Source organism: Schistocerca serialis, chromosome 7, assembly GCF_023864345.2.
Source record: "Schistocerca serialis cubense isolate TAMUIC-IGC-003099 chromosome 7, iqSchSeri2.2, whole genome shotgun sequence".
Taxonomy (NCBI): Eukaryota; Metazoa; Arthropoda; class Insecta; order Orthoptera; family Acrididae; genus Schistocerca; species Schistocerca serialis.
Window position 1 is genome coordinate 529,465,613 of NC_064644.1, and position 576,716 is coordinate 530,042,328.

The 576,716-nt window shown below is 41.2% G+C and overlaps 2 protein-coding genes and 1 pseudogene across 2 annotated transcripts; 1 reads left to right on the plus strand and 2 right to left on the minus strand.

The window, feature by feature from the left end:
* Positions 1-51,180: 51,180 nt before the first annotated feature.
* Positions 51,181-266,777, plus strand: LOC126413209 (modular serine protease-like). Its single transcript, XM_050083106.1, has 10 exons — positions 51,181-51,232; positions 100,769-100,820; positions 100,902-101,018; positions 151,216-151,595; positions 176,091-176,297; positions 198,973-199,134; positions 199,600-199,721; positions 235,754-235,921; positions 252,347-252,503; positions 266,566-266,777. Exons 1-10 carry the CDS (start codon positions 51,181-51,183, stop codon positions 266,775-266,777), a joined length of 1,629 nt encoding a protein of 542 aa, XP_049939063.1.
* LOC126413487 (5S ribosomal RNA) lies at positions 124,043-124,160 on the minus strand (annotated as a pseudogene).
* Positions 266,778-288,332: 21,555 nt separating the features above from the next.
* Positions 288,333-453,418, minus strand: LOC126413210 (mannan-binding lectin serine protease 2-like). The gene is made up of 6 exons (XM_050083107.1): positions 453,371-453,418; positions 452,777-452,898; positions 356,215-356,382; positions 344,166-344,322; positions 326,342-326,479; positions 288,333-288,511 (listed from the first exon to the last, which is right to left on the minus strand). The coding sequence occupies exons 3-6, from the start codon at positions 356,278-356,280 to the stop codon at positions 288,333-288,335; spliced, it is 540 nt and encodes a 179-aa protein (XP_049939064.1). The 5' UTR covers positions 356,281-356,382; positions 452,777-452,898; positions 453,371-453,418.
* Between the last annotated feature and the right edge of the window lie 123,298 nt (positions 453,419-576,716).

The following is a 576,716-nucleotide window of genomic DNA, read 5'->3' on the forward strand; positions in this document are numbered from 1 at the left end:
TAGCGCATGAAACCATCGACAAAAGGTGGTGGGAAGTGCTGCCTCGTCCCCCTTAGTCCTGATTGAGCACCTCGTAATTTCCATTTGTTTGGTGCACTGAAAAAGGCATTATGTGGGAAGAGGTTCCAGGACAATAAGGACGTGAAAAAGTTTATGGTAAATGGGTTCAAACATCAAAATAAAGAGTTCTTTGCAGCTGGAATAAAAAAGTTTGTAGCCTTTTGGAAGAAGTGCATAAATCTTCAAGGGTATTATGTTGAAAAGTAAAAAAAGTATTGTTTTGTAAAAATAAACACTTTTTCCTCCAGACAAATTTGTCTCTTTAATTATTGAATGACCCTTGTAATATGGCAGGATGTGTGATATAATAAAATAAAAGTGATATTATTCAATGGAAAAGTTGGAATTTGAGGCTTCGTTTACTGTTTTATCAATCACAATTGGCGTAAGAATCATGGATTGACCATTGTCATAAGATATTGCATTATGGAATGTGAATAGTCTTTACTTGCAGTTTCGCGTGGCTTGAGGTAGTCACAGCTAGCGTGCTATTGATTAAGAAATTGAATTATCGTTTTTCTAATTACTTCATGATCGTAAATACGATCATACCCAATTGTGAAGTTATTGTTATGACAAAACAATTTCCTAAGGGACCAGAAAGTTCTTAAGGACGCAAAAACAACTGTAACATCACACAAAACAGGAATTCAGTATTAAAGCTGAAGCAAGAAGACGATAAAAAATTCTATTTAATGTAACACGCGCATTGGACTGCTGAACTTGGTGTCTGTAATCTTATTAAAATGCACAATTAAAATTAAAATAATACTGAGGAGATGATAGGGATGAGCACTGCTAAATGATTCAGTATTTCCAGAACAAATATTTATTATAACTAAAACATTTATCGTACCTTATGCTTAGTACAACAATGACGGTAGATTTTTATGTCTGTTTCATTTCCATTGAGCGCTCTTTTATACAGCCATTGTCCTCTTGAGTGGCCCGTGCGTCATCACGATAAGTTATAACAGTTCTTCTTTTTACACTTCACTCAAACTTAGACGGAACACATTATTATACATTTAGCAAAAATTAGATCAGACCACCACAAATCTGCGTCAATCTTACTTAAGAAAAACAGTACAAGCACAGTCTAACATAACAGTCGCGACACTCACTGGCACTGCTGTAAAAGTTGTTACCGTTTGACAGATAGAGTGACACTAGCGCTCCAAGCGGCGAGTAAGCTGAACGTCAGACGCGTCGTAAACATAATGTTTGTTTTGCGTCCATTTCCTACATAATTTACGAAACTGACAAGAGCCTACAAGTACATAATTTATTTCAAGAAAATAGAGCTGGTTAATAATATTCCTCTTAACCTGATACAGTCTTCGGAGATGAATTAAATGGTGAGAGTAATGTAGCTGATAATCCAAAGAAGAGGATCGGCTGCATGCACAATGTGTAAGTCAACTGGAAGAGATGTACGAGTCGTGCAGCCCAACACTGCACTGTCTCTTGTCGTCCAAGAAAGCGTTAAAATGTGGCGACCATGACAGGACCCGAAGAAAGTGGGAATTTTACAATAGAATTTGAGATAAGAAGATACGGAGTTGCCATAGCAACTGAGAGTAACAAGACAAGGAAACTGTTACACAGAATTGAATTCTTCCTATAAGAAAAAAGGGTGGAAAAGTTAACAAGCACCAAACAAAGGAAGACTCAGAGAATAGTCCGACTAAGATGATTTGGTGTGGGGAAGTATGCAAATCTCACACATACGTCAAACAGAAGATGAAGGAAAATTTAAGTCAGAATTAAAAAAGTTTATGATAAATAAATGTTTTTATAGTGTAGAGGAATATGTTGAATCCTTAAATCACTAACTGATAGTTGTATTGTCAATATCATGTTGTTCTCATTGTCAGTTCTATGTCTCATTTATACTCTTTTAACTGTAAATTATGTGTAATATGTGTTTTCCAAAATGTACTAAACATATATAAATCCCTCAAATACGGTACATGTCAAACCCCCCCCCCCCCCAAGAAGGTTACGGTACTTTTTCTTTTCTGTGGTCCCTGAAACAATTTTTGGGTGAAACTAATGAAATTGTTTGTTGGTACTTGGTTGAACGAATGTACAAACAAATGAAATGCTCATTTTTTTGTTCTATAATATTTTATTTTGTGTTACTGTAGGCATTTTAGAGCGTTTCCTTCCACTTCTGACACTCTCGTTGTTTTCCTCGCGTGTTAGTGACTCTTGAATTCAGAACGTGGTCGATAACGCTATGCAGTGTCTTAATTTTTACGAAGAGTTTATTACTTTAGGTTATAATTGGCAGCAAAGCCAGTAAGGCGGAGTGAACTAATCTACCTAAATATGAAACCAGTCTTATACATGTTAGTGTAATATGGAACGTACGAGGCATGTTTTTTAAGTAAGTACCGTTTTGAAATTTAAAAAAAAAGACGTGCTAAGATATCTCAATAATTTTATTTTTACATGAAAGCCTGTACCTTAATCTAAGCACTGATGCCATTACAGTCTGATTCTTCCTTGTTTACGTAGTGTACTGAGTGTTCAATATGCTTCCGATAATCGTGAGTCCTGCCGACTGTGAAGTACGAGCTGTTATAATATTTCTTAGTGCTAAAGGCCTAAAAGCGATCCATATTCATCGTGAGATCTGTGCAGTTTACGGAGAAAACATTATGAGTGATGGAATGGTAAGAAAGTGGGTGAGAGCATTTAAAGATGGCATGATGAACAACGGAGTGGGCGTCCTTCGGGCGTTATGAAAGTTTGGTGCAGGAAGTGGACAATAAGGTGCAAGAAAACAGACGCTTTACGATTTCCTCCTTGCGGGATGACTTTCCTAATGTTTCTCATAGTATTTTGTATGGCATTGTGACGAGCACTTGAATTACCGAAAATTGTGTGCACATTGGGTACCGAGCATGTTGACGGATCTGCACAAAACCAAACGTTTAGACAGTGCATTGACTTTCCTTGAGCGGTACCACAATGACGGTAATGATTTCTTAAGCCAAATTGTTACGGGTGATGAAACATGGGTGGCCTACATCACACCAGAATCAAAGCAACACTCCATAGAAGTTGAGTAAGAGCATCATTTTGCTGCAAGACAATGCCCGTCCGCATGTGGTGAATCAGACCAAAGATCTAATCACACCTTTTCGATGGGAAACTCTAGATCATCCTCTGTACAGCCCCAATCTTGCGGCCAGTGACTACCATCTGTTCCTGCACTTGAAGAAACACCTGGGCAGTCAGCATCTTCAAGACGATGACAAAGTCAAAACGATAGTGATGCAGTGGTTAACAAGTCAGGCAGCAGACTTCTATGAGGAGGGTATTCAAAAACTGGTACAACGTATTGACAGGTGCCTCAATATTGACGGAAATTATGTAGAAAAATAGATTAAGGTACAGGCTTTCGTGTAAAAATAAAATTATTGAGATATCTTAGCACGTCTTTTTTTAATTTCAAAACGGTACTTACTTAAAAAAACACGCCACATACTTATTTTACTGTTTTAACATTAGTAAATAGTATAGCCAATTAGTTGGAAAATGAGATTTCACTTTTGGCTGACGTTGCCTCTATATACGGTTGGGTTTAACAATGATAGTATCGGTGACATACTGGAGATGAAAAGCAAGCATGGAAAAAGTACGACATAATGTTTCTCTGTTGTTAATTGCTACTGTGCTACAGCACATTGTAAATATCATGAGAAAATTATGGCATTTATCTTTGAATGAAAGCCATAAATCGCAGTACAGTTACGTCATTTCTCCTCGATTGGGGGAATCGCACTAAAATTATGTCAATTCTTTTCCAACGCGTGTTGGTATGTAAATAAAACGGAGAACAACTCGTTTTGGATATTCATTCTGATATTAATTTCGTAGGCCAATAACATCAAAAACTGGTTTGTTTCAGACAGTGTAATATGAGAAAGTAGCAAGTCATGTATCAATGACACAACGAATGAAATTTACAAAACGTATATAGCTGTACGGAGCGGGTGCATTGAATTGATCCTACAGGGCGGCAAAATTCATCAAGACAACTGAGCTTATGTCCGAACCTTTTTATGATAGATTAGAAATCAGAAAGTTAGAAATCATGATTACATTAAAGACAAAATTTAATGAAGTCAGTTTACCACAAGAATCAAATGCGTACTGGCACAAAATTACGTCCTCCTTCCTTAAAAGGAGATAAAGATGCCTACATTATTTTGAGAATTAACTGTGCTGCTATTGCTTAAAAGTCCTTCGTTCGTACAGTTACTTACTCAGTATAAATGACGTTTTCCAAGTTGTTGTTGTTGGTTTGATGCAGCTCTCCATGCTACTCTATCCTGTGCAAGCTTCATCTCCCAGTACTTACTGCAACCTACATCCTTCTGAATCTGCTTAGTGTATTCATCTCTTGGTCTCCCTCTACGATTTTTACCCTCCACGCTGCCCTCCAATGCTAAATGTGTGTTCCCTTGATGCCTCAGAACATGTCCTACCAACTGGTCCCTTCTTCTTGGCAAGTTGTGCCACAAACTCCTCTTCTCCCCAGTTCTATTCAATACCTCCTCATTAGTTATGTGATCTACCCATCTAATCTTGGACATTCTTCTGTAGCGCCACATTTCGAAAGCTTCTATTCTCTTCTTGTCCAAACTATTTATCGTCCATGTTTCACTTCCATACATGGCTACACTCCGTACAAATACTTTCAGAAACGGCTTTCTGACACTTAAATCTATACTCGATGTTCACAAATTTCTCTTCTTCAGAAACGCTTTCCGTGCCATTGCCAGTCTACATTTTATATCCTCTCTACTTCGACCATCATCAGTTATTTTGCTCCCCAAATAGCAAAACTCCTTTACTACTTTAAGTGTCTCATTTACTAATCTAATTCCCTCAGCATCACCCGACTTAATTTGACTACATTCCATTATCCTCGTTTTGCTTTTGTTGATGTTCATCTTATATCCTCCTTTCAAGACACTGTCCAAGTGGCGTTACTAATAAAAATATTAGCGTAACTGATCGCTGCACAAATGTTATAAACTTCAGCGAAAATTTAATTTTTAATGTCAAAGGTGAATTGTAGCCACTTTTAGGGCTATCTCTTTTGTACAGTCCTGTTTATCTCCACGTGGTTCACTGTTAACTTCTCCATTACAGTTCTCATCTGAAAGTACTTTGTATGAATTTTCGTGCACTAGATATAAATTGTTCATATGGATCATCACTTTCTGAAAGTAGTTTTTCTTTGAAATTTCAATCCACTTATCTGCAGGGTCCGCGATTTCTTGCATGGGTCTCGGCAGTTTCCATGCACCGGTTGATGCTTCCATGCTTTAAGTTGATATATTTGCATTTGTTGCACACTGATCATGAATTGCATACTCGATAAGCATTCCCTTGGTTTCACACTTTCGACCTTACATTTTGGGCAGGATTTCTTTTTACCACTGAAATTACCGTTAATACCGTCCCAAAGCTCAAACCAAGTATATATTGAAAACAAGGAAGGAACATTGTATTTAATGTTATATTTGTGTAATTTATGAAGTTGTTTTATTTATTTATTTATCATTTGGCATAAATATTTGGACATATAATCAACCGAAGTGTTTCAAAGACAGGAAAATCCACAAGCAATCTGGCTGCCGTGACCTCTAGCTCTATGTTTGTATCTCGAAGTGATTGTTCTGTATTACCATCAAGGGAATATGTGTAGCTTACGGAATGTTACAGGTGTGAGCAGTTGTTGAAATTGTTAAGTTCATTTCCTTGTCCCATAATAGTTTTGCTCGAAGTCTAGTGATCTGCACATTGTGACACTTCACACGCTTTTGTAAGACTCAAATAACTGCACTTAGTCTAACCACTTCATCGTCAAAGCAGATCTGTGTTGACGATTCACAAGAATCTGGCACTGATACATGGAGAGTTGAACTGGCTGCTTCTGTGTCATACGACTGTTTTACAACTTAAGATGGATTATCGAATCTTCGTAGCAGTTTCCTTTTCAACGTCAGTTGAGGTGGCTTATGTGGGATGTCAAACAGTGTGGGTACTGCATTCCACATGAGTTCATTATTGTCTGCATTCATGAACTGCTTTTGTTCGAAATGTAGCGAACAAAACCTAATATTATTATACAGGTAAACTGCGTCTTTTTTCATAAGGTCTTCTCATCTGCTATTAACAAGCCATTTTCTGCCCCTAAAACGAAACATTAATCATTAATACACATGTAGTTTGCAAGGGATCAACCATGGCTTATATATGTGCACTTGGTATTTTTTGCCATATGAGTATCACATGTTTCTACAGTTTCATTTCCTAATTCTGGAGGCACCATCAGAGGCTACAAAGTCTCAGACAAGAATTTCAAAATTAATTGTGCTCAACAAACGAAACTCTTCATAAGTATCCATATTAAGAATGTGTCATGACATCATCAGGAGATCCCTGTCACAAAGTCATGCTGACATGAGCTATGGAGCTTGCAGCGAGCACTGTTTGCTTCATTTAGCAAAAGGCTAACAAACTGTCATGTTTCAGTTCCTCTTCTTTTTTGGTAAGGTTTTATTTATTTATTTATATTTTTAAGGAGATTTTCAATGAAAGGCCTCTTTTCTCCACAGACTGTTTTTAGAAGAATCGAAATAATACAAGTTATGAGCTTTAGTCTAAATCAATCAATCAGTACCCCTCTATAAGCTCCGTAACACACATGTTTGAAACCACTATCTGAGTCTTTGCAGCCTCTGATGATGTCTCCTGCATTCTATTCTATTCATGGAAGTAACATTAGAAGCATGACTGCTTCTACATCTCTGTGCATGCCTGACATCATCTGCACAATTTCTGTGGGGTTGTTACATAGACAACCAAACACCAATATTTTCTGCACTGAGAGATGGGTCTTGCACAGTTTTCCAATCACATACTAGAGAGAAGTATGACATCTTGTTTGGAGTTCTGCCTATTACGATTTTTTCATCGTTTCTGTTACACTCTCTCACCGATCAAAACTAAATCAAATGATGATATGCCAGTATAAGGAAGACCCTGTCAGGGTTGTTAAGCCACCTGGTGCAAGTCTCTCTATTTGATGCCATTTTAGCAATTTGGGTTAAATGAAGATAAAATGGAGACACCCTGTCACCAAGCAAAGAAAATTTTTGGTCTAGGTAGGAACTGACCCTGGGGCCCCTCCAGCGAGAGGCAGCGTTACTAACCAAAAGACTATGAGCTGCAGACTCAACAGGCACCCAATCCTTTGTCAGTTCATACACCATTCTCTTACTTGTAATACACCAAGGTAACTGTGCCTGACTAACTGTAGAATGAAAGTATTTTTTACAAATATCTTTAGCTTCAATGAAGAAGGCTCAGTCATAGTTTTTGTTGGTACGTTGGAGCAGCTATGCACTGCAGGGTAACTTGACATCCCTTCTGCTAAGTTTTGTACACCATATACACTTTATATTTGTACTTTAAGTAAAGTTCTTATCAACATCAACTGTGCTGCAAACATATGGGAAATGTGTTGACAAAATGTTATTGAAAAAATTTCCATGGTTTACTTTTTTAAAATCTTCACCAAAGGCAGTAGATGTGAAATTGGGTTGTATTGCTACATATGCATCTTTAACAATGGTCATTAGTTGGGCTTGTTGGCTGGTGGTAAAGCGCATGTAGGGAAACTGAAAGGTTACAGGATCAAATCCTGGTCTGGACTTGTAATTTTTGAGCCTAACTTTGCCCTAGTCTTCACTTCTCAGTGATGTTAAGATATGACAATATGTAAGTAATGAGAGCTCTGGCTTTCATCCTGTTGTAACTGGTTTCGTATCTGCAGATGAGATAAGGATTTCCAGTGTCAGGTTACATACTGAGGCAACTGGGTGAGGTTACTCACCAATGTCTTTCCCCCAGTGAAGCACCTGAGGCCATTGTGTGAGGTAAATTCAAAGTCATGACATTACTTGATAACAGTCACATGGTTGCCAAGAACATGTGTTGGTAAACAAATCTGGTGGGAAACCCCTATCTTTCTCAGCCAATGGGAGCACATTAAAATGGTGGGGACTCACTCCCTCACATTTTATTACTAGTTCAATTGCATAGAACGCTTCATTAGAGGTCTGAGCTTCATATTCAGAGGTTCATATCATCAATAATTTTTTTCCCTATCCACATTTCCATATTACTATTATAAACATGAAAGTAGCTCCATATGTTACATTTTCATGACTAAATTGCTGAACTGCTTTCAAATAAATTTTGTGTGGAGACAGCTTGAACCATAAGGAAGAACATAGTCTACTTTATAAATTATGTAGTACAAGATATTTATCAAAAGAATGTTACATGAATTAAGGAAAAAATATATTATTTGAAATTGATATTTAATCTAGGACTTTTGAAATTTATCATATTTGTGAAAATGATTTATAATTGTTATACATAACAATTCAACATAATGCATACATTCATGTAACAGAGCATTAAGTAGAAGGGCAGGGGTGAGGAGGTAGGGGTAATACCACAGTTCTAAGCATAATTTTATTGTAACTAACCATGCAGTAAAATCCATCGATACACTTGAAACCAAACTTTTAAAAAATAATGGATTTAAAACAATATGTCAAAAAACTTTACAATGAAACATTTAATTTAATGTGGTACCTTGGCCAAGAAAAACTTTCCAACCAGAAGTGAATATAACACATGCGCTCATCCTTTCAAAATTACTGCAGTTCCTCATTTGTCTATCTTTGCTCAATGCAAACAGTTACAAAACAGAACACAACTGTCAGAATTTGTCTCTGGAAGGGACATGAAAATAGCCATCTGAATACAATACATATGAGTAGTATGACAAGTTTTCAGACTTCCCAGCCCCACAGAGTTCACTTAGTTAAATATACGCCACAGCTGAGCCACATAGAACATGCCTGGTATTCAGATCCGTGGATGATGACTGTTCCAATCACCACAGCTCACTATAAGTCAAAAATATTAATGATCGGTACCGTCCACGGTGTCACCGATACTGAGCAAAGGCATCTTATGTCTGGAACACATTGTGTAACAGGTTGATGCAGTCTGGGCTCCACTCTTCCATCTCACTCCCTCCTTGCAACCATTCCCCCATAGCTGGCTCCAGCCATCCCCCATGGCAGTCAGCAGAGGACGACGCCAGAGAGGTGCTGGTCACACCACACTGTAGTACCAGCACAGGACGGTTGTGCACAGCATTCAAAGGTGTTGGACAAGTGGCGATGATACCATCGGCACAAATCCTCAACATGTGTAATCCAAATTCCCATGCTAGTATTATAAAATGCCAAACTAACTATTTCTGTTACATTTTCATGACTAAACTGCTGAACTGGTTTGCATAAAATTTGGTATGGAGATAACTTGGACCCTGAGGAAGAACATGGGCTACAATAGGAAATAGAAAGGACCCCAAAGACGGTGAAGTATAGAATAGAACATCATGTTATACACCAGTGAACATAAACAATGTCAAAAATTACTGAATTTGTTGCATAATGTACACATTGTGTAATGTATATCTATGTCAGTAGCATGATGCATAGTTGCACACTCCCACCCGTACACCTTTCTTGCTCACCTCCATTCATCATAACAAAACTGTTGATATGCAAGTGCAATTGTGTGGAACAACTAGTAGTTTGTATAGCTAAAGAAAGAGGTTGCTATGCTTTGAACTACCTATTTCAACTACTCCCAATTCAAGGTCCCTCCTCCCCTTGCTCACCCCCATGCAAGAGTCACACATGCAGATCATCATAAATTGGAGACCTTTTAGGATTTTTGGCAGTGTAGTGAATAAAAGAGCAAACATTCTCGCACAAAAAATATTTATTAATTTTTAGATCTGCATTTACTCACAGAAAATAACTCCTTTTTACTATTGTTTGGTGTAATTCTAATAATATCCAGCTTAATTTGTAACTTATAATTTTAATCTACATTTGAATCAGCTACTTCTTTCTACAGCCAGCAATATCTCCTCATTTTTTTCCTATGAAGTATCTGTTTTATGGCTCTGTTCCTTCCTGTGCATCTTCTAAGTGAGAGCAGTGAGTGATTTTAATTTTGCCCTCTTGTTTCCTGCATAACGCTGGTGTTAAAACGTTTGACATCTTCTAGTGTGTATGCTGGCAACTCCTCTGCTGCACATTCTTGTAGAATTCCCTTATTGAATTTAACTTGAAACTTTTGCAAATGAGTGTCCATTAATTGTAGGTATTGTCACTTTTCAATTCCACTAATGGCTGTTCCATTGATAGGTACACAGTGTTCACTTTACCACATTTAGATAGATTGTAAACACTCTTTTTAAGCTGAGCCCAACAGTAATGGAGCTATATAAACAGATTCCCATGCTAGTATTATATTATGCGTACAGTGCCAGTGCAGAAAGATTTCTCACCATGTCTCTGTGCCTGTTGGCAAATTTCCAGACACAACAGCACAGTTTGCCCATATTCATATTGATGTAGTAGGTCTGCTGCCCCCTTCAGAAGGACAACATTACTTACTGACAATAACAGACCGATTCACGCACTTGCCAGAAGCCATTCCAGCACATTAAATTTCTGAGACGCTGGCCCCTCAATTTGTGTCACACTCTATCGCCCGTTTTGGTTGTCCACTTCATACAACCATGGACAGAGGACGGCAGTTTGAATCTGACCTATTTGCCCAATCAAGTAAATTTTGTGGTGCATTGCATCACACAACAAGTTACCATCCTGCCAGTAATGGTATGATTGAACACTGGCACCGATCTCTTAAAGCTGCCGTAATGTGCCATGAATCACAATGGACCTCCGCATTACAACTGCTTTTTCTCGGCCTACGCAACATGTATAAACTGTATATAGAAGCCTCGCCGGCAGAACTGGTGTATGGAGAAGTCCTACGGCTTCGTGGTGAGTTCGGGAACCCACACACAAGTTCGTTGGATGATGTTAATGCACTGGTATTGGTCGTCCACCACAGGGAAAGACTGGTGGAGATCTGACCGTGACAAGCATCGCGCCACGGTACATCGCAAACATTTGTACCCCGAGAGTTACGATCCTGTACACACCTAATGTTGCGAGTAGAGGGCGTCAAACCATCACTCACACCACCAAATACTGGTCCACATCGTGTCACCATTAGAGGTGACAAAACATTTGATATCATCATCAACAGCAAGATGAATACTATTTCCATTGATAGAGTGAAATCATCGTCCATCCTACTAGACTCTTCACATTCACATCTGCAAAGTAATCAGGCGAAAGTCCTCCCGCTACCCAGCAGCCTCCACCGGCACCATCACCGGCTCCAATTGAACGGCAAATGTGTTCCGGACGACGGGTGCACTTTCCGGCATGCTTCAGGGACATCACTGCCGGCATCATCTGTCGTGGCATGCACAAACACGGCAATACAACGGGCGGCTACTGCTGCAGAATAAGCCGCACCTGCAATGTAGTTCTGGCGCTTTCCGCCAGCCGGCAATAGAGGCCTTTCCCGCCAAACATGATAGCAGCTGCAGAATACGCACGCGCGCAACCCCTTTTTCCGACGCGGATGGTAATACGATGACATCACCGTCCGCCAATCAGGTATTGCCGACGGCCGCCAATCCACACGCCAGTATCCACAGAGGAAGACCAGAGCCACAGGGTTAAACAGCCGGCAAGAAAGGAAATGGGCATCTTTCGATCCGCCGCCAGGAGGCAACGTCGTCGCAGGCGGATCGACCAGGTGCCCGTCTTCAATACGCCAGTCTTCGACCCGGAAGCGGCGCCCGTCTAACTCCTTGGCATCCGTTGGAGAGTATCGAGAGAGCACTACCAAGGAACGTAAAATCAGTTCAGTTGTAAAAGTCAAATATATTAAGGTTGTATATTCGTGTTTTGATACTAAATTTTTGGGCAGGAGAAAAGCTTTTTTTATTTTCCAAAGAAGGTTATCTGTTGTAAAATTAAGCGGTGTCCCAGCTACACCTAATAAAGCAAATTTTATTATCACGTGGGTGTTGATCAGTGTATATAACATCATCCAAAGGCGACACTCCACTTTCCCGAAGGGGCTGGTTTAGCAATGTCGGGTGTCAACTGAAACAGATGTCAGTTAATCGGGTGATTGGCTGCCGTATGTGAACAGGGTTCACGCGCTGACTGCCAGGAGCGCTGGGAGACGCTTTCTCTTTGCTGCTACAGGTGCACTCCATGAATTTAAAATTTGCTAGGACTTTTTAGGCTCCATGAATTTGATAATTTGCTTTGACTTTTTTTAGTATTCTTGTTACTGTTACTGTTTCTTCACTTGGTTACCAAAATACTGGTAATATCTGTGGCACTGAAAATGTTTTGTAATGTTTTTCTCACTGTTGTGACATGTTTGTTTTGTTCAGTGAAGAACTTTCATATTATTTTGATGTATGATTGTCTTAGGAAGATGTCTGAGGAATTGGTTTCTATCATAACTGATCATGAGGCTACTTAAAGATTTTTTTTAATTTCTCTTAGTTTAAGCACGTTCAACATTGTCCTCAAGCGAAAAATGGACTGTAATTGATTATTACCAGTCGACTGAAAATAAAATTGTTAGTCCGAGGTTTTGAGCAAAATGTCTGGATAAATAAAATGCTGTGTCCGTCATTTCTATTTTTGGACCTGGAAAACCTAACCATGGGCCATAAATGATAGGGGTGAACGGCAGCAGAGATGTATACTGACGAATAGACAGCTTAGCGAATGTTGCTGTGTACTGGCTCAGCACCAGGCGCCGGGTTCATGTACTGATGCTGACAGGTGCTCATCGGCGACAGAGGCTGGAATTTGCACGCCAATACTGCAACTGGACGTCCACCTAGTGGCGACAGGTGGCCTTCCCAGAAGAATCGTGTTTTACACTCCATCAAACACCAGGCCACTCACGCGTACAGTGTGAAACGCCTGAAAGCAAGCACACTGCGACAATCGTCGGAAGGGTCCATGCCGGAAGAGGAAACGTTATGGTCTGAAGAATGTTTTTGTTTTTGGCATTTCCTAGGTGATCTTCTCGTTCTAGAAGGCACAATGGATCAACACAAGCGTGCAGCAATCCATCGGAAGCATGTCCATCTCTACATGCAGTATGTATATCCTCTGCCCGATGGCCTTGACATGCCGGACAATGCAGCGTGTCACACAGCTCGCAGTGTTCATGCATGGTTCGACGAGCACCAGGATGACTACTCTCTTAGTGCTCAAACTCCTTGTATCTAAACGAAATCGAGAATCTGTGGGGCAATCTCGATCAGACTGTTTGCGCCATGGATCCTCAACGTAGGAACCTGCGCATCTGGCTGTGGCGCTGGGGTTTGCGTAGTTCCATCTCCCCGTTGGCACCTTCCATGAACTCATTGACTCTCTCCGAGTATGAGGTGCATTCAAGTTCTAAGGCCTCCGATTTTTTTTCTAATTAACTACTCACCCAAAATCGATGAAACTGGCGTTACTTCTCGACACATTTTTCACAACGCTGACGCCATGATTCCATGGCAGCGGCGAAGGCTTCTTTAGGAGTCTGTTTTGACCACTGGAAAATCGCTGAGGCAATAGCAGCACGGCTGGTGAATGTGTGGCCACGGAGAGTGTCTTTCATCGCTGGAAAAAGCCAAAAGTCACTAGGAGCCAGGTCAGGTGAGTAGGGAGCGTGAGGAATCACTTCAAAGTTGTTATCACGAAGAAACTGTTGCGAAACGTTAGCTTGATGTGCGGGTGTGTTGTCTTCGTGAAACAGCACACGCGCAGCCCTTCCCAGACGTTTTTGTTGCAGTGCAGGAAGGAATTTGTTCTTTAAAACATTTTCATAGGATGCACCTATTACCGCAGTGCCCTTTGGATCGCAATGGGTAAGGATTACGCCCTCGCTGTCCCAGAACATGGACGCCATAATTTTTTCAGCACTGGTGGTTACCCAAAATTTTTTTGGTGGCGGTGCTTCCATTGAGCTGACTGGCGCTTTGTTTCTGGATTGAAAAATGGCATCTACGTCTCATCCATTGTCACAACCGACGAAAAGAAAGTCCCATTCATGCTGTTGTTACACGTCAACATTGCTTGGCAACATGCCACACGGGCAGCTGTGTGGTCGTCCGTCAGCATTCGTGGCACCCACCTGGATGACACTTTTCGCATTTTCAGGTCGTCATGCAGGATTGTGTGCACATAACCCACAGAAATGCCAACTCTGGAGGCGATCTGTTCAACAGTCATTCGGCAATTCCCCAAAACAATTCTCTCCACTTTCTCAATCATGCCGTCAGACTGGCTTGTGCGAGCCCGAGGTTGTTTCGGTTTGTTGTCACACGATGTTCTGCCTTCATTAAACTGTCACACCCATGAACGCACTTTCGACACATCCATAACTCCATCACCACATGTCTCCTTCAACTGTCGATGAATTTCAATTGGTTTCACACCATGCAAATTCAGAAAACGAATGATTGCACGCTGTTCAAGTAAGGAAAACGTCGCCATTTTAAGTATTTAAAACAGTTCTCATTCTCGCTGCTTGTGGTAAAATTCCATCTGCCATACGGTGCTGCCATCTCTGGGACGTATTGACAATGAACACGGCCTCGTTTTAAAACAATGCGCATGTTTCTATCTCTTTCCAGTCCGGAGAAAAAAAAATCGGAGGCCTTAGAACTCGAATGCATCTCGTATGTCTCGAAGCGGTCTGTGCTGCAGACTGTGGTTATTCAGGTTTTTTACTGCTGGTCGCATTAAAGTGACTCGACAGTGTAGTATGATCACTGCACATTGCGAAATAGAACACCGTCTGCAGGAGTTTTGGGCACACGATGCAGTAAGAAAAGGATAAAAGCTGAGCAGAGGCGAGTGTGGTATCGTTCTAGCAAAGATGCAGGCCGCAAAAGGGAAAACTCATTGGTGTAAACGATTTTGACAAGGGCAGTTTCTTATGGCGTGCAGAATATCGGAAACGATGAATATGATCAGCTGTTTGTGTGCCAGTGTCTTGATCATCTACATAAAGTAGGCGAAGTACAGTGATAATTCATTAAAGAGTGAGGAGATTTGAGGCTTGGTAGGTCTTTAAAGCTAAATAGGCTGCGATTTGTAGACTGTTTGACCACCGAGTACAATGCTGGAGCAGAGACAAGTGTTTTGGAGCACACCCCACAGCAGATTGGACTCCTCAACAGATGACCCTTGCATGTTCAACTATTAACCCAACGCCATCGTCAGTTACGATTGCAGCAGGCAAGGGATCAATGAGATTGGATAGTGGATCAATGTAAACGCATCGCCTGGTGGAATGAATCACGTTTGTTATTTCATCAAGTCTATAATTGTGTCCGGATACGTCGTCATCCAGGCAAAAGGCTGCTGAAACCGTTCAGAAACAAACTGGTTGGAGTAATATTGAGTTATGTGGGACATTCACCTGGACTTCTATGGGATCTGTGGTGTAATCAAGGGCACCGTGACAGATGTAGACTACGTGATCATTATTATGGATCATCCGCATCCCTTCGTGCTTGATGCTTTCCCCGACAGCGGTGTCAGCTTGCAGCGTGATAACTGCTAGTGTCATAAGGCAAGAAGTGTGCTACAGACGTGTGAGGAGTACGATAATGAACGCTCGTCGATGTCTTGGCCACTATATTCGCCCGATCTGAACCCGACGGAACACTTCTGGGACATTATCGGGAGCCAGCTCCTTGCCCACACAGCACCAGCCTATAATTTACGCGAACTACTTGACCTGACATCTGGCGCCACATACTTCCAGATATCTGCCAACGTTATGTCGTATCCATGACACGCAAAATAGTTGCTGTGTTGTGCTCCGCCGCGCGGGATTAGCCGAGCGGTCTAGGGCGCTGCAGTCATGGACAGTGCGGCTGATCCCGGCGGAGGTTCGAGTCCTCCCTCGGGCACGGGTGTGTGTATTTGTCCTTAGCGTAAGTTAGGTTAAGTAATGTGTAAGGTTAGGGACTGATGACCTTAGCAGTTAAGTCCCATAAGATTTCACACCCATTTGAACATCTTTTTGTTGTGTTCCAAAGGTGAATCAACACCTTATGCAGGAAGTGTTCGTAATGTTTAGGCTTATCAGTGTAGATTGATTTATATCGATCTCGTTTCCGTCTGTAACAGATCGAGACATTTTCTTCGTGCTGGGTGTCGCAGAAGTAGTCGTGCAACGTTCAGGGCAATTCTCCTGAGATCATGTTTCTTTTAGTAAACAACACATTGTGTTGCTGACCACAAATCAGGAAAATAATTGTACAATCGATTACCAGACATATAAAATCTTTCTCGGATTTACGCTTTAAAAAATAAAATCTGTGGCATCCAATCGGCTGCGTAACTAGAATGAGATTTTCACTCTGCAGCGGAGTGTGCGCTGATACGAAACTTCCTGGCAGATCAAAACTGTGTGCCGGACCGAGACTCGAACTCAGGACCTTTGCCTTTCACGGGCAAGCGCTCTACCGACTGAGCTACCCAAGCACGACTCACGCCCCGTCCTCACAGCTTTACTTCTGCCAGTACTTCGTCTCCTACCTTCCAAACTTCGCAGAAGCTCTCCTGTGAACCTTGCAGGAACATCTGCTAGGAAGTTTCATATCAGCGCACACTCCTCTGTAGAGTGAAAATCTCATTCTCGAAACATCCCCCAGCCTGTGGCTAAACCATGTCTCCACAATATCCTTTTTTTCAGGAGTGCTAGTTCTGCAAGGTTCGCAGGAGAGCTTCTGCAAAGTTTGGAAGGTAGGAGACGAGGTACTGGCAGAAGTAAAGCTGTGAGGACGGGGCGTGAGTCGTGCATGGGTAGCTCAGTCAGTAGAGTGCTTGCCCGCGAAAGGCAAAGATCCCGAGTTTGAATCTCGGTCCGGCGCACAGTTTTGATCTGCCAGAAAGTTTCATATCAGCGCACACTCCGCTACAGAGCGAAAATCTCATTCTCGAAACATCCCCCAGGCTGTGGCTAAACCATGTCTCCACAATATCCTTTCTTTCAGGAGTGCTAGTTCTGCAAGGTTCGCAGGAGAGCTTCTGCAAAGTTTGGAAGGTAGGAGACGAGGTACTGGCAGAAGTAAAGCTGTGAGGACGGGGCGTCAGTCGTGCTTGGGTAGCTCAGTCGGTAGAGCGCTTGCCCGCGAAAGGCAAAGGTCCCGAGTTCGAGTCTCGGTCCGGCACACAGTTTTGATCTGCCAGGAAGTTTCATATGCTGCGTAACTGCTTTTACTCAACCTAATAGTACCTCATACATGGAAATGTGGTTCACATACGTTTGCCTTTTAGTCTATAATGGGTTGGTTTACGTACTACCAGCGATGCACTTAGACTGAGGGCGATTTCTGAATATTATTTTGATTTGAGGCAGGTAATGTTCACATATGTGAATACTTTCTGTATTCACATTTTAGTAGTTTTTGACACTGGCATGTAAAATGTGAGGAAACATCACGAACTGAAGATATTGGAAGCATCTGGCGCTTTCGGTTGCGAGCAGAACAACGACGAAAGCGGAAAAACCGTCGTGAGATTTCACGACAAATGGCTCTGATTAAGTCTACTCACACGACCAGTCAGTATCGATTAGGTGTTCTGGCTCTCTACCAGCTGTCTAACTGATACTGCAGTGATACGCCTGTCAAGGACAGGGCAGTATGAGTGTGCTGACTGTAGAGGAGAGGAGGGGGCAAGGGGGCGTTGCCCCCCCCCCTCCTCCCCACCTGTCGCATTCCAAAACAAGCTTCACTATGGCGTTACACTGACTGGCTCTGATCGTCCGCATTGTTTATAGGCATAGCGTGAACCAAATCTTTTGCTGCATCCCCCGGAGAACAGCTCCAGTGACGTAAGGCAGCTGCACGAAGTTGTCGTACCATAGAACCATCACGATTTACCCAACGGACATTGTAAGTATCATCCAAATGTTGTCGCATGCGTATATTTTAGTAAATGACTATAACCGGTTCCAGATTGCCTATCAAACGGCTTCTATGGGCAATAATAATTTGATTTCAGTACTTCATATTATTGATGGGAACGAAAAATTTAAAATTGTATCATAGTCTACTAATCAAGAGGTTAAACTGTAGCACAATAAGTCACTTACTAAAGTTCGAAACTGTATGTAAGCCTCGTGGCAGCATAGCTCATGACTCACAAACTACCCAGACAATATGCTCTTCAATTATTTCAGAATGAGGGACTTATAACAGACTTTACACATACACTGAAGAGCCAAAGAATCTCGTACACCTGCCTGATATCATGTAGCGCCCTCGCGAGCACGCAGATGTGCCGCAACACGACGTGGCGTGGATTCTACTAATGTCTGAAGTAGTACTGGAGGGAAGTGACACGATAAATCCTGCAGGGCTGTCCATAATCCGTAAGAGTGCGATGGGTGGAGATCTCTTCTGAACAGCACGTTGCGAGGTATCCCACATATGCTCAATAATATTAATGTCTGGGGAGTTTGGTAGCCAGCGAAAGTGTTTGAACTCAGAAGAGTGTTCCTGGAGCCACTCTGTAGCAATTCTGGACGTCTGGGGTGTCGCATTGTCCTGCTGGAATTGCCCAAGTCCGTCGGAATGCACAATGGACATGAAGCGATGCAGGTAATCAGTCAAGGTGCTTACGTACGTGTCACCGGTCAGAGTCGTATCTACACTTATCAGGGGTCCCATATCAGTCCAACTGCACTCGCACCACAACATTACAGAGCAGCCACCAGCTTGCACAATCCACTGCTGACATGCAGGATTCATGAGGTTGTCTCCATACCCATGTCCATTCGATCAATACAATTTGAAACGAGGCTCGTCCGACCAGGCAACGTATTTCCAGTCATCAACAGTCCAATGTCGGTGTTGACGGGCCCAGGCAAGGCGTGAAGCTTTGTGTCGTGCAGTCATCAAGTGTACAATGGTGGGCCTTTGACTCCGAGAGCCCATATCGATGATGTTTTGTTGAATGGTTCGCACGCTGACACTTGTTGATGGCCCAACATTGAAATCTGCAGCAATTTGCAGAAGGGTTGCACTTCTGTCACGTTGAACGTTTCTGTTCAGTCGTCGTTGGTCCCGTTCTTGCAGTATCTTTTTTCGGCCGCAACGATGTCGGAGATTTGATGTTTTACTGGATTCCTGATATTCATGGTACACCCGTGACATGGTCGTACGGGAAAATCCCCATTCCCGCTTATCAGCCCTCGCAGATTCGTTGATGAGCACGATTTTTCAGAAAATCTTTTCCTTTGGGTATCCGAGAAAGAAAGAAAAGTGACAAGGACACGCATCAAAATAGTCCAGAAGTCACGTCGAACCACACGCAACACTATCAGAAAATCAGTTTGAAATTACTCGCGCGATAAACATTTCACGCAGTAATTGCAAAAACAACGTGATGTTTATGTGGCCTGACTCCATTCTGCAGGACCACTCCTTTTGTAATTGAAATCTTGAGCAAGAATCGGTGAACGAAAATTTTACACAAACGTTTAGATAGTTAGAAGAAACTATTGCTACTTGAAACATTGGTGGACGCCAAAATGTTTGGAGAGCAAAGCGAGTTTATATGAAGACCGTATGAATTCATGAGTATCCAAAACTTCTCATTCTGTTGATGAACGTCGCTGTCCAGGTAAAAATGTGCTTATTAGAGAATATGATTTTCGCCGCAGACTGGCGGTTGCTATGCGTCATGATTGTCTAATGGGAAAACGTACCGTAAAATGAGGTGAATCCGATCAAAACCGGCAGTTTTTTTTTATTTTCGTCCATTTACTGTTGTGATATCGGAATAAAAATTTAGTATCTTAATTTCACAACCTTGCTAATGATATATTCATGTATTACGTTTTTTTAGTTTATAATTGTAGTTATTATTTTAAGTTAATTGTTGATCGATTTCACCTCCTCAGTTGGGGTGAATCTCTTCGAGATTGTATTTTGTATGCAGGAACGGAATCAGACTTCCAGTGGAGTGAATTCGATCAATATTTTGATTTTTAAAAAATATATTGCTGTATTTGCAAAAAAATTTTAATATTTGTAGACTAAACAAATTTTTACAAGCGCATTAAGCTTGAGATTTTTGCTATAAAAACACTCGAATTCACGGAATTTGACAATCATATATAAATTTTTCGCTATTGTATGTCATAATCAGTGTGAAAAGTACTTACTCAATGTCATAATCATCTATCCATTCTAAAATAAATTTACATCGCCTTCTGTGTTCTGGAACAACTTTTTTAATAACTTGGGATCTTTCTACTTCAGTTGCATTGTCAATTTCTGGGAAGACAAAGTCAGCATTACCATCAAGAACTTTCTTTCTCAGAAATGTCATTTCATAGGTGCCATTAGATATGCTTTCAATTTTACCAATAAAAACCTAGACCTTTCTGTCGTAGGAAATTTTGCTATGGTGAAATCATTTTCTTTAAATTCATGCCAATCGTTATCCTTTTCCTCGTCCACTTCTTGATTTTCATTTGACTCGTGCTGTTCTAGATCACTGTTAGATGTTCCGGATACGACTCCCTGCTTGCAGCCCCGTCACTATCATTTTCATTGAAGTCGCTGATAACAGTTCCTTTTCCTGGAGTTAATGCTAAACGCTTTGCTTGGCGCGGCTTTATTTTTTATTTATTTATTTGTTTCATTAGAGCGAACCTGTTTCAATCGCATTTCGAAGGCTGCTGCCCAAGAAACTTCTGATGAGCTGGCGCCATGTGCATTGTTATCGGTTGGCTCTGGAATCTATGAAATAACTTTATCGGGACAGGAAGAAAAAATTCTGCTTTTCTAAACCCATATATTACATTTGATTTGGACGTGATAGCTATATTTCCAAAGTTTTTTTTTTTTAACAGCCGAGGAAATTCAGATTTTGGCGCCACTCCTCTATTCTTCATTTTCCAATCATCTAGCACATTTCTCCGAGCAAGTTCTAAAGGTCTAAAAAAGGTAACATCAAGTAGCTGACCCAAATGAGTAGAATTAGGTGGTAGAAACACAAATTTAATGACCTGTTCCTGGCACCGTATAATTACGTCATATGACAAATGACTCGAGAGTTTGTCGCCTATAATCACTTTGGGTCCCTCTAGCTGCCGGGCATAAGGCAAGACAGTTTCAACAAACCATGATTCAAACATTGTTAGGTCAAACCAGCCACTTTGATTCCTATTATAACCTGCGCCAGTTATGCCCCCTTCAGTCCGAGTATAGTAGGGGTGTTTTGCCCTATAAACTGTGTATGGTGGGAGGACTGAGTCGTTGGCAGCTGCTGCTATCAGCACAAGGATACTACACTTAGAACTATCCACTATCCTTTTAGGATGGCTTCACTATTATTTTCACTTGTCCAGTATCGTCACAAAAGTTTTGTCTCGTCATAGCTTACAATGTTGGAGGGAGAGCCACCACTCAAGGTCACTTCAAAGCTTTTAAAATACTCAGTCACTGTTTCTCGTGTAATTGCTGCCTTTGTCTTCTTCACATTTTCACTTACTCTAACCGTTAGTCCTTTATTTCTTTTCAGAAAAGATTTTACCCACTCGTTCCCATGCCGATTGTCACGGAATCTTTTTTCAATCCTCCACGCTCGATCGAGAGATGCCTGTACAATGTCCCTAACGTCGTCATTCCTCACAGGAAACCCCCATTTCGTATAACACAATAGTTGTTCAACCAGGCTTTTTTACTCACTATTCGTTAACACTTGTTAGCCTTCTGTTCTGTATTTGTTCCTTTCCTTGAGTTTGTCATGGAACTGCGTATTGCTCTGAAGCTTTCCGGATGCTTAATTTTCTTGATTTGGCAGCTTTCACCGCATTTAGAAGAAATTCTGGTTTGCAGTTAGATTTCCGTGTTGGTCCCAGGACCTATTTGTATACTTGCATGATCGGATTCACCCTATAAAAAGGCAATTTTGCAGTTAGGCCTGCATAGTGACTAAGAAGTATTAGCAACGTATAAAAAACGAAACTATGTCACTTAAGACATTCACATGCAAGCAATAATGTTACAGCTTAACAGTCACACTTCGGAAGTAACAGGCGCCAGCAGAAGTTTTCGCGTTGTTGTATTCAGTAGACGAGTGTAACACAAGAATCACACACCTACTGACAATGCGATTTGCCAGTTGCGCACACTCCAAGACGCCATTGTTGTTGATAGATTAGTCAAGAATTCACGACAATGGTCAGCCGCAGTGTAATTGTTACAATGTTAAGCTCAGTTATCCAAACGTGGAAAAACCGGTAAATGATCGGATTGACACCATCTGGTCGTATTTTACGGTACTAGATCAGTACGTATGCCTCGAGGATAATTCGTTAGCACAGTATGTACCGAAACATTAATAAAATCCCTCGCTTCCTTCACAGGATAATCTGCAGTACATCCAGAAAGAGTAGGACTCTTATATCGATCCGTCGTGGTGGCATGACATCCCATTTTACAGACAGTAATTAGGTCAGACACTGATCGCATTGTTGTACAGTAGAATAATAAGCTGAGTGCGGGCGACTGAGACGTCGTCAAGTGGAGCACGTCTACCAGCTACACAACGGTGTCGTAACCGAATGTCAGCATGGGTGACTCGAAGTACAAACAAGCTGGGAGCTCGTTTCATCAGAATATTCCAGAGGGTAGCCATGAACAATTGATTTAGCACATTGAGAACAGTGCAGAGAAGACATAACACTCAAGTGTAACGAGCTAAACGTAGTAACATTACCTAGAGATGTGATAAGAATGCCTTCCAGGTTGCTAACTTCGCATGAACGCCCTAAAACCTGGAAGATAAACACTAGAGCAGACGAGAGCGCTGACAGAAAATAAAAGCGCACTCGGTCACCAGTGTGGAAGGGCGTAGTGGGGGGGGGGGGGGGGGGGGGAGGGAGGGGGAGGGAATCACATCATCGACTGCTGTAAGCCTCCGCCCTCCTCAAGCTCATTCTCGAAGTGATGTCATCCCCCCTGCATCACTGATAACGATGGAAGACCAGCACTATTACGTTGCAGGATGCTCTTTTGAATTTAACAACCGTCTACAAACTCCCGCCAACTTGGGGTCCACTGCTGCAAGTCTGCAGCCGTCCGGCCATGGAGGGAAGTGGTGATCTACAAGCCACCCTCCTGCCAGTCACAATGGTAACTGACTGTAGATGGGGAATAGGCTAGTCTTCCCTGATCTGCCCATCAGCATGCTGTTCAACTTGTGCGCTGGGTGCCTGTGTCTGCACTACTGGGGCAGTTCTGTCATCGCCTTACCAACTGTAAGCTGGAACCATCACTCTTGCCATCCTTTGTGTTGCTGTTGAATCTTCTGCCTTCACACCATCTCGACAAGCTACTACAGGAGTATGCAGTGTTTTGGAAATCTCCAAATACGGAATAAGTTTGAAATCTCTTGTCGGTAGCACTCAACACTTCGTGTGAGGAAAGAGTTAGTGATGTTTTAGAAGAACGATATTTTCTGAATCCATGACGACTGTGCGTCAACACTCCGTTCTCTTCGAGGTAGTTCATAATGTTCAAGCACAATATACATTCCAAAATTCTGCTGCATATCGACTTAATGTGTGGGCCTGTAATTTAGTGGATTACTCCTACTACCTTTCTTGAATATTCTGTGCAACTTTCCACTCTTTGGGTATGGATCTTTCGTCGAGCGAACGGTTGTTTATGATAGTTAAGTATGGAGCTATTGTATCACCATATTCTGACAGGAGCCTAACTGGTATACAATCTGGACCGGAAGATTTGATTCCGTTGTTGTTGTTGTTTTGGTCTTCAGTCCTGAGACTGGTTTGATGGAGCTCTCCGTGCTACTCTATCCTGTGCAAGTTTCTTCATCTCCCAGTACTTACTGCAACCTACATCCTTCTGAATCTGCTTAGTGTATTCATCTCTCGGTCTCCCTCTACGATTTTTACCCTCCACGCTGCCCTCCAATGCTAAATTTGTGACTCCTTGATGCCTCAGAACATGTCCTACCAACTGGTCCCTTCTTCTCGTCAAGTTGTGCCACAAACTCCTCTTCTCCCCAATTCTATTCAATACCTCCCCATTAGTTATGTGACCTAATCTTCAGCATTCTTCTGTAGCACCACATTTCGAAACCTTCTATTCTCTTCTTGTCCAAACTAGTTATCGTCCATGTTTCACTTCCATACATGGCTACGGTCCATACAAATACTTTCAGAAATTACTTCTGACACTTAAATCAATACTCAATGTTAACAAATTTCTCTTCTTCAGAAACGCTTTCCTTTCCATTGCCAGTCTACATTTGATATCCTCTCTACTTCGACCATCATCAGTTATTTTGCTCCCCAAATAGCAAAACTCCTTTACTACTTTAAGCATCTCATTTCCTAATCTAATTCCCTCAGCATCACCCGACTTAATTCGACTACATTCCATTATCCTTGTTTTGCTTTTGTTGATGTTCATCTTATACCCTCCTTTCATGACACTGTCCATTCCGTTCAACCGCTCTTCCGAGTCCTTTGCTGTCTCTGACAGAATTACAATGTCATCGGCGAACCTCAAAGTTTTTATTTCTTCTCCGTGGATTTTAATACCTACTCCGAACTTTTCTTTTGTTTCCTTCACTGCTTGCTCAATATACAGATTGAATAACATCGGGGATAGGCTACAACCCTGTCTCACTCCCTTCCCAACCACTGCTTCCCTTTCATGCCCCTTGATTCTTATAACTGCCATATGGTTTCTGTACAAATTGTAAATAGCCTTTCGCTCCCTGTATTTTACCCCTGCCACCTTTAGAATTTGAAAGAGAGTATTCCACTCAACACTGTCAAAAGCTTTCTCTAAGTCTACAAATGCTAGAAACGTAGGTTTGCCTTTCCTTAATCTTTCTTCTAAGATATGTGGTAAGGTCAGTATCGTCTCATGTGTTCCAATATTTCTACGGAATCCAAACTGATCTTCCCCGAGGTCGGCTCCTATCAGTTTTTCTATTCGTCTGTAAAGAATTCGCGTTAGTATTTTGCAGCTGTGGCTTGTTGTAGATATTTTCACATCTGTCAACACCTGCTTTCTTTGGGATTGGAATTATTACATTCTCCTTGAAGTCTGAGGGTATTTCGCCTGTCTCATACATCTTGCTCACCAGATGGTAGAGTTTTGTCAGGACTGGCTCTCCCAAGGCCGTCAGTAGTTCTAATGGAATGTTGTCTACTCCCGAGGCCTTGTTTCGACTCAGGTCTTTCAGTGCTCTGTCAAACTCTGCACGCAGTATCGTATCGCCCATCCTCTTCCATTTCCATAATATTGTCCTCAAGTACATCGCCCTTGTATAGACCACCTATATACTCCTTCCACCTTTCTGCTTTCCCTTCTTTGCTTAGAACTGGGTTTCCATCTGAGCTCTTGATATTCATACAAGTGTTCTCTTTTCTCCAAAGGTCTCTTTCATTTTTCTGTAGGCAATATCTGTCTGGTGTTGAAGTCCGCGTTAAATTTCGAGCTCCTGTTAAAGATCGCCAATCTTGGATATTTTGCGTTTGTTTTAATTTGGCATGCTTTTTTTCGTTATTTCTACAGCAATGTTCTACCCCGTTTTCTGTACCAAGGGGAATTATTAGCTCCGTCGTTTGTCAATATATTTGGGATAAAGTTCTCAGTTACTATCGATACTGCTTCCGTGAACTTAAGCCACATTTGGTTTACACTTACATTGTTAATTTGGAAGAGTGGAGGTTGTTTCTCAGGAAGGCGTCAAGTGGTTTTATCCGCTTGTTTGAATAAGTATATTTTCGTTTATTTTTGGAGGATTTGCGGGTTACAACATTCAGTCTGGATTTAAACTTGTATTTTCTCCGACATATCGAGGGTAAATTGAAGTCACCACCAACTGTAATTGTGTGAGTCGAGTATGCGTTTGAAATTATTAAACTCAAGATTTCTTTGAAGCTTTCAACAATTGCACCATATGTGTTGGGAGGTATGTAAAAAATCCAATTATTATTTGATTCTGGTTGCCAAGAAGGACCTCTGCACTTACTAACTCATAGCAACTATCTACTTCAATTTTGGTACAACTGTGTTTAGCCTGTCCTATCTGAACGCCGTTAGGTTCTTCGAAAAATTCGGCTAGTCTTATCTCCGGCTTTAGCCAGGTTTCAGTGCCTATAACAATTTGAGCATCAGTGCTTTCTACTAGCGCGTGGAGCTCTATTAGCGCCTCCCAACATAGCTACGACAATTTACAACTGTTATACTGGTGATTCCTGGACCTACATTCTTCCTGTGTTTGACCTGCACCTTTTGAGACTGAAACCCTTTTGTGTTCCCCTGAGACCATTTAACCTATAAAAACTGCCCAGGCCACACCACACAGTCCCGTGTACGTATGTAGCCGCCTCCTGCATGTAGTGGACTCCTGACCTGTTCAGCAGAACCCGAAACCCCACCACCCTATGGCGCAAGTTGAGGAGTCTGCAGCCTACACGGTCAAATAACCGTCTGAGCATCTGGTTCAGACCCTTGACTTGGCTCTGTACCAGAGGTCTGCGATCGGTCCTGTCCACTATGCTGCAAATGGTGAGTTCTGCTTTCATCACGCAAGCAAGAATGGCACCCTTTAACACTTCTGCTACTGCTCGAAACCAAAGACAAGGCGACATATATCATCGGTAGCGATGTGAGCTGCCAACTGCAGTTAGCTGCGCCCTGTGCTTTTCATGGTATCCACAAGGACCTAATCCACATCTGGAATAACACCAGCCAGTATGCACACAGAGTGCACATTGGCTTTCTTCCCCTCCTTGGCGGCCATATCCCCAAGGGGCACCGTAATGTGCCTATTATTGGAGCTATCAACTACCAATAATTCCCATCTCTGTGATTGCCTGGATCTTGCAGGCTGAAAGGTTTCCTCTGAAACAGGCCAAGTGACTGCATCTGGCTCGCTGCAACTACAGACAGCACCTGGAACCGGTTTGTGAGACTAACTGGGGAGGCCGTATGTGCAGCACGCTGGGAAGTTGTTCACCATCTGCCACGCCCGAAGGCGACTTCCACTCGACCACGGATGAGGGATCAACCACAGTGCGAGCAGCAACTGGACTGGTCACTGGTGTGGACCAATCAGCGGACAGATGTGCTGAACATCCATTGGATCCCCACGGCTGGCCCTTATCAGTAATGCCCATCCACTGCAACTTCAAACCATCAAAGCCTGGAGCTGTGAACGAAGTGTCACCAACTTGGCTTCCATCCACACACAGCAATCACAGTCCATATCCATACTAAGGACCGTGGAAAACTACACTACACAGACAAACAAGGACAATTGACACACACTACAGAACTCTGCTGTAGACATAGAGGAACCGCAAGAACTGTGACCAATAAATTAGATTAATACACAGAGATTCAAAAACCGAACTACCAAAGTACTCATGTGAGACTAAATACACTCCTGGAAATTGAAATAAGAACACCGTGAATTCATTGTCCCAGGAAGGGGAAACTTTATTGACACATTCCTGGGGTCAGATACATCACATGATCACACTGACAGAACCACAGGCACATAGACACAGGCAACAGAGCATGCACAATGTCGGCACTAGTACAGTGTATATCCACCTTTCGCAGCAATGCAGGCTGCTATTCTCCCATGGAGACGATCGTAGAGATGCTGGATATAGTCCTGTGGAACGGCTTGCCATGCCATTTCCACCTGGCGCCTCAGTTGGACCAGCGTTCGTGCTGGACGTGCAGACCGCGTGAGACGACGCTTCATCCAGTCCCAAACATGCTCAATGGGGGACAGATCCCGAGATCTTGCTGGCCAGGGTAGTTGACTTACACCTTCTAGAGCACGTTGGGTGGCACGGGATACATGCGGACGTGCATTGTCCTGTTGGAACAGCAAGTTCCCTTGCCGGTCTAGGAATGGTAGAACGATGGGTTCGATGACGGTTTGGATGTACCGTGCACTATTCAGTGTCCCCTCGACGATCACCAGTGGTGTACGGCCAGTGTAGGAGATCGCTCCCCACACCATGATGCCGGGTGTTGGCCCTGTGTGCCTCGGTCGTATGCAGTCCTGATTGTGGCGTTCACCTGCACGGCGCCAAACACGCATACGACCATCATTGGCACCAAGGCAGAAGCGACTCTCATCGCTGAAGACGACACGTCTCCATTCGTCCCTCTATTTACGCCTGTCGCGACACCACTGGAGGCGGGCTGCACGATGTTGGGGCGTGAGCGGAAGGCGGCCTAACGGTGTGCGGGACCGTAGCCCAGTTTCATGGAGACGGTTGCGAATGGTCCTCGCCGATACCCCAGGAGCAACAGTGTCCCTAATTTGCTGGGAAGTGGCGGTGCGGTCCCCTACGGCACTGCGTAGGATCCTACGGTCTTGGCGTGCATCCGTGCGTCGCTGCGGTCCGGTCCCAGGTCGACGGGCACGTGCACCTTCCGCCGACCACTGGCGACAACATCGATGTACTGTGGAGATCTCACGCCCCACGTGTTGAGCAATTCGGCGGTACGTCCACCCGGCCTCCCGCATGCCCACTATACGCCCTCGCTCAAAGTCCGTCAACTGCACATACGGTTCACGTCCACGCTGTCGCGGCATGCTACCAGTGTTAAAGACTGCGATGGAGCTCCGTATGCCACGGCAAACTGGCTGACACTGACGGCGGCGGTGCACAAATGCTGCGCAGCTAGCGCCATTCGACGGCCAACACCGCGGTTCCTGGAGTGTCCGCTGTGCCGTGCGTGTGATCATTGCTTGTATAGCCCTCTCGCAGTGTCCGGAGCAAGTATGGTGGGTCTGACAGACCGGTGTCAATGTGTTCTTTTTTCCATTTCCAGGAGTGTAATTCACTCTTGATTAGAAACATGTAATATGTCACAAAAACGGTTTACTTTCCGACACAAACGAAAACGCGAGAACTGTGTCTATTAAATATTAAATTAAGGTGCAGAAACTCGAGAAACTAAATTACCGAAGCACACAGACAAAACTATACCATTCGCTCATGGTTTGGAACTCGTGAGATGTCACAAAATCAGTTACTTCCCTGTTGCTGCCTGCGTTCCAGCTAGCTGCTGTTGCTTGACTTGCAACATACTGAGAGCATTGCATAGGTGCTATTAACTTTTCTACTGTTCAATTCTCGATTAGCACGTGGGAAAAACGAACACCTAAATCTTCCCATGCCACCTCTGATTTCTCTTACCTTACCTGGAGGTCATTTCTCCTTACACAGGTGACAGTCAATTAAATCTCTGGGCATTCAGAGCAGAAAATTGGTGATTACAGTTTCGCGAAAAGATCTCGCTACAATGGAAATAGCCTCTGATTCGATGTCTGAATCGAGTGTCACTGCAAAGGCTTGTGGTAGTGGTATTGTTCAAGAAGTCCTTAAGCTGTTTAGATGGATCGACAGTCTCCGAGTTTGTGGGAAGATGTGTGATAAGTGTGCATTTCACTGTTGCCAGGTTGTACTTATCACACATTATTGGTGTTCTGTTTGTATCTTGATTCAAAGGTGAAGTGTTGGCGGAAGAGCCAACACCGTGTTGCTAGAGGAGGCCGAAATGCACGCTTTTAAGCTCACGCAGATTGGCGTGAGGTCTGGAACAAGGTAAAGTAATTATCCTATAAAGAAAAGAACGTAGTTCTTGGAATACTTAACTTTAATCCACAATTGGAGAACATCGCTCTTGTTTAGACATTATTACAATCTCAATATAAACTGGTAATGGCGCCTTGCTAGGTCGTAGCAAATGACGTAGCTGAAGGCTATGCTAACTATCGTCTCGGCAAATGAGAGCGTATTTGTCAGTGTAGCATCGCTAGCAAAGTCGGCTGTACAACTGGGGCGAGTGCTAGGACGTCTCTCTAGACCTGCCGTGTGGCGGCGCTCGTTCTGCAATCACTGACAATGGTGACACGCGGGTCCGACGTATACTAATGGACCGCGGCCGATTTAAAGGCTACCACCCAGCAAGTGCGGTGACACCACAAAAGGTAACGGCATTCCAGTGGAGAGCGAACTGCTGTAGTCGACAACATTTTGATGGCAAGGATAACTGTCGATTATTGTTGGTTGTCACAGCAGGTAAGTAGCATAGGGGAGCCAGTTCTGCCGCAGATAACCATCTTATCTCAAGGACATGATCACACTTCGCCCCGCCCCCCTGCTCACGCATATCGGGAAACTGCATGAGATAGCTCAGGGTCAAAATGTAACCTGATACATGTCACTTGCTGCCCATGCCTCTGGGGTGCTTGTTTGTGTTACATCCAAGGTCAGTATGTAACGTGATAAGTGGCCCATAGGTCTTAGGCAATTGTGTGACATAAAAAATGGTGGAAAAATAAAGACTCCACATCCACTATGCCAGCTCTAACACAGAACATGATTTATAACGAGCTCACGCCCCCCTCCCCCTCCCACAGATGTGGGCCTTAAGGAACACATTAAAATGAAGGGAAACCCATTACTTTTCCTACAATGATCTACACCGATAGGAACACATTAAAATGGTTGGAAACCCCTCCCCATCTCCTCCCTAGACCACTTGCAGGAGCCTTATCATTTGTGTTTTGTTCATCATTGTGAAATGATCATGTTTGTTTGGAATCAGGGTATGGTATTTTTTTATAAATTATAACAAGTATACTAAAATATATATTTCTGGTTTGTTAACATACTACATTGCCAGGTATTTATTTTGCCAGTGTTCTATAAGAACCGAAACCTTATATGTTCTCCTGCTGCAGACTTGGTGTGAGATGATTCTGGACAGGATGTGTACAGTAAGAGCAGCTGCTTCAGGTTTCTACAACACGATTTTGTCAACATCTCTGTGGGAACACTCTTTATGGCCCTAAAGACAACTATTATTTTCGTCTATAGCCGTTTGCATTTCACAGTTGAAAGCTGTCAGAAGTGCTGCTAGGCACTAGAGATTTCCTTGAGTTAACTCGACTGTAGAAATGGAAAGAATAAATGTATTAAAACTTCACACGTGATGTGACATTTTTCAAGTACAGTATCTCAACGTTCATGACGTCATATCTCTTGAACTACGTGCCATACAATGATACATTTGTGTAAGTACATTCAGCAGCAGACGTGGATACTGTCTGTAAAATGTGTTTCGAACAGAGTTAATAGCAACAAAGTAATAAATTTAAACGTCATACACTGTGTGACAGTTTTTTACGCTTCTCAGTGTTTATGATGTATTTTCTGAACTACGATAAGTAGGTGCTTCTCACCCTTCAGTGATTTTTGCCATATGGTAAGAGATATATACACCAAGTATAGATGAAGTCAGTCCAGTGGTTTAGGAGGATATGTGTACCATACGTACACACGTTCATATGCTGTAATCCTGCTACTAATGCATGTGAGTGTGAGTGCGCCGAGTATAGTGTTGCCGCACATGTGTACTTACGTCGACCGCCAACTGTTCCAGTGCGGGCCGGCCTGTCTGAAGCCTGCACCACACGGCAAGGTCTCTGCCGCACCGTCTGCTGGCGACTCGCACCTATACACGGGCGGAGCAGCGCTGACTCGCACCCACTACGTTCTTTTAGTTTGTACCACTCACGTCAGTTGTTCCGTGTATCGTTTATGTGGAGCCTTCTCTATGATTCAGTATTTCACAATCTAATGTGATTGATTTTATTGTAATGCCCCTAAAGTGCGAAATAGGTTCAAAAAACGAGGCCTCAAAAATGTTCAAATGTGTGTGAAATCTTATGGGACTTAACTGCTAAGGTCATCAGTCCCTAAACTTACACACTGCTTAACCTAAATTATCCTAAGGACAAACACACACACCCATGCTCGAGGGAGGACTCGAATCTCTGCCGGGACCAGCCGCACAGCCCCCCTGCAGCGCCTAAGACCGCTCGGCTAATCCCGTGCGGCAAACGAGGCTTCAAAGAGGTTTGTTGCTCAAATTAATAAAAAAGGTGTCTAGTGGCTTTCTGTAGTCTTCAGCGATATGAAGCAATTTAATGCGCCGTATCTGTGACCACATGTGATAGAATTACTGAAGTGTCCACTCGCTACATTCTTAGATCCCTCAAACTTTCTAGTACAATTATCATTAATTATACAGTCCGCCCCCGGTAGCTGAGTGATCAGCACGACAGAATGTCAATCCTAAGAGCCCGGGTTCAACTCCCGGCGGGGTCGGAGATTTTCTCCGCTCAGGGACTGGGTGTTGTGTTGTCCTAATCATCATCATTTCATCCCCATCGACGCGCATGTCGCCGAAGTGGCGTCAAATCGAAAGACTTGCACCCGACGAACGGTCTACCCGACGGGAGGCCGTAATCACACGACATTTACATTTACTAATTATACAGCTAAATTAATTCTGTACAGTCCGCAGCTCGTGATCTTGCGGTAGCGTTCTCGCTTCCCGCGCACGGGGTCCCGGTTTCGATTCGCGGCGGGGTAAGGGATTTTCTCTGCCTCGAGATGACTGGCTGTTGTGTGTCTTTCATCATCATTTCATCCTCATTCACTCGCATTTCGCCGCAGTGGCGTTAAAGAACTTGTCGAGCGGCGGCCGAACCGCCCCGCGAGGGGTTTCCCGGCCACCAATGCCGTACGCTCGTTATTATTATTAATTCTGTACATTTTTAAAATCGTTTCTGCAGTGTTACTAACTACATATGACGTTTTTACCATATCATTTAACCTTAGAAACACAAGTATTTCAAAAAATCCTATGCCATGGTGTAACTTGATGCACCCATATTTTACAATTTTTGTAATAGTTAATACTAACCTGGTTCAATAATCATAAAAGGTTGTATACATGGAAGAAGCCTGGAGATACTGACAGATTTCAGATAGATTACATAATGGTAAGACAGAGATTTAGGAACCAGGTTTTAAATTGCAAGACATTTCCAGGGGCAGATGTGGACTCTGATCACAAATATTGGTTATGAACTGTAGATTAAAACTGAAGAAACTGCAAAAAGGTGGGAATTTATGGAGATGGGACCTGGATAAACTGAAACAACCAGAGGTTGTACAGAGTTTCAGGGAGAGCATAAGGGAACAATTGACAGGAATGGGGGAAAGAAATACAGTAGAAGAAGAATGGGTAGCTTTGAGAGATGAAGTAGTGAAGGCAGCAGAGGAGCTAGTAGGTAAAAAGACGAGGGCTAATAGAAATTCTTGGGTAACAGAAGAAATACTGAATTGAACTGATGAAAGGAGAAAATATAAAAATGCAGTAAATGAAGCAGGCAAAAAGGAATACATACGTCTCAAAAACGAGATCGACAGGAAGTGCAAAATGGCTAAGCAGGGATGGCTAGAGGACAAGTGTAAGGATGTAGAGGCTTATCTCACTAGTGGTAAGATAGATACTGCCTACAGGAAAATTAAAGAGACCTTTGGAGAAAAGACAATCGCTTGTATGAATATCAAGAGCTCAGATGGAAACCCAGTTCTAAGCAAAGAAGGGAAAGCAGAAAGGTGAAGGGAGTATATAGAGGGCCTATACAAGGGCAATGTATTTGGGGACAATATTATGGAAATGGAAGAGGATGTAGATGGAAACGAAATGGGAGATGCGATACTGCGTGAAGAGTTTGACAGAGCACTGAAAGACTTGAGTCAAAACAAGGCCCCTGGAGTAGACAACATTCGATTAGAACTACTTACGGCCTTGGGAGAGCCAGTCCTGACAAAACTCTACCATCTGGTGAGCAAGATGTATGAGACAGGCGAAATACCCTCAGACTTCAAGAAAAATATAATAATTCCGATCCCAAAGAAAGCAGGTGCTGACAGATGTGAAAATTACCGAACAATCAGTTTAATAAGTCACGGATGCAAAATACTAACGCGTATTCTCTACAGACGAATGGAAAAACTGGTAGAAGCTGACCTCGGGGAAGATCAGTTTGGATTCCGTAGAAATATTGGAACGCGTGAGGCAATACTGACCCTACGACTTATCTTAGAAGCTAGATAAAGGAAAGGCAAACCTACGTTTCTAGCATTTGTTGACTTAGAGAAAGCTTTTGACAATGTTGACTGGAATATTCTCTTTCAAATTCTGAAGGTGGCAGGGGTAAAATACAGGGAGCGAAAGGCTATTTACAATTTGTACAGAAACCATATGGCAGTTATAAGAATCGAGGGGCATGGAAGGGAAGCAGTGGTTGGGAAGGGAGTGAGACAGGGTTGTAGCCTATCCCCGATGTTATCAATCTGTATATTGAGCAAGCAGTGAAGGAAACAAAAGAAAAGTTCGGAGTAGGTATTAAAATCCATGGAGAAGAAATAAAAACTTTGAGGTTCGCCGATGACATTGTAATTCTGTCAGAGACAGCAAAGGACTCGGAAGAGCAGTTGAACGGAATGGACAGTGTCATGAAAGGAGGGTATAAGATGAACATCAACAAAAGCAAAACAAGGATAATGGAATGTAGTCGAATTAAGTCGGGTGATGCTGAGGGAATTAGATTAGGAAATGAGATGCTTAAAGTAGTAAAGGAGTTTTGCTATTTGGGGAGCAAAATAACTGATGATGGTCGAAGTAGAGAGGATATCAAATGTAGACTGGCAATGGTAAGGAAAGCGTTTCTGAAGAAGAGAAATTTGTTAACATCGAGTATTGATTTAAGTGTCAGGAAGTCGTTTCTGAAAGTATTTGTATGGAGCGTAGCCATGTATGGAAGTGAAACATGGACGATAAATAGTTTGGACAAGAAGAGAATAGAAGCTTTCGAAATGTGTTGCTACAGAAGAATGCTGAAGATTAGATGGGTAGATCACATAACTAATGAGGAGGTATTGAATAGAATTGGGGCGAAGAGGAGTTTGTGGCACAACTTGACAAGAAGAAAGGACTGGTTGCTAGGGCATGTTCTGAGGCATCAAGGGATCACACATTTAGCATTGGAGGGCAGCGTGGAGGGTAAAAATCGTAGAGGGAGACCAAGAGATGAAGACGCTAAACAGATTCAGAAGGATGTAGGTTGCAGTACGTAGTGGGAAATGAAGAAGCTTGCACAGGATAGAGTAGCATGTAGAGCTCCATCAAACCAGTCTTAGGACTGAAGACCACAACAACAACAATACTGACCTATACTTTGAAATCTAACCCTTTTGGCGGCTACACTGTTAGCGTCCCAATGAGACATTTTGTTGAAATCGTGCTGAGACTGGCAGTTGCGAGTGCTATCTGCCTACCGCAGTTACTACTTCAACATCGAAACGCTAAACGAGTGAGTGCAATGCTCATTATACATTAATTTAAATAAATTAATCCAAATCGCCGAAGTGTAGGCAGCTATACTGCAACGGAAATACCGTCACAGTGTGACAACAAATTGGACATGCAAGTAGCTAACCACATTTACTATTCAAAGGATTGCCTAGTAGGATTAGCCTTACGACAGTTGGGTCTATAATTGCAAAACAATAATGCACTGAATAACATCGGATTGTTGTCAACGAAGTTCTACATGAGCCAAAGAAAGTGACTAGTAAGAAGCTATTATCATGTGAACTTAAGTTCTCTGAACATTAACGGCAAACAGTGGCCCACTAGAAGCTTAATTGTATCTGAACGTTGAAGGATACGTCGACTCTATCGGAAGACTGCTTGTCAAGCGCAGCAAACTTTTGTAATCTGCGGAGCTCGCAAATGCAAAGTAGCTAAGTGCAAGACTCGCGAAATAAGAAAAGTAATGAAGTAACTCAATTTGCGCTGCGAATCCTGCAGAATCTGAGCAGCTCAGATAACCGACAGCATTAATTGAAAAATACGAAACTTACAATTCGGGAACACGCGCCGCAACGAGCAGGTCATCACCAAATGCAAAATGGCTGAGATGGCGGCCGAGAATAACTGACGCCGACGCCAGGACAGGTCCAGACGTCCTCACTACGGCAGGTCCCAAAACGGAATCCTCATCTCCTCCTAACTCTCGAAAAATTCAGTCTGGAGGGGACGATCTCTAAGCATTGCCACAGTGACGAGCGAGAATTTCGCTTTCTTCTCCAGAATACAGAGGGACCGTGCACAAATTTCCCATTCTCGGTGCACTGAACGCATTTTGGTTTGCAGAAGGTTGGTACTAACTCCTAGTCAGGTTCCACTGATCGGTCGAGTTCTTTGTACGAAAGCATTATGTCTGAAAAGATTCGCAGGATTGGATTAGACTTTGGAGGGAAAGTAACGAGTTTTCCCACATCAGGCCAGTGTGCTTTCCTCAAACCTAGCCAAAACTGAGAAAGTAAAAAGATGAACGTCGCACAGCGACATGTGACTGCAAAGTCACAAATTTTGTTATCTGTTTGAATACTCAGTTGGAATCATCCCTAAGTTCGAAGGTCTTTCAAGTAACCCCAAAAACGGTAGCTTTTCTTTATATGAGGTTCAATACGCACAGTCCATGGTATGTATGCACGACCTCACATGCTCGCGGATGTATGGTGCATCCCATCATCATCACTTTTGAAATGACGGCACACGAGGGAATTTTGGCCGAATGGGCTGAACCTACGGTACTTCACATAAAAAGTTTTTTTTAGTTTCTTTTAGCACTGTAGAACTTTCTGCAGTCTCCAGAATGTGCTATAGATCATATGCTGCAGCCTATGTATTCTACTTTTGTGATTCGAGATGGCCATATTCTTGTCCGAGGAGTGCCTGATTCACATCCTGCTCTGGTTCTGTGACCGGCAGTGTGTCTTACGTACACTCGACAGCAAAAAAAGTGGGTCACGCCTGAATTCCAACGTGTAGGCTGCACCTGAATGTATGCAACCAACATAGCATATCTGTGTTGCACATCGTCGCAACCCTCCACAGTACGGTCACTGTAAGATACACAATGGGTACCGCTAGAGACTACTAGAGAACACCGGTCTTTATGAGAGTCCGTCCAGATGTAAAGTAACACCACGATAGTACTGAAGAGATCAGACAGTCCTTAACGTTTGTAAACTAAACTTAATTACAATAAGTGATATTTCAAATGTTATGGGGCAACTAGTTTTGTCACATAAATTGTTCAGTAATCCTTAGGCTCAATTAAATATTTGAGACAGTTTATGGATTTATAAAGTTGTATGGCAATTGGAAACAAGTTCTTTGCTGTCTAAAAGGTTTACCCAACACATGCTGAACGTCATTCAACGTTCAACGGGGAGCGTTTTCGCACCAACTTTATGTAATACTAAGCAGTTAAAAGAAAACGTGATTAACTGCGGCAAGCACTCTATGGAAATCCCAACATTAACAGCGAATCGCAAGGAACACCATTGTTCACAATACTCATCACAAATACTTGTACACAAAGTTGTACTTTAAATGACATGACCAATGTCTTCCTTCTGGATCTGGATGCAAACCCAGAACGTAAAGCCATTGTTAACCAAGCAAATCTTTGTGCCTTATCGAGACTCGATCACTAGGCAGAAAGAGACGTCAAATATTGACGTTTGCACCAGTATCAGTTATCAATTGTGAACTTGAACGTAAATGACGATAATGTTTGTACGAAAGCAGGAACCCTAACATGACAATTACCTCCTTGATAATTAACCTCGAAAGACGTTGTATACTGTTGCATTGTTAAGGAACAAAGGATGCACATGTTTAAAATTGAAATGCCATCATGTAATGCTGGGAACAAGGATGCGAACCCAGCACCTAATGGGATTATTGAATAAGTACGTAAAATCGGAATGTGTATACCACAGTTTGTCACCAGTAGTGGGGTTGGAACCTTAAATGACGACTGAAGTTGTATTGCCTGACCGGGATTCGAACCCGGCGCCTACCGCCGTCGTTGTCTAACCAGGAATAGACGAGAAATGTCCAATGTTGGTCCACGATCAGCGAGATCTGCACACGTTTAACCAGAAATAAGGTGACGAAAAAGTCTATGCTGACTGAGAGTCGAACGCCGCACACATGGTTATGGAGACACGTTAATAATCAACTTCATATTCAGTAGTAGCTAGGAGTACCATGTTTAGTTGCGAACGTTAAGGCCTTCCTAATAACTAGTAACGTGTTGCCTAATATCATGATGTTAATTTACAAGTGGATTGAATGACGTAAAGAGCAGCGTTCTCTAGTAGTTGTGTATCATTGAGATGTAAATGAAGTGCCTCAGCAGAAAGTAATTTCCGTCGTGCAGCACGTATTGTTTCAGAGACACTGAGTACATGTTATAAGTGCACAAAACGTGTATTATATACTAAGTATATACTATTATTTGGAGAAGCTGCCGCCAAACCTGTTTACTTTTACATTCCGCTTAGTTGTCGTGGTTGAATACACGTTTTCTTACGGCTACGTGGCCTTGCGGCCCGGGTCTGTACTAGCCGCGGCTCGCGAGCTACGGGACAGGTAGGCTGGCCGAGGCGAGACGGAAGTGATCGAGCTGGCGGTGGCGTTGGTGGGCCAACAGTCCGGGACGAGCCAGCACGGCTGCGCCGCATGCCTCTGCCTCTGCCGCTCCGTTTGACGTAAATATGTTTACCTTTTCTCCTGGAATCAGTATAAGAGCGGGAAGCAGAAATACACATCAGGCTGTCTGCCATAATGGCTCGTTGGGAGAGGTCTATTCGAGGTAGAGTCAAAAAATGGTTCATATGGCTCTGAGCACTATGGGACCCAACATCTGAGGCCATCAGTCCCCTAGAACTTAGAACTACTTAAACCTAACTAACCTCAGGACATCACACACATCCATGCCCGAGGCAGGATTTGAACCTGCGACCGTACCAAATACCACTGCAACGAGATGTTGGAGGATCTGCCTTGAAAGAGGCACCAACAACAGGGCTCCTGGCTCAGGCAGGAAGAGAGTGATCTCACAGCAGGAAGATGGGGACCTAGTGTCTAGGAGCAAAGAAAATCCCTTTCTGAACGCGTGGCGTGACGTCACGTGTTTTGAAAACGTCAGTGCAATTGGCCGCTGTCCGTCGCCGTCGATCGCCGTTGCCATCACCCAGTAGTGGGCGGGTGGTACACATCTTCTTTAACACCGGCATCCATATGCCGTTTAATTTCACACCCTCCTCCTTACGGTTGAAATTATTAGGGTGTTTAGCTATTTCGATTGCCTCCCTGTAGAGCCTTTAGTAATATCCGCTTGTGGCCGCTAGTACTTTCGTCTCCTCGAAACGAATATTGTGGTTCCCTGGCTGGAAAGCATGCTCCGCAACAGCTGATCGTTCCGTTTCTCCTCTTCTGCAATTTCCCTTATGCTCTTGCAAACGTTAAGAAACAGTTCTTTTAGTGGTACCCACATAAACATCACCACAGCTGCATGGGATCCTATACACTCCAGCTTTTTCCAGTGGTTTGCGAGCGTCCTTGGCAGGCTTAAGGTATTCCTGTATCTTCCTCGTGGGCTTGTAAATTATGGTATGGATGTGGCCGACTATCGGAGTAAAATTACTGATCTGCTGGATCCGCAAGCATATAGGAAGCTGAATAAGGACCCCACTAACAGCGTTCTCAGAACTATATCGCGGTTAGTAAAAAAGTCCTCCATTGAAGAGAGTGTACAGAAAGGTCTCTGCAATTCGGTTGCGCTACCACCGAGGCTTTATGCATTGCCCAAAATTCATAAAGAAAATGTGCCGTTAAGACCGATACTAAGTGCCATTGGTTCGCCAACCTACTCGTTAGCCAAGTTTTTGACTACGCTGCTAAAACCACATGTGGGCCGTTCGGACTCTTATATAAAGAATTCGACACATTTCATCAGCAGATTGAATGGCATAGTGGTCCAGCCGGAGGACATATTGGTCAGCTTCGATGTGGTATCGCTGTTTACCATGGTTCCACTTAATGATGTATTGGAACAGCTGGATCGAATTTTTCCTGCCGATATTTCAGAACTGTTTAAGTGTTATTTGACGACCACGTACTTCAAGTGGAATGAACAGTTTTATGAGCAAACGGATGGCGTGGCTATGGGAAGCCCCCTAAGTCCCGTAATTGCAAACTTCTTTATGGAGAAATTCGAAGAACAGGCTTTAGGTACTGCCAGCAAAAAACCAAATGTTTGGTTCCGATACGTGGATGACACGTTTGTGCTGTGGAGACATGGTAGGGAGGAACTAAGCCGGTTCCACGACCATCTGAACAGTATAAACTCGAGAATTCAGTTTACAATGGAGGAGGAGGTAGACGGAAAGTTACATTTCCTCGATGTGCTTGTTTTTAGAAACGAAAATGGTAGTTTGGGCCACTCAGTATACCGCAAACCCACGCACACGGACCGTTATTTGCACCGGGATTCGAACCACCACCCACAACAGAAGCGGGGTGTTATCAAGACGTTAGCGGACAGAGCTAGAAATATTTGTGAACCTGAGTTGCTCGACGCTGAGATGGAACATCTCCACAATGCACTATTGAAGAACGGATATTCGTCCGCCGAAATAAAACGTGCGTTGAGGCACCCACGCAGAAATCATACTGACGTACAGGCTACTGCAAAATCTAAGGTTTTCCTGCCGTTTGTTAAAAATGTAACAGGCAAGAATAGGGAGGATCTTGATGAAGCGGAATACTACCGTAATTTACAAGCCCACGAGGAAGATACAGGAATACCTTAAGCCTGCCAAGGACGCTCGCAAACCACTGGAAAAAGCTGGAGTGTATAGGATCCCATGCAGCTGTGGTGATGTTTATGTGGGTACCACTAAAAGAACTGTTTCTAAACGTTTGGAAGAGCATAAGGGAAATTGCAGAAGAGGAGAAACGGAACGATCAGCTGTTGCGGAGCATGCTTTCCAGCCAGGGAACCACAATATTCGTTTCGAGGAGACGCAAGTACTAGCGGCCACAAGCGGATATTACGAAAGGCTCTACAGGGAGGCAATCGAAATAGCTGAACACCCTAATAAATTTCAACCGTAAGGAGGAAGGTGTGAAATTAAACGGCATATGGATGCCGGTGTTAAACAAGATGTGTACCACCCGCCCACTACTGGGTGATGGCAACGGCGATCGACGGCGACGGACAGCGGCCAATTGCACTGACGTTTTCAAAACACGTGACGTCACGCCGCGGCGTGGGAGCGCGCGGACACGGAATTTAGCGGCAGTCAGTAGCGAGCCAGTGGGTGTGTTGGACCTTCCATTGAGCTACGGACCCCCTCGAAGATGTCTCCCGCAGTCGGAGACGAAACGTTGGGAATCGACACAGAATTCGTCAACCGACCACGGCATAACAGCCCGGATAATTATAATGGACATGATATTTCCGGCCGTGAAAGTACGTTTTAGTAACTCCATATATTGTCTCAAGTATTTAATTTTGACTAAGGATTACTGTACGATATATGTAAAATAATCCGTTTTCTCAGAACTTTTGGAATGTCACTAATTAAGTTTAGTTTATGAGTGTTATGGGGTGTCTCATCGCTAAGAACATGTTTTCTAATATGTTTTGTATGACGATATTAGTTGACGCTTAGACTGACTGCCAGAAAGACCTTTGGTCTCTAGTAGTCTCTTGCGGTACCCATTGTGTGTAGTCAAACGACTGTATCCCACGGGGTTTTGGTGTTTAAAGGACCTGCAACACAGCTACGTTATGTTGGTTGTATTCGGCAGTGACCCACTTTTTTTTGCTGTCAAGTGTACATCATTTCCCTCATGTTATCAGTCGCAAATAATGAGGTGAAAATGCTTCCACTGAGTGTCACTACAATCTTGCAATAATAGTGAATCTGTTGCCTCTCGTCAGCGTCAGGAAAAATTCATGGTCAGTATAAGGAAACAATCGTTTTAAACGCCCTGCCGTCCTGCTTCTGATCGGTAGATGTCGGAAGAGTCTAAATTCGTGCAGTTGCCGTTTACATGTTGTCTGTGAACCTGACTGCGAGAAAGAAAGCAAATCATCGAATTTTTACAATATTGTAATTCTAGTTTTTGAACTTTTTTTTCAATATCACTTCATATGTAGGCTATGTAATACCGAGTGTTTTTGAATACAAAAAACAGTTTAATTTCTCCGTGATTATTTTTGAATTATTAAATATAATGAACTCGCCTCCGTGGACGAGGACGCGCACAGAGTGAAAATATCCATGTGACACTGAGCGGCAATATCCACTGCCGTGGCGTAGTATTACTGTTACACCCGACCTGGTTTCCAATCGTAGACTAACAGGAATGTGACGACACCAGCGTTGCCTCTTTGACAAGACCGTTCTAAAAAATGGAAATTGTGACAAGACATCACTCGGTACAGAACAGCTACTTCTCCAGAAACGTGTGGCTCGAGAGAATTTTATGCCAAGTGTGGCTCTTCACTCGCTTGAGAAATATTTCCTCACGGTTGAAATGTGGTTTCACTTTCGTTGGTCGCGGCGTTATTCTGGGTAATTATTTCGTTTGCGTTAACAGCTTCACTGATGGTTTGCTCTACATCAGATATACTGTTAATGCTGGTCATTTTTAAAAGATACGACAAGCAAACTAGTAACTCAGATTTTCCGGAATCTGAAAGGAGAAGAGCGGATGCAATAAGATAATTGCTAAGCAGTGAGCTCTCAGCAATGTAGAACGTTGTAGCAATGAACCGTTCCGCCAAGACACAAAATGTTTGCTGATTATAACTGCATAGGAAAAATCATCTAGGGCTCTTAGACTGAGTTATAACTACTTTTACTTGAATAATGTTACGAAAGAAGCGAGATAATAAAAAAGAAATTGTGTTAGCTCATTTGGTGTGTAGGTCTATTTTCACGTATTTCATCTTTCTCTCAGTATCCACCTTTGACCCATATCTCTTTTACTATGTCTGTTTTGTTATACACTCCTGGAAATGGAAAAAAGAACACATTGACACCGCTGTGTCAGACCCACCATACTTGCTCCGGACACTGCGAGAGGGCTGTACAAGCAATGATCACACGCACGGCACAGCGGACACTCCAGGAACCGCGGTGTTGGCCGTCGAATGGCGCTAGCTGCGCAGCATTTGTGGGCCGCCGCCGTCAGTGTCAGCCAGTTTGCCGTGGCATACGGAGCTCCATCGCAGTCTTTAACACTGGTAGCATGCCGCGACAGCGTGGACGTGAACCGTATGTGCAGTTGATGGACTTTGAGCGAGGGCGTATATTGGGCATGCGGGAGGCCGGGTGGACGTACCGCCGAATTGCTCAACACGTGGGGCGTGAGGTCTCCACAGTACATCGATGTTGTCGCCAGTGGTCGGCGGAAGGTGCACGTGCCCGTCGACCTGGGACCGGACCGCAGCGACGCACGGATGCACGCCAAGACCGTAGGATCCTACGCAGTGCCGTAGGGGACCGCACCGCCACTTCCCAGCAAATTAGGGACACTGTTGCTCCTGGGGTATCGGCGAGGACCATTCGCAACCGTCTCCATGAAGCTGGGCTACGGTCCCGAACACCGTTAGGCCGTCTTCCGCTCACGCCCCAACATCGTGCAGCCCGCCTCCAGTGGTGTCGCGACAGGCGTGAATGGAGGGACGAATGGAGACGTGTCGTCTTCAGCGATGAGAGTCGCTTCTGCCTTGGTGCCAATGATGGTCGTATGCGTGTTTGGCGCCGTGCAGGTGAGCGCCACAATCAGGACTGCATACGACCGAGGCACACAGGGCCAACACCCGGCATCATGGTGTGGGGAGCGATCTCCTACACTGGCCGTACACCACTGGTGATCGTCGAGGGGACACTGAATAGTGCACGGTACATCCAAACCGTCATCGAACCCATCGTTCTACCATTCCTAGACCGGCAAGGGAACTTGCTGTTCCAACAGGACAATGCACGTCCGCATGTATCCCGTGCCACCCAACGTGCTCTAGAAGGTGTAAGTCAACTACCCTGGCCAGCAAGATCTCGGGATCTGTCCCCCATTGAGCATGTTTGGGACTGGATGAAGCGTCGTCTCACGCGGTCTGCACGTCCAGCACGAACGCTGGTCCAACTGAGGCGCCAGGTGGAAATGGCATGGCAAGCCGTTCCACAGGACTACATCCAGCATCTCTACGATCGTCTCCATGGGAGAATAGTAGCCTGCATTGCTGCGAAAGGTGGATATACACTGTACTAGTGCCGACAATGTGCATGCTCTGTTGCCTGTGTCTATGTGCCTGTGGTTCTGTCAGTGTGATCATGTGATGTATCTGACCCCAGGAATGTGTCAATAAAGTTTCCCCTTCCTGGGACAATGAATTCACGGTGTTCTTATTTCAATTTCCAGGAGTGTATTTCGAGTAGATTTCCCCACCATGTTATAGTTCTGGGTGGAGATTTTAATTTACCAGATATAGACTGAGAGACTCAAACGTTCATAACGGGTGGCAGGGACAAAGAATCCAGTGAAATTTTTTTAAGTGCTTTATCTGAAAACTACCTTGAGCAGTTAAACAGAGAACCGACTAGTGACGAAACATATTAGATCTTCTGGTGACAAACAGACCCAAACTATTTGAAATAGTTAACGCAGAACAGGGAATCAGCGATCATAAAGCGGTTACTGCATCGATGATTTCAGCCGTAAATAGAAATATTAAAAAAGGTAGGAAGATTTTTCTGTTTAGCAAAAGTGAGAAAAAGCAGATTTCAGAGCACTTGACGGCTCAACACAAAAGTTTTGTCTCCAGTACAGATAGTATTGAGGATCATTGGACGAAGTTTAAAACCACCGTACAATATGCATTAGATGAGTATGTGCCAAGCAAGATCGAAAGAGATGGAAAAGAGCCACCGTGGTACAACAACCGAGTTAGGAATCTGCTGCAGAAACAAAAGGGAACTTCACAGCAAACATAAACATAGCCAAAGCCTTGCAGACAAACAAAAATTATGCGAAGTGAAATGTAGTGTCAGGAGGGCTATGCGGGAGGCGTTCAATTAACTCGAAAGTTAAGTTCTATGTACTGACTTGGCAGAAAATCCTAAGAAATTTTGGCCTTATGTCAAAGCGGTAGGTGGATCACAACAAAATGTCCAGACACTCTGTGACCAAAATGGTACTGAAACAGAGGATGACAGACTAAAGGCAGAAATACTAAATGTCTTGTTCCAAAGCTGTTTCACAGAGGAAGACTGCACTGTAGTTCCTTCTCTAGATTGTCGAACAGATGACACAATGGTAGATATCGAAATAGACGACAGAGGGAGACAATTAAAATCGCTCAAAAGAGGAAAGGCCGCTGGACCTGATGGGATACCAGTTCGATTTTACACAGAGTACGCGAAGGAACTTGCCCCCCTTCTTGCAGCGGTGTACCATAGGTCTCTAGAAGAGCGTAGCGTTCCAAACGATTGGAAAAGGGCACAGGTCATCCCCGTTTTCAAAAAGGGACGTCGAACAGATGTGCAGAACTATAGACCTATATCTCTAACGTTGATCAGTTGTAGAATTTTGAAACACGTATTATGTTCGAGTATAATGACTTTTCTGGAGACTAGAAATCTACTCTGCAGGAATTAGCATGGGTTTCGAAAAAGACGATCGTGTGAAACACAGCTCGCGTTATTCGTCCACGAGACTCAGAGGGCCATAGACACGGGTTCCCAGGTAGATGCCGTGTTTCTTGACTTCCGCAAGGCGTTCGATACAGTTCCCCACAGTCGTTTAATGAACAAAGTAAGAGCATATGGACTATCAGACCAATTGTTTGATTGGATTGAAGAGTTCCTAGATAACAGAACGCAGCATGTCATTCTCAATGGAGAGAAGTCTTCCGAAGTAAGAGTGATTTCAGTTATGCCGCAGGGGAGTGTCGTAGGACCGTTGCTATTCACAATATACATAAATAACCTTGTGGATGACATCGGAAGTTCACTGAGGCTTTTTGCGGATGATGCTGTGGTATATCGAGAGGTTGTAACAATGGAAAATTGTATTGAAATGCAGGAGAATCTGCAGCGAATTGACGCATGGTGCAGGGAATGGCAACTGAATCTCAATGTAGACAAGTGTAATGTGCTGCGAATACATAGAAAGAAAGATCCCTTATCATTTAGCTACAATATAGCAGGTCAGCAACTGGATGCAGTTAATTCCATAAATTATCTTGGAGTACGCATTAGGAGTGATCTAAAATGGAATGATCATATAAAGTTGATCGTCGGTAAAGCAGATGCCAGACTGAGATTCATTGGAAGAATCCTAAGGAATTGCAATCCGAAAACAAAGGAAGTAGGTTACAGTACGATTGTTCGCCCACTGCTTGAATACTGCTCAGCAGTGTCGAATCCGTACCAGATAGGGTTGATAGAAGAGATAGAGAAGATCCAACAGAGAGCAGCGCGCTTCGTTACAGGATCATTTAGTAATCGCGAAAGCGTTACGGAGATGATAGATAAACTCCAGTGGAAGACTCTGCAGGAGAGGCGCTCAGTAGCTCGGTACGGGCTTTTGTTGAAGTTTCGAGAACATAACTTCACCGAGCAGTATATTGCTCCCTCCTACGTATATCTCGCAAAGAGACCATGAGGATAAAATCAGAGAGATTAGAGCCCACACAGAAGCATGCCGACAATCCTTCTTTTCACGAACAATACGAGACTGGAATAGAAGGGAAAACCAATAGAGGTACTCAAGGTACCCTCCGCCACACACCGTCAGGTGGCTTGAGGAGTATGGATGTAGATGTAGATGTAGAAGAATGGAAAAACTGGTAGAAGCCGATCGCGGGGAAGATCAGTTTGTTTTCCGGAGAAACGAAGGGACACGCGAAGCAGTACTGACCCTACGACTTCTCGTGGAAGATAGGTTAGGAAAGGCAAACCTACGGTTATAAAATTTACAGACATAGAGAAAGCTTTTGACATTGTTGACTGGAATAGTCTCTTTTCAAATTCTGAATGTGGCAGGGGTGAAATACAGGGAGCGAAAGACTATGTATAATTTGTACAGAAGCCAGATGGCAGTTATAAGAGTCGAGGGGCATAAAAGGGAAGCACTGGTTGAGAAGGGAGTGAGACAGGATTGCAGCCTATTCCCGATGTTACTCAATTTGTATATTGGGCAAGCAGTAAAGGAAACAAAATAAAAATTTGGACTAAAAATTAAGGTCCAGGGAGAGGAAATAAAAACTTTGAGGTATGTCGATGACATTGTAATTCTTTCAGAGACAGAAAAGGACTTGGAAGAGCAGTTGCTGGAATGGTAGGGTCTTGAATAGAGGATATGAGATGAACATCAACAAAAGCAAATCAGGACAATGGAATGTAGTCGAAGAAAGTCAGGTGATACTGAGTGAATTAGATTAGGAAATGACACGCTTAAAGTAATAAATGAGTTTTTATATTTGGAAAGCAAAATAACTCATGAGGGTCGAAGTAGGGAGGATATAAAATGTAGACTGACAATGGCAAGAAAAGCGTTTCTGAAGAAAGTAAATTTAACATCGAGTATCGGTATAGATTTAAGTGTCTGGAAGTCCTTTCTGGAAGTATTTGTATGGAGTGTAGCTTAGTATGGAAGTGAAACAGGGACGATAAACAGTTTAGACAAGAAGAGAATAGAAGCTTTTGAGATGTGATGCTGCAGAAGAATGCTGAAGATCAGATGGGTAGATCACATAACCAATGAGGAGGTACTGAATAGAATTGAGGAGAAGAGAACTTTGTGGTACAACCTGACTAGAAGAAGGGATCGGTTGTTAAGGCACGTTCTGAGGCATCAAGGGTTCACCAAATCAACATTGGAGGGAAGCGTGGAGGGTAAAAATCGTAGAGGGAGACCAAGAAATGAATACGCTAAGGAGATTCAGAAGGACGTAAGTTGTTGTAGTTATTCAGAGATGAAGAGGCTTGCACAAGATAGAGTAGCATGGAGAGCTGCATCAAACCAGTATTTGAATAGAAGAACACAACAACAACAACTTATAGTGATCTTGTCCTGTGAATTAGACTTGGCTCCGAGCAATTTATTATCCAAAGTTGAAATAAATGCAATAAAACAGACGCGCTCTTTTATCACCATTTGTATATTCTGGAAATTATTTTTAAGCGTGATAAAGACACGTCTTACTTCAACGACATTGAGAGAGAGGAGTGGTACTTACCACAGAGAAATGATTGACTTCATCTGTTGTCACAGAACATGTCTCCTTTTCTTTGAGAAGTGACATGCACATTAATTTAGATGACAAGACAAAGATATTCGTTGACATTCGTTGTACAACCAAGAATTTTAAATGATTACTTGCTTAATGTGAAAGTTACATTACACTGGTTACAGAAAGAGGATATCCCCTTTGCGATGTGATGTAACTAGAAAAGGTGCCAAACGATGATGCTGTTGAAAGGTGGGACAACAAAACAAATCAGGTTATCGGTATCTCTCACCCTAGAACGAAGTATTTGACGCAATTCTTGAATAAGGAAGCGGAGCTTATGAACTGCAGCTACATGAAGCTGGAGATGGATATTGAAGGGAAGAAGAGGAAGAAAAATTCTTGAAACTGGACGACAGGATCGAGAGAACTGTAAAAAATTATGAAGAGACTAGCAACTTCAGGTCCTGTTTGAAGACCATTGCTAATAACTGTAATACCCCCTCAACCGTATGGGTACGTCAGTTCAGAGGGCGCAGGAAGGCAACGGTAGAACCTGTACAACAGGACCAGGTATAGTGAAGCACTGTGGTTGCAAACCAATTTTCGAATTGATAACAGCTTTACTTGCTCACCAGTAAATAAAGTGTACTGCAGTTGTAGCATAAACATGATGAAGACTATGTAAAAAGAACGTGACTCCTTCGTCGCTGATGCTGTAATTTCCTAGAGCGAGTGAAGAGTTTTAAAAATAAATGTAATACAGTTAACAAAAATTGTGTTTCCTATGTTCTACTTACCTTAAATATATCCTTGAAGTGGTCTATCCTTAAACCATTTTTAAAGGTTTACTTTTCATACTATTCGAAGGCCATAATAACTGTTTAATATATGGTTGTGTACAGCTTGTTGGTTTCCATTTAACTTGAATTATACTAACACCTGTTCTTCATGGGCTGTTTGATAAAACTGCTCTTTTATCTACCGTGTGAGATAGATCGAGGAAAAGTTTATCACCTCGAAATGGCTAACAAAAATGACATGGTGCAGCTTAACGTGAAAAAGCAGATTGTTTAAGTAATAGCCCATGTTTTCCGATCTGTAAACAAGCAGAAAGCATTGTTTGGCTGTAGAATATGCCTGTAATAGCAGTATTTGCACCCACGTATTTCTTCGTACTGCATATTTAAAACAAAACAAAGACCTAGTTTCTCAGACTGAATTTTTCGAGCAGTATAGTAATACGAATTTCTAAGGTAGCATCAGTCTATGAGATGATAATACGTTAACACTTCGGAAAGAGATTCATAAATTGTTCTCTGGGGCATGGCGTTCACTTTAAATATTAACACGGTTTTAGCTACATCTTCATGGATACTCTGCAAATCACATTTAAGTGCCTGGCAGAGGGTTCATCGAACCACCTTCACAATTCTCTATTATTCCAGTCTCGTATAGCGCGCGGAAAGAACGAAAACCTATATCTTTCCGTACGAGCTCTGATTTCCCTTATTTTATCGTGGTGATCGTTCCTTCCTATTTAAGTCGGTGTCAACAAAACATTTTCGCTTCGGAGGAGAAAGTTGGTGATTGGAATTTCGTGATAAGATTCCGTACCAACGAAAAACGCCTTTCTTTTAATGATTTCCAGCCAAAATCCTGTATCATTTCTGTGACACTCTCTCCCATATTTCGCGATAATACAAAACGTGCTGCCTTTCTTTGAAGGTTTTCGATGTACTCCGTCAGTTCTATCTGGTAAGGATCCCACACCGCGCAGCAGTATTCTAAAACAGCACGGATAATCGTAGAGTAGGCAGTCTCCTTAGTAGGTCTGTTACATTTTCTAAATGTCCTGCCAATAAAACGCAGCCTTTGGTTAGCCTTCCCCACAACATTTTCTATGTGTTCTTTCCAATTTCTGCTGTTCGTAATTGTAATACCTAGGTATTTAGTTGAATTTACGGCTTTCAGATTAGACTGATTTATCGTGTAACTGAAGTTTGTGGATGACCTCACACTTTTCGTTATTTAGGGTCAACTGCCACTTTTCGCACTGTTCAGAAATTTTTTCTAAATCGTTTTTCAGTTTGTTCTGATCTTCTGATGATTTTATTAGTCGATAAACGACAACGTCATCTGAAAACAACCGAAGACGGCTTCTCACATTGTCTCCCAAATCGTTTATATAGATGAGGAACAGCAAAGGGCCTATAACACAACTATGGGAAATGCCTGAAATCACTTCTGTTTTTCTCGATGTCTTTCCTTCACTTACGTCGAAGTGTGACCTCTCTGACAGGAAATCGTAAATCCAGTCACATAACTGAGCCGATATTCCATAAGCACGCAATTTCACTACGAGCCGCTTGTGTGGTACAGTGTCAAAAGCCTTTCGGAAATCCAGGAATACGGAATCGAACTGAAATCCCTTGTCAATAGCACTCAGCACTTCATATGACTAAAGAGCTAGTCGTGTTTTCACAAGAACGATGTTTTCTCAACCCATGTTGATTGTGTGTCAATAGACCGTTTGCTTCGAGGTAATTCATAACGTTCGAACACAATACATGCTCTTGTTGAATTAAATCACAGCTGTGGTCCATATTTCATCTGCCGGTAAAGTGCTTCCACTTCGAGCAGTACATCGTATTTACACTTTATCTGGTAGTCTGTAAAATGCACGCCAGTCAAAGGAAATCATCGCAAACGATTAATGAATGTATATTAAGACCTTTATTCCTGTTTGTTAATACAGGTTGTTGCAGAGACAATGAATGATCTGCTTCAAATTGAGCGCAAACTTCCGTCAAACCTTGGTGTCTGCAAATCCCCATGTCCGAATTTCGCCAGCATTCCTTGCCCTGCAACGGTATTTGCGTCTTTCAAGCGATCGCTACAGGCTGCTGGCTTTCCGTCGCTGGGCAGGCTGTCCGTTATCCGGCAGTGTATAATGGACCTCCGACGAGGGCAGTTATGTGCTCTATCTCTGCTGCTCACTGCCTGTAAGTAATACTCCTTGTAAACATTCAGTCTTCCTCTGCGTATGATAGTTTTGAATAACATTGTTCTTAATGGAAGTTGTATACGTTTACTTACCGAATTGTTTCACTAGACCTACAAGAATGACATCTCAGCAACATTTCAAGCAATCCGTACTATTTGTTGAGATCACGTATCCAGTTTGTGCTAGTAGAGTTGTGCCCCACACGAGTAGGCCTGCCAATTACAGAGCTCTCTCCCGTTTATAGACTGCTTGTTACTGCATTTGCCGCTATCTACACGCATGGAACCTTTTTGTAAATATACTTCTGTTGAAATGGAAACACTCTCTATTGTAGAAAATGAGCTGTGTTTTACCAGTAATAGTGGGGGACGACTGACGTCTTAATGTTTCTCAACGAAAATATAGTATCGTAACCGTGATATGCTTCTAGGACGCGAAACAAATCTGTTCTGTGACAAATGCTGCTACGGGGAACATCGCAAGATTCTTTTGTTTCAAAGCCCGAACTTCTGTTTAAGATACACTTAAACAAACGTGTACAAAACTTTCGTTGAAAGGTAAAAGCCCTAATCTTGAGGCAGTGCAGTACATCGGTAGCATTCAGATATTACAAGTACTCGACCACGTCACACGTTCCAAGCCTATGGAACTTCAAAGTTTCAAGGTAAACTACTCAGCTCTCTCTCTCTCTCTCTCTCTCTCTCTCTCTATATATATATATATATATATATATATATATATATATATATATATATATATATATATATATAATATATTCATTTGTTAGTACGAGCGGTTAAGGACTCGGTACGTTTCAACATTGTTCATTATTCCAGTAGTGAACGTATGAACGGTCAAACTGCCGTATTCCAGTCAACCGTCAAACAAATGGAAAAATACATATATATCCCGCAAATAAGAACATACGCGTCCAGAAAACTGTTTTTAATCAAAATTTCATAAGTAGCGGAATAATCAGCTACCAATATATGGAGCAAAAAGGTTTTGACGGTATTTGATAACAAAGACTCACATCAAAAATCAAGTTAACTTACTGTTTTGTAGATATTGTATTTCAGTGTGTATATACGTATTCCTTCTCGCATATATTTCTATGTATTAAAACGTTTGAAAGACAATTTCCTATTATGTTTTGCACTTCCATGTAGTGTGCAGAATTTACGATACGACTTTGTCAAGAAAACCATACCGTATTAGATTTAGTTTTTGCCATTAATAAATTGAACGAGTTACTGTTTTAATCTCTTAATTCCGATAGAATAATCTGACAAAAAATGGCTCTGAGCACTATGGGACTTAACTTCTTTTCTTTTTATAAAACTTTTATTAAAAAAACAATGTTACACATTCCAAATACATACTAAGTTATACATACATGAAGTTATTTAAACAAAACGGTTTGATCATTTCAATTGCGCTGACGTTAAGGAAAGACAACAGAAGATTGTGTTACTGACTAAATCACCAGAAAGAATTAAATTAAACGTAAATACTTGAGAATGGCGGAAAGGAGATATGTAATAAAGTTGACTAGCCTTCCAACTACACTTTCTGGACATTAATTGAATCTAAGTATCTGAAGTGATCAGATCTATATAATCAGTCTTTCGCTGCAAAAACAGGCAATGTGCCAGCCATTGAATATTACATTTATCAGATAGAATCTTATGGTTTTAACCAATCGATAAGGACATTTCTATAAAAACTGTCTATTTCCAAATTTCTAGTATAAGCCAATAATGCACCTTTAATGTTTCGTGTTTGGCAATATTAGACACACAATCTCAATGTCACGTAAGTTCTGTACATTAGCTTATAAATTTCAAAAAACTAGTCTCTGAAGTAGAAAAAGCACACATCATAAATATATTGTAAAATCTTAAATAGTATCCTTAAGGTAACTACAATACATCACTGTCAACACAGTCTTCTTTTTTTATATTAACCAATGCCCATTCTTTCAAATACAATTTTTAGCTTATTACCGAACTTTTTCTTGTGATTCGAATAGATTCTAATTTTGTGGGACCCACACAGCATGCGTACCTTGAACTCTATGATGTTATCGGATCCTGCTTTGTTAAGGACGTAGTTAACAAAATTTCCCAGTAACCAGTACACTGCGTTATTTTTTGCTTCTTGGAAATAGCGTGCTTCAGGCCTGTGTATCAATGACAGCGATATATACTCAGGGGATGTTCTTGTAATCAAAGCTATTTGCTCCCGGATCCACTTCCAACTATTCATGTGACCACTGCAAGTATATCTACGAATTACTGTGTCAACTAGATGGCATTGTTGACATAAATTTGTTTCACAGAGTCCGATTGCGTACAGTCTTTCATTGGTGCTAACTATGTTGTTAACTGTCTTGTACCATGACGTTTTTATATTAGACGTGAGCACATTAGAACTAATGTTTTTCCAAATCTCAGTCCACTTAATGTTTGGAAACTGTCGTTCTATTTTGTTTCTTCCTTCGCTTTTATCTCGTTCCCGCATTATGGCTCTCGATGTTAAGTGTCGGGACTGCCTGAGTTCGACACTGACATAACTAAACTCAACATAGAAAATCCTCACGTGCTGTAAGCGACTGTAGACATTCTGCACGTCAGTCGGGGGAAGCAGGGTTGGAGGTTTAATGATCTAGAAAAGTTGGCTGGTTATGCTTTCTCGCGAGTCTCTTATTAAATTAACTTGCCTTTTGATAAAAAGAGCAGAGGCTTTATCCGTTATATCAGTTAATCCTAGTCCACCATTTTTAGGATCTAAAGTGGCTACTTTAGCAGGTACTCTGAACACTTCACCTCTCCACAAAAATTTTGTGATTTTGGACATTATTTTCCTCGCTATCATTCTCGGTATTGGAAACAGCTGGGCAGTATAATAAGCCTTAGCAAGGATGCATGAGTTGATATACTGTGTTCTTTGAACTTGGTTCATATATCGAGTTAAATTCTCTACAATGGCTCCTTGCACTTTATCTGCTGCTACTTTCCAATTTAAAGCAGTCATTTTCATAGGGCATGCTGTCAGGGTGATCCCAAGTGTTTTATGTTGTCGGACTAATTTTGCCCACTCGACGTTGATATTATCAAAACCTCTGAGATTTAACATCTTACTTTTTTTTCCGTTTGCATTGTCTCCAGATGCTCTACAGTACGAATCAATCACTGTTGCTAGCGTGGTTACCTCGTCATTATTCCTTATAATGACCCCTATATCGTCAGCATAGGCTCTTATAACTGTTTTATTTCCTGATAATGTTAAGCCTTTTAATCTGGCATGGACATGTCGGAGGAAAGGTTCCAGCGAAATTACGAAGAGCGACATGGACAGAGGACTTCCTTGAGGAACACCTCGTTGTATTTGCATCGGCCTGGATTGTTGACAATTCACCGCTATTTTAGCATTTATTCCAGTTGCTATGTTCTTAATCAACTGTATAACCCTGTCGTTGAAACCTATTTTCTTCAATGTCTGTAGAAGATATTCATGGTGTACTACTTCGAACCCCTTACAAAAATCTAAAAACAATAAAGCACACTTTATGTTTGTTACAGAAGTTATTGCAATGATATCCCTGAATTCCGCTAGATTTTGAAAAATGGTTCTGCCTTGCGCACAATTCTGATGTTGACTAATAATTTTATCTGTAAGGCATGAAATTCTCTTGTTTATTATTCTAGCTATTAATTTATAATCAGAATTCAGCAGTGAAATTGGACGAAAATTATTTAAATCTTTGTTTTCATTATTTTTTGGCACCAGAACAATTTTACTCTCCTTAAACTCAGTCGGAATCATTTTACTCTGAATAACCTCATTTACAATATCCGTGATTTTCGCACCTACTATTGGCCAGTAACGGATGTAAAACTCTCCTGGCAGACCATCCGGTCCTGGGGATTTTTTTGGTGGCGAGGCGCACAGAGTCTCATACACGTCTTCTTCACTGACAACCTCGAGAAAATTTTCGTTGTCATCTTCTGTCAGCTGTGGGGCTAGGATGTCAAGGAATTCTACCAAAGAAGCATCACTACTTTGATGTACAGAATATAGCTCGCGATAAATCTCGTCCATGATATCCTGCTGGGTTCTGAGAATCGTACCGTATTTTGTTCGAATTTCTTCAGTAAAAGTCCTTCTCCCGTTTTTCGTATGCTTCACTAAATGATATAGGGAAGTAGTTTCATCTGCTGACACCGAATTTGCCTTCTATTGAATTTCAACCCTTCCATTTGACTTCTCTTGATATTAAGTAACTTGGCTTTGACTTTTTTGATGTCTGCTATCCGAAGTGAGGAACCTGCTGAGACTTGATCATATAGATCTCTCAAAACGGAATAGTAATACTCTGTAGTGCATTTCATTTCCCTTGCGCTCTGGGCACTGTATTGAATAAGAACTTTCCTCAACTTTGGCTTTGCCATTTTAACCCACCAGTCAATAGCAGTGGCATATCTACTACGGGCTCGCAGGCATATTGCCCATGTTTCTTTAATCAGATCTTCTAAATCATGATTTACTAACAAGGAAGTGTTCAAATTCCACTGATTCTTGAATCGGCGAACCGGCTGTCTTGTTAAATTTATGCAAGCTAAGACACTTGAATGGTCTGAAAAGTACTTAGGAATAGTTTCTACTTTTGTCACGGAAGTTACAAGATTTTTAGAAATATATAGTCTATCAATCCTGCTACGTGATGTTGCCGTGACATAAGTGAACTCAACAGTGGAGGGGTATTTGATTTCCCATATATCCTTTAATTCTAAACCAGTAGCTAATTGTTTTAGTTCACTTAAGAAATTAAAATTAGGTAACTGATCTTTTCGATTTAAAACACAATTAAAATCACCTCCAAGTAATAACTGTCTTGGCGATTTCCTTAACAAGTATATCAAGTCTCCTTTAAAGAAACGTGCCCTGTCAGCTCCATGAGAACTTCCTGAAGGGGCGTACAAGTTGATGATAGTCACATCATAGACATTTAGTCCTATTCCCCTTCCGGATTCCAGTCATTCCACCTCGCTTACTGTAATCCCTTCCCTTACCAAAATAGCTGTTCCTACACTTGTTTCGGGAGACACATTTATGTAACTGACAAAACCGGGAATCACCAAATCCGAAATTAGAACTTCTTGTAACAGGGCAATATCAGTCGTGGATTCGTACAAAAATTCCTTAAGAGCCGATAATTTCAAACCGGTCGTGATTTTATTTATGTTTATAGTGGTGACAGAATAAGATTGCGTCATTGTGCTGTCACTATGTAGTTGTTTTGTTGAACTAATTTAGTTTACTGTGGTTCAGGGTTCAGTTAAGCTGTAACAGTTTTCTCGGAAGGCTGAACATGGAATAACACTTCAATCAGTTTATTAGTTACCGTCCCGTTTTTTTCTACTTCTGATGTTTCTCTTGTACCGCAAGCAAACTGATTTCCTGGTAAACTTTCTGGTTTTTCCTCCAGTGATTCATGTACGACCGTTTCGGACTGAACATTGTTTGGGCTTGGGTCGCCCCTACCGGATTTTCCCTTCCCTTGATTACGAACTACATTCTCATTTGGTTGCGTCGGTATTTTACTTCGCGGCTTATCTGGAGCAGCAGCAGACGCTTTAGCAGTTACGGTTGCCGGCGCCTGCCCTGAGGTGTTGACCGTGATTTCAGTCTGGCCACCACTTCCTCGTTCTTTATTAATTTCACTCACTTTCTGATCGAGGGAAACAAATGGAGACTGCAGTTTTGCAACCTCTCCCTGAATTTGTTTATTAACAGATATATTCTGATCTTTGCAATCGGCTACTGCACCTGTTGTTTCTTGCAAATTAATGCTGCTTACACCCCCTTCATTTTCTGGTACCGTATGTGTATTATCTTTCTGTTCATTTGTTTCCATTCGCATTTTGCCTTCAGATTCCTCTGCCTTCTCATCGCACGGTTTATGCTTGCGAAGTGAGGGAGTGGGACAAGACAGCTCGTCCTCTGAACAACTATCAGTTATCTCCAGAGGTCGTTTTTTCTGTTGCGTTTCAGTTTCACGAGTAGTGGCAACAGGGTTTCCTTTTGTTGTAACGGGGGAAATTGACTGTTCTCGTGAAGGGAGACATCAGCTTGGCCCGCTGCGTTAACATCCTCAACCAGTTGTTCTGGGCTATTCTTTGGTAACAGATCATTTAAGGTAAGCTTCTGACGCTGTATCAAATTACTTTTAAGAACAGTTCGCCGCGGACATTCCTGTCTGAAGTGGCCGGTTTCGTTACATATATGACATGTAGCTTCCTGACCTGTATAAACAATTTGTGCCTTATACCCACAAACAGTTATGTGAGACGGAATATTCGTCTTAACGTCCATCTCTACACAGCGGACCCCGTTAAAACACTGCAGTTTAAAGCGAGGCGACCATCTTTCATTTGCAATTGATTTAACGTCTCCGTAGTTTGAAAGAGCTTCCTTAATCTTATCATTTTCAATTTCAATGGGAAGATTCAAGACACGAACGGTTTTGTAATGAATGTCCGCTCTATAGATGGAAACCTTACTTTTATAACCATTTCTATGCACAAAATCTACTTCACAGCCCCACTTTCGTAACACTTTATCAACAGTCGAAGCACTGATTAACTTGAGAAAAACACAGTATTTTTCCTGATCCAGTTGCCAGGTATGAACGGTTTCAGAATTTAGACCAATTACCTGTGTAATCCAGTTATCTATTTCCAGGGATGTCGGCTGAACAGGACGGGATTCCTTGTCAAAAGCAAATAGCAGAGTATTCTTCCTGAGGTTTGTAGCCATGGTTAATTCAGCGAAGCAATTTCGGTTAAACAACCGAAATTCCAGGTAACAGCAGCAAGACCAGAAAGAGCGATCAGATCACAAGGAACAGGAACGAACACGGACGGCACTTGGCGAAGCACAAGTACAGCGATGTAAACACTGAAGTACAGCGCAACAGTCAACAGCGGCCACTCGCGAGCGCCGTTGAAACGGAACTGAGCCTAGAACTTAGAACTACTTAATCCTAACTAACCTAAGGACATCACACACGTCCATGCCCGAGGCAGGATTCGAACCTGCGACCGTAGCGGTCGCGCTGTTCCAGACTGTAGCGCCTAGAACCGATCGGCCACGACGGCTGGCAATAATCTGACACTTTGTACGCCTCACTTGCACTGTTCAGTTGCGTACAGTTAGACATGAAGTGGACTTTTCATGAGACTCAACCTGAACGTTCTCTTTATGTCGAATTGCAGTTGCCATGTGTTCTTCCATGCGTCCAATGAATCGAACTATGTAACTCTTACTACAAGCTTCCTCATAGATCACTGCACTCCCTTCGCAAGCTGGTTAGAGATCTTAAAAGATCTGTTTTTCTTTAGTAGGCGTCCAGTAGCATTTAATCGAAAGCTAATTGAAATATTACATATATTTAATTCACCAGTTAACCTATATCTATGGATATGATAACATGTATTAATGTATGCAGAGTGGGAGTTAGCTTTCAAATGAATGGTGTTTTGAAATTGTGTACTACTTGCCTTGGAGAGGGCTTTATTTGTCGCCTACCACCCGCCCTCCACTCCAAGTGGGTCATTTGGTTTGAACTCTGTTTTTAACTGTAGATGTTTTGGTACTAAAGCGAATGATAGATATGTCTAGGCAAAGTACGTAGTAAATAAGTACATAGTAAATGGCACGTGCATATCTATCATAATTTGTTCTGTTGGTAACGGAAACGAACACACCGTCACCCAACATTACCCATCACAGCAAAGGCTTAGATGTGAATAATTTTTTCTTCATGGTGTGTGTGTGTGTAGGTGGGGGGGGGGGGGGGGGAAGGGCGGATGTTGAGTTCTGTTGAAGTACAAGATCTTCATTCAGATCCCGAGATATGAGCATCTTAACTTTCATAAACTGTTTCAGCATTTAGAAATGGAACGCGCTTTGCATCTACAGAAAATTCTAATACAAGTGATTAGAAATAAAAGCACTGTAGTAAAAAAATTGAGATGGGCCTATGTGTAGATGTTGATGTACATCACTCCATAAATCGCGAGTTTTTAGTGTTTATAAATTGCATGTTATTTGACTCTCCAAATCAAATTATTTCCTTCTCAGCATTGTTTGATCTTGATACAAAGTACCGGTACTTTATGAAACACAGCACACATGTGAATAAATGTGCAAATCATTAGTCATTCTGAAGATTACTGTTTCTGAAAAGTATTCGTCCTAGAAGCGTTTTAGGGTTAAATATAAGAAGCGTGAAAAGTTTGACAGAGCACTGAAAGATCTAAGTCGAAACAAGGCCCCGGGAGTAGACAACACTCCATTAGATCTACTGAAGGCCTGGGAGATCCAGGCCTAACAAAACTCTACCATCTGGTGAGAAAGATGTATGAGACAGGCGAAATTCCCTCAGACTTCAAGAAGAATATAGTAATTCAAATCCCAAAGAAAGCAGGTGTTGACAGATGTGAAAATTACCGAACTATCAGTGTAATAAGTCACAGCTGCAAAATACTAACGCGAATTCTTTACAGACGAATGGAAAAACTGGTAGAAGCCCACGTCGGGGAAGATCAGTTTGGATTCCGTAGAAATGTTGGAAGACGTGAAGCAATACTGAACCTACGACTTATCTTATAAAATAGATTAAGGAAAGGCAAACCTACGTTTCTAGCATTTGCAGACTTAGAGAAAGCTTTTGACAACGTTGACTGGAATAGTCTCTTTCAAATTCTGAAGGTGGCTTGGGTACAATACAGGGAGCGAAAGGCTATTTACAATTTGTACAGAAACCAGATCGCAGTTATAAGAGTCGAGGGGCATGAAAGGGAAGCAGCGGTTGGGAAGGGAGTGAGACAGGGTTGTAGCCTGTCACCGATGTTAGTCAATCTGTATATTGAGCAAGCAGTAAAGGAAACAAAAGAAAAATTCGGAGTGGGTATTAAAGTCCATGGAGAAGAAATAAAAACTTTGAGGTTCTCCGATGACATTGTAATTCTGTCAGAGACAGCAAAGGACTTGGAAGAGCAGTTGAACGGAATGGACAGTGTCTTGAAAGGAGGATATAAGATGAACATCAACAAAAGCAAAACGAGGATAATGGAATGTAGTCGAATTAAGTCGGGTGATGCTGAGGGAATGAGATTAGGAAATGAGACGCTTAAAGTAGTAAAGGAGTTTTGCTATTTGGGAAGTAAAATAAATGATGAAGGTTAAAGTAGAGCGGATATAAAATGTAGACAGGCAATGGCAAGGAAAGCGTTTCTGAAGAAGAAAAATTTGCTAACATCGAGTATAGATTTAAATGTCAGGAAGTCGTTTCTGAAAGTATTTGTATGGAGTGTAGCCATGTATGGGAGTGAAACATGGACGATAAATAGTTTGGACAAGAAGAGAATAGAAGCTTTCGAAATGTGGTGCCACAGAAGAATGCTGAAGATTAGATGGGTAGATCACATAACTAATGAGGAGGTATTGAATAGAATTGGGGAGAAGAGGAGTTTGTGGCACAACTTGACTAGAAGAAGGGACCGGTTGGCAGCACATGTTCTGAGACATCAAGGGATCACAAATTTAGCATTAGAGGGCAGCGTTGAGGGTAAAAATCGTAGAGGGAGACCAAGAGATGAATACACTAAGCAAATTCAGAAAGATGCAGGTTGCAGTAAGAACTGGGAGATGAAGAAGCTTGCACAGGGTAGAGTAGCATGTAGAGCTGCATCAAACCAGTCTCAGGACTGAAGACAACAACAACAACGGGGAGAAGAGAAGTTTGTGGTACAACTTGACTAGAAGAAGGGATCGATTGGTAGGACATGTTCTGAGGCATCAAGGGATCTCCAATTTGGTACTGGAGGGCAGCGTGGAGGGTAAAAATCGTAGAGGGAGACCAAGAGATGAATACACTAAGCAGATTTCAGAAGGATGTAGGCTGCAGTAGGTACTGGGAGATGTAGAAGCCTGCACAGGATAGAGTAGCATGGAGAGCTGCATCAAGCCAGTCTCAGGACTGAAGACCACAACAACAACAATAACATAATAAGAATTGCATGTAATGTTGGGAACATCCATACCAAGTGTCTTTTTCTGCAGATGAATGTATAAATTGGGGTCTCTTCCGAAACCCTAGTATATATTTCATCCACATTTGACACACAAACAACAGACTTAATGAGCATCAGCACTCTGAGGTTCATAAACTTCTAGCTGCAGTATGAGCGAAAGATAAGACAAAAACAATTTTTGTAACCCCTGCCAGATTTGCTGTCCTATATGACTGGCGAATTGTATGGTAATGGTATCAGCTTGCGTTATCAACCTCTTTTGTAGTGCAGGAGTAAGAAACGCTTCGGAAGCTCTCAATGTGTAGGCGCCCTACACAATAGGCGTGTTGTGTTGCGGCAGTTCTATTGATTTGCTTTGCAGCGGCTACATCTGCAGATGGGAATAGCTGGGAGAATTCGAGAGGGGTAGAGTGTGCGATGAACAGAAAGGGGGCAGGGGAGAATGGATAGGGCGAGATGGCGCAGGAGTGGATGGATATAGATAGATATAGAGAGCCCAGAAGGGAATAGACAGCGAGAGGGGGCAGAAGGGGAGGGGCAGAGAGTGTGTGAAGTAGGAGGATGTGGATATAGTGGACGGCTGAGGAGTGATGTGATGGACAAAGTGAAAGAGAGAGAGAGAGAGAGAGAGAGAGAGACGGTGGAGATGGTAGAAAGAGGTAGGACAGGAAGGTGCAGGAGCCAGGTAGAAAATGTAGTGCAATAGTGGGCAGGTGCAAAAGGAAGAGGGGGAAGGAGATGAATAGAAATTGGGAGGGGAAAATGAGGACAGAGGGAGGGGAGGCAGATATGGTTGAAGAGAGGGGACAGAGGAGATGGACAAATAGAAGGATCAGGAGGAGATAAAGAGACAGAGAGAGGGGGGAGGAGGAGACATTCAAGTAGTTGGGAGGATGATGTGGAGGAGACACAGAGGGGGAGGGAGGGGAGGAAACGGAAAGGGGAGGTGGTATGTACAATATATGCACATGCAGACGAAGCCTCAGTGCAAAGACTAGTATGTCCTCCTAAATCACTTTATCATTGCAACCAAACATGATGCATATACAACTTGCTACATGGCAGCCAGGACTGTGGGGGTTAAAACCTCCTAGTTCCCTTACGATTGGAAATATGGGCAAATAAGCATTTTCACCCCTAATATGCAGGCTGATCTCCACAACATGCATTTTTGTGATTAGTATCGGTATGTCTAGCAGGGGCCATAGAAGTGGATGGGCATGGCTGAGCAGAGAGATATTTTTTTTTTTTTTTGGTCATCAGTCTACTGACTGGTTTGATGCGGCCCACCACGAATTCCTTTCCTGTGATAACCTCTTCATCTCAGAGTAGCACTTGCAACCTTCGTCCGCAATTATTTGCTTGACGTATTCCAATCTCTGTCTTCCTCTACAGTTTTTGCCCTCTACCGCTCCCTCTAGTACTATGGAAGTCATTCCCTCATGTCTTAGCAGATGTCCTATCATCCTGTCCCTTCTCCTTATCAGTGTTTTCCACATATTCCTTTTCTCTCCGATTCTGCGTATAACCTCCTCATTCCTTACCTTATCAGTCCACCCAATTTTCAACATTCGTCTATAGCACCACATCTCAAATGCTTCGATTCTCTTCTGTACCGGTTTTCCCACAATCCATGTTTCACTTCTATACAATGCTGTACTCCAGACGTACATCCTCAGAAATTTCTTCCTCAAATTAAGGCCTGTATTTGATATTAGTAGACTTCTCTTGGCCAGAAATGCCTTTTTTGCCATAGCGAGTCTGCTTTTGATGTCCTCCTTGCTCCGTCCGTCATTGGTTATTTTACTGCTAGGTAGCAGAATTCCTTAACTTCATTGACTTCGTGACCATCAATCCTGATGTTAAGTTTCTCGCTGTTCTCATTTCTACTACTTCTCATTACCTTCGTCTTTCTCCGATTTACTCTCAAACCATACTGTGTACTCATTAGACTGTTCATTCCGTTCAGCAGATCATTTAATTCTTCTTCACTTTCACTCAGGATAGCAATGTCATCAGCAAATCGTATCATTGATATCCTTTCACCTTGTATTTTAATTCCACTCCTGAACCTTTCTTTTATTTCCATCATTGCTTCCTCGATGTACAGATTGAAGAGTTAAGAGTGAAAGGCTACAGCCTTGTCTTACACCCTTCTTAATACGAGCACTTCGTTCTTGATCGTCCACTCTTATTATTCCCCCTTGGTTGTTGTACATATTGTATATGACCCGTCTCTCCCTATAGCTTACCCCTACTTTTTTCAGAATCTCGAACAGCTTGCACCATTTTATATTGTCGAACGCTTTTTCCAGGTCGACAAATCCTATGAAAGTGTCTTGATTTTTCTTTAGGCTTGCTTCCATTGTTAGCCGTAACGTCAGAATTGCCTCTCTCGTCCCTTTACTTTTCCTAAAGCCAAACTGATCGTCACCTAGCGCATTCTCAATTTTCTTTTCCATTCTTCTGTATATTATTCTTGTAAGCAGCTTCGATGCATGAGCTGTTAAGCTGATTGTGCGATAATTCTCGCACTTGTCAGCTCTTGCCGTCTTCGGAATTGTGTGGATGATGCTTTTCCGAAAGTCAGACGGTATGTCGCCAGACTCATATATTCTACACACCAACGTGAATAGTCGTTTTGTTGCCACTTCCCCCAATGATTTTAGAAATTCTGATGGAATGTTATCTATCCCTTCTGCCGTATTTGACCGTAAGTCCTCCAAAGCTCTTTTAAATTCCGATTCTAATACTGGATCCCCTATCTCTTCTAAATCGACTCCTGTTTCTTCTTCTATCACAGCAGACAAATCTTCACCCTCATAGAGGCTTTCAATGTATTCTTTCCACCTATCTGCTCTCTCCTCTGCATTTAACAGTGGAATTTCCGTTGCACTCTTAATGTTACCACCGTTGCTTTTAATGTCACCAAAGGTTATATTGACTTTCCTGTATGCTGAGTCTGTTCTTCCGACAATCATATCTTTTTCGCTGTCTTCACATTTTTCCTGCAGCCATTTCGTCTTAGCCTCCCTGCACTTCCTATTTATTTCATTCCTCAGCGACTTGTATTTCTGTATTCCTGATTTTCCCAGGACATGTTTGTACTTCCTCCTTTCATCTATCAACTGAAGTATTTCTTCTGTTACCCATGGTTTCTTCGCAGCTACCTTCTTTGTACCTATGTTTTCCTTCCCAACTTCTGTGATGGCCCTTTTTAGAGATGTCCACTCCTCTTCAACTGTACTGCCTACTACGCTATTCCTTATTGCTGTACCTATAGCGTTAGAGAACTTCAAACGTATCTCGTCATTCCTTAGTACTTCCGTATCCCACTTCTTTGCGTATTGATTCTTCCTGACTAATGTCTTGAACTTCAGCCTACTCTTCATCACTACTATATTGTGATCTGAGTCTATATCTGCTCCTGGGTACGCCTTACAATCCAGCATCTGATTTCGGAATCTCTGTCTGACCATGATGTAATCTAATTGAAATCTTCCCGTATCTCCCGGCCTTTTCCAAGAATACCTCCTCCTCTTGTGATTCTTGAACAGGGTATTCGCTATTACTAGCTGAAACTTGTTACAGAACTCAATTAGTCTTTCTCCTCTTTCATTCCTTGTCCCAAGCCCATATTCTCCTGTAACCTTTTCTTCTACTCCTTCCCCTACAACTGCATTCCAGTCGCCCATGACTATTAGATTTTCGTCCCCCTTTACATACTGCATTACCCTTTCAATATCCTCATACACTTTCTCTATCTGTTCATCTTCAGCTTGCGACGTCGGCATGTATACCTGAACTATCGTTGTCGGTGTTGGTCTGCTGTCGATTCTGATTAGAACAACCCGGTCACTGAACTGTTCACAGTAACACACCCTCTGCCCTACCTTCCTATTCATAACGAATCCTACACCTGTTATACCATTTTCTGCTGCTGTTGATATTACCCGATACTCATCTGACCAGAAATCCTTGTCTGATGGATTGTGAGATGGAGAGGGAGGAATGAGGGAGAGAGAGAGGGAGAGGAGGGAACAGGAGGAGGCATCTTGTGTAGGCAGTATTGACATTCGTTGCAGGGTCTACATTTTCGTATGGGCACAGCTGAGCAAAGTGAGAGGGGAAGTGATTGATTTTTAGCGAGGGTGAGGATGAGGTGGACAGAGAGATGGGGGGAGGAGGAGGAGATAGACAGGACAGAGGTGGAGGAGATGATGAACAGAGGGGGGAGGAGGGGATGTACAGAAAGAGGTGGGTAGGAAATGGACACAGAAAGGGGGGAGGAGTGGAGATGCAGGAGGAAGGTGCAGCGGGATAGTGGGCAGGTGGAAAAGGAGGATGGGAGAGGAAGAGATACGAGGACTGTTCAAAAAGTAAGGGGACTTCTCAAATTCCACAGGCAACGTACATTCGATTATCAATCTTTTTTTCGTTATGTTGGTACACATGCCCCGATCAGATGTTCACAGTCTATAGCATACTTCGTTTATTTTTGACAGATAGAAAGGTTAGACGTGTTTCCGTGTGCTCGGTGATTTTCGATTACTGTAAAAAACAGAGCAAAGAATTTGCATCAAATTTTGTGTGAAAAATGAAATCAAGTGCTCCAAAACACTTGAAATGTCGACAGTGGCATAGGGAGAGTCTGCTCTAAGTAAAGAAGCGTTTACAAGTGGTACAAGCTTTTCCAAGATGACCCAAAAGATGCCAATGACGGATCTCGCTCTGGAGCCCCAGCACATCAACAACAGATGATAACGTCGAAGCCGTGAAGAAAATTATTTTGGAAAATCGTCGAATTACAGTAAGAGAAGTTGCTGAGGGTGTTGGCATATCCGTCGGCTCGAGTCATGCGATTTTTTAGGATGTTTTGGGCATGAGACGTGTGTTAGCAATGTGTGTTCCAAAACTTCTCAATTTTGATCAGAAGAACCGTCGCATGAGCATCGCTCAGGAGCTCTTAAATGTTGTCAATGATGAACCTGACCTGCTCAAAGGGGTCATAACCGGTGACGAAACATGGGTTTACGGTTATGACGTCGAAACCAAAGCCCAATCGTCCCAATGGAAGCATCCCAGAGAGCCAAGACCGAAAAAAGTACGCCAAGCTCGATCAAATGTCAAAGTTTTGGTCACTGTTTTTTTTTCAATTACCGTGGCGTTGTGTATCGTGAATTTTTGCCTCAAGGTTGTACGGTCAATAAGGAGTATTACCTTTACATTATGCGCCATTTGCGAGACACAATACGCAAAAAATTTCTGTAATTGTGTAAAAACAATTCATGGCTTTTGCATCACGACAATGCATCTGTTCGCTCATCGTTGCTTGTGAGAGATTTTTTGGCCAAAACAACACGACAGTCATGCCTCAGCCACCATATTCACCGGACTTGGCTTCCTGCGACTTTTTCCTATTCCCGAAACTGAAGTGGTCTATGAAAGGACGAAGATTTTCGATGATTTAGGTAGTAAAAACTGCATCGCTGGAAGAACTCAAGGCTGTACCAAAAAGTGCTTATGAGAAGTGCTTCGAGGATTGGAAGAAGCGTTGGCACAAGCGTATCGTATCTGAGGGGGATTACTTTGAAGGAGACAACGTGAATATGGATGAATAAATAGATATTTTTTCATAAAAATATAAAGGCACCTTACTTTTTGAACACACCTAGTATGTAGCATGTCAAGCTTTTCCTGAATCAGTGCCCCCAGTATAGCTTGGTGTTCATTAGTAGACTTTGGAGTTTTCGTGACACCATGTTACTTGCCAATCTCCATGAGGTGACAGTAAGTAACACTGTTCTAGCCCTTACACCGTGAACTGCTTGAACTTCTGCCGTGGCGTTTGCTTAATTTCATTTCATTTAGCTACAAATACAGAGTAACAATGAACTATAAGTATATGAAATACACACATCAAAAAAAGTTTTGCATCATCTCGGTTCCGAGAGTTCCGGAACCTGTACAGAAATTTGGAATAGAGACCAAAATAAACATCATTTCCGCCCTTTTTATTGCTCATGAAAACCACACATTGCATGTTGTACCACAATACAGCGAGACCTTCAGAGGTGGTGGTCCAGATTGCTGTACACATCGGTACCTTTAATACCCAGTAGCACGTCCTCTTTCATTGATGTATGTCTGTATTTGTCGTGGCATACTATCCACAAGTTCATCAAGGCACTGTTGGTCAGATTGTCCCACTCCTCAACGGCGATTCGGCATTGATCCCTCAGAGTGGCTGGTGGGTCACGTCGTCCATAAAAAAGCCCTTTTCAGTCTCTCACGCATGTTCGATAGGGTTCATGTCTGGAGAACATGCTGGGCACTCGAGTCTAGCGATGTCGTTATCCTGAAGGAAGTCATTCACAAGATGTGCACGTTGAGGGCGCGAATTGTCGTCCATGAAGACGAATGCCTCACCAGTATGCTGCCGATATGGTTGCACGATCGGTCGGAGGATGGCATTCACGTATCGTACAGCCGTTATGGCGCCTTCCATGACCAGCAGCGTCGTACGTCGTCCCCACATAATGCCACCCCAAAACAGCAGGGAACCTCCACCTTGCTACGCTCGCTGGACAGTGTGCCAAAGGCGTTCATCCTGACCGGGTTGCCTCCAAACACGTCTCTGACGATTGTCTGGTTGAAGGCATATGCTACACTCATCGGTGAAGAGAACGTGATGCCAATCCTGAGCGGTCCATTCGGCATGTTGTTGGGCCCATCTGTACCGCGCTGCATGGTGTCATAGTTGCACAGATTGACGTCACCATGGACGTCGGGAGTGAAGTTGTGCATCGTGCAGCCTATTGTGCACAGTTTGAGTCGTAACACGACGTCTTGTGGCTGCACGAAAAGCATTACTCAACATGGTGGCGTTGCTGTCAGGGTTCCTCCGAGCCACAATCCGTAGGTAACGGTTATCCACTGCGGTAGTAGCCCTTGGGCGGCCTGAACGAGGCATGTCATCGATAGTTCCTGTCTCTCTGTATCTCCTCCATGTCCGAACAACATCGCTTTGGTTCACTCCGAGATTCTTGTTGAGAGCACAAAGTAACAATGCGGACGCGATCGAACCTCGGTATTGACTGTCTAGGCATGGTTGGACCACAGATAACACGAGCTATGTAGGTCCTTCCCGGTGGAATGATGAGGTGATCGGCTGTCGAACCCCCTCCGTCTAATAGACGCTGCTCATGCATGGTTGTTTACAACTTGGTGCGGTTTAGTGAAATCTCTGAACAGTCAAAGGGACTGTGCCTGTGAACATACACAGTCAACGTCTATCTTCAGAAGTTCTGGGAACCGGGTCCGCATCTCGTGGTCGTGCGGTAGCGTTCTCGCTTCCCACGCCCGGGTTCCCGGGTTCGATTCCCGGCGGGGTCAGGGATTTTCTCTGCCTCGTGATGGCTTGGTGTTGTGTGATGTCCTTAGGTTAGTTAGGTTTAAGTAGTTCTAAGTTCTAGGGGACTGATGACCTAAGCTGTTAAGTCCCATAGTGCTCAGAGCCATCATCATCTGGGAACCGGGGTGATGAAAAACTGTTTTTGATGTGTGTAAAATCGTCATAACTTCTGAACGTTTTACATTAGGTCGTTCAAACTGCATAGTTGGCCATGGGCATCATGGGAATTAGTATGGCTTGGCGATGAAGCCCACTTTCATTTGCATCAGTTCGTCAATAATAAAAATTGGCGCATTTGGGGGACTGACAATCGGCATTTCGCGATCGAGAAATCTGTTCACCATCAACAGGTGACTGTGTGGTGTGCAGTTCCAGTCACGGAATAGTCGGTGTGATATTGTTTGATGGCACGGTGACAACAGAGCAATACATGTAAGTTTAGGAAGATGGTTTCATCCCCATCATTCTAAGTGACACTGATTTCAACAAGATGTGGTTCACGCAAGACGAAGCTCAACCCCATCGAAGCAGGAGAGCGTTCGATGTCTACGAGGAGCACTTTTGGGACATCATTCTGGTTCTGGGATACCCAGAGGCCATTCGCATGGGCCTCGGTTGGCCGCCATATTTTCTGGATCTGAACACTTGCAACTCATTTTTGTGGGTCTATATTAAAGACAAGGTGTACAGCAATAACCCCAGAACCATTGCTGAGCAGAAGACAGCCATTCAGGAGGTCATCGACAGCATCGACGTTCCGACACTTAAGCAGGTCATGCAGAATTTCGCTATTCGTCTGCGCCACATGATCGCCAACAATGGCAGGAATATTGTACGTGTCATAACCTAAATCCGAATATCTATAGTGACGTTTGCATGTTTAATAAAGTGTGTGCACGCCGTAGTTTGTAACTAATTTAAGTTTTTTATATGTAGTACAATAATTGTCACCCTGTAAGTAGCACATGTGAAAATGAACATGTAACGCGCTTTCACGATACCTTGTTACCTTCTTGCGTCATTCTCATCACAGCAAGTGGTCAGATTGTAGTGCGAGCTGTAAATGTTGTCGCCATTATGGGAAGCTGCGACCCATAACATTCCTCATACGGCGATGGACGATAGTGCTTAGCTGTTTGTGCCCCACGCTCTCTGGTGAGATGACACAGGAAAAGTTGAACAAGGTATACCACTAATGGCTTATGGTAAAAAAAATAAGGACCGCAGTAGCGGAGTTACGTTCTTTCGCCGTATTCGAGTTTTCAGTTTCCTTCCAGATGAACATAAACAGAAAATACTATCAAGGCTGCATGCTTTAAAGCGTAATTTCCAGGTTCACATATCAAGAAAAGTAACGACAGTCCTTTGTAACTATTACCGAAATGAAATATGAATCGAAAGCAAAATTATATTCAGGAATACCAAGATATAGGATGGCTTTGTGGCCTCTCATCTTCCACTACACAGCATGCCCTGAGGGTATGGTAATTCCATCCCCCTAATTGAGGAATGAAACGTTTTCCGTTCGCTTGCGAACATTTATTCTATAACGCGCAATACATATAAAATCACATTTTCAACCATGAATTGTTTTTACCCTAACGAGGCTGTCTTCTGGAACATAACACTTATTTTTTAACACATTTTAAAGGCCACTAGAAACAGGCTATTTATGGCTTATTTAAGTGGCAGCCCCCTAACCTTATTATTGAATAGATGATGCCGAAATTACGATTACTGTCATGTAATGTTAACAAGATTAAATTAACACAGTACGGTCATGGACGGTACCGATATGTTCCAAAGGGCCAGGCGCGAATATACGGTGTTTCCATGGCGTCATATCTCGTGTTCTATTGATCACAGAGATAAGGGTCAAGTGCTTTGGTCAGCCTGTTGTCTAACGACCATTTGTATACCTTTTGGGAGAACGGGCAGACTGTAACTGTCATATTTTAGAGGTCTAAATTTTAACATCAGGCAACATATAAAGGCACCATTTGTTCATACACGGTTTCTGAGAAAACTTCCAAAAAACTATGTTTTTTTGTGCGCGAAAATTAACAATTGTGAGGATGGCCAGATCTGTAATTCCGGTTCATAGCAGATCGTCAAAATATTTACCATATGTTCTTAAGATGATGTTTTCGGGGAACCTTGAGACTTGTTTCGATATCATTACCTGTCAGCGAGATTCAGAGGTTCAAAGTTACCGTACTTATGCGAGTAAAATATGAGAAAATGTAGTTTTAACTGACGTGGTGGACACGTGGCAAGAGTTCTAGGGTCACCGCAAGTGTTTTGAGGACTCGAAACTCTATTTTTAGTCAGCATGTTATCACCAATAAAAGTTTGACGCGCTGTCTCCGTATAAAAGCGTCTTAACATGCCAGAAAGGAAATTAAAGTGAATGTCAAAAATTGTGTGAAACAGAAAAGACTGCAAAACCATTAAAATATTTCTAATAACATTTTTACTCTTTTAAAATACAAATCAAAAGTCGGGAGTTTTCGATGAATTGCAATCGATGACTACAATAACCAGGAAAAAATTATTTTCTGCTAACCCTATGCATTACGCTGCGCAATTAAAGGATTACTTTTTTCAAATCTCGTAATTGTCTCCCAGTACGACACAGACTTCAAGATTTGGCTAATAAGGTGCGTACAACATTCCTATGTGAGGGTGGAAAAGAGTGGAGCCCTGTATAAAATTACTCAGCTATCTTCACTTATTGTTATTTGTATTTTGCCTATACTCTGAGCCTTTTATACTGAGATGTTTCCCACACCAGTCTGTGCTGTGGCTCTATATGTATGAGTGATTGTCTGAGTGTGTGTTCTGTTGTAGTGAATACATACACAGTTGGTGGGACAGAGGGCGATGGGTGAAACTGCTTTCACACTATACGCTTCCTATGGCGGCCTGCTCTAGATGTTGCAGATGCTGTGTTGAAGCTGAAAGTATTAATCAAAGTTGCCGAGAAATATTCGTCGGGGCTCTGTTGCATAGCAGTCAGATTTGCCTTCAATTCTTAGAAACATTGGGGAAAAAAAATTCGTGAAATCACTTCTTTTCCGAAGAAAGCATCAAATTATTTAATTAGAACTGAAAGCTCCCGTCGGAACTATTCTCGAGTTGATATTCATTAATAGATCACATTAGAGTATACGTCGTTTGTGGAAATAACACGTACCTGTTTAAATTGAACGAAGTTTTATTGACCTTAGTGTCAATGAAATTCTTCTCGCACATCTATGAGCGATTCTCTATCGTATATACAGATGTATATACGAATTACCTTCAGAATTTCGCTATGGTGTCGATTTGTACTATACAATAAAGAACAGACTCCTCTCTCTCATAAAATTTAACAAAAACAAAAGCTTACTATCTAAGAATAATTATCTAAGCGCACTACGTCACAGAGTATTAAGGAATATCTAAGAATAATTATCTAAGCGCACTACGTCACAGAGTATTAAGGAATATCTTTGTCTACCTCTCTCGTACTATCACATTAATGCATAGCAATCTTATCATAAGATACTTCATATATGCCCCTCTTGTGGACGAACGTTTTTGGGGAAAACTCACTATTCTGATGATTGTTCATGACGCTGTATACTATTAATGTCCACTATACCTGTAGTAACATTTTTTTGTATTAGTCCAGTTACCATCAATATTAAATTGAACTTAAATTATACATTTGGATGCGTATACATAATGTGGTACAATATTGTGCTAAAAAGTCTGTGTTGCTTGATAATTGTTGAAATGCAGCTTATTTGCATAGCTCATTTAACTTGCATTAGTTAGTTCGTCGAGGATGCCATGAGATGTGTTCAGAATCTTTTTTCATTATCACTCAAAGCTTCTGTCACACGTCGTGGGACGTCTCAGACTTGTAATCTAGCCATTCGGCCAAGCCCCACAAATGAAAACCAAGGAAAACCTTGGGGTAGATTTAGAATCCTCGTATTTTTCATTTGCAAAACAAAAATTTCATCGAGTAAGACTGAATAACAAAATATTTACAGAATAATTTTCTTTGAAATGATTTTAAACACTTTTCACACAAGAAACATAACACTGTTAATCTCCTGTGCCTTGAGGTGAACCGTCGACGCGTTGGGTTACGCCCATCTACGATTCCCCATTTATTTGTCATTTCCGGGTAGCTGATTTGAATTCTATTCCCATTTCACTATATCCTTGTGGACATTATTTGTTCCGACATATGGTGTACATGATAATAAGAGTCAGTATAAGTTCCGTGAAAAAGATGTTTGATCGATGCTGAGCTGAAACAGAATCTAATCTTAAGTCCTTTCTAATTCTCTGTCCTGAATTCGAAATATTCGGAAGTTGTAAGATGTTCTTAGTTCGTATCAATAACGATAGGATGGATGCACTATACACTAATCCAACTGGTGATGCCATCTCAACTTATGTTCGTCATCTTTCAGATGTACCTTAACACTTGTCGATGTGCTTGTAACTGCTCAGCATTCGCCTAGTTGCTAACTTCGCGAGTAACAATTGACCTGACAAAATTTACATACAGAGGTATGTTACAACACTGATACAATTACAAAGCAAATGTCCATTACAAAATATTGAAATAAAGCATAGGCGGGTGTAGTAGCCGAGAACAGGTACCCCTTCCGAACAGTATGACTTCAGCTCAGCGAGTTAAAAAAGATACAAACATACACTTACATTGTCAAAATTGACATAAGCAAAAAAAATATCGTACCATAGACCAGATTCATTTGAATCATTAACACATGGTCATTATGCATTGTGAGAACTGATTGAAGTTATTATTAATAATTAATCTAAAAATTAAAAGAAATCAGTCATACTATAGCTAAATTCTCTGCATTCTGGAAAGAAAATTCATCTCTCATCGAAAAACAAATAAATAATGTCTGCATACGTCTGGAACATGATGCCTGAAAAGAAAAACTTACTACTAAATTGCAAAAAGAAAGAAAATATTCTTAATATGGTTCATAGTTTCAATGTAAAACTGTCTAATCAATATTAATTGAGATGAATCGTATCTTCAGTCTTCAGAATCTTCAGTCATCGCGAAATTCTTTCAATAAATGATGAGGGTACATTCCTTTCACCTTATCTTTCTTCACATCCTTCAAAACATAAGTCCCTGGATGAGGTATTTTTCTAATCACAAATGGTCCTTGATACAATAATTGCCATTTTTTGCTCCTCCTCTGTATAAGTGAAGCATTAGGATGAGCTTTTACGAAAACTTGGTCTTTCACTTGATATGTTTTTATTCTTCCTAGTCTATTGTCAAAACAGATTTTTCTTTTCTTTGCCTTCACCATTATAATGAGTAAGCCGTGGTGTACTTTATTTTTTAGTGACATTCTGTCAATTGATGTTTTAGGAATTGGTCGAATCCAGTCATTTTGCTCCTGTTTTCCAAACATCAGCTCGTACGGGGTGTATTCTGTCGTAGTGTGTGCCATGTTGTTTACAATTTCCTGAAAATCGTCAAGGTAACAGATCCATTTCGTTTACTGGTTGTAGCAATATGTTCTCATGTACCGGTTTAATTCTCGAAAGATACGTTCCATAAGATTTGCCGAAGGGTGGTACACTGATGTTAGAATCTGTTTTATCCCACAGTTACTTTGTGTTTGCCTCCAGCGAAATCCAGTGAACGTTGACCCATTGTCAGACAGAATAGCCTCTGGTTTGCCTACACTGACTATATAATTTTTGACCAGTTTCTTGGCTATGGATGAACCAGTAGCTGATTTTAACGGATACAGTTTGACATATTTAGTGAATAGATCGAGAAAAACCACAATATACTTGCATCCTCCTCTTGATGACGGTAGAGGACCACAGAAGTCGACCGAAACGATCGACAGTGGTTAAGTAGGGATAATAGGATGTAGGATATCCAACACACAAAAATTTCCTGGTTTGACTAACTGACAAATTTTACATTTTCTTAACTGTCGGTGTACTTTCCTGCGGATATTTGCGATGTAGCAATAAGCTTGAATCTTTTGAGCACATTTTATTACTCCAAAATGTCACCAAGTGATGTGCGTGTACAAAATTAAGTCACCCTCATTCTTCTCGGGAACACACTCTCCAATTATCTGAATCAATGTGCCCTCTGAAAAATAATAAGTCTTCCTCAACTTTGTACAGTCGCTTCAGCTGTTCGTTTCCAGGTTTTCCTAAAGCTTCTTTTATTGAAAGCCAACGAAGATCTTCATTTTGTAGTTTTCCCATGTGTTCACACATTCTTAAAAAAATGTTTTCTGTATTTTTTATTAGTCATTAACAGAATTTTGAACTTGGACGGATTGTCCGTTATGTTAATTGTTGACACATCACCGTCTGTCATCGGCGATGAAATTATGTATTTACTTTTAAATTGAAACTCTTGGAGTGAGAGCATTCATCTTGCTAATCTTGGATGTAATAACTTACACGTTTGCAAAAAACTTAAGGCTATGTGGTCACAGTATACTGTTGTCTTTGCTCCGTATAAGTACACTACTGGCCATTAAAATTGCTATACCACGAAGATGACGTGCTACAGACGCAGAATTTAGCCGACAGGAAGAAGATGCTGTGATATGCAAATGATTAGCTTTTCAGAGCATTCACACAAGGTTGGCGCTGGTGGCGACACCTACAACGTGCTGACATGAGGAGAGTTTCAAACCGATTTCTCATACACAAACAGCAGTTGACGGCGTTGCCTGGTGAAACGTTGTTGTGACGTCTCGTGTAAGGAGGAGAAATGCGTACCATCACGTTTCCGACTTTGATAAAGGTCGGATTGTAGCCTATCGCGATTGCGGTTTATCGTATCGCGATATTGCTGCTCGCGTTGGTCGAGATCCAATGACTGTTAGCAGAATATGGAATCGATGGGTTCAGGAGGGTAATACGGAACGCCGTGCTAGATCCCAACGGCCTCGTATCACTAGCAGTCGAGATGACAGGCATCTTATCCGCATGGCTGTAACGGATCGTGCAGCCACGTCTCGATCCCTGAGTCAACAGATGGGAACGTTTGCAAGACAACAACCATCTGCACGAACAGTTCGACGACGTTTGTAAGACAACAACCATCTGCACGAACAGTTCGAGGACGTTTGCAGCAGCATGGACTATCAGCTCGGGGACCATGGCTGCGGTTACCCTTGACGCTGCATCACAGACAGGAGCGCCTGCGATGGTGTACTCAACGACAAACCTGGGTGCACGAATGACAAAACGTCATTTTTTCGGATCATTCCAGGTTCTGTTTACAGCATCATGATGGTCGCATCCGTATTTGGCGACATCGCGGTGAACGCACATTGGAAGCGTGTATTCGTCATCGCCATACTGGCGTATCACCCGGCGTGATGGTATTGGGTGTCATTGGTTACACGTCTCGGTCACCTCTTGTTCGCATTGACGGCACTTTGAACAGTGGACGTTACATTTCAGATGTGTTACGACCCATGACTCTACCCTTCATTCGATCTCTGCAAAACCCTACATTTCGGCCTGATAATGTACGACCTGATGTTAGAGGTCCTGTACGGGCCTTTCTGGATATAGAAAATGTTCGACTGCTGCCCTGGCCAGCACATTCTCCAGATCTCTCCCCATCTGAAAACGTCTGGTCAATGGTGGCCGAGCAGCTGGCTCATCACAATACGCCAGTCACTACTCTTGATGAACTGTGGTATCGTGTTGAAGCTGCATGGGCAGCTGTACCTGTACACGCCATCCAAGCTCTGTTTGACTCAATGCTGAGGCGTATCAAGGCCGTTATTACGGCCAGAGGTGGTTGTTCTGGGTACTGATTTCTCAGGATCTTTGTACCCAAAGTGTGTGAAAATGTAATCACATGTCAGTTCTAGTATAATATATTTGTCCAATGAATGCCCGTTTGTCATCTGCATTTCTTCTTGGTGTAGCAATTTTAATGGCCAGTTGTGTAATAGTGAAATTTTTTAAATGACCAGACTACGGACGGCCAATGCTTCCTCTTCGGTAGTTGTATACGCTCGTTCACAAGCAGAGTCGGCTAGCGAAAGTTATGGGACAGAAAGTTATTTTTCCATCTATTATTTTTACCTGGAAGAGACAGGAACCAATTCCAATTTCCGAAGCGTCCGCCATTAAACCGAATTCTTGGCTCATATCTGGATGATATAATATTTGTGAATTAACAAAGGCATGTTTTATTGCTTCAAATGCATGCTGGCATTGTTGCGTCCACACCCACGGAGTATTTTTTCGCAACAAGTTGTACAACGGTTCTGCATTAATAGAGTGGTCATAAATGAAGCACCTGAAAAAAGAAGCAACGCCGAGGAGTCCATTTAATTGCTTTTTAGTTGTTAGAACTGCGAAGTTTTTGAATGCTTTTAATTTTTCGGAGTCCGGTAATATTCCTTTTTCATTTATAAGATGACCTAGAAATTTAATTTTATCCCGAGCAAAATGGGACTTCTGCAGATTTGCGGTTATGCCTGCTTCCTTGAAACGTTGCAACACTCTCCTCATTAAATCGACGTGTTCCTTCCATGTGGTCGTAGCAATGAGCATGTCGTCCACAAAGTTAAACTGCTTCCAAGTGCAGGTCCCAATGCGTAATCTAGAGCATTTATGAAAACTCCCGAGGTGACGTTCAGCCCGAAAGGTAGAACCTTAAATTGGTAACCTTACCTTCGTGTACAAGCGTCACCTGCCATAATGAACTCCTGAGATCAATATTCGATAAGTATTTTAATCCTTCGAACTTTTGAATTAATCATCTATATTTTCCGGATGAGTTCGCACGGGCACAATAATCTTATTTATTTGGCATGCGTCTAGCACGAGACGAATCTTTCCTTCCTTATTCGGGACAACATGAATAGGACTACAGTATGGACTCGTTGAAGGCTCGATCAGCTCCCATTCAAGCATCTGTTGCGATTTCTTCATCAACTGCCTTTCGTAGTTGTGGATAAAAAGTACGGCAGAAAACTTGGCGTGGAATCACATCCAAATAACACGTGTATCCCTTGATTACACCTGGCTTTTCTTTAAAGACTTCATGATATTCCTGTATAAGATCGTATAATTGCTGTCTTTGATGATGTTGCAAATATTCAGGTTCTTGTACTTTTTCGTACACCATATCTTCAGTTTTTGAGACTGATTGCAAATAATTAATTTGGTATTCCTGTGCAGGTTCCCTGAGAAGATTCACCTGATTTCTCTGATCCATTATTGTAGAAATGGCACGACCCAGAGAAAAATCGATATGCCAATTCCTCTCTATAAATTCATCAATTCCCAAGATACAGTCCTCAACCAATTTTTCTATTACAAGGAATATGCAATTTATAGCTATTATCTCCTATATTTAACTGTATATTTTACAATTATTTCAAGAAATGGAGACTCAAACCAAACCCTAACAAAACTGAAGTATCTACATTCCATCTTAATAACAAAATGGCAAATGAAATTATTAACATAAAACTCGGAAACACCAACCTCAAACATAATAAGTTTCCAAAGTACTCAGGTATAACATTGGATCGCACTCTTTCTTACCGAAAACATCTGGAGAACACCACTGCAAAAATTGGAACACGGAATAACATCATCCAAAAACTTAGCGGTACTACTTGGGGATCTAACGCAAAAACATTACGCACCTCATCTATCGCCTTAGTGTTCTCTGTGGCTGAGTACTGCGCTCCAGTCTGGATTAATAGCTGTCACACCAAACTTATTGACAGGCAATTAAATAACACAATGAGGTTGATTTCTGGAACTGTTAATTAACGCTCACGTACTGGTGCTATGTAATATCCTGCCCCCGGACCTGCGTAGAAAAGCGGCCCTACTGCACGAATTCAGGAAGATTGAGACAAAACCAGAACTACCAATTAAAGAAGAATTCTCACAACTGCGACACACTCGATTGAAATCAAGAAAGCCACCCATACGCACAGCTGAGCAGCTTCAAAATAAAAACTATGACCACATGAAACAATGGAGACTAGATTGGAACCAAAAGACAAATGACCAACTACAGACCTGGTTTGAGAGCTATAACTGCAACATCTCTGGAAAGGAACTAACGCGGAAAACATGGTCCGCATTAAATCGAATACGTACTGGACATGGCAGGTGTGCTGATTCACTACACAAATGGGGAAGAGCGATGTCACCAGAATGCGACTGCGGTGCCCCTAGACAGACAATCCAACACATCCATGGTGAATACTCCTTGCGAGTATATGCAGGGAGCTGGTCCGACTTCCTGGAGGCATCCCCATCGGCGCTAGAATGGATCTCAAACCTCGATATAACCTTTTAACTGACCAATATAAACATAAATTATATTTATGATTGTTATAAGATTTTAATGTCTAACACTTGATGTATTAATGTTGCATGTATAGCCATACGCTAAATAGATAAATAAATAACTGTAGTTTAACTTTAACCTGAGAGGACTTATGACCAGTTGGGCCCACAATACTACAACATTGAACAGGGAAAATCGGTGGATTTACTTTCTGAAGTATTTCTTGACATAACTTCTCAAAAACGACATTCACTGTTGCTCCCGTGTCGAAAGTAACCCGCACGGTAATGCCTTCAATTTCCGCTCGAAATTTCGCAACGGGTTCAGTGGTGTGCTCCTTTTGACAAGGCATCATATCTTGCTGAAGTTCTTCTATTAATAATCTGTCATCACTGTACCTGAAAAAATTGATGCTTGAATTTTCGCCCCTCCAAACTTCCCCGACTGCGCCGCCGGGGCTTCTGACAGTCGAGTCTAGTTTAAAGATTATGCATTATTGTTAGACGTTTGCTCCGTTACGTCAGTTACGGTATTACTTGTGGTTGGTTTCGCCATTCATTTGCAGTGACGTTTGGTTCCCAACCTGAAGGTTGTGGTTGGTTGTGATACTCTTGGGTTTGTTGCTGATATCGGCGTTTTGGCTGGTAGTTCCCTTCTTGATAATATCGTTTCCTCTTCTCATTATTTTCCTTCCATTTTCGTTTATATGTTTGTTCACGTTGTTGGTTTTGATTGCGTTGGTTTGGATTTTCATTACAAGATTTCACGTTTTTCTGGAAGTAGTTCACTTGTGGGTTTGGTGAATTGTGTGCAAAAGGTTTGGTTCCATACGTTGTTACTATTATATTTGTTGGATTGGTGACTTGGTTGGGTATAGCGCACACATGATTCTTCGAATAGGATGTCTATTGAATCCAATGTAGCTAAAAAAATCTTCCACATGTTGTTCAGGCACATGTAGAAGTTTTCCTTTACTTCTAGTGGAAGTTTGGCCTTTAATATTCGAATAACATCTTGTGTGGGGATTGGTTCATTCCAGTATTTGCTTTTATTTATGTATTTCTCGAAATACTTCCTTAAAGTTCCGTTGTTGAAAGATAATGGTTGTGGGTCAAAAACTTCCTGGCGTAGTCTTTCTTGTACTCCCTTATTCCAGTATTTGTGCAAGAAAGCGTTTTGAAATTGCTGACGTTCTTGACACCATTCGGATGCTTCTCACGCCCATATCGATCCATCCCCATGTATGAATCCTGCAACGTACATAATTTTTTGTTTCTCAGTCCATATTCGTGACAATATCCCTCTAAATTGCTAGATAAAGACTATGGGATTGATCGACTTTCTTTCGGGGTTAAATATCTAAAATTGACGATATTTAAGTATTTTTTCTTCATTCATAGTCACAGGTGTATTCCTGTGACTATTTCATGGTGGATGATAGTCCTGAAAATTTGGTTCCTGTTGATTACGTGAATACGCACCAATACATGGATATTGTTGCTTGGATTCAGTTTCACTGATTTCGACAGGAATAATGCCTGCTTTTGATAAACTGCAGGTAACAGGTGCCCCTCTAGTGTTAACTAAACCTTGCTGGCATGCTTTGAGTTCAATTTCAATCTTTGCCTTCCAAGCAAGAAATTCTTCTCCTAAATTTTGTTTAATCTCTTGAATTTCTGATTTAAGTTGTCCTCGTGCAGTTTCGTTGTTAATTTGTGCGTTAGCAACCGTTTCTGCCAAGGTTTGATCCACATAATTTCGCACCGTCTCGGTTTGCACTTTCGCCCACTTCTCTATGTCTTTAGAAAAAGCGATCTTATGTTCGTTGAAACGTTTCTCTATTTGTTTCTCACCTTCGAGACTAAGAGTGTCTATCCTCCGAGTACGATCAAAGATTGCTCGCTCGTTTTCGTGTTGTCACGTCCTGTGCAATAGTGTTCTGTACATGGATAACTTCTTGCAGTTGATTATTTAGTTTATCTTGACGATATATGATATTTTCGTATTTGATCGTTAATTCTTTGTATTGCTGTTCTTGTGTGACGACGAGTTGTGCTTGACTGGGCATCAAGTGACTGTTTTGCTTCCAAATTTTGGAATTTTTCAGTAATAATATCATTTATTGCTTTTAGTTTTTCGGGTTGCTCCTGAGCGAAAGTGGACTGTGCTGTAGCAAAATTAGTTTGCATAGTTTTTATATGATTTGCAAAAGTGGATTATGGTGTTGCAAATTTAATTTACGCAGTTTTCAGTGCTTAGACCTTATTCGCTATTACGTTAATCCCCTGTGATATGACGGTCAAATTCGACATCAGCTGGGATAACAAATCAGTATTCTCAGCAATTGAGGTTTGCACTGGGTTTATTGAAGATTGTACCAACACAATTTTCGGCACAGTTATTTCGGTTTCGTGCGTAGTTGCGGGCAATTCTCTCCTAGCAAGTGTTTCTGTATCAGAAGTCATATTCATGTTATTATTTGGTAGTTGTGTATGTCTTTGGATTTCACCCGTTATATGAATATCCGAAATTGCAACCGACGTGAGCGCAGAAATTACTGCAGGTTGCTCAGCCGTAACCGACACTTCGCTAACTGTGCCTGATTGAAATTATGTGGCACTATTTGAGAATTTGCTTATCGGCTTTAAACTTAGACCTAGTTATCACCATGTAAATACGCAACAGATACTTTCTCTACTAAGTCTTCTCACAAGAGTCTAAATTAATCTCTACACACGCTAAAGTGTTAGTGTCGTAATGCTGTCGATGTTCACTTTACAATGTAACACCAACACATTACATAGAAAACACATAAAATACTGTCTTAATTTATCTACTAAAATAGTGAAATTCTAATCAAAGTTATGGAGAAACTACTCATTGACGCTTAAAAGTCAATAAGTAAAAGGTCATTACAATTCATAAATGCTCGAGAACGCTAGTAATTCAAATGTTTGGCCATTTTGAAGTTTCTGTCTGGCTGCTAGGACGGCGTACACGTTCTTTTCACAAGATACTCCCGAACGTTCAGTTAGCATGAAACGCACAAAGAACCATAATGTAGTTACACTTTCTAGCTATACATACATGTAAAAAACTGAAACATTAATTACTTAATTAATAAGATAACCAATTTCCCTAAAAATATGAACTATATCTGTTACGAAGTATGTTACAGTTACCAGTAATCACAAATATGTTTGACTGTAAGTGTCGTGTCTGTCATCAGTTAAAGTGGTATTGCAGGTTCTAGTTCATTTTTAATGCTGTTGTATCAGGATCGAATCCTGTCTAACGATAGACAATTATAAAATCACTCAGCTATCTTCACGTACTGTTATTTGTATTTTGCCTATACTCAGCCTTTTATACTGAGATGTTTCCCACACCACCTTGTGTTGTGGCTCTATATGTATGAGTGATTGTGTGTGTGGTCTGTTGTTGCGAATACATACACCGTTAGCGGGACACAAGGGCGGTGGGTGAAATTGCCTTCACATTATACGCTTCCGTTGTTATGGCGGTCTGCTCCAGCTGCTGCAGATGCTGTATTGAAGCTGAAAGTGTTAATCAAAGGTAAAAAAAAAAGATCCGTGAAATCACTTCTTTTCCGAAGAAAGCATCAAATTATTTAATTAGAACTGAACGCTCTCGTCGGAATTGATCTCGAGCTGGTATTCATTAATAAATCACATCTGAGTATACGTTGTTTGTGGAAATAACACGTACCTTTTTGAACTGAACGAAGTTTTATTGACCTTAGTGTGAATGAAACTCTTCTCGCACATGAATTAGCGATTCTCTATCGTATATGCAGAAGTATATACAAATTTCCTTCAATATCTCGCAATGGCGTCGATTTGTACTACACAAATGAAATGAAATGATCGTATGGCATTGTTGGCCGGGAGGCCTCATGTGGGGAAGTTCGGCCGCCGTATTGCAAGTCCTTTTTAGTTGACGCCACTTCGGCGACTTGCGTCAATGAAGATGAAATGATGGTGAAAGACACACAACACCCAGTCATCACGAGGCAGAGAAAATCCCTGACCCCGCCGGGAATCGAACCCGGGACCCCGTGCGCGGGAAGCGAGAACGCTACCGCAAGACCACGAGCTGCGGACTGTACTACACAATAAAGTACAGACTCCGCTCTCGTGAAATTAAATCTTAACGAGAGAAAAAGGTTACTGTCTAAAATTAATTATCTAAGTGTACTACGCCATAGAGTAATAAAGAATATCCTTGTCTCTCTCTCTCTCGTACTGTCACATTAATGCATAGCAATCTAATTAGATGATTCATCATATCTAAGACATCATTCTTAGGCTCGTCGACGCTTCGAATTGCAAGGTGTAGACACACGTGAAAAAAAAAAAAATGCCAGAGCTCAGACGTTTGTGTGATGTATAAGGTGGGTTAATAATGTCACAAATGTCACATGAATTAGCGATTCTCTAGGGGGGGGGGGGGAGGGTCCCAATGGGGGGGGGGGGGGGGGGAGTGTCCCCAATGAACATCATCTGACCGCTTTGGAGTGTGGCACAATCGCAGTTTTTGCTGTGATGTTAGTGTTGGAACCGTTCAAAATGATTTGACGAAATTTGAACGTGATGTGTTGCAGGAAAGGGCGCTTATGAATTTTTGAGCCCCCCTGTTTCGGGTCCCCCTGCGGCGTTGCAGCCGCCTGCGCCTACTTCACAGCTTGTCGCTGTGATTTTAAGACTGGACGGAACGGCTCTGATCTCCATCTCAGACACGTCAGCAGAAGGGCTGAAAGGTGGTATGAGGAGAAGTGACGAACTTCCTACCGTGGGACGCGTCCACGCTGGCGAGGTTTTTGGTGAAATTTGGTGCCAGTTGACATCACCGACCCACCTTCCAGCTTGCGTGAACGCCTGAGCTCTGGCCTTTTTTTTCCCGAATGTGTGGACACGTGCTGTTTGAAGCGTAGTCGGGCCGCAGGGCGCCACCCCTTTGCACCATTACAGGTGAAGGTCGTAGGCATCTTTTTAGTTAAATTTCAAACTTCTGCGGCGGAATGGGTGGCAGTTATGGGGTTTTGAAACATGATCTCTTAATTGTGCTGGCCAGGGTGTTATGTGTACTTACACTGACAGAAAGAGAAATCACGATACCAAAAGAAATTAATGTGTAGCCGCGCGGGATTAGCCGAGCAGTCTAGGGCGCTGCAGTCATTGACGGCGTGGCTGGTCCCGGCGGAGGTTCGAGTCCTCCCTCGGGCGTGGGTGTGTGTGTTTGTCCTTAGGATAATTTAGGTTAAGTAGTGTGTAAGCTTAGGGACTGATGACCTTAGCAGTTAAGTCCCATAAGATTTCACACACAATTAATGTGGAGTAATGAAATTTTGAGAATTCATTTGACCTGGTAAAGTGTTTAAGTGATTAAAACTGCAAGATCCCAGGTTATTGTAAGCACGAGATAAACCGTAGCAAATGTTAATTGCTGGTACATTAATAACCAGCGAAACAGCCAGAATGTTGAATGCAAGCTTGCAACCGTACATCTGTTCTTGGTCGGTCAGTACAGGGATGGTTGTGGGAGACGGTTGACTTGTGGTCCTATGATGACTCATATGTCCTCGATTGGAGACAGATCTGTTGAGCAGGACAATATGTCGACACTCTGTAGAGCATATTGAGTTACAACAGCTGTATGTGGGCGAGCGTTATCCTGTTGCAAAACGCGCCCTGAAATGCGGATGCAGCACAAGAAGTCGAAGTACCAGACTCAGGCACAGCATTGCAGTCAGGGTGCGTGGGATAACGACGAACATGCTCCAGCTGCCATTCGACGTAACTCCAGGTGTTGGTCCAGTGTGTCTAGACACACACAGGTTGGTTGCAGGACATCAACTGGCCTCCTTCTAACCGACACACGGCCATTACTGGCACTGAGGCGGAACCAGCTCTCATCACAACACACAACAGATCTCCATCCTGCCCTCCAATGAGCTCTCACTTGACACCGCTGAAGTGGCAAGTGGCGGTGGCTCGGGTTCACTGGAATGTGCTCCACAGGCATCGGCCTCAGAGCTGTCCTCGAAGTAACTGGTTTGTAACAGTTCGTTGTCACTGTGATGCCAACTGCTGCTCAAATTGCTGCTGCAGGTCCAGTACGATGGTCCAGAGCCATATTCCGAGCGCGGTGGTCTTCTCTCTCGTTAGTGCCACCTGACCCTCCAGAGCCCAGTCTTCTGGTGACAACCGCTGGCAGCAACATGTGCAGTGCCAACATTCCAGCCAGGTCTTTCTGCAATATCGCAGAAGGAAGATCCAGCTTCTCATAGACCTATTATATGACCTCGTTCAAGCTGAGTGACTTGTCGATAACGACGTAGTTTTCACCTTATCTCGACTAACATCAACTCGCCACGTCCAGTATCAGAGGTAACTAACGTCTACGACCGTTACAACGTGTATTTGAAGCTAATCTGATTTGCACTCTCATAGTGGTGATACTAGTGTCATTCTTATGCGACGGACGCGAAATTTCGATCGACATCTGTTAGATGCAGAAACACGTCTACCAACTTTGTTCCTGTTGCACAACTCCTACTAGGTGTTGCGGCTGTTTTTCCGTCACTGTATTTGCTCTTTGTTTGTCACAATATATGAATGTGTCGAACCGTATAAATTATCTGTCAAAACTCTGCTGACATATAGAATTCGTTTTATGTTAGTAGAACAACCTGACGTAACAGAGAAAAGAAAGGAAATAGCCCCTGCCAGAGCACTAAAAAGGCAAATTATTTCCTCTTTAAACGACTCTGATAGAAAAGTGGGGAGACAGGTGCCTCAATCCTCATTTGCCTTCATCACCAAAAATTTTGGTGCGTGAACATATTCACACTTTTCGTGCTGTAAGACAGCAGCAGGGAGACAGTGGCGGTGGAAGAGAGAGAATATAGTGCCAGTGGGAGAAAAAGAGAGAGGACATAGTGATGATGGGAGAGAGAAAGTGACAGTAAAAGAGATAGATGGAGATACGAGGTGTGGCTAGAAAAAAACCGGACTAGTACTGGTGAAACAATAAAACGAATGCAATAAGGCTGAAAGTCGCGTGGCCTGTCACGTGACTCTCGCTCCGCCTACTGCTCGAGTTTCATCTGCCTCCTGCACTCAGTCTGCCCGTGGCGTCTGTTTTATGTAGTTGACGTTTTGTCTGTGCGTCGGAAAATGTTGAGTGTACAGAAAGAACAGCGTGTTAACATCAAATTTTGTTTCAAACTAGGAAAATCTGCAAGTGAAAAGTTTGTAATGTTACAACAAGTGTACGGCGATGATTGTTTATCGCGAACACAAGTGTTTGAGTGGTTTAAACGATGGCCGCGAAGACACCAGTGATGACACTCGCACTAGCAGACCATTGTCAGCAAAAACTGATGCAAACATTGAAAAAATCGGTAAACTTGTTCGACAAGATCGCCGTTTAACAATCAGAGCAGTGTCTCAGTTAACAGGAGTTGACAAGGAAAGTGTTAGGCAGATTCTTCATGAAAGTTTCAACATGAACAAAGTGTGTTCAAAAATGGTTCCAAAGTGTCTCACAATTGAACAGAAGGAACGCCGAAGAATGATTTGTTCTGACATCCTGGAAAACATTGAAAGTGATCCCACCTTCTTACAAAATGTTATTACTTGCGATGAATCGTGGTTTTTTACTTACGATCCCGAAACTAAACGCCAATCGATGCATTGGAAAACTCCTGGTTCTCCACGACAAAAAAAAGCACGAATGTCAAAATCGAAATTCAAGGCAATGATGATTGTTTTTTTGACATCAAAGGGATTGTGCACATTGATTGGGTACCAGAGGGACAAACAGTGAATCAGCATTACTACATTAGCGTCCTGGCTACCCTACGTGAGCGAGTACGGAGAAAACGGAACGATTTGTGGAGAAAAAAGTCATGGATCCTTCACCAAGACAATGCCCCAGCTCACAGTGCGTTGTCAGTGAAGATGTTTTTGGCAAAACACAACATTCCCATCTCAGATCATCCACCCTACTCGCCTGATTTGGCCCCCTGTGACTTTTTTCTTTTCCCTAAAGTCAAGTCAGCTTTGAAAGGAACTAGATTTGAGACTGTTGAAGCAGTAAAAGAAAAAGCGACGGAAGTAATGTATGGACTTACCGAAAATGATCTGCAGCATTGCTATGAACAGTGGAAAATTCGTATGGAGCGGTGTAGAGACCGAGGAGGAGAGTACATTGAAGGAGATAACATGAAATTGTAAATAATTGTAAATAAATGTTTTTTCCAGCATCAGTCCGGTTTTTTTCTAGCCGCACCTCGTATAGCAATGGGAGCCAACGAGAAAGGAGATACGAAGGTTGAATGAAAAGTAATGCCCTCACCTTCGATGATTGGTTTTGGATGGGAATATTCTAATAAATCAAAAGCAGAAATAAACCTTAGAATGTGATCTTTAATTACCAATATTCACTTTTCCACGTCATCACCACGCAATTGGATACAATTCAGCCAACGATTAACACGTTTTCTGAAGCCGTCACAGAAGAAGTCGACGCTCTGTTTCCACAACCACAGTCTCACAGTTCTCTCACCGTCTTCGTCAGAAGCATAATGATGTCCCCGCAGATCGTCTGTCATTATTGGGAGCAGATGGAAGTCAGACGGCTCTGAATCTGGACTGTATGGAGGATGCTGAACAGTGGTGAGATTCAGTCTCTCAAGTTCTGCTGTGCTGGCACGTGAAGGGTGTGGTTTGGCATTGTCATGCTGCAGGAAAACATTTCCCTTTTCCTTTCGGACCCTTGTTAGCCATCATTTCAGAGTTGGCAGCGTTGCGACGTAACACTCTGAATTTATTGTTGTTCCACGATGAAGGAAATCAATATGGATAACACCATCTGCTTTCCAGAACACTGTGGTCGTGATTTTTCCAGCTGAGGGCTGTGTCTTGAATTTCTTTTTCTGGGGCGAGTCTTTGTGTCGATATTCCATAGATTGACGTTTCGTCTCCGGGTCGTAACGGTGTACCCACGTTTCGTCTCCTGTCACAACTGAATGGAGAAAGGCGTCACGTTGATTCTCGTAACACGAGAGTAGTTCCTGGTATACTTCAAGTCTGTGCGCTTTCATTTCAGGAGTCAGCATCCCGGGTACCCATTATTCACAGATCTTTCGATAACCAAGCAAAGCAATAATGTGGCCCACACGCTCTTGTGAAATGCCGATTGTGCTTGCAGTTTCTCTCTGAGCGATACGACGATCGTCCTGAATCAAGCTGTCAACATTTTGCTTGTGAAAGTCGGTGGTTGCTGTCACAGGACGTCCAACTCTTTGTTTGTCACGCAGGTCAGATGTTCCCACCTCAACATCTTTGAACGTACTCCCCCACGACACACAGTACTGACATCAACACAATCACCATAAACTGCTTTCGTTCTCTGATGAATCACCTTTGGGCTGACACGATCTGCTGTCAAGAATTCAATGACTGCACGTTGCTTAAATCGCATTCATCGACCGTCTGCGCAAGGTTCCATACTTTGCACTGTAACAACACTACTGTTCAATGCTAAGGCTTCCCTCCCCCTGGAGCTGTAGAGAAGAGGCTACAAAACAAGCCAGTACATGGCACATACCAATGCTGCCAACTGTTGAAGAGTTACGAAGGTGGAGCCATTACTTTTTAGTCAACCCTCGTATTAACGGTCAGTGAGTGTATGGTCAGTGATAGTGAAGGAAAGAAAGAAATGGATAGAGATAGATGCAGTGGGGGCAAATGAGAGAGGAGACAGACGAAGTAAAAAATACAAATGAGTGGAGACCATACATAGACATCGGGGGTCTGGACCCTGCCAGACTGGCGAACTTTAACATGTAGGTAGAAGGGATTCCGCATTTCGGGCCGAAGTTTTAAACCTGAAGGTACAGGGGATAAATATAAGTCGGATCCTCCATAATTTTTGAGCTCCCAGGATATGGTGAAAATAGTGGCAATGTGAAAGAAAGACAAAAGGTGATAGTGTAAGGGAGAGAGGAGTCGGGGGCAGTGGAGTATACTGTATATCAGTGGGAGGAAAAAGAGACAGTGGCAGTGAGAGGAAGATGCTGAGTTGTTGTTGTTGTTGTGGTCTTCAGTCCTGAGACTGGTTTGATGCAGCTCTCCATGCTACTCTATCCTGTGCAATCTTTTTCATCTCCCAGTACCTACTGCAACCTGCATCCTTCTGAATCTGCTTAGTGTATTCATCTCTTGGTCTCCCTCTACGATTTTTACCCTCCACGCTGCCCTCCAATACTAAATTGGTGATCCCTTGATGCCTCAGAACATGTCCTACCAACCGATCCCTTCTTCTGGTCAAGTTGCGCCACAAACTTCTCTTCTCCCCAATCCTATTCAATACTTCCTCATTAGTTATTTGATCTACCCATCTAATCTTCAGCATTCTTCTGTAGCACCACATTTCGAAAGCTTGTATTCTCTTCTTGTCCAAACTATTTATCGTCCATGTTTCACTTCCATACATGGCTACACTCCATACAAATACTTTCAGAAATGACTTCCTGACACTTAAATCTATACCCGATGTTAACAAATTTCTCTTCTTCAGAAACGATTTCCTTGCCATTGCCAGCCTACATTTTATATCCTCTCTACTTCGACCATCATCAGTTATTTTGCTCCCCAAATAGCAAAACTCCTTTACTACTTTAAGTGCCTCATTTCCTAATCTAATTCCCTCAGCATCACCCGACTTAATTAGACTACATTCCATTATCCTTGTTTTGCTTTTGTTGATGTTCATCTTATATCCTCCTTTCAAGACACTGTCCATTCCATTCAACTGCTCTTCCAAGTCCTTTGCTGTCTCTGACAGAATTACAATGTCATCGGCGAACCTCAAAGTTTTTATTTCTTCTCCATGAATTTTAATACCTACTCCGAATTTTTCTTTTGTTTCCTTTACTGCTTGCTCAATATACAGATTGAACAACATCGGGGAGAGGCGACAACCCTGTCTTACTCCCTTCCCAACCACTGCTTCCCTTTCATGTCCCTCGACTCTTATAACTGCCATCTGGTTTCTGTACAAATTGTAAATAGCCTTTCGCTCCCTGTATTTTACCCCTGCCACCTTCAGAATTTGAAAGAGAGTATTCCAGTCAACATTGTCAAAAGCTTTCTCTAAGTCTACAAATGCTAGAAACGTAGGTTTGCCTTTCCTTAATCTTTCTTCTAAGATAAGTCGTAAGGTCAGTATTGCCTCACGTGTTCCAGTGTTTCTACGGAATCCAAACTGATCTTCCCCGAGGTTGGCTTCTACTAGTTTTTCCATTCGTCTGTAAAGAATTCGTGTTAGTATTTTGCAGCTGTGACTTATTAAGCTGATAGTTCGGTAATTTTCACATCTGTCAACACCTGCTTTCTTTGGGATTGGAATTATTATATTCTTCTTGAAGTCTGAGGGTATTTCGCCTGATGCTGAGTATGAAGGCTTAATTTCCAAGAGAGACTGGAAAAGGATTTAGAATGTTCTATGTTAAAAGAGCGAATATTGTCGCTTGTCAAAATGTTTGTTGAGGAAGGGGGAATGAGAATTGAGGCAGATGATTCCCCACTTTTCTGTTACAAGTTATTAAAGAGGAACGTATTTGCCTTTTCTATGCTCCGACGGGAGCATTTTTCCACTGGCGTAATAACATTTCTCTTTTTCAAAATATAAATAAGGAAAAATATCGGGAAATATCACTTCAGTTCAACTGGACAATCAACACAATGTCAATCACACTAAGTACTGCGACATTCTTTGAATCATCAGCGTAACAAAACGTTTTAAAATTTCCACAGATTTTTTTCATCGTTTAACCTTCATTTAAAGAGCCACATGCTCGGTGATTGGTTAATGACCTTAGGACACAGCCACTGAGTGTTATTACACTATTGGAAATGGATCCAACTTACGGGTTAGTTGTAATGTTGCTACATCACTACAAATGAAACTCTGAGACATTCTAAAGTTTAAAGTTTCAAAAGCCTCCAAAGTTTTGGTAATCACCATATTGTTTAAGCCACCTTTCTTTTACTTCAAGTTTTACTGATCTCAGACGCCGTAATTTCACTCTGCAAACATCGATGCAAATAGGTATAAGCTGTGGGTACTAAGTTAAGTTTAGACCTCGGTGGTGTGCGAGGTGTGAAGAAAGCAGGAAGGAGAATTTTCTCATCACATTGTGCTTCATAACGATGCCACTTTAGGCATGCGTGTGTGGAGATAATTATCAGCTATGATGTAAATTACACACGAAAGTACAAGATTATGTGGAGGAATATCATAGAGGTTTGCATGTTCAAAAACACACGCTATGCTACTTATTTTTCAGTTCATACACACACAACACGATTTCACCACGCTGCTATAGTGCTATATCTGTTAGATCACTGAATCTGGCAGCAGTTGAAAACATAAGACAATTGTCACAAAGTGTGCCGACACGTACCATTAACGATTAGGGAGGTAATCCTCAACTTAGTGTGGACAACTCATAGACATTCTTCCGCTTCTCACTTCTGCGAAACTTTGATATCTAAAAGTTACTATAAGTGTTAAACAGGCAAAATTTAACCTCATATTCATTACAACTCCACTGAAGACCCAAATAAACTGGTACACCTGCCTAATATCGTGCAGAGCTCCCGCGAGCATGCAGAAGTGCAGCAACAAGACGTGGCATGGATTTGACTAAAGTCGGATGTATTGCCAGAGGAAAATGACACCATGAATCCTGCCGGGCTGTCCATAAATCCGCAAGAGTACGAGGGGGTGGAGGTCTCTTGTGAACAGCACGTTGCAAGGCGTCCGAGATATGCTCAATAATGTTCACGTCTGGGGAGTTTGGTGGCCAGCGCGAGTGTCTAAACTCAGAAGAGTGTTCCTGGAGCCACTCTGTAGCAATTCTGGACGTGTGGGGTGCCGCATTGCCCTGCTGGAATTGCCCAAGCCCGTCGGAATGTACAATGGACATGAAAGGATGTAGGTGATCAGACAGTATGCTACGTATGTGTCACCTGTCAGAGGCGTATCAAGATGTATCAGAGCTCCCATATGACTCCAACTGCACACATCCCACACAATTACAGAGCCTCCACCAGCTTGAACAGTCCCCTGCTGACATGAAGGATCCATGGATTCATGAGGTTGTCTCATACCTGTACACGTCCATCCACTCAATACAATTCGAAACGAGACTTGCCCGACCAGGCAACATGTTTCGAGTCATCAAAAGTCCAATGTCGATATTGACGGGCCCAGGCGAGGTGCAAAGCTTTGTGTCCTGCAGTCATCAAGGGTACAAGAGTGAATCCGAAAGCCCATATCGATGACCTTTTGTTGAATGGTTCGCACACTCCCACTTGTTGATGACCCAGCACTGAAATCAGCAGCAATTTGTGGAAGGGTTTAACTTTTGTCACGTTGAACGATTCTCTTCAGTCGTCATTGGTCTCATTCTCGCAGGATCTTTTTCGAGCCTCAGCGATGTCAGGGATTTGATGTTTTATTGGATTCCTGATATTCACAGTACACTTGTGAAATCGTCATATGGGAAAATCCCCACTTCTTCGCTACCTCGGAGATGCTATGCGCCATCGCTTCTGCGCCGACTATAACACCACATTCCGACTGACTTAAATCTTGATAACCTGTGGTTGTAGCATTAGTAACCGATGTAACAACTGCGCCAGACACTTATTTTCTTATATAGGCATGCCTGTTTATATATCTCTGTATTTGAATACGCATGCCTATACAAGTTTCTTTGGCGCTTCAGTGTAATAACTGACATATTTCAACATGATACCTTTACACATCCGTCCTCCCTCCCAAAAGTGGTAGCACACTGGACTCGCATTCGGAAGGACGACGGTTCAATCTCGCGTCCAGCCATCCTGATTTAGGTTTTCCGTGATTTCCCTAAATCGCTCCGGCCAACTTCCTTCCCTAATCCGATGAGACCGATGACCTTGCTGTTTGGTCTCTTCCCCCAAACCAAACAACCCAACACCCCCCCCCCCCCCCGGTCCCAAAATAAAGGTGCTTCATTGATCTGGAGGGGGGGATTTGAATCCCCTGCAGCCTCTCCGCCCCCCCCCCCCCTCCCGCGCCTCCTCCCATATCTACAGCCTGCATCACAGGAGTGACTACTTAGTCACTGAACAAGGCCTGTCACGTAAGCAACCACTGAAGACATTGTGCATAATCTGTCAATGGATGAACACTGAAATCACAGCATTTATCACAGCACAAATGAGCACTGGTAACACTGCCAACCATCACACGTGAAACCACTGAAATCACAACACCGTGACAGTGCACACAACATACCAGCAAATGCTGACGTGCATCTGCGTCTGAATTTCTAGTTGGTATTGAGGCAGCTGTTACTGCAGCCGTGGATGGCAGCATAGCAATTTCAGACGACACAGCAAATGGGCTTACTTTCACCCACGCACGCCCCCACACAGAAGTATCATTAGGCCAAAGCTTGGCAACGATGCAGTGCCTCGGGGTGTGCAGGACACAGAGAGACAGACAGCAATGCGAGCTAACAGCTAAGACTGCACAGACGTCTATGCCATTCTTAGATCTTGCAAGCCGCAGTCCACATGGTTCCAGCACTTGCGCACTCCATCCCCCCCCCCCCCCCTCCCCATTATGTATGCAAACCGGAAATCTGCTACTCGTCCGCAGTGTTTCTCGTGCCTGGAAATTAAACAATATCCGCAAGACAGGAGACAGTTCGCATGCTCAGCTGGTCACTCGTCCATTGTCCTTCTGTGACCATGAGATTGCTATGCGTGCTCAATCAGAGGAGTGTGTTCCCTCTGGGATCAGTGGTCGATCCATCCACTGCGTTCATGCAATCGCCCTCGTGGACATTTCGAGTGTGTATATTTCGAGTTTTTAGGTGTGCTGTTAATAAGTGAGTTGCTGTGGTATCACAAGTATTCAGTTACCGTCACATGTGCCCACAGCTTGGATTTAGTGCGTGGGCATGGCAGTAAGCCAGCTCACTGTACAACACATTTGAAAGTGGCAAAAACCACTCACTGCACGCTTCAGTGGTGACCCAGACGTAAGCATTGGTAGGCAAAAACACGTGGTTGTGGACGTAGTTGACGTGAGTGACCAGGAGTGGACTCGCTTTCGAACGTTTCTGTGCTCGCCCATAGTTTTGCACAGACAACATTTGGGTCTTGAACGTTTATTCCTTTTGTGTGCGTTTTCATTGTGTGTGTCTCAGTGTTTTTAGTGTGTCCCCTTTTGCTTGAGAACTTAGTGCAGTAGAACAATGGAGCTGGAAAGCGAGCTGCAGGCAGAGCTCACACGCACAGCATCTGCCCACCCAGAGCCAGTGCACGAAGATTCACACGCGCACAACAGTGCAGCAACCAGTGTTGGTTATGTTGCCCCCTTTTGGCCTCGTGACGTGTTCGTGTGGTTCGGCCAAGTGGGAAAGGTTTTCCTGACAAGGGAACCTCCCCATCGCACCCCCCTCAGATTTAGTTATAAGCTGGCACAGTGGATAGGCTTTGAAATACTGAACACAGATCAATCGAGAAAACAGGAAGAAGTTGTATGGAACTATGAAAAAATAAGCAAAATATACAAACTGAGTAGTCCGTGTGCAAGATAGGCAACATCAAGGATGATGTGAGTTCAGGAGCGCCGTGGTCCCGTGGTTAGCGTGAGCAGCTGTTGAACGAGAGGTCCTTGATCAAGTCTTCCCTCGAGTGAAAAGTTTAATTTTTTATTTTCAGTTTATGTGACAAGCTCTTATGTTTTCATCACTTTTTTGGGAGTGATTATCACATCCACAAGAAAACCTAAATCGGGCAAGGTAGAAGAATCTTTTTACCCATTCGCCAAGTGTACAAGTTAGGTGGGTCGACAACATATTTCTGTCATGTGACGCGCATGCCATCACCAGTGTCGTATAGAATATATCAGACGTGTTTTCCTGTGGAGGAATCGGTTGAGCTGTAACCTTGCGATCAAATGTTTTCGGTTCCCATTGGAGAGGCACGTCCTTTCGTCTACTAATCGCACGGTTTTGCGGTGCGGTCGCAAAACACAGCCACTAAAGTCATTACAGTGAACACAGACGTCAATGAACGAACGGACAGATCACAACTTTGCGAAAATAAAGAAGGTAAATTTTTCACTTGAGGGAAGACTTGAACCACTGACCTCGCGGTCCGCAGCTGCTCACGCTAACCACAGGACCACTGCCCTCCTGAGTTCACATTCTCCTTGATGTTGCCTATCTTGCACATGGACTACTCAGTTTGTATATTTTGCTTATTTTTTCATAGTTCCACACAACTTCTTCCTGTTTTCTCGATTGATTTGTGTTCAGTTTTTCAAGGCCTATCCACTGTGCCAACTTCTAACTAAATCTGAGGGGTGTGCGATGGGGAGGTTCCCTTGTGAGTAATAATATAACATGTGACCTCGCGAAATTTGGACATTTCTCGAGCCAGCTGGACCAGAGTTCCTCGGCCGCAGTACGGGACATAATAACTATCCCAACGCTACAGCCCTCCTACGAGCAGCTTAAGGCGGACTTGATATGCCATCTTTAGTCATCTGAGCAGCAGCGAGTAAGGCAACTACAGCAACTACTGCGCCGAGAAGAATGTGGTGACCGGAGGCCTTCGCAGTTCACACATCACCTGCAGAGCCTCACGCCGTCAGACTCGGTTCCAGATCTGTTGTCATGTGCTATCTGGGTGCGCAGCCTCCCCGCTCGAGTGCAAGCCGTCATAGTCGTGCTGACCAGGTGGACAGGGTGCACAGTGTGCCGGCAATGGCACCGAGCATCGCATCTCCAGCTGCCTTCGAGGCCTCACCCTGGCAGCCACCTTCACTCTATGGTAACGTATGCCTCCCACATCTCTGGCAACAGACACTGATCTGCAGCATCTTCTGCAGAACTTGGTCGCTAAGGTGGCAGCACTCAGCACATAGGTCAACTGGCTAGCACGCTCATGGCAGGAGTGCAGCAGGCATCGCAGCAGCAGGTTTGGCTCACACAGCCGGCAATGCAGCACCGGCAGCAACTGCTCCCACCGTACCCTGCTGAAGTCGTAGCAGGCTCCAAGTGGCATCCGCTGGTATCACACTCATTTTGGAAATCAAACCACCAGGTCGCGCTCCTCGCTCGCACCAAAATGCCAGCTGTAATCAGACCTAGATGCACTCGGTTGCAGTACTTTATTGGCGTCTGTTTGTGGCAGAAAGGGGTGGGGGTGTGAGGTACCTCATAGACGCTGGGTCAGATTTATCAATTTTTCCTAGAACCATACTAAGAGATCGCAGGGAGGCCGAAACACTCTGTCTCATGATGACAAACAGTGCCGCCATAAAAACGTATGGCACCCAACACCGGAATGTGGATCTAGGACTATGCTACACACTCGTGTGGAGGTTCACTATGCACGATGTCAGTGAACTGATCCTGGGTGCAGATTTCCTCAGATACTACACAAACGCCCAGTTGATGGACTCTACAATGAGTCTGACGATAGCAGGGCAGTGATGGCACGCCCCGGAGCATTCACAGACGTTCTAAACAAATTTCTGGAGCTAATTCGCGTGTCTGGGACACCGTGGGACGGCAAGCATTCAACATATTAGTACCTCCCCCAGCCCTTCCATCTCATGTGCTGTCCACATCACCTTCCATCCGACAGGCACATGGTAGCAAAGACCGAGTCTTAGGCAATGTTTCGACAAGGCATCGTCTGACCATCAAGCAGCTCATGGTCTTCTGCTTAAAAGGGACCATTTGTAGTGCCCATGTGCGGACTACTGCACACTAAATTCAAGGACAGTGCCAGACATATATCCAGCGCCACACCTCTGGGTGTTAGCGAATTCTGGGAGGTGTGACTGTATTTAGCAAAATTGATTGTGCGAAGGCATATGCGCAGATGTCCGTAGCACCTGAGAACGTAGAAAAAACTGGAATTATCACCCACTTCAAGTTCTTTGAGAGCATGTTCATGACATACAGCCTTAGGAAAGCTGCTCAGACTTGGTAGCATTTCCTGGATGGCATCTTGCGAGGTTTGCAATGCTGATTTGCATACCATGATGGCATCTTTGTATTCTAGAAGACATCCAATCTCCAGTGCAGCCACCTAAAAATATTTTCCAACCTGCTGAAATGTGTATTTGGAGTCAGTGAGACTGAATTTTCCAGACACTTAATCACCTGTACTGGATCCACACCTCTACCAGACGGAGCACAGGCAGTTATGAACTTGCCATGTCCACAAACTCACAAAGGCCTGTCATCATCTCAGGATGGTCAACTTCTACTGACGCTGTCTGTGTAACGCTGCCATGCTGCTTGAACCTGTGACTGCAGTGCAATGTGACCTCACTGCTAAAAGAAGGGCTCCCATTACCTGGACTGACGAAGCGGAGTACAGCTTTACTGGGTCAAAACAGTGCCTCACCAAAGTGGCACTGCTCGCCCTTTCAATACACAATGCAGAGCTGGCTGTCATTGTGGATGCCAGCCAGACTGCCATTAGCACAGCGCTCCAACAATGCGTTGATGGCAGCTGGCAGCCACTCAGCCTCTTCTTGTGGGGAAGTTATTGACGTCACAACACTCTTGGAGCATGTACAAATATGGCAACTGTCTGTGTATCTGGCTGTGAAACACTTCAGTTCTTTGGTAGATGCCTGCCCCTTCAATATCTTCACTGACCATAAACTAAAAACACACAGTTTCTGGATCAACACCACCAACTGTTCACTGTACCAGCTACACCAGTTGGAGTATGTGTCCTTGTTTACAATGGGCATCTGCCATGTCTACGGGATGGACAACATTGTTGCCAACTGCTTGTCCCATGACTGTGCTGTCATGTCCACCCAGGTGAACGAAGACATCACACATAAACAGGAGTGTGACCCAAATGGACAGCTTCTAACACCGACACCTCCAGCTGCCTACATTTAGAACTAGTGGCCATTCCTGGATTCTCCCAGAAAGTTTGGTATCATGTTAGAACAGGCACACATTGCGCATTCCTCCTGGAGAAATTTCAGCACAGTGCTTTCAGCTTTGTCCAGTTATCACATCCCATTGCACACACTATAGTGTTGCCCTCGGCAGTCCATTTCATGTGGCCCGGACTCTGGAAGAATTGCCATCAGTGGTCACATGCCTGCACGGCATGCCAGCTTGCCAAAATCAGTAGACACACCCAATGCACACTGCAGAACCTTTCCCAACATGACACGCTGCATCACACTTGTCCACGCAGACATTGTAGGTGCATTTCCTCTGTCCCAAGGCAACTACTACCTCCTCACAATAGTGGACTGCTTTACCTGCTGGCCAGAGGAAGTGCCCATAGAGGACATCACTGCTGAGATGGTCGCTACTGCTTTTGTTGACATCTTGGTGGTGCACATCGACTGCCCCAGCACATAAATACAGACTGCACCCACAAGTTTGACTGTATGCTGTTCAAACACATCACCCGACTGTGTGGCACGTGGCTGCACTGCATGTAAGCTACCACGTGCCATCTAATGGTCAAGAGGCTTCATCAGATGCTGAAGGCATCTCTGATGTGCCACAACACCACCTGAACAGATGGTCTCCTTCTTGTACTCTGTTCACTGTAAATAACCCTGAAGGAAGATATTGGCATCTCACCTGCAAACCTCATCTACAGCCAGTCACTCTCCATCCCCAGAGAATTTATGGAGGAAGTTCAGTTTCACTACTATATGATGCCTCAACCCTGCCACTAGCAGAATGCCTGCACACTCACATGGTTGGCCTCCAACTCCACTACTGATGCGACATGGTGCTGGAACAGCTTTCATCCACACAGACCTAAAGTGCTGCACGTATGTCATGCTGCATCTAGATAAGGTACAGCCACCACGTTGGCTCCCGCCACCAGTCTGCTCGTGCTGATGTCACTACAAGCACGCAAGGCACAAACATACGCTAGCTGCAGATGGAACATTTTTGCGTCTCACGCCTATCGAGGTCCGCTAGCCAAGGGGAAACCTGTGTAGCAGCAGTTATCACAGCCATGGATGACAGCACAGCAATTTCAGGCAACACTGCCAGTGTGCCCCCCACACAGAAGTACCATTAGGCCAAAGCTCAGCAATGATGTGATGCCCATGAGCACGCAGGACACAAAGAGAGACAGCAATGCAAGCTACCAACTGAGACTGCACAGATGTCTACGCCATTCTTCAATCTCACGAGCCGCAGTCCACATGAATTGAACACAACACTTGCTGCCCCTGCCCACAGTCATGTATGCAAACCGGACAGCCACTACTCATTTGCTGCATTTCTTGCGCCCGTGAATTAAATGGTACCCACAAGACAGGAGACAACTCACATGCTTGGCTGATCACATGTCCATTGTCTGCAAGACTGCACTGCATGATTGATCACGGAGTGTGTGCCCTGCAGGATTAGTGGTCGAGCCGCTCACCGTGGTTGCACAATCATCCTCGCAGACGATTAGAGTGTGTATTTTATAAGTTTTTTTTGGTGTGTATATGTTACTGTTAATAAATGAGTTGTCTCATTATCACATGTATTCAGTTACTTGGACTTTGTGTGTGGATGCAGCATTAAGCCGGTGCACAGTATGACTGTTTCAAAAGCGGCAAAAACCATTCATTGCACGCTTTAGGGTGTTGAGTGGCAGCTTGCTGTAAATATAGAAAAATATAAGTTAATGCAGGTGATTAGGAAAAACAGTACTGTAATGTTCAAATACAGTATTAACAGTGTGCTGCTTGCCAGTTTATTCAGTTAAATTATCTAGGCAAAATACTGCAAAGCGAAATGAATGCGGCCATGTAAGGACAGCATCAGGGAAAGCAAATGGTAGACTTTATGTTTATTGGGAGACTTCTAGGAAAAAGTAACTCATCTATAACAGAGAATGAAAATAAGACACTAGTGCTTCTCATTCTTGAGTACTGCTGTAGTGTTTAGGATTCCCAACAGACAAGATTGAAGGAAGACACTAAAGCAATTAAAATGAGAAGTGTGCTGTTGGATATTGTGCTTGTGGGTTTGATGAACATGCAAGTATTGCAGTGATACTACGTGGACTTGGGTGGGAATCTGTAGAAGGAACTGATGTTATTTCTGCAAAACACTGTTGATAAAATTTAGAGAACCAGCATTTGCGACTGATAGCAAAAGGATTCTGCTGCCGCCAATGTATATTATGCGTAAAGGCCACCAAGCCAACAGAAGTTTGGGTTCTTATGGAGGCATCTAGTCTTTCATCTTTTGCTCACTCCATTTGTGATTGAAACAGGAAAGGAAATGACTGTTGATGATACAAGGTACTCTTTGCCATGCTCTCTATGGTGGCATGTGAAATATGTTTGTAGATGTAGATTTACCTTTGTTACCTATGAAATGTCCTACAAATTTTTTCACCAACTGACAAAAACTCAAATATGCAGATTGCACTTGTGTGTTTGTACAATCTATGTTTATTTACTATCTAGCAAATTCATAAGTTTTTGAATACCAATATTCCTAAAAAAAGCTTTTTTTCATTTCTTCAATAGTTTCATCTATAGCAGAAAATTCTGTGTCCAGAGTAAAAAGACAGGACTGTGGGTAAGTGATTCTCATTTTCTGGTGTCTGCAATTACAGATAAGTCAGCATAAGGATTTTCACTAACCAAAACAAAATTACAGAACACAAAACTTCCAGTGCCAGAATGGAGAATGCATAGAACACTTCAAAATTTGTGATGGAACTGCTGACTGTTCAGATAAATCTGATGAAAATAAAGTTACTTGCAGATGGAGGCGGTGAGTATTTTCCAACTTGTTTTAGTTTCTCACTCTTTATGGATGTTACCATTCACCTGAAAAGCCAACCGAGCTTTACTTTGGACTAGTCAGGTAGTACACCTATGCTACACATTGAGATAGGACCACAGATGATCCTTAATAAAGTTTTACCTAAATTACTAAATTTCAAAATAAAACAGGCTCCGCAACCTTGTCAAGGGGAAACTATACAAACTGGTGACATACCTATAGGCACCTACATGGTACTGTCACAAGCCAGTCTGTTTGTGTGCCACCTAGAGGAATCCTTCCTACATGCTCAAAATTGTAAAGCCATAATGTAGGTGATACTTTCATAATCTAGACTTGAGGAAATCTATCCTCATTCCTTCAAGCTGTAACATTCTTGATCATATGTGTTTTGTATAGTCCTCTTCAGCTCAGCTAGACACCTCCTTTGACACTGATCTCAACTTCTCCATTGGCTCCATGAAAGCCTCCATAAATATAACACCTGCCAACAGTACCTCCACATAAGTAAATGTCGTGCTTTCCTCATCAGTTAGTCACAGCCATACAGTACAACCACAGTGGATAGCACACTTGCAGAATGGAGCAATCCATTATACATTATGTTGATGCTCTAGCTGGCAAGTGTTACTCTCTAAACCTGGTCAATTGTCAGCTCTCTTGCACTGTAGACCCTCAGAATGCTAGTAGATTACGCAAGATTATATGAAACTAGGTAAACTTTCTGCACCCTAGATCCCTAGTGTGGAGATCCTGTAGGATGTAGAACATAGCATAAAATTTTTTACATAATATGAATTTAAAAAAAAGGAGATATACTAATGTTCCTCCCACAGATTCTTGATATTATTAATAATAATGTATACTTCAGTTGGTTCTACTAAGAAGCTTGTTGGTAGAACTGGAGGATTTTGTCACCAATAAATCATTTGGGTTCCTCAATAAACCTAAATTTGTTAGTAATAAAAACTTTTATTGTTGCTGGTAACTTATGGAAAATGTGTGTTCCTTAATACTCCAACCAGCAAAGTGGCACACACGGCTTCTCCTTTATTACCCAGTACCACCCTGTAAAGGAACAGCTTAATCTCATCTTCTTGTAGACCTTAACTACCTTTAATCTTGACCCAAAATGAAAAATTTTCCTACCTAAATCCTTCTCATTGTCCCAAAACTGGTATTCAACAATCCTCAATCTACAAAGTATCAGGTAATGACATATTTTGTAAATACTCAGTGCAAAACATGCCCCATGCTCCTTTCCAGCACATGCTGTATCATTTCCAGTCCCATGCAGTCACATGGATAGTCATGCTTTAAAAACATTAGCCAAAAGGCATTTTTTTTTACAAATGCTACCACAAAAATAAAACAAAATTCAGTATTTGGAAAGATTAAACATGTTGCTTCACACAGTTTGTTACTTAATCCATCATTATTCTTCAGCTGAGTAAATGTCCGCCTCCTTAGCTGGGTGAGCAGCATCTCTGGCAGCAGGCTTAGGTTCGATTCCTAGCTGGGTTGTAGATTTTCTTCACTCAAGGACTGGTTGTTGTGTTGTCCTTATCACCATTTCATCATTATTGACATGTAAATCACCCAATGTGGCGCCAACTGAAAGGACTTGCAACTGGCAGCTGAACGCCCCCAAGTGTGGATTCCCGGCTATCAGTGTCCTACGATCATTTCATTTCACCCGAACACATGATGTAACAAAGACACTGGAGAAGTATGAAAACTGCTATGTTTGGTGATGAGACAAGTATACTAACACTGTGTCTGTAAACAACCAGGAGAATAGTGGATTAGGCCTTCAACTGGTGGACAGCCAACAGCCTAACTCTTAGTCTTGCAAAACAGTGATATTATATAATTCCAGATAAACAAAACCAACTTATAGGAGGCAAAAGTTGTGATCAGTGAGAACACACTAAGTGAAAGTTCATGTGTGAAATTCTTAGATATCTACATGTATAACAAGCTGAGGTGACGTCAGAAAGTGGATGAATTATATAAAAATCTCAATTCTGCCTGCTTTTCAGCTAGGAATCACTCTATTTATTAACTTGCATACAGGATTGATAGCATACTTTCACTAAATACTGCCCTATTTCATTATCTTCTGGGATAACACAGTTGGAAAAGTCCCTGGAAATATACACTAAGAATACTGTGTAAAGTTGGGATTCTTATATTCAAATAGCAACACATTTACTTGCTAGTTGTATATGATAAGAGTGAATCTGTAATGAACTATGAAACTCACCTCAATTCCTTTCCTCTCTAGTATTTAGAATGGAGTTCTATATTCTATTACGAAGATGTTTAACAGGTTGCCAACAAAAATCAGATAGGATATTGTGAACCATCAGACATTCAGTAACAAAGTTAGAGTACCTTATTGGACACTCCTCTTTCAATTTATCAGAATATTTTGACACAGAGATGTAAATTCCAGATAAAGCAAGTGTTCATATTATACAACTTTGCTCAACTGCATCCCCAAAGGCTCTATTTTGTGATGGGATTTACAGAAATGGTAGGTGAAGGAAGGAATGAATCATACATCAGCTCTATTGCAACCTGTAGGTAAGCTTTTATGCGGGCATGACCACCAAAGTCGGCCACCCTGGTTCAGATACTGCCACACTGAGACCAACATGCTTGTCTTCAGTAACTTTTTCTTTACATGAACCCTGTGAATCCTTTGCCCCGTCCCTCACCAAACCCAACTTTTCAGTGTTTTGTAGACTGGAACTGTCCCTGTTTCTTTACTTGAACCCTTTGGATTCTTTGTTCTGTTCCTTGCCAACACTGGCTTCTCAGTGTTATGTGTACTGGAACTGGCCCTGTAACATACTCCCCCACAACTTCATTTGGTCCCATTCAGCAGTCTGAGTCCACACCTACAGTGATCTCTCCAAGATCTCCTCCTTTCTCTTTTCTATTCTACTTTTTCCACTCTGCCCATCTCCCCCTTGTCTCCCCCCCCCCCCCCCTCTTCCCAACCTGTGCTTATTACTTGATTGTATACTTGCTATTTCTGTGTCCTTCCTCAAAGTTTCCTTCCAGTTAACTTTAGAAAAAAATATATATGTGGGCCTCTTTTCTCTCTGAATCTCATCATTCAACAATACCACTTCAGTGTAGTTATATCTCTCTTGTCTTGAACTTTCAATATTCATGTCCTTCTAATCTCATCATTTTTGATCATATCCTTTGTTGTGTTATCTTTACTACATCTAAAAAATTTCATCTCTGCTTTATGGATTTTGTACTCTTCCTCATTTTGTAGTAGTCAATGTACCAGCCACATATGCTAAAATGGGTTCTTAATAAGGCTACTGTAACTCTTTTTCACATTTCTTTTGAATGTCTGTTCCATTGTGTACCCTTCACACTCTGATAGAATTTGTTAGCTTTTTGTATTCCATTTTGCCATTATTTGTGACTACACTTCCCAAATATTTGAAACTTTTGACAATTCTTAAATTTTTCAGTTCAGTTTTATCTTCCTCCTTCATTCTTTCCTTCTGCTATCACTACTGTTTTGCTCTTCTATATGCTTACTCTCACCCTCCAAATTTGTCTGCCTATTGGTTCCATACATCTACTTCTCTTTTTGCTTCAATTTCATCTTCACCCCGTACGATGGGGCTTTTATTTCATCTATTTCTACTAAGTTCTGACATACAACAAAAGTCTTATTATTATTCTCGTTATTATTTTAGTTGTTGTGAAGAAGGAAATCGTCAGAAAGCTTAGCTAGAAATTCAAAATCTTATTAACAGTATCACAGATACAACATAAGTCTTATTATTATTCTCATTATTATTTTAGTTGTTGTGAAGATGGACATTGTCAGGAAGCTTAGCTAGAAATTCAAAATATTATATACAGTAATATAAGAACAAAGTAATTGGGTAAAAGTCATTTATTTCTCTGTGATTAATATTCTTTTCATTAGAGAACATTGCTTCTTCTCATATTCCCTGACTGTTGAGCAGAATCACGAATGTATTGACCCCGCAGCATAATACGTACTGTGGGCCAGAGTACAGAGGTTGCAGAGCTGCAGAAACAGAGTCGTCCTGTAACATGACAAAGTCGCATGATTTCAAGTCCTTATGAACACCTGTGGCGTGGTGTGAGTGCAAGGTACAGGCAGGTGAAGGTGGGCCACATGAGCATGCACTTGTTTGACAAGGGCCAGCAGCTTGGTAGCGTCCATTGGAGAAGTGTCCTCGACGAGTTCGGCAGGCAGGATGAGCAGTTCGCCATACAGGATCTCCGCCAATGAAGCATTGAGGTCTTCCTAGTGCGCAGAGCAGATTCCTAGCAATACCCACAGCAGAGCCTCAGACCAAAGCCCACCATGGCACATGAGTGCATCTTTTAGCATTCTGTGCAATCACTCCACTAGTCCATTGGCCTGCGGATGATGTGGTAGATGGCCTCGGCCGGAGGGCGAGCAAAGCATTCGATAAGCAAAGTTTTTTCCATCACGTACTTGAGTGAAGTGGGCGGTGAGAGTAGCAGATCACTGTGTCAGTCAGGATAGCTGTGGAGGTGGTTCACCAGGCAGACGAAATGTGCGTCATCTTCAGAGATCCCATGGATATCCAGTAGATGATCCACCAGGGCAAACCAAGTCTTAGGGTTGCCCTTTTGCAATGCAGGCAGCTTAGGAAATCTGCTGTGTACCACATGGTGATGAAGCACAGGCAGGCAAAAATCTGTATCAGAAGTTGAGGGAGCCCCTGACACCAGGAGTGCAGTAGCGGTGGGCAATGCATCACTTGAGGTCTGCGGAAGGGTGGAAGGGGGGGGGGGGGGCACAAGCAGAACACAAAGAGGAGAGGGCCAGTGCAACTGATGGCACAATGTGTCCCAACTGCAGGCCTGGAGGCAGGTGCGGTGTGAGTGTAACGGCTGGTGCCGTTGCAACAATGGGCGGAAGGAAGGTGGTTGTGGTACAGCCAAGGGGGACCTGGTCCTGAAACTGACACGGAAGAAACGGCTGGTGCCGTTACGAGAGCAGGCAGAAAGTGATCTCAATGTGTCCATGGAGTGATGGTTGCAGCAACCGGCATGGCTGAGGTGACCTGTGTCGCTGAGACGCCATGTGGGGGAGGTGCAATGACGTCAGGCAAGTAAGAATGTGTGGCCTCACGCGTATGAGCGTTTGGAGTACAGTTCTCTAACTGCATCTGCACATCAAACCAACTGGAAGGCGACTGCCTAACTGGATGGTGAAACACAACGTTCTTCACATGATTATTGTTCACAATGTCAGTGAGCTGCATGCAATGTCCAGGCGGCAAGCCCTGCTGCATAGCAGCATTTGCCGGTGTTTATGTTGGGCCGGCAATGGTTAAGTGGTCTCTGGCATGGCAGGGGCCAGTAAACTGTTCACTTTCAACCAACTGTACATTAGGAACACTATTAAAAACGCAAGCACAATTGATAGGCTGCGACGCACTTGCACAAAACGACACTGGTAGATCCAGTGTTCTGAAGACACTGTGGGCCGGCACACAGAGTCCGTTACTGATGAAAATAAGCACAAAATAATTCCCAAATGCACAACGTTGAAGTTTGGGTGACCACTATGGGTTTTACATGACATTGAACCATAACAAGGCACTTTTAGGATTGAAACGACATTTATTTTGTCACTTAATAGAGCGAATTCAGAAAGATGGCTGTCAAACATAGCACTAGAACACAAAGACAAGAAGACAAAACCAAAGACCATAGTCAAAGAACTGTTGCTTTGCATCAGAGATGCCACAAATTAAACGATAAGGAAATAAACTGTCAATATATTACTTTGTTGCCATGGACAGATGTTACATGACAGTAGTGTCCCACTCAAAGCATTGAACAGCACAGTTGCATCAGATCCCACAGTTTATTTCATTACTCATTATCTTGTAGACAACTGCCTCATTGTGGAATTCTGCTGCTAGTTCATAATGTGGGCCATTTTCTTGCATGGATTGTAAATTTTTTTTGACATGCCTCGCTGTTTATTTTACATTACCACTGCTCACATGATTGTATGACAACACAATTTATCACTGTGTTAGCTGAAATGATAACGAAGAAATAAGTATGGGCTTGCCATTGTGAAATGACAATGGAATGCTGCAAAACAGTTTTATTTGTGTTTGGTGCACTTTATACATAGACGCACCCACTCAAGGGTTAAAAAGGAATAGATAAAATTGAAACCCAAAACTGTGAACTTAAAGAAAATATATTGTGCATGCTTCTAAGTGTTTAAGGAAGGAAGATATAACTGCCTAGAAGGTAAAACATGATGCATTATCTTCTGGTTAACATAATCAGTCACAGTGTTTGTGAGGATGAGTCATTGTCTTCATATACCATGAATCCATAAACATTATAATTATTTGTAGATGTACTTATATAGTTGGACAGTAATGCAAAGTTTGTGAACTGTACAGTAAACATCTTCATCAATAAAACGAAGATACATTTGTTGTTACATGGCATCAAACAGCGTATATACGAGGGTGGTTTGAAAAGTTCTCAGAACGGAATAGAAAAAGAGTACTTACCTCAGTGAAACTTTTTTTTATTTTTCAATGCAGTGTCCTTGTAGATGAAGCACTTGGTCCAGTGATGTTCCAGTGCCTTAAACCCATCTCAAAAATGAGTTTCCTCCAGGCATGCAAAATAGTTGTCAACTCCGATTATCAGTTCTTCGTTTGAAGTGAATCTTCACCCACCAAGAAAAATTTTCAGCTTTGGGAAGAGATAGAAGTCTGATAGAGCCATATCAGGTGAATAAGGCAGGTATGGCAACAATTCATACCTTACTTCATGTAATTTTGCGATGTTCTGATATGTCCATTCTCGTGCGTTTTTGATCCAGCGCAAGAGTCATCGCACCCATCTTGCAGATGATTTTTTCATATCTAATTCTTCAGTTAAAATGTGATATACCCTTTCATGAGTAATTTCATGCACTTTCAATTGATGATCCTCCATGAACATTTCGTGCATTTTTGCAATGATATCTGGAGTAGTGACAAATCTTGGCCGACCACTGTGCGGATCACCATCTAAGTTGTCCTGACCAAATTTAAATTAATTTGTCCACTTGACAACAGTTGAATATGAAGGAGCAGAGTCCCCCAATGTATTCTGCAAATCAACGTGAATGACCTTTGCTTACATACCTTTCTTTACGAAGTACTTAATCATTGCTCGAATCTTGATTTTCTTTTCCATCTTTGCAAATAACTATGCGGGAACAACAACATAGCCACGTCACCACCACAGCTCTCTTCCAAACGTGGCATGTGTTTACAGGCAACAGTCCAATTAATATCACATGAACAACTCGTTGCACTAGCACTGATCTCTTGTGGTGATTCTGAGAACTTTTCAAACCACCCTCATACTAATATGTATACCACAGCCCAATTATGTGTTTTAAGTTCTTAATAATGAATGTGTTGACTGTAAAATACACAAACTTAGTACTATATTTGTCTGTGCCAGTTATATAGGTACATTCACAAAAGGTTACAGTATTTAATGTTTTATGGTACATAATGACAATGTCTCGCATGAAAAAGCTAGTGACACAGATTAACATTGAACTGAAAAAAATTGTTCTGTCAATAATAGTTGCTAAATGAATAGCCATATATCAGCTTCTTGGTGATTGTATCTTCCTTTTTCGAATTTGTATAGAAAGTGTGTTATGTATCAGATTTTTTGTGCTCTTTGAAACAGTACCGTAACAAACTAATTCATTTGTTGATATACTGACTGAACTGTTACTTGTCCTATAATCCATAAACTGAGAGCTACACTGAAGCTCAGATTAATGGGGAAATGGCCAATAAAGGTGTAATGATAACACATAGTCACAGAAGCTGACTCTCACTCAGCCATGTACTCCACAGTAATGACAGCAGGCTGCCTGAAATATCCTGACAAATATTTGAGATCTCATCAGAACACAAATGGGTGAAGACCAAAAGCTAAGAAGGGCTAAGAAGTCAGCTGCCAGCCTCTGTTGCTGAAGCACCAGGAGACTAGTCAGTCACATATTTAGCTTTTTCTGTTAGTTTTTATAGTTTAATTCTCAAGTTAGTAGTGGTAATCTGATGGATATGGTGTGTGCATGATGTGTGCAGATGCAGGAGCACCGAGCCACAGTTTATAAACAGCTGAAGATACTTATGGCCTTGGTCAGCCAACTGCAGGCTGCTACCGTAGTGTGCAGCAGCAATGGAGAAACTGGTGTATTGAATGGGACACATCCTCAGTTCCCGTAGGTGGGTGGCAGAAGTGGTGAAGACTCCTGGCCTCAGATGTAGGCTGGAAGCAGAGCTCACAATCTGCAGAATCTTACCTGGGGTCAGTCAGGATTCTTTGGTTTGGAGCTGTGTGGAGGGTCTCAACTATAGTCTCTGTTGATTCTGTTAGTCATGGCTGCAGATTTCGTGAACTGTGTTATGGCGTGGAGAGTTGTAGGACACTTCTTTATAGGTCAGGGATGTGCTACACCAAGGAAGCAGCTATTCGGGGAATGGTGTACTTGTGGAGTGCACATGGGGGTTTCTTAGTCTAGTCAGTAGTTTGAGGTCCTCTGATGAACACTTTCAAGACTATAAACAGAAAGATCACATACAAAGTAGACACACTTTGATTGGCAAAGTCTTAATACTAAGTTGTTGAAGTATTAGTAACAAAGTTCTTCAGTTTACTGATCCCCCTTAAAGTTGTTGCTCTCAGATTATTTTCAGGACCAAAAGCTGGCTAAAAACTGAAGTAGAAATCTCTAAAGTATTTAGCTAGCCATGGAATCTATATTGAGGAGACATATTAGTTGTCATAGAAAGGTGAGTGTTCATTGCTGTCAATACAAATATTGTGCCTATCGAGGTTGAAATTGAGTCTGACTGTGAAGTTATCTGAACATGAGTAGCAGGCATAGGCGGACTTCAGTTAGTTGATGCTTTTACCTGCCACGTTCTGCCGTAACAGTTGTAGAATCATTCGAGGAAAGTCTAGCACAAGGATACCCAGATCACACAGTATTAGCTGAGGGCAACTTTAATCTGCCAGGTATAGGTTGGAACATGTATTAACTCACTGCAGGCAGTATGGACTTACAGCTTTTTGAAGTATTTTTTAAGATTTTGTTTTTGAAAACTGTATTGACAGTGCCCTGGGTGGTACTGAGTCAACTGAATCACGTTCTCCACCAGGGTTTCAACTACCTCTTGTCATGCCCTGAAATGAGGAATGTTCTACACACTATACTTCCCACCCCTCCCAAAGTGGTACTCTGCTGCCCAATGAACATACCCAATATTCTTGTCCAACCCTACACAACTCCTGCTCCCAACACCTAGCCTTATGGCTCGTATGCCTGTAACAGACTAGTTACATATATCTTCCTATCGCCACCTACTCCAGTGCAGCCAGTCATGTTATCTACAAGCTAAGTTGCAACCACTGTGCTTCATTCCACGTACGCATGATAACCAGCAAGCTGTCTGTCCACATGAATGGCCACTTACAAACTGTGGTCAAGAAACAGCTGAACCACCCAGTTGCTGAGCATGATGCCCAACACAATGTTCTTCACAGCTGGTGCCATCTGGATCTTTCTTACCAACACCAGCTTTTCTGAATTGTGCAGGTGGGAACTCTCCCTGCAATACAGCTCTCCTAGTCTTGACCTTCATTACTTATTGTCCATGACCCATCTATCCCCCTTCCCTGTACACCCCCCCCCCCTCCCTCCCCATGCACTGTCTAATGTCCCAACTGCACCTATCTGTCCTACCCACTCTCCACTTCATCCCTGTATGTTTCCACAAGCACTTTAATGTCACCCCACCACTACCCTGCTCTCTCTCTACCTCCCTACCCCAGCTCCTCCTTACCCCTTTGTTAAACAAAAAGTGTACAAGTGTTCACAGGCAGGAGTTAATAGAAATTTGTGCATCCATAAGAAAATTAAGGTGCGAAGCAACTTTCACCATCATACCTTAGCAAAAGATCTAGTCAAGAACCCAAGAAAATTCTGGTCATAAATAAAGTCACTAAGCAGGTCAAAAGCTTCTGTACATTCACTCATTGATTAGTCTGTCATGGCAGGAGAAGACAGCAAAAGAAAAGCAGAAAAGCAAAGATTTTGAATTTCATGTTTAAGAAATCATTCATGCAGGAGAATTGTACAAACATACCATCATTTCCAGAATGAGATTTTCACACTGCAGTGGAGTGTGCGCCAATATGAAACTTCCTGGCAGATTAAAACTGCTATAACCTTTAATCACCAATAATTGCGTGGATATTCAAACACACTCACTGAGAAACAATAGCTGGTTACATGATAACAACTCAGTATCTCTTATTCGACTGCCGTGCCGTGCCGTGACGTGCGGCCGGCGCCGTTCGTAGCTCAGCCGAGTTGCGGAGCGCCTCTATCACCGTTTGTGCATACTGTCGTGGCAGCACTGTAAATGTCATGGCACTGTCACAACACTTTTCCCCCCTTGAAAAAAAACACTCACTTCCTTGGAGACATGGACAGTGTGGAGACATCCATGGCCTCTTGTGAGGCCACGAGAAGATCCTGCGGAGAGACATGCGAGTATGGTTGAAAATGTCCAGGATGGAAGCTTGTGCGTGGAACGTGCCTCCTGGACGAGATGATGGGTGAAAACTCCAGAGCAGCATCCATAGGTGTCGTGAACCTGCGGGTGTGCTCCAGCGAGATGGGTCCCGGAGAAGGCGGCATCGCGACTGGGGCCGGTTCCGGCGTACTCGGAAGCGGTAGCGACGTCAGCTGCAGCAACACGTATGGTAGATCGGCAGCAGTGACAGGACTGGCGTCTCGGGCTGGTCGAGGCGAATGAAGGGGCAGTGGCACCGGCGTGGCCACCACTCGTGGGCACATCTGGTCGTAATGGCGAACAACCATGCCGTCGTCCGTACGTATTTCACAAAGCCGGCGGCCGCGAAGAGCCTTGACCAACCCTGGAATCCATTTAGGGCGAGATACATACCCTCGTGCCCACACGTTGGTGCGCACCGAGTATTTTCCCGTACTAGGGGACACAGCACAAGGCCTGACAGGGTGAAGCAGGTGCAGTAGAGTGTGCGGTTGGCGGCGGTGCAAGAGTTCAGCAGGGCTGCGATCACCCAGAGGCGTGAAGCGATAAGAACTCAGAAATTGCAGCAGAGCGTCATCTGTGGAAAAATCACTAAGGAATTTTTTCATCTGGCTTTTGAAAGTGCGGACAATGCACTCGACCTCCCCATTTGATTGCGGATGGAAGGGCAGTGCTGTAACATGATGAATCCCTTGTCCAGTACAAAAATCACGGAAGGCCTACGAAGAGAACTGAGGGCCATTGTCCGTGACGATCGTGGATGGAAGACCTTCTAGCGCAAAGATTTTGGACAAAGCCAGCGTCGTTGCCGCAGTGGTGGGTGACGGACATCGAACAACAAACGGAAACTTCAAGAAGGCGTCAATCAACAGTAGCCAATAAGTACCGAGGAAGGGGCCGGCAAAGTCAGTGTGCACCCGTTCCCATGGCTGTGTTGGATCAGGCCATGGAGAGGGCATTGTACGAGGTGCAGCCAGTTGTTGAGCACACTGACCACACACAGCGACCATGTGGGCGATGTCCGAATCAATGCCAGGCCAATAAACGTGCCTGCGGGCCAGGGACTTAGTCCGAGAAATACCCCAATGGCCTTCATGCAACAGTTTGAGAACATCTTTGTGAAGAGAGGCTGGCACCACGACCCGTGGAGATGCGCCATCCGTGGCCAGAAGAACAACACCATCATGAACAGACAGACAAAGGTGCAAGGTATGGTAGTTGCGAAGGGGATCCGATGCCCAGCCCTTGGTCCTGTCCGGCTAACCCCGTTGAACAAAACCGATCACCTGACGCAGGATTGGATCCCACGCAGTAGCCGACGTGACCTGTGAACCTGTAAGTGGAAAACCCTTGACTGCATGACGTTCTTCCTCATCAATGTGGAAACAGAGTAGTTCATCACGATCGAAAACCGGGTCTGGGCCCATCGGCAATCGCGACAATGCGTCAGCGTTGGTGTGCCGGGCCGTGGGGCGATAGTGAATCTCATAGTGAAAACAAGACAAGTATAAGGCCCAACGTTGCAGGCGGTGAGCTGCCTTATCAGGAAGCGACGCCGATGGGCTGAACAGAGAGACCAGCGGCTTGTGGTTGGTGATGAGGTGAAACTTAGAACCACACAAAAGAACGCTGAACTTTTTTAGAGCATAAATGATAGCGAGCGCCTCCTTTTCGATTTGAGAGTAATGCTGTTGCGCATCGTTGAGGGTCTTGAAAGCATAGGCGATGGGTCGTTCCGACCCATCCTCATACCGATGGGCAAGAACCGGGCCTCAGTGGAGGCCCTCGTGACAACAATGTCATCCAGGCCATACTGTGATGCGTCAGTCGCCAGAACCAAGTGCTGACCCGGATGGAATGTGGCAAGACAAATGAGCCTTCAGGCGGACAAAAGCCTGCTCACACTCGTCAGACCAACAGAAAGGGACGTTTTTGCATAACAGCTGATGCAGAGGATGAGCTACTGCCGCTGCGGATGGACTGAATTTGTGATAATAAGCAATCTTGCCTAGAAATGTCTGAAGTTCTTTGACCGTAGACGGCTGGGGTAGAGCGTTAATGGCCGCAACGTGCTGACGTAGAGGACGTATACCCTCACAGGACAAGTGGAAACCAAGATACACAATGGAGGGTTGGAAGAACTGTGACTTGTCCAGATTGCACCTCAACCCAGCTGAATGCAAAACCCAAAACAGGGAATGCAAATTGCGAAGGTGCTCCTCAGTGGAAGCCCTCGTGACAACAATGTCATCCAGATAGTTTATGCAGCCGGGAACGGAAGCCGCGAGATGTTCCAAAAACCGCTGAAAAATGGCCGGCGCGCTAGCGACGCCTATGGTAACTGCTGCTACTGATACAACCCACAAGGAGTGTTGATGACGAGAAATTCCTTGGAAGAAGCATCCAACGGCAACTGATGGTACGCCTCCGATAAGTCAAGTTTGGAAAAGAACTGTCCCCCAGCGAGCTTGGTAAATAACTCCTCAGGACGGGGAAGAGGATAAGTGTCAATGAGGCTCTGAGCGTTGACGGTGGCTTTAAAATCACCGCACAATCGCAGACTCCCGTTTGGTTTAGAAACCACCACGATGCCCATTCACTGGAGGTAACAGGAAGGAGAATCCCTGAAGCTGTTAACCTGTCTATCTCAGCCTTGACAGGTGCACGCAATGCCACCAGAATAGGGCGTGCCCGGAAAATCTTAGGGCGAGCTGTAGGTTTAAGAGTAATGTGGGCTTCAAAATCCTTGGCACGACCCAGACCAGCAGAGAACACGGACGAAAATTGAGAACACAATCCATCGAGCTGTTGATACGGAATGTCCTCAGATATGAGGTGCACATCATCATCAATGGAGAACCCGAACAACTGGAAAGCATCATAACTGAACAGGTTTTCAGTACCCACATGATCCACCACATAAAACGTGAGGGGCCTAACAACAGACTTGTAGGCAGTGGAAGCATCAAACTGGCCAATGATAGGAATTTTCTGTTTATTATAAGTTCTCAGATTTCGCGTAACTGGAGACAAGGGAGGGGAGCCCAACTCCAAATACGTGCGAGAATTAATGAGAGTTACTGCAGAGCCAGTGTCCACTTACATGCGAGTGTCTTTATCCAGAACACGAACAGTAACAAACAACTTATTTGTTTGAGAAAGCACACAGTTAACATCCATGTCCGATGCCTCGTCCTCGTCAACAGGAACATTAGGGGACTGACACACAGAAGCAATGTGGCCTTTTTTCCTACAAGAATTACACATGGCCCAACATTTTGGACACGCGGCCCTGTCATGCTGTACAAAACAACGTGGACAAGAAGGAAGTGCAGAACGAACCTGGTTCTGTGGTTGCTGTTTTCGCTGCGAGCGTGGCGGCCCAATGCGACGTTGTTTACGTGAGTGAACCACTGCCACATCTTCGTTCTCCTGTGAAACAGGCAAATTGTCCGTGTCGAAAGTTGACTGTACAGCACCTACATCACACCGCGCGTCTATTTGCGCGCCAGCAGTGTGGGACACTTCAAAGGATTGAGTGATGCTTAGAACTTCCGATGACGGGTTTGGCAGTTGTAGGGCACGTTGCCGAACTTCTTTATCAGGAGCAAGCCGTAGAATAGCATCCCTAACCATTGAATCACCATAAGACTCATGATGAGTGTCCGTGACAAACTGACATTTCCTACTCAGACCATGTAGTTCCGCCGCCCAAGCCCGGTAAGATTGATGGGGCTGTTTATGACACCGTTAGGACGCCATGCGGGCGGCAACGATGTGGGTGTTTTTTCGGTAATAGTTAGACAATAAGTCACACATTTCTTGGAAGGACAGAGAGGCAGGTTCCCACAGAGGGCTAACTGAGATAGCAGCTGATAGATCCGTGGGAAAATCCAATACAGAAATAACGACTTACACATAGGAGCGTCGACAACGCCGAAAGCCAAGAAGTGTTGCCGCATACGCTTCTCATAATCCTCCCAGTCTTCAGCGGCCTCGTCGTAAGGAGGGAAAGGAGGCAGAGAAGAGGAAGACAGATGATGAGTAAGCGGTGTCGACAATGCCTGAATAGCAGCCGTCAACTGTGTTTGTTGTGCCTGAATAGCAGCCGTCAGCTGTGTTTGTTGTTCAATGAGCGCTTGCATAAGCTGTTCCATGTCTACCCCGTCACGAACACACAAATCCACAACGCAGTGAAAATATCCGACCTCGTTGCCAAAAAGTGTTATAACATTTAATCACCAATAATTGTGTGGATATTCAAACACACTCACTTAGAAACAATAGCTGGTTACATGATAACAACTCAGTATCTCTTATTCGACTGCCGTGCCGTGACGTGCGACCGGTGCCATTCGTAGATAGCTGGTGCTCCCGCGCTCAGCAGAGTTGCGGAGCGCCTCTATTGCCGTTTGCGCGTACTGTCGTGGCGGCACTGTAAATGTCGTGGCACTGTCACAACAAAAACTGTGTGCTGGACCGAGACCTGAACTCGGAACCTTTGCCTTTCACGGGCAAGTGCTCTACCATCTTAGCTACCAAAGGCAATGGTCCTGAGTTTGGGTCTCAGTCTAGCACATAGTTTTAATCTGCCAGGAAGTTTCATATGATCAGTTGACTGTTATACAGAATACCGCATGGAGGACATAGAAGTAGGTATCTGTGGCATAGAGAAGCAACTGAAAGGGTTGAAAACAAATAAGTCACCAGGTCCGGATGGGAACTCTAGTTAAGTTTTACAGAGAGTACTCTGCGGCATTGGTCCCTAACCTAGCTTGCATTTATTGTGAATCTCTCACCCAGAGCCAAGAGTATTGGTGGCTCCTGTCTATAAGGAAGGTAAAAGAATGGACCCACATAATTACAGATCAATATCCTTAAGTTCAGTTTGCTGCAGAATTCTTGAATACATTCTGAGTTCAAATATAATGAGAAAGATAGAAAAGCTTCAGTCCACAAATCACGACAGATTTAGGAAGTGTCACTTGTAAGAAACGCAAATTGCCATTTTTTTCACATATCTTAAAAACAATGGGTGGAGGGCAACAGGCAGATACCGTATTCTTCGAGTTCCAGAAAGCATTTGACACATTGCCCCACTACAGATTGTTGACAAAGGCCGAGCATATGATTTAGGTTCCCAGATATGTGAGTGACTTGAAGACTTTTTAAGTAATAGTATCCAGTATGTTGTTCTCAACAGTGACTGTTGATCAGAGACAAGGGTATTATCAGGAGTGCCCCAGGGAAATGTGATAGGGCTGCGCTTATTCTCTATATACATAAGTGATCTGGCAGATAGGGTTAGCAGCAATGTAAAGCTGTTTGCTGATGATGCTGTGGTGTTGAGTGACTGTACAAGTACACAAGATGACTTACAAAGAATTTCTAGCTGGTGAGATGAATGGCAGCTTGCTATAAATGTAGAGAAGGCTTAATTTCAGCCAGGTTGAGTCAAAAATGACATTCTGGCTCCTCCTAGGAATGTTTTTTTACTTACTGGAACAAGATGGCACCACTGATTTATAATAGTACATATGTATTAAATTGCAATGTAACAATAATTTGTTACCATGCTTGAACTGATGAACATGACAATAGGTGACTTATCACAATGCAGTGGGCAGTGGAATGTGGTGAAATACTTTGATCTCGATGGGCCAGGAATATCTTCATTGTTCATAATTAAATGCTTTATTAATTAATACTGCACACATGTTCACTGGGTGGCTACAGTGCAACTGTTTGAATTTTGTGGCTGGCAGTAGTTATGTTATAGTCAGGAAGACTAACTGACTTGTTCTGATATGTATCAAGCAGAACTAGGGGGAAAAAGTGACACTGCTGCAGTGACAGACTGTAACACCTGTTGTTTATATTAAATCTTATGGTTTTATTGTTTTGATTATAAGAAATTAAGTTTTAAAAAACCTGATTTTTCAGAACAGTGTTTTGTAAAAAACAAAAAAAGGATCTCTCATTGTAAGTTTTATCACAAGTTTCCAAAAACAAAACTTGTGGCTTTGGAGGATGGAGTGGGGAGGGGGGGCGGCATATTATATAGTTAAAGAGTTGCCAGAAATTAACCACTTAAATAACTTGATCGGTTTTCATATTTATCACTTTTCATTACAACACAATGACCAGCTTGTTGATAAGATTTCAAATAAAATGTAAACTACAGTTAGATATGCCCAATTAATAAAGAGGCATTCTGGCAGTGGTGATGTTTTTACAGCGCACTTTCATAAGGAAATTCTTACTGCTGAATACCACAAAGTTGGTTTTGATTACATAATCATTAAACACAAATTTTTTGATAACTGATGGCAATACACATATGTTCATGTTACTGTGTGCTAGTCATTGAGATTTACATTTAGAACTTTACATATTAATGAATTTTTACACTGAGATGTGCACTGGATAACAGCTGAGCTTGTCAGGCTACCGACTTATTGTCTAACAGCAGTGTATATAGACATTCAAAAGAATTATTAGTGAAATAAGTAATTACATTTTACTTTATAATAATACAAGGGACAAATTTAGGAATGGTGTGATCCTCTTGAATCAGTTAATAATTTTGTTTAGTTGTGGGGCGGGTTAGATAGCTAAAAAGGTAATAAGACAACAGAAAATCCAGGGTGGAATAATGACAATATTACGAAAAGGATAGATTGCTACTCACCATATAGAGGAAATGTTGAGTCACAGACAGATACAACAAATATGCTACTAAATATGCTTGATTTCTGCCAAAAGGCCAAAAGTACACAACACACACCCGATCACACAAACGTGACTTGCACACATATGACCATTGTCTCTGGCCACTGAGACCAGACTACGAGCAGCTGCACATGATAGGAAAAGCAATATCAATGGTGGGGATAAGGGGGAGGCTGGGTGGGGAAAGGGAGGGATACCAGAGCAGAGTAGGGGTGGGAGACGGTAAAGTGCTGCTTGTAGGAGCATGCAGGGATGTGGTGAGGTCATGGTAGGTCAGTAGGTGCAGTTGGGATGTCAGATAAGGTGGGGTGGTGACCAGGGTGGTTATGGAAACGTAGGATGTATTGAAGGGAGACATCCCACCTGTGCAATTCCAAAAAAGTGGTGTTGGTAAGAAGGATCCAGCTGGCACGGGACGTGAAACAGTCATTGAAGTGAAGGCAAGTTGTTTTGGGCAGCATCCTCAGCAACAGGGTGGTACAGCTGTTTGGTGACCACAGTCACAGTTTGTCATTGGCCATTCATGTGAGCAGATGGTATATTAGTATTGTGCCCCTGTAGAATGCAGCACAGTCACTGCAGCTTGGCTTGTAGATCTCATGATTGCTTTCACAGATAGCCCTGCCTTTGATGGGATAGGTGATGCTTGTGACAGGATTGAAGTGGGCGGTGGTGACAGGAGGATGTATTGTTCAGGTCTTGCATGTATGTGTATTACAGGCAGATGAGCCATGAGACAAAGGATTTGGAGCAGGGGTGGAGTAAGGATGGATGAGGATACTGCACAGGTTTGGTGGGCAGCAGGATACCACTGTGGAAGGGATGAGGAGGATAGTGGGTAAGTTATTGTTCATTTTGGGACATGGAAAAAGGTAGTCAAAGCATTAGCGGATGATGTGATTCAGTTTCTCCAGTCCTGGTTGGTATTAAGTAATGAGGGGAATGCCCCTTTGTGGTTGGACAATGGGGATCTGGGATGTGGCAGGTTGCACAAGGTTATTATGGTCTGTGAAGACCTCAGTGAGATCCTTCTTATATTTGGAGAGGGACTGCTCATCACTAAAGATTTTATGGCCATATCTAGGTCATATGGAAGTGATTTCCTGATATGGAATGAGTGGCAGCTGTCGAAGTGGAGGTATTGCTGATGGTTGGTAGGTTTGATATGGATGGAGTACTGATGTAGTCACTTTTGAAGTGGAGGTCAGCATCGAAGAAGGTATTTTGTTGGGTTGGGGAGGACCAGGTGAAGTGAATGGGGGAGGTGTTGAGGCCATCCGTATCATTGAGACATCACACACACTCATGCAAATTCAGCTCACACACACATGGCCAGTCTTTGGCAGCTGAGGCTAGACTCCAGTCCGGCTCCAGCTTCTAGAGACTATGGTCATGTGTGTGTGTGTGTGTGTGTATGTGTGTGTGTGTGTGTGTGTGTGTGTGTGTGTGTGTGTGTGTGTGTGTGTTTTGTCAAAGGCATTGTTGGTCAAAAATTAACTTCCTGGCAGTTTTTTTTGTTGTGCCTTTCTGTGACAGCATCTCTGCTATCTAGTGAGTAACAACTATCCTACACATAGAATTCTATTTACAACAAATAAAGTATCACGAAATGTCATAAGTAGTATTTTTATCAACAGATAAATGGAAAGAACCACCACAGTACACTGGTAAATCAGGATATGAATACATTCCACACACTTAAATGAATACTGTACTCTACATTTCATGACTTGGAATCCATACCTCTGTTATTATTATCTTCACCATTTTCTTCACCATATTACATTTTCAATGTGATGCAAATATTGCCATCTTACTTTAAATGTTCAATAATATAAATTTGTGCACTTGACAAAAAAAGAAACAGCACATAGTACTCTTTGAATGTAATATCAGTGAGTCACAGTTGGTATCAGTAAGCCAGTATAAATACCTGGACTAACACTTAATAGGGTCACGAAATAAATGATCAACTAAGCTGTCATGAATTTATTAGTAGAATACGATGCAAATACAATCAGTCTATGAAGAAAACTGTTTACAAATCACTTGTATGATCCATCTGGGGATATTGCTCAAGTGTGTAGCATTCATATCAAATCGGATTAAGAGGCTATATTAAATGTATACAGCGTAAACATTAGTAAAACTGACAAACTGCAAGGACAGATTTCTGACTGCAAATGGAAGAAAAATGGTCCGGAACTGCATCATTGCCACTGTAGATGGTGACCTCTTACCATGTGCTGTGTGTTACTTGTGTGTTTCAGACTGTATGATTGACACAGCATACTGTAAGTAACAGAATGGTCTGGTATTCATCTCGGGGACAAGTGAAGATGGTGTTTATGTCAGAAGCACATGGAAACAGTCAAGATACGGCACGGCTATACTTTAACAAGTACCCTCACAGTCAGTAACTGCATTACACAACATTTCAAGTCCTTTTTGGGAATTTATGGGATCATGGGTTTTTTCAGGCAGACAAATGTGCAAGGAGGCAGCAGACTATGTGTGCACCAGATTTAGAGGACTAGGTTCTATAGGATGTTGAGATGAACCGTGTACAACCTCCAGGCAGTGGCTTGCCAACATGGTGTACACCAAAGTACAATTATGTGTATCCTACATAACAACCAGATACATTGCATCCCATGGAGGCCACTTTGAATACTTGTTATGATATGGAAGTGATGTGGCTCTGTACTGTGTTTTTTGACAATTTGTTGTCATTGCATGCACACCATCCATTTCTGGACACATGTTCATAGGACTTTTTTTCCCTCCATTTCCAGTCATGAATCCATACCTGCAGCTTGTCAATTTTATTGACGTTCACCTTGTGTAAAGGAGGGCAGTATAGATTGTCACAGGTTTGTTTGACCTACAGGACAGTGTCAAAGAAATGTTGAAAGAACTGGCAGACTGTTGAAAATAGACAAAACCTATCCTGAGAAACTCCCTTAACAAAGTTTCGAGAACCAGCTTAAAATAATGGCTCTATAAATATACTACATATTGGTCCCATAGGGATCATGAGGACAAGATTGGATTAATTACAAAAGCATAGAAGTGTTAAAAGAATCATTCACTGCAAAGTCCATACGGGAATGGGACAGGAAAAAGCCTGATAACTGTTAGTGCAGTGTATCCTCTGCCATGCACCTCAGTGATTTGCAGACTATAGATGTAGATGTAGATCTTCTCACCATTTTCCTCTGTATAATATAATAAATATAATAATAATAATAATAATCATCATCATCTTCATCTTCTTCTTCTTCTTCTTCTTCTTCTTCTTCATCTTCCCAGGGCCCTAACACATAATAATACATCAAATATACTTATATCAAGCTATGTTCTTCACTTCTCAGATATCTAAGAGTGTCATGCAATAAGTACATAAATATCAGCAATGTAACCATCTTCTATAGAAAACTACACATATTACTACTCCAATACATCCAACTTTATTGTTATCTGACCATGACAAGAATGTTCAGAGCTTACCAAATTTAAAGATTTTCATTTTCACACTATGTGGTCATACTTGAAACAACACTTTTTTCCAGTTGTACAGTTATTTTCTAAATATGAAAGTGATACTTCTAAAGAAGTGTTACTATGACATATTCTTACACCACTCTTAAACCTCTGTTCTTTTCCCATAAGGATTGACTCTCATTACTGACATAATTTATGTACTTTCTGTAGAAACTAGAGTTCTGAGTTTCCATCTTCTCTCATCAAGTAATTCAACATAAATCTTGCATTATGGGGTACATCATAAAATAATGAAGTCAAAAATCCCAAATATGTGCCACGTGAACTGCCAAGATACACAAAATATTACCAAAGTTCTACGATTTGTCACTTGAAATAAGAAATATAAGAAAATTGTCCATGAATAACTGACATTGTAAACATTTCATAAAGCTAATGTTATTAATTTATCTTACTTAATCAATGTATATGATGTGTTTTCCATGTAGCTTAGATTTTCTTCTTCTCTTTCCCCATTGAAGAGAACACTCTAGGGGTCTGATGGGCAATGTAATGAGTAGTTGAGTCATTCATAATAAATTTGAAAAGCCTACACAATGTAATAGCAAACAGCATGTGATATGTAACTAAATGAACTACTGAAAATTGTACTAAAAAAAAACCACAGTAAAATATAAATTTCACATATCACTACTTCCTAAAATCCACCACACAGGGTGGTATTACTCAATCAGTATCATACATTGGTATTGATTCCTTGAAACATTTTCTAAGTTGAGATAATTTATGTATTCTTCCACAACAGATTTGAGATGAATAATCTAATATATCTGACATGTTTGTTACTTACATCTGCTGTTTGTTGACATCTGTCCTAGGTTTTAATCTACTTTCTGACCCTTATTGCCATATTGAAAAAGTATGCATTTTCTTGCATCTTAAACATTTTTGTGTACAAAAATGTTCGCAATTTTCAGAATGTACATGGTAAGTTTGTTAGTGTACTTTTGTGGTCAACACAATTTCTGATGACGTCAATCTAAATTTATTATGCTAAACCAGATCCGTTTGTGTATTTTGTAAAATTTACAAACTCTGTTGCAATCATTTTACCAAAAACACTTTTCTCTAGTCCTCAATTATCACCATGACTCTGGTTGCTTTAAGTATTATTGCAGATGGTGCTATTTACTTTTTCATCACCAGACAATTGGCTTGACTGCTGGTTGAGTGCAGCCCTTCTATCTCTTTGGTACTAATATGAGAAGTATTGCAGAAACTTCAAGAAAGAACTAAAGGGCACAACATAAAGCATTTGCACGATGTAGTTGCTATAACAAGACACATGTATTTTATTTTATGACACCAACCAAAGTCATAGATATAGTACACAGCAGAGAGATTAATATAAATATTTCACTTCAACAGGAAGGGGTGATGAGTCCTGCATCCCAGCCACCTATTGTTCCTGGGAAAGATCTCTGTGCTCATTTTGACAGGAAGCAGAGTGGACATAGGGCTGTCCTGGTGAGGCTGAAATGAGCAAACATTACCCCTCACCAAATCTGGGACTGAATCTGGGCCTCTGGGACTAGGGTCAGTTGCTCCTCCCAACATGCCACTAAGACTCTTTTTGATCCAGTAACATGCTTAATTTTTAGTCAAACAGACTTTGAGACACATCCCATCTGGTCAACCTGCAGTGATACAACTTGTATTCTTGTGAGTAGTTTGTGGGCTTGTGATCTGAATCCACAATTCTTCTAAGTCCTGACAATTAGTTTTTAAATTTAGTTATTGTTCAATGTACAGCTATCAGTTATTTTGTAGTTAAACTGGAAGTTCTCTTGTGCTTTTGTAGATACTACTAAACTAAACTAAAACTAACTAAACTCTTTCCGAACAGGCCATGAAGGCCCAATGGTACCAACTGTCTGCCATGTCATCCTCAGCCCACAGGTGCCACTGGATGTGGATATGGAGGGGCATGTGTTCAGCACACTGCTCTCCCGGCCGTATGTCAGTTTCCAAGATCGGAGCCACTACTTCTCATTCAAGTAGCCCCTCAATTTGCCTCACAAGGGCTGAGTGCACCCTGCTCGCCAACAGTGCTCGGCAGACCAGATGGTCACCCATCCAAGTGCTAGCCCAGCCCAACAGTGCTTAACTTCAGGTATCTGACGGGAACCGGTGTTACCACTGCGGCAAGACCGTTGGCTTGTAGATAATACTAACAAAAGCAATTGACATGTGTTTGTTTACCTTTCCCATCCACAGTTTTTATTTGAAATAAGTATGCACGGAGTCCGTGATCATTGACATTACAAGATGAATAAAATGGTGAGGATGAATCTTGTCTGTAAATAATGGTGCAATAACATACTGGGTTTTTGTAGAATTGAGAGTTTCCTGACAATCTTGGCCCCTTACCCAAATCAAATTCTTTTTCAACATGTTACACACACACAGTACATTCATACTTTGACTACCAACATACTTTCTATGGAATCTAGACATATGAAAGAAAAGGATTTTAGGTGTTCCTTATTTCTAGATTTTGGAATTTGGTCAGTGGCTTTGATTTCATCAGTTTGGCAATGTATGCTTTTGTTTAATTCGTTGCCCCAAAAATTTTAATTAATTGATCACAAATGTGAATCTTCCCAGTTTCATGGTCATTCCTCCTGATACAATTTAGAAAACACTAATTTTATTAACAAATAATGCTAATCCCAACTCTGACTGCAAAGCAAAATATCATCCAGATGCACAGCCAGAAAAAATGTCAGTTTTGATCCAGTGATGGCATTCTCAGCTGGGGGATAGTAGATGTACTGATAATGGTTTCAGCATTGTTCCCCAACAGATAGCATAGTGGCATAGCAACCAAAGTGCCATATGTGTCTACCCTTAAATAGGGAATGCTTGTAGTCACAAGGCTCAGTGTTTTGCAAACACGTGAAGCAAGCCTGCATCTATGCCATGGAGACACACTCATGCTTCCTACAGCCAACTGAGCAAGTTTGAAAGGAGTGAAGTATGGCCTTCTGAGTGATGGGATAGTTCATTTGGAGAATTGTCACACAGGTTGGATCTGCTGTGTCAGTTGTGCACGGATACTGATATCAGTGGTCACGTGAACATTCTCACACCTGTAGATGAGGTTCTGCTTGTCCATGCACCAAATATGCCCTGCAGGATCATCAGATTGTAAGGGCAGCCCGGGCAGTTCATACAGCTACCACAGCACAGATAAGAGGGCTTGTCAGCACAGACATGTCAACACGAACTTTTGTGAACTGGTTCTTAGCAGCAAGACCATGAGCACACACACCTCTAGCCTCATGCCACAACATCAACATGCATGGCTCAACTGGTGATGTCAGAGGATCACTAGTTAAATGGAATGGTATGCTGTGGTTTTCAGCAATGAAAATAGATTTGTCTGCACTTAAGTGATGGTCATTTGCATGTTCGACATAGACAAAGTAAGTGCTGTCTTGTAGAGTGCATTCATCCAATACACACTTGGCTCTGCCCCAGGCCTTATGGTATGGGGTGCAATAAGCCACAACTACCGTTCACATTTGGTGTTTCGGGATGGGGTGCTAACCAGCACTTGGTATGTGCAGAATGTTGTTAGACCAGTTCTCTTGCTATTCTTGCAACAGGAAGGTGATGTGTTATTCCAACAGCATCATGCTTGCCCACACACGGCTTGTGAAGCACAGTGTGCTCTGCAAGACATGCTGCTACTTCCCTGACCAACACAGCCTCCAGACATATGTACAATCAAGCATGTGTGGGTTATGATGGGATGAACAGTGACTCATGTGACACATCAACCAACAACTTCAACAGAATTACTTAAAGAGCTTGAGCAGACATGGCAGGACAGTATTCACCATCTGTACGATCAACTAGCTGCCAGAGTCGGGCCTACATTGCCACCTGTGGAGGCTACGCCATTTACTAGTATAGGTGTTTAGGCATGAGTTAATACCTGGTACCTCAGAACTCTGCCACCGAAATATTTAAGCCAAAGGACACAGTGCACTACTGATAACTTACCATTCTCCAAAAATGCAATTTTTTGTGAGATACTGGAACATGTGGAACTTGATGAGATTCAGAAGTTATATTTAAACTGGTCATCAACTTAGTTCACTCAAACTTATGTAACAACAAGGTGATTATTTTATTTATGAATACATTTGTTCAGATGTCGTGAATCCGAAACAAGTCTCAAACCCCCTTCACATTTTGCCACAACTATCAAATAATTATAATAATCAACTGCTGCTTCCCTCAACTATGTTATACCTTTGCATATTTTGTAATTCCTTTTCAACAGCTGGTCTTTTTGCAGTTAGTGCATTATATGGTTTTATAAAAATACTCGAGAGATTTCAGTCTTAGTACACACTAAGAATTTCTAACACTTCCTTGAATATCACTGAATACATCTCTGTAGTCCCAAAACAAATTCTGTAATTCATTTCTTCATTCATTATTTAGATCTATAGTTTTTAATGCTTTCTTCTCAATAGCTTTCATTAACTCTTCCGTTTCAACTTCTAATTCTGAACTATCTTCTACATAGGATTTCTATCTTTCAGAAATGACAACTTTCCCAAAGAATCCTCTTCCCTCCCTTTTGAATTTTATTTGAATTTATTCTCCTTTGTGTCTCTTATGCATTATCTTTTTCTCCTTCGAGTCTAAAACTGCATTAACTTAATGTAACAAGCCCATTTCCAAAATAAACTGTGTTCTGAAATTACCACATAGCTATGGTCAAATTCACTTTCAAATGGTGTTAATGTTTGCTTCCCTACCACTGGCATTTCAGTGTTCTTCTTATTTTGCCTAATATAATTATTTAGAGCTTCTGGTATTCTTGAAAGATGGCTACATAAATGAATTATTGCTTTTGTTTCTCAGCACCCTGTTTCTACCAAGATGTTTTTTTTTTACTTCATCACCTGTTGTTGCATCAATGTCTTCATCTAGTAAATCATTTCCAAATTCACTGAATTGTGTAACTTTGCTGTTTTGAATACCATTGTTCCTTATAGCATTTGTTACTTACCTCCATCATCCAGTTAATATTTAACTAGGAATGCTACTATGACTTACACAATTATGATCATTACTGAAGTCACCAAACAACATTGTCAAATCTTCTTTCATTCCTACCTTTGTCTTATGTGATTCATAAGTTTCATTATAATTTTCCTTCTGCCAGTCAGGGTAAAGTTTTTGGACAAAATTGTCCAAATTTCCAAATTCAGTCATTAAGTAGACCTGTCCCAGCATTTCTACAAATTTTATACAAAAAACTCTTCTTACTAATCTTATGCCTTCAAATTAAATACTGATCAGAAAACTTAGTAACATACTTCCTCCCAAAGACTTACATTTACTAAGCTATGAGTGTCAGTTGTCTTTGTACATATGATAGATTCTGTCATTTCTTTCTCTTTGTCATTCACATTTTCACTACATCTGATGACGTAATGAGAAAGATGTTGTCAACGTATTCCAATTAGAAAAAACTCTTTTAACTCTGCCAAATAATCTACATCTTCAGTCTGATTTATTCAATTACTCTCAATCCCTCCTTCATACAGAACATAACTTATTACAGCTACTAACTCATATTTCATCTGTCATGTTTTATCACACTGATCATGTTCCAGTACCTCCTCACTTTGAGAAAAGATCTCAAAAATGTATATCACCCCAGTCTCTTTATAACTCTTGGATTTTCTGGTCTCTTTATACTTTTCTTCTACATTGATATTGTAAAATTTTACTAGATCCTCTTCTTGTATTACTACTTTACTTGGCTCTTCAGCCCAGTTTTGCCACAATTTACTCCAAAACTCTTGATCTAATTTTATTAATCTAGTGTTTCTATGTTCTTACCCTTCTACTGTTATAGTGACTATTTTGGTTTGAATATTTGCCACAGTTAGTGGTCCATATATTAAAATTATTATTCCTCACTCTCACATTGTGGACCTTCAATTGGAGCGACCCTTAGCTTACCAGCTCAATAATTCTAGCACCTCGACTTAAATTCTGAGGTGGATGCTGATTATGCTTCCAGTTTATGTTGCCTCTTTGATTTCATGTTATATTGTCTCCCTTTGTTATTAGCATAATCTTTTGGTGGACTCCTTTCCTGATTGCTGTAATTATTCCCCTCAATCCTCCCATGGTAGATACTAGTGCCCGAATTTCCATTCAAACCTTCCTGTGTGAAATGACTTTGTCAAAAACCCTGCACATTTCTTTCAAAAAGTCATACTGAACTTGTCTACATATTTTAGAAATTATGCAGCTGATTCATCTGGCCCCATACACTAAACCCATACAATACTTTCAGATAATCTTCTCTTCAATGCATCAGTTTTAGTCAGCTTGTCAAAATGCTATCTCAACTGGACAGTTTTCTTTAATTTGTTTTACACAATTCTTTCATCCCCTTCCATGTCCCTTGTAACTTGATGCATTGGGGGATTGGCTTTTAATTCTGTCCTGTTCTTATTGTGACCAAAATTTGTTAAGGAAACTCTTTTTCAGATTGTTGATATGTTAAATCTTGTATAAAGTGTGATTTACCCAGAATAGCACATCCCTACCAAGACAGATTTTCATAGTATAAATTTAGGATTGTCAATAATATCATAAATGAAATTATCTTAGGGTGTCATAAGAAATCAAAAGGACAACTTTCCACTGGAATGTTGGACAGTACATTACAACCTGTACTTATCAAAAATAAGTAAATAAAAATAAATTTGTAGCAACACATTCAGTAAATTATTCTCCAAAATTGATACTGTTCTTTCATTATTATCTTTTTCACAATGATGTTTTCAATTCCAATAGCTTTTTCATTTTCATTACAAAATTTTGCCTCACAGCTACTGATAATGGATTCAACTTCATTACACAAATTAAGGTCCACATTTGAAATTTTACCTTGTATTTCAGCTTCCAAATCAGTTAGTTCTTGATCAAAAATTTGAACCCTGGATTCTATGTTGGTGATTTTATAAAATTTTGCAGTTTTTAAATTTACATTTTTAGCCTGATCTCTTCATTTATTTATTTTTTACAGCAGTGATTTGCGTACTCAGGTCTTTCACGAATATCAGAGTTTGATTCCCTATTTCATACTTGGTCATGTCAGTTTCTGATAATTTAGTTTCCTAATCGACTTCTTAGAACATGGTTGCTTTCAGAAATTTGATTATTTCACAAATTTGCTTTGATAATTCACTTTTTATAGCATTACTGTTTTCCAGTCTCAGCTTGGTCACATCCCTTAAAATATTATAACAATAGTTTATTTCATGAATCTGTACAATTTACAATGCCCTTATGTAGTCCTAGTCCTGAATGGTCCCCTTCCAGTAATTCTAGTACTGAACCACTTTTCTCTTCCCCAAATGGTATTTGCAGTGTTTTAATAATAATTGCAGTTGTAAAATATTAAGATTCAGTCCAATCAGACAAAAGAACTGTTCAGTACTAATTTTTGATTTGAAGTTTTAGATTCCATTTTACTTTTGAAGTATGCAATACTTGGAGCTAGGGCAGGGAGTTACAGCAACTGAAACAAAAGCTAAAAAAGTTGTTGTATAGAAATATTATTATTCCTGAGAAGAATTTCTGTATGACAATGTGAAAATCTGAGCAAGAAAGCAAATGATTGTTAACTAAGCTTAGCAGTTTTATGTCAAATAAATGACTGTAATAATTATGTTTTTTAAATATTAATGCTATTGTTATATACTGTCTCTGTAACAAATTTGAATTGCAGTTGCAGTGTTGACATGTCCCCTGTACATTAAATGTCTGATTTAAATGTGTATGTTATCAGACAATAAAAACTCTTACTCTGATTCTGCTTTCTGAGTAAACGCATGATACGTTGGAGCATTTTCAGCAATGGTAGTTTTCTTAAGTGTTTTTAATTAATGACAATATTTTGTCAGTTGCCACAAGAAAAACAAAATTCCCGGAAGTTGTGTAATTCTTGTAATTTCACTTAAGACAGAGAAATGAGTAGAAACATAACTTTTCAGATAAATGTTTCTCAAAAACATTGTCACTTTCCACCATTTAACATGCCTGAATCTTACCAAATATCACGTAAACATGCAAAATCGTGACATTTTATGTAAGATGTTGCAGATCAAAATTTATTAACTTACCTTTTGATCATGAATATGTAGTTGGCTTTACAATAATCATTTATATTTAATGTAAAATCAGGTAACTCCCAAATCTAAACAATGTTCTGAAACCATCTGTTTTTTAATTATATATTGTCACTATTTCAGTTCTTTGACTTTTCCACATATGAAAACATGTTTCTGTCTAAATTATAATGATAATAAATCAGATGAGGGCAAAATGACTGTAACCACACCAGAAGTATCGATAATGCAATGGCTGGCATCCATGTGTTACAAACAGTAGTCAAAAGTGCCCGACAACACAGTAAATGTATAATACAGTTCAGTTTGCAATTCATAATTGAGTTATTTCATAAATGCCCAATATGTATGCCTTTTGTTATTTATGCTTCATAAAAATTGTTGTTATTATGAGGGCTGATGTTTCACTTCTGAAAGTTACTGCAGAAAAAAATAAAAATGAATGTGCAAGATACGTGCTTTAATCAAAACTAGTTGAAGAACCTGGATCATTAATGAGATGAAGATGACAGCAAAGTGACCATAGACAATTACCTACAGACAAGTTTTGTTAAATATTTCTTAAATTATGAGTTCCTTAAATATTTAACCATGATGCAATATTAGCAGTAACATCTTTAGAAATGCATTCTGGTCTGAGCTGCCACAGATGGCGGTAATGTGTGCTTGTGGTGTGCTTGCTTGAGTGTAGGTGATTCTTTTTCTGGTGAAGGCTGTAGCTGAAAGCTGTAAGTGTCTTTTGATTGTGCCTGTCTGCAGCTTAACGTGTCATCTTTATGGTAAGCAACAATTTATCTTTTATTTCCTTTATTGATATTCCGACCTGGAGAGTCCACTGTTTAATGGAAAAATCCAGGATGGAATAACAATAATATTATGAAATGGAAAGACTGCTGCTCACCATTATAGAGGAGATGTTGAGTTGCAGACATACTCAACATGAAGACATGTTGAGCTTTTTCTAAAGTAAAACAAACACACACACACACACACACACACACACACATACAAGCAAACACAACTCGCATGCACTCAGCCACTGACCACTGAAGCTGAACTGCGAGCAACTGTGCCTGATTGGAGAAGCAGTCTGTGTGGCGGGGGTAGGAGGAGGCTGACATGGAGAAGGAAAGGGATACCAAGGAACGGATGGTGGAAGGTAAAGTGCTGCTTGGGGGGAGCAAGCAGGAATGTGGTGGAGACGGGGTAGGACAGCTAGGTGCAGTCATAGGGTTTGAGGTAGAAGGGGGGAGGGAGGGGTGGAAAACAAGAGATATAGGGGACAGGAAAAAAGAGAGGAAAAAAGACTAGTGGGTTTGTTTGTGGAACAGAAAGCTGTGTAGCACTGGAGTGGCAGCAGGGAAGGGGATGGGTGGGTGAAGGACAGGAACTAACAAAGGATGAGGCCAGGGGGTTCTTGCAAGGAGAATTCCCACCTGTGCAGTTCAGGAAATCTGTTGTTGGTAAGAAGGATTCAGATGCCACAAGCTGTGAAGCAATCATTGAAGTGAAGAAGGTTACATTGGGCAGCATGCTCAGCAGCTGGGTGTCCAGCTGTCTCTTGGCCACAGCCACAATTTGTTAGTGGCCATTCGTGTGGACAGGCACCTTCTTGGTTGTCATGCCCATAAAGAAAGCAACACAGTGGTTGCAGCTTAGTTTGTAGATCACGTGACTGCTTCTACAAGTTTCCCTGTCTCTTATGAAATGGGTGATGCTTGTGACAGGGCTGGAGTAGGTGGTGGTGGGCAGATGTATGGGACAGGTTTTACATCTACATTTATTGCAGGGATATGAGCTATGAGCCAAGGAGTTAGAAGCCCAGATGAAGTAGGGATTGACAAGAATATTATGTAGATTTCGTGTGTGGCAGAATACCAATGTATGAGGGGTGGGAAGGATAGTGGGTAGGATATTCCTCATTTAAGGGCATGATGAGAGGTAATTGGCCTCCAATACACCCACTAGTTTCAGTCTCCCCCCCCCCCCCACCCCACCCCCAACCCACCACCCCTCCACCTCCAGCCCACTCCTCCCCTGTCCCCACCCGTCTATTTCTCTCTATTTTCTGCTGCTCTACTCCTATCCTTCTGTGCCATCTCCTCTCCAGCCCCGTCCAATCTGTCTAACATCCTGACTGCATCCAGTTGCTACCTTGACCCCAACACATCCCTGCATGCCGTTACAAGCAGTACTTTACAGACCCTTACCGTACCCTGTTAACCCTCCCTGTCCCTGTTCCTGCCCCTGCCTCCTCTTTACCCTCAGCACCCGGATTGCTTTTCTCACCAGGCAAAGATGCTCGCAGCCCAACCTTAGTAGCCAGAGACAGTGACGTGTGTGTGTGTGTGTGTGTGTGTGTGTGTGTGTGTGTGTGTGTGTTTTGTCTGCTGTAGAAAGAGGCCTTTTGGGCAAAAGCTCAATACGTATGGCAGATTATTTGTTGTGTCTTTCAATAACAATTATATTTCTGATGATGTATCAACTTTAAAGCTATTTGTCATCATTTTGTGTAAAAGCAAATGTGGTCTGTCAATTTTGACAAATTTAAAATCTGTCACATAGGTGGTTTTATAATGGATTTGTTGTCTTCTTTGGGGTACGATTGTTTTGCATTTTTCCAGTCCAAAAAATCTGGTACTTTCAAATTGATAATAGTTCAGTGGGTAAAGTTCATTTATTTCAGCATCTCTATCTTTAAACACACACCACACACACACACAGCAGTGGTTCACAATAACCTTTCATCTTCCACAGTACTGTAATTTCCATCTGCTCATATGAGCTTAAAAATTAGAACTACTCCTTATGACTGCTCAAACACATCTGTCTCTTACAACAGACTCATCAACACTTTCTCTTTCAGCTATCTCCTTGCCAAGTGTGAGGTAGAAGAACAGAGCTTTGCAGTTGTAGGCAATGAATCTATCCATTTACATGGCTGACAATGGAAGTGTTTAAATTGACTTTACACACTTTTTTACATAAACATTACATAATTTAGTGACAAATTGCTGTAAAGAACTTTATAAAATTTACCTAGCTATGTTTGTTGTTAATTAACTTCAAAATTATTCATATTGAATGAAAGCAGCAGTCCACAAAGTATGTCACTTACATAGTAACTGATTTATGTAAGTCATTATTTTTTATAAATGAAATCATCTACCCCCCCACCCCCACCTGGTGCATCTCTATTAGGGTCTGCGCAGGATATGCCGACCAATGTGCAGTTACCAATTTTAGCAATTTTAGCCTGATCCGTTGGGTGTGTTCATTTGTTTGTTCAGAGGGGGAGGTTGACAATGTTTGCCCTCTTTTGGCTGTTTGGCTATGCACTGCAATGGCAGAATCAAGGTTCACACCCTGCAATCTTTCTCAAATGATTTTACAGGAACTATTCAGTAAAAAAAAAGTCATTTTTGTGTTACTTATAGCTGTATGTCAGCTTCATGATCGTTAGTGGTCATAGTTATTGTGATATTTCCACTTAAATAAGACAGCGTGAACTGAAAAAAAAGTTTCAGTGAAGAAATGGGGGTCACTATGATTTTGCATTTGGTGCATATTACATAATACGTTGCTGCATATGAAATTTAGCTAACATACTGAAATTTTATTTAGACCGTGGTCTCAAGAAAACTGATCTGATGTAGTACACTTATTTGCAACTGTATGCACCAGCAATAAAGACAGGATGAAATATCCATAACATCTCTCATATTTGATAAAACAATGGAAAATCTTAGATGGAATGTAACAATATTAAGAAAAGGATAGTTGCTACTCACAATATAGCAAAGATGCTGAGTGGCAGATAGGCACTTTACACACACACACACACACACACACACACACACACACACACACAATTTTTGGAAATTTGTGGTAAGTTCCTATGGGGCCAAACTGCTGAAGTCATTGGTCTCTAGGCTTACACACTAACTTAAATTATTTTACACTAAGGACAACACACACTCCCACGCCCGAGCGAGGACTCGAACCTAATATGGAGGGAACCGCACGAACCGTGGCAAGGCACCTCAGACCGATCGGCTACCCTATGTGGCACACACACACATATTTGATAAACAGATGTTGGCAAATGATAGGATGCAAAGAGGATAGTATTTTGCCATATGGTTATTACACAAAACTTCATTATCTAATGTGTTATTCCAATAACTACAAACTTTTTTGATGAAAAGACGTAATTTTTAAGAGCCATCAACAGCTGGTTAAATAAGAAATGCAGTGAGTTTTGGAACAGCATAAGTGAAGATATTACACTTTCTTTTGTAGCTAGGATGTGCTTTTTCATAAGCTATTAACCTTACTTTTCTTCATTTCCTCACTTAGTAAACTTAATAAATCAGTTTCAGAATTCTGGTGCATTTGCATATAAATCAGTTTCAGAATTCTGGTGCATTTGCATATAAATCAGTTTCAGAATTCTGGTGCATTTGCATCTGATCAGCATGTTAGTGACGTGACATTGTGTAATCTCCACTGTGTTTTGCAAAACAAACAAATTTTAACATGGCAACAAGCAAAACTTATGTTTTACGCAAAATTTGTGTCTCATGATGTTTCTCAGATAGTTGCAAATGGTTAACAAGCCAGGTGAAAATGAATTGCTGCTTTTGTTGAATTTTCAGCTGAGTTACTAATCAAAGCACTGGTGGCAGTAGATCTTTTTGAATGGTCACTGTGCAATTGTGATCATGGAGGGGCTTCACTTAATATTTACCAAAAATATGAGTGTAGGCTTCAGTTTAGAATGACACTTCCCTTCCAGTGCTCAGCATTACCCCAACAGTGCCTGCCCACAAGCTCCACTACTACGAACACAGTGTCCCATGAGACCAGCCATTTGTAGATGTTAGGTAGTCACGCTGTGGTTGATATTGCTTTATGAAATAACTTCTAACACTAGTCTAGAGAGAATCATTTCTCTGTAATGAAAGGTAATAAATCACAATGCACCATGCTTCAAAATTGTGTTCTAAAAGGACTGTGGTCATTTCTGGTGCTTCAGCTATTGGTACACCCGAGATGACAGTGTAATGGATGACGTAGCCAATGTACAATACTATCACTTTATTCCCACTTGTCAGGTTGGAAAACTTATCCAAAAGGTAATTTTCATTTTGGTGAAATGGAGCAACTGCTGGCAGAATAACTATCAGGTTTCCTAGGGGCTACCTTAGAGACATGCTTCCATTGTTGACATTTCCTGCAGTGGCTTACATAATGTTTGTCAGATCAACAGACAACTGCCCAAGGTTTTGAATCTACCAAAGGTTATTGCAAATCCAGGATGACCTGATGTAGGAGCGTCTTGAAAATGCTATAGTATGGCTGACCACAAGTGGGCTGGGGTGATGAGGAACCATTTCCAACCCATTAGGTCATAATGCAATGTATGCAATGTTCCAGTTATTAATCTGAATTCTTGCTTGATGACTTCTTCATTTTCTGATGCCTCCATGGCCTTTAGCAATGCTGGATCTTCCCTTTCTTCTGATACAGTTTCCATTAGTGTAGCAGTGGCTGGGATATCATCAGCACTACAAAATTCACGCAATAGACATCACAAAATGTTGAAGGCAGTTGACAATATTCTACTCTGAAGCTGTATTTCTGAAACTTAAATGCATGTCTTGCAAACTATCCCAATTGATCCTTCAGTCTTGTCCACCAACAACTGCAAGACCTTCTTTTCTTAGGTCTGGGGATTACTATGAAGTTGTAAGCATGACGGCTTAAACCTCCAGAGTACAGGAATGACCAGCACCCTCTTCCAAACACTTGCTCCAATGACTCACATTACATTGCTACTAAGAGAGGATAAATTCTGTCATATTCTGTACAGAATCATATAGGTATATGACCAGATCCAGTTGCCTTTCTGCTATTAAATGATTTTAGTTGATTTTCTGTTGTGTGACATTTCACCTCAATACTACTGGCTGGTAACATGGAGGTCACCAGTTTAATTCTTGCCTCCTGCAATTATGTATCATTTAATATTTATTATTTCTGAAGATTCTGGGACTTAGGTATTCCTGGAATACCAGAAGGTGTTAGAACATTCTACATATTTACACCTAGGAGAAAATACTGTTGAGGCAATCAGTTGAGCTCTGTATGCTCAATAAATTTGCTTTCCAGGTGGTGTTGGTCTTGATGATGAATCTGCTCTTGTAACTGGAACTTGATTCTGGATTCTGTGTGACAGTTTGGAGGAGACTGGATGATTTAGACATCTACACAGAAGTGACAAAAGTCATGGGATACCAACATCCACAAATACAGATGATGGTAGTTTGTGTACACAAAGTAAAAAAGGACAGTGCATTTTTGCATCGATCATTTGCACTCACATGATTCATGTGAAAAGGTGTCCAATGTGATTATGGACGCACAACAGAAATTAAGACGATGAACGTGGAATGATAGTTGGAACTAGACGCGTGGGACTTTCCATTTCGGAAATCATTAGGGAATTCATCATTCTGATATCTACAGTGTCAATAATGTGCCAAGAATAACAAATTTCATGCATGACCTCTCACCATGGACAACATTGTGGAGGAGAGCCTTCACTTAATGACCAAGAGCAGGGGCATTTGCACAGAGTTGTCAGTGCTAACAGACAATCAACACTGTGTGAAACAACCACAGAAATCAGTGTGGGACATACAATGAACATCTGCACTAGGATGGTGTGGAAAAATTTGGTGTTAATGGGCTATCACAGCAGATGGGTGATGTGAGTGCCTTTGCTAATAGCATGACATCACCTGCAATGCCTGTCCTGGGCTTTTAACCATATTTTCTGGGTCCCAGATGCCTGGAAAACTGTGACCTGGCCAGATGAGTCCTGATTTCAGTCGATAAGAGCTGATGGTACTGTTCAAGTGTGGTACAGACCTCATGAAGGCATGGACCCACATTATCAACACTGTGCAAGCTAGTGGTGGCTCCGTAATGGTGTGGACTGTATTAACATGGAATGGAATGAGTCCTCTGGATTCTCTTGACTGGGAATAGTTATGTTTGGCTTCTTGGAGATCATTAACATCCATTAACAGAGCTCATGTTTCCAAACAACAATGGAATCTTTATGCTTGATGATGTGCTATGTCACTGGACTTGAGATTGGTTTGAAGAACAGTGAATGATTTAACCATCCAGATTGCCTGACATGTATCCCATCAAAAATTTATGGAACATAATTGAGCTGTCAGTTTGTGCTCAAAATCCTGCTGCAGCAACACTTTCACATTTATGGATGGCTATAAAGGCAGTGTGGCTCAGTATTTCTGTAGAGGACTTCCAACGACTTGCTAAATCCATGCCACATTGAGTTGTTGCACTACACCAAGCCAAAGGAGATTTGACATGATATTAGGATGTACCCCATTACTTTTGTCAGCTCAGTGTGTATTGTCATGACTCTAATAAGGAAACACAATACCCATATCCACCCAAGTACAAGCAGTGCTTTCCTCCTGTGGTCTGCATTGTGGAGGTACCAATAAATCAAGAAGCATCAGGTCTTTATATACTACCACAAAGATAGAAGGGTGTTTGACTACTATTGCACAGCAAGAGATCAAAGAACAGGGAAATTCTATGCACACCACGAACTCCAAGTGACAACTGCTCACCTGTAGAATAAAGCCCATCACCATGTGCTGTTCAAGGTTATTCTCCAACATGCTGCTGTTGTTCTGTTGTCATGAAAAGTTTCACTCAGCTGTCAAAAATTGAGAAACCTAAATGAGACAGCAACCTATGGAAGTACAGTTGTCACACATGAAAATCCTCCATGGGTGACCATTGCCAATATATCAGGAAATTCCATCAACAGTGTTATCTGTAGTGTTAGCAGTTAGCCAACACTACCTGAGTGAGGAAGCTGATATGCACGCGTTAACCCATGCAGGCTAGAGATAGGTCTGAAACAGGATACATAATGAATGCTATAAAGAAAAGTACATAGCTGCTGGAATACTTAACTTTAATCCATCATTGTTGTACATCACTCTTGACGATACAAGTGAGACTCTGTAGATACATGCAATGTTACTAATGGCACCTTGCTAGGTCATAGCCATTGACTTAGCTGAAGGCTATTCTAACTATCTGCTCTGCAAATGAGCGAGGCTTCGTCAGTGTGCATCGCTAGCTACGTCGTCCGTACAACTGGGGCGAGTGCTAGTAAGTCTCTCTAGACCTGCCGTGTGGCGGCGCTGGGTCTGCTGTCACCCATAGTGGCGACACGCGGGTCCGACATGTACTAATGGACCGCGGCCGATTTAAAGCTACCACCTAGCAAGTGTGGTGTATGGCGGTGACACCACATTATCAACAACCAACCTGTGCGGGCACCAGGTAATACTGGATATCATTTTCTGTTACAATGAATGCTCATCATCACTATTCTTCTGTAGAAGACTATTGTGTTAAAAGTTATGATTGGAAAATACTTTCAACCCATAGGATTTTGTGTTGTGAGAATAACTACATTGAGGGTCCAGTTGAAAAAAATATAAATGATGGAATTTGCCCCTTTACCATAATGCAGCAGCTTTCAGGCATCACAGGCAGTCACAGTCTGTGGAAGCTTGGAGCATCAGATTTATGAAGCAAACCCACTAAGTTCAAACATTTGCCCATGACAATTGTCTGCCTGTGAAAATACACACATCATACCATCATTGAGACAAGTTCTAGTCAACCTGGACATTCAGTTAAACAGTAATGCTCTAGTTGAGTGCAGGAGAATATTCAGATTCAGCCTCCCAAAATAGATCTATATGCCATGATGTCATAAACATCACTAGTGGACAAGGAAAACTTTGGGTCACCAGCTGTCACAAACATCCAGAACTCATCCCTAAGGATTTGTGCATATAGTAGCTGAATTGCTCCAGAAAGGTCAGCTCAGTGCCATGGTTGGCAAAATGTGCTATGAAACTATTACCAACCATCCACTGGTGGAATCTAATAATAGCAATAGGCCCTGGCTTGGCTGAGGAACAGCATCAGCAATTATTGGTAATTCTGCATCAGTTTTATGGCACACAGACATCTGGAAAGGCAACAAGGCAGACCAGAAGACCCAGCATGAAACAGCAAATGAACTCTAGGGATCATCTGACCATTAGTGGATACATAGTGTGCTTCCAGCTGAACGACAGATAATTCAGAGTCAAATTGAGAAAATGCTGCAAGACAACATTCAACCATCAGGGTGCCCTTGGACCTCTGCTACCATCTTAGTGCAAAAGAAAGATAGCAGATGGCATTTTGAAGTGTTACGTGCTGTGTAGGCAAATGACATTTCATACTCCTGTTGTAGTAGAAGGAAAGATGATCATGACAGAATAATGTTAAGTAGGGAGTAAGTTGTGGATAATATAGTATGTGCAGATATTTGTTTTCATATGTGCAGAAATTAAATGGGAGGTGTGGAATATGGGAAAACAGCAAGAGGTGATGACAAATAAATGGCTTCACCTGCTGTGGGTGGAGCCTTTTACATTCTGGCATTGTGGCTTGGCAGTGGCTTGACTACCAAAGAGCAACCACATTCTCCAAGAATGGAAACAAGACAAGATGGTTTTGTGACAAATGAAGTATATTGTAATTTGGATGATCATGTTGAGCCTTCAAGGCGTATGTCATATAGACATTGTGCTCTACTCAAATTCATGAGTGACACTAATGATCTGTACACCCATTCTGGAAAATATATGTTTGTAAAAGGAAAGTAGTGGATGTGCATTTTCAAGATATGAGTAGAAGTTATCTTCTTTTGCTCCAATAACAGCTGCAGAACGTGAAGAAGGCAAGCCTTTCCTCAGCTACACATGAGATTTCCGAGGCACTGATTAGCAGACCTCTACTTCAAGAATCATCTGTGACAACCAGATTAAAAGAAAAAGGTAAATACAGCAGCTATTACATTGTGTGACAGATCTCATGAAGTGTTCTGACTTAGCCTCAACTACAAGGACTGAGCCAGCAGCTACATAAAGTCCTAAACCAATGAGAAAAACCCTCCAAATCCTATACTGATTTCTGATGGTTGAACAAAATTATCAGGTAGGATGTATACCCATTTCCATTAATTAATGACACTTTGGACTGTCTGAAGGGAGCAAAGTATTTCTCCATTATGGGTTGCATTTTGGTAGATCAAAGTTGACAAGGCTGACCAGAAAGAGACTCTTCCATCACACCTGATGATCTCTCTCAGTTCAGAATTACGCTGGTTGGCCTATGCAGTGTTCCAGTCTGCTTAGAACACATGATGGAAAACTTTCTTTCACATCATAAATCAACAACGTATATTTGCTACATTGATGACATTGCTTTTTTCTCAAGCAAAGAAGTGCCTTTTTGTTGCAGAAGCAATAGAAATTTGTGGCCCATAGTCAACAGAAACAGTCCATTTTGATTCGTAAAATTTAATTGTCATAACAAATTTTCCGAGTACTTGGCTCATTTTTGATGTGAGAGGCTTTCTTGAACTGTCTCTCTATTACAGCTGCAAGTCATGGCCTTTATAAGAATTGATTCAAGATATGTGAAACTTTCTTGTAATAAGGAGGGAAAAAGATGATTCTTAAGGGGGTACTGGCAGGTCCACCAGTCTCGGAAATTTTTGGCAAGAGATATTGATGATAGTGGTGCAGTTATAGTGGGAATGTGGGAAAGTACTGCAAGATGCAAGGCAAAAAGAGTGAAGTTAGTTATTTAGTTACATTTTCATGGATCATTTTGCATGATAGATAGAAATGATGTGGAATGATCCATTTTACATTCACATTAATTTGTACATATGGCTACATTTTGAGTATTCTAAGCTTTTTAAAATTATTTCATTTGATTTTTTAACATATAAAGAAAAAAAATATACAGATGTGATTTAGTAATTCCTACCCACAACCTTCAACACATTACAGTAATAGAAATTCTTCTACAGCATAAAAATAGTTGTCAAGAAGAAACTTTCTCAGTTTGTTATCAAATTTTACTTTTCTGTCTTTTCTAAGAGAATACTGTGATTCACACAGTCAAATGCCTTAGAGAGGTCCCAGAAAATACAAACTGGTATTATTTTATTATTTAACGCTTGAAAATCTGGTGAGTGAATATGTAAATGACATTCTCAGTAGAGCAACCCTTCTGAAACCCAAACTATGGTTTGCCAAGGATACTATTCTTGTTAAGGTGAGATATTATTCTAGAATACATCACCTCAAAATTTTGGAGAATGGTGCCAGCAGTGAAACCTGTCAGTAGTTATTGAGATCTCTCTTATCATCTTTGTTAAAGAAGTGTTCAACAATGAAATATTTCGTTCTCTCTGGAAAAGTGCCTTCAGCTAGTGATGCAGTATATATATCAGATAAGACTGGGTGTATTTCATGGGAACAAGTTATAGTACTCTATTGGAAACACTGCCAAACTAGATGACCTTTTACTTTTGAGTGAATGTATAACTTTTTAAATTCAGAAGGAGAAGTTGGTGATACTTTCGTACGTGGCTCCATAAACTTTCCTGATGTAGTGATTGATGATATTCAGATTGGGCCCCAGTTGGAATGTAATGTCACCTTGACACAATATTTCAGCAGTCCACCTAGACATCATCTTCAGGTGAGTAAGCTGTCGCACTAACTCACTGAAACTGAAATCAAACCACCTTTATACATTGCTTATATGTCCACCATATTTGTGCAAATGTAACGGCCCTTTAGCACAAAGCACAACAGTGCACCAATGGTGAAAACTTGTGGAAATGATAAATCGATATCAAACACTGTTGACACCTTTCAGTGACAGAAACAGTTTAATCTCAAAGAAAACAGTGTTGAAACTCTTACTTAAAGGACAGTCCTTACCTCTGTTTATAATATTGTCAGAGAGCCAGATTTCAACACCTTCTTTTGCTACACAGTTCCAATAATGTGATGCAGGAGGAATGTATTGTGTTCATCATACAGCATTTTATGTCCGTCAGTAAGACAACTGCAGGTTGTTCTGGCTTAAATAGATGTGTGTGGTGATGGTGCTCCATGCATCCATCCTGGACCATATGAATCATTTGTGCAGTTTAGGCTTTCCCACAGTGTCAGGGAATTTTGTAGATACCAGTCTTTCTCAAACCCGAATCATCCTTTACTGAGCCAAGCAGTGCTCTAGTCTTAACTGGCAGATGGAATACACTTTTAACATCAAATCTCTTTAACATTATTCCTATTTTTGAAGATATGTTTCCCAAAAAATGGAGGATAGCCACCGATTTGCTCGTATCTTCTGCTGGTTCCTGCAAAGGTCCAATCTATAGAGCATGACGGATCTGATTGTTGGTGTAACCATTCTGCTTGAACACTGCCTTTAGATGATCCAGTTCTTGTGTCAAACTACCTGCATCTGAGATTGCATAAACGCATTTTACCAATGTACCTAGGACCCATTTGCATTGGTATGATGGATGACAACTTGATGCATGAAGCTTGTGGTCCATATGCAGGGGCCTAGAATAAACACTGTGTCGTAATGTTCCATCATCTCTTCTGTAGACCAAGACATCTAAAAATGGAAGATTTCCATGCTTTTCAACTTACAGCATGAATTTAATACTGAGATGCAGGCAATTAAAATGATTTAGGAAACGATCAAGAGCATCCTTACATGTGGCCATACCATAAATGTATCATCGACATATCTCCAAGAGCAAGTTGGTTTTAGAAACATCATCTTCAGTGCTGTGTCCTCAAAATCTTCTATAAACAAATTGGTGACTATGGACTCTCCATAGCCATTCTGTCAGTTTGTTCAAAGTATTTGTCATTAAATAAAAAATACACTATGTGATCAAACATATCCAGACACCCCCAAAAACATACATTTTTCATATTAGGTGCACTGTGCTGCCAGCTAGTGCCAGGTACTCCATATCAATGACCACAGTAGTCATTAGACATCGTGAGAGAGCAGAATGGGTGCTCTGCAGAACTTACGGACTTCAAACTTGATTAGATGATGGGTGTCACTTGTGTCATACGTCTGTACGCGAGATTTCCACACTCCTAAACATCCCTGGGTCCACTGTTCCTGATGTGATAGTGAAGTGGAAATGTGAAGAGACACATACAGCACAAAAGCATACAGGCCGACCTTGTCTGACAGACAGAGACTGCCAACAGTTGAAGAGGGTCATAATGTGTAATAGGCAGACATCTATTGAGACCATCACACAGGAATTCCAAACTGCATCAGGATCCACTGCAAGTACTATGACAGTTAGGCTGGAGGTGAGAAAACTTGGATTTCATGGTCAAGTGACTGCTCATAAGCAACACATCACGCTGGTAAATGCCAAACAACGACTCGCTAGGTGTAAGGAGTGTAAACATTGGATGATTGAACAGTGGAAAAACGTTGTGTTTATTGATGAATCACAGTACACAATGTGGCAATCTGATGGCAGGGTCTGGGTATGGCAAATGACCGGTGACAATCATCTGCCAGCTTGTGTACTGCCAAAAGTAAAATTCGGAGGCGGCGGTATTATGATGTGGTCGTGTTTTTTGTGGAGGGTGCTTACACCCCTTGTTGTTTTATTGCATAGCACTATCACAGCACAGGCCTACATTGATGTTTTAAGCACCTTCTTGCTTCCCACTGTTGAAGAGCAATTTGCGAATGGCGGAATGGTTACACACAATAACATCCCTGCAATGGACTGGCCTGCACAGAGTCCTGACCTGAATCCTACAGAAAATGTTTGGGATGTTTTGGAACGCCGACTTTGTGCCAAGCCTCACTGACCGACACCGATACCTCTCCTCAGTGCAGCACTCCAGGAAGAATGAACTCCCATTCTCCAAGAAACCTTCCAGCACCTCATTGAACATATGCCTGCAAGAGTGGAAGCTGTCATCAAGGCTAAGCGTGGGCCAACACCATATTGAATTCCAGCATTATCAATAGAGGGCACCACGAACTTGTAAGTCATTTTCAGCCCGGTGTCCGGATACTTTTGATCATGTAGTGTATGTCAATGTCAACATCTGGTGACAAATCTTAGTTGTTTCTTTGTTCAGTTTTTCACCAGTTAACTGCAAAGTATCTTCAAAAGGAACTCTGGTAAAAAGTGACACAACATCAATACTAATGAGCAAATCCATGTGACTGAGAAACAAAGACTTCAAATGCTGAATAGAAAGCAGAGAACTGGAAATATGATGTTCACATTTTCTCATATGGGGACTGAGAATGGATGCCAAGTTGTTAGAAGGAGCATCCAAATTGCTAACAATAGGCTGAAAAGGAACCCTTTGGTTGTGTACCTTAGGAAAACTGTATAATCTCGGCAGGACTGCAGCATCACATCAAAATTTTTAAGGAACATCATCAGATAATGAACTTTTTTCCAAAGGGAAAGTGTCGTGCATTTTACATGTTCAATTGCATTGTTCTGAAACCTTTGGTAAGCCAACTCTGGAAGTAAAAGATCAATTTTACCCAAATAATGGTACTGCCAAAGAACTGTTGTGTTACCCTTGCCTGCCAGTAGAATTACTAAATACTGATCTTCTCTGATGGACTGGATCATGGCTCATTCAAGTGAGGATATGTTACTTCATAGGGGTGCACCCAACATAATGTATGAGAGACCTCTTGCCTAACTTCATCAGCTATATCCTTGGGACACCTGGACACTGCTTGTTCAACTGCAGAAAAGGGAACATTCCTGTATGTAGGGGCAAAATTTATTCGTGGGTGCAGTCTGATATTGCCCAGGACGACCTGTCAATCCATTCCCAGGATGAAGCAGACAGTAGTGCCAATACTTCCAAATACAAACAAAATAAATCCTTGGATATGACATCCAGTTGTCTGCATGTAAAACAAATGTGCTCCCTTACTAAGGCAAAACCAGCACGCTTCATAATATTGTTGACCATTTTTGTCCCAATTGAATGGACAATTCTGGCAAATTTAGGTATCATACCTTCATTCCAGCATCTCAGCAGAAAAGTAAGGGTGCTCAGCAATTTTCTCTTCTTACGAAGTTAGTCACACTTCCTTAAAAGTGCAAACATTTCCTACCAGTAGACACTCTTGATGTGGCTCTGTAAACTTTCCTGGCATAGTGAATGATGATGAACATGTATCATCTTGACACAATATTTCAGTGGTCCACTTGGCTGCCATCTTCAGGCAAGTAAGCTGCTGCACCAACTTGCTGGAATTGAAATCAAACCACAACAATGGCTCCTTTATACACCACCTGTAAATCCACCATGTGTGTGTCAATGTAATTGCCCTCTAGTGCAAAGCACAACAGCACACCAGTGATGAAAACTCACTGAAAGGATTAATTGATATCAAGCACTATTTACCAAAACAAAGACAGTTGTTTTTTAATGTCAAACAGAACAGTTCCAACTCTTACTTAAAGAATACCCCTTTATCTCTATAATATTGTCAGATAGCCAGATTTGAATAGCTTCTTTCATTACACTATCCCAATAATTTGACACAGGGGCAACCTCTTGTTTCTCATCATTAAAAATGTTGTGTCCTTCAGTAAGACAATGATCCACAACTGCAAATTTTTCTGCCTGAAATAAACACATGTGGCAGTGGTCCTCCATGCATCAATCCTGGAGCATAGGAATTGTTTGTCCAATATGGGCTTTCCTGCAAAAGCAGAGAATTTTGTAGACACCAGCCAGGGATGATGGGGCATTAGGACAGAGTGTTTTTCATAAGTCCACACATATCTCCATTCATCAAGTTGAGTGGAGTGCCATCACCACACGTGTTTATTTCGGCCAGAAAAATCTGCATTTGCAAAACATTGTCTTATTGAATATTGTGTTGCTACCTTCTATTTTGTTTAGTAGTGAGATCCTTTTCAATAAGAGTGGCACAAGTGTATCTTCTTTTAATTTGTGGCTGTGACATGTTGTTCCATGTTGCCATATGTACCTCACTCAATCAAAAACTTGCATGCCACTCATGAAAAGGGGAACATTTTCATTGTGTTTTAAGTTTCCAGCTTCCAGTTAGTTTTACTACAGTTCTGTACTACCCCTGCTCAATATGTTTCTTTACCACTCGTAATCTACTTTTAATGCTTTTCATTTGACTTTCTATTTAATGTTTTTTTCCCCTTTTGAAGTAAATCACTAATTCAAATTGTGAACGGCAAGGCTTATTGGTTCCATATTGCTCTTCCCTCCAACAGATGCCGATACGTTTACCACTCTGGTTTACCAATTTGCTTTCCCTTTGAGGAGAGTACTTCATCCTCTGTGTTCACTGGTCATAGACCGTGTCCTGTACTCACCCACCACACCTCTCAGGGTTATAGCATAAAGTCTAAATACCCTGCTGTTCATTGCATATTTCTTTATCTAGGCAATCATCTGTAGTATTCCATGGTAGCACTTTTCCATTGACTTTCGTTTTACTGCTCTAAGCCTGTTCACTATTTTGTAAAATGTTATATAGAACTTCCTTTTTTTATGTGTACTACTGCATGTAAAAACTATTAGCTCTGGTCTCTTTATTTTCAGTATAACACCTGATGATAGGTTTGTAAGAGCCTGAAACCTTTCAACCTCTGCTCTTATGTTCTGTTGTGGATGCTCCTCCAGCAGGATTGTTGGCTTAAGTCTGTTGTAAGAATTACTGATTTCTGACACTGTGTGCATGTTCTTTGATTTTTAGGAACCTTTTTATAGTCATTTTGAGTAGCTCTTGTAGTGTGCAACTACTGCAAGATCTCTACTTGTTCTTGCTGAAAGGTAAATTTGTCTTTTTGTTTCACAAGACACTTTAATCCTTCTAGTGATTCATGGTTTCCTACCTGGCTGTTTCATGTCCATTCTGATTAGCTTATGTGGAAAGCTAACTTTCAAATAATAATATGAATTTATCATAGAACAGACTAAATTTTATGTTAGCATTTTATTCATTATAAAATGCACCCTGTGTCATCTCCAGTAAACTAATCTAAAAAATATTTGTCCTGGTATCATTAATTATTCTAACTTATTTCCACTGAGGAATATCCATACTGTAAGATGCATTTTATTTATCTTAAGTAACTGTGTATCATGATCAGAGATAACATTTGTTACTGGGTAAACAGTTATTTCCTTACTTTGAGCTTCATAAAAGAAAACATTATCATTTAGAGTTCTACTGTCTTTATCCACACATGTTGGAAAATTAATTATGTTCAAATGTGTGTGAAATCTTATGGGACTTAACTGCTAAGGTCATCAGTCCCTAAGCTCACACACTACTTAACCTAAATTATCCTAAGGACAAACACACACACCCATGCCCGAGGGAGGACTCAAACCTCTGCCGGGACCAGCCGCACAGTCCATGACTGCAGCACCTTAGACTGCTCGGCTAATGCCGTGCGTCAAAAATTAAATACTGAGACCAAATTGTAGGATCCAAGTTAGGTTTTCAGATCATTTTTCCTGTCAGAATCATTTAGAAAATCCACATTGAAGTCACCACAGACTGTTAATTGCTTGCTGCTGCTGATAGGTAGCACAGTAAGGAATCCAAAATCTCCCACCAGAGGTCTATATACGGTTACAAATAGAAGTGAAGTATTTTTCAGCATTAGTTCATAAGTACACACTTCTGTGTGCTGATCACTACAAAATCCACTTGTCTTAATGTTTCTGAAATTGTCTTCCATCTTAATATATGTAACAACTCCTCTGTTCCCTATGTTTTTTGTTCATGGGTAAACTGCAATAGTGTAATTTTTTATACATCACTTATTTAACCCAATGGTTATGAGGTGGTCAGACAGGCATAGGATGATTATCTTTTCAGAGGTCTCTATATTTTCCAAATGGATGAGAAGCTCTTCTTCCCTACTACTCAATCCTCTAATATTTTGATGAATCAAGCTAACCTTACTTTTATGTGCATTTTTAAGCATTTTGTGGGGCTCTTCTGTTATTTTTCACTTCTTTCAAAACAGTGTGCCTGAATCCCCCTCAAACATAAAGAAGGTGCCCCTCTGACACCAGTAACTACAGGGACGTCACTACGTATGATGGTAGCCCCCTGTATATTAACTTATATTAACTGAAAGGAGCTCAGCCAACCTATATTTCCCTCTCCTATTCAGGTGTAGGCCATGTCTAATGTATTCCTATCTCCCAGTTGCAGCAGTTGGCCCTGTCCTCATTTTGTTTCAGATTTTGTTTCAGTAAGCAGCAGCCAGCTCAACTCAGTGTTCACATGTCTTACAACAATGCTTACCCAGGGCTGGTCATGGCGCTGCAGGATCTCTGCAAAACTCGAATTTGTGTGTTTAGTTGCTACTCCTGTTTTTTTATCCAGGTCACCCCTAATGCTGTAATCACTGTTCTTAGTTGTGCTGTTCCATGTTCCACCAACTGTAATAACCTGATCCTCTTTGGCAAAACCTTTCCACAAATTCCCTATGACCTCTGTCACCTGGCTAAGGCTAGCACTTGACTTCGCAATACTTGTGACCTGGTATCCTGTCTGTAATTTGTCCTGTACCGTCTGGCCTACACCCCTCTCATGACTACTACCTAATACCATGACTCTTCTCTTGCTACTCTCTTTCGGTACTGACCTAAACTGAGTTTCTTTGCTAGAAGTCTGTTGCCCACTTCTATGACCTTCCCCTCCTACTTCAGGTAACAGTAAAATTCATTTGATACTGTTGGCTCAACTGTAGATGAGATTGAAGAGCTGTTTTTCTTTCACCCATTGCTTTTTTTCTTTACCCAATTCCCAAGATCTTTTTCCCCCTTCAACCTATCTATTTCAAATTTTATGTGATCTAATTCAGCCTGAAGGGCACAAATCTTTGCCTCCTGCTCAGTGATTCTCTTGTCCTTTTTGCAAAGCCTACAATGCCATTGGAGAGCTTTGTTGAGTTCCCCTTTCAGCTCCCAACTACCATCACCCCACTCAAATTCCAATCCGCAGTCTACGCATACCACTCCCTCTTTGACTATCCTACAGTGACATCCACACTTATCATGCATCACAACACAGATTACACACTTAAAAATAGAATTAAATCACTTTACATGACACTGATTTTCATTACTTATGATCAGCAAAAATTAAGCCTATGGGGTTAGCTCTTCAGGTGTATGATGTAACATAAAAAGTTATTTTATCTCACTTAACAACAAGAACTTGGCACTCACTGAAATGTAGTTCCCATTAAATTGTGACTATGGATAGAAAACTAATTTTGAGTGTAACACATGGTAGTGTTACAGGATAAGACACCATATCTGTCTCCTAAAAGTTGTCAGGAGATTTTTTCCATTGGGTTTTGTCAGATATTTGAAATTTATTTCATGCACTTTGTAGATGGAATCAGCGCAAACAAATCCTGCTCATTGCATGCTTCATTTGACTTACAATGTTGATGAAAAACATTAGTTTGTTTGTCAGTATGAATGAGATGTTTCTTAAATCAGAATTTAGTGTGTCCTTTCAATGTGCCAGTTCCCGATTAGTTTAGTGTGATATTAGCTTTGAAGATATGTTTTAACAGGGGTGGAAAATTAGAAGAAATAACAAGTACTCCAGCAGTGACTACGTAATCCGCTGCTTGTGTGCTGGTTTGTGCCTCACTGTGTTCGTAGTACTGCCGTCCGGCAATGCTACTGAGTCACTGCTGGAATGATTGCTATTCATTATGTTTCGCTGTCCCTGTCCCTGTTAACACATCTTCAAAACTATTATTGCATTAAAATAATGTTGGACCAGTATATTGAATGGACACACAACATTTAAAATCTACTAAAAAATTTGTTTGCAGTGTGAAACAAATGATTCCATAAACTTGCGGGTGCATGGGCATGTGTGACATTCTTGCATATTCGTCAGGTGGATAATGTAGAATGCTTTATAAAGCTGTTTGTTAATGATGATGCTTACAGATGAAGCTGTTGTATGTAGGAAATGTGCAATGCCAGAAAACAGCAGCAAGATGTGTAAAGGTTTGATATCTTATGCAGAGTGTGGTAGTTGAATCTCTCTGCAAATAAATGTCACATACAGTATATAAAGAGGAAGAAAGACATAACAGTGTTTTGTTATCCTATAGGTAATTATAAGGTGTCTCAATGCTGACATCCAAAGAGGTGTTTCCCTGCTTATTTATAGCTGTAGCCCTTCCACTATTACTTGCAATGGTCATTCATTGCAAGTACATGACCCATTTATGTTGATTTTTTTATTTTTTTTTATTTTTTTAAACTCATGTTTGAGATTCAGTGGCTTTGCTCAATGAATACTCATAGTAACTCTTTTCCACACCAAGTAACAGCTTCTTGGATAATGTCAGTCTCACTGTAAATATTCTACATTGCTGAAAACTGACATGTCCCAACCGGCAATACCATTTGTTTGATGATCTTGGTACTGATGAACTTTAGTCATGTTGGAATGGAAGACAGCTGTCTTTCTGAAGCACATAATGAGAAACACATGTATAAGGCCCAAGTGCAACAGTTTCCAGTTCTGGAGATTACTTTTGTTACAATAAGATTGAGTGTGCTGAGAGAGAATTGAAATATTATAAAAGAAAATAATTACTTGCTTTGTTTGCTTTTGAAAGCTGCAATGTAGAGTCAGATATCTTAGATAGCCAACAGTATGACTGTTTTCTTAAATATAATATTGGTCTTCTCATTTTTTAGGCCGAGGGTACATTTTTTAAACATTTTTGCGACATGACTGTAAAAAAGTGCATCCCAAAAAACCGAAGAACTTCATATATATATGCAGCACATTGAACAGAGAGTTTCACATTTTTTGGATGTGTTATATACCTTAATCTTAATACTTGTTACAACATTTTATTTTACGGATGTAGACAGTAGTTAGAATGTGTTATTCTTGTGCACAGATGGTGATACGTGGTAGCTTTATGTATTAAGACAATCTTAATCCATCTTTCAGGTGCTCCTCTGATGCCTTCTTCCGCTGTGCATATGGTGCCTGTGTTGATGTGAATGCAGCTTGTGATGGTACCATCCAGTGTGAAGGTGATGGCTCAGATGAAGCCCCTGAGCTGTGTGGAACATCTCCAGCCCTCAAGTGCACACTTCCACTCAAACACAAAAATGGTGGCTACAAAGTGATTGGCTGTGACTCCCAATTTTGTGGGTTTGCACCAGGAGCACAAGTACCTTCTGGCACACAGCTGGAATTCTTCTGTGATGAAGGATATCATATAAGTGGGCCCAATGATTCCTATTGCCTTGATGAGGCCTTTACTCCACCGCCACCAGTTTGTGAGAAGAATAGGGAATATTCTACCTCCAGCACATTAAATCATGGTATTGTCTAATATGTCATTTAAGTTGTGTAATAGCTTATCTGGCTTTTTAGATAATATGAAATTACTACTCATTATGTACAACAGTATCAGCATTATAAGGAAAAGATAAATTGCTATTTACCATGAAGATGACAATTTAAGTTGCTGGCACAAGTAATGAAAAGTCATTTACACATTAGCTTTTGATCATGGTCTTCATCAGAAAAGGAAACACACATTCATTCACACAAGCAAACACACCTTACATGCACATGACTGCCATCTCCAGCAGCTTGGAGTGGAATGGCATTCCAGTCTGAGCTGCTGGAGATGACGGTCATGTGTGCATGGGGAGTGTTTGCTTGTGGAATGAATGTGTGTGTATGTTTCCTTTTCTGATGAAGGCTGTTGCCAAAAAATAATGAGTAAATGTTTTATTGTTGTTCATGTTTGCAACTTAACGTATCATTACCATAAGTAGCAATCTATGTTTTTCTTATATTGTCGATATTCCAACCTATAAATTGTGTGTTACCTAAGTCTAATACAAACTTCAGTTACTGTTTCAACTCAAGTGTCCTCCTTTGGTATGTGATATGCTTGATATCAAGTGCTACTCAAGCAGTGGGTAGAAGATTCCACGCAATACAGCCCTGCATGTGGACAGCAAAGTATGAATTGCATGTAGACCATATTGCATTAAGACAGCTAGTTACTTATGATTGCAAGCATAATATTCTGTAATTATGATTTAAAAAATTCTGGTAAGTCAGATTTTTTATTTGTTACAATTCAGCAAATAGCCATCATTAAGTTATTGGTAATACATGACACATAATTTTGATAGAATATTTCTAACATTACAGATAAATAATTATTAATCAAGAAACATTATTATAAACTTTGTTACAAATGTCATATGGGTTAGACATCCATTCATTATCATGGTTCTGTCACTGTTTCTTTGTTTTAATTATGCTTCATTAGTGTTCTTGGAGTAATAACAGTTTGTTATACTAGACATGACTTACGGTCTGATATAAAGACAATCTGAAAATTATATCATATGATGAGTCATATCTAGTATAACAAACTGTTATTACTCCAAGAACACTAATGGAGTGTAATTAAAACTAAGAGACAGAGACAGAATTATGATAGCAAGTGGATGTTAAACCAACGTCTCATACACAACAAATTTCATAATAATATTTCTAATTAATATTTACCTATAATATTAGAAATAATGTACTTCCAGATAAGCTGACAATGGCTATTTGCTGAAGAAGGCTTATTGTAATGAATAAAATGATCTGATGTAGCAGTATTTTTGGGATCATAATTACATAATGTTCTTAAAAGACATATACAATGCAGCAGACCAAAAGACTGCATAGTATTTCTGTATAACTCAAAAAACAGTGACAAATGAAATTCTGCCTGAAGCTGGAGGCAAGCTTAAAATTTAATTATAAGCACTGTTGAGCACTGTGAGGGGGAGGATAATGTCAAGTCATTAATGCAAGTTAGTCTTCAGGTACTCATCAACAAAATAAAAAGGATGTTTCATTAATAAATTGTTAAGTTTCTTCGTGAAGCTATTGCTTTCTTGTGATTGATAGGCATAGTTTATTGAGAACTAGGCTGCCCATATTTTAAGGGGATCCAGATTTTCTCTGAGAAAAGAAACTGTCTCTAGAACATAAACACAAGTGATTGGAAATATATTTGTTTCTGTTACTAGTTCAGTTTTTAGCCATCGATCTGTAGGAGTTCCATATAGGCAGAATGGTTTCAGGATGGGTAGAAGAGCATATGAACTATCTTGTTTTCCTTTAACAGTGATTCATTCTAGTGGAGCCATGAAAGGAGTTTGTCAGTTGTGTTATTTATTTTGAACTTCAATTGCAAAGCTGAGTCCAGCTGGAAGATCAGATTTGTGCCATCTGCAAACAACACAGGAGATGCATTAAGGAGATTTAGAAGAAGGCCATTGATAAAGAGTAGGAAGGGAAGAGGGCTCAGTACCCACCGTGAGGGGCTCCACAGCTTATCAGGGCCTTGTCGGAATAATTTTTTTTATAGAGTCAAGGCTTGTAATTTCTGCCATTTCCTTTTGGTTGATGATATAGGATTTAAACCAGTTATTTGCTCTACCTCTGATGGTATCTTATTCTAACAAAGAGTACATCATTAACAGTTGCCTTTCCTAAATCCAAATTAATGTTAGGTCAACCACTCTATTTTTTCTAGAAATGTTGTGATTATACTGCATATGACTTCCTCAAACATCTTGGATATAGCTGGAAGTATGAAAATTGGACAATAATAGTTTACATCATGACTGTCCCCCTGTTTGAAGATTGCAATTACTTTCAAGGTGTTTAGTACTTTTGTGAAACATCCTCTGCTTACTGAGCTATTGATTGCATTTCATAGCCAGACACATTCTTCAATAAATAATTTTTATTTATTTATTTATCATCCCAATGATCACATTTGTGATATAGGATTTGTCAGGATACATTTCAACATCTATATAATATCTTTACAAACATTTTTTCTGTGCTGAATTCGTATGAATCTATCTTATGTTTAATACAATATACAACTAATAAGTGTTTTTATAACATAATTTCTTATACGCTTGACGGGCCTGTTCCTTGATGTTGTGATTTCATTTGTCACATTTATGATATATTATATTCTTATACAGTTGAGCAGAGCTATTCACTTATACTGTAGTGACATTTGTTAAGCATATGGTTCTTAATCTTCTTATGTGCTTGAGAGACATATTCATTGATGTAATTTCATTTCTCACATTAATTTAATCATATATTCTTATAGAGTTGCACAGAGATGTTCACTTATGCTGTAATAACATTTGTCAAGCATGTGGTTCTTTATTTCTAATACAGTTGAGCGTAGAAATTCACTTACACTGTAAAAATTTGTCAAGCAGTTTCAAATTTATCCTCATTTTCCAGCTCTTTGATATGTTTTGGTAGTGCATTAAAAAGTTCGATGCCTTGATTACATACATGTTTCTGACTTTGGGTCCTTGTTACAGCTTGTTTTAACTCCACATTAAAATTATTATTTCCTGACTCTCATGATGTTTAGTACCTCGTGTTCAGTTACTGGGATCAGAAAAATTGACCTGTCTGATGTTGGGAATATAGGGTTGCATGACACTACTGGCATAGTGATTCCTGGCACTAGATTATTGACAGTCTTTCAAAAAGTAAGGTAAAATGTTCACTAATCTGGTTTACATCAGAGATTTTTGTTTCATTTACCTGGAGATATTCAGGTGAGACCTATTTGGCTTTGGTTTGTGTGGTGCCATTGACAGTGTCCAAAAGTGCTTTACTCATGTTACCTGAGTTTACAGTAAACTGGTTAGAGACCAGTTTTGCATTACTTATGACCTTCTTGAGGATTTTTACGCCTATTAAAGTTCCTTTGGAAGTTTGGATCACTGTTTGTCTTACTTTCTATATAAAGTGTTTTCCTGGTTGGACAGGGGTAATTATTCACTCAGTGATTGTACTGTATTTGTTGCTCCTGTTGTCTACAAAAACATCTTTTGCATAAAATATAGGACAAGTCAAGTGTAAGTACACATCTGAAAGTGACTTCTAGGCATTCTTTTTTAATGTTACAATAAAACACTTTATGCGCTAAGTATTTAAATAGCCACTTCATACATTTAAATATTCTTCAATGGAGTAAAAGCAATGGTGCTGTAAATATGACTTTAGAAGTTTTCCAGAGGTTTTGACCTTAGTGCGAGCTTTTAGGTTTTTGTGAAGTTTTTTATAAAGTTTATTTCCCATATGGAAAGTAACTTTTTGCACACAGATGTGTTAATTTGGCTTACATGTAATTTTTTTTCTAGTAAAAGGTGATTCATTATTTGTAGCTAATGCTTTTTGATGATTTTTTTGTATGTCTTTTCAGGGTAAAGGCAACGTTGAAATAATGGTACAGTTTATCAACAAACATTTTTATTTTCTTTTCAGTGTCATCCTCAAGATATTTCCCCAAGTCTCATGCTTTAATCAGTGCTTAATTAATGTTAAACTGTTGGTATCTGCAATAGAGGACCTTAATATGGTGCATGACCTCCCTTAACTTTTAGAGTGGCTTGAAATGTGCTGGGAACACTTTCAGTGAGATGTCTGAATATCTGTGTAAGAATGGCAGCCCATTCTTCAATAGCTGCAAGCAGAGAGAATAATGATATTGGACACTGGGATCTGGAGAGAAGTTGACATTGTAACTCATTCCAGAGATGTTCCATTGGATTCAGGTTGGGACTCAAGACAAGCTAGTCTGTTTCAGGGAAGTTATTGCCAACAAACCATTGCCTCACAGATGGTGATTTATGAAGGGTGCACTGCTATGCTGATACAATCAATCACTGTCTCTAAATTTTTTACAACCTCTATCAGTATGTGAGGTTTGGCTTTAGTTGTGCTTTTTCCTTCACTTTTCCCCACTTCACAGTCTCATCACCAGCAGTCAACTCGGGCAGCTTCAGTGTGATTGGATTGTCCCAAATGGCTTTGTTGCTCAGGTGACATCCAATGAGTAGTCCACATTCAAAGTCACCTAGCTCTCCTGGCCAACCCAGCCTGCTGTTATTGCTTCTCCCCCCCATCCACCTACCGCATCTATTTATTTATCCTTGTGAGTCCATCTCTTGAGACATTCATTGGTTATTTTCACTGCACGTAGGGATGTTCAGATGCTTCTGATGAGATAGTATGTCCACAGCATCCTTTCACATTGTCATGTCATATAATAATAGGGCCTTCATTGACCTTATCCATGCAACACTCGCTTGCTAGTTCCAAAGAAAAGTCTTCATTGTGGCAATACAGCTCATATGAAGCCCCTGAACTTTGTAGGGTATCTCTAGCTTCCAAGTGTACACTTGCACTGAAGAACAAAAATGGTGGCTACAGAGTGATTGGTTGTGACTTTGAAGCATGCAGTCTTAGCCCAGGAACACAAGTATCTTTTGACACCTAGTTGGAATTTTTCTGTGGGAAAGTGACAGTAGTCAAACTGTACTAAACATTTGCAAACCAAGATTCAAAACAGTTCCAACAAATCTCTGATTGAATCTAAATATCAGTTTGAAATATTCAGTCTCATCTTCCTTGATGGCCATAGGATAGCAAATGGTATCCTTGTTTTGTTTAGCCAATGTTAATCATCTTCTTCTGTCAGGAGTATTGCCATCTTCCTGAAAGTGGCAGATGTCCACTATCTGCACTCACCCAGTACCACATGCATTTCCAGTGTAAAAGACTTAGTGAAGGTTTGTGAGAGCAGTAACAGACCAAAGGACACAATCTGTCTGGTTCATCCACTAAGTTTTCTCTGTCCTGAGGTATTATGCCAACAGCTACACTACTTATGACACAAATGCTTTAATGTTTAAGAAACTAAATTTTAAGTCATTCTTTCTTTTTATTTTTGTTACTGGTTCCATTACAGTTACTTTGTTTCACCAATCAGTAAATGAATAATCCTCTTCTATCTCAACTATTCTTTTTCATCAATTACAGGGTTATTACAAATGATTGAAGTGATTTCACAGCTCTACAATAACTTTATTATTTGAGATATTTTCACAATGCTTTGCACACACATACAAAAACTCAAAAAGTTTTTTTAGGTATTCACAAATGTTCGATATGTGCCCTTTTAGTGATTCGGCAGACATCAAGCCGATAATCAAGTTCCTCCCACACTCGGCGCAGCATGTCCCCATCAATGAGTTCGAAAGCATCGTTGATGCGAGCTCGCAGTTCTGGCACATTTCTCGGTAGAGGAGGTTTAAACACTGAATCTTTCACATAACCCCACAGAAAGAAATCACATGGGGTTAAGTCGGGAGAGCTTGGAGACCATGACATGAATTGCTGATCATGATCTCCACCACGACCGATCCATCGGTTTTCCAATCTCCTGTTTAAGAAATGCCAAACATCATGATGGAAGTGCGGTGGAGCACCATCCTGTTGAAAGATGAAGTCGGCGCTGTTGGTCTCCAGTTGTGGCATGAGCCAATTTTCCACCATGTCCAGATACACGTGTCCTGTAACGTTTTTTTCGCGAAAGAAAAAGGGGCTGTAAACTTTAAACCGTGAGATTGCACAAAACACATTAACTTTTGGTGAATTGCGAATTTGCTGCATGAATGCGTGAGGATTCTCTACCGCCCAGATTCGCACATTGTGTCTGTTCACTTCACCATTAAGAAAACATCTTGCTTCATCAATGAAAACAAGTTTCACACTGAACGCATCCTCTTCCATGAGCTGTTGCAACCGCGCCAAAAATTCAAAGCGTTTGACTTTGTCATCGGGTGTCAGGACTTGTAGCAATTGTAAATGGTAAGGCTTCTGCTTTAGCCTTTTCCGTAAGATTTTCCAAACCATCGGCTGTGGTACGTTTAGCTCCCTGCTTGCTTTATTCGTCGCGCTACGCGTGAAACTTGCCCGCACGCGTTCAACCGTTTCTTCGCTCACTGCAGGCCGACCCGTTGATTTCCCCTTACAGAGGCATCCAGAAGCTTTAAACTGCGCATACCATCACCAAATGGAGTTAGTAGTTGGTGGATCTTTGTTGAACTTCATCCTGAAGTATCGTTGCACTGTTATGACTGACTGATGTGAGTGCATTTCAAGCACGACATACGCTTTCTCAGCTCCTGTCACCATTTTGTCTCACTGCACTCTCGAGCACTCTGGCGGCAGAAACATGAAGTGCGGCTACAGCCAAACAAAACTTTATGAGTTTTTCTACGTATCTGTAGTGTGTCGTGACCATATGTCAATGAATGGAGCTACAGTGAATTTATGAAATCGCTTCAATCATTTGTAATAGCCCTGTATAGTGAAAGAGTATTTTCTTCACATACAGTGAGCTAGATTGTATGTGAAATTTTTTCATTACATCATCATGTATGAGATAAGTATTCAAGCAAACACAAGTGTTTGTAGATGAGAAGCAAGATGGAGAGGAAAGAAAAGCAGAGAAGCAATTACACACTGACAAATGTGCTAGAGCTCAACTACAGAGAAGAATACAAGAAAATGATAAAAAGTTACCAATACAGCAGAAGAAAGGGGAATGCTGAAAATCTCAGAAGAGTCAGAGAAAATAAGGGGAAGAAGAGAGAGATTTTGAGGAAAATAAGAAATCCCAATCAGTAAAGGGTCTGGTGGTTGGATCAGTAATATTCCAGGCTAACAACCTAGTGTTATTTTGAGAATTCAAGAATGACCTTAGATTTCCTACTCTCTACAATTTACAATTTCAAATCACAAAACGGAAAGTTCACACAATGGATGCACTACCCCAGGTGGTAACTCTGGTGAGGAATCCACAATTACATCTTGTAATGCATTGGGACCTATGGCTCTGAGCAGTCCCAACATTTGAGGTGATGAAGAGATGGACTATAGTGAAAAGTCTTCTAAGTAAAAGTTCAAAAAGAAGTACTGCTTTGGAACATTAAATGTAATATTTCTACAGAAGAACAATAGGCAAATCTTAGCAGTGCAAGAAATGAGATTCTTAGATGAGAATGTAGTTGAACACAACATTATAAAATTTGTAATGGGAAACAAGCAGTAAGAATAATGGAAAACATGCCAATGTTTGGAACAGAAATTTATGTAAGGAAAAAAAAAATAGTAGATAGTATGAGAATGTACATCAGAATTAGGCCCATCCAGTACCTCACAGAGGAAATAGAATATAGCATTCTCAGTTGTTAAATGACTTCCAAAGCCAAACTGTACATTTGATAGCAAATCGTGTGATATAAAATAATCAATTATCCTTACATACACAGCCTTTCCAATAACTTTTGCAAACACTGATGGCATAGAAATGGGTCTAAAATTATCTACATTATCCCTTTCAATAAAGCAGCTTTACTGCTGAGTGCTTTAATTGCTCAGGAAACTGACCATTCCTAAGGAAAAATTACAGATATGGCTAAATTCAAGGCTAACTTGTGCAGCACAGTACTTTAATATTCTGCTAGACACACCATCATAACCATGAGAGTCCTTAGTCTTCAGTGATTTAATTATGACTCAATCTCCCTCTTACCTGTATCACAGAGGAGTATTTCAGACATCAATCTCGAAAAGGCATTTGCCAAGAAAGTTATATGATTTTCTGTAGAAACTAAATTTTTATTTAATTCACCAGCAATGCTCAGAAAATGATTGTTAAATACTGTACATATATCCGATTTATCAGTAACAGAAATATTTTTATTGTGAACTGACTTTATATCGTCAATCTTGTGCTGCTGACCAGACACGTCCCTCACAACTGACCATATGGTTTTAATTTTATCCTGCGAATTAACTATTCTGTTTGCATACCACATACTCTTTGCCTTCCTAATAACATTTTTAGCACCTTACAATACTGTTTGTAATGGGCTACTGTAACTTGAATGTGACTACTTCTAACATTTTGATATAATTCTCACTTTGTTCTACAAGATATCCTTATCCCACTAGTTAGCCTATTACTACTAATACCCCGTTTAGAACATTCTAATGGAAAGCAACTCTCAAAGCGCATGAGAAATGTGTTAAGGACAGCATGGTATTTATCATCTATGTTTTTGGCACTATAAACATCCTGCCACTCTTGTTCCTTGACCTTCTGCTCAGTACTTTCACTGTTTCTGTAATGAGGAAAAGTTCAAACTTTTTACATACATAATTTATGTAAAATGAATGTTCAAGTGAAGGTAAAATAAAATACCAGCAAAAATTAACTTATTAATTATAAATAATAATAAAAAATTGATTCCAGTACCCTAATGTATACCATCTCATAACTCAACTATAAAACTCAAACTAACTCATGGATTATGCCATCTTTGAAAACATCCGTCTGTATTATTATTTTTATTAACTTGTTTGGCAACACTGGGCTACTTGAGTCATTTCACATTCAATTTCTCTTTGAAGGTTGTACAGCCTGTTTCTTGCTGCCCACCCAGTACCATTTCATTAATTTTGATTATGATTTTTCTCAATTAACGTGCAATCTCTGTAGCCCTTCTGTGACTCATTTCTGCTGAAAATGCATTGTTGTTAAGAAGAATATTATTTTTTTACTATTGTTCTCTGTATGCGTTTTTTTGAGTCCAATTGCTTTCAGATATTGTTGAATTTTTCAGATCTATTGTCCTCCTGCCTTCTTTCTAACATTTCTCATCACATCTACATGTACATCTACATCCATACTCCGCAAGCCACCTGACGGTGTGTGGCGGAGGGTACCCTGAGTACCTCTATCGGTTCTCCCTCCTATTCCAGTCTCGTATTGTTCACGGAAAGAAGGATTGTCGGTATGCTTCTGTGTGGGCTCTAATCTCTCTGATTTTATCCTCATGGTTTCTTCGCGAGATATACGTAGGAGGGAGCAATATACTGCTTGACTCTTCAGTAATGGTATGTTCTCGAAACTTTAACAAAAGCCCGTATCAAGCTACTGAGTGTCTCTCCTGCAGAGTCTTCCACTGGAGTTTATCTATCATCTCCGTAACGCTTTCGCGATTACTAAATGATCCTGTAACAAAGTGCGCTGCTCTCCGTTGGATCCTCTCTATCTCTTCTATGAACCCTATCTGGTACGGATCCCACACTGTTGAGCAGTATTCAAGCAGTTGGCGAACAAGCGTACTGTAACCTACTTCCTTTGTTTTCGGATTGCATTTCCTTAGGATTCTTCAAATGAATCTCAGTCTGGCATCTGCTTTACCGACGATCAACTTTATATGATCATTCCATTTTAAATCACTTCTAATGCATGATAATTTATGGAATTAACTGCTTCCAGTTGCTGACCTACTATTTTGCAGCTAAATGATAAGGGATCTATCTTTCTATGTATTCGCAGCACATTACACTTTTCTACATTGAGATTGAATTGCCATTCCCTGCAACATGCGTCAATTCACTGCAGATCCTCCTGTATTTAAGTACAATTTTCCATTGTTACAACCTCTTGATACACCACAGCATCATCTGCAAAAAGCCTCAGTGAACTTCCGATATCATCCACAAGATCATTTATGTATATTGTGAATAGCAACGGTCCTATGACACTCCCCCGCGGCACACCTGAAATCACTCTTACTTCGGATGACTTCTCTCCATTGAGAATGACATGCTGCATTCTGTTATCTAGGAACACTTCAGTCCAATCATACAATTGGTCTGATAGTCCATATGCTCTTACTTTGTTCATTAAACGACTGTGGGGAACTGTATCGAACGCCTTGCGGATGTCAAGAAACACGGCATCTACCTGTGAACCCGTGTCTATGGCCCTCTGAGTCCCGTGGATGAATAGCGCGAGCTGAGTTTCACACGACCGTCTTTTTCAAAACCCATGCTGATTCCTACAGAGTAGATTTCTAGTCTCCAGAAAAGTCATTATACTCGAACATAATACATGTTCCAAAATTCTGCAACTGATCGACGTCTAGGTCTATAGTTCTGCACATCTGTTCGACATCCCTTCTTGAAAACAGGGATGTCCTGTGCCCTTTTCCAATCCTTTGGAATGCTACGCTCTTCTAGAGCGTACCTAAGGTACACCTCTGCAAGAAGGGGGGCAAATCGAACTGGTATCCCATCAGGTCCAGCAGCCTTTCCTCTTTTGAGCGATTTTAATTGTTTCTCTATCCCTCTGTCATCTATTTCAATTTCTACCATTTTGTCATCTGTGCAACAATCTAGAGAAGGAAGTACAGTGCAGTCTTCCTCTGTGAAACAGCTTTGGAAAAAGACATTTAGTATTTCGTCCTTTAGTCTGTCATCCTCTGTTTCAGTACCATTTTGGTCACAGAGTGTCTGGACATTTTGTTTTGATCCACCTTCCGCTTTGACATAAGACCAAAATTTCTTAGGATTTTCTGCCAAGTCAGTACATAGAACTTTACTTTCAAATTCATTGAACGCCTCTCGCATAGCCCTCCTGACACTACATTTCGCTTCGCGTAATTTTTGTTTGTCAGCAAGGCTTTGGCTATGTTTATGTTTGCTGTGAAGTTCCCTTTGCTTCCGCAGCAGTTTCCTAACTCGGTTGTTGTACCACGGTGGCTCTTTTCCATCTCTTACGACCTTGCTTGGCACATACTCGTTTAACGCATATTGTACGATGGTTTTGAATTTTGTTCACTGATCCTCAACACTATCTGTACTTGAGACAAAACTTTTGTGTTGAGCCGTCAGGTACTCTGTAATCTGCTTTTTGTCACTTTTGCTAAACAGAAAAATCTTCCTATCTTTATTAATATTTCTATTTACGGCTGAAATCAACGATGCAGTAACCACTTTATGATCGCTGATTCCCTGTTCTGCGTTAACTGTTTCAAATAGTTTGGGGCTGTTTGTCACCAGAAGGTCTAATATGTTATCGCCACGAGTCGGCTCTCTGTTTAACCGCTCAAGGTAGTTTTCAGATAAAGCACTTAAAAAAAATTCACTGGATTCTTTGTCCCTGCCACCCGTTATGAACGTTTGAGTCTCCCAGTCTATATCCGCTAAATTAAAATCTCCACCCAGAACTATAACATGGTGGGGAAATCTACTCAAAATATTTTCCAAATTATCCTTCAGGTGTTCAGCCACAATAGCTGCTGAGCCAGGGGGCCTATAGAGACATCCAATTACCATGTCTGAGCCTGCTTTAACAGTGACCTTCACCCAAATTATTTCACATTTCGGATCTCCGTCAATTTCCTTTGATACTATTGCGCTTCTTATCACTATAAACACGCCTCCCCCTTCACTGTCCAGCCTGTCTCTGCGGTATACTTTCCAATCTGAGTTTAGGATTTCATTACTGTTGATGTCTGGTTTCAGTCAACTTTCTGTCCCTAGTACTATATGGGCGTTGTGACCGTTTATTAATGAGAGCAGTTCTGGGACCTTTCTATAGATGCTCCTGCAGTTTACTATTAGCACATTAATACTGTTATTCCCTGTTGCATTTTGCCTACTCCTACCTTGCCGCGTCTCAGGAGGCGTCTTGTCGGGCCTAGGGAGGGAATTCTCTAACCTAAAAAACCCCCATGCGCACTCCACACGTACTCCGCTACCCTTGTAGCCGCTTCCGGCGTGTAGTGCATGCCTGACCTATTCAGGGGGACCCTACATTTCTCCACCCGATAGCGGAGGTCGAGAAATTTGCACCCGAGATTTCCGCAGAATCGTCTGAGCCTCTGGTTCAGGCCTCCCACTCAGCTCCAAACCGGAGGACCGCGATCGGTTCTGGGAACGATACTACAAATAGTTAGCTCTGATTCCACTCCGTGAGCGAGGCTTTCCGCCTTCACCAATTCCGCCAACCACCTGTACGAACTGAGGATGACCTCTGAACCCAGACGGCAGGAGTCATTGGCGCAGACATGAGCAACAATTTGCAGTCGGGTGCACCCAGTGCTCTCTATTGCCGCCGGCAGGGCCTCCTCCACATCTCAGATGAGACCCCCCGGCAAGCAGACAGAGTGAACACTGGCCTTCTTCCCCGACCTTTCCGCTATTTCCCTAAGGGGCTCCATCACCCGCCTAACGTTGGAGCTCCCAATAACTAATAAACCCCTCCCCCCATGTGCCTGCTCGGACCTTGCTGAAGGAGTGGCCACATGTCCACTCACAGGAAGAGCGGGCGATGCCACATGGCCAGCCTCCACATTTACCCTCCGCCTTGTGCGCCGTGAACGCCGCTGAACCCGCCACTCCCCTTGGGGAGACTGTATTCAAAACAAGCACTAGGACTACTGGCACTAGCACTATGGTTGACTAAAGGGACTCTCTCTGAATGTATTCAAAACAAACACGAAATCTATGGAACACTATTACTAGCACTCGAAAATTAAAGCTTCATAAAAGCAAAAAAACACGGAAGAAGAAGTGAAAAGTAAGAAAAATACAGTTAATACTTAAATTAAGGTAGCTCGCTGCACAGCAGACGTGAAGCGGACAGCAGTTATGACGACAGACATTGTAAAATGCTGTTTCCTTGGATTTATAAGATGATGAAGAAATAGGTGATTTTTTTCTTCTTTTGTCAATCTCTCTACAGATGGTTTCATTGGAGATAATTATCCAGAGTTCTTCAACATGGAATTTTTCATTTGTGCAAGTTCAGGTGATTCTTCTTTCAGTTTTGAGGTGCTGGGTAGTTCCTCTTTCAATACAGGGTGATTATAATTAAAGTTAAACTTTAAAACCACTGTAGAAATAACACCACTGGTCATAATGTCAAATTGCAACGGAATATTATCAGAGAAGGGGGAAGAGGTTGTTGTTGTTGTTGTTGTGGTCTTCAGTCCTGAGACTGGTTTGATGCAGCTCTCCATGCTACTCTATCCTGTGCAAGCTTCTTCATCTCCCAGTACCTACTGCAACCTACATCCTTCTGAATCTGCTTAGTGTATTCATCTCTTGGTCTCCCTCTACGATTTTTACCCTCGACACTGCCCTCCAATGCTAAATTTGTGATCCCTTGATGCCTCAAAACATGTCCTACCAACCGATCCCTTCTTCTAGTCAAGTTGTGCCACAAACTTCTCTTCTCCCCAATCCTATTCAATACCTCCTCATTAGTTACGTGATCTACCCACCTTATCTTCAGCATTCTTCTGTAGCACCACATTTCGAAAGCTTCTATTCTCTTCGTGTCCATACTAGTTATCGTCCATGTTTCACTTCCATACATGGCTACACTCCATACAAATACTTTCAGAAACGACTTCCTGACACTTAAATCTATACTCGATGTTAACAAATTTCTCTTCTTCAGGCATGGCAGAAGAAAAATAAATATTTACAAAATGTAGTGATAGATGGTGCTGTAAGCATCATAACTTAATAGTGTCAACTACAAATGACAAATTAATCATACAGCTATGCCTATGGTGTACGTTTGACATTTAACAAACTGTGCTACTCAGTGTGTATGGGTGTACAGATGTGATACTGTTAGTTACATAAGCCCATCCACCATGGCAAGGTCATATCACATCGGATGGGAAAAATCGGTTTTTAATTGTCCTGAGGCCAAAAACTGCATAAAAAGCATCAATCACATCAGTTTTTAATTGTCCTGAGGCCAAAAACTGTATAAAAAGCCTCAATCAAAATCAAATTGGATTATTAATTTCTGTGTAACTGGCTCAAAACATGTTCAATATACTGTCCACCATTTTCTGCAACAAGTTGAAATCGAGAAACAGCATGTTCCAAAACTGATCGAAGTGTTTCCAGAGTCACATTCAGAATGTGTTACACAATACATGCCTTCAATGCAGCTAAGTTTGCAGTCAGAACACAGAACACAACATCTTTCAGATAGTCCCACAGCCAGAAATCACACGGATTAAGATCAGCTGATTGGGATGGCTAGGCTGTAGGGAAATGGCGGCTAATAATTCTAGCATTTCCAAAATGGCACTTCAGCTGTTGCTTAACTGGATTTGCAATGTGTGGAAGTGTGCCATCTTGCATAAAAATGATCCCATCCACACATTCACGCAGTTGGAGAGCTGGAATGATGTGCTTGTGCAAAAGACACACATAACATTTACCAGTGACAGTACAGGTAACAGAACTGGAAGCACCTACCTCTTCAAAAAAATATTGCCGTATGATAAATGATGCCATAAACCCTCACCACACAGTAACTTTTTCAGGGTGAAGTGGTACTGGTTGATTTACTTGTGGATTTTCCATTGCCCATATTCAACAACTGTGTGTCTTGACATACCCTGTCACATAGAAGTGGGCTTCTTCTGTCCACAAAATCTTCCATGGCCAATCATTGTCCAGTTCCATACAAGCAAGAAATTCTAAAGCAAAGGTCTCTCTTGCTGGGAGTTCAATAGGAAGCGACTCGTGCACATGGGTAATTTTGAATGGATAGCAAAGAATTGTGTTTTGTAGGATTTTACGCACTGTTCTCATGGGTATGTCCAACATTTGAGCAATTCTCTATGCAGTACATGTTTTCACACCACCAATCATCTCCTCTTGCATTGCTGTGGCCACTGCTTTCACTGATGTCGAATCAATTCGTTTCCTCCCTTTACCAGGTCGCACGCCAAAAGAACCTGTCTTTTCAAATTTCTGAATCATTTTCACCAAACCCAAGGCAGTCATCATACCAACACCTTTTTTTCAAACCTTTCAGTGTCTGGAACTTCTGGAGAGTGATGTGTGCACAGTCATCATTCCTGTAACACAGCTTTACAAGCAGAGCACGATCCTGCATTCGAACTGTCATGGTGAGCGTCGCAGATGCGAAAGGAGGAAAAGCCATGTACCCGGCATGTTTATACCAACTTCAATCAGTCATGCGCATGACAGGTGTTGTTTTCATTTATGTATTCTGACACATACAGCGCCTTCTATTGATCAATTTTCACGCTATTTTTTTTCTGCCATACGTTTTCCCCCTTCTTCGATAATATTCCATTGCAATTTGACATTATTCTGACCAGTGGTGTTATTTCTACAATGTGTTGAAAGTTTAACTTTAATTATAATTGCCCTGTACATTAACTATGTTGGATAGTGATAATTTTTCCTAGACATTTAAACTGTAGAACCATGTAAATATTTTCGATTGTTTATGAAGACTTCACTGGGTGTGATCTCACTTTTCTTGAATAATACTTATAATTCTGTTTTTTACATGATTCTTTGGAGGCTGGTGATATGGGCATGAATGTCTTCCATGCCAAGATCTAAGGGAGCTAAATCACCTAGAGACACCAAGCAGTTTGTTCTTATTGAGAGTTTTGCTCCAGCTTTCCTTTTAGTTGTGTTTTCTTTTTTGCTGAATCCTCAAGATGTAATGGAGCACTACATTCAAAAACCAATGTGGATTAACTATCACCTTGTCTAAGACCAGTTTTTATTGTGATTGCTTTTGACATTTTTTCCCTGTACAGCATGGAATTTGTGTTTGTCAAAGTTAGTTTGTTGATTTCTATTACTTTGAAATGAAAACTGTATGATCTGATGATTTTTAAATGTATGAATCTATGAATACTATCATGCACTTTTTTAAAATATATGACGGAAATAAAGTGCTAATGGTTTCTATACTTGAAATGTTTTGTTATTAGTTTCACACTGAGAATTTGGTCTGATCAGCTTTTGTGTGGGCAAACTCATCCTTAGTATTATCTAAATTGTGGTTCCAGAGTGTTTTTACTCTTTCTGTAAATTAGATATGAAAAAAGATCGTATGTGAAGCCCAGAAGGGTTATTCCTCTGTAATTATCTGGGTTGATTTCATCCCCTTTTTAAATAATGAACAGATTATTCACACGATTCAGTACTCTGGAATTTACTCTGTAATCCACATTTTGACTACCTGTTGGTAGAGATTTATGACTACAGGTTTTCCTGCATTTCTCCAGGTTTCTACACAGATTATGTCCTCACTGCATGGATTCTAAATTTTTAGTTCTCTGACTGTGAGTTCTATTTGGTTATGGTTGGAGGGTCTACTTGAACAGGGATGATTAAAATAGTTATGCTAGTATTTAATCGAAATATTTCAGGCCATCACAATTTAAAAAGTTTGTTGAATGTCTCTATGAAGGTCTCTGCAGTTTCCTGATTACTACTTGCTAACTTTCCTGATTTATCCTTCGGCATTAATGTTGGGGTTAACATTTTTTGAGATATATGCCAAAAGTTTTGTAGTAATCTCACAGTTGCCTTTTCTTGAAATTTTTTTCATCATTTCTGGGGATTTTCAATATGTTAACATTTTGATTAACTGATGATTTAGTGGGGCGAATTCCTTTATTGTATTAGACTTAAATTTGATTTCTCTGACTTTCAGTCTTTTTGGTTTATCCAAACTTTGTGCCTTCTCTCTACTGCCTATTTACATTCTTCATTTCAATTATTTGACTTCATGGGATTTATTGAAGTGAATTCTTCTGCTGTCAATATTTTAATAGTCAGTTCTTGTGATTTGGTGCTGATGGACTCTTTCCCATGTGGTTGTACTTCATAATTTTCATTAATTTGTTGTTTTTGTTAATTTCATTTGATTGACTTTTCTTCTGTTTTCTGATGGATGTTTATCTGTATCAAAGGGTTGAATTTTATTTTAATCTTTACAATGTGGGGGTCAGTCCTGTCTACTGCCCTAAGGACTTTAACATTCAGAATTTCTTAATGATTTGTATCCATGCAGACGTGGTGTAGCTGTAATTTGCCTTTTGTGATGTTTGGATTTATTTATTTTTATTTGGTCTATGTCTTATGTAATATCCCACATATGATTCCTACAGACAGATGTTTCCAGGCTTCAATTTATGCAGTTCCATTTTAATGCATGTTGATTTTGATACAGGTTTGTGATTCCTGCAAATTCAGTAAAGTTTATGGTACACAATTCATGACTGTGTGGCTACATTTTGCTGGCTGCATACACAGTGCTGAGAATGTAGCTGACTTCACAACAGATATTGTCAATGTATAGTTTAATAATGTAATTTTTAGTGTAAGTCAACATGTTCACCTTTCATGTATTTTCTAAAAGCAATAAAGCCCCCATTGGATCTGTTATACCCCTAATACTCAATCCAGATATGCATACATGGAAAATAAAGAGACTTGAAATAATCCACTTTGTCAGTTTCTGATAATTGTTACCTAAACTGTACCATGTTATGCAATGCAGGACATTTTCATAAGTAAGAAAATTAATTTATATAATTTTCCTTCTCATCCGAAACAGTAAGTCTCCCTGACCTGCACTTCTGGGTGACATTCCCAAAATCAACCCCTTTTTTCTAGACCTCTCTAGTAGTTTTCTTGCACCCCTCTTCCTTCCCCTTCAACCATTATACCTGCAGTAGGAACCACTGGCTCCAAAAACTTGCCAATTACAACCATCTTTTGTGTGTGTCTTCTGCCGTCACTTGGTGAGTAGATTTCTTTATCTATCCAATTGAATAATTTTGTCAATAACTTTTCACTGGTGTGATGTTACATGGTAATGCTGTTTCAGGTCAGGAACATGACAGCCCCATGTGTTTTTATTAGCAAAGACAAGATCCAGTTATTAGCCAGCAGTGGGGTATATAAAATCACCTGTTCTGATTGTGACAAATTTTACGTTGGTCAGTCAGGGAGAGATATATCAACTAGGCTGGCTGAACATTAATGCAGCTGGAGGTTGCAGAATTCAGACTCTGCATTCGCTGAGCATGTACTGAATGAGGCTCACAACTAGCAGCCAGTGTCCCATGTACTTGACTTAGCAAACAAAGGCCATAAACTCAACGTGCTGGAAGCCCTGGAAATTAACAAACATCTTGCTTATAGTCCAGATCTCATCCTAAATGACCAGACACAGATCAACACTTCCCCTCTCCTAAACTTCATATAATCATCTCTGTTGTTCATTACTTCCTACACTCTCTCTTCCTTCATATTCACATTTTCCTGTATTCATTAAGTTGTTTTGTTTTGTTGAAGTTGTCTTTGTATTTCATATAGACTATAGTTTCAATAGTTAAGGCTTTCTTTTAATTGGTGGTTGTATTACTGTCCATGTTTAACACCCCTTGTAGTTGTCATACCAAATACTGTTCATATTTTACTTTGTTCATTTATTTCATGAAAACTGTGACACATGCACTGCTTTGATTATAATGATAATGTTAAAATGCAGTATCACCACACTCTCAAACTATAGGTTCTCTCAAACACCTCCATTTTCATGCATTTATTTATTTCTCTTTATCTTATTGATATTGCTTAAGTTCCTCATGTATTCTGTAGTTACATTTATAATTGTCTCTTCTATTAATTGGGTTTGTGCATCACTCTCTCTGTTTCATATGTCCTGATGTAGCTTTGTCTAATACTAATTTTATTTTATTAGTTTTGTTTATTAATAGAAACTGTTATGTAGGCATGCTATTCCTATTTTGTGCTAAAGGTTTTCCTGTCTACTCCACTGTTATTTATGTACTGTTCAATTTTTACATTTTTCATTGGAAAGATGTTACTTACTGTATGTTTCTACTTCAGTCTAGATGTGTTACTTCTCTTCCAATTTTGTTTGCAAACCTTTTAACTTCTTTGGTGATAATACTCAGTAAATGTCTGAAGATAGCCTTGTAAGCCGAAAACCGGTTAACAATAAAAGTAATATTGTAGAACAAAAGCAAACTAGTGCTTTTCATTTATTAATTTAATTTTTCTTATTTAGTTCTACCATAACTGAGGCAGTGAAATCATACTTTCTTTCTCTGAAAAGAAGTCTTTAAAAACCCATAGTAAGCTCTTTTGAAGGTTGTTTTCCAAAAGTGGTTGTGCTGCTGAACATCATTGTGTATCAACATGCATTTTTGAGAATTTCTGGAAACTAGCATCGTCCTTTGCATAATCAATGAGTAATTTAAGCAAATTGCAGTCTGTGATTTAGTTACTATAGCAGATTTTTCTATCTAACATATTGTGTCATATGTAATTTTCCCTGAAAGAGGAGTGTCCCAATACATTATCTGCATTTATTGTAAATTAACTCTGTATTTGAGTTTGCTAACAGCTTAATTAAAATTAAAAGATTTTAGGAAACTAGTCATTTTTACCACAGGTTTTGTGTTGCTTTAATAGAAATCTCGCTTCGTGTATTTGCTTCAATTCTTATAGGGCATTAACACATTTTTAGCTCAACAGATTAAATGATAATAAGTGGCTTTATTTAATGTTATTTGTTTACAACCTTGTAGTACACTGCACCATCCAGAATGCAGCCCACTGTGAATGCTATTCTTGAACACAGTATGAGCTGGTTGACATTCGTAAGCAGCTGGAAACCGCCATAACTACAGTCAAACAATTGGCAGCTGCTGCCAATCAGTGTGTAGGAAGAGCTCCCAAGAGCCATTTACCTGTGATACCTGTACCAGAGGTACATCAAGTACTGTTCTCTCCTGTGGATCCTGTCTCCTCTGCAGAAAGTACAGGATCTGTCATTACTTGTTCACTTGGCAGCAAATGATGTGTCAGTGGTAAATCAAGGCATCTTGTACAGAGGAGATGGGGACCAAGAAGGACCCAGGGTGTTGTGCCCAGTCTCATTAGCCAACAAGTTTGATGTGCTGTCTTTCACTGAAACTCAAACTGAGCCAGTGGGGCTCACCTCTTATGTATTCGGGTAACCTTTTTTGACCAGTCTCAGGAGGAAGCAAAAGCAAAAGGGTAAGGAGTCTATTAATTGTCGGCAGTTCAGACTTACAACGAATGATGGAACCCCTTAGGAAAACGACAGCCAGGGCCAGGAAAGGACACCAAGTGTAGTCCTTGTGTATGCCTGGGGGACTCATTTGACATGTTGATGAGGCTATACCAGCAGCCATTGAGGAAAGAGGGTGCTAGCAACTGCAGATTGTGGTGCACGTTGGAAAAAATGATGTCTATTATCTATGCTCCAAGATCATTCTTGGGTCATTCCAGGGTCTGGCAGAGAAGGTCGAGAAGATCAGCCTTGCACAAGAAGTTTCAATGAGGCTCACAGTTTGCAGCACTCTCTCCAAAACTGATTGTGGCCCTTTGGTTCTGAGTTGAGTGAGTGAAAGGGCTGAACCAGAGGCTTTGAAGGTTGTGTGACAAGCTATGCTGTGACTTCCTGGAATTGCACAATAGGGTTGAGAACTCTAGAGTCCTCCTAAATAGGTCAGGTGCACAATATGTATCAGAGGCTTGTACACAGGTAGCTGACTTTATGTGGGGTGCACATAGGTTTTTTTTGGTTTTTTTTTTTTTTTTTTTAGTTAATTCTCCATCCAATTCAGATAGCAATAACTGTAGGAAACCCAGAAGTATCAGTGTAAGATTGAGAGAAATGCCTCCAACACAGGAGAGTATTAAAATCCTAATGGTAAACTACTGAAGCATTCATAACAAAATGCAGTTTAAAGTGCTTATGAAAACCAGTGAAGCTCATTTAATATTAGGTACAGAAAACTGACCGAAACCTGAAATTGGTAGCAGTGAGATTTTCAGGGAAAATTTAAGTGTATATCAAAAGGATAGGCAAATGGGAAACTGGGATGGTGTAGTTGCTGCAGTAATTGAGGAACTCAGATTTACTGAGGTAGAAATTAAAGTTGCTTGTGAGATTATTTGAGCATGACTCAGTATCAGGGGTGGGCATAAAATGATAACTGGAACCTTCTATCACCCACCACTCATCTCCTGATGTAATCAAAAACTTTAGAGGGAATATCAGTTCACTTGTGCATAAGTTCCTCAATCATACTGCAATCATTGGTGGAGACTTTAATCCTCCAACAATTAACTGGGAAAATCACAGTTTTGTTAGTAGTGGGTATAATAAGACATCCTGTGAAACTTTACTAAATACCTTCTCTGAAAACTACCTAGAACAGATAGTTAGGAACCCCACTCATGATGGAAATATATTGAAACTAAAGGTAACAAATAGACTTGACATCTTTGAGGATGTCTACATCAAAACTGGTAACAATGACCATGATGTGGTTGTGGCAACAATTTTTACTAAAGTACAAAGGACAAATAAAACAAGAAGAAAGATACATATGTTCAGTAAAATAGATAAAAAATCAGTATTGCCACATCTCAGTGAGGAACTTGAAACCTTCAGCACAGGACAGTAGCATGTACAGGAACTGTGTCTTGCGTTTAAAAGAATAGTTGACCATGCAGTGGTTGTATATGTCTCGCTAGAACAGTTCATAATGGGAGGGAATCTCCGTGGTATACAGGCATTGTACAGAAACTTGTAAAGAAACAGAGATTACTGCATAATTGGTGTAAAACAAAGCACAGGACTATAAATACAGAGATGCTGAATGAAACACATTTGGCTGTCAAGAGGGCAATGTGTGATGCCTTCAATGACTACTGTAGCAGAATATTGTCATGTGATCTTACACAGAACCAAAAGAAATTCTGTTCATCTGTAAAGGCTGTTCATGGCACCAAAGTTAGCAATCAGTCTTTGGTGAATGAGAGTGGAACTGAAATTGAGGGTAGGAAAGCAAAAGCTAAAAAGCTTAAGTTCATTTTCAAATGTTACTTTACAAAAGAAAACCCAGGAGAATTGCCCCACTTTATTAAATCCTCATACCACTGAAAAGATGGATGGAATAAGTATTAGTGTCAATGATGTTGAGAAACAGCTGATTGTTAAAATTGAACAGAGCTCCAGAGCCTGATGGAATCCCTGCCATATTCTATGCTGAATTTGCGGCTGAGTTAGCTCCTCTTCTAACTATAATCTGTTGAAGATCCCTCAAACAAAAAACTGTGCCCAGTTCTTGGAAAAAGGCACAGATCATATGCGGCTACAAGAAGGCTCATAAAAGTGATGTACAATACTACTGCCCAGTATGACATTTTATTGTAGAATATTAGAACATATTCTGAGCTCAAGCATAATGAGGTATCTTGAACAGGATGACCTCTTCAATATCAAACAGCATGGTTTTTAAAAACATCAGTCATGTGAAACCCAACTTGCAATTTATTCACATGACATACTGAAAGCTCTGGATCAAGGCAATCAGGCAGGTTCTGTTTTTCTCAATTTCCCAAATCATTTGACTCAGTACCACACCTACACTTATTGTCAAAGGTATGATCATGTGGAGTATCAAGTGAAAGTTGAGACTGGATTGAGGACTTTTTGTTAGGGAGGACGCAGCATGTTATCTAGGATGGAAATCATCATCAGATGTAGAAGTAACTATGTGTGTGCCCCAGGATAGTGTATTGAGACCCTTGCCATTCATGTTGTACATTAGTGGTCGCGCAGTCAATATCAATAGTAAAATGAGACTTTTTGCAGATGATGCAGTTATCTGTAATGAAGTACTACCTGAAAAACAGCTGCATAAATATTCAATATAATGGAAGGAAACATTCCACGTGGGAAAAATTATATATAAAAACAAAGATGAGGTGACTTACCGAACAAAAGCGCTGGCAGGTCGATAGACACACAAACAAACACAAACACACACACAAAATTCAAGCTTTCGCAACAAACTGTTGCCTCATCAGGAAAGAGGGAAGGAGAGGGGAAGACGAAAGGAAGTGGGTTTTAAGGGAGAGGGTAAGGAGTCATTCCAATCCCGGGAGCGGAAAGACTTACCTTAGGGGGAAAAAAGGACAGGTATACACTCGCACACACGCACATATCCATCCACACATACAGACACAAGCAGACATATTTAAATATGTCTGCTTGTGTCTGTATGTGTGGATGGATATGTGCGTGTGTGCGAGTGTATACCTGTCCTTTTTTCCCCCTAAGGTAAGTCTTTCCGCTCCCGGGATTGGAATGACTCCTTACCCTCTCCCTTAAAACCCACTTCCTTTCGTCTTCCCCTCTCCTTCCCTCTTTCCTGATGAGGCAACAGTTTGTTGCGAAAGCTTGAATTTTGTGTGTGTGTTTGTGTTTGTTTGTGTGTCTATCGACCTGCCAGCGCTTTTGTTCGGTAAGTCACCTCATCTTTGTTTTTATGCATAAATATTCAGTTAGATCTTGATAAGATTTCAAAGTGTTGCAGAGATTGGCAATTTTCTTTAAATGTTCAGAAATGTAAAACTTTGCACTTCACAAAATGAGAAAAACGTGGTATCCCATGACTATAATACCAATGAATCCCTGTTGGAATTGGCCATCTCATACAAATACCTGGGTGTAACACTTTGTAGGGACATGAAATGGAATGATCACATAGGTTCAGTTGTGGTTAAAGAGGCTAATAGACTTAAGTTTATTGGTAGAATACTCGGGAAGTGCAATGAATCTACAAAGGAGATTGCTTGCAAATCAATTGTCTGATTGGTTCTACAATATTGCTCAAGTGTGTGGGACCTGTGCCAGATAGGACTTACAGGGTATATTGAATGTATATTGAAGGGCAGCACAAATGGTCACAGGTATGTTTAATCTGTAGGAGAGTGTTATAGAGATTCTGAAGGACCTGAAGTGGGAGACTCTTGAAGATAGACATAAATTATCCCGAGAAAGTCTATTAACAAAGTTTCAAGAACTTGCTTTAAATGATTTCTCTAGGAATATACTACAACCTCTTACGTGTCACTCACATAGGGATCATGAGGATAAAATTAAAATATATACTGCACACACAGAGGCATTCAAACAATCATTCTTCCTGCACACCATATGTGACTGGAACATGAAGAGACCCTAATAACTGGTACAATGAAATGTACCCTCCACATTCATCTCATCGTGGTTTGCAGGATACAGATGTAGATGTATACATAGATTCATTAATATACATGATAAAGTGGAGCTGTGAATGCTAGAGTGTGACATGATTAATTAAGGCAGTTATTGAAAATCGAGAGTAGTATATTATGCTCAACATCATTTTGTGTTTCAGGAAAGTGTCCTAGTCTTGCATCAGAATCAATTTATGCTGAATGTTTCTATGGTGAATCAAGGTTCACTTGCGACTGGGCAGTTCTTCCTGGAACAAGAGCAGTTGTGGATTGCAGGTTTTATTATACATCAGCAAATAGACTAAAACAGAATCTGACATGTGGACATGATGGTCGGTGGAATAGTGAAGTGAAGAAATGCAATCCAGGTAAAACTACATCAGAGGCTTTGTAGCACATTTCAGTCTGAAATAAGCTAATAGTATAAATATGACAAGGAATTTCCTGGTAGAGGATTATAAACAAGACTGACGACTTGGTAGCTATTAGATGAAACATCCTCTGAGATAAACTATACAAATGAAGGCATATCAAATATAAACTGAATTTAACTCTGGTGGCAGTGGTGGTGGACAGGAGTAAGGGTGGAGAGAGAGAGAGAGAGAGAGAGAGAGAGAGAGAGAGAGAGAGAGAGAGTGAGAGAGAGTGAGGAGGTGGGGGGGGGGGGGGGGGGTAAGAGAGGGAGAGAGAGACCTGTGTGCTGGTATTGTGCACACTGATTTGGGACTGAAGTGCCACAGCTCAGCTAGGATGAGGGATGGCATTTGGTGAGTGAGAGAGAGCAAAAATTCGGGGAGTAGGAGGCAGAGATGGGGAAGTGTGGCTGACAGCTGAGATGGAGGTAGCAGGTGGATGGAAATGATACATGGGCACTGGCAGAGGTGAGGTCATACAGTGGAGGGAAGATGTGACTGAAAATGATGACATGGAGGAGGGGAATGGGAGGGGCTGTCAGAACAGAGTCTGGAAGGCTGTGGGGAAGAGGTTTTTGGTGAAAGCTGAGTGAAGTGAGGGTTTTGATCAGGGTGGATGTGAGTTTGAGGCAGGGGGCTAGTGGAAATTTACAACAGAAGAGTTAAAGCAATGAAGGATGTGTTGCAGGGACAACACCTGTCTGTGGGGTTCAGAGAAACTGCTGTCAGAAGGAAGCACCTGTACACCATCGCTCACAAAGCAGCCTCTGAATTCCTGCATGCAATACTTGAGCAGTGTGTTCAGCCGCCTGGTAGCCGGATTTGCTCTTGGTTACAATTTGGCAGTGGCCGTTCATTCAGGTGGACAATTGGTCTGTGGTTGTGCCCACATAATATGCTGTGCAGAAACTGCAGCAGAGCAAATATGTGACTTGGCTTCATTCACAGGTGGCCACCCCTCTGATGGGATAGGAGAAAGCTGGCCTGAAACAGAATGTGCTGGGTGGCTAAATCTTGCGCTGGTGTCTTTCACATAAATATCAGCCATCTGACAAGAGGTTGTGAATGGGTATGGCATAAGGGTGGACCAGAATATTGTGTAGGTTGGCTGGGTAGTGGTATACCACTTAGGTGGGGTGGGAAGGGTTGTTCGTAGAATGACTGTCATTCCTCTCTCATTCCCTGGTAAAATGATAAGTACTCAAAGCAGATATGGTTAAGTTGTTCCAAACAGGAATGATAGTGGGTGGGTGTTGTGTGGAGAAGGGAGGGGGGAATGCTACCATGCAGTCAGTTCTCGGGGTTATTCGAGGTTTGCTACATCTGAGGATGGGGGTTGCAAAATCTGTAATAAATCCGCAGACAATGTTCAGGGATGGGATCTCTTAGGTTTCTTGGAACAATTAATTGTAGTGTATAATATGGAAACAATAACTCTGCAGAACATGTGGAAGCACACCACCAAGTTAAAGTATAGTGCTTGCTTGTAATGGCTTTGGTGAGACCTTCAGCATATTGGACAAGGGAATTCTTGACACAGTAGATAAGCCACTGGCAGGTGGCCAGATGGTACGGGAGGAATGACATTTTGATGTGGAAACAATGACAGCTACCAAAATGGAGCTAATCTTAAACAGTTAATGGGGCTCTGTGTAGATACATATGGAGCCATCTGTTATGTGGAGGTCAACATCCAGGAAAGAGGCACATTGGGTTGTGGAGGACTGGATGAAACAAATGGGAGAGGTAGTGTCAAGGCTGAGGAGGAATGAGGGTAATGTGTCATACCTTTGAAAGCATAAAAGCTACTGTGTCATGCACCAGCGCTGCACAGTAGTTTATGTCAGCATCACCACTGACTGTCTGTGCCCCCCCCCCCCCCTCCACCCTTTTCTCCTCAAACAAATAGCTACCATCAATCTGTGGTAGAGAGCAGAGTCAATGGACAAGTGCCCACTAGTGGAACATGATGCTGAATGCAACTTACTCAATTTCAGTTGGTGCTTCATAGCCCATGCTCTCTGAATCCTCCTTCCCCTTCTCCCCCACCCCCAACCCCAGTACCAGCTTTTCTGAACTATGTACGTGGGAGTTGTCACTGCTGCACTTCCTACATTCCTGTAATCTCCTAGCTTGAATCTCTGGTACCCTCCTGCTCGCACCCACTCCCACCCTGCAGCAGGACCCACACTTCACTCAGCTTGTTCTCTCCTGTGTGCTGTCTTCCTCTGGGTCACCAGCCACAATTTCCCAATACTATCCCCTACCTTCTTGTCTCCTTTCTCTCCTCTCCCACTCCATCCAACACAACCCCTCACTACAGTTGAGCTGCAGAACTGAGTACAGGCATTGTGTATTCAGCCGGCACGGTCTCTCTCTCTCTCTCTCTCTCTCTCTCTCTCTCTCTCTGTCTGTGTGTGTGTGTGCGTGTGTGTGTGTGTGTGTCTGTGTGTGGGTAGGTGGGTGGGTGTGGGTGTGGGTGTGGGGGTGAGGGTGGGGGTGGGTGGGTGCACACATACACAGTCTTGTTACATGCCATTGACATCTCAGCTCCTTTGCTGTTTGGATATTTGTTACTTTTGCTCGTAAATTATTGTAAAGCTAGTAATTTTTATGATGGTGAAACTAGAAGTGTTTCTGTAGGGCAGGTTACTGTGTAACTATAAATGTGGTGTGGAAATGTGATACTGCCTGAATTCAATAATTTTGAAATAACAAGCATCTGTCAACAGACTGATAAGACACAGAAGAGTTGCTTATTTCTAGAAATAAGGACTGTGAATCACTATTTACTGTCAAGTATATCCAGTTTTGACTATCTAACTGGTTTTGGAACTGCAGCATGTATATTTCAAAATATTCACACATTACACAATGGTCTTTCTTTGTGTACCTAAATCCAAAATTCCTTAAGGCTTGTGGCAGTAATGTGGGAAAGCTTGTTAATGGACTATGTATTTTTCCACTTTATGTTTAATTTTTCAGATCCTCTTCAATCAAAAAGAGTAGTTTTCTCTGTAACCTTAGTGTCTCTGGGGAAAATCTCTTTAGTTAGATCCAATTTTTTTTATCAACATTCTTATTTATTATGTGCTGAAGTCTTGTACATTTTTCTTCTGCTGTTGAGTGACATGAATAAAACATAGAGTACTTTGCAGTCTCTATGATTCAGAATTAGTGCCTGCTATTTGAAAAACAAATAATTAGAAGCTGAGACTAGGTAGATTTACCCTGTCCACTTGAAAAATGCAAGTAGATTTTACAGGGGTTCATACAACCTAAGGGCAAGATAAATCTTGTTTTTCACAGTTTGGCATCTTTTGCCTGTTCAAGACAAATCACAGCTATTTTGTGTTTGCCCTCACCCCTGCCCTCTTCACCCATTGTACTCATAACAACAATAGTTTCATGTTGAGGATGATGATTGATGATATGCAGATCATGCTAGTTTTAAGAGCCAGTTATTGAAATGTCTTCCAGTGAAAGTGAAGATGCCAACAAGGACACAGTTAACAAAGCACAGTTTGACAATTTGATATTAGAGCACATGATTGTATTACAAAAATCTATAATACCAAACGTAGTGTCACGAAAAGAAGAATCCTTAAAATACAGGGTTATTACAAATGATTGAAGCGATTTCACAGCTCTACAATAACTTTATTATTTGAGATATTTTCACAATGCTTTGCACACACATACAAAAACTCAAAAAGTTTTTTTAGGCATTCACAAATGTTCGATATGTGCCCCTTTAGTGCTTTGGCAGACATCAAGCCGATAATCATGTTCCTCCCACACTCGGCGCAGCATGTCCCCATCAATGAGTTCGAAAGCATTGTCGATGCGAGCTCACAGTTCTGGCACGTTTCTTGGTAGAGGAGGTTTAAACACTGAATCTTTCACATAACCCCACAGAAAGAAATCGCATGGGGTTAAGTCGGGAGAGCGTGGAGGCCGTGACACGAATTGCTGATCGTGATCTCCACCACGACCGATCCATCGGTTTTCCAATCTCCTGTTTAAGAAATGCCAAACATCATGATGGAAGTGCGGTGGAGCACCATCCTGTGGTACGTTTAGCTCCCTGCTTGCTTTATTCGTCGACTTCCGTGGGCTACGCGTGAAACTTGCCCGCAGGCGTTCAACCGTTTCTTCGCTCACTGCAGGCCGACCCATTGATTTCCCCTTACCGAGGCATCCAGAAGCTTCAAACTGCGCATACCATCGCCGAATGGAGTTAGCAGTTGGTGGATCTTTGTTGATCTTCATCCTGAAGTGTTGTTACACTGTTATGACTGACTGATGTGAGTGCATTTCAAGCACGACATACACTTTCTCGGCTCCTGTCGCCATTTTGCCTCACTGCGCTCTTGAGCGCTCTGGCAGCAGAAACATGAAGTGCGGCTTCAGCCGAACAAAACTTTATGAGTTTTCCTACGTATCTGTAGTGTGTCGTGACCATATGTCAATGAATGGAGCTACAGTGAATTTATGAAATCGCTTCAATCATTTGTAATAGCCCTGTACAATTGTACAGGAATACTCCCATTGAACTAGCAAACAGTACAGTGTTGCACAGCTTAGTAAACTGTTCACTAATATGAAGAGTCAAATAAAAAAGAAAACTGATCTGAGAAAAACAGGAAATAGACCAATTAAACTTGAAGATTGGGAAAAGCATTTCTTAGTATTGCTCTCCCAGGAAAATAATCCTAATTTTAGAGCTATTTCAGGTAGCATCAAGCATGTATCAAATGTTGCTAAAAACTGTGATGCAAATGAAGCTCAGAGAGAAATGTCATACTCAGATGCATGCCCTGCCTGTGCTCCTGTGGCAAGAAACTGAAACCTTAACATATGTTTGACTTGGGGGTGAAAACCATTTTAGCACATTAAATTGAAGAAACAAAAGACTGTCATTATCATGAGTTCAGAGACTTCTATTGTTCAAATAATTGGATTGCAGAACCATCAAATAGAAAACCAAAACAAAAAGCTAGAGAAAATTATAGAGGATAAATCTACTCAAATGGATTATTAGAATAAAACACAAATATTGTATTACTGAACATCTTGCATCATTACATCTGTAGTGTTGGCAGAAGAGCCAACACCGTGTTGCTAGAGGAGGCCGAAATGCACATGTTTTAACTCACGCGGGCTGGCGTGAGGTCTGGAAAATGACAAGGAAATTAGAACTTAGAAAAACGGACGCAGATGGTGTAATACTTAACTTTAATCCATAATTGGTGAACATCGCTCTTGATGATACATGAATTTCAAGGTCAATAGCAAATGATAATGGCGCCTTGCTAGGTCATAGCAAATGACGTAGCTGAAGACTATGCTAACTATCGTCTCGGCAAATGAGAGCGTAATTTGTCAGTGAACCATCGCTAGCAAAGTTGGCTGTACAACTGGGGCAAGTGCTAGGACGTCTCTCTAGACCTGCCGTGTGGCGGCGCTCGGTCTGCAATCACTGACAGTGGCGACACGCGGGTCCGACGTATACTAATGGACCGCGACCGATTTAAAGGCTATCACCTAGCAAGTGTGGCGGTGACACCACATTATCCTTTTGTCATTGTCTAAAAGAAATAAATAAAAATACAAATTGTACATTTTTCATGCTGTCCTGTAATTACATGACTTTCAGTTATAATTATGGTGCTTATTACATTTGAATAGTACATAACTAAACAAAGAAGAAACATCTAAATAAATCCAAGGATTTGCTGCTCTTCTGTTCACCATCTATGTTGCTTCCACTGCTTTCCAGCTGTCTGTCAGTAGGCTCGTCTTCAGTAGGGCTCTCACTTTTGTCATTGTCATCATCATAATTATCATCATCTTCTCCTTCTTTTCTTCTTCTGCATCTTTTATGCCCTCAAATGCTACTGAAAGTGACCTTTCAGGTGGTTAGAGATATTGTGTAGTACAGCGCACATTACTATTACTTTTGGGACGCTCTCTAAAGAAAGTCTTTCATAGTTACCGATGATCTGAAATATTGTTGCTTCAGTTGACCAAAGGCTCTCTTCACTATTGCTGTTTCTCTGGCATAGACCAAACTGAATCATCACTGGTCAGCATTTCTTGTTGGCTTAAGCAAAGTTTCTAACCATGGAGATATTCCACACTATGAATCATGAAGCAAGCAAGCATTCCAGTTGTAGCATGAAATTATATTCCTAATTGTGCTGTGTCTCCATATTCTAGCATCATCTATGGTGGCCTGCACATGTATAGAGTTGTAACCTTTGTAATTGATGTATTCATTGCCGTGTACTTCTGGTTTTGTAATTTCTATTTGACTGCAGTGTGAAGCACCTATAACAGTTGGGAATTGAAATATTTTTTTGCCATTCTAGCTTAGCCATATTAATTTCCTGCCTTTTAGATAGACATTGCACACAGTCATGGACTTTTTAGACCATCTGATTAGTAATATCATTCACTGTTTTACATGCATTTTCTGGTCAGCTCCAAAATCCTTGGCCACATCAGTATGGACTCCACGATTGCCCACAAAATTAAGAAGCATCTCCACCCAGATTCAGTAAGTCAACACTCCTCTAAATGTTTCTTCACATACTCACATAAAGTCCACAGTTAAAAAGTCAAAATTTTTAGTTTCAAATTGTAACAGTTCTTTGCATCCAAATCTGATAATGTTTCACATATCACACTGCAGGAACATAACAGCAGGACAGACTGATGGACAGTGCTTAAAAGCTAGCATGCCCGACCATATCTTATGAATAACCTAGATGTATATCAGTGTGAAAACTAAATTCTATTCTTTATTCACAGCTGAAATCCAGCCCATCCAGAAAAAGCCAAGATACATCTTGGTAGATTAGCATCTACAACCTTCATCCATATACAACTTAGATACATCTCAATATCATGTGAGACTTAGCTACATCTCATTTTTATTCACATCACTCAGAGATTCATCTTTAATAAAATATATTTCTGAAATAGTTTATCAAAATTATTACAGTACTATATACGTATTATGTTCCACATCAAAACATATATCGTACTCTATTATCCCCTTGTTAAATTTGAATGAAATAATGTAATGAAATATTAAAAGTACACACCTTGGTTAATTATTAACTCTTGTAGATGGCAAAGAAAATACGTTTTTGTACACTTTGTGCCAAACAGATTTGAAAAACTGAAAGGCAAAGGTAAGAGTTTGTTACACTATTCTAAAAAGAGTCATGACTGAGATCAACATAACTTCCACAGTCAAAGCTTAGTGTACTGCTAGAAAATTCTGGTCCATCCCTCCCCTCAACTCGGCGTCCCGGCCCCTTCCCAGCCAAATTTTTCTGTAGATTAAAAGGTACAAACCAAGTGCTTGATGAAGTTCATGCCTAAACAGGGGAAAACAGAAGGAAATAAGTAATGCCTTATTTAAGAGTTCTTTAATGGAATGATATACTTGCTATCACTGTTTCATTGATTGGTAAATGGGTGAAACTCAATTAACCATCCTGACACTGAAACAGAATCAAAATCTGTTGCATACACACTTCTCGGATCACTTCCAGACATTGTTTCTATAAGAACAAGGTGGAAATAAGTGGAAGATACTTGTGAGGAGTCACCAGAAATAACCACCTGAAGAAGTCATGTTGTGCTATATACACATCATGATCTGGCAGCAAACCTGAGAATGTTCAAAATAGAAATGCTTGAAAACAAATAAGGAATCATAACATAGCAGAAATTGTTAGATTAAAACAGTGAAAAATAGCCTCTTTCTTAGTTTGTTTATTGATTATTTCTGCCAGAACAAATCATCCCAAGTGATTAAAAAGAATGCAAGTCCTCAGTGCTAGTGAGTAGTTCTTTCATACAGTTTGTGTAACACAGTTTCTCCAGAGGGAAGTGTTCTCAATTTATTTCCACACAAAAATTGAAGGGCAACTTATACAGCATTTGCAGTTGGTGGTATTGATTAACACTGATAAAGTCAATAAAAATTTTAAACAGTAGAAAAATATTTACAGTAACCATTCACATGATTAATGATAATTCTTTTCTTTCTGCCAGTCTAGTTACACACTTAACATAATTCATTGAAGCAATTTGAAATGGAACAAACCCAAAGGAATTTTTTAGGTTTGGAGGTGGTGGAGGTGGGGGAATGAAGCATTGCTTTTTGTGCAAAGACAGAGAGTCTGTAGAACATTAACAATGGAGACCACATATGAGACTTTAGTTTGACCTCCTCCTGAACACCAAGATAACACTTGTGATCTGTAGGTCAGTGAGAAAGTAGAAGGTCAAAGTGATTCAGATATGCTGTCAGGTTTTGAACTAATTGATTTTGCTCTGCATGGTTGTGGTATAGAGATGCTTACAGAATCAAGACATAATGCTCATATGAGAAATTATAAAAGATGCACACACCATGGACTCTCACTGGTGACTCCTGGAGCACTAACATTTATCTCTTTGGAAAAGTGATTCTGGGCCCTTAACATGGTGCTATGCCATAACAGCTACAAGTCTCCAGTATATATGGGAAACTGAGTAAGAATTCCCCCCCCCCCCCCCCCCCATGATGATTAAGAAGCTGAGCTCAGGAGAGTGACAAGACCTTACTGTGATACACTGTACATCTGGGTACATTTACTTGTAAAACCATTACATTGTGATCATGTATTGTAATGTGGCGTTATTAACCACTACTTTGAGTCCTCTTAAGTACCTTTCGTCATGACATGACATGACAGATGCTGAGTCACAGATGGGTACAACAAAAAGACTATCGAACAAGTAAGCTTTTGGCCAAAAAGGCCTTCATCGGAATTAGACAACATACAAACACACAAATTCATGCTAACGCAACTCACACACACATGACCACAGCCTCTGACTGCCGAAGTCAGACTGTGAAGAGCAGTGAATGACAAGAGAAGCAATCTGGGTGATGGGGGCAGAGAGGAGGCTGGAGTGGTGGTGATGGTGGCAGTGGAGGCGGTGGGGGGAGGGGGGGGGGGATAGCAGAGTAGGGATGGGGGATGGTAAAGTACTGCTTGTGGGAGAGAGGGTAGGCCAGCTAGGTGCAGTCAGGAAGTTAGATGGTGGTCAGTGGGGTGGTGGGTGGTGGGTAGAAGAAAAAGAGAAAAGTAAAAAGACTGTCGGTGCATTGGTGGGCTGTGTAGTACTGGAATGGGAAGATGGAAGGGGATAATTGTGTAAAGGACAATGACTAATGAAGGTTGAGGCTAGAAGGGTTACGGGAACATAGGATATATTGCTGGGAGAGTTTCCACCTGTGCAACTCAGAAAAGCTAGTGTTGGTGGGAAGCATCCAGATGACAAAGACCGTGAAACAGTCATTGAAATGAGGCATGTTATGTTGGGCAGCATGCTCAGCAACTGGCTGGTCCAGTTGCTTCTTGGCCACATTTTGTCAGTGGTCATTCATGCGGACAGGCAGCTTTTGGTTGTCATGCCAACACAGAATGCAACATAGTGGTTGCAGCTTATTTGTGGGTAACATGACTAGTTTCACTGGTAGCCCTGCTTTTGATGGGATAGGTGACACTTGTCACTGGACTGGGGTGAGTGGTGGGAGAATGTATGGGACGGGTCTTGTATCTAGATCTGTTACATATATATGCAACACGAAGCAAGGGATTGCGAACAAAGGCTGTGAAGGGATGGACAAGGATATTGTGTAGGTTTGGTGGGCAGTGGAGTACCACTGTGTGAGACGTGGGAAGGATAGTGGGTAGTACATTCCTTATTTCAGACCAGGGAGAGTAGTCAAAACCATGGTGGAGAATGTGATTCAGTTGCCCCAGTTCTGGGTGGTGCTGAGTTATGAGGGGAATGATTCTCTGTGGCCAGATGGTGGGACTTTGGGATGTGGTGGGTGACTGCAGACCTAAGACAGGAGAGATCTGTTTTTGTTGAAGGTTTGAAGGGTAGTTACAGTCTATGAAGGCCTCAGTGAGACTCTTGGCATATTTTGAGAGGGACTGCTCACCACAACAGATGTGATGGCCATGGGTGCCTAGCCTGTATGGAAGGGACTTCTTGGTATAGAATGGGTGGCAGCTGTCAAAGTGAAGGTATTGGTGGTGGTTGGAATGTTGGGCTACCTCCACCACCTCCATCATGTACTGCTGCATGCAGTGTGGCCTTGGCTGCCAGAGATGTGGTAATGATTGTTTGTTTGTTTGTGTGTGTGTGTGTGTGTGTGTGTGTGTGTGTGTTGTTTTGACAGAAAGCTTACTTGTTTGACAGTCTTTTTGGTGTGCCTCTCTGCGACTCAACATCTACTCTACATGGTGTGCAGCAACTATCCTTTTTATAATATTGTGATTATTCCATCCTGAATTTTCCATTGTTTAATCTTTAGTTGTGTAGTATGCATTACTTATGAAGACTGTTCTAGCTGCCTTTTTAAACAGATGTGTTTTAGTAATGTTTTTCATTTCCTTCGGCAATTTATTATACAATTATTGTATTCCCTGAATTAAATGCTGTTTTGAGTTTTTTTTTCTCTGTAAATGTGTGATCGAAGTCACTCCTGTTCCACAATTATGTATAGAACTATTAGTGAAATAGTAATGTTTTCTCTGTTATACACAATGGATTGGTAGATGTTTTATTGGGCATCATATTTACCATTGACAGTAGAGATTATTTGTTTCACAATTACCATTTCAGCCTCAATGGATTGGTAGATGTTTTATTGGGCATCATATTTGCCATTGACAGTAGAGATTATTTATTTTACAATTACCATTTCAGCCTCAAGGCTGTTATCAAGTGCTGCTGCAAAAGATTTTACTTCAACAAACTTTAAAATCTTCCAACATATGTTGTAGCAAAATCCATTGCAAGAGTCCTTGATAATCACCTTTTTGACAGAGTTGCAATTGTGAACCAAATAATCTCTGCAGTCAGTGGCATATAACATGTCCTTTAAAAAGTTCTACATGACAGTGAACCCCAACTGTGAGAAGTTAATAAGATCAGTGCAGTAAGGATACAAAGTTTTTAAAATGATTTTCTAAAATCGGCCTACTGATAGTTATTATTCTTATGGATCTTTTCTGCTATTTAAAAATTTTTCCGATTTTTGTGCTTTTGATCCTTTTGAATCTCATAATTAAGAACTGAATGTAACTAGGTATAATATAAAAAGATATAATTTGTTTCATTCAATGAGGAAAAATTTCTGATTGAAATGATTTTGATCTTAGGGGATGACCTTCCCGAACTCCTCTGATTATTTCCTCTTTCTGACTTGAAGAAAGAGCCTGTAGTTCAGGAAGTTAGGAATGTTTGATAAGGTGAGGCAGCTGGGACATGCCACTCAAAATAATACATCAACAACAAGCAAATATCTTGAGGTACAGATTTAGCTAAGCTACAGTTGACAATGTGGCAAATTTTCTGCTGTATGCAAGTAATTTCTAACATTAATAGCTACCAAATTGTAACACGAATCTTTCTAATGGATCTATACACTTTTTTGCTGTGACATTGGGAAAAGCAATAGAGAAGCACTTAAGGAATGTAACACATGTGACACTAGGTCAAACAGTGACAGGATAACAGTGCTGCAAAATGCTGTCCACCAAAAGGGGAGGAGGTCTCACAGTCTCATATACATGTCTCCTGCTGTACCAAATGTGAAACCCACCAGTCGAGGCTCTGCTCTGCTGTTATAGATTTTGGAAAAGTCAGTCCTGCACAAATTTAGGCTTTTACGACTTATACTACAGTCAAAAAAGTGGATATGGTGAATGTTGCCAAAATGTTAGACCAAAGGTGCAGTTATATGCTGAAAAATATCTTTATCATACTGAACCCACATGATCTTTCTCTGGAAGTACTGTAAAAGAAATTTGACAGACTGATAATGTGAAGAATAAAATTTTCCACTGAAACAGAACAGCAACTGGTGAATGAAACATTTGAGCAACAGTTAGAAGCAGTCTGCATATCACTACAAGACAGCTTACATGTGCAAGTGTGACCAGCTGAAGGCATATTCTGCAAATATTGCATTCCAAAACACTTCATCCTTTCTACATTTTGCTCCATTAATAGCATTGTGGCACTGATTACATTATCAGTTACAGTTCTCTGAATGGTGACTATGATGCATCATTCCTATGTAAGATTTTTTGCTGGATCATCATTAAAAAACTGTGGGTGAATTAATCTTTGCAATATAAAGTACTGGAAAGTTCTGGAAAGTTGAAAATGCATGTAGGCTGAGAGAAATAGATAAACAGTGACCATGGTCTCTCAACATGGGCATTGGCTTTTGAGGAGTTGCATCATTTATTGCTGTGTTTATTACTGGGACTCTCTATTACTATAAATATCTTCAGTTCTTGTAAGACATCACAATGGAGATGTGTAAATTGATGTGGTACCAACATGATGGATGTGTCACACATTTTGCTGAGATGATTACAGACTTCCTTAACAGAGCAATTGGGAATTATTGTGGCAGTTGTTTTGGAAACACAAAATGGGAAAATGGCCCACATACTCACAAGATGTAATACTGCTTTATTTTCTCTGTGGTAATATTTGATACAAGAAGCCTACAATGGGAATACAGACTTCCAGAGACAAATAATGCCACAAAGTATGGTCCAGATGATATTCATTGCGGAGTACTATCTGTCCAGAATCACTTTGTAGTGAATCTCAGTGCACAGAGTCAACATTTTGAAACTTGAAGTGGTGGACCATACCTTCATTAAATTATTGCTTACATTTGGTACAGTGTGGTAGACATAGCTACAACGTTTTTCATGACTGAATTCTCAGATAAAAAATTTTCATTTTGCTTGCTCTGACAAATGCAGATAAAAACCTAAGTTTTTTATGATTGCCTCTATTGTAGTCAGGGTCTATGTCTGAGATTCCTGCAAGGCTTCCACTTTTTTGCCTTGAGGATGGCCTGTGCTGGGATGAACAGCACCATGGAAATGGCAGAAAGTGAGATGATTGTCCTACACATCCATATATTATGTTTGCACTCTCTATCCTGCATGACTTGCAGTAATATCACTTGCATTAGGTGGTGAACTAGGAAAAGATTTCCTCTTTCTCTATCAAGTTACACTTCCATGCTTTGCTAAGTGCACAGCCAGTATCTCTATTAAAGTTGTTTTCACATAATGTAATTTCAATTGCTTACTCAGTCTCAGAGTCCCAATAGTTTGCTGCATGAACAAGAACTCTCATTAGTTCAAACAAAATTTTGTGTTTATTATCAGGCCATTCTCAGCTACTGCTGACTTTGTGATCCTGTATTTAAGGTGATGTTGATGCTCACTGCTGTGATCAATAACAGTTCATGCAGACTGGCCCACATAAAGTGCTGCCACACTCCCAAAGAATATTGTAAATCCCTGGTACTCTCAGGCCAAGATTATTTTTAATGGGCTGCTATATTTCTTTAACTTTCCTGTGCAGCCAGATGACTGGTCTGATTCCTTGCCTGTTTAGGACTCTCCATGTCTTACTAGCTGTTGCACAACAGAATGCAAGGCAAGCTATGTGTTGGTTCCCCTGGCTCAGTTGAAACCATCATATCTTGGTTTCATCAACAGTGACAACTTAATATAATAGTATACATAACAAAATTGTTGACACCTATAGTTGGGCGCTGTATTCATCATGCTAAGAACTCACAAATGTTCATTCATGTCATAGAGAAGATGAGGATAGGCCCATGTGAAATTTTGGTGTGCCTCAGCATGTTCTCCCTTTTTACCAAAGTACTAGTAGGAGACATTAATGGTATTGGTTGCTCATTTTCCCCCTGAAATTTTAAAATTGATTGTTGTACACCTTGACAACCACTCTTTTCTGTGTGATGGAAATTATTTTGAAATACCTGATGGAACAGCCATGGGTTTGCTACTGTCACCAACAATATCTAATTTTTTCATGGAGGCTTTTGAAGAATGAGTGTTGAACAGTGCTCCTTTCTGTTCATCCTACTTCTTTTGATATACTGACAATACATTTTTAATATGGCCGAATGGCAGTGAGGTACTGCAGTAGTTCATCGACCATATGAATGGTATACATGATAAGATAAGATTTTCGGCAGAGTTGGAGAAGAATGGGGAGTTACCTATTTTAGATGTGTTGATCAATTGAAAATTAGATGGATGACTCAGCCAGAAGGAAGCTGTGCTGAACACCAAAATACACAAAGCCAGGACTATTCCTGACAAAGACCACCTCAGCTCTGAGATTAACCATCTGATGATGGTGTTCAGAAGGAATGGATATTCTGCCTGTTGTAATGAGTCAGTGATGTGGGATAAGCCAAGAAACAATGTCATTCGACTCACCTAGGAGGACCAACACATAACATGGCTTGTATTCTGTGGTGCAAGAATTAGTAAGATATGGAGAGTCCTAAACAGGCCAGGAATCAGACCAGTCATCTGGTCATCCAAGAAAATTCAAGTAATCTTGCAACCCGTTAAAAATCATCTTGACTTGAGAGTGACAGGGATTTATAATATTCCTCATGAGTGTGGCAGAACTTACGTGGGCCAGTCAGTATGGAATGTTGATGATCACTGTGTTGCGTATCAACTTTACCTTAAATATCTGATTTTTGAAAAATCAGCTGCGGCTGGGTGCAGCTTCTTAAATAAACAAAAGGTTTTGTGTGAACCAATGAGAATTCTTGCTCACGCATCAAATTATGAGGACTCTATGACTGAGGAAGCAGTTGAAATTAGCCTATGTAAAAACAACTTTAATAGAGGCTCTGACTATGCCCTTTGCAATGTGTAGACACATGTACTTCAAAAAGAAGGAGCACAATAGAAGACTATTCATAGTTCATCACCTGATGCAAGTGATATTACTGCAAGCAATGCTGGATAGAGAGCGCTGAAATAATCTATGGGCATAGTTGGTGACACTTCATTATGCACCATTTCCAGGATGTCATCATGACATAATCCAGTCAGTCAGATGCCATCCTCTTGGCACAGAAGTGAAGCCCTGTGCATTTCAGACCAGCCAGACATAGCCCATGATGACAATGATGGAGGCAATCATCGAAAGCTTGGGATTTTATCTGAGTGTGATAGGGCAAGTAAACAGACCGTTTTAACCTAATACAGTAGACATTTGTTGGCCTCTTTTTCTGATGGTAAACAGTGGTTGGCAGTGCTGCTCCCTTGTTACTATTTGAACAAGTTCCACACCCATTACGGTAGCAAAGCCTTTTTTTTAAGGTTCCTTCCAAATGTCACAAAAAAGCATATAGATAGACTTTTTTTTTAAAAAAAGAAAGAAAGAGTTGATGTCTATATTTAGAAGCTAAAAATGTTAAAAAATTAATTGTGTAAGTCATAAAATTTGCTGCATGCCCCACTTTATTAAAATATCACACCTGAACATTCACTACCTGACAGGTAAAGCCCCCCCCCCCCCCCCCCCCCCAGTAAACATTGGCTCACTGGCAACTGTGGCCGAGCAGTTCTAGGCACTTCAGTCTTGAACCGCACGATTGCTATGTTCACAGGTTCGAATCCTGCCTCGGGCAGGAATGTATGTGATGTCCTTAGGTTAGTAAGGTTTAAGCAGTTCTAAGTTCTAGGGTCGAAGTAGAGAGGATATAAAATGTAGACTGGCAATGGCAAGGAAATCGTTTCTGAAGAAGAGAAATTTGTTAACATCGAGTATAGATTTAAGTGTCAGGAAGTCGTTTCTGAAAGTATTTGTATGGAGTGTAGCCATGTATGGAAGTGAAACATGGACGATAACCAGTTTGGACAAGAAGAGAATAGAAGCTTTCGAAATGTGGTGCTACAGAAGAATGCTGAAGATAAGGTGGGTAGATCATGTAACTAATGAGGAGGTATTGAATAGGATTGGGGAGAAAAGAAGTTTGTGGCACAACTTGACTAGAAGAAGGGATCGGTTGGTAGGACATGTTTTGAGGCATCAAGGGATCACAAATTTAGCATTGGAGGGCAGCGTGGAGGGTAAAAATCGTAGAGGGAGACCAAGAGATGAATACACTAAGCAGATTCAGAAGGATGTAGGTTGCAGTAGGTACTGGGAGATGAAGAAGCTTGCACAGGATAGAGTAGCATGGAGAGCTGCATCAAACCAGTCTCAGGACTGAAGACCACAACAACAACAACAAGTTCTAGGGGACTGATGATCTCAGATGTTAAGTTCCATAGTGCTCAGAGCCATTTTTGAAACATTGCCTAATGTGAATGTTACTTTGCACATGTACACACCATTGGTAGGTATGTAAATGATTAGAATTGCAGTGCTTTGTGACAGGGAAAACGACCACAACAATAGATTGGTGTTGTTCATGTTTAGTGTTGTTACAAGGGCAGATAGGATATATAAGAGATGTGAATAGCATTAGAAGTTGACTGATCACTGTGAAGGATGCAGATATGCTGTGTACCTGTGTGAAACATCATTATCAGCAGATGACAATTTGTTATGTGCTTCATTGTGTGTCTCCATTTCCCTGTATGGTTGAATCATGTGTTAACCAATTTTAGAGCATTTGGATATGCCACAGACATAACTATGGAGGCAGTGTGAGAGAGTCAATGCTCTATCTGAAAACTTCACTATAGGTATATCATTTAATTTCTACGACTAAAGTTCATCTTCCATACTTCCTGACCATTCATGCAATCTCCTCCACCATTCCCCACTGCCACCCTGCGCATTTTCTTGTCAGTTGTTTGCAACACTTTTCCATTGATTTATCAAACAGTGGAAGATTCAGGATGAAATATAACAATATTATGAAGAGGATAGATGCTACTCACCATATAGCAAAGGTGCTGAGTTGCACATAGGCACAACCAAAAAGGCACACACACACGCATGCATGCACGCACACACACACACACACACACACACACACACACACACACACACACACACACATACAAACACGCACACACACACACACATGCACATACCAAAATGCAACTAGCATACACATGACCACCCTCTCTGGCAGCTGAAGCCAGACTACGAGCAGTAGCACATGGTGGGAGAGGAAACCGGGTGGGGTTAAGGAGGAGGCTGCAGTCGGGAGGGGGAGGAATAGCAGGGTAGGGGTGGGGAACAGTAAAGTGCTGTCAGTGGGAGAATGCAGGGATGAGGTGGAGAGTTGGTAGGGCAGTTAGGTGCAGTTGGGAGGTTAGATGGAAGGTGGGGGTGAGAGGGAGGGTAGCAGAAATGGAGAGAAGTAAAAAGACTGGGTGTGTTGGTGGAATAGAGGATTGTGTAATGCTGTGTAAGGAAGGCACTCAATGGGTAACAACAATCACTAACAAAGATTGATGCCAAGAAGGTTATGGGAATGTAGGATATATTGCAGGGAGAATTCCCACTTGCAAAATTCAGAAAAGTGAAAAAATACATAAGTTATGAATAAAATCTTTATTATATATTTATTTATTTGCATTTTTTTCCAGCACCATGGATCTTTGCTGTTTCCATCTGCATCAATACAGAAAAGTTTCTTATCACTATCAAGAATTCAGTCCCATATACTGTGTGTGTGTGTGTGTGTGTGTGTGTGTGTGTGCCTTTTTGGTTGTGCCTATCTGCAACTCAGCACCTCTGCTATATGGTGAGTAGCAACTGTCCTCTTCAAAATATTGTTGCTTGGCTCATGGAATCCCCCCAAATTGCCTTACCATCAAATTATCCATCTCTGGCTGCCACCCTTCCTTCCACAATGACCTCCATCTGTTCAGATTCTGCCAGTCCTTAACAGAGACCTGCAAAACCATGTTAATCAAACCTGAACCTCCTCACAATACCTTTTCTCCATCTGTAAAATTCTCCTGCTATGCAATCCCAAAAAAGTGGATCCCATATCATACATTGAAACTCTTGCCCTCCAGGAACTAGTGCAACATGCACATCACCACCTCAAAAAATTCTCCACCCTCCTCACTTCCTAATGTCATCTTGAACTGCCACTGTCCACCACCTCTACAACAAACTCCAATCCTCCCCCACATCCTCTCATGGCTGACGAACACTGTCTCACAGACCTACTACATTTACCTGATCCTAAAAAATACCCTCCCACCACCATACAGAATTCAGCACCTAAACAATCCCAAAATGCAGTTTTGAACCTTTCCTCCAAAAGCCTTAACCCCATAGAAATATCAGTCCTTTCCAAAAACCTCATCTCTTTCCCAACTCCCAAATTCAATCATGCAAGACTTGTTAAAGACCTTTTCTCCTTCTCCCAGTCCCTAAGTGCAAACACCTTTTTGCCACCAACCCTACCAATCAGACTCAACCAAAGAAAAATGTTGAATGCCGCCTGATTCAGTTCACTCCTCCATTCAACCATGATCCACCCCCACTACCCCCAAATCACCCCCTGCTAACTTTACAAAATTTCTTAACCTCAAACCGCACCTCACCATTATTCCCCAAATCTCTCAATGTGAAACTAACCTTACATCTGCAGAAAGAACCTCAATCCACCACCTAAAAACTGATGCCAACTGTATAATCCTAACTGTTGACAAAGGCTCCACCATTGTTCTTTTGAAATGCAAGGATTACCTTGCAGAAGGACTCTGCCAGTTGTCAGATTCATCCACCAAGAAACCCTACCACAGTGACACCATTCCAGAAATCCAGCAGGATCTTCAGTCTCTCCTCAAATTCTTTGACCCATCCCATAACCTCTCCTTGGGGCCCATCTATCTCTCCTCACCCCTAGCACTCCTTGGACTCCTACCTTTTACATGCTTCCAAAAGTCCATAAACCCAATCACCGAGGACACCCCATTGTGGCCGGTTACTGTGCCCCCACTGAGAGAATCTCTGCTCTCATAGACCAGCACTTTCAGCCTATTACCCGTTGCCTACCCCCTTGTATAAAAGAGACTAACAGCTTCCTCCACCAACTCTCCACAGCTCCTGTTCTTTTAGTACATGCTGCCCATGGCTGTATCATTACTGAACATTCCCTTTCTCAATGCCCAACAGATTCCAAACCAACAATCTCCTTCCTAATCGCCATGACCAAGTATATTCTCATCCACAATACTCCTCCTTTGGAGGCATAACCTACAAAAAATCTGGGGTATGGCTATCTGAGATGGAACCATCCTGTGCCAGGCTATTTATTGGCCATCCAGAAGAATCCTTCCTGAACACCCAGAATCCCAAACCCCTAACCTGGTTTATATTTATTGATGACATCTTCATGATCTGGATTCCTCCAGAACCTCAGCACCTTCTCCCCCATTTGCTTCACCTGGTCCTACTTCACCCAACAAGTCACCTTCCTCAATGTTCACCTCCATGTCAAAAGATGACTACATCAGTACCCCTGTCCATATCAAATCTACCAATCACCAGCAATACTTCCACTTTGATAGCTGCTGCCCATTCCATACCAAGATGTCCCTAAAATATAGCCTAGCCACCAGAGGCCATCACATCTACAGTGATGAGTGATACCTCTCCAAAATACTGAGTGTCTCACTGAGTCCTTTATGGGTCACAATTACCCTCCCAACCTTGTACAAAAACTTCCAGCTCCACTCCCCTCAAAACCTCAAAATTCCAATCAACACAATCTGGAACCACAACACCCTAATTCAGTAGTTAACCTTTCCTCCAAACCTCTCTCCCAAACTGAAACCTCTGTCCTCTCCAAAGGCCTCACCTTCAGTCCCACTCCCAGATTCAACCAAACAGTCCTTGTCAAAGATTTACTGTCCTACACCCGTACTCTCTGCTGGAAATATCACTTTGCCGTGAAGAAAAATGATCCTAATCCTACTCCTAATGATCCAACTCCCCAAGACACTATCCAAATTGAACCCTGCCTGGAACAGTTCCGTCCTCCATCAGAGCGGGACCCACCTCCTCTTCCTCAAAATCACCCTCTCCCAACCTTCCAGGAATTTCTGACTTCCAGCCTTGCCTCTCAATCCTTCTTAAAAAACCTTAATCCTACTCCCAACATCACCACTGCTGAAGCCCAGGCTATCCGTGATCTGAAGGCTGACCGATCCATCGTCATTCTTCCGGCGGACAAAGGTTCCACGACAGTGGTACTTGATCATCGGGAGTATGTGGCTGAGGGACTGCTTCAGCTTTCAGACAACACTACATAAAAAGTTTGCCAAGGTAATCCCATTCCTGATGTCCAGGTGGAGCTTCAAGGAATCCTCAGAACCTTAGGCCCCCTACAAAACCTTTCACCTGACTCCATCAACCTCCTGACCCCACCAACACCCAGCACCCCTACCTTCTACCTTCTTCCTAAAATTCACAAACCCAATCATCCCAGATGCCCCATTGTAGCTGGTTACCAAGCCCCCACAGAACGTATCTCTGCCTATGTAGATCAACACCTTCAACCCATTACATGCAGTCTCCCATCCTTCATGAAAGACACCAACCACTTTCTCGAATGCCTGGAATCCCTACACAGTCTGTTACCCCCGGAAACCATCCTTGCAACCATTGATACCACTTCCTTATACACAAATATTCCGCACGTCCAGGGCCTCGCTGCGATGGAGCCCTTCTTTCATGCCGATCACCTGCCACCCTACCTAAAATCTCTTTCCTCATTACCTTAGCCAGCTTCATCCTGACCCACAACTTCTTCACTTTCGAAGGCCAGACATACCAACAATTAAAGGGAACAGCCATGGGTACCAGGATGGCCCCCTCGTACGCCAACCTATTCATGGGTCGCTTAGAGGAAGCCTTCTTGGTTACCCAGGCCTGCCAACCCAAAGTTTGGAACAGATTTATTGATGACATCTTCATGATCTGGACTCACAGTGAAGAACAACTCCAGAACTTCCTCTCCAACCTCAACTCCTTTGGTTCCATCAGATTCACCTGGTCCTACTCCAAATCCCATACCACTTTCCTTGACATTGACCTCCACCTGTCCAATGGCCAACTTCACACGTCCGTCCACATCAAACCCACCAACAAGCAACAGTACCTCCATTATGACAGCTGCCACCCATTACACATCAAACGGTCTCTTCCCTACAGCCTAGGTCTTCGTGGCAAACGAAACTGCTCCGGTCCGGAATCCCTGAACCATTACACCAACAACCTGAAAACAGCTTTCGCATCCCGCAACTACCCTCCCAAGCTGGTGCAGAAGCAAATAACCAGAGCCACTTCCTCATCTCCTCAAACCCAGAACCTCCCACAGAAGAACCCCAAAAGTGCCCCACTTGTGACAGGATACTTTCCGGGACTGGATCAGACTCTGAATGTGGCTCTCCAGCAGGGATACGACTTCCTCAAATCCTGCCCTGAAATGAGATCCATCCTTCATGAAATCCTCCCCACTCCACCAAGAGTGTCTTTCTGCCGTCCACCTAACCTTCGTAACCTCTTAGTTCATCCCTGTGAAATCCCCAAACCACCTTCCCTACCCTCTGGCTCTTACCCTTGTAACCACCCCCGGTGTAAAACCTGTTCCATGCACCCTCTTACCACCACCTACTCCTGTCCTGTAACCCGGAAGGTGTACACGATCAAAGGCAGAGCCACGTGTGAAAGCACCCACGTGACTTACCAACTGACCTGCCTACATTGTGAAGCTTTCTATGTGGGAATGACCAGCAACAAACTGTCCATTCTCATGAATGGACACAGGCAGACAGTGTTTGTTGGTAATGAGGATCACCCTGTGGCTAAACATGCCTTGGTGCACGGCCAGCACATCTTGGCACAGTGTTACACCATCCAGGTTATCTGGATACTTCCCACTAACACCAACCTGTCAGAACTCCGGAGATGGGAACTTGCCCTTCAGTATATCCTCTCTTCTCGTTATCCGCCAATCCTCAATCTCCGCTAATTTCTATTTGCTGCCACTCATACCTCACCTGTCTTTCAACAACATCTTTGCCTCAGTACTTCTGCCTCGACTGACATCTCTGCCCAAACTCTTTGTCTTTAAATATGTCTGCTTGTGTCTGTATGTGTGGATGGATATGTGTGTGTGTGCGAGTGTTTACCTGTCCTTTTTTCCCCCTAAGGTAAGTGTTTCCGCTCCCGGGATTGGAATGACTCCTTACCCTCTCCCTTAAAACACACATCCTTTCATCTTCCCCTCTCCTTCCCTCTTTCCTTTCGAAGCAACCATTGGTTGCGAAAGCTTGAATTTTGTGTGTATGCTTGTGTTTGTTTGTGTGTCTATCGACTTGCCAGCACTTTCGTTTGGTAAGTCACATCATCTTTGTTTTTAGATATATTTTTCCCACGTGGAATGTTTCCCTCTATTATATTCATGATATTGTTTCATTGATTTATGAAATTTTTACTTTTTGATGGCATGAATTAGTGTTTTCTCTCTTATAGAAGAAACTATTCAGAATTTTTAAAAATGTACAAAATTGCCTTCACTATACAAGATAATATTAGTTTTTGTATAAAATAATTATAATAATTTCATGTTTTTGAATATCTATTCAAATGCATAATTAGTTTGTGGAGATTTTCTTTAGAATAAAATTATATGGACAGTCATATGCAATTTCTTGCCTTTCTTTATTTGTATAATTTCTGTGTTTAGCATGTGGAATGGTCCGACCTCAACACATCCCTCTTATAGCTGGTGGTGAAGCTGTGCAACACAGAGAATTTCCATGGCATGTGGCAATTTATAAAAATGTGGAAAATATTTACAAATACATTTGTGGTGGTTCTTTGATTTCTCTTAAATATGTACTGTCATGTAAGTATCTGTCTTTCTAAAGTTTTCTAATTTTTAGTATGAAACATTTGTCACACTGTACTTCTGAAACACTTTTCTTCCATTCACTCTAGTTATCTTCCAGGATTTGTTGTAATTTCACCTTCCCTCCAGTATAAATGTATCTTATCTATATATTTTAATTTAGTGTTTACCTTTTGTGTTCTATTTTATTGTTTATTACCCATTGCCTTCTTCACCCTGCCTGCCTTTTTATGTACTGTTTTCCTTCTTTCCATCCCCCCCCCCCCCCCTCCTTCCCCAAGATAAAAAAATCCCTTTACACTGCATTGCACTTACTTGCTGCCACAGCTGTTGCTGCAGCTTTGGCTATTTAAATCTTTAGCATTGTTTTGATAATGTTTTTAATTAAAAATAATGATTATTGATATCACTGAGATATTTTTCTTAAATTAGTGAAGTAAACTGTATTTTTATTTTCTTTAGCTGCTATTTGCTTCTGGAACAATGCAAAGTATGTGAAATATCCTGAGGAGCTTTTCAGAGTAATAGCAGGAAAATTTCACAGTAGCTACACCACTAAAGATCCTGGCCAACAAGAACGAGCAGTAAGTAAATGATGAGAAGGTTCACTGTCATGCTCATGTAGGGTGTTAGAAAACTTTATTTGTCAGTCTTTTCATTTTTGGTAAACTGAGTCATAAAAGCTGAAGAAATTGTGGTATATGAAAACATTTATTAAATTCCTTATTCGAAATGAGAATAATAGTCTGCTGTTGTTTGTCGTAGACTGATAATGATATTAATTTAGCCTTCAGGTTCCTGAGCATATTTGTTTACTGTGGAATGTGAGAAGAATGTATCCTAAACCATCACCAGGTAATGTACTGGCTCTAAAACATTTTACAGTGCATTACTTCTGTCATCTTGTCTCACTATCTTTAATAACTGAATTGTAATTTTTAATTTTCCTATTGCACTCACCATTTCTTTTTCTGGCTGGATTTCACATTTCTGTTACTGTGGATAGTAATTAAGTTAAACTGGCATATTTTCTGAGCCTTAAGATGCTGTTTTTAACTGCTTTTAACTATATTTCGAGTGAAAGGAATTTTCTAGAACAGTTTTCTGTACTGAATAATTGCCAAGCATTTTAGACATGGGACTGAGTTTATGCAATGTTCGCTGTAAGTCTTAAAACTAGTTATTCATCAACAGCTGTGACATTTGGCTCAACTTAGTGAGACTGTCATTTAAAAAACACACAAAATGTACAATCCACATGTCTGAAGGTAGTCATGTTTTTAAAGTAATTCCTAAACTAATCTATAGTCAACTATCCAATGGAAGCTTAGGCTTTGGCTGAAATGCTTGAATTTAAGTAAGAAAATTTGTAATTCCTGTGTTGATACTAGACCCACTCATCATGCTGTTGGAGAGTTCACCATAAGGACAATTCAGAGTGACGATGTGTATCAGTGACACAGAAGAAACATTTTTATCAATTTAATAAGGAATTCTAAACTAACAGCACTTTTTAAGAAGCAGTAAATAAGCATCACATTCAAGAAATCTTTCACATAGAAGAATCACACAAACATCCCGTCATTTGACCATCAGACAGACTCCCATATGGATGACATAATAATAAGCATACCTAGCATAGAGAAACAACTGAAAGAATTGAAAGCAAATAAATCACCAAGTCCAGATGGAATCCCAGTTCGATTTTACAAAGAGTGCTCTGTGTCATTGGCTCCTTGCCTATCTCACGTTTATCATGAGCCTCTTGGTCAACTTGAAGTCACAAGTGACTAGAAAAAAGTGCAGATGCCTTCAATATGTAAGAAGGGTAAAAGAATGGAGCCGCAAAATTACAGGCCAATATCCCTGTTTGCTGCAGAATCCTTGAGCATATTCTCAGTTTGAATATAATAAACTTTTTTTGACTCTGAGAAGCTTATGTGTACGAATCAGCATTGTTTTAGAAAGCATCACTCATGTGAAACTCAGCTTGTCCTATTCTCATGTGACATACTGTGAACTGTGAATGAAGGGAATAGAACCCAGTATGTTGTCCTTGATGGTGAGTTTCATCAAGACAACAGTATTGTCAAGAGTGCCCCAGAGAAGTCTGATAGAACCACTGTTGTTCTCTGTGTACATAAGATTTTTCAGACTGGGTGGGCAACAATCTACAGTTATTTACTGGTGATGCCATGGTGTATTGTAAAGAGTCGAAGTTGAGTGACTGTAGGAAGATACAAGATGACTTAGACAAAATTTCCAGAAGGTGTGATGTATGGCAGCTAGGCCTAAATGTGGAAAAATATAAACTGATGCAGTTGAGTAAGAAGATCAATGTTCAGATACAGTATTATTAGTGTTGTGCTTGACACAGTCAAGTCTTTAAAATATCGTGGCATAATGGCTGCAAAGTGATATGAGGCGGAACGAGAATGTGAGGACTATGGTAAGGAAGGTGAATGGTTGACTTCGGTTTATTGGGAGAATTTCAGGAAAGGTGGCCCACTTGTAAAGGAGATCGTATATAGGATGCTAGTGTGATCTTTTCTTGAGTACTATTCAAGTGGTCGGGATCTGTAGCAGGTCAGATTGAAGGAAGATTTTGAAGCAATTCAGAGGCAGACTTCTAGATTTGTTGCTGGTAGCTTTGAACAACACGTAAGTGTTACGAAGATGCTTCAGTAACTCAAATGGGTATCACTGAAGTGAATGTGAGGTTCTTTTTCAGAAACACCATTGAGAAAATTTAGAGAACTGTTATTTGAAGCTAAATGCTGAATAGTTCTACTGCCACCAACATACATTGCACTTAAAGAGGCAAAGATAAGATATGAGAAATTAGGGCTCATACGGATGCATGTACCCAGTCGTTTTTCCCTCACTCTATTTTTGATTGGAGCAGGAAAGGAAATGACAAGTAGTGGTACAGGGACCTTATGCCATGCACAGTAGGGTGGCTTGCGGATTATCTATGTAGATGTAGATGTAGATCTGCATCTACAAATGTGTCCCAACTGTGTTGGCATTCTGGCTTGAGATGCTGGAGTTGGCAGACGTGTGTGCATGAGGTGTGCTTGTTTGTGTGTGTGTGAGCGGTGTGTGTGTCTTTCTTTTACTGATGAAGACTCTGGCCGAAGGCTTAATATAAGTGTCTTTTAATAATGCCCATCAGCAACTTAACATGTCTTCTTTATGGTAAGTAGCAATCTGTCTTTTCCTACATTGCTGATGTTACAATTGTGTTCAGTGACCCACCATACAACTTGTGATGGGGATACAGAATGTTGTCCCAATAAGATCATTTTATCTCCTTTCTATGCTGTTTGTGTATGATATGCAAGTAGGAAGATCATTGACTTCCATCTGAGTTAGCCAGATTTCTCTAATTTTACCATTGTGGGCAGTAAAAGAACCTGATTTTTCTGCACCCTAACTCTTACCCTATCCAAGCATGAGCTTCATCTGTAAACAGGACATTAAGACTCAACCTCCCTTTCAGACACACAGTGTATATTGAAGGAAGAAATAATGCATTTCATGTAATGTCTTCCACTGCATTTTTTGTGCACTTCTGTGAAGTTTTTTGCTGCTGAATTGTGGCTTCTCAGGATTTTTTCAATAAATTTTTTTCATTAAATCAAAGCCTGACACATGATTTCCTCAATATAAAACTTATGTACTTTAGTAATTCCACCTCAAAAAGCTCCAAATAGAAGGTCTTAGGAATTTTATGGGTGTTTAAATGCCAATTGTATATTCAAATAAAATGGTATCTTTTATTTTATTTTTATTTATCTGCATCTGTATTCAGAATATGTTACCAGTATTTGAGTCAGATGCTGATTGTATACATGTGCATTTGCATCTTCTAATAGTTTCCTAATTATGTAACTTCCGTGTTCAGCTTCATAGAGTTTATCTCTTAGGCCATTTATACATGTGAACAGTAGGAGTCATGTCACACAACACTGATGTATGCCAGGCACTGCTGTCACTTCTGATGATGCCTTGTAATTAAAAGTGATGCAACGAGTTCTTTGCTAAGAAGTCTTCTTTTCACTTAACTTCTATACACAATCATACATGCTAGACTATGTTACTTAGTAACTCATCAAATGAAGAAACCCAGAGAGATGCTAACACTATAAACGTATCTGCACTCTGACTGTTGGAATAGAAGGCTACTATTGACTAGGAAACAAAATAAATTTTGTAACTCTTGTGGGCATGTGTGCATGCAAGAGAGAGAGAGAGAGAGAGAGAGAGAGACTTTCTAAAGCAAAAAGTAATAAGAAAGGTTACTTAACTACTCTCAGACAGAAACGGACAATGCAAAATCCAGGATGGAATATAACAACATTATGAAAAGGATAGTTAATATCCACCATACAGCTGAGTCACAGATAGCCACAACAGAAAGACTCTCAGAAAGTGAACTTTTGACCAAGAAGGCCTACATCAGTAATTGGGGGGGGGGGGGGGGGGACGGACAAAAAACAAAAAAAAAACAAACACACACACACACACACACACACAGACAGACAGGGTGGAGAGAGGGTAGAGCAGCTCTGTGCAGTCAGGAGGTTAGACAATATGTGAGTGGGTGGGGGGGAATCAGGGAAATAGATAAGTAAAAAAACTGTGGGTGTGTTGGCAGAATAGAGGGCTGTTTAGTACTGGAATGGGAACAGGTAAGGGGCTAGATGAGTAAGGACAATGACTAATGAAGGCAGAGGCAAGGGGGGTTATGGGAATGTATGATATATTGTGCAATTCAGAAAAGCTGTTCTTGGTGGGAAGGATTGAGCTGGCACAGGCAGTGAAGCAGTCATTGAAATGAATAATTTTATATTGGGTGGGTGCTCAGCAATGGAGTGGTCCAGCTGTTTCAGGGCCACAGTTAGTCAGTGGCCATTCATGCAGAAAGACAACTTGTTGGTTGTAATGCCCACATAGAATGTGCACAGTGGTTGCAACTTAGTTTGCAGATTTCATGACTGTTTCACAGATCGCCCTCCCTTTGATGGAATAGGTAACACTTGTTACTGGACTGGAGTAAGTTGTGGTGGGAAGATGTGTGGGAGAGGTCTTGCATCGAGGTTGTATGGGAGAGGTTTTGTATCTGAATCTATTAGAGCAATATGAACTGTGAGGCAAGGTTTGGGAGCAGGGATTGTGTAGGGATGGACAAGGTTATTGTGTCGGTTCAGTGGGTGATGGAATACCACTGTGGGAGGGGTGGTAAGGATAGTGGGTAGGACATTCCTCATTTCAGGGCACAACGAGAGGTAGTTGAAAAACCCTGGCATAAAATTTGATTCAGTTCTCCAGTCCTGGGTGGTGCTGAGTCATGAGGAGAATGCACCTCTGTGGCTGGATGGTGTCATTTTGGGAGGTGGTGAGTGACTGGAGAGATAAAGCATGACAGATCTGTTTTTGTAAAAGGTTGTGTGTGTAATTATGGTTTATGAAGGACTCAGGCTCTGAGATCTGTTTTTGTAGAAGGTTAGGAGAGTAATTATGGCACAGAAAGGCCTCAATGAGACCCTCAGTATATTTCGAGAGAGACCACTCATCACTGCAGATGCAATGGCCACAGGTGGTGAGGCAGTGTGGAAGGGACTTTATGATATAGAATGGGTGGCAGTTTTTGGAGTGGATGCATTTATGGTGGCCAGAGACATTGATGTAGCCACCTATGAGGGGGGTCCAATGTCTAGGAAGATGGCTTGTTGGGTGGAGTTGGACCAGGTGAAGCAGATGGGAGGGATGGTGTGGAGGTTCTGGAGGAATGTGGATAGGGTGTCCTTATCCTCAATCCAGATCATGATGTCAACAGTGAATCTGAACCAGGTTAGGGCTTTGGGATTCTGGGTGTTTAGGAAGGATTCCTGTAGATGTCCCATGAACAGGTTGGCATAGGATGGTGCCATGCAGAGGCCCATAGCTGTACTCTGGAGTTCTTTGCAGTTAATTCCTTCAAAGGAGAAGTAATTGTGGGTGAGGGTATTGTTGGTCATGGTAAGTAGGAAGGAAGTTGTAGGTTTGTAATCTTTTGGGCATTGGAAAAGGTAGTGTTTAGTAGTGATAAGGTCAAGGGCAGTGGGAGTGTTAGTGTAAAGGGAGGTGGCATCAGTAGTGACGAGCAGGTGGAGAGTTGGTGGAGGAAATATTTGGTATCTTTTATATAGGAAGTAGGTTACAGTACACTTGTTCGCCCACTGCTTGAATACTGCTCAGCAGTGTGGGATCCGTACCAGATGGGGTTGATGGAGGGGATCAAATGGATCAAATGGATCAAATGGAGAGCGGCGTGCTTCATTGCGGGATCGTTTGGTAATCGTGAAAGCGTTACGGAGATGATAGATTAACTCCAGTGGAAGAATCTGCAGGAGAGACGCTCAGTAACTCAGTACGGGCTTTTGTTGAAGTTTCGAGAACATACCTTCACCGAGGAGTCAAGCAGTAGATTACTCTCTCCTACGTATCTCTCTCGAAGAGATGATGAGGATAAAATCAGAGAGAATAGAGCCCACACAGAGGCATACCAACAATCCTTCTTTCCATGAACAATACGAGACTGGAATAGAAGGGAAAACTGATAGAGGTACTCAAGGTACCGTCTGCCACACACCGTAAGGTGGCTTGTGGAGTATTGATGTAGATGTAGATGTTGATGTAGGTTCCAGGTAATAGGCTGATGGTGTTGGCATGCAAGACCAGAGATTCTCTCAGTTGATGGAACAGTAACCAGCCAAAATGTGTCATCCTGGGTGGTTAGGTTTATGGACTTTAGGAAGCGTGTAGAAGGCAGAAGTGTTGGGGAGTGGTAGGGGTGAGTAGAGAGCTCTACTTTGGGGAGAGGTTCTGTGATGGGCATAAGGATTTCAGTAGCAACTGGAGATCCAGCTGAATTTCTGGAACAGGGTCACCGTGGCAAGGTTTGTAGGTGGAAGTATCTGACAGCTGGTGGAGTCCTTCTACCAGGTAATCCTTGCAGTTCAAAACAACAGTGCTGGAGCCTTTATCCACCAGTAGCATTGGATCAGGATCAGTTTTTGGATGGATGACTGCAGTTCTTTCTGTTGATGTAAGGTTACTTTACATGTTGAGGGATTTGGGGAATGATTGTCAGGCAAGGTTCAAGGTTAAGAAATTCAGGAAATTTAACAGAGGGTGATTTGGGGTCAGATGGGGTGGATCATGGTTGGATGAAGGAGTGAACTGAGTCAGTCACGGTTCAACATTGGTCTTTGGTTGAGTCTGCTTGGTAGGGCTAGTGGTGAAAAAGTATTTTCCACTGTAGGGACTCGGAGGAGGAGGGAAGGTCTTTAACAAGTCCTGCATGATTGAATTTGAGAATGGGGCAAAAGGTGAGGCCTTTGGAAAGGACTGATATTTTGGAAGAAAGGTTTATTACTGTGTTTCTGGTCTTTTTAGGTTCTGGATTCTGCGTGGTGATGGGAGGAAGTTTTTGATGGTAGGAAAAATGTAGTAGGTCAGCGAGATAGATTTTTTCATCTGTGAGGGAACATGGGGCTGATTTGAAGGTTATTGTAGAGGTGGTGGGCATTGGTGGTCCAAGGTGGGAGTAGGAAGTGAGCTTGATGGATAGTTTTTTGACCTGGCATTGTGCATGTTGCTAAAGTTCCTGGACAGCAAAAGTTTCAAAGTGTGATATGCGATCCAGGAATTTGGGGTTGCATAGCAGGATAATTTTACAGATGGAGAGGAGATGTTGCAAGGAGGTTTGGGCCTGATGGACATGGTTTTTCCAGACTGTGTTGATGAGGGCTGGGGAGTGGTGGAATCTGAACTGATGGAGGTCATTGTGGATGGAAGGGTGGCAGCTGGAGATGGATAATTTGATGGTAATGGTAATGCAATTGGGGGCTTCCATGAGCCAAGCAACAATGCAGGAACAGTATGTGTGGCTGGTTATGGCTAGGGGTAAGGATGTTTTTCTGTATTGACACAGATGGAAGGAGCTAGTATCTATGGTAGAGTATAAAAACGTGTAAAAGTATGTAAATAATGTAGAAATATGTCCGTAAAAATAGGCAAAATTATACCCAGACACATGGGAAACATCACAAAAAGGATGAAACAGTTGAAGTAAGGGAAAATAAGATGAAATCTGAGGGAGTAGGCCGATAGCAAAAGGTTAAAACCAACTGAAATTGCAGTGAAGACACAATGAGATCAAAGAAGAAATGGATAAAACAATTTTAATATGAAACTTCCTGGCAGATTAAAACTGTGTGCCAGACCGAGACTCGAACTCGGGACCTTTGCCTTTCGCGGGCAAGTGCTCTACCACTTGCCCGCAAAAGGCAAAGGTCCCGAGTTCGAGTCTTGGTCCGGCACACAGTTTTAATCTGCCAGGAAGTTTCATATCAGCGCACACTCCGCTGCAGAGTGAAAATCTCATTCTGTAATTTTAATATGGGTTGCAGATCTGCAGGTGGATAAGTGTGAAGAAGGGGTATGGCAGATGTGACTAGATGAGGTGAAGTAAGCAGTTGTGAACTGGAATAGAGAGGAGAGGGAATGGGGGAGCGGAGGGGGTTGGGAGTAGTTGGTAGGATGAGATAAAAGTTGTATGGCACAGGAAGGTATGGGAAATAACACACGAAAGTAAATGAGATTGATGCAGGAAGAGCAATAAATCTGAAATTACAGTATTAATGATGTTGGGGTGTGTGTGGGACATGAGATACTGCACCAGCATACAGTTTGCTATTTTAGCCATCTGTTATGTGCAGACATGATGGTTGATACAGTGCAGTCCATAAGTAGTGTGTGCTGTGTGCTTTGCAAGGCAACAAGAGAGACACAGGAAGGAAGAGAAAGGAGGAGAACAGGCACTGAGCATAGTAATGTATTTGAAAATAGTGACAAAGGAAAACAGCACTGAGTTACAGAATACAAGAGAAACCATCAGGCACAATTGAAAAATGGAAGATCCAGGATGGAATGTTGTTGTTGTTGTTGTTGTTGTTGTGGTCTTCAGTCCTTAGACTGGTTTGATGCAGCTCTCCATGCTACTCTATCCTGTGCAAGCTTCTTCATCTCCCAGTACCTACTGCAACCTACATCTTTCTGAATCTGCTTAGTGTATTCATCTCTTGGTCTCCTTCTACAATTTTTACCCTCCACGCTGCCCTCCAATACTAAATTGGTGATCCCTTGATGCCTCAGAGCATGTCCTACCAACCGATCCCTTCTTCTGGTCAAGTTGTGCCACAAACTTCTCTTCTCCCCAATCCTATTCAATACTTCCTCATTAGTTATGTGATCTACCCATCTAAACCTCAGCATTCTTCTGTAGCACCACATTTCGAAAGCTTCTATTCTCTTCTTGTCCAAACTATTTATCGTCCATGTTTCACTTCCATACATGGCTACACTCCATACAAATACTTTCAGAAATGACTTCCTGACACTTAAATCTATACTCAATGTTAACAAATTTCTCTTCTTCAGAAACACTTTCCTTGCCATTGCCAGTCTACATTTTATATCCTCTCTACTTCGACCATCATCAGTTACTTTGCTCCCCAAATACCAAAACTCCTTTACTACTTTAAGTGTCTCATTTCCTAATCTAATTCCGTCAGCATCATCCAACATAATTCAGAAGGATGTAGGTTGCAGTAGGTACTGGGAGATGAAGAAGCTTGCACAGGATAGAGTAGCATGGAGAGCTGCATCAAACCAGTCTCAGGACTGAAGACCACAACAACAACATCCAACATAATTCAACTACATTCCATTATCCTCGTTTTGCTTTTGTTGATGTTCATCTTATATCCTCCTTTCAAGACGCTATCCATTCCATTCAACTGCTCTTCCAAGTCCTTTGCTGTCTCTGACAAAATTACAATGTCATCGGCGAACCTCAGAGTTTTTATTTCTTCTCCATGGATTTTAATACCTACTCCAAATTTTTCTTTTGCTTCCTTTACTGCTTGCTCGATATACAGATTGAATAACATTGGGGAGAGGCTACAACCCTGTCTTACTCCCTTCCCAACAACTGCTTCCCTTTCGTGTCCCTCGACTCTTATAACTGCCATCTGGTTTCTGTACAAATTGTAAATAGCCTTTCACTTCCTGTATTTTATCCCTGCCACCTTCCGAATTTGAAAGAGAGTATTCCAGTCAACATTGTCAAAAGCTTTCTCTAAGTCTACAAATGCTAGAAACGTAGGTTTGCCTTTCCTTAATCTTTCTTCTAAGAACGTAACAATATTATAAAAAGGGCATTTGCTACACACTAAGTAATGGAGATGCTGAGTCACAGTTAGACACTACAAAAAGACTGGAAGAAAGTGAGCTTTTAGCTAACAAGGCGTTTGTCAAAAATAGATTAAATACAAACACTCACACTTATGCAAATGCAACCCACACACATGAGGACAGTCCCTGGCTGCTGAGGCCAGACTGTGAGCAGCAGTGTGTGGTGGGAGAAGCAACTGCATGTTGGGTGTAAGGACGAGGCTGGGGTGTCGAGTCAGAGAGATAGCAGGGTAGGGGGACAGTAAAGTGCTGCATGTGGGAGTGTACAGGGATGAGGCAGAGAGAAAGTAGGGCAGCTAGGTGCAGTCAGGAGGTTAGATGGTGGGCACAGGAGAAGCGTGAGGGGGGGGGGGGGGGTAGTGGAAACGGAGATTATAAAAAGACTGTGGGTGCATAGGTGGAAGAGGGTCATGTCGTGCTGGAATGAGAACATGGAAAGGGATAGATGGGTAAGGGCAATGACTACTGGAGGCTGAAGCCAGGACGGTTATGGGATGTAGGATATATTGCAGAGATAGTTTGCACCTGTGCAGTTCAGAAAAGCTGGTGTTGGTGGGAAGGATCTAGATGGCACAATCTGTAAAGCAGTGACTGAAATGAAGAATGTTGTGTTGGTTGGAGTGCTCAGCTACAGGGTGGTCCAGATATTTCTTGGTCACAGTTTGTCGGTAGCCATTCATGTAGACAGACAGCTTGTTGGTTGTCTTGTCCACATAGAATGCATCACTGTGGTTGCAGCTTAGCTTGCTGATCACATGACTGGTTTCACAGACAACTCTCCCGTTGTTGTGATAGCTGACACTGACTGTACTTGAGTAGCTGGTGGTAGGAAGATGTATGGGACAGGTCTTGCATCTTGGTCTATTAATGGAATATGAGCCATGTGGCAAGGGGTTGTGAGCAAGGGCTGTGTAGGGATGGATGAGGATAATGTGTAGATTCAGTGGGTGTTGGAATACAACTGTTGGAGAGGTGGGAAGGATAGTGGGTAGGACATTCTTCATTTCAGGGCACAATGAGAGGTAGTGATAACAATGGCAGAGAATGTGATTCGGTTGCTCCTGTCTGGGTGGTACTGACTATTCTGTGGCTAGATGGTGGGACTTTGGGCAGTGGTGGCCGACTGGAGAGATAAGGCACAGAAGATCTGTTTTAGTATGAGATTGTTAGGGTAATTACAGTCTGTGAAGGTCCTCAGTATATTTTGAGAAGGACTGCTGGTCACTGCAGATGCAATGGCAACAGGTGGCTAGGCTGTATGGAAGGGACATTTGGTATGGGATGGGTAGCAGCTAAGGAAATGGAGGAATTTATGGTGGTTGGTAGATTTGATATGGACAGAGGTATTGATGTAGCCCTCTATGAGGTAGGAGTCAATATCAAGGAAGGTGGTTTGCTGGGTGGAGTAGGACCAGGTGAAGCAAATGAGAGAGAAGGTGTTGAGGTTCTGGAGGAATGTGGATAGGGTGTCCTCACTCTTAATCCAGATCATGAAAATATCATCAGTGATTCTGAACCGATTCTAGGTGCTTAGGAAGGATTCCTCTAGATGGCCCATGAAATGGTTGGCATAAGATGGTGCCATGCTGGGGCCCATAACTGTATCCTGGATTTGTTTGTAGGTAATTCTTTCAAAGGAGAAGTAATTGTGGGCTAGAACACAGTTGGTCATGGTGACTAGAAGGGAGGTTGTAGATATGTAATCCACCATGTTCAGGAGCACTAATGCCATAGACATTAGGAATGTTAGTGCAAAGGAAGGTGGCATCAAATAGTGATTAGCAGGGCACCATATGGTAAAAGAACAGGAACTGTGGAGTATCCATCGAGGAAGTGGTTATGAGAGAGAAGGGTGCAGGCAGTAGGCTGAAGGTGTTGGTCTACAAGAGTATAGATTCTCTCGGTGGGGCCACAGTTACCAGCCACAGTGGGGTGTTCCGAGTGATTGGGTTTATGGACTTTGGGAAGCATTTGGAAGGTAGGAGTGCTGGGAGTGATGGGGGTGAGGAGAGGAGAGAGACTCCAGCGACAGGTTCTGAGATGGGCCTAAGAATTTGAAGAGATACTGGAGATCCTGCTGGATTACTGGAAAGGGGTCACTGTGGCATGGTTTGTTGGTTGATGAATGTGACAGCTGGTGGAGTCCTTGTGGCTCAAACTAATTGTTTCAGCTTTATGATTGACCTCACCTTAATGCGGTTGTTCAGTGTGTTTACGTGGGGCTGGGCAGGGTGCTGATGGCAGAGGCCATGGGTCACATCTCAGTGGTGCCAGTTGGGTCTATCGGTAGATCAGATTTCACTAGGCATGGCCTGCACCTCAATAGGTATGGGAAGGGGAGGCTGGCTAAGCTTATAGGTGACAGTGTGTTCAGTGGTGGTGTTGGTGTTGGTGGTGGTGGTGGTGGTGGTGGTGGTGGTGGTGGTGAGGTCACTCTTGGAAAAATTCCTGTTGTTGTGTAGTAGTTGGCATTAGAGCTGCCCCTTTTTTAGATTTAAGTCAGCTGATAGGTATACTTGCTTAAAGGAAGTCCCCCTAACTAAGTGCTCACCTTCCAAGGATGTAATGTTTCCAAGTAGAGAGGAAATTAGCATATTTCATCAAAATATAAGAGGTATTAGAGATAAAGTTAGTGAGATGCTTATAGACATTGACTCTGAAATTATTGGTATATCAGAGCACCACTTAAATAATTTGACACTTCAGATGCTTCCTTTACCAGGTTACAGATTAGCTGGCTGTTTTTCAAGGAGTTCCTTACTGGTTGGAGGAGTGGCTATGTACATAAAAAATAGTATTCCATTGGAGTCCACAGACACTGCACTGAATACTGTGCAGGGGCAGTTCAATTTAGTGAAACTAAACTTCTAATTGTTGTTGTTTATTGGTCCCCTAACTCCGACTTCAGAGCATTTCTGCTCAAGCTAGAGAGGGTTCTTGATTCACTTTGTAGGAAGTACCAGAAATTAGTTGTATGTGGTGACTTCAATATAAATTTTGTATATGATGGTGCAAGAAAAAGGATGTTGGTAGATCTAAATTCGTATGATCTGATGCAGACTGTGTTTTTCCAACTAGGGTTCAGGGGAACAGTAGCACAGCCATAGACAATACTTTTATTCATTCTTCATTACTAGATGGGCATTCTGTTAGTAAAAGTGTGAATGGCCTTTCAGACCACAATGCACAAAGTCTAACACTAAAAGGCTTTTGTACTCAAACCAATGTCACATTTAATTACAAACTATGTGGGAAAGTTAATCGAACAGCAGTAGAGAGTTTTTTAAACCTTATCAAGGGACATGAGTGGCAGGATGTTTATAGTGCCGATAACACAGGAGATAAATACAATGTTTTCCTTAACACATTTCTCATGCACTTTGAGAGATGTTTTCCATTAGAACATTCTAAATGGGGTACTAGCAGAAATAGGCAGCGTGGGTGGTTGACTAGTGGAATAAGGATATCTTATAGAACAAAGCGGGAATTATATCAAAATGTTAGAAGTAATCACAATCAAGCTACAGTAGCCCATTACAAACAGTATTGCAAGGTGCTTAAAATGTTTTAGGAAGGGGAAGAGTATGTGGTATGCAAATAGAATAGCTAATTCACAGGATAAAATTAAAATCATATGGTCAGTTGTGAAGGAAGTGTCTGGTCAGCAGCACAAGGTCGACAATATAAAGTCAGTTCGCAGTTAAAATATTTCTGTTACTGGTAAATCAGAAATGTGTACAGTATTTAACAATAATTTTCTGAGCATTGCTGGGGAATTAAATAAAAAGTAAGTTTCTGCAGGAAATCATATAACTTTCTTGGCAAATGCCTTTCTGAGATTGATGTCTAAAATGCTTCTCTGTGATACAGACAAGAGGGAGATCGAGTCAATAATAAAATCACTGAAGACTAAGGACTCTCATGGTTCTGATGGAGCATCTAGCAGAATATTAAAGTACTGTGCTGCACATGTTAGCCCTGTATTCAGCCATATTTTTAATTTTTCCTTTAGGAGTGGTCAGTTTCCTGAGCAGTTAAAGAACTCAGTAGTAAAGCCGCTCTATAAAAAGGGAGGATGGGATAATGTAGATAACTTTAGACCTACTTCTATGCCATCAATGTTTGCAAAAGTTATTGAAAAGGCTGTGTATGTAAGGATAATTGATAATTTTATGTCACACGATTTGCTATCAAATGTACATTCAGCTTTAGAAGTCGTTTAACAACTGAAAATGCTATATTCTCTTTTCTCTGTGAGGTACTGGATGGGCTAAACAAAAGGTGTAGAATGCTTGGCATATTTTTTTTTTTATTTAACCAAGGCATTTGATTGATTTGATAACAAAATATTGCTCCAGAAGTTGAACCATTATGGAATACGGAGAGTAGCTCACAATTGGTTCACCTCTTACTTTAGCAACAGGCAGTGGAAGGTCATTATTTGAAATCTTGAAAACAGCTGTGATGTGGGGTCTGAGTGGGGTACAGTCAAGTGGGGTGTGCCCCAGGGATCAGTGTTGGGGCCACTCCTGTTCTTTATTTATATAAATGATATGCTCTCTAATATTACGGGTAACTCTAAAATATTTATATTTACTGATGACACTAGCTTGGTAGTAAAGGATGTTGTGTACAACATTGGCTCGGTTTCAAATAGTGCAGTACATGACCTCAGTCCATGGCTTGCAGAAAATAAACTAATGCTAAATCACAGTAAGACTCAGTTCTTACAGTTTCTAACACACAATTCAACAAAACCTGACATTTTAATTTCACAGAACGGGAATATGATAAGCAAAACTGAACTGTTCAAATTTCTAAGTGTTCAGATAGATAGTAAGCTGTCATGGAAAGCCCACATTCAGGATCCTGTTCAAAGACTTAATACTGCCATTTTTACTATTCGAACGGTATCAGTAGTGAGTAACCATTCAACACAAAAATTAGACTACTTTGCTTATTTTCATTTGCTTATGTTGTATGGCATTATATTTTTTGGGTAACTCTTCACATTCTAAAATGATATTTTTGGCTCAGAAATGGGAAGTTTGGGCAATAAGTGGTGTTAGTTCATGAACCTCTTGTTGACCCCTGTTTATGAGTCTGGGTATTTTGACATTGACCTCTCAACATATATATTCCTTACTGTCATTTTTTGTTAACAGTATTAGCTTATTCCCAAGAATAAGCAGCTTTCACTTGTTCAAAAAGATTTCAGGCTTGCAGCCGGTCGATGTAAACTTCATTACATGAAATTTCGCTGGACAACTGCCAGCCATCTTCAGGTGAGCCAAATGGGGACTGACAAAGACGTTCTCCACTCCAGCTTATATAGTGTGCTGATAGTACTTCTTCTAGAGAGTTTTGATGTAGTTTCCCTTTTCACAAAAGTACCTCTTGCGGATTCCTTGATTCAAATTGGTCAACAGTTTGAATCGGACATTACTGCATTGTTTCGACATACTCTTTCCTCAACTTATTTTATGTTTAACCAGGAATATTTTGAACAGTCTGACAGTGTCGCCATGGACAGCCCTCTGTCTCCTCTGGAAGCTAACCTTTTTATGTAGGATTTTGAGGAGAGAGCACTTGAATCAGCGGTCTGTAAATCAGCTGCTTTTTGGAGAAACATCGATGACACTTTCATAGTGTGGCTCCACGGAGAAGAAAGGTTACTGGAGTTTTTTCATCATCTTAACTCCATCCATGAGAATATTCGATTTACTATGGAACAAGAGAAGTAAAGAAAGATGGCTGCCTTCCATTCCTGGATGTTTTGGTTAAATGGAAGAGTAATGGCAGTGTGGGACATTCTGTCTATCGCAAGCCCACTCACACTGATTTGTATTTGCATTCTTCAAGTTGCCATCACCCATCCCAGATCATGAGTGTACTTAAAATCCTTGTACACAGGACACACATGGTGTCGGATGCAGACAATTTGCCTAAAAAAAGGCACATTTGAGGATGGTGTTCAGAGACAATGGGTACTTGACCCGGCAAATTAACAGGGCCTTCTCAAATAGAGCCAGGAACCGGGAATTGGATAAAGAGGAGGATGTGCCAGCCAAGTCCTTAGCTTTTCTTCCCTTTGTTGGAAATATCTCCTTCAAGATAGCAAGGATTCATAATCATTTTCATGTGAAAGTGGTTTTCGTTCACATTCTAAGATTTCGAATTTGCTGGGATTGGTGAAAGATGATCTGTTACTGCGGAAGGTGGGAATTTAAAAAATACCATGTCAATGTGGTATGGCGTGTATAGGACGGACAACACATACAATGGAAAAGCATTGTCCACATCATCAATGGTGCAGTCGCCTACTGCAACCCAGTAAGTCTGCAGTTGCGGAACATTGTATTTCTAATGGACATTCAATGGAGTACAACAAAGCTTCGATTTTGGCTACTGCAACAACTTTTTGGGACTCCATTATCAAATAATCAGTTGAAATACGCATTGTGGGAAATCTAATGAACTGTGACAGTGGTTACCAATTGAATAACGCATGGAATCCCGTCATCACTGAAATTGGCTCAAGACGAAGACGCCAGACACTTTGATAGCTGCGACCAGTGACAATACCGACGGTAGCTGAGTACTGCAGTTCCACCAGCATGGGCACTGTCGTTGGGTGGTGTGGCCCTTCTGTCTCTGCAATTGCAACACATGCGCTGCACTACTATCAGCACGCTATATAAGCTGGAGCGGAGAACGTGTTCATCAGTCCTCATTCAGGTCACCTGAACATGGCTGGCAGTTGTCCAGGCAAAATATCATGTAATGAAGTTTACAGCGACCAGCTGCAAGCCTGAAATCTTTTTGAACCGTTGATTCGCCGGGAAAATTTCAAGTTTTACAGCTTTCACTTGGTTAATACTTGGCAGAAATCAAACCTGCGTTTGGATCGGACTTTCTTAACTCTTGTGCAAGAACATGTGCAGTATACTACTGCACCCATTTTCAATAAGCTACCACTCGAATTCAAAAATCTTAGCTGGAATCCATGCACTTCCTGTTGACCTTCAGTGAACAAGATTTCCCCAGTTGTGATGACCAGGTGGAATATCTTACAAAAGTTACCCTTACGGCTGCGGAACTTTCTAACCTCGCACTTCCTATTTACCAAACCATGTCCCAGTCACTTGGTGGAATGAGACATGCTGCAATGGCATTCGCAAGCGGAGACATGCTTTCTGCATTTTTAAACATCATTGTATGATGGCAAGTTGCACTCATTATAAACAGATCCATGCAAAGTGTCGTTGTGTTCTTTGGGATACCAATAAAGCTGGCTGTATTTCACTAGTTCTTTTAGCAGTTTGACTGCTTCCTTTGTTGTGTGGGCCAACCTGTGATGGCTCTCTGGAAACAAGATCCCTTCCCCGGTTTCCAGCCTGACAGTAGTAAATGATTTCTTTGTGAACTTTGTTGCTATCTCCAACACATTGGACCACGATTTTGTGGAAATTTCAAGCTCTTCCCACCATCACCCTGCCTTCATCCATCAGAAACAAGTGGAGGAGGTTTGGGTGATAACCTTCTCTTCTCACAATCATGAGTGCTATAATGCCACCTTTACTATGGGGGAGCTAGATCATGCTTTCAGTTCATCTTGTCAGCAAGCACTTTCTGCTTAATAGGTACAACCACATCTAGGCAAAGGGCATGTTTCCCAGACATTGGTGTGAAGTCACTGTCATACCCGTAGCTGAGCTGGTAAGGACAGAAACCTTTCTTCTATCTACTGCTCCATCTCTCTCACTAGCTGTGTTTGCAAGGTGATGGAACGTATGATTCATGCCCATCTTGTATGGTGGCTTGAGTCTCACAATTTACTAACCACTGCACAGTGTGGATTATGAGCACACTGTTCTGCAGTTGACAATCTTGTTACTATGTTCACACATGTCATGAATGGTTTTCTGCAGAAATCCCTGACTGTGGCCGTCTTTTTTGATTTGGAGAAGGCCTATGACACCCACTGGAGAACGGGTATCCTCTGTACTCTCTACATGTGGGTCTTCCATGGCTGCCTGCCCCCCCCCCCCCCCCTTTTCCTTGAGGAATTTTTAAAAGACCAAGTTTTCAAGGTGCATGTTGATTCTGCCTTTTTGGACACCTGCATCCAGATAACCGGTGTGCCTCAGGTTTCCATCCTGAGCATCATCCTCTTTGCTATCGCCATTAACCCTATAATGGCCTGTCTCCCACCAAGCATCTCCTTTGACAATTTTGCCATGTATTGCAGTTCTTTAGGGACCTGTCTCACTGAGCAACATCTTCAGTGATGTCTTGATTGTTTTTACTAATGGAGCATCATGGACAATAGCTTTCATTACTCCACTAACAAAACTGTCTGCATGAATTTCTGGCAGCACAATTGGTTTCTCCCACCATCTTTACATCGTGAGCCTGTTGCTCTTCTGTTTGTTGAAACTGTAAAATTCCTGGGGCTCATGCTCGATAGGAAACTCTCTTGGTCCTCACATGTGTCTTACCTGGCAGCCTACTGTATGCAGTCCCTCAGTGTTCTACCTGTCCTCAATGGTACTTCCTAGAGTGCAGATTGAACCACCCTCCGCCGTTCGTTCCAGTCCCTTGTCTGTTTGGAACAAGACTATGGGTGCTTTGTTTGTGCGTCTGTACATTCATCTCTTTTGTGCTGTTTCAACACTATTCACCATCATGGCATCCTTTTGGCCACTGGTGCCTTTTGCACTAGCGGGTATAAATGCTGTTTGTCTTGTGGCGACCCTTCCTTTGCCTCCTTCTTCAAAGATTCCTTTGATCGCCAGTACGAGGTGTGTCCTTCTTCTCTGTTACCTCCTGGAGTACACTTTCGGCACTTGCTCCAGCAGCGTAGCTTCACACTATCTGCAACTTTCTCACTGGGTGTGAACCCTTGACCACCTTGCCTTCATGCACCGGCCCATGTTTACCTTGGCCTTCATTCACTTCCTAAGAACACTGCTCCAGCCTTGCTCTATCACCTTCAGTTTTATGACTTTTACATGGAACTTCACAGTAGTACCTTTATGTACACTGATGGCTCTCAGACTGAATATGGTATCGGATATGCCTTTATCATTGGCACTGATGTTTTTTGGTACTAACTTCTGGCACACTGCTCAGTATTTACAGCCAAGCTCTTCGTCCCATCTCAGGCAACAGAGTACATCCAGTGCCACAGACTTTTCAATTGTGTCCTCTGCTCTGCACTTCAAAGTCTGTGTGTGCTGTACACCACCCATCCCTTAGTGCAACAGGTACAAGAAAACTGCCACTTGCTCGCTCTTGGTGGAGCCACTGTGATGTTTATGTGGGTTCCTGGTCATGTCAGTCTGCCAGGAAACGAGCCTGCTGACGCTGCTGCCAAGGCTGCAGTCCTCGTATCTCAGCCCACTAGTTCCTATATTCCCTCTAGTGATCTCTGTGTTGCTGTGTGTCAGAAGGTGGTGTCAGTTTGGCATCGGTCCTCTCACTGGGAGGAGGTCATTTTAACTAGGTTGCATATTGGGCACTGCCTCTTTAGCCATGATCATTTGTTAAGTGGCACTCCCCTACTACTTTGTACACATTGTGCCTAAGTTTTCACTATCTGCCACTTCCTGATGGAATGCCCATTTTTTTAACTGTTTACTTTCCCAGTTGGGTTTGTCATCTGAGTTATCAGCAAATGACACGTGGGCTGTCGACCGAGTTTTACTTTTTATCTGTTGTAGCAATATGGCGAAGGACATTTAGGTTTTGGTTCTGGACCTCAGTTTCTGTATGGTGTCTTTTCCATTATCTGTTGTCATGATTGCTTTTATATTGGCTCATTGTTACCTGGTAGTAGTCTGATTTCCCAGTTCTTTTAATACTGCCTGTTTAGTGTATACCTGCAACTGGCAGAAAATACTATGTTACTGTTCTCCTTTTTTTTTCAACAGATCTTCTGATGCTCACTGTGTAATAAGTCAAATCTGGCAAATATATATCATTTTACTCTGTTTCCTTCTTCCCGTATGAGTGCTTCAAATTTTTTTCAGGTGATGTATTTATTACCTGAACATTGCTTTGGAGTAGCCCATCATTATAAATCTTATGCAGTCAATCCAAGTTGGCATCATGTATAACTGTCAGTATAACTTTTGTCAGGTAGAAAATGTCAGGCACATAATGATGTAAATACAATGCCTTAAGTCATGGGATCTCTGTCTACATATACCATCGACGATGAGAAAGCAAGATTTTTAACAAATTACTCTGCACTTCCGCCTTGACTGACATCTCTGCCCAAACTCTTTGTCATTAAATATGTCTGCTTGTGTCTGTATATGTGTGGATGGATATGTGTGTGTGTGTGCGAGTGTATACCCGTCCTTTTTTCCCCCTAAGGTAAGTCTTTCTGCTCCCAGGATTAGAATGACTCCTTACCCTCTCCCTAAAACCCACATCCTTTCATCTTTCCCTCTTTCCTGATGAGGCAACAGTTTGTTGCGAAAGCTTGAATTTTGTGTGTATGTTTGTGTTTGTTTGTGTACTATCGACCTGCCAGCGCTTTCGTTCGGTAAGTCACATCATCTTTGTAAAACAAACAAACACAAACATACACACAAAATTTAAGCTTTCGCAACAAACTGTTGCCTCATCAGGAAAGAGGGAAGGAGAGGGAAAGACGAAAGGAAGTGGGTTTTAAGGGAGAGGGTAAGGAGTCATTCCAATCCCGGGAGCGGAAAGACTTACCTTAGGGGGAAAAAAGGACAGGTATACACTCGCACGCAGACATATTTAAAGACAAAGAGTTTGGGCAGAGATGTCAGTCGAGGTGGAAGTGTAGAGGCAAAGAAGTTGTTGAAAGACAGGTGAGGTATGAGTGGCGGCAACTTGAAATTAGCGGAGATTGAGGCCTGGCGGATAACGAGAAGAGAGGATATACTGAAGGGCAAGTTCCCATCTCCAGAGTTCGGATAGGTTGGTGTTGGTGGGAAGTATCCAGATAACCCGGACGGTGTAACACTGTGCCAAGATGTGCTGGCTGTGCACCAAGGCATGTTTAGCCACAGTGTGATCCTCATTACCAACAAACACTGTCTGCCTGTGTCCATTCATGCGAATGGACAGTTTGTTGCTGGTCATTCCCACATAGAATGCATCGCAGTGTGGCAGGTCAATTGGTAAATCACGTGGGTGCTTTCACACGTGGCTCTGCCTTCGATCGTGTACACCTTCCAGGTTACAGGACTGGAGTAGGTGGTGGTGGGAGGGTGCATCCGGAAAGGCAACTCACTCACCCTTCACAACCTTTCCAGCAAACCTCAACCTCCTCTCATTGCACACAAACCCAGTCTCTCCCATCTACTCAATCTCCCACTTCCAGCTCCACTCCCTCCAAAACCTCAAAATTCTGATCAACACAATCTGGAACCACAACACCCTAATTCAGTAGTTAACCTTTCCTCCAAACCTCTCTCCCAATCCGAAACCTCTGTCCTATCCAAAGGCCTCACCTTCAGCCCCACTCCCAGATTCAACCAAACAGCCCTCGTCAAAGATTTACTGTCCTACACTCGTACTCTCTGCTGGAAATATCACTTTGCCACGAAGAAAAATAATCCTAATCCTACTCCTAATGATCCAACTCCCCAAAACACCATCCAAATTGAACCCTGCCTGGAACAGTTCCGTCCTCCGTTACAGTGGGACCCACCTCCTCTTCCTCAAAATCACCCTCTCCAAACCTTCCAGGAATTTCTGACTTCCAGCCTTGCATCTCAATTCTTCTTAAAAACCGTAATCCTACACCCAACATCACCACTGCTGAAGCCCAGGCTATCCGTGATCTGAAAGCTGACCAATCCATCGTCATTCTTCCGGCGGACAAGGGTTCCACGACCGTGGTACTTGATTGTTGGGAGTATGTGGCTGAGGGACTGCATCAGCTTTCAGACAACACCACATACAAAGTTTGCCAAGGTAACCCCATTCCCGATGTCCAGGCGGAGCTTTAAGGAATCCTCAGAACCTTAGGCCCCATGCAAAACCTTTCACCTGACTCCATCAACCTCCTGACCGCACCGACACCCTGCACCCCTACCTTCTACCTTCTTCCTAAAATCCACAAACCCAATCATCCCGGCCGCCCCATTGTAGCTGGTTACCAAGCCCCCACAGAATGTATCTCTACCTACGTAGATCAACACCTTCAACCCATTACATGCAGTCTCCCATCCTTCATCAAAGACACCAGCCACTTTCTCGAATGCCTGGAATCCCTACACAGTCTGTTACCCCCGGAAACCATCCTTGTAACCATTGATGCCACTTCCTTATACACAAATATTCCACACATCCAGGGCCTCGCTGCGATGGATCATTTCCTTTCACGCTGATCACCTGCCACCCTACCTAAAACCTCTTTCCTCATTACCTTAGCCAGCTTCATCCTGACCCACAACTTCTTCACTTTTGAAGGCCAGACATACCAACAATTAAAGGGAACAGCCATGGGTACCAGGATGGCCCCCTCGTACGCCAACCTATTCATGGGTCGCTTAGAGGAAGCCTTCTTGGTTACCCAGGTCTGCCAACACAAAGTTTGGTACAGATTTATTGATGACATCTTCATGATCTGGACACACAGTGAAGAAGAACTCCAGAATTTCCTCTCCAACCTCAACTCCTTTGGTTCCATCAGATTCACCTGGTCCTACTCCAAATCCCATGCCACTTTCCTTGACGTTGACCTCCACCTGTCCAATGGCCAACTTCACACGTCCGTCCACATCAAACCCACCAAAAAGCAACAGTACCTCCATTATGACAACTGCCACCCATTCCACATCAAACGGTCCATTCCCTACAGCCTAGGTCTTCGTGGCAAACGAATCTGCTCCAGTCCGGAATCCCTGAATCATTACACCAACAACCTGACAACAGCTTTCACATTCCGCAACTACCCTCCCGACCTGGTACAGAAGCAAATAACCAGAGCCACTTCCTCATCTCCTCAAACCCAGAATCCCCCACAAAAGAACCACAAAAGTGCCCCACTTGTGACAGGATACTTTCCGGGACTGGACCAGACTCTGAATGTGGCTCTCCAGCAGGGATACGACTTCTTCAAATCCCGCCCTGAAATGAGATCCATCCTTCATGAAATCCTCCCCACTCCGCCAAGAGTGTCTTTCCGCCGTCCACCTAAACTTCGTAACCTGTTAGTTCATCCCTATGAAATCCCCAAACCACCTTCCCTACCCTCTGGCTCCTATCCTTGTAACCGCCCCCGGTGCAAAACCTGTCCCATGCACCCTCCCACCAACACCTACTCCAGTCCTGTAACCCGGAAGGTGTACACAATCAAAGGCAGCGCCACGTGTGAAAGCACCCACGTTATTTACCAACTGACCTGCCTACACTGTGATGCATTCTATGTGGGAATGACCAGCAACAAACTGTCCATTTGCATGAATGGACACAGGCAGACAGTGTTTGTTGGTAATGAGGATCACCCTGTGGCTAAACATGCCTTGGTGCACAGCCAGCACATCTTGGCACAGTGTTACACCGTCCGGGTTATCTGGATACTTCCCACCAACACCAACCTATCCGAACTCTGGAGATGGGAACTTGCCCTTCAGTATATCCTCTCTTCTCGTTATCCGCCAGGCCTCAATCTCCGCTAATTTCAAGTTGCCGCCACTCATACCTCACCTGTCTTTCAACAACTTCTTTGCCTCTGTACTTCTGCCTCGACTGACATCTCTGCCCAAACTCTTTGTCTTTAAATATGTCTGCTTGTGTCTGTATGTGTGGTGTCCAAAAAAACAACTAAACTTTGTGACGTAGGCCCACACATAACTGGGCACCCAGAATTAGTTAATGACACATTTTTGAACACAACAAATACTTAAGATTTTATCGTGGCTGACTATCCGTGTCCAGTCCACATACTCGCAACAGCAGTTGAACGACTAAACAGTCACTATTTCGAGTCTCTCCATTTGTTTTTTCAACAATACAAAGCTACATTACTCTTTGCAGCCAGGCACGGAGCGTCCGGGCCGTATTTGCTTATTCTTGACAGGTCGCGCTGAACACTTGCGAATTATCTCCCTTCCAGTTTTGCCTGCACAAACAATAAACGGGTGCACTATCCCATGCTTATCCTTTTGCCCTGCTTTAAAATAACACGTGTTCGAAACAGCTGGAACACAAGTGTCCTCAGACTTTCGTAAAATTCAGGGGGCACTACACAGGTCCAGATGGAATCTCAGTTTGATTTTACAAAGAGTACTCTATGGCATTGTCCACTTACCTAGCTTGCATTTATCATGAATCTCTTGCCCAACACAAACACCCAAGTGGCTGGAAAAAGGTGACTCCAGTATATTAGAAAGGTAATAGAATGGACCTTTAAAATTAATTCTGTTTGCTGAATGTATTCTCAGTTAGAATATAATAAACTTTCTTGAGAATGAGAAGCTTATGTGCATGAATCAGCATGGTTTTAGAAAGCATCACTCATGCAAAACTCAGCTTGCCCTTTTCTCACATGATATACTGAGAACTATGGGTGAAGGGTAACAGACAGATCCCATATTTCTGGATTTCTGGAAAGCATTTCACATAGTGCCCCCTTGCAGACTGTTAACAAAGGTATGAGCATATGGAATACGTTCACAGATATGTGAGTGGCTCAAAGACTCACTAAATAACAGAACCCACTATGTTGTCCTCAACAGCAAGTGTTCATCAGAGACAAACGTATCGTCAGGAGCAACCCACGGAAGTGTGGTAGGACATCCTTTGCTCTCCATATACGTAAAAAAATTGGCAGACGTTGTGGGCAACAATCTGCAGTTGTTTGCTGATGATGCCGTGGTGTACGGTAAGAAGCTGAGTGGCTGTAGGAAGATACAAGATGACTTAGACAAAATTTCCAGGTGGTATGATGAATGGTAACTAGGCCTAAATGTGGAAAAATGTAAATTAATGCTGATGATTAGGAAGATCAAACCTATAATGTTCAGATACAGTATTACTAGTGTCATGCTTGACACAGTGAAGTCATTTAGATACCTGGGTATAATGTTGCAAAGCAATATGAGATGGAACAAGCATGTGAGAACTTTGGCAAATGGTCGAATTCGGTTCATTGGGATAATTTGAGGGAGAATAATCCTCCTGTAAAGGATACCACATATAGGATGCTGGTATGACCTATTTTTGAGTACTGCTCAAATTCTTGGGGTCAGTACCATCAGTTTAAAGGAAGACATCAAAGAAATTCAGAGGCAGGCTGCTAGATTTGTTACTGACAGATTCTACACTTAAGTGTCATGAATATGCTTCAGGAACTCAAATGCGAATCCCTGAAGGAAAGGAGATGTTCTTTTTGAAAAACACTATTCAGAAAATTTAGAGAACCGGCATCTGAAGCTGACTGCTGAACGATTCTACTGTTGTCAACATAAATTACACATAAGTACCACGAAGATAAGATACAAGAAATTAGGGCTTAAATGGAGGCATATTTGTGTGTGGAACATGAAAGGAAACGACTAATAGTCATAGACGGTACCATAAGCCATGCACTTGACAGTGACTTGTGGAGTATCTATGTAGATGTAGATGTACTGAATGATCAGTTTAATTCCAATTCTAAATAAAGTGTTAGAAAAAATTATTGCTCTGAGATAGTAAACTCTGTCCAATGAAGTGTTAAGGGAAACCCTGTATGTTTTTAGGGAAGGATACCCAACATCATCTGCCATATGTGATCTGGTGCAAACAATATTAAAGAAATAAAGTGGGAAAAAAGGGTGCTATGGTCATTCCTAGATTTATTATTTGAATTTGACAGACAGTCTCATGAGCTGCTACTTGAAAAACTGGAAACTTATGAGGTATAGCTAGTGTCTCTTACAATGATACATACAGGACACATATCAGATTATGCAAATCTCACACAGAGTGAGTACCATTATGAAGAACAGCACCTCCAATCCAGCTATAGTAATGTATGGTATGCACAAATGGTTAGTTCTGGGGCCTTTATTGTTCATTTGGTAATACAAGTCTAATGTGCTTTCAAGTACTACAGTACCAACCACATGGATTGTGATTGAAAGTTATGTCTTATAGTGGAACAGAAATAAAGTTGGATGACAACGTTATCTTCCTGGGTGTAATGTGAGGCAGGCAGATGAAGCAGATGACATTGTTATTTTATGCCAAAAATTTAGAAACTCATCTTCTGCATGAGGACAGTGTCACAAGTTCTGAATTATGAGCAACTAGTCTGGAGCCATACTTGCCTCATTCCAGTGACTGGCAGAGAAGGTTGAGAAAACCGGTCTTCCACTTGCAGCTTCAACAGAACTGACAGTTTGCAGTACAGTCCCCATAACAGTACATAGCCCCCTTGTTCTGAGTTGAGTGGAAGGATTGAACCAGAGGTTTCTTGGAATTGCGCCACAGGGTTGTGAATTGTAGGGTCCCCCTAAATGGGTCAGGTATGCACTATGCATTAGAGGCTACTGCCCAGGTAGTTGGCTGTGTGTGGGGTGCACAGAGGCATTTTTTAGATTTGGCAACTCTCCATCCAGTCCAGACAATGACAGCTGTGGGAAACCAGGAAGTATTAGTGTAAGATACAAAGGAATGCCCTCCACAGACGAGCACTAAAAGTGTAGTAGTTAACTGACAAAGCTTTTGCAACAAAGTGCCAGGCTTTGAAGTGCTCCTGGAAAGCAGTGAAGCTGACATGATACTAGGTACAGAAAGCTGATTAAAACCTGAAATTGATAACAGTGAGATTTTTGGGGAAAATTTAAGAGTACATTGAAATGATAGACTAATGAGAAACAAAGAAATAGACGTTCACTGAGGTATAAATTGAAGTTATATGTGGGATTGTTTGGGTAAAACTCAGTACCAGTGGTGAGCATAAAACTGTGATTGGCTCCTTCTATTCACCACCAGACTCACCTCTTATGTAACTCTAAACTTTAGAGAAAAAGCTTAGTTTACTTGTATATAAATTCCACAATCAATCTTAATTATTTTACCGTCAGTTGGGAAAAATACAGTTTTGTTAGTGGTGGGTGTGACAAGATATCCTGTGTAACATTACTGAATTCATAGAACAGATGGTCCAGAACCCCACTCATGGTGGAAATACATTAGATATAATGGTAACAAATAGACCTAACCTGTTTGAGGATGCCCTATTAAAAATGGTATCAGTAACCATGAGGCAGTTGTGGACTGATGATTGCCAAAGTGCAAAGGCAACTAAACAGGCACAAGGATATATGTATATGTTCAGTAAACTAGTTAAAAGAGCAGTATAATGCCATGTCTCAATGAGAAACTAGAAGCTTCTAGCACAGGAAAGGAGCATTTAGAGGAGCTGTGGCTCAAGTTTAAAAGAATAGTTGGCCATGCACTGGATAGATATATACCCAGTACAGCAGTTCATTATAGGAGGAAACTTCTATGATATACAGCATCTGTAAAGAAACTTTTAAAGAAACAGAGATTACTGCATAATAGATGGTGAGATGCTGAATAAAACACATTTTGCTGTTAAAAGAGACTTATGTGAAGCCTTCATTGACTACCACAACAGATTTTTGTCAAATGATCTTTGTCAAAACCTAAATAAATTCTGGTCATACGTAAAAACTGTTGGTGACGTCAAAATTAGTGTCTAATCACATACAGATAAGGAAAGAACTCAAGTAGAGGAGAGCAAATCAAAAGTAGACATGTTTAACTCCATTTTCAAATGTTCCTCTATGAAGGAAAACCCAAGAGGTTGCTCCAATTCAATCCTCATTCCACACATAAGATGAGTGAAATAATTGTCATTGGTGTTGAGAAACAGCTGAAATCATTAAAATCAAACAAATCTCTAGGGCCTGATGGAGTTACTGTCAGGTTCTCAACAGATTTTGGAGCTGAGTTGGCATCTCCTTTAAATATAATCTATTGCAGATCCCTCAAACAAAAAGCCATTGCCAGTATTTGGAAGAAAGCACAAGATGGCTGAAGTGATCCAGAAACCTATGGTTCAGTATCCTTGATGTCAATTTGACGTGGAATCATAAAACACATTCTGAGCTTGAACATGATTAGGTATCTCAAACAGAAAACAACCTCCATGCTAACCAGCATGGATTTTGAAAACATTAGTCATGTGAAACTAAACTTGCAGTATTCTCAAATGATAAACTGGAAGCTTTGGATCAAGGCAGTCAGGTAGGTGCAGTATTTTTGATTTCCAAAACACATTTGAATCAAATCGTCATATCTATGCTTATTATCAAAAGTATGATCGTATGGGGCATCTAGCAAAATTTGTGAATGCATTGAGAAGTTTTGGTAGGGAGAACACAGAAAGTTATCTATGACTGAAGGTCATTGGCATATGTAGAACTAACTTTGGGGTACTGCAGAGAAGAATTGGGATCCTTGTTGTTTATGTTGTATATAATGACCTTGCAGACAAAATTAATAGTAACCTCAGACTCTTTGATGATGATGCAGTTATGTATAATGAAGCACTATCTGAAAGAAGCTTCATAAATATTCAACGAAAATAATCAATTATTGACAATAAAATATAAATGGATAGATAAAAAATCTATTCATCACCAAGCTGTGGTAGGAGAACACACACATGAAAAGGTTTAACTTTTACAAGCTTGCAGAGCCAGTGGCTCCCTCTTCTGGCAGGAGAGTAGAAGGGGAAGGAAGAGGACTGAAGGAACAGCCTGGAGATGTTTAGGGAAAGGGGTACAGTTCAAAAAAGTTCCCCAGAACCCCGGATCAGGGGAGGCTTACCAGATGGATGAGAATGAAAGACATTGATGGGGACTGCATCGGACGAGATTTGAAAACCTGAGAGCTTAAAGGCTGAAGACAGGGTAATATGCAAGACAGAGACTAATACTAAAACATTGTGTATGAGTTAAGAAGAGTGAAAAGCTAAGTGCATTGTATGTAGCGTAGGTGGGAGGGGGGACAGCAAGAACTAGACAAGTCAGAAAATGAAAGATGTAGAAAACTAAAATGGAGTGAAGAAAGAAGTAGTTAATGTGAAGAAATGCTGAGACAGAAGGAATTAAAGAAAATTAAGACCAGATGGCTGGCGAGAACAAAGGGCATGGTGTAGTACCAGTTCCCACCTGTGGAGTTCTGAGAAACTGGTGTCTGTAGGAAGAGTCCAGATGGTACATGTTGTGAAACAAGCACCAAGGCCATGATTGTCTTGTTGTACAGCTTGCTCTGTAACAGGATATTGTGTGTTGCTGGTATACACCATCTGCCTATGCCCATTCACCTTGACTGATACGCTATATAAAAGGCAGAACGGTGTTTACATAACAGCTTGTATTTGACGTGTCTTTTCAGAGGTGGCTCTCCCTTTGATAGTGTATGTTTTGCCAGCTACAGGACTGGAATAGGTGGTGGTAGAAGGGTTCGTAGGCCAACTCTTGCAGCAGGAATAGTCACTGAGGTAGGAGCAATAGGGTAGAGAGATGGATGCAGAAAGAGCATAGGATCTGACAAGGATATCGCACAGATTGGGAGAGCGACAGAAAGATATTCTGGGTGTGGTGGGAAAAACCTCAGGCAAAATGGATCTCATTTCAGGGCATGATTTTAACAAGTTGTGGCCTTGTCGAAGTAACTGATTAATACATTTAAGACCAGGATAATACAGGTGACAAGTGGTGTGCTCTGAAGTTGTTTTTTTGGAGGGGTCAGCAGTACCAGGATTTGTAGTGATGGCCTGGGAATCTGCTTTTGAACTAGGCTGTTGGGACAATTACATTCAGTGAAGGCTGAGGTGAGAGTGGTGGTGTATTGCTATAAAGAGTCTGCATCCAAACAAATATGTTTGCCTCGAATGCTGTACGGAAGGGAACATTTGACATGGAAAGAATGGCAACTGTCAAAATGTAGATACTGTTCTTTGTTAGTAGGCTTAATGTGGATAGAAGTGCGTAGCTTGGCTTCCTTGAAGATGATATTAACATCAAGGAAAGTGAAATGGGATTAGGAATAGGACCATGTGGAGTTTAATTGGGAGAAGATATTTAAAGATTTCAGGAATTTTAACTGGTCAGCCTCACCATGAATACATGTAACAAAGATGTCATCAATGTATCTAAACCAAACCAGGGACTGAAGGCTAATGGATCCTAGGAAACACCCTTCCAAGTGGCCCATGAAAAGATTGGCATAGGAAGGAGCCATCCTACTTCTCATGGCTGTACCCCTGATCTGTTTGTATGTCTACCCCTGAAAGGTAACTGTTGCTAAGTATAAAGTTGATTAAGATGAGCAAGAAGGATGTCATAGGCTTGGAATCAGGTGGGCACTGACTGAGGAAATGTTCAGCCACAGACAGTGTCCATGGGGGATTTTGGTATTGAGGGAGATCGCATCTGTGGTGACAAGCAAGGTGAGTGGTGGGAGTGGAACATGCATGAATTTCAGATAATCTAGGAAATAGTTTGTATCTTTAATATAGGAGGGAAATCTATTTACTATGGGTTGCAGGTGTTGCTCAACTAAGACAGATATACATTCGGTGGGTGCTTTGAAGTCAGCAACTATAGGACAGTTAGGATGATTGGGTTTGTGGATCTTAGGAAGAAGGTTAAAGGTGGGGGTGCATGATTTGAGTGGGACCAGAAGTTGTATGGACTGAGGTGTAAGCCCTAGTGAGGGGCCTGAAGTTTTTGGATGGGACTGCAGGTCAGTTTGAATCACAGGGATAGGGTTTTGATGGCGGATGCTGTATGTTGAGGTGTCAGACAGCTGGGTAGACCTTCACTAACATACTCCGGTTGGTCAAGTAACACAGTGGTAGATCCCTTGTCTGTTGGAAGGATAATGATTGAGTCATCAGCTTTCTGGGAACATAGAGTCCGGAGTACTGCAGACGACAGATTAGGTCATGTTGTAGGGACTTGAGGAATGGTTGTAAAGCAATGCTTCATATGAGGAATTCTTGGAAGGCTTGGAAGGGGTGATTTTGGGGTAGTGGTGGTGGATCAAGTTGGGATCTGGGTTCATACTGTTCAAGGCAGGGTTCAATGTCAAGTTTACTGATGTAAATGTTTTGAGATTGGGTTGCAAAGTGATATTTTCAGTTGACATTGCATAGAAAAGAAAGTAGGGTCTTCACCAAAGCAGCAGCATTAACTACAGTTTTAGGGCTGAAAGTGAGGCCCTCGGATAATACAGACAATTCAGTAAGGGAGAGTGCTTTAGACAAGAGGCTGAAAACTCTTTACTGTTGTGAATGGTGCTCATAATTATGAGTTATTACTGGTGACCCCTCCAAAAAACAACTTCACAGCACACCACTTGTCAACCAATATTATCCTGGTCTTGAACGTATTAATCAGCTAGCTTGACAAGGTCATGACTTCCTAAAACCATGCTCTGAAATGAGATCCATTCTGTCTGAAATTTTTCCCACCATACCCATGATACGATTTTGTTGCCCTTCCAATCTGTGCAGTATCATTGTTAGACCCTATGTTCCTTCTGCACTCTTTTTCCTACCCTATGGCTCCTACCCCTTTGACCACCCCTGCTGAAAGACTTGCCCCATGCACACTAATACCACTGTCTATTCCAGCCCTGTAACTGAAAAACATACACTATCAAAGGGAGAGCCACCTCTAAAATGACACATCATATACCAGCTGTTATGTAATCACTGCTGAGCCATTCACATCAGCTTGACTGCCACCCAGTTATCAGTCAGGATGAATGGGCATAGGCAGATGGTGTGTATCAGCAACACACAATATCCTATTACAGAGCATGCTGTACAACATGACAGTCATGACCTTGGTGCCTGTTTCACCACACGTTCCATCTGGATTCTTCCCACAAACACCAGTTTCTCAGAACTCCACAGGTGGGAACTGGTACTACACCATGCCCTTTGTTCTTGCCAGCCACCTGGCCTTAATTTACTTTAGTTCCTTCTGTCTCAGCATTTCTTCATGGTAACTACTCTTTTCTTCACTCCATTTTAATTTTCTACTTCTTTCATTTTCTGACCTGTCTAGTTCTTGCTGCCTCCCCTCCTACCTATGTTACATACAGTGCACTTAGCTTTTCACACTTATTAGTCTCTGTCTTACACATTATCCCGTCTTCCCCCTTTAAGCTCTCAGGTTTTCAAATCTCATCTGGTGCAGTCTGCAACAAGCAGTCTTTTGTTCTCATCCCATCTGGTAAGTCTCCCCTGACCTGGGGTTCTGGGTGACTTTTCTGAACTGTACCCCTTTCTCTAAACCTCTCCAGTCCTCTTCGTTCAGTCCTCTTCCTTCCCCTTCAACTCTCCTGCCAGAAAAAGGAGCCACTGGCTGTGCAAACTTGTAAAAGTTAAATCTTTTTGTGCGTGTGTTCCTCAACCACCACTTAGTGAGCAGATTTTTTATCTATCCATTTAGATTTTACATAAATATTCAGTCAGATCTTGAAAAGATTTCAAAATGGTGCAAAGATTGGCAACTTGCTTTAAATATTCAGAAATGTAAGATTGTGCACTTCACAAAACAAAAAATATAGTATCGTATGACTATAATATCAGTGAGTCACAATTGGAATCAGTTAATTCATAAGATACCTAGGTCTAGCTCTTTGTGTCTGCAGCTAATGGTCTAGGGGCTAGCATTGCTGCCTCTGGGTCGTGGGGTCCAGGGGTCAATTTTTGGCCAGGTTTGGGATTTTCTCTGCCTGGGGACTGGGTGTTTGTGTTGTCCTCATCATTTCATCATCATCATTTATTTGCGAGAGTGACTAGATTGGAGTGTGAAAAGAAAATGGACTGTGTAAAAATAGGGACTTTGCACTGGTGCTGATGACCACACAGTTGAGCACCCCACAAAACAAACATCATCATCATCTAACTCTTTGTAAGGATAAGAAATGTAGTGATCACATAAACTTAGTGTTGGATAAGGCAGACTTCAGTTTACTGGTAGAATACCAGAGAAATGCAACCAGTGTTCAAAGATTTGTTACAAATTACTCTTGTGACCTATCTGAGAATATTATGGAAGTGTGTGGGACCCATACCAAGAAGGACTAACAGAGAATATTGAACTTATACAGAGATGGATAGGACAAATGGTCACAGGTTTGTTTGACCTATGGGAGAGGGTCACAGAGGTTCTGAAGAAACTGAACTGTCAGACTCTTGAGCATAGATGTAAACTATCCCGAGAAAGCCTGTGCATGAAGTTTCAGGAATGGCCTTAAATGATGACTCTAGGCATATACAACAACCCCTCATGTGTTGCTCATGATGAAAAGATTAGATTAATTATAGTATGTGTAGAGGCCTTTTAACAATAATTCTTCCTGCTCTCTGTATGTGAATGGAACGGAAAAAATCTAATATCTGACATAGTGGGACATACCTTTGTCATGCACTTCACAGTGGTTTACAGAATATAGATGTAAATGTAAATAGGGTATTCATCCTACAAAGTCAATAAAGATTGTGTGCAAGCTTATTGATACTGAGTCTTGCAGTGGGATGTTCAGATGCAAGAATTTATGAACACTGCCATAAATATGTGTTTATAAAATTGTTCAACTAATTTTAAAATATAAGCAGTACTAGAGTCTAAAAACAGATGTGCATATCTATAATCCAAGGATAATCTGTGATTATCATCCGAAAAGGTGTGGCAAAAAGGTGCAGACAAAAACTCGTATTACATGAGGATCAAATCTTTAAAAAAATTTCCAAAGAATTTAAACAACTCAAGTGGACTCTACTTTGAGATGGCATTGAAGAGTTTCATGTGAATAAAAGTTTTTTATAGTATTAAGGAATTCTTTTCAGAGGAATGGAAGAGTTTATTTGTTCCAACAGTATTTGTAATTACCAGTAATCAAGATATAATATAATTTTTTGTTGTTTCTAATTGTTCCCACAAAATTATGACAGGAAATGTATAACATGTCCACAAGACTTCCCTTCCCATCCCGTGCAGCAAGAATCCCCTGATCCACAGTTCTGGGTGACTTTCCCAAAATCTAACCCTTTTCCTACACCTCTCCAGACCTTTTCCTTCACCCCTCTTCCTTCCCCCTTCAACCCTTCTGCCTGAAGAAGGAGCCACTGGCTCTGAAAGCTTGCCAATTACAACCGTCCTTTATGTATGTGTTCTGTCACTGCTTGGTGAGTAGATGTTTTATCTATACAATTAAATTACTTTGTCAATAATTGATTGTTTCCATGTTATACAAGAATTTACATTGTTGTTTATATTACTATCCATTTAATTTAGGGGTGAATGGTGGTCGTAAATTGTCTGTTCCCATCTACACCTTCTGTACTATCCCATGGACTATTAAGCAACAGTGCTGTGACTACATATTGCTTCTGTCTTATGGAAGTCAACTTATAACCAAAAAATTATGTTGTTATTAATTTTTTATTTACTTTCCACTACCAAGAGTTTAAAATACACTGCTAAACAAAAGTTTGGAATACTTACATAAAATGCAGTCTAAGATACTAGAGGTCTCATTGCCCTAAGCAGCTCATGGATTATGCAGTTAGAGCCCATATACTGGATGGCATTTATTACTGGGATGCCCTGTGGGCCTTCTTCAGTCATGTAAAAACTGCTGCCACAATGGTACATGATGAGCAGTCCAGTTTCAACAACAGCTTCATTTGGTTTGTGTTCAGCACTGCAGTAACATGCCACATAGAGGCATACAACACTTTGATAGAGTGTGGATAGAGACTTTACTGTCAGCAAGTCATACACAGCAGTATGTTGCCAATCAATTACATGTCACTCAAAGTGATGTGTCTGAGATGGGTAGGAAATATAGAGAGACAGCAAATGTGAAAGATAGACCTCGCAGTTGTCATCTCGTATGACAACAACATTGCAGAATCGTGTCCTCCAAGTTGGCTCGCAGGCGCCCAACATCGGCTGCCAGAAATGTTGGAAATGGCTTCTTCCAGGGAACAGGAATTCATATCTCAGTCCAAACAGTGCATAGAACATTGCATCAGCATGATCATTCCAGAAGGTGAATGACAAGGTTATCATTGAACCAACAGAACTGACACAATCGAAGGACCTAGGGTCTTGCACATCAACTTTGGACCATTGCAGAATGGAGTAATGTTATGTTTTGTGATGAGACAGGATTGGTTTGCGACTGGACACTAGAAGTTTTATTGTTTCGAGAAGTGCTATACAACACCAGAAACATTCAGGAAGTCCGTCTGTTTGCAGATGGAAATCTAATGTTGTGGTCGGTAATAATGATAGGATGGTGGACCCCTCTAATTCCTATCTACAGCAATTTGACTGATCCTTGATACTTCCAAGAGATCCTACAAATGATCGTAAGACCCTACAGATGGGAAGTCAGTGACAGCTTCATCCTAGTTGATGATAATGCGAGACCGCACCATACTCTAGCAGTGCCTTGGTTACTTCAAAGATGCAATGTCAACCAAATGCATTGGCCAATACAGTCTCCAGATGCGAATGCAATTGAGCATGCACGGGGGTTGAAGGTGGCCATTGCACAGCATCCGAATCCACCTGACAATCTTCAGGATCTCATTGAAGCTGCCACTGGGACCTCATACCCCAAGATAAACTTGATGCTCTTATCCAGAGCATACCTCACACAGTGGAAGAACTCGTCTGTATGTCAGGAGGCGATAAACTCTACGAAAGACTGTTAATAATCATCACTGCTTTTGCTTCCAGGGTGTACACTTAGGAGAGAGCCTGCTTTGTTTTGCAGTGATTTTTGTAACCAACAAAAGTTTTTCTTGTCTTTGGAAGGAATTATGTTTATTTTGTTAATAAGGTATTGTACAAACCTCAATGGGAGTACTATAAGAGTTCATTGTATTAAATTCTATGATATTCCAAACTTTTGTTGGGGTGTGAAATTAAATTTTTGCCAGTTAACATATGTTATGGTCCCTTTCATCTCTTGTGTACTGTCTGTTATCTTGCTAAAATGTTTTTAATCGTCAGATCTTTAGTAGAATAATGGTGTGTTCAGCAAAGATCAATAAGAATAAAATAAAATGAGTTCTCATTATGTGCCATATTTGATAACATTTATGAACATATTTGTACTTATATATCTTTAGAATCATATGCTTCTGGGTTTTGGTATTGATAGTAATGTTAAAAGTTAATGAACATATTATTTGCAGACAGAAGAGAAAATTTTAGTTAATATTCACATGAACTGAAATAATATTTGTTTCTGAAATTTGCAGGTAAGGGCCATTGATATCCCTCAAAGTTTCCTGGGGTCAGCAACGGCATTTCGTGATGACATAGCAGTACTGACAGTGGACTTCCCATTTCAGCTAACAGAGATGATTAGTCCTGTGTGTGTGGACTGGGATGATGTTTACGATGTTGGACCAGGTGATAAGGGACATGTACGTTGAATCTAGTAAGAAAACAACTGGTAATGTCTTACTATAAATTGCATATTGTTCAGTCATCAGACAGAAAAATAAAGAATTTGCCATGTATTTATTGTTACCTCATGGCATTATCATTTTATTTGGCTGGCCTAACAGCACAGATTATTAGTAGATGTATAACAGTATCTTGTAAATAGTCTTCATGGGCTTGCTGCTGTATAACATTGTGCAAATTCCACAATATTTCCTTGGAGCAACTGCCCGTTTCGGTGCTAGAGAAGGGTCTGCATTTTGCACCTACACCAGAGACCATTCCCATTAGAAATGTGATTATTGGAATAGAGCAGGCTGTTTTGAAACTTCCTAAGGATGCTGCCATAGAGATAAGGCGTGACACATACTGCATCTTGACTCAAGCTTCATCTAAGAGCTCCAACTTTAACATCACCTCAGCTGAAAGAAATGTTCTACGAGAATTGAGAGAAGACCAAGACACCGTCATCTTAACTGCTGACAAAGCAAATGCTACTGTACTTCTCTCTCACACACAGAATATAACAGCAAGATATACAAACTGCTCAACAATCCTGCATATAGTAAATTAAAAAGTGATCTGATGGGTAGGATCCATAGAAAAACTGTGGAACTCATCAGGAATAGTTCAATTCCACGAAAGTCACTAAGGGTTTGCATCAACAGGCTGCGCTTCCACCTAGAAACTATGGCCTACCCAAGAGCCATAATACCTCTACATCCCATTGTAAGTAACATAGGAGCACCTACTTATTTTGTTACCAAATACCTGACAACACTATTGGGACCTCTCAAAGACAAGTGCGACATCACATTCGAAACTCTGAAGATTTCATAGGTTACCTGAAAACTCTTAGATTGCGATCATCAGATCTGTTAGTAAGTTTCAATGTTGTGTCTTTATTTACAAAGGTGCCCTTGCAGGACTCTTTGGAGCTCATTAGCAACAAGTTTGAGGAGGACATTGTAGCATTATTTAAACACGTGCTTACTTCAACATGCTTCTTATTTCATGACCAATATTTTTAACAAGTGGATGGTGTCGCCATGGGAAGCCCTCTGTCTCCTGAGCTGGCCAATTATTTTATGGAGGACTTTGAAGAAAAATCACTGCAGCCAGCCACTCTCAAACCCTCTTGTTTTCTGCGGTATGTGGATGATACATTTGTGGTGTGGCCACATGGACTTGATACTCTACCTATGTTTCTTCAGCATCTGAATTCACTCCATACAAATATAAACTTCACAATGGAAGTTGAAAAAGATGGTACTTTACCTTTTCTTGATGTCTTGGTATGAAGGAAAGCAGATGGAACCTTGGGACACAGCGTCTTTTGCAAGCCAATGCATTCAGATCTATATCTGCAGGCCACAAGCTGCCATAATCCTGCACAATACAGCAGTGCATTATGTACGTTAGTTCATAGAGCACATGTGGTATCTGACCCTGAGAGACTGTCAAGTGAAATACAACATTTGAAGACAGTGTTCCGACAAAACAGTTATTCTGAGAGACAGATAGGTAATGCATTCAGGCCCAGACGAATTCAATCTATGGAGCAGAATGAAAATACGAAGACACCCACCACTTTTGCCTTTTTGCCATATTTTGGTGTCATATCATCCAGAATTGGAAGAGTTCTTGGAAGATATGGAATTAAGTGTGTATTTCAACAATCTGAAAAACTGAGAAACCTGTTAGTTCAGTTAAGGATGACATTGGCCCGAGGAAATGTGTTGTGTACAAGATTCCTTGTCAGTTTGGAGCAGTGTTTATAGGCCACACATGTCGCACAATACAAGAACACTGCAATGAACATCAGCATCATAAACGCCTTCGTCAACCGGAAAAGTTGGCAATTGCAGAACACTGCCTGAATACAGGACATCGTATGATTTATGAAAAGATGGAAGTTTTATCCCCGGCATCACCTTTCTGGGATTGCATCATTAAGAAAGCAATACATACCCATACAGCTGATAATCTCATCAACAAGGATACGTCATTTCAAATGAGCGCAGCCTGGTACCCTGCATTGGCTGCTATTAAATCATGACACGAAAATCAAGATTCTTTGATAACAGGCCCGTCATAACACTGGCCTAGTATGGTTGTTGCTGAGTAACATCTGACGGCACTGTTGACAAATGCAGCATACAGCGCACATGCAGGAGAGCTACTCTGTGATTTTTGACAGAGGGAGTTTGAGAATGGCAAATCATTGCACACGGGTAATTTCTGCGGCTGCGCATTCTTCACATGCATTTTCTAGAAACGTGGCATCGATGTGTGGATACCATCAGTTGTGCCTAGCCACCAGCAAGGTTGAAGTACCTGAAGATGTTGAACAGTTGCTCTGAGGAAATATTGTGGAATTTGCATAATATTATCAGCAGCAAACCCATGAAGACTATTTACGATATATCCACCGGGAGAGCTTGAAGAGTCACAACAGTATCTTGTTTATGGGAACTTGGCAGCATGCCTTTGCAATATTTCTGTATTAATGAGACATGCAGAAAAGTTGGCAAACAAATCACACCTATCAAAGTAAATCAAATTAACTACTGTGCAACATAAAAAAGGAAGCATAATAAGAAGTTATATTGATAATTGGGGAAAATCCAACAATGCAAAATCTGGGATGAAATAATAGTGTCGATATTATGATAGGCTGCTACTCTCCATGTACAGGAGGTTCTGAACAGGACAAAGGCTCATTCAATAGTAGAATTTAGGTATTGGACAAAGTCCTTCATTAGGCAGGCAGACTCTCTCTCTCTCTCTCTCTCTCTCTCTCTCTCTCTCTCTCTCTCTCTCTCTCTCATTCACTCACACACACACACACACACACACACACACACACACACACACACACACACAGATATATATATATATATATATATATATATATATATATATATATATATATATATAGGGCTGCTTGTGTCTGTATGTGTGGATGGGTATGTGCATGTGTGCGAGTGTATACCTGTCCTTTTTTCCCCCTAAGGTAAGTCTTTCCGCTCCCGGGATTGGAATGACTCCTTACCCTCTCCCTTAAAACCCACTTCCTTTCGTCTTCCCCTCTCCTTCCCTCTTTTCTGATGAGGCAACAGTTTGTTGCGAAAGCTTGAATTTTGTGTGTGTGTTTGTGTTTGTTTGTGTGTCTATCGACCTGCCAGCGCTTTTGTTCGGTAAGTCACCTCATCTTTGTTTTTATATATAATTTTTCCCACGTGGAATGTTTCCTTCCATTATATATATATATATAAATCCACATTCACACAAACACACATGACCACTGTCATCTGGAGGAGCCACTGCCCTGCTAGGGCAAGTAGCGATCTCAGTTGGGATGGGTAGTGGAGGTACAAAACATGCATGGCCAAAGATAGCAGTGGTGGCCGTGTACAGGTGGGGGACATCCTGTAGTGCTGCCTGTGGTTGCATACAGGGACGCAGGGATATTGTGGGGAAAGGATGGAGGACTGGAAAGACAGCAGTGAAGAGGATAGGCAGCAAAGGTTGATGGCCAGGCGGCTTATGGAAATGAGAGGTATATCACAGGGAGAGTGCACACCCATGTGGTTCAAAAGGGCTCTTGTCAGTGTGGAAAATCCAGATGACATGGCATGTAGCTCAGTCACTAATATTGAGCACACCCTGCCATGTAGCTTGATTGACAATTTGGTGGTCTAGTGGTGGCCTGGTCTGGTAGTAGTGGGATATGTGTGGGATGCATCCAGGTCTTTCTCAGGGATATGAGCCTTGGAGTGGGAGGCTGGCAGTGGGAATGCAATAAGGACAGACAAGGTTATTGCAAACATTGGGTTGCGCATGGAATTCCAATGTGGAAGCTGTGGAGGAGATTTTTTTCTGATGTCAAGGGACAGTGGTAGATAGTTGAAATCCTGGTGGGGAATGTGATGCAGTTGCTCCAGTCCTAAGTGGTAGTGAGTCATGAGGGTGCACTCCTTTGTGGCTGATTAATTAGTAATGAGGGATGATACAAACTTGGTAGATCTGTTTCTATACCAGATGGGGAGGGTAACATCAGTCTGTGAAGGCTCCAGTGAGATCCTCTGCATATTTTGAAATGGACTGCTTGTCAGTGCAGATGCAACAATTGTGGATGACTAGGCTGCATGGAAGGTACATCTTGGTGTGGAATGGGTAACAGCTGTTGAAATGGCAGTATTCCCAGTGCTGGTTGGTAAGGACTCCTCTAGATGGCCCATGAATAGGTTGCCATGGAATAGTGCCATGTGGGTACCAATGGCTGTATGTTGGATTTGTGTGTAAATGCTACTGTCAAAAGAGAAGTAATTGTGGATGAGTATATAGCTGATCATGGTGAGCAGGACCAGGAAGGAGGTTGTGAGCTTGGAGTCAGTCAGATGTTGGGAAACTTAGTACTCAAGGGCACCAAGACCATGGACCTACTTTCAGACATATTACATCTGCCACATTATCTAAAATTTCCTCCCCAATCCTACAGAAGCCAGAGCCTAAATAGACCTGTAATGCAGTTATGAACCTGCCCTCCAAAAGCCGCGCAGCCCTGAAAAGTATCAGTCCTTTCCGAATGCCTCGTATTTTGCCCCACTTCCAAACTGAGTCATGCTGAGCTTTTTAAAGACCTTCTCTATACCTCCCAGTCCTTACAGTGAAAACACTTTTCCTCCACTAACCCTACCAGTCATACTTGACCTATAACCAATACTGAATGCTACCCTTACTCATTATACTCCTCCATCTGTCTGTGATACAACCTCCCCCCCCCCCCCCTGCCAAAATCATCCTGTGATAAGTTTCTATAAATTCCTAACCTCAAACCTTGCCGCACCATAATGACCCAAACCCCTCAACATGGAAACTAACTTCACACCTGTAGAAGGAACTGCAATCCACCACCTAAAAATTGGTCCTGACTTCATAATCTTATCTATTGATAAAGGCTCCACCACTGTTGTTTATGAACCAGGAGATGGCTTCCACCTGCTATTACACATATCTGCCTCCAGTCACTTCCACAGTCACCCGATGCCAGAAGTGCAGCATGAACTTCATTTCCTCTTCAGATCCTTAGGTCCATCCAAGAACCCTTTACGTGAGTCTCTGCCCCCTTCTCACTCCCACCAATTCCTGGATTCTTCCCTTTTAAATGCTTCCTAAAATGTATGACCCAATTACACATGGTGCCCCCACTGTGCCTGGATACTGCAGCCCCACAGAGATGATCTCTACTATTTTGGACCAACATCTTCAGCCTATTACTCGAAACGTGATCTCCTATATAAAAGACTCTAACATTTTCCTCTGCCCACTCTCAACAGTTTGTGCCCCTTTACCATCTGGCACCCTGCTCATTGCTATCCCCAGTGCCCATGGCCTTGTTGCCATTGAGAAGCTGATTGATTCCAAACCAACTACCTCATTTCTGATCACTGTGATGAACCACATCCTCACTAATATTGCATAGGAAACACTTTTCTAATATTCTGCAGAATTATATTTTTTAGCCATGAACCACCAGTCAGCTTCTTAGGCCATGGTTTGGTGGCAACTGAATGCCAGCAACACAGATAAAATGATGAACAACTTACACGGGTATTACTCGTAATGAAGATGGAAAAGTAAGAAAGATAGTTACATGTGGGAGTTTACAAAGGAAAGCATTACAGGTTTATGTTATGAAGAAGTAATTATACTTAACTAAAACTGAAAAATATTTTTTTTATGTGGACATCATTCATTATATTTAACAATAGATGAAAAATAAAGATGAGTGTATAATTGTAATCTAATATTTGTATAACTACACTTAACAGGGGAAAAGGATTTAATACAAAGCTGGCATTCTCTGTTGTGTATTTACCAATTTCAAGTATTTCCAGTAGTGTCTACTTTCTCCTTTTTTTAACAGTATGTAAAACTCCACAATCCAAGATGGCTATTCGTTCACACACACAACCAGATAGACACCCAAGCACACTGTAACCCTGCCGCAGCAACATTGATTATTAGCGATCAGTTGTGTGGGGTTAAGGATATGGGGAGTGTGTGGGGAATGATGCATGAAGCTAGGAGGGCATAGCAGGATAGTGTGAGGCAGGAGTGAGAAAGACAGATAACTGGGCAGCTTCACAACAAGATGAGAAGGGTCCTGAGGGCATACAAGGAATAGAGAGAGAGAGAGAGAGAGAGAGAGAGAGAGTGGGAGAGAGAGAGAGAGACTGCACGAGGGGGAGGGAGTGGGGGCTGTAGGAAGACTGGTGGGAAAAGGTAATACATAATCCAGATAGGACAGGAGCTGTATTTATAGAAGAAAGAAGGAAAAAGTAAGGTGAGGCAATGGAAAACAGCTTAGCACAGGTTTTGAACACGGGGCATGGAAGACCACAGGACATGGGGAGAGACAATTCCCACCTACATAGTTTAGAGAAACTTGTGCTGCAACGGAGTATCCAAGTTGCTCGCATAGTGCAGCAGCTGTTAATGTCCTTAATGTTGTGGTGCACAGCATGTTTAGCAACTGGACGGTCAAGTTTTCAGTTTGACATAGTTTGGTAGTGGCCATTTATGCTAGTAGACAGTTGGTTACCTTTTATGCCCACACAGAGTACTGCGCAGTAATTGCAGGAATAAGTTATATAACATGGTGTTGCCTTTTATTTGTAGGAAATGCTTTTGACTGGAATGTAGTGGTAGTAGTAGTAGTAGTAGTAGTAGTAGTGGTAGCAGTAGTAGTGGCAGTAGCAGTAAGTGGTGGTGGGTGGGTGGGTAGGTGTGACAGATAGGTCTTGCACCTATGTTGACCACCAAGGGAATGATCCATGGGGTGCAGGATTGGTGTAGGGATAGACGAAGATATTCAGTACGTTAGGTTGGCAGTGGCACACTACTTTGAGTGATGTAGGCAGAATTATCAATAGGGTATTCCTCAGCTGAGGGTGGGATGAGAGATAGTTGAAGCTGTGGTGAAGGATATGGTTGAGCTTTTCACCTCTGGGTAATCAGAGGAGTGCTGGTTGGGGATGGTTAACAGGACTGTTAAGTCATAAGAGGAGAGACCCTGGAGATCAGTCATTAAAGGCTTAGGTAATGTAATTGGTATATTTTGACAACTCCTACTTTCCACTGCGTATGTGGCTTCCATGAGTGAGTGTCAGTGAGGAAGAAACTTTTTTAATTGGAACTTGTAACTGCTGTCCTAGTGGAGATACTGTTGGTGGTTGGTGTACTTGATGTGAACACATGTATTTATGGTACCATCTGAGAGACAAAGATCAACATCAAGGAAGGTGGCTTGTTTAGTTTAGAAGGATCAAGTCAAGTGGATTTCGGAGTAGCTGTTCATGTTATGGAGAAAAGAGCCAAGATTATCTTTGTCATGAATCCACATCATGAAAATATCAATGAACCTGGATCACACAAGGGTTTTAGGTGTTGACTGGATAAGAAGGATACCTTTCTGGAAGTCCCTGTTTTTAGCTGTCTTTCCTTCCATCGAATTGGCTTAACGTGCAGTCATTTTTAACCCCTTTCTTATCTTCGTGTTCTGACCGTAGTTGTTTTTGCGCCCTAAAACAAACCAGATGGGATTAAAGAAAGATATTGAAACAATTCAGAAGTGTGCTGCTAGTTCTGTTATCAGCAGGTTCGATCATCGTGCAAGTGATATGAAGGTGCTTTGTGAATTCAAATGGGAATCCCTGGAGGGAAGACTATGTTCTGTTCATGAGACATTGTTGAAGAAATTTAGAGAACTTGCATTTGCATCTGACTGCAGAATGATTCTACTGCTGCCACTATACATTTGGCATAATAAGGGCCATGAAGACAAAATAATAGAAATTAGGGTATATGCAGGGGCATATAGGCAGTCCTTTTTCCCTTGATCAATTTACAAGTGGAATAGGAAAGGAAAGGTAATGACAGATGTATATGTAGATTTACTGTTGAAATATCCTGTCCACATTCCCCCAGAACCTCAGCAGCTTCTCCTCCATGTGCATCATCTGATTCTCCTCAATCCTACAAGGTAGCTTCCTTGATGTGAACTTCCAACTCCCGATGGGTGCATAAGTACCTCTATCCGCAACAGAACCAGCAACCACTGACAATGTCTCCATTTTGACAGCTGCCACCTGTTCCATGCCAAGATGTCCTGCGCATACAACCTAGCCACTCATGGTTCTTGAATCTGCAGTGAAAAGCAGTGAATCTCAAAGTTTTCCAAGGGTCTCCCATGGCAAAATTACCCCTCCCACCTTTTCCAAAAACAGATATCCTGTGCCTTGTCTCCCCAGTTACTTACCATGCCCCACATACCCGCTGTCTGGTCACAAAAGCCCCTCTCGTACCAAGGAGTGGAACAGCTGAATCACATTCTTTGCCATGGTTTTGACTACTTCTCCTCCAGCGCTGATAGATGAGAACTATCCTCCTCACTATCCTCTCTAACCCTCTCACAGCTTCCAATCCAGCTTATCCGATATTCCTGTCCATCTCTACTGCAACCCCATTCCCAACCCCTTGCCTCATTGCCACTCCCGAAGACTGGCTAAAATTTACAGACGTGCAAAATATGGCATGGACTTCAATGTGAGATGCCTTTAATAGGTTCCACAACGAAACGTTGTCTCGAAATTTGGTAGAAAATCTGAAGAAATTCTGGTTGAATGTAAAGTACACAAGCGGCAAGATGCAGTCAATACCTTCGCTGTGCAGTGTCAATGGTACTGTTACCGACGACTTTGCCACTAGAGCGGAGTTATTGAACGCATTTTTGAGAAATTCCTTCACCAGGGAAGATGAATGGAATATACCAGAATTTGAAACACGAACATCTGCTAGCATGAGTTTCTTAGAAGTACATACCTTAGGGGTTGCGAAGCAACTCAAATCGCTTGATACGGGCAAGTCTTCAGGTCCAGATTGTATACCGATTAGGTTCCTTTCAGATTACACTGATACAATAGCTACCTACTTAGCAATCATATACCACCGCTTGCTCACCGATAGATCTGTACCTACAGATTGGAAATTTGCGCTGGTCGCACCAGTGTTTAAGAAGGGTAGTGGGAGTAATCCATCAAACTACAGACCTATATCATTGACGTCGGTTTGCAGTAGGGTTTTGGAGCATATACTGTATTCAGACATTATGAATCACCTCGAAGGAAACGATCTATTGATACGTAATCAGCATGGTTTCAGAAAACATTGTTCTTGTGCAATGCAGATACCTCTTTATACGCACGAAGTAATGGCCGCTATCGACAGGGGATCTCAAGTTAATTCCGTATTTCTAGATTTCCGGAAAGCTTTTGACACCGTTCCTTACAAGCAACTTCTAATCAAGCTGCGGGCCTATGGGGTATCGTCTCAGTTGTGCGACTGGATTCGTGATTTCCTGTCAGGAAGGTTGCAGTTCATAGTAATAGATGGCAAATCATCAAGTAAAACTGAAATGTATCAGGTGTTCCCCAGGGAAGCGTCCTGGGACCTCTGCTGTTCCTGATCTATATAAATGACCCGGGTGACAATCTGAGCAGTTCTCTTAGGTTGTTCGCAGATGATGCTGTAATTTACCATCTAGTAAGGTCATCCAAAGACCAGTATCAGTTGCAAAGCGATTTAGAATAGATTGCTGTATGGTGTGGCAGGTGGCAGTTGACACTAAATAACGTAAAGTGTGAGGTGATCCACATGAGTTCCAAAAGAAATCCGTTGGAATTCGATTACTCGATAAATAGTACAGTTCTCAAGGCTGTCAATTCAACTAAGTACCTGGGTGTAAAAATTACGAACAACTTCAGTTGGAAAGACCACATAGATAATATTGTGGGAAGGCGAGCCAAAGGTTGCGTTTCATTGGCAGAACACTTAGAAGATGCAACACGTCCACTAAACAGACAGCTTACACTACACTCATTCGTCCTCTGTTAGAATATTGCTGCGCGGTGTGGGATCCTTACCAGGTGGGATTGATGGAGGACATTGAAAGGGTGCAAAAAAGGGCAGCTCATTTTATATTATCACATAATAGGGGAGAGAGTGTGGCAGATATAATACGTGAGTTGGGATGGAAGTCATTAAAGCAAAGACATTTTTCGTCACGGCGAGATCTATTTATGAAATTTCAGTCACCAACTTTCTCTTCCGAATGCGAAAATATTTTGTTGAGCCCAAGCTACATAGGTAGGAATGATCATAAAAATAAAATAAGAGAAATCAGAGCTCGAACAGAAAGGTTTAGGTGTTCGTTTTTACCGCGCGCTGTTAGGGAGTGGAATGGTAGGGAGATAGTATGATTGTGGTTTGATAAACCCTCTGCCAAGCACTTAAATGTGAACTGCAGAGTAATCATGTAGATGTATAAAAGACCTAGACACAATACCTGTCTTATGCATCCTCCCACTACCATCTACTCCACTCCTATCAAAGGCATTTCCTAAGTCAGGGTTTCTTAATTTGATTGATCAGTGGTGAACTTCGCGGTGAGTTATTTTAATTTTATATGCATTTTATGCACAAGGTACCTTACTTGTACTCATTTTTGTCTGTCAAACTTCTGTTGTTGCCTTTTTTAGAGATGTCCATTGCTCTTCAACTTAGATGCATAATGTAGTATTCATTATCACAATATCTACAGTCTTCAAATGCATATCATCATTCCTCAGTATCATAGTTCTTTCCATGTTGATTTTTCCTGATGACTCTCTTAAACTTTATCCTTCTCTTCATAATTAACAAATTGTGGTATGAGTCTAAATCTTCATCTTGTTATGTCTTACAATCCAATGTCTGATTTGAGAATATCAGTCTGACCATAATGCAATGCAGCTGAAATCTTCCCATGTTTTCAGAACTTATCTAAGTATGCCTTCTCCTCTTGTGACTTCTGAACATGTATTTCCTATTACCAGCTAAAGCTTACTACAGAACTTGAGGAGTCTTTCTCCTCTCTCATTTGTTGTACCAAGTCCATATTCTCTTGTAATTTTTTTTATATTCCTTACCCTACTCTAGCACTCCCATGATTATTAGGTTATCATCTCCCTTTACATTACTGAGTTAACTGTTTAGTGTTCTTATAAACACTGTCTCCCTTCATTTTATGCTTGTGGTGTTGGCATGTATACCTGAATTATTTTTTTTGGCATTGGTTTATCACTGATTTTGATGAGAATAATAGTACCACTGAGCTGGTCAAAGTAATTGCTGTTTGATGTACCTCCCTATTCATGACGAACCCTACTCTGGCTACACAGCTCCATGCTTCTATTATGCTATATTTGTCAGATCAGAAATCCCCATATTCTTCCCATTCAACTTCAATTATCCTCACTGTATTTAGATTGAGGTTTTGCATCATTTTAGATTTTTTAGCTCCCCTATCACCTTCAAACTTCGGAAATTTCATTTTCTGTTTTTAGTATGCTACCCTTTTGTTAGTCATTGAATCATTTACTCAAAATTGACTTCTGTTTGGCAGTTCGCTCCAAGGAATCTGAATGGTGGACTAATCTGGAATCTTATTCCAATGGAGAGATCGTCAAGACACTTTCTCAGTTACTGGCCTCATGCCCTGTGAATACAAGTTAAGTGTCTTAGATCCAGGAATTTCCATTGGCTTCTGCATCCTCATGCTGTTGATCATTGTTGATTCTTCCACCTTTTAAGGGCAGTTCTCCATCCCAAGGCCCCCTGGATTCTGAGAACCTTTATGCATTCCTTAGCCCTCTTGGAAAGTAATGTTAGCAGAATGAGGGTGACTCCCTATGCCGGAAGTTTGTTAGATGTACTGATTACAATGAAGCCTGAACTTTTTGATTCAGTTTATGTAGAACAGGGACTAACTTATCATAGGACCACTATACTGTCACTGTATATGGCTGAGGTTAGGAATTTAGGAGGATATTTCTGCTTAGCAGGTGTGTGAAGGAAAAGATTTAAGATTACCCGAATGGTCGACGTGAAGCATTCATCACCAGGCCTTGAAATGCTGAATATAAGTGGTCAAAGTTCAAGGGTTTTGTACAAGATGTCTCAGACCTGTATGTGCTGAGAAAAGTTGTGATAGATGGAAATGACGTGCTGTTATTCTAAAGTCCTATTAGAAAACTGCTTAAAACTGGAGAGAGCTTCACTGTGGATGTAAATGTAGTCAGATCCTCACAAATAAATGTAACATACTGCACATAAATAGACAGGTAGACCCTTTAATGCATTATTACACTATTGAAATCTTTGGAAGCAGTCACATCCGTAAGATATCTTGGATTAAGCATACACGTCTCCCCTCATGAACCATGGACCTTGCCGTTGGTGGGGAGGCTTGTGTGCCTCAGCGATACAGATAGCCGTACCATAGGTGCAACCACAACGGAGGGGTATCTGTTGAGAGGCCAGACAAACGTGTGGTTCCTGAAGAGGGGCAGCAGCCTTTTCAGTAGTTGCAGGGGCAACAGTCTGAATGATTGACTGATCTGGCCTTGTAACACTAACCAAAATGGTCTTGCTGTGCTGGTACTGTGAATGGCTGAAAGCAAGGGGAAACTACAGCTGTAATTTTTCCCAAGGGCATGCAGCTTTACTGTATGGTTAAATGATGATGGCGTTCTCTTGGGTAAAATATTCCGGAGGTAAAATAGTCCCCCGTTCAGATCTCTGGGGAGGGACTACTCAGGAGGACATTGTTATCAGGAGGAAGAAAACTGGTGTTCTACAGATTGGAGCATGGAATGTCAGATCTCTTAATCGGGCAGGTAGGCTAGAAACTTTAAAAAGGGAAATGGATAGGTTAAAGTAAGATATAGCGGGAATTAGTGAAGTTCGGTGGCAGGAGGAACGAGACTTCTGGTCAGGTGAATACAGGGTTATAAATACAAAATAAAATAGGAGTAATGCAGGAGTAGGTTTAATAATGAATAGGAAAATAGGAATGCAGGTAAGCTACTACAAACAGCATAGTGAATGCATTATTGTGGCAAAGAGAGATATGAAGCCCATCCCTACCACAGTAGTACAAGTTTATATGCAAACTAGCTCCGCAGATGATGAAGAGATTTATGAAATGTATGATGAGATAAAAGAAATTATTCAGATAGTGAAGGGAGACGAAAATTTAATAGTCATGGCTGACTGGAATTTGATAGTAGAAAAAGGGAGAGAAGGAAATGTAGTAGGTGAATATGGGATGGGGGGAAGAAATGAAAGAGGAAGCCGCCTGGTAGAATTTTTCACAGAGCATAACTTAATCATAGCTAACACTTGGTTCAAGAATCATGAAAGATAGTTGTATACATGGAAGAAGCCTGGAGATACTAGAAGGTATCAGATAGATTATATAATTGTAAGACAGAGATTCAGGAAGACATTTCCAGGTGTAGATGTGGACTCTGACCACAATCTATTGGTTATGATCTGTGGATTAGAACTGAAGAAACTGCAAAAAGGTGGGAATTTGAGGAGGTGGGACCTGGATAAATAGAAAGAACCAGAGGTTGTAGAGAGCTTCAGGGAGAGCATTAGGGAACAATTGACAAGAATGGGGAAAGAAATATAATAGAAGAAGAATGGGTAGCTTTGAGAGACTAAATAGTGAAGGTAGCAGAGGATCAAGTAGGTAAAAAGATGAGGGCTAATAGAAATCCTTGGGTAACAGAAGAGATATTGAATTTAATTGATGAAAGGAGAAAATATGAAAATGCAGGAAATGAATCAGGCAAAAAGGAATACAAATGTCTCAAAAATGATTTCGACAGGAAGTGCAAAACGGCTAAGCAGGGATGGCTAGAGGACAAATGTAAGGATGTAGTGGCACATATCACTAGAGGTAAGATAGATACTGCTTACAGGAAAATTAAAGAGACCTTTGGAGAAAAGAGAACGACTTGTATGAATATAAAGAGCTCAGATGGAAACCAGTTCTAAGCAAAGAAGGGAAAGCAGAAAGGTGGAAGGAGTATATAGAGGGTCTATACAAGGGCGATGTTGCAGGGGCAACAGTCTGAATGATTGACTGATCTGGCCTTGTAACACTAACCAAAATGGTCTTGCTGTGCTGGTACTGCTGTGCTGGTCCCTGCAGGACAATATTATAGAAATGGAAGAGCATGTAGATGAAGATGAAATAGGAGATATGATACTGCATGAAGAATTTAACAGAGCACTGAAAGACCTAATTTGAAACAAGACCCCAGGAGTAGACAACATTCCATTAGAACTACTGACAGCCTTGGGAGAGCCAGGCCTAACAAAACTCTACCATCTAGTGAGCAAGATGTATGAGACAGGCAAAATACCCTCAGACTTCAAGAAGAATATAAAATTCCAATCCCAAAGAAAGCAGGTGTTGACAGATGTGAAAATTACCAAACTATCAGTTTAATAAGCCATGGCTGCAAAATAACTAACACGAACTCTTTACAGATGAATGGAAAAACTAGTAGAAGCCAACCCCGGGGAAGATCAGTTTGGATTCTGTAGAAATGTTGGAACACATGAGGCAATTCTGACCCTACGACTTATCTTATAAAATAGATTAAGGAAAGGCAAACCTACGTTTCTAGCATTTGTAGACTTAGAGAAAGCTTTTGACAATGTTGACTGGAATACTCTCTTTCAAATACTGAAGGTGGCAGGGGTAAAACACAGGGAGCAAAAGGCTATTTACAATTTGTACAGAAACCAGATGGCAGTTACAAGAGTCGAGGGGCATGAAAGGGAAGCAGTGGTTGGGAAGGGAGTGAGGCAGGGTTGTAGCCTATCCCCAATGTTATTCAATCTGTATATTGAGCAAGCAATAAAGGAAACAAAAGAAAAATTTGGAGTTGGAATTAAAATCCATGTAGAACAAATAAAAACATTGAGGTTCGCCGATGACATTGTAATTCTGTCAGAGACAGCACAGGACCTGGAAGAGCAGCTGAACAGAATGGACAGTGTCATGAAAGGAGGATATAAGATGAACATCAACAACAGCAAATCAAGAATAAAGGAATGTAGTTGAATAAAATCGGGTGATGCTGCAAGATTTAGATTAGGATATGAGAGACTTAAAGTAGTAAAGGAGTTTTGCTATTTGGAGAGCAAAATAACTGATGATGGTCGAAGTGGAGAGGATATAAAATGTAGACTGACAATGGCAAGGAAAGCATTTCTGAAGAAGAGAAATTTGTTAACATTGAGTATAGATTTAAGTGTCAGGAAGTCATTTCTGAAAGTATTTCTATGGAGTGTAGCCAGGTATGGAAGTGAAACATGGACGATAAGTAGTTTGGACAAGAAGAGAATAGAAGCTTTTGAAATGTGGTGCTACAGAAGAATGCTGAAGATTAGATGGGTAGATCACGTAACTAATGAGGAAGTATTGAATAGAATTTGAGAGAAGGGAAATGGGTGGCACAACTTGACTAGAAGAAGGGATCGGTTGGTAGGGCATATTCTGAGGCATCAAGGAATTACCAATTTAATATTGGAGGGCATTGTGGAGGGTAAAAATTGTAGAGGGAGATGAAGAGATGAATACACTAAACAGATTCAGAAGGATGTATGTTGCTTTAGGTACTGGGAGATGAAGAACCTCGCACAGGATAGAGTAGCATGGAGAGCTGCATCAAACCACTCTCAGGACTGAAGACCACAACAACAAGCATACACAGTGATTTACCATGCGAATACAACATAAAGCTAATCACAAGATTCATCAGAAGTGTAGTCCACTCACAAGGAAGGTAGTTCATAAAGCTCTCATTTGACCAATTCTGAAATATTGCTTCACTCTCTGGGCTTTGTACCTTACAGGACTGGTAGTGTCATAGGGTGGGACAAGCAAGAGTGAGCAGCAGTTCCTCAGCCACTTTGTGGATGGCATACTATGGAATATTGAAGCTTGTTGCAGTTCACATGCTGGAGCAGCATTGTATCCAGCATTATTGAGTAGTGGGTTTTGATTTCACATGTGTGACAATCTGCCTTTATATTGGTTATTGTTTTGATTTTATTTTACTGTGAGGTGTTTTTAGGCTTGTTTTTTCAGTCCCTGCTCACACTAAACATAAACTTACCTCTATTTACAGATATACAACTGGTACAAAACATTTTTTGAGCTGTGTTTATAGATACAATGTCATGGAATAGTTTTAACTTTGTCAGAGATTGAGGAATATTACTATTTAAAGTCATTCAAAAACAACATAAACTTGTGGAATTTTTCATGTTTTAAAGTGACTTTTAACTGCAGCCTTATCTCTGAGGTGTCCCAGTTTGAAATAACTCACATTTTTATACTTCAATATTTCAAAGTTCCTGTATATCTTTCACCTCTTTCTTGATCTGTGTACTACCTGTTGTTATGACTCTGAAATTATTGTATAATTATATTGTAGGTTGCAGGCTGGGGTGTGACAGAAACAGGAGAACCAAGTGAAGAACTGCGTTCTGCAGAATTTCCTGTAATTGCGTATAATGAATGTCTCAAGACAATTAAACCAAACTATCGTATCTACTTTGGACATGATAAGATCTGTGCTGGACACAGGAATGGTATTACTGCTCATTTTCTTAAAATTATTTTGTGAGATAAAAATTTTTTCTTCATGTTTGTATTTACATCATCCAGTAATTTGCCATGCAGTGCAGTGTGCATAGATGGATCCATTCTATTTTCTCAGTGGCCAATATTAGAAGATATAAAAGTATAAATGGTATGGGAGCATAAATGCAGATATCAGCTGCATATCACGTTCAGGAAAGCCATGAATGTAATTATGCAAATGAATTTAGCTTTACTCATAATGACAGATTTTGTAAAAATACATATTGCACAAAATTGGTGAGATTTCCCCTACATCATCACACCCCTCTCTAATACCAAATGAAAACACCCTTCAGTTAACTTCTACCAAAGTTTTATTTTATTTCTGAGTTCTGTTCTTTCATGTGAAATAATTAGAAATTTGTGCAAAATGTATAATATAGTACAGTAATCCCCTGGACCTATATGATTGGTGTGACACACTATAACCATGTAAGACTAAGGCAAACTCAGTAAGTCATAATCCAATTTCACCTATAAATACACAAAAATTATGGTTCAAATGGGACCAGAGAATAAATAAAACGATGTAATTTAGAAGAAAAATGTTTAATAAACTGTTCAACACTACAGCAAATTCCATTACCGTACAGTATTGTGCATTGCAACAATGCAAACTTAATATTGCAGTATCATCTGCCAGTACTGTGCAATTTATAGATAACTTCCAGAATGAGATTTTCACTCTGCAGCAGAGTGTGCGCTGATGTGAAACTTCCTGGCAGATTAAAACTGTGTGCCCGACCGAGACTCGAATTCGGGACCTTTGCCTTTTGGGCAAGTGCTCTACAATCTGAGCTACCGAAGCATGACTCACGCCCGGTCCTCACAAGTTTACTTCTGCACACTTCACTGCAGAGTGAAAATCTCATTCTGGAAACATCCCCCAGGCTGTGGCTAAGCCATGTCCCCGCAGTATCCCTCCTTCCAGGAGTGCTGGTTCTGCAAGGTTTGCAGAAGAGCTTCTGTAAAGTTTGGAAGGTAGGAGACGAGATACTGGCAGAAGTAAAACTGTGAGGCCCAGGCGTGAGTCGTACTTCGGTAGCTCAGATGGTAGAGCACTTGCCCATGAAAGGCAAAGGTCCCGAGTTCGAGTCTCAGTCGGGCACACAGTTTTAATCTGGCAGGAAGTTTCATATAGCACACACTCCGCTGCAGAATGAAAATCTCATTCTGGAAACAGCCCCCAGGCTGTGGTTAAGCCATGTCCCCGCAGTATCCTTTCTTTCAGGAGTACTAGTTCTGCAAGGTTTGCAGGAGAGCTTCTGTAAAGTTTGGAAGGTAGGAGACGAGATACTGGCAGAAGTAAAGCTGTGAGGACCAGGCATGAGTCGTGCTTCGGTAGCTCAGATGGTAGAGCACTTGCCCTTGAAAGCAAAGGTCCCAATATCGAGTCTCGGTCAGGCACACAGTTTTGTTCTGCCAGGAAGTTTCATATAGATAACTTTCTTCTACTTAGTGGTTGATTGGTCACCTCTGGTGACTGATTTACACCATTCTTGTATTGCCTTCTCAAAGACATAGTTGAAAAGTAATGGAGACAGCCTAAATCCTTGTCTTACTCCTATTTTGATTTTGAAAGCATCTGAGAATTCTCATGTAAATGTAACCTTGAACTTTGTATCCATCACACTGCAAGTGTTTTCAGGTCTAGACCTTGTTCTTTTAGCATGTGGAAGAGTGATTCACAGTTAACTGAGTCATAGGCCTTTTTGAAATTGACAAATGTGGAGACTGAATTTTTGCTACCAATTCTCGAGTGTCTAAGGATTAGCTTTAGGTTCAAGATGGTCATGAATGGCCTAGTCCAAATCTTGCTTGATATTCTCAAATTTTTGGTACAAATTGTTCCTGTGCTCTCTCAAAAAGACACTGAGGTAGAATTTTGTGTGTGACTGAAATACATCGATCAGCCAGAACATTGTCACTACCAACCTACTATTGATATAAACCCGTCCAGGGGATAGCAGCGTCACCTGGTGAGGAATGATTGCTAGGTGCCTGTAGTATCAGTGAGTATACTGTTCATGTGAAGAATGAGGAAGGTGCACGATCTATCTGAGTCTGACCAAGGGCAGATTGTGATGGCCTGGAGGCCAGGCACAAACATTTCAGAAACTGCACGACTTGTCAGGTGTTCGAGGAGTGCTGTGGTGAGTGTCTTCAACACGAGATGAAACATCATCCAGACATTATGGGATTGGGTGGCCAACCTCTTATTACAGATTTTGGTCATCATAGGGTGAGAAGACTGGTAAAACATGACAGGTGGTGAACTGTGGTGGAACTAACATCAGGTTTTAATGCTGGGCTGAGTAGGAGTGAACATGAACACTCAGTGCACTGATCATTCCTAATGATGGACCTCCACAGCCGACATCACATGCTTGTGCCAATGGTAACACCAAGACACTGGCAACTACAATGGAAATGGGTATATGACCATCAGCACTGAGCATTGGTGCCGTGCCAGAGTATTGCATAGCCTGATGCATCCCAATACCTTCTTCATCATGCTGATGGGTGGCCTTGAATTCGTTGTGTTCCAGGGGAGCAGCTGCTTCACACCTGTACAGTAGGATGGAGACAAGCTGGCAGGCATCAATGGGTCCAGTGAAGCTTGTGTAAGGTGCTGTGATGGTTAAGGAGTATCGTACACTGCTTGCAGGCCACATACACCCCTTCATGATGATCATGTTTCCCGACAGTAGTGGCATTTTTCAACAAGGTAATGCACCATGTCACAAGGCCAGGAGCATGATGGAGCAGTTTAAGGAACACAGTGATGAGTACCAGTTGATGTGCTGGCCCTCCAATTCGCCAGATTTGAACTCAATCAAACACATTTGGGATATGATTGAATGTAGCTCAGAGCTCATCACCCCCATCTATGGAATTTACAGGTCTTACATGACCTGTGTATGCAGATGTGGTACCAATTCCTTCCAGGGCTCATTGCTTCCATGCCTTGATGTATGACTGCTGTTATTCATGCCACAGGTGAACATACTGGTCATTGGGTAGGTTAACATAATGTTCTGGCTGATCAGTGTAGATGAGGTTCTCTTGTAGTGATTTACATCTGTTCTGTCTCCGTTCTTGTGCAATGTGTGAATCAATGCATTATTCCAGTCCTTCAGATTTTTTTTTTTTTTTTTGTTTTCCAAATGTCTTGTGTGATTTTTGATGATTTCTGTTATGGTGTTTGAGCAGCCTGATTTGAGGATTTCTGTTATTATACCATCTTCCCCCTGATGCTTTATTGATTTTTAGTCCTCTGACCTGTCTGGATATTCCTTCTTCATCTAGTAGTAATCAATGTAGATTTGTGCCTAAAGGTTCTTCTGGTGGGAATCTTTGTATTCGTTCTGGCAGTTAAGTAGCAGTTTGAACTACCTGGGCCGGCCGGTGTGACCATGCAGTTCTAGGCACTACAGCCGAGCGGCCGCTATGGTCACAAGTTTGAATCCTGCCTCGGGCATGGATGTGTGTGATGTCCTTAGGTTAGTTAGGTTTAATTAGTTCTAAGTTCTAGGTGACTGATGACCTGAGAAGTGAAGTCGCATAGTGCTCAGAGCCATTTTTGAAATACCCGTCAATCTCAAAGCAATTTTCTTGATTGTTTAGAGCCAGTTGCCCCATTTCATTTCTTGAAGCAGAGGCTTCGTGGTTGCTATCCTGTGAGTTTTGATCTGAAGTTCTTATAGAAATTTTGTGTGTTGATTATTTTGAAATCTGCCTTTGAGTTCAAGTAGTTGATCTTGTTGATGTTTCCTTTTTGTCTTTCTGAGTAATTTGGCTGTCTCTTTCCTCACTGCCAGGGGTGTTTTGTAATTGTCTTCTGTGTCATTGCTGTTCCAATTGTGACATGGATCCTCATTCCCTCAATTGTACTTTTCCCATTTTTGTGAAGAAATTAGTTTGTGCTATTTTGATAAATTTATTTTTGAGTTGTTGCCTATTCATTGCCTACTTTTTCTCTAGTTCTTCCATAAGAGATGGTTCAGATCCTGCTAGTGTCAAATTAGGAGACTTGTCTTCTTATCTGTGAATGTATGTTGTTATAAATGTGGTTTTATTCTTGTCAGGTAATGGTCTGAGTCTGTTTGCACATTTTGGGAGTTAGATTTCTCTGTAGTTTGAACAAAAAATTGCTACATGATCAGTTTGGATATAACAGATGAGTGTGTTCAATTCTGTACATGTCATCTGTTTTGATGGTTTCTTTTTCAAGAGTGCAAACATGACTTTAAAATTGAATACCCTGCACAGTTCAACTAGCCTTTATCCATTCTGGTTAGTCCATTGATGTGCTGGGTATTTTCTGGTGTTAACTGTACTTCATTTCTTTGCTTAGCTGTGCAATTGAATCGTTTTTTGTGGTGTTTTAGGTGCTATTTCTTCTAGTGTTTCACATGATTCCTATATCTCTTCATGGGTAGTTTTATTTTCAGCAGTGATTGGGACCTATACATTGATTGTTGTGTGTGTTTTATTTGCACTTATTCTGTTGTTTACAGGCTTTACATTTGTTATGGAAGTGAGTATTTCTCCCCTAACTGCAAAGGTGGCCCCGAAAAGTGGGGCGTTTTTCAGTATTCATTATTTCTGTTTTACTTTCAAAAAGTCTGTAGTTCCCAAAATATATTGAATTTTTGTTAGTCAGTCTTGATTTTTGGAGTGCCACTATTTGTATCTTTTGTTTGTTTATGGTTTTCTCTAGTTCATCCAAGTTTCCTGTTCATAACACACCATTTATATTTAGTGTGCTGAAAAAAGGTTTTGGTGTATGGATGAAGTTGATCTCAGGACTCAAAGACTTCCTCTCTCTGCAGTCCAGATGTCAAAAAATCTAACAGTCTGGTTAGACTGTACTTGACAGCAGTGAATTGATTACCACCTGAGCTAAATATTTGTTTCATGCTGCACTTCATGGTACTTAGTTATCTCATGTTTTGGACAGATCTAGTTTTTTAGAACTGGGCCGTCCAGAGTGGCCGAGTGGTCCTAGGTGCTTCAGTCTGGAACCACGTGACCGCTACAGTCACAGGTTTGAATCCTGCCTAGATCATGGATGTGTGTGATGTCCTTAAGTTAGTTAGGTTTAAGTAGTTCTAAGTTCTAGGGGACTGATTGAAGTGTTGGCAGAAGAGCCAACACCGTGTTGCTAGAGGAGGCCGAAATGCACGCTTTTAAGCTCACAGAGATTGGCGTGAGGTCTGGAACAAGGTAAAGTAATTATCCTATAAAGAAAAGAACGTGGTTCTTGGAATACTTAACTTTATTCCACAATTGGAGAACATCTCTCTTGACTATACATGCTTCACAATATAAATATCAAATGCTATGGCGCCTTGCTAGGTCGTAGCAAATGACGTAGCTGAAGGCTATGCTAACTATCGTCTCGGCGAATGAGAGCGTAATTTGTCAGTGAACCATTGCTATGAACGTCGGCTGTACAACTGGGACGAGTGCTAGGACGTCTCACTAGACCTGCCGTGTGGTGGCGCTCGGTCTGCAATCACTGACAGTGGCGACACACAGGTCCGACGTATACTAACGGACCGCGGCCGATTTAAAGGCTACCACCTAGCAAGTGTGGTGTCTGGCGGTGACACCACATTCCTCCTCCACAAATCGGCGTACAGTTGTGTTATAAGGCTTCCGCCTGCCGTGGGGAGGACCCCATGTTGACATATGCGACTAGGTGGGGAGCCTAACAACAGGCGAGGCTGTGCCACCCGCACCCTGCCATTCGGTCCGAGGGGAGCTAGGAAACGCCTGAAAACCTAGTCCAGGGTGCACACCAACATGCGGTGTATGCGCCCGTAAAGAGACAGGAGGGGCCGAAGATTCGACCTCCACTGGGGCGGGGGCAGCCGACGGGCGAAGACGACATCTGGTCCGGAGCGGGCAAGAGGTCCATGCCGGAGGACAGCTGGTCACGGGAAGCAATTGGCAGTGCGTGACCCAGGGAGGCGCTTGGCGGCTGCAGCGAAGCGTCCACGGCGGGCGTCACCGGTGGGAGAACAGGCGGCGGTGGCACGTCGCCATGGGGCAAAATGGAAGGCAGCGTCGGTAACACCTGGGGCTGAGGCGAGCCTGTAGATGGGTCCCCAGGGCGCTGACTGGACGGCACCGTCGCTGAAAGCAGACGGGGAGCGGCAGAACCCGTGTGACGACAGAAGCGCAGCTGATTGAGATGCCGATGCACCTCACCAGAGGCCCCCAAAACCAAATACATAGCGCGGCCGAGGCAGCGAAGAATGCGCCCTGCGAGCCGGAACGCTGTGAACCTCGATAGGTGCGATAGTATACAACATTGCCGGGAGCAAAAGCAGGTGGCTGCCGCTGCACAGGAACCTGATGCGGCGGATGTAGCAAAGACATCAAGGTTCGAAGAGGACGACCATGGAGCAACGCAGCCGTCGAGCGACCATCTCGGGCCTGAGAGCGATACGAGGACAAGAAGAGCAATAACGCGTCCTCCCAAGAATGCGACTCTTTGAACTTCAACATCTGTGACTTGAAGGTCTGGACCAATCATTCAGTGGCACCGTTTGACTGAGGCGAAAACGGCGCGGATGTCAGATGTTGAATATCATTGGCCCTGCAGAATGACTGAAATTCTGCGGACATGAATTGTGGGCCATTGTCGGAAACAATAGTCTGTTGAAGACCTTCTATGAAAAAGATAGCAGATAATGCTTGGATGGTGGCCGATGACGTCGTGGAAGACATCTGGACAACAAAAGGAAAATTACTGAATGAATCTACGACAACCAACCATCGAGCATTCCAGAAGGGACCAGCAAAATCGATGTGTAAGCGTTGCCAAGGGGAAGTGGCTTTCGGCCATGCAAAGAATTTCCGCGGCGGTGCGGATTGTTGTTCGGCACACGCCATGCAAGAAGAGCACATATTCGTAATCGCAGCATCGATTGTGAACCAAGTACAGTGCTGACGAGCAAGTTGTTTCGTTCGCACTATACCCCAATGTCCTTGGTGGAGAAGCCGTAAGACAGAGGACTGTAACGAACGTGGGACCACGACCCTGGACTGATCATTATCAGAACGCAACAACAAAACACCATGTCGAACAAAAAGTCTCTCCTTGTGAGCAAAAAATCGGCGAACCAACGGATCCTCGATCCGTGACTTTGACAAGGGCCATTGCGTAGGAACAAAACGCAAAATGGTAGCAAGGACGGGGTCAGCAGCTGTGGCTGTAGCTACATGACGAAAATCGATTGGAAACGATTCGACCACGTCATCGGTTTCCACATCAATAAACATGCAAGCAAGTTCGAAGAATCAAATGCTCTATCCTCAGCAACAGGCAAACGGGACAACGCATCAGCGTTTCCGTGCTTAGCAGTGGTCCGATACAAGATATCGTAGCGGTACTGCGAGAGGAAAATAGACCAGCGAATGAATTTCTGCGCTGTACATGGAGGTACAGGCTTGTTTGGATGAAAAAGCGACGTCAAAGGTTTGTGGTCTGTGATGGTGGTAAAGTGACGACCATACAAGAAATCATGAAACTTAGTATCACCAAAGACGAGAGCCAAAGCTTCTTTCTCGATCTGTGAATAATTTCGTTGCGCAGACGAGAGCAATTTGTACGCAGAGGCAATAGGGCGATCATGTGAACCATCTTTGTGCGCAAGCACAGCACCGATCCCGAAATCCGATGCATCCACCATCAACAAAAGGGGTTTCTGGGGATCGAATGGCGTAAGGCAAGTATTTGAAAGCAACGCCGATTTCAACTGGCGAAAGGCGTGTTCGCATTCCGTCGTCCAGACGAACGGAACACCTTTACGGCGTAAGCAATGAAGCGGAGCTGAAATGGAAGAGGCGTGGTGCACATATTTATGGTAGTAATTAATTTTTTCCAGCACACTCTGTAGCTGCTTCAAATTCTGCGGCGAAGGCAAGTCTTGTATGGCACGGAGGTGCTCGGGACTGGGATGTATGCCTTGGGCATTGAGTACATGGCCCAGATAGGGTAAGTCACGAGCAAAAAACACACATTTGTCCTTCCGCAAGCGAAGACCATTTTGTCGCAAGACCTGCAATAATGTCCTGAGATTAGCTAAATGTTCTTCGTCTGTCTTTCCGGAGATCACAATATCGTCCAGATAGTTTGCTGCAGTAGGGACCGAGGCACAAACAGTCTGCAGATATTGCTGAAACAATGCAGGGGCGGATGCACACCTGAATGGCAGTCTTTTGAACCGATACAAACCAAGATGCGTGTTAACCACCAAGACGCTCTGGGATTCGTCGTGCACTGGTATGTGCAAGTACGCATCTGCTAGGTCCAACTTCGAAAAATATGTACCCGGGCACAGTTTGTCAAAAAGATCTTCCGGGCGGGGTAAAGGATAAGTTGCAATCACTAGTTGTGGATTCACCGTTGCCTTGAAGTCCACACAAAGTCTCAATTTTCCGGAAGGTTTTGGCAATATTACTAAGGGTGAGGCCCAGAGAGAAGCCTGCACACGTTCAATCACACCTTGTGATTCCAAATTGTGTAAGGTTCTTGCGACCTCATCACGCAATGCGTGGGGAACATTGCACGCTCTGAAAAATATCGGTTGCGCGTTTACTTTCAGTTCCAAATGTGCTTTATAGTTCTTAGCACAACCAAGGCCTGGAGCAAAAATGTCTGCAAATTCTTCACATAGACTAGAAACACTGGCTGAAGGCACAGTCTGGGTCACCGAGAGGACCTGATTGACTATAGACAAGTTAAACAACTGAAATAAATCTAAACCAAACAAGGTCACTGCAGAAGAAGAACGAAGAACGTAAAATGACACAAGTTTTGTTTGTCCCTTGTATGTTGCAAGAAGGCTCCACTGTCCTAACATAGGGAAATTCTGACCGGAATAGCTAGTTAACTTAATATTTGCGGCACGCAACGGAGGTGTGCCCAGCTGTTTGTACGTGTCGTGATTGATCAGAGAAACTGCAGCTCCGGTATCGGGCTGTAATGGTATCATGTTGCCATTTATGACCAAATCTACAAAAAGTTTATTGTCCTGCTGGCGACAAGAGCGACTGTCTCATGCAACGTGAACAGACACTGGTACAGAATCACATGCGACTTGACGGGACTTCCGGCGACGTCGACGCACACTATTTGTGGGACGAACACAGTCACTGTTAGAGAGAGTGGCACGGGGCAGAGTGGAATGAACTGCATGAATGTCCATGGGCGAAGGTTCACGAGCCTGAGTATTCGTGGTTTGACTCCAATTCCGGTGCGAAGCAAAGGGCCTGGAATGGTTGCGAGTGTCCGTTCTGAGCTTTTTCTGGCAAACACTTTGAACATGTCCTTTTTTATTACAGAAAAAGCAAATAGCTTGGCGTGACGGGCAATTGTCACGCAAATGTCTAGTAGCACACTGCGGGCATTTGCTTGCTGGCGCGGCAAACGTAGCGGAGAGCTTGGTGGCAGCTGCGCGGATCAGCGCGAGGGCTGTTTACTGTTCCATGCAGCTCACCCGGCGGGCCGGTTAATGTGACACACAGCTGGCGAAGATTCAAATGATTTCTGAGCAAAGTCAAGTGTGTCTTGCCTATCCAATATGTCTATCACTTGTTGAAGGGAGGAATTGACTAGTTTCAAAATCTGTTCCCTTATACGAACATCAGAAACGTTCTGTGCAATTGCATCACGTACCATTGTATCTGAATAAGGGAGTCCACATTCACACTCAAAAGCACAATTCCTAGTTAGGCCTTGCAAAGTGGCAACCCACTCCCTATTAGTCTGACCGGCCGTACGTTTTGTACGAAAGAAAGTATACCTTTTTGCAACTACATTGACAGAGTCTTTAAAATAGGCATCTAATGCAGACAAAATTTCGTCATAGGACAGAGTTGCTGCGTCGCGTCGGGGAAATAATTTCACTATCACTCGGTACGTGTGGACGCCTACGGCGGAAAGAAGAAATGGCTGCCACTCATTACCCTAAATTCTGTAGGCGGCGAGATGGAATCCAAATTGGCGTGACCACTCCGTCCAGCTTTCCAGTGCCGTATCAAAAGGACAAAAAGGTGGTGCAACTGCGTGTCGTGGCTGCGGTAGCGGTGGCCGCCACATCGTTTTGCATTGCACGTTGACCCTGGATGAGCTGTCCAAGGGCATCCAATAAGGCCTGCATCTGCTGATTCTGCAAGCGATAAAATTCGGACAGTACATCTGGAGATTGTGGCGAAGCCATGACACAAGTAATTTAGGTAAGATCAATTGGTACAAACGCGATTTAGCTCGTCGCCATATGAAGTGTTGGCAGAAGAGCCAACACCGTGTTGCTAGAGGAGGCCGAAATGCACGCTTTTAAGCTCACAGAGATTGGCGTGAGGTCTGGAACAAGGTAAAGTAATTATCCTATAAAGAAAAGAACGTGGTTCTTGGAATACTTAACTTTAATCCACAATTGGAGAACATCTCTCTTGACTATACATGCTTCACAATATAAATATCAAATGCTATGGCGCCTTGCTAGGTCGTAGCAAATGACGCAGCTGAAGGCTATGCTAACTATTGTCTCGTCAAATGAGAGCGTATTTGTCAGTGAACCATTGCTATGAACGTCGGCTGTACAACTGGGGCGAGTGCTAGGACGTCTCTCTAGACCTCCCGTTTGGTGGTGCTCGGTCTGCAATCACTGACAGTGGCGACACGCGGGTCCAACGTATACTAACGGACCGCGGCCAATTTAAAGGCTACCACCTAGCAAGTGTGGTGTCTGGCAGTGATACCACACTGATGACCTCCGATGTTAAATCCCATAGTGCTCAGAGCCATTTGAAGCCTGTGCTTATTCTCTATATATACACAAATGATCTGAAGGACAGGGTGAGCAGCAGCTTATGGCTGTTTGCTGATGAACCTGTGGTATACAGGAAGATTTCATCACTGAGTGACTGTAGAAGGGTACAAGGTGGCTTACAAATGATTTCTACTTGGTGTGATGAATGGCAGTGTGCTGCACATGTGGAAAACTATGAGTTAATGTGGATGAGTAAAATGAACAATTATAATTTCATTAGAGGTGTGCTGGTTGACACAGTCACATCAATTAAATATCTAGGCATAATGATGCAGAGTGATATGAAATGGAATGAGCATGTCAGTTTGGTAGTTGTGAAGGCAAATGCTCAACTTTATTTTATTGGGAGAACATTTGGGAATGTGTAGCTCATCTATAAAGGAGATGGCATATAAAACACTAATGCAACCCACTCTTGAGTAGTGTTAATATTTGGGATGCTCACAAGGTCAAATTAAAGGAAGACATTCAAGCAATTCAGAGGCACACTGCTCAATTTGCTGCCAGTAGTTTCAAGCAGCATGTATGTATTACAGACATGCTTCATGAACTCAAATGGGAATCCCAGGAGGCAAGTGCTCTTTTTGTGAAGCACTGCTGCTGGATGAGAGCACACAGCTATCATGCTACAACCATAACTCATTGTATCAACCTGCTTGCTACCATCTGACTTAACAAAGGCATGATACGGGTTGCTACTCTTCTTTCTCTACTTTCTGTGTCTGTCTCACTTTCAAGAGTCCTCCACCATCAGCTTTTCTGGGCAAGTACAGACTGTAATTTCACAACAAGAATGGACAGTGTAGTCAATTTTCATGAGATCTCTTATTTTCCTGTCCACGTTAACCACCTGTACTTGAGTCCAGTTCACAATATTGGCAGTGTGCCTGATGATGAGTATTGCCCAGGCATTGTGTGCCTTGGTGGTATGGTGCCATCTGGTTTACTTTTCAAAATTTTTCTGACCCCATTTGGGTGTACAAGTTGCTGACCACATGTTTTGATTACTCATGCTTAATGTTGTCCAGCTGTAAATGCCTAGCTATTTGCTGCCCCCTATCTGATGACACTTGTTGGTTTACCCCTTTAGCACTGTGACATCTTTGTTTTTTGAGATTTTCATCTTTTTCAGTACCAGTGTGACACTTTAGTTGAAGCTCAATTCCATTCTGATGTGACTGAAAAAGATTCAGAGGTAAGCCTGGATATCATTTTTAATTTTTCACAGAGCTTCAGATCATCCAGGTATGGCAGGTGGGATATTTTCTGAGAATTTCTCACTGTTTGATAGCCCAGGTTTGTTTCGTGGGAGATGGTTGACAGTGGAATAAAAGTGATGATGAATAGCAGTGGGGACAATGAGTCACCCAGGAAAATGCCTCTATTGATGCTAACTAGACCAAAATTTTCTTTTCTGACATATAGTTCTGTGTACGAGAGTTGTTGTTGTTGTTACTTAATACATGTTTCCTTGAGCTTAGTGACAGTCTAGCACAGTTCCCACACACTGTTTAGCTCCCTTAGTATTCCATTTGGATAACTTGCAAAATTTTGGATGACCTTATTCACATGTACACAACACTATTCTTTAAGATGTTAGTTTTTGGAAGTTAGACTCAATGTCCAATATTAAAATATATTAAGTTAGTATTAATTTCAAACATTAATCATTGTATCAGTATGGGACACTGATTCTATTATTTAAGAATTATTTATTAATAAATTGTGAGAGAAACAAAGCAATGGAAAAGCCAGGATAGAATAACAAAAGGATGGATCACTACTCACCACATAGGAAGCACTGAGTGGCATACAGGTTCAGTGAACGAGATTCATAATTATTCACTATTGTCCTTCATCAGACATAGACAAAGCACACACCCATTCACATTTGGAAACACACACATGGGCTCTGTAGGATCTGAATGCTATTACTTGACTGCAACAGCACCTGTGATGCACAGCGGTCTTTGCTAGGGCGAGTAGAAGGGTTACAGAAGAGGCATGGAGTGGAGAGGGCAGGCTAGTGGGGTGGAGATGAGGTAGATCCTAGTGCTGCCTGTGGGAGTGTGCAATGGTGTGATGGGGCTAGGATGATGGAGTGTGGGGATAAGATGGTGGGGTGTTAGTTGCATAATTGGGTGGCTGTGCTAAGGGGAAATAGGGGAGAGGAGGGAAGTGCAGAAGGGGAAGGCCTATGCAGGTCTGCTGGAGAGATAGAAGGCATATGCAGGTCTGAACGTACTGGCAGGTGTAGCACAGGGACTAGCATAGGTGGAGGCCAGGGTGTGTACTGGAATGGAGGATATATCATAAGGAGTGTTCCACCCATACAACTTAGAAAATCTGTTGTGGGAGGAAGAATCCAGATGTGACAGACTGTAATGCAGTCATTTGACTCCAGCACAAGACCTCTTGTCTTTCCCTGGAATGAGAAATATCCTCTCCACTATCCTCCCCACCCCTCCCACAGTGGTGGTTTTCCACCTACCAAACCTACACAGTATCCTTGTGTGAGCCTGTTTCACCCCTGCTTCCAACTCCTTGCTCATATCTGTGCAGTAAATGTAGATGTAAGACATGGCCCATCTCATAACTGCCAGCTCCCGTCCTGTTATGGGAATCTCCTACCCATTAAAGGCAGGCCACCTGACAAAGCAGCCATGTGATCTATCAACTTTGCTGCAACCACCATAGTGTCCTCAGCATGCCCCTGCACACTTCCACAAGCAGCACTAGATCTTTCCCCATCCTACCCTGCTTTCCCCACCCACACTCACCACATACCTCTTCTGTACACCCCTCCCCCCTCCTCCCCCCCACTGATCATCGCAGAAAAGATTCCTGTTCACCTCAGACACTGTGGCAGTCAGGACATAGCACCTGTAAATGGCAACTGTCATGTTTGTCTTTAGGTTTTATGCATGTGTGAGTGTTTTGTCTATGTCTGACGAAAGACTTAGTCCACTAACTAATAATATATTGCTGTTCTTTTTCAACATGTCTGTCTGGCACTCAATGCTTCCTCTGTTTCATAATTAACAATCTGTCCTTTACAGAAGTTCAGAGAGAGCTAGAGTAAGACGATGTTTTGTTAGGGAAATTTCGATCTTGATGATCTTGTTGTGTACAAGTTAATGAAACTGTTGCTTATTTCCAGGGACAACTGCATGTAGAGGAGACAGTGGGGGAGGGCTCACCTTCATACATGAAATCAATCCCTTACCGCCTTCAAGTAAGTCTTATTTTGTGCAGGGAATTGTTAGTGCAAATGGACGTCCGAGTCGACGTGGTGCTTGTAACCTAGAAGACTATGTTGCATTTACAAAAGTGTCAGAATTTAGAAGTTTTCTTAACAAATACAGAGAGTAATAAACTATTAGATATTCAGTTTTATTTGTAAAGACTATTTTTTCTTTATGCTGTTAAGGGAATTGTCAAAACTAAAGCTCTATAATAAAACAAATCAGATATGTTGTTTTTAATAACTGCATCTTCACAGATAAGTTGTCTAAAAGAAAAATAGATTTAATTTTCAATTTAAGAAGGAATGGTTTATTTATTGGTCAAACTAACTGGTACTTAACATATTTGTTTAATTGTTGATCTTGTGCTGTAACATGAATCTGGTGAAAAAATACAATACTTTACATTCTTTCTTTAATGTATGTACAATAATTGTGTGGAAACAAGCATATAAACTGTCAAGGATGTTTAGTTTATCAGCTGCTGTGCAGTTGCCTAAGTCTTGAACCCAGTTAATGTACTTAAGTAGCCCTCATGATAGTGTTTAATATCACCATAATAGTTTATTTTTTGTACTAAATGGAATATCTGTCAATAAATACTAATTGCTGTTTTCAGAAATAATCATTAAATATGAGAGATAAAAATGTAAACAGCTGATCAGAAGCAAAACATTCCAATGAGTGCAGTGAATCTTCATCCACAGTTCTAACAACTCAACAAGACTGTAGAATCAAACATTTACTTAACATCTACATCTGCTGCAGGGGACATAGTATCTAATGGATGGCTAAATAAGAAACATAGCAAAATCTGTGTAAACTATGTCCAAATAACACTAGATAGCTTAGATCAGAATAACAGTACAGTAGATGACAAATCACTAGTGAATAGTGTATGGCATAAGTCAGGACTAGCTATTTAACCATTACATGAATGTCACTTTATCTGTTAAATTTTGTTGTCAACTTGCTTAGTGCATATTTTGTATGCTATTGTGCAGATATATAGTACAAAGTTATTCAGAAAGTGACATGTAATTTATCATGGCATCATGAACCACTAACATATCAACGCCAGCACTTCATACATCATAGAGCAGAACAGTGTGAAAAACTAGTACGCTAATGATAGAAATCAGTGCCTTTTACTCTGATGCCCAACAACATTTTTTGGGGAAGAGTACTGAAAAGGTAGGACTTCACTGTTGTGTATGAGATTGGATGTGAGGTCACATAGGATATAATACCTGGCCACCACAAAGAGAGTCAGTTGTGCACTTAAGATGGCCATGAAACATTTTCACTCTGATTTCCCTATGTTCATCCTTCCTTTCTTGGAATATCCTTCCACTCACTACCCAGGTGAAGTAATTTTTGGTCGCTTTCTGGGTTTGCTCTTTATATTCCAAATGTTTTTCTGTAAGATGGACCAAATGGGGAAGAACACCTTAAATAAGGACTACTGCATTCAGTGTTAAAAAATATCTGTGCACAACACCTGCCTAGGCTCTTATGTGCACTTGAAAGCTAACACTGTAGCCTATCCAACATGGTGACGTCATTATATGCGTTTTTGTCTGAGCCACTTCAGGCCTAATCTGGGCACCCATAATGAGATCATTCAGTGTAAATGCTATGGATGTTACCATCAACTGCTGTAATTACAATAGCTAATTTCCTCATCTTCTGCAGCTTGTGTTGATCTACAAGAAACACCCTTATGTGATGACCATTCCCCAATGTTATGCAGTTCTCATGGATTCTTTTGGAACTGCTGGCCCCTGTGGGATTTACACATTGATTCACACTGATGTCATCAGTGAGTGTATTCCCCTTCATACCACATTGGAGGCAATAGCAATGTGAGTGCAGAAATCCTCAGTGATCATACGTAAGTCACAATGTTTATTTACTTCCAGGTAGGCCACTTACTTCCACTGAGTTGACCACTTTAATCAGACAACTCCCCCCCTCCTCCCCTCCTCTTTTTCTCCTGCTTGGGAACTTAAATTCACATAGCCCCACATGTGTGTGTGTGTGTGGGGGGGGGGGGGGGGGGAGCAGGGGGGAGTTCACTTTATTTGGTACAAGTCTTCTTCTCGGTCAACTTCTTTCTGACCATGATCTGTGTTTCCCCACTGATGGTATTCCTACCCACTTCAATGCCACCTGTGACATCTTTTAATCTATCAGTCTCTTTCTCCTGTCCCATGGCTTCATTGCATTGGTCACTACATGATGATCTTTGTGACAGTGACCACTTTCTGGTGATCCTATTTCTTTCTTCCCAAAACCAGATGGGCCGATTTCCATGTTGGATGCTTCAAAGAGCCAACTGGCTCTTGTGTACCTCTGCTCTTATCTTCACTCCCTCCCCATCAGATTTCATTGACAATATTGAGCAAGACATCTCCTACACTGTGAAAACTGCTATTCTCGTTTTTACAGATCCTCTCCATCATTGGTTGGTGCGATGGTGGACCAAAAACATTGCAATAGATATTCAGGATCATCAAAGAATGCTGCAGCAGTTAAAGTGATGTCTTTTGCAGACCTTCTTTATCACTTATAAGCAATTTCATGCTAAGGCTTACCATCTAATTAAACATAGCAGGAAGGAATCCTGGGAGCACCACATCTCTTCCCTGGGAAAGTATGCCTCTTCATCCCATGGCTCAAGATCTTCAACTAAACCACATCTCTTCTTTCAGGATGGTCTCTGTTGTAACACTTCAGCTTTCGCGGAACACCTTGCAACCCTCTTTGCGGTGGTGTCAGCATCCTCTTCTTATTTGACTGTTTTTCAGATGCATAAGTGACAAAGACATACTCTCATTTGCCCTTTGGCATGCCAAATTATGTACTGAACCTTTCACTGACTGGGAATTGTTTCAGGCTCTTTGCTCATCTCACAGTATGGATCTGGGCCCTGATTCCATTCACATTCTGATGCTACAACATCTGACAATTACTTGATGGCACCATCTCCTCAGTGTCATCAATCAAATTTGGCTTGATAGTTATGGTGAGAAAGTATCAGCATTCCAGTCCTTAAACTGAGCAACAACAAACATCCATCTACAGTTACTGACCAGTTAGCCCCAATCCTTTCAAGCAGCTTGCAGAGCCTGTTGAATAGAATAGAATAGAATCTATTCTATTCTATTCTATTCTATTCAACAGGCTCTGCAAGCTGCTTGAAAGGACAGTTGCCCAAAGATTATGCTAAGTTCTTGAATCTCAGGGCCTGTTTTCTCACTCTCAATGTGATTTCCTTGATGGATAATCTGCAACCAACCATCGAGTTAAGTTGTAAATGGCAATCTGACAGGCTTTTTCTAAACACCAACACCTCGCTGCCATAATTTTTTAACCTACATAAGGCATACAACAACACCCGGCATATCACATTAGTTACTACCCTCCATGACTGTGGCTTTTAAGTCTCCCAACCAACTTTATTTGTCAGTTTTATCCCACTGCTTGTTCTGGGATAGACTTGCTACTTCACTCAGCTCTCCAGGAGCCCAAGCGAACAGCATCCAATAGGGCTTCTTGCTATCACACATCGTAATGAATTTGTGGGGCAGGAGGTGGGGAAAAAAGGAGAGGGGAGGGGAAAGATGGGTGGGTGCATTGCAAGAGGGTGGCAAACAAAGAGTGTGGGTGATGTGAGTGGGGAGGAGCTGACAGAACAGAGGGGGTGGAAACTTGGGTGGAGGGTGTGGGGACAGTATGGTACGATAGGTTGAGGCTGGGATAATTACGGGTGCAGGGAATGTGTTGTATGAATAACTTCTAAGTATGCAATTCAGGAAAGCTGTTGGTGGAAGGGAGGATCCAGAAGTCTCAAGTAGTGTCAGGTAGTGGAGCAGCCCTTGAAACGAAGCATGCTATGTTCAGCTGTATGTTGTGCCCCAGGGTGGTCTACTTTGCTCTTGGCCACAGTTTGGCAGTTGCCATTCATGCTGGTTTACAGCTGGTTGGTTGTCATACCAATATAAAAAGCTGTGAAATGTTTGCAACAGAGTGGTAAGTGACATGGCTGCTTTCACATTTGGCCTGGCCTTGTGACATAACTGTAATAGGAAGTGCTTGATGGATGGATTGGACAGGTCCTGTGCCTGGGTCTTCCACAGGGATGTGATCCTTGTTGGAAGGCATAGGTGGGGCATAGGGATGTACTAGGAAGTTGTGCAGGTTGAGTGGGTGATGAGACACCACTTGAGGAGTGGTGGGAAGGATCTTGGGTAGAATGTCCCTGATTTCAGGCCATGATGATGGGTAATCAAAGTCCTGGCAAAGAATGCGTTTCAATTTTTCCAGTAGTGGGTGACAAAGGGGGGGGGGGGGTCTCCTTTGTGGCTGGTTCTTGGTGGTGTGGTGGTGTGGGAGGATTGGCTGTGTGAGGGGAAATGGCATGGGAGATCTGTTTGTGGACTGTTTCTGGGGGATAGTGCCTATCTCTGAAGTCCTTGGTGAGACCATTGGCATACTCAGAAAGGGAGTTCTTGTCACTGCAGGTATGCTGTCCTTGGATGGCCAGGCTGTAGAGGAGGGATTTTTTTGATGTGAAAGGGATGACGGGCATTGAAATCCACAACAACAGGTGATGTTGGTGGTTGGTGGATTTAATGAGGTCAGAAATGTGGATGGAGGCATCAGAGAGGAGGTGGTCTACGTCTAGAAATGTGGCACACTGGGTTGAGGAGAATTTGGTTTAATGGATGGGAAGAGATGGATGTGAAGGGACAGAGATAGGTGTCTTGGCCCTGAGACCAGATCATGAAGATATCATCAATGAAACTGACCCAGATTAGGGGTTTGGAATTTTGGGAAGCTAGGAAGGTCTCCAATAGATAAGTCATAAACAGATTGGCAAAGAGGGTACCATGTGGGTGCCCATGGCTGTGCAACAGATTTGTTAGTATTACCTTCCTTTCAAAGGAGAAGTAAGGATACAGTTAGCAAGGTGTACGAGAAATGAGGTAACGGGTTTATAGTCTGAAGGACTTTGGGAAAGGTAGTGTTGAATAGCAAGAAGACTATGGGTATGAGGTATGTTGGTGTGTATGGAGAGGGTGTCAACAGTGATGAGTAGGGATCCAGGAGGTAAAGGGGTGGGAAAGGTGGAGAGTCAGTAAAGGAAGTGGTTGGTGTCTTCAATGTGGTGGTTGTGTCAAGAGTTATGGGGTGGGACCACTCACATAACTGGTGGAGGCCTTCTGCCAGGTAGTCACTGTGATTCATAACAACAGTGGTGGGATGGTGGGACCTTTGTCTGCAGGTAGAATGATTAGATCAGGATTTATTTTGAGGCTGTGTATGACAATTCTTTTTTCTACTGAGAGGTTGGTGTTCTGAGGGAAGAACTTGGGGAAAAGATGGTGAGGCAATGTTGGAGGTAAGAAATTTCTGGAAGGTTAGGTAGGAGGCCGGGAGGATGGGTGGAGGTTCACAGTTGGATGGCGGTATGAACTGAAAGACACAAGGTCCATTGTTGGAATTAGTTTGGTTCTTGTTGGAGGAATTGGTGTCAAAGAAGTGCTTCCCTCTCAGGGATCAGAGATTCCTTTAACACAAAAATATCCTTCCCATACAGCCTGGCCACTTGGGGATGACATATCTGCAGTGACACGAACTCCCTTGCTGAATATGCTGAAGGTCTCACCAAGGCCTTCACAGACAGGTACCACCCCAGACTTAGTCAGCAAATAGATCTCCTTTGCCATTTACTCACATGCCAACAATCCTCCCACCATCCCCAAGAACCAGACACAAAGGGGTGCCCCCTCTGTCACCCAATACCACTCCAGTCTGTAACAACTGAACCATATCCTTCACCAGGGCTTTGGTTACCTATGATCATGCCCTGAAATGAAGGACATCCTTCCCAAGATCTTTCCCACCCCTCCTAAAGTGGTGTTCTGTTAACCATCCAGCCTTCACAACATCCTAGTCCATCCCTATGCCACTCCCAATCCCAACTCAATTCACAAGGACCATATCCCTGTGGAAGACTCATGTGCAACACCTGTCCAATCCACCCATGGCGCTGGCCACTGGTCGCCGAGCGGTTCTAGGCGCTTCAGTCTGGAACCATGCGACCACTACGGTCACAGGTACAAATCCTGCCTCGGGCATGGATGTGTGTGATGTCCTTAGGTTAGTTAGGTTTAAGTATTTCTAAGTTCTAGGGGACTGATGACCTGAGATGTTAAGTCCCATAGTGCTGAGAGCCATTTGAACCATCCACGGCCTGAGAAATAGTGACGTTGCATAAAGGGATGTACCTACCAGAACGAAAAGAAGGTCGACCCACATGCAAAATATAGGTACTTATCTTTGGAGAAGGGGACAGTATCATGACAGAAGTCACACATTTTATAGGGATTATTCCAGTAAGTTTGAATTCTATGCACTATTAGTGTTATTACTTTTTATGGAAGTTTGTGAGTGTCAAAAGAACACTTTCATTTTGCCCTGAGTTACTTCAAACCACACAAAAATACCATAATTAGTACATACTTAGAGAAGGTAGTACAAAAAACTGAAAACGGAAAGTAGATTACTCATGTGTCAGGGACACCTGGAGTTTACGATTGGAAAGATAGCAGATAAAAGAAGAAAAAAAAGTCCTCATGATTATTAAAAGGAAAAAAATGTATACTGTTGAAATGTGAAATGTTGTTATGGGTGATATTAATGTACATAATGATTATATAAAACATTGAGTGTTCAACCTGAGGAGGGGGTTATGTAGTGCTTTGAGAATTTTGGTGTAAATTCTAGAAACAGTCAGCCTTCCACCATCTTGAACACACGATACTTTTGATGTGAGTGGGGAGAACGGAACCCTATTTACTGTGTGTCACATGTCTGTGTGTGCAGTTCTGAAGTTTATCGTGAGAAGACTGTAGACATGGTGGTTACACAGCACCGACAAGTACTTGTCGGCTGGTCCATGGGAGTCGTATTGAAAGTGCACAGCAGAATCAAGGAACATACGTTGTTAAGTGAAGCAAAAGAAACTGTGTACATCTACCTATTTCTGTAAGTAGAAAGAGTCTTGAGGAATTCCTGTTCCCAGCAATGTACTGCGGAGAAGAAGAGAAAGGGAGTTTGCAGCAGCAGGCTAACCAGCTAGAAAATTCCGCTGACCATTTCAAGTAAGTCATATCATTAAAGAAATTGAAGTTTGCACACATACTTCACTACTTCAAGTTGTCCAGAACATTAGACTGGACTTTGTGTATTAGCAGATGTGTGTAAATGTAGACTGATTCTTTGGTCATTTATCTGTAGATAAGATGTAGGTTATTCGAAACCACGGAAAGTAGTTAGGACTTCTTCAATAGAAGTATGCGAATATGGAAAGAGGGAAAAAATAGATAGGTACTCAAATAAGAAGTATGAAAGGAAACAAATTGAAATGGTTGCTAAGATTGAAGAAGAGAAAGAAGATGGAAGATGAATGGAATATTCCAGAATTTGAAACACGAACTGCTGCTAGCATGAGTTTCTTAGAAGTAGATACCTTAGGGATCGCGAAGCAACTCAAATCACTTGATACGGGCAAGTCTTCAGATCCAGATTGTATACCAATTAGGTTCCTTTCAGATTACGCTGATACAATAGCTCCCTACTTAGCAATCATATACAACCGCTCGCTCACCGATAGATCTGTACCCACAGATTGGAAAATTGCGCAGGTCGCACCAGTGTTTAAGAAGGGTAGTAGGAGTAATCCATCAAACTACAGACCTATATCATTGACTTCAGTTTGCAGTAGGGTTTTAGAGTATATACTGTATTCAAACATTATGAATCACCTCAAAGGGAACGATCTATTGATATGTAATCAGTATGGTTTCAGAAAACATCGTTCTTGTCCAATGCAGCTAGCTCTTTATTCACACGAAATAATGGCCGCTATCGACAGGGGATCTGAAGTTGATTCCGTATTTCTAGATTTCTGGAAAGCTTTTGACACCAATCCTCATAAGCGACTTCTAATCAAGCTACTGGCCCATGGGGTATCGTCTCAGTTGTGCGACTGGATTCATGATTTTCTGTCAGGAAGGTCGCAGTTCGTAGTAACAGATGGCAAATCATCGAGTAAAACTGAAGTGATATCAGGTGTTCCCCAGGGAAGCATCCTGGGACCTCTGCTGTTCCTGATCTATATAAATGACGTGGGTGACAATCTGAGCAGTTCTCTTAGGTTGTTCGCAGATGATGCTGTAATTTACCATCTAGTAAGGTCATCCGAAGACCAGTATCAGTTGCAAAGCGATTTAGAATAGATTGCTGTATGGTGTGGCAGGTAGCAGTTGACACTAAATAACAAAAAGTGTGAGGTGATCCACATGAGTTCCAAAAGAAATCTGTTGGAATTCGATTACTCGATAAATAGCACAAATCTCAAGGCTGTCAATTCAATTAAGTACCTGGGTGTTAAAATTATGAACAACTTCAGATGGGAAGATCACATAGATAATATTGTGGGGAAGGCGAGCCAAAGGTTGCGTTTCATTGGCAGGACACTTAGAAGATGCAACACGTCCACTAAAGAGACAGCTTACACTACACTTGTTCATCTTCTGTTAGAATATTGCTGCGCGGTGTGGGATCCTTACCAGGTGGGATTGACAGAGGACATCAAAAGGGTGCAAAAAAGGGCAGCTCGTTTTGTATTATCACATAATAGGGGAGAGAGTGTGGCAGATATGATATGCAAGTAGGGATGGAAGTCATTAAAGGAAAGACTTTTTCGTCGCGGCGAGACCTATTTACAAAATTTCAGTCACCAACTTTCTCTTCCGAATGCGAAAATATTTTGTTGAGCCCAACCTACATAGGTACGAATGATCATCAAAATAAAATAAGAGAAATCATAGCTCGGACAGAAAAGTTTAGGTGTTCGTTCTTCCTGTGCGCTGTTCGGGAATGGAATGGTAGAAAAATAGTATGATTGTGGTTCGATGAATCCTCTGCCAAGCACTTAAATGTGAATTGCAGAGTAATCATGTAGATGTAGATAGCCCGAAAGACAGGGAATACTCCCCAGTCCACTCCCCCCAGGATCTGTACCTAACAGGTACTTGAGTGAGATGCTGGAGGATGCTTAGCGTTAAATCATCTCCTAGAGAATGGACATTTCACCTTCACCATTGAGATCCCCGAAGGAATTCTTAGCAACCCTATGGAAACAGTAAATGGTGAAGAATGTTTGCGAGGGTTGCCTGAAAGGTGTGATGTGTGTCTTGTGTTAGCCATGATTTATTGGTTAGTGTAAATCATGCTTTACAATACCCATCCCTTTCAAAATTGATACAAACTCTCCCATTTATGTCACATCTCATAAAAGGTATAAAGTAACCTATGCAAAATAGAAAATTATACCCATATAATAGTCATTCAGTTCATCACATTATACTTTTCACAAACATAATATTCTTATTCTGTTTATTTCATCGAAATTAGTATTTGTTTTATTGTCATATCCAGTTCTTCAAGTAAAGATTACAGGATAGTTTAAGATTTTGGAAATAGATGACAGAATAGTGTAAGATTTGCAAGCAATTTGGTGCAGGAAAACTATTTTGGAAGATACACCAAAAGCAACTCAAGATCTGACGATCGTCACTCCGCCCATTAACTCAGAATGATAACATCCCTGGGGGATATATGACTTCACCCAGATCCCATGGATCTGATATTAACTTTTCTTGTGCACTGGCAGACCAGTATTTCTCTTTAAATTTCTTTTGGAAGTCTCCCCACTGCAAATCAGTCACACCTTCCCTAGTTAACACAACATTAGGTGAAGATATTCTTTTTTCTACTTGTTCCTGTATAAGTTTGACTTCTCTCCATAGTTTGTCTATGCTCAGCCTGTTATCAGTAAGTTCGGAAGAAGCCTTAGGAGATGTATTCCCAGATGTTATTCTCTCAGTGACTTTCCGATCTACAATTTCTTCTACCTGTTCCTCCAGACTACTTACATTTATGACATCAGAGGTTGTTATCTTCTCTTTGAAGCTTCTTTCTACACTGTCTACTCCTGTACATACACCTGTGATTTGCGATTGTATGACAGGTATTAATTCGCTATGCTTATCAACGCTCTCTTTCAAAGTATGCCATCCCTGCTTTACAGCATTAAACTTAGCATTACATAGATCCTCCTATGATCCTAACATTTCATTAATCTCTAATTCTACACTATTACATTTTTCCTCAATATTCAATTCTAATCTTCTTGTCAGATCCTGAAATTTATCCTTCTGTTTTTGATTGAAGGGCCTGGCGGTGAGGGCGTGATCATGGGTAAGCTCGATGTGGGGAGCATGTGGTCACTCAATGGAGTGCGTGAGACTGGAGTAGAGGGCAAGGTCGGAGGAGAGCTGATGATTGAAGCTGGAAGTCACTCGATCGAGTGTGTAAGTCTGATGTGGAGGGAGTGATAAGAGCATCATGATCCACGACAATGAGTGGTGTGGTCATGGCATGAAGGGGGATAGAGGAAGGCTCGACATGAGCAGGCTTAAATATTCTTGAGAGAGACTGTAACAGTTGAATCTTTCATCTAGATGTCATAGGCGTTGGCTGAGCACCGGAGAACTCAGAATGGGCTGGTATAAGGAGGTTGGAGGGGAGCACAGACAGTGTCATCTCGAAGCATGACGTACTTGGAATTGTTCAGAGATTTCGGGACATGAACCTTAGGGTGGGAATTGCTGGGGGGTAGAGGGATATGGAAGTTGATGAAGTGGCTTCTGACGCTGTCCATGAAGGAAGGTAAGTCAGACTGAAGGAGAGAAGCGGAAGGGCCGTATACGAACTCGGCTATTGTGCCTTTGAGGTCTTCCTTGTAGATTGCACGAATGCCGAGTAGCACAAGGGGAAGGGTCTCCATCCATAGAGACTCATGGCATTGAAGAACTGCCTTCAAAGTGCAGTGCCAGCGCTCAACTAGTCCGTTACTTTGCGGGTGATATGCTGTGGTATGGATGCGCCAGATGCCGCAAATGTTACAAATCTTGTAGAACATGGCTGACTCAAATTGTCTGCCCTGGGCAGTCTAGATGGTATCTGGACATCTGAAACGAGATACCCATAACTCGACGAAAGCTCGAGCAACAGTTTCTGCCATAATATTGGGTAGGCTGACAGCCTTGGCCCAGTAAGTTGTTCAGTCGATAGACGAGAGAACATAATGAAAGCCGTTAGAGAAGGAGAGAGGGCCGATAATGTCACGAATATGCTGGAAATGCCCATGAGGGATCGTAAAGGCACTGTGGGGGGAGGGGGGGGGGGGGTGAAGTGTGCTTGTGTACTTTGCAGTGTTAGCACGTGACGCAGGAGCGTGCCCATTGTTGGCAGTCCTTGTTGACATTTCTCCACATAAAGCGCTCCACTACAAGGTGAGTGGACGCACAAACACCGGGGTGGGCTAAATTATGCAACACGTTGAAGACAGCTTGATGGAGCGTGGTTGGGATGAGGGGGCATAACATACCCATACTGTCGTTGCACCAGATCTCACCATAAATGCCAGGGAAGGTGGTGCAGATGAAGTGTAGTGGAGTCTGAAATCAGGTTTTGTTTTTCCTCGTTGGCAGGTTGGAGGTTAGGCAGTTCAGAGAGGTCTAACAGCGAATGGATGGTGTCAACTCATGAAAGGAAATCAGCAACTATATTGTCAGCACCCTTTATGTGTCTGACATCGGTGGTGAAATGATGAAATGAGATATGAAGTCCATGTATCTGAAGCAGCAAGTAGGCAGGTCAGCTGGCGGGTTTGTAATGGCCGCAGCCAGGGGTTTGCGGTCGGTTGAAACATAGAAAGGGCTTACCTCAACGTCAGTCTTAAAATGCTTGATCACTTCGTAGACCGCGAGCAGCTCCCTGTCAAACACAGAATATTTCTGTTGTACATTGGTGAGCTTGCGTGAGAAGAACTGCAGAGGCGAAGTTTGGCTGTCGATTGTCTGGCTAAGGACAGCGCCGATGGCAGTATCGCTCGCGTCTGTGATGATGGAAAGCTGCGCATTGGGATGAGGATGCGCAATCGTGCAGGCCGTGGCAAGAAGATTTTTGAGGGCAGTGAAAGAGTCAGTCATAGCAGGGGTCCATGGAATGGACCAAGATCCAGAAGTGTCAGTGCCTGCCAAGGCGTCCGTCAGTGGAGCCTGAATCTCCGCAGCCCGAGGTAGATGCCAACGATAATAATTAACCGTCCGCAGAAATCGTCGTAGCTCTTTGAATGATGAAGGTCTGGGTTGGTTTAGTATTGTTCGTACTTTCTCAGGGGGCGGTGAAATGCCGTCGGCAGAGACCCGAAAACCGAGAAAAGTGACAGTGGGTTGATGTACCTGCAATTTATCCTGGTTGGTCTCGATGCCTGTTGTGGCGAGAGTGTTCATAACAGTTTGCACATGTCGAATGTCATCCTTGATGGAGGAGCTGAACACAGGAATGTGATTAAGATATGCAAAGCAGAATTTTAGGTCGAATAGCACTTCATTGAAGAAGTGTTTCCAGGTCTGGGTTGTGTTTCTCAGAAAGAAGGGCATGAATTGAGACTGAAATAACCCGATTGGGGTGGTGATTGCTGTCTTCTCGATGTCTTCAGGCGCCATGGGGATCTGGTGGTAAGCCCGTTTGCAATCAATGACAGAGAACGTGGTCGCACCTGCAAGGGAACTGGTAAAGTCGGCAATGTTGGGTATGGGGTAGGTGTCCATAATTGTTCATGCGTTTAGTTGATGGTAGTCTCCGCACATGTGCCAGGACCTGTCTTTCTTGGGTGTCATATGTATGGGCATAGACCAGCTATTAGCAGAGGGTTCAATGACGTCAGAGCTTAGTAGTTCAGAAATCTGATTTTTAAGTTCGGAGAGGTGCTCGGGACAAAGTCGACGTGGCTTACTGGAGATTGGGGGACATGGCGTAAGGGGGAGGCTTGTGAACCATGCTGTTGGTGATGACAGAAATGTTGCCGGTGGCACGGGAGGCGGTTCGTTTACAATGTGTGGCAGGCGGGGCAGGCGAGGCGTGGTCGTGGTGTTCGGAGCCATTCGGCAGATCCAACGGGAGCCGAGGTGGCAAAGTGTCCCAGGAGTCAATGCAACAAGATGGCTGCCGGCCCGAAGCAGTGGCACCGTGGTCAGGTGAGCTCGGTAGAGCTCGTGAAGCGTTAGTGAGTCCATTGTCTGAGGGTGCGGCCTGTGGCAGCATGGTCGCGGGTGAAACGCTTGGCGTGAGTGCACTGTTTGTGTTGTCAGTGGCGGTCGCACGGCGGTGCACAGGAGCCAAATTTTCATAGTTAGAGGTGCGGTCCGCAAGGGGCGGGGTAGGAGCTGCCAGTTCGGGAACACGTGACACTCGTCGCGCATGCGCACTTGTATCCGGCCGAGTGTCAAAAGCTGCTGTGTTAGGAGGGTGTGGCCCTGCGGAACTGTCAGTACATGTTATGGTAGTCTTGATAGCACAGTTGTGAGGGGTAGTGGGAGGTACAACGCATGGAGCCTCGATTGCTGGGACTGCAAGCAGATTCGGCACACTTACTGACCTTGCTTTGTCCTTGCTGTAGTGTCTGCAATTCCTTTGCTGCATCAGAGAGCTGGAGCTGTGTTATGTGGAGCCGGAGGGAGAGCTCAAAGTTTTCCTTGTGTAGGTGAGTGACGTGTTCAAGCTCGACAAGGCACTTGTACGTGGTTTCTTGTAATGTCGTTGACAGAGACGAGCATGTACGGATGAGATGAGCCCGGAGCGATGTGGCACAGGGTGGTTTGCTCGACGGACTACAGGGGAAGTGAGTCTTGGACGGACTGTGAAACATGGTGTTTTGCACTAGGTCCGGCGAAAGTTTCTGGTGTTGCAAGAAGTCAATCCCTAGTATAGGTTCCCCAATTTTGCATACTAAAAAAGTCCACTCGAGTTTTGCAGTTTGCAGAGAGAGAGATGACGTGGGAAGTTGAACCCAACCATTGTAGTTTAGTTGAATTCATGGCTTGTAGTGAAGCGTGATGAGGGTGGATGTTCAACGACACTAAGGACGTAGGCAGCAGCAAAACATCGGCGCCTGTGTCCACTAGGGAAAGGTATCCCGAAGAAATGTCTTCAATGTAAAGTCGTCCACAATTATCCAGTCGTTCCCAGACAGAATGGAGCATTGGGGGGTGCCTGTCATGTTGTGCACAGGAGGTGGCACCCGGACCTACCTGCGATTGGCGTTTGGGAAGTAGCAGGGTGGTCTGCAGTTCCGTGCCGCCTCACCAAACCGTGTGTGGAAGTAACAGTATGGGTAGTGTGGTTGTATTTCCTGTGGAAAGTTCATTGCCAGTGGCAGTGGCTGAGGTTTGGTGGCCACAACAGATTCGTTTGCAGGAGGGGGTGTGACCGTGGGCAGAGCCAGTGACATCCCATTTGCTTGTTTAGTGCTTCCCGGAGCAAGCGGAACGGTCGGCACAGTACAGCCCCAGCCGCGTCCGGCTGCAGGGCGATGAGCCTGAACCTGAGACTTGTCAGGTAGGCAGTGGCTGGCAAAATAGAGCACTGATGCATCTTGTAGCTTGTCACCAGTTGTCATTCTTCGGTGGACAGGTTCAGGAAACCTTTGAACCAGAGCAAAGTGGATGTGAGGAGATAGCTTATCTGACCAGATGGCGAGGAGAGCTATGTCAGAGAATAGATTGGCGCTGACCAGGACACATAGCCATCTCCAGAGCTGGGAAGGTTTGTTGTTGCCTAGTTGCTCGATGTGGAGCACTTGCCGTATTGCTGCCTCAGTTGGAGCGTGCAAGCCGACGTAAAACTATGGTTTTGGCTAGAGTGTACATGTTAGATGAGTCCGGAGCATTGACCAGGTCAGCAATCAAGTCCTCCTGGTCATGCAGGTGGGTAATGAGGCACAGAAACCTGGTTGACTTGTCGAGTTTGTAATGGTTGAACACTTCGTCCCCAATTTTTAACCAGGTTGTTGGTCTGTCGGGATTAAACGGCTGCAGTGTCGGTAAGCATTGTAGAATGTTCAGAAGAACAGATTGAGTTGAGTTCGTCGGGGCACTGCCTGAATCGAGATGTTGTTGCTGTAGTATTCCAGGAGAGTATGTCTCCAGGGGATGTGGCAACGATGGCTGTTTGGGTGGCAGCGTGAAGCTGACACATTGTGATTGACCGTGATCCGTCGCGACGCGGAAGTCCGATTCAGGTGAGACACCGTAATGTGTCGATTGTGGTTACGGAAGTTCAACATGTTGCAGGTGTGTTTGGATTGATGCATCGTGGAAGACTGATGCAGATGAGTCACCGAGATGTGCCGAGAATGGTAGCGGAGGCTTGACTGGAGCCGGCGAGAGGGTGACAGGTGAGAAAAAGTTCAAAGTTTGAGAATGCGTGTTAGTCCGCAGAAAGTTCGATGTATGATCAGAGGCAGGGCCACCTGCGTTGCAGGGAGGCTGCGGAGGTGCGGGCTGTCCAGAAGCACAGTGAGGGAAATGATGTCGAACATGGGACGGAATGTGTGAATGTTCGCTGTTCATAGTCTCTCCACTCAAAACGGTGTGCGGATAAGGTGAATGTAGTGGCACAAAACACTGAGGCGTAGCAGTGGGACGGAGGTGGAGGTCAGGCACAGATAACAAGTTATTGTTCCTGTCGCAGGCCAAGGTATTGAAGTAGGAAGGCATGTGCTGATGTTGAACCAAGACAGGTGCAGGCGTGGTTGGATGCTGAGGAGGTAGACTTGTGAATGAAGCAGTTCTGGCCATGTGGCAGGTATCCACGTGGTACTGCACGGATTGTGGCGTGGCAAATCATTGTCCTGGTGGTAGTAGGTTGTCTGACAAAGCATTTGCAGAAATAGGCGTTGGTCCCACACTGCACGGAGATCTGTGAGAGGTAACTGCAGAGTTGATGAGGGAGGGCACATGTGGTGGGAACAAAGGCGTTTGGTAGCCAGTGTCAGGTGCACTCTTAACCTCACTTATTGTTGCAGGCTTGAAAACATCCAGTGAAATCAGTGGAATCATCAAGTGAGAGGCATCGCCTTGCAGTTCTGGTGGGTGTACATCGCCCGCAACATGATGCATATCGATCACAAAATCTGGCGTTAGGCGCTGGGCTGAAGTCATTGTTCAAATGCTGTGTCGATGTAATACACGCGAAAATAACCGATGCGGAGGTTGTGGACACAGTAAAACAGCGAAAACGGAAGATGTTACATCTCGGGGTCACCGGTGAGGGGAAATTTGGGTTGGTTACACCAAACAACACCCATTTAGCAATAGTTCATTTATTCACCTAAACACATGCAAGGCTCACAAAGAACTGGACATGGTGGAACACCCCAAAGACAATGCTCAGAGTCCAAAGACGAACACATTTTGATGCTGGTGTCGACCTCCTCGGCGCCACAAATATGTATGTATAACAGTGTGAGTTACTGAATTTGAGGTTCAGCTGATACTATGGATCACCTGTGTCACTTTGAGTGATAAAATGGCATGAATCATAATAAATATGAATATTTTACTTAATTAACTTCATGCACTGAATGGATTGTATGTCCAAATTCAGTTCTTGTGAAGAATTCCAGGACGTCAAACAAGACAAAGTTAAGTTACATCATCCATCTGAACTGTTTATATTTCATTGAGTCTTAAGTGCAATAAATTTGTGTCGTCTCACTGTCAAGAAATAAAGTATGTAGCTGAATTACTACTCAACATGGTGGAATGATCTAGGATACAAGGTAATACAGCACAAAGTGATAATGCTGTTTTGAGCTGTTTGTCATACAAAAATAAGAAAATAAAATTAACAATGGAATCCATAAACATGAACCAGTTCCATGAAGCAAATTTCTGGAGCCAAACTAAAAGGACCAACACTGAATTTTCAAACCAATAACAGATGGGCGACGATCAACATCATGGACTTAGACAACCAAGATAAGTATTTAAAAAAAAATTAATGTCATCTACTTTGTTCAGTTTAGTATGTTTAGTTAATGCAAAGAACTTTATGTTTAGATATGTTTGTTAGTAAGTTATTGAAATTTAGTGGTCTGGGTGAAGTTGCTGAACAGGTACAGGATGTAGATGAGAATGTAGGCTTAGAAGAATCACAAAGGTTGACATCTTGAAGGAGGAACTAGGCAGTTGAGATTTTCTACCCATACCAAGCACCAGCTGATCAACACGCATATTACTGCAGCAGAGAACAAAGTAAGGTAGGTTGGGGAAATGGAAAGAAATGACAAAGGTTTTAAGATAATGCATAATCCAATTAAAAATGAATGGAAAATGTATGTGCAAGAATTAATTAAAGGTAAAGAGTCTGCTGATACAAAGTTGGCAAATGTAGCTCAGCAAAACAGGATGGCTAATTAACAAAATTCACCACAAAGCCACCAATGTAAGCAGTAATGTTGATGTATGTCAAGCCAGCATACCATATGTTAGTAATACACAATTTGAATTACAAGAAAGCTTAGTTGTTAAAAGTTTTGGTAGTAGTTGTTGGAATATTGTAAGCATGAGAAATTTTCCAGTAGAAAAGATGGTACACTCTGGTGATTTCATTTACCAGTGTAAAGATAGTTTTGTATCTTAAATATCTGAAGCACTTAAAATTACATTAAGAAAAACATTTTTGGGTGAGGAAGCATTATCTTGGATTAAACAAAATATTAGCATATGTGACTTTCACTGCATCTGAAAAGTTTTTTTGAATAATTTTTGATCAGACACTAAGCAAGAAGGAATGAAAAGTGGTTTCCTAAATGAACCTAATTTCTGGGAAGGTAGTAGTCAAATGAAAGACTTTTGTGAGCAAGAGTTAAAGATGTTAGGACATTCAGAAAACCACTTGATGAATTAATTAAGGTTGATGTCTTAAAGAGGAGGTTATCAAACAAATTCCAATGGGGATTGGTATATGGACTTGTGTCTGTTGTACAAGTTCTAAAGTATGTAGCCAAGATAAACAGAGGATGGAAGAGAAATAAAAGACAAGGGCGTATACAAAGAGAATACGGTCATCAGAAAAATGGTGGGTGAACTTAAAATTATCATTAGGAGAGAAAGAGAAAGAGAGAGAGGGAGAGAGAGAGAGAGAGAGAGAGAGAGAGAGAGAGAGAGAGAGAGAGGAAGAGAGAGCCAGGAAATTATAGAAATGAGAATAGGGAACATGAATGGAGGCATAGGCCATGGGAAAGAAACAACAGACAATTTGATAACAGGAAGGTACAAAATAGAGGGAATGATCAGGAAAACAGAGGGCCATCCAATTGGAAGCCTGTGAGTATAGGACAAGAAAAAGACACAGAAATCAGGCTAATGGTTACCAATGAAGGGAAAGAAATAATTCACAAATGAGATTCCATTGTGGGAGTAGTAGGAGAATATACTAGGTTAATATAATTAACTTTTTTAATACATTCTGGGAAATTATACTAAGTGAAATGAAAGAAGAGGGAGACAAGAACTAGATGAATGGAATAGAAGAAGGTGAAGAAGTTTTGATAAACTTTAAATGCATTTTAACCATCAGCTGTTTTATTGAACTCATATATCATTTGTCATTTTTGGTCACAGGCCATCATCAGTGGATTTCTGTCAACAATGAACTTGAAGAAATAGAATGTATACAAAAATGACTCAACTCAAATATGTGCACAAAATTGCATATGATACTTATGAGGTAAAACACATCATTTAAAAACATATCACTTTTCCTTCTAAGCTGATACAACATCAATATTGTCACAACAAAATCATCAAAACAACTATCATCAACTGCCCTTGAAGTACTAATGAACATATCTCACATTGAAACTTCCTGGCAGATTAAAACTGTGTGCCCGACCGAGACTCGAACTCGGGACCTTTGCCTTTTGCGGGCAAGTGCTCTACCAAGAGCTGGTAAAGCACTTGCCTGCGAAAGGCAAAGGTCCCGAGTTCGAGTCTCGGTCGGGCACACAGTTTTAATCTGCCAGGAAGTTTCAGATCAGCGCACACTCCGCTGCAGAGTGAAAATCTCATTCTGGATATCTCACATTGCTTAACCCTAGAATGGTTGGGCTGGGTCTGTGAGACCCACTGGTTTTTGTTTCACTAAATTTATATTCTTATATTTGCTGAATTGACTCGAGTGCCCTGCTACCTTCCTGAAACATCCAAAAGAAAGCATTACTGTTGTGAATAAGGTTTTTATTTGTTTATTCATAGTTTGGCAGTCTTTCAAAAAGTGCACAGGTCTTTCAGACCCTGCCCGACCATTTACGTAACTAAATTCTGCCAGTGCAACCCCATTTTTATTTGGGTGTATCATTGAGTAACTAGTTATTTTGTGAACTACATGTGATGACCTAACACCTAATTATCATTGTCGGTAGTGTTCAGTATAACATGGCAAGAGAAAGACTTTCTTACAGTGAAATTCACAGAATTTTGTTTGATGATAAGACTGAAGCAGACGATTCTGATGCGGACCCAGACTTCGAAGTAAACAGTTATCATGACAGCAATAGTGAAAAAGTAGTGATGAAGAGGAAGATGTTGAGTCATCTGCTGACACCAATGCACCTGCTATTGCCAATCCAAGTACAGCTTCTCTAACTGACTTAGGTACTACCAGTTTTGATGAACTGAAGGCATATTTTGGCCTACTTTACTTAGCTGGAACATTGCATTGTGGTAAAATGAAATTGGAGGCTTTTGGAAAACAGATGGGACAGGAATAGAAATCTTTCATGCAAGTATGTCACTGAAGAGGTTCAGATTTTTGACCCATTGTATCGGGTTTGACTACATCCATACAAGGGAAGAAAGAAAAGCACAAGATAATCTTGCTGCCATTAGAACCATTCTTGATATGTTTGTCTCCAACTGCAAAGCATATTTTGCTCCATCATAAAACGTTACTTTGGACGAAATGCTTGTTCCATACAGTGGCAGGTGCAGGTTCAGGATGTATATCCCAAATAAACCTACCAAGTATGGGATCAAGGTCTTCATCCTGGCTTGTTCCAAAACGTACTACCTAAAACATTTGGAAGTTTATGCAGGTGCGTAACCCCACGGACCATACAAAGTTAGGAATAAGGCAGATGATGTTGTTTTCCATCTTGTAGACCCAGTAAAAGGGCCTGGAAGAAATCTGACGATAGGCAGTTGGTTTACCTCTTACCCAGTTGTCAAAAAGCTATTACAAGAAATGAATATTACTGTTGTTGGTACATTAAAAAAAATAAGCCTGAAATTCTGTTTGACTTTTTACCCAAAAAGTCTAAAGAAGTGTTCTCAAGTATGTTTGGATTTCAGGAAGATGTCACATTACTTTCATATGTACCAAAACGAAACAAATCAGTACTACTTTTTTCGTCACTGCACCATGATAATGAAATTGACAGTGACAGTGGTGGAAAGAAAAAACCAAGTATAATAACGTTCTACAACAAAACCAACGGTGGTGTAGATGTCGTTGATGCTATGTGTGGTGAATACACTGTTGCTAGAGGGACAAGACAGTGGCCTCGGTGTCTCTTTTTTCAGTTGTTGAACGTTGCTGCTCTCAATGGCTACATTGTGTTCAAAGCCAACAAAAATGTATCAGTTAGATGAGAATACTTCATAACACTAGGAAAGTGTCTCATAACACCATATTTGACAATGAGCGCAACCCAAACAGACTTCCCATGCGATATTCACAGTCTTGCCTGTAACCTCTCCAGTACCGAAGAACAAAGAATAGTCAAAGATCCACTACCAGGGAAAAGGGGAAGATGCTACAAATGCAAGGACAGCAAAACTAAATACTTTTGCGAAGTTTGCAAATTTTGGTTATGCTTGGTGCATGCAGAAATGGTTTGCAGCGACTGTTTTGAAAAGTGATAATTTTAGAGCAGGATATTTTATGAACTATTCTTCAAATTCATGATTTCTATTTAAACAATAAAAGTTCATCATTTTTGCTTCTTATTTCTACAACTTACTCTCATTTATATTCTTATTTCAGTCAAATTTACTTGTATTTTCAGTTTGCTGACATTTAGTACTACGAAGAGTATATGTTTCAGTTTTTTTTACAGTAATTGATGTATGATGCAGAAAGCTGAACTAATGTCACTATAGTATTTATTAGTACCTAATCAAAATAAAAATGTGACATTTGATCAAAACATACTGTTTGTAATTTGTTACAAGTGATTTATTTATTGGGTCCCACAGACCCAGCCCGACCGTTCATGAGATTATTTTTCACCCGACCAGTCTAGGGTTAAAGCCAAATAAACAATGTACTAAAGAAGAACAAGATGAGTATAACACTGACAAAGTTCCACATTTGTGAAGTAATGTAAGAAATAATATATTCATAAAATGTAGCCACTTTTGCAATCAGAACAAAAGGATGGAATATCTCTAGCAAACATCTTTGATAGACAGTAAACAAGGATGACACTGACAGTGAAAGCTACATTGTATGCAATAACAAAGTAAAAGTGAAGTCTATATAACAGTGAAACCAAATAGGAGAAAAATAACAAATACATAAGCCATATTCATGGTGCAAGAGTTATCAACGTGCGTAGAAGAGTTCAGCCTTCATTATCTCAGCAACCACCACCATATGCAGCAGGTCAACTTTCCAAAATTACTGCAACAACTCAATCCCCAACAGTGGGACCACTATTACTAGTGTTAGCAAATGCACCACTATCAGCAGATCCAACAGAGCCAACACCTGTGGCAGCAATACCAGCATTAATTACTGATACAACTGAGCCTTCACCAAGGGCAGCATAACCTGAATCATCTGAAGGAAAATCACTGTTATCAAAATCAGCTGCAACAGTAGCACATGCATCACAAATGATGCTGCTGCAATGGTCATTCAAGAAATTATTGCACTATCCAGAATAGACCTACCAATAATTTCAGAAGAAGTTCATGGGATATCATCACTCCCACAAGCAGAAGAGGCATCTGCAACATCACTTCAGGAAGATATATTGGCATCAAGAATAGTTAGAGAGCCAAAAGATGAAGCATCATAAGCACCCATAGTATTAGTGGCAACTGTAGGAGAACCATCAGAGCAGCTAACAGACAAGAATTCTTTGCCATCCCAAGGAGAATTACCTCCTGCAGGAAGGAGGAAACAGAGGCCCAAAAAATCTGCAGTACGCAGTGAGAATTTTTTGTAGTACCATCACAAGGAAAGGAAAATTGTGTCATAACTACATCTTCAAGTAAGCCTAATGTCAAAACTTTAAGAGAGACTATCCCAATCAACCCCCTCAAATCTCCAATCAATGTTAAGAAATTCACTATTTTCCATCATAACATTCAAGGCACAGTACGTAAACTAGATGAACTACCCATTAACATTTTAGACAAGGACTTTATTAATAATGCGGATGTAATCTGTTTTGGTGAACACTTTATGAAACTTGGTCCTGACACACTCCAACTGAATAACTATAAACTAGCAGCTCTTTATTGTAGATGTTCTCTAGATCTACATCTACATCTACATCTACATATATACTCTGCTAGTCACCAAGCTGTGTGTGGCAGAGGGCACAATTCGCACTAAAGTCATATGCCCCCCTTCCCCCTCCCCCACCACACCCCCCTCCCCCCTCCCCTCCATTCCACTCGTGGATCGCGCAAGGGAAAAACGAATGTCTGAACATCTCAGTACAAACTCTTATTTCCCTTATCTTTGAATGATGATCATTACGTGATTTGAAAGTTGGTAGTAATAATATATGCTCTACATCCTCGGTGAAGACTGGATTTCAGAATTTAGTGAGCAGCCCCTTCTGTTTAGCGCGTCATCTATCTGCAAGTGTGTCCCACTTCTAACTTTCTATGAGATTTGTAACGCTCTCACGATGGCTAAATGTACCAGTCATGAATCTTGCCACTCTTCTTTGGACCTTCTCAATCTCTTGAATCAGACCAAACTGGTAAGGTCCCATACAGACAAACAATACTCTAAGACTGGATGAACTAACATATTGTAAGCTATTTCCTTTGTTGAAGGACTGCTTCGCTTCAGGATTCTACCAATAAACCGCAATCTAGAGTTCGCCTTACCCGTTACTTGTGTAATCTGATCATTCCATTTGAGATCATTTCAAATAGTCACACCCAGATACTTCACTGATGTTACTGCTTCCAAAGACTGATCATTTATTTTGTACTCATACATTAATGGGGATATTTGCCTTGTTATATGCAGTAGGTTACACTTACTAATATTGTGAGATAACTGCCAGTCATTACACCACGCATTTATTTTCTGCAAATGCTCATTCATTTGTTCACAATTTTCATGTGATACTACTTTCCTGTAGACTACAGCATCATTGGCAAATGGTCTAAGGATGGATACGTCATTGGATAGACCATAAGCGTGCACTTTTTGTAGCAAGTGACAGTGCGGAACTGAGTTGAATGCCTTTCGAAAGTCGAGAAATATGACACCAACCTGGGAGCCAGTATCTAGAGCCTGTTGTATATCATGCACAAAGAGGGCCAGCTGTGCTCGCATGACTGCTGTTTCCTAAAACCATGGTGGTTTCTGCAAATGAGCTTCTCAGAGTCTAGAAAGGTCATTATCTCTGAACACAAAATATGTTCCATGATTCTACAACAAATCAGTGTCAGTGAAATTGGCTGGTAATTATATGCATCTGATTTTCTATCCATTTTATAGATTGCTATAACCTGGGCCTTCTTCCAGACCTGTGGAACTTTCTGCCATTCCAATGATCTCTGGTAGATGATGGATAAGAATGGTGCTATATTTGTAGCATAGTCAACATAAGATCTTACGGGGATACCATCTGGGCCATAGGTGGAGTGGCAATTTATGTTAAGAACAAAATAGCTTATAGAGCTTTAGACTTGAGTTAATACTGTATTGATCAACATTGTGAGGTCTGTGGAGCTGTAATCTGTACTGACTTTTCTGAAGTTACTGTCCTCTCATTTTACAGGGCCCCTACAGGCAAAATTTGTATTTTCCTAAAACAGTTAGAATCTCTGTTAACTCATGAATTCTTTTAATTTAACAGTACTGATGGATTTTCCCACTAGAATCACAGCTAATACCATGAGTCACATTGGAACACCTTCTTCAACAGAAGCCGAAATCTAAACACAACTGTAAAACATATATTAAAATGGGAAGGTGTTAGCCCTCTTAGTAAAAACAATTCTAACACTAAAACTTTCAGAGTAATTAACACATAATCTACTAATACCTTCCGTAATTCCCTACAAGAAGTTGACTGGGACCAGTTGGAGCTCTTTGACAACACTAATGACAAGTATAATGTTTTATAAATTAATTTAGTTGCCTATTCAAAGCAACTAAATGTACTGCCAAATTCAAGAATGAAACCTATTCTAACAAAAACTGGTTAACTTAGGGCATCAAAACCTCCTGCAGAAGGAAAAGTAATCTGTATGCCTCATTCAATTCCAGTTGTAGTCTAGAAAAAAAAAACGTTGCAAACTATACTGCTCTACCTTAAAAAACTTCTAAAATGGACAAAGAGCATTTCTATAAAATTAGAAATTAATGTCCTTAATAATAAAATTAAAACCATATGGGACATAATAAAAATGGAAACAGATAAAATCCCTGCTGGAGAAAACATCATACAAACTAAAACAAATGATACCATTCATGAAAATGTTGAAATAATTACCAACATTTTAACAAACACTGTTTGACATCAGCAGACCAAACTGAAAAAAATATCATCTGTTAGTGAAGCCACATTATTCCTTCAAAGAGCTATTAATAATAAAAAAACAAGCAGATTTAAATGTCTCCTGTCACAGTACATGAAATTGAGAATATAATTAGAGAGAGGAAAAGCAAGAATTCTGTTGGCGTTGGTGGTATCTCCTCAAGATTACTGAGAGAATTATACAAGCCAATAATCAAAATACTGTGCTATGTATTCAATGAATCCATCCAGCATGCAACTGATTCTGAGGGGCCAAAGTATGCAATGATCAAACCTCTCTTTAAAAAAAAGTGATAAATCTGACATTATAAACTATCAGCCTATCTCCCTTTTAACAACCTTGTCTTAAATTCTTGAGAAATTGGTTCACAATAGACATATTGACCATGTCATTCATTATAAGGTATTAAACAGTTGACAGTTTGTATTTCAACAGCGTATATCTACAGAACAAACTATTTTCTCCTTCACCCATCAAGTCTTTTAATAATAAATTATCTCCTGTTGGTATCTTCTGTGACCTTTCTAAGGCCTTTGATACTGTTAACCATGAAATCCTCTTAGCAAAGACTGAATATTATGATATAAGAGGATCAGGTGGCTCATGGATTAAATCCTATCTATCTGGAAGAAAGCAGAAGGTCGTGTTGGACGATTCTGAGGGGTGTTCTGTCATCTATCTGGGGCTCTATTGGCTGTGGTGTTCCTCAGCGCTCTGTACTTGGCCCCCTTCTCTTCTTCATCTTTATCGATGACCTTCCCTCGTGTACGAGCTTTAACTTTCATTTTACTCTTTTGGCTGATGACACCACCATCCTCATCTACAAAGCTCCCAACCACAATCTTGAAGAATCAGCCAATATTGTCTTTAATGAAGCACTTAATTGGTTTGAAAATAATGGGTTATCACCAAATGTTAACAAGACCCAATTTGTTCATTTCTAACGTTTTTTTTTAAGGGGAAGGGGGCAATCAGTTAAGTATTAAATGTAATGGTAGCAAGTTACTACAAGTTGAGTCATCAAAGTTCCTGGGTGTACATATTAGCAGCAATCTAAAATGGCCTGAACATATTTTACAACTTCTCAAAAAACTCAGCCCAGAAACATTGGCTAAGTGTATTATTTCCACTGTCTGTGATTGAGATACTGCAAAAACTGCTTATCTTAATTACTTCCATACACTTTTGTTGGATGGCATAGTTTTCTGCGGTAATCAGCCCCTTTCCAAAAAAAATATTCATTGCTGAAAAGAGAGTTATTTGGATAACGAGTGAAATCCAGCCTAGACATTCTAGAAAATTAGGGATAATGACAACTGCACATCAGTGTATCTACTCCCTGTTATTTTTCATTGATAAAAATTATTATTTATTTTGTTATTATTTATTTTTTATTATTATTTATTTTTCATTGGTAACATGCACAATTATACAAAACTGATGATTCATACCATATCCACAATACTAGTATTGTACACAAAGCAATCCATTACATGAGCTGCAAGGTGTTCAACACACTCCCACCATCACTGAAATCACCTTATCCATGACCTTCCCATAGTTAAACAGCTCCAACACTATCTAATAGATAATTCCTTTTATCTGGTTGAAGAATATTTCAGTTGTGTTAATTGTAATTGACTTTTTCTTTTAATTAAATCTGATGTACTCTTATGCATTATGATAGTTGGAATCATTGTTAACATTACTATGTCTTTTATGTAGCTATTAAGACCTACTTTTAGTTTAAATTTTGTAATTTTGTCTATACCTATTAATGTGCGTTTTCCTTATAGCTATGTCTCCTCTTGCAAGAGGGTTTTTTTATATGTTGCTTTTGTAATAATCTGATAAGTCCTACATCCACATGAATGTCTTGCTATATTGGATTTAGGGATCTAAATAAATAAATAAAATAAATAAATCAAGTAATAAAAATAAAAGTGCTCTAAATAAAGTGAAACATCATGTGTCATTTGGTACCTAACCTGTGACAGCAACCTTTATGCAAAGATACACAAATGAGTCAGATAGGGTATAAATGCAGAAATACATAATTTTTCATATAACAAATTGACATTTTACAAAACAGAAATACCCAAAAATATTAGAACAAATAGTTCTAAATAATCAAAATCATATTATAAAGGTGAACGAGCTGTACAGTTCCAAGGTACTGTAATTACAAATAATTTTCAACCTGCAATTGTTAGTGAAGATATAAAAATCACCTATAATTCAAGTTGTACAGTTTATGATTTAGATTTATAAGGCAACCATCTGACAGCAATATAATACAAAGTGGAAACAAGCTGTCTCTTTAGAATGACATCCCTCAACATTGGAAAATGTTGACTGATCTACCAGAGCTCTCCAGCAAACATAAAATAGTTCTTTCAGTAAACAACTGAGGTACACCAGGAGGCAGCAGCAAACATTAGATAAAAGCATAATTCCATAATTTCAGGGAAATAAAGTCAATAAGGATGAGTTAAACTTGAGCGTGTCCAGTTTTATGGAAAAGATGGTGGTTGACGTCATAGCAGAGCAGAGAGAGAGAAGGATGGCAGAAACACAATTGTTAGAAGACTTGGAGTTCTGACAGTGAATTGGAGTGGATGGGTAGCACTGTCACTCCCACTAACATTGTAAATGAGCTTTGCTTTTTGCTAGAACAGAACTAGAGTGTGTGCAGTAACTTGTGTGTAGGGAAAACCCACATAGCAGAAAGAGCATTACACTTGTGAGAGCACAGTTGGGACTAGCCTAATTGTGACAAGATTAACAACATCTCTGAGTGGGATGGAACACTACCAGCAGCATAAGTATCACACTGAGGGGTATAACCATGCTGCTGTCATCATAGGGGATTGTGAGTTGCACAGTACGGAAGGGGTGGATTTTGTAAACATTTGTAAGAAGGTTTTATAGAAGCCAATGTGACTCAAGAATATAAGTGATTTTTACTAGAACCTTATTACTTTATTAAGGAGTGTCAAATCTACACTTCATCATAGTAGCCTTATGATTTGGCAGAAATACAGAACTCAGAGGATGGTGGACAACGCATGAGCAGCTGCACTGCAGGTAAATTTAGGTAGGTTACTGGTCAAGAAAGTGCAGAGGCTGACTACATTATCAATGTGTGGTAAGTCATAGATATGACACACTGTTCACCCCTATAATGCTATCGCTTACTGCACCAGTCAGCCAAGTCGGTCCAGGTGTGTTGTTACATACGCATTGTCATACATTTCTTCTCCTGCTGTGACATCAGTGTTAAGTATAATTTTGTTTTTAGCCAACCAGGAGTAGTAGGATGTCCTCCTTCAGTGAGCAAGCCATAGGGGAATGTTACAAGTATGATTAGAGATGGTGGAGTAAGACTTGTTTTAGATTCCAGACATTTAAATAAATATTTAGAGAGGGAAACAGATCACTCAGAAAGTATGTGTGCATTACTAAATAAATTTGAAGATATTAAATATATGAGTAGCTTGGTTTGATTTCTGGATTTCATCAAACTGCTTTGGTTTCTGACTCAAGCAAGCACAGTATTCTTGTATAATGGGAGATGTTTTCAGTGCTGTGTAGTACTATTTGGGCTATTGTTTCTGTGCCAGAATTCATGCATTCGACTGTTTTAGGAAGTAACCTTCTGCCAAAATCGACAATTTATGTGGATAACATTTTTATAATGAGAAGACTTGGGATGAACATCTTGATGGGCTCTGAGAAGTAGGAGAAAGGCTAAGAAAAGTGGGAATAACATTAAAACCAGTGAAATGTAAATTTGCTGTGAGACAACTAAATTTTCTTGCCCACAGCATAGCTGAAGAAGGAATTTTGCATGGCTTAATAAAATCTTAGCCACAGCAATATTTACAAAGCTAAGAATGAAAGAAAGAATTAAGATTCTTTTTGGGTTCGCTAATTTATATACAAAATATGTAAAAATGCAAGTCATGAATGCACCACGTTTTAACAACCTTTAAGGAAAAATACCATGTGGAAGTGGAGTGAGGAATGCCAAGTAGCTTTTGATGAGATAAAGGAACAACTTTATGAAGGTTAAATACTGCACAGACCTCGTCATTCATTACCATTTTGTTTAGTAACAGACAGTAGTGAGTCTGCATTAATAGTTCATGTATTTCAAGAAAAGATATTTAATGGGAAAATGGAACATCATTCAGTTGCTTTTGCAAGTAGAACACTTCCGAAACACGAAAAGAATTGCATAGTTACTAGGAAGGGACTTCTGGCCATTGTATACAGTTTCATGAAATTCAGGAATTATTTACCTCAACACATAATCATTGTTTATTCTGATCACAAAGCTCTATATTATATCCAGAAGCATACATTATAGTACAGCTGACTGAGTCATAAGTTGGGTAATTTATCTGCAACAGTTTTACTACATAGTAAAATAAATAAAAGGGAAAAAGAAGGTAATTGCAGATGATTTATCTGCTGTAGGTTTACCTGCATGGGCTGAAAATGAGAATGTCATTGGAGATGAAAAAAGAAGTTTCAAAATTATGTGCAAAAAAGGAGCATAAGTTGAAGAAGATATTAGAAAAATTGTAACCAATTTAGGAGGAACTGGAATCACCAGGAAAACTGGAAACCAGAGAAAAGCTATTTAGGAAAGAAGGGATATGTGGAAGTTCAACAATATTAGCATGCATATAAGGAAATTTTATTTTAGAGATATAGTCCAGATAGTGACAACTGGAAAGTGTGCTGGCCAGAGCAATATACTGATACTCCTATAAAATACACACATTAAAGTTTTGGCCACTGTGTGGCTCATTAAAATGTATTCAAAAGATACATGAAAGTGTATATATCTACATCATTGATGGAGAGTTAGAAAATGTGTAGCTACATGTGATAAGTGACAATGTGTAAAAGTCAGCAATCAAACATGTAAAGAATACTTACAGAGTGTTACTCCAAAATTGACTTTTTAGGCAACTATCCAAAACAAAGGAGAAAAAGGACGAGAGGGGCAATATAGCTATATATTTGTTATGGTGGATTTAGTTTCTAAGTTTATAAAACTGTATCCTTTGAAGAAAGCAGCAACTAAGAAAATCATATTAAAGATTACTCAAGGCTACTTTCAAAATGTAGGTGTTCCTAGGCAATTCTTTCTGATAATAGGAGACAATTCACTTCAAAAAATGGAAAGATTTTTTTTGATGAAAAATATATAAAACATGTACTAATTTCAGTTTATTCGCAGTCACATAATACAACTGACAGATATATGAGAGAGAGAGGTCAGTAGTACAGAACTAAAGCAAACATCATTCAAATTGGATATAATACATTAATTGCTTTGAAGATGAGTTTTGAAATAATTTATGATAAGAAAACATGCTAACCTAATCAATGTGGGGTGCACTCAGCTTTTGGAAGCCAATTGAGGAGCTACTGTCATGCAAACAGACAGTAGCTGGGAGAGAGGTGTACTGACCACGTGCCCCTCCATATCTGCATCCAGTGATGATTATGGGATGAGGATAATACAATGGTGTGTAGGTTATATTAGGCCTTCAAGGGCTGTTTGGTAGGAGAGCTTAACCTGATGAATGAGTTGTGGTTGTGATTTTTATTGGTCCCGTAAATTACCTTTTGTACAGATATGTACTTGTATCATACGACAGGTCATTAGGATTACAATCTAGATAATATGAAATGTAAAAGTATATAAAATAGCTTACACATTAAATTTACATAGGAGTTTTCACACTATTTATAGAATATTACATCGTTGTTGTTGTTGTGGTCTTCAGTCCTGAGACTGGTTTGATGCAGCTCTCCATGCTACTCTATCCTGTGAAAAATTCTTCATCTCCCAGTACCTACTGCAGCCTACATCCTTCTGAATCTGCTTAGTGTATTCATCTCCTGGTCTCCCTCTACGATTTTTACCCTCCACGCTGCCCTCCAGTATTAAAGTGGTGATTCCTTGATGCCTCAGAACATGTCCTACCAACAGATCCCTTTTTCTAGTCAAGTTGTGCCATAAGCTCCTCTTCTCACCAATTCTATTCAATACCTCTTCATTAGTTATGTGATCTACCCATCTAATCTTAAGCATTCTTCTGTAGCACCACATTTCGAAAGCTTCTATTCTCTTCTTGTCTAAACTATTTATTGTCCATGTTTCACTTCCATACATGGCTACACTCCATACAAATACTTTATTACATTGTACACAATGACTTATGATGCAGTATATTCATAGTATTACACGGTACAAAATGACTTATGATATATACAAAAAAATAATAATAATTTTGTGAGATATAATTAGCTTATATTATACATCAGTGGCTAATAATTGCAATTAATTTCTTTAACACTGATTTCTGTTGCTAGGTCTTTTTATGATGTGTGAGATTTATCACTCACAGGATGAACTTTTGATCACTGTTTCGCTAATGCAGTCAACTACACTATAAAATTCTCCTTGTATCAGAAACATTTTTAGAGTTGTAGGGAATGTTTTCTCAGTTTTGAGGTCTTTGAGGTCTTGTAATTACCTTGGCATTGCTAGTATTAACTTGATGCCAGAGTATTTGGGTCCTTTTTCAAAAATCTTAAGTCTATGTGGAATGCACCGCAGATGTTTTCTATTCCCTGTGTTGGGTGTATGAACAGTCTCATTATTCTCCAGTTTTGTGTGATCACATAATGCACTCACAATGGTCTAGAAAATATTCAATGATGGAAATGTTAGAATGTTTAGTCCTTTGAAACAACTTTTTCATAATTCTTTTAGCTTCTTTTTTGATATAATTTGAATGGCTTGCTTCTGTAATGTGAAAATTCTCTTCATTCCTGTGATAGTTCAGTTCCCCCATACTGTGATTCCATATCACATGTATGGTTCAAAAAGTCCACGACAGACAGTGCACAAGAGATCTCAGTGAGTATACTGAGCCAGTTTGTTCATTATAAATATCACTGAGCTTAGCTTACTGGAAACAGTATTTATCTGCTGTTTCCAATTTAGTTCACTGTGTATTCTAATGCCCAAAAACTTAACTGAAACTACTTCTTCCAGACCTTTTTCATCTAAGAAAACATCGATACGTTCTTCTTTTTGTTTATTTTTGAAGACCATGTACATAGTTTTTTTTTTTTCAGATTAACAATTAACTCATTTTCAGAGAGCCATTGTGCTGCACTACTGACAGATATGAATGTAGTTTTCTCAAATGCCTACAAATTGTTGGAAACAATTGAGACAGTCATATCATCTTCATAAAGTATTTTGATTTCATTTTCACATTTTTGTATATTATTCACAAATAAATTGAAGAGAACAATTAATTGAATAGACTAGTTAAGAGAACAGTTAATTGAATCCACAGTGTATAAAATGGGAGGGAGGAAATAGATAATAAAACCATGGAACAGTGTCATAACAGGAGGAAAACGAGAGGCATCACAATAAAGTGAAGGTGGCAAAATTTAAAATCTGTGATCTAGTTCTAGCGAAAAGTTATGAGAAATCAGAAGCAATCAATTTTGAATTTAAAAAAAGCTTTTGACATTTACATTGGGCCATTTGTGATACTGGGAAACCCTCATCCAAATGCTTAAGTATTAGCATACCCAAAATCAAAATGTATGGAATCAGAGAAATGTTACACAGCTAAAACTGTACCAACATGTAATTAATACCATTAACTGAAACACCATTTTTAGTAAAAAAAATTAAGCTACTCAAATTCTTCATACATGTACAACTATCATTAGTAAAATACCTCAGGGGACTGCACAAATTCTTGTGAACCTGCATGTCGTAAATACAAAGGCACTAGCCATGTAACATTTTACTTCCATTTTTTCATGTCTCTGATGTAAGGTTTTGTCCTACTGATATTTGTATGTCTTATGTTACTCATTCAACCAATAACTATATCAGTCATATATGTTCAGTTGTGCACAAACAACTGTTGTTGTTGTTGTGGTCTTCAGTCCTGAGACTGGTTTGATGCAGCTCTCCATGCTACTCTATCCTGTGCAAGCTGCTTCATCTCCCAGTACCTACTGCAGCCTACATCCTTCTGAATCTGCTTAGTGTATTCATCTCTTGGTCTCCCTCTACTATTTTGACCCTCCACTCTGCCCTCCAGTATTAAATTGGTGATCCCTTGATGCCTCAGAACATGTCCTACCAACCGATCCCTTCTTCGAGTCACGTTGTGCCACAAACTCCTCTTCTCCCCAATCCTATTCAGCACCTCCTCATTAGTTATATGATCTACCCATCTAATCTTCAGCATTCTTCTGTAGCACCACATTCTCTTCTTGTCCAAACTAGTTATCGTCCATGTTTCACTTCCATACGTGGCTACACTCCATACAAATACTTGCAGTAACGACTTCCTGACACTTAAATCTATACTCGATGTTAACAAATTTCTCTTCTTCAGAAACACTTTTCTTGCCATTGCCAGTCTACATTTTATATCCTCTCTACTTCGACCATCATCAGTTATTTGGCTCCCCAAATAGAAAAACTCCTTTACTACTTGAAGTCTCTCATTTCCTAATCTAATTCCCTCAGCATTACCCGATGTAATTCGACTACGTTCCATTATCCTCGTTTTGCTTTTGTTGATGTTCATCTTATATTCTCCCTTCAAGACACTATCCATTCCATTCAACTGCTCTATCAAGTCCTTTGCTGTCTCTGACAGAATTACAATGGCATCGGTGAACCTCAAAGTTTTTATTTCTTCTCCATGGATTTTTATTCCTACTCCGAATTTTTCTTTTGTTTCCTTCACTGCTTGCTCAATATAGAGATTGAATAACATCAGGGAGAGGCTACAACCCTGTCTCACTCCCTTCCCAACCACTGCTTCCCTTTCATGTTCCTCGACTCTTATAACAAATTGTAAATAGCCGTTTGCTCCCTGTATTTTACCCCTGCCACCTTCAGAATTTGAAAGAGAGTATTCCAGTCAACATTGTCAAAAGCTTTCTCTAAGTCTACAAATGCTAGAAATGTAGGTTTGCCTTTTCTTAATCTAGCTTCTAAGATAAGTCGTAGGGCCAGTATTGCCTCACGTGTTCCAATATTTCTACGGAATCCAAACTGATCTTCCCCGAGGTCGGTTTCTACCAGTTTTTCCATTCATCTGTAAAGAATTCGCGTTAGTATTTTGCAGCTGTGACTGATAGTTTGGTAATTTGCACATCTGTCAACACCTGCTTTCTTTGGGATTGGAATTATTACATTCTTCTTGAAATCTGAGGGTATTTCACCTGTTTCATACATATTGCTCACCAGATGGTAGAGTTTTGTCAGAACTGGCTCTCCCAAGGCTGTCAGTAGTTCTAAGGGAATATTGTCTACTCCCGGGGCCTTGTTTTGACTCAGGTCTTTCAGTGCTCTGTCAAACTCTTCACGCAGAATCATATCTCCCATTTAATCTTCATCTACATCCTCTTCCATTTCCATAATATTGTCCTCAAGTACATCGCCCTTGTATAGAACCTCTATATACTTCTTCCACCTTTCTGCTTTCCCTTCATTGCTTAGAACTGGGTTTCCGTCAAAGCTCTTGATATTCATGCAAGTGGTTCTCCTTTCTCCAAAGGTCTCTTTAATTTTCCTGTAGGCAGTATCTATCTTACCCTCAGTGAGATCAGCCTCTACATCCTTACATTTGTCCTCTAGCCATGTCTGTTTAGCCATTTTGCACTTCCTGTCGATCTCATACAACTAAGAGTACAAAATGGATGACGCAATACCAGAATAAGATAGAGAATATTAGAAAATACTTTCTCAGCCCATAAAGCTGCACAGAGAAATTCTTTATATGAAAATTTGTTTCTTTTGAAGTTATTGACAATCAGTGAGTAGTTAGAGTGAATGTACAGGTAGCCAGTCAGTTGAGAAAAAAAAAACACCACAGGAAGTAGTATACAAAGAAATGTTTAGGGTGATTGCCAATTTTCTGGATATGTTGCAGAGAGTAATTCTGCATGAGAGAATGTCAAAGTACTTGGAATGTCCATGTGTTATCCAATTTAGCTGTAATATTTTATACCTTATTGAATTAATAGTTATCCATGACATGATACGCCATATCACATTTAAATCTTTTGTCTTTTGTTGAAAATACATTACGTCTAGGTACATTGCATAGCTTTCTCACTGCCACTTCAACGATATTACCATATTGGGATTAACTTTGCATTTACTAAAAACTACTGATTGTGCAAATAAAGGAAAGCAAAGCACTTGCAAAGCAAAGCTTGTCATCACAAATGAAAGGCTAGCAAATGTTTCATATAGGCAAGATCATTACATGAATGCCAATCACTGGAGACACTGCTAGTAGGAAAAGAATAGTAGATCATTTTAGTTTTGAAGTTTCTGTGGACTTTCTTTATTCTTGGTGCAATCATGTGTTTCTTCACTTATGACACTATATACTAAATGAATTGTCATTTGAACTTGATAAACTTAGTCACACTAGATATTTTTTGGTCTAATTTGTCTGTATGTTTAAAACATGATTCACATTTGTCCTTTTACACATAAAATTTTATGTTTGTTTATTGCCTTAAGTTGGTATTTCACAAGTTGAATCCACAGGTGAGCTATTATATTACTATTTTGCACTTTGTAAATGGAAAATACTATTTTTTATACACGTATGTGAAGCTTATACGGGAAGTATGATTGCCAATATAAACTGAACCTGATGGTTGCAATCCATACTGTCTTGGTATGCTGGTGTTTGTGATTTCTGTTCAACACATTATTAGAAATATGATTGTCAGTCTACACTGTGACTGAGGGTTGTAACCTGTACTGCTTTGAAAACCTGATATTTATCATTTCTTCTCATGTAAATATTATTCCTATTTTTACTATATGCAACTTACTTTATGTAAATCAGGATTCTAGAACATATTGCTACTAAAATGTCAACTCAGAGGTGTACAGAGGTAGATGTGATGTGTATAGGAATTCAATTCACTGACTGCACTCGACAAGCTTAATTTCTTGTGACTGGTATTTTACATTTGATAGATTAACCTGCACTGTGGTAAAAACATTGTTAATGTACACTGAAGTGCCAAAGAAACTGGTATAGACATGCATATTCAAATATAGAGAGATGTAAAGAGGCAGAATATGGCATTGTGGTTGGCAGTGCCTATATAAGACAACAAGAGACTTGTGCACTTGTTAGGTGAGTTACTGTTCCTACAATGGCAAGTTATCAAGATTTAAGTGAATCTGTATGTGGTGTTCTAGTCGACACACGAGCAATGGAACACAGCATCTCTGCGGTAGTGATGAAGTGGGGATTTTCCTGTACAACCATTTCACAAGTGCACTGTGAAGATCAGGAATCCAGTAAAATGTCAAATCTCTGACATCTCTGCAGTTGGAAAAAGATCCTGCCAGAATGGGACCAACAATGACTAATGAGAATCATTCAATGTACGGAAGAGAAACCCTTTTGTAAATTGCTGTAAATTTCAGTGCTGGTCATCAACAAGTGTCAGCATGCAAACCATTCAATAAAACATCATTGATATGGGCTTTTGGAGCTGAAGGCCCATTTGTGTACCCTTGACAACTGTATGACACAAAGCTATAGCCTCACCTGGGCCCGTCAGCACTGACGTTGGACTGTTGATGATTGGAAACATGTTGTCTGGTCGGACGAGTCTCATTTCAAATTGTATCAAGCAGATGGACATATATGGGTATGGAGACAACCTAATGAATCCATGGACCCTGCAAGTCAGTAGAGGACTCTGTTCAACCTGGTGGAGACTCCGTAATGGTGTGGGGCATGTGCAGTTGGAGTGATATGGGACCACTGATATGTCTAAATACAACTCTGACAGGTGACATGTACGTAAGCTCCCTGTGAGATCACCTGCATCCATTCATGTCCATTGTGCATTCCAATGCACTTGGGCAATTCCAGCAGGACAATGTGACACCCCCACACATCCACAATTGCTACAGAGTAGCTTCAGGAACGCTCTTCCGCTGGCCTCTAAACTCCCCACACATGAACATTATTGTGCATATCTGGGATGTATTGCAACATGCTGTTCAGAAGAAATCTCCCTTGTAGTCTTACAGATTTATTGACAGCCCTGCAGGGTTCATTGTGTCAGTTCCCTCCAGCACTACTTCAGACATTATTCAAGTACATGGCACGTCGTGTTGTGGCACTTCTGTGTGCTCATGGGTGGACTACACAGTCAGCTGTACCAGTTTGTTTGGCTCTTCAGTGTAAATTCTGTTTACTGTCCAAAACTGTTACCTGTCAGTGTGCATAAACTATGTCCTCTGTATAGTGAACAAACTTATAAAATGCTTTAACTCATACCCATTGTTCGTTCAATCAATCTGATTTAAGATACACACATTCTGTGTACATATCATATTGTCGTCATATAACTATACTAAAGAGACAAGAAAGCTGGTACATCTGCCTAATATCATGTAGGGGCCCTGCAAGCATGCAGAAATACTGCAATGTGACATGGTGTGGACTTGACTAATGTCTGAAGTAGTACTGGAGGGAATTGACACCATGAATCCTGCAGGGCTGTCCATAAATCTGTAAGATCATGAGGAGGAGAGATCTCTTCTGAACAGCAATTTGCAAGGCATCCCAGATATGCTCAATAATGTTCATGTCTGGGGAGTTTGGTGGCCAGAAGAAGTGTTTAAACTTAGAAGAGAGTTCCTGAAGCTACTCAGTAGCAATTGTGGAAGTGTGAGAAGTCACATTTTCCTGCTGGAATTGCCTAAGTCCATCGGAATGCACAATGGACATGCATGAATGCAGGGGATCAGACTGGATGATATGTTCATGTCACCTGTCAGAGTCATATCAAGACATATCAGGGGTCCCATATTACTCCAACTGCACATGCCCCATACCATTATGCTTACATTACCATGTCAGCGTATACGGAATGTTACCTTTTCTTATACATAAATGTAATTTGAAAAAAATTTTTTTTTAATTTTATATTTGTGTAATTGCCTTCTGTGTTCTCTATCTAAAGTTTCTATCTCTGTGTCAATATATTTCGGCCTGTGTAAGTGCTCTGATTGTTAGAAAAAGTGATCTAATTTGTATGTGACTTTTCCAGGACTAAATGACATATTAAAGGAGACAATTACCCGTTGCAATGAAAGAACAGAAACTGTGTGAAGATTAAAGCCTTGAATGTCTAAACATTTTTCATTGGAGAATTTCTGTAATTCTAAGATGTTTATTGCTAAGTAACTGTGTAATACTTCTCCATCACATATTTTGTCTACACTTTTGTTCACAAATTCTGTCTCTCTCTTAAAAATTTATTCTCATTACCAGCTCTCTATTAGGTGGATTGCCTAGAAGAGTCTTTCACATCCTGAAGATATGCAATATTCTTTTGGGAATATTGAAACATAAAAGACCAGCTTAGAAAGCATATTGAACATTTTGGTACCACTACCCTCAACCCACTGAAGGCAGGTCATCAGCCAGATCTCAATTAACAGGAGAATAGTCAGAACCAGTAATTGCTACCTTGTGTATGAGGCACAAATCTGTCATTTAGTCACTGTTGTGGTCTTCTGTCCAAAGACTGTTTTGATGTAGTTGTCCATACTAATCCGTCCTTGCAGGTCTCTTCATCTCCTGCTAACAACTGCAGTTCACATCCTTCTGAATCAGCTTACTGTATTCATCTCTTGGTCTCCATCTACAATTTGTATGCCCCCCACCCCCCACTCCTCTTCCTTACCATACTTCCCTCCAGTACTAAATTGGCGATTTCGTGATATCTTCAGAATGTGTCTTATCAACTAATCCTTTCTTCGAGTCAGCTTAATCCACAAATTTATTTCTCACCAATTCTATTCAGTACAACACTAGTTATGTGATTTACCCATTTAATCTTCAACATTCTTCTGTAGCACCACATTTCAAAAGAGTCTGTTCTCTTCTTATCTCAACTGCTTATTGTTCATTTTTCTCTTCCATACATGCCAACACTCCACACAAATATTTTCAAAAACAAACTTCCGAACACTTATGTCCCTATTCAATGTTAACAAATTTCTCTTTTTCAGAAATGCTTTTCTTGCCATTGCCAGTCTACCATTTACATCCTTTCTACTTTGGCCATCATCAGTTATTTTGCTACCTAAATAGCAAAGTTCATCTACTACTTTTGGGGTCTCATTTCCTAATCTAATTCTCTCAGGAGGAACTGATTTAATTCTACTACATTCTAATATCTTTGTTTTGGTTTTATTGATGTTAATCTCCCTCCTTTCTAACCATTGTAAATTCTGTACAACTGCTCTTCCAAGTCCTTTGCCATCTCTGACAGAATTACAATGTCATTGGCAAACATCATTTTTTATTTCTACTCTATGAACTTCAATTTGTTGCTCAATTTACAGACTGAATAATATTAGAGATAGGCTACAATCTTGTATCACTCCTTTTAAATCACTGTTTCCCTTTCATACCCCTTGACTCTTATAACTGTAGTCTGGATTCTGTAGAAGTTATAAATAGCCTTTTGTTCCCTGTGTTTTTCACTGGCTGCCTTCAAATTTTGAAAGGATGTTTGCAGTCAGCATTGTCAAAACCTTTCTCTAAGTCAACAAATGTTATGAATTTTAGTTTGTCTTTCCTTAACCTATCTTCTACAATAAAGTGGTAGGGTCAATATTGCCTCATACGTTCTTACATTTCTCCAGAATCCGAATTGATATTACTCAAGGTCTGCTTCTACCAATTTTTCCACTCTTCTGTAATGAATCTGTGATAGTATTTTAAAACCATGACTTATTAAACTGATTGTTCAATAACATTCACATGTGTCAGCATCACTTACTTTGTAACTGGAATTATTACATTCTTGTTGAAGTCTGACGGTATTTTGGCTGTCTCATACATCTTGCAACCAGATGGAATAGTTTTTTCATGGCTGGTTCTCCCACAGCTATCAGTAGTTCTGATGGAATGTCATCTACTCGAGGGGTCTTATTTCAACCCTCCCATCTCATCTTCATCTATGTCCTCTTCCATTTCCATAATAATACTTTCAAGGTCATCTCCCTTGTATAGAGCCTCAACATAGTCCTTCCACCTTTGCGATTTCCCTTATTTTCTTAGTGCTGGTTTTCCACCTGAGCTCTTGCCATTCATACAGATGTATTCATTTTCTCCAAAGACCTCTAAATTTTTTTTTGTAGGTGATAGTTGTCTTTCTCCTAGAGAAATATGCTCCCAAATTCTTACATTTGTTCTCTATTCATTCCTCCTTAACATTTTGCACTTCTTCTCAATCTCATTTTTAGACATTCATATTCCTTTTTGCCTGCTTCATTTGCTGCATTTTTATATTTTCTCCTTTCACACATTAAATTCACTATCTCCTGTGACATCTGAGGATTTCTACTAGGCCTTGTCTCTTTACCTATGTGATCTTCTGATTCTTTCATGATTTGATCTCTCAAAGCTACCCATTTGTCAATTGGTAGGAGCATCCAAAATTGTCATATTCTGTTTTTAATTTGTGTGTGTGTGTGTGTGTGTTTGCTCACACACACATGCATGTGTGCACACATGCGTGTGGGGGCATCACGCATCTTTTGTCTAATTCTGATGAAGGCCTTTTTGAATGAAATCTCGTGTGTTTGACAGTCTTTGTTGTGCCTATTCGTGATTCAAAATGTCTGCTATTGTGGTGAGTAGTAATCTATCCTTTTTATAATACTGTTATATAATGAAAACATGTGTAAATTAAAATGGAAAGTGGGGAATTTGATGATTTTGATAAGAAGTTAGTGTATAGAACTGTGCTTCAGTGCTGTGACAGTGGAGAGTATCAGACAGCTAGAAAAATAAGATTGATCTCTGTGAAAAAATTAATTATTGTGGCTCAGAGACCTTCTTTCTGCGCCTTCAGTGCTCACTTATTTTCTGAATCACATAGTATAATGATGGACAAAAATTTTAATGGACTGCAGGAACACTGCAGCAGCAAGAATGAGATTTTGTGTAAAATGCACTTACTGCATGCTATAGTGTACTTCGACAAAACACGGTTTTCATGAAACCACAGACAATTCTGTATTACTTCAATAGAAATATTGGCCAAAAAGTACCTACTGCAACTTTTGGATAGAGTAGATCAATGGCCTGGATGATGGATGCAGTGATGAAGATTTACCAACAAGTGCAAAGAAAAAAAAAAAAAAATTGGTAGGTGGAGAATATTCTCAGTCACATTAAGTCAAGTCGTCGGAATTAAATTCCTGTTGGTGAGATGCAAGTTCTCACACACTGTTGCACAAGGAGGTATCTTAAATAAAATGCATTTGTACAAGGCAGTATAACAATGCTGTCTCAGATGTTACCAAAATTAATTTCATAGTTTTCTTAACAGCTTTCTTTCTGGAATTTTTTACAATGTCCAACAGAATGCAAATTCGTCAGCGACAATATTTATTGTTACACGAGTAGAGCACTTTCACGCGTAGTATGGTATTTTATTTTTTATCTCAGGATGCTTTCACATTTTCATGAGAAAATATGTATGACATGCAAACATAAACTTTGAGAATGTTCATATATTATTTTCAGTTGATAAAAGCTAGAGGTTTTTTTTTTTTTTTTTTTAGGTTGAAAAAAAAATATTTTTCTTCAATATTTCTTGTAATGTTAATTTTTATTTTTGCTGAATTTTTTTTTTTCAGAATTTTAACTAACATCTGAACTTATCACAAACTGGCAATGCTGTAGGATGGTAAAATGACCCTGAGGTTCCTATTTACTGATTTTCAAAATGATTATGAGACTTTGCAAAATAATGAAATGCAATACACGTAAGCAAATTATAAAAGATTCTATGTAAACACAGAATCACTGTTTATTTTTATTTTATTTATTCACCTGAAAATCTCATTTGCAGGTCTCACACAAACACAAACACATACATACACACACACACACACACACACACACACACACACACACACACACACTACATATAACTTCAACATTTACTTGGATAGTACAATAAGTTCATTATATCTGCTCTTGCTTTAGCAGCAACAGTAGTTTTTGCATATTATTGCTTATGTATGTTGTACTTCACATGGTTTAAGAATTCTGACACTGAATAGAAGCAGTGACCTAATAAGAATGTCCTTAGGGATGTGTGAAACAGAGAAAGTGAAGAACTAACTTTAATTTAATGTGACAGGCTATTGTACATTTGTATTGTGCTATTTTTACTGGAGGTTTTGAAGTCTGTTGTCCTTACTGACTGAACAAGGGGTTTGTCTTTTTGCCTGGTATTATGTTCATGTACATTACCATTTTTATTTACCTCTTTGATATTTTTCCTCTCACATTTACAATTTTCTAGAGTAAACAGACAGTGGAGAGGGAAGATGGAAGACTTTTGAAAGAGGGCCCTACATGATTCAGTCTGTTTTGCATGGTGCATTGCTCTTACAGCTCTTTTTTGGGTCCAGAAGATTACTAAGTTATGCAGTTCTAACACTGTGCAAGCTTGCTTTGTGTGCAAGTAAGCGTAGGCTGTAGAATACTTTTTTCAGTGTTGTATTCATTTTTGTTGTGTGTGTCTGCCATTTAAAATAATTTTGAAGCCATATAACTAAAAAATTTTGTTTCCACTGAAGGTGTAATTCCACTGGCATTTATTGTCACAGAAGTGTTGCAGGCTTCCCCTTTCGTCAGAAATTAAGCACAGTTATTTTGGAAGTGTTTATTATTAGTTTATTTCCTCCAACCCAGTCATTTAGCTGGTCTTTAGCTTTATTTATGTTCTCTTGTAACTGTGTTTCTGTTTCCCCCGTAAGAAGGATGCTTGTGTCATCTGCAAACAAAATAATTAGTTGCAATTATATGCTTACATCTAGGTCATTTATATACAGAAGGAAAGGTATAGGCTTGAGAATGGATCTTTGAGGGACTCCAATTTTAATTATTGCTGCATCTGAAAAATATGTTCTGGAGCTATCATTTAGTTCATATTTTATTACCACTTTTTGTTTCCGATTTGTCAGGTATGAGGAGAACCATTTTAATGCACTGTCTCTAATGCCATACTTCTGGAGTTTTTCCAGCAGGATTCTGTGGTCCAAAATGTGAAAAGCTTTGCTCACATTTAAGAAAATACCAGCAGCATTTTGTTTATTATCCAGTGCATCTAGAGTTTTGTAAGAAATTACATATGGCACTGGTCATAGATTTATTTTTCAGAAAATCATGTTGGGCATTTATCCAGAAATTTCATTAATTTGTTGTATATGATTCTATCAATGAGTTTGGCAAAAATTGACAATAATGAGACTGCTCTATAGTTTTCAAATTTGCTTTGTCACCTTTTTTACAAATAGGGATCACTTTGACAATTTTAAGGATCAGGAAAGACTCCAGTTGAGAAAGAGGAGTTGATTATCTCTTCAAGTGGTGTTGCAATGTTTGTCATACATTACTTTATGATGAAGTCTGGAACACTATCAATTTCTGAAGAAATTTTTCTGAAGGTGTTTGGTATGATTTCATTTTGCGATGTTTCATAGAGATAGATAGAGTGGATGCAAGAACTTACTTTAATCTGTTGGTTAATTTGGCTATCCTTCTTATTATTAATTATTAGGTTTTCTGTATTGTCTTCTGTTGTAATTCAGTTGATCTAATTTGGTGAGACATTAGTTTGAATAAAGCACCATTTCCAGAGGGCTTGTACCTTCTGTTTTGACTTCTTGTACAGGTGCTCTTTGGAGGTGAGTTCGCGCCAAGTTGAGGTATTAAGCGGAACAAAAATATGATGGCTTTTTGTGTTATATAGACTATGTGTTGTGTAGAATAAAATAGAACATGTGGTTTATTACATGAGTAAACAGTGACGACATGTACTTTATGTTCTTAGTCAAACAATTATCCTCATCCTCATTTAAAGGAGACAAGCACTACAGAAAAGTTAACAGGTTATGGGCCCAGGGCACTCTGTGGCAAGTGTGTTTAAAAATTCGAAGTGAAAATGAACATTAAGTGATGGAACTGATGAAGACAACATATTTTGACATTCTGCAACAGCCGATGATGAAGAAAACAGTACATAATGATGGAACCATCTGTGAAAATTGATTGCCTGTGCAGCAGTAGGCAGAAGTCAGAAAAAAAAAGTTTTTCTGAGGCCATGAGAGATACAAGCAAAACCAAAGAGGTGAGGAGAAAACATCCAACAGAAACAGACTGTTTTTCTTGTGGTAAAGCAGACCACATCGCCAGGAAGTGTCCACATTTCCAAGGAAAACAAGTGGGACCTCCACCAAGCAAACAGAATTATACCTAGAAATCAGCATACAAGGCAAATGGATGCAAGCTCAACAGTTTTAAAAATGTTCCAAACAGTGTAGGTCCATCAAGTGCAACTGAAAAAGAAGATGAAGAAATAGTGGCTATGACAGTGACCAAATGTGGAGAAGGTGCTGATGAAAAGGTGTGGGTTTTGGATTCAGGAGCATCACATCAAATGACTAGTCACCAAGAGATACTACAGGACTTAGAGATGGGTATCTTTGGAGAACTGAAACTGGCTGATGGGAAAGTTACTGAAGTGACTGGTAAGGGGACAGTTATCATGAAAGCATCAGAATCATGTGGTGGTAAGACAATACAATTAACAGAAGTGCTTTTGGTGAAAGAACTGGATGGGAACTTGTTGTCTGTAAAACAGACGGACAAAAAAGGGATGTGTATCAGATTCAAAAATGGTGATGTTAGTGTGTCTGTTGATGATTCAAAACAACTGTGATATACCACTTTTCTTGTCTCCACACTAGTTGAATATGACAGAATCTTCAGGCGCAGGCTGTTTAGTTTATCTTCTAATTACTTTATGTGTGGAGACTAGCATAAAATTCAGTCCAGATGCATTCATAAAATTTGAACACAGCTAGCTTCTTTCAGTTCCTGTTTTCAATGATTAATGTGGGTTTCATTTAGTTTTAACTTGCAGTAAATGTGACTTTCTAATATTCAGATTCAATCAATGTAGTTGGAACCTGTTCTCTAAACTGTTGGTAGATTTGTGACAGTTGAGGGAATTTGTTCTGAAAGTGAAGAATGGAAACTCCAGGTGGAAACATCAACATTGTAAAAAAAGATACATTACTACTTACCTTAAAAAAACACATTAAGTTGCAGACAGGCACAATTAAAAGACATTTACATAAAGCTTTTGGCTACAGCATTCATCAACAAAAGACAAACACATATCATTCATACACATAAGGAGGCACACCTTACGCACACATGACCGCCAACTCTAACAGCTAGGGCCAGAATGCAACTACCATATGGGATGCAAGTAACAGTGTGGAGGGGGTGAGGAAGGGGAAGGGATAGTGCATGGGAGATGAGAATGGGAAGGAGGTGATAGGACAGAGGGGGTGAAAACTTTTGGGAAGTGTTGAGAGGAAGATCATCAAACAATAATGTCTATTTAGTGCAATGTGAATATTACAAAGTGAACAACAGTACAGTGATGCCACACAGTGACAAAACACATCTACAAATTGAAAATGAAGCAACAGCCAGAAGGGCAGAAGTTCTGTGACACCAGAGATTTGGACACAGAGAATCCTTACCCGAAGTATGTGGAGCCACAAACTATAGGGAAAAATGTGAAATTTGTGTGCAAGGAAAAATGAAAAGACAGCCTTTCAAACCGAGCCAAGCTACTACTGATAATATTCTAGAACTAGTACATAGTGATGTAGGTTACATTAGACAGACCTCCCTGGGTGGAGCACATTATTAAGTTACTTATCTGGATGATCACTCCAGATATTTGGTAGTGAAAGTGCTAAAGCAAAAAAGTGATGTGTTTGAGTCTTTTGTGGAATTTAAGGGACATGTGGAATGCAAGTCAGGGAGGAAACTGCAAAGCTTCCAATCAGACAATGGGACTGAGTACATCAACAGCAAATTTGGAGAGTTGTTCAACGAAGAGGGCATACATACTACATCGGAAAAGCACAGTTTACTCTCAACCATCCAATGGAAAATCAGAGCGCCTGAATCAAACACTTTTATCCATTGTGAGGTGTCTACTATTTCAGAGTGGTTTGCCCAATACCTTTCGGGGCGAAGCTCTAATGTTGTCCTGCCATATCTGAAATAGATGCCCAACAAGATCCCTTCATGGGAAAATCCAGTATGAAGTACCAAAGAAGAAAAAACTAACTAAAGATGATTTGGGAACACTCAGAGAACACTCGGAGAACGGGCAGAAGAATGTGTATACCTTGGAGTGGAAGCAGGTTCTAAAGGATATTGTCTGTGGAGCCTTGGACAGACAAATATACTTTTGAGAAGAGACGTCATCTTTGACGAAAGAACATTCCCACTGAAGGCTACAGTAAAGAAAGAACTGCCTCTTCCAGGGGAAGTAAACCTGAGGCAGATGACAACAGCTGAGTCACAACTTTGAGCGACTGAGTTTTAACTTGCAGTAAATGTGACTTTCTAATATTCAGATTCAATCAATTTAGTTGGAACCTGTTCACTAAACTGTTGGTAGATTTGTGACAGTTGAGGGAATTTGTTCTGAAAACGAAGAATGGAAACTCCAGCTGGAAACATCAACAATGTAAAAAAAGATACATTACTACTTACCTTAAAAAAACACATTAAGTTGCAGACAGGCACAATTAAAAGACATTTACATAAAGCTTTTGGCTACAGCATTCATCAACAAAAGACAAACACATATCATTCATACACATAAGGAGGCACACCTTACACACACATGACCGCCAACTCCTAACAACTAGGGCAGAATGCAACTACCATATGGGATGCAAGTAACAGTGTGAAGGGGGTGAGGAAGGGGAAGGGATAGTGCATGGGAGACGAGAATGGGAAGGAGGTGATAGGACAGCGGGGGTGGAAACTTTTGGGTGGAGGGTGGAGGGAAAGTATGTTACCGAACGTTGAGGCCAGGAAAATTACAGGAGTGGAAAATGTGTTGTAAGGATAGCTCCCTTCTGTGCAGTTCAGAAAAGCTGATGGTGGAGGGTAGGATGCAGATGGCTTGGGTAGTGAAGCAGCCGTTGAAACCAAGCACTCTGTGTTCAGCTGCATGTTGTGCCTCAGCCTGGCCTACTCTGCTCTTGGCCACAGATTGGTGGTTGCTGTTCACCCTGATGGATGGCTGGTTGGTAGTTGCACCAAAATAGAAAAACTGTGGAATGATTGTAGCAGAGCTAGTAAAAGACATGGATGCTTTCATAGGTGACCTGACCCCTGATGGGGTGGGATACACATGAGAAAGGGCCGCAATAGGAAGTGCTTGGTGGGTGGATTAGGCAGGTCTTGCACATGAGTCTATAGGGCTTCGAGGATTTTGGCATAAATTCTAGAAACACTCAGCCTTCCACCATCTTGAACACACGATATTTTAGATGTGAGTGGGGAGAACGGAACGCTATTAACTGCGTGTCACCTGTCTGTGTGTGCAGGTCTGAAGTTTATTGTGAGAAGACTGTAGACATGGCAGTTGAAAGGCACCGACAAGTACTTGCTTGCCTGTCCATGGAAGTCGTAATGAAAGCGCACAGCAGAATCAAGGAACTTTTGTGTTATTTTGTGCTGTTTTGTAATGGTGACTATTGTTAGTGATGAAAGAAGAATTGAGTGAAAAAAGATTTTTAGCAACTTTTAAGTTTAACTTGTTAGAGGCAAGACAAATGTCATGGTTAGCAAGCCAACTCTGTTGTAAATGTAACTGTGCTTCTAACATTTGGACATGTTAGGAGACTTACTTATCAGTATTTGTGCATGCGGAGAGTGAGATTTGTAAAAGTTTGATTCTGAAATATACGTCGTTAAGTGAACAATAGAAACTATGTACATCTAGCTATTTCTATAAGTAGAAAGAGTCTTGGGAGATTCCTGTTCCTAGCAATATACTGTGGAGGAGAAACGAAAGAGAGTTTGCAGCAGCAGGCTAACCAGCTAGGAAAGTCGCAGGCATGGCAGGGATGGCATACTTTGAAAGAGAGTATTGATAAGCATAGTGAATTAATGCCTGTCATTCAATCACAAATCACAGATGTAAGTACACGAGTAGACAGTGTAGAAAGAAGCTTCAAAGAGAAGATAGCAAGCTCTGATATCATAAATGTAAGTAGTCTGGAGGAACAGGCAGAAGAAATTGTAGATCGGAAAGTCACTCCTATGGCTTCTTCCAAATGTACTGATACCAGGAAGAGCATAGTCAAACTCCGGAGAGAAGTCAAACTTATACAGGAACAAATAGAAAAAAAGAGTATCTTCACCTAATGTTGTGTTAACGAGGGAAGATGTGACTGATTTGCAGTGGGGAGACTTCCAAAAGAAATTTAAAGAGAAATACTGGTCTGCCAGTGCACAAGAAAAGTTAATATCAGATCCATGGGATCTGGGTGAAGTCATATATCCCCCAGGGACGTTATCATTCTGAGTTAATGGGCAGAGTGCTGATCGTCAGATACAGAGTTGTTTTTGGTGTTTCTTCCAAAATAGTTTTCCTGCACCAAATTGCTCGCAAATCTTAAACTATTCTGTCATTTATTTCAAAAATCTTAAACTATCCTGTAATCTTTACTTGGAAAACTGGATATGACAATAAAACAAATACCAATTTAGATGAAATAAATGGAATAAGAATATTATGTTTGTGAAAAATATAATGTGATGAACTGAATGAACATTATATGAGTATAATTTACTATTTTGCATAGTATGCTTTATACCTTTTATGAGATGTGATATAAATGGGAGAGTTTGTTTCAATTTTGAAAGGGGTGGGTATTGTAAAACATGATTTACACTAACCGATAAATCATGGCTGACACACATTACACCTTTCAGGCAACCCTCGCAAACAAGTGTGACTGATTCTTCACCATTTACGTTTCCATAGGGTTGGTAAGAATTCCTTCGTGGATCTCAAGGGTGAAGGTGGGAATGTCCATTCCATAGGAGACGATTTAACACCAAACATCCTCCAGCATCTCACTCAAGTGCCTGCTAGTTACAGATCCTGGGGAAGTTGAGTGGGAAAGATTTCCTGTCCTTTGGGCTATCTTCTTTCTCTTCTTCAATCTTAGCAACCATTTCTATTTATTTCCTTTCTTACTTCTCATTTGAGGACCTATCTATTTTTTCCCTCTTTCGATATTCACATACTTCCATTGCAGAAGTCCTTCCTACTTTCCATGGTTTCCAATAACCTACATCTTATCTACAGATAAATGGCCAAAGAATCAGACTACATTTACACACATCACTTATACACAAAGTCCAGTCTAATGTTCTGGACAACTTGAAGTAGAGAAGTATGTGTGCAAATTTCAATTTCTTTAAAGATATGACTTACTTGAAATGGTCAGCCAACTTTTCTAGCTGATTAGCCTGCTGCTGCAAACTCCCTTTCTCTTCTTCTCCGCAGTATATTGCTGGGAACAGGAATTTCTCAAAACTCTTTCTACTTATAGAAATATTTAGACGTACACAGTTTCTTTTGCTTCAATTAACGATGTATATTTAAACATCAAACTATTACAAATCTCACTCTCTGGATGCACAAATACTGATAAGTAAGTCTCTGTTTTGGTTGGCAGGAGAGACAACACCGTGTTACTAGAGGAGGCCGAAAGGCAGGCGTTTTAGCTCACACAGGCTGGCGTGAGGTCTGGAACAGGACAAGGAAATTAGAATTTAGAAAAAAGGATGTAGCTGTTGGAATACTTAACTTTAATCCATTAATGGTGAATGTCGGTCAGGACGGTACATGATTCTCATCAATAGTAACTGATAATGGCGCCTTGCTAGGTTGTAGCAAATGACATAGCTGAAGGCTATGCTAAACTATCGTCTCGGCAAATGAGAGCATATTTTGGCAGTGAACCATTTCTAGCAAAGTCGGTTGTACAACTGGGGCGAGTGCTAGGAAGTCTCTCTAGACCTGCCGTGTGGCGGCGCTCGGTCTGCAATCACTGATAGTGGCGACACGCGGGTCCGACGTATACTAACGGACCGCGGCCAATTTAAAGGCTACCACCTAGCAAGTGTGGTGTCTGGCGGTGACACCACAGTCTCCTCACATGTCCAAATGTTAGAAGCACAGTTACATTTACAATAGAGTTGGCTTGCTAACCATGACATTTGTCTTGCCTCTAACAAGTTAAAGTTAAAAGTTGCTAAAAATATTTCTTCACTCAGTTGTTCTTTCATCACTAACAATAGTCACCATTACAAAACAGCACAGAATAACACAGATGTTCCTTGGTTCTGCCATGTGCTTTCATTACAACTTCCATGGACCAACCAACAAGTACTTCCCAGTGCCATTCACCCGCTGTGTCTACAGTCTTCTCACGATAAACTTTGGAACTGCACACACAGACAGGTGACATGCAGTAGATAGGGTTCCTTTCTCCACATTCACATCTAAAATATTGTTTGCTCAAGACGGTGGAAGGCTGAGTGTTTGTAGAATTTACGCCAAAGTTCTCAAAGCACTACATATCCCCTTCCTCAGGTTGAACACACAATATTTTATACAGTCATTATGTACATTAATATCACCCATAATAACAATTCACATTTCAACAGTATACAGTATACATAATTTTAATAATTGTGAGGACTTTTTTTTCTTCTTTTATTTGCTATCTTTCCAATCGTAAGCTCCCGGTGTCCCTGACACATGAGTAATCTACTTTCTGTTTTCACTTTTTTGTACTACATTTCCAAGTATGTACTAATTGTGGTATTTTTGTGTGGTTTGAAGTAACTCAGGGCAAAATGAAAGTGTTCTTTTGACACTCACAAACTTCCATAAAACGTAATAACGCTAATAGTGTATAGAATTCAAACTTACCAGAATAATCCCTATAAAATGTGTGACTTCTGTCACGATACTGTCCCCTTATCCTAGGATGAGTACCTATATTTTGCATGTGGGTTGACCTTTGAGAGCACTTCCTCTTTCCGTTCTGGAAGGTACACCCCTTTATGCAACATTACCATTTCTCAGGCCGTGGGTGGATTGGGCAGGTCTTGCACTTGAGTCTTCCACAGGGATATGGTCCTTGTGAATTGAGTTGGGATTGGGAGTGGCATAAGAATGGACTAGGTTGTTGTGAAGGTTGGGTGGTTAACAGAACATCACTTTAGGAGGGGTGGGAAAAATTTTGGGAAGGATGTCCTTCATTTCAGGGCATGAATTTAGGTAACAAAAGCCCTGGTGAAGAATATGGTTCAGTTGTTCCAGTCTGGGGTGGTACTGGGTGACGAAGGGGGCACCCCTTTTTGTCTGATTCTTGGGGATGGTGGGAGAATTGGTGGCATGAGGGGAAATGGCATGGGAGATCTGTTTGATGACCATGTCTGGGGTAGTACCTGTCTGTGCAGGCCTTGGTGAGACCTTCAGCATATTCAGAAAGGGAGTTCTTGTCACTGCAGAAATGTCATCCCCAAGTAGCCAGGCTGTATGGGAAGAATTTTTTTGTGTTAAAGGAATCTCTGATCCCTGAAATAGAAGCACTTCATTGACACCAATCCCTCTAACAAGAACCATCCTAATTCCAACATTGAACCTTGTCTCTTTCAGTTCATACTACCATCCAACTGTGAACCTCCACCCCCCCCCCCCCCTCCCCCTCCCTGCCTCCTACCTAACCTTCCAGAAATTCGTTACCTCCAACATAGCCTCACCATCTTTTCTCAGGTTCTTTCCTCAGAACACCAACATTTCAGTAGAAAAAAGAATTGTCATACACAGCCTCAAAATAAATCCTGATCTAATCATTCTACCTGCAGACAAATGTCCCACCATCCCACCATTGTTATGAATCACAGTGACTACCTGGCAGAAGGCCTCCACCAGTTATGTGAATGGTCCCACCCCATAAGTCCGACACAACCTCCAATCCCTGCTTAAAGCTTTAGGCCCTTCCCACAACCTCTCCCCTGAATCCATTTTTCCCCTCACCCTTATAACAGCCCACACATCCAACTTCTACATACTCACCAAAATCCACAATCGCAGTGGTTCTGAATGCCCCAGTGTGGCAGATTATTGTGCCCCCACTGAAAGAATTTTGGATCTCATTGACCAATACCTCCAACCACCAACTCGTAATCTAGCCTCCCACATAGAAGACACCAACCACTTCCTTTACTGACTCTCCACCTTTCCCACCCCTTTACCTCCTGGATCCCTACTCATCACTGTTGACACTCTCTCCCTACACAACAACATACTTCATACGCATGGTCTTGTTGCTATTCAACACTACCTTTCCCAAAGTCCACCAGACTACAAACCCATTACCTCATTCCTCGTACACCTTGCTAACTCTATCCTTACTTCCACTTTGAAGGGAAGGTAATACAAACAAATCTGTTGCATAGCCATGGGCACCCACGTGGTACCCTCCTTGCCAAACTGTTTATGACTTATCTATTGGAGACCTTCCTAGGCTCCCAAAATCCCAAACCCCTAGTCTGGGTCAGGTTCATTGATGATATCTTCATGATCTGGTCTCTGGGCAAAGACACCTATCTCCATCCCTTCACATCCATCCCTTCCCATCCATTTCACCAAATTCTCCTCAACCCAGTGTGCCACCTTTCTAGACGTAGACCACCTCCTCTCTGATACCTCCATCCACATTTCTGTCATCATTAAATCCCCCAACCACCAACATCACCTGTTGTTGTGGATTTCAATGCCCATCATCCCTTTCACATCAAAAAAATCCCTCCTCTACAGCCTGGCCATCCAAGGACAGCATACCTGCAGTGACAAGAACTCCCTTTCTGAGTATGACAATGGTCTCACCAAGGACTTCAGAGATAGGCACTATCCCCAGAAATAGTCCACAAACAGATCTCCCATGCCATTTCCCCTCACACAGCCAATCCTCCCACCACAAAGGAGTCCCCCCCTTTGTCACCCACTACTGGAAAAATTGAAACGCATCCTTTGCCAGGACTTTGATAACCCATCATCATGCCCTGAAATCAGGGACATTCTACCCAAGATCTTTCCCACCACTCCTAAAGTGGTGTCTCATCACCCACCCAACCTGCACAACTTCCTAGTACATCCCTATGCCACACCCAACCCCAACCCCTTCCAACAAGGATCACATCCCTGTGGAAGACCCAGGCACAGGACCTGTCCAATCCATCCATCAAGCACTTCATATTACAGTTATGTCACAAGGCCAGGTCAAAAGTGAAAGCAGCCACTTACCACTCTGTTGCAAACATTTCACAGCTTTTTATATTGGTATGACAACCAACCAGCTGTAAACCAGCATGAATGGCAACTGCCAAACTGCGGGCAAGAGCAAAGTAGACCACCCTGGGGCATTACATACAGCTGAACATAGCATGCTTGGTTGCAAGAGCTGCTGCACTACCTGAGCCATCTGGATCCTCCCCTCCACCAATAGCTTCCCTGAACTGCATACATGGAAGTTATTCTTACAACACGTTCCCTGCACCCATAATTATCCCAGCCTCAACCTACTGTACCATACTGTCCCCACACCCTCCACCCAAGTTTCCACTCCCTCTGTCCTGTCATATTCTCCCCATTCACATCACCCACACTCTTTGTTTGTCACCCTCTTCCAATGCACCCACCCATCTTTCCACTCCTCTCTCCTTTTTTCCCCACCTCCCTGCCCACAATTTCATGACGATGCGTGATAGCATGGAGCCCTATTCGATGCTGTTCTCTTGGACTCCTGGAGAGCTGAGTGAAGTAACAAGTCTAACCCAGAACAAGCAGTGGGATAAAACTGACAAATAAAAATTGTTTGAGAGATTTCCTTAAAAGTCCCAGTCATGGAGGGTATGTAATGTGATGCACCGGGTGGTGTTGTATGCCTTATGTAGGTTAAAAAATTATGGCAGTGAGGTGTTGGCGTTTAGAAAAAGCCTGTCAAATTGCCATTTACAACTTAACTCGATGGTTGGTTGCAGATTATCCATCATGGAAATCACATTGAGAGCGAGAAAACAGGCCCTGAGATTCAAGAACTTAGCATAATCTGTGGGCAACTGTCCTTTCAAGCAGCTTGCAGAGCCTGTTGATGGGGCTAACTGGTCAGTAACTGTAGATGGATGTTTGTTTTTGGTCAGTTTAAGGACTGGAAAGCTGATACTTTCTCATCATAACTACCAAGCCAAATTTGATTGACAACACTGAGGAGATGGTGCCATCCAGTAATTGTCAGATGTTGTAGCATCAGAATGTGAATGGAATCAGTGCCCAGGTCCATACTGTGAGATGAGCAAAGAGCCTGAAACAATCCCCAGTCAGTGTAAGGTTCATTACATAATTTGGCATGCGAAAGGGCAAATGAGAGTATGTCTTCGTCACTTATGCATCCGAAAAATAGCCAAATAAGAAGAGGATGCTGACACTGCCACAAAGAGGATTGCAAGGTTTTCAGCAAGAGCTGAAGTGTTATGACAGAGACCAGCCTGAATGAAGAGATGTGGTTCAGTTGAAGATCTTGGCCATGGGATGAAGAGGCATACTTTCCCTGGGAAGAGATGTTGTGTTCCAGCATTCCTTCCTGCTATGTTTAATTAGATGGTAAGCCTTTGCATGAAATTGCTTATAAGTGATAAGGTTGGTCTGCAAAAGACATCACTTTAAATGCTGCAGCATTCTTTGATGATTCTGAATATCTATTGCAATGTTTTTGGTCCACCATCATACCAGCCGATGATGGAGAGGATCTGTAAAAAGGGGATATAGCAGTTCCCACAGTGTTGATGTCCATGTTGGAGATGTCTTGCCCAATATCGTCAATGAAATCTGAAGGGGAGGGAGTGAAGATAAGAGCAGAGGCACACAAGTGCCAGTTGGCTCTTTGAAGCATCCAACATGGAAATTGGCCCATCTGGTGTTGGGAAGAAAGAAATAGGATCACCAGAAAGTGGTCACTGTCACAAAGATCATCATGTAGTGACCAATGCATGAAGCCACAGGACAGGAGGAAGAGACTGATAGCTGAAAAGGTGTCACAGGTGGCATTGAAGTGGGTAGGAATACCATTGGTGGGGAAACACATTTCATGGTCAGAAAGAAGCTGCCCAAGAAGAAGGCTTGTACCAAATAAAGTGTACTCCCCCCCCCCCCCCCCCCACATCCCACACCCACCCACACACACACACACACATGCACGTGGGGCTATGTGAATTTAAGTCCCCAAGCAGGAGAAAAAGAAGGGGGGGGGGGGGGGGGGAAGGTTGAGTTGTCTGATTAAAGTGGTTATCTCAGTGGAAGTAAGTGGCCTACCTGGAAGTAAATAAACATCGCGAATTACATATGATCACTGAGGATGTCTGCACTCACATTGCTATTGCCTCCAATGTGGTATGAAGGGGAATACACTCACAGATGACATCAATGTGAATCAATGTGCAAACCCCGCAGAGGCCAGTAGTTCAAAGAGAATGCATGAGAACTGCATAACATTGGGGAATGGTCATCACATAAGGGTGTTTCTTGTAGATCAACACAAGTTGCAGAAGATGAGGAAATTAGCTATTGTAATTACAGCAGTTGATGGTAACATCCATAGCATTTACACTGAATGATCTCATTATGGGTGCCCAGATTAGGCCTGAAGTGGCCAGAAGGACCAGTCATGTCACAAGATCACTACCTGCCAGTGAAGGGGATGGAACATCAGGCAGCATTGGTTCAGAATCCAACTGCTTGGGGGGATCTGGCTCCTCTAGGGTCTGGAGTAGTCTTGTCCCAATTCTTCTCCTTCTTAGACTTTAGTGGCCATGATTCTTGCAAGGTCCTATGATGAGTCCAGCAATGTACAGTGAGTGGCCACACTGGTACCAACAGACTGCTGTTCCTTGAGCCATTGGCAGGTGTTGAAATGGGTCCCAAGAGGAAGTCTTGGCGCTGGCAGATGCTGGAGGAGGAAGCTGCTCTCTGGTTTGGTGCTGGAAGGGGTTGTCAAAGATGGCACTATGGGAACCCCAAGAGAGGAGGATGGTGGGAGAACTGGTTTAGAAAAAATAGAGGTAATGGTGGTGACGGCTGTGACTTTTCATAATTAGTCAGTGTGTCAACTGTATGTGGGCATTCATATTTTTTCAGTCCTCATTATACGACAGGTGGGCAATAGATTTATATTTCACTATTTTATTTTCTTTATTGAAGACTGAGCAAACCAGTGAGTGTGAAGGGTGGTGTTCCATGCAGTTGACACAAAGGTTTTTATTTACAAGGACTACCTTCATGGATGATCATTCACAGTTGCCACATTTTGTATCTGCCTCGGAGCAGGATGACATATGACTGAAGTATAAGCATGGAAGCACCTCATGGGTCATAGGAGATCAGGTTTCACATCACATGTGTACACCATGACTAACTTTCTCAGGGAGGATATCCTTTCAGAGGCTACGATAAAGACACCTGTACCCATTGGATTATCCTTGGGACCTTTCTGAATGCATTAGACGAATTGGACACTTCGCCACTTGAGATTATCCCATAGCTCCTCATTCTTTTGGAGCATAAGGTTTCTGTTGAAGATGTTTCCTTTGACCATATTCAAAGTTGTGTTTGGGGCAATGGAAACTGGTATGCCACCCAGTTGTTCAAACGCCTGAAGAGCTGTAGGCTGCACAACAGAGGAGGCTTTAATCAATAGCGGTCCGCTGTGCATTTTTCCCAATGACTCAACTTCTCCAAACACACTTCGTCACTTGAGATTATCCCATAGCTCCTCATTCTTTTGGAGCATAAGCTCTCTGTTGAAGATGTTTCCTTTGACCATATTCAAAATTGTGTTGGGGGCAATGGAAATTGGTATGCAACCCAGATGTTCAAATGCCTGAAGAGCTGTAGACTGCACAACAGAGGAGGCTTTAATCAATAGCGATCCACTGTGCATTTTTCCCAATGACTCAACTTCTCTAAACCTATCTTCAATATGTTCCAAAAAATAATGGCTGTGTTGCAGTAAAAGTATAGCTATCAATTGAGATACTAAGTACTGGAAAAATTGTTTTGCTTCCAGAAATTTGGCTTGTCCATTTTTCCATAGAGTAACCAGCATAAAGAAAGTGTCTGCATTGAAACTTCTATACCTGTCTCATAAGATGACTGGATCAGAACAGTATCAAGAGCTCTCTTCCCATGAGTGCCTCCCAACAGCATCAAAGGCTATTTGGTGCAATGACTGTCACTGGGATAGGTGACGCCCAAGAGGATGGTATCTACTCCTTGGCAAGCATGGAGAGCTAGTAGCTAAGGTGTCAGCAGTGGAGTCCCATGTTGGTGGCTTTTGGAGTGGAGGGGGGCTCAGACAAAAAGGCATATAATGACGTCACCATGTTGGATAGGTTACAGTGTTAGCTTTCAAGTGCACATAAGAGCCTAGGCAGGTGTTGTGCACAGATATTTTTTAACACTGAATGCAGTAGTCTTTATTTAAGGTGTTCTTCCCCATTTGGTCCATCTTACAGAAAAACATTTGGAATATAAAGAGCAAATCCAGAAAGGGACCAAAAATTACTTCAGCTGGGTAGTGAGTGGAAGGATATTCCAAGAAAGGAAGGATGAACATAGGGAAACCAGAGTGAAAATGTTTCATAGCCATCTTAAGTGCACAACTGACTCTCTTTGTGGTGGCCAGGTATTATATCCTATGCGATCTCACATCCAATCTCATACACAACAGTGAAGTCCTACCTTTTCAGTACTCTTCCCCAAAAAATGTTGTTGGGCATCAGAGTAAAAGGCACTGATTTCTATCATTAGTGTACTAGTTTTTCACACTGTTCTGCTCTATGATGTATGAAGTGTTGGTGTTGATATGTTAGTGGTTCATGATGCCATGATAAATTACATGTCACTTTCTGATAACTTTGTACTATATATCTGCACAATAGTATACAAAATATGCACTAAGCAATTTGACAACAAAATTTAACAGATAAAGTGACATTCATGTTTAGATTAGATTAGATTTACTTTCATTCCAATTGATCCGTAGTGAGGAGGTCCTCCAGGATGTGGAACATGTCAGAAAAACAACAATACATGACAAATATTTAAACTAAAACAAATAAGCTAATGTACCATTCCACAGGTCCCAAGTGGAATGATTGTCATTTTTTAATGAACACTAAGAGTCATTTTACAAATACTATTGCACTGAATTTAAAATAAAAAAGTTTTATATTTATTTATAAGGTAAGAAACATGTAATACAACTACTGTAATACTTATTTACAATGAACACATTACTGCACTGAAATGGTGCAGAAGTTAGATTATACTTACACACACACACACACACACACACACACACACAAATTTTCAGTGAACACATTACTGCACTGAAATTGTGCAGAAGTTATGTTGTACTTATATACAAATCAGTTGGTTTTCCTCAGAAATTCATCAATGGAGTAGAAGGAGTTGGCCACCAATAAATCCTTTAGGCTTCTCTTAAACTGAATTTCATTGGTTGTTAAGCTTTTTATGGCTGCTGGCAAGTTATTGAAAATGTGTGTTCCTGAATAATGCACACCTTTTTGTACAAGACTAAGTGACTTTAAATCCTTGTGAAGATTATTCTTATTTCTAGTATTGATTCCATGAATTGAGCTGTTGGTTTGAAAGAGTGATATATTTTTAATGACAAATTTCATTAAGGAATAAATATATTGGGAAGCTGTAGTTAGTATCCCTAGTTCCCTAAACAGGCTTCTGCAGGATGTTCTTGAGTTCACACCACATATAATTCTTACTGCACGTTGTAATGGTTAAATAGCTAGTCCTGACTTATGCCATACACTGTACACTAGTGACTTGTCATCTACTGTACTGTTATTCTGATGTAAGCTATCTAGTGTTATTTGGACATAGTTTACACAGATTTTGCTGTTTCTTATTTAGCCATCCATTAGGTACTATGTCCCCTGCAGCAGATGTAGATGTTAAGTAGATGTTTGATTCTACAGTCTTGTTGAGTTGTTAGAACTGTGGATGAAGATTCACTGCACTCATTGGAATGTTTTGCTTCTGATCAGCTGTTTACATTTTCATCTCTCATATTTGTTAGAACTGTGGATGAAGATTCACTGCACTCATTGGAATGTTTGCTTCTGATCAGCTGTTTACGTTTTCATCTCTCATATTTAATGATTATTTTTGGAAACAGCAATCAGTATTTATTGACAGAGATTCCATTTAGTACAAAAATAAACTATTATGGTGATATTAAACACTATCATGAAGGCTACTTAAGTACATTAACTGGGTTCAAGATTCAGGCAACTGCACAGCAGCTGATAAACTAAACATCGTTAACAGTTTATACGCTTGTTTCCACATAATTATTGGACATACATTAAAGAAAGTATGTAAAGTATTGTATTTTTTCACCAGCTTCATGTTGCAGCACAAGATCAACAATTAAACAAATATGTTAAGTACCAGTTAGCTTGACCAATAAATAAACCATTCCTTCTTAAATTGAAAATTAAATCTATTTTTCTTTTAGACAACTTATTTGTGAAGATGCAGTTATTAAAAACAACATATCTGATTTGTTTTATTATGGAACTTTAGTTTTGACAATTCCCTTAACAGCATAAAGAAAAAATAGTCTTTACAAATAAAACTGAATATCTAATAGTTTATTACTCTCTGTATTTGTTAAGAAAACTTCTAAATTCTGATACTTTTGTAAATGCAACATAGTCTTCTAGGTTACAAGCACCAGGTCGACTGTGACCTCCAATCATACTAACAATTCCCTGCACAAAATAAAGCTTGCTTGAAGGCGATAAGGGATTGAGTTCATGTACGAAGGTGAGCCCTCCACCAGTGTCTCCACTACATGCAGTTGTCCCTGCAAATAAGCAACAGGTTCATTAACTTGTACACAACAAGGTCATCAAGATCGAAATTTCTATAACAAAACATCATCTTACTGTAGCTCTCTCTGAACTTCTGTAAAGGACAGATTGTTAATTGTGAAATAGAGGAAGCATTGAGTGCCAGACAAACATGTTGAAAAAGAACAGCTATATATTATTAGTTATTGGACTAAGTATTTTGTCAAACATAGACAAAACACTCACACATGCATAAAACACAAAGACAAACATGACAGTTGTCATTTACAGGTGCTATGCCCTGACTGCGATAGTGTCTGAGGTGAGCAGCAATCTTTTCTGCGATGATCAGTGGGGGGTACAGAAGAGGTATTTGGTGAGTATGTGCGGGGAAAGCTGAGTAGGATGGGGAAAGATCTAGTGCTGCTTGTGGAAGTGTGCAGGGGCATGCTAGGGATGCAATGGTGTTCTCAGCATACTCAACAACACCCCATGCAGAATATTGCACAGTGGTTGCAGCAAAGTTGATGGATCAAGTGTCTGCTTTGTCAAGTAGCCTGCCTTTAATGGGTAGGAGATTCCCATAACAGGACAGGAACTGGCATTTATGAGATGGGCCATGCCTTACATCTACATTTACTGCACAGATATGAGCAAGGAGTTGGAAGCAGGGGTGAAACAGGCTCACACAAGGATAATGTGTAGGTTTGGTAGGTGGAGAACCACCACTGTGGGAGGGGTGGGGAGGATAGTGGAGAGGATATTTCTCATTCCAGGGAAAGACAAGAGGTAATCAAAATTTTTGACAGAAAAAGTGATTCAGTTGCTCGAGTCCTGGGTGGTACTAGGTAGACCTAAATGCAATGCTTACCTGCATCCTCTCACTACCACCTAATCCAGTCCTGTAATGGCCATCTCCTACTCCATCAAAGGCAGGGCCACCTGTGAAAGAATCCACATGACCTAGCAACTTAGCTGCAACCACTGTGCAACATTCTACACGGACATGACAATTAACAACAAGCTGTCTGTCCACATGATCAGCCACTACCAAACTGTGGCCAAGAGATAGATGGTTCACCCAGGTGAAGAGCATGCTGTACAACACAATGTGTTGGAGTCCAATGACTGCTTTACAGCCTGTCACATCTCGATTCTTCCTTCCACAACAGATTTTCTAAGCTGTGTGGGTGGAACCCTCCTTATGATATATCCTCCATTCCTGTATGCCCCTGGCCTCCACCTATGCTAGTCCCTGTGCTACACCTGCCAATACGGTCAGACCTGCATATGCCTTCTATCTCTCCAGCAGACCTGCATAGTCCTTTCCCCTTCTTTGCTTCCCTCCTCTCCCCTATTTCCCCTTAACACAGCCACCCAATTATGCAACTAACACCCCACCATCTTATCCCCACACTCTATCATCCTATCCCCATCACGCCACTGCACGCTCCCACAGGCAGCACTAGCATCTACCTCATCTCCACCCTGCCATCCTGCCCTCTCCACTCCATGCCTCTTCTGTAACCCTTCTACTCGCCCTAGCAAAGACCGCTGTGCATCCCAGGTGCTGTTGCAGTCAAGTAATAGCACCCAGATCCTACAGAGCCCATGTGTGTGTTTCCAAATGTGAATGGGTGTGTGTTTTGTCTATGTCTGATGAAGGACAATAGTGAATAACTATGAATCTTGTTCAATGGACCTATCTGCCACTCAGTGCTTCCTATGCGGTGAGTAGTAATCCATCCTTTTAATATTGTTATTCTATCCTGGCTTTTCCATTGCTTTGTTTCTCTCACAATTTATTAATAAATAATTCTTAAATAATTGAATCAGTGCCACTTACTGATACAATGATTAATGTTTGAAATTAATACTAACTTAATGTACTTTAATATTGGACATTGAGTCTTACTTCCAAAAACTAACATCTTAAAGAAGAGTGTTGTCTATATGTGAATAATGTCATCAAAAATTTTGCAAGTTATCCAAATGGAATAGTAAGGGAGCTAAGCAGTGTGTGGGAAATGTGTTAGACTGTCACTAAACTCAAGGAAACATGTATTAAGTAACAACAACAACAACAACAACAACAGGAACTCTCATACACAGAACTATCTGTCAGAAGGAAAATAATGGCCTAGTTAGCATCAATAGAGGCATTTTCCAGGGTGACTCATTGTCCCCACTGCTAATCATCATCACCTTTATTCCACTGTCAACCATCTCCTACAAAACAAACCTGGGCTATCAGACAGGGAGAAATTCTCTGAAAATATCCCACCTGCTGTACCTGGATGATCTGAAGCTCTGTGGAAAATTGAAAATGAAATCCAGGCTGACCTCTGAATCTTTTTCAGTCACATCAGAATGGAATTCAGCTTCGAATAAAGTGTCACACTGGTACTAAAGAAGATGAAAATCTCAGAAAACGAAGATGTCACAATGCTAAAGGGGTAAACCAACAAGTGTCATCAGATAGGAGGCAGCAAATAGCTAGGTATTAGAAGCTGGACAACATTAAGCATGAGTAATCAAAAAATGTGGTCAGCAACTTGTACACCCAAATGGGGTCAGAAAAATTTTGAAAAGTAAACCAGATGGCACCATACGGTCAAGGCACACAATGCCTGGGCAATACTCATCATCAGGCACACTGCCAATATTGTGAACTGGACTCAAGTACAGGTGGTTAATGTGGACAGGAAAATAAGAGATCTCATGAAAATTGACTACACTCTCCATTCCTGCTGTGAAATTACAGTCTGTACTTGCCCAGAAAAGCTGCTGGGGGAGGACTCTTGACAGTGAGACAGACACAGAAAGAAGAGAACGAGGAATAGCACCCCGTATCATGCCTTTGTTAAGTCAGATGATAGTGAGCAGGTTGATACAATGAGTTATGGTTGTAGCATGATAGCTGTGTGCTCTCATACAGCAGCAGTGCTTCACAAAAAGAGCACTTGCATCCTGGGATTCCCATTTGAGTTCATGAAGCATGTCTGTAATACATACATGCTGGTTGAAACTACTGGCAGCAAATTGAGCAGTGCGCCTCTGAATTGCTTGAATGTCTTCCTTTAATCTGACCTGGTGAGGATCCCAAATACTAACACTACTCAAGCGTGGGTTGCATTAGTGTTTTATATGCCATCTCCTTTATAGATGAGCTACACATTCTCAAAAGTTCTCCCAATAAGATAAAGTTGAACATTTGCCTTCAAAACTACCAAACTAACATGCTCATTCCATTTCGTATCCATCTGCATCGTTATGCCTAGATATTTAATTGAGTGACTGTGTCAAGCAGCACACTTCTAATGAAATTATAAAATTGTTCATTTTACTCATCCACATTAACTCCCACATTAACTCACAGTTTTTCACATGTGCAGCACACTGTCTTTCATCACACCAACTAGAAATCCTATGTAAGCTACCTTATAACCTTCTACAGTCACTCAGTGATGAAATCTTCCCGTACACCACAGGTTCATCAGCAAACAGCCATGAGCTGCTGCTCACCCTGTCATTCAGATCATTTGTGTATATAGAGAATAAGAATGACACTGTTGCCCTTCCCTGAGGCACTCCTGATGATATCCTTGTGTCTGATGCTCTGATAAACACTTGCCATCAAGGATAATGTACTGGGTTCTATTAATTAAAAAGTCTTTCAGCACCTAACATATCTGAGAACCTAATCTGTATGCACAGACCATTGTCAATAGCCTGCATTGGGGTACCATGTCAAACACTTTCAGGAAATCTAGTTATATGGAATATGCCTGTCACCCTCCATATGTGATACATTCTAAATCTGTGTAGATTTATGGACAACTATTGACAGCTTGAGCTGTGACAGAAAGATTCCTCAGACTAATTAAAAAAATTCTCAACATATTGGCACAAATGAGCCATGGAAACTTTGTCATCTTCTGGCGACCAGGAACTAATCAGACCACAAAAAGTTGTCAATAGTGAACATGCCCCTGGGGGATATCCAAGTTCAGATAGATCGGATGCTACAATATAATACATCACACATCACATTTGTGGATGAAAAAATGGGTGGATCACTGACACTGCCATCCCATGTGATAGAAAAATCAGTTAGAAACAACTTGAAATCCTCGACAGATATGAGTGCTCAAAAATCGAACTACAACAACTGATGAATTCTAGGAAAGTTGCCCTGGTGGGTCTCATCACACTGGGAGCAGTGCCTAAAGATCTCAGTGGGCACTCAGAAACAATTGTATAGATAAAATATTCATCTGCCAGTAACAAAAAGCCATGTTACTGGGCTCCACATGAATTAACTGCTGATGAATAAAAATATGAAATCAAGCATTCTGAACTCATTACTATCATAAACAACAAGTATAATAATAATAATAATAATAATAATATCCATGAAGCCACCACACTGCCATAGCAAGGGGAGTGATGGTGGACTGGGAGGTCCTCACCTGCTGAACAGAGAACGCCAACTACAGCCAGATATCAGGCTTTCTCTGAGGCTTACAGTCTTGACAGTATTTTGGCTAGTGTAGAACATCACTGGCCCTAACCTCCAGTTTTCAACTTCCACAAGCACAGAGGGAAGTTCAGCAGCAGCAGCTACTACCTCAGGCAGTAACTGATCCACTGTCATCTTGAATGGCGCAAAAAGACTTTTGGATTCTGGGCAACTTGCAATGAAATGCTTGAAGCTATTGGTCCAGTAAATACTGGACACAGACACTGAAACTCTTTTGCTACTTATGAAGAATAGTCTCTTCTTGAGACTGACAAAGTGAAAAGAGCGACTAACGCCTCGTCCCGATATCAGATACTGACTTTGGCAATTTGAAAAATGAGATGATTTGTGGACCATCATTGCTCTGAGTCATGAGGTTGTAGAGTCTTCAGAGGCTAGACTGGTAAATGTGTAGTAAAAACTGGCCCACACTTAAGAAGATTTATTGTCATCAGTTAGAGATTGCATTCAGTTATGTACTTCACCTCTTCTACTCTTCCTTATAAGAATGCAAACAGAGTTTACACAATAATGGAAGTATGTGTGTCATTTGGTCAGGTAAATAAGAACCCAGAAGGAACAGACACATTCTGGGAGGAGCTGAAACATATCCTCACAACAAACACACCATCATTTGGCATGGGGATTTCAATGCACAGTTTGATGAGGAAAGAAAATATCAGAGGATTATTGGAAATTACCCAGCTCACAGGAGAATCAACTGCAATCAAGAGAGACTAGCGGAGCTATGCAGAGCATTCAATCTGTTTTAGAGTCAACTGTTTTCAAACACCTGCCCAGAAAAAGACAACTTTGACATCTCCATCTCCATGTATTCCAAACTGAGCATGTCACCGCTGCACAGAGGGCACAGGCAACATGAGATATGAAATGTAAAGGTTCTTAGTAATGTCAACCTAAACTTGAACCACTACCTTCTAAAGATCAAAGTTAGACTACTTCCAAGAAATACCTAGAAGATTACTTCTCCAAAAAGCTATAAGTTTGACACAGACAAGCCGAGGAGAAACCAAGAATTAACTACAAATTGCAAACGTTAAATGTGGTTCTGAGAACATCTACATGAGGCTATAGTCAGAGCATCTGAGGAGGCTAGCCACTCATGAAATCAAGAACGCATGCCTGGTGGGATAAATAATGTGATTCAACAGTACTGTTAAGACAGGTTCCTCAGCAGAAAAAGAACTGTAATAAAAATGAAGTGAACAGGGTCACCTTCATACACACAAGAAAATCTTTAACAAGAACTGCCTGAAGGGTGATATGCACATTTGATAAAAATTAGTTGGTAAAGATTGAGCAAGTTCCACACAAAAAATAGTGCACATAGTGTCTGTAAAACATTTGAGCACAATCTGAGCAAATGTGAGCTCCTGAGCCTCCAGTTCAAAGATTCCATAGGGAAACTTGCCCACAGTGAGAATGATAATTTCCAGATTCTAGTAAGTCATATTGAATGTCTCTTCACCTGCAAGGCTCCTGAGACTGCATTCATTTATAAAAACAATTCAGACATCCACGCATATTCATCTCAACTCATGAAGGAACAAATCAGAAAGATCACCCAACCTCCAAAGGACACAAGTCACCATGCAAACATCTAATTAGTGCTAAACTCTGGAAACATGCAGGGAAGAAGGCAATCAAAAACTTGCTGCAATTATTCAGCAGATCTGGAAAAGTAAAGGACTTCCAAGTGAATGCACCTGTGCCATAATTCATCTGCTACATAAAAAAGGGGACAGAAGAGACGTAGACAACTACTGTGGCATCTCCCTCCTGCTAGCAACCTACAAGATCTTCTCAAATGCTCAATAGAATAGAGTTGAACAACAAACTAATTCATAATTTCCAGAATACCTAGAAGATTTCAGAAGAGGAAAGTCTTGTATACAGCAGATAACAAATCTGAAGACAATATTTTCATACATGAAACTGATGAACAACTAATATGTGGTGACCTTTGTTGATTTCAGGAAGGCATAAGACTGAACTGATCAAACCAGCCTATCTCAAATCCTTGAATAGTTTGGCTTAGGTAACAACACAAAAGCAGTTATGCAGTGAACCCTGGCCAACACCACTTCCAAAGTGAAGTTCTGCTTTTGAAATCAGGGTGAGAGTAGGACAAGGAGATCAACAATCATCTCTTCTCACCAACTCTGTTTTTGGAAAGGTCGTACAAGACTGGTGAAATGAAATGAGCATTTCAGGAGTAGGGATATGGCTAGACTACAAGTACACAAATCTTTCATTTGAGTGTCCAGCCTTTGAGATAATTCAGTGATCTGTCCATACTACACACCACAAGCAACTGAAGAACAGGCAGTAAAGGCTGTGCTTCACACCTATTTTGAGAAGATGCACATTATGAAAAAAGTAAAACCAGTACCAACAGAGCTGGAAATTGGACTAAAAAAAATAAGCAGACAGATTAATTTTAAATAAGTAGGTGAATGGGTAGAGTCTAACCTATCAAAGAAATAAGAACCTGTGTCACCCATAAAAAAAATGGAAATGGACAACCAGTTAACTAATGGCATTTGCAACAAGAGACTGATGTCCTTAAATGGCAAAATTAGACAATATTGCACTCTTATTTGACCAGAGGCTCTATAGGTGGCAGAAACTTTTACAATGAACAAGAAAGGACTAATGGAGAAATGTGAGGCCAAAGAAATATATTTTTGAGAAAAATTTTGGGTCTCTTCAAAGAAGCAGCAAGTATGGAAGGCACCACAACTGTGAATTATATAAGCAGGCAGAGAAGATAAGTGACATGATTCATAAAAAGAAGATTGCTTTTTAGTCCCTATACTACAAATGATCCAAGGAAGTATATCTAAAAGGATACTAACCTACTTTCAACAAGAGAAAATGAAATTAGCACACTTCACAGAAGTTGAAAAGATGTACGACTGCTGGCAGTATGATCTACTTAAAGAAAGAACTATGAACATACAAATATGTTAGGAAAGTTCTGGCAGAATGTACATAATATAGGTGTAATGGTGACTAAACACAGAATAGCAGAGGTGTTGAGCCATTGACAGGCATTCACAAATGAAAGAGAGAACCTATTGGCTTTGGAATAAATCTTTAGTTGAGTTAGAGTACACACACACACACACACACACACACACACACACACACACACACACACACTCCTACATTGTGCCGGGATTGCTTTTTGGCAGGTGGACTAGGATGGGATGAGAGTTATGTTGGGTGGGGTGGATGGACGGAGGGAGTAGCAGGAGGCACGAAGAAAGAATGAGCTTGCAGCTGAGAGTGTGGCAGCAGATTTGGTCAAGTATGCAGGAGAAACAGTTTTGGCAGATGCATGAGCTAGGTATGTGAGATACTGGACTGGAACTTCTGAGGTTCAGCACATGATGAAGATGATGTGGAGCATGGATTTTGGGGCACAGACAGAAGAAGGCAAAACTTTTGGGTAAGGTAACCCAGATCTAAGCAAAGAAGGGAAGGCAGAAAGGTGGAAGGAGTATATAGAGGGTTTATACAAGGGCGATGTACTAGAGGACAATATTATGGAAATGGAAGAGGATGTAGATGAAGACGAAATGGGAGATAAGATACTGCGTGATGAGTTTGACAGAGCACTGAAAGACCTGAGTCGAAACAAGGCCCCGGGAGTAGACAACATTCCATTAGAACTACTGATGGCCTTGGGAGAGCCAGTCATGACAAAACTCCACCATCTGGTGGGCAAGATGTATGAAATAGGTGAAATACCCTCAGACTTCAAGAAGAATATAATAATTCCAATCCCAAAGAAAGCAGGTGTTGACAGATATGAAAATTACCGAACTATCAGCTTAATAAGTCACAGCTGCAAAATACTAACGCGAATTCTTTACAGACGAATGGAAAAACTGGTAGAAGCGGACCTTGGGGAAGATCAGTTTGGATTCCGTAGAAATGTTGGAACACGTAAGGCAATACTAACCTTACGACTTATCTTAGAAGAAAGATTAAGAAAAGGCAAACCTACATTTCTAGCATTTGTAGACTTAGAGAAAGCTTTTGACAATGTTAACTGGAGTACTCTCTTTCAAATTCTGAAGGTGGCAGGGGTAAAATACAGGGAGCGAAAGGCTATTTACAATTTGTACAGAAACCAGATGGCAGTTATAAGAGTTGAGGGGCATGAAATGGAAGCAGTGGTTGGGAAAGGAGTGAGACAGGGTTGTAGCCTCTCCCCGATGTTATTCAATCTGTATGTTGAGCAAGCAGTAAAGGAAACAAAAGAAAAATTTGGAGTAGGTATTAAAATTCATGGAGAAGAAGTAAAAACTTTGAGGTTCGCCGATGACATTGTAATTCTGTCAGAGACAGCAAAGGACTTGGAAGAGCAATTGAACGGAATGGACAGTGTCTTGAAAGGAGGATATAAGATGAACATCAACAAAAGCAAAATGAGGATAATGGAATATAGTCAAATTAAATCGGGTGATGCTGAGGGAATTAGATTAGGAAATGAGACACTTAAAGCAGTAAAGGAGATTTGCTATTTAGGGAGTAAAATAACTGATGATGGTCGAAGTAGAGGGGATATAAAATGTAGACTGGCAATGGCAAGGAAAGCGTTTCTGAAGAAGAGAAATTTGTTAACATCGAGTATAGATTTAAGTGTCAGGAAGTCGTTTATGAAAGTATTTGTATGGAGTGTAGCCATGTATGGAAGTGAAACATGGACGATAACTAGTTTGGGCAAGAAGAGCATAGAAGCTTTCAAAATGTGGTGCTACAGAAGAATGCTGAAGATAAGGTGGGTAGATCACATAACTAAAGAGGAGGTATTGAATAGGATTGGGGAGAAGAGAAGTTTGTGGCACAACTTGACTAGAAGAAGGGATTGGTTGGTAGGACATGTTTTGAGGCATCAAGGGATCACAAATTTAGCATTGGAGGGCAGCGTGGAGGGTAAAAATCATAGAGGGAGACCAAGAGATGAATACATTAAGCAGATTCAGAAGGATGTAGGTTGCAGTAGGTACTGGGAGATGAAGAAGCTTGCACAGGATAGAGTAATATAAGGAGCTGCATCAAACCACTCTCAGGACTGAAGACCACAACAACAAGGGTGTGGTGACAATTTTCTAGAGGAGGCTGAGACCAGGAGGGTTACAAGAGCAATGGATGTGTTTCAAGGACAACTCACATGTGCTCTGTTCAGAAAAGCTGGTGCTGGAGGTAGGATCCAGATGGCCCAGGCTGTGAAAAAGCCACTGAACTTAAGCATGTTATACTCAGCTTTATTTTAGCATGTTATGCTCAGCTTTATATTGTGCCACTGGTTGTCATCTTTGTTTTTCGTGACAGCTTGGGGTTGACCAATCATTCCCTGGTTGGTTGTTGTACTGACATAATAATCTATTGAGTGACTGTCGAAATGTTGGCATGTGACATGGCTGCTTCCACAGATGGCCCTGCCTCTCTCAGGATAGGATTGGTCTATGACAGAACTGGTGGAGTAAGAAGTGCTGGGTGAATGGATTGGGCAGGTCTTGCACCTGGGTATTCCACAGAGGTATGGCCTTTGTGGCAATTATTTGGGAATGGGACTAGCATAAGGATGGAGTAGGATGTTGTGGAGGTTGGCTGGGCGCCGGAAGATCACTTCAGGAGGGATGAAAAGGATATTGAGTAGGATGTCTCTCATTTAAGGGTATGATGATAGAAAAAGCCCTGGAAAAAGATAGGATGGTTCAGTTGTTTCAATCAGGGTAATACTGGGTTGTGAGAGGGTGTATCTTTTGTAGGTAATTCTCAGGAGAGGTGAGAGGATTAGGGGTGTGTGAGGATATGGTACGGGAAATCTTTTTGTGGACTATGTTTGTGGGGTAGTGCCTGTCTGTGAAGGCGTCTGTGAGACCTTCAGCACACTGTGCAAGTGAATATGCATCTCGGGGAACCACACTGTATGGTAGCAGTTTTTTGGTGTAGAAAGGATGTCAGCTGTTAAAATGCAGGTACTGTGGGTTAGTGTGGTTAGTGTGTTTATATGAACAGAAGGAGACATCAGGGGGAGTTTAATGTACAGGGAAATGGCATGTTCAGTTGTGGAGGACCAGGTGAAGTGGAAGGGAGACAGTGGGTTGTGTAGGTATGAGGACAGGGCATCTTTGCCCAGAATCCACATCATTAAAATATCATCAATGAACTTGAACCACACAATGGGTCTGGAGTGTTGGAAGTTTCCTCTATATAGCCCATAAAAAGGATGCCATACTGATGCTCATGGCTGTGGCAAAGATTTGCTTATTTACTTTGTGCCAAAGGACAAGCAGTTGTGTTTGGGGATACAGTTTGGAGTCTGAAGGATATTGGAAGTGGTAGTCTGCCATAACAGCAAGACCATACTCATCTCAGATGTTGGTGTGCAGGGAGTTGGCCTCAACAGTGATAAGTAAGGTCCAGGGTGATAAAGAGAACTGTAAAGATAGTGGTTGGTATCCTACATATGAAGGGCTATGTTTTGGACAATAGGTTTGAGGTGTTGGTCAACATGGAAATTCTTTCTGTAGGAGCATAATATCCAGCTAAAATGGAGCATCCAAGATTGTTGAGTTTGTGGATTTTGTGGAGCATGCAGAAGGTTAATGTGAGAGGTATCATTAAGGTGAGAGGTTTTGAAATGAGCCTAATGACTTCATTAGGGATTTGACATTATGTTGGACTTCAGGGATGGGATCACTATGGCAGAATTTGTAGGTGGAGGAGTCAGAAGGCACAAGCTTTCCATCAGGTAGTCACTGTGATTTATAACAACAGTGGTGGAAACTTTGTCTGCAGGAAGGATGATTAGACCAGAACTTGTTTTCAGGTAGGGACGTGGGGAAGGATGGTAAGTGATGGAAACCTCTTATACCAATATTTTTACAGGTCATGTAAAGGAAACATACCTAGCCTCCAAAATTCAAACTCCTTCTCTTGTTCAGGTTCATTAATGGTATATTCATGATCTGGCCTCAGCACCAAGAAACACTATTCTCACTTCTCTACAACCACAACACTCTGGCTCAAATCTGCTTCACCTAGTCCTCCTCAACCAACATGCCACCTTCCTGGATTTTGACCTCCACCATTCTGATGGCTCCATCTAGAGCTCTCTCTGTATTAAGCCCACTAATCACTAACAGTACCTGCATTTTTGTCAGCTGTCTTCCCTCATACACCCAAACATCACTGCCACACAGCCTCTCCACCCATGGGTGGTGCATCTGCAGTGATGAGAACTCCCTTGCCCGCTACGATGAGGGCCTTCACAGACAGGCAGTACCCCCAAACACAGTCCACAAACCATTTCCTGCACCATATTCTCACACACTCATAACCCTCCCACCATTTCCAAGAAGCAGCTACAGAGGATAGCACTCCTTGTTGCCCAATATCATCCTGGACTGAAACAACTGAACCATATCCTTGCCAGGGCTTTGGTTATCTATCATCAAGACCATAAATGAGGGACAACCTAAACAAGAACCTTCTCACCTCTTCTAAAGTGGTGTTGTCTAGCCCACCCAATCTCCACAACATCCTAGTCCATCCCTGTACCACTCTCAATCACAACCTCTTGTCATAAGGATCAATTCTCTGTGGAGGCCCAGGTGCAAGATCTGCCAAATCCACCCACACAGTCCTGTCACAAATGCTACCTATCCTGTCAGACAGTGCCACCTGTGAAAGTAACTATATCATACATCAACTCTGCTACAATCACTGCACAACTCTTTATGGTGGTATGACAACCAATCCTGGGAATAAATGACCACTGCCAAACTGTCACCAAGAACAAAGTTGACTGCTACCTACCATCCCCATCACTTTTTCCTGCTGCCGGCCTCCAACCTCTCCCCCTCTTCCCACCCTATCCAACACAACCTCCATTCCACATCATGTCACCTTCCAAAATACAGTCCCAGTCCCACATTGTATCCAACCAGCATGATGTAGGGTCAAGGGTGTGTGTGCATGTGACTTTGTATTTGTACTCTATCTTGACAAAGAATTGATTCTAAAAGCTAGTAAGTTTTCTTTGTCTTTTGTGTGTATCTGTCAACAACTCAGTACCTCTGCTATTTGGTGAGTGAACTCCTTTACTTCTGAATTGTTTACATACATGCAAAAGTTTTCTGGAAAATCTGAAGCTGAAGACAAAGAATGTGTGGAGTCAATACAAAAGAACAATAAAGAAAATGAATGTGTGAGCACTGGGCAGCAGTTAAAGCTTGGTAAAAATAAATGCTTACTTCATGTGGTTCCTAGTTGGCCAAAATGAAGAAAGAAAGAGTAATAAAATAATAAAACTTTATACAATCCTTAAAACTATACAGTTTCAAGCTATCATATAGATAAAGCTTGTGAGTTTATATTGTCATTTGATAAAAAATTTATAAGTACAGTCTGCACATTTAAGTATGAGAAAGTAATACAATAATGAAATTTCACCTCGAAGGACTATGCCTTGTGGCAGGGTGAGATGACAAGGCAGGGAAGCTCAGCTTGCTGCCTTGTAAGAGGAGAGGAGAAGCAAATAAGTCTGGCGTGGAGGATGGTCAATGGAAATAAAGATGGTGATGATGACCATCAATACGGTGGAGTGGACGAAAGAGACACCCTGTGAAATCCACTATGTGTCTGGCATGAAGCAAGCAAAATGGTAAGTGTCTAATCACCAGTGGGGCAGTTGGACTACTTAAACCTAACTAACCTAAGGACATCACACACATCCATGCCCGAGGCAGGATTCAAACCTGCGGCTCTAGTGGTCGCGTGGTCCCAGACTAAAGCGCCTAGAAATGCTCGTCCACTCCAGCCGGCCCAGTTCTAAAAAACTAGATCTGTCCAAAACATCAGATAACTAAGTACCATGAGGTGCAGCAGGAAACAAATATTTAGCTCAGGTGGTAATCAATTCACTGCTATCAAGAACAGTCTGACCAGACTGTTGGATTTTGTGACATCTGGAGTGCAGAGAGAGGAAGTCTTTGAGTCCTGAGATCAACTTCATCCATACACCAAAATCTTTTTTCGGCACACTAAATATAAATGGTCTGTTATGATCAGGAAACTTGCATGAACTAGAGAAAACCATAAACAAACAAAAGATACAAATAGTGGCACTCCAAAAAACAAGACTGACTAACAAAAATTCAATGTATTTTGGGAACTACAGACTTTTTGAAAGTAAAACAGAAATAATGAATACTGAAAAACACTCCACTTTTAGGGGTCACCTTTGCAGTCAGGGGAAGAATACTCACTTCCATAACAAATGTAAAAAATGGCTCTGAGCACTATGGGACTTAACTTCTGAGGTCATCAGTCCCTTATAACTTAGAACTATTTAAACCTAACTAACCTAAGGACATCACACACATCCATGCCTGAGGCAAGATTTGAACCTGCGACCATAGCGTTCGCTCGGTTCCAGACTGTATCGCCTAGAACCACTCAGCCACTCCGACCAGCAACCAACGTAAAGCTTGTAAGCAACAGAATAAGTGCAAATAAAACACACACAATAATCAATACATAGGTCCCAATCACTGCTGAAAATAAAACTACCCATGAAGAGATATAGGAATCATGTGAAACACCAGAAGAAATAACACCTAAAACACCATAAAAAGCGATCAATTACACAGCTAAGCAAAGAAAGGGAGTACAGTTAACACCAGAAAATACCCAGCACATAAATGGACTACCCAGAATGGATAAAGACTAGTTGAACTGTCAGGGTATTCAATTTTAAAGTCATGTTTGCACCCTTGAAAAAGAAACCATCGAAACAGGTGACATGGACAGCATTGAACACACTCATCGGTTATATCCAAACTGATCATGTAGCAGTTTTTTGTTCAAACCACAGAGAAATCTAAGTCCCAAAATTTGCAAACAGACTCAGACCATTACCTGACAACAATCAAACTACATTTATAACCACATACATTCACAGAAAAGAAGACAAGTCTCCTAATTTGACTCTAACAGGATCTGAACCATCTCTTATGGAAGAACTGGAGAAAAAGTAGGCAATGAATTGGCAACAACTCAAAAACAAATTTATCAAAATAGCACAAACTAATTTCTTTGCAAAAATGGGAAAAGTACCATTGACAGAATGAGGAATGTGAATATGCAGTTCAGTCTCAACAGGATCCATGTAACAATTGGAACAGCAATGATACAGAAGACAACTACAAAACACCCCTGGCAGTGATGAAAGAGACAGCCAAATTACTCAGAAAGACAAACAGGAAACATGAACAAGATCAATGACTTGAACTTGGAGAAAGACTTCAAAATAAACAACACACAAAATTTCTATAGGAACTTCAGAACAAAGCTCACAGGATAGCAACCATGAAGTCTCTGCTTCAAGAAACAAAATGGGGCAACTGGTTAATTGCTATGAACTTGCCAGATATTTCAAACTGCTGCTTAACTGCCAGAATGAACACAAAGATTCCCACCAGAAGAACCTTTGGGCACTAATCCAAATTCATTACTACCAGATGAAGAAGAAATAGCCAGACAGGTCAGGGGACCAAAAATCAATAAAGCATCAGGGGGAAGATGGTATAATACCAGAAATCCTCAAATCAGTATGCTCAAACACCATAACAGAAATCATCAAAAATCACACAAGACATTTGGTAAACAAAACAAAAATTCTGAAGGACCGGAAAAATGCATTGATTCACACATTGCACAAGAATGGAGACAGCACAGATGTAAATAACCACAAGAGAACCTCACCTAGACTGATCAGCCAGAACATTATGACAACCTACCCAATGACCAGTATGTTCACCTGTGGCATGAATAACAGCAGTCATACATCAAGGCATGGAAGCAATGAGCCCTGGAAGGAATTGGTACATCTGCACACGCAAGTCACATAAGACCTGTAAATTCCAGAGATGGGGGTGATGAGCTCTGAGCTACATCCTATCATATTCCAAATGTGTTTGATTGAGTTCAAATCTGGTGAATTGGAGGGCCAGCACATCAATCGGTACTCATCACTGTGTTCCTTAAACTGTTCCATCATGCTCCTGGCCTTGTGACATGGAGCATCACCCTGTTGAAAAATGCCACTATTGTTGGGAAACATGATCATCATGAAGGGGTGTATGTGGTCTGCAGGCAGTGTACAATACTCCTTGACCATCACAGCACCTTACACAAGCTTCACTGGACCCATGGATACCCTCATGAATGTCCCCTTCAGCATAATGGAGCTGCTGCCAGCTTGTCTCCATCCTACTGTACAGGTGTCAAGCAGCTGCTCCCCTGGAATACAACGAATTCACGCCCACCCATCATCATGATGAAGAAGGTATCAGGATGCATCAGACTATGCAATACCCTGCCACTGCACCAATGCTCAGTGCTGATGGTCATGTACCCATTTCCATTGTAGTTGCCAGTGTCTTGGTGTTACCATTGGCACAAGCATGTGATGTTGGCTGTGGAGGCCCATCATTAGTAGAGTTCAGTGCACTGAATGTTCATATACACTCCTATTCTGCCCAGCATTAAAATATGATGTTAGTTCCACCACAGTTCACCACCTGTCATGTTTTACCAGTCTTCTCACCCTACGATGACCGGCACCTGTAATAAGAGGTTGGCCACTCAATCCCATAATGTCTGGATGAAGTTTCATCTCATGTTGAAGACACTCCCCACAGCACTCCTCGAACACCTGACAAGTTGTGCAGTTTCTGAAATGCTTGTGCCTGGCCTCCAGGCCATCACAATCTGCCCTTGGTCAGACTCAGATAGATCGTGCACCTCCCCCATTCTTCACACGAACAGTATACTCACTGATATTACGGCATTGTGCATGTGTCTGACTAGCAATCATTCCTCACCAGGTGCTGCTGCTATCCCCTGGACTGGTTTATATCAATAGTAGGTCAGTAGTCATACTGTTCTGGCTGATGGATGTATTTCAGTCACACACAAAATTCTACCTCAGTGTCTTCTTGAGAGAGCACAGGAACAATTTGTACCAAAAATTTAAAATATCAGGCTAGATTCAGACTAGGCCATTCATGTCCAGAGCAAATTTTGAACCTAAAGCTAATCCTCAGACATCAGAGAATTGGTAGCAAAAATTCAGTGTCCACATTTGTCAATTTCAAAAAAGGCTATGACTCAGTTAACTGTGAGTCACTCTTCCAAATGTTAAAAGAACAAGGTCTATACTTGAAAACACTTGCAATCTAATAAATACAAAGTTCAAGGTTACATTTACATGAGAGTTCTCAGATGCTTTCAAAATCAAAATAGGAGTAAGACGAGGATTTAGGCTGTCTCCAATACTTTTCAACTATGTTTTTGAGAAGCCGATACAAGAATGGTGTAAATCAATCACCAGAGTTGACCAGTCAACCACTAAGTAGAAGAAAGTCATCTATAAATTGCATGGTACTGGTAGATGATTCCACAAAATTAACAGTTTGCATTGTTGCAATGCACAATAATGTTCTGTAATGGAATTTACTGTAGTGTTGAACAGATTATTAAACATTTTTCTTCTAAATTACATTGTTTTCTTTATTCTCTGGTCCCATTTGAACATAATTTGTATGTATTTATATGTGAAATTGGACCATGACTCACTGATTTTGCCTTAGTCTTACATGGTTATCGCGTATATAGATCCAGGGGATTATTGTACTATATTATACATTTTGCACAAATTTCTAATTATTGCACATGAAAGAACAGAACTGAGAAATAAAATAAAATTTTGGTAGAAGTTTACTAAAGGGTGTTTTCATTTGGTATTAGAGAGGGGTGTGACAATTTAGGTGAAATCTCACCAATTTTGTGAAATATGTATTTTTATAAAATCTATCATTATGAGTACAGCTAAATTCATTTTCATAATTACATTTGCGACTTTCCTGAACGTGATCTGCACCTGAAGTCTGCATTTATGCTCCCATACCATTTATACTTTTGAATCTTCTAATATTTGCCACTGAGAAGATAACAATGGATCTATCTATGCACACTGCACTGGATGGCAAATTACTGGATGATGAAAATACAATGATGAAGAAAAAAAATTTTATCTAAAAAAATAATTTTAAGAAAATGAGCAGTAATACCATTACTGTATCCAGCACAGATCTTATCACTTCCAAAGAAGATATGGATGTTTGGTTTAATTGTCTTGAAACATTCATTAGACTCAGTTACATGAAATTCTGCATAAAGCAGTTCTTCACTTGGGTCTCCTGTTTCTGTCACACCCCAGCCTGCAACCTACAATATAATTATACAATAATTTCAGAGTCATAACAACAGGTAGTATACAGATCAACAGAGAGGTGAAACATATACAGGAACTTTGAAATATTGAAGTATAAAAATGTGAGTTATTTCAAACTGTGACACGTCAGAGATAAAGCTGCAGTTACAAGTAATTTTAAAACATGAAAAATTCCACAAGTTTATGTTGTTTTTGAATGACTTTACATAGTAATATTCCTCAATGTCTGACAATGTTATAACTATTCCATGACATTGCATCTATACATACAGCTCAAAAAATTTATGGACCAGTTGTATATCTGTAAATAGAGGCGTATTTCTACTCAGTGTGAGTAGGGAATGAAAAAATAAGCTAAAAACACCTCACAGTAAAATAAAATCAAAACAATAACCAATACAAAGGCAGCTTGTCACACATGTGAAATCAAAACCCACTACTCAATAATGCTGGACACAATGCTGCTCCAGCCTGTGCACTGCAACAAGCTTCGATACTCCATAGTATGCCATCCACAAAGTGGCCGAGGTGCTGCAGCTCACTCTTGCTTGTCCCACCCTCTGATACTATCAATACTGTAAGGTACAAAGCCTCAAGAGTAAAGCAATATTTCAGTATTGGTAAAATGAGGGCTTTATGAGCTACCTTCTTTGTGAGTGTCCTACACTTCCAATGAATCTCAGTCTGGCATAAGCCTTACTTGTGATTAGCTTTATGTTGTATTTCCATGGTAAATCACTGTGTATGCTTAATTCAAGATATTTTATGGTTGTGAGCACTTCCAAAGATTGCAATAGTGTAATAATGTGTTAAAGGCTCTACCTATCTATTTATGCGCAGTATGTTACATTTGTTTGTAGGATCTGACTGCATTTAAATCCATAGTGAAGCTCTCTCCAGTTTTAAGCAGGTTTCTAATAGGACTGTAGAATCACAACACATCATTTCCATCTACCACAACTTTGCTCAGCACATACAGGTCTGAGACATCATGTAAAAAACCCTTGAACTTTCACCATTTATGTTCAGCATTTTAATGCCTGGTGATGAAATCTTCATGCCGACAACTCAGGTAATCTCAAATCTTTTACTTCTCACACTTGCCAAGCAGAAATATCCTCCTAAATTCCTAACCGCAGCCATATACAGTGACAGTATAGTGGTCTTATGATAAGTTAGTCCCTGTTCTACATAAAGCGAATCAAAAAGTTAAGGCCTCATTGTAATCAGTAGATCTAACAGACTTCCAGCATAGGGAGTCACCCTCATGCAGCCAACATTACTTTCCAAGAGGGCTAAGGAATGCATAAAGGTTCTCAGAATCCAGGGGCCCTTGGGATGGAAAATTGCCCTTAAAAGATGGAAGAATCAGCAATGATCAATAGTATGAGGATGTAGAAGCCAGTGGAAACCACTGGATCTAAGACACTTAACCTGTATTCACAGGGCATGAGGCCAGTAACTGAGAAACTGTCTTGATGATCTCTCCACTGGATAAGATTCCAGATTAGTCCACCATTCAGATCCCGGGAAGTGAACCGCCAAACAGAAGGTAACTTTGAGTAAATGATTCAATGACTAACAAAAGGGTAGCATTCTACAAACAGAAAACGAAATTTCTGAAGTTTGAAGGTGATAGGGGAGCTAAAAAACCTAAAATGGCAAATGCAAAACCTCAATCTAGGTATAGTGAGGGTCATTGAAGTTAAATGAGAAGAAGATATGGATTTCTGATCTGACAAATATATCACAATAACAGAAGCATGGAGACGTGTAATCAGAGTAGGATTTGTTATGAATAGGGAGGTAGTTCAAAAAGTAATTACTTTGACGAACTCAGTGGTACTATTATTCTCCTCTAAATCAGTGATAAACCAATGCCAACAAAATTAATTCAGGTATACATGCCAACATCACGAGCAGAAAATGAAGGGAGACAGAGTATATTAGATCACTGAACAGCTAACTCAGTAACGTAAAGGGAGATGATAACCTAATAATCATGGGGGTGCTAGAGTATGGTAAGGAATATAAATAAATTACAAGAGAATATGGACTTGGTACAACAAATGAGAGAGGAGAATGACTCCTCAAGTTCTGCAGTAAAATTTAGCTGGTAACAGGAAATACACTATTCAAAAGTCATAAGAGGAGAAGGCATACTTAGATAAGTTCTGAAAACATGGGAAGATTTCAGCTGCATTGCATTATGGTCAGACTGATACTCTCAAATCAGATATTGGACTGTAAGGCATAACAAGATGAAGATTTAGACTCAGACCGCAATTTGTTAATTATGAAGAGTAGGCTAAAGTTTAAGAGAGTCATCAAGAAGAATCAACATGGAAAGAACTATGGTACTAAGGAATGATGATATGCATTTGAAGACTGTAGATAGTGTGATAATGTATACTATATTATGCATCTAAGTTGAAGAGTAATGGACATCTCTAAAACAGGCAACAACAGAAGTTTGACAAACAAATATGAGTACAAGTAAGATACCTTGTGCACAAAATGTGTATAAAATTAAAACAACTCACCCAGAAACACAACACTGATTAATCAAACTAAGAAACCCTGACTTAGGAAATGCCTATGATAGGAATGGAGTAGATGGTAATGGGAGGATGCATAAGACAGGTATTGTGTCTAGGTCTTTTATAGGGGTATGAGCAATGAGGCAAGGGGTTGGGAACAGGGGTGCAGTAGAGATGGACAAGAATATTGGATAAGTTGGACTGGAAGCTGTGAGAGGGTTAGAGAGGACAGTGAGGAGGATATTTCTCACCTATCAGGGCTGGAGGAGAAGTAGTCGAAACTGCAGCAAAGAATGTGATTCAGTTGTTCCACTCCTTGGTGGTACTGAGTCATGAGGAGGGTCTCTTTTATGGCCAGACTGAGGGTACTTGGGGGACAGTAATTAATGGGAGACAAGGCACAGGAGATCTGTTTTTGGAAAAGGTGGGAGGGGTAATTTTGCAATGGGAGACCCTTGGAAGACTTTGAGGTTGACTGATTTTCAATTCAGATCCAAGAACCATGAGTGGCTAGGCTGTATGCACAGGACATCTTGGCATGGAACAGGTGGCAGCTGTCAAAAAGGAGACATTGTCAGTGGTTGCTGGTTCTGATGTGGACTGAGGTACTGATGCACGCATCAGGAGTTGGAAGTTCACATCAAGGAAGCTACATTGTTGGATTGAGGAGAATCAGATGAAGCACATGGAGGAGAAGCTGCTGAGGTTCTGGAGGAACGTGGACAGGATATTTCAAAAGTAAATCTACATATACATCTATCATTACCTTTCCTTTCCTATTCCACTTGTAAATTGACCAAGGGAAAAAGGACTGCCTATATGCCTCTGCATAAACCCTAAATTCTTTTATTTTGTCTTCATGGCCCTTATTATGCCAAATGTATAGTGGCAGCTGTAGAATCCTTCTACAGTCAGATGCAAATGCAAGTTCTCTAAATTAACTCAACAATGTCTCATGAACAGAACATAGTCTTCCCTCCAGGGATTCCCATTTGAATTCACAAAACACCTTCATATCACTTGCATGATGATCGAAACTACTGGTAACAGAACTAGCAGCACACTTCTGAATTGCTTCAATATCTTTCTTTAAACCCATCTGGTTAGTTTTAGGGCACAAAAACAACTACGGTCAGAACACGAAGATAAGGAAGGAGTTAAAAATGACTACACGTTAAGCCCAATCGACAGAAGGAAAGACAGCTAGAAACAGGGTCTTGGAGAAAGGTATCCTTCTTATACAGTCATCACCTAAAACTCTTGTGTGATCCAGATTCATTGATATTTTCATGATGTGGATTCATGGCAGAGATAACCTTTGTTCTCCATAACACGAACAGCTACTGCTAAATCCACTTGACTTCATCCTTCCAAACTAAACAATCCACCTTCCTAGATGTTGATCTTTGCCTCTCAGATGGTACTATAAATACATCTGTTCACATCAAGAGCACCAACCACCAACAGTATCTCCACTATGACAGCTGTTACAATTACATTACCTAAGCCTTTATTGACTGACCTCCAGTGCCTCTCCTCTTATGACATAGCAGTCCTGTTAACCATCCCCACTACTACTGCTACTACTACTACTACTACTACTACTACCACCACCACTAAATTCCGGTCAAAAGCATTTCCTACATAATAAAAGGCAACACCATGTTATATAAATTATTCCTGCAATTACTTTGCAGTACTCTGTGTGGGCATAAAAGGTAACCAACTGTCAACTAGCATAAATGGCCACTGCCAAACTGTGTCAAGCTGCAAACTTGACCATTCAGTTGCCAAACATGCTGTGCACCACAACATTAAGGACATTCACAGCTGCAGCACTATGCAAGCAACTTGGATACTCCCTTGCAGCACAAGTTTCTTTAAACTATGTAGGTGGGAATTGTCTCTCCAGCATATCCTGTGTTCTTGGATGCCCCCTGTTCCAAACATGTGCTAAGCTGTTTCCCATTGCCTCACCTTACTTTTTCCTTCTTTCTTCTATAAATACAGCTCCTGTCCTATCCGGATTATGTATTACCTTCTCCCACCAGTCTTATTACAGCCCCCCTCCCCCTCCGTTATGCAGTCTCTCTCTCTCTCTCTCTCTCTCTCTCTCTCTCTCTCTCTCTCTCTCTCACTATTCCTTGCAAGACATCAGAACCCCTTTCATCTTGTTGTGCAGCTGCCTTTCCCAATCCTGCCTCACACTAACCTGCTATGCCCTCCTTGCTTATTGCATCGTTTCCCACCCCTTCCCCATATCCCTAACCCCAGGCAACTGATCACTCATAATCAATGTTGCTGTGGCTGGTGTAGAGTACACTTGGGTGTCTATCTGGTTGTGTGTGCGAATGAATAGCCATCCAGTTTTACATACTGTTAAAAAAAACTGAGAGTAGACACTACTGTAAATACTTGAAATTGGTAAATACATGACAAAGAATACCAGCATTGTATTAAATCACCAAAGTAAATTTCCCTTTCCCCTGTTAAGTGTAGCAATACAAATATTAGATTACAATTGTACACTCAGCTTTATTTTTCATCTATTGTTAAATATAATGATGTCTACACAAAAACTTTATTTTACAGTTTTAGTTAAGTATAATTATTTCTTCATGACATAAACCTGTAATGCTTTCCTTTGTTAACTCTCACATGTAACTACCTTTCTTTCTTTTTCATCTTCATTGTGAGTAATAGCTGTGTAAGTTGTTCATCATTTTATGTGTGTTGCTGACATTCAGTTACCACCAAACCATGGTCTAAGAATCTGATAGGTGGTTCATGGCTAAAAAATATAATTTTGCAGAATGTTAGAAAAGAGTTTCCTATGCAATATTAGTGAGGATGTGGTTCATCATAGTGATCAGAAATGAGGTAGTTGGTTTGGAATCAATCAGGTTCTCAATGGCAACAAGGCCGTGGGCACTGATACTGGTGTAGAGGCAGGTGGCATCAATAGCAATGAGCAGGGTGCCAGATGGTAAAGGGGCACAAACTGTTGAGAGTGGGTAGAGGAAAATGTTAAAGTCTTTTATATAGGAGGCCAAGTTTCGAGTAATAGGCTGAAGACGTTGGTCCAAAACAGTAGAAATCATCTCTGTGGAGCTGCAGTATCCAGGCACAGTGGGGGCACCAAATGTAATTGGGTCATATATTTTAGGAAGCATTTAAAAGGAAAGAATCCAGGAAGTGGTGGGAGTGAGAAGGGGGCAGAGATTCCGGTTAGGGGTTCTTGGATGGACCTAAGGATCTGAAAAGGAAATGAAGTTCATGCTGCACTTCTGGCATTGGGTCACTGTGCCAGGAACTGGAGACAGATATGTGTAACAGCTGGTGGAAGCCATCACCTGGTTCATAAACAACAGTTGTGGAGCCTTTATCAATAGGTAAGATTATGAAGCCAGGACCAGTTTTTAGGTGGTGGATTGCAGTTCTTTCTACAGGCGTGAAGCTAGTTTCCATGTTGAGGGATTTGGATCATGATGGTGGGGCAAGGTTTGAGCATAGGAATTCATAGAAACTTAGCACAGGATGATCTGGGCAGGGGGGATGGCGGGGTGAGGTTGTATCATAGATAGATGGAGGAGTATAATGAGTAAGGGTAGCATTCAATGTTGGTTATAGGTCAAGTCTGATTGGTAGGGTTAGTGGAGAAAAAGTGTTTCCATTGTAAGGACTGGGAGATGTAGCATGCCTCAATTTGGAAGTGAGGCAAAACATGAGGCATTTGGAAAGCTGATACTTCTTCAGGGCTGTGACTTTTGGAGGACAGGTTCATAACTGCATTACAAGTCTGTTTAGGCTCTGGCTTATGTAGGATTTGGGAGGAAATTTTAGATAATGTGGCAGATTAGTATGTCTGAAAGTAGGTCCATAGTTTTGCTGCCCATGAGTACTAAGTTTCCCAACATCTGATTGACTCCAAGCTCACAACCTTCTTCCTGGTCCTGCTCACCATGATCAGCTATATACTCATCCACAATTACTTCTCTTTTGACAGTAGCATTTATACACAAATCCATCATACAACCATTGGTACCCACGTGACACTATTCCATGGCAACCTATTCATGGGCCATCTAGAGGAATCCTTACCAACCAGCACTGGGAATACTGCCATTTCAACAGCTGATACCCATTCCACACCAAGATGCACCTTCCATGCAGCCTAGTCATCCATGGTTGTTGCATCAGCACTGACAAGCAGTCAATTTCAAAATATGTCGAGGATCTCACTGGAGCCTTCACAGACTAATGTTACCCACCCCATCTTGTACAGAAACAGATCTCCCACACCTTGTGTTTTCCCAAGCTTCTATCATCCCTCACATATGCATTAATCAGCCACAAACAGGTGCACCGTCATGACTCACTACCACCTAGGACTGGAGCAACTGCATCACATTCCCTACCAGGATTTCAGCTATCTATCACTTTGCCTTGAAATTAGAAAAAAATCTCCTCCACACCTTCCACATTGGTATTCCACAGGCAACACAAAGTTTGCAATAACCTTGTCTGTCCCTATTGCATTCCCAGTGCCAGCCTCCTGCTCCAAGGCTCATATCCCTGAGAAAAACCTGGATACATCCCACACATATCCAACTACTACCAACTCTGGCAAGGGCACCACTAGCCCACCAAATCATCAATCAAGCTGCATGGCAGGATGTGCTCAACATTAGTGACTGATTTACATGCCATGTCATCTGGATTTTCCACACCGATAAGAGCCTTTTTGAACCACATGGGTGTGCACTCTCCTTGTGATATATCCCTTATTTCTATAAGCACCATGTCCATCAACCTTGCTAGTCCCTCCATCTGCCTATTCTCTTCCCTACTGCCTTTCCAGCCCTCCATCCTTTCCCCACAACATCTCTGCATGAAACCACAGACCGCATACAGGATATCCCCGACCTCTACACTGCTAACTCTGCCCATACATGTTCTGTACCTCCACTGCCCATCCCAACTGAGATAGCTACTTGCCCTAGCGGGGCAGTGGTACCTCGAGATGACAGTGGCTATGTGTGTATGTGAATGTGGATTATATCTGCGTGTGTGTGTGTGTGTGTGTGTGTGTGTGAGAGAGAGAGAGAGAGAGAGAGAGAGAGAGAGAGAGAGAGAGAGAGAGAGAGTCTGCCTGCCTCATGAAGGATTTTGTCCAAGAGCTAAAGTCACTATTGAATGAGCCTTTCCACAGTTCAGAACCTCCTGTATGTGCAGAGTAGCAGCCTATCATAATACTGACACTATTATTTCATCCCAGATTTTCCATTGTTGGATTTTATCCAGTTATCAACACAACTTCTAATTATGCTTCCTTCTCTATGTTGCACAGTAGTTAATTTGAATTACTTTGATAGGTGTGATTTGTTTACCAACTTTTCTGCATGTGTCACTAATACAGAAGTATTACAAAGGCATGATGCCAAGTTCCCATAAACAAGATACTGTTGTGACTCTTCAAGCTTTCCCTGTGGATGTATTGTAAATAGTCTTCATGGGTTTTCTGCCAGATCACATTGTGCAAATTCCACAATATTTCCTCAGAGCAACTGTCCAACATCATTAGGTGGTTCAATCTGGCTGGTGGCTAGATACGTCTGAGAGTATCCGCACGCTGATACCCCATTTCTAGAAGATGCACACGAAGAATGCGCAGCCACGGAAATCGCGCATGTGTAATGATTTGCCATATTCAAACTCCCTCTGCCGAAAATCGCAGAGTGGCTCTCTCATGCATGCACTGTATGCTGCATTTGTCAGCAGTGCAGCCAGCTGTTACACACCAATGGCCGTACTAGGCCAGTGTTATGATGGACCGGTTATCGAAGAATCTTGATTTTTTGGATGTGATTTAATAGCAGCCAACGCAGGGTTCCAGACTGCTCAGTTGAAATTACGTATCCTTGTTGATGAGATTATCGGCTGTACAGATATCTATTGCTCCCTTAATGAAGCAATCGCAGAAAGATGACGCTGGGAATAAAACTTGCATCTTTTCATAAATCATACGATGTCATGTGTTCCAGCAGTATTTGCAATTGCCAACTTTTCCAGTTGACAAAGGCGTGTATGACACTGACATTTGTCGCAGCATTCTTGTACTGTGTGGCATGTCTGGCCTATGTACGCTGCCCCACACTTACAAGGAATCTTGTACACACCACATTTCCTCAGGCCAAGGTCATCCTTAACTGAACCCAACAGGTTTCTCAGTTTTGCAGATGGTTGAAAAACACACTTAATTCCATATCTTCCAAGGACTCTTCTGATTCTTGACGACATGGCACCAAAATATGGCAAAAAGGCCAAAGTGGTGGGTGTCTTCATATCTTCATTCGGCTCCATAGATTGAACTTGCCTGGGCCTGAATGCATTACCTATCTATCTCTCAGAATTACAGTTTTGTCAGAACACTGTCTTCAAATGTTGTATTTCACTCAACAGGCTCTCAGCATCAGATACCACATGTGTGCTCTATGAACTAACGTACATAATGCACTACCATATTGTGCAGGATGATGGCAGCTTGTGGCCTGCAAACGTGGAGGGGATGGTGAAGAATGTATGTGAGTTTGACAAGTTACGTTGCAAGAGAGGTAGATTGTTAAGCAACTTTGCATTTTTACTGAGATGCCGCAAAAAACAAACCATCCCTACATTTGCTAAATTTAAACATTGTATAAATTCTGCAGCTGCCATTAGAATTAAATGAGGTGCGAGTGCAGCGCTTGTAAGAGAAAGGGTGCGCTATATGTGTCAGGAATTGTGCTCGGTGCCCAGACAATTACTACCACTCCATCTGAAGATTTCAGCAAACTGGGTGGACAGTGCCACTTGTGCACTGGCTGACTGGACTGAACGACAAGCTAAGGTTCATCAAATGACTAAATACAATCGACTCGAAGCCTGAATGCAAGGAGACTTGGCAAGAAGACGTAGTGTTTAATCTCACGGAGAAGACTTTGGACGACGCTGCAGTTTCGGGTCTAGAGAAGGGTCTGCATTTTGCACCTACACCAGGGACCATTCCCATCTGAGATGTGATTAGTGGAATACAGCAGGCTGTTTCAGAACTTCCTCAGGATGCTGCTGTAGAGATTAGGCACGACACATGGCGTATCTTGACTCAAGCTTCATCTAAGAGCTCCTACTTTAACATCACCTCAGCTAAAAGAAATGCTCTATGAGAATTGAGAGAAGACCAAGACACCATCATCTTACCTGCTGACAAAGGAAATGCTACTGTACTTCCCTCACACACAGAATATAACAGCAAGATATACAAACTGCTCAACAATCCTGCATATAGTAAATTAAAAAGCGATCCGATGGGTAGGATCCATAGAAAAACTGTGGAACTCATCAGGAAGAGCTCAATTCCAGCGAAAGTCACTAAGGGTTTGCGTCAACAGGCTGCGGTTCCTCCTAAACTCTGCGGCCTAGTCAAGATCCATAAGAATGGCGTAACTCTCCGTTCCATTGTAAGTAACATAGGAGCACCGACTCATTTTGTTGCCAAATACCTTACATCACTATTGGGACCTCTCATAGACAAGTGCGACCATCACATTCGAAACTCTGAAGATTTCATAGGTAGCCTGAAAACTCTTAGATTGTGATCATCGGATCTGTAAGTAAGTTTCAGTGTTGTGTCTTTATTTACAAAGGTGCCCTTGCAGGACTCTTTGGAGCTCATTAGCAACAAGTTTGAGGAGTACATAGTAGCATTATTTAAACACGTGCTTACTTCAACATACATCTTATTTCATGACGAATATTTTGAATAAGTGGACGGTGTTGCCATGGGAAGCCTTCTGTCTCCTGTGGTGGCCAATTATTTTATGGAGGACTTTGAAGAAAAATCACTGCAGCCAGCCACTCTCAAACCCTCTTGTTTTCTGTGATATGTGGATGATACATTTGTGGTGTGGCCAAATGGACTTGATACTCTACCTACATTTCTTCAGCATCTGAATTCGCTCCATCCAAATATAAACTTCACAATGGAAGTGGAAAAAGATGGTACTTTACCTTTTTTTGATGTCTTGGTATGAAGGAAAGCAGATGGAACCTTGGGACACAGCATTCACCGCAAGCCAACACATACAGATCTGTATCTACAGGCCACAAGCTGCCATCATCCTTCACAATGCGGAAATGCATTATGTACATTAGTTCATAGAGCACATGTGGTATCTAATCCTGGGAGCCTGTTGAGTGAAATACAACGTCTGAAGACAGTGTTCTGACAAAATGGACATCCTGAGAGACAGATAGGTAATGCATTCAGGCCCAGGTGAGTTCAATCTATGGAGCAGAATGAAGATATGAAGACATCCACCACTTTGGCCTTTTTGCCATATTTTGGTGCCATCTCATCAAGAATCTGAAGAGGCCTTGGAAGATATGGAATTAAGTGTGTTTTTCAACCATCTGCAAAACTGAGAAACCTGTTGGGTTCGGTTAAGGATGACCTTGGCCTGAGGAAATGTGGTGTGCACAAGATTCCTTGTCAGTGTGGAGCAGCGTATATAGGCCAGACATGCCGCACAGTACAAGAACATTGCAATGAACATCAGCGTCATACATGCCTTCGTCAACTGGAAAAGACAGCAATTGTGGAACACTACCTGAATACAGGACATCATATGATTTATGAAAAGATGCAAGTTTTATCCCCAGCGTCACCTTTCTGGGATTGCGTCATTAAGGAAGCATTAGATATCCGTACAGCCGATAATCTCATCAACAAGGATATGGGATTTCAACTGAGCACAGCCTGGAACCCTGCGTTGGCTGCTATTAAATCACGATGCGAAAATCAAGATTCTTCTATAACAGGCCCGTCACAACACTGGACTAGTATGGCCATCGGTGAGTAACATCTGACTGCACTGTTGAGAAACACAGCATACAGTGCATGTGCGGGAGAGGGAGTTTGAATATGGCAAATCATTACACATGCGCGATTTCCGTGGCTGCGCATTCTTCGTGTGCATCTTCTAGAAACGGGGCATCAACGTGTGGATACTGTCAGTCATACCTAGCCACCAGCTAGGTTGAACCACGTAAAGATGTTGGACAGTTGCTCTGAGGAAATATTGTGGAATTTGCACAATGTTATCCAGTGGCAAACCCATGAAGACTATTTACAAGATGCCATTATACATCTACTAATCTGCGCTGTTAGGCCAGCCAAATAAACTGATATTGCCATGAGGTAAGAATAAATACATGGCAAATCCTTTATTTCTCTATCTGATGACTGAAAAATATGCAACTCATAGTAAGACATCACCAGCTGTTTTCTTACTGGATTCAACGTACATGTCCTTTATCACCTGGTCCAACATAGTAAACATCATCCCAGTCCACACACACAGGACTAATCATTTCTGTAAGCTGAAATGGGAAGTCCACTGTCAGTACTGCTATGTCATCACGAAATGCCGTTGCTGACCCCTGGAAACTTTGAGGGATATCAATGGCCCTTACCTGCAAATTTCAGAAACAAATATTATTTCAGTTCATGTGAATACTACCTAAAAATTTCTCTTCTGTCTGCAAATAAGATGTTCATTAACTTTTAACATTACCATGAATACCAAAACCTAGAAGCATATGATTCTAAAGATATATAAGTACAAATATGTACATAAATGTTATCAAATATGGCACATAGTGAATACTCATTTTATTTTATTCTTATTGAACTTTTCTGCACACACCATTATCCTACTAAAGATCTGACAATTAAAAACATTTTAGCAAGATAACAGACAGTGCACAACAGATGAAAGGGACCATAACTCATGTTAACTGGCAACAAATCTAATTTCACACCTCAACAAAAGTTTGGAATATCATAGAATTTAATACAATGACTTCTTATAGTACACCCATCAAGGTTTGTACAATATCTTATTGACAAAATAAACATAATTCCTTCCAAAAACAAGAACACTTTTTGTTAGTTACAAAAATCATTGCAAAACAAAGCAGTCTCTCTCCTAAGTGTACACCTTGGAAACAAAAACAGTGATGATTATTAACAGTCTGTAGTAGCATGTATTGCCTCCTGACATACAGACGAGTTCTTCCACTCTCCAAGGTATGCTCTGGATAACAGCATCGAGTTTATCTTGGGGTATGTGGTCCCAGTGGCAGCTTCACTGAGGTCCTGAAGATTGTCAGGTGGATTCGGATGCTGTGCAATGGCCACCTTCAACCCCTATGCATGTTCAATTGCATTCACGTCTGGAGACGGCATTGGCCAATGCATTTGGTTGACATTGCATCTTTGAAGTAACCGAGACACTGCTAGAGTATGGTGCAGTCTCGCATTATCATCAACTAGGACGAAGCTATCACTGACTTCACATCTGTGGGGCCTTACAATTTATTTATTTATTTATTTATTTATTCTTTGCCCATGGACTCCAGCTGAAATTCCAGCTGAGAGTATTGGGTGTGTCATACAATAGCCTATTAACATCAAACTTGATTTCAATATATATATAAATGAAACAAATGATTAAACAGAAATAGTCCATAATCATACAAAGGTTTTACATGTTTCACATTATACGTACACATAAATAAAAAAAACATACAGAAATGATAATTTTTACAGGTTATTTCAGTAATGATATATTTAAACACCATCTTAGTATTCACTCAAACTGTATATACATTTCTCTGTGAGATATAGTTTCAAATGATTTTTAAAACATTTTAGATCTGTTTCTTTTTTAATGATTTTGGGGAGTTTATTAAAGAACCTTTTGCCTGCTTCTTCTGGGGCAGTCATAGTCAGTTTTACGAGGGCCGTTCAGAAAGTAACCTCCGGTTGATTTAAAAAAATACACCAAGTTAAATAAAAATATTTTAATATGTACATCTTACAACTACATCTTTGCACTATTTTTCTACATAGTCTCCATAGCGATTGAGGCACTTATCGTATCTCTTCACAAGCTTTGAAATTCCTTCTGCATAAAAATCACCCGCTTGTGCCTGGAGCCAGCCTGTGACCGCATCTTTGAACTCTTCGTCGTCATCAAACCGCTGTGACCCGAGCCATTTCTTCAAATGCATGAAGAGGTGATAATCACTTGGCGCCAGGTCTGGGCTGTAAGGTGGATGGTTGATAACGTCCCACTTGAAGGACTCAAGAAGGGCCGTTGTTCAGCGAGCAGAGTGAGGACGGGCGTTATCGTGCAAAAAAACGATACCGGAAGTCAGCATACCACGGCTTTTGTTCTGTATAGCCCGTCGTAACTTTTTTATTGTTTCACAGTACACGTCTTGATTAATGGTCGTACCACGTTCCATGAATTCAACCAACAACACCCCTTTGGCATCCCAAAACACCGTTGCCATCAGTTTTCTGGCAGAAAAATCTTGCGAGGCTTTTCTTGGTTTGGTAGGAGAATTTGAATGTGCCCACATCTTTGATTGTTCTTTTGTCTCAGGGTTCACGTACTTAATCCAGGTTTCGTCACCGGTCACGATTCTGTTTAACAATGGTTCTCCTTCGTCCTCATAACGTGACAGAAAGTCTAATGCAGAGGCCATTCTTTGAGTTTTGTGGTGGTCGGTAAGAATTTTGGGCACCCATCGTGCACAGAACTTACGGTAACCCAATCTTGCTGTCACTATCTCGTACCAGAGAGTCTTAGAAATCTGTGGAAAACCAGTAGACAACTCTGACATTGAGAAACGTCGATTTTCACGAACTTTTGCATCAACTGTCTGAACGAGTTCGTCAGTCAGCAATGATGGTCTACCACTCCTCTCTTCATCATGAACGTTTTCTCGTCCACTTTTAAATAAACGTACCCGTTCACGGACAACTCCTTCACTCATGACTCTTGGTCCGTACACGGCACAAAGCTCACGATGAATAGCTGCTGCTGCTGTAAAAAACCTTATGACAGCACGCACTTCACATTTGGCGGGGTTTTCTATTGCAGCACACATTTCAAACTGCCACAAAAACTAAACTAGCGCAGGTACGACGTTCATTCGACCACGTCTTGATGCCGACTGACCTGTTGAGTGCGTGAACGCACAGATGGCGTCGCTACTCCCCCCACAACCCGCACTGTGACCAATCGGAGGTTACTTTCTGAACCGCCCTCGTAGATTTCTGTTTATCATGTAGTAATTTTCATTTCCTCTTGTACCGTGTTTGTGTACATCTTTATTTAGGAGGTGTTTATCACTTGACCTTACCACCATTATACTTTGGTATATATACAGTGAATATACTGTCATTATATTATAGTGTACAAAAGCTTGCCTACAGGTCTGTCTTGGTGGTATTTTTGCAATGCATCTCACTGCCCTTTTCTGAATTGTGAATATTCTCTTTAGGTAGCCAGCTTGTGTATTTCCCCATATATGAACTGAATAAGACAAACGTGGGAAGACAAGTCCATAATACATTGATCTGAGGACTTTATCACCCACAGTCTTAGCTGTTTTATGCATGATGAAGATCTGTTTGTTTATCTTTTTACACAGTGCATCTATGTGCTCCCCGCATGCCAAATGTTTGTCTATTATAGTTCCTAGAAAATTTGTGCTGGTTACTTCTTTAATAGTCTTTCCATTTATATTAACATTTATATTATAAGTTTCACTATGCTTGGTCTGAAATACTACATTCATTGTTTTAGACTGATTCATAAACAGGTTGTTTTGTGTTAAATATTTATTTGCATTTTCAATAGTCAGGAGAGCTTCCTTCTCAAGCTCCTCCTTTGTGTCAGCTGTGCAAATGATTGTTGTGTCATCAGCATACATTGTAAGTTTCTGATTTATATAGCTAGGGAAGTCATTTACGTAGAGTATAAATAGTATTGGCCCAAGCACAGACCCTTGCGGCACACCGTGTTTAACTGTTTGTAATTCTGATATGTAGTTTGTTATATTTCCCCCACTAGTATGTCTGATTTCTGTGCATTGTTTCCTATTTGTAATGTATGATTTAAGTATGTCATAGCATTTTCCTCTAATTCCATACTGATATAATTTCATCATTAATTTTGAGTGGTTCACACAATCAAATGCCTTAGATAGGTCCATAAAAATCCCACAAGTCTTTTGTTGCCTGTGAAGTAAATTAAGAATGTGCTCAATTATATCTGTTGATGCTGTTTTTGTTGACTTCCCTTCTCTGAAACCATGTTGTGATGAATGCAGTATACTGTACTTTGTTATAAAACTTACAATTCTATTCTTTATTATAATTTCATAGATTTTAGCAAATGTTGAGATCAATGATATTGGCCTGTAATTTCCTAATTCATCCCTGTTCCCTTTCTTAAATATTGGCTTCACTTTACTTACTTTCAGTGAATCTGGAAATATACCTTCTTCTATCGCAGCATTCAGCAAGTGTGTCAATGGTTTTAATATACATTCTCTGCATTCATTTATGAGATGTGATGTGACACCATCCAAGCAAGAAGAATGTTTAATTTTAAGTTGTTTTATTAGGTTTGACACTTCTGCATCTGTTGTAGGTATGAAAACCATAGTATGATTTGTATGTGGGGGGTTTAACAATTTACTTACTGCATTTGTTTTATTTTGACTTATTAATTCGTCTGCTACAGTAATATAATATCTGTTAAAAGTATTGGCTACTTCTAGAGGGTTTGCGTTGCTTTTCCCACTCATCAGTGGACAAATGTCCTCTGCCCGATTTGTTACTTTTCCTCTCTCTCCATTAATGAACGACCATAAACCTTTTGAGTAGTTCTTTCCCTTATCTATAGACATCCTGATGAATGATGCTTTAGTTTTTCTGATAAAACTACAGTACTCTTTCTTTTTTATTTTATACAGTGTGTTGTAGGCCTCATTATTTTTTTGTTTGGAGAGGTCATAATACACTCTCAGATTATTTCTGGCATGGATTACTTCTCCAGTCACCCAGCTTTTCTTTTTTTGTTGCTGTTTGACAAGCCTTTTACTAACAGGACATGTAACATCATAATAATAATTGAATAAAGAATAAAACTGGTTCCATTTGGTGTTTGCATCTTTAGCTGCATATATTGTTTCCCAGTTTTCTGCCTCTAACATCTTTTTTAGCAGATTTATGTTATGTGGGTAGTTCTGTCTTCTCATCTCCCATATCTTCTGCACTGAATCACTAGTCTTTATATTTATGTCTATCATGATTGCAAAATGGTCTGCTAATGTGGAGTTTATTACCTGTGTGTCACAATAGCATGTAGGAATATTTGTTATTACATGATCAATAATAGTTCCACTATGCTTTGTTACTCTGGTTGGTTTATCTATTTTTATTTTTAGATTGTATATGCACAATAAGTCCAGTAGGGTCTTAGTATTGTCTGTATTTTTACTCGTGTCTATGTTCAGATCTCCTATAATGATCAAATAAGCATATGTTTTTGAGAGGTGTTGGATTATATCTTCCAGCTGTTCAAAGAAGGTTTTAATTATACCATTTGGTGATCGATACAAACCTAATACACAACATAAATTCCCAGCAATTTTAGTTTCCAGTGCTGTAGCTTCAAAGCTCAATTCTATTGCATATTTTGTTATATTTATGGCTTTAGTTGATTTGTAGTTAGAAAAAATGGCAACCCCACCACCTTTATAGGAAGTTCTGCAAAAACTGGCTACTTTCACATAATTCTTCAAGTTGTACATTCCTATGTGATTTTCTTTTAGCCCATGTTCTGTAACTACTAGAATGTTTGGCATATACTCCTGTAATATTACCTCTAGTTCCTCTGTTTTATTGTTTATGTATTGAACATTTTGGTGAAGTATTCTAACAGTTGGCTTTAAATGTAATAGTTCCCCGTTCTGTAATATACTAAGCACTTCACTTGCTCCCTTTGCTTCTGGTACTATGCAGTGATTTTTTTCAGTTTGTGTCATTTAATCTGGATCGTATCTTTGTCCGGTGTTTATATTCCTCTCACTATTGTCACACTGGTATTTAAGATGGACAGTTTTACTTACATCTTTTTCCATGTTCTCTTTCTGCTTACTCGGTACCATAAAAAATCCTCACTTAGTGTAGCAGGTGTCCTAGTTCTCGGGCATCTGTCTTGATTGGAAGCTGCTTCTGCTGTTGATCTCCCAGGCCTCAGGCACCTCTTCTGTGTGGTTGCTGTTGCAGGTGGCTCCTGTGCTCCCCGACTTGGTGACTGCCCTTCTTTGTTAGCTGCTGCGGCTAATGACCTTTGTATGTTTTCCTCACATGCATTTTCATTGCCTTGAGGTAGTATTTGGGGTCTTCTGTTCTGGATGCTGTTGCTGATGACGACAGCTCTGCTGATGATTGTGGTGATTCTGCTACTATTGGTTTATCTGACACTGCTGCTGAGAATATCTGAGCCTTTGCTGCTGCTACTGGTGTTTGTTGTAGCTCTACTGCAGATAATGATGGTTCCACTGTTACAGACAACTCTTGTTTTGGCGGAATTGGGATTGGAGACACTTCCATTACAGATGACTCATTAATGAATTTAAGTATTTCGGCACTAATAATCTTTTTCCCTTTTACGTTCATGTGGAGACCATGTCTTGTGAAGTGCTCTCTTTGAACACTGTTTATCTCTACGAAAGTCGTATTCTGGAAACCTCTACATATTTTCTCAAATAGCCTGTTTGCTGTAACAATCTCGATGTTTACGCACGAGTTTTCCATCAGATCATGCCTCCTGGGGATACTAACAATGTAGAAATGCACTCGAGGCATCCTTTTGATTGTTTCCTTTAGGATTCTCGTTGCACGCCAAGTTTCATTACAGTAAACATCATTTACGCCTCCTATTATGATGCAGCTGTTACCGGTCGTTAATATGTTGTCACTGTTTTTCAGACTTTCGCGTAATGGCGCGCCTGGTTTGATGATGCCTGTTACATTAAGGTCTGGGTGATTTCTTCTCATAATTTCCGTAACTCCTCTCCCATGATTATCTGCAAAAATATATGTCTGTTGCTTGTATTCTTGCTTATGCATAACGTGGTTGTTTACTTTTTTTTCCTTACGAATATTTACCTTGTGTTTTTCTCCGTTTAATCCACTTGTATATTTTTGTGTGGATAGTTTGTTCATATTTTTATCCATAGATGCACTATTAACACTTTCTTTTCTTGCGTTTAATTCACTTGTGTCTTTTTGAGTGATCAGTTCGTTCATATTTCTAGTTACAGTCGTACTGTTTACACTTTGTACATTTGGTTGTGCATACCTACGAATTTTATGGCTAGCATTAATGAGATCTTGTTGCCTTGACGATTCAGACAGTTCCCGTATGGTTAGTACCAAATTTTCCATTGTTTTTATATATTTTTTTATAATGTCAAGTTCTTTTTGAAGTTCGTCATGCACGCTGTCTTCTATTCGCGCGTAGCACTTTTCACTCGCGATCTCGCGGCCGTTACACTCTATGTCACATTTACACTGTATTTGAAAATCTTCTTGAGCATAACAGCGTGAATGGCACCATTTATGTTTAAACACTCATATTCTAACTCCATTTAGCACTGTTTCGTCACAAACAATACACTTGATTGAAATTAAGTCCTCAAAAACTGCAGAGCGGTTTAAAGTTATGTGTACACTTGCCGCCATATTGTACTATTTTTGTAGGACCTCCTGGAAGTATCAAAGACCAGTCAAATTGCTGTAGATAGGAATCAGAGGAGTCCACCATCCTATCATTATTACCAACCAGAACATTACATTTCCACCCGCAAACAGATGGACTTCCTGAATGTTTTTTGTGTTGTATAGCCCTTCTCCAAACAATAAACTTCTAATGTCTGGTCGCAAACCAATCCTGTCTCGTCACAAAACATAACATTACTCCATTCAGGAATGGTCCAAAGTTGATGTGCAAGAACCCAGGTCCTTTGACTGTGTCAGTTCTGTTGGTTTAATGCAAACCTTCTAATTCACCTTCTGGAATGAAGATCACCCTGATGCAGCCTTAAATGCACTGTTTGGTCTGAGATATGAATCCCTGTTGCCTGGAAGAAGTCATTTCCAACATTTCTGGCAGCTGATGTTGGGCACCTGCGAGCCAACTGTTGGAGGAGACGATTCTGCATTGTTGTTGTCATAAAAGATGACAACTGCTGGGTCTATCCTTCACATTTCCTGTCTCTCTATATTTTCCACTCATCACAGATACATCACTTTGAGTGACATGTAATTGATTGGCAACATACTGCTGTGTATGGCATGCTGATAGTAAAGCCTCTATCCACACTCTATCAAAGTGTTGTACGCCTCTATGTGGCATGCTAATGCAGTGCTGAACACAAACTGAATGAAGCTGTTGTTGATACTGTACTGCTCATCATGTGCCATCGTGGCAGCAGTTTTTTCATGACTGGAGAAGGCCCACCAGGCATCCTAATAATAAACGTCATCCAGTATATGGGCTCTAACTGCATAATGCATGAGCCGCCTAGGACAATGAGACCACTAATATCTTGGACTGCATTTTATGATAGTCTAGTATTCCAAACTTTTGTTTAGCACTGTATTTTAAACGCTTGGTAGTGGAAAGTAAATAAAAAATTAATAACAATATAATTTTTTTGGTTATAAGTTGACTTCCATAAGACGGAAGCAATTTGTAGTCACAGCACTGTTGCTTAATAGTGCTTGGGATAGTACAGAAGGTTTAGATGAGACCAGACAATTTATGACCACCATTCACCTCTAAATTAAATGGACAGTAATATAAATGACAACAGAAATTCTTGTATAATAATGGAAACAATCAATTACTGACAAAGTAATTTAACTGCATACTTAAAAAAATCTACTCACCAAGCAGTGACAGAACACATACATAAAGGACAGTTGTAATTGGCAAGCTTTCGGAGCCAGTGGCTCCTTCTTCAGGGAGAAGGGTTGAAGGGGAAGGAAGAGGGGTGAAGGAAAAGGTCTGGAGAGGTGTAGGAAAAGGGTTAGATTTTAGAAATGTCACCCAAAACTGTGGGTAAGGGGAGACTTACCTCATGGGATGGGAAGGGAAGTCTTGTGGACATGTTTTACATTTCCTGTCATAATTTTGTGGGAACAATTAGAAACAACAAAAAATTATATTATATCTTGATTACTGGTAATTACAAATACTGTTGGTACAAATAAACTATTCCATTCCTCTGAAAAGAATTCCTTAATACTCTAAAAAAACATTTATTCACATGAAACTCTTCAATGCCATTTCAAAGTAGCGTCCACTTGAGTTGTTTAAATTCTTTGGAATTTTTTTTAAAGATTTGATCCTCATGTAATATGAGTTTCTGTCTGCACTGTTTTGTCACACCTTTCCGGATGATAATCACAGACTATCCTTGTATTATAGATATGAACATCTGTGTTTAGACTGTAGTACTGCTTTTATTTTAAAATTAGTTGAACAATTTTATAAATACATATTTATGGCAGTGTTCATAAATTATTGCATCTGAACATCCCACTGCAAGACTCAGTATCAATAAGCTTGCACAGAATATTTATTGCCTTTGTAGGATGAATACCCATCTACATTTACATCTATATTCTGCAAACCACTGTGAAGTGCATGGCAAAGGTATGTAACACTATGTCAGATATTAGATTTTTTTCTGTTCCATTCACATACAGAGAGCAGGAAGAATTACTGTTTGAAGGCCTCCACACATACTATAATTAATCTAATTTTGTCATCATGAGCAATAATTGAGGGGTTGTTGTATATGCCTAGAGTCATCATTTAAGGCAATTTCTGAAACTTTGTGCACAGGCTTCCTCGGGATGGTTTACATCTATCTTCAAGAGTCTGACAGTTCAGTTCCTTCAGAACCTCTGTGACTCTCTCCCATGGGTCAAACAAACCTCTGACCATTTGTCCTATTCTTCTCTGTGTAAGTTCAATATTCTCTGTTAGTCCTCCTTGATATGGGTCCCACACACTTCCACAATATTCTCAAATAGGTCACAAGAATAATTTGTAACCAATCTTCTTTGAACATTGGTTGCATTTCTCTGATATTCTACCAGTAAACTGAAGTCTGCCTTACCCACAACAAAGTCTATGTGATCATTATGTTTCATATCCTTACAAAGAGTTAGATGATGATGATGATGTTTGTTTTGCGGGCTGCTCAACTGCGTGGTGATCATCAATTGTACAAAGTTCCAGTTGTTACACAGTCCATTTTCTTTTCACACTTCAATCTAATCACTCTCGCAAATAAATGATGATGATGATGATGAAATAATGGGTCAACACAAACACCCAGTCCTCGGGCGGAGAAAATCCCCAATCTGGCCAAAAATCGAACCCAGGACTCCACAATCCAGAGGCAGCAATGCTAGCCCCTAGGCCACGAGTTGCAAACACCAAGAGCTAGACCGAGGTATCTTGTGAGTTAAATGATTCCAATTGTGACTCACTGATATTATAGTCATACAATATACATTTTTTTATTTTGTGAAGTGCACAATCTTAAGTTTCTGAATATTTAAAGCAAGTTGCCAATCTTTGCATCACTTTGAAATCTTATCAAGATCTGACTGAATGTTTATGTAAAATGTAAATGGATAGATAAAAAATCTGCTCACAAAGCAGTGGATGGGGAACACACACACAAAAATGTTTAACTTTTACAAGCTTTCAGAGCCAGTAGCTCCTTTTTCTGGCAGGAGAGTTGAAGGGGAAGGAAGAGGACTGAAAAAAAAAGGAATGGAGAGGTTTAGAGAAAGGGGCACAGTTCAGAAAAGTCACCCAGAACCCCTGGTCAGAGGAGACTTACCAGATGGGATGAGAACAAAAGACTGATTGTTGTGGACTGCACTGGATGAGATTTGAAAACTGAGAGCTTAAAGATGGAAGACATGGTAATGTGTAAGACGGAGACGAATACTAAAACATCACACACAAGTTAATAAGAATGAAAAGCTAAGTGCATTGTAAGTAACATAGGTAGGAGGGGGGGGGGGGGGGGGCAGCGAGAGCTAGACAGGTCAGAAAATGAAATATGTAGAAAACTAAAATGAAGAGAAGAGTGGTTATTGTGGAGAAATACTGAGACAGTAGGAATTAACGTAAATTAAGGCCAGGTGGCTGGCAAGAAGATAGGGTATGGTGTAGTACTAGTTCCCACCTACGAAGTTCTGAGAAACTGATGAGAATCCAGATGGCACGTGTGGTGAAACAGGCACCAAGGTCATGATTGTGATGTTGTACAGCATGCTCTGTAACAGAATATTGCATATTGCTGGGACACTCCATCTGCCTATGCCCATTTATCCTGACTGATAACTGGGTGGCAGTCAAGCTGATGTGAACGGCTGAACAGTGTTTATGTAACAGCTGGTATATAACATGTCATTTCAGAGGTGGCTCTCCCTTTGATAGTGTATGTTTTTCCAGTTACAGGGCTGGAATAGACGGTGATATTAGGGTGCATAGGGCAAGTCTTGCAGCAGGGATTGTCACAGTGGTAGGAGCCATAGGGTAGGAAAAAGGGTGCAGAAGGAGCATAGGGTCTGACAAGGATACTGCAGAGATTGGAAGGGCAACAAAAACTTATTCAAGGTATGGTGGGAAATATTTCAGACAGAATGGATCTCACTTCAGAGCATGGTTTTAGGAAGTTATGGCCTTGTCAAGCTAGCTGATTAATACATCCAAGACCAGGATAATACTGGTTGACAAGTGATGTGCTGTGAAGTTGTTTTTTGGAGGGGTCACCAGTAATAACCTATAATTATGAGCGCCATTCATAACAGTAAATTGTTTTCAGCCTCTTGTCTAAAGCACTCTCCCCTACTGAATTTTATGTATTATCCAAGGGCCTCACTTTCAGCCCCTAAACTGCAGTTAACCATGCGGCTTTGGTGAAGACCCTACTTTCCTTTACACACAATGTCAAGTGGAAATATCACTTTGCAACCCAATCTCAAAACCTTTGCATCGGAAAACTTGACATTGAACCCTGCCTTGAACAATTTGGACCACGATCCCAACTTGATCCCACCACTACCCCAAAATCATCCCTTACAAGCCTTCCAAGAATTCCTCATATGAAGCATTGCTTTACAACCATTCCTCAAGGTCCCTACAACATGACCTAATCCGTCGTCTGTAGTACTCCAAACTCTTTGTTACCTGAAAGCTGGTGACTCCATCATTATCCTTCCAACAGACAAGGGATCTACCACTGTGGTACTTGACCAACAGGAATATGTTAGTGAAGGTTTACACCAGCTGCCTGACACCTCTACATACACCATCCACCATCAAGACCCTATCCCTGTGATTCAAACTGACCTACAGTCCCTTCCAAAAACCTCAGGCCCCTCACTAGGGCTTCCACCTCAGTCCATAGAACTTCTGATCCCACTGAAAGCATGCACCCCTACCTTTTACCTTCTTCCTAAGATCCACAAACCCAATCATCCTGACTGTCCTATAGTTGCTGACTTCAAAGCACCCACCAGATGTATATCTGTCTTAGTTGAGCAACACCTGCAACCCACAGTACACAGACTTCCCTCCTAAATTAAACATACCAACTATTTCCTAGATTGTCTGAAATCCATGCCCATCCCACTCCCACCACTCACCTTTCTTGTCACCACAAATGCCATCTCCCTCTATACCAAAATCCCCCATGTATATTGTCTGTCTGCAGCTGAACATTTCCTCAGTCAATGCCTACCTGATTCCAAACCTATGACATCCTTCTTGCTCACCTTAATCAACTTTATACTTAGCAACAGTTACTTCACCTTTCAGGGGTAGACATACAAACAGATCAGGGGTACAGCCATAAGAAGTAGGATGGCTCCTTCCTATGCCAATCTTTTCATGCGTCACTTGGAAGGGTGTTTCCTGGGATCCATTAGCCTTCAGTCCCTGGTTTGGTTTAGATACATTGATGACATCTTTGTTACATGTATTCATGGTGAGACTGACCAGTTAAAATTCCTGAAATCTTTAAATATCTTCTCCCAATTAAATTCCACATGGTCCTATTCCTAATCCCATGTCACTTTCCTTGATGCTAATATCATCTTCAAGGAAGCCAAGCTACGTACTTCTATCCACATTAAGCCTACTAACAAAGAACAGTATCTACATTTTGACAGTTGCCATTCTTTCCATGTCAAATGTTCCCTTCCGTACAGCATTCAAGGCAAACATATTTGTTGGGATGCAGACTCTTTATAGCAATACACCACCGCTCTCACCTCAGCCTTCACTGGATGTAATTGTCCCAACAGCCTAGTTCAAAAGCAGATTCCCAGGGCAACACTACAAATCCTGGTACTGCTGACCCCTCAAAAAAACAACTTCAGAGCACACCACTTGTCACATGTATTATCCTCATCTGAAATGTACTAATTAATTTCTTCAATAAGGCCATGACTTATTAAAATCATGCCCTGAAATGATATCCATTTTGCCTGAGGTTTCTCCCACCACACCCGGAATATCTTTCTGTTGCTCTCCCAATCTCTGCAATATCCTTGTCAGATCCTATGCTCTGTCTCCACCCATCTCTCTACCCTCTGGCTCCTACCCCTGTGACCATCCCTACTGCAAGAGTTGCCTTATGAACCTTTCTACCACCACCTATTCCAGCCCTGTAGCTGGCAAAACACACACTATCAAAGGGAGAACCACCTCTGAAATGACATGTCATATACCGGCTGTTATGTAAACTCAATTCAGCCTTTTATATAGAGTACCACCTACTTATCAGTCAAGGTGAATGGGCATAGACAGATGGTGTATACCAGCAACATACAATATCCTGTCACAGAGCATGCTATACAACATGACAATCATGACCTTGGTGCCTGTTTCACCACATGTACCATCTTGATTCTTCCTCCAGACACTAGTTTCTCAGAAATCCACTGGTGGGAACTGGTATTACACCATGACCTTTGTTCTCGACAGTCATCTGGCCTTAATTTACTTTAATTCTTTGTGTCTCAGGATTTCTTCGCATTAACTACTTCTTTCCTCACTCCATTTTAGTTTTCTACATCTTTCATTTTCTAACTTGTCTAGTTCTTGCTGTCCCCCATCCCACCTATGCTACATACAATGCACTTAGCTTTTCACTCTTATTAACTCATACACAATGTTTTAGTATTAGTCTCTGTCTTGCATATTACCCTGTCTTCAACCTTTAAGCTCTCAGGTTTTCAAATCTCGTCCAATGCAGTCACCAACAATGTCTTTCATTTTCATCCATCTGGTAAGCCTCCCCTGACCCGGGGTTCTGGGTAACTTTTTTGAACTGTACCCCTTTCCCTAAACATCTCCAGGCTGTTCCTTCAGTCCTCTTCCTTCCCCTTCTACTCTCCTGCCAGAAGAGGGAGCCACTGGCTCTGCAAGCTTGTAAAAGTTAAACCTTTTCATGTGTGTGTTCTCCTACCACAGCTTGGTGATGAATAGATTTTTTATCTATCCATTTATATTTTATTGTCAATAATTGATTATTGTTGTTGAATATTTATGAAGGTTCTTTCAGCTAGTGCTTCATTATACATAACTGCATCATCATCAAAGAGCCTGAGGTTATTATTAATTTTGCCTGCAAGGTCATTAATATACAACATAAACAACAAGGATCCCAACTCTTCCCTGAAGTACCCCTACATATGCCAATAACCTTCAGTCATAGATAACTTTCTGTGTTCTCCCTACCAAAACTTCTCAATGCATTCACAAATTTTGCTTGATGCCCTGTATGATCATACTTTTCATAATATGCATAGATATGATGATTTGAGTCAAATATGTTTTGGAAATTAAACATACTGTACCTACCTGACTGCCTTGATTCAAAGCTTCCAGTTTATCATTTGAGAATACTGCAAGTTTGGTTTCACATGATTGATGTTTTCAGAATCCATGCTGGTTAGCATGAAGGTTGTTTTCTGTTTGAGATTCCTAATCATATTCAAGCTCAGAACATGTTTTAGGATTCCACATGAAATTGACATCAAGGATACTGGCCCATAGTTTTCTGGATCACGTCAACCATCTCATGCTTTCTTCCAACTACTGGCAATGGCTTTCTGTTAGAGGGATCTGCAATAGATTATATTTAAAGGAGATGCCAACTCAGCTGCAAAATCAGTTGAGAATCTGGTAGTAACTCCATCAGGCCCTAGAGATTTGTTTGATTTTAATGATTTCAGCTCTTTCTGAACACCAATGACAATTATTTCACTCATCTTATCTGTCGAATGAGGATTGAATTGGGGCAACCTCCTGGGTTTTCCTTCATAGAGGAACATTTGAAAATGAAGTTACGCATGTCTACTTTTGATTTGCTATCCTCAACTTGAGTTCTTGCCTTATCTGTGAGTGATTAGACACTAATTTTGACATCACCAACAGTTTTTGCAAATGACCAGAATTTATTTAGGTTTTGACATAGATCATTTGACGAAAATCTGTTGTTGTAGTCAATGAAGGCTTCACATAAGTCTCTTTTAACAGCCAAATGTGTTTTATTCAGCATCTCACCGTCTATAGCCCTGTGATTTGTTTTACATCTATTATGCAGTAATCTCTGTTTCTTTAAAAGTTTCTTTACAGATGCTGTATGTCATAGAGGTTTCCTCCTATAATGAACTGCTGTACTGGGAATATATCTATGCAGTGCATGGTCAACTATTCTTTTAAACTTGAGCCACAGCTCCTCTAAATGCTCCTTTCCTGTGCTAGAAGTTTCTAGTTTCTCATTGAGATATGACATTATACTGCTCTTTTAACTAGTTTACTGAACATATATATCCTTGTGCCTGTTTAGTTGCCTTTGCACTTTGGCAATCATCAGTCCACAACTGCCTCATGGTCACTGATACCATTTTTAATAGGGCATCCTCAAACAGGTTAGGTCTATTTGTTGCCATTATATCTAATGTATTTCCACCATGAGTGGGGTTCTGGACCATCTGTTCTATGTAGTTTCCAGGGAATGAATTCACTAATGTTACACAGGATGTCTTGTCACACCCACCACTAACAAAACTGTATTTTTCCCAACTGACGGTAAAGCAATTAAGACTCTCCACTGATGATTGGGGAATTTATATAAAAGTAAACTAAGCTTTTTCTCTAAAGTTTAGAGTTACATAAGAGGTGAATCTGGTGGTGAATAGAAGGAGCCAATCACAGTTTTATGCTCACCACTAGTACTGAGTTTTACCCAATCAATCCCACATGTAACTTCAATTTCTACCTCAGTGAACGTCTATTTCTTTGTTTCTCATTAGCCTATCATTTCAATGTACTCTTAAATTTTTCCCAAAAATCTCACTGTTATCAATTTCAGGTTTACCTAGTATAATGTCAGCTTCACTGCTTTCCAGGAGCACTTCAAAGCCTGGCACTATGTTGCGATAGCTTTGTCAGTTAACTACTACGCTTTTAGTGCTCATGTGGGGAGGGCATTCCTTTGTATCTTACACTAATACTTACTGGTCTCCCACAGCTGCCATTGTCTGGACTGGATGGAGAGTTGCCTAATCTAAAAAATCCCTGTGTGCACCCCACACACAGTCAGCTAGCTGAGCAGTAGCCTCTAATGATAGTGCATACCTGACCCATTTAGGGGGACCCTACAATTCACAACCCTGTGGCGCAATTCCAAGAAACCTCTGGTTCAATCCTTCCACTCAACTCAGAACAAGGGGGCTATGTACTGTTATGGGGACTGTACTGCAATCTATCAGTTTTGTTGAAGCTCCAAGTGGAAGACCGGTTTTCTCAACCTTCTCTGCCAGTCACTGGAATGAGGCAAGTATGGCTCCAGACTAGTTGCTCATAATTCAGAACTTGTGACACTGTCCCCATGCATAAGTTGAGTTTCTAACTTTTTGGCATAAAATATCAATGTCATCTGCTTCATCCACCTGCCTCACATTACACCAAGGAAGATAACTTTGTCATCCAATTTTATTTCTGTTCCACTGTACGACACAACATTCCATCACAATTCATGTGGTTGGTACTGTAGTACTTGAAAGCATATTAGACTTGTATTACCAAGGTTTAACCATAAGCCAGACCACTGTTACTGAGTCGCCTGTTAACAACTGTTGTGTAATCTTCATCCTTAAGTAACTTGCTACTGTGCATTGCAGATAGAACATTAGTATATAATATGTACAATAAAGACCCCAGAACTAACCATATGGGCACACCACACTTTACTATAGCTGGACTGGAGGTGCTGTTCTTCATATTGGTACTCACTCTGTGTGAGATTTGTGTAATCTGTGTCCTGTATGTATCATTGTAAGAGACACTAGCTGTACCTCATAAGTTTCCAGTTTTTCAAGTAGCAGCTCATGAGACATTCTGACAAATTCAAATAATAAGTTTAGGAATGACCATAGCACCCTTTTTTCTAACCTTATTTCTTTAACATTGTTTGCACCAGATCACATGTGGCAGATGATGTTGGGTGTCCTTCCCTAAAGAAATATAGGGTTTCCCTCAACACTTCTTTGGACAGAGTTTACTATCTCAGAGCAATAACTTTTTCTAACATTTTACTTAGAATTGGAATTAAACTGATCATTCATTACATCTACATCTACATAGATACTTCACAAGTCACTGTAAAGTGCACAGCTTATGGTACCCTCTATGACTATTAGTCATTTCCTTTTATGTTCCACTCAAAAATAGAGCAAGGGAAAAACAGCTCTCTCTATGCCTCCATTCAAGCCCTAATTTCTCATGTCTCACCTTCGTGGTACTTATGTGCAATGTATGTTGGCAGCAGTAGAATCGTTCGGCAGTCAACTTCAGATGCTGGTTCTCTAAATTTTCTGAAAAGTGTTTTTCAAAAAGAACATCTCCTTTCCTTCAGGGATTGCCATTTGAGTTCCTGAAGCATATCAGTGACACTTAAGTGTTGTTAGAATCTGTTGGTAACACATCTTGCAGCCTGCCTCTGAACTGCTTTGATGTCTTCCTTTAAACTGATGGTACAAATCCCAAGAATTTGAGCAGTACTCAAGAATAGGTCATACCAGCATCCTATATGTGGTTTCCTTTACAGAAGGATCATTTTCCCTAAAATTTTCCCTAAAATTCTCCCATGCTTGTTCCATCTCATATTGCTTTGCAACGTTATGCCCAGGTATTTAAATGACTTGACTGTGTCAAACATGACACTAGAAATACTGTATCTGAAAATTACAGGTTTGATCTTCCTAATTATCAGTCATAATTTACATTTTTCCACATTTAGGCCTAGTTACCGTTCATCATACCGCCTGGAAATTCTGCCTAAGTCATCTTGTATATTCCTATAGCCACTCAGCTTCAACTCCTTACCATACATCATGGCATCATCAGCAAACAACTGCAGATTGTTGCCCACAATGTCTGCCAAATTTTTTATGTATACTGTATACTGCATGTTTGAATACTCCATTACTAGAGTAGCACTTGACACAGCCACGTCAATCAAATATTTGGGCATAACATTGCAGAGCGATATGAAGTGGGACAAGCATGTAATGGCAGTTGTGTGGAAGGCGGATAGTTGTCTTTGGTTCATTGGTAGAATTTTGGGAATATGTGGTTCATCTGTAAATGAGACTGCTTATAAAACACTAATAGAACCTATTCTTGAGTACTGGTCGAGCATTTTTGATCCCTATCAGTTTGGATTGAGGGAGGACATAGAAGCAATTCAGAGGTGGGCTGCTAGATTTGTTGCTGGTAGGTTTGATCATCATGTGAGTGTTACGGAAATGCTTCAGGAACTTGGGTGGGAGTCTCTGGAGGAAAGGAGGCATTCTTTTCATGAACTGCTACTGAGGAAATTTAGAGAACCAGCATTTGAGGCTGACTGCAGTACAGTTTTACTGCTGCCAAGTTATATTTTGCGGAAGGACCACAAAGATAAGATAAGAGAGATTAGGGCTCGTGCAGAGGCATATAGGCAGTCATTTTTCCCTCGTTCTGTTTGGGAGTGGAACAGCGAGAGAAGATGCTAGTTGTGGTACGAGGTACCCTCCGCCACACACCGTGTGGTGGATTGCGGAGTATGTATGTAGATGCAGATGTAGATGTACAGAGCAAAGGAGGTCCTACCACACTTCCGTGGGGTGATCCTGATGATACGCTTGTCTCTCAGGAACACTCGCTGTAGAGGACAACGTAATGGGTTCTGTTATTTAATGAGTCTTTGAGACACTCACGTATCTGTGAACTTATTTCATATGCTCATACCTTCATTAAAAGTCTGCAATGGGTTACTATGTCAAATTCTTTCCAGAAATCTAGAAATATGGGATCTGCCTGTTACCCTTCACAGATAGTTCTCAGTACATCATCTGAGGAAAGGGCAAGCTGAGTTTTGTATGAGTGATGCTTTCTAAAACTACGATAATACAAGCACATAAGCTTCTCAGTCTCAAGAAAGTTTATTATATTCTAACTGAGAATACGTTCAAGGATTCTGAAGCTAATAGAAGTAATTTTACAGGTCCATTCTTTTACCTTTCTTATATACTGGAGTCACCTTTTTTCAGCCACTTGAGTCTTTGTGTTGTGTGAGAGATTCATGATAAATGCAAGCTAGGTAAGTCCACAATGCCATAGAGTTCTCTTTGTAAAATCAAACTGGGATTCCACCTGGACCTGGTGGTTTAATTGCTTTCAAATCTTTCAGTTGTTTCTCTATGCCAGAGACGCTTATTACTATGTCATCTGTCCAGTGGTCAAATGATAGTATGTTTGTATGATTCTCCTGTGTGAATGATTTGACATGAAATTTAAAACTTTGGCTTTCATTTTTCTACTTTCAACTACAACACCAGACTGGTCAACAAGGGACTGAATGGAAGCCTTAGACCAACTTAATGAATTTACATAAGACCAGAATTTTCTTGGATTCTCTGCCAGATCTTTTGCTAAGGTGTGATGGTGGTAGGTGTTGTATGCTATGTGCATCAATCTTTCTACAGATGCACAAATCTCTACTATAGTTCACACCATGTTGGAAAGCAGCCCTATTTTCAGCCATTCTGCACATCCCCACGATTAACTATTAGCAGCCAGTATGATTCATTCTCATTGTGAGGGGCTAGCTGCGTGTTACAAACTAGACTGTGGCAATCTCTGTCCCACATGCAGTGCTGTTACCGTATTTTGCAACAATGCAGCTTCATTCACAGAGCGATCGAATTATTCATTCAGATGCTGATGTTATTGGCAGTATAGCTGTGAATGTGTGTCTGTAAATGTTTTAATGTGATTTCCAAATGAAAATATGAAGTGACGGCAACAGTGTGAAGTTCCTCACAAGAAACTTCAACTAAACTGCATTACAATGGAGTATCGTCTTAGTTGTGTGACTGGATTAGTGATTCTCTGTCAAAAAGGTCACTGTATGTAGCAATCGATGGAAATCATCTAGCAAAACTGAAGTGATATCTGGCGTTTGCAACAAAATGTTATAGGTGCTCCTCTGTTCCTGATCTAATAAATGATTTAGGAGACAATCTGAGCAGCCTTCTTAGACTGTTTGCAGATGGTGCTGTTATTTACCATCTTATAAAGTCATCAGAGATTTTAAAAAATTAGAAAAAAACTTAGACAAGATCATTGTATGGTGAGAAAAATGGCAGTTGACTGTAAATAATGAAAAGTCTGAAGTCATCCATATGAATACTAAAAAAAATCTGCTTCATTTGGTTTACAGGATAAAACACATGATTCTAAAGGCTCTAAATTCAACTAAATATTTAGGGATTACAATTACAAATAACTTAAAATGCATCTATCACATGGATAACGTTGTGTGGAAAGCTAACCAAAGACTTTAATTTATTGGTACAACACTTAGAAAATACAACAGGTCAACTAAAGAGACTACTTATACTATGCTTTTCCACCCTCTTCTGGAGTATTGCTGTCAAGTGTGGGATCCACAGCAGATATGATTCATCAAAAAAAAACAAAGAAGGACAATTCACTTTGAATCTGCGTGAAACAGGGGAGAGACTGCCATGGATATGACATGAGAATTGGGGTGGCAATCATCAAAACAAAGGCATTTTTTGTTGCGACAGGATTTTCTCATGAAATTTCAGTTGCCAAATTTCTCCTCATTGTGTGAAAATATATTGTTGGGGCCCACCTACATTGGGAGGAGTGATCATCATAATAAAATAATAAAAATTAGAGCTTGCATGGAAAGATTACAGCGTTCATGTTTCCTGCATGCTGCTTGAGAGGGGAGCTGTAGAGAATGCTCTGCCACGCACTGAAATGTGAATTGCAGAGTAATCATGTAGATGTAGATGTAGACGTGAATTACACACAAGCAGTCAAAGAAGTTTCTGTCTCGAATTATAACTTCTACAAATGTGAATCTGAAAGTGATACTTCTATTTTTGACATTCTGAAGATTCAAGAATGAACTGCAGAAGCGCAACAGAACTGTATAGAAAATGGTAAACAAAAATGTCGGAGCTGTAAAAAACTCAAGGAAAATTTGTTTTCGGGTGGCCCGGAAATCATCAAAATTGCAAATAACTTGTAACACAAACAGATGATTTTGACAACGATGTTTTAAAGTGCCCCATGTTTGAAATGTATATAAGAAGAGAATACCTAATGTAGTGATGCAAGTGGTACCAAATTTGTTACAAAAATCAGTAAATTACTCAATAGACAGTATTTTTCAGTACAGGTATTTCATTCATTCCAAGCAAGTATTGAATTGTAATGTCATCATGTAGACGTGAGTTGACTGTAATCTGAATCTGTTTTAGCTAGCTAATAGTTTCTTTCAGATGATAAAATTTTATTGATTATGAAATACAAGTTCTTGAAGTTTATTCAGAGTGGGAAAAGTTAATTAGTAATTGCAGGTTGTAATTTATCTGTTTAATAAGAAGATGTTTTGAAATTTGTGTGCATGAAAAAGTGTGAATTTATGTGTGGCTTTTACTCTGAGATGAGTTATCACTTAGAGTGCTAAAAGTAAATGTGTACAGTTCGTTGACCTGCACAAAGAATTTTGTTTTTGTGATTTTGACCCGAATGGTGACAAATCCAGTTTCATTTAGACTATATGTGAGATAGACACATCATGTTATTACAAAAGAGTCGTTTAGCCCATTAGGGAAAACCGAAATCTGCGAGCTTGATTTGAAATATGTTACACACTAGTGCGAAATCGAGCTGTCGGTTGAACTGCATACAATAGTTGCAAACGCACTTGGTCTTAATGCATGAAGTTGGAAATTAATTTTGAGACAAGTGCTGATTTTGACAAAAATTAACAGAAAGTTTATTCAAAATATTGAGGTTCTGTCTCAACTGAGACACAAAGCACCTTGTTGATCACATTGCTTAGCAACACTGTAACACAGATTAATTCATTCATTAGAACAATTTGTGATGTAATAAGTCCCATTACACATAGAAACTGTTACATGAAATTTCTCTACCACATGAGAGTGACTTTATTTTCAGAAATGCCAATAAACCAGCGGTTTCAAAAATTAAAGTATATACCGATGGCTCTTCTTTATTCTTCTTCTTGTTTCTTGTTTATCCCAGCTTCTTGAGATCTCTTGTAAAGAGACACCTATTCAACACATTCAGTAGTGGCATGGGACAATCAATGAAGTTACACAACAGTTAGTAATTTAACTTTTGAAACCACTGGTTTATTGACATTTCTGGAAATAAAATTGTAGTAACACTGTTTACGTTTACATCGCACTTCACTTAGCGTAGACCGGGACTGTGGCCTATGCATGCCCGATGTTAACTGACTGGGCACGGCCCATGCTGCCTGAGTTGTTGTTGTTGTTGTTGTTATGCCGGCAGAGGTCACGTCCGAATACTCACGTGCCCTCTGGTGGACGGGACTCTACTTGCCGCCTGCAAGGTATAGAGCCGGCGGCCATTTCAGCGCAGGACCACCGCCGGTATCCAATGTGGATTGTGACCAAACCCACGGGCCCAGACCGACATACCCAGTGGAAAGCCAGGTACTCCATTTTGCGAAGAATGGCGAGGACCAGGGCGGAGGAGGTGCAGCGGAGTCCTAGGTTGGCGCCCATGGAGGAGCTCTGGGGGGCTGCGGTCTCCCATTGGTGTGGTCCGGTATGCCGTCAGGAAAAACGTCAATGCCTCCTCCGCAGAAAGTCATGCACATACTTTTTCATCTGCGTCTTAAATGTGCGCACCATGCACTCAGCTTCCCCATTCGATTGTGGATAGAAGGGGGGAGAGCAAATGTGCCGAATACCGAAGCACCTACAAAAACCCTGGAAGGTCTGCAAAATAGACTGCAGTCCATTGTCCAAGACCAGGGTGATTGGCTGACCTTCCACAGAAAAGATTTTTGCTAGTGCCTGAATTGCAACTGCTGAAGTGGTTGAGGAGCAGCAAACCACATATGGGAATCGGGAATAAGCATCAATGACAATGAGCCAAAGGCCATGGAGAAACGGGCCTGCAAAATCGATGTGAACACGTTCCCATGCGTGGGTTGCCGGCGGCCATGAAGAGAATGCTGCCCTGGAAGATGCCAGTTGGCTCGCACACTGGGAACAGGCGGCCACCAAGTGCTCAATTTCTCTGACAATACCAGGCCAGTAAACATGTCTGCAAGCCGAGGTTTCAGTACGGGAAACACCCTAGTGCCCCGCATGTAATAACGTGAGGACCTCCCTTTGTAAACTTGCAGGAACAACCACACGAGGAGCTGTATCATTGGTAGCCAGAAGGAGAACTCCATCCAAGACGGAGAGGCGGTCTCGTAGAATAAAATAATTACGAAGAGGGTCCGAGGACCGGCCTGGAGGGCGGGATGACCATCCCTGCTGAATGAGGCGAACTACCTGCCGGAGAACCGGGTCAGCTGCCGTTTCCCTGGCGACTCGAGAACTAGTGATCGGGAATCCATCAACCACTTGGCGGGACACCACATCCAAATGAAAACACATAATATCCTCCCGATCGAACTTAGGATCCGGGCCCACCGGAAGACGGGAAAGAGCGTCGGCATTGGCATGCTGTCTGGTACAGCGAAAATGAATGTTATAATGGTACTTAGAGAGCAACAAGGGCCAGCGCTGTAGTCTGTGGGCCGCCCTATCCGGAATCTGAGAGGTGGGGCCAAATAACGATATTAATGGCTTATGGTCAATGATTAACTGAAATTTCATGCCATACAAGAAAGGGTGAAACTTGGTAAGACCGTAAATGGCCAAAGCCTCTTTTTCCACCTGGGAGTAATGCACCTGTGCGGGACTAAGAGGTTTAGACGCAAACGCCAGTGGTTGCTCGGAACCATCGGCATTGTGATGGGCCAGGACCGCCCCCACCCCATACTGCGAAGCATCGGTAGCCAGGACCAATGACTTATGGGGGTCAAAAGTAGCCAAAGAAGGGGCTGACGTGAGGAGGCCCTTCAACGAGGCGAACGCTCGCTTGCATGCAGGCGATCAATCAAAAGGAACACCCTTGTGCAGAAGGCAGTACAGGGGGCGGGCTACAGTGGAAGCCCTGGGAATGAACTGGTGGTAATAAGCTATGTTGCCTAAAAAAGCTTGTAACTCTTTCAGCGAAGCGGGCCGAGGAAAGTCGACTATACCTTGGACCAAACTTCCTAGTGACTGGACGCCTTGCCGAGAGATGGTGCAGCCCACATACTCAATTGACGGTTGGAAGAAGTTTGACTTATGCAGGTTGCAACGCAAGCCCACAGACCTTAATTTGAGAAAGAGGGCACAAAGGTTGTGCAAGTGTTCCTTCGTGCTGCAGCCTGTGACAATTATGTCATCCAGGTAATTAATACAATGAGGGATTGTCAACGTGGCGTGCTCAAGATAATGCTGGAATATCGCTGGGGCACTGGATATTCTGAAGGCCAACCACTGGTATTGGTAAAGGCCACACGGGGTGTTGACAACCGCCAGCCGTTTGGAGTCCTCATCAAGTGCCATCTAATGATAAGACTCCGAAAGATCGATTTTCGAAAATATTGGCCTCCCGCCACGGCGGAGAACAATTCATCAGCACGAGGCAAAGGATAGGTGTCCACCACAAATTGGGAATTAATGGTGGCCTTGAAATCGCCACAAAGACGTAATTTTCTCGAGTGCTTCTTTACACTCACTGGAAGAAATGGGAAGAACGACCCCTAGGGCTGTCAGCCGGTCTAGCTCTTCCTTTACCTGAGGGTGGAGAGCCAAGGGGATCTGCCTCGTGCGTAGAAAACGCGGGCGAGCCGACGCCTTCAATGTTAAGTGAGCTTCAAAATCTGAAGTCTGAGATCAAAGATTCCAATGATTGATAGGGAACGTCTTCAGAGACCAACTGTATGGTGTCAGCGATAGAAAAACCGAAAGCTTGAAAGGCATCCAGGCCAAAGAGGTTAGCGGAGCTCGCATCACTGACAAAAATAAGAGTAATAGGCCAAGTGACTGATTTGTAAGTCACGTCGGTAGTGAATTGACCCAGTAGGGGAATGAACTATTTACCATAACCGCGTAGACGCCGGTAAACTGGCGATAACGGAGGCGATCCAAGGTCAGAATAAGTTTGTGCATTCAACAACGAAACTGCCGCGTCCGTATCTACTTGCAGTTGTGACCGGCGCGACAGAACCGACACCTCGATAAAGAGTTTGCGTACCGATACGTCGGGAGCCTGGCCCGATGAAACTTCCTGAATGTCAATGTCCATGTCCTATGTACCTGCTTCCTTCGATTCATTTGAGGCTGAGCGGCAAACTTTAGCAATGTGTCCTTTTTTATTACATTTGCGACAAATGGCCCAATGCTGGGGGCACTCTGACCGATCACGATGAATATAGCACGATGCACAGGATGACAACGGGGGCTGGCAGCCGGAATCCTATTTACGTGCCATGCGGGAGTGGCCGTAACGGCCGGATTCTACTGCTCGCACGTCGTCCACCCCGGACACAGTGGACGCAGCTGCGCCGCCCTGAACCGCCGTGATGTCGCACCACGCTTCCAGCTGTTGACCTGCGGCATGAGAGACTTCATACTATTGAGCAATGGACAGGACTTCCTCAAGGGAAGGGTCTTCTAACTGCAGGGCCCGTTGCCAGACCTCCCTATCAGGGGCCAAACGAACAATGACGTCGCGTACCATAACGTGGGCATACGACTCTTGTGACTGCTCCGTGACAAAATCACACTTGTGACTAAGACCATGCAGGGTAGCGGCCCACGCCCGGTAAGACTGATGGGGTTGTTTCTTGCATTGATAGAACTCGACCCTAGCCGCCACAACATGCGTGCAGCAGCGATAATATGAAGACAGCAATGAACACAATGCGTCAAAAGACAAGGATGAGGGTTCCTGAAACGGCGCTAGCTGCTGCAAAACTTGATACAGCGAGGGAGATATCCAAGACAAGAAGAGAGCATGACATACCTCCACATCGGCAACATGAAACGCCTGGAAACGCTGCCGAAGGCGATGTTCATATGCATCCCAATATGGGGGAAAGGGAGGAGGGAACGGCGCTGGAACAGACAGCGTGGAGAGCAATGCCAGAAGCACTTGTTTCATGGTGCCATGAGCTCCATCTGCTGCTCAACCAAAACCCGCACCAAATCCTGCATGCCGTGGAGAAGCTGCGAAACCGGAACAACGACGCCACACGTGAAAGAACGACCCTACTCGTCGCCAATTGTGTAGTAACACTGTTCACGTTTACGTCGCACTTCACTTAGCGTAGACCGGGACTGTGGCCTATGCATGTCCAATGTTAACTGACTGGGCACGGCCCGTGCTGCCTGAGTTGTTGTTGTTGTTACGCTGGCAGAGGTCACGTCCAAATTCTCGCGTGCCCTCTGGTGGACAGGACTCTACTTGCGGCAACTACCATCTGTGACATGCCGTGCCGATGTACGCCTCCCACGATCTTTGCGGTGGCTACTGCAAAAATCACTCTCATACTCTCATATGGTCATCAAATTTTGTGTATCAGTTTGCACGTGTAATGGTACATATTATGCCGCAAATCATTCTAACGAATTAATTAATCTGCATTACAGTGTTGTTAAGCAACATGATCAACAAGGTGATATGTGTCTCAATTAAAACAGAACCTCAATATTTTGAATAAACTTTTGGTTCATTTTTGGCAAAATCAGCAGTTGTCTCAAAATTAATTTTCAAATTTGTGCATTAAGTCCAAACACTTTTGCAACTATTGTAAGCAATTGACTGGACAGCTCAATCACACACTAGTGTGTAACGTATTTCATATCAAGCACACAGGTTTCAGTTTTCCCTAATGGGCTAAATGACTCTTTTGTAATAACGTGATGTGTCTATCTCACATAAAGTTGAAATGAAACTGGATTTGTCTTCATTTGGGTCAAAATCACAAAAAATAAAATTCACCGCACATGTCAGCAAACTGTACATGCACACTTTTAGCATTGTAAGTGATAACTCGTCTCAGAGTAAAAGCCGTACATAAATTTACACCTTTACATGCACACAAAATTCAAAACACCTTTATATTAAACTGATAAATTATGGCCTGCAATAACTAATTAAGGCTTCCCATTCTGAATAAACTTCAAGAACTTTTATTTAATATTAAATAAAATTTCATCACCTGAAAGAAATTATTAGTTTGCTAAAATGGATACAGTTTAGAGTCAACTCATGTCTAGAGGATGGCATCATGAATCAATACTTGCTTGGAATGAACGGAATACCTCTACTTAAAAATAATGTCCATTGAGTTATTAACTGACTTTTATAATAAATTTGGTACCCCCTGCATTGCTACATCAACTTCCCAAAAACTTGTTATAATTATGCCTGAGAAAATTGGCTTCAAAGGTAACATTTTGTCAATGAAGAGAATTTTAATATTTTTAAAATTAACGTTCTTCATAGGAGTACATAAAACTTCTACCATAACTTCCGTGATGTGTCCATGAACAACTTTCCATTGGACTTGTAGATCTCCAATTTTTTTTATTTTTTCAAGCCCCCATCAGTAGTCTTCTGGGAGTCCTAGAAATGTTAAGAAAGTCTTCCTTTCTTCATTTTACAGTTCTTCCAATCACGCCTTTTTATTTAAAATAAGACACTCCAAAGAACGAAGTTCTCATGATTTAATAACTGACTTACAGTGTCTCATTTTGACCTTCTCGGATATTGCTTATTGTATCTGTTCCGCATCCATTTGTAAGTGATGTCTTATTTTCTGACATTTCTTTTGACTGTCTCTTTATCCAGTCAATTGGTTGTATCGTCACCAAAATCAGCTACGTCCACGTTTGGGCACCCACCCTCCGACCTCTCGGACACCGGCTTCCCCATTGCCGGCACCCGTGTTGGTTCCACATTTTACCTCTTAGTATTTCTCCCAATGGATGGTAACACTAAGTTTTAAAATTATTTTGTAAATGGAAAGATCTTTTACATAATGTTTTGTCATATGATAGTGTAAGCGGTGTTTGTCCTGTTTTTAAGAGATTTTTGTCTGTTTTCTACTTCATGGTTTGATCACGGAGCATGGCAGTAGTGGAAGGACCAATGTACTCGTCATCAAGCTGCCCTCTTTGTTTGTCTACATTGGCATTAAAACAACATCCAATCTCCAAAGAAGATGTCCTGAAGTGACTTGTCCAACCATACTTTAATAACAGAAACAAATGTATTTAATAGTCATAAACTATAATGAAATAAAATATATAACTAGTTCACATTCATATTTGGCCATGATCATTTGGATTCTGTGTGTGTGTGTATGTGTGTGTGTGTGTGTGTGTGTGTGTGTGTTCATTCGCACAAATGGACACAGGCAGACAGTGTTTGTTGGTAATGAGTTGGCACAGTGTTACACCATCCGGGTTATCTGGATACTTCCCATGACACCAACCTATCAGGGCCCCGGAGATGCGAACTTGCCCTTCAATGTATTCTCTCTTCCCATTACCCACCAGGCCTCAACCTCCGCTAATTTCAAGTTGCCGCCCCTCATACCTCACCTGTCATTCCACAACATCTTTGCCTCTGTACTTCCGCCTCGACTGACGTCTCTACCCAGCCTCTTTGCATTTACATATGTCTGCCTGTGTCTGTATATGTGCGGATGGATAAGTGTGTGTGTGTGTGTGTGTGTGTGTGTGTGTGTGTGTGTGTGTGTGTGTGTGCGAGTGTGCGAGGGTGTACCTGTCCTTTTTTCCCCTAAGGTAAGCCTTTCCAGTCCCAGGATTGGAATGTCTCCTTACCCTCTGCCTTAAAACCCACATCCTTTCGTCTTTCCCTCTCCTTCCCTCTTTCCTGATGAAGAAACTTTGGGTTTCGAAAGCTTAAAATTTGTGTGTGTGTTTGTGTGTTTTTTATTGTGTCTATCAACATACCATCGCCTTCTCGTTTGGTAAGTTACACCATCTGTGTTTTTTATATATATTTTTCCCACATCAGATGTTTCCCTCTATATATATATTTTATGAAAATGATAGTTGCTACTCATCATATAGCGAAGATGCTGAGTTGCAGATAGGCACAACAAAAAGATGGTTGAAAACTGAGCTTTCGGCCATCAATGCCATCCTCAAAATTAGTTGAAGTGCATAAACATACAACTCACACGCATAGGATCACAGGATCACAGTCTCTGGCAGCCAAAGCCAGACTGTGAGCAGGAGCACATGATGGGAGAGTCAAGTGGGTGGTGGGGGTGAGGAGTGGGAGGCTGGGTTGGTGGTGACAACAGTCTGTTGGAAGTGGTGAGCATCTGTGGGTGTGGAGCACTGTCTGTGTTGGCTGGATGCTGCAAAAATGTTTGTGCAGTGGCGACATCAATGTCCCAAGCACTGGGGATTGTGTCAGTCATGCAGGTGGTTGGTGGTGGACCAGAGGCAGCATCATCCGGTGGTGATATGGCCGGTGGCACATCAGGAACAGTGGAGGGGATGGTGTTGGCCTCCATCATATCAGGCACAGTGTTGATGGTGCTGCGACTGGGGCCTTGGTGCTGTACTCATTGGCTGTCGGGATCTCTATCATGTAGTCCAGGTTGAGTCTGTATATGGAGATGGTTGTTGCAATCTCGTTCAGAAGAATGGAGAACATCTTGTCCCAACATCACAACGCCAAGTGCAGGACCGAACACTGAGGGAGGAGTGGCAGCTGGTAAGCATCCTCCTGGAGCATGATGTATGCACATGCTGAGGTGTGATGGTGGAGGAAGGTACAGTGTTCACCATGATGTAGTGGAGGTGTTGGTTGCAGCTGGGCACGAAGCTATGGAGCTGCTGCACGAAACCTGGAATGGGGTTGTCAGGAGGGAGCAGGCTCACTTCCAAAAAATCACCAGGAATAGTGAGTGGCTGTCTTTATACCAGCTCAGCAGCATAAATTCCGAGGTTAGTTTTGCTAGCACACAGACCTAGAAGTACTAGGGCTAAGGCAGCAGACCATTCAGAAGAATAACATGTGAGGATTGCTTTAAGTATCCAGTGGAACTGCTCCACCGTGCTGTTAGCTGCAGGTTGGTAACTGGTGTAAGGTGGAAATTGGATCCACTGGTGGCTGTCAGAGATCAGAAGAGGGCTGAAATGAACTGGTGCACACGGTCTGTAGTGATGTCATGTGGGTAGCCAAAGCTGGACACCCAGATCCAAACAAGAGCTGCAGCCACAGTTTCGGCTGAATTGTCAGGGACAGGGGTGGCCGCTGGCCAGCGAGTAAATCTGTCAATAATTGTTAGCAGGTATCAATATCCAATGTGCATGAACTGGTGTTTTAAGGGGGGAAAGGTGGCTGCAGGGGAGTGAATGTGCTGTCCAAACCTGGCATGCTGGCACGGAATGCAAGACTAGGTCCAGTTGCTGCAGTCACATTAAATGCCCAGCCAGCTGAAGCATTGTTTCATGACAAGTGACAGAAGTGCAGATACCTGGACATGGTGAAATGCCAGTTTTCCAAAAGTGGAAGGGGGGAAGGGATTTGGGTGATTGTTGGAACCATCAAGTTGTGAAGGGTTCAAGAGGATGTCAGACCAGATCTTACAGTCAGAACTGGGTGTGGATCTTAGCTCGAGGTTGACGCCAGAGTCCACATTCTACAGAGCATGGGCTAGGTCTCGACACCCTCTTGAGCAGCGGGCATGGCACTATAGTCTAAGGGTTGGGTGATGGCACAGGAGTCACTAAGGCAATCTGCCACAATGGTATCGATGTCGGCAACATGTCAGACATACGTAGTGAATTGTGTGATACACTCCTGTAGCCTAAACTGTTGAGGTGAGACCTGGTAAACCAGAGGTGATGGGGGTAGTCTGTGAAGATTGTGAAGAAGCATCCCTTAGCTGAAAATCAGAAATTGTGGACAGTTTCATGGACTGTGAGCAGTTTGCAGTCATACACACCCCAGCACTGTTGTGCATCAGAGTGCTTGGACGAAAAGAAGGTGAGTGGTTGCCAGAAGTTGTCCATGTACTGTTATTGGACAGCTGCAATAGTGGTATGGCTCATGTTGTGCATTAGGTTGGGGGTTGGACAAAAGGGCAAGGTCCTGTTTTATTTTGTCAAAGCTCTCAATCATGGTCTGGGTCCAAGGGACCAGCTTGTTGCCTTTGTTTTTATCGGCAAGGAGTGTTGTAGGAAGGGGCTCTTGCATGGTAGTGGTGTCCTTAAGATGCCGACAGAAAACATTGACCATATCAATGAAATGCCAGAGACCTTTGAAGGTAATAGGACCTGCAAAGTCCACTACTGTTGTACTGTCTCAGAGAGGGGTGGAGCTGGCGACACAGACTAAGTATCTGAGGAATTCGACCTCACTCACCCAAATAACGCATTTTGCCATGTTGAGGATCATTTCAGGATTCTGTAGCTAAGAAAAAATTTTGCTTAGGTGTTGGTGATGTTCAGTAGGGTATTTGGAGTAAATGATTGTATAATCTATGTATGTGAAATGGTACAGTGTGCCCCAGAGGATGTTGTCCGAAAGTCACTGCCATGGTTGTGCATCATTGTGGAGGCTGAATGTCATGAATGCACTCTCGAACATGCCGAAAGGTGTGATTATTGCTGCTTTCTCAATGTCCTCCAGGGAGGCTGGGATTTGTTTGCAGGCTTTGGTGCAATCTATCTTACTGAAGATGGTAGCTCCTGAGATGGCATCGTTGTAAATGCGGAGCAGTGGGACCAGATAGCTGTCGGGGATGGTGCGGTTGTTGAGTTTATGGTAATTGCCAAATAGTCTTTGTATGTTACTGACAGTACAGTTAGCCTTCTGCCACTGAGCAGTGTGTCAGCAGTGCACAAGCAGCAGCATTACTGCATTTACTAGGCAGTCTTGTATTTTAATAATCATTTAAATTTTGTGTCGAATTGTTTGTGCTCTCTGTAGATTAGTTCAAATGTTCTTTGCACAACAGTATTTAGCACGGATAGGGACTGCAACTGCTGTGTTCAAATGCAGGCTGAGTTGGCATCCCTTTGCTCCCAGCTTCAGCCAGTGTTGGCTTCGGTCACACGGCTTGAGGCTGTTGCCAATGGGCATCACTGTGGGGGTCCAGATGGACATTTGTCAGGGACGGCCAGCTCATCCCACACATACCCCGATCGGACTACAGCTGTGGTTACCCAAGATACTGCCTGCATTGAGGCTGACCCCTCACCTGTGGTAGAGTGGGAGATCGTCTCGAGGTGTGGCAGGGGGCAGAAGACATTCCGGAGGGCTGAACGGAAGGCCTCTCCAGTTTGTCTGACAAACCAGTTTCAGGCTCTGTCTCCAGTTGATACCGATCTTCAGCCGAACATGGCTGCATGTCCTGTTCCAGAGGTTGACCCTCAGTCTGCAAGATCCAGGCAGTCGCAGAGGGTGGGCTTACTGGTAGTTGGGAGCTCCAATGTCAGGCGTGTAATGGGGTGCCTTAGGGATATAGCTGCAAGTGAGGGGACGAAAACCAATGTGCACTCTGTGTGCATACCAAGGGGAATCATTCCAGATGTGGAAAGGGTCCTTCTGGATGCCATGAAGGGTACAGGGTGCACCCATCTGCAGGTGGTCGCTCATATCGGCACAAATGATGTGTGTCGCTATGGATCAGAGGAAATTCTCTCTGGCTTCCGGTGGCTATTTGATTTGGAGAAGACTGCCAGTATCCCTAGCAGGATGAAAGCAGAACTCACCATCTGCAGCATTGTCGACAGGAATGACTGTGGACCTTTGTACCGAGTGGAGGGTCTGAATCAGAGGATGAGACGGTTCTGCGACCATGAGGGCTGAAGATTCCTCGACTTGCGCCATAAGGTGGTGGGGTTTTGGGTTCCGCTGTATAGGTCAGGAATCCACTACACCCAGCAGGTGGCTACACGGGTAGCAGGGGTTGTGTGGCAAGGACTGGGCAGTTTTTTAGGTTAGATGGCCTTGGGCAAGTACAAAAAGGGCAACAGCCTCAAAGGGTGCGGGACAAAGTCAGGACATGCGACGACCAAGCAGCAATCAGTATTGTAATTGTAAACTGTCAAAGCTGCATTGGTAAAGTAGCAGAACTTCAAGCATTGATAGAAAGCACTGAAGCTGAAATCGTTATAGGTATGGAAAGCTGGCTGAAGCCAGAGATAAATTTTTACAAAGTACAGACGGTGTTTTGAAAGGATAGATAGCATGCAACCAGTGGTGGCGTGTTTGTCGCTGTTAGTAGTAGTTTATCCAGCAGTGAAATAGAAGTGGGAAGTTCCTGTGAGTTATTATGGGAGGAGGTTATACTCAACAACCAAGCTAGGTTAATAATTGGCTCCTTTTACTCACCTCCTGACTCAGTAGCATTAGTGGTAGAACAACTGAAAGAAAATTTGGAACACATTTCACATAAATTTTCTCAGCATGTTATAGTCTTAGGTGGAGATTTCAATTTACCAGATATAGACTGGGACATTCAGATGTTTAGGATGGGTGGTACGGACAGAGCATCGAGTGACATTATACTGAGTGAACTATCCGAAAGTTACCTCGAGCAATTAAACAGAGAACTGACTTGTGGAGATAACATCTTGGACCTACTGATAACAAACAGACCCAAACTTTTCGACTCTGTAAGCGCAGAACAGGGAATCAGTGATCCTAAGACCGTTGCAGCATCCTTGAATATGGAAGTAAATAGGAATATAAAAAAAGGGAGGAAGGTTTATCTGTTTAGCAAGAGTAATAAGAGGCAGATTTCAGACTACCTAACAGATCAAAATGAAAATTTCTGTTCCAGCGGTGACAATGTTGAATGTTGATGGAAAAAGTTAAAGGCAATTGTGAAATGCATTTTAGACAGGTATGTGCTGAGTAAAACTGTGACGGATGGGAAAAACCCACTGTGGTTCAACAACAAAGTTAGGAAACTACTGCAAAAGCAAAGAGAGCTTCACTGCAAGTTTAAACGCAGCCAAAACCTCTCAGACAAAGAGAAGCTAAATGATGTCAAAGTTAGCATAAGGAGGGCTATGTGTGAAGCATTCAGTGAATTCGAAAGTAAAATTCTATGTACCAATTTGACAGAAAATCCTAGGAAGCTCTGGTCTTACGTTAAATCAGTAAGTGGATTGAAACAGCATATCCAGACACTCTGGGATGATAATGGCATTGAAACAGAGGATGACACATATAAAGCTGAAATGCTAAACACCTTTTTCCAAAGCTATTTCAGAGAGGAAGACTGCACTGCAGTTCCTTCTCTAAATCCTCACACAAACGAAAAAATGGCTGACATCGAAATAAGTGTCCAAGGAATAGATAAGCAACTGAAATCACTCAACAGTGGAAAGTCCACTGGACCTGATGGGATACCAATTTGATTCTACACAGAGTACGCAAAAGAACTTGCCCCCCCTTCTAACAGCCATGTACAAAAGTCTCTAGAGGAATGGAAGGTTCCAAATGATTGGAAAAGAGCACAGGTAGTTCCAGTTTTCAAGAAGCGTCATCAAGCAGATGCACAAAACTATAGGCCTATATCCCTGACATCGATCTGTTGTAGAATTTTAGAACATGTTTTTGGCTCATGTATCATGTCATTTCTGGAAACCCAGAATCTACTCTGTAGGAATCAACATGGATTCCGAAAATAGTGATTGTGTGAGAACCAACTCGCTTTATTTGTTCATGAGACCCAGAAAATATTAGATATAGGCTCCTAGGTAGATGCCATTTTCCTTGACTTCCGGAAGGTATTCAATACAGTTCTGCACTGTCACCTGATAAACGAAGTAAGAGCCTACGGGATATCAGACCAGCTGTGTGGCTGGATTGAAGAGATTTTAACAAATAGAACGCAGCATGTTGTTCTCAATAGAGAGACATCTGTAGACGTTAAAGTAACCTCAGGCCTGGCCTAACACAGGGGGGGGGGGGGGGGGGCGGTGTTATGGGACCATTAATTTTCACAATATATATAAATGACCGAGTAGATAGTGTTGGAAGTTCTATGCAGCTTTTCGTGGATGATGCTGTAGTATACGGAGAAGTTGCAGCATTAGAAAATTGCAGCGAAATGCAGAAAGTTGAAATAAGTTGTTCATGTAATGTTAAAACAACAGCTGATTCTTCAAACTGGGAGGCTATCAAGTACGGGGTCCCACAGGGTTTGGTCTTAGGTCCTTTACTGTTCTTGATATACATTAATGACTTACCATTCCACATTGATGAAGATGCAAAGTTAGTTCTTTTTGCTGATGATACAAGTGTAGTAATAACATCCAAAAACCAAGAACTAAGTGATGTAATTGTAAATGAAGTTTTTCATAAAATTATTAAGTGGTTCTCAGCAAACCGACTCTCTTTCAATTTTGATAAAACACAGTATATACAGTTCAATGATATCAATATAATAGAAGGAAACATTCCACGTGGGAAAAATTATATTGAAAGCAAAGATGAGGTGACTTACCGAACAAAAGTGCTGGCAGGTCGATAGACACACAAACATACACACAAAATTCAAGCTTTCGCAACAAACTGTTGCCTCATCAGGAAAGAGGGAAGGAGAGGGGAAGACGAAAGGAAGTGGGTTTTAAGGGAGAGGATAAGGAGTCATTCCAATCCCGGGAGCGGAAAGACTTACCTTAGGGGGAAAAAAGGACAGGTATACACTCGCACACACGCACATATCCATCCACACATACAGACACAAGCAGACATATACAGTTCCGTACAGTAAATGGCACAACTCCAGCAATAAATATAGACTTTGAACAGAAGTCTGTAGCCAAGGTAGACTTTTCAAAAGTTTTAGGTGTGTCCATTGATGAGAGGTTAAACTGGAAGCAACACATTGATGGTCTGCTGAAACGTCTGAGTTCAGCTACGTATGCTATTAGGGTTATTGCAAATGTTAGTAATAAGAATCTCAGTAAATTAGCTTACTATGCCTACTTTCATTCACTGCTTTCGTATGGTATCATATTCTGGGGTAATTCATCATTGAGTAGAAAAGTATTCATTGCTCAAAAACGTGTAATCAGAATAATTGCTGGAGCCCACCCACGGTCATCCTGCAGACATCTATTTAAGGATCTAGGGACCCTCACAGTAACCTCAAAGTATACATATTCACTTATGAAATTTGTTGTTAATAATACAACCCAGTTCAAAAGTAATAGCAATGTGCATAGCTATAACACCAGGAGAAAGGATGATCTTCACTATGCAGGGTTAAATCTGACTTTGGCACAGAAAGGGGTAAATTATGCTGCCACAAAAGTCCTTGGTCACCTACCAAACAGCATCAGAAGCCTGACAGAGAACCAACCAACATTTAAACATAAATAAAGAATTTCTAGATGACAACTCCTTCTACTCATTGGCTGAATTTTTAGATATAAATTAAGGGAGCGGAAAAAAAACCAACTTAAACATTAGTGTCATGCAATATTTTGTGTAATGTAATATCTTGTACAGACATCTTTTATTAACCTGACACGTTCCACATCATTACGAAGTGTTGTATTCATGATCTATGGAACAAGTATTAATCTAATCTAATCTAAGGATGATTTGCAGTGGATAGGCACTTGGTGCAGGGAGTGGTAACTGACCCTTAACATAGACAAATGTAATGTATTACGAATACATAGAAAGAAGGATTCATTATTGAATGATTATATGATAGCAAAACAAACAATGGTAGCACTTAATTCTGTAAAATTTCTGGGAGTATGCGTACAGAACAATTTGAAGTGGAATGATCATATAAAATTAATTGTTGGTAAGGCAGGTGCTGGGTTGAGATTCATTGGGCAGTCCTTAGAAAATGTAGTCCATCAACAAAGGAGGTGGCTTACAAAACAGATATTCGACCTATACTTGAGTATTGCTCATCAGTGTGGGATCTGTACCAGGTCGGGTTGACAGAGGAGATAGAGAAGATCCAAAGAAGAGTGGCATGTTTCATCACAGGGTTATTTGGTAAGCATGATAGTGTTACGGAGATGTTTAGCAGACTCAAGTGGCAGACTCTGCAAGAGAGGCGCTCTGCATTGCGGTGTAGCTTGCTGTACAGGTTTCGAGAGGGTGTGTTTCTGGATGAGGTATCGAATATATTGCTTCCCCCTACTTATACCTCCCGAGGAGACCATGAATGTAAAATTAGAGAGGTTCGAGTGTGCACGGAGGCTTTCCAGCAGTCATTCTTCCCCATGAACCACACGCGTCTGGAACAAGAAAGGGAGGCGTAATGACAGTGGCACATAAAGTGTCCTCCACCATGCACCGTTGCAGAGTATAAATGTAGGTGTAGATGTAGATGAAGGTTGCTAGGAACCATCCTTCTTGGGGGGTGAGATAAAGAGCTGAAGCACAGGGGCCACCGGAAGTGCAGAGTCTGTCAGGGGCACGCAGCTCTTCAGACTCATTTTGCGACTTTGTGCTTGTGAGTGGGGAGCAGGTGGGCACGGCAGAAAACTGGTGTGCCAGGAGTAGTGATGATGTAGTGCACAGTGTCATGCTGAACATTCTGTGGGGCACTGGGTGGCTGGATGAGGAGCAGAGCATATGGGCCTGAAACTGCCAGCTGTTACATGGTAAAGCATACGGCAAAGCAGGAGCTGCAGCAGATTGCCTTCTGGAGGTGCCATCAATGAAACGGCATTTTGCTATATTGGCCAGTGGGGTGTAACGACCTAGGAAGTTGGGACTCAGAATGTGGTTGATAACATCTATGACTGTGAAGGCCCATGGGAATTTGCACTTGAAACCTAGATCAAGCAAGTGGGTATGCACCCCATAAGCAGGAACGGCTGGGTTGTTGGCGGCGATGATGAGGAGGAGAGGGGGGAGGCCAGGATGTAGGAGCAGTATGCCGGGGAGTATGGATAAGTGGGAGCTGGTGTTGACGAGGTAATGGACAGGGGGACTAGCGTCATTCAAATCCCATATGAATAAGCACTGTGAAATGGTACAGCAAACAGGCGTGCCTACTGCCAGTGGTTGCTGGGGTTTGGGGATCAGGAACATTCTCACCAAACCTCTGGTCGCACCAGCAAGCTGTGCTGAGTTCACAGTGGTTCTGGTTGTCACGGGGCAGTTAGGATCACACTGGCGGGGGCCGCTGCTTTTGCCTGGGCAGGCTTCAACTGTGTGAGGGTGGTCAGCAACTGCCAGCTGGTGCGTGAGATGTGGGTGCATGATGCTGGCATAAGTGATGCCATCTCAGAGCTCAGGTACACCAGAATCTGGTAGAGGTCTGGGGCCTGAATGCTGCAGCAAGGATTAATAGCAGATGGTGGATCGAGTGATGTCGCACGAGCAGCAGTTTTGGGTGGAGCGGGAGGGGTTGGTGAGAGACCAGCTGGAGCTGTGGGGTGGTAGTTGGAATTCCGCGCTGCAGTCACAGTGGAGAAGGAGTTCAAGGCTTCAATAGTATATCGGCCAGGACCGTTGCATTGCCTAGCGGTAAATGGGTGTGAGAGGCAAGAGCATCCTATATGAGGCAGGAGGGCTCATTAGACAGCAGTTTAGGAGCAGGTCTTCAGTGAGGATGTGTGGTTTGGTGAGAGCTCAGATGTGATCCAACAACAGGAAGGGGCACATATCGTCGCACTGCTCCCATGATAACAAATTACATGTCTGTTGCAGCTCTGAGGGTGAGAAGCTGGATATGATGTGTTCTTTTAGTTCAGTGCAGCTGCCAGAGGCGGTGGGTGTGAAATAACATTCCAGACTTGGGCAGTGGTGGTCGGGTTGACATGCCTGACAACCTCAACCATTCTGAATTTCATTACATTGCTCATTATAGAGGAACCTGCTAAAACTGCCTCGATGAAAGCAACCCACAGGTGTGGGTCTTGTGGGTTGAAAAAGGGCCAGTGAGCAGCAGCGTGACTAGGGCGAGGGTATGCAGAGTCGGCTTGTGCCGGGCGTGCTGGCCTATTGGTGAGATGAGTCAAGCTGTTCTGTAGTGTTGACAGTTGCATGTGGAGTCCCAGTGCCTCCAAAATGGGACAGGCAGGGTAATTTGGGGGGGGGGGGGGGGGTTTGCTGCCTAGAGAGCCTGTTGGGTGTGACCACCATAGGCATGCGAATGTGTGGCACTGACATCCTGACTCAGCAGCAATGGCAGTGTGTCGCGGCATGCGAGCTGCTGCTGGCAAGCAATATTGTGGAGAAGAAGATAGGTGGGACACGCATGGTGCGGACCCCACAATACAATCTTTGCTGTGTGCTGTTGTGGGAAAGAGTGTTCAGTACACTACACAGTAACACTGTGGCTCGTTCGGGCATGCAGTTGTCAGCTGCCTCAGGGGTGCAGAGGTGCATGGTGTGCACACAGGGAGATGCATACATGGAGGGGTGCAGGTGTGAGGGAGGGGAACAGTGGTGTATGTGGAGAAGGGGGTAGGGGGGGGGGGGCGGCATGCATGGAGACATGTAGGAGGGGTGCGATGATGCATGCAGGGAAACAGCATGCATGGAGGGTGTGGGAGGCGTGGAGAATGCAACAGGCGGGTGCAGGTGTGTGTCCAGTTGAATTAATGGGAACTGATTTTGTGGTCACATGAGGTATGCTAAGAATAATAATAAAAAAGAAAAACAAGTGTGTTTAGTGCATGAGACTTGGTGCTTTAGTTTAGAGCGGGGCATCAATGAAGGAACGACTTAAGTTCCTTCTATATTCCTAAAGCCATTGGCACACACACTGTGCTGTCAAACGTTAACGTTGAGCGTGCCAAGTTCAACGTACTGCTGAATGCTCAGGAACGATGCGACTTGTGCATATGGTACGTGGGCCCCAACATCATATATGTGATCGCAACGAACTCCGGTGGCAGTTGAGGGATGTTTCTAGTTCATAAATCACACTGTTTACTCAATGGGCCAGTGTAAAATTCCCACGTTAGCTCTTTTAAAATGCACATTTCCTCAAAAGGAAAGTACTATGTCCAATCAATTAGGACACAGGCTTATAAAACTTCCATTACAAACAGTGTGGTACAAATTTGGAATACTTCTCCCCATAAGAATAATAAATAATGTTTATTATTTCATCATTCCCACATTTTAGTAAAACCACAAGGTCAGTCTTACTTGATCACTGTTCCTACCCAGTCGCAGAATCTTTGCAACATGTGAATTACAAAGCGTAAAAGAAAGAGGAGCAAAACATCTTTATACAAGTAGTGCAAGCTGTCTAGTAGATTAAGCCAATCGAACAGTCACCCTTCAAAAAAAGGTGAACTTATATTTACATTACGTCAAATATTATAGTGTATACTTATATTAAACTAATAATAAAGTATCAGAACCTAATAAAAACACAAATGTTAGGAAAAAAAAATCTGGAAGTGTCTAGACGCGAACCACCGCTCCGACAAACAACTCATTACAAGTCGGTGATTCTACTCATTACACTAAACCAACAACAAACACTTGATTCTAATGATAGTATCTTACTCCATGCTGGAAACCTTAACCGGGTGGATCTTCAGTGTGCCAGTGCCTTCAAATAGCCTACTCTCATAATACACCAGTTACAATAATTCTTTTACCACAAATTTGATATTTCTCGTTATTTTATTGGAACGAATCACACAGTTAACAATGGGTTTTCCAGTGATTCTCAATTTGCTGGTGCTCAGAAATGGCATATACACATATAGGCTTGAAATGAATGCCAATATGGTGCCTCACAACTCTGTACTGAAGGGAGACGGCATGCCTAGGTGGCATTGTGCCATCTCATTGTTCAACGCTCAGACGCATGGCCCGAAATATCTGACATGCCAGATATTGCTCTGCACATTCGTAAAGACTCCCGAACATACTATTCCACACTATGACGTCAGAAACTCGGCACGCTCAACATTCGGATGCATGGTCCATGTGCCAACGGCTTAAGATACATATATATCAAAGTAGTGTGTTAATTAAGGAAGATGACAATAAGTAACTGGTCATGTTGGAATAGTGGTGTGAGCTGTTTTTGAGATACTGTTCCTGAAAGCTAACAACTACAGTAAAATTCAAAGAGTTAATAATTCTTAATCAAGGGAGGCCCCTTGCGCAGGGTTGGACAGGGCAGACCGTCAACTGCTTACAGCTTCCATTTGGTGTCATCTGGTGGTACTGGAAAGCCTGCTTCAGGGGTGTACTTGACAGCAAAGTGGGTGACAAAACAGCTGAGATGCAGTAGTAACAAACCCACCTGGTACTCCTGACATGAACTGCACTTTGCTACACTAATTACTCTATACTGCACGTGGTATTCCTAATGCTGATACTGGGAAGACGAACAAGTCATCTCACATTTGGTTTTGTGCATCTGTAATCATTAGAAGCACCTTGAGGGGATGCAACTCTGGAAGGCGGCACCGAAAAACATGGTAGCACTCCGTATGTTAAACAATCCACAGTGGAACATTGGCACTGGACATAGCATAAGAATTCCGCTGTTTGCACTCACCCCAGCAAAATGCAGCAGACAATGACATGAGCCACATGGATTGCATGGGTGAGCTGCTGAGAGCACTTCCAGGAGGTGTTGCCTCGTCAGAGCAGAACAAGAGACTGTTCAAGTGGTGGTTCAGCTTGCATTGCATCCAGAAAGCATGGCCATCTAAGCTCTCCCTCCAGTAAAAGTGACCAGTGAGGGTGTTGGGGGACAGGTTTCCAGTTTGTGCAGCCCATCATATGCTGACACAGGTGGAGGCAATGGAAGGAGCCACCACAGTAACGAAAAGTTTAAGCCTTCAACAACTGACCATCAAAAGTGAATCTGCAGAATGATTAAAAATTATCTTTGCAATGACACAATGGTGTTGCCTGTGATACAAATTTCACATAACTGCAACAGCACTTTGTCTCTGACAGGTAACATATTTTGTCTCCCAGTAAGAAGATATGGCGAGCCATTGTGTGTGTGTGTTTGGAAGATATGGCCACTCAACGCCAAGGTTTATTAGCACCCGTGTGGTTGTTTTTGGCACAAAAATGACAGGCCACAAGCAAGGGGCAGCAGCAGTATGCCAAACAAAAAAGAAGAAAAAGCAATTTCAGGCAAGGGTATAGGGTTTTACTCTGTCCAGGAGGTATAATAATAAAAGATATAGTCAGAGTTTGCAGTACACCAGCTTGGCACTGTAGTAGCAGTCAGTGTCAGCAGTACACTGGTGTCATGCCACAGTCACAGTCAGAGACTATAGTATGATGCCAGTGCAGCAGAGGTGCAACTGGAGCAGTTGGCATGATACTGCAACAACAGCACAGTGCAGGAACATCACACAGCAATGGCAGCCAATGCATATAAAATAAAATAACGAATCTGATTAGTCAAATCTAGTGACTATTGTATGTAAATCGGATTGACTGTTGGGAAAGTGGAATATATGCATAGTGAAATGAGGCTAACAGTAGGACTAACAAGGGTTTGACAACAATACTTGTGACTGTTACCATTTAAAGGAAACAATAATTACAATTGTAACATTCTTGTAGAAGTAGTGTACCATCCTTGTAGACAAAAATGGAATCCTCAATTTGTAAATTAGATGAAATATTATGTCAAACAGATAGTAACAAAACCTAATTGTCTGCTAAAATAGGTAGCAACAACACCAAACAGTCTGCTAAAATAGATTGTATGAAGACTAAATTGTCCAACAAGTTAGATAGTAATAATGAAGAATTAACATTAGAAATACAACAGATGCAAGATGATCTTGCTGAGGAAGAACTGAGACAAGAAGAAGCACAAATAAAATTACAAATCAAAATGTTAACTAACAAACTTAGTGAAAGGCAGTTTAAGACAAACAGATAAATGGCAGAGGAGGTAGGGGCATTGCAACAACCAAGGACTAATGAAATAACATCTAACAGTCCTGGTTTACCAGGTGAAGGGTTAGAATGATACAAAACAGAGTAGGATATCTACTGGATCAAATAGATATCGTAAATGAACAAAGGGATCTTGATATGCAAATGTCTAAAGACACAAAGTTAAAGATTAACAGACTCAGCATTTCATATAATTTTCAGCGCAATTTCAAGGATATGAAGGGAGATCATGGAATTTTAGCTTTTGCCAGTAGGGTGTTACATCAGCACAAATTGAATTATTCAGTTACTGTAAAGGAAGCACTCGCTATTATATAGGTATTTAGATATCTGCTATTGGGTAGAAAAACTGTTATGTACAGTGATGACAAATCGTTGTCCTTATTGATAAATAGTAAATTATAACATCGATGATTGATGATATGGATCCAGTACCTACAGGAATACAACATTTGAAGTACAATACATTGAAGGGAAGAGGAATGCAGTGCTGGATGCCTTAAATGGACTATCTGTCAGCTTAAATGAACACATGCAAATCAAGGGAGCAGGAAATGAATTTCGTATTTATTTTATGCAATCAAAAACAATAACAGCAGTAGATAGAGAATTAGTGCTAGTAATTCTGAAAAACAAGACAAAGATAATTATTTTAGAGCAGTTATCATTTCATCCCCCCCCATGAACCATGGACCTTGCCGTTGGATGGGAGGCTTGCGTGCCTCAGCGATACAGATAGCCGTACCATAGGTGCAACCACAACGGAGGGGTATCTGTTGAGAGGCCAGACAAACGTGTAGTTCCTGAAGAGGGGCAGCAGCCTTTTCAGTAGTTGCAAGGGCAACAGTCTGGATGATTGACTGATCTGGCCTTGTAACAATAACCAAAACGGCCTTGCTGTGCTGGTACTGTGAACTGCTGAAAGCAAGGAGAAACTACGGCCGTAATTTTTCCCGAGGGCATGCAGCTTTACTGTATGATTAAATGATGATGGCGTCCTCTTGGATAAAATATTCCTGAGGTAAAATAGTCTCCCATTCGGATCTCCGGGCGGGGACTACTCAAGAGGATGTCATTATCAGGAGAAAGAAAACTGGCGTTCTATGGATCGGAGCGTGGAATGTCAGATCCCTTAATCGGGCAGGTAGGTTAGAAAATTTAAAAAGGGAAATGGATAGGTTGAAGTTAGATATAGTGGGAATTAGTGAAGTTCAGTGGCAGGAGGAACAAGACTTCTGGTCAGGTGACTACAGGGTTATAAACACAAAATCAAATTGGGGTAATGCAGGAGTAGGTTTAATAATGAATAGGAAAATAGGAATGCGGGTAAGCTACTACAAACAGCATAGTGAACGCATTATTGTGGCCAAGATAGATACGAAGCCCATACCTACTACAGTAGTACAAGTTTATATGCCAACTAGCTCTGCAGATGACGAAGAAATTGAAGAAATGTATGATGAAATAAAAGAAATTATTCAGATTGTGAAGGGGGACGAAAATTTAATAGTCATGGGTGACTGGAATTTGAGTGTAGGAAAAGGGAGAGAAGGAAACATAGTAGGTGAATATGGATTGGGGCTAAGAAATGAAAGAGGAAGCCGCCTGGTAGAACTTTGCACAGAGCACAACATAATCATAGCTAACACTTGGTTTAAGAATCATGAAAGAAGGTTGTATACATGGAAGAACCCTGGAGATACTAAAAGGTATAAGATAGATTAGATAATGGTAAGACAGAGATTTAGGAACCAGGTCTTAAATTGTAAGACATTTCCAGGGGCGGATGTGGACTCTGACCACAATCTATTGGTTATGACCTGTAGATTAAAACTGAAGAAACTGCAAAAAGGTGGGAATTTAAGGAGATGGGACCTGGATAAACTGAAAGAACCAGAGGTTGTACAGAGTTTCAGGGAGAGCATAAGGGAACAATTGACAGGAATGGAGGAAAGAAATACAGTAGAAGAAGAATGGGTAGCTTTGAGGGATGAAGTAGCGAAGGCAGCAGAGGATCAAGTAGGTAAAAAGACGAGGGCTAGTAGAAATCCTTGGGTAACAGAAGACATATTGAATTTAATTGATGAAAGGAGAAAATATAAAAATGCAGTAAATGAAGCAGGCAAAAAGGAATACAAATGTCTCAAAAATGAGATCGACAGGAAGTGCAAAATGGCTAAGCAGGGATGGATGGAGGACAAATGTAAGGATGTAGAGGCCTATCTCACTAGGGGTAAGATAGATACTGCCTACAGGAAAATTAAAGAGACCTTTGGAGATAAGAGAACCACTTGTATGAATATCAAGAGCTCAGATGGAAACCCAGTTCTAAGCAAAGAAGGGAAAGCAGAAAGGTGGAAGGAGTATATAGAAGGTCTATACAAGGGTGATGTACTTGAGGACAATATTATGGAAATGGGAGAGGATGTAGATGAAATGGGAGATATGATACTGCGTGAAGAGTTTGACAGAGCACTGAAAGACCTGAGTCGAAGCAAGGCCCCCGGAGTAGACAACATTCCATAGGAACTACCGATGGCCTTGGGAGAGCCAGTCCTGACAAAACTCTACCATCTGGTGAGCAAGATGTATGAAACAGGCGAAATACCCTCAGACTTCAAGAAGAATATAATAATTCCAATCCCAAAGAAAGCAGGTGTTGACAGATGTGAAAATTACCGAACTATCAGTTTAATAACTCACAGCTGCAAAATACTAACATGAATTCTTTACAGACGAATGGAAAAACTAGTAAAAGCCAACCTCGGGGAAGATCAGTTTGGATTCCGTAGAAACACTGGAACACGTGAGGCAATACTGACCTTACGACTTATCTTAGAAGAAAGATTAAGGAAAGGCAAACCTACGTTTCTAGCATTTGTAGACTTAGAGAAAGCTTTTGACAATGTTGACTGGGATACTCTCTTTCAAATTCTAAAGGTGGTAGGGGTAAAATACAGGGAGCGAAAGGCTATTTACAATTCGTACAGAAACCAGATGGCAGTTATAAGAGTCGAGGGACATGAAAGGGAAGCAGTGGTTGGGAAGGGAGTAAGACGGGGTTGTAGCCTCTCCCCGATGCTGTTCAGTCTTTATATTGAGCAAGCAGTAAAGGAAATAAAAGAAAAATTTGGAGTAGGTATTAAAATTCATGGAGAAGAAATAAAAACTTTGAGGTTCGCCGATGACATTGTAATTCTGTCAGAGACAGCAAAGGACTTGGAAGAGCATTTGAATGGAATGGACAGTGTCTTGAAAGGAGGATATAAGATGAACGTCAACAAAAGCAAAACATGGATAATGGAATGTAGTCTAATTAAGTCGGGTGATGCTGAGGGAATTAGATTAGGAAATGAGACACTTAAAGTAGTAAAGGAGTTTTGCTATTTGGGGAGCAAAATAACTGATGATGGTAGAAGTAGAGAGGATATAAAATGTAGACAGGCAATGGCAAGGAAAGCGTTTCTGAAGAAGAAAAATTTGTTAACATCGAGTATAGATTTAAGTGTCAGGAAGTCATTTCTGAAAGTATTTGTATGGAGTGTAGCCATGTATGGAAGTGAAACATGGACGATAAATAGTTTGGACAAGAAGAGAATAGAAGCTTTCGAAATGTGGTGCTACAGAAGAATGCTGAAGATTAGATGGGTAGATCACATAACTAATGAGGAAGTATTGAATAGGATTGGGGAGAAGAGAAGTTTGTGGCACAAATTGACCAGAAGAAGGGATCGGTTGGTAGGACATGTTCTGAGGCATCAAGGGATCACCAATTTAGTATTGGAGGGCAGCGTGGAGGGTAAAAATCGTAGAGGGAGACCAAGAGATGAATACACTAAGCTGACTCAGAAGAATGTAGGTTGCAGTAGGTACTGGGAGATGAAAAAGCTTGCACAGGATAGAGTAGCATGGAGAGCTGCATCAAACCAGTCTCAGGACTGAAGACCACAACAACAACAACATCATTTCATCCAATTAAAATATATGGACAAAAAAAAAAACGCAGGTCACTGGAGAGTGCATGAAGGTGTACTATTTTGGAGTGGAGAATCTGTGTACTTAAGAATTAGTAGAAACACTTCTAAGTTATATTCATCATGGATATGGCCATTTTGATATTACAAATTGTATAATGCACTTAAGTAAGTTTTGTTATTGAAATTATGGATAGTTTAGTGAGGAACAATATACAAAGTTGTTTAAAAGGCTGAGGATTTGAAAATTCCCTTTAAATTCAAAGTGTATCCAGTAAAACTGAATGGGTTGTATTGTGATTTACTCACTATGGGTTTTTTGACTCTTTACCCTCAAGCAAAGTTGTTTAGATATATGTATTGGTAGTTATAGACTGTTGTCCAGATATTTTAGGCTGTATTCTTTAAAAACAGCTACCTCACGTACTGTTATCACATCTCCAGAGAAAGTTTACTTTCCTAAATATGGAACACAGAAAATAATTTTATCCCATACTGGCAGTCAGTTTATAAGCACAAACTTCAAACAATTCTTAGAGAATCATGACACAATGCACATTAGAATACTGAAATTACACCTGCAAGAAAACCTATCTGAAAGGATTATGAGTACAAAAATTAAGATGTTGTTGAATGACAGATCTACCATACAATTTAATCCCACCTATATATACTCAATAATACGTAACCCACTTTCAAATCATAACCAAAAAAATTTTTTTACTTTTCCGCTTTCAAAACTACCGCTGTATTAAAATCCACCGTTTCCAGTTCACAAACAGTTCCTTTCACCTGTTAAACAACCATTTCGGCTAGTTCTAATAACTTTCCCTTTATGTCCATTTCCGTTTTTCCCACATCACTGATCATTTTTAGCCGCTTCCCACAGGTTTTAACGTCATTATTTCTTCTTCAGACATTTTCACAATCTGCCACCACAAAACCACTCCTTTTAATACATTTGCACGCAGTTTTTTCGAAATTTTCCCGAATTTCTCCACCCTTTAAAGTGTTTTGGAGGCAACACAACCACCTAACCTTTGGGCACATGGTTGTTTACCAACCCAAGTTCACCACAGGTTCTACATAGCTCAGCTTTTACCAACACTTTTTCGCCTTTTTTTACAACAGATCTCCAGTTGCTTTCCAGTTCACCTTTATCTCTCCCCATATCTTTTTATTTTCATTTTCATTTCAGCCTCATGTCACACTTTCCACCTTCTAATACCATGTCACCCTCACAACATCCCCACAACGACCCCATTAAGTTTTATTTACATTCCTTCCACAAACATGCCTTCGCCCTAGCCAGATTACGCTCCCATATTTTATTTTCCCAGGCCTGTCTGACATTTGGCATTACCCCCAAAGGCCTCACACTTAAGGTTCCCATCTCTGGCTGTAACCCTTCTTTCCATCAGTCCCTATACCAGTTCCAAACTGAACAATCCATTGCCCTCACCCACCTAATCCTTCACCTACACATCTGTAAAATATCTGGGAGTATGCGTGCGGAATGATTTGAAGTGGAATGATCATATAAAATTAATTGTTGGTAAGGCGGGTACCAGGTTGAGATTCACTGGGAGAGTCCTTTGAAAATGTAATCCATCAACAGCATGTTGTTATCAATGGAGAGACGTCTACAGACGATAAAGTAACCTCTGGCATGCCACAGGGGAGTGTTATGGGACCATTGCTTTTCACAATATATATAAATGACCTAGTAGATAGTGTCGGAAGTTCCATGTGGCTTTTCGCGGATGATGCTGTAGTATACAGAGAAGTTGCAGCATTAGAAAATTGTAGCGAAATGCAGGAAGATCTGCAGCGGATAGGCACTTGGTGCAGGGAGTGGCAACTGACCCTTAACATAGACAAATGTAATGTATTGCGAATACATAGAAAGAAGGATCCTTTATTGTATGATTATATGATAGTGGAACAAACACTGGTAGCAGTTACTTCCGTAAAATATCTGGGAGTATGCATGCGGAATGATTTGAAGTGGAATGATCATATAAAATTAATTATTGGTAAGGCGGGTACCAGGTTGAGATTCATTGGGAGAGTCCTTCGAAAATGTAGTCCATCAACAAAGGAGGTGGCTTACAAAACACTCATTCGACCTATACTGGAGTATTGCTCATCAGTGTGGGATCCGTACCAGATCGGGTTGATGGAGGAGATAGAGAAGATCCAAACAAGAGCGGCGTGTTTCGTCACAGGGTTATTTTTTAACTGTGATAGCATTACGGAGATGTTTAGCAAACTCAAGTGGCAGACTCTGCAAGAGAGGCGCTCTGCATCGCGGTGTAGCTTGCTCGCCAGGTTTCGAGAGGGTGCATTTCTGGATGAGGTATCGAATATATTGCTTCCCCCTACTTATACCTCCCGAGGAGACCACGAATGTAAAATTAGAGAGATTTGTCATGCACGGAGGCTTTCAGACAGTCGTTCTTCCCACGAACCATACGCGACTGGAACAGAAAAAGGAGGTAATGACAGTGGCACGTAAAGTACCCTCCACCACACACCGTTGGGTGGCTTGCGGAGTATAAATGTAGATGTAGATGTAGAACTCAGCCAATGAACACACCCGTCAACTCCTATCCTTAATAAAAGTCCTCAATCTTTCCTATCCCACATCCACACTGGCTGTTCAGAGCATCCTCCTACAGGCCAACTGCAAGTTAGAACAGCATGCCACCCTCCACCTCAGAAAACTATCCAATCTCCTGGTTTCCCACCTCTGGAAAGGCAATTCACTCACCCTTCACAACCTTTCCAGCAAAACTCAACCTCCTCTCATTGCACACAGACCCAGTCTCTCCCATCTACTCAATCTCCCACTTCCTGCTCCACTCCACCCAAAACCTCAAAATCCGAATCAACACAATCCGGAACCACAACACCCTAATTCAGTAGTTAACCTTTCCTCCAAACCTCTCTCCAAATCCGAAACCTCTGTGCTATCCAAAGGACTCAGCTTCAACCCCACTCCCAGATTCAACCAAACAGCCCTCGTCAAAGATTTACTGTCCTACACTAGTACTCTCTGCTGGAAATACCACTTTGCCACAAAGAAAAATGATCCTAATCCTACTCCTAATGATCCAACTCCCTAAGACACTATCCAAATTGAACCCTGCCTGGAACAGTTCCGTCCTCCGTCACAGCAGGACCCACCTCCTCTTCCTCAAAATCACCCTCTCCAAACCTTCCACGAATTTCTGACTTCCAGCCTTGCCTCTCAATCCTTCTTAAAAAAAACCTTAATCCTACTCCCAATATCACCACTGCTGAAGCCCAGGCTATCCGTGATCTGAAGACTGACCGATCCATCGTCATTTTTCCGGCGGACAAGGGTTCCACGACCGTGGTACTTGATCATCAGGAGTATGAGGCTGAGGGACTGCGTCAGCTTTCACACAACACTACTTACAAAGTTTGCCAAGGTAATCCCATTCCTGATGTCCAGGCGGAGCTTCAAGGAATCCTCAGAACCTTAGGCCCCTACAAAACCTTTCACCTGACACCATCAACCTCCTGACCCCACAGACACCCCGCACCCCCACCTTCTACCTTCTTCCTAAAATTCACAAACCCAATCATCCCGGCTGCCCCATTGTAGCTGGTTACCAAGCCCCCACGGAACCTATCTCTGCCTACGTAGATCAACACCTTCAACCCATTACATGCAGTCTCCCATCCTTCATCAAAGACACAGACCACTTTCTCGAATGCCTGGAATCCTTACCCAGTCTGTTACCCCCGGAAACCATCCTTGTAACCATTGATGCCACTTCTTTATACACAAATATTCTGCACGTCCAGGGCCTCGCTGCGATGGAGCACTGACTTTCACGCCGATCGCCTGCCACCCAACCTAAAACCCCTTTCCTCATTACCTTAGCCAGCTTCATCCTGACCCACAATTTCTTCACTTTTGAAGGCCACACATACCAACAACTAAAGGGAACAGCCATGGGTACCAGGATGGCCCCCTCATACGCCAACCTATTTATTGGCCGCTTAGAGGAAGCCTTCTTGGTTACCCAAGCCTGCCAACCCAAAGTTTGGTACAGATTTATTGATGACATCTTCATGATCTGGACCTACAGTGAAGAAGAACTCCAGAATTTCCTCTCCAACCTCAACTCATTTGGTTCCATCAGATTCACCTGGTCCTACTCCAAATCCCATGCCACTTTCCTTTACGTTGACCTCCACCTGTCCAATGGCCAGCTTCACACGTCCATCCACATCAAACCCACCAACAAACAACAGTACCTCCACTATGAGAGCTGCCACCCATTCCACATCAAACAGTCCCTTCCCTACAGCCTAGGTCTTCATGGCAAACGAATCTGCTCCAGTCCAGAAGCCCTGAACCATTACACCAACAACCTGAATCAAGTTTTCGCATCCCGCAACTACCCTCCCGACCTGGTACAGAAGCAAATAACCAGAGCCACTACCTCATGCCCTCAAACCCAGAACCTCCCACTGAATAACCCCAAAAATGCCCCACTTGTGACAGGATACTTTCTGGGACTGGATCAGACTCTGAATGTGGCTCTCCAGCAGGGATGCGACTTCCTCAAATCCTGCCCTGAAATGAGATCCATCCTTCATTAAATCCTCCCCACTCCACCAAGAGTGTCTTTCTGCCATACACCTAACCTTCATAACCTCTTAGTTCATCCCTATGAAATCCCCAAACCACCTTCCCTACCCTCTGGCTCCTACCCTTGTAATCGCCCCCGGTGTAAAACCTGTCCTATGCGCCCTCCCACCACCACCTACTCCAGTCCTGCAACCCAGAAGGCGTACACGATCAAAGGCAGAGCCACATGTGAAAGCACCCACGTGATTTACCAACTGACCTGCCTACACTGTGAAGCTTTCTATGTGGGAATGACCAGCAACAAACTGTCCATTCGCATGAATGGACACAGGCATACAGTGTTTGTTAGTAATGAGGATCACCCTGTGGCTAAACATGCCTTGGTGCACGGCCAGCACATCTTGGCACAGTGTTACACCGTCCGGGTTATCTGGATACTTCCCACTAATACCAACCTCTTTCCTGATGAAGCAACCGTTGATTGCGAAAGCTAGAATTTTGTGTGTATGTTTGTGTGTCTATCAACCTGTCAGCACTTTCGTTTGGTCACATCTTCTTTGTTTTTTTTTATATATATATATATATATATATATATATATATATATATATATATATATATATATATATATATATATATATATATAAAAAAAACAAAGATGATGTGACTTACCAAATGAAAGTGCTGGCAGGTCGACAGACACACAAACAAACACAAATATACACACAAAATTCAAGCTTTCGCAACAAACTGTTGCCTCATCAGGAAAGAGGGAAGGAGAGGGAAAGACGAAAGGAAGTGGGTTTTAAGGGAGAGGGTAAGGAGTCATTCCAATCCCGGCAGCGGAAAGAGTTACCTTAGGGGGAAAAAAGGACGGGTTTACACTCGCACACACACACATATCCATCCACACATATACAGACACAAGCAGACATATTTAAAGACAAAGAGTTTGGGCAGAGATGTCAGTCGAGGCAGAAGTGCAGAGGCAAAGATGATGTTGAGTGACAGGTGAGATGTGAGTGGCGGCAACTTGAAATTAGCGGAGATTGCGGCCTGGTGGGTAACGGGAAGAGAGGATATATTGAAGAGCAAGTTCCCATCCCCGGAGTTCAGATAGGTTGGTGTTGGTGGGAAGTATCCAGATAACCCGGACGATGTAACACTGTGCCAAGATGTGCTGGGCGTGCCATGCTGATTCCTAAAGAGTAAATTTCTAGTCTCCAGAAAAGTCATTATACTCGAACATAATACATGTTCCAAAATTCTACAACTGATTGACATTAGAGATATAGGTCTATTGTTCTGCACATCTGTTTGTCATCCCTTCTTGAAAATGGGGATGACCCGTGCCCTTTTCCAATCTTTTGGAAAGCTATGCTCTTCTAGAGACCAACAGCACACCGCTGCAAGAAGGGGGGCAAGTTCCTTTGCGTACTCTGTGTAAAATCGAACTGGTATCCCATCAGGTCCAGCAGCCTTTCCTCTTTTGAGCGATTTTAATTGTTTTTCTATCCCTCTGACATCTATTTTGATATCTACCATTTTGTCATCTCTGCGACAATCTAGAGATGGGACTACAGTGCAGTCTTCCTCTGTGAAACAGCTTTGGAAAAAGACATTTAGTATTTCGGCCTTTAGTCTGTCATCCTCTGTTTCAGTACCATTTTGGTCACAGAGTGTCTGGACTTTTGTTTTGATCCACTTACCACTTTGACATAACACCAAAATTTCTTAGGATTTTCTGCCAAGTCAGTACATAGAACTTTACTTTCGAATTCATAGAATGCCTCTCGCATAGCCCTCCTCACACTACATTTCACTTCGCGTAATTTTTTTTGTCTGTAAGGTTTTGGCTATGTTTATGCTTGCTGTGAAGTTCCCTTTGCTTCCGCAGCAGTTTTCTAACTTAGTTGTTGTACCACGGTGGCTCTTTTCCATCCCTTATGATCTTGCTTGGCACATACTCATCTAGCACATATTGTACGACTTCCGTGGGCTACGCATGAAACTTGCCCGCACGCGTTCAACCGTTTCTTCGCTCACTGCAGGCCGACCTGTTGATTTCCCCTTACAGAGCATCCAGAAGCTTTAAACTGCACATACCATTGCCAAATGGAGTTAGCAGTTCATGGATCTTTGTTGAACTTCGTCCTAAAGTGTCGTTGCACTGTTATGACTGACTGATGTGAGTGCATTTCAAGCATGACATACAGTTTCTCGGCTCCTGTCGCCATTTTGTCTCACTGCGCTCTCGAGCGCCCTGGCAGCAGAAACCTGAAGTGCGGCTTCAGCCGAACAAAACTTTATGAGTTTTTCTACGTATCTGTAGTATGTTGTGACCATATGTCAATGAATGGAGCTACAGTGAATTTATGAAATTGCTTCAATCATTTGTAATAGCCCTGTACATGATGACATCTTTGCCATATGGACTCATGATGAGGCTGACTTGTTAAAATTTTTGGCATCTCTGAATACATTCTTCCAATTAAATTTCACATGGTCTTATTCTGAATCCCATGCCATATTCCCAAATGCCCTCACTAAGGATCAGCTACACACTTCTGTTCACATTAAGCCTGCTGACAACAGTACTACATTTTGACAGTTGCCATCATTTCCATGTTGTATGTTCCCTCCCAAACAAACATGCCATTTGAGGCAACTGTGTCTGCTCAGATGCAGTCTCTTTACACCACCATTCTCACCTCAGTCTTCACTGGACATAATTACCCAACTAGCCCAGTTCAAAAAGCTGATTTCTTGGACCATCGAACCATAACAGCGAATTCTGATGCTGCTGATCTCCCCAAAAAAAGAAATTTTGACTTCACTGCTCTTGAATTTATTAATCAGCTGCTTCGATAAGGCTATGATTTCCTAAAATTATACCCTGAAATGGATTACATTCTGTCTGACATTTTGCCCACCACACCTAGACGTTTTCTGTTGCCGTCTGCCCCTACTCCCCCCCCCCCCCCCCCCCTCCAGTTCTCTACAATGGTCAGACCCTATGCTTCTTCTGAACCAATTTCCCTACCCTATACCTCCTACCCCTGTGACCATCCCCACCATAAGATTTGCCCTATGCACCATCGTATCTCCACTTACCCCACCACTGTAACTGGCCAACATATTATATCAAAGAGGAAGCTACCTGTCAAATGACACATGCCATGTACCAGCTTATGTGTAAACACTCTTTGGTCTTCTAAACTGGTATGACTACCACCAAATTATCAGTTAGGATGAATGGGCATAGACAGAGGGTATATACTGGCAACATACAATAACTTGTTGCAGAGCATGCTCTACAACACAACACTCATGACCTCAGTACCTCTTTCACCATATGTGCCATCAGGATTCTAACCCCAGACACCAGTTTCTCAGAACTCCACAGATGGCAACCAGCATTACATGTCCTTCGTTCTCACCAGCCAGCTGGCCTTAATTTAAATTAATTTCTTCAGTCTCAGCATTTCTTATCGGTAACTATTCCTGTCTTCACTCACTTTTATTTTTCTGTGTCTTTTATTCTCTGACCTTTCTATTTTTCCCTGTCCCCAACTTTGCAGTGTGCGATGCACCTAGCTTTCTGCACTTCATTACCTCTTGCATGATGTTTCACCAGTAATCTCTGTCTTGCTTATTACTTTATCTTCCACCTTAAAGCTTAAAGGTTTCAAATCTTGTCTCCTTGATAACCAGTCTATCCTTCTCATCCTGTCTGGTACATCTCCCTGACTGTGGGCTCTGTGAAACCTTTCCACAACTTGAAAGTTAATTTCTAAACCTCATCAGTTCTTTCCCTTCATTCCTCTTCCTTCTCCTTCCACCCTTCTACCAGAAGAAGGGGCCACTGACTCCAGAAGCATGCACATTTCCTTAAGTTTTATATTTGTCTTCTCCTGCTACCACTTGGTGAGTAAATTTTTTACCCATCCAATTACACCATACTTTTGAAAATCGGTTATTTTTGTTGGTATATTGTTAATGGTAAGGTGTTTATACCATTATTGTTACTATTATTATTATTACAGGATAGTGTCCTCTCTTGCACTTCTAAAAGCTAGAAATTTGTGCCATACTTTGCAAGAAAAGTAACTGCTTTGAAAGATACAAAACTTTCTCAACAATTATATTATTCATCTCAGGTTGATTTTTGAACTACAAGAACAAGCACTGCCATTAACTTGTCATTCAGTCACGAAATAAAATCAAATGGCAGGAAAGCCAAATCCCTAGGATAAATAGAAAATGCATAAAAAGGAAGAAAACACTTATTAAAATAAGAGGTTGAGTTGAAACATGTATCAGTGATCTGGAAATAAAGAATCTATGAAATCCAAAAATGTTCACTTGAATGCAAACACATTTTCCTAGGAAGTAACAGAAGAAGGATTAAGCTTTCTTTTGAAACAGAAAGGTGATGAACTCAGTTTTTGTATCAAGCACTGCATTAGATAATTAACTATTAAAGCACATAAATTTTGAATTATTTAAAAATTCTGGTGATGTCAAAGCTGTTGCTTTTATCAAACATTTCTGAGGGTTTTTCTCAAAAAGCTCACAGAGAAGGATGCAAAAGGAAGTCTACATAGAAAAGATTAAAGTATTTGAAATTATTCAAAGCATCAGGATGTTTAATAACTTTTTTTAACAATTACTGGTCATGGAACCAGAACAGCTTTCAAGTGTACCTTGTCATCTCCACTGACCCCCATAAAAACAGATGGTATAATTACAGAGTTTACAAGAAGTCACTGAGATAGAAAACATACATCCATGTATATACACTGCACATTGCTGTGAAGTACATGGCAGAGGGTACTTCACATTATACCAGTTATTACATTTCTCTTTTCTTCTATACACATGTGCAGTGTAGGAAGAATGATAGCTTAAATAACTCTCTCTCTCTCTCTCTCTCTCTCTCTCTCTCTCTCTCTCTCTCTCTCTCTCTTCTCTCTCTCTCTCCCTATTTTTCTATCTCTATCTATCTATCTATCTATCTATCTATCTATCTATCTATCTCTGCCTCTATCTCTATGTCTCTTTGTGATCTGAATGAGAGTGAGACCTATGGGACTGAAGTAGCCTTTCAAGGGGTGGTTTGTGTATAGTGTGGCCAGTTAATTTTTTGCAATATTTTCATGATGCTCCAAAACAGGTCAAACCAGCCAATGATAATTCATGCTTTTCCTTGTGGATATTCAATGTCCCCCATTAGTCCTATTTGATACAGGTCCCACACACTTGAGCAACATTCTATGATGGGTTATAACACAGCAAGCTGGAAATGCTCCACCTGCTATAATTGTGGTACTGCTAATAATTGATATTTTTTTACTCATCTTTGGATTTTAATCCAAGTATTCACATAATGCGTATGTAATATATCTTGAATAAAAAAAAATAAAAAAAAAAACATCAAACACTGCTTTACTCAAATTTATTTTTCAGGCTATAATTTGTAATATGCTGGTTGAAATAGGACATATAGTTTTCCTAGAAAACAAGTTCATTAAAATTTATTAATAACTGAACTCAATATTAAAGTGCAGAATTGCAGATTTTGAGTGTAATGTTGAAGTTTTGGAAGTTCCTATATATTTTCATAGCTGAGTTAGCCTTTGTATTTAGATTCCAGCTGCTACTATCACACTTTGTTGCCCTAACTTTTATGAAGTGAATGACACCCTTGATTTATTAATTAATCCATTAACTAGGAATTTGTTGAAATTAACATAAATTGTAACAAATCTAAATGCACCTGCCATACTCTTACACAAGTTATTTATAATGTGTACACTCAAAATATTTGTACAAGCTCTTGTTCATTACTAACTAGCTGTTTCTTGTATAAAACAAATTACTCTAACACATAACGCAGTTAAATTAGTAAAATCCAAGCTAGCATTTTTCAAGCTATTATGTTGTTTCAGAAATCATGAAATGTTCATGTGCCAGTCTTCATATAGTACAATCCATCTCAAAATAGGCAGTCTAGGCCTGGATTTCTTGTAGGCAACAACTATGCATAAGTTCAGGAACTCACACCTAGTCAGTATTATGTTAAAGTCCATGCTGAGTTAAAAAACAATGAACATTTATGTGTGGAAAGTCTACCACAAGCATTCATACATGCAAAAGCCATGTTTCAAAATTGGAGGCCAATAATCAAAGTATTAACACAATATAACATCATATGTTGTGTCTTTGAAAATCTTTTTGGAAAGAGCTCAATTTGCATCTGTAGTGTAGTAGGGTATTTCATCAAATATCTTGGGCCACTGTTGATATTCATACCAGCTAAAAATGACCATAATGGTGGATATTCGTTACATAGTGTATAAGAGAGAAACAGATACTGTGCACTCTGGTCTGTATTTGTACAGAGGGGTGCATGCATGGTAAAAACAAGGGTACTGATGAGAAGTTGTATGTTGCAAAGCGTTCACTTGCTGTGTGAGTCTATACCTATGCTTTGGCACTCCAAATTGGTGGTGTCATCAATGCCTCTGACAATTTCAGTGGGGACCCAAAACAAATGATCAATTTTAAGTTAAAGAGAATTTTGATATATTGCGTAAGGGTCAGACATTATGTACCAGTAGGTGCTAATGTTGGTAATTGATTAAACTTCTTTGAGTTCTAATTATTGGGCTGGCGTTGTGAGACTTGAAGACTTTAAATACAGAGAAGTGCAAATGAGGGTTTTAGGTTTATTTAGTAGCTCAAAGTAATTGTCATGATTTAACGTTTCAGTGTCACCCAGAAGAAAAGCAAGTTTATATACAGTGGTGGGATGGAGTAACTCGACCATCATTACAATATCTAAAGATGACTGTTCATCAGCAAGATTTATAACAGGTAATTGGCAGTTCCGACATGATGAAAATGTATCAAGGGCAGACAGCAGCTGAAGTATGCCACTAAGAAAAACCACCCCTTTTTCACCATACACCTGAACATAGATTGTGCAGTACTTCAATCTTCAATATTACTTTCTGCTTGTACTGTGTTGATTGCTCTGTGAATATTATCAGCCATCACGAAACTTACTGCATCCACTAACTCTGTAATTTGATGCCTTCTCTCAACAAGTGCATGGCATTGCCCACTGTCACTGATTAGTAAGATACTGAAAGTGAGTATCTGTGGAAAACATGTTAAGGGAGAGGTGGAAATGATTGTCATAGGGCTAGCAGTGATAACTGTGGAACAAATCACATTAACTATAAGTTTTTGTAGCGTATATTTTAAAAATATTTCTCATAACATCAGTTTTATAGCAAGCCTCTGAACTTTCTGCAGTGAGAAACCAAGAGAAGAATATAATGCACAGATAGGTAACCTTTCAAGGTTACATAAATGTTTTGTTGGCTGTCCCCTTTCTAGGCCAATTGCATTTCCCTAGTATTCTATCGATGAACTGAAGTCTGCCAACTTGAAGGGATTATTTTCAGCACAGCTCACTATGGTGCTTCTTTTCCTCTGCCCCAAACTGGCACCATTCAAAGCTTCTGTATATTATACCCCACATGGAATCATGTTGATAGGTGATCCTAGCAGAGATATGAGCAAAATAGCAGACGAGCATTCTGTGATTCCCAAACAGAAATACTAATCCCTTCCATGAATGTCAGTAGAATTTTTTTGTGATGATCACAATGCAAGTGTGGGCATGAAGAGATAACACTTCTTTCAAGGAAAAAAATTGTTTTACCTATGACTAAACCTAGGTGATGATTCCATTTTATATTACTAAGACTTGTTACATCCAGGTACTTGTAAGAGCTTACCAATTCCAACAGTGAGTCACTAATGTTGTAGTCAAATGATATTGCATTTTTATGTTATGTGAAATGCAAAATTTCACATTTCTAAACAATTTGAAATCTTATCAAGATCTGACAATATTTGTGTCACTTTTTACAGGTGGTACTTCATTACAGATAACAGTGTCACCAGTAAGAAATCTGAGGATACTATTAATATAGTCTGCAAGAACATTAATGTCCTATATGAACAACAAGAGTCCAAACACAGTTCTCTGGGGCACACCTCAAGTTACACAGTTCCCTGGAGCACGCATGACGTTATTTCTACATATGCCAATGACTCCCCCTCTAAGATAACATGCTGTGACCTCCCTACCAAGCAATCTTCAGTGCAGTCACAAATTTTGCTTGACAGCCCATACAATTGCACTTTTTATTATTAGCTAAGATGTGGTACTGAGTCAAATGCTTTTCAGAAGTCATCAAATACTGCATCTACCTGCCTGTCTTGATACATGGCTTTAAGAAATTGTGTGAGAAAAGCCTGAGCTGGATTTCAAAGGATTGGTATTTTCAGAATATATTCTGGTTGGCATCTTTGAGATAGGTCATTATGTTTGAGCTCAAAATAAGTTCTCAGATTCTACAGCAGATGGATGTCAAGAATATTCGACAGCTGTTTTGTGTATCACATCTGCTACAGCCTATGTACATATGTATGACCTGTTCTTTCTTCCAGCCACGGTACATGGATTTTGTTCAAGGGATGAACAACAAATTATGGTAAAGAGATGGCTAACTCAGCTGCAGATCTAGTACAGAATCTGACATGGATTTTATCAGGCCATGAGGCTTTGTTTAAATGTAATGATCCCAGCAATTCCTCGATGTCATTGACTACTACCTACAAAATCAAATAGGATAGATTGCTACTCAGCAAATAGAGGCACTGAGTGACAGACAGCCACATTTAAACGTGGACTAAGCTAGGTGACCAAGTTCATTGTCAGATTTAGAAAACCACACACACATTCATATATGCATAACTCCAATACATAAGTCCACTGTTGCCTCCAGTCGTTGAAGTGCTCCTATTGCACATTATTATTCCAGCTTAGAATTTCCACTGTTTCACTTTAATATCCACTTCACTCATCTTTTCACTGGTGGGAGAAATAAGTTGGAGCCTTACTCTTATAGCTACAGGTGTTAACACTAAAATTTCACCATGACTTATGGGCTGTCTGTTCAATCTCAGTCATTGTTTTAATTCCGTATAAATAATGAAAGCCTCTTTTCAAAACTGTGAGTGAACTGTCGGGCTGTGGGTTCTGATACAAGGCACCAAAGTATATTTTGTAATAACGACCTGGAACATCAAACTGCTTCAGCCTTGGTGGAAGGATCACTAAGGAAAATCTGCATTTGTTGGCCCATAGTGAGATCATTGTGGATCAAAACATTGGCCAAACAAGAAATGTGAGCAAAGTAGTGAGTGACTATGTTTCCAGCGCCTTTAATATGACTTGTGTCCATGGTAGAAGAAGTGATAAATTCAGTATGTCTGACCTGTAGAGTGGAACATTTATCACTGACATTTTGAAAGGCACATAAGAATGTTTTGTGGTCCAGACTTTGATCTGAGGGAGGTAAAGGCTCACACTCCCGTACACTGCTATAAACTCTCTATCATAAGCACTCCACTTCCTTTGAACTGGAAGTAATTTTCTCTCTCTCTCTCTCTCTCTCTCTCTCTCTCCCCCCCCCCCCCCCCTCCTCTCCCTCTCCCACCCTCCTTCCACCCCGCCCGCTCTCTCTCTCCTCCCCCCCCTTTTTTTTTTTGGAAAAAAAGACCAAATGGCTGCCACTGATTGTTGACTTTTTAGTGTAGAGTGCCCTCAATTATTGCACTCTGGCTGGAGTCTACAACAATGGCGAGGCGAACGGTGCTGATGGGTGAGCAGCACTGCCTCCGCAAGGCTTGTCAGTATATCACAAAGAGCCTTGTCCACTTCTGCAGTCTGTTTGAGAATTCATTTGTCCTTTGTGTTGTGACCAGAAAGTGTGGTTGTTAGAGGTTCTCCAATGGAAGCTGTCATCGGAAGGTGATGGTGATAAAAATTGACCACGTCCATAAAATGTCTCAATTGTTTGTACAAGGATGTAGTCAGGATTTTGCAAAAAGGGGAGGGGGTCTGATTTGTTAAAGAGGGCATTAAAGAATGCCATGCTTTCATTTATTCTCAAACTTTCCATAAACAATGATAAAACATTTCATTTGACAATGATCTCAGAGTTTTCACCAAGCAGAGGTATAATCTCCTCTCTTAGGAGTGTTGTATTTTTGCAAACTACACTACTGGCCATTAAAATTGCTACACCAGGAAGACAACATGCTGCAGACATGAAATTTAACCGACAGGAAGAAGATGCTGCGATATGCAAATGATTAGCTTTTCAGAGCATTCACACAAGGTTGGCGCCGGTGGTGACACCTACAACATGCTGACATGAGGAAACCTTCCAACCAATTTCTCATACACAAACAGCAGTTGACCAATGCTGACTTGTGAAATGTTGTTGTGATGCCTTGTGTAAGGAGGAGAAATGCGTACCATCATGTTTCTGACTTTGATAAAGGTCGGATTGTAGCCTATGATGATTGCGGTTTATCGTATCGCGCCATTGCTGCTTGCGTTGGTTGAGATCCAATGACTGTTAGCAGAATATGGAATCGGTGGGTTCAAGAAGGTAATACGGAACGCCGTGCTGGATCCCAACAGCCTCGTATCACTAGCAGTTGAGATGACAGGAATCTTATCCACATGTCTGTAACGGATCGTGCAGCCACGTCTCGATCCCTGAGTCAACAGATGGGGACGTTTGCAAGACAATAACCAATTGTATGAACAGTTCGAGTACATTTGCAGCAGCATGGACTATCAGCTCAGAGACCACGGCTGCAGTTACCCTTGACACTGCATCACAGACAGGAGTGCCTGCGATTGTGTACTCAACGACGAACCTGGGTGCACAAATGACAAAACGTCATTTTTTCGGATGAATCCAGTTTCTGTTTACAGCATCATGATGGCCGCATCCATGTTTGGCAACATCGCGGTGAACGCACATTGGAAGCGTGTATTCGTCATTGCCATACAGGCGTATCACCCGGCATGATGGTATGGGGTGCCATTGGTTACATGTCTCAGTCACCTCTTGTTCACATTGACGGCACTTCAAACAGTGGACATTACATTTCAGATGTGTTATGACCCATGGCTCTACCTTTCATTCAATCCCTGAAAAAGCCTACATTTCAGCAGAATAATGCACAACCACATGTTGCAGGTCCTGTATGGTCCTTTCTGGATACAGAAAACATTCGACTGCTGCCCTGGACAGCACATTCTCCAGATCTCTCACCAATTGAAAACATCTGGTCAATGGTGGCCGAGCATCTGGCTCATCACAATACGCCAGTCACTACTCTTGATGAACTGCGGTATCGTATTGAAGCTGTATGGGCAGCTGTACCTGTACACGCCATCCAAGCTCTGTTTGACTCAATGCCCAGGAGTATCAAGGCGGTCATTATGGCCAGAGGTGGTTGTTCTGGGTAATGATTTCTCAGGATCTATGCACCCAAACTGCATGAAAATGTAATCACATGTCAGTTCTAGTATAATATATTTGTCCAATGAATACCCGTTTATCATGTGCATTTCTTCTTGGTGTAGTAATTTTAATGGCCAGTAGTGTACTAAGAAGCAGTCATGCTCCAATCTCCCTTCACCCACCTAGATCATTCTTTCAGTTTGGATTTGAGCTGAGAATGTGATGTCCTTCTTATAAATATTTTGGGACACTATAATTATCACTGACAGGACTTTTCAAATAAAGAAATCTCTGTTCCGCAGAGAAGCTGGAACAATTTATTGTGTTGAAAATGCAAGGGACAGAATTATTCAACCTTAAATTTCCGTGGATTTCCTCATTTAAGTAAACATCTGTTATTTCTGGGAATGCAAGAAAGATCATTTTGTGGATTAAAGAATGTCCCGGCAGACAAATGTGTGAGCCTAAATGAAGAGAATTTGGATTATTATTTATTTATCATTTGACTTTTTGTGCTGGGAGTGTCTGAACAGATGCTTGACTCATCTTTGATGCAGCTCTCTTAATTTTAGCAGATGGGCTGCATTTTCAAGGAAACTGGAATGTTTCAGGAAAGAAACAACTGCAGCATTGGTCTAAATTGAAAACAGAAAACTACAAAAATCCGTCTTCAACGTTGCTAGTGGATGAATTTGAAACCCCTCTTGTCCCAAAACAGGGACCACTAGCTCAGCAGCTCAACATGCAGAGCTACCACAAGTCAGTGGAGAGTTTGGAAAAATGTTTGTTGTACATTGTTTTAAAACAAAATAAAACACATCACAACAAAAGACTGAATTCTGACACTGCATGTCTTTCCTTTAATTATCCATGTTTATTTATTTGATAGCTCATGAATGCATGCCAATTTAAAGATTTAACTATGCATGACTTCAGTTATTACAGTACCACAAGAGTGTAAATAGATTTTGAATGAAACAGGCAGCGAGGGAGTCAAAACACAGTCAACTTGGATGAATTCACGCAGCGTGCTGATAAAATCTTTTAGAAATGAATGAACTATAAAATATGCTGTCATCAGATACCTCTTCCACTCTCCACAAACTTCTCCCCATCATTCCCTAACAGAATTGGTTTTCATAATTGAGTACCTCCAAGGTGCTCAGATTGGGCTACTAATGATAGAATATTGAGAATTTTTTTTTAAAGAAATGCAACCATTGCCATTTAGGTGATACTTTTTTTGATCCAGGGGAGTTTTTGTGGACACATCCAAATCCAAGTTTATTTTTATGCATTGATTTTAATTCAGTATTATTTGTAATGATATTTACCATTCCACTACCTTGTGAAATACTGAAATATTGCAAACCCAAAGTTCTACCAGCCTCCAAATAACTAATTCAGTGCTAACAATTAGGTGCTATAAATAGGTAATTTGGCTATTACAGTAGTGCATACATATTTTTGAGTTACCGTAATGCTAGCGAATTAATCAGAATCCATTTTGCTCTTCTTTCTTGTTACAAAGTTATTTGTAATTACAAATTATCACAACAGCACACAACAACAACAAAAAAAATGACAGAACTTAAATGAAATTCAATTGCAAACAAGAACTGAACTGGAATGAGATTTTCACACTGCATCAGAGTGTGCATCGATATGAAACTTTCCTGGCAGGTTAAAACTGTGTGCCAGACCAAGACTCAAACTCAGGACCTTTCCCTTTCATGGGCAGGTTCACTACCATCTGAGCTACCCAGGCATGACTCACGCCACATCCTCACAGCTTTACTTCCGCCAGTACCTCATCTCCTACCTTCCAAGCTTCACAGAAGCTCTCCTGTAAACCTTGCAGAACTAGCATTCCTGGAAGAAAGGATATTGCGGAGACATGGCTTAGCCACAGCCTGGGGAAGTATTAGATGTTATGGCGCAATTCTGTTGACATATTATGAAACAGGTGGGCCCAGAGTCATACATATACAGAGTGTTCTCCCTAAGAGTAATCAGTTGCATTTTCTCTCGTGTTTAGGCAGATATTTGCAATTTGGTTTTTGTAATGTGCAGCTGGACTCAGCCCAAACAAATACTGTTCATCACATCTATTATGCACTGTCCAGTCTCAATGGAAACATTAGATTAGATTGGATTCAGTTTTCGTTCCATAGATCCACAAATCAGATGATTCTCGTGGGTGTAGAACAAATCCAGAAGTACATCATAAAAAATGTAAAACATATGAATATAATTCTCACCGACCTGATCATCTGTCAGGAGATTGTCAAAATAGGTTACAGTAAACTGGACCTGCTAATATTTACAGAATTAGTACCCTGTCAGAATGAAAATAGTTTTGCACTTTTAATAAATTTACCATACACAAAATACCTTATCTTGACTGTTGTGACCAAGTGTTGTCAAAACTGAAATCTAACAGTCAGTTTTACTTAAGCTGGTTCCTGTTAAGACATTCATCTACAGAGTAGAAGGAGTAGCCCAACAAAAAGTCTTTCAAACTCTGTTTAAACTATGCTTTATGTGAAACCAAGCTTTTTATGGTTGCTGGAAATTTATTGAAAATATCTGTTCCTGAATATTTGACCCATTTCTGGACCAACGTAAGTGATTTTAGGTCTTTATGTAGATTGTTTTATTACTAGTATTGATACTATGTATAGAGTTTGTGTTTGGAAACAGAGATATATTACATCAGCTTGTTCATCCTTATAAACTAAATGATTTTTAAATCAGAATATTATGTACCCATTCCATACAGCAGTGCCAAATTATTCTAGTGCAATATTAATTTTATTGATATGTATTTTTTCACTTTTCTATTTTATTTTTCACAGTTGTACATGTAAGATATCAAATGTACACGTATATGCCAAACTGTTATTTATGTAAAATCTCTTTTAAACTTTATTTCAGTTATTTATATTTGTTTCCTAATTTTAATGATGCAACTGGTGGTACTGGAATCCTGTGTAATTAAAAGTAACATCTGATTGAAGGTATGGCTATGTCATATAAAGGGAAAAACATTGTTAGTTAAGAAGTAGCAGAGGAGTTATTGTTACTAATCATTAGAAAGTATACACTCCCAACATTCTGAGAACATATTTAGAAGTGCCTGAAATTAAGAAACTTGTGAAATAATTGACATTAGGAGTATGAATCCTCTAAATTTCAATCACCTACTTTGTGTTCATGGCTGCAAGATTTTGGACTTTGACAAAATTATTTTATTGCTGTATTTTCTGAATCAGACAAAACCTTTAAACAATTAATTCAGTCAGTAATTATGACATGAAATAATTTAGAATCAAAATGGATGTCACACTCATAAATAGTGGATAACAGAAGATTCATAATAATAATGTTCTATGTACTTTTGTGAATTACTAATTTACAGCATTCAAAAAAGTAGTGGTGGCCTTAGTGTCCATCTATAACAGTAAAATATAACCTAGCCAGATTTTAAAGCATTATGTAGTTTCAGAATTCACATCATGTCCTTATGTTTGTATTTAAATACCCCAAAATTGCCCAACTGTGCTCATTCCGATAACAATCATTATGTCATTATGTCAGTTCATGAAACTGTCTGTGACCAAACAGTATAGTGATGACATATCTATGTCAGATCATGTTAGAGTCTGTGCGTGGAGATTATACTCTTAACACCTCTTTGTTGATCCATGAAACTTTGCAACCAGTTTTCGTACTCACAACCGATATGTCATTTAATGTAGAGTATCTGCAATTGCAAAATGTCATTGCTCCTCAGGATCCAATATGAAACAGTAAACATTTAACTTTAAAATGCTAATATTTCATCACCATTATCTATCAGACAGTGTTACTAATCCTGGTGATCTTACTACAAATCATTTCATGTATACTGTTAGTTTTGTGTTCCTGTTATTACACAATATGCCTCTGTGAAGTTCATCAAGTACGGTGACACTAATTAGAGGTGAATTAGTTTTCTTCCAGATATGTTTATGGAGGAATGGATGTGCACCTCTTTATCTCTACAAACTGTGAAACTAGAACTTGCCATCAACTACATGAAATGGGAAGCAAAACATTGGTTATCACCTCTTTGTGACCATGCTTATGAATAACAGAACTGTTTACAACTACTAAATTCAGAGGCTCACCAGATGTTACATAAGATGTGCACAAGGCAGGGAGTGAGCTGACCCCTGAGCTGAGTCAGTCAAGATATGTGTCCGCTTACAGTCTGAGCCAACACAACATTTTCATAATTGGTCATTACATGATCTATGGAACAGCTGCTTGACTCAGTTATTCTAGTGGGCACATGACCAAGTAGATCTTTAATATCATAGGATCGTATGCAGTCTTGTAAACCTTTGCATTCTCGGCTGTCACTTAGTGTGTTTACATTAAAGTCTCCTAACATTATAATATTTACTGTATTGCCACCCTTGCTTAGCTTCCCCAATACACTATCCAGTGCTTCCAGGAAAACCTCGAGATTATCAGAAGGGGCTCGATATATACCTACCACAATAAGTGGGATGGATACAATCATTAACTTAGTTATCACTGCTTCAAAATCTTTCTCGGTACAATAATCATTCACCCATGATACTTTTTCTACAGAACTTATTAGGTTACATTTCCTTACATAATTAGCAACTCCCCCTCACTCTATGTTCTGTCCTACAGAAAAACGATGTAAGATTATACTCCTGTAACTTATAATATTGAATATTATGGTTAGTTTTTTGATGCTCTGTAACAACGATTACATGTAGAGCTAGACCTGTAACTAAGGCCTCAATTACATCGATTTTGTTACCCAAGCCCTCAACATTATAATGTTAAAATGATACATTAGTACAATCATGAGAGGATATATCCTTGTCAAGGTTAATATTATCACACAAATTGAAAGTTTCTAAATTAGGAACACTGAGGGACAGTCTTGACATTGCAATGAGGAATTATTTCCATTTGCTTGCTCTGCAGGCATATATAATTATCACTTCCGTCTTTCATGTGTATGACATCTGAGGTACAAGGTAGCAGATTTGAATTATTGCTTTTTGTTTCCTCAATAGCTCTGTTGATGTCAGTTGCTAGAGTATTCTTACCCAGATGATTAAGATGTAGTCCATGTACAGTGAAGCTGCTTCTTTGATAACTTTTAAGGTCCAGCAATCTCACATTTTTTAACTTGGAGAAGAAATGTTTTAATTTTTTATTTGTGGTTCAAATTTCTCGGTTCACACACGACCAGTCAGGCAGATCAAATCTCGCCAGAATATTTGACATGATCACATTTGTATGGGACAACATCTTTAACATAACAATCAACTTTTTAATAAATTAACTGGCCTTATTGCAATAAACGTCGTTTGAACCTGCTATAATAACAATGACATTACTTTCTGTAAAATTGGTGCAGTCATTGTTTACAGAGCTTCTCACATCAACAAACTTCACCCCAGGTCTAATAACAGATGAAATTCGCACGTTTTCTGTGGTCGAGTTAGACATACAGTCTGAAATATTGCATGCATGGCTATCTCCGTAAATTTTAACATTCGTTTTACACTGAAATTGAGCTTGTTTAACCTTAGGCCCCTCCATGAACCATGGATCTTGCAGTTGGTGGGGAGGCTTGTGTGCCTCAACGATACAGATAGCCATACCATAGGTGCAACCACAACGGAGGGGTATCTGTTGAGAGGCCAGACAAACGTGTGGTTCCTGAAGAGGGGCAGCAGCCTTTTCAGTAGTTGCAGGGGCAACAGTCTGGATGACTGACTGATCTGGCCTTGTAACACTAAGCAAAATGGCCTTGCTGTTCTGGTACTGCAAACGGCTGAAGGCAAGGGGAAACTACAGCCATAATTTTTCCCAAGGGCATGCGGCTTTACTGTATGATTAAATGATGATGGCATCCTCTTGGGTAAAATATTCCGGAGGTAAAATAGTACCCCATTCGGATCTCCGAGCGGGGACTACTCAAGAGGATGTCATTATCAGGAGAAGCAAAACTGGCGTTCTACGGATTGGAGTGTGGAATGTCAGATCCCTTAATCGGGCAGGTAGGTTAGAAAATTTAAAAAGGGAAATGGATAGGTTCAAGTTAGATACAGTGGGAATCGGTGAAGTTTGGTGGCAGGAGGAACAAGACTTCTGGTCAGCTGAATACACGGTTATAAATACAAAATCAAATCGGGGTAATGCTGAAGTAGGTTTAATAATGAATACGAAAATAGGAATGTGGGTAAGCTACTACAAACAGCATAGTGAACGCATTATTGTGGCCAAGATAGACACGAAGCCCACACCTACTACGGTAGTACAAGTTTATATGCCAACTAGCTCTGCAGATGACAAAGAAATTGATGAAATGTATGATGAGATAGAAGAAATTATTCAGGTAGTGAAGGGAGATGAAAATTTAATAGTCATAGGTGACTGAAATTCGAGAGTAGGAAAAGGGAGAGAAGGAAACATAGTAGGTAAATATGGATTGGGGCTAGGAAATGAAAGAGGAAGCCGCATGGTAGAATTTTGCACAGAGCACAACTTAATCATAGCTAATACTTGGTTAAAGAATCATGAAAGAAGGTTGTATACACAGAAGAACCCTGGAGATACTAAAAGGTATCAGATAGATTATATAATGGTAAGACAGAGGTTTAAGAACCAGGTTTTAAATTGTAAGACATTTCCAGGGGCAGATGTGGACTCTGACCACAATCTATTGGTTATGACCTGTAGATTAAAACTGAAGAAACTGCAGAAAGGTGGGAATTTAAGGAGATGGAACCTGGATAAACTGAAAGAACCAGAGATTGTACTGAGTTTCAGGGAGAGCATAAGGGAACAATTGACAGGAATGGAGGAAAGAAATACAGTAGAAGAAGAATGGGTAGCTTTGAGTGATGAAATAGTGAAGGCAGCAGAGGATCAAATAGATAAAAAGACGAGGGCTAGTAGACACCTTTGGGTAACAGAAGAAATATTGAATTTAATTGACGAAAGGAGAAAATGTAAAAATGCAGTAAATGAAGCAGGCAAAAAGGAATACAAACATCTCAAAAATAATATCGACAGGAGGTGCAAAATGGCTAAGCATGGATGGCTAGAGGACAAATGTATGGATGTAGATGCTTGTCTCACTAGGGGTAAGATAGATACTGCCTAAAGGGAAAATGAAAGAGACCTTTGGAGAAAAGAGAACCACTTGCATGAATATCAAGAGCTATGATGGAAACCCAGTTCTAAGCAAAGAAGGGAAAGCAGAAAGGTGGAAGGAGTATATAGAGGGCCTACACAAGGGTGATGTACTTGAGGACAATATTATGGAAATGGAAGAGGATGTAGATGAAGTTGAAATGGGAGATACGATACTGCGTGAAGAGTTTGACAGAACACTGAAAGACCTGAGGCGAAACAAGGCCCCCGGAGTAGACAACATTGCATTAGAACTACTGACTGCCTTGGGAGAGCCAGTCCTGACAAAACTCTACCATCTGGTGAGCAAGATGTATGAGACAGGTGAAATTCTGTCAGACTGAAGAAGAATATAATAATTCCAATCCCAAAGAAAGCAGGTGTTGACAGATGTGAAAATTACTGAACTATCAGTTTAATAAGTCACAGCTGCAGAATACTAACACAAATTCTTTACAGACAAATTGAAAAACTGATAGAAGCCGACCTCGGGGAAGATCAGTTTGGATTCCGTAGAAATAGTGGAACACGTGTGGCAATGCTGACCCTACGACTTATCTTAGAAACAAGATTAAGGAAAGGCAAACCTACATTTCTGGCAGTTGTAGAATTAGAGAAAGCTTTTGACAATGTTGATTGGAATACTCTCTTTCAAATTCTGAAGGTGGCAGGTGTAAAATACAGGGAGCGAAAGGCTATTTACAATTTGTACAGAAAGCAGACGGCAGTTATAAGAGTCGAGGGACATGAAAGGGAAGCAGTGGTTGGGAAGGGAGTGAGACAGGGTTGTAGCCTGTCCCTGATGCTATTCAATCTATATATTGAGCAAGCAGTAAAGGAAACAAAAGAAAAGTTCAGAGTAGGTATTGAAATCCATGGAGAAGAAATAAAAACTTTGAGGTTTGCGGGTGACATTGTAATTCTGTCAGAGACAGCAAAGGACTTGGAAGAGCAGTTGAACGGAATGGACAGTGTCTTGAAAGGAGGGTGTAAGATGAACATCAACAAAAGCAAAATGAGGATAATGGAATGTAGTCGAATTAAGTCAGGTGATGCTGAGGGAATTAGATTAGGAAATGAGACACTTAAAGTAGTAAAGGAGTTTTGCTATTTGGGGAGCAAAATAACTGATGATGGTTGAAGTAGAGAGGATATAAAATGTAGACAGGCAATGGCAAGGAAAGCGTTTCTGATGAAGAAAAATTTGTTAACATCGAGTATAGATTTAAATGTCAGGAAGCCATTTCTGAAAGTATTTGTATGGAGTGTAGCCATGTATGGAAGTGAAACGTGGACAATAAATAGTTTAGACAAGAAGAGAATAGAAACTTTTGAAATGTGGTGCTACAGAAGAATGCTGAAGATTAGATGGGTAGATCACATAACTAATGAGGAAGTATTGAATAGAATTGGGGAGAAGAGGAGCTTGTGGCACAACTTGACTAGAAGAAGGGATCGATCGGTAGGACATGTTCTGAGACATTGAGGGATCACCAATTTAGTATTGGAGGGCAGCATGGAGGGTAAAAATCATAGAGGGAGACCAAGAGATGAATACACCAAGCAGATTAAGAAGGATATAGGCTACAGTAGGTACTGGGAGATGAAGAAGCTTGCACAGGATAGAGTAGCATGGAGAACTGCATCAAACCAGTCTCAGGACCGAAGACCACAACAACAACACATAATCTTAGGACTATTTTTTGTAGTTTTGGTGACACTACTTGAAGTTGCACTTTCACACATGGTTTTCATTTCTTGTTGCAGTTTTGTTTGATGTATTTCACCCACATAGGACTGTTTTTCACGTATTAATCTAGCATTTTCTTCCTTTAAACTTTGTATTTCAGTTTTTAATGCCTCAATGTCATTTTGTAGTAATCTTATAATTTCATTTTTGGAGTCCACTATACTTACAAGATCGGTCATTTCATCACGTAAACAAGCATGACACGTCCATGGAAAATCCTCACTGATGTATTTTAAGTTTATTTTTGCACACTTTTTGTGTAACCAACAGTTGCACTTGACACATCAAATACCTTTCATCACTCGCTTTTCACATTCTTTACACGACGAACTGCTTATGTTTTGCCTTTTGGATGAGAGCAGAGTGCCACTACACTTTTCTATCAGCGCCATCTTGAGAAAAGTATATTTACAGTAATTTGTTAAAAATCTTGCTTTCTCGTAGTCAACAGTATATGTAGACACAGATCCCATGAGGTAATGCATTGTACTTGCATCATTTTGTACCTGACATTTTCTGCCTGACAAAAGTTTTACTGACAGTTATACATGATGCCAACTTTGATTATCAGCATAAGATTTATAATAATGGGCTACTCCTAAACAATGTTCAGGTAATAAATACAGCACCTGCAAAAAATTTGAAGCACTCATATGGGAAGAAGGAAACAGAGTAAAACAATATATATTTCCCAGATTTGACTTATTACACAGAGAGCATCAGAAGATCTGTTGAGAAAAAAAGAAAAGAAGAATAGTAACATAGTATTTTCTGCCAATTGCAGGTGTACACTAAACAGTGTCAGTATTAAAAGAACTGGGAAATCAGACTACTATTGGGTAACAATGAGTCAATATAAAAGCAATCATGAGAACAGAAAACGGAAAAAGGCAAAAAAAGAAGGAACAGAAACATTGTAACAGAGCAGAAAGTACCTCAAAAAGGTTTTATTGTGGAAATCACTTTGCTCACTAACACCTAACAGAGAATTTTTAAGTAAAAATTTCAAGCCCTTCACTTGTGTCCAAATGATATATTTTAGGAACAAAGAGATACGTACCTAGATGTTAATTTAAGTGTGCTACTTTATGTCTGCACTTTTTAAAAAGTTGGAGCCAGTGGCTCTTATATTAATCCCCACATTATAATGTTCTTAAATGGAACATCAAAAGTTCTACCCATTTGACCTATGTAAATTTCAGACAGTTGAAATGCAAAGATCTTTTGATGTTTGTTTAAAACAACATTTTAACAGGAGTAGATACAAAACAATTTCTGTTTCTCATTTTAAAATAAGTATCATAAGGTAGGATGCAGAGATTGATATCTGTACATCTGTCATGCCCCTAAAGGATGCCATTTGGGTACATTGGAGGATCTTGAAATGTCTACCAATTTTCACACACACACACACACACACACACACACACACACACACACACACACACACACACAGAGAGAGAGAGAGAGAGAGAGAGAGAGAGAGAGAGAGAGAGAGAGAGAGAGAGAGAGGGAGAGAGAGAGAGAGAGAGATAATTTTCTGGTGTGCTTTGTTTTGCCTTTTCCTTTTGTTAGGGTTCATTCTTCTGCAGGCTGTTCAGTGTACACTAGTGACCCCAGGTACTTTCTTCTTACTTACAGGATGCATCTGCAGGTGGGTGCCTTCTATGCTGCATTTAGTCCATGTCTAGCTTATCTACAACAGTAGTTAACTAACAGTATTATGAAAAGGTTACCGTATCTATTCAAATCTAAGCCGCACTTTTTTTCCGGTTTTTGTAATCCAAAAAATCACCTGCGGCTTAGAATCGAGTGCAAAGTAAGCGGAAGTTCTAAAAAATGTTGGTAGGTGCCACCACAACAAACTTCTGCCGTCAAATATATGTAGCACTATACAGGTATGCTTTGCAGGCACAAAGATAAATACTGGCGCCAAAACCTCTGCATCAGTAAATAAATTAAAAAAAGGTGGAAGACAAGCGTTTTCTCTGCCCGAGTTTCGACCACTGCATTTTTCATACATTATCCAATGTAGTAAATACAAATTCCGTGTTGTTCATCTTCGAATGTGGCAGCATTTCAATGTACTACGAAAATCCGACTGGAAAGACTGGGATGTTTATCAATATGGCCAACTCCACGTTCTGAATTTTTTCCAACCTGTGAGAAGAGATCGTTGCTAATAGGAATTTTATGAATTGTGGATCACACGCAGTATTCTCTGCGCCATAAGAATAATACGAATATAAACATTTTGCCATGTATTCTTTCGTGTTTGCTGCTATCTCATTTAAATCCCGTCTGCCTAATAAACTACGAAACTAGAGTGAGACAATAGCAATCGCGGAAGAATATACATATCATGTCATGTTTATATTCGTATTATTCTTATGCCTAATAGTGGTACAGTCAGAAATGAAGCACGGCAATTGACTAGATTTTTAAATCTACGATGACGAATTTCTGTGCAGAATGTAATGTACTAAAGAGGCGTCTGCAAAGATTTTCAAACGGAGAAAAATTTTCGCTAAACTCTGGTTCAGAACATCTTCTATCATACGCAGTCTATTATATGGTTCTTGTTGATCATTATCAAAGAAAGCAGCAATGTAAGTAACAACAAATAGCAGTCTCTTGCCATTGTTTTGCTAATGAGACGATTCCTCTTTTCAGCCATGGTAGCGCGCACAACAGCAAGCCACGCTGCGAGCGGCGACAGGCCGCTAACACTGATTAACAGAATGCGACAAACAATGCATGACACAGTACAATAATACATTTTCAGCTTAGAGTGACGTAAACACTTATAACATAGAGAGCGGCACTTATCAGATCAAAGAAAAATAAGCAATCAATTCAAACCAGATGAAGCACGTGAAAAAGGAAGGGTACCCGTATAAATACGGATGGAGCGCCTGACGCATAGCAACGCATACCTGGTAAAGCTTAACTGCTAAGCTTACGACTCGAACCAAACTACGGTAGCTGTATTGTCATTCATTCGACCTAAATTGTGTCTCATATTACAATGGACCAACTTTGTTTCAATTTCGAGGTGTGGCCTAAAACTTCTCTCTCCCCCTTGAATTTCAAATCTCAAATTTCACCTGCGGCTTCGATTCGGGAAAATTTTTTTTTCCTTGATTTCAAGTCTCATTTTTCACATGCAGCTTAGATTCAAGTGCGTCTTAGATTTGAGTAAATACGGTAATTGTTACTCACCATATAACAGAGATGCTGAGTCACAGATAGGCATGACACAAAGACAGTCAGAAAGTGAGCTTTCAGCCAACAAGTTCTTTGTCAGATACAGACAACATATACAGAAACACTCATGCAAACACAACTAACACACACATGACCGCTGTCTCTGGCTGCTGAGGCCAGACTGTGAGCAGCAGTGCATGATGTTTGTTTGTTTTGTTTTAGTGCACACAAGCAACTGGGGTCATACGTGCCCAAGTCAAAACTATAGAACACAAAGACAGAGAGGTGTTAAAAAATGACTATACGTCAATCCCAATTGATGTAAGAGAAGACAGGGACATAGAGAAAGAGCTACAAAAGATACTGTACAGAAACTGAGATCCAGAACTAAAAACTAAATGGCCTTTGCCATATTGCTACAACGGATAAAAAGTAAAACATGGTCAACAGCCCACATGTCGTTTGCTAGAACAGCTGATAACTCAAATGGCAAACCAAAGTGGGAATGTAAACAGTTTAAAAAATGGACATTCCATCAGGAAGTGGCAGACAGTGAAAACTTGGGCACAATGTGTACAAAATAGAGGGGGAGCGCAACTTAACAAATGATGGTGGCTAAAAAGGCAGTGCCCAATATGCAACCTAGTTAAAATGACCTCCTCCCAGTGGGAGGACCAATGCCAAACTAACACCACCTACTGACAGACGGCAACATGAAGATCACCAGAGGGAATATAGGAGCTAGTGGGCTGAGATATGAGGACTACAGCCTTGGAAGCAATGTCAGCAGCTTTGTTTCTTGGCTGACTGACATGACCAGGAACCCACATAAACATCACAGTGGCTCCACCAAGAGTGAGCAAGTGACAGTTTACTTGGACTGATTGCACTAAGGGATGGGTGGTATACAGCACACACAGACTTTGAAGGGCGCTGAGAGAGTCTGAGCAGAGGACACAATTAAAAAGTCTGTGGTGCTGGATGTACTCTGTGGCCTGATACAGGGTGAAGAGCTTGGCTTTAAATACTGAGCAGTGCGCCAGAAGTTAATACCGAAAACCATCGGCACCAATGACGAAGGCACATCTGACACCATGGTCAGTCTGAGAGCCATCAGTGTACATAAAGATACTATTGTGAAGTTCCACGTAAAGGTCATGAAACTGAAAGTGATAGAGCGAGGCTGGAGTAGTGTCCTTAGGAAGTGAATGAAGGCCAAGGTGAACATGGGCCGGCGCATGAAGCCAAGGTGGGGAAGGGTTCACACCCAGTGGGAAAGTTGCAGGTAGTGTGAAGCTACACTGCTGGAGCAAGTGCCAAAAGCAGACTCCAGGAGGTAACAGAGAAGAGGGATCAAAGGAGTCTTTGAAGAAGGAGGCATAGGAGGGGTGGCCACACATTGCAGACAAACAGCACTTATAACCGTTAGTGCAAAAGGCACCAGTGGCCTAAAGAGTGCCATGATGGTGGATAGTGTTGAGACAGCACAAGGGAGATGGTTGTGCAGACGTACAAACAAAGCACCCATAGTCTAGTTCCAAACCGACAAGGGACTGGTATGAACGGAGGAGGGTGGTTCAATCCACACCCCAGGAAGTACCATTGAGGACAGGTAGAACATTGAGGGCCTGCGTACAGTGGGTTTCCAGGTAAGACACATGTGAGGACCAAGAGAGTTTCCTATTGAGTATGAGCCCCAGGAATTTTACAGTTTCAACAAACAGAAGAGCAACAGGCTCAAGATGTAAAGATGGTGGTAGAAACCAATTGCGCTGCCAGAAATTCATACAGACATTTTTGTTAGTGGAGAAATGAAAGCTATGGTACATGATGCTCCATTAGTAAAAACAATCAAGACATCACAGAAGATGCTGCTCAGTGAGACAGGTCCCTAAAGAACTGCAATACATGGCAAAATTGTCAACAAAAAGGAGCTGGAGATGCTTAGTGGAAGACAGGCCATTATATGGTTAATGGCAATAGCAAAGAGGATGACGCTCAGGATGGAAACCTGAGGCACACGAGTTATATGGATACAGGAGTCCAAAAAGGCAGATCCACATGCGCCTTGAAAACTTGGTCTTTTTAAAATTCCTCAAGGAAAGGGGGCAGGCAGCTGTGGAAGACCCATGTGTAGAGAGTACGGAGAATACCCATTCTTCAGTAGGTGTCATAGGCCTTCTCCAAATTGAGAAACATGGCCATAGTCTGGGATTTCTGCAGAAAACCATTCATGACATGGGTGAACATAGTAAAGAGATTGTCAACTGCAGAATGGTGCACTTGAAATCCACACTGTGCAGTGGTTAATAAATTGTGAGACTCAAGCCACCATACCAGATGGGCATGAATCATATGTCCCATCACCTTGCAAACACAGCTGATGAGAGAGATGGGGCAGTAGCTAGAAGAAAGCTTTTTGTCCTTACTGGCTCAGGTATGGGTATGACGGTGGCTTCACACCAACATCTGGGAAACGTGCTCTCTGCCTAGATGTGGTTGTACATATTAAGCAGAAATTGCTTGCTGAAAAGATGAACTGAAAGCGTGATCTAGCTCCCTCATAGTAATGGTGGCATTATAGCACTCATGATTCTGAGAAGAGAAGGGTATCACCCAGGCCTCCTCCACTTGTTTCTGATGGAGGAAGGCAGGGTGATAGTGGGAAGAGCTCGAAATTTCCACAAAATCGCGGCCCAGTGTGTTGGAGATAGCAATAAGGCCCATGATGAAATCATCTGCTATTGTCAGGCTGGAAACTGGGGAAGGGATCTTGGTTCCAGAGAGCTATCAGAGGTTGGCCCACACAACAGAAGAAAAGGACTAGTGAATGAAATACAGCTGGCTTCTTTGGTATCCCGAAGAACATGACGACACTTTGCATGCACCTGTTTATAATGAATGCAGTTTGCCATCGTAGGATGATGGTTGAAAATGCAGAGAGCATGTCTCCACTTGCAAACTGCATTGCAACATGTCACATTCCACCAAGGGATGGGGACATGGCATGGTAAACAGGAAGTGCGAGGAATGGAAAGTTCTGCAGCAGTGGGGATAACTTTTGTAAGATATTTCACCTGGTCATCACAACTGGGGAAAATCTTGTTCACTGAAGATCGCCAGGAAGCACATGAATTCCTGCTAAGATTTTTTAATTTGAGTGGTAGCGTATTGAAAATGAATGCAGCAGTATGCTGCACACCTTTTTGCACAAGAGTTAAGAAAGTCCGATCCAAATTCAGGTTTGATTTCTGCTAAGTATTAACCAAGTGAAAGCTGCTTATTCTTGGGAATAAGTTAATATTGTTAACAAGAAATGACAGTAAGGAATATATATACTGAGAGACCAACGTGAAAATACCCAGACTCATGAACAGGGGTCAACAATAGGTTCATGAACTTACACCACTTATTGCCCGAACTTCCCATTTCTTAGCCAAAAATATCCTTTTAGAATGGGAATACCAAAAATATAATACCATACAACATAAGTGAATGAAAATAAGCAAAGCAGACTAATTTTCATGCTGAATGATCACTCGATTGTGATATCGTTTGATTAGAAAAAATGGCAGTATTAAGTCTTTGAACAAGATCCTGAACGTGGTCTTTCCCTGAGCACCTAGAAATTTGAACTGTTCAGTTTCACTTAATCATATGCCTGTTCTGTGAAATTAAAATGTCAAGTTTTGTTGAATTGTGTGTTAGAAAGTGTAAAAACTGAGTCTTACTGTGATTTAGCATTGGTTTATTTTCTACAAGCCATGAACTTAGGTCATGTACTGCACTATTTGAAACCAAGCCAACCTTTACTAACAAGCTAGTGTCATCAGCAAACAGAAATACTATATAAATAAGGAACAGGATTGGCCCCAAACTGATCCCTGGGGCACCCCACCCCCACCCCCACCCACCCCCCGGACAGTACCCCACTCAGACCCCACATCACAGCCATTACCAACATTGTGAATAATGACCATTCACTGCCTGTTGCTGAAGTAAGAGGTGAACCAATTGTCAGCTACTCCCCGTATTCCATAATGGTCCAACTTCTGGAGCAATATTTTGTGATCAACACAATCAAATGACTTCGTTAAATCAAAAAATATGCCAAGTGTTCAAAACCTTTTGTTTAGCCCATCCAGTACCTCACAGAGAAAATATAATATAGCATTTTCAGGTGTTAAACGAATTCTAAAGCTGAACTGTACATTTGATAGCAAATCATGTGATATAAAATGATCAATTATCCTTACATATACAGCCTTTTCAATAACTTTTGCAAACGTTAATGGCATAGAAATAGGTCTAAAATTATTTACATTATCCCTTTCTCCCTTTTTATAAAGCGGCTTTTCTACTGAGTACTTTAATTGCTCAGAAAACTGACCATTCCTACAGGAAAAATTAAAAATATGGCTAAATACAGGGTTAACACATGCAGCACAGTACTTTACTATTCTGCTAGACACTCCATCATAACCACGAGAGTCCTTAGTCTTCAGTAATTTAATTATTGACTCGATCTTCCTCTTGTCTGTATCATAGAGGAGTATTTCAGACATCAATCTTGGAAAGGCATTTGCCAAGAAAGTTATATGATTTCCAGTAGAAAGTAAATTTTTATTTAATTCACCAGCAATGCTCAGAAAATGATTGTTAAATACTGTACATATAACTGATTTATCAGTAACAGAAATATATTTACTGTGAACTGACTTTATATCATCGACCTTGTGCTGCTGACCAGTCACTTCCTTCACAACTGTCCATATTGTTTTAATTTTATCCTGTGAATTAGCTATTCTATTTGCATACCACATACTCTTTCCCTTAATAAAACATTTTTAAACACCCTACAATACTGTTTGTAATGGGCTACTGTAGCTTTACTGTGACTGCTTCTAACATTTTGATATCATTCCTGCTTTGTTCTACAAGATATCCTTATACTACTAATCAGCCACCCGGGCTGCCTATTACTGCTAGTACTGCATTTGAAATGTTCTAATGGAAAACAACTCTCAAAGTGCATGAAAAATGTGTTAACGAAAGCATTGTATTTATCTTCTGTGTTATCGGCACTATAAACATCCTGCCACTCATGTCCCTTGACAAGGTTTGAAAACTTCTCTATTGCTGTCGGATAAATTTTCCTACATAGTTTGTAATTAAATATGACATTGGTTTGAGTACAAAAGCCTTTTAGTATTAGAATTTGTGCATCATGGTCTGAAAGGCAATTCACACTTTTACTAACAGAATGCCCATCTAGTAATGAAGAATGAATAAAAATATTGTCTATGGCTGTGCTATTGTTCCCTGCACCCTAGTTGGAAAAAACTCAGTCTGCATCAGATCATACAAATTTAGGAGAGCTACCAACATCCTTTTTCTTGCAACATCATATACAAAATTTATATTGAAGTCACCAAATATAACTAATTTCTGGTACTTCCTACAAAGTGAATCAAGAGCCCTCTCTAGCTTGAGCAGAAATGCTCTGAAGTCAGAGTTAGGGGACCTATAAACAACAACAATTAGAAGTTTAGTGCCTGCCGGTGTGGCCAAGCAGTTCTAGGTGCTTCAGTCTGGAACCGTGCGACCGCTATAGTCGCAGGTTCGAATTCTGCCTCAAGCATGGATGTGTGTGATGTCCTTAGGTTAGTTAGGTTTAAGTAGTTCTTAGTTCTAGGGGACTGATAACCTCACATGTTAAGTCCCATAGTGCTCAGAGTCACTTAGAAGTTTAGTTTCACTAAATTCAACTGCCCCTGCACAACATTCAAATATCTGTTCAATGCAGTGTCGTGATACGTCTATGGACTCAAATGGAATACTGTTTTTTACGTACATAGCCACTCCCCCACCCTGCAAGGAACTGCTTGAGAATCTGCCAGCTAATGTGTATCCTGGTGAAGGAAGCCTCTGAATTGTCAAATTATTTATGTGGTGGTCTGATATACCGATAATTTCAGAGTCAACGTCTATAAGCAGTTCACTAACTTTATCTCTAATACCTCTTATAGTTTGATGAAATATGCTAATTCCCTCTCTACATGGAAACATTACATCCTTGGAAGGTGAGCCCTTAGTTAGAGGGACTTCCTTTAAGCAAGTATACCTATCAGCTGACTTCAGTTTATAAAAGATGCAGCTCTAACGCCAACTACTGCAGGAAATTTTCCATGAGTGACCCCAACACCACCACCACCACCACCACCACCACCACACTGACTACACTGTCGCCTATAAGCTTAGCCAGCCTCCCCTTCCCATACGTATTGAGGTGCAGGCCATGCCTGGTGAAACCCAGTCTACTGACAGACTCAACTAGCACCACTGAGATGTGACCCATGGCCTCTGCCATCAGCGCCCTCCCCAGCCCCATGTTAACACACCGAACAGCCACATTAAGGTGAGGCTGAAACAGTTGCAGAAAATGCACACTACTGCCACCAGTTTGAGTAGCTATCTTTACCAGGTCACCACCTACATCATACTCCCCATCCCATCAAGACCTTTCCCTGCTCCACACCGCTATCATTACCTGATCCTCCTTCGTAAAATTCCTACATAACTCCCCTATGCTGTCAGTCACTTGAGCCAGCCATGCACTAGGCTTCACAAGGCTTCTTCAAGCCTTTCTGGTTAGCAGAGGAAGACTTAGGTATTGGTTGGCTAGAGGGCTGTAGGAAGTCTTCATGGGAGTACTCCTTCAGTCCTTTCTTGCCTGCCAGTTGTGTAGCTGGTGGCTTCACTGAATTGTTAAACAGCATTATGAGGGGATTGTAATGCTATCTTGACACTGGTTGATTTCACGACTTCAGAGCTGAATTTGAGGTGGCATGTCTGTGTGGCCATGCAAGAGGTAGCAAGAACAGAACTATAAGTGCCAGACAGGAGAACACAGGGTTTGTGAGTAGCCAATAACTTGTGAGCGACTGGGTAAGGCACTTTTTCCTTTAATTGGATCTCCTGGACAGCCCGCTCAGCAAGATACATGGGACAATCCCAAGAGGAGGTGAATGACCACTATTGCAGTTGATACAGTGCAGAGAAGGAGGAGGACATTTACCTTCGTGTGACTGTTGACTAGAAACTGGGAATTAAGCATTACCCAGTCACCTGTTAAATGTCAGACGTGTGGGCCAACCTTCAAGAGTGCACTTCGAGGAAGAAGAAAATGAGGAACCTCAAACGCTGAAGTGGAGGAAGGATAGGAGAAGGGAAACAAAGAAAGGAAAAGAGAACAAAAAACAATGGTGAGACTGCTCATATGTCAAAAACAGACAATGCAGAACATTTCTAGTAACGCCCAAGACGTGTTCCCCAAGGAAGCAGAAAAAGAATAGCAAGAGGATAGACATGCAGCACAGAATGGAAAAAATGCTGCTAGGGCTGGAGCCCTGTGGTAGCCAAGCACGAACCTGCCAAAGAGTGGCGAGAGCCCCCTGGGAGGGGGGGGGGGGCAGTATGTGATGGGAGAGCAACCATATGATGGGTGCAAGGAGGAGGCTGGGGTAGGGAGGTGGAAGGATAGTAGGCTGGTGTTGGGGTGTGGTAAAGTGCTGCTTCTGAGAGCACACAGGGATGAGGTGGAGAGATGGTGGGGCAGCTAGGTGTAGTGAAGAGGTTAGACAGAGGACAGAGGAGGGGGGAGAGGGGTAGAGGAACAGGAGATAAGTAAAAAGACTATAGATGAATTGGTGGAATAGAAGGCTTTGTAGTGCTAGAATGCAAACAATGAAGAGGTTAGGTGGATAAGGACAATGACTAACAAAGGTTGAGGCTAGGAGGATTATGGGAGTATAGGATATATTACAGGGAGAGTTCCCAACCATGACATTAAAAAAAGCTGGTATTGGTGGGAAGAATCCAAACGGCACACTCTATGAAGCAGTCACTGAAATGACAAATGTTGTGTTGGGTGCAGTGCTCAGTAAAAGGTGTTCTGGCAGTTTCTTGGTCACAGTTTGTCAGTAGCCATTCATGTGGATAGACAGCTTGTTGGTTGTTACGCCCACATAGAATGCAGCACAGTGTTTGCAACTTAGCTTTCAGATCACATGACTGGTTCCACAGATAGCCCTTCCTTTGATGTGATAGGTGACACTTGTGACCATACTGGAGTAGAAGGTGATAGGAAGATGTATGAGACAGGTCTTGTGTCTATGTCTATTAATGGGATACAAGCCATGAGGCAAGGGTTTGTGAACAGGGGCTGTGTAGGGATGGAAGAGGATAATATGAAAGTTTGGTGGGTGTTGGAATACAATTGTGGGAGAGGTGGTAAGGATAGTGGATAGCCACAATGAGAGGTAGTGAGAATATTGGCAGAGAATGTCATTCAGTTGCTCCGTTCCTGAGTGGTGCAGAGTAATTAGGGGAATACTGCTCTGTAGCTGGGTGATGGGACTTTGGGAGGTGGTAGGTGACTAGAGAGATAAGGCAAAGAAGATCAGTTTTTCTACAAGATTGGGAGGGTAATTACGGTCTGTGAAGGTCTCAGTGAGGCCCTTGGTATATTTCGAGAGGGACTGCTCATCACTGCAGAAGCAAGCCACAGGTGGCTAGGCCGTATGGAAGAGATTCTTTTATATGGAATGGGTGGCAGCTGAAGGAGTGGTTGGTAGTTTTGATATGGAGAGAGGCATTGATATAGCTCTCTGTGAGGCAGGGATCAACATCAAGGACTTGTTGGGTGGAGTAGGACTGGGTGAAGCAAATGAGAGAGAAGGTGTTGAGGTTCTGGAGGAAGGTTGATAGGGTGTCCTCACCCTCAATCCTGATCATGAAGGCATCATCAGTGAATCTGAACCAGGTTAGGGGTTTGGGATTTTGGGTATTTAGGAAGGGTTTCTCTAGATGGCCCATGAACAGGTTGCCATAAGGTGATGGCATGCGGGTGACCATAGCTGTACCCCAGATTTTTTTGTAGGTAATGCATGCACAGGAAAAGTAATTGTGAGTGAGTACATACTTGATCACAGTGACAATGAAAGAGATTTTAGATTTTAAATCAGAGGGGTATGGACAATGGCAGTGTATCAGTAGTGGTTAGGCCATGGGCATTACAGATGTTAGTGTAAAGGGAGCCGTGCACTATGTGATAAAGGAAGAGGAACTGTGGAGAGTTGGAAGATGAAATGTTGGTATCTTTTGTATAGCAGGGTTGGTTGCATGTAATAGGCTGAAGGTGTTGGTCTACAAGAGGAGAGATTCTCCTAGTGGGCGCACAGTGACCAGCCACAATGTGGCCTCCTGGGTGGTTGGGTTTATGAACTTTAGGAAGCATGTAGAAGGTAGAGGTGCAGGGGGTGGTATGGGTGAGAAGAGAGATGGACTATCCATCACCTCAGCAAGAACTTCCGAGCCTTCCTCGCATCACCTTGTAGCTGACAAACTCTGCCTCACAGACCTACTACATTTACCCCAGTCTCAAAAACTCCCTCCTACCACCATACAGAATCCAGAAACTAAACAGACCAGAAACATAGTCACAAACCTTTCCTCCAAAAGCCTTAGCCCCACAGAAGTAACAGTTCTTTCCAAAGGCCTCATCTTTTGCCCCATTCCCAAATTCAATCATGCAAGACTTGTTAAAGACCTTTCCTCCTTCTCCCACCCCCTGCAGTGGAAAATACTTTTCTGCCACCAACCCTACCAGTTACACTAAACCAAAGACCAATGCTGAACCTGCCTGACTCAGTTCACTCCTCCTTCCAACCGTGATCCACCCGCACTGACTCCAAATCAACCCTGGTTGACCTTCCAGAATTTCTTAACCACAAACCAATTTCTTAACCACTCCTCCTTCCAACCATGATCCACCCGCACTGACTCCAAATCAACCGTGCTTGACCTTCCAGAATTTCTTAACCACAAACCTTGCCTCAGCATCATTCCCCAAATCCCACAAAATGCAAACTAACCTTACATCTGCAGAAAGAACTACAATCCACCACCTAAAAACTTACCCTGGCCTAATGGTCCTACCTGTTGACAATGGCTCCACCACAATTATTTTGAACCACAAGGACTCCACCAGCTGTCAGATTCATCCACCAACAAACCATGCCACAGTGATCCCTTTCCAGTAATCCAGCAGGATCTCCAGAATCTCTTCAAATTCTTAGGCCCATCTCAGAGCCTGTCGCTGGAGTCCATCTGTCTCTCCTCACCCCTATCACTCCCTGCACTCCTACCTTCTATGTGCTTCCCAAAGTCCATAAACCCAATCACTCAGAACACCTCATTGTGGCTGGTAACCGTGACCCCACTGAGAGAATCTATACTCTTGTAGACCAACACCTTCAGCCTACTGCCTGCATCCTTCCCTCTCATAACCACTTCCTCGGTTGATACTCCACAGTTCCTGTTACTTTACCATATGGTGCCCTGCTAATCACTATTTGATACCACCTTCCTTTGCACTAACATTCCTAATGTCCATGGCATTAGCGCACCTGAACATCGAGGATTACATATCTACAACTTCCCTTCTAGTCACCATGACCAACTGTGTCCTCACCCACAATTACTTCTCCTGTGAAAGCATTACCTACAAGCAAATCCAGGATACAGCTATGGGCCCCAGCATGGCACCATCTTAGCCAACCATTTCATGGGCAATCTAGAGGAATCCTTCCTAAGCACCTAGAATCCCAAACCTCGAACCTAGTTCAGAATCCTTGATGATATTTTCATGATCTGGATTAAGGTTGAGGACACCCTATCCACATTCCTCCAGAACCTCAACACCTTCTCTGTCATTTGCTTCACCTGGTCCTACTCCACCCAACAAACCACTTTCCTTGATATTGACTCCTACCTCATAGAGGGCTACATCAATACCCCTGTCCATATCAAACCTACCAACCACCAGCAATATCTCCACTTCCTTAGCTGCTACCCATTCCATACCAAATGTCCCTTCCATACAGCCTAGCCACCTGTGGCCATTGCATCTGCAGTGACCAGCACTTCTTCTCAAAATATACTGAGGACCTGCACAGACTGTAATTAACATAAAAATCTTGTACTAAAACAGATCTTCTGTGCCTTATCTCTCCAGTCACCCAAAGTCCCACCATCTAGCCACGGAAGAGTATTGCCCCCATGAGTCAGTACCACCCAGACAGGAGCAACCAAATCACATTCTCTGTCAGTGTTATCACTGCCTCTCGTTGTGCCCTGAAATTAAGAATGTCCTACCCACTATCCTTCCCACCTATCCAACAGTTGTATTCCAACACCCACTAAATCTACACATTATCCCCATCCATCCCTAAACAGCCCCTGCTCACAACCCCTTGCCACATGGCTCATAGTCCATTAATAGACCAAGATGCAAGACCTGTCCCATACATCTTCCTACCACCAACTACTCAAGTACAGTCACAAGTGTCAGCTTTCACATCAAAGGCAGAGTTGTCTGTGAAACCAGTCATGTGATCAGCAAGCTAAGCTGCAACCACAGTGATGTGTTCTATGTAGACAAGACAACCAACAAGCTGCCTGTCCACATGAATGGCTACTGACAAACTGTGACCAAGAAATAGCTGGACCACCCAGTAACTGAGCACTCCAACCAACACAACATTCTTCATTTCAGTGACTGCTTTACAGATTGTGCCATCTAGAACCTTCCCACCAACACCAGCTTTTCTGAACGGCATGGGTGCAAACTATCTCTGCAATATATCTATATCTACCCCCCCCCCCCCTTTCCACGCTGCTTCTCCCTTGCCCACCATCTAACCTCCTGACTGCACCTAGCTGTCTTATTTTCTCTCTGCCTCATCCCTGTACACTCCCACATGCAGCACTTTACTGTCCCCCGGCCCTGCTATCTCTCTGACTCGCCACCCCAGCCTCGTCCTTACACCCAACATGCAGTTGCTTCTCCCACCATGAACTCCTGCTCACAGTCTGGCCTCAGCAGCCAGGGACTGTACTCAGGTGTGTGAGTTGCATTTGTGTAAGTGTGAGTGTTTGTCTTATCTATTTTTGACAAAGGCCTTGTTGGCTAAAAGCTCACTTTCTTCCATTCTTTTTGTGGCATCCATCTGTGACTCAGCATCTCCACTACTTAGTGTGTAGCAACTGTCCTTTTTATAATATAGTTACATTCTATCCTGGTTCTTCCATTTTTGAATTGTGCCTGATGGTTTTTCTTGCATTCCGTAACTCAGTGCTGTTTTCCTTTGTCACTATTTTCTAATACATTACTATGCTCACTGCCTGTTCTTCTCCTTTCTCTTCATTCCTGTGTCTCTCTTGTTGCCTTGCAAAGTACACAGCACACACTACTTATGGGCTACACTGTATCAACCATCTTTTCTGCATGTAATAGATGGCTACAATACCATAAAGAATGCTGGTGCAGTATCTCATGTCCCACACACCCACCAACATAATTAATCCTGTAATTTCAAACTTATTGCCCTTCCTGCATCAACCTCATTTACTTTTGCGTGTTATTTCCCATACCTTCCTGTGCTACACAACTTTTATCTCATCCTACCACCTGCTCCCAACCCTCTCCCCTCCCCCATTCCCTCTCCTCTCTATTCCAGGTCACAACTGCTTACTTCACCTCATCTAGTAACATCTGCCATACCCCTTCTTCACGCTTATTCACCTGCAGATCTGCAACCCACATTAAAATTGTTTTATCCATTTCTTCTTCGATCTCATTGTGTCTTCACTGCAATTTCAGTTGGTTTTCACCTTTCAAAATCGGCCTACTCCCTCAGGTTTCCTCTTATTTTCCCTTACTTCAATTGTTTAATCTATTTTGTGATGTTTACCATATGTCTGGGTGTAATTTTTCCTTTTTTTACGGACATATTTCTACATTATTTGCATACTTTTACACGTTTTTACACTCTACCATGGATACTAGCTCCTTCCATCTGTGTCAATACAGAAAAACGTCCTTACCCATAGCCATAACCAGCCATACATACTGTCCCTGCGTTGTTGCTTGGCTCATGGAAGCTACCAATTGCATCACCATCATATTATCCATCTACAGCTGCCACCCTTCCTTCAACAATGACCTCTATCAGTTCAGATTCCACCACTCCGCAGCCCTCATCAACACAGTCCTGCAGAACCATATCCATCAGGCCCAAACCTCCTTGCAACATCTCCTCTCCATCTGTAAAATTACCCTGCTATGCAACCCCAAATTCCTGAATCCCATATCACACTTTGAAACTTTTGCTGTCCAGGAACTGGAGCAACATGCACAATGCCACCTCAAAAAACTATCCATCAAGCTCACTTCCTACTCCCACCTTGGACCACCAATGTCCACCACCTCTACAATAACCTTCAAACCAGCCCCACGTTCCCTCACAGCTGACAAAATCCATCTTGCTGACCTACTACATTTTTCCTACCATCAAAAACTTCCTCCCACCACCTTGCAGAATCCAGAACCTAAAAAGACCAGAAACACAGTAATTAATCTTTCTTCCAAAATATCAGCCCTTTCCAAAGGCCTCACCTTTTGCCCGATTCCCAAATTCAATCATACAGGACTTGTTAAAGACCTTCCCTCCTCCTCCCAGTCCCTACAGTGGAAAATACTTTTTCACCACTAGCCCTACCAAGCAGACTCAACCAAAGACCAATGTTGAACCGTGACTGACTCATTTCACTCCTTCATCCAAACATGATCCATCCCCTCTGCCCCCAAATCACCCTCTGTTAAATTTCCTGAATTTCTTAACCTTGAACCTTGCCTCATGATCATTCCCCAAATCCCTCAACATGTAAAGTAACCTTACATTGACGGAAAGAACTGCAGTCCTCCATCTAAAAACTGATCCTGATCCAATGCTACTGGTGGATACAGGCTCCAGCACCATTGTTTTGAACTGCAAGGATTACCTGGTAGGACTCCACCAGCTGTCACATACTTCCACCTACAAACCTTGGCACAGTGACACAATTCCAGAAATCCAGCAGGATTTCCAGTTACTACTCAAATCCTTATGCCCATCACAGAACCTCTCCCCAAAGTTGAGCTCTCTACTCGCCCCTAGCGCTCCCCAACACTTCTGCCTTCTACACACTTCCTAAAGTCCATAAACCCAACCACGCAGAATGGCACATTTTGGCCGGTTACTGTTCCACCGACTGAGAGAATCTCTGCTCTTGCACACCAACGCCATCAACCTATTACCTGGAATCTATCCTCCTGTATAAAAGATACCAACCATTTCCTCCACCAAATGTCCACCTGCACGTCACTACTGAGACCACCTCCCTTTACACTAACACTCCCAATGCCCTTGACCTTATCATCACTAAACACTACCTTTTCCAATGCCCAAAAGATTACAAACATACAACTTCCTTCCTATTTACCATGACCAACAATATCCTCACCCACAATTACTTCTCCTTTGAAGGAATTAACTGCAGAGAACTCCGGAGTACAGCTGTGAGCCCCTGCATGGTATCCTATGCGAACCTGTTCATAGGATATCTACAGGAATCCTTCCTAAACACCCAGAATCCTAAACCCCTTACCTGGTTCAGATTCACTGTTGATATATTTGTGATCTGGATTGAGGACAAGGACACCCTATCCACTTTCCTCCAGAACCTCATGTTGACATCTTCATGATCTGGATTGAGGATAAGGACCCACTATACACATTCCTCCAGAACCTCCACACCATCCCTCCCATCTGCTTCACCTGGTCCAACTCCACCCAACAAGCCATCTTCCTCGACATTGGACCCCACCTCATAGATGGCTACATCAATGCCTCTGGCCACCATAAATGCATCCACTCCAAAAACTGCCACCCATTCTATATCAAAAAGTCCCTTCCTCACTGCCTCGCCACCTGTGGCCATTGCATCTGCAATGATGAGCGGTCTCTCTAGAAATATACTGAGGGTCTCATTGAGGCCTTTGTGTGCCATAATTACTCTCCTAACCTTCTACAAAAACAGATCTGAGAGTCTGAGTGCTTCATAAACCATAATTACCCACACCACCTTTTACAAAAACAGATCTGTCATGCTTTATCTCCTCCAGTCACTCACCACCTCCCAAAATGCCACCATCCAGCCACAGAGGCGCATTCTCCTCATGACTCAGCACCACCCAGGACTGGAGAACTGAATCAAATTTTATGCCAGGGTTTCAACTACCTCTCATTGTGCCCTGAAATGACAAATGTCCTACCCACTATCCTTCCCACCCCTCCCACAGTGGTATTCCATCACCCACTGAACCTACACAATAACCTTGTCCATCCCTACACAATCCTTGCTCCCAAACCTTGCCTCACAGTTCATATTGTTCTAATAGACCCAGATGCAAAACCTCTCCCATACAACTTCGATGAAAGACCCCTCCCATACATCTTCCCACCACAACTTACTCCAGTCCAGTAACAAGTGTTACCTATTCCATCAAAGGGAGGGCTACCTGTGAAACAGTCATGAGATCTGCAAACTAAGTTGCAACCACTGTGCCACATTCTATGTGGGCATTACAACCAACAAGTTGTCTTTCTGCATGAATGGCCACCGACTAACTGTGGCCATGAAACAGCTGGACCACCCCATTGCTGAGCATCCACCCAATATAAAATTCTTCATTTCGATGGCTGCTTCACTGCCTGTGCCAGCTCAGTCCTTCCCACCAACAACAGCTTTTCTGAATTGCACAGGTGGTAACTCTCCCTACAATATATCATACATTCCCATAACCCCCCTTGCCTCTACCTTCATTAGTCATTGTCCTTACCCATCTAGCCCCTTACCTGTTCCCAGTCCAGTACTACACAGCCCTCTATTCTGCCAACACACCCACAGTTTTTTTTTACTTTTCTCCTTTCCTGATTTCCCAAAACCCCACCCCTCCCACTCACCTATTGTCTAACCTCCTGATTCCACAAAGCTGCTCTACCCTCTCTCCATGCTGTGTGTGTGTGTTTTGTCTATTACTGATGTAAGCCTTCTTGGTCAAAAGTGTTCACTTTCTGAGAGTCTTTCTGTTGTGGCTATCTGTGACTCAGCTGAATGGTGGGTATTAACTATCCTTTTCACAATGTTGTTACATTCCATCCTGGATTTTGCATTGTCCGTTTCTGTCTGACATTAGTTAAGTAACTTTTCTTATTACTTTTTGCTTTAGTAAGTCTCTCTCTCTCTCTCTCTCTCTCTCTCTCTCTTGCATGCACATATGCCCACAAGAGTTACAAAATTTATTTTATTGACTAGTCAATAGTAGCCTTCAGTTCCAACAGTCAGAGTGCAGATACGTTTATAGTGTTAGCATCTCTCTGGGTTTCTTCATTTGATGAGTTACTAAGTAACATACCGTATTTACTCGAATCTAAGCCGCACTCGAAACTAAGCCGCACCTGAAAAATGAGACTCGAAATCAAGGAAAAAAATTTTTCCCGAATCTAAGCCGCACCTGAAATTTGAGACTCGAAATTCAAGGGGAGAGAAAAGTTTTAAGTCACATGTCCAAATCAAAACAAAGTTCGCCTAGTTGTAATATGAGACACAATTTAGGTCGAATGAATGACGATACACCTGCAGTAGTTTGGTTCGAGTCGTAAGCTTAGCAGTTATGGTTTACCAGGTAGCCATTGCTACACGTCACGTGCTCCGTCCGTATTTATATGGATATCCTTCCTTTTCACGTGCTTCGTCTGGTTTGAATTTATTGCTTATTTTTCTTTGATCTGATAAGTGCCGTTCTCTTTGTTATAGGTGTTTACGTCACTCTAAGCTGAAAATGCATTACTGTACTGTGTCATGCATTGTTTGTCGCATTCTGATAGCGCGTGTTTACGGCCTGTCGCCACTCGCGGAGTGGCTTGCTTTTGTGCGCGCTACCGCCGCTTACAAATAAAAAATAGAGAGGAGTCGTCTCATTAGCGAAACATTTGTTGTTACTTACACTACTTCTTTCTTTGATAATGATCAACAAGAACCAAATAATAGACTGCGTATGGTAGATGATGTTCTGAACGAAATTTTAGTGAAAATTTTTCTCCGTTTGAAAATCTTTGCAGGCACCTCTTTAGTTCATTACATTCTGCACAGAAATTAGAGTCATCTTAGATTTAAAAATCTAGTCAGTTGCCGTGCTTCATTTCTGACTGTATCACTATCAGGCATAAGAATAATACGAATATAAACATGACATGATATGTATATTCTTCCGCGTTTGTTGTTGTCTCACTCTAGTTTCGTAGTTTATTAGGCAGACAGGATTTAAATGAGATAGTAGCACACATGAAACAATACATGGCAAAATGTTTATATTCGTATTAATCTTATGGCGAAGAGAATACTACATGTGATTCATAATTCATAAAAGCTCCTATTAGCAACCATCTCTTCTCACAGGTAGGAAAAAATTCAGAACGTAGAGTTGGCCATATTGACAAACATCCCAAACAGTCTTGCCAGTCGGATTTTTGTAGTACATTGAAATGCTGCTACATTCAAAGATCAACAATACAGAATTTGTATTTACTTCATTCGATAATGTACCAAAACACAGTTGTCGAAACTCTGGCCGAAGAAAAAAGGCTCGTCTTCCACTTTTTTTTTTTAATTTATTTACTGATGCAGAGATTTTGGTGCCAGTATTTATCTTTGTGCCTACAAAGCATGCCTGTGTAGCGCTACATATATTCCACGGCAGAAGTTAGTTGTGGCGGCACCCACCAACATTTTTCAGATCTCCTGCTTGCTTTGCACTCGATTCTAAGCCACAGGCAGTTTTTTGGATTACAAAAACCGGAAAAAAAGTGCGGCTTAGATTCAAGTAAATATGGTAGTCTAGTATGTACGATTGTGTATAGAAGTTAAGTGAAATGAAGACTTCTTAGCAAAGAACTCGTTGCATCACTTTTAATGACAAGGCATCATCAGAAGTGACAGCAATGCCAGGCATACATCAATGTTGTGTGACATGACTGCTACTGTTCACATGTAAAAATAGCCTAAGAGATAGACTCTACGAAGCTGAACATGGAAGTGACATAATTAGGAAACTATTAGAGGATGCAAATGTACTTGTATACAATCAGCATCTGACTCAAATACTGGTAACATATTCTGAATACAGATATAGTTAAATAAAAATAAAATGAAAGATCCCATTTTATTTGAATATACAATCAGCATATCAACACGCATAAAATTTCTAAGACTTGTTTGGAGCTTTTTGAGGTGGAATAACTAAAGCGCATAAGTTTTATATTGAGGAAGTCATGTGGCAGGCTATGGTTTAATGAAAAAAATTATTTAAAAAATCCTGAGAAGCCACAATTCAGGAGCAAAAAAACTTCACAGAAGCTCACAAAAAATGCAGTGGAAGACATTACATGAAATGCATTATTTCTTCCTTCAATATAAACTGTGTGTCTGAAAGGGAGGTTGAGTCTTAATGTCCTGTTTACAGATGGAGCTCATGCTTGGATAGGGTAAGAGTTAGGGTGCAGAAAAATCAGGTTCTTTTACTGCCCATAGTGGTAAAATTAGAGAAATCTGGCTAACTCAGATGGAAGTCAATAATCTTCCTACTTACATATCATACACAAACAGCATAGAAAGGAGATAAAATGATCTTAGTGGACAACATTCTGTATCCCCATCACAATTTGTATGGTGGGTCACAGAACACAATTGTAACATCAGCAATGTAGGAAAAGACAGATTGCTACTTACCACAAAGAAGACATGTTGAGTTGCAGATCTACATCTACATCTACATCGACAATCTGCAAGCCACCCTACTGTGCATGGCATAAGGTCCCTGTACCACTACTTGTCATTTCCTTTCCTGCTCCAATCAAAAATAGAGTGAGGGAAAAACAACTGGCTACATGCATCCGTATGAGCGCTAATTTCTCATATCTTATCTTTGCCTCTTTAAGTGCAATGTATGTTGGCCCAAATAGAACCATTCAGCATTTAGCTTCAAATAACAGTTCTCTAAATTTTCTCAATGGTGTTTCTGAAAAAGAACATCACATTCACTCCAGTGATAACCATTTGAGTTCCTGAAGCATCTTCGTAACACTTACGTGTTGTTCAAAGCTACCAGCAACAAATCTAGAAGTCTGCCTCTGAATTGCTTCAAAATCTTCCTTCAATCTGACCTGCTACAGATCCCGACCACTTGAATAGTACTCAAGAAAAGATCACACTAGCATCCTATATACGATCTCCTTTACAAGTGGGCCACCTTTCCTGAAATTGTCCCAATAAACCGAAGTCAACCATTCACCTTCCTTACCATAGTCCTCACATGCTCGTTCCGCCTCATATCACTTTGCAGCCATTATGCCACGATATTTTAAAGACTTGACTGTATCAAGCACAACGCTAATAATACTGTATCTGAACATTGATCTTCTTACTCAACTGCATCAATTTACATTTTTCCACATTCAGGCCTAGCTGCCAAACATCACACCTCCTGGAAATTTTGTCTAAGTCATTTTGTATCTTCCTACAGTCACTCAACTTTGGCTCCTTACGATACACTCTGTGATCAATGTAGATTGTTGCCCACCCAGTCTGAAAAATCTTATGTACACAGAGAACAACTGTGGTTCTATCAGACTTCTCTGGGGCACTCTTGACGATACTACTGTCTCGATGAAACTCACCATCAAAGACAACATACTGGGTTCTATTATTTAAGAAGACTTCAAGACATTCACATATCTGTGAACTTATTCCATATGCTCCTACCTTCATTAACAGCCTGCAATAGGGAACCATGTGAAATCCTTTCCAGATATCTAGAAAAATGGAATCTACCTGTTGCCCTTCGTCCACAGTTCACAGTATATCACATGAGAAAAGGACAAGCTGAGTTTCACATGAGTGATGCTTTCTAAAACCATGCTGATTCATGCAAATAAGCTTCTCAGAGTCAAAAAAGTTTATTATATTCAAACAGAATATGCTCAAGGATTCTGCAGCAAACAGGGATATTGGCCTGTAATTTTTCGGGTCCATTCTTTTACCCTTCTTACATATTGGAGGCACCTACACTTTTTTCTAGTCACATGGGACTGTGAGTTGACCAAGAGGCTCATGATAAATGTGAGATAGGTAAGGAGCCAGTGCCACAGAGTACTCTTTGTGAAATTGAACTGGGATTCCATCTGGATTTGGTGATTTATTTGCTTTCAAATCCTTTCAGTTGTTTCTCTATGCCAGGTATGCTTATTATTGTGTCGTCCATATGGGAGTCTGTCTGATGGTCAGATGACAGGATGTTTGTGTGATTCTTCTATGTGAAAGATATCTTGAATGTGATGCTTATTTACTGCTTCTTAAAAAGTGTTGTTAGTTTAGAATTTCTTATAAAATTGATAAAAATGTTTCTTCTGTCTCATTGACACACATCATCACTCTGAAGTGTCCTTATGGTGAACTCTCCAACAGCATGATGAGTGGGTCTAGTATCAGCACAGGAATTACAAATTTTCTTACTTAAATTCAAGCATTTCTGCCAAAGCCTAAGCTTCCATTTGGTAGTTGATTATAGATTTAGTTTAGGAATTACTTCAAAAACATGACTACCTTCAGACATGTGGATTGTACATGTTGTGTGTGTTTTTAAGTGACAGTCTCACTAAGTTCAGCCAAATGTTACAGCTGTTGATGAATAACTAGTTTTAAGACTTACAGGGAACATTACATAAATTCAGTCCCATGTCTAAAATGCTTGGCAATTATTCAGTACAGAAAACAGTTCTAGAAAATTCCTTTCACTCGAAATATAATTAAAAGCAGATAAAAACAGCATCTTAAGGCTCACAAAATATGCCAGTTTAACTCAATTACTATTCACAGTAGCAGAAATGTGAAATCCAGCCAGAAAAAGAAATGGCGAGTGCAATAGGAAAATTAAAAATTACGATTCAGTTATTAAAGATAGTGAGACAAGATGACAGAAGTTATGCACTGTAAAATGTTTTAGAGCTGTAGTGGCCACAGTACAATACCTGGTGATGGTTTAGGATACATTCTTCTCACATTCCACAGTAAACAAATATGCTCATGAACCTGAAGGCTAAATTAATATGATTTTCAGTCTACGACAGACAACAGCAGACTATTATTCTCATTTCCAATAAGGAATTTAATAAATGTTTTCATGTGCCACAATTTCTTCAGCTTTTATGACTCAGTTTACCAAAAATGAAAAGACTGACAAATAAGGTTTTCTAACACTGTACATAATAAGGTTTTCTAACACCCTACATGAGCATGTCAGTGAACCTTTTCATCATTTACTTACTGCTCGTTCTTGTTGGCCAGGATCTTTAGTGGTGTAGCTACTGTGAAATTTTCCTGCTGCTACTCTGAAAAGTTCCTCAGAATATTTCTCACCCCTTGCATTGTTCCAGAAGCAAATAGCAGCTAAAGAAAATAAAAATACAGTTTACTTCACTAATTTAAGTGATAATGTCAGCATATCAACAATAAGCATTATTTTTAATTAAAAACATTATCAAAACAATGCTAAAGATTTAAATAGCCAAAGCTGCAGCAAGGGTTGTGGCAGCAAGAAAGTGTGATGCAGGGTAAAGGGATTTTTTTTCTGTGGGCAGGGGGGGGGGGGGGGGGGGGCAGCACAGAAAGAAGGAAAACAGTACATAAAAAGGCAGGCAGGGTGAAGAAGGCAATGGGTAATAAACAATAAAATAGAACACAAAAGGTAAACACTAAATTAAAATATATAGATAAGATACACTTATCCTGGAGGGAAGGTGAAATTACAACAAATCTTGGAAGAGAACTAGAGTGAATGGGAAGAAAAGTGTCTCAGAAGTACAGTGAGACAAATATTTCATACTAAAAATAAGAAAATATTAGAAAGACAGATACTTACATGATAGTACATATTTAAGAGAAATCAAAGAACCACCACAAATGTATTTGTAAATATTTTCCACATTTCTATATATTGCCACATGCCATGGAAATTCTCTGTGTTGTACAACTTCATCACCAGCTAGTAGAGGGATGTGTTGAGGTCGGACCTTTCCACATGCTAAACACAGAAATTATACAAATGAAGAAAGGCAAGAAATTGTATATGACTGTCGATATAATTTTATTCTAAAGAACATCTCCACAAACTAATTACGCATATGAATAGATATTCAAAAACATGAAATTATTCTAATTATTTTTATATAAAAACTAATATTATCTTGTATAGTGAAGGCAATTTTGTACAATTTTTTTAAAATTCTGAATAGTTTCTTCTATAAGAGAGAAAACACTAATTCATGTCATCAAAAAGTAAATATTTCATAAATCAGTGCAAGTGGGGGACAGTAAAGTACCTGTTTGTGGGAGTGTACAGGGACAAGTCAGAGCGAGGACAGGGCATTCGGGAGGTTAGATGGCGAACAGGTGATTGGTGGGTGAGAGGCAGTGGGGGGGGGGGGGGGGTGGTAGAGGAAAAGAAGATAAGTTCAAAGACTGTGGATGCATTGGTGGAACAGAAGGCTGTGTAGTGCTTGAATGGGAACGGGGAAGAGGCAAGATGCGTAAGGATGATGACTAATGAAGGTTGAGGCCAGGAAAGTTACAGGAACATAGGATATATTGCAGGGAGAGATCCCACCTGCACAATTCAGAAAAGCTGATGTAGGTGGGAAGGATCCAGATCACACTGGCTGTGAAGCAGTCATTGAAATGGAGAATGTTGTTGGCAGCATGCTCAGAAACAGGGTGGTCCAATTCTTTCTTGGCTGCAGTTTGTCAGTGGCCATTCATGCGGCAGACAGGTTATTGGTTGCCATGCCCAATTAAAATGCAGCACAGTGGTAGCAGCTTAGGTTGTAGATCACATGACTGTGTATGGTGGTGGGAGGGTATTTTTTAGGATCAGGTAAATGTAGTAGGTCTGTGAGACAGGGTTTGTCAGCCATGAGAGGAAGTGGGGGAGAATTGGAGTTTGTTGTAGGGGTGGAGGACAGTGGCAGCTCAAGGTGACAGTAGGAAGTGAGGAGGGTGGAGAGTTTTTTGAGGTGGTGATGTGCATGTTGCTCTAGTTCCTGGAGGGCAAGAGTTTCAATATGTGATATGGGATCCACTTTTTTTGGATTGCATAGCAGGAGAATTTTATAGATGGAGAAAAGCTATTGTGAGGAGGTTCAGGTTTGATTAACATGGTTTTGCAGGTCTCTGTTAGTGAGGACTAAGGATTGGCAGAATCTGAACAGATGGAGGTCATTGTGAAAGGAATGGTGGCAGCCAGAGATGGATAATTTGATGGTAAGACAATCTGGGGGGATTCCATGAGCAAAGGAACAGTATATGGGACTGAGTTCTGACTAGGGATAAGAAACTTTTCTGTATTGACGCAGATGGAAACAGCAAGGATCCATGGTGTTGGAAAAAAATGCAAATATATACATATATAATGTAGATTTTATCTACAACTTATGTATTTTTTCACTTTTCTGAATTTTGCAGGTGGGAATTCTCCCTCCAATATATCCTACATTCCCATAACCCTCCTGGCATCAATCTTTGTTAGTCATTGTTGTTACTCATTGAGCCTCTTCGTTACACAGCATTACACAGTCCTCTATTCCACCAACACACCCAGTCTTTTTACTTCTCTCCGTTTCTGCTACCCTCCCTCTCACCCCCACCCACCATCTAACCTCCCAGCAGCACCTAACTGCCCTATCGACTCTCTGCCTCATCCCTGCATGCTCCCACTGACAGCACTTTACTGTTCCCCACCTCTACCCTGCTATTCCTCCCCCTCCCCACTGCTGTCTCCTCCTTAACCCCACCCGGTTTCCTCTCCCATCATGTGCTACTGCGCGTAGTCTGGCTTCAGCTGCCAGAGACAGTGGTCATTTGTATGTGAGTTGCATTTGTGTGTGTGTGTGTGTGTGTGTGTGTGTGTGTGTGTGTGGGTGGGTGTGTGTGTGTGTGTGTGTGTGGTGTGCACGCGTGCGCGCGTGCCTTTTTGTTGTGCCTATCTGCACCTCAGCATCTCTGCTATATGGTGAGTAGCAATTATCCTCTTCATAATATTGTTATATTTCATCCTGGATCTTCCACTGTTTGATAAATCAATGAAAAAGTATTGCAAACAACTGACTACAAGAAAACGTGCAGGGTGGCAGTGGGGAATGGTGGAGGAGATTGCATGAATGGTCAGGAAGTATGAAAGATGAACTTTAGTCGAAGAAATTAAATGATATATCTAGAGTGAAATTTTCAGATAGAGCATTGACTCACTCACACTGCCTCCATAGTTATGTGGCCAGCCAGTGTGGCCAAGCGGTTCTAGGTGCTTCAGTCTGGAATCGCGCGACCGCTACGGTCGCAGGTTCGAATCTTGCCTCGGGCATGGATGTGTGTGATGTCCGTAGGTTAGTTAGGTTTAAGGGGACTGATGACCTCAGATGTTAAGTCCCTTAGTGCTCAGAGCCAAGCATAGTTATGTCTGTTGCATATCCAAATGCTCTAAAATTGTATAACACATGATTCAACCATACAGGGAAATGGAGACACACAATGAAGCACTTAACAAATTATCATCTGCTGATAATGCTGTCTGACACAGGTACACTGCATATCTGTATCCTTTACAGGGATCAGTCAACTTCTAATGCTATTCACATCTTTTATATACCCTATCTGTCCTGGTAACAACACTAAACATGAACAACACCAATCTATTGTAGTCATTTTCCCTGTCACAAAGCACTGCAACTCTAATCATTTACATACCTACCAATGGTGTGTACATGTGCAAAGTAACATTCACATTGGGCAATGTTTCAAAAATGGCTCTGGGCACTATGTAACTTAACATCTGAGGTCATCAGTCCCCCAGAACTTAGAACTGCTTAAACCTAACTAACCTAAGGACATCACACACATCCCTGCCCGAGGCAGGATTCGAACCTGTGACCATAGCAGTTGTGCGGTTCCAGACTGAAGTGCCTAGAACCGCTCGGCCAAAGTGACCAGTGAGAAAATGTTTACTGGGGGGCTTTATCCGTCAGGTAGTGAATGTTCAGGTGTGATATTTTAATAAAGTGGGACATGCAGCAAATATTTATGACTTACACAATTAATTTTTTAACATTTTTAGCTTCTAAATAATGACACCAACTCTTTCTTTCTTTCTTTTTAAAAAAAGTCTATCTATATACTTTTTTCTGTGACATTTGGAAGGAACCTTAAAAAAAAGGCTTTGCTATCATAATATGTGTGGAACTTGTTCAAATAGTAGCAAGGGAGCAGCACTGCCAACCAGTGTTTACCATCAGAAAAAGAGGCCCAATAAATGTCTACTCTATTAGGTTAAAAAGGTCTGTTTACTTGCCCTGTCCCAAGCTTTTGATGATTGCCTCCATCACTGTCATCATGAGCTATGTCTGGGTTGTCTGAAACACACAGGGCTTCCACTTCCGTGCCCAGAAGATGGCATCTGACTGAGTGGATTATGTCATGATGAGGTGTCACCAACTATGTCCATAGATTATGTCAGCGCTCTCTATCCAGCATTGCTTGCAGTAATATCACTTGCATCAGTTGGTGAACTATGAGTAGTCTTCTTTTGTGCTCCTTCTTTTTGAAGTGCATGTTTCTACACATTGATAAGGACATAGTTAGGGTCTCTATTAAAGTTGTTTTTACACAGGCTAATTTCAACTGCTTCCCCAGTTACAGAGTACTAATAATTTGATGCATGAGCAAGACTTCTCATTGGTTCACACAAAACCTTTTGTTTATTTAAGAAGCTGCACCCAGCCACAGCTGATTTTTCAAAAATCAGATATTTAAGGTAAAGTTGATACTCAACACAGTGATCAGCAACATTCCATACTGACTGGCCCACGTAAGTGCTGTCACACTCATGAGGAATATTATAAATCCCTGTTACTCTCATGTCAAGATGATTTTTAACAGGTTGCAAGATTACTTGAACTTTCTTGGATGGCCAGTTGACTGGTCTGATTCCTGGCCTGTTTAGGACTCTGCGTGTCTTACTTATTCTTGAACCACAGAATACAAGCCATGTTATGTGTTAGTCCTCCTAGGAGAGTTGAATGACATTGTTTCTTGGCTTATCCCACATCACTGACTCATTATAACGGGCACAATATCCATTCCTTCTGAACACCATCATCAGATAGTTAATCTCAGAGCTGAGGTGGTCTTTGTCAGAAATAGTCCTGGCTTTGTGTGTTTTGGTGTTCAGCACAGCTTTCTTCTGGCTGAGTCATCCATCTAATTTTCAACTGATCAACACATCTAAAATAGGTAACTTCCCATTCTTCTCCAACTCCGCCGAAAATCTCATCTTATCATGTATACCATTCACATGGTCGATGAACTACTGCAGTACCTCACTGCCATTCGGCCATATTAAACATGTATTGTCAGTATATCAAAAGAAGTAGGATGAACAGAAAGGAGCACTGTTCAACACTCATTCTTCAAAAGCCTCCATGAAAAAATTAGACATTGTTGGTGATGGTAGCAAACGCATGCCTGTTCCATCAGGTATTTCATAATATTTCCATCACACACAAAAGAGTGGTTGTCAAGGTGCACAACAATAAATTTTAAAATTTCAGGGGGAAAATGAGCAACCAATAGCATTAATGTCTTCTACTAGTACTTTGGTAAAAAGGAAGAACATGCTAAGGCTCAACAAAATTTCACATCGGCCTATCCTCATCTTCTCTATGACATGAATGAACATTTGTGAGTTCTTAGCATGATGAATACAGCGCCCAACTATAGGTGTCAACAATTTTGTTATGTATTCTATTATACTAAGTTACCACTGTAGATGAAACCAAGATACGATGATTTCAACTGAGCCAGGGGAACTAACACATAACTTGCCTTGCATTCTGTTGTGCAACAGATAGTTGGACATGGAGGGTCCAAAACTGGCAAGGAATCAGACCAGTCATTTGGCTGCACAGGAAAGTTAAAGAAATATAGCGACCCATTAAAAATAATCTGAGAGTACCAAGGATTTACAATATTCCTTGGGAGTGTGGCAGCACTTTACGTGGGCCATTTGCATGAACTGTTATTGATCACAGCAGTGAGCATCAACATCACCCTAAATACAGGATCACAAAATCAGCAGTAGCTGAGAATGACCTGATAATAAACACAAAGTTTTGTTTGAACTAATGAGAGTTCTTGTTCATGCATCAAACTATTGGGACTCTGAGACTGAGTAAGCACTTGAAATTATATTATGTGAAAACAACTTTAATAGAGACACTGGATGTGCACTTAGCAAAGCATGGAAGTGTAACTTGATAGAGAAAGAGGAAATCTTTTCCTAGTTCACCACCTAATGCAAGTGATATTACTGCAAGTCATGCAGGATAAAGAGTGCAAACATAATATATGGATGTGTAGGACAATCATCTCACTTTCTGCCATTTCCATGGTGTTGTTCATCCCAGCACAGGCCATCCTCAAGGCAAAAAAGTGTAAGCCTTGCAGGATTGTCAGACATAGACCCTGACTACAATAGAGGCAATCATAAAAACTTAGGATTTTATCTGAATCTGGCAGAGCAAGCAAAATGAAAATTTTTTATCTGAGGACTCAGTCATGAAAAACATTGTAGCTATGTCTACCACACTGTACCAAATGTAAGCAAAAATTTAATGAAAGTACGGTTCACCACATCAAGTCTCAGAATGTCGACTCTGTGCACTGAGATTCGCTACAAAGTGACTCTGGACAGATAGTACTCCGCAATGAATATCATGTGGGCTTGTCACAGCACTGGACTGTACTTTGTGGCATTATTGCCTCTGGAAGTCTCTATTCCCCTTGTAGGCTTCTTGTTTCAAATATTACCACAGAGAAAAGAAAAACAGTATTAAGGGGGGTAGTATGTCAAATGGGTCGACTTGGAGCAGGAGAGGGTCACAGGACATTTTAATTTCCACTGTGTATACTTTTACAAATAAATTTACAAAACTTTAACAGCATGATCAGGAAGGATTCAGGATTTATACTCATAGCAGTGGAAGCTCAAAAATGTAACAAAACACATTTTTTTTTAATGTGAATTTTCATCATTTTTTCACTTACTACTGGCTGTATTTGTTGCTATAGGTACACTTTTCTTCCTAACTAAGAGAGATTCTTTGATGACTTTTGCACAGCATACAAACCATAGTTACAGGTGTATGAAACTCTAGAAGTTATTTAATTTATGAAAAAATAAATGAACTGTTACATTTTAAACTTCATGTTTAGAAAAAACTCAAGTTTTGTAGTTAATTATCTCAATTTTTCCACAGTTTTTTAATAGATTTGGAAAATTCTAGAGTTTCATACACCTGTAACCACTGTTTGTATGCTATGAAAAATTCATCGAAGAATCTCTCTTACTTAGGAAGAAAAGTGTACCTATAGCAACAAATGCAGCCAGTAATAAGTGAAAAAATGATGAAATTTCACATGTAAAAAAAGGTATTTTGCTACGTTTTTGAACTTTCACTGCAATGAGTGTGAGTTCTCAATCCTTCCTGGTCATGGTGACAAAGTTTTATGAATTTATTTGTAAAAGAATAGGCAGTAGGAATTAAAATGTCCTGTGGTGACTCTCCTGCTCCAAGTCAGCCCGTTTGACGTCCTACACTCCTCAAGTCTTGTAAGTATGTGGGGCATTTTCCCATTTTGTGTTTCCAAAACAACTGATGCAATAATTCCCAATTGCTCTGTTAAGGAAGTCTGTAATCATCTGAGCAAAATGTGTGACACATCCATCATGTTGGTACCACATCAATTTATACATCTCCATTGTGATGTCTTCCAAGAACTGTGGCAGTATATCTGTTACGAACTGAAGATATTTATAGCAATTGAGAGTCCCAGTAATAAACACAGGAATAAATGATGCAATTCCTCAAAAGCCAATGCCCCTGTTGAGAGACCATGGTCACTGTTTATCTATTTCTCTCAGCCTGCATGCTTTTTCAACTTTCCAGAACTTTCTAGTACTTTATATTGCAAAGATTAATTCACCCACAGTTTTTTAATGATGATCCAGCAAAAAATCTTACATAGGAATGATGCATCATAGTCCTCATTCAGAGAACTGTAACTGATAATGTAATCAGTGCCACAATGCTATTAATGGAGCAAAATGTAGAAAGGATGAAGTGTTTTGGAATGCAATATTTGCAGAATATACCTTCAGCTGGTCACACTTGCACATGTAAGCTGCCTTGTTCTGATGTGCAGACTGCTTGTAACTGTTGCTCAAATGTTTCATTCACCAGTTGCTGTTCCGTTTCAGTGGAAAATTTTATTCTTCACATTACCAGTCTGTCAAATTTCTTTTATAGTACTTGCAGAGACAGATCATGTGGGTTTGGTATGATAAGGATATTTTTTAGCATATGACTGCACCGTTGCTCTAACATTTTGGCAACACTCACCATAAGTCATAAAAGCCTAAATTTTTGCAGGACTGACTTTTCCAAAACCTATTGATTGATTGATTGATTGATTTCTTTATTAATCCATGTAACAATTTACATTGTGTGGATTTCGTCAGCAAAATCATATACAATACAATATACCTACAATTATACACATAAAATTAGTATTTACACACATTTTTGAGGTATCTTAAATTAGTTTTATATCCTTGTGTAATTTGTAATTTTCTTATAGTACTGTACAATTTTTGATTACATATCATAATTATTTCCTCATGTATTACAATGCAGGCTACTTTAATTACACTACATGTTTTAATTCAGATAGTCCGTTACTGCATAATAACTTTTATTTAATAAAAAAAATTTTAGTTTTGTTTTGAACTGTCCGATTGTGTCAATATCTCTTATTTTTTGGGGTAATTTATTATATAATTTAACAGCATTGTACAACAAGCTCTGCTGAGTTTTAACTTTATTTTTCCTCTCTAGATGCAGATTGAATTGGTTTCTAGTTTCATAGCTGTGTACTAATGAATTTTTCATATAGCAGTCAATATTTTTTTTTACATACATAACACTTTGAAAAATGTATTCACAGGGGACAGTTAGGATTTCCAGCTTTTGGAAATGTTCAAGGCAGTGAGCCCAACTGCCACTCTTGGTTATTATACGAATTGCTCTTTTTTGTAATTTGAAAACTATTTGAATATTTTTACTGTTGACTCCCCAAAATATTATTCCATAGGTAATAACAGAGTGGATATAAGAAAAATATACAGATCTGACACATGTAGTATCACAAACTGCAGTCAGAATTCTCAGAGCATAGCATGCTGTAGCGATTCTGTTACTAAATATTTTAATATGTTCTTCCCACTTTAACTGACTGTCAACATGCATACCAAGAAATTTTGTGTAGTCTACACATTCTATAGTTTCATTGTTTAACTTAAAGTTGTTAAAGTGTGGTTTTTTGCAGACATAGAAGTTAACAGCATTTGTTTTTTTAAGATTTAGTGTTAGTTTATTATTGAATGCCCACTCACGTACACTGTTTAGTGTTTGTTCGGCTTTTTCTTTTAGTGCATCTGGTGATTTGTCACTGATTAGAACATTTGAGTCATCTGCAAACAATATTGTTTGTCCATGCTTGATGCTCTGTGGGAAGTCGTTTATGTAAATGAGGAATAGTACTGGGCCAAGGACACTACCCTGTGGGACACCTATATTTACATAATTTGGGTCTGAAGTATACTTTACAATATAGTTTGAGCAACTTGAAATATGTGAGATTTCAGTTATCTGTCTTCTATTTTTTAGATATGACTGGAACCACTTTTTCACAAGTCCCCTAATTCCAAGTTCATCTAACTTATTTAACAATATGTTGTGGTCTACTGTATCAAACGCTTTAGTTAGATCAAGAAATATACCTGTTGTGTAGTTCCCTTTATCTAATGCTTCTAGAATGTGTTTTGTGAGGTGTGCTGTTGCTGATTCTGTGCTTTTCCCTGATCGAAATCCAAACTGGTCAACAGACAGTAAGTTGTATTTATTTAAATAATTGATTAGCCTATCTTTCATAATAGTTTCTAATATTTTTGCAAAGCATAGTAATAGAGAAATTGGCCTATAATTTTCAATTATTCCTGCATCACCTTTTTTGAAGAGAGGTAGTAATTTAGCATATTTTAAATAGTCTGGAAAGTAGCCCTGCTTGAAAGATTGATTTATAATATCAACTAAAAGTGGAAGTAGGCTCTTGATACAGTCTTTAATTATAAAAATGGGGACTTCATCCAGACCAGCTGAGTTTTTGTTTTTCAGTTTGCTGACTGCTTTATAGACTTCTTCCTGTGTTGTAGGGAATAACACCATTGAGTGTGATACACCATTATTTGGCTTTTTGACCTGAGGGGCTGTTAGAAAATTTTCCTGTAATTTTATTCCTATGCTACTAAAATAATCATTTATATAGTTTGCCAAATATATTGGGTCTTTTATTAAAGTCCCTTCCTCTTTGATTTTCAAGTTTGACAGATTCATTTTCCTGGTACCAGTTTCCTGCTTCACAATCTTCCATACTGCCTTATTTTTGTTTTCAGCAGAGTGCACTATTTTGGAGTTATGAGCTCTCTTTGCTGCAAACAATATTTTCCTATATGTTTTCCTATATCTTTTATAAAAGAGTGAGAAAGCGGGATTAGTTTGGCTGTGTTTAATGGAGCTCAGGTACTTTAGTGTTTCAGATGATTTTTTGATTCCTTTTGTGACCCACTTGCTTTTTCCTGCTGTTGGTAATGGACATAATACTTTAGGAAATGTTTCTTCAAAATTTAATTTAAACAATGTCATGAAATTTTTGAATTTTTCATTTGCATCTACCTCTGAGTATACTGAGTCCCATGTTTGTCCTGCTATCTGTTTGGCAAACTCATGTCTATTTTTTTTAGAAAAAATTCGTCTGTAAATATGCATTTTTTTGTTTCTTCTGGAGCCACTTTTATATTAATGATTTGAGCTGAGTGATCAGATAACAGCAGAGCCTCGACTGGTGGGTTTCACATTTGGTACAGCAGGAGACATGTATGTGACACTGTGAGACCTCCTCCCCTTTTGGTGGACAGCATTTTTCAGCACTGTAATCCTGTCACTGTTTGACCTAGTGTCACATGTGTTACATTCCTTAAGTTCTTCTCTATTGCTTTTCTCAATGTCACAGCCAAAAAGTGTATAGATCCATTAGAAAGATTGGTGTTACAATTTGGTAGCTATTAATGTTAGAAATTATTTGCCTACATCAGAAAATTTGCCACATTGTCAACTGTAGCTTAGCTAAATCTGTACCTCAAGATATTTGCTTGTTGTTGATGTATTATTTTGAGTGGCATGTCCCAGCTGCCTCACCTTATCAAACATTCCTAACTTCCTGAACTACAGGCTATTTCTTCAAGCCAGAAAGAGAAAATAATCAGAGGAGTTTGGAAAGGTCATCCCCTAAGCTCAAAGTCATTTGAATCATAAATTTTTCCTCATTGAATTAAACAAATTGTATCTTTTTATATGATACGTAGTTACATTCAGTTCTTAATTATGGGATTCACAAGGATTAAAAGCACAAAAATTGGAAAAATTTTTAAATAGCAGAAAAGATCCATAAGAATAATAACTATCAGTAGTAGTCAGACTCATTTTAGATAATCATTTTAAAAACTTTGTATCCTTACTGCACTGATCTCACTAAATTCTCACAGTTGGGGTTCACTGTCATGTAGTACTTTTTAAAGGACATGTTATATGCCACTGACTGCAGGGATCATTTAGTTAACAATTGCAACTCTGGCAAAAAGGTCATTATCAAGGGCTCTTGCAATGGATTTTGCTACAACATATGTTGGAAGATTTTAAAGTTTGTTGAAGTAAAATCTTTTGCAGTAGCACTTGATAACAGCCTTGAGGCTGAAATGGTAATTGTGAAATAAATAATCTCTACTGTCAATTGCAAACATGATGCTCATTAAAACATCTACCAATCTATTGTCTGTTGTTGTTGTGGTCTTCAGTCCTGAGACTGGTTTGATGCAGCTCTCCATGCTACTCTATCCTGTGCAAGCTCCTTCATCTCCCAGTACCTTCTGAATCTGCTTAGTGTATTCATCTCTTGGTCTCCCTCTATGATTTTTACCCTCCACGCTGCCCTCCAATACTAAATTGACTAAATTGGTGATCCCTTGATGTCTCAGAACATGTCCTACCAAACGATCCCTTCTTCTGGTCAAGTTGTGCCACAAGCTCCTCTTCTCCCCAATTCTATTCAATACTTCCTCATTAGTTATGTGATCTACCCATCTAATCTTCAGCATTCTTCTGTAGCACCACATTTCAAAAGTTTCTATTCTCTTCTTGTCTAAACTATTTATCGTCCACGTTTCACTTCCATACATGGCTACACTCCATACAAATACTTTCAGAAACGGCTTCCTGACATTTAAATCTATACTCGATGTTAACAAATTTTTCTTCATCACAAACGCTTTCCTTGCCATTGCCTGTCTACATTTTATATCCGCTCTACTTCAACCATCATCAGTTATTTTGCTCCCCAAATAGCAAAACTCCTTTACTACTTTAAGTATCTCATTTCCTAATCTAATTCCCTCAGCATCACCTGACTTAATTCGACTACATTCCATTATCCTCATTTTGCTTTTATTGATGTTCATCTTACACCCTCCTTTCAAGACACTGTCCATTCCGTTCAACTGCTCTTCCAAGTCCTTTGCTGTCTCTGACAGAATTACAATGTCACCCGCAAACCTCAAAGTTTTTATTTCTTCTCCATGGATTTCAATACCTACTCTGAACTTTTCTTTTGTTTCCTTTACTGCTTGCTCAATATATAGATTGAATAGCATCAGGGACAGGCTACAACCCTGTCTCACTCCCTTCCCAACCACTGCTTCCCTTTCATGTCCCTCGACTCTTATAACTGCCATCTGCTTTCTGTACAAATTGTAAATAGCCTTTCGCTCCCTGTATTTTACACCTGCCACCTTCAGAATTTGAAAGAGAGTATTCCAATCAACATTGTCAAAAGCTTTCTCTAAGTCTACAACTGCTAGAAACGTAGGTTTGCCTTTCCTTAATCTTTTTTCTAAGATAAGTCGTAGGGTCAGCATTGCCACACGTGTTCCAATATTTCTACGGAATCCAAACTGATCTTCCCCGAGGTCGGCTTCTATCAGTTTTTCCATTCGTCTGTAAAGAATTTGCGTTAGTATTCTGCAGCTGTGACTTATTAAACTGATAGTTCAGTAATTTTCACATCTGTCAACACCTGCTTTCTTTGGGATTGGAATTATTATATTCTTCTTCAGTCTGACAGAATTTCACCTGTCTCATACATCTTGCTCACCAGCTGGTAGAGTTTTGTCAGGACTGGCTCTCCCAAGGCAGTCAGTAGTTCTAATGCAATGTTGTCTACTCTGGGGGCCTTGTTTCGCCTCAGGTCTTTCAGTGCTCTGTCAAACTCTTCACACAGTATCGTATCTCCCATTTCATCTTTATCTACATCCTCTTCCATTTCCATAATATTGTCCTCAAGTACATCACCCTTGTGTAGGCCCTCTATATACTCCTTCCACCTTTCTGCTTTCCCTTCTTTGCTTAGAACTGGGTTTCCATCATAGCTCTTGATATTCATGCAAGTGGTTCTCTTTTCTCCAAAGGTCTCTTTCATTTTCCCTTTAGGCAGTATCTATCTTACCCCTAGTGAGACAAGCATCTACATCCATACATTTGTCCTCTAGCCATCCATGCTTAGCCATTTTGCACCTCCTGTCGATATTATTTTTGAGACGTTTGTATTCCTTTTTGCCTGCTTCATTTACTGCATTTTTACATTTTCTCCTTTCGTCAATTAAATTCAATATTTCTTCTGTTACCCAAAGGTGTCTACTAGCCCTCGTCTTTTTATCTATTTGATCCTCTGCTGCCTTCACTATTTCATCACTCAAAGCTACCCATTCTTCTTCTACTGTATTTCTTTCCTCCATTCCTGTCAATTGTTCCCTTATGCTCTCCCTGAAACTCAGTACAATCTCTGGTTCTTTCAGTTTATCCAGGTTCCATCTCCTTAAATTCCCACCTTTCTGCAGTTTCTTCAGTTTTAATCTACAGTTCATAACCAATAGATTGTGGTCAGAGCCCACATCTGCCCCTGGAAATGTCTTACAATTTAAAACCTGGTTCCTAAATCTCTGTCTTACCATTATATAATCTATCTGATACCTTTTAGTATCTCCAGGGTTCTTCTGTGTATACAACCTTCTTTCATGATTCTTTAACCAAGTATTAGCTATGATTAAGTTGTGCTCTGTGCAAAATTCTACCAGGCGGCTTCTTCTTTCATTTCTTAGCCCCAATCAATATTCACCCACTATGTTTCCTTCTCTCCCTTTTCCTACTGATGAATTCCAGTCACCCATGACTATTAAATTTTCGTCTCCCTTCACTACCTGAATAATTTCTTTTATGTTATCATACATTTCATCAATTTCTTCGTCATCTGCAAAGCTAGTTGGCATATAAACTTGTACTACTGTAGTAGGTGTGGGCTTTGTGTCTATCTTGGCCACAATAATGCGTTCACTATACTGTTTGTAGTAGCTTACCCATACACCTATTTTTTTTATTCATTGTTAAACCTACTCCTGCATTACCCCTATTTGATTTTGTATTTATAACTTTGTATTCACCTGACCAGAAGTCTTGTTTCTCCGTCCACCGAACTTCACTAATTCCCACTATATCTAACTTTAACTTATTCATTTCCCTTTTTAAATTTTCTAACCTACCTACCCGATTAAGGGATCTGACATTCCACACTCCGATCCGTAGAACGCCAGTTTTCTTTCTCCTGATAACGTCGCCTGAGTAGTCCCCATCCGGAGATCCGAATGGGGGACTATTTTACCTCCAGAATATTTTACCCAAGAGAACGCCATCATCATTTAATCATACAGTAAAACTGCATGCCCTCGGGAAAAATTATGGCCGTAGTTTCCCCTTGCTTTCAGCCGTTCGCAGTACCAGAACAGCAAGGCCATTTTGGTTAGTGTTGCAAGGCCAGATCAGTCAATCATCAGTCAATCATCCATTGTGTATAACAGAGAAAACATTACTATTTCACTAATAGTTGTATATATAACTGTGGAACAAGAGTGACTTCGATCACTCATTTACAGAAAAAAAAAAAACTCAAAACAGCATTTAATTCAGGGAATACAATAATTGTATAATAAATTGCCCAAGGAAATGAAAAATATTAATAACACACATCTGTTTAAAAAGGCAGCTAGAACAGTCTTCATAAGTAATGCGTACTACACAACTAAATATTAAACAATGGAAAATCCAGGATGTAATAATCACAATATTATAAAAAGGATTGTTGCTGCTCACCACATCTCTGGCAGCCAAGACCACACTGCAAGCAGCAGTACATGATGGAGGTGGTGGAGGTAGCCCAACATTCCAACCACTACCAATACCTCCACTCTGACAGCTGCCACCCACTCTATACCAAGAAATCCCTGACATACAGCCTAGGCACCCATAGCTATGACATCTGTTGTGGTGAGCAGTCCCTCTCAAAATAAGCCGAGAGTCTCACTGAGGCCTACATAGACTGTAATTACCCTTAAAACCTTCAACAAAAACAGATCTCTCCTGTCTTAGCTCTGCAGTCACCCACCACATCCCGAAGTCCCACCAGAGAATCATTCCCCTCATAACTCAGCACCAACCAGAACTGGGGCAACTGAATCACATTCTCTGCCATGGTTTTGACTACTCTCCCTGGTCTGAAATAAGGAATGTACTACCCACTATCCTTCCCACCTCTCACACAGTGGTACTCCACTGCCCACCAAACCTACACAATATCCTTGTCCATCCCTTCACAGCCTTTGTTTGTAATCCCTTGCTTCGTGGTGCATATATATGTAACAGATCTAGATACAAGACCCGTCCCACACATTCTCCCACTACTCACCCCAGTCCAGTAACAAGTGTCACCTATCCCATCAAAAGCAGGGCTACCTGCGAAACCAGTCATATTACCTACACATTAAGCTGCAACCACTATGTTGCATTCTTGTTGGCATGACAAGCGAAAGCTGCCTGTCTGCATGGATGGCCACTGACAAAATGTGGCCAAGAAACAACTGGATGAGCCAGTTGCTGAGCATGCTTCATTTCAATGACTGCTTCACAGTCTTTGTCATCTGGATTCTTCCCACCAACACTAGCTTTTCTGAATTGCACAGGTGGAAACTCTCCCAGCAATATATCCTACATTCCAGTAACCCTTCCAGCCTCAACCTTCATTAGTCATTGTCCTTTACACAATTATCCCCAGCACTACACAGTCCTCTATTCCACCAATGCACCGACAATCTTTTTACTTCTCTCCTTTTCTTCTACCTACCACCCCCACCCCACTGACCACCATCTAACCTCCTGACTGCACCTGGCTGCCCTACTCTCTCTCCCACAAGCAGTACTTTACCATCCCCCATCCTTACTCTGCTATGCCCCCCCCTTCCCCCCCCCCCCCTCCCCCACAGCCGCCATCGCCACCATCACCACCACTCCAGGCTCCTCCCTGCCCCCATCACCCAGATTGCTTCTCTTGTCATTCACTGCTCTTCACAGTCTGGCATCGACGGCCAGAGATTGTGATCATGTGCATGTGAGTTGCGTTTACATGAATTTGTTTGTTTTTATGTTGTCTAATTCTGATGAAGGCCTTTTTGGCCAAAAGCTTACTTGTTTGAAGGTCTTTTTGTTGTGCCCACCTGTGACTCGGCATCTCTGCTATACAATGTGTTGCAACTATCTTTTTCATAAAATTGTCATGACTAAAGGTACTTACAATACATGATCACGACATATCCTGAGCTCAGCTTCTTAATCATCATGCGGGGGGAGGGAGGGGGATTCTTACTCAGTTTTCCATATATACTGAAGGGGAGACTTGTAGGTGTTGTTACAGCATAGCAGCATGTTAAGGGCCCAGAATCACTTTTCCAAAGAGATAAATATTAGCGCTCCAGGAGTCACCAGTGGGAGTCCATGATGTGTGCATATTTTATGTTATCATATGAGCATTCTATCTTGATTCTGTAAGTATCTCTATAACACAACTATGTAGAGCAAAATCAATTAGTTCAAAAGCCGACAGCATATCCGAATCACTTTGACCTTCAATTTTCTCACTGACCTACAGATCACAAGTGTTATCTTGGTGTTCAGGAGAAGGTCACACTAAAGTCTCATATGTGGTCTCCATTTCTAATGCTCTACAGACTCTCTGTCTTTGCACAAAAAGCAATGCTTCATTCCCCCACCTCCATCGCCTCCAAGCCTGAAAAATTCCTTTGTGTTTGTTCCTTTACAAATTGCTTCAAGGAATTATTTTAAGTGTGTAACTGGACTGGCAGAAAGAAGAGAATTATCATTAATCATGTGAACAGTTACTGTAAATATTTTTCTACTGTTTAAAATTTTTATTGACTTTATCAGTGTTAATCAATACCACCAGCTGCAACTGCTGTATAAGTTGCTCCTCAATTTTGTGTGGAAATAAACTGAGGATACTTCCCTCTGGAGAAACTGTGTTACACAAACAGTATGAAAGAACTACTCACTAAGGACTTGCATTCTTTTTAATCACTTGGGATGCCTTGTTCTGGCAGAAATAATCAATAAACAAACTAAGAAAGAGTCTATTTTCACTGTTTTAATCTAACATATTCTGCTATGTTATGATTCCTTATTTGTTTTCAAGCATTTCTAGTTTGAACATTCTCAGGTTTCCTGCCAGATCATGATGTGCATATCATGACTTCTTCAGGTGGTTATTTCTGGTGACTCCTCACAAGTATCTTCCACTCACTTCCACCTTGTTGTTACAGAAACAATGTCTGGAAGTGATCCGAGAAGTGTGTATGCAATACATTTTGATTCTGTTTCAGTGTCAGGATGGTTAATTGAGTTTCACCCATTTACCAATCAATGAAACAGTGATAGCAAGTATATCATTCCATTAAAGAACTCTTAAATAAGGAATTACTTATTTCTTTCTGTTTTCTCCTGTTTTGGCATGAACTTCATCAAGCACTTGGTTTTTACCTTTTAATCTACAGAAAAATTTGACTGGGGAGGTGCCATGAGGCCGAGAGGAGGGGAGGGATGGACAAGAATTTTCTAGCAGTACACTAAGCTTTGACTGTGGAAGTTTTGTTGATCTCAGTCATGACTCTTTTTAGAATAGTATAACAAGCTCTTACCTTTGCCTTTCAGTTTTTCAAATCTCTTCAGCACAAAGTGTACAAAAACATATTTTCTTAGCCACCTACAAGAGTTAATAATTAACCAAGGTGTGTACTTTTAGTATTTCATTACATTATTTCATTCAAATTTAACAAGGGGATAATGGAGTACGGTATATGTTTTGACATGGAACATAATACATATATAGTACTGTAATAATTTTGATAAACTATTTCAGGGACAAGAGAAAAAATATTTTATTAAAGATGAATCTCTGAGTGATGTGAATAAAAATGAGATGTAGCTAAGTCTCACATGATATTGAGATGTATCTAAGTTTGTTTATAGCTGAAGGTTTTAGATGCTAATCTACCAAAATGTGTCTTGGCTTTTTCTGGATGGGCTGGATTTCAGCTGTGAATAGAGAATAGAATTTAGTTTTCACACTGATATACATCTAGGTTATTGATAAGATATGGTCAGACATGCTAGCTTTTAAGCACTGTCGTGATGACTGGGTGTTGTGTGGTGTCCTTAGGTTAGTTTGGTTTAAGTAGTTCTAAGTTCTAGGGACTGATGACCATAGATGTTAAGTCCCATAGTGCTCAGAGCCATTTGAACCATTTTTAAGCACTGTTATGTTTCCTGCAGTCTCATATGAAAAACATTATCAGATATGGATGCAAAGAACTGTTACAATTTAAAACTGAAAATTTTGGCTTTTTAACTGTGGACTTTATGTGAGTATGTGAAGAAACATTTAGAGGAGTGTTGACTCTACTGAATCTGGGTGAGATGCTTCTTAATTGTGTGGGAAATCATGGAGTCCCATACCGATGTGGCCAAGGATTTTGGAGCTGACCAGAAAATGTATGTAAAACAGTGAATGATATTACTAATCAGATGGTCTTAAAATCCCATGACTGTGTGCAATGTCTATCTAAAATGCAGGAAATTAATATGCTAAGCTAGAATGGCAAAAAAAAAATATTTCAATTCCCAACTGTTATAGGTGACTGTTATAGGTGCTTCACACTGCAGTCAAATAGAAATTACAAAACTAGTACTACGCGGTGATGAATATATCAATTACAAAGGTTACAACTCTATACATGTGCAGGCCACCATAGATGATGATAGAATATGAAGACACAGCACAATCAGGAATATAATTTCATGCTGCAACAGGGATGCTTGCTTACTTCATGATTCATAGTATGGAATATCTCCATGGTTGACACTTTGCTTAGGCCAGCAAGAAATGCTGACCAGCAATGATTCAGTTTGGTCTATGCCAGAGAAAGAGCAATAGTGAAGAGAGCCTTTGGTCAACTGAAGCAACAATTTCAGATCATTGGTAACTATTTAAGACTTTCTTTAGAGAGGGTCCCAAAAGTAATAGTAATGTGTGCTGTACTACACAATATCTCTAACCACCTGAAAGGTCACTTTCCGTAGCATTTGAGGGCATAAAAGATGCAGAAGAAGAAGAAGAAGAAGAGGATTATAATGATGATGATGAGAATGACAAAAGTGAGAGCTCTACTGAAGACCAGGCTACTGACAGACAGCTGGAAAGCAAATGCTTGGATTTATTTAGATGTTTCTTCTTTGTTTAATTGTGTACTATTCAAATGTAATAAGCAGCATAATTATAATTGAAAGTCATGTAATTGCAGGACAGGATGAAAAATGTACAAACTGTATATTTATTTATTTCTTTTAGACAATGACAAAAGGATATAATGGTGTAAAATGTTTAATAATACAATATTTGTGTTTTATACTAATAATCCATTTGAGTAGATTTATCCTCTATAATTTTCTCTAGCTTTTTGTTTTGGTTTTCTATTTGATGGTTCTGCAATCTAATTATTTGAACAATAGAAGTCTCTGAAGTTATGATAATGACAGTCTTTTGTTTCTTCATTTTAATGTGCTAAAAATGGTTTTCACCCCCAAGACAAACATATGTTCAAGTTTCAGTTTCTTGCCACAGGAGCAAAAGCTGGGCATGCATCTGAGTATGATATTTCTCTCTGAGCTTCATTTCCAACACAGTTTTTAGCAAAATTTGATACATGCTTGATGCTACCTGAAATAGTTCTAAAATTAGGATTATTTCCCTGGGAGAGCAATACTAACAAATGCTTTTCCCAATCATCAAGTTTAATTGGTTTATTTCCTGTTTTCCTCAGATCACTTTTCTTTATTTGATTCTTCATATTAGTGAACAGTTTACTAAGCTGTGCAACACTGTATTTTATACTAATAATCCATTTGAGTAGATTTATCCTCTATAATTTTCTCTAGCTTTTTGTTTTGATTTTCTATTTGATGGTTCTGAGATCCAATTATTTGAACTATAGAAGTCTCTGAAGTTATGTTTGTTAGTTCAGTGGGAGTATTCCTGTACAATAGTATTTCAAGGATTCTTCTTTTCTGACACTACCTTTGGTATTATAGATTTTTGTAATACAATCATGTGCTCTGATATCAAATTGTCAAACTGTGCTTTGTTAACTGTGTCCTTGTTGGCATCTTCACTTTCACTGGAAGACATTTCAATAACTGGCTCTTAAAACTAGCATGATCTGCACATCATCAATCATGATCCTCAACATGACACTATTGTTGTAATGAGTACAATGGGTGAAGAGGGCAGGGATGATGGCAGACACAAAATAGCTGCGATTTGTCTTGAACAGGCAAAAGAGACCAACCTGTGAAAACCACATTTATCTTGCTCTTAGGTTGTATGAACACCTGTTGAATCTACTTGAATTTCCAAGTGGGAGAGGGTAAATCGACCTAGTCTCAGCTTCTAATTATTTGTTCCTCAAATAGCAGGCACTAATTGTGAATCCTAGAGACTACTAAGTACACTACGTTTTATTCACATCACTCAACAGCAGAGGAAAAATGTACAAGACTTCAGCACATGATACATGAGAATGTTGATAAAAAATCCAATCTAACTAAAGTGCACGCTCTGCTGCAGAGTGAAAAACTCATTCTGGTAACTAAAGAGATTTTCCCCACAGACACTGAGGTTACATAGAAAACTACTCTTTTTCATTGAAGAGGATCTGAAAAATTAAACACATAGTGGAAAAATACATAGTCCATTAACAAGCTTTCCCACATTACTGCCTCAAGTCTTAAGGAATTTTGGATTTAGGTACACAAAGAACAACCATTGTGTAATGTGTGAATATTTTGAAATATACATGCTGCAATTCCCAAAACCTGTTAGTTGGTCAAAACGATATACTTGACAGTAAATAGTGATTCACAGTCCTTATTTCTAGAAATAAGCAACTCTTATGTGTCTTATCAGTCTGTTGACCGATGCTTGTTATTTCAAAATTCTTGAATTCAGGCAGTGTCACATTTCCACACCACATTTGTAGTTACACAGTAACCTGTCCTACAGAAACACTTCCAGCTTCACCATTTCACCATCATAAAAACTACTAGCTTTAAAATAATTTACAAGCAAAAGTAACAAATCTCCAAACAGCAAAGGAGCTGAGATGTCAATGGCATGCAACAAGACTGTGTGTGCACCCACCAACCCACCCACTCACCCCCACCCCCACACCCCCCCACACACCCCCACCCACCCACACACACACACACACAGAGAGAGAGAGAGAGAGAGAGAGAGAGAGAGAGAGAGAGAGAGAGAGAGAGAGAGCGAGAGAGAGAGAGAGACTGTGCCGGCTGAATACAAAATGCCTGTACTCGGTTCTGCAGCTTCCTGACTGTTCTGACAGCCCCTCCCATTCCCCTCCTCCATGTCATCATTTCAGTCACATCTTCTCTCACTGTACAACCTCATCTCTGCCAGTGCCTATGTCTCATTTCCATCCACCTGCTACCTCCATCTCAGCTGTCAGCCACACTTCCCCAACTCTGCCTTCTACCTCCCTGAATTTCTGCTCTCTCTCGCTCACCAAATGCAATCCCTCATCCTGGCTGAGCTGTAGCACTTCAGGTCCCAAATCTGTGTTCACAATACCAGCACACAGGTCTCTCTCTCTCTCTTACCCCCCCCCCCCCCCCCCCCCCCCCCGCCCGCTCTCTCTCTCTCTCTCTCTCTCTCTCTCTCTCTCCCCACCCTTACTCCTGTCCCACCACCACTGCCACCAGAGTTAAACTCAGTTTATATTTGATATGCCTTCATTTGTAAACTTTATCTCAGAGAATGATTCATCTAATAGCTACCAAGTTTTCAGTCTTGCTTATAATCTTCTACCGGGACATTCCTTATCATTTTTATACTATTAGCTTATTTCAGACTGAGATGTGTTGCAAAGCCTCTGATGTAGTTTTACCTGGACTGCATTTCTTGACTTCACTATTCCACCGACCATCATGTCCACATGTCAGATTCTGTTTTAGTCTACTTGCTGATGTATAATAAAACTTGCAATCCACAACTGCTCTTGTTCCAGGGAGAACTGCATTTTCACAATTGAACCTTGATTCACCATAGAAACATTCAGCATAAATTGATTCTGATGCAAGACTAGGACACTTTCCTGAAACACAAAATGATGTTGAGCACAATATACTACTCTCGATTTTCAATAACTGCCTTAATTAATCATGTCACACTCTAGCATTCACAGCTCCACTTTATCATGTATATTAATGAATCTACATATACATCTTCATCTGTATCCTGCAAACCATCATGAGATGCATGGCAGAGGGTACATTTCATTGTTCCAGTTATTAAGGTCTCTTCATGTTCCAGTCACATATGGTGTGCAGGAAGAATGATTGTTTGAATGCCTCTGTGTGTGCAGTATATATTTTAATTTTATCCTCATGATCCCTATGTGAGTGACACATAAGAGGTTGTAGTATATTCCTAGAGAATCATTTAAAGCAAGTTCTTGAAACTTTGTTAATAGACTTTCTCGGGATAATTTATGTCTATCTTCAAGACTCTCCCACTTCAGGTCCTTCAGAATCTCTATAACACTCTCCTACAGATTGAACATACCTGTGACCATTTGTGCTGCCCTTCTCCGCATACATTCAATATACCCTGTAAGTCCTATCTGGCACAGGTCCCACACCCTTGAGCAATATTCTACAACCAATCAAAACAACTGATTTGCAAGCAATCTCCTTTGTAGATTCATTGCACTTCCCAAGTATTCTACCAATAAACTTAGTCTATTACCCTCTTTAACCACAACTGAAGCTATGTGATCATTCCATTTCCTATCCCTACAAAGTGTTACACCCAGGTATTTTGTATGAGATGGCCAATTCCAACAGGGATTCATTGGTATTATAGTCATGGGATACTATGTTTTTCTCATTTTGTGAAGTGCAGAATTTTACATTTCTGGACATTTAAAGAAAATTGCCAATCTCTGGAACACTTTGAAATATTATCAAGATCTGACTGAATATTTATGCAGCTTTTTTCAGGTAGTACTTCATTATAGATAACTGCATCATCTGCAAAAAGTCTGATTTTACTATTAATATTGACTGTGCGACCACTAATATATAACATGAATGACAAGAGTCTCAATACACTATCCTGGGGCACACCCATAGTTACTTCTACATCTGACGATGATTTCCATCCTAGATAACATGCTGCGTCCTCCCTAACAAAAAGTCCTCAATCCAGTCTCAACTTTCACTTGATACTCCACATGATCATTACCTTTGACAATAAGTGTAGGTGTGGTACTGAGTCAAATGATTTGGGAAATTGAGAAATACAGAACCTGCCTGATTGCCTTGATCCACAGCTTTCAGTATGTCATGTGAGTAAATTGCAAGTTGGGTTTCACATGACTGATATTTTCAAAAACCATGCTGGCTGATATTGAAGAGGTCATCCTGTTCAAGATACCTCATTATGTTTGAGTTCAGAATATGTCCTAATATTCTACAATAAAATGATGTTAAAGATACTGGACAGTAGTATTGTAGGTCACTTCTACGAGCCTTCTTGTAGCCACATATGATCTGTGGCTTTTTCCAAGAACTGGGCACAGCTTTTTGTTTGAGAGATCTTCAATAGATTATAGTTAGAAGAGGAGCTAACTCAGCCGCAAATTAAGCATAGAACCTGGCAGGGATTCCATCAGACCCTGGAGCTCTGTTCAATTTTAACAATCATTGACACTAATACTTATTCCATTCATCTTTTCAGTGGTATGAGGATTTAATAAAGTGGGGTAATTCTCCTGGGTTTTCTTTTGTAAAGTAACATTTGAAAATGAACTTAAGCTTTTCAGTTTTTACTTTCCTACCCTCAATTTCAGTTCCAGTCTCATTCACCACGGACTGAATGCTAACTTTGGTGCCATGAACAGCCTTTACAGATGACCAGAATTTCTTTTGGTTCTGTGTAAGATCACTTGGCAATATTCTGCTACAGTAGTCATTGAAGGCATCGCACGCTGCCCTCTTGACAGCCAAATGCATATCATTCAGCATCTCTGTATCTATAGTCCTGCGCTTTGTTTTACACCCAATTATGCAGTAATCTCTGTTTCTTTACAAGTTTCTGTACAATGCCTGTATACCATGGAGATTCCCTCCCATTATGAACTGTTCTAGTGAGACATATACAACCACTGCATGGTCAACTATTCTTTTAAACACAAGACACAGTTCCTGTACATGCTATTGTCCTGTGCTGAAGGTTTCAAGTTCCTCACTGAGATGTGGTAATTCTGATTTTTTGTCTACTTTACTGAACATATATATCTTTCTTCTTGTTTTATTTGTCCTTTGTACTTTGGTAATCATTGTTGCCACAACCACATCATGGTCATTGTTACCAGTTTCGATGTAGACATCCTCAAAGATGTCAAGTCTATTTGTTACCTTTAGTTTCAATATATTTCCATCATGAGTGGGGTTGCTAACTATCTGTTCTAGGTAGTTTTCAGAGAAGGTATTTAGTAAAGTTTCACAGGATGTCTTATTATACCCAACACTAACAAAACTGTGATTTTCCCAGTTAATTGTTGGAGGATTAAAGTCTCCACCAATGATTGTGGTATGATTGAGGAACTTATGCACAAGTGAACTGATATTCCCTCTAAAGTTTTTGATTACATCAGGAGATGAGTGGTGGGTGATGGAAGGTTCCAGTTATCATTTTATGCCCACCACTGATACTGAGTCATGCTCAAATAATCTCACAAGCAACTTTAATTTCTACCTCAGTGAATCTGAGTTCCTTGATTACTTCAGCAAATACACCATCCCAATTTCCCATTTGCCTATCCTTTTGATATACACTTAAATTTTCCCTTAAAATCTTACTGCTATCAATTTCAGGTTTCAATCAGTTTTCTGTACCTAGTATTAAATGAGCTTCACTGATTTTCATAAGCACTTTAAACTGCAGCATTTTGTTATGAATGCTTCAGCAGTTTACCATTAGGATTTTAATACTCTCATGTGTTGGAGGCATTTCTCTCAATCTTACACTGATACTTCTGGGTTTCCTACAGTTATTGTTATCTGGACTGGATGGAGAATTACCTAAACTAAAAAAAAAAAAAACCCTATGTGCACCCCACACAAAGTCAGCTACCTGAGTAGCAGCCTCTAATATATATTGTGCACCTGACCTATTTAGAGGGACCCTAGAGTTCTCAACCCTATTGTGCAATTTCAGGAAGTCACAGCATAGCTTTTTACACAACCTTTGAAACCTCTGGTTCAGCCCTTTCACTCAACTCAGAACCAAAGGGCCACAATCAGTTTTGGAGAGAGTACTGCAAACTGTGAGCTTCATTGAAACTTTTAGTGCAAGGCTGGTCTTCTCGACCTTCTCTGCCAGACCCTGGAATGACCCAAGAATGATCTTGGAGCATAGATAATAGACATCATTTTTTCCAATGTGCACCACAATCTGCAGTTGCTAGCACCCTCTTTCCTCGACGGCTGCTGGATAGCCTCATCGACATGTCAAATGAGGCCCCCAGGCATACACAAGGACTGCACTTGGTGTCCTTTCCTGACCCTGGCTGTCATTTCCCTAAGGGCTTCCATCGTTCATTGTAAGTCTGAAGTGCTGACAATTAATAGACTCCCTACCCTTTTGCTTTTGCTTCCTCCTGAGACTGGTCGAAAAAGGTTTCCCGAATACATAAGAGGTGAGCCCCACTGGCTCAGTTTGATTTTCAGTGAAAGACAGCACAACAAACTTGTTGGCTAGTGGGACTGGGTACAACACCCTGGGTCCTTCTTGGTCCCCATCACCTCTGTACAAGATGCCTTGATTTACCACTGACACATCATTTGCTGCCAAGTGAACAAGTAATGACAGATCCTGTACTTTCTGCAGAGGAGACGGGATCCACAGGAGAGAATAGTACTTGATGTACCTCAGGTACAGGTATCACAGGTAAATGGCTCTTGTGAGGTCTTCCTACACACTGATTGGCAGCAGCTGCCAATTGTTTGACTGTAGTTAGGGCGACTTCCAGCTACTTACGAATGTCAACCAGCTCATACTGTGTTCAAGAATAGGATTCACAGTGGGGCTGCATTCTCGCTGGTGCAGTGTATTACAAGGTTGTCAACAAATAACATTAAATTAAGCTGCTTATTATCTTATAATCTGTTGAGCTAAAAAGGTGTTAATGCCCTATAAGAATTGAAGCAAATGCACGAAGCGAGATTTCTATTAAAGCAACACAAAACCTGTGGTAAAAATGACTAGTTTCCTAAAATCTTTTAATGTCAATTAAGCTGATAGCAAACTCAAATACAGAGTTAATTTACAATAAATGCAGATAATGTATTGGGACACTCCTCTTTCAGGGAAAATTACATGTAACACAATATGTTAGATAGAAAAATCTGATACAGTAACTAAATCACGGACTGCAATTTGCTCATTGATTATGCAAAGGACGATGCTAGCTTCCAGAAACTCTCAAAAATGCATGTTGATATACAATGAAGTTCAGCAGCACAACCACTTTTGAAAAACAACCTTCAAAAGAGCTTACTGTGGGCTTTTAAAGACTTCTCAGTTATAGTAGAACTAAATAAGGAAAAATTAAATTAATAAATGAAAAGTGCCAGATCAATCAGAGAACTAAAAATTTAGAAGCCATGCAGTGAGGACATAATCTGTGTAGAAACCTGGAGAAATGCAGGAAAACCTGCAGTTATAAATCTCTGCCAACAGGTAGTCAAAATGTGGATTACAGAGAAAATTTCAGAGCATTGAATCATGTGAATAATCCATTCATTATTTAAAAAGGAGATGAAACCAAGCCAGATAATTACAGAGGAATAACCCTTTTGTGCTTCACATACAATTTTTTTTTCCTATCTAATTCACAGAAAGAGTAAAAACACTCTGAAACCACAACTTAGACAATACTAAGGATGAGTTTGCCCATGCAAAAGCTGACCAGACCAAATTCTCAGTGTGAAACTAATAACAAAACATTTCAAGTAGAGAAACCATTAGCATTTTATTTCCATCACAGATTTCAAAAAAGTGCATAATAGTATTCATAGATCCATACATTTAAAAATCATCAGATCATACAGCTTTCATTTCAAAGTAATAGAAATCAACAAACTAACTTTGACAAACACAAATTCCAAGCTGTACAGCGAAGAAATGTCAAAAGCATTCGCAATAAAAACTGGTCTTAGACAAGGTGATGGTTAATCCACATTGCTTTTGAATGTAGTGCTCCATTACATCTTCAAGATCCAGCAAAAAAGAAAACACAACTAAAATGAAAGCTGGAGCAACACTCTCAATAAGAACAAACTGCCTGGCGTCTCTAGGTGATTTAGCTCCCTTAGATTTTGGCATGGAAGACATTCATGCCCATATCACTAGCTCCAAAGAATCACATTAAAAATGGAATTATAAGTATTATTCAAGAAAAGTGAGATCACACCCAGTGAAGTCTTCATATGCAATCAAAAATATTTACATGGTTCTACAGTTTAAATGTCTAGGAAAAATTATCACTTTCCAACATAGTTAATGTACATGGCAATTATAATTAAAGTTAAAATTTCAGCACACTGTAGAAATAACACTACTGGTCAGAATGATGTCAAATTGCAATGGAATATTATCAGAGAAGGGGGAAAACGTATGGCAGAAAAAAAATAGTGTGAAAATTGATCAATAGAAGACACTGTATGTGTCAGAATACATACGAGGGTCGGTCAAAAAGTAATGCCTCCCATTTTTTTCTACTTAAAGAAATTAAGTTAAGTGAAAAATTTGAATTTGGCGCCATTCCTCAAACCTTCTTCTGCAATCCACTGCAGTAGTAACTTTCTGTGTCAACAGGTGGCAGCACAGCAGAAGTTTGTAAGATGGCCGACATCGATGTTCGTTTGAGACAGCGTTGTGTGATTGAATTCTTGAATGCAGAAGGTGAAACGCCCATACGCATTCATGAAAGACTGAAGAAGGTGTATGGTGTTGTGACAGTGGATGTCAGCACTGTTAGACGATGGGTTCGTCGTTGTAAGGAAGCTGAAGGGCAAACACCGTTGACTGACGAAAAGCGGAGCGGCAGGCCGGTGAGTGCAGTGACTCCACACAACATTCAGCAAGTTGATGACATCATTCGTGGTGACCGTCGGGTGACTGCAGATGAAGTGTGTCGCATTATTTCTCTTAGTAAAGGCAGTGTGATCACGATTATTAAACAATTGGGGTACTCAAAAGTTTGTGCACGGTGGGTTCCAAGAATGTTAACCGATCAGAATAAAGAGGCAAGGAAAACAATAGCCTCCCAACACTTGCAGCGCTTCCGTTTGGAGGGAGATGAGTTTCTGAAAAAAAATGTGACCGGGGACGAAACATAGGTGCATTTTTTTTAACCCGAATCAAAGAGGCAGTCAATGGAGTGGCGTCACACAAGCTCGCCGAGGAAGAAAGAATTCAAAACTGTGCGATCGGCAGGGAAAGTTATGGCAACAGTTTTCTGGGATACAGAGGGTGTGATTCTGGTTGATTTTTTGGAGCAGGGATGCACAATAAATTCTGTTCAATACGTCACAACCCTCAACAAACTTAAAGCACGTCTTCAGCGAGTTCGCCCAACAAAATCAATGGCAGATGTTCTTCTTTTGCATGACAATGCAAGACCACACACCAGTCGTCACACCCTCTGACGAGATTGTCAAAATTGGATGGGAAGTTTTGCCTCATCCCCCATACAGCCCTGACCTGGCACCATCAGACTTCCATCTGTTCGGGCCACTAAAAGAAGCTCATCGTGGGATTCATTTTGAAGATGAGGAGGCCGTCAAAACATCCGTGCGTCAATGGCTTAGGAAGCAGAACTGTGATTTTTACCGTGCTGGGATACATGCCCTTGTTCAAAGATGGACCAAAACTGTAGAGATGGGCGGAGATTACATTGAAAAATGACAAAATGATCCTCAATGTTGTGGTTTTCAACCTATGTAATTGCATTTAAATTTCCTGACAATTAAACGTAGAAAAAAAAATAGGAGGCATTACTTTTTGACTGACCCTAGTAAATGAAAACAACACCTGTCATGCGCACGACTGATTGAAGTTGGTATAAACATGCCGGGTACATGGCTTTTCCTCCTTTCGCATCTGCAACGTTCGCCATGACAGTCCCAATGTAGGATCGCGCTCTGCTTGTAAAGCTGTATTACAAGAATGATGACTACACACATCACTCTCCAGAAGTTACAGACACTGAAAGGTTTGAAAAACGGTGTTGGTATGATGACTGCCATGAGTCTGGTGAAAATGATTCAGAAATTTGAAAAGACAGGCTCTTTTGGCATGCAATCTGGTAAAGGGAGGAAATGAATTGATTCGACATCAGTGAAGGAGTGGCCACAGCAAGGCAGGAGGAAATGATCGGTGGTTACCCTTGTGCACGAGTTGCTTCCTGTTGAACTCCCAGCAAGAGAGGCCTTTGCTTTAGAATTTCTTGCTTGTACGGAAGTGGACAATGATTGGCCATGGAAGATTTTGTGGACAGAAGAAGCCCACTTCCATGTGACAGGGTATGTCAAGACACAGATTTGTTGAATATGGGCAATGGAAAATCCACACGTAAATCAACCAGTACCACTTCACCCTGAAAAAGTTACTATGTGGTGTGGGTTTATGGCATCAATTATCATAGGGAAATATTTTTTTGAAGAGGTAGGTGCTTCCAGTTCTGTTACCTGTACTGTCACTGGTAAGTGTTATGAGTGTCTTTTGCACAACCACATCATTCCAGCTCTCCAACTGCATGGATGTATGAATGGGATCATTTTTATGCAAGATGGCGCACTTCCACACATTGCACATCCAGTTAAGCAACTGCTGAAGTGCCAGTTTGGAAATGCTAGAATTATTAGCCACCATTTCCCTACAGCCTGGCCATCCCGATCAGCTGATCTTAATTCGTGTGATTTCTGGCTGTGTGACAATCTGAAAGATGTTGTGTTCAGTGTTCTGACTGCAAACTCAGCTGCATTGAAGGCATGCATTGCGTAACACATTCTGAACATGACTCTGGAAACTCTTATCAGATTTGGAATACGCTGTTTCCCGATTTAAACTTGTTGCCGAAAATGGTGGACAGTATATTGAACATGTTTTGAGCCAGTTACACGGAAATTATTAATGCAACTTGACTCTGATTGATGCTTTTTATACAGTTTTTGGCCTCAGGACAATTAAAAACTGATGTGATTGATGCTTTTTATACAGTTTTTGGCCTCAGGACAATTAAAAACCAATTTTTCCCATCTGATGTGATATGGCCTTGTCATGGTGGATGGCCTATGTAACTAACAGTATCACACCTGTACACCCATGCAAACTGAGTAGTACAGTTTGTTAAATGTCAAACGTACACCATAGGCACAGCTATATGATTAATTTGTCATTTGTAGTTGACCACTATTAAGTTATGATGCTTACAGCACCTTCTATCACAATATTTTGTAAATATTTATTTTTCTTCTGCCATATGTCTTCCCCCTTCTCTGATAATATTCTATTGCAATTTGACATCATTATGACCGGTGGTGTTATTTCTACAGTGGTTTTAAATATGTCTGCTTGTGTCTGTATGTGTGGATGGATATGTGTGTGTGTGTGTGCGAGTGTATACCTGTCCTTTTTTCCCCCTAAGGTAAGTCTTTCCGCTCCCGGGATTGGAATGACTCCTTACCCTCTCCCTTAAAACCCACATCCTTTCATCTTTCCCTCTCCATTGGTTGCGAAAGCTAGAATTTTGTGTGTATGTTTGTGTTTGTTTGTGTGTCTATCGACCTGCCAGCGCTTTCGTTCGGTAAGTCACCTCATCTTTGTTTTTATATATAAATTTTATAATAATGTTTCTTGATTAATATTAATCTGTAATGTTAGAAATATTCTATCAAAATTATGTGTCATGTATTACCAATAACTTAATGATAGCTATTTGCTGAATTGTAACAAATAAAAAAGCTGACCTACCAGAATTTTTTAAATCATAATTAGAGAATAATATGCTTGCAATCATAAGTGACTAGCTGTCTTAATGCAATATGGTTTACATGCAATTCATACTTTGCAGTCCACATGCAGGGCTGTATTGCATGGAATCTTCTGCCCACTGCTTGAGTAGTACTTGATATTAAGCATATCACATACCAAAGGAGGACACTTGAGTTGAAACAGTAACTGAAGTTTGTATTAGACTTAAGTAACACACAATTTATAGGTTGGAATATCAACAATATACGAGAAACATAAATTGCTACTTATGGTAATGATACATTAAGTTGCAAACATGAACAACAAAAAGACATTTACTCATTAGCTTTTGGCAACAGCCTTCATCAGAAAAGAAAACATACACACACATTCATTCACACAAGCATACACTCCCCATGCACATACGACCGTCATCTCCAGCAGCTCAGACCGGAATGCCATTCTACTCCAAGCTGCTGGAGATGGCAGTCATGTGTGTGTAAGGTGTGTTTGCTTGTGTGAATGAATGTGTGTTTCCTTTTTTGATGAAGCCCATGGTCAAAAGCTAATGTATAAATGTGTTTTTGTCACTCGTGCCAGCAACTTAATGTGTCATTTCATGGTAAATAACAATTTATCTTTTCCTTATAATGTTGATATTGTTGTACATAATTTGTAGTAATTTCATATTATCTAAAAAGCCAGATAAGCTATTATACAACTTAAATGACATATTAGACAATACCATAATTTAATGTGCTGGAGGTAGAATATTCCCCATTCTTCTCACAAACTGGTGGTGGCGGAGTAAAGGCCTCATCGAGGCAATAGGAATCATTGGGCCCACTTATATGATATCCTTCATCACAGAAGAATTCCAGCTGTGTGCCAGAAGGTACTTGTGCTCCTGGTGCAAACCCACAAAATTGGGAGTAACAGCCAAGCACTTTGTAGCCACCATTTTTGTGTTTGAGTGGAAGTGTGCACTTGGGGGCTGGAGATGTTCCACACAGCTCAGGGGCTTCATCTGAGCCATCACCTTCACACTGGATGGTACCGTCACAAGCAGCATTCACATCAACACAGGCACCATATGCACACCGGAAGAAGGCATCAGAGTAGCAACTGAAAGATGGATTAAGATTGTCTTAATACATAAAGCTACCACCTATCTCTGTCTGTGCACAAGAATAACACATTCTAACTAATGTCTACATCCATAAAATAAAATGTTGTAACAAGTATTAAGATTAAGATATATAACACATCCAAAAAAAATGAAACTCTATGTTCAATGTGCTTCACATATATATGAAGTTCTTTGGTTTTTTGGGATGCACTTTTTTACAGTCATGTCGCAAAAATGTTAAAAAAAATGAACCCTCAGCCTAAAAAATGAGAAGACCAATATTATATTTAAGAAAACAGTCACACTGTTGGCTATCTAAGATATCTGACTCTACATTGCAACTTTCAAAAGCAAAAAAAGCAAGTAATTGTTTTCTTTTATAATATTTCAATTCTCTCTCAGCACACTCGATCTTATTGTGACAAAAGTAATCTCAAAAACTGGAAACTGTTGCACTTGGGCCTTATTCATATGTTTCTCATTATGTGCTTCAGGAAGACAGCTGTCTTCCATTCCAACATGACTAAAGTTCATCAGTACCTAGATCATCGAACAAATGGTTGGTACCTCCACAATGCAGACCACAGGAGGAAAGCACTGCTTGCACTTGGGTGGCTATGGGTATTGTGTTTCCTTATTGGAGTCATGATAATATATGCTGAGGTGACAAAAGTAATGGGGTACATCCTAATATCATGTCAAATCTCCTTTGGCTTGGAGTAGTGCAACAACTCAATGTGGCATGGATTTAGCAAGTCGTTGGAAGTCCTCTACAGAAATACTAAGCCACACTGCCTTTATAGCCATCCATAAATGTGAAAGTGTTGCTGCAGCAGGATTTTGAGCACAAACTGACAGCTTGATCATGTTCCGTAAATTTTTGATGGGATGCATGTCAGGCAATCTGGATGGTTAAATCATTCATTCTGATTGTCTAGAATGTTCTTCAAACCAATCTCATGTCCAGTGACATGGCACATCATCAAGCATAAAGATTCCATCGTTGATGGGAAACATGAGCTCTGTTAATGGATGTTAATGATCTCCAAGTAGCCAAACATAACCATTCCCAGTCAAGAGAACCCAGAGGACTCATTCCATTCCACGTAAATACAGTCCACACCATTACGGAGCCACCACTAGCTTGCACAGTGTTGATAATGTGGGTCCATGCCTTCATTAGGTCTGTGCCGTGCTTGAACTATACCATCAGCTCTTATCAACTGAAATCAGGACTCATCTGGCCAGGCCACTGTTTTCCAGCCATCTAGGACTCAGAAAATATGGTTAAAAGCCCAGGACAGGCACTGCAGGTGATGTCATGCTATTAGCAAAGGCACTCACATACTCACATCAGCCATCTGCTGTGATAGCCCATTAACACCAAATTTTGCCACACCATCTTAGTGCAGATGTTCATTGTATGTCCCACATTGATTTCAGTGGTTGTTTCACACAGTGCTGCTTGTCTGCTAGCACTGATAACTCTGTGCAAATGCCCCTGCTCTTCGTCATTTAGTGAAGGCTCCCCACCACTGTGTTGTCCATGGTGAGAGGTAATGCATGAAATTTGGTATTCTTGGCACATTCTTGACACTGTGGATATCAAAATGTTGAATTCCCTAATGATTTCCGAAATGGAAAGTCCCATGCGTCTAGTTCCAACTATCATTCCACGTTCATCGTCTTAATTTCTGTTGTGTGTCCATAATCACATTGGACACCTTTTCACATGAATCATGTGAGTGCAAATGATTGATCCAAAAATGCACTGTCCTTTTTTACTTTGTGTACACAAACTACCATCATCTGTATTTGTGGATGTTGGTATCCCATGACTTTTGTCACTTCCGTGTAGGTGTCTAAATCATCCAGTCTCCTCCAAACTGTCACACAGAATCCAGAATCTAGTTCCAGTTACAAGAGCAGATTCAACATCAAGACCAACACCACCTGGAAAGCAAATTTATTGAGCATACAGAGCTCAACTGATTGCCTCAACAGTATGTTCTCCTAGGTATAAATATGTAGAATGTTCTAACACATTCTGGTATTCCAGGAATACCTAAGTCCCAGAATCTTCAGAAATAATAAATATTAAATGATACATAATTGCAGTAGGCAAGAATTAAACTGGTGACCTGCATGTTACCAGCCAATAGTATTGAGGTGAAATGTCACACAACAGAAAATCAACTAAAATCATTTAATAGCAGAAAGGCAACTGGATCTGATCATATACCTATATGATTCTGTACAGACTATGACAGAATTGATCCCCTCTTAGTAGCAATGTATTGTGGGTTACTGGGGCAAGTGATTGGAGGTTTAAGCTGTCATGCTTATAACTTCATAGTAATCCCCAGATCTAAGAAAAGAAAGTCTTGCAGTTGTTGGCAGACAAGACTGAAGGATCAATTGAGATAGTTTGCAAGACATGCATTTAAGTTTCAGAAATATAGCTTCAAAGTAGAATATTGTCAACTGCCATCAACATTTTGTGATATCTATTGGGTCAATTTTGTAGTGCTGATGATATCCCAGCCACTGCTGCACTAATGGAAACTGTATCAGTAGAAAGGGACTATCCAGCATTGCTAAAGGCCATGGAGGCATTAGAAAATGAAGAAGCCATCAAACAAGAATTCAGATTAATAACTGGAACATTGCATACATTGCATTATGACCTAATGGGTTGGAAATGGTTCCCCATCACCCAAGCTCACTTGTGGTCAGCCATAATAAAGCATTTTCAAGATGCTCCTACATCAGGTCATCTTGGATTTGCAGTGACCTTTGGTAGATTCAAAACCTTGAGCAGTTGTCTGCTGATATGTCAGACATTATGTAAGCCACTGCAGGAAATGTCAACAATGGAAGCATGTCTCTAAGATAGCCCCTAGGAAGCCTGATAGTTATTCTGCCAGCAGTTGCTCCATTTCACCAAAATGAAAATTTTTCCAACCTGACAAGTGAGAATAAAGTGACAGTATTGTACATTGGCTTCCTCATCCACTACACTGTCATCTCGGGTGTACCAATTTCTGAAGCACCAGAAATGACCACAGTTCTTTTAGAACACAATTTTGAAGCATGGTGCATTGTGATTTATTACCTCTCATTACAGAGAAATGATTCACTCTAGACTAGTGTTAGAAGTTATTTCATAAAGCAATATCAACCACAGCATGACAACTACCTAACATCTACAAATGGCTGGTCTCATGGGACACTGTGCTAGTAGTAATGGAGGTTGTGGGCAGGCACTGTTGGGGTAATGCTGAGCACTCGAAGGGAAGTCTAAACTGAAGCCTACACTCATATTTTTTGTAAATATTAAAAGGAGCCCCTCCATGACCACACTTGCATAGTGACCATTCAAAAAGATCTACTGCTGACTGTGCTTTGATTAGTAAATCAGCTGAAAATCCAACAAAAGCAGCAATTCATTTTCACCTGGCTTGTTAACCATTTGCAACTATCAGAGAAACGTCATGAGGTGCAAATTTGGAGTAAAACATACATTTTCCTTGTTTCCATGTTAAAATTTGTTTGTTTTGCAAAACACAGTGGAGAATACACAATGTCACATCACTAACATGCTGTTCAGATGCAAATGCACCAGAATTCTGAAACTGATTTATTAAGTTTACTAAGTGAGGAAATGAAGAAAAGTAAGGTTAATAGCTTATGAAAAAGCACATCCTAGTTGCAAAAAAGTGTAATATCTTCACTTATGCTGTTCCAAAACTCACAGCATTTCTTATTTAACCAGCTGTTGATGGCTCTTAAAAATTACGTTTTTTCATCAAAAAAGTTTGTAGTTATTGGAATAACACATTAGATAATGAAGTTTAGTGTAATAACCATATGGCATTGTTACATTCCATCTAAGATTTTCCACTGTTTTATCAAATATGAGAGATGTTATGGTTATTTCATTCTGTCTTTATTGCTGGTGCATACAGTTGCAAATGAGTGTTCCACATCAGATCAGTTTTCTTGAGACTGGTAATGGACAGAGATCTCCACCCCAGTCTAAATAAAATTTCATATGCAGCAACGTATTATGTAATATGCACCAAATGCAAAATCATAGTGACCCCATTTTTTCATTAAAACTTTTTTTTCAGTTTCACACTCTGTCTTATTTAAGTGGAAATATCACAATAACTATGACCACTAATGATGGTGAAACTGACATACAGCTATAAGTAACACAGAAATGACATTTGTTTACTGAATAGTTCCTGTAAAATCATTTGAGAAAGATTGCAGGGTGTGAACCTTGATTCTGCCATTGCAGTGCATAGCCAACCAGCTGAAAGAGGGCAAACATTGTCAACCTCCCACTCTGAACAAACAATGAACACACCCAGCACATCAGGCTAAAACTGGTAACTGCACATTGGTTGGCATAGCCTGTGCAGACCCTAATAGAGATGCACAAGGGGGTTAGATGATTTCATTTATAAAAAATAATGACTTACATAAATCAGTTTCTATGTAAGTGACATACTTTGTGGACTGCTGCTTTCATTCATTACGAAGAGAATAATTTTGAAGTTAATTAACAACAAACATAGCTAGGTAAATTTTATAAAGTTCTTTACTGCAATTTGTCACTAAATTATGTAATGTTTATGTAAAAAAGCACATAAAGTCAATTTAAACACTACCATTGTCAGTCATTAAGTGGAGAGATTCATTGCCTACGATTATTGTGAACCACTGGTGTGTGTGTGTGTGTGTGTGTGTGTGTGTGTGTGTGTGTGTGTGTGTGTGTGTGTCTGTGTGTGTGTTTAAAGATAGAGATGCTGGAATAAATGAACTCTACACACTGAACTATTATCAATTTGAAAGTACCAGATTTCTTGGACTGGAAAAATGCAAAACAATCATACCCCAAAGAAGACAACAAATCCATTATAAAACCACCTATGTGACAGATTTAAAATTTGTCAGCACAGGCAGACCACATTTAATTCTACACAAAATGATGACAAATAGTTTTAAAGTTGATACATCATCAGAAATATAATCGTTATTGAAAGACACAACAAATAAACTGCCATACATATTGAGCTTTTGCCCAAAAGGCCTCTTTCTACAGCAGACAAAACAAACACACACACACACACACACACACACACACACACACACACACACACACACACATGGCACTGTCTCTGGTTGCTAAGGCTGGGCTGCAAGCATCTTTGCCTGGTGGGAAAAGCAATCCAGGCGGTGAGGGTAAAGAGGAGGCAGGGGCAGGAACAGGGACAGGGAGGTTAACGGGGTAGGGTGGGGGTCTGTAAAGTGGTGATTGTAACAGCATGTAGGGATGTGTTGGGGTCAAGGTAGCATAGGAGTAGAGCAGCAGAAAATAGAGAGAAATAGATGGGTGGGGGTGGGGGAGGAGTGGGGGGGGGGGGGGGGGGTGGGCGGGGGGGGGGGGGGGGGGAGAAAGTGAAACTAGTGGGTGCATTGGAGGCCAACTACCTCTTATCATGCCCTTAAATGAGGAATATCCTACCCACTATCCTTCCTACCCCTCACACAGTGGTATTCTGCCACCCACAAAAGCTACATCTACATCCGCATACTCTGCAAGCCACCTGACGGTGTGTGGCAGAGGGTACCTTGAGTACCTCTATCTGTTCTCCCTTCTATTCCAGTCTCATATTGTTCGTGGAAAGAAGGATTGTCGGTATGCCTCTGTGTAGGCTCTAATCTCTCTGATTTTATCCTCACAGTCTCTTCGCGAGATATACGTAGGAGGGACCAATATACTGCTTGACTCCACAGTGAAGGTATGTTCTCAAAACTTCAACAAAAGCCTGTACTGAGCTACTGAGCGTCTCTCCTGCAGAGTCTTCCACTGGAGTTTATCTATCATCTCCGTAACGCTTTCGCGATTACTAAATGATCCTGTAACGAAGCGCGTTACTCTCCGTTGAATCTTCTCTATATCTTCTATCGACTCTTATCTGGTACGGATCCCACACTGCTGAGCAGTATTCAAGCAGTGCGTGAGCAAGCGTACTGTAACCTACTTCCTTTGTTTTCGGATTCCATTTCCTTAGGATTCTTCCAATGAATCTCAGTCTGGCATCTGCTTTACCGACGATCAACTTTATATGACCATTCCATTTTAAATCACTCCTAATGCATACTCCCAGATAATTTAATGGAATTAATTGCTTCCAGTTGCTGACCTGCTATATTGTAGCTAAATGATAAGGGATCTTTCTTTCTATGTATTCACAGCACATTACACTTGTCTACATTGAGATTCAATTGCCATTCCCTGCACCATGAGTCAATTCACTGCAGATCCTCCAGCATTTCAGTACAATTTTCCATTGTTACAACCTCTCGATATACCACAGCATTATCCGCAAAAAGGCTCAGTGAACTTCCGATGTCATCCACAAGGTCATTTATGTATATTGTGAATAGCAATGGTCCTATGACACTCCCCTGCGGCACACCTGAAATCACTCTTACTTTGGAAGACTTCTCTCCATTAAGAATGACATGCTGCATTCTATTGCCTAGGAACTCTTCAATCCAATCACACAATTGGTCAGATAATCCATATGCTCTTACTTTGTTCATTAAATGACTGTGGGGAACTGTATCGAATACCTTGCGGAAGTCAAGAAACACGGCATCTACCTGGGAACCCGTGTCTATGGCCATCTGAGTCTTGTGGACGGATAGCGCGAGCTGGGTTTCACACGATCGACTTTTTCAAAACCCATGCTGATTCCTACAGAGTAGATTTCTAGTCTCCAGAAAAGTCATTATACTCGAACATAATATGTGTTCCAAAATTCTACAACTAATAGACGTTAGAGATATAGGTCTATAGTTCTGCACATATACAGAAATTCTTCTCAGGAATAATAGCATTTCTATACAACAACTTTTTTAGCTTTTGTTTCAGTTGCTCTAACTCCCTGCCCTAGCTCCATGTACTGTGTACTTCAAAAGTAAAATGGAATTTAAAACTTCAAATCAAAAATTAGTATTGAACAGTTCTTTCGTCTGATTGGACTGAATCTTAATATTTTACAATTACAATTATTATTAAAACACTGCAAATGCCATTTGCAGAAGAGAAAAGTGGTTCAGTACTAGACTTACTGGAAGGGAACCATTAAGGACTAGGACTACATCAGAGCATTGCAAATTCTACAGGTTCATGAAATAAACTATTGTTATAATATAATTAAGGGATATGACCAAGCTGAGACTGGAAAACAGTAATGCCATAAAAAGTGAATTATCAAAGAAAATTTGTGAAATAAACAAATTTCTGAAACCAACCATGTTCTAAGAAGTGGATTAGGAAACCAAATTATCAGAAACTGATAAACATGATCAGGTATGAAATAGGGAATCAAACTCTGGCATTCGTGGAAGACCTAAGTATGCAAATCACTGCTGTAAAAAATGAATGAAGAGATCAGGCTAAAAATGTAAATTTAAAAACTGCAAAAATTTATAGTCACCAACATAGAATCCAGGGTTCAAATTTTTGATCAAGAACTGATTTTGAAGCTGAAATACAAGGTAAAGTTTCAAATGTGGACCTTAATTTGTGTAATGAAGTTGAATACATTATCAGTAGCTGAGAGGCAAAATTTTGTAATGTAAATGAAAAAGCTATTGGAATTGAAAATGTCATTGTGAAAAAGATAATAATGTAAGAACAGTACCAATTTTGGAGAATAATTTACTAAATGTTGATAAACAATTACATAGTTTGTCTGAATGTGTTGCTGCAATTTTATTTTAACTTTTTTAATTACTTATTTTTGATAAGTACAGGTTGTAATGTACTGTCCAACATTCCAGTGGAAAGTTGTCCTGGAGATAGCAAGGTGCATCCTTTTGATTTCTTATGACACCCTAAGATAATTTCATTTATGAAATTATTGACAATCCTAAAATTATACTATGAAAAACTGTTTTGGTGGGAATGTGCTATTTTGGGTAAATTACACTTTATACAAGATTTAACATATCAACAATCTGAAAAAGAGATTCCTTAACAAATTTTGGTCACAATAAGAACAGGCCAGAATTAAAAGCCAATCCCCCAATGCATCAAGTTACAAGGGACATGGAAAGCGATGAAAGAATTGTGTAAAAACAAATTACAGAATCCTGTCCAGTTGATATAGCATTTTGACGAGCTGACTAAAACTGATGCATTGAAGAGAAGATTACCTGAAGGTATCGTATGGGTCTAGTGTATGGGGCCAGATGAATCAGCTGCATAATTTCAAAAATATGTAGACAAGTTCAGTAGGGCTTTTTGAAAGAAATATACAGGGTTTTGACAAAGTCATTTCACACAGGAAGGTTTGAATGGAAATTCGGGCACTAGTAACTACCATGAGAGGATTGAGGGGGATAATTACAGAAATCAGGAAAGGAGTCCAGCAAAAGATTATGCTAATAACAGAGGGAGACAATATAACACAAAATCAAAGAGGCAATATAAACTGGAAGCATAATCAGCATCCACCTCAGAATTTATGTCAAGGTGCTAGAATTACTGAGCAGGTAAGCTAAGGGTTGCTCCATTGAAGGTCCACAGTGTGAGAATGAGGAATAATAATTTTAATACATGGACCACTAACTTTGACAAATATTCAAATCAAAATAGTCACTATAACAGTAGAAGGGTAAGAACATAGAAACACTAGATTAATAAAATTAAATCAAGAGTTTTGAAGTAACTTGTGGCAAAACTGGATTGAAGAGTCAAGTAAAATAGTAATGCAAGAAGAGGATCCAGTAAACTTTTACAATATCAATGTAGAAGAAAAGTATAAAGAGACCAGAAAATCCAGGAGTTATAAAGAGACTGGGGTGATATACATTTTTGAGATATTTTCTCAAAGTGAGGAGGTAGTGGAACATGATCAGTGTGATAAAGCATGACAGATGAAATATGAGTTAGTAGCTGTAATAAGTTATGTTCTGTATGAGGGAGGGATTGAGAGTAATTGAATAAATCAGAATGAAGATGTAGATTATTTGGCAGAGTTAAAAGAAATTTTTTCTAATTGGAATACATTGACAGCATCTTTCTCATTACATCATCAGATGTAAGTGAAAATGTGAATGACAAAGAGAAAGAAATGACAGAATCTATCATATGTACAAAGGCAACTGACACTCATAGCTTAGTAAATGTAAGTCTTTGGGAGGAAGTATGTTACTAAGTTTTCTGATCAGTATTTAATTTGAAGGCATAGGATTAGCAAGAAGAGTTTTTTGTATAAAATTTGTAGAAATGCTGGGACAGGTCTACTTAATGACTGAATTTGGAAACATTAGCAATTTTGTGAAAAAACTTTACCCTGACTGGCAGAAGGAAAATTATAATGAAACTTATGAATCATATAAGACAAAGATAGGAATGAAAGAAGATTTGACCGTGTTGTTTGGTAACTTCAGTAATGATCATAATTGTGTAAGTCATAGTAGCATTCCTAGTTAAATATTAACTGGATAATGAAAGTAAGTGACAAATGCTATAAGGAACAATGGTATTCAAAACAGCAAAGTTACACAATTCAGTGAATTTGTAAATGATTTACTAGATGAAGACATTGATCCAACAACAGGTGATGAAGTAAAAAAAACATCTGAGTAGAAACAGGGTGCTGAGAAACAAAAGCAATAATTAATTTATGTAGCCATATTTCAAGAATACCAGAAGCTCTAAATAATGATATTAGACAAAATAAGAAGAACATTGAAATGCTAGTGGCAGGAAAGCAAACATTAATGCCATTTGAAACTGAAGGTGTAGAATTTGACCATAGTTATGTGGTAATTTCAGAATGCAGTTTATTTTGGAAATGGGCTTCTTACATTAAGTTAATGCAGTTTTAGACTCAAAGGAGAAAAAGATAATGCACAATAGACACAAAGGAGAATGAATTCAAATAAAATTCAAAAGGGATGGAAGAGGATTCTTGGGGAAAAAAAGTTGTCATTTATGAAAGATAGAAATCCTACAGTAGAAGATAGTTCAGAATTAGAAGTTGAAAAGGAAGAGTTAATGAAAGCTATTGAGAAGAAAGCATTTGAAACTATAGATTAAATAATGAATGAAGAAATGAACTACAGAATTTGTTTTGGGACTATGGAGATGTATTCAGTGATATTCAAGAAAGTGTTAGAAATTCTTAGTGTGTACTAAGACTGAAATCTCTCGAGTATTTTTATAAAACCATATAATGCACCAGCTGTTGAAAAGGAATCACAAAATATGCAAAGGTATATCATAGCTGAGGGAAGCAGCAGTGATTATTATAATTATTTGATAGTTGTGACAAAATGTGAAGGGGGTTTGAGGCTTGTTTCGGATTCAAGGTATTTGAACAAATGTATTGATAAATAAAATAATCATCCTGTTGTTACCTAAGTTCGAGCGAACTAAGTTGATGACCAGTTTAAATATAAATTCTGAACCTCATCAAGTTCCACATGTTCCAGTATCTCAGAAAAAAATTGCATTTTTGGACAATGGTAAGTTATCAGTAGTGCACTGTGTCCTTTAGCTTAAATATTTCTGTGGCAGAGTTCTGAGGTACCAGGTATTAACTCATGCCTAAACACCTATATTAGTACATGGTGTAGCCTCCACAGATGTCAATGTAGGCCCGACTCAGGCAGCTAGTTGATCGTACAGATGGTGAATACTGTCCTGGGATACATTATGCTATGTCTGCTCAAGCTCTTTAAGTAATTCTGTTGAAGTTGTTGGTTGATGTGTCATGAGTCACTGTTCATCCCATCATAACCCACACATGCTTGATTGTACATATGTCTGGAGGCTGTGCTGGTCAGGGAAGTTGCAGCATGTCTTGCAGAGCACACTGTGCTTCACAAGCAGTGTGTGGGCAAGCATGATGCTGTTGGAATAACACATCACCTTCCTGCTGCAAGAACAGCAAAAGAACCAGTCTAACAACATTCTGCACATACCAAGTGCTGGTTAGCATCCTATACTGAAACACCAAATGTGTTGCTCTAACAGTGAGTTGTGGCTTATTGCACCCCATACCATAAGGCCTGGGGCAGAGCCAAGTGTGTATTGCATGAATGCACTCTACAAGACAGCACTTACTTTGTCTACGTCGAACATGCAAATGATCATCACTTAAGTGCAGACAAATCTATTTTCATTGCTGAAAACCACAGCATACCATTCCATTTTCCTAGTGATCCTCTGACATCATTAGTCGAGCCTTGCATGTTGATGCTGTGGCATGAGGGAAGATAGAGGCTAGAGGTGTGTGTGCTCATGGTCTTGCTGCAAAGAACCAGTTCACAAAAGTTCGTGTTGACATGTCTGTGCTGACAAGCCCTCTTATCTGTGCTGTGGTAGCTGTACGAACTGCCCTGGCTTCCCTTACAATCTGATGATCCCGCTGGGCATATGTGGTGCATGGACAAGCAGAACCTCATCTACAGGTGCAAGAATGTTCACGTGACCACTGATACCAGTGTCAGTGCACAACTGACACAGCACATCCAACTTGTGTGACAATTCTCCAAATGAACCATCCCCCACTCAGAAGGCCATACTTTGATCCTTTCAAACTTGCTCAGTTGGCTGTAGGAAGCATGAGTGTGTCTCCATGGCATAGATGCCAGCTTATTTCACATGTTTGCAAAACATTGAGCCTTCTGACTACAAGCATTCCCTATTTAAGGGTAGACAACGATGGCACTTTGGCTGCTATGCCACTATGCTATCTGTTGGGGAACAATGCTGAAGCCTTTATCAGTACATCTTCTATCCCCCAGCTGAGAATGCCATCACTGGATCAAAATTGACATTTTTTTTCTGGCTGTGCATCTGGATGACATTTTGCTTTGCAGTCAGAGTTGGGATTAGCATTATTTGTTAATAAAATTAGTGTTTTCTAGATTGTATCAGAAGGAATGACCATGAAATTGGGAAGGTTTACATTTGTGATCAATTAATTAAAATTTTTGGGGCAATGAATTATACAAAAGCATACATTGCCAAACTGATGAAATCAAAGCCACTGACCAGTTTCCAAAATCTAGAAATAAGGAACACCTAAAATGCTTTTCTTTGGTATGTCTGGATTCCATTGAAAGTATGTTAGTAGTCAAAGTATGAATGCACTGTGTATGTGTAACATCTTGAAAAAGAATTTGATTTGGGTATGAGACCAAGATTGTCAGGAAACTCTCAATTCTACAGAAACCCAGTATGTTATTGCTGTGTTATTTACAGATAATATTCATCCTTACCATTTTATTTATCTTGTGATGTCAATGATCATGGACTCTGTGCATACTTATTTCAAATAAAAACTGTGGATGGGAAAGGTGAACAAACACATGTCAATTGCTTTTGCTAGTATTATCTACAAGCCAACGGCCTTGCCGCAGTGGTAACACCAGTTCCTGTCAGATAACTGAAGTTAAGCACTGTTAGGCGGCTGGGCAAGCACTTGGATGGGTGACCATCTGGTCTGCCAAGCACTGTTGGCAAGCAGGGTGCACTCTGCCCTTGTGAGGCAAACTGAGGGGCTACTTGAATGAGAAGTAGCGGCTCCGGTCTTGGAAACTGACATACGGCCGGGAGAGCAGTGTGCTGACCACATGCCCCTCCATATCCATATCCAGTGGCACCTGTGGGCTGATGATGACACGGCGACCAGTTGGTACCACTGGGCCTCCATGGCCTGTTCGGAAGGAGTTTAGTTAGTTTTAGTTTAGTTTAGTAGTATCTACAAAAGCACGAGAGAACTTGCACTTTAACTACAAAATAACTGATAGCTGTACATTGAACAATTACTAAATTTAAAAACTAATTGTCAGGACTTAGAAGAATTGTGCATTCAGATCACATGGCCACAAGCTACTCACAAGAATACAAGTTTTATCACTGCAGGTTGGCCAGATGGGACGTGTCTCAAAGTCTGTTTCACTAAAAATTAAGCATGTTACTGGATCAGATAGAGCCTTAATGGCATGCTGGAAGGAGCAACTGACCCTAGTCCCAGAGGCCCAGATTCAGTCCCAGATTTGGTGAGGGGTAATGTTTGCTCATTCCAGCCTCACCAGGACAGCCCTATGTCCACTCCGCTTCCTGTCAAAATGAGCACAGAGATCTTTCCCAGGAGCAATAATTGGCTGGGATGCAGGACTCATCACCCCTTCCTGTTGAAGTGAAATGTTTATATTAATCTCTCTGCTGTGTACTATATCTAGGTCTTTGGTTGGTGTCATAAAATAAAATACATGTGTCTTGTTATAGTAACTACATTGTGCCCTTTAGTTCTTTCTTGAAGTTTCTGCAATACTTCCCACATTAGTACCACAGAGATAGAAGGGCTGCACTCAACCAGCAGTCAAGCCAATTGTCTGGTGATGAAAAAGTAAATAGCACCGTCTGCAATGATACTTAAAGCAACCAGAGTCATGGTGATAATTGAGGACTAGAGAAAAGTGTTTTTGGTAAAATGATTGCATCAGAGTTGGTAAATTTTACAAAATACACAAAGGGATTGGGTTTAGCATAATAAATTTAGATTGATGTCATCAGAAATTGTGTTGACCACAAAAGAACACTAACAAACTTACCATGTACATTCTAAAAAATTGTGAACATTTTTGTACACAAAAATGTTTAAGATGCAAGAAAATGCATACTGTTTCAATATGGCAATAAGGGTCAGAAAGTAGATTAAAACCTAGGACAGATGTCAACAAACAGCAAATGTAAGTAACAAACATGTCAGATACATTAGATCATTGATTCTGAAATTAGAAAAAAGATTATTTTACAATTGTATGTGTATCTGGACTGTTAATGTCTGATAATGGACCACAGTTTGTCTCAAAATCATGGAATCCTTTTTTAAAAGATCAGGAGTACAACATAATTCAGCAAGTCTAACAAAGTTATTTCCTTTCAATACTATCCAGAAAATCTAAGCCACATGGAAAACACATCATATACATTGATTAAGTAAGATAAATTAATAACATTAGCTTTATTCATGGACAATTTTCTTATTATGTTTCTTATTTCAAGAGACAAATCTTAGAACTTTGATAATATTTTGTGTAGCTTGGCAGTTCACGTGGCACATTTTTGGGATTTTTGACTTCATTATTTTATAATGTACCCCATAATGCAAAATTTATGTTGAATTACTTGATGAAAGAAGATGAAAACTCAGAACTCTAGTTTCTACAGAAAGCACATAAATTACATCAGTTATGAGAGTCAATCCTTATGGGAAAAGAACAGAGGTTTAAGAGTGGTGTAAGAACATGTCATAGTAACACTCCTTTAGAAGTATCACTTTCATATTTAGAAAATAACTGTACAGCTGGAAAAAAGTGTTGTTTCAAGTAAGACCGCATAGTGTGAAAATGAAAATCTTTAAATTTGGTAAGCTATGAACATTCTTGTCATGGTCAGATAACAATAAAGTTGGATGTATTGGAGTAGAAATATGTGTGGTTTCCTACAGTGGATGGTTACATTGCTGATATTTATGTACTTATTACATGACACTCTTAGATAACTGAGAAGTGAAGAATATAGTTTGATATAAGTATTTTTGATGTATTATTATGTGCTAGGGCACTGGGAAGGTGATGAAGAAGATGACGATGAAGAAGAAAAAGAAGATGATGATGATTATTATATTTATTATGTTGTGTATATTTATTATGTTGTGCCTTCTCACAACTTCCTCTATATAACACAATAAATATAATAATCATCATCTTCTTCTTCTTCTTCTTCTACACCTACATCTATAGTCTGCAAATCACTGAAGTGCATGGCAGAGGATACACTGCATTAACAGTTATCAGTCTTTTACCTGTCCCATTCCCCTATGGACTTTGCAGTGATTGATTCTTTAAACACTTCTATGCTTTTGTAATTAATCCAATCTTGTCCTCATGATCCCTATGGGACCAATATGTAGTATATTTCTAAAGCCATTATTTTAAGCTGGTTCTCGAAACTTTGTTAAGGGAGTTTCTCAAGATAGGTTTTGTCTATTTTCAACAGTCTGCCAGTTCTGTTCTTTCAACATTTCTTTGACACTGTCCTGTAGGTCAAACAAACCTGTGACCATCCATACTGCACTCCTTTACACAAGGTGAACATTAATAAAATTGACAAACTGCAGGTATGGATTCATGACTGGAAATGGAGGGAAAAAAAGCCCTATGAACATATGTCCAGAAATGGATGGTGTGCATGCAATGGCAACAAATTGTCCCAAAACACAGTACAGAGCCACATCGCTTCCATATCATAACAAGTATTCAAAGTGGCCTCCATGGGATGCAATGTATCTGGTTGTTATGTAGGATACACATAATTGTACTTTGGTGTACACCATGTTGGCAAGCCACTGCCTGGAGCTTGTACACGGTTTATCTCAACATCCTATAGAACCTAGTCCTCCAAATCTGGTGCACGCATAGTCTGCTGCCTCCTTGCACATTTGTCTGCCTGAAAAAACCCGTGATCCATGAATTCCCAAAAAGGACTTGAAATGTTGTGTAATGCAGTTACTAACTGTGAGGGTACTTGTTTAAGTATAGCCGTGCTACCTCTTGCCTGTTTCCATGTGCTTCTGACATAAACACCATCTTCACTTGTCCCCGAGATGAATACTTACAGTATGCTGTGTCAATCATACAGCCTGAAACACACAAGTAACACACAGCACATGGTAAGAGGTCACCATCTACAGCGGCAATGATGCAGTTCCGGACCTTTTTTCTTCCATTTGCAGTCAGAAATCTGTCCTTGCAGTTTGTCAGTTTTACTAATGTTTACACTGTATACATTTAATATAGCCTCTTAATCCGATTTGATATGAATGCTACACACTTGAGCAATATCCCCAGATGGATCATACAAGTGATTTGTAAACAGTTTTCTTCATAGACTGATTGTATTTGCATAGTATTCTACTAATAAATTCATGACAGCCTAGTTGATCATTCATTTCATGACCCTATTAAGTGTTACCCCAGGTATTTATACTGGCTTACTGGTACCAACTGTGACTCACTGATATTACATTCAAAGAACACTATGTGCTGTTTCTTTTTTTGTCAAGTGCACAAATTTATATTATTGAACATTTAAAGTAAGATGGCAATATTTGCATCACTTTGAAAATGTAATACGGTGAAGAAAATGGTGACAATAATAATAACAGAGGTACAGATTCCAAGTCATGAAATGTAGGGTACAGTATTCATTTAAGTGTGTGGAATGTATTCGTATCCTGATTTACCAGTGTACTGTGGTGGTTCTTTCCACTTATCTGTTGATAAAAATACTACTTACAAAATTTCGTGATACTTTATTTGTTGTAAATAGAATTCTATGAGTAGGATAGTTGCTACTCACTAAACAGCAGAGATGCTGTCACAGAAAGGCACAACAAAAAAACTGGCGGGAAGTTAAGTTTTGGCCAACAAGGCCTTTGACAAAACACACACACACACACACACACACACACACACACACAACCATAGTCTCTAGAAATTGGAGCCGGACTGGAGTCTAGCCTCAGCTGCCAAAGACTGGCCATGTGTGTGTGAGCTGAATTTGCATGAGTGTGTGTGATGTCTCAATGATATGGATGGCCTCAACACCTCCCCCATTCACTTCACCTGGTCCTCCTCAACCTAACAAGCTACCTTCTTCGATGCTGACCTCCACTTCAAAAGTGACTACATCAGTACTCCATCCATATCAAACCTACCAACCATCAGCAATACCTCCTCTTCAACAGCTGCCACTCATTCCATATCAAGAAATCACTTCCATATGACCTAGATATGGCCATCAAATCTTTAGTGATGAGCAGTCCCTCTCCAAACATAAGAAGGATCTCAATGAGGCCTTCACAGACTGTAATAACAACCTTGTGCAACGTGCCACCTCCCAGATCCCCACCGTCCAATCACAAAGGGGCATTCCCCTCATTACTTAGTACCAACCAAGACAAGAGCAACTGAATCACATCCTCTGCTAATGCTGTCAGTACCTTTCGCCATGTCCCGAAATGAAGAATAGCTTACCCACTATCCTCCTCACCCCTTCCACATTGGTATTCTGCTGCCCACCAAACCTGTGCAGTATCCTCATCCATCCTTACTCCACCCCTGCTCCAAATCCTTTGTCTCATGGCTCATCTGCCTGTAATACACATACATGCAAGACCTGAACAATACATCCTGTCACCACCGCCCACTTCAATCCTGTCACAAGCATCACCTATCCCATCAAAGGCAGGCCTACCTTTGAAAGCAGTCATGAGATCTACAAGCCAAGCTGCAGTGACTGTGCTGCATTCTACATGGGCACAATACTAATATACCATCTGCTCACATGAATGGCCAATGACAAACTGTGACTGTGGTCACGAAACAGCTGTACCACCCTGTTGCTGAGGATGCTGCCCAAAACAACTTGCCTTCACTTCAATGACTGCTTCACATCCTGTGCCAGCTGGATCCTTCTTACCAACACTGCTTTTTTGGAATTGCACAGGTGGGATTCCTCCCTTGAATGCATCCTATGTTCCCATAACCCCCCTGGCCTCAACCTTCATTAGCTCTGTCCTTCACACACCTACATCTACATCTACATCTACATTTATACTCCGCAAGCCACCCAACGGTGTGTGGCGGAGGGCACTTTACGTGCCACTGTCATTACCTCCCTTTCCTGTTCCAGTCGCGTATGGTTCGCGGGAAGAACGACTGTCTGAAAGCCTCCGAGCGCGCTATAACCTCTCTAATTTTACATTCGTGATCTCCTCGGGAGGTATAAGTAGGGGGAAGCAATATATTCAATACCTCATCCAGAAAAGCACCCTCTCGAAACCTGGACAGCAAGCTACACCGCGATGCAGTGCGCCTCTCTTGCAGAGTCTGCCACTTGAGTTTATTAAACATCTCCGTAACGCTATCACGGTTACCAAATAACCCTGTGACGAAACGTGCTGCTCTTCTATGGATCTTCTCTATCTCCTCCGTCAAACCGATCTGGTACGGATCCCACACTGATGAGCAATACTCAAGTATAGGTCGAACGAGTGTTTTGTAAGCCACCTCCTTTGTTGATGGACTACATTTTCTAAGCACTCTCCCAATGAATCTCAACCTGGTACCCGCCTTACCAACAATTAATTTTATATGATCATTCCACTTCAAATCGTTCCGCACGCATACTCCCAGATATTTTACAGAAGTAACTGCTACCACTGTTTGTTCCGCTATCATATAATCATACAATAAAGGATCCTTCTTTCTATGTATTCGCAATACGTTACATTTGTCAATGTTAAGGATCAGTTGCCACCCCCTGCACCAAGTGCCTATCCGCTGCAGATCTTCCTGCATTTCGCTACAATTTTCTAATGCTGCAACTTCTCTGTATACTACAGCATCATCCGCGAAAAGCCGCATGGAACTTCCGACACTATCTACTAGGTCATTTATATATATTGTGAAAAGCAATGGTCCCATAACACTCCCCTGTGGCACGCCAGAGGTTACTTTAACGTCTGTAGATGTCTCTCCATTGATAACAACATGCTGTGTTCTGTTTGCTAAAAACTCTTCAATCCAGCCACACAGCTGGTCTGATATTCCGTAGGCTCTTACTTTGTTTATCAGGCGACAGTGCGGAACTGTATCGAACGCCTTCCGGAAGTCAAGAAAAATAGCATCTACCTGGGAGCCTGTATCTAATATTTTCTGGGTCTCATGAACAAATAAAGCGAGTTGGGTCTCACACGATCGCTGTTTCCGGAATCCATGTTGATTCCTACATAGTAGATTCTGGGTTTCCAAAAACGACATGATACTCGAGCAAAAAACATGTTCTAAAATTCTACAACAGATCGACGTCAGAGATATAGGTCTATAGTTTTGCACATCTGCTCGACGACCCTTCTTGAAGACTGGGACTATCTGTGCTCTTTTCCAATCATTTGGAACCCTCCGTTCCTCTAGAGACTTGCGGTACACGGCTGTTAGAAGGGGGGCCTTCCCTGCTATCCCTCCAGCACTACACTGGCTTCTATTCCATCAACGAGCCCACTAGTCTCTCTGTATTTTTCCTGCTCCTCTACTTCTCTGTGTTTTCCTCTCCTCTACTTCTTTCCTTTCCGACCTCCCCCTCCCCCTGGTCGCCAACCCACCTTATCTGACATCCCAACTGCACGTAGCTGCCCTACCATGACCTCACCACATCCCTGCATGCTCCTACAAGCAGCACTTTACCATCTACCACCACTACTCTGCTCTGGTATCCCTCCCTTTCCCTACCCCAGCCTCCTCCTTATCCCCCCCCCACCGATATTGCTTTTCCTATCATGCACAGTTGCTCGTAGTCTGGCCTCAGTGGCCAGAGACAATGGTCATATGTGTGCAAGTCATGTTTGTGTGGTCGGGTGTGTGTTGCATACTTTTGGCGTTTTGGCTGAAATCTCGCATGTTTAGTAGTCTATTTGTTGTATCTGTCTGTGACTCAACATCTCCTCTACATGGTGAGTAGCAATCTATCCTTTTCATAGTCTTGTCATTATTCCACCCTGGATTTTCTGTTGTCTTATTAATTTTTTAGCTATCTAACCCACCCCACAACTAAACAAAATTATTAATTGATTCAAGAGGATCAAACCATCCCTAAAATTGTCCCTTGTATTATTATAAAGTAAAATCTAATTTCACTAATAATTCTTTTGAATGTCTATATATACTGCTGTTAGACAATAAGTCAGTAGCCTGACATGCTCAGCTGTTATCCAGTGCACATCTCAGTGTAAAAATTCATTAATATGTAAAGTTCTATATGTAAATCCCAGTGACTAGCACACAATAACATGAACATACGTGTATTGCCATCAGTTATCAAAAATTTTGTGTTTAATGATTATGTAATCAAAACCAACTTTGTGGTATTCAGCAGTAAGAATTTCCTTATGAAAGTGCACTCTAAAAACATCACCATTGTCAGAATGGCTCTTTATTAATTGGGCATGCCTAACTGTGGTTAAAATTCGATTTGAAATCTTATCAACAAGCTGGTCATTGTGTTGTCATGAAAAGTGATAAATATGAAAACCGATCAAGTTATTTGAGTGGTTAATTTCTGGCACCTCTCTAACTATACAATATGCCGCCCCCTCCCCACTCCATCCTCCCAAGCCACAAGTTTTGTTTTTGGAAACTTGTGATAAAACTTACAATGAGAGATCCTTTCTTTTTACAAAACACTGTTCTGAAAATCAGGTTTTTTAAAATTTAATTTCTTATAATCAAAACAATAAAGCGATAAGATTTAATATAAACAACAGGTGTTACAGTCTGTCACTGCAGCAGTGTCACTTTTTTTCCCCTAGTTCTGCTTGATACATATCAGAATAAGTCAGTTAGTCTTCCTGACTATGACAACACTTTTTAAACTACTGCCAGCCACAGTTGCACTGTAGCCACCCAGTGAACATGTGTGCAGTATTAATTAATAAAGCATTTAATGATGAACAATGAAGATATTACTGGCCCATCATGATCAAAGTATTTCACCACATGCCACTGCCCACTGCATTGTGATAAGTCACCTATTGTCATGTTCATCGGTTCAAGCACGGTAACAAATTATTGTTACATTGCAATTTAATACACATGTACTACTACAAATCTCCGGAGCCATCTTGTTCCAGTAAGTAAAAAAACATTCCTAGGAGGAGCCAGAATGTCATTTTTGACTCATCCTGGCTGAAATTAAGCCTTCTCTACATTTATAGCAAGCTGCCATTCATCTCACCAGCTAGAAATTCTTTGTAAGTCATCTTGTGTACTTGTACAGTCACTCAACACCACAGCATCATCAGCAAACAGCTTTACATTGCTGCTAACCCTATCTGCCAGATCACTTATGTATATAGAGAATAAGCGCAGTCCTATCACATTTCCCTGGGGCACTCCTGATAATACCCTTGTCTCTGATCAACAGTCACTGTTGAGAACAACATACTGGATACTATTACTTAAAAAGTCTTCAAGTCACTCACATATCTGGGAACCTAAATCATATGCTCGGCCTTTGTCAACAATCTGCTTTCTGGAACTCAAAGAATACGATATCTGCCTGTTGCCCTCCAACCATTGTTTTTAAGATATGTGAAAAAATGGCAATTTGCATTTCTTACAAGTGACGCTTCCTAAACCTGTCCTGGTTTGTCAACAGAAGCTTTTCTATCTTTCTTATTATATTTGAACTCAGAATGTATTCAAGAATTCTGCACAAAACTGAACTTAAGGATATTGATCTGTAATTATGTGGGTCCATTCTTTTACCTTCCTTATGGACAGGATTCACCAATGCTCTTGGCTCTGGGTGAGAGATTCACAATAAATGCAATCTAAGTTAGGGACCAATGCTGCAGAGTACTCTCTGTAAAACTTAACTGGCATTCCAATCTGGACCTGGTGACTTATTTGTTTTCAACCCTTTCAGTTGCCTCTCTACACCACAGATGCCTACTTTTATGTCCTCCATGCGGGATTCTGTATGACAGTCAACTGATCGTATGAAACTTCCTGGCAGATTAAAACTGTGTGCCGGACCAAGACCCGAACTCGGGACCTTTGCCTTTGGAGGGCAAGTGCTCTACGATCTGAGCTACCCAAGCACGACTCATGACCCATCCTCACAGCTTCAATTCTGCCAGTAGCTCGTCTCCTACCTTCCAAACTTCACAGAAGCTCTTCTGTGAAACTTGCAGAACTAGCACTCCTGGAAGAAAGGATATTATTGATTGGTGACTCCATAGTGTCCTGTGCACTACGACCAGATAATGGGTACACTTGGAAGGAGAGACAGCATTGGTCGTATATTTTTGTTTATTATCGCAAAATCAATTTTCGGTCACTTAGTGACCATCTTCAGTGCTGTAATATATAACTTAAATTAGTAAGCACTGGTGTCAATAAGCTTACGGCGATCACATAGACTGCTCAATGGCCACCCGAGTACAATTTTGATGCAACGTTTAAGGCCTGCGTGGTCCCTCCTGGAGCCACTTCTTGCCGCTCCCTGTCGACCTGCCTCCATCGACGCCTCACCCGCCGCTGCCGCTGCATGCCCATTCGGCTCACCACTGCCTGCACAGCTGTCCAACATGTGGGACCCTGACAATGACACGCCCAAGCCGGACACTTCGAGTGCCAGATGCTGCCTCCAGCCACCATGCTGGCACAAAGATTTTTTTGTGGACATGTGCTAGTTCTGCCCCACTGTGGTCCACATTGCCAGGAAAGGGATGCGAGGGGGGGGTGGGGGGGTGGGCACACTGTGTCATCTCTGATGTGAAGTGACAGTTCTTTGATTATGCTCTTTGGTCTTGTCTTCTTGTCTTTGTGTTCTAGCACTATGTTCGACAGCCACCTTTCTGTATTCGCTCTGTTAAGTGACGAAATAAATGTCGTTTCGATCCTAAAAGTGTGTTATTACAGTTCAACGCAACATAAAACCCACAAATTAAACAGTCCTTTAGCACATATTGTGTAAGATTATTTTATTTTTGTTTAATAAAACTAAGATGAAACTATGATTTTGCTCTTACATGTTTATCTTAGTAATATACAGACAGCTACTCGTTACACGTGTACAAAGTACTTGTGTTATGAAAATCGGTGCATCCACTTGAGAGTTAAGTTAGCTTCTCCATTCTGTTTCTCAGCCACATTAAGATACATAATTTACACTTTACCCCTTATCTTTATATCTTTTCAGTGCCTAACAAAAGACACACTCACATAGGGTAATGCACAGTGCACTAGCTTAGCAGACAGAAAGGTGGGCCAAACCTGGATTGAAACTGCACAGCAGATTAATGGCCATGGGCAGGTGCACTGACCAGCCAGAGAATTGTTTTTAGGTAGTTCTCCATACTCTTTTAGGAAAATGTTGGGCTGTTTACCAACTTCCACCTCAGAGAACACAATACATAAACAGTTAAAATATGGTAACACACATAATCAATGTCGCAAGCTGAAGATGAGGTTATAGAGAACATATATTAGGATATTGAAAGGGTAATACAGTACATAAAGGGAGTTGAAAACCTAATAGTTGGTGGGACTGGAGTGCAGTTGTAGGGGAAGGAGTAGAAGAAAGGGTTACAGGAGACTATGGGTTTGCGACAAGGAATGAGAGAGGAGAAAAACTAATTGAGTTCTGTGATAAATTTCAGCTAGCAATAGCTGATACTCTTTTCAAGAATCATAAGAGGAGGAGGTATACATGGAACAAGCTGGGTGATATGCAAAGATTTCAGTTGTAGATGACATCAGGGTCAGACAGAGATTCTGAAAATAGATACTGGATTATGAGGCATACTCAGGAGCAGATAGAGACTCAGATTACAATATAATAGTGATGAAGAGTAGGCTGAAGTTTAAATGATTAGTCAGTAAGAATCAATGTGCAAAGAAATGGAATACAGAAGTACTAAGGAATGATGAGATACACTTGAAGTTCTCTTAGATTAAGCAATAAGGAATAGCTCAGTATGCAATACAGTTTAAGAGGAATGCACATTTCTACAAAAGGCAATCACAGAAGTTGGAAAGAAAAACATAAGTAGAAAGAAGGTAATTGTGGAGAAACTATGGGTAACAGAAAAGTTGATTAATGAAAGAAGGAAGTATAAAAATGCTGACAGAAATTCAGGAATACAGAAATACAAGCCACTGAGAAAGTTAATAAATAGGATGTGCAGGGAAGCTATGATGAAATGGATGCATGAAAAATGCAAAGAAATCAAAAAAGAAATTATTGACTCATGAAATAGGGGAGTCAAACCATCCTTCAGTGAAATTAAAAGCAAGAGTTGTAACATTAACAATGAGACTTCCACCGTTAAATGCAGACGGGAGAGCAGATAGGGGAAAGAGTACACTGAAGGCCTCACTGAGGGTCAAGATTTGTCTGATGTGATAGAAAAAGAAATAGGAGTCAATTTACAAGAGATAGGGTATCCAGTATTAGAATCAGGATTTAAGAGAACTTTGGGGACATAAGATCAAATAAGGCAGAAGGGATAGACAACACTCCACCAAAATTTCTAAATCATTGGGGTAAGTGGCAACAAAACAACTATTCATGTTGTGTGTAGATTGTATGAGTCTGGCAACATACCATCTGACTATCAGAAAAATATCATCCACACAATTCCAAAGATTGCAAAAGCTGACAAGTGCGAGAATTATCACAGAATCAGTAAATGGTGGATGCATCCAAGTTGCTGACGACAATAAGACATGGAAGACAGGAAAAGAGAATTGAGGATGTGACAATCAGTTTGGCTTTAGGAAAGGTAAAAGCACCAGAGAGGCAATTCTGGTGCTGTGGTTGATAATGAAAGCAAGACTAAAGAAAAATCAAGACACAATGGAACAGACATTCAAAAGAAATGTGGAAAAGAGAGTTACAGTCACCTTATTAAGAACCCATTTTAGCATAAGCAGCTGGCACACTGACTACTACAAAATGAGGAAGAGTACAAAATCCATACAGCAGAGTTGAAATTTTTAAGATGTAGTAAAGATAACCCAACAAAGGATATGATCAAAAATGATGAGATTAGAAGGACATGAATATTGAAACTTCAAGACAAGATAGAAATAACTAAGAGGAAGAACACAGAAATAGCAAGTATACAATCAAGTAATAAGCGCAGGTTGGGAGGGGGGAGGGGACAAGGGGGAGATGGGCAGAGTGTAAAAAGTAGAATAGAATAGAGGAAGGAGGAGATCTTGGAGAGATCACTGTGGGTGTGGACTCAGGCTGCTGAATGGGACCAAATGAAGTTATGGAGGAGTATGTTACAGGGCCAGTTCCAATACACATAACACTGAGAAGCCAGTGTTGGCAAAGAAGGGAGCAAAGAATCCAAAGGGTTCAAGTAAAGAAACAGGGACAGTTCCAGTCTACAAAACACTGGAAAGTTGGGGTTGGTGAGGGACAGGGCAAAGGATTCACATGGTTCATGTAAAGAAAAAGTTACTGAAGACAAGCATGTTGGTCTCAGTGGCAGTATCTGAGCCAGGGTGGTCAACTTTGGTGGTCGGCCCACATGAAAGCTTACCTACAGGTTGCAATAGAGCTGATATATGATTCACTCCTTCCTTCACCTACCATTTCTGTAAATCCCATCACAAAAGAGAGCCTTTAGGGATGCAGTAGAGCAAAGTTCTATAATATTAACACTTGTGTCAACTGGAATTTACATCTCTGTGTCAAAATATTCTGATAAATTGAAAGAGAAGTGTCTGATAAGGTACTCTAACTTTGTTACTGAATGTATGACAGTTCACAGTTTCCTGTCTGATTTTTGCTGGCAACCTGTTAAACATCTTTGTATTAGAATATAGAATTCCATTCTGAATACTAGAGAGGAAAGGAATTGAGGTGAGTTTCACAGTTCATTACAGATTCACTCTTATCATATACAGCTAGCAAGTAAATGTGTTGCTATTTGAATATAAGAATCCCAACTTTACATAGTTTTCCAGGGACTTTTCCAACCTTAACTGTGTTATCCCAGAAGATTGTGAAATAGGGCAGTATTTAGTGAATATATGCCATCAATCCTGTATGCAGGTTAATAAATAGAGCGATTCCTAGCAGAAAAGCAGGCAGAATTGCGATTTTTAGGTAATTCATCCAGTTTCTGAAGCCACCTCGGCTTGTTGTACATCTAGATACCTAAGAATTTCACACATGGACTTTCACTTAGTGTGGTCTCACTGATCACAACTTTTGCCTCCTGTAAGTTGGTTTTGTTTATCTGGAATTATATAATATCACTGTTTTGCAAGACTTAGAGTTAGGCTGTTGGCTGTCCACCAGTTGAAGGCCTAATCCACTATTCTCCAGGCTGTTTACGGACACAGTGTTAGTATACCTGTCTCCAAACATAGCAGTTTTCATAGTTCTCCAGTGTCTTTGTTACATCAGGAATTCAGGTGAAATGAAATGATCGTAGGGCACTGAGAGCCGGGAATCCACACTTGGGGGCGTTCAGCTGCCAAGTTGCAAGTCCTTTCAGTTGGCACCACACTGGGTGACTTACATGTCAATAATGATGAAATGATGATAAGGACAACACAACAACCAGTCCCTGAGTGAAGAAAATCTACAACCCAGCTAGGTATAGAACCTAGGCCTGCTGCCAGAGATGCTGCTCACCCAGGTAAGGAGGCGGACATTTACTCAGCTGAAGAATAGTGATGGGTCAAGTACCAAACCTTGTGAAGCAACATGTTCAATCTTTCCAAATGCTGAATTTTGTTTTATTTTTGTGGTAGCATTTGTAAAGAAAAGTGCCTTTTGGCTAATATTGTTAAAGCATGACTATCAATGTGATGGCATGAGACTGGAAATGATGCAGCATGTGCTGGAAAGGAGCATGGGACACGTTTTGCTCTGAGTATTTCAAAAATATGTCATTACCTGATACTTTGTAGACTGAGGATTGTTGAATACCAGTTTGGGGACAGTGAGAAGGATTTTGGGAAGAAAATTCTTCATTTTGGGTCAAGATTAAAGGTAGCTAAGGTCTACAAGAAGATGAGATTAAGCTGTTCCTTTACAGGGTGGTATTGGGTAATAAAGGAGATGTCGTGTGTGCTACTTTGCTGGTTGGAGTATTAAGGAACACACATTTTCCGTAAGTTAACCAGCAAGCATAAAAAGTTTTTATTACTAACAAATTTAGGTTTATTGAGGAACCCAAATGATTTATTGGTGACAAAATCCTCCAGTTCTACCAACAAGCTTCTTAGTAGAACCAATTATTAATAATATCATGAATCTGTGGAAGGAACAGCAGCATATCTCTTTTTTTTTTTTTTTTTTTTTTTTTTTAATTCGTATTATGTAAAAGTTTTTTATGAAGTCTACACGCTACAGGATCTCCACACTACAGATCTAGGGTGCAGAAAGTTTACCTAGTTTCATATAATCTTGCCTAATCTACCAGCATTCTGAGGGTCTACAGTGCAAGAGAGCTGACAGTTGACCATGTTTAGAGAATAACACTTCCCAGCTAGAGCATCAACATAATGTATAATGGATTGCTCCATTCTGCAAGTGTGCTATCCACTGTGGCTGTACTGTATGGCTGTGACTAACTGATGAGGAAAGCACAACATTTACTTATGTGGAGGTACTGTTGGCAGGTATTATATTTATGGAGGCTTTCATGGAGTCAATGGAGAAGTTGGGGTAAGTGTCAAAGGAGAGGTCTAGCTGAGCTGAAGAGGACTATACAAAACACATATGATCAAGGACGTTACAGCTTGAAGGAATGATGATAGATTTCCTCGAGTCTAGATTATGAAGGTATCATCTACATTATGGCTTTAGAATTTTGAGCATGTAGGAAGGATTCCTCTAGGTGGCACACAAGCAGACTGGCTTGTGACAGTGCCATGTAGGTGCCTATAGGTATGTCACCGGTTTGTATAGTTTCCCCTTGACAAGGTTGTGGAGAATTTCATGGACAGTCATCTGTGTAAGGAATGAGGTGTTGGGTTTGGCACCAAGAGGATGCTGGAAGAGAAATTGTCTATGACAGCATGGGCATGGATAAGTGGGATGTTACTGTCTATGGAGACATCCACAGAAAAAAGCTGGTAGCCAGATGGTAACGGGGTACGGATGATGGGGAGGAAGTAAAGGAAGTGGTCTATCATTTGTACTCTTTTATTTTGAAATGTAGTAATTTAGGTAAATCTTTATTAAGGATCATCTGTGGTCCTATCTCAATGTGTAGCATAGGTGTACTACCTGACTAGTTCAAAGTAAAGTTCGGTTGGCTTTTCAGGTAAATGGTAACATTCATAAAGAGTGAGAAACTAAAACAAGTTGCAAAATACTCACCGTCTCCATCTGCAAGTAACTTTATTTTCATCAGATTTATCTGAACAGTCAGCAGTTCCATCACAAACTTTGAAGTGTTCTATGCATTCTCCATTCTGACACTGGAAGTTTTGTGTTCTGTAATTTTGTTTTTGTTAGTGAAAATCATTATGCTGATTTATCTGTAATTGCAGACACCAGAAAATGAGAATCACTTACCCACAGTCCTGTCTTTTTACTCTGGACACAGAATTTTCTGCTATAGATGAAACTATTGAAGAAATGAAAAAAAACCTTTTTTTTAGAAATATTGGTATTCAAAAACTTATGAAGTTGCTAGATGGTAAATGAACATATATTGTACAAACACACAAGTGCAATATGCATATTTGAGTTTCTGTCAGTTGGTGAAAAAATTTGTAGGACATTTCATAGGTAAAAAAGGTAAATCTACAACTACAAACATATTCCACAAGCCACCATAGAGGGCATGGCAAAGAGTACCTTCTATCATCAATAGTCATTTCCTTTCCTGTTTCAATCACAAATGGAGTGAGCAAAAGATGAAAATCTAGATGCCTCCATAAGAACCCAAACTTCTGTTGACTTGGTGGCCTTTACGCAAAATATACATTGGTGGCAGCAGAATCCTTTTGCTATCAGTCGCAAATGCTGGTTCTCTAAATTTTATCAACAGTGTTTTGCAGAAAGAACATCAGCTTCCTTCTACAGATTCCCACCCAAGTCCACATAGTATCACTGCAATACTTGCATGTTCATCAAACCCACAAGCACAATAACTAACAGCACACTTCTATTTTAGTTGCTTTAGTGTCTTACTTCAATCTGGTCTGTTGGGAATCCCAAAGACTACAGCAGAACTCAAGAATGAGAAGCACTAGTGTCTTATATTCATTCTCTGTTATAGATGAGTTACTTTTTCCTAGAATTCTCCCAATAAACAGAAAATCTACCATTCGCTTTCCCTGATACTGTCCTTACATGGGTGCATTCATTTCGCTTTGCAGTATTTTGCCTACATAACTTCACTGAATAAACTGGCAAGCAGCACACTATTAATACTGTATTTGAACATTACAGTAGTTTTTCCAAATCACCTGCATTAACCTACATTTTTCTACATTTACAGCAAGCTGCCACTCAACACCCTAAAGCGTGCAATGAATGGTTTTTGCCGCTTTCAAAACAGTCATACTGTGCGCCGGCTTAATGCTGCATCCACACACAAAGTCCAAGTAACTGAATACATGTGATAACGAGACAACTCATTTATTAACAGTAACATATACACACCAAAAAAAACTTATAAAATACACACTCGAATCGTCTGCGAGGATGATTGTGCAACCACGGTGAGCGGCTCGACCACTAATCCTGCAGGGCACACCCTCCGCGATCAATCATGTAGTGCAGTCTTGCAGGACAATGGACATGAGATCAGCCAAGCATGTGAATTGTCTCCTGTCTTGTGGGTACCATTTAATTCACGGGCGCAAGAAATGCAGCAAATGAGTAGTGGCTGTCCGGTTTGCATACATGACTGTGGGCAGGGGCAGCAAGTGTTTTGTTCGATTCATGTGGATTGCGGCTCGTGAGATTGAAGAATGGCAGAGCCATCAGTGCAGTCTCAGTTGGTAGCTTGCATTGCTGTCTCTCTTTGTGTCCTGTGTGCTCATGGGCATCACATAATTGCTGAGCTTTGGCCTAATGGTACTTCTGTGTGGGGGCACACTGGCAGTGTTGCCTGCAATTGCTGTGCTGTCATCCATGGCTGTGATAACTGCTGCTACACAGATTCCCCCTTGGCTAGCAGACCTCGATAGGCGTGAGACGCAAAAATGTTCCATCTGCAGCTAGCGTATGTTTGTGCCTTGCGTGCTTGTAGTGACATCAGCACGAGCAGACTGGTGGCGGGAGCCAACGTGGTGGCTGTACCTTATCTAGATGCAGCATGACATACGTGCAGCACTTTAGGTCTGTGTGGATGAAAGCTGTTCCAGCACCATGTCGCATCAGTAGTGGAGTTGGAGGCCAACCATGTGAGTGTGCAGGCATTCTGCTAGTGGCAGGGTCGAGGCATCATATAGTAGTCAAACTGAACTTCCTCCATAAATTCTCTGGGGATGGAGAGTGACTGGCTGTAGATGAGGTTTGCAGGTGAGATGCCAATATCTTCCTTCAGGTTTATTCACAGTGAACAGAGTACAAGAAGGAGACCCTCTGTTCAGGTGGTGTTGTGGCACATCAGAGATGCCTTCAGCATCTGATGAAGCCTCTTGACCATTAGATGGCACATGGTAGCTTACATGCAGTGCAGCCACGTGCCACACAGTCTGGTGATGTGTTTGAACAGCATACAGTCAAACTTGTGGGTGCAGTCTGTATTTATGTGCTGGGGCAGTCGATGTGCACCACCCAGATGTCAACAAAAGCAGCAGCGACCATCTCAGCAGTGATGTCCTCAATGGGCACTTCCTCTGGCCAGCAGGTAAAGCAGTCCACTATTGTGAGGAGGTTTCATTTGCTTGGGACAGAGGAAATGCACCTACAATGTCTGCATGGACAAGTGTGATGAAGCGTGTCATGTTGGGGAAGGTTCTGAAGGGTGCATTGGGTGTGTCTACTGATTTTGGCAAGCTGGCATGTCGTGCAGGCATGTGACCACTGATGGCAATCCTTCCAGAGTCCGGGCCACATGAAATGCACTGGCATGAGTGACACTATAGTGTGTGCAATGGGATGTGATAACTGGACAAAGTCAAACGCACTGTGCTGAAATTTCTCCATGAGGAATGCACAATGCGTGCCTGTTCTAACATCACACCAAACTTTCCAGGAGAAGCCAGGGATGGCCACTAGTTCTAAATGTAGGCAGCTGGAGGTGTCGGTGTTAGAAGCTGTCCATTTGCGTCACCCTCCTGTTTATGTGTGATGTCTTCGAAGTTCACCTGGGTGGACATGACAGCACAGTCATGGGACAAGCAGTTGGCAACAATGTTGTCCATCCCGTAGACGTGGCAGATGCCCATTGTAAACAAGGACACATACTCCAACTGGTGTAGCTGGTACAGTGAACAGTTGGTGGTATTGATCCAGAAAGTGTGTGTTATTAGTTTATGGTCAGTGAAGATAATGAAGGGGCAGGCATCTACTGAAGAACTGAAGTGTTTCACCGCCGGATACACAGACAGTTGCCATATTTGTACATGCTCCAAGAGTATTGTGACGTCAATAACTTCCCCGCAAGAAGAGGCTGAGTGGCTGCCAGCTGCCATCAACGCATTGTAGGAGCGCTGTGCTAACGGCAGTCTGGCTGGCATCCACAATGACAGCCACCTCCGCATTGTGTATTGAAAGGGCGAGCAGTGCCACTTCGGTGAGGCACTGTTTTGACCCAGTAAAGCTGTACTCCACTTCGTCAGTCCAGGTAATGGGAGCCCTTCTTTTTGCAGTGAGATCACATTGCACTGCAGTCACGGGTTCAAGCAGCATGACAGCATTACACAGACAGCATCAGTAGAAGTCGACCATCCTGAGATGACGACAGGCCTTTGTGAGTTTGTGGACATTGCAAGTTCATAACTGCCTGTGCTCTGTCTGGCAGAGGTGTGGATCCAGTACAGGTGATTAAGTGTCTGGAAAATTCGGTCTCACTGACTCCAAATACACATTTCAGCAGGTTGGAAAATATTTTTAGGTGGCTGCAGTGGAGATCAGATGTCTTCTAGAATACAAAGATGCCATCATGGTATGCAAATCAGCATTGCAAATCTCGCAAGATGCCATCCAGGAAATGCTACCAAGTCTGAGCAGCATTCCTAAGGCTGTATGTCATGAACATGCTCTCAAAGAACTTGAAGGGAGTGATAATTCCGGTTTTTTCTACGTTCTCAGGTGCTACGGACATCTGCGGGTATGCCTTCGCACAATCAACTTTGCTAAATACAGTCACACCTCCCAGAATTCGCTAACACCCAGAGGTGTGGCACTGGATATATGTCTGGCAATGTCCTTGAATTTAGTGTGCAGTAGTCCGCACATAGGCACCACAAATGGTCCCTTTTAAGCAGAAGACCATAAGCTGCTTGATGGTCAGACGATGCCTTGTCGAAACATTGCCTAAGACTCGGTCTTTGCTACCATGTGCCTGTCGGATGGAAGGTGATGTGGATAGCACATGAGATGGAAGGGCTCGGGGAGGTACTAATATGTTGAATGCTTGCCTTCCCACGGTGTCCCAGACACGCGAATTAGCTCCAGAAATTTGTTTAGAACTTCTGTGAATGCTCCGGGGTATTCCATCACTGCCCTGCTATCGTCAGACTCATTGTAGAGTCCATCAACTGGGCGTTTGTTTAGTGTCTGAGGAAATCTGCACCCAGGATCAGTTCACTGACATCGGGCATAGTGAACCTCCACACGAGTGTGGTAGCATAGTCTTAGATCCACATTCTAGTGTTGGGTGCCGTACGTTTTTATGGCGGCGCTGTTTGTCATCATGAGACAGAGTGTTTCGGCCTCCCTGTGATCTCTTAGTATGGTTCTAGGAAAAACTGATAAATCTGACCCAGCGTCTATGAGCTACCTAACACCCCATCCCTTTCTGCCACAAACAGAAGCCGATAAAGTACTGCAACTGAGTGCACCTAGGTCCGATCACAGCTGGCATTTTGGTGCAAGCGAGGAGCGCGACCTGGTGCTTTGATTTCCAAAATGAGTGTGATACCAGCGGATGCCACTTGGAGCCTGCTACGACTTCAGCAGGTATGGTGGGAGCAGTTGCCGCCGGTGCTGCATTGCCGGCTGCGTGAGTCAGACCTGCTGCTGCGATGCCTGCTGCACTCCTGCCATGAGCGTGCCAGCCAGTCGACCTATGTGCTGAGTGCTGCCACCTTAGCGACCAAGTTCTGCAGAAGATGCTGCAGATCAGTGTCTGTTGCCAGAGATGTGGGAGGCATACGTTACCATAGAGTGAAGGTGGCTGCCAGGGTGAGGCCTCGAAGGCAGCTGGAGATGCGATGCTCGGTGCCATTGCCGGCACACTGTACACCCTGTCCACCTGGTCAGCACGACTATGACGGCTTGCACTCGAGCGGGGAGGCTGCGCACCCAGATAGCACACGACAACAGATCTGGAACCGAGTCTGACGGCGTGAGGCTTTGCACGTGACGCACGAACCGTGAAGGCCTCCGGTCACCACATTCTTCTCGGTGCAGTAGTTGCTGTAGTTGCTTTACTCGCTGCTGCTCAGACGACTAAAGATGGCATATCAAGTCCGCCTTAAGCTGCTCGTAGGAGGGCTGTAGCGGTGGGACAGTTATTATGTCCCATACTGCGGCCGAGGAACTCTGGTCCAGCTGGCTCGAGAAATGTCCAAATTTCGCGAGGTCACATGTTACATTATTACTCAGGGAAACCTTTCCCACTTGGCCGAACCACACGAACACGTCACAAGGCCAAAAGTGGACAACATAACCAACACTGGTTGCTGCACTGTTGTGCGCGTGTTAATCTTCGTGCACTGGCTCTGGGTGGGCAGATGCTGTGCGTGTGAGCTCTGCCTGCAGCTCGCTTTCCAGGGACCGACGCCAACAGCTCCATTGTTGTACTGCACTAAGTTCTCAAGCAAAAGGGGACACACTAAAAACACTGAGACACACACAATGAAAACGCACACAAATGGAATAAACGTTCAAGGCCCAAATGTTGTCTGTGCCAAACTATGGGACAGCACAGATGCTGATTTAAATGCTGGGCCATCAACAAGTGGGAGCGTGCAAACCATTCAACAAAAGATCATCGATATGGGCTTTCGGAGTCAAAGGCCCACTCTTGTACCCTTGACGACTGCACGACACAAAGCTTTACACTTCGCCTGGGCCCGTCAACATCAACATTGGACATTTGATGACTCAAAACATGTTGCCTGGTCAGGCAAGTCTCGTTTCAAATTGTATTGAGTAGATGGACGTGTATGGGTATGAGACAACCTCATGAATCTATGGACCCTCCATGTCAACTGGGGACTGTTCAAGCTGGTGGAGGCTCTGTAATTGTGTGGGGTGTGTGCAGTTGGAGTGATATGGGAGCTCTGATACATCTAGATACGACACATACGTAGCATACTGTCTGATCACCTACATCCTTTCATGTCCATTGTACATTCTGACGGACTTGGCCAATTCCAGCAGGGCAATGCGAGACCCCTCACTTACAGAATTGCTTCAGAGTGGCTCCAGAAACACTCCCCTGAGTTTAGACACTGGCGCTGGCCACCAAACTCCCCAGACGTGAACATTATTGAGCATATCTCGGACGCCTTGCAACGTGCTGTTCAGAAGAGACTCCCACCCACTCGTACTCTTACGGATTTATGGACAGCCCTGCAGGATTCATGGTGTCATTCCCCTCTGGCAATACATCCGACATTAGTCAAATCCGTGCCACGTCGTGTTGCTACACTTCCGCATGCTCGCGGGAGCTCTGCACGATATTAGGCAGATGTACTAGTTTATATGGAGTTGTAATGAATATGAGATTAAATTTTGCCTGTTTAACACTTACAGTAGCTTTTAGACAGCAAAGTTTCGCAGAAGTGAGAAGCGGAACAATGTCTATGAGTTGTCCACGCTAAGCAGAGGATCTTTAATGGTACGTGTCGGCACACTTTGTGACAATTGTCTTATGTTTTCAACTACTGCCAGACTCAGTGATCTAACAGATATAGCACTATAGCAGCGTGGTGAATTCGTGTTGTGTGTGTGAACCGAAAAATAAGTAGCGTAACGTGTGTTTTTGAACATGCAAACCTCTATGATATTCCTCCACATAATCTTGTACTTCCGTGAGTAATTTACATCATAGCTGTTAATTATCTCTACACATGCATGCCTAAAGTGGCATCGTTATGAAGCACAACGTGATGAGAAAATTCTCCTTCCTGCTTTCTTCACACCTCGCACACCACCGAGGTCGAAACTTAACGTAGTACCCACAGCTTATACCTATTTGCATCGATGTTCGCGGAATGAAATTATGACGCCTGAAATCAGTAAAACTTGAAGTATAAGAAAGGTTGCTTAAACAATATGGTGGTTACCAAAACTTTGGAGGCTCTTGAAACTTTAAACTTTACAATGTCTCAGAGTTTCATTCGTAGTGATGTAGTAACATTACAACTAACCTGTAAGTTGGATCCATTTCCAACAGTGTAACAACACTCAGTGGCTGTGTCCTAAAGTCATTAACCAATCACCGAGCATGTGGCTCTTTAAATGAGGGTTAAACGATGAGAAAAATGTGTGGAAATTTTAAAACGTTTTGTTACGCTGATGACTCAAAGAATGTCGCAGTACTTAGTGTGATTGACATTGTGTTGATCGTCCAATTCAACTGAAGTGATATTTCCCGTTATTTTCCTTATTTATATTTTGAAAGAGAGAAATGTTATTACACCAGTGGAAAAATGCTCCCATCGTAGCACAAAAAAGGCAAATACGTTCCTCTTTAACAACTTGCGACAGAAAAGTGGGGAATCATCTGTCTCAATTCTCATTCCCCCTTCCTCAACAAATATTTTGACAAGTGACAATATTCGCGCTCTTTTAACATAGAACATTCTAAATCCTTTTACCAGTCTCTCTTAGAAATTAAGCCTTCATACTCAGCATCTTCCTCTCACTGCCACTGTCTCTTTTTCCTCCCACTGATATACAGTATACACCACTGCCCCCGACTCCTCTCTCCCTTACACTATCACCTTTTGTCTTTCTTTCACATTGCCACTATTTTCACCATATCCTGGGAGCTCAAAAAATATGGAGGATCCAACTTAAATTTATCCCCTATACCTACAGATTTAAAACTTCGGCCCGAAGTGTGGCAGCCCCTTTACCTATCCACTCATTTGTATTTTTTACTTCGTCTGTCTCCTCTCTCATTTGCCCCCACTGCATCTATCTCTATCCATCTCTCTCTTTCCTTCACTATCACTGACCATATGCTCACTGGCCGTTAATACGAGGGTTGACTAAAAAGTAACGGCTCCACCTTCGTAACTCTTGAACAGTTGGCAGCATTGGTGTGTGCCAGGTACTGGCTTGTTCTGTAGCCTCTTCTCTACAGCTCCAGGGGGGCGGGAAGCCTTAGCATTGAATAGTAGTGTTGTTACAGTGTAAAGTATGGAACCTTGCGCAGACGGTCGATGAATGCGATTTAAGCAACGTGCAGTCATTGAATTCTTCACACCAGAAGGTGTCACTTCAAAGGAGATTCATCAGAGGATGAGGTTATGGTGATTGTGTTGATGTGAGTACTGTGCGTCGTTGGACGAGTACGTTTAAAGATGTTGAGGTGGGAAAATCTAACCTGCGTGACAAACAAAGAGTTGGACGTCCTGTGACAGCAACCACCGAGTTTCACAAGCAAAATGTTGACAGATTGATTCAGGACGATAGTCGTATCGCTCAGAGAGAAACTGCAAGCACAATCGGCATTTCACAAGAGCATGTGAGTCACATTATTGATTTGCTTGGTTATTGAAAGATCTGTGAATGATGGGTACCCGGGATGCTGACTCCTGAAATGAAAGCGCACAGACTTGAAGTATACCAGGATCTACTCTCGTGTTACGAGAATCAAAGTGACGCCTTTCTCCATTCAATTGTGACAGGAGACGAAACGTGGGTACACCGTTAGGACCCGGAGACGAAACGTCAATCTATGGAGTATCGACACAAAGACTCGCCTCAGAAAAAGAAATTCAAGACGCAGCCTTCAGCTGGAAAAATCATGGCAACAGTGTTCTGGAAAGCACATGGTGTTATCCATGTTGATATCCTTGATCGTGGAACAAGAATAAATTCAGTGTGTTACGTCGCAACGCTGCAAACTCTGAGATAATGGGTAACAAGGGTCCGAAAGGAAAAGGGAAATGTTTTCCTGCAGCATGACAATGCAAAACCACACCCTTCACGTGCCAGCACAGCAGAACTTGAGAGACTGACTCTTACCACTGTACAGAATCCTCCATACAGTCCAGATTCAGAGCCGTCTGACTTCCATCTGCTCCCAATAATGAAAGACGATCTACGGGGACATCATTATGCTTCTGACGAAGACGGTGAGAGAACTGTGAGACTGTGGTTGCGGAAACAGAGCGTCGACTTCTTCTGTGACGGCTTCAGAAAACGTGTTCATCGTTGGCTGAATTGTATCCAATTGCGTGGTGATGACGTGGAAAAGTGAATATCGGTAATTAAAGATCACATTCTAAGGTTTATTTCTGCTTTAGATTTATTAGAATATTCCCATCCAAACCCAATCATCGAAGGTGTGTGCATTAATTTTCCTTCAACCTTCATATCTCTTTTCTCGTTGGATCCCATTGCTATTATCTCCATCTATCTCTTTTACTGCCACTTTCTCTCTCCCATCATCACTATCTCCTCTCTCTTTTTCTCCCACTGGCACTATATTGTCTCTCTTCCACCGCCACTGTCTCCCTGCTGCTCTCTTACAGCACGAAAAGTGTGAATATGTTCACACACCAAAATTTTTGGTGATGAAGGCAAATGAGGATTGAGGCACCTGTCTCCCCACTTTTCTATCAGAGTCGTTTAAAGAGGAAATAATTTGCCTTTTTAGTGCTCTGACAGGAGCTATTCCCTTTCTTTTCTCTGTTACGCCAGGTTGTTCTACTAACATAAAACGAATTCTATATGTCAGCAGAGTTTTGACAGATAATTTATACGGTTCGACACATTCATATATTGTGACAAACAGTGACGGAAAAACAGCCGCAACCCCTAGTAGGAGTTGTGCAATAGAAACAAAGTTGGTAGACGTGTTTCTGCATCTAACAGACGTCGATTGAAATTTCGCATCCGTCGCATAAGAATGGTACTAGTATCGCCACTATGAGGGTGCAAATCAGGTTAGCTTCAAATACACGTTGTAACGGTCGTAGACGTTAGTTACCTCCGATACTGGGCGTGGCGAGTTGATGTTAGTCGAGATAAGGTCAAAATTGAACGAGGTCATATAATAGGGCTATGAGAAGCTGGATCTTCCTTCTGCGATATTGCAGAAAGACCTGGCAGGAATGATGCCACTGCACATGTTGCTGCCAGCTTTTGTCACCAGAAGACTGGGCGCTGGAGGGTCATGTGGCACTAACGAGAGAGAAGACCACCGCGCTCGGAATATGGCTCTGGACCATCGTACTGGACCTGCAGCAGCAATTTGAGCAGCAGTTGGCATCACCGTGACAACGAACTGTTACAAACCAGTTACTTCGAGGACAGCTCTGAGGCCGATGCCTGTGGAGCACATTCCAGTGAACCCGAGCCACTGCCACTTGCCACTTCAGTGGTGTCAAGTGAGAGCTCATTGGAGGGCAGGATGGAGATCTGTTGTGTACATTGATGAAAGCTGGTTCTGCCTCAGTGCCAGTAATGGCCGTGTGTCGGTTAGAAGGAGGCCAGTTGATGTCCTGCAACCAACCTGTCTGTGTCCAAACACACTGGACCTACACCTGGAGTTACGTCCAATGGCAGCTGGAGCATGCTCGTCGTTATCCCCCGCACCCTGACTGCAATGCTGTGCCTGAGTCTGGTACTTCGACTTCTTGTACTGCATCCGCGGTACTTCGACTTCTTGTACTGCATCCGCGGTACTTTGACTTCTTGTACTGCATCCGCATTCCAGGGCGCGTTTTGCAACAGGATAACGCTCGCCCACATACAGCTGTTGTAACTCAACATGCTCCACAGAGTGTCGACATATTGTCCTGCTCAACAGATCTGTCTCCAATCGAGGTCATGAGTCATCATAGGGTCACAACTCAACCGTCTCCCACAAACAGCATTAACCATCCCTGTACTGACCGACCAAGAACAAGCACGGAACTCCTTCCCACAAACTGACATCCAGCACCTGTGTAACAGAATTCATCTACGGTTGCAAGCTTGTATTCAACATTGTGGCGGTTACGCTGCTTATTAATGTACCAGCAATTAACATTTGCTATGGCTTATCTCGTACTTACAATAACCTGAGATCTTGCAGTGTTAATCACTTAAACACTTTACCAGGTCAAATGTATTCTCAATTTTTCATTACTCCACATTAATTGTGTGTGAAATCTTATGGGACTTAGCTGCTAAGGTCATCAGTCTCTAAGCTTACACACTACTTAACCTAAATTATCCTAAGGACAAACACACACACCCATGCCCGAGGGAGGACTCGAACCTCCGCCGGGACCAGCGACGCAGTCCATGACTGCAGCGCCCTAGACCGCTCGGCTAATCCCGCTCGGCTCCACATTATTTTTGTTTCGGTGTGGTGATTTCTTTTTCTGTCAGTGTAAGTACACATAACACACTGGCCAGCACAATTAAGAGATCATGTTTCTAAACCCCGTAACTGCCACCCATTCCGCCGCAGAAGTTTGAAATTTAACTAAAAAGATGCCTACCACCTTTACCCGTAATTGGTGCAAAGGGGTGGCGCCCTGCGGCCCTGGGGCCCGACTACGCTTCAAATAGCACGTGTCCACACATTCGAAAAAAAGGCCAGAGCTCAGGCGTTCACGCAAGCTGGAAGGTGGGTCGGTGATGTCAACTGGCACCAAATTTCACCAAAAACCTCGCCAGCGTGGACGCGTCCCACAGTAGGAAGTTCGTCACTTCTACTCATGCCACCTTTCAGCCCTTCTGCTGACGTGTCTGAGATGGAGATCAGAGCCGTTCCGTCCAGTGTTAAAATCACAGCGACAAGCTGTGAAGTAGGCGCAGGCGGTTGCAACGCCGCAGGGGTCCCGAAACAGCGGTGCTCAAAAATTCATAAGCGCCCTTTCCTGCAACACATCACGTTCAAACTTCGTCAAATCATTTTGAACGGTTCCTAGTGGTTACATCACAGCAAAAACTGCAATTGTGCCACACTCCAAAGCGGTCATATGATCTTCATCGACGCCATTGCGAGATTTTGAAGGAAATTTGTATATACATCTGTCAATGGACAGAGAATCGCTAATTCATGTGACATTACTAACCCCCTTTATACATCGCACAAACGTCTAGGCTTTGGCATTTTTCTTTCTTTTTTTTCAGGTGTGTCTACACCTTGCACTTCGAAGCGTCGACGAGCCTAAGAATGATGTCACAGGTATGATGTATCATGTAATTAAATTGCTATGCATTAATGTGACAGTACGAGAGAGTGAGACAAAGATATTCTTTACTACTCTGTGGCGTAGTGCACTTCGATAATTATTCTTAGATATTAAAATTTTTTTCTTGTTAAGATTTAATTTCATGAGAGAGGAGTCTGTACTTTATTGTGTAACACAAATCGACGCCATTGCGAGATACTGAAGGAAATTTGTATATACATCTGTACAGAGCTATTACAAATGATTGAAGCGATTTCATAAATTCACTGTAGCTCCATTCGTTGACATATGGTCACGACACACTGCAGATATGTAGAAAAACTCATAAAGTTTTGTTCGGCTGAAGCCGCACTTCAGGTTTCTGCCGCCAGAGCGCTCGAGAGCGCAGTGAGACAAAATGGCGACAGGAGCCGAGAAAGCGTATGTCGTGCTTGAAATGCACTCACATCAGTCAGTCATAACAGTGCAACGACACTTCAGGATGAAGTTCAACAAAGATCCACCAACTGCTAACTCCATTCGGCGATGGTATGCGCAGTTTAAAGTTTCTGGATGCCTCTGTAAGGGGAAATCAACGGGTCGGCCTGCAGTGAGCGAAGAAACGGTTGAACGCGTGCGGGCAAGTTTCACACGTAGCCCACGGAAGTCGACGAATAAAGCAAGCTGGGAGCTAAACGTACCACAGCCGACGGTTTGGAAAATCTTACGGAAAAAGCTAAAGCAGAAGCCTTACCATTTACAACTGCTACAAGCCCTGACACCCGATGACAAAGTCAAACGCTTTGAATTTTCGGCGCGGTTGCAACAGCTCACGGAAGAGGATGCGTTCAGTGCGAAACTTGTTTTCAGTGATGAAGCAACATTTTTTCTTAATGGTGAAGTGAACAGATACAATGTGCGAATCTGGGCGGCAGAGCATCCTCACGCATTCGTGCAGAAAATTCGCAATTCACCAAAAGTTAACGTGTTTTGTGCAATCTGACGGTTTAAAGTTTACGGCCCCTTTTTCTTCTGCGAAAAAAACGTTACAGGACACGTGTATCTGGACATGCTGGAAAATTGGCTCATGCCACAACTGGAGACTGACAGCGCCGACTTCATCTTTCAACAGGATGGTGCTCCACCGCACTTCCATCATGATGTTCGGCATTTCTTAAACAGGAGATTGGAAAACCGATGGATCGGTCGTGGTGGAGATCATGATCAGCAATTCATGTCATGGCCTCCACGCTCTCCCGACTTAACCCCATGTGATTTCTTTCTGTGGGGTTATGTGAAAGATTCAGTGTTTAACCCTCCTCTACCAAGAAACGTGCCAGAACTGCGGGCTCGCATCAACGATGCTTTCGAACTCATTGATGGGGACATGCTGCGCCGAGTGTGGGAGGAACTTGATTATCGTCTTGATGTCTGCCGAATCACTAAAGGGGCACATATCGAACATTTGTGAATGCCTAAAAAAACTTTTTGAGTTTTTGTATGCGTGTGCAAAGCATTGTGAAAATATCTCAAATAATAAAGTTATTGTAGAGCTGTGAAATCGCTTCAATCATTTGTAATAACCCTGTATATACGATAGAGAATCATGTGCGAGAAGAGTTTCGTTGACACGAAGGTCAATAAAACTTTGTTCAGTTCAAAAAGGTACGTGTTATTTCCACAAACGACGTATACTCAGATGTGATCTATTAATCAATACCAGTTCGAGAACAATTCCGCCGGGAGCGTTCAGTTCTAATTAAATAATTTAATGCTTTCTTCGGAAAAGAAGTGATTTCACGGATCATTTTATTTTATTTTTCTCTTTTTTGGCCAAGAATGTTTCTAAGAACTGAACGCAAATCTGATTGCTATGCAACAGAGCCCCGACGAATATTTCTCTGCAACTTTGATTAACACTTTCAGCTTCAATACAGCATCTGCAGCAGCTGAAGCAGACCGCCATAACAACGGATGCATATAGTGTGAAAGCAGTTTCACCCATCGCCCTTGTGTCCCGCCAACGGTGTATGTATTCACAACAACAGAACACACACACAATCACTCATACATATAGAGCCACAACACAAGGTGGTGTGGGAAACATCTCAGTATAAAAGGCTGAGTATAAGCAAAATACAAATAACAGTAAGTGAAGATAGCTGAGTGATTTTATAATTGTCTACCATTAGACAGGACTCGATCCTGATACAACAGCATTAAAAATGAACTAGAACCTGCAATACCACTTCAATTCATGACAGACACGACACTAACAGTCAAACATATTTGTGATTACTGATAACTGTAGGTTAACATACTTCATTACAGATATAGTTCATATTTTTAGGGAAATTGGTTATCTTATCGATTGAGTAATTAATGTTTCATTTTTGTGCATGTATGTATAGCTAGATAGTGTGTAACTACATTATGGTTCTTTGTGCGTTTCATGCTAACTGAACGTTCAGGAGTATCTTGTGAAGAGAACGTGTACGCCGTCCTAGCAGCCAGGCAGAAACTTCAGAAAGACCAGACATTTTAATTACTAGCTTTCTGGACATTTATGCATTATAATGACGTTTTACCTATTGACTTTTAAGCATCAATGAGTAGTTTCTCAATAACTTTGATTAGAATTTCACTATTTTAGTAGATAAATTAAGACAATTTTTATGTGTCTTCTAGTAATGTGTTGGTGTTACATTGTAAAATGAACATCAACAGCATTACGACATTAACATTTTAGCGTGTGTAGAGATTAATTTAGACTATTGTGAGAAAACTTAGTAGAGAAACTATCTGTTGCTTATTTACATGGTGATAACTAGGTCTATGTCTAAAGCCGATAAGCAAGCACGTAATATCACGATGGCACAAAATCAAATAAGTAATGCAATTACATTCTCAAATAGTGCCACATAATTTCAACCAGGCACAGTTAGCGAAGTGTCGGTTACGGCTGAGCAACCTGCAGTAATTTCTGCGCTCACGTCGGTTACAATTTCGGACATTCATATGACGGGTGAAATCTAAAGACATACGCAGCTACGAAATACTAACATGAATATGACTTCTGATACAGAAGCACTCGCTAGGGGAGAACTGCCCACAACTACGCACGAAACCGAAATAACTGTGCCGAAAATTGTGTCGGTAGAATCTTCAATAAATCCAGTGCAAAGAATTTGACCATCATATCAAAAGGGATTAATGTAATAGTGAATAAGGCCCAAGCATTGGAAACTGCGCAAATTAAATTTGCAACACCACAATCCACTTTTGCAAATGATATAAAAACTATGCAAACTAATTTTGCTACAGCACAGTCCACTTTCGCTCAGGAGCAACCCGAAAAACTAAAAGCAATAAATGATACTATTACTGAAAAATTCCAATATTTGGAAGCAAAACAGTCATTTGATGGCCAGTCAAGCACAACTCGTCGTCAAACAAGAACAGCAATACACAGAATTAACAATCAAATACTAAAATATCTTATATCGTCAATATAAACTAAACAATCAAGTGCAAGAAGTTATCCATGTACAGAACACCATTGCACAGAACGTGACAACACGAAAACGAGCAAGCAATCATTGATCTTACTCGGAGGATAGACACTCTTAGTTTCGAAGGTGAGAAACAAATAGAGAAACGTTTCAACGAACATAAGATTGCTGTTTCTAAAGACATAGAGGATAGGGCGAAAGTGCAAACCGAGACGGTGCGAAATTATGTGTATCAAACCTTGGCAGAAACGGTTGCTAACGTACAAGTTAACAACGAAACTGCACGAGGACAACTTAAATCAGAAATTCAAGAGAGTAAACAAAATACAGGGCTATTACAAATGATTGAAGCGATTTCATAAATTCACTGTAGCTCCATTCGTTGACATATGGTCACGACACACTACAGATACGTAGAAAAACTCATAAAGTTTTGTTCGGCTGAAGCCGCACTTCAGGTTTCTGCCGCCAGAGCGCTCAAGAGCGCAGTGAGACAAAATGGCGACAGGAGCCGAGAAAGCGTATGTCGTGCTTGAAATGCACTCACATCAGTCAGTCATAACAGTGCAACGACACTTCAGGATGAAGTTCAACAAAGATCCACCAACTGCTAACTCCATTCGGCGATGGTGTGCGCAGTTTAAGGCTTCTGGATGCCTCTGTAAGGGGAAATCAACGAGTCGGCCTGCAGTGAGCGAAGAAACGGTTGAACGCGTGCGGGCAAGTTTCACACGTAGCCCACGGAAGTCGACGAATAAAGCAAGCTGGGAGCTAAACGTACCACAGCCGACGGTTTGGAAAATCTTACGGAAAAAGCTAAAGCAGAAGCCTTACCGTTTACAATTGCTACAAGCCCTGACACCCGATGACAAAGTCAAACACTTCGAATTTTCGGCGCGGTTGCTACAGCTCGTGGAAGAGGATGCGTTCAGTGCGAAACTTGTTTTCAGTGATGAAGCAACATTTTTTCTTAATGGTGAAGTGAACAGACATAATGTGCGAATCTGGGCGGTAGAGAACCCTCACGCATTCGTGCAGCAAATTCGCAATTCACCAAAAGTTAATGTGTTTTGTGCAATCTCACGGTTTAAAGCTTACGGCCCCTTTTTCTTCTGCGAAAAAAACGTTACAGGACACGTGTATCTGGACATGCTGGAAAATTGGCTCATGCCACAACTGGAAACCGACAGCGCCGACTTCATCTTTCAACAGGATGGTGCTCCACCGCACTTCCATCATGATGTTCGGCATTTCTTAAACAGGAGATTGGAAAACCGATGGATCGGTCGTGGTGGAGATCATGATCAGCAATTCATGTCATGGCCTCCACGCTCTCCCGACTTAACCCCATGTGATTTCTTTCTGTGGGGTTATGTGAAAGATTCAGTGTTTAACCCTTCTCTACCAAGAAACGTGCCAGAGCTGCGAGCTCGCATCAACGATGCTTTCAAACTCATTGATGGGGACATGCTGCGCCGAGTGAGGGAGGAACTTGATTACTGGCTTGATGTCTGCCGAATCACTAAAGGGGCACATATCGAACATTTGTGAAAGCGTAAAAAAACTTTTTGAGTTTTTGTATGTGTGTGCAAAGCATTGTGAAAATATCTCAAATAATATAGTTATTGTAGAGCTGTGAAATCGCTTCAATCATTTGTAATAACCCTGTATAGGAGAAGAATTTCCTGCTTGGAAGGCAAAGATTGAAATTTAACTAAAAGAATGACAGCAAGGTTTAGTTAATACTAGAAGGGCACCTGTTACCTGCAGTTTAGCAAAAGCAGACATTATTCCTGACGAAATCATTGAAACTGAATGCAAGGAACAATATTCATATATTGGTGCGTATTCACGTAATCAAAAAGAACCAAATTATCAGGAATATCATCCACCACGAAATAGTCACAGGAATACACCTGTTACTATGAATGAAGAAAAATCCTTAAATACGTCAATTTTAGATATTTAACCCCGAAAGGAAGTCAATCAATCCCATGCTCTTTATCAAGCAATTTAGAGGGATATTGCCACGAATATGGACTGAGAAACAAAAAATTATGTACGTTGCAGGATTCATACATGGGGATGGATCGATGTGGGCGTGAGAAGCATCCGAATGGTGTCAAGAACGTCAGCAATTTCAAAACGCTTTCTTGCACAAGTACTGGAAAAGGGAGTGCAAGAAAGACTACGCAAGGAAGTTTTTGACCCACAACCATTTTCTTTCAACAACGGAACTTTAAGGAAGTATTTCGAGAAATACATAAATAAAAGCAAATACTGGAATGAACCAATCCCCACACAAGATGTTATTCGAATATTAAAGGCTAAACTTCCACTAGAAGTAAAGGAAAACTTCTACATGTGCCTGAACAACATGTGGAAGATTTTTTTAGCTACATTGGGTTCGATAGACATCCTATTCGAAGAATCATGTGTGCGCTATACCCAACCAAGTCACCAATCCAACAAATATAATAGTAACAACGTATGGAACCAAACCTTTTGCACACAATTCACCAAACCCACAAGTGAACTACTTCCAGAAAAACGTGAAATCTTGTAATGAAAATCCAAACCAACGCAATCAAAACCAACAACGTGAACAAACATATAAACGAAAATGGAACGAAAAATAATAAGAAGAGGAAACGACATTATCAAGAGGGGAATTACCAGCCAAAACCCCGATATCAGCAACAAACCCAAGAGTATCACAACCAACCACAACCTTCAGGTTGGGAACCAAACGTCAATGCAAATGAATGGCGAAACCAACCACAAGTAATACCATAACTGGCGTAACGGAGCAAACATCTAACAATAATGGACAACCGTTAAACTAGACTCGACTGTCAGAAGCCCCGGTGGCGCAGTCGAGGAAGTTAGGAGGGGCGAAAATTCAAGCATCAATTTTTTCAGGTACAATGATGACAGATTATTAATAGAAGAACTTCAGCAAGATACGATGCCTTGTCAAGAGGAACACACCACTGAACCCGTTGCGAAAATTCGAGAGGAAATTGAAGGCATTACCGTGCGGGTTACTTTCGACACGGGAGCGACAGTGAATGACATTTCTAAGAAATTTCAAGAAATACTTCAGAAAGTAAATCCACCGATTTTCCCTGTTCAATGTTGTAGTATTGTGGGCCCAACTGGTCATAAATCCTCTCAGGTTAAAGTTAAACTACAGTTAACTTTAAATACGAACATTTTTAGGTTAGGCTTTACCGTGACTGTTACTGACATTAAATGAAACAGCATGTTTACTGTTACCAGTCACCGTTTTATTTTTTATTTTTTCCACGACGCGTTTCGAAGGTTTAAACCTCCATCATCGGGTGGATTTACATTAGTTAGTGTTACATATGTGTGTATGTGGAAAAAATAAAACGGTGACTGGTAACAGTAAACTACAGTAAAATAGAATCCAGCCTCGGGCATGGATATGTGTGATGTCCTTAGCTTAGTTAAGTTTAATTAGTTCTAAGTTCTAGGCGACTGATGACCTGAGAAGGTAAGTCGTATAATGCTCAGAGCCATTTTTTACGGTTAAATAGAGGAGATATAGCTATAACTTGCATATACCTTGTAATAGAAAAATTGGTTGAGGACTGTATCTCGGGAATTGATGAATTTATAGAGAGGAATTGGCATATCGATTTTTCTCTGGGTCGTGCCAATTTTACAATGATGGATCAGAGACATCAGATGAATCTTCTCAGGAAACATAACTGTCATGGACGAAAACTGCAAATCAAGTAGATGCATTATGAACCAGCACAGGAAAAGCAAATTAATTATTTGCAATCAATCTTAAAAACTGAAGATGTGGTGTACAAAAAGTACAAGAACCTGAATATTTGCAACACCATCAAAGTAAGCAATTAGACGATCTTATACGGGAATATCATGAAGTCTTTAAAAGAAAATCCAGGTGTAATCAAGAGATACACGTGTCATTTAGTAGATGTGATTCCACACCAAGATTGCTGCCGTACTTTTTATCCAGTACCGTGGCATCTACGAAAGGCAGTTGATGAAGAAATCCCAACAGATGCTTGAATGGGAGCTGATCGAACCTTCAACGAGTCCATACTGTAGTCCTATTCACGTCGTCCCGAAAAAGGAAGGAAAGGTTCGTTTCGTGCTACGCGCATGGCAAATAAATAGGATTATTGTGCCCGTGCGAACTCATCCGGAAAATATCGACGAGTTAATTCAAAAGTTGGAAGGATTAAAATACTTATCGAATATTGATCTCAGGAGTTCATTTTGGGAGGTGACGCTTGTACACGCAGGTAAGGTTACCAATTTAAGATTTCACCTTTCGGGCTGAACGTGACCTCGGGAGTTTTTATAAATGCTCTAGATTACGCACCGGGACCTGCACTTGGAAGCAGTTTAACTTTGTGGACGACATGCTCATTGCTACGACCACATGGAAGGAACACGTCGATTTAATGAGGAGAGTGTTGCAACGTTTCAAGGAAGCAGGCATAACCGCAAATCTGCAGAAGTTCCATTTTTCTCGGGATTAAATTAAATTTCTAGGTCATCTTATAAATGAAAAAGGAATATTACCGGACTCCGAAAAATTAAAGGCAATCAAAAACTTTGCAGTTCCAACAACTAAAAAGCAATTAAAGGGATTCCTCGGCATTGCTTCTTTTTTCAGGCGCTTCATTTATGACCACTCTATTAATGCAGAACCGTTGTACAGCTTGTTGCGAAAAAATACTCCGTTGGTGTGGACGCAACAAGGCCAGCATGCATTTGAAGCAATAAAACATGCCTTAGTTAATTCACAAATATTATATCATCCAGATATGAGCCAAGAATTCGGTTTAATGGCGGCCGCTTTGGAAATTGGAATTGGTTCCTGTCTCTCCAAAGTAAAAATAATAGATGGAAAAATAACTTTCTGTCCCACAACTTTCGCTAGCCGACTCTGCTTGTGAACGAGCGTATACAACGACCGAAAAGGAAGCATTGGCCGTCCGTAGTCTGGTCATTTAAAAAATTTCACTATTACACTACTGCCCATTAAAATTGCTACACCAAGAAGAAATGCAGATGATAAACGGGTATTCATTGGACAAATATATTATACTAGAACTGAACATGTGATAACATTTTCACACAGTTTGGGTACAAAAATCCTGAGAAATCAGTACCCAGAACAACCACCTCTGGCATTGAGTCAAACAGAGCTTGGATGGCGTGTACAGGTACAGCTGCCCATGCAGCTTCAACACGATACCACAGTTCATCAAGAGTAGTAACTGGCGTATTGTGACGAGCCAGTTGCTCGGCCACCATTGACCAGACGTTTTCAGATGGGGAGAGATCTAGAGAATGTGCTGGCCAGGGCAGCAGTCGAACATTTTCTGTATCCAAAAAGGCTTGTACAGGACCTTCAACATGCGGTCGTGCATTATCCTGCTGAAATGTAGGGTTTCGCAGGGATCAAATGAAGGGTAGAGCCACGGGTCGTAACACATCTAAAATGTAGCGTCCACTCTTCAAAGTGCCGTCAATGCGAACAAGAGGTGACCGAGACGTGTAACCAATGGCACCCCATACCATCACGCCGGGTGATACGCCAGTATGGCGATGACGAATATATGCTTCCAATGTGCGTTCATCGCGATGTCGCCAAACACGGATGCGACCATGATGATGCTGTAAACAGAACCTGGATTCACCCGAAAAATGACGTTTTGCCATTCGTGCACCCAGGTTCGTCGTCGAGTACACCATCGCAGGCGCTCCTGTCTGTGATGCAGTGTCAAGGGTAACCGCAGCCATGGTCTCCGAACTGATAGCCCATGCTGCTGCAAACGTCGTCGAACTGTTCGTGCAGATGGTTGTCTTGCAAACGTCCCCATCTGTTGACTCAGGGATCGAGACGTGGCTGCACGATCCGTTACAGCCATGCGGATAAGTTGCCTGTCATCTCGACTGCTAGTGATACGAGGCCGTTGGTATCCAACACGGCGTTCCATATTAACCTCCTGAGCCCACCGATTCCATATTCTGCGAACAGTCATTGGATCTCGACCAACGCGAGCAACAATGTCACAATACGATAAACCGCAATCACGATAGGCTACAACCCGACCTTTATCAAAGTCGGAAACGCGATGGTATGCATTTCTCCTCCTTACACGAGGCATCACAACAACGTTTCATCAGGCAACGCCGGTCAACTGCTGTTTGTGTATGAGAAATCGGTTGGAAACTTTCCTCATGCCAGCAAATTGTAGGTGTCGCCACCGGCGCCAACCTTGTGTGAATGCTCTGAAAAGATAATCATTTGCATATCACAGCATCTTCTTCCTGTCGGCTAAATTTCGCGTCTGTAGCACGTCCTCTTCATGGTATAGCGATTTTAATGGCCAGTAGTGTGCTTATACGGAGCAAAGACAACAGTATACTGTGACCACAAAGCCTTCAGTCTTTTGCAAACGTGTAAGTTATTACATCCAAGATTAGCAAGATGGATGCTCTCACTCCAAGAGTTTCAATTTAAAAGTAAATACATAAGCGGACAGGATAATTTCATCGCCGATGTACTGTCAAGAATGACAGAAGGTGATGTGTCAACAATTAACACCACGGACAATCCGTCCGAGTTCAAAATTCTGTTAATGACTAATAAAAAATATAGAAAACATTTTCGAAGAATGTGTGAACACATGGGAAGACTACAAAATGAAGATCTTCGCTGGCTTTCAATAAAAGAAGCCTTAGGAAAACCTGGAAACGAACATCTGAAGCGGCTGTATAAAGTTGAGGAAGACGTATTATTTTTCAGAGGGCACATTGATTCAGATAATTGGAAAGTGTGTATTCCCGAGAAGAATGAGGATGACTTAATTTTGTACACGCACATCACTTGGAGACATTTTGGAGTATTAAAATGTGCTCAAAAGATTCAAGCTTATTGCTACATCGCAAATATCCGCAGGAAAGTACACCGACAGTTAAGAAAATGTAAAATTTGTCAGTTAGTCAAACCAGGAAATTTTTGTGTGTTGGATATCCTACATCCTATTATCCCTACTTAACCACTGTCGATCGTTTCGGTCGACTTCTGTGGTCCTCTACCGTCATCAAGAGGAGGATGCAAGTATATTGTGGCTTTTCTCGATCTATTCACTAAATATGTCAAACTGTATCCGTTAAAATCAGCTACTGGTTCATCCATAGCCAAGAAACTGGTCAAAAATTATATAGTCAATGTAGGCAAACCAAAGGCTATTCTGTCTGACAATGGGTCAACGTTCACTGGATTTCGCTGGAGGCAAACACAAAGTAACTGTGGGATAAAACAGATTCTAACATCAGTGTACCACCCTTCGGCAAATCCTATCTTTCGAGAATTAAACCGGTACATGAGAACATATTGCCACAATCAGTAAACGAAATGGATCTATTACCCTGACGATTTTCAGAAAACTGTGAACAACATGACACATACTACAATAGAATACACCCCGTACGAACTGATGTTTTGAAAACAGGAGCAAAACGACTGGATCGACCAATTCCTAAGACAGCAATTGACAGAATGTCACTAAAAAATAAATTACACCACGCCTTACTCATTATAATGGTGAAGGCAAAGAAAAGAAAAATCTGTTTTGACCATCGACTCGGAAGAATAAACATATCAAGTGAAAGACCAAGTTTTAGTAAAAACTCATCCTAAAGCTTCACTTATACAGAGGAGGAACAAAAATGGCCATTATTGTATGAAGGACCATTTATGATTAGAAAAATACCTCATCCAGGGACTTATATTTTGAAAGATGTGAAAAAAGACAAGGTGAAAGGAATGTATCCTCATCATTTATTGAAAGAATTTCACGATGACTGAAGATTATGAAGACTGAAGACACGATTCATCTCAATTAATATTGATTAGACAGTTTTACATTGAAACTATGAATCATATTAAGAATATTTTCTTTCTTTTTGCAATTTAGTAGTAAGTTTTTCTTTTCAGGCATTATGTTCTAGATGTATGCAGACATTATGTATTTGTTTTTCAATGAGAGATAACTTTCTTTCCAGAATGCAGAGAATTTAGCTATAGTATGACTGATTTCTTTTAATTTTTAGATTAATTAATAATAATAACTTCAATCAGTTCTCACAATGCATAATGACCATGGATTAATGATTCAAATGAATCTGGCCTATGGCAAGATATTTTTTTGCTTATGTCAATTTAGACAATGTTAGTGCATGTTTGTATCTTTTTTAACTCGCTGAGCTGAAGTCATATTGTTCGGAAGGGGTAACCCGTTCTCGGCTAATACACCCGCGTATGCTTTATTTCAATCTTTTGTAATGGACATTTGCTTTAATTTAATTGATGAAAGGAGAAAATATAAAAATGCAGTAAATGAAGCAGGCAAAAAGGAATACAAATGTCTCAAAAATTAGATCGACAGGAAGTGCAAAATGGCTAAGCAGGGATGGCTAGAGGGCAAATGTAAGGATGTAGAGGCTTATCTCACTAGGTGTAAGATAGATACTGCCTACAGGAAAATTAAAGAGACCTTTGGAGATAAGAGAAGCACTTGCATGAACATCAAGAGCTCAGATGGAAACCCAGTTCTAAGCAAAGAAGGGAAAGCAGAGAGGTGGAAGGAGTATATAGAGGGTCTATACAAGGGCAATGTACTTGAGGACAATATTATGGAAATAGAAGAGGATGTAGATGAAGATGAAATGGGAGATACGATATTGTGTGAAGAGTTTGACAGAGCACTGAAAGACTTGAGTCGAAACAAGGCCCCCAGAGTAGACAACATTCCATTGGAACTACTGACGGCCTTGGGAGAGCCAGCCCTGACAAAACTCTACCATCTGATGAGCAAGATGTATGAAATAGGCGAAATACCCTCAGACTTCAAGAAGAATATAATAATTCCAATCCCAAAGAAAGCAGGTGTTGACAGATGTGAAAATTACCGAACAATCAGTTTAATGAGCTACAGCTGCAAAATACTAACACGAATTCTTTACAGACGAATGGAAAAACTAGTAGAAGCCGACCTCGGGAAAGATCAGTTTGGATTCCGTAGAAATACTGGAACACGTGAGGCAATACTAACCTTACGACTTATCTTAGAAGGAAGATTAAGGAAAGGCAAACCTACGTTTCTAGAATTTGTAGACTTAGAGAAAGCTTTTGACAATGTTGACTGGAATACTCTCTTTCAAATTCTAAAGGTGGCAGGGGTAAAATACAGGGAGCGAAAGGCTATTTACAATTTGTACAGAAACCAGATGGCAGTTATAAGAGTCGAGGGACATGAAAGGGAAGCAGTGGTTGGGAAGGGAGTGAGACAGGGTTGTAGCCTCTCCCCGATGTTATTCAATCTGTATAATGAGCAAGCAGTAAAGTAAACAAAAGAAAAATTTGGAGTAGGTATTAAAATCCATGGAGAAGAAATAAAAACTTTGAGGTTTGCCGATGACATTGTAATTCTGTCAGAGACAGCAAAGGACTTGGAAGAGCAGTTGAACGGAATGGATGGTGTCTTGAAGGGAGGATATAAGATGAACATCAACAAAAGCAAAACGAGAATAATGGAATGTAGTCGAATTAAGTCGGGTGATGTTGAGGGTATTAGATTAGGAAATGAGACACTTAAAGTAGTAAAGGAGTTTTGCTATTTGGGGAGCAAAATAACTGATGATGGTCGAAGTAGAGAGGATACAAAATGTAGACTGGCAATGGCAAGGAAAGCGTTTCTGAAGAAGAGAAATTTGTTAACATCGAGTATAGTCTTAAGTGTCAGGAATTCATTTCTGAAAGTATTTGTATGGAGTGTAGCCATGTATGGAAGTGAAACATGGACGGTAAATAGTTTGGACAAGAAGAGAATAGAAGCTTTCGAAATGTGGTGCTACAGAAGAATGCTGAAGATTAGATGGGTAGACCACATAACTAATGAGGAAGTATTGAATAGGATTGGGGAGAAGAGAAGTTTGTGGCACAATTATGACCAGAAGAAGGGATCGGTTGGTAGGACATGTTCTGAGGCATCAAGGGATCACCAATTTAGTATTGGAGGGCAGCGTGGAGGGTAAAAATCGTAGGGGGAGACCAAGAGATGAATACACTAAGCAGATTCAGAAGGATGTAGGTTGTAGTAGGTACTGGGAGATGAAGAAGCTTGCACAGGATAGAGTAGCATGGAGAGCTGCATCTAACCAGTCTCAGGACTGAAGACCACAATAACAACAACGACATTTGCTTTGTAAGTGTATCAGCGTTGTAACATACCTCTGTATGTAAATTTTGTCATGTCAATTGTTACTCGCGAAGTTTCCAACTAGGCGAATGCTAAGCGGTTACAAGCACATCGACAAGTGTTAAGGTACATCTGAAAGATGACGAACATAAGCTGAGATGGCATCGCCAGTTGGATTAGTGTATAGTGCATCCATCCTATTGTTATTGATAAGAATTAAGAACATCTTACAACTTCCGAATATTTCGAATTCAGGACAGAGAATTAGAAAGGACTTAAGATTAGATTCTATTTCAGCTCAGCACCGATCAAACATCTTTTTCACGGAACTTATACTGACTCTTATTATCATGTACACCATATGCCGGAAAAAATAATATCCACGAGGATATAGTGAAATGAGAATAGAATTCAAATCAGCTACCCAGAGATGACAAATAAAAGGGAATCGTAGATGGGCGTAACCCAACGCGTCGACGGTTCATCTCAAGACACAGGAGATAAACAGTGTTGAGTTGCTTGAGTGAAAAGTGTATAAATTCATTTCAAAGAAAATTATTCTGTAAATTTTTTTATTCTGTCTTTTTCAATGAAATTTTTGTTTTGCAAATGGAAAGTACGAGGATGGTAAATCTACCCCGAGGTTTTCCTTGGTTTTCCGTTGTGGGGCTTAACCGAATGGCTAGATTACAAGTTTGAGACGTCCCAAGGCGTGTGACAGAAGCTTTGAGTGATGATGAAGAAAGACTCTGATCATATCTCATGCCATCCTCGACGAACTAACTAATGCAAGTTAAATGAACTATGCAAATAAACTGCATCTCAATAATTATCAAGCAACACAGACTTCTTAGCACAATATTGTACCACATTACGTATATCCGCCCAAATGTATAACTTAAGTTCAATTTAATATTGATGATAACTGGACTAATACAAAAAAATGTTACTACAGATATAGTAGACATTAATAGTAAATAGCGTCATGCACAACCATCAAAATAGTGTGTTTCCCCAAAAACGTTCGTCCACAAGAGGGGCATATATCATGTATAATGTAATAAGATTGGTATGCATTAATGTGACAGTACGAGAGAGGGAGACAAAGATATTTCCTATTACTCCGTGGCGTAGTGCGCTTAGATAATTATTCTTAGACAGTAAACTTTTGTTTTTGTTAAGATTTAATTTTATGAGAGAGGAGACTGTTCTTTATTGTATAGTACAAATCGACGCCATTGCGAAATTCTGAAGGTAATTTGTATATACATGTGTATATACGATAGGGAATCGCTAATTCACGTGCGAGAGGAATTTCATTGACACTAAGGTCAATAAAACTTCGTACAGTTCAAACAGGTACATGTTATTTCCATAAACGACGTATACTCTAATGTGATCTATTAATGAATACCAGCTCCGACGGGAGCTTTCAGTTCTAATTAAATAATTTGATGTTTTCTTCGGAAAAGAAGTGATTTCACGGATCTTCTTTTTTTTTCACCAATGTTTCTACGAACTGAAGGCAAATCTGATTGCTATAGCTTCAATACAGCATCTGCAGTAGCTGGAGCAGACCGCCATAACGGAAGCGTATAGTGTGGAAGCAGTTTCACCCATCGCCCTGTGTCCCACCAGCGGTGTATGTATTCACTACAACAGAACACACACACACACACACACACACACACACACACAATCACTCATACATATAGAGCCACAACACAAGGTAGTGTGGGACACATCTCAGTATAAAAGGCTCACAGTATAGGTAAAATACAAATAAAAATAAGTGAAGATAGCTGAGTAATTTTATACAGGGCTCTCCTCTCTTCCATCCTCACATAGGAATGTTGTACGCACCTTATTAGCCAAATCTCAGAAGTTTGTGTCGTACTGGGAGACAATTACGAGATTTGAAAAAGGTAATCCTTTAATTGCGTAGCGTAATGCATAGGGTTAGCAGAAAATAATTTTTTCCTCGATATTTTGGTCATCGATTGCAATTTATCGAAAACTTCTGACTTTTGATTTGTATTTTAAAGGAGTAAAAATGTTATTAGAAATATTTTAATGATTTTGCAGTCTTTCCTGTTTTACACAATTTTTGACATTCATTTTAATTTCCTTTTTGGCATGTTAAGACGTTTTTATACGGAGCCAGCGCGTCAAACTTGTATTGGTGATAAAATGCTGACTAAAAATAGAGGTTCGAGACCTCAAAACACTTGCGATGAGCCTAGAACTCTTGCCACGTGTCCACCACGTCAGTTAAAACTAAATTTGCGCATATTTTACACGCATAAGCACGGTAACTTTGAGCCTCTGAATCTCGCTGACAGGTAATGATACCGAAACAAGTCTCAAGGTGTCCCGAAAACATCATCTTAACAACATATGGTAAATATTATGACGATCTGCTATTTTTAATTTTCGCACCCAAAAAACATGGCTTTTTGGAAGTTTTCTCAGAAACCATTTACGAACAAGTGATGCTTTTATTGTCAATCGCCGTGTGAGGAATGTTATGGGTCGCAGCCTCCCATAATGGCGACAACATTTACAGCTCGCACTACAATCTGAACACTTGCTGTGATGAGAATGACGCAAGAAAGTAACAAGGTAACGTGAAAGCACGTTAGATGTTCATTTTCACATGTGCTACTTACAGGGTGACAATTATTGTACTACATACAAAAAACTTAAATTAGTAACAAACTACGGCGTGCACACACTTTATTCAAGATGCAAACGTCACTACAGATATTCGGGTTTAGGTTATGACACGTACAATACACCTGCCATTATTGGCGATCATGTGGCGCAGACGAGTAGCGAAATTCTGCATGACCTGCTTAAGCGTCGGAATGTCGATGCTGTCGATGACCTCCTGAATGGCTGTCTTCTGCTCAGCAATGGTCTTGGGGCTATTGCTGTACACCTTGTCTTTAATATAGACCCACAAAAAGGAGTTGCAAGTGTTCAGATTCAGAGAATATGGTGGCCAACCGAGGCCCATGCTAATGGCCTCTGGGTATCCCAGAACCAGAATGAGGTCCCAAAAGTGCTCCTCGTGGACATCAAACGCTCTCCTGCTTCGATGGGGTTGAGCTTCGTCTTGCGTGAACCACATCTTGTTGAAATCAGTGTCACCTAGAATGAAGGGGATGAAATCATCTTCCAAAACTTACATGTACTGCTCGGTTGTCATCGTGCCATCAAGCAATATCACACCGATTATTCCGTGACTGGAATTGCACACCACACAGTCACCTGTTGATGGTGAACAGATTTCTCGATCGCGAAATGCCGATTGTCAGTCCCCCAAATGCGCCAATTTTTATTATTGACGAACTCATGCAAATGAAAGTGGGCTTTATCGCCAAGTGAAACCATACTAATTCCCATGATGCCCATGGTCAACCGTGCAGTTTGAACGTCCTAATGTAAAACGTTCAGAAGTTATGACGATTCTACACACATCAAAAAAAGTTTTGCATCACCCCAGTTCCCAGATCTTGTGAAGATAGGCGTTGACTGTGGATGTTGTGTCACAGGCACAGTCCCTTTGACTGTTCAGAGATGTCACTAAACCGCACCAAGTTGTAAACAACCATGCATGAGCAGCGCCTATTAGACGGAGGGGGTCCGACAGCCGATCAGTTCCAGTCATTCCACCAGGAAGGAGGTACACAGCTCGTGTTATCTGTAGTTCAACCATGCCTAGACAGTCAATACCGAGGTTCGATCGCGTCCGCATTGTTACTTTGTGCCAGGAAGGTCGCTCAACAAAGGAAGTGTCTAGGCGTCCCGGAGTGAACCAAAGTGATGTTGTTCGGACATGAAGGAGATACAGAGAGACAGGAACTATCGATGACATGCCTCGCTCAGGCCGCCCAAGGGCTACTACTGCAGTGGATGACCGTTACCTACGGATTATGGCTCGAAGGAACCCTGACAGCAACGCCACCATGTTGAGTAATGCTTTTCGTGCAGCCACAGGACGTCGTGTTACGACTCAAACTGTGCACAATAGGCTCCACGGTGCACAACTTCACTCCCGACGTCCATGGTGACGACAATCTGTGAAACTATGACACCATGCAGCGCGGTACAGATGGGCCCAACAACATGCCGAATGGACCGCTCAGGATTGGCATCACCTCCTCTTCACCGATAAGTGTAGCATATGCCTTCAACCAGACAATCGTCAGAGACGTGTTTGGAGGCAACCCGGTCAGGATGAACGCCTTAGGCACACTGTCCAGCGAGCGTAGCAAGGTGGAGGTTCCCTGCTGTTTTGGGGTGGCATTATATGGGGACGACGTACGTCGCTGCTGGTCATGGAAGGCGCCATAACGGCTGTACGATACGTGAATGCCATCCTTCGACCGATCGTGCAACCATATCGGCAGCATAGTGGTGAGGCATTCGTCTTCATGGACGACAATTCGCGCCCCCATCGTGCACATCTTTTGAATGACTTCCTTCCGGATAACGACATCGCTAGACTCGAGTGGCCAGCATGTTCTCCAGACATGGACCCTATCGAACATGCGTGATAGACTGAAAAGGGCTGTTTATGGACGACGTGACCCACCAGCCACTCTGAGGGATCTACGCCGAATCGCCGTTGAGGAGTGGGACAATCTGACCAACAGTGTCTTGATGAACTTGTGGATAGTATGCCACGACAAATACAGACATACATCAATGAAAGAGGACGTGCTACTGGGTATTAAAGGTACCGATGTGTACAGCAATCTGGACCACCACCTCTGAAGGTCTCGCTGTATTGTGGTACAACATGCAATGTGTGGTTTTCATGAGCAATAAAAGGGGCGGAAATGATGTTTATTTTGGTCTCTATTCCAAATTTCTGTACAGGTTCCGGAACTCTCGGAACCGAGGTGATGCAAAACTTTTTTTGATGTGTGTATTTCATATACTTATAGTTCATTGTTACTCTGTATTTGTAGCTAAATGAAATGAAATTAAGCAAACGCCACAGCAGAAGTTCAAGCAGTTCACTGTGTAAGGGCTAGAGCAGTGCTACTTGCTGTCACCTCATGTAGATTGGCAAGCAACATGGTGTCACGAAAACTCCAAAGTCTACTAATGAACACCAAGCTGTACTAGGGGCACTGCTTCAGGAAAAGCTTGACATGCTACATACTAGGTGTGTTCAAAAAGTAAGGTGACCTTATACTTTTATGAAAAAATATTTATTTATTCATCCATATTCGCGTTGTCTCCTTCAAAGTAATCCCCCTCAGATACAATACGCTTGTGCCAACGCTTCTTCCAATCCTCGAAGCACTTCTCATAAGCACTTTTTTGATACAGCCTTGAGTTCTTCCAGCGATGCAGTTTTTACTACCTGAATCATTGAAAATCTTCGTCTTTTCATAGACCTCTTCAGTTTTGGGAATAGGAAAAAGTCGCAGGGGACCAAATCCGCTGAATATGGTGGTTGAGGCCTGGCTGGCGTGTTGTTTTTGGCCAAAAAATCTCTGACAAGTAACGATGAACGAGCAGATGCACTGTCGTGATGCAAAAGCCATGAATTGTTTTTCTACAATTACGGAAATTTTTTGCGTATTGCGTCTCGCTAATGGCGCATAATGTAAAGGTAATACTCATTGACCGTACGACCTTGAGGCAAAAATTCATGATACACAACGCCACGGTAATTGAAAAAACAGTGACCAAAACTTTGACATTTGATCGAACTTGGCGAACTTTTTTCGGTCTTGGCTCTCCGGGATGCTTCCATTTGGACGATTGGGCTTTGGTTTCGACGTCATAACCGTAAACCCATGTTTCGTCACCGGTTATGACCCCTTTGAGCAAATCAGGATGATCATTGACATTATTCAAGAGATCCTGAGCGATGCTCATGCGACGGTTCTTCTGATCAAAATTGAGAAGTTTTGGAACACACTTTGCTGACACAGGTCTCATCCCCAAAACATCCGAAAAAATTGCATGGCACGAGCCGACGGGTATGCCAACACCCTCAGTAACTTCTCTTACGGTAATTCGACGATTTTCCAAAACAATTTTCTTCACGGCTTATCATCTGTTGTTGATGTGCTGGGGCGTCCAGAGCGAGGTCCGTCATTGGCATCTTCTGGGTCATCTTCGAAGAGCTTGTACCACTTGTAAACGTTTCTTTACTTAAGAGTAGACTCACTCTGTGCCACTGTCAACATTTCAAGTGTTTTAGAACACTGGATTCCATTTTTCACACAAAATTTGATGCAAATTCTTTGCTTCGTTTTGTACAATAATCGAAAATCACCGAGCACACGGAAACACGTCTAACGTTTCTATCTGTCAAAAATAAACGAAGTATGCTGTAGACTGTGAACATCTGATCGGGGCATGTGTATCAACATAACAAAAAAAAGATTGATAATCGAATGTACATTGCCTATGGAATTTGAGAAGTCCCCTTACTTTTTGAACAGCCCTCGTATCTCTTCCTCCCCCATCCTCCTTTTCCACCTGCCCACTATCCCCCAGCACCTTCCTCTGCATCTCCCCTCCTCCCCCCTTTCTGTGTCCATTTCCTACGCACCTCTTTCTGTACATCCCCTCCTCCCCCCTCTGTTCATCATCTCCTCCACCTCTCTCCTGTATATCTCCTCCTTCTCCCCCCATCTCTCTGTCCACCTCATCCTCCCCCTCGCTAAAAATCCGTCACCTACCCTCTCACTCTGCTCAGCTGTGCCCATAAACAAATGTAGACCTCGCAACGAATGTCAATACTGCCTACACAAGATGCCTCCTCCTGTTCCCTTCTCTCTCTCTCTCTCTCTCTCTCTCTCTCCCTCCCTCACTCATTCCCCCTCTCTCACAATACATCTTTCTCTCCCCCTATCTCTCTGCTCAGCCATGCCCATCCACTAGTATGGCCTCTGCTAGACATACCGATAGTAACCACAAAAATGCATGTTGTGGAGAGCAGCCTGCATATTAGGGGTGAAAATGCTTATTTGCCCATATTTCCAATCCTAAGGGAACTAGGAGGTTTTAACCCCCACAGTCCTGGTTGCCAAGTAGCAAGTAGTATATGCATCATCTTTGGTTGCAATAATAAAGTGATTTAGGAGGACATACTAGTCTTTGCACCGAGGCTTCGTCTGCATGTGCGTATATTTGCACATACCACCTCCTCTTTCCATCTCTCTGTGTCCTCCCCTCCCTCCCCCTCTGTGTCTCTTCCACATCATCCGCCCAACTACTTGAATGTCTCCTCCTCCCCCCTCTCTCTGTCTCTTTATCTCCTCCTGATCCTTTTATTTGTCCATCTCCTCTGTCCCCTCTCTTCAACCTTATCTGCCTCCCCTCCCTCTGTCCTCATTCTCCCTCCCAATTTCTATTCATCTCCTTCCCCCTCTTCCTTTTCCACCTGCCCACTATTGCACTACATTTTCTACCTGGCTCCTACATCTTCCTGTCATCCCTCTCTCTGATCATCTCCACTGCCTCTCTCTCTCTCTCTCTTTGTCTATCACCCCCTCACGTCTCTGCTGTCCACTATATCCACCTCCTCTTCCTTCACACACTCTCTGCCCATCCCCTTCTGCCCCCTCTCGCTGTCTATTCCCTTCTGGGCTCTCTATCTATATCCATCCACTCCTGTGCCATCTCGCCCTATCCATTCTCCCCTGGCCCTTTCTGTTCATCGCGCCCTCTACCCCTCTCAAATTCTCCCAGCTATTCCCATCTGCAGATGTAGCCGCTGCAAAGCAAGTCAATAGAACTGCCGCAACACAACACGCCTATTGTGTAGGGTGCCTACACATCGAGGGCTTCAGAAGCGTTTCTTGCTCCTGCACTACAAAACAGGGTGATAAGGCAGGCTGATACCATTACCATACAGTTCGCCAGTCATATAGGGCAGCCAATCTGGCAGGGGTTACAAAAATTGTTTTCGTCTTATCTTTCGCTCATACTGCAGCTAGAAGTTTATGAACCTCAGAGTGCTGATGCTCATTAAGTCTGTTGTTTGTGTGTCAAATGTGGATGAAATAAATACTGTGGTTTCGGAAGAGATCCCAATTTATATATTCATCTGTAGAAAAAGACACTTGGTACGGATGTTCCCAATATTTCAAGCAATGCTTCTTATATTTAACGCTAAAACGCTTCTAGGACGAATACTTTTCAGAAACACTAATCTTCAGAATGACTAATGATTTGCACATTTATTCAGATGTGTGCTCTGTTTCACAAAGTAACGGTGTACCGCAAGTCTCTAGAGGAACGGAAGGTTCCAAATGATTGGAAAAGAGCACAGGTAGCCCCAGTCTTCAAGAAGGGTCGTCGAGCAGTTGTGCAAAACTATAGACCTATATCTCTGACGTCGATCTGCTGTAGAATTTTAGAACATGTTTTTTGCTCGAGTATCATGTCGTTTTTGGAAACACAGAATCTACTATGTAGGAATCAACATGGATTCCGGAAACAGCGATCGTGTGAGACCCAACTCGCTTTATTTGTTCATGAGACCCAGAAAATATTAGATACAGGCTCCCAGGTAGATGCTATTTTTCTTGACTTCCGGAAGGCGTTCGATACAGTTCCGCACTGTCGCCTGATAAACAAAGTAAGAGCCTACGGAATATCAGACCAGCTGTGTGGCTGGATTGAAGAGTTTTTAGCAAACAGAACACAGCATGTTGTTATCAATGGAGAGACATCTACAGACGTTAAAGTAACCTCTGGCGTGCCACAGGGGAGTGTTATGGGACCATTGCTTTTCACAATATATATAAATGACCTAGTAGATAGTGTCGGAAGTTCCATGCGGCTTTTCGCGGATGATGCTGTAGTATACAGAGAAGTTGCAGCATTCGAAAATTGTAGCGAAATGCAGGAAGATCTGCAGCGGATAGGCACTTGGTGCAGGGAGTGGCAACTGACCCTTAACATAGACAAATGTAATGTATTGCGAATACATAGAAAGAAGGATCCTTTATTGTATGATTATATGATAGCGGAACAAACAGTGGTAGCAGTTACTTCTGTAAAATATCTGGGAGTATGCGTGCGGAACGATTTGAAGTGGAATGATCATATAAAATTAATTGTTGGTAAGGCGGGTACCAGGTTGAGATTCATTAGGAGAGTCCTTAGAAAATGTAGTCCATCAACAAACGAGGTGGCTTACAAAACATTCGTTCGACCTATACTTGAGTATTGTTCATCAGTGGGGGATCCGTACCAGATCGGGTTGACGGAGGAGATAGAGAAGATCCAAAGAAGAGCGGCGCGTTTCGTCACAGGGTTATTTGGTAACCGTGATAGCGTTACGGAGATATTTAACAAACTCAAGTGGCAGACTCTGCATGAGAGGCGCTCTGCATCGCGGTGTAGCTTGCTCGCCAGGTTTCGAGAGGGTGCGTTTCTGGATGAGGTATCGAATATATTGCTTCCCCCTACTTATATTTCCCGATGAGATCACGAATGTAAAATTAGAGAGATTAGAGCGCGCACGGAGGCTTTCAGACAGTCGATCTTCCCGCGAACCATACGCGACTGGAACAGGAAACGGAGGTAATGACAGTGGCACGTAAAATGCCCTCCGCCACACACCGTTGGGTGGCTTGCGGAGTATAAATGTAGAGTAGATGTAGATGTACTTTGTTTCAACGTCAAACAATGCTGAGAAGGAAATAATTTGTTTTAGAGTGTCAAATAACATGCAATTTATAAACACTAAATACTCGCGATTTATGGAGTGATGTACATCAACATCTACATATAGGCCCATCTCAATTTTTATACTACACTGCTTTTGTTTCTAATCCCTTGTATTAGAATTTTCTGTAGATGCAAACTGTGTTCTTTTTCTAAATGCTGAGACAGTTTATGAAAGTTAAGATGCTCGTATCTCGGGATCTGAATGAAGATCTTGTACTTTAACAGACTTAACATCCGCCTTTTCCTCCCGCCCCCCCCCCCCCCCCACACACACACACACTCACCATGAAGAAAAAATTATCCACATCTACGCCTTTGCTGTGATGGGTAACGTCGCGTGACGGAGTGTTCGTTTCCGTAACCAACAGAACAAATTATGATAGATATGCACGTGTCATTTAGATGTACTTATTTACTAAGTACTTTGTCTAGATATATGTATCATTTGCTTTAGTACCAAAACATCTAAAGTTAAAAACAGAGTTCAAACCAAATGACCCACTTGGAGTAGAGGGCGGGTGGTAGGCGACAAATGAAGCCTTCTCCAAGGCAAGCAATACACTATTTCAAAACACCATTCATTTGAAACCCAACTCCCACTCTGCATACATTAATACATGTTATCATATCCATATATATAGGTTAACTGGTGAATTAAATGTATGTAATATTTCAATTACCTTTAGATTAAATGCTTTTGGACGCCTACTAAACAAAAACAGATCTTTTAAGACCTCCAACCAGCTTGCGAAGGGAATGCAGTGATCTGTGAGGAAGCTTGTAGTAAGAGTTACATAGTTTGATTTATTGGACGCATGGAAGAACACATGGAAACTGCGATTCGACATAAAGAGAATGTTCAGGTTGAGTCTCATGAAAAGTCCACTTCATGTCTAACTATACGCTACTGAACAGTGCAAATGAGGCGCACAAAATGTCAGATTATTCTATCAGAATTAAGAGATTAAAACAGTAACTCGTTCAATTTATTAATGGCAAAAACGAAATCTAATACGGTATGGTTTTCTTGACGAAGTCGTATCGTAAATTCTGCACACTACATGGAACTGCAATACATAATAGGAAATTGTCTTTCCCCATACATACAAACTGAAATACAATATCTATAAAATAGTAAGTTAATTTGATTTTTGATGTGAATCTTTTTTATCAAATACCGTCAAAAACCTTTTTGCTCCATATATTGGTAGCTGATTATTCCGCTAATTATGAAACTTTGGTTACAAAAAGTTTTCTGGGCGTGTATTTTCTTATTTGCGGGATATATATGTATTTTTCCCTTTGTTTGACGGTTGACTGGAATACCTAAGTTTGACCGTTCATCCGTTCACTACTGGAATAATGAACAATGTTGAAACGTACCGAGTCATCCGCTCGGTCTAACAAATGAACATGATGCTGGAGGTTTCTTTTGCAACACCAGAGTGCGATATAGAAATTTCGTCAGTGTCTCAACTGACAGACACTAAGAAAGATTCGTAACACCTCGCTAGAATCTACGCCTACTTCGAAAATTACAAGAGAGGCCGTGTCAAGGCATAATCCACTAAATTCTTCTCTTCAGTCCTCTACTTATCGCACCGCTGTTACTGAAGATTAAATTAGACTCGTAACAGTTTGTAAGGATACATTCTACCTGAAGTGCATCTGTGAATGAAACAGGAAGAAACCTCAGCGTACAAATCATAAAAACCCCTCTGCCGCTCACACTGCAATGTATATATATAGGCTACACACACACAAACTTTGAAGTTGCATAGGCTTGGACCGTTTGACGTAGTCGAGTATTTGTAATATCTGAATGCTACCGATGTACTGCACTGCCTCAAGATTAAGGCTTTTACCTTTCACCAAAAGTTTTGTACACGTTTGTTTAAGTGTATCTTAAACAGAAGTTTGGGCTTTGAAACAAAAGAAAAAGAATCTTGTGATGTTCTCCGTAGCAGCATTTATCCCAGAACAGATTTGTTTCGCGTCCTAGAAGCATATCATGGTTACGATACTGTATTTTCGTTCAGAAACATTAAGACGTCGGTGGTCCCTCACTATTATTGGTACAACACAGCTCATTTTCTACAATGAAGAGTGTTTCCGTTTCAACAAAAGTATATTTACAAAAAGGTTCCATGCGTGTAGATAACGGCAAATGCAGTCTATAAACGGGAGAGAGCTCTGTAACTGGCAGGGCTACTCGTGTGGGGCACAACTCTACTAGCACAAACTGGATACGTGATCTCAACAAATAGTACAGATTGTTTGAAATGTTGCTGAGATGTCATTCTTGTAGGTCTAGCGAAACAATTCGGTAAGTAAACGTATACAACTTGCATCAAGAGCAATGTTATTCAAAACTATCATACGCAGAGGAAGACTGAATGTTTACAAGGAGTATTACTTACAGGAAATGAGCAGCAGAGATAGAGCACATAACTGCCCTCGTCGGAGGCCCATTATACACTGCCGGATAACGGACAGCCTGCCCAGCGACGGAAAGCCAGCAGCCTGTAGCGATCGCTTGAAAGACGCAAATACCGTTACAGGGCAAGGAATGCTGGCGAAATTCGGGCATGGGGATTTGCAGACACCAAGGTTTGACGGAAGTTTGCGCTCAATTTAAAGCAGATCATTCATTGTCTCTGCAACAACCTGTATTAACAAACAGGAATAAAGGTCTTAATATACATTCATTAATCGTTTGCTATGATTTCCTTTGACTGGCGTGCATTCTACAGACTACCGGGTAATGTGTAAATGCGATGTACTGCTCGAAGTGGAAGCACTTTACCGGCAGATGAAATATGGACCACTGCTGTGATTTAATTCGACAAGAACATATATTGTGTTCGAACATTATGAATTACCTCGAAGGAAACGGTCTATTGACACACAGTCAACATGGGTTTAGAAAACATCGTTCCTGTGAAACACATTGTCTCTGCAACAACCTGTGTTAACAAATAGGAATAAAGGTCTTAAAATACAGATTTAGATTTTTACCAGTGCTCACATAACTAAGTATTGCTACAGGTAAGTGTTCAGGTTCATTAATCGTTTACGATGATTTCCTTTGACTGGCGTGCATTTTACAGACTACCAGGTAATGTGTAAATACGATGTACTGCTCGAAGTGGAAGCACTTTACCGGCAGATGAAATATGGACCACTGCTGTGATTTAATTCGACAAGAACATATATTGTGTTCGAACATTATGAATTACCTCGAAGGAAACGGTCTATTGACACACAGTCAACATGGGTTTAGAAAACATCGTTCCTGTGAAACACAACTAGCTCTTTATTCATATGAAGTGCTGAGAGCCATTGACAAGGGATTTCAGTTCGATTCCGTATTCCTGGATTTCCGAAAGGCTTTTGACACTGTACCACACAAGCCGCTCGTAGTAAAATTGCTTGCTTATGGAATATCGTCTCAGTTATGTGACTGGATTTACGATTTCCTGTCAGAGAGGTCACAGTTCGTTGTAACTGACGGAAAGACATCGAGAAAAACAGAAGTGATTTCAGGCACTCCCCAAAGCAGTGTTATAGGCCCTTTGCTTTCGATGAACCCTCTGCCAGGCACTTAAATGTGATCTGCAATCCATGTAGCTGTAGATGAAGATGTAGCTAAAACAGTGTTAATATTTAAAATGAACGCCATGTCCCAGAGATCAATTTATGAATCTCATTCCGAAGTGTTAGAGTATTATCTCATAGACCGATGCTACCTAAGAAATTCGTGTTACTACACTGCTCGAAAAATTCAGTCTGAGAAACTAGGTCTTTGTTTTGTTTTAAATATGTAGTACGAAGAAATACGTGGGTGCAAATACTGCTATTACAGGCATATTCTACAGCCAAACAATGCTTTCTGCTTGTTTACAGATCGGAAAACATGGACTATTACTTGAACAATCTGCTTTTTCACGTTAAACTCCACCATGCCATTTTTGGTAGCCATTTCGAGATGATAAAGTTTTCCTCGATCTATCTCACATGGTTGATAAAATAACAGTTCTATCAAACAGCCCATGAGGAACAGGTGTTAGTATAATTCAAGTTAAATGGAGACCAACAAGCTGTACACAACCATATATTAAATAGTTATTATGGGCATCGAATAGTATGAAAAGTAAACCTTTAAAAATGGTTTAAGAACAGACCACTTCAAGGATATATTTAAGGTAAGTAGAACATAGGACACACGTTTTTGTAAACTGTATTACATTTATTTTTAAAACTCTTCACTCGCTCTAGGAAATTACAGTGTCAGCGACGAAAGATTCACGTTTTTTTACATAGTCTTCATCATGTTTATGCTACAACTGCAGTACACTTTATTTACTGGTGAGCAAGTAAAGCTGTTATCAATTCGAAAATTGGTTTGCTACCACAGTGCTTCACTATACCTGGTCCTGTTGTACAGGTTCTACCGTTGCCTTCCTGCGACCCCTGAGCTGACTTACCCACACGGTTGAGGGGGTATTACAGTTATTGGAAATGGTCTTCAAACAGGACTTAAAGTTGCCAATCTCTTCATAATTTTTTACAGTTCTCTCAATCCTGTCGTCTAGTTTCAAGCATTTCTTCTTCCTCTTCTTCCCTTCAATATCCATCTCCAGCTTCATGTAGTTGCAGTTCGTAAGCTCCGCTTCCTTATTCAAGAATTGCGCCAAATACTTCGTTCTAGGTTGAGAGATACCAATAACCTGATTTGTTTTGTTGTGCCACCTTTCAACAGCCTCATCGTTTGGTGCCTTTTCCAGCTATAATATCACATTGCAAAGGGGATACCCTCTTTCTGTAACCAGTGTAAAGTAACTTTCACATTAAGCAAGTAATCATTTAAAATTCTTGGTTGTACAACGAATGTCAACCAATATCTTTGTCTTGTCATCTAAATTAATGTGCATGTGACCTCTCAAAGAAAAGGAGACATGTTCTGTGACAACAGATGAAGTCTATCATTTCTCTGTGGTAAGTACCACTCCTCTCTCTCAATGTCGCTGAAGTAAGACGTGACTTTTCCATGTTTAAAAGTAATTTCCAGAATATACAAATGGTGATAGACGAGCGCGTCTGTTTTATTGCATTTATTTCAACTTTGGATAATAAATTGCTCGGAGCCAAGTCTAATTCACAGGACAAGATCACTATGAGTTGTTGTTGTTGTGTTCTTCTATCCAAATACTGGTTTGATGCAGCTCTCCATGCTACTCTATCCTGTGCAAGCCTCTTCATCTCTGAATAACTACTACAACTTATGTCCTTCTGAATCTCCTTAGCGTATGCATTTCTTGGTCTCCTTCTACGATTTTTACCCTCCACGTTGCCCTCCAGTACTACATTGGTGATCCTTTGATGCCTCAGAACGTGTCTTAACAACCGACCTCTTGTTCTAGTCAGGTTGTACCACAAACTTCTCTTCTCCCCAATTCTATTCAGTACCTCCTCATTAGTTATGTGATCTACGGATCTGATCTTCAGCATTCTTCTGCAGCACTACATCTCAAAAGCTTCTATTCTCTTCTTGTCTAAACTGTTTGTCGTCTATGTTTCACTTCCATACAAGGCTACACTCCATACAAATACTTCCAGAAAGGACTTCCAGACACTTCAATCTATACCGATATTAGATGTTAAATTTACTTTCTTCAGAAAGCCTTTTATTGCCATTGTCAGTCTACATTTTATACCCTCCAGTTATTTTGCTTCCCAAATATCAAAACTCATCTACTACTTTAAAAGTGTCTCATTTCCTAATCTAATTCACTCAGTATCACCTGATTTTCTTCGACTACATTCCATTGTCCTCGATTTGCTTTTGTTGATGCTCATCTTATATCCTGTATTCAAGACCCTACCATTCCAGCAACTGCTCTTCCAAGTCCTTTTCTGTCTCTGAAAGAATTACAATGTCATCGACATACCTCAAAGTTTTTATTTCCTCACCCTGGACCTTAATTTTTACTCCAAATTTTTCTTTTGTTTCCTTTAATGCTTGCCCAATATACGATTTGAGTAACATCGGGAATAGGCTGCAGTCCTATCTCACTCCCTTCACAACTACTGCTTCCCTTTTATGCCCCTCGACTCTTATAACTGCCAGCTGGTTTCTCTATAAATTATACATAGTCTTTTGCTCCCTATGTTTTACCCCCGCCACATTCAGAAAGTGAAAAGAGACTATTCCAGTCAACAATGTCAAAAGTTTTCTCTATGTCTGTAAATTTTATAACCATAGGTTTGCCTTTCCTAACCTATCTTCTATGAGAAGTCGTAGGGTCAGTGCTGTTTCGCGTGTTCTTACGTTTCTCCGGAAACCAAACTGATCTTCCCCGAGATCGGCTTCTACCAGTTTTTCCAGTCTTCTATAAAGGATTCGTGTTAGTATTTTGCAAACGTGATTTATTACACTAGTAGTTCGGTAATCTTCCCCCCTGTCAGCACCTGCTTGCTTTGGGATTGTAATTACAATATTCTTGTTGAAGTCTGAGGGTATTTCAGCTGTCTCGTACTCCTTGCCCACCACATGGAAGAGTTTTGTCATGACTGGTTCTTCCAAGACTATCAATAACTAAGTAAAGGACTTATAAGTAAAGGACATAATTAACTGCAGGTGTTTATTGTAAGTTAGTGGTAAAGTATTTGAAATTAACATTCAGTACTGTTCTGCTCTATATATATATTGGCCACGACATCTTGATAGATGATTGTTTGCAGTGTCTGTGTGTTTATGGGTTGCATTTTTTCATTTGACTTGTCAAGCCAATGACTGCACGGCATCTCTTGCCGCAATTGTCACAAGTGTATCTGGCTGCTGAGGCAGGAGCAGTGGTAGCATTGCGAAGCTTTTTCTGCCTTAATCTGTCTAACAAGCCTTCATCATGCTTGGACATTCCAGATGATATATCATCACGCCACTCTGGTCTCATGCTAGCCCGTGCCTCCCATCTGTTTGTGTCGATTCCAAAACTCTCCATATCTCGTTTAACGAGTCCTTGAGATCTCTCCAAGCATCACCTCACGTGGTAATCTGTCAGGATCCATACGGTGGACGTGTCCCAGCCCGCGGAGTCGTCTCTGCTTCAAGATAGCTGAAATACTGTTGCAGTTAGTTTTAGATAGCACTGTTTCGTTGGTCACTCGGCCCTTCCACGTTACTCCGAGGATGGATCTCAGGCACCGCATGTGGAAAGCATTAAGGCTACGTTCTTGTTTGGCATAGGTAGTCCATGTTTCCGATGCATACAAAAGGATGCTGAGGACGCAAGTTTGATATACAAGAATTTTGGTGGTCAAAGAGAGTTTGTTGTTTTTCCAAACACGTGTAGAGAGTTTGCCAAAAGTTGTCGCAGCTCTTCCAATGCGAGCATCAATTTCCTTGTCAACAGGCATATTTGATTGTATAGTAGATCCAAGATAGCAGAAGTTATCTACGACTTGCAGAGTAGTGCCATCTAGTGTGATATTCGGCTTTGTGTTAGCACCCTGAACCATAATTACGGTCTTACTGCTGTTTACACTCATCGAGAATAGGTGGCATGCGTGACTAAATCTTGATACTAGCTCTTGCAGCTCTTCTGCGGAGTTCGCAACAATTGCAGCATCATACAGGGGTTCACGAGCGACTATGTCGCAGCGCTTTGTCTTACTCTTCAGAAGACTGACACTGAAAAGCCTTCTATCTTTCCTAGTATGCAGATGTACTCCAACATTGCGATTCTCGAAAGCCACTTGGAGCAGACCCGAGAGGAAAATTACAGAAAGTGTAGGTGCCAACACACAGCCTTGTCTTACGCCACAGTTCATACTGAATGGTTTAGATGTACTGCCATCGAAGATTACAGAGCCACGCATATTGTCATGAAAAGATCTTATTAAAGACAGCAAAGTTGGGGACATCCAATTTTTTCCAGTATGCTGTAGAGTCCCTCCCTGCTGACGGTGTCAAAGGCTTTGTTGAGGTCAACAAAAGCCACATATAATGGCACTCTGTGTTCGCGGCACTTCTCTTGTAGTTGGCGCAAGGTGAATATCATGTCACTTGTGGATCTGCCAGTTCCAAATCCACACTGTGACTCAGGGTAGATCCGAGCAGCCAAGGTTTCCAGTCTCTTTAGAATTATCCTTGCATACGCCTTTCCAGCAATGCTCACGAGAGATATTCCTCTGTAGTTGTTACAATTACCTCCTCCGCCTTTTCCCTTATAGAATGTTACTATATTTGCATCTCGCATGTCTTGAGGTACTGTGCCTTCTTCCCAGCACTGCAGTAGGATTTGATACAATATCGGCAAAACGCAGTCAAGTTTGATGATTTCTTCTGGTAAGTTATCACGGCCTGTACTCTTGCCTAGCTTTAGACTTTTATGTGCGAGTTTTAATTCGTCAACAGTGGGAGGATCATCAAGCTCAGACATAACTGGGTAAGTTGGTAAAATATCCAAAGCTTCTGAAGAAATGTTGACCTCTTCTGAGTATAGTTTAGCATAGTGCTGCACCCATCTATCTAGCTGCTGGTTTTTATTATCGGCCGGCCGGAGTGGCCATGCGGTTCAAGGCGCTACAGTCTGGAGCCGAGCGACCGCTTCGGTCGTAGGTTCGAATCCTGCCTCGGGCATGGATGTGTGTGATGTCCTTAGGTTAGTTAGGTTTAATTAGTTCTAAGTTCTAGGCGACTGACGACCTCAGAAGTTAAGTCGCATAGTGCTCAGAGCCTTTTGAACCATTTTTTATTGTTGGTTGGGTCTCCATTTAGGTCTTTTATTGCAGCGAACTTTCTGCTTGTTGGTCCAATGGCCTTTTTGATGCCTTGATACATGCCACTATGATCTCCTTTGTCTCGGCAGATCTCAATAGTTTTACAAAGGTTGGTCCAATATCTATTTGCGCAATGGCGAGAAACTCGTTGTAGATCTGCTTTGCAGGCCTTGGATTCAGCTATTGCTCGTTGGTCTTTAGGATTATTCATAACCTATAAATGAGCATTACGTTTCTTGTCTATATATGAACTTTCACATTCAGTAAACCAGTCACTTTGAGTCCTACCCTGCATCCCAAATGTTCCGATAGCTGTCTGCATAATATTTTCTTTAGCTAGATGCCACATATTTTCGGCGCTCTGTGCAGTTATAAATTGCTCAGGACTCAGTTTCATCTCAATTTCTTCACTGAACTTTTTGTACAGCGCACCATCTTGAATGGCTTTGGTGTTGATATTCACTCTTCGACAAACGCTCTCAGCTGAGTGAATCTTCTTTGGTGTCCTCTACAACTCATTACATAAAAAGTTAAGTATCTCTTGTAAAAGTTATCTAGCAGCCGTCATTTGTGGTGTTATTCCGATGTAGAATAATACAGAAAAATGGGCATTTATCTTTTACACATCATTTTAATCAGATATAACACGACAAATGGCGACCGTTGATATGAATGATCCCGATCCCGATACCGGTACTTGAATTATAATTGTGTGACAGTCAAATTTATGAGCAGCCAATTTCGTGTATAATAATGCTTATTTTTTCCTTTTTATGTTTATCTATGAGAGAAAAAGTTATAAGGATATATGTCATTATGGAACAAAACAGACATAGTAAAAGAGAAAGGTGAATGCTGAGAGGAAGATGAAATACGTGAAAGTAGACCTGCACACCAAATGAGCTAACACAATTTATGTTTTATCTCGTTTCTTTCCTGACATTATTCACGTAAAAGTAGTTATAACTCAGTCTAAGAGCCCTAGATGATTTTTCCTATGCAGTTATAATCAACAAACATTTTGCGTCATGGCGGAACGGTTCATTGCTACAACTTTCTACATTGCTGAGAGCTCACTGCTTAGCGATTATCTTATTGCATCCGCTCTTCTCCTTTCAGTTTCCGGAAAATCTGAGTTACTAGTTTTCTTGTCGTATCTTTTAAAAATGACCAGCATTAACAGTATATCTGATGTAGAGCAAACCATCAGTGAATCTGTTAACGCAAACGAAATAATTACCCAGAATAACGCCGCGACCAACAAAAGTGAAACCACATTTCAACCGTGAGGAAATATTTCTCAGGCGAGTTATGCCATACTTGGCATAAAATTCTCTCGAACCATACTTTTCTGGAGAAGTACCTGTTCCTGTACCGAGTGATGTCTTGTCACAATTTTCTTTTTTTAGAACGGTCTTGTCAAAGAGGCAACGCTGGTGTCGTCCTGTTAGTCTACGACTGGAAACCAGGTCGGTGTAACAGTAATACTACGCCACGGCAGTGGATATTGCCACTCAGTGTCACATGGATTTTTCACTCTGTTAGCGTCCTCGTCCACGGAGGCGAGTTCATTATATTAAATAATTCAGAAATAATCACGGAGAAATTAAACTGTTTTTTGTATTCAAAAACACTCGGTATTACATAGCCTACATATGAAGTGATATTGGAAAAAAAGTTTAAAAACTAGAATTACAAAATTGTAAATATTTGATGATTTGCTTTCTTTCTCGCAGTCAGTTTCACAGACAACCTGTAAACGGCAACTGTACGTATTTAGAGACTTTTCCGACATCTACCGATCAAAAGCAGAACAGACTTTTCCGATATTTACCGATCAGAAGCAGGACGGCAGGGCGTTTAAAACGATTGTTTCCTTATACTGACCATGAATTTTTCCTGACGCTGGCGTGAGGCAACAGATTCACTATTATTGCAAGATTGTAGTGACACTCAGTGAAAGTGTTTTCACCTCATTATTTGAGACTGATAACATGAGGGAAATGATGTACGTGAGACACACTGCCCGGTCACAGAACCAGAGCAGGATGTGAATCAGGCACTCCTCGGACAAGAATATGGATATATTGCCATGTCGAATCATAAAAGTAGAATACATAGGCTGCAGCATATTATCAATAGCACATTCTGGAGACTACAGAAAGTTCCACAGTGCTAAAAGAAACTAAAAAAAAACTTTTGATGTGAAGTACCGGAGGTTCAGATCATTCAGCCAAAATTCTGTTGTGCGCCGTCATTTCCAAAGTGATGATTACAGAATACACCATACACCCGTGAGCATGTGAGATCGTGCATACATACCATAGACTGTGCGTATTGAACCTCGTATAAAGAAAAGCTACCGTCTTTTGGGGTTACTTGAAATACCCTTGAACGTAGGCACGATTCCAACTGAGTATTCAAACAGATAACAAAATTTGTGACTTTGCAGTCACATGTCGCTGTGCGACGTTCATCTTTTTATTTTCTCAGTTTTGACTTGAGGAAGGCACACTGGCCTGATGTGGGAAATCTCCTTACTTTCCTTCCAAAGTCTGATTATCCAATCATGCGGATCTTTCCAGACATAATGCTTTGGTACAAAAAACTCGACCGATCAGTGGAACCTAACTAGGAATTAGTACCAACCTTCTGCAAATCAGAATGCATTCAGTGATCCGAGAATGGGAAATTTGTGCATGGTCCCACTGTATTCTGGAGAAGAAAGCGAAGTTCTCGCTTGGAGATCGTCCCCCCCAGACTGAATTTTAGGAGGAGACGAGGATTCCGTTTTGGGACCTGCCGTAGTGAGGACGTCTGGACCTGACCTGGCGTCGTTGGCAGTTATTCTCGGCCGCCATCTCAGCCATTTTGCATTTGATGCTGACCTGCTCGTTGGGGCGCGTGTTCCCGAGTTGTAAGTTTCGCATTTTTCAATTAACGCTGTCGGTTATCTGAGCAGCTCACAATCTGCAGGATTCGCAGCGCAATTTGAGTTACTCGATTACTTTTCTTATTTCGCGAGTCTTGCACCTAGCTACTTTGCATTTGCGAGCTCCGCAGATTACGAAAGTTTGCTGCGCTTGCCAAGCAGTCTTCCAGTACAGTCGACGTATCCTCCAACGTTGAGATACAATTAAGCTTCTAGTGGGCCAGTGAGTGCCGTTAATGTTCAGAGAACTTAAGTTCACATGATAGTAGCTTCTTACTAGTCACTTTCTTTGGCTCATGTAGAACTTCGTTGACAACAATCCGATGTTGTTCAGTCCATTATTGTTTTGCAATTATAGACCCAACTGTCGTACAGCTAATCCTACTAGGCAATCCTTTGAAAAATAAATGTGGTTAGTTACTTGCACGTCTAATTTGTTGTCTCACTGTGACGGTATTTCCGTTGCAGTATAGCTGCCTACACTTCGGCGATTTGGATTAATTTATTTAAATTAAAGTATAATGAACATTGCACTCACTCGTTTAGCGTTTCGATGTTGAAGTCGTAACTGCGGTAGACGGATAGCACTCGCAACTGCCTGTCTCAGCACGATTTCAACAAAATGTCTCATTGGGACGCTAACAGTGTAGCCGCCAAAAGGGTTGGATTTCAAAATATAGGTCAATATTTACTATTACAAAAATAGGAAAATATGGGTGCATCAAGTTACGCCTTGGCAGGGTTTTTATTTTGAAATACTTGTGTTTCTAAGATTAAATGACGTGGTAAAAACTTTAGATGAGTTAATAACACTGTAGAAACGATTTTAAAAACGTACAGAATTAGTTTAGCTGTATAATTAGTAATAAATGTACTAGAAAGTTTGAGGGATCTAAGAATGTAGCGACTGGACACTTCAATAATTCTGTCACATGCCGTCACAGATACGGCGCATTAAATTGCTTCATATCGCTGAAGACTACAGAAAGCAACTAGACACCTTTTTTATTAATTTGAGCAACGAACCTCTCTGAAGCCTCGTTTTTTGAACCTGCTTCGCGCTTTAGGGACACTATAATAAAATCAATCACATTTAGTTTGTGAAATTCTGAAAAATTGTATTTTCTGATATTTTTTTTCCTTGGTGATGTTTAAACTCAGTTCTTGGTTGCCGTTATATTGTAGTGATCAAGGCAACATTGATCATTAAAACTTCCTGGTAGATTAAAACTGTGTGCCGAAACTCGAACTCAGGACCTTTGCCTTTCGCGGGCAAGTACTCTACCAGCTGAGCTACCCAAGCACGACTCACGGCCTCTCCTCACAGTTTCAACTCTGCCAGTTCCTCGTCTCCTACCTTCCAAACTTCACTGAAGTTCTTCTCCGAACGTTGCAGAACTAGCATTCCTGAAAGAAGGGATATCGCGGAGATGTACAGGCTGGGGAATGTGAAGAATTGAAGCTGTGAGGATAGGTCGTGAGTCGTGCTTTGGTAGCTCAGTTGCTGCTCAACGTGTTTGGTCAAAAGGTTAGCTGCCCTCTGTAATGAAAAAAACTGAGTGAACGGATCGGAGAAGAACTTGAACGAGTGTCATCGGACGTCCGCCCCAAACAAATTCAACCAACAATATAGAACAAATTGAGATAAAAGAAAAGGTTGGTCGTCTCGAGTCTCGGTCCGGCACACACTTTTAATCTGCCGGGAAGTTTCATACCATCGCATCCTCTGCTGCAGGGTGAAAATCTCATTCTGGGAACATTGATCATTTTCATAATTTCTGGCCTCAATTACTGTTTTTGAGTGCATATAAAATATTTATAGTTTCTCAAGTTACCCCACTTTAGACATGGTATTATAAAAGAAAGAAATTTAAACAAGCCTATTCTGACATCATCAGCAATAAGATGGGCGTCATTGTGATGTTAAGCGACTAGTGTTATGCTGGGACATCAATGCAAGATGCTGTATGCTTTAATTCTAGCATTGTGAGTTCCCCTGCCATTTTTTATTACAATTTCGCGCAACAGCACTATGCGACTTTCATTTTTGTAACATGTTGGTATGTACACTGCACAGCAAAAAAAAAAGTGGGTCACGCCTGAATTCCAACGTTTAGGCTGCACCTGAATGTATGCAACTAACATAGCATATCTGTGTTGCACATCGTCGCAACCCTCCACAGTACAGTCGTTGTAAGATACACAATGGGTACTGCTAGAGACTATTAGAGAACACTGGTCTTTATGACAGTCCGCCCAGATGTAAAGTAACACCACGATAGTACAGAAGAGATCAGACAGTCCTTAACGTTTGTAAACTAAACTTAATTACAATAAGTGATATTCCAAACGTTATGGGACTACTAATTTTGTCACCTTCCCCCCATGAACCATGGACCTTGCCGTTGGTGGGGAGGCCTGCGTGTCTCAGCGATACAGATAGCCGTACCGTAGGTGCAACCACAACGGAGGGATATCTGTTGAGAGGCCAGACAAACGTGTGGTTCCTGAAGAGGGGCAGCAGCCTTTTCAGTAGTTGCAGGGGCAACAGTCTGGATGATTGACTGATCTGGCCTTGTAACACTAACCAAAACGGCCTTGCTGTGCTGGTACTGCGAACGGCTGAAAGCAAGGGGAAACTACAGCCGTAATTTTTCCCGAGGGCATGCAGCTTTACTGTATGGTTAAATGATGATGGCGTTCTGTTGGGTAAAATATTCCGGAGGTAAGATAGTCCCCCATTCAGATCTCCGGGCGGGGACTACTCAAGAGGATGTCATTATCAGGAGAAAGAAAACTGGCGTTCTACGGATCGGGGTGTGGAATGTCAGATCCCTTAATGGGGCAGGTAGGTTAGAAAATTTAAAAAGGGAAATGGATAGGTTAAAGTTAGATATAGTGGGAATTAGTGAAGTTCGGTGGCAGGAGGAACAAGACTTCTGGTCAGGTGACTACAGGGTTATAAACCCAAAATCAAATAGGGGTAATGCAGGAGTAGGTTTAATAATGAATAGGAAAATAGAAATGCGGATAAGCTACTACAAACAGCATAGTGAACGCATTATTGTGGCCAAGATAGATACGAAGCCCACGCCTACTACAGTAGTACAAGTTTATATGCCGACTAGCTCTGCAGATGATGAAGAAATTGAAGAAATGTACGATAAAATAAAAGAAATTGTTCAGATAGTGAAGGAAGACGAAAATTTAATAGTCATGGGTGACTGGTATTCGTCAGTAGGAAAAGGGAGAGAAGGAAACGTAGTAGGTGAATATGGATTGGGGCTAAGAAATGAAAGAGGAAGCCGCCTTGTAGAATTTTGCACAGAGCATAACTTAATCATAGCTAACACATGGTTCAAGAATCATGAAAGAAGGCTGTATACATGGAAGAAGCCTGGAGATACTGACAGGTTTCAGATAGATTATATAATGGTAAGACAGAGATTTAGGAACCAGGTTTTCAATTGTAAGACATTTCCAGGGGCAGATGTGGACTCTGACCACAATCTGTTGGTTATGAACCGTAGATTAAAATTGAAGAAACTACAAAAAGGTGGGAATTTAAGGAGATGGGACCTGGATAAACTGACTAAACCAGAGGTTGTACAGAGTTTCAGGGAGAGCATAAGGGAACAATTGACAAGAATGGGGGAAAGAAATACAGTAGAAGAAGAATGGGTAGCTCTGAGGGATGAAGTAGTGAAGGCAGCAGACGATCAAGTAGGTAAAAAGACGAGGGCTAGTAGAAATCCTTGGGTAACAGAAGAAATATTGAATTTAATTGATGAAAGGAGAAAATATAAAAATGCAGTAAATGAAGCAGGCAAAAAGGAATACAAACGACTCAAAAATGAGATCGACAGGAAGTGCAAAATGGCTAAGCAGGGATGGCTAGAGGACAAATGTAAGGATGTTGAGGCTTATCTCACTAGGGGTAAGATAGATACTGCCTACAGGAAAATTAAAGAGACCTTTGGAGAAAAGAGAACCACTTGTATGAATATCAAGAGCTCAGATGGAAACCCAGTTCTAAGCAAAGAAGGGAAAGCAGAAAGGTGGAAGGAGTATATAGAGGGTCTATACAAGGGCGATGTACTTGAGGCCAATATTATGGAAATGGAAGAGGATGTAGATGAAGATGAAGATGAAATGGGAGATATGATACTGCGTGAAGAGTTTGACAGAGCACAGAAAGACCTCAGTCGAAACAAGGCCCCGGCAGTAGACAACATTCCATTAGAACTACTGACAGCCTTGGGAGAGTCAGTCCTGACAAAACTCTACCATCTGGTGAGCAAGATGTATGAGACAGGCGAAATACCCTCAGACTTCAAGAAGAATATAATATTTCCAATCCCAAAGAAAGCAGGTGTTGACAGATGTGAAAATTACCGAACTATCAGTTTAATAAGTCACGGCTGCAAAATACTAACGCGAATTCTTTACAGACGAATGGAAAAACTAGTAGAAGCCGACCTCGGGGAAGATCAGTTTGGATTTCGTAGAAATATCGGAACACGTGAGGCAATACTGACCCTACGACTTATCTTAGAAGCTAGATTAAGCAAAGGCAAACCTACGTTTCTAGCATTTGTAGACTTAGAGAAAGCTTTTGACAATGTTGACTGCAATACCCTCATTCAAATTCTGAAGGTGGCAGGGGTAAAATACAGGGAGCGAAAAGCTATTTACAATTTGTACAGAAACCAGATGGCAGTTATAAGAGTCGAGGGACATCAAAGGGAAGCAGCGGTTGGGTAGGGAGTGAGACAGGGTTGTAGCCTCTCCCCGATGTTATTCAATCTCTATATTGAGCAAGCAGTGAAGGAATCAAAAGGAAAATTCGGAGTAGGTATTAAAATCCATGGAGAAGAAATAAAAACTTTGAGGTTCGCCGATGACATTGTAATTCTGTCAGAGACAGCAAAGGACTTGGAAGAGCAGCTGAACGGAATGGACAGTGTCTTGAAAGGAGGGTAAAGGATGAACATCAACAAAATCAAAACGTGGATAATGGAATGTAGTCTAATTAAGTCGGGTGATGCTGAGGGAATTAGATTAGGAAATGAGACACTTAAAGTAGTAAAGGAGTTTTGCTATTTGGGGATAAAAATAACTGTTGATGGTCGAAGTAGAGAGGATATAAAATGTAGACTGGCAATGGCAAGGAAAGCATTTCTGAAGAAGAGATATTTGTTAACATCGAGTATAGATTTAAGTGTCAGGAAGTCGTTTCTGAAAGTAAATTGTATGGAGTGTAGCCATGTATGGAAGTGAAACATGGACGATAAATATTTTGGACAAGAAGAGAATAGAAGCTTTTGAAATGTGGTGCTACAGAAGAATGCTGAAGATTAGATGGGTAGGTCACATAACTAATGAGGAAGTACTGAATAGGATTGGGGAGAAGAGAAGTTTGTGGCACAACTTGACTAGAAGAAGGGATCGGTTGGTAGGACATGTTCTGAGGCATCAAGGGATCACCAATTTGGTATTGGAGGGCAGCGTGGAGGGTAAAAATCGTAGAGGGAGACCAAGAGATGAATACACCAAACAGATACAGAAGGATGTAGGTTGCAGTAGGTACTGGGAGATGAAGAAGCTTGCACAGGATAGAGTAGCATGGAGAGCTGTATCAAACCAGTCTCAGGATTGAAGACCACAACAACAACAACAATTTTGTCACATAAATCGTTCAGTAATCCTTAGGCACAATTAAATATTTGAGACAGTATATGGATTTATAGAGTTGTATGGCAATCAGAAACAAGTTTTTTGCTGTCGAAAAGGCTTACCCAACACATGCTGAACGTCGTTCAACGTTCAGTGGGGAGTGGTTTCGCATCAACTTTATGTAATACTAAGCAGTTAAAATAAAACGTGATTAACGGCGGCAAGCACTCAACGGAAATCCCAACATTAACTGCGAATCACAAGTAATGTCGTTGTTCACATTACTCATCAATAGTTACTTGTACTCAAAGTTGTACTTTAAATGACATGATCAACGTCTTTGTTCTGGATCCGGATGCAAACCCAGAACGTAAAGCCATTGTTAACCACGCAAAGCTTTGTGCCTTATCGAGACTCGATTACTAGGCACAAAGAGACGTCAAATATTGACGTTTGCACCAGTATCAGTTATCAGTTCTCAACTTGAACGTAAATGACGATAATGTTTGTACGAAACCAGGAATCCTAACATGACAATTACCTTCTTGGTAATTAACCTCGAAAGTCGTAGTATATTGTTGCACTGTCAAGGAACAAAGGATGCACATGTTTAAAATTGAAATGCCATCATGTAATGCTGTTGACAAGGATGCGAACCCAGCACCTAATGGGATTGTTGAATAAGTACGTAAAATCAGAATGTAGATATCGCAGTTTGTCACCAGTAGTGAGGTTGGAACCTTAAATGACGACTGAAGTTTTATTGCGTGATCGGGAGTCAAACCCGGCGCCTACCGCCGTCGTTGTCTAACCAGGAACAGACGAGAAATGTCCAACGTTGGTCCACCATTAGCGAGATGTGCGCACGTTTAACTAGAAAGAAGGCGACGAAAACGTCTATGCTGACTGAGAGTCGAACGCCGCACACATGGTTATGAAGACACGTTAATAATCAAATTCTTATTCAGTAATAGCTAGGAGTAGCATGTTTAGTTGCAAACCTTAAGGCCTTTCTCATCTCTAGTAACGTGTTTGCCTAATATTTGCGATATCGTGGTGTTAATTTACAAGCGGATTGACTGCCGTAAAGAGCAATGTTCTCTAATAGTCGTGTATCATTGAGATGTAAATGAAGTGCCTCAGCAGAAAGTAATTTCCGTCGTGCAGCACGTATTGTTCAAATGGTTCAAATGGCTCTGAGCACTATGGGACTTAACTACTGTGGTCATCAGTCCCCTAGAACTTAGAACTACTTAAACCTAACTAACCTAAGGACATCACACACATCCATGCCCGAGGCAGGATTCGAACCTGCGACCGTAGCAGTCGCGCGGTTCCGGACTGCGCGCCTAGAACCGCTAGACCACCGCGGCCGGCAGCACGTATTGTTTCAGAGACACTGAGTACATGTTATAAGTGCACAAAACGAGTATTATATACTACGTATATAATATTATTTGGAGATGCTGCCGCCAAACCTGTTTACTTGTACATTCCGCTTACTTGTCGTGGTTGAATACACGTTTTCTTACGGATACATCTAATGCAGAGCGCTTACAAGAAAGAATAGTTTCCTGCGTCATGCTATTGCTAGCTAGGTAAAATATTTTGTGGTAGGTATGTTTAAAATGAATGTATTTTTTAACGTATTTTTCGTCAAATATTTGAATGAATCGTCAATTGTAGGTGTGCCTGCATATGTTATAGCAAAATAGCTGTAGCTGCGTTAGTTTATACTAAAGACTTGGGTAGGTTAGGTGTAACTTTTGATCCTTCAAGGGGTGATCGCGGCCTTGCGGCCCGGGTCTGTACTAGCCGCGGCTCGCGAGCTACGGGCCAGGTAGGCTGGCCGAGGCGAGACGGAAGTGAGCGAGCTGGCGGTGGGGTTGGTGGGCCAACAGCCCGGGACGAGCCAGCACGGCTGCGCCGCATGCCTCTGCCTCTGCCGCTCCGTTTGAGGTAAATATGTTTACCTCTTCTCCTGGAATCAGTATAAGAGCGGGAAGCAGAAATACACATCAGGCTGTCTGCCGTAATGTCTCACTGGAAGAGGTCCACTCGAGATAGAGTCGTCGCTCTCATTGAAGAAGGAGTATGTTCCATCAGAGAAGCTGCAGACGGTATAGCGTACCACATACCACTGCAGCGAGATGGTGGAGGATCTGCCTTGAAAGAAGTACCACCAACAGGGTTCCTGGCTCAGGCAGGAAGAGAGTGAGCTCACAGCAGGAAGACAGGGACCTAGTGTCTAGGAGCAGAAAAAATACCTTTCTGAACGCGAAGCAGTTGCGGCGGGAGACCAACTTCCCCGGCTCCAGTGACACGATTCGCCTAAGGCTGAAGGACGCTGGACTTCATGCACGACGATCCGCCGTGAAACAAGAGCTCAGCGAAGATAACGTTTTATACCGGCTAGCATTTGCGGAGCTCCATCTGAGGGCGTCGTGGGACAACGTCATTTTCACTGATGAAGAGGTGTTTTCCACCAGTAACGACGGCCCGCGAATCGTTTACGGGCCGCAAGGGACTCGCCATCGACGCGAATATGTAACCACGACGAGAAGAAGTGGCCGGCTATCTGTTACCTGCTGGGGTTTGATTTCTGTGAGAGGGGCGGGAATTCTTCACAGGATAGAAGGAACTCTTGACAGCGTGCAGTATGCCCACATATTGGAAAATGTGATGCTTCCGTCAGTGCGAATGCCGTACGCAGAATGGGACGTCACATTGGAAGAGGACCATTCTTCCATTCACAAGTCTGCATTTGTTCAGCAGCGGCTCTCCACGATTGGCATCAACGTCATGGACTGACCGCCACGGGCGGCTGATACGAACCCCATGGAAAATATGTGGGCTGAGGTCGCCAGAACATTAATAGAGAACTGGTCACGAAACCAACAAACTACTGGGGACGCTCTTTGGGACTGCGTCCTGGATGCCTGGGAGGAAGTTGCTTCTTCAGGCTGTTACGTCCGACGGCTTATACGTTCTATGCCAAGAAGGTTGAAGTACAAAATAATGAAGGATTCTGGATAAATTATTAGAGTCCTTAAAATGTTTTGTTATGTCTTCTTTTTCGTCATTTTTCCTCATTGGGAGCTAGTGGAAGATCGCGTGGCAACAGAAAAGATACAATTTGGGTTAGTTTTCCTTTGAGTTGCCTTTTTAATTCAAGTGGGTTTCTTTTGAATATACAGTTTGTTAAATATTCCATTTTTATTTCATTTATACCCTGTCTAGATACTTACAAACTAATCAGCGTAGATGGACTCTGTCACAGTAGTTTTTGTTATTTCAGATACATCTCTCTCTTCCCCTCCATCCATGAATACTCCCTCCGTCCTTCACACAATACGCCAACGATTTCATATTGTGTTTACTCGTTGTTAATATCTCCTCTATTCTCTCCTGTCTCTCTCTGACACTATCCCCGCAAGTGCCCTTCTATTCCATTCCCCCAAAACTTTATAAACAAATCTAGCGGTTTCCATTGACGCTACATTTTCTCTTTTAATTGCTGCTGTCTTTACTCTCTATCATTCCTCTCAACACCTATGAAACCGTATTCTTTGATCTCCCCTTCCATATAACCCATTCTTCGTTCCGAAAACAGTCCTTCCTTGTCTCTCGGTCCTCAGATAAAAAGAACTGTGGCACACGTCTAAGTAAGCAATACTTTGCAAGCATTTCACGCTTATATTTTGCACTTCTGCACTTCTATCCATTCCCAGATCCCGCCCTCCTTCCTGTTACCCGTCCATGGACAACTGCATCTACATCTAAATGTTTACTCTGCAATTCATAATGATCTGCTTGGCAGGGAGTTCTGTGGTCTGGTGGATTAATCTTGTATTGATGTGTAAAGCGTATAGGTTCACATTTCACGTCAGGCGTAGATTTTTAACACACACCAGTAACTCTCCTTCACCCCTAGTAACGCCAAGTGCAGAACGCCAGTAAGCTCCGTAGTTCAATATCCGCAGTAAAGATAACATCCCTTCGCTGCCGACTGGGGCAGAGCGGCATTCGTTTGAGCTGTGACAGATGGAGAAACCCCGGAAGGCAGAGACTCTGTCACCAGAAAGCTGTCGTAAACTAGACAACGTATTTCATTTAATGAACCAATGGCCATGTAAGTTCACAAGGCTCTTACTTTATTTGAAACTGTGACGTTGGACTGGGATTCGAATTCGATTTCACTGTGTTCCCCTTCTCGTAAGGCACCTATCTGGTTTCGAATCCTGATCAGCACAAATTATTCATTATTTCATTTCAAGCCCTAGCATGTGCACTGCGAACAGTCCAGGTAGGGAAGCGTTCTCACAGCGGACAATTGCGAGAGTAAACCACCCACTACCAGCGGCTCCACTTGCAACATCGAGTGAAAAATTAACTCGACAACCACGGAAAAAAGTAGGTCCACTAAAAATAACAGATTGTGCACTCCCATTTCCTCCAAGTTTGTTTTCCAAGCTAATTATGTGTTTGTAAACTGTCATGCGGTGGCGGCGATGACGATACACACGTCGACGAGGCATAGTGCTTCAATGCTGTTGCAGATAGAGCTCACAGCGGCATGTTTCCGATGACATGCACTGCCCGCTTATATAGCGAGCGGACGACCTTGGTTACGTAACGCAGCTGATAAGGGACTTGGACTCTGCATGTACTATGCTTTGTAAATTTTTTCAAACTGTTGCATCCTTGAGCCCCCGGTTCGAGATGTACCCTTGTCCGGTTAATGGCTGACGCTACAGTCTCTTTGTGCGTTGTCAGCTGTAACGGGTTCGTTTCAACTCACAGCCACATGATGAGCTTTTTATCACGACATTACAAGATCAAAGGTTCCTTACATCTTTTCAAGTTCAAACATTCCTCTCCATCCTACTGGCGAAAACTGATTTGGGTTTGGCGTTGTGATCACCAACGACGATATGTTGTGGATTCAACTTCTAGCCAGCAGAGTATTTTCCATCATATCATTGAAAGTACAAACATGCCACTCCTAGCTATTATTGAAAAAGCATTTGATAGTTAAAGTGTCTTCATGAGACCACGTGTGCGGGGTTAAAAATGGTTCAAATGCCTCTAAGCATTATGGGACTTAACATCTGAGGTCATCAGTCCCCTAGACTTAGAACTGTTTGAACCTAACTAAGGACATCACACACATCCATGCCCGAGGCAGGATTCGAACCTGCGACCGTAGCAGCCGCGTGGTTCCGGACTGAAGCGCCTAGAACCGCTTGGTCACTGCGGCCGGCGTGCGGCGTTAGAATTCCATTCAGCACAGAACATTTCGTCGCCAGATGTCTAGCTTAACATGCGCACATATCGCTACTGGTGAACCAACAATAGCTGTTTATCGTCTGTTCCTGGCTAGAAAACGACGGCGCTAGATGCTGGGTTCGAATCCCAGTCAGGCAAAAACGCTTCTATCGTCATTTAAGGTTCCAACATCTCGCTATTGGTGACAACATTTGATATTTAACTTCTGATTTTACGTACTTCGTTAACAATCCGATTAGGTGCTGGGTTCGCATCCCTGTCACAAGCTTTACATGATGGCATTTCAGTTTTAAACATGAGCATACCTTGTTCCTTGTGAATGACACCATATTAAACGTCGTTGGGGGTAGTTCCCAGGAAGGTAACTGTTATGACAGGATTCCCAGTTCAGTACAAACATTTTCGTCATTTATTTTCAGGATCTGAATTGATAAATGATACTGGTGCAAACGTCTATACTTCACGTCTCCTTATGCCTATTGATCGGGTCTCAATAAGGCACAAACAAAGCTTAGCTTAGTTAGCAATGGCTATAGGTGCTGGGTTTGAATGCAGGTTCAGAACGACGACATTGGTCATGTCATTTAAAGTTCAAATTTGTGTATACATAGCTGTTGATGTGTTACGAGATCAATGATATTATATTACTGGTGATTCGCTGTTAATGTTGAGATTTCCGTATAGTGCTTGTTGCCGTTAATCGCGTTTCTTTAGTGGTTCGTCCAATATCCAGTTTCCAGAGCCACTCGCCGTTGGGCGACGTTCAGCACGTGGATGGAAAACCTTTTCTAGAGCGAAAAACTTTTTTCCATTTGCCGTCCAGCTTTGTAACTCCATATATTGTCTCAAGTATTTAATTTTGACTAAGGATTACTGTACGATATATGTAAAATAATCCGTTTTCTCAGAACTTTTGGAATGTCACTTGTTGTAATTAAGATTAGTTTATGTGTGTTATGGGGTGTATCATCGCTAAGAACGTGTTTTCTAATATGTTTTGTATGACGATATTAGTTGACGCTTAGACTGAGCCGCGTGGGATTAGCTGAGCGGTCCAAAATGATTCAAATGGCTCTGAGCACTATGGGACTTAACATCTGTGGTCATCAGTCCCCTACAACTTAGAACTACTTAAACGTAACTAACCTAAGGACATCACACACATCCATGCCAAAGGCAGGATTCGAACCTGCGACCGTAGCAGCCTCGTGGTTCCAGACTGAGCGCCTAGAACCGCTAGACCACCGCGGCCAGCTGAGCGGTCTAAGGAAGTTCGAGTCCTCCCTCGGGCATGGGTGTGTGTGTTTGACCTTAGGATAATTTAGGTTAAGTAGTGTGTAAGCTTAGGGACTGATGACCTTAGCAGTTAAGTCCCATATGATTTCACACACATTTGAACATTTTTGCTTAGACTGATTGCCATAAAAACTTTTCGTCTCTAGTAGTCTCTTGCGGTACCTATTGCGTAAAGTCAAACGACTGTACCCCACGGGGTTTCGGTGTTTAGGGCACCTGCAACACAGATACGTTATGTTGGTTGTATTCGCCAGTGACCCACTTTTTTTGCTGTCAAGTGTACATCATAAATCTGTTGCAGTACTACTCAGAATAACACTGGTTGCATGCTTCCTAGATATTCTAGTGGGACATCCTATTCATCATTGAATTTATCGTTCAAACTGCTGCTGCTGCCAGTGTGGGAGCACCGTCTGCCACTATTTTCTGCAGACGAGACTTTCAGTGGCAAAAAATTATTTTGTACGGATCGCTATATTAAGCTGGCAGTTAAACCCTGCTAAAGTGATATATAGGTCGTCAAATAAATCCCACATATTCACCATGCCACAGTGCAGCCCTGACGGAGGAAACCACCACTGTAAATGCTGCCCATGACTGCAGCCATGGAAGAGCATGTCAACCAGAGAGAGAGAGTAGCTGGCCGTGGACGACCCCACGTCCCGGGAGAATGCTATTAATACTCCCAGTGCAAACACTCGTCGTATTGAATCTTCTCAAATTTCTGCAGAGTATACATGTGACACACGCAGACCTGAAGGCAACTCAGCACAAACTGGGTATTAATTCACTATTTACCTGTCCAGGGGGAGCCGCTGGCCAAATCATCATAAGTCGAAAGCTTTCTCGGACTCTCTGAACTGCTGTACAAAGGATGGCATGCTTGTTTGCTGCTGTGCTTTCTACGACCATGTCCAGATTCACAAGAATATTGGGAACCAGACACAGTGTAACTACAACTAAATATTAAGATTGCTGCCGCAGTCTTACACCGAGCAATGTACTGGCTATTACCACTCTTTACGATTGAGATTCTGGAACGAATCTCAGTATTTATAGCGCACATAATTTTCCACATAATTTTTTTTATTCCCCTTGTGCCTATCGATGTGTTGAATCTATATCTTCCTCACGATAGGACACACAGTAGGGACCACCAAACACACGCACATATACCGTGAAGACTGTTGTACAAGGGCTGGGGTCGGTTCTCCTAGACACAAAGACGTCACTGCTGTTGGCCCCGACTTATATGCTTGCTTGCTTGCATTCTACACACATCTCAAAACTCGGGGATTACAATAACGCATGTATTTTTACATGGTATGCCAGAATATTATACCGTTTACGCGATACTTCTCGATATCATTCACTTAGCAATATCCTACCGATCACTTGCGCACCATAATTCCGAAAATATAGATTGGAAATTATTTCTCTACAATTGCGAAACTTGAAAGGTGGCTACACTGAGCCACTGCGCCAGAGATTGCGCCAAAGAGTATTATTAAGCCGCCTCCACAGTGCTTGTCGAGAGCTCGTAGTAGTCAGTGCCTGTTAAGAACTCGTGGTAGACAGTGCTTGTCGAGAGCTCGTAGAAGTCAGTGCTTGGAGAGAGCTCGTAGTAGTCAGTGCCTGTCGAGGACTCGGGGTAGTCTGTGCTGAGATGTTGTAGCAGAGAGTGTTTGTTGAGATGTGCTATTAGGCAGTGCTTGCTGAGATGTGATATTGGAGAGTTCTGGTTGAGATATAATGTAAGGATTAGAATGATTTTCATCAATATAAATGAGGTAACTAACTCTGTCTGTTTTTATTTCAGTGACCTAAATAATGCGTCATTACAGGTTCAGTCAACAAAGCATCTGGCGTGTGTTCTTGTATTAGAGTGTAATTCTGCTTTCCTTACGCAATTATCGTATTTCTAATTTTCTTTTATCACTTCAGTATAATTGGTATTTAAAAATTCTTGTCTTGTTGAAGAAGAACCGTGCCAGATGTGTACGTTGAGTCACACTCCCACACACAGAACAATTACATTTGTGCTTGGGTTTTGTAGGTTTTATAGTTGCTGGGGACTTAATTAATTAATTGTGTTAACGAAAAATTTCATTTCATTCTTGTTGTTGTTCTTTGCAGTCAGATAGCGTAATAATACTAGTCAGGGCCAACCGATTGCGAGACACAGCGTAATCGGACATACAGCTACTAAAAACAAAAAAAAGTATTTTCAATCATATTTAATTAAGCCCCCATGCACGTGGCGATCGCTGCTTCGGATCGTCCCTTGGAATTCTTCTGATTGTAAAAATAGTAGACAGTAGTATTGTTGTAGTAATTTGTAGTTTAGTAATTGTAGTTTATATTGCATGTGTAGATTTGGTAATTGGCATTCTTCTAATGGTACTTTTCAAAATTTAATTTTTATTGTCTTTTCTATGGGTTTGACAATTTAGTGCAATTATTTCAATTGTTCGATTAATCGTGTTTGAGGGAAACATTTCATGTAAATGGTATTGTTGGAGATAAAGAGTCATTGTGTGTAATTTTCGTACAGTGACGAATTTTTTATGTTTTGTAAATGATTACGCGGTCGATGAAAAAGGCGAAAATGATGAATAGTGAGAATGACGAAATTGTTGACATGGCGAACTCACCAACACAGGACAACTGTATGATGAATAATGGAGTTGAAAACAATTTAATAAGTCGGGAAGACAGTCCGGAACCATTTCAAAATTTTTCTCAATCAGAAAACTCACGGAATCCGAGATTAACGACAGAAGATTCTGGAACAGTATCGAACACAGATAGCCTTATGGCTATGCAGAAGGAAGTTAGTTTTGCGGGAAATGTTAGGGGCGAAAAGAATTCTGAACCATTTAATATGGAGCAGTTGATGAGTGCTATATTAAATTTGGGATTACAAATAGGAACAATGGAAACACGGATGGGAACAATGGAAACTCGGTTAGGATCTGAATTTAAAACAGAGATGGGAACTTTGGAAACACGGTTAGACTCACGAATAGGGACATGTTTCAAAAATATGAAAGATGAATTAAAGAAAGAAATCAGAGAAGAAGTACAACCAATTTTGAATCCCTACAATAATAGATTAATTGCAGTAGAAATCAGACAAAGGGAACAGGATAGAGAACAGAAAGAAAGAGATCGCGTGATAGTACAGAAATTTTCAGAGCTAAATTTACAACGAGCAAAAGATAAGGAAGAAATATTTGAGAGAATCGAGGAATCCGTAATAAATGACAGATTAAATAACCTAACACAACAGTATGAACAGTTAACTACTAAATGTGTTAGTACTGAAACCCGAGTCGCGACACTTACGGAAGAAGTAAATAAACAGAAAGAAAAAATAGGTGATTTATCGGAAAGAGTTGAGGAGATTTCAGATAAATTGACAAGTCTTAGTTTAAATGGGGACAGAGATTCAGATGATACAGCACCATTGCCATTTGCAGAAACCGAAGAGTACCAGAACATAAATAAGCATGTTGAAAATCAGGGAAAATTTAATGAACGCGTTAAAAGAGAAGTTGAGGCATTACGAAAGCAAGTCAAACAGATCGAAGGCGAAATTGTAGGAAAAGACAGCAAAAGAA

Excerpts from the sequence above, each read along its gene's own strand:
- LOC126413209 (XM_050083106.1), top strand. The coding sequence starts at position 51,181 with ATGGACCTCCGACGAGGGCAGTTATGTGCTCTATCTCTGCTGCTCACT. Across the intron at positions 51,233-100,768 it reads ATCTCTGCTGCTCACTGCCT|TTTCATCTATAGCAGAAAAT; the intron begins GTAAGTAATACT and ends TTTCTTCAATAG. Across the intron at positions 235,922-252,346 it reads GACCAGGTGATAAGGGACAT|GTTGCAGGCTGGGGTGTGAC; the intron begins GTACGTTGAATC and ends ATTATATTGTAG.
- LOC126413210 (XM_050083107.1), bottom strand. The coding sequence starts at position 356,280 with ATGATTAGTCCTGTGTGTGTGGACTGGGATGATGTTTACTATGTTGGA. Across the intron at positions 344,323-356,214 it reads GACCAGGTGATAAAGGACAT|GTTGCAGGCTGGGGTGTGAC; the intron begins GTACGTTGAATC and ends ATTATATTGTAG. Across the intron at positions 326,480-344,165 it reads CTGTGCTGGATACAGTAATG|GGACAACTGCATGTAGTGGA; the intron begins GTATTACTGCTC and ends GCTTATTTGCAG.